The sequence below is a fragment of the Orcinus orca genome, chromosome 14 (genome assembly GCF_937001465.1).
Source record: "Orcinus orca chromosome 14, mOrcOrc1.1, whole genome shotgun sequence".
In the NCBI taxonomy this organism is placed as follows: Eukaryota; Metazoa; Chordata; class Mammalia; order Artiodactyla; family Delphinidae; genus Orcinus; species Orcinus orca.
In genome coordinates, this window is record NC_064572.1 from 43,811,704 (window position 1) to 44,388,419 (window position 576,716).

Sequence of the window (576,716 nt, forward strand, 5' to 3'; positions counted from 1 at the left end):
ATCAGAACAGCAGACAGAAAGACAAATTTTAAAAAATGAAAGCAATATATGAAACCTATGGGATAATATAAACATGCCAATCTATGCACAATAGGGATTCAGAGGAGAAGAAAGAGAAAAGGGGATCAAAAATGTATTTGAAGTAATTATAGCTGAAAAATTCCCAAACCTAAATAAGGAAACAGATATCCAGGTACAGGAAGCACAGAGGGTTCCAAACAAGATGACCCCAAACAGACCTATACCAAGACATATTATAATTAAAATGGCAAAATTTAAAGATAAAGAGAGGATTCTAAAGGCAGCAAGAGAAAAACAAAGAGTTAGTTACAAGGGAACCCTGATAAGGCTATAAGCTGATTGCTCTACAGAAACATTGCAAGCCAGAAGGGAGTGACAAGATACATTCAAAGTCCTGAAAGGGAAAAACCTGCCACGTAGGATACTCTACCCAGCAAGATAATCATTTAGAATAGAAGAAGAAATTATTTTTCAGACAAGTAAAAACTAAAAGAATACAGCAATACTAAACCTGTTCTAAAAGAAATATTGAAAGGTCTTCTTTAAATAGAAAAGAAACAAGAATCTATAGGAAACAGAAAATCACAATAGGAAAAACAAATATATAAAAGGATTGTAGATCACTTAAGTAAACAAGTACATAGATTTTTAAAAAATCAAAAAATTTTGTGAAAGCAATTATAACTATAATGAACAGCAAAAGGATAACATTAAGATGTAAAACAGGACTTCAAAGTCATAAAATGTGGGGGAGGGGAGTAAGAAAGTGTAGGGTTTTTGTAGAAAGTGTTTGAGCTTATATAAACATCAGTGTAAACCAAGTAGCTATAGTAATGGCTTAACATACTTGAAAACCAGGGTAACCACAACTCAGAAACATATAATTGATTCACAAAAACCAAAAAGAAGAGAAAAGCATAATACAAAAGAAAACCATCAAACCACAAAAGGAAAAACAAAAAGATAAAGAAACAAAGAAGAAATACAAAGAAATGAAGGAATCAATTGGAAAACAAGGTTCAAAATGGCAATAAATACATACTTATCAATAATTACCTTAAATGTTGATGGACTAAATGCTCCAATCAAAAGACACAGAGTAGCAGACTGGATAATAAAACAAGAGCCTACAATATGCTGCCTACAAGAGACCTACCTTAGGGCAAAGGACACACATACATTGAAAGTGAGGGGAGGGAAAAAGATATTTCATGCAAATGGAAATGACAAGAAAGCAGGGGTAGTAATACTCATACCAGACAAAACAGACTTTAAAACAAAGGCCATAAAGAAACACAAAGAAGGACACTATATGATGATAAAAGGATCAATACAAGAACAGGATATTATACTCATTAACATATATGCACCCAATAGGAGTGCCCAAGTACATAAAACAAATACTAACAGAAATAAATGGAGAAACTGATAGGAATACAATAATAGTAGGAGACTTTAACACCCCACTGACATCAATGGACAGATCTTCCAGACAGAAGATCAATAAGGCAACAGAGATCCTAAATGACACAATAGAATAGTTAGACTTAATTGATATTTTCAGGATATTACATCCAAAATAAGCAGAATACACTTTCTTTTCAAGTGCACATGGAACATTCTCTAGGATGGACCACATACTAGGACACAAAACAAGCCTTAACAAATTTAAGAGGATAGAAATTAGTTCAAGCATCTTTTCTGACCATAATGGCATGAAACTAGAAATGAACCACATAAAGAGAAAGGAGAAAAAAAACAATTACATGGAGACAAAACAACATGCCACTAAAAAACCAATGGTAACTGATGAAATCAGAGGAAATTAAAAAATACCTTGAGAATAATGACAATGAAAACTCAACCATACGAAATCTATGGGATGCAGCAAAAACAGTACTAAGAGGAAAGTTTATAGTTATACAGGCCTTCCTCAAAAAATAAGAAAAATCTCAAATAAACAACCTAACCTATCACCTAAAAGAATTAGAAAAAAAGAACAAACAAAACCTGAAGTCAGCAGAAGAAGGAAATAATAGAGGTCAGAGAGGAAATAAATAAAACAGAGATTTAAAAAATAGAAAAAAAAATCAATAAAACCAAGAACTATTTTTTTGAAAGGATAAACAAATTAGACAGACCTCTGGGCAAGCTCACCAAGAAGAGAAGAGAGAGGACCCAAACAAAAAAATAAGAAATTAAAGAGGAGAAATAGCAACCAATACTGCAGGAAAAAAAAGAGAGAATATTATGAACAATAATATGCCAACAAATTGGACAACCTAGAAGAAATGTACAAGTTTCTAGAAACATACAGCCCACCAAAACTGAATCAAGAAGAAATAGATGATTTGACAGACTGATCACTAGAAGTGAAATAGAATCTGTAACAAAATAACTCCCTGCAAATAAAAGTCCAGAACTGGATGGCTTCACTGGGGAATTCCACCAAACATACAAAGAGGAACTTATACTGATCCTTCTCAAACTATTCCAAAAGACAGAAGAGGAGGGAACACTCCCAAAGTCATTTCATGAAGCCACCATCACCCTGATACCAAAACCAGAAAAAGATGCTACAAAAACAGAAAACTACAGGCCAATATCTTTGATGAATCTAGATGCAAGAAATCCTCAATAAAATATTAGTAAACCACATCTAAAAACTTATAAAAAGGATCATACATCATGATCAAGTTGGATTAAACCTAGGGTCACAAGGATGATTCAACATATGCAAATCAATCAATGTGATACATCACATCAACAAAAGAAAAGACAAAAACCACATGATCATCTCAATAGATGCAGAAAAAGCATTTGATAAAATTCAACATCCATTAATGATAAAAATACTCTCACCAAAGAGGGTATAGAGGGAACATATCTCAACCTAATAAAAGCTATTTATGACAAACCCACAGCCAACATAATACTCAACAGTGAAAAGCTGAAAGCCTTCCTGCTAAAATCTGGAACAAGACAAGGATGCCCACTCTCACCACTTCTATTTAACATAGTATTGGAGGTCCTATCCACAGCAATCAAACAAGAAAAAGAAACAAAAGGTATCCAAATTGGAAGAGAGGTAAAATTGTCATTATATGCAGATGACATGATATGATATATAGAAAACCCTAAAGACTCCCCACAAAAACAACTAGAATTGATAAATAAATTTAGCAAAGTAGCAGGATACAAGATTAACATACAGAAATCTGTTGCATTTCTTTACACTAACAATGAAATACAGAAAGAGAAAGTAAAAAAAAAAATCCCTTTTAAAATTGCAAAAAAAAATACTTAGGAATAAACCTGACCAAGGAGATGAAACACTTATATGCTGAGAACTATAAAACATTGATAAAGGAAACTGAAGATGATTCAAAGAAATGGAAAGATATTCCATTCTCTTGGATTGGAAGAATCAATATTGTTAAAATGGCCATACTACTCAAAGCAATCTACAGATTTAATGCAAGCCCTATCAAATTATCTGTGACATTTTTCACAGAACTAGAACAAATAATCCTAAAATTTATATGGAACCACAAAATACCCAGAGTTGCCAAAGCAATTCTGAGGAAAAAGAACAGAGGTTGGAACCATAACCATCCCAGACTTCAGACAGTATTACAAAGCTACAGTAATCAAAACAGCATAGCATTGGCACAAAAACAGACACATGGATTAACAGAACAGAATAGAGAGCCCAGAAATAATCCCACACACCTACAGTCAATTAATCTTCAAAAAAGGAGGCAAGAATATACAATGGAGATAAGAGAGTCTCTTCAATAAGTGATGCTGGGAAAACTGGACTGCTACATGCAAAAGAATGAAATTAGAACATTCTTTAATACCATAAACAAAAATAAATGCAAAATGGATTAAAGACCTAAATGTAAGTGTGGATACTATAAAACTCCTAGAGGAAAACATAGATAGAACAATCTTTGACATAAATTGACGCAATATTTTTTTGGATCCATCTCCTAGAGTAATGGAAATAAAAGTAAAAATAAACAATTGGGACCTAAGTAAACTTAAAAGCTTTTGCACAGCAAAGGAAACAATAAACAAAACAAAAAGACAACCTACAGACTGGGGGAAAATATTTGTGAATGATGTGATTGACAAAGGATTAATTTCCAAAATATACAAACAGCTCTTATGGCTCAATATCAAAAAAACAAACAACCCAATCAAAATATGGGCAGAGGACCTAAATAGACATTTCTCCAAAGAAGACATACAGATGGCCAAGAGGCACGTGAAAAGGTACTCAACGTCGCTGATTATTAGAGAAATGCAAATCAGAACCACAGTGAGGTATCACCTTACACTGGTCAGAATTATCAAAAAGTCTATAAATAATAAATGCTGGAGAGGGTATGGAGAAAAGGGAACCCTCCTACACTGTTGTTGGGAATGTAAACAGTCACTATGGAGAACAGTATGGAGGTTCCTTAAAAAACTAAAAATAGAGTAGCATATGATCCAGCAATCCCACTCCTGGGCATGTATCTGGAGAAAACCATGGTTCGAAAGGGTATATGCACCCCAATGGTCACTGTAGCATGCTTTACAATAGCCTAGACATGAGAGCAACGTAAATGTCCATCGACAGATCAATGGATAAAGAAGAGGTGTCATATATATATATATATATGTGTGTGTGTGTGTGTGTGTGTGTATATACATTATATGTGCATCTGTGTATATATGATGGACTATTACTCAGTCATAAAAAGAATGAAATAACGCCATTTGTAGCAACATACATGAACCTAGAGATCACCATACTAAGTGAAGTCTGACAGAGAAAGACAAATATATGATCTCACTTATAGGTGGAATCTAAGAAAAATGATACAAATGAACTTACATACAAAACAGAAACAGACTCACAGACATAGAAAGCAAACTTATGGTTACCAAAGGGGAAAGGGTGAGGGGAGGGATAGATTAGGAATTTGGGATTAACAGATTCACACTACTATATATAAAATAGATAAACAACAAGGTCCTACTGTATAACACAGGGAACTATATTCAATATCTTATATTAACCTATAATGGAAAAGAATCTGAAAAAGAAGATATATATATATATAAACACAACATTGTAAATCAACTATACTTCAATTAAAAAAAAGGTGTCAAGGTAATTCAGTGGGGAAAGGATAGTCTTTTCCATAAATGACGTTGTAACAGAGACACAGGGAAAAGAATGAACACCATGCACAAAGACTAACATGAAATGAAGCATAGACCTAGACATAAGCGCTAAAATTATTATGCTTCTAAAACAGTGCTACCCAATAGAAGTATAATCTGAACCACAAATCTGAGCCATAGATACAATTTAAAACTTTTTAGTAGCCACATTAAAAAACATAAAAAGTAATGGGTGAAAATAATTTGGATACCTTATTTAAGCTAAACCATTCAAAATACTATAATTTCATCATGTAAGCAATAAAAAGATTATTGATTAGGAAAAAAAATGCTGAACACCAACTTCAGGAGCTACCTCCTGCATGTCTAGAGGTAAGAAAAAACATATCTCCCAGTGTCTCTCTCAGAAGCGCTGGGGTTTCCCTCTCTATTTCTCCAAACAGCTCTTCCCTCACGGCCTTGACTGGGCAAACAATCTATCCCTGAAGCAATCCTGATGGTTGGGGAATAAGATGCGTTGATTGCCTAAAGCAACCTGGTCTCATCCCAGGAGCTGGGTGGAGTTGGCTTCCACAAAGCACCTGTGCTGGTACAGGATCCGTGTAGATGCTAAAAATAGATGTCAGGGTACTGTGATCAAGGGGAGGGGGGAAGGGCTCAAAAAATACAATGCCCACTGCAGGTTGCTCTAAGATAAATGACACTGACCCCCCAGGCGTGTGTGTGTGTGTGTGTGTGTGTGTGTGTGTGTGTGTGTGTGAGTAACAATGTTAGTTCTTCCCCTTGGACGTGTTGTTTGCCCTTCCTTTCCTCCCCAACCGCTACCCTTCTCCTGGCTACCCAATCTCAGCTCTGCCACCACACAACAGAGGCCTCCCTGGTAGACAGTGAGCGGGGCCTCTGTCCTGTCTGTGCCACATGCCCTGGGCAAGTCCCTGCCCCTCACTGCCCACCTGCATCATGGGGGGAGTATATATGTGTATGAGTGTGAGTGTGGGAGGTTTGATTATACCGGCAGGGCTCTGGTTGGAGGAGTGATCTTCACTGACCTCAGTCTGCAGCAGGATGACAAGGCCCTGGGGCGTGGGCATCTGCTTTGGGGAAAACATGGGTGGAAGGGCAGGTATGGTGGGTTCTGCTCTCCAGCTGGGGGAGAGCGACCTCAGGGCAGAGTGTGGCGGGGGGAGAACCGCTCTCCAATCACCTACCCCAGCCCTTGCCTGCCCCTCATCTGCCTTTCTCAGCAGCTGTGCTCCAGTGCAGGCCACAGCCCAGCTTAGCTCAGCACAGTAGGGGCACAGCTTCCAGGCCTGCCGTGAAGGGCAGTCTTGGAGAGCAAGCTGGGGGATGACTCAGCCAGGAGCAGCTCTGGTTGGTACCGGCCACACAGCAAACGGGCTCACCGTGAGGGTGGGTGCTGGGAACACCAGGTCTTCCTGAACTCAGGCCAGTGTGCCCTGTACCTGGGCATCACCCCACCCACAGGCATTATTACTAATGACAGCTAGCACTGAGTAGGCACTGACTGTAGACCAAGCACATTAACCTGACAGCACCCAGAGGTGAATATTTCAGTGGAATTGCGAGTCATCCCAAGTCACACAGTTTAACATGGTGAAGATGGGGGTGTGATTCAAACCCAGATGGCTCTGGCAGTCACTGCCACCGCATTCTCCAAACTTAGACAGAGGGACCCTGTTGTCCTGGACTGGCCTAGGTGTTCACCCTATGCTTCCTCATTCATCTCCCACAGGGCCCCCCGCTGCCAGCGTGTGTGAGCACGGGGTAAAGAGTACCCCATCACCGTGTGGGCATCTGGGCCCGGCAGGCAGGGGGAGGCCCAGGCTTCTAGGAAAGCTGCCTGGGTGTTGCCCGGCCAGGGGTCTGCTCACCTGGTACAGGGGAGCCGGACACCTCCATTTCTGCTGCCCAGAGCCTGCCGGGGGTTCCCTCTTCAAGACACTGCCTGGAGGAAGCGACCGGGCTCCCTTCCCCCTCTTCTCACCCCGGAGGCCCTGCCATGGCCTTGGCCCTGCCCCCGGCCCCCATGTGACCAGCGGGAAAGGGAGGAGGGCAGGACAAGGAGGAAGCTGCCCAGGCCGAGCATCATCGGTCAGATCCAGGCTCCCTGGCTCCTCGGGGCCTCTGGGGATGGTGCGTTGATGGCCGTCCCTGGTCTGCTAAGAGGCTGCAGCAATCTCGTCTCAGGAAACGTTCCACGGGTGAGGCTGACCTCCGCCAGGAAGGGCTGTGACAGGGCGGCTCTCGGTCTCTGGCCTGGGGTTTGACTTGGTACAGAGCGCCGCCTGGTGGGCACCAGCGGCACTGCCTCCCACGGCCCTGGACCCCTCCCTCGCAGCCCCATCTCTGCATCCTTCCCCGCCTCTGGACCCGCAAACGCTAACTCGCCCCACCCTCATCTGTAGCCTCACCTTTCTTGGGGCCATGCGCGGCCCTCGCAGGTTGTACAGGATTCCTGGGGCTTCCTATACGGTCTTCCTCCGAGCAGCTGAATTCCGCGCAGCTGATCCAGTCCTGTCTGGAGTACGAGGAGGAAGTTGGGGCTGGAGAAGTCATTAGCAGCGGAGGAGCCCTCAGGTGGCAGAGGGAGGAGCTGAGCCACTTCCCAAAGTTACAGCATCACCCACATCTCCCCACTCCGTGGACTGGGAAGCAGGTCAGAAAGGTTCAGTCCACTTCCCAAGGTGACAGATTACATCGCTGAGATTTGAAACCAAAGCCCGCTGATTCGAAAGGTTTTGAAAGCCAAGGCCAAGGAAGGAAGCAGGCAGATGGCCCTCAGTAACCTGCCTCCCAGTTGGGCTCTGGCGGGCAAAGAGCCCCCTTCTCCGAGAGTAGACCGGCCTCCCCCTCACCTGGACTCAGAGTGGCTCCTCACTCTTGTTCTCCCTGACCAAAGCAGGTGCGGAGCTGGCCATGGACTGGTAGCCTTGGAAGCCTGATTCGGCATCTGGGCGGAGTGGGGCCTGGGGTGGAGGCTCGGCCAGTTCAGCCTCAGGAAGGTGATGATGGCAGAGGCGGGTGATCACCCATCCTAAGCACTGGGATAACCTCTCGCCAGTCCTTGGAGACTGCTGAGAGTGGGGCAGGGTGCGCCATGGTGGAGGGGAGTTGCTGGCACAGGTAAGGTGGCATACATCCTGCTGCAAGGCCAGAGCTCAGGGGTCCTGAGGAGCCAAGTGTAATGTCCTGCTCTTGGACCTTCCCATGAGGGACTCAGTTGGAAAGCAGAAGACTAGGCCTCCTCTGTGCTTGCACTGCTGAACAGAGAGTTCAGCCCTGCTGGGGGAGGCAGTGGAGCTGGTGTGGAAGGAACGAGCGGGCTGGAGTCAAGCAAAGTTGAATTTGAGTCCTGCCATGGACACTTAGCTGGGTCACTGAGTAAGTTACACTGTTTCTCTCTGCACCCCATTCCCAATCTGTAAAATAAGGATAATAATACAGCTGACTCCAGGGTCTGTTGTGAGAATTAAGGAAAGTAAGTCATGCAAAGAACTCTGCTAAGTGCTTCCCGCTGGTCCTCACAGCCACGATGCACCAGCACTTAACAGGGATCCAGGAAGGGCTCATTTCCTGCATATTTCTCCATCAGCGGCAGCAGCATTAATTAGGGCAGGGTTCGGTTCCTAAACTGGGTTTCCCGCACAGTTTAATAAATTCTGCATTTTAATTTAACACAATAAATTAAAAAGTAAGCCCTTTTTAGAAGGTGGGATTACCACCTGACACTCAAACACTCCCAGGTGATTTTAATGCCTGAGTTTGCATTTGTATTAAAACCAAATTGGCAGCAAGTGACGGAGAACGTGTCTGTCGTCAATGTTTAGCACGTTGGGCCCTGGTGAAGTGGGTTCCTGGGGGAGCCAGCAGCCAGATTGTGGCTGCCTCTTGGGAGAGTTTTCTGGGGCCTCCCAGGTGACTGGGTGGGGACCCACAACCCTCACCAGGAATCAGTCATCATCACTGAGATAACTGGCTTCCATGAAATTAGGGTTCTGTATAGGGGCTCTGAGGGCTTGGAAGTCCCCAGAAATCAGGGTGGCCACACAAAAATCCTCTGGAGGCCTCTGTTCAGTGAGCCATTGAACCCCAGCAGTCACAAATTCAGCCCGAACCACACTGTAAATCACATTTAATTAAGAGTTCCTAGGGGATATTTTGTTTTTACCTAGCAAAGTTTTGTTTTTCTAGTTGTTATAAGTTATAAGCATAGGGAGGCTACATATTGTTTTATGAGTGTATTGAAGTTGATGCTGGAGCCCAGGGGTTGCTTCCCCCTTCTTTTGGAGAGGCTTCCCATTATTGGGTAGAAGAAACACAGAACTAATTATAAACGGGTACTGAGCAATCCTGACTGTAATTGGCAACTGTGGCCACAAGATGGCGCTCTCAGCACACTGCTTCCGGCATTACTGGGTTTTCCAGCTGCGCATGGCCACCAGTCTGAGGAGGCCCTTCCTCGGAGGACGGGAGGTATCTGCCTCAGGGGGCTCAGGGGAGTCACCTGCAGAGCACACAAGGGAAACACATACTTCTGGGGGGGTCAGGGCTGGGACTAGGGTAAGGCAAGTGAGGCATCTACGGTGCAAACTTTAAGGAGGCAGTGAGTGCCTCACCCTCGTCCAGGCCCTGGGTCTACTGAGCTGGGATGTGTATGTGAGTAGTGACATGGGCACTGGAGAATGGTCCCCAAGACCTTAGGAGAGAGGAAGATGCTTCTGCCATAGCTCTGGTCAGGTGGGGCCCTCCTAGCTGGGGCACTAAGTTTCCTTGTCTCCCCAAGATGGTATGGCCAGGGAAATCAGATGTACTTTCTGGGAGGGAATTAAGAGGAATGGACAAGGTGCTCCCCATCCCGGATCCCACTCGAATCAGAGGCAAGTGTGTGTGGTGAGCAGAGAGGCCAGCAGGGTGTGGCAGCTGAGCAGAGCGCTGGCCTGGAGGCCCCTATCCCGCCTGCAGCTCAGGCTTGCCCCAGCCTTTCATGGCTCCCACTGGATAGAGGAGGAACAGCTGTGCTCCAACAGAGGCACGAGACCCTGGCACCTGTGGCAGGTGGGTCTCTGCCCAGGGTCTAGGTCCTCGGTATCACTGGTGACACTGCCCACAATGCAGTGGGCAGTGTGGCCCCTGGAAGCTGGGTGAGGAGAGCTGATTTGTGAAGGAAGCATGGGATGCCAGGTATACAGGTGGATGTAGAAATCAGCAAACATGTTGGTAAGTCTAAATCATCATTATGTATAAAAGAAATGAGCGTAATGAATTAAGGTGGGGTGTGAAGAACAGGGTGGAACTAAAATCACATACGACACAATAGCCAATACTGAACACAGTAACATGTGCAACAAGAGTGGGGAGAATCAGAGCATTCCGACTCCTGGGTACTTGGGGCTTTAGCTCCGGATGAGCACTGTCCAATACAGATACACTGTGGGCCACACATGTAATTAAAACTTTTCTAGCAGAAAGAAACTGTATGCCAAGATATACCTAAAACACAAGAACAGAGAAATACTGAAAATACATGAATTGGATACACCAGCCAAAGAATAGCTAAAAGAAAACTTCGTAGTAATATTAATATAAGACATTGACAGATTAAGGAAAAGGGTTTATTGAGAATAAAGATTGTCAATATAAGATGATAAAAGAAACAAGTCACAGAGATGCGAAGGTCTTGAATCTATAAACACCTAACAATAAAGCTTGAAAGTTAGAAAACAAGCAAACACAAACCTATGACATAATGAGGAGAATTTGACAAATTCACAACCTTAGTGGAAAACCTAGAGGTCAATCTGACCCACTCCATGAGTAAGCCTTACAATTACTTCTACTTCCAAGGTACATGCAAATCCATCCTTTTCTCTCCATCCCCACTATTATCCCCCTAGGCAGGCCACCACCATTTCTTTTTTTCTTTTTTCTTTTTTTTTTTGGTTGCACCGTGTGGCATGTGGGATCTTAGTTCCCAGACCAGGGATCAAACCCGTGCCCCGTGCAGTGGCAGTGCGGAGTCTTAACCACTGGACAGAGAGGGAAGTCCCAGGCCACCACCATTTCTTGTCTGTCCTTATACAGGAACTTCCTCACTGGCTTCCACACATGCCCTGTTATCCTCAGGCTGTTCTTCATACAGCAGTAAAAAGTAAATTGGAAAAATATTTTACTATTAACATGCTTCCCATCATGCAAGTCTCAAGTCCAAACTCCCCTCCAGATCTTAGAAGGGCCCCCCAGAGGGCTCCTTGCCTGTTTCTTCCACTTGTCCCCACACCCTCCACTCCCCACACACCTGGCCAGCATTATGCTCTGGGTGTACTGGCCACTTAACTCCTTTTCTGCCCCAGGTCCTTTGCATCTGCTTCTCCCCCTTTTTGAAATTCTCCACACATAGTCTCTCAATAAACACTTTCAGTTTGTTGAATGAACAAATACATACTAATCTGTTAACATAGGGATTTTAAAAGTCCTTATTTAATAGCTGAGGCCCAGAAAGACTGAGTGTATTTTTCAATATAGCATATTTGGCTATAGGGATATAAACCTAGTGGTTCCAGCAAATCACCAGAGATGAGCTCTGGCTGTACCATTGTGGGCTACACACATGGTCCTGCATACATCACTGTGTCCAGGGGAGAGAATAATTTTATCTAATGGGCCTTGGTCATGTGTCCATCCACTGCCAAGAGGTGAGATCAGCTCCAACCAAACCCATGGAGTGAGAATGCATGAAGAGAGGCTCCCTAAACAGCTATATTTGTAATAGCCCCAAACAGAAAACATTCAAGGTAAACAGGCAAATAGTAAAACAGTGGTCCATCCATGCCATGGAACCCTACTTAGCAATAAAAAAGGAAGAACAATTGATACACACAACAACATAGAAGGATCTCAAGGGTATTATGCTGAGAGAAAAAAGCCAATCTCAAAAGGTCATATACTGTATGATTCTATTTATATAACATTCTCAAAATGACAAGATTGTGTACATGGAAAGCAGGTTAGTGGTTGCCAGGGGTTAAGGAATCCAGAGGGCAGGAGGTGGGTGTGATGAAATAATTCTGTATCTTGGTGCTTACAGAAATCAACACATGTGATAAAACATCAGAGAATGATATCCATTGTACAAACACCAGTTTCCTGGTTTTGATACTGCACTATATTTACTTGAGATGTAGTCATTGGGGGAAACTGGGGAAAGGGCATGTGGGACCTCTCTGGATCATTTTTGCAACTTCCTACGAATCTATTATCATTTCAAAATAAAAAGTTTAAAACATAGAACACAAAATAGTGAATACTCACTAAGAGCACCTATATACATTCCTAATTTATTATGTATGCACATAGAAAAGTCTTCTTAGGATGTTAAGACTTTGCTAATATATATTATTTATCATACTTTTAAAGATTTCTCTAAAGATCAAAAAGCAAAACATATATGATAATTAGTGAATATAATTCCCCTTCTCCCATCAAGAGGCGGGACGTGATGCTGAGACATTTCTGCACATAGCCCCTAAGAAGCCTGTCAGCTTCACTTTCTCTCCCAGGAAGTCAGTTGCTCTGTTGTAAAAGGCATGTGTTAAAGTCCAAGAGTGATGAGAGGCCATGTGGGAAAAGAGAGGCTGCCAGGAGCACTGAGGCACCAGTCGTGTAAAGCTTCCTGGATATTCCAGCCCCTCCCAGCCCCCAAGTGAATGCAGGTGGCGGCTCCCAGCCCACACTAAGTGGAGCAGAACTGCCCAGCTGAGCCCTGCCTGCTTCCTGTCCTGCAGAATCGTGAGACGCAATACACAGCTGTTATTTTAAGCCATTATATTTTGTCATACACCAGTAGATATCTGAGACACTCTTCGATAAAACTTGGAGAAATTTAACAATTAAATGTTTGATTGAGCATCTACTGTTTGTCAGGTTCTGTGCTTGGGGCAGGGGCTACAGAATGAATAAGAAAGAGTCCCTGACTCAAGAGCTCACAGACTGGAAAAGCAAGGAGGCAACTCTAACAGTGATTTGCAGAATGGATGAGCAGGGGGGCAAGTGTAGGGCGTTGCAGGGGGCAGAGGAGGAGAAAGCATTCTATCCCAGAAAGGCAGAAACCGGGATAAGATGTCTCTTCCTTTTGCTTCATCCAGCAATAACTACCAGGGGCACTTTGTGATATTTCCCTCTGGTATCTTATGTGGGTGGATTTTGCCATAGATGCAGTAACGATGCTGATTATAGATAACGTCAAAGACTTACCATGTGCCAGGTGCTGTGAATCACAATTGTTGTCCTCACAACCACCCACGAAGAAGGATATTGCTAGGGTCCCTGTACCAATGAGAAAGTTGAGGCTTAAAGAACTGAAGTTAGTTGCCCAAGGCAGCTAACAAGGGACAGAGGCAGGACTCAAACCCAGGTGCTCTGATCCCAGAGCAGGTGCTCACAGCCATGATGCTGCTAATCTGCTTTTTAAGTGAACATTATAAATCAAGCATTTCTTCATGGTGCTAAAAATAACATCTGAAATGGCATATTATGGACTGTATAATAGGTTATTTTAAAGTCTTCTGAAATTGAACATTTCACATTATTTCCAACATGCAGAGAGTGCATTTTCACACAAAGATTTGCTTTTGCATTTATGTCCCCCCCTCATTCCATTATTTTAAAAAAGATTTGAGGCCAATATGAAACAAGCCTTTTCTGAATAGTGGGTCATTTCCTTAGGATAGATTCACAGAAGGGTAAATAAAATACTTTTAAGTTTGGGGTTTCCTGAAAGGAATGTCTGGAAGGAAAGGGCAATCTCTGTGGGTCATAGTCACATCCACCCGTATTTGGAGCAATCGTTCCCACATTTCATGGCTCTCCAGAAGCACAGAGAGGTGCTTCAGCAGAGGACCCAGCCATCATGAGCTGTAATGAAACTGCCTGTCAGTGTTCCCTCAGAACTTGAAGTGAACCTGCGGCTGAGGTTTGAGAATTCAAATGTGCTCTCTGGGCTGGTACCTCTGTGTGTGAGCGGAAAGCAGAAGTGGCCTGCCTCTCCGCCTCTTCCCCATACTTCAGAATCAGGCCAGTCTCTGCAATGGCTCTGGTGCAGGCAGCTTCCCAGGGTCTATGGGGGAGCCTGGCAGTGGGTGACCATGGGTTGTTTGGGCCACAGGTTCTATTGGTAACTGGTGGTGGGGATGGGGACACCTCTCTTCAGGAGCAAGCACTGCCACTGTGCCTGCACATCCTCACGGATGCCCCAAGAGGCTGAGGGGCAGCGATCAGCAGCCCGTTTTCAGAGATGTGAAGGCAAAGGCTCAGAGAGGCGTGACCCGCCCTGTCAGCACTGCTGTTTCCCAGCTCTTTTCCCCTGTCCTCCATGAAGAGCCCTGGCTGTCCTTCTAATGAGTCCTATAGCCCCTGGGACCACACTGGCCCTGGAGCATGGGAGGAGGAGGCGTTTCTCTCCATTTCCTCCTAGTTTCTTATGTGATGTAATGGTAGGAGCAGCAAGCCTCTGAGACAGTGGTGTGCTGGTAAATGCTTAACAGTCGGTTCTCAACAAATGCACCCACGTATCCATCTGCCTAAGTTTATTATAAATCTTACTGACGTAAAGTATGTGTAGCACATAATTCACAAATAATAAGAAAAACATACAATTTTCGGTTGCAAATTCCATACAGCCAATTGATTCTTATAGAATACTTTTATTAATTTTTGCCAAACTCTTGACTCTGTAGCCAACCTATATAGTCTCAATTTAGCCATGATTTGACAGATGGAGTTGCATCCTAATCCACAAGGCTCTACCCCATCATTTATAGTCCTTAAATCTAATATGTAACCTACTGTTAAACTATTTCTCACCCTCATACAGATTATATTCCTTAAACTGAAACAATTTTCAGCTTTAGCACTAGGTATGTGAGAACTTGACTCCATTGTCAGTGTTCTGAGTGACTTTGCTGAATTGGATAATCATTTTCAGACACTGGAAAAATATTTCCTCAGTTTTTTTGGTGCTATTCACAACGTGATGGGTATAGACCCAGCACAATTTAAATTTAATCTGCATTAATAACACTTTCTCCACTAGTTAAGTCTAGTCAACAAAACAATAATTTAAGCACTTGTTTGTAGCATTTTCCAGTTTCCATGATGTAAATTCTCCCACCATGGTCAATTTCAAAGTACTGGCATGACGTCACTAAATGCAGAGCTGGGAGCTGTGCATCAGGGCACCATTATGGGGCTTGTCCGCCACACAGATGCATTAGGTGCTGGTGACCTCGACAGCACAAGAGCAAAAGGTAACAAAATGAGTTGATTTTAAGTACTTATTACCTTTGTTTTAAATATGGTTTGTTTATTGATAAGTTTATATAACATATAATTTAGCTTGAAAGTTGAATGACACAGGAGTATTTTTCTTCTCTCTGAGTCAATCCTGTTTCTGGGTTCTACAGTGAATATTATGATGGAAACCACCATATCATCAATGTTGTTTATTTGTTTTCTAGTTTTTAGAGTCAACATATTGACAAAGCAAGGAAGAGACTTCTAGTTAACTAACACAAACATTTTAAACCACCATGACAGGAATACAATAATATAAGAAACAAAGATAGGTGGAGGAGAGAATAAGGAAGGATAAACTAAGCTAGTATCCTTGTCTTGCAGAGTAGCAAATACTGTCTTAATTTAGTACATAGAAAAGTAAATATACTGTTTAAAGTCAGAAAGGCAATTACTAGAAAGAATTATAAAAATATAATGAACAAAGCTGGGAAGGCAACATTTGGAGGAATAAAATAAAAATATAATTACAAATCAGGAAGGAGTGTGGGAGAGGAAGAAGAAAATAGTGTAAGCATGCTAATTTTCTTATTTTTCATGTCTGCAGGTCTAAAGGTACCATCTAAAATGAATCCTAAAGTAGAAGTCTTAAAGTTGTAATGGTAACCATCGGAAGATCTAAAAGCAATCGCTTTTAGTGATTATTTGAGCAGAGGGGAGAATGATCGTGGACAAAGGGAAACTACTTTTTATGTTCTTATAAGCTGAATTTTATTTCCATGTGTAGGTATAATTTTATAAGTAAAAAAAGAAAACATAAGTACTGTTAAAAAAGCAACTTCTGCTTCCTCTGGTCTGGACTGCATACACTTTGCCGTAATCCCTTTTACAGCATAGTTTGCTTTCAACCACATGTGCAAACATCCTGAAAGTACTGCAGTCACATTTAATCCCTCTTTCCAGTTCCCAGGGCCTCCACCTTCGCCCTCCAGCCAGGGGGATTTGCTAGTTACACAGGGGAGTGCCCACATTTTGTGCTTGTCTACACCACACCTATTCATAACGGGCTAAACATTGCACTTGGCCATATGGTGCATTCTCACCATCTATTCCTCATTACCCTAAATTTATGTGAATGGAAAGGAAGGCCCAAGGCAGTTAGATGCCTTCATCAGAGTCCTACAGTTTAGTGGCTTCATTTGGCAGGTTCCTTTTCTCCACAGTGAAGGATTAAGACAGTTAAGGTAAGATAATATTGTCCAGGGCATCGTCCCTCCTCCCCCTCCAGGAAATGCAGTGCTTCCCCAAATAAGAAGTCGATGCCTCAGGCTCCCACCTTAGAGAACCTCAGGGCTCACGGCCCCCTCATCAGGGGGCAGCATGCAGCCTGGAGAGGGGGGTTTTCTTCCCAGCAATTCAGGGGCAGGGCGGTGTGGGGAAGGAAACCCCCTCTCTTATCTGTCCCTTGAGGTCCCTCGAACTGTACTCTGCAGAGAGTAAAGGATGTGCCCCCAGGTAGGGCCCTGGTGGGAAGGGGAGGGTGGCCTGACCTGCCAGCTTTACACACGTATTCTATTTAATTCTCATTAACACACAATCGGTATGAAACAGCTGTAACTGTCTTCATTTTCAGATGAGGAAACAGTCTCAGTGCAGTTAAGGAATATGCCAGAGATCACCTTTTCCCTCCTGCTCTCCCCGAACCGGCCCCCAGCAAGGTGTGGCCGGTCCTTGAGCTGTTCCTTCCTCTGTCAGGCCTCCTGGCTGCTGGGAATGACGCTCCCGGGAGGGAGAGGACGGGGTCCACACGAGCTCAGAGCCTCTGGTGGGAAATGTGGCCTCCCTGCTCCTGCTGGTGTGAGGAGCTCACCTTGCTCTCTTCCGCACCATCTTTTTCTGCAGGGCACATCCGGGAGCTGCGCCTGAGCGGAGGCCCACAGGGGCCACAGGCCAGCGGGCAAGGTGGCTGCTGAAGTGTGGAGCCAGCCCCACCTGCAGTCCCCCCCCCCGCCCACCTGCTTCCACTGTAACTGAAAGCTGCTGTCTGGAGGGGGGTGTGCCAGAGCAAAGGGGCCCCAGGACGGCTGTGGAAGCGTTGGGCTCTGCACCCTGTGGCAGAGGACCCGGGACCCGAGGAATGGCCCTGGGACGTGGAAGAGGATGCTTCCCTTCCTATTCATCATCTCATCCATCTTGGCAGGAGCTTGGCGGGAGGGAGGCTCCTCCGCACGGAGTCATCTGACCTTGACCAAGTTCACACCTCCAAGAACGGAAGCTTGGCCACCCTGCTCTTTCTGCTCCACCACCTTGCCTCTCGGTGCTGTTCTCAGGGGGAGCACTGCTAACCTCACCCAGCCCTTCTGAATCCACCAACCTCAGCCTCCCAGGCCTCGGGGTCCCTCTCCCCTCTTCCAGAGTCAAGCATGGCAACATCTCACTCAGCATCTCCTCCAGCTCAAGAAGAGGACGTGCATAGCTGTCTGGCAGTGACTGGCTGCAGGGCGACCTCTTTGGGGCACGAGCATCCGGCCAGGCTGGGGGCGGTAAGGCTCACTGATGAGACAGCCTTCCCTACCCAGCCCCCATGTGGCTGCAGCCAGGCAGGCAGTTTGCTCAATGTGAGCCTGGCGGGCATTCCTGCCACCAGTGATCGTTCTGACTGGGGAACTGACCCAGTGACCCACAGTGACCTAATCACAGTCACTTGCCACGTCCCATCCAGTCCACATTTTGTTGGTCCAAGTGTTCACTGATCCAAATGGAGACGGAGAGTAGAGAGCATCTCTGTCTGTGAGGCTGGACCTCACACGAGGGAGGACACTCTGGAGCTGTGCAGGACCGTGTTCTGCTGCGAGTGCTGTGAGCCTGGGAGGGAGCTGGCCAGAGTCTGACATGTGGAAAGATGCAGAGAGCAGGGAGCAAGGGGCCAGCACCTCCTGCTCACGTAGGCCAAGCCAGTCACTTGTTTTCTGTGCCTCCCACCAAAAGCCTACCCAGTAAGGCATGTAGGAGAAGCACCAAGAGTCCAGCTGGCTGGGAGAGGGGAGATGGGGTGTTGAGGACACACCTCCTGTCCAGACCCTTCCTGAGTCTTTGCTAAGGACAGCAAAGAACAGGCTTGTGTCCAGAAACTGTCTTCATCCTCTGCCCCAGCCTCCCTCCAAGATATCGAAGCCACGGTGCCCAGACATCAGTGCCAGTGTGCGCTGTCCTCATTTAGCATTTGCTCAGGGAGTCAGTCCTAGTTCTCAGCCTGAGGGTGCATATCAGAGCCTTGGGTGCTGCTGTGTCTACTTCATTCTCCTGGTCACCACCCGGGAATGCTGAACACATCAGCATCCAGCGCTTCCCATGAAACCTGCGCTGGGAACGCTGGCCTCCTGCACATTCCCGGTGGGCCTCCACCACCCTTCCCTCAGAGTGTCTCCCCCTTCCTGCCCATCTGCTTCTTGGCCCCCCTCCAGCGCCATGTCCCGGCACTCTCTGTCCTCTCGGTGATGGGGGAGGTGTTGCTGACTACTTCAAGGTGCTTAGTGCTTTATTCTCAGGTGGCCTAGATACTCTCCCATGTTTTCTCCTAGGAGCATTATAGTTTTAGCTTTTTCATTTCAATCTAAGAAACACCTTGATTTTGTGTGTGTGGTGTGAGGTAGGAATTGAGACTGATTTATTTTCATCATGGAGATCCATGTTGTTTCAGCACCATTCCTTGAAAAGGCTTTGTGTCTCATGAATCTTTTCAAAAAATCATTTCTTCACGTTCCTTATTGCCAGAAGCTGCAATCCACTCCACTTCCAAGCCTGCTTCTCCCTGATATTCTCACTCTGGTCCCATGAGATCTCCCCCAACGTCAAAAATCTTTAGGGAGGATCTAATTTCTATCAGTGCCACGCCAACGGTGTGAAGGCATAAAGGCGCTTGGAATTAAACTGAAGTTTCAGCTGTCTATTCCTACTTCCCCAAAATGAAACCGTTTTGGCATGACAGGTGTGTGGCTGTGCATGGTAGCTGAGATCTGTATGGGGTGTGTGTGATGTCTGTGACCTCCCCAAAGACAGACTGGATCTTATCACCCCAGGCATCTTGCACAGTGTCAGTCATATGATAGTGCTGAGGAGATGGAAGTGGAATAAATGGAAGTGTCAGTCGTGAGAGGCCTTAACCAATGTCTTACAGAAGCTCACATCCACAGTGATGCAGTATCTTCTCATCCACCAAAGATAAGTAAGCTTACATTTGCAGCGACGTGGATGGAACTAGAGATGATCATACTAAGTGAAGTAAGTCAGAAAGAGAAAGATAAATACCATATGATATCACTTGTATGTGGAATCTAAAATATGACACAAATGAACCTACCTATGAAACAGAAACAGACTTACAGACACAGAGAACAGACTTGTGATTGCCAGGGGGGAGGGGAGTGGGGGTGGGATGGATTGGGAGTTTGGAATTGGCAAATGCAAACTATTATATAAGGAATGGATAAACAAGATCCTACTGTATAACACAGGGAACTATATTCAATATCCTGTGATAAACCATAATGGAAAAGAATATTAAAAAATGTATATATATATATATGTACAACTGAATCGCTTTGCTGTACAGCAGAAATTAATACAACATTGTATTGTTGTATTAATCAACTATTCTTCAATGAAAAAAATTTTTTGAAAAAGAAAGATAAGTAAGCTTAGCCTAAAAGTTGTTGAAAGGTTTGAAAGCTCCTTGGGGAAGGCATTCTTACCTATTATTTGTGCTTGCAGAACCCAGCTTAGGACTTGGTCCTGGCAAATCATTCTGCTGATTGAAGTGGGTTGAACAGCCTGCATTTAACTGAACGGTAGCTTATGACTCTTCTTTATCTTTTTTGATGGGCTCCTTCTGAGTTTTATGTCAGTCCTACCAACTGGAGTTGTAGATTCCAACCTCCAGGTATTTTTGAAAATTAGGAAAGTATTTGCCCACTTGTAGTTTTCCAATCTTCTCTCCCTTCTCCGAGTCTCCCCTTGTCACCAGCCATAGCTAGCATTGTTCCTGTGGGCTCCAGGTGTCCTGTGGAAGTATTTTCCAGTTGCTCCAGGACTCATACCCTTCATCTCTGAGGAAATACAATTTGCTGGTTGGATTCCCTCTATTTTTCTGGAGTTCATCATAATCCTCACAGGGAATGTGTAAATACAGCTAGTTCCAAGGAAGTTGCTTTCTCTCCATGGTTAAAAAAAAAAAAAAATCCCCCTGCTATGTAAACAGTCTTCCTTCTTCTTGATCCCAAACTTGGTGAAAAAATACACTGTAATAATGGAATAGGAGAGTGTTTAGGATGAATTAAGTAAAAAAAAAAGAACAGGTTATGAAGTAGAATTTGTGGCATGATTTTAAATTTATTAAGAAAAAATTAAGATCAAAGAAATATACTTTGGTAAACATGGAAAAAAAGAATGTAATGCTGTTCTCAGCATAGCTATTGCTTAGCTGTTTAGGGTATTCAGAGTATTAATAATTTTTATTTTATTCTCTATTTCTTATACTTTTTTATCATGCATAAAATTAACATGAATTATTTTAAAAGTCAGAAAAATAGCATTAACTTTTTGTGTGCATTGTTTGGAGTGTAGATTATGTCTCTGAAGAGAGTGTGGCAGAGACTGGTAGCCTACCAAAATGCATTTTCCCTCATAATAGGTTAAGGCTGACACGTGACTGGACTGCATGTCCCAGCCTTCCTTGACATTAGATATGGCCATGCACTTAAAATGGAATGTGAGCCAGAGATACGTGCCACCTAGAGGGTGGGCTTTTAGGTGTGGAGATGTGCTTTGTGCTCTCCCTTTCTCCTTTTGCTGATTGGATGCAGATGACAACAACACTCTAAGGGACAAAGGAGTTTGTGTTCCTGAATTATTATATTGGGCGAATCACCTGCCTACTTGAACAATTGTAGGAAATCATCCTAACACAAGTTTGCCTTATTCCTCTCTGTTTCTCTAGGATCTAGCTGGGATCTGGCCCAGAATAGATGCTCAGTGTGAGTTTGTTAATTAGAACTGAACTCTGACTTTCCTGACATCTTCGTCCCAAAGCTATAAATAAAATACCACAATTTTGTTATTACTTAGTTAATAAAGTATGATTTCATATAAAATGTGAAAAGCTTGCAACAGCATGTTTCCATTCACTCCTTCATCTTTTGTGCAATTGTTGTCATATATGTTTCATCTACAACGTATATGAACTGGGGATGGTATAAACTCCAAAGTACAGTGTTACACTTTTTGCTTTAAGTAGTTATAGTCTTTTGAAGAAATTAAGATGAGAAAAAGTACATAGTTTGTTTATATTTGATCACATATTAGCCATTAATAGTGTTCTTCTTTCCTTTCTGTAGATTCATGTTACCATCTGGAGTCTAGCCTCAACAACTTCCTTTAGAATTTCTTGTAGTGCAAGTCTTCTGGAGATGAATGATGTCAGCTGTCATTAATCTGCAAATAACTTTGTTTCATCCTCAGTTTTTCAAGGATAATTGGGTTAACAATTCTTTTCTTCTAGTATGCTAGAGATATCTTTCCATTGTCTTATGATTTCCATTGTTTCTGATAAAACATCTGCCTAATTTTGTTTTTGTTCCCCAATATGTAATTTCTTTTCTCTTACTGTTAAGATAATTTTTTATTTCTGATTTTCAGGAGCTTGACCATGATCTGCCTAAGTGTGGTTTTCTATCCATTTTGTTCTTCCTGGGGTTTACTAAGCTTATTTTATCTGCAATTTGCTGTTTCTCAACAAACTTTGAAATTTTCAAATATTTTTCTTCAAATATTTTTTTTCTGCTCTCTTCTCTCTCTTCCTTCTCTCTGGGACTCCAGATACACATATATTATACCATTTGATATTGTCCCAAAGGTGACTGAGTGTGTGTTTGTTTTTCTTCAATCTTTTATCTCTCTGTCCTTCAGATTGAATAATTTCTGTTCATCAATCTTCAAGTTCATTAACTTTTTTCTTTTTTAATTTGCACTCACTGATCTGCTGTTTGGCTATTAGTAAAATTTTCATTGCAGATATGCTTTTCACTTCCAGAATTTACATCCAAATCTTCTTATACTTTCCATTTACTTCCTGAAATTTCCCACCTTTCAATTATAATGGCTCTCTCTTCTTCTAGGTCCTTGAATATATTTCCAATAGCTGCTTTACAGTCCTTCTGTGATAATTCCAACATCTGGTTCATCTTGGGATCTATTCCTATGGATAGGTATTTTTCTTCTTATGAGTCACATTTTTCTGTTCTTTCAGATTTCTACTGATTTTAGTTGTATGCTGGACAGCGTGGATGCCACACTGAAGGGATGCTGCATTATGTTTTCTTCCTTTAAAGGATGATGTGTTTTTTCCTGGTTGACAGTTACATTACTGGAATATCCTTTTGGTTCTGCCAGGCTTTTATTCTTTGTTAGGGCTGTTTTGTTTCAAGTTTGAACTTGTTCTAGTTCATGGCTCCTACTCTAGGCTGTAGTTCTTATTTCTCAGGTTTGGCTTTTCTGGGGTGTAAGATGAAATCCCAAGATGCTCAGGGAGGTCTCTCCACTCTGGATGGTGTGGAACTCTAACACTGTGAACAGTGCCCAATCTCTATTACCTCAGTTCTCAGCCTTGGAGCAGGTGATCTCTGCTAGGTTTCTTGGGGTCTTACCCCCTGCATGTATAGGCAACCCTCGGCCAAGGACACACACAATGAATTCCCACAAAACACACCCTTCTCAGGTCCCTGCCCTGAAAATTCTGGCCTCTTAAGAAACTTGGAACTCTCTGACTTACACCTTTTTAGTTCAAGGATATTACTGCCCCTGGGGCTCCACCTTCCTGTACCATGGCAGGAAAACACCTATAAGAAGAAAGCCAGGGCAGCTGCGGGGCTCACCTTGTGTGTTTTTCTTATCTCAAGGATCAGTCTTATGATGCCTGCTACTCAATGCCTGAAAACAATTGTCTCATATATTTGTCTTTTTTAGAGTTTCCTTCAGTGGGAGGTTATCTCCTGTCATAACTGGAAGCAGAAGTATAATTGCTATTTTTAGATATTTAAAAAAAAATTACAGAATCTCACATTTCCCCTCAACAAAAATATATATTTATATGAGCAGTTCATAGTTTTCCTGGCAGCTTCAGTGTCTTAGCATGGTCAACTCTCTCAATAATAATAAATCACATTTGTACAGACATTTTTAGCATTTAAAAATCCTCTTGCAAATATTGATTTGTTCCTTACAACATTGCATTTGTCTCATTCTACAGATAAGAACCAGACTTAAAGATGTTAATTCCTTTTGGGCAGTAATGAGAATTGCAACCCAGATTTTCCACCCAGGAGTGCAGACTCCGCTAACCTATCATTTTAGTCAACAAATCAGGTACCTCCCTAGGACGAGTCTTGCACCATATGCTGAGAAAATTAACATATTTCTCCATAATGGTACACACTATAGTACAATGGTGCTGGAATATAGTATAACCAGGAGCTTAATTTGTTGCTGTAAAAAAATTGGAGCCCCTTCTGGCTTGACAAGGTGATACTTGCATACACCTCTTGCATGTCTCAAGGTGGTCTGTGTGCAGAACCCTTCCAGTTTCCATTCTAGCTTCTTTTCTACCCATGAACGGTCGAGTGAGAAAGGAGAATTTGATCAGGGATGTTGGTACCTCTGACTACTGTTGGGGAGTGGGTGTGGGGTCAACATGGGCACGTGACGAGGTCTTAAGCTGGACAGGTCTCCTAGGTTGACTGCTATCTACTGGCAAGTTTGCACTGGCAAGAGTTAAGATATTACTACGAATGTTTTCATCCTTTGAATCAGTCTCAGAGCCTTTTGCCTCCCATAAAAGATGATGTTGCTTCTCACTTATAGTTACTCATAAACAGTCAGTTGATTGCGTGCTAGAAACAGGTGCTGAGCTAGCTTTAAGGATCAGGCGTTTGTGCTAACCACTGCTCTTGCTCGTGTGGCACAGGGAGATACTGTGTTTGAATGGACACGCTGGCTGGTCCTACATGGATGATGCTGTGCAGAGATGATATGAAATGATTCAACCTAATAAGCCCAAAGGAGCAAGAATCTTGATGCTGAATTCCAGAGAACCTCATTCTATTACTTAAACTTTTCTTTCATCATCACTTTAATGTTACCCACTGATCTTAAGGGACTCCCTTCTCTTTTTTTTGTTGTTATTGCTTTTTTTTCCTTTTTTAAATTGAAGTATAGTTGATTTACAATATCGTGTTAGTTTCAGGTGTACAGCACAGCAATTCATTTATATATATACACATATATATAGATATATATCTTCTTTTTCAGATTCTTTTCCCTTATAGCTTATCACAAAGTATCGAGTATAGTTCCCTGTGCTTTACCAGAGGCTCAGAGAGGGGAGGTGAAGCCAAGGAAAGGAGGAAAGTCCAGCCAGATAGTCCAGGGCTGAGTGAACTCTGCGTCCACTCTTACTAGTTTTCCCTCTTTGCCCTTAGCCCCACCCAGCACTGCTTGACCATACTGCCCTAAGCGGCTTTTCTACAGGGCCCGGGTCACCCACCAGAACTCAGGCAGCTCTGCTGATGGCTGGGAAGTGGGCAGAATCAGGCATCTGTCGACTCTCCACTTCTGCTTTCTCCAGGAAATGAGCAGAAACCCAGCTCAAGTGATTCATAGTGAAACATTGTTAAAGACTGAAGATTCTGGGCTCAATCCTCTTCCCCTAAGCCTGAGGGGCTGTGGCTGGTTATGGGGGCGCCCACGCCATCTGACGTCTCTAGGCCCTGACGGACATACTCCAGGTAGGTCACCTTGCTCTTGGCCACGCTAGGTCAGCCCAGAGGTGGGCATGGGGGTCCTGTCTTCCAGGGCAGGCTGATTGGCCGCCTCCTGGAAAGCTGAGCATGGGAGCACATGTGACCACCAGTGCCTGATCTGGGTTTGTGCGTGTGGGAGAGGAGGTAAGCTGAGGAGCAGGAAGTATGTGCAGGGCAGGTGGCACATGTGCTCAGGGCCACTCCGATGTCTGGGTCTGCTGGGGTATCCCACTCTTGGGGTGTCTCAGGGTTGGGGTGTTTGTCACTGTTGGGCTTTGCTGAGCCAGGCCAGGCTCTGGCACTGTTCCTCATCCTCCTACTTCAGGTCAAGCCCTTTCTCATGGTTCTGTTAAGGAAGGTGACCTGCCACACCTAGGAGAGGCTGGACACGGGCCCGTGTCTGCCAACTGTCCAGGGGTGGAGAGAGGGGCTGGCCGTGAGACTCCCCTGCCCACCCCCCATGTGGGCCTCTGAAGGGTCCCAAACAGAAGGGAGCACTTCAGACTGGTCACCAAGAGATCTGGCTCCTTCCTGGCCCTGTGGTCACTGCTGGGCGTCTGGTAAGTAGGTACCCCTTGGGGCCATCCTTTCCTCGTCCGAGTTACCACATCAAACCTTAGCAACTTCAATATTTTTGAATTAGCAGGCCCACTGGTTTCAAGAATTAGCTCTTTTCTCCCCGCCTAATATTGCACCTTATGGAACACAGAACCAGTCCTTCGTCCCAACCTCTCTGAAGCATGAGGAGCTAATCTGGTAACTAAGGAGTTCGTGTGTTACCTTTTCCATGGAAAGTTTCAATTTTAATATGATTTTCTGCATAGTCATCCATTTAATTGTTCAACAAACATTTATTAAGAGCCACTTCCTGCCAGGCACTGCTAAAGACGGCCGGGTCAGTGGTCAGGGGAGGGTGGTGCCCAGTGCCACAGGCTCCAGTGGGCTGGAGAGCAGAGGGTAAGGAGTAGGGGTCAGGAAGCCCGGGAGAGCACATGTCTTCTGAGTGGAGGCCTGAAGGAAGGGAGGGCCTGAGCCATGTGCGTTTCTGAGAAGCTTTCTTGGCAGGGGGAACTGAGAGGGTCAAGGTGCAGAGGAGGAGGCCTGGTGGAGACCAGGGTGGCAGAGAAGGCTGAGGAGTGTGCCAGGCGACCTGGCCAGAGAGGGCTGGGGTTGAGTCAGGTCAGGGAGGGCCTTCCTGTCCAGTGTGAGGACCTGGGCTGTAGTCCCCCAGACTTGGGAAGTTTTGAAATATTGAGTAGATAGAGAAGAAAATTTAGAAAAAGCATATAGGGTATAAGGAATGAAAATTGCATAAGACCTGTGTGCTGTCACCTCAGTGTTGTTTTAAAGATTGTCAGCATCTTTGAAGTCATCTGTGTGCTCATCCTTCTCTGTCTCTTCAGAGTTGTTGATATGAATTTTGGGTTTACTGTTCTTTTGCCTTTCCTTATAGTTCAACCTTGTATATTTAAATTGCTAAATATGTTATTTGGTTTTGCATGGTTTTGACCTTTGTAAATAGCAATTAAATATTCTTTTAAGACTTGCTGAATGGCCTCAAAATTGTTTCTGATATTCCTTCATATTGTTGCATGTGCCTCTAATTCATTCATGTTTATTGCTGGATAGTATTCTGTTATCCATGAATATACCTCAGTATACTCTCCCAATATACTGCCAGTGGGCACTTGGGATATTTCTAGGTTTTGTTTTGTTTTGTTTTCCTATTATGAGCTGCTAGGTGCTGTTAGCACTTGTAAGTGCTAGTGGGGCTCTCCTTGCACATATATCCTGGGGCGTGTGTGCAAGAATTCCCTAGGGTGTATATATCCTCGAAGTAGAATTGGTAGGTAGTAGGGTATATAAATCTTCAGGCTTATTGGATGATATCAAAACTTTTTCCAAGCCAATCGTACCCCGTTACCCACTCATCAGCAATATGTAAAAGTTTCCGTTGCTCTACGTCTTCACCGACATTTGATCTTGTTACAGTTTTATACCAATTCAGTGCAAATGAAAAGCCATCTATGTTTTGAACTTGTAGTTTTTGAATTACTAAGGTTGGGCATCTGTTTATATGCTTATTGGTCACTCTAAATTCTTTTTCCTCTTCAAATCTTTTTCTCTATGGGGCATCTGTCTTTTATCCTATTGGTTTTCTGTAATTTGGTACATATTCAGATGTTAATTCTTTGTTTTTTATGTATGTTATAAATACTTTTCTCTTATTTGTGCCTTGTCTCCTTATGTTATTTGTGATTTCTATTAATGATTGAATTTCTCAGTTTCAAACAAGCTTAATTTACCCATATGTTCTCTTATGATATACACTTGTGTATTGTCTAAGAGATTCTCCTCCACTATAAAGTCATAAAATTATTCTCTTACATTATTAAATTTTAAAAAATAATTTTGCCCTTCATATTTAGTCTTTAATCCTACTTAGTGATGATTTTCCTATATGGTGTGAGGTAGCAGGTTATGTTTTATTTTATTTTGTTCTTTCCATATGGATAACCAAGAGTCTTAGCTCCACAAATCAAAAAGGCCATTCTTTAGCCACTAATCTACAACTCTGTTGTAAATCTGTTTAGTGGGTCTGTTCCTTGGCTCTCTTCTGTCAATGTGTTTCTCCCTTTCCCAACACTAAATAATATTATTAACTAGAGGCTTATAATAAATGTTGGTATCTGGAAAGAGTCTCCTCATTTTTTTCTTCTTCTTTCATTCTGGCTTGACATCCTTGGTTCCTTCTTACTTAATATGGATTTTAGAATCAGCTTATCGGGTTCAACAAAAAAGATATGTTCAGATTTTATTAGAAATATGATTTGAAGAGAAGTGATATCTTTATGAACATGACTCTGCCAATTCATGAACATTGTTTGTTTCCTTATTTATTTAGGTCTTCATTAAAATATCTAAATAAAATTTTATAATTTTCTTTATAAAATTAGTGTACACTTTGCCTAGATTTATTCTTAAACGGTTTATTTTTATATCATTGCCACTGTTTTTAAAAATATGTTTTTTTGACTCTTGCTGACATATGCTCCCATTTTAAAGAAAAATCACTTTCTATGGGTATCAAAGGGAGAAGAAAGACTAGCAGTTAAGAGGCTGTTGTAATAATCCAGGCTGGAGGTGATGGTGGCTGGCCCCAAATTGATAGTAACAGAAATAATGAGAGGTGGTCAGAGTGGTGAGATTCTAGATATTTTTGAGAGGGATTTGACAGTGTTGCAAGCGTTGGGTGTGGGAGAGAGAAATTTAAGATGATTCCAGAGCAACACAGAGACTGGAACTGTCATTTACTCAGCTGGGTCAAGGGTGGAAGGAACTTATTTGCAAGGTGGTGATTATTCCAGAATATCGATGTGGACATATGTAAAGGTGGAGATGCCTATTAGACATCAAGCGGAGGAATGAATTCTTGGCACGCCCCCCCCCCCCCCCCACCGTGGCCTTCATGGTAGAAAAGCAAGGCAGCGTGGCCACTTGGGGGAGGGGGTGTTGTTACACAAAACAAACTGAAACACCGGAGTTTGGCGCAGAGAAAGGTTTATCAATCGAGGAGGCGCCGACTCAGAAGATAGGAGGCCTAAGCTCGTCTCAAATCTATCTTGCTACTGGCTGGGGCACAAGGTTTTTAAAGGCAAAAGGGATAGGGTCGTAGCATATGTGATCAGTTCATGGACCTTCTTCTGATCAGTTGGTGGTACAGTAACGGTGATGTTTTGGGAATCTCAATCATCAACCTTCTGGTTCCAACCAGTCTGGGGTCTACGTGCTTGTGCTCAGCGTGTAGTCACCATCCTCTACCTGGGTGGGGGTCTTAGTTTCTACAGAACAACTCAAAGATAAGCATCAGATGGTTATCTATTTCCCTTCAGGAGGAACTAGGAGTCCTGTGACTCTCCTGTCCTAATCATTAACTGCTTGAGTCTGCTCTTTGGAACACGGACTAAAGCTTTTTTTTCCCCCTATAAGTAAGAAATGGGGGGCATGGAGGGTCTTTTTCACCCGGGAGGGCCCCATAGGGTCGTGCTCAGTTTCAATTTCCCCTTTCATTTGTTACTCTTCAATCCTGAGGGGAACAGGTGCTGGACAAGCTCTTTCTTATTCTCTTTCGAACGAAGTTTTGGATAGAGGGGTTAAAATTCAGCAGAGGAACTCGATTTTACTGGGACTTGGTTTCAGGAGTGGAGATATTTTGTGCAGAAGGGGAAGCAGGAAGATGAGCTCCTCAGAGGTCCTTGAACCACACTGTAGAGTTCACACCCATTTTATTTATAACTAGGGCCTTGCTTTGGTTGTCTCCCTCCAAGGGCTTCAAACCATCAAAATGCACCTGCATTTTACATGGGAAATGATGTCTCCAGGCAACATTTCTAAGCCCTCTGCACACCTGTTAAACACTTAAGTCTCAAAGTCCAGATCTGCATTATCCAATACAATAGCTTATAGCCATCCCTGAAAAGTGGCCAGTCTGAACTGAGATGTGCTGTAAGTTGTAAAATGCACCTCGGATTTCAAAGATATTACAAACAAACAACAAAAGAAATATAAACTATCTTATCTCATTAATACTTGAAAATATTGATTACATATTAAAATAATATTTTGATATATTGGCGTAAATAAAATATATTTTTAAATATATTTAAACAGATAGATTTACCTAATTTAACCTATTTATTCTTACTTTCTAAATGTGGCTGCCCCAAATTTAAAATTACACACGTGGCTTGAATTTGTGGCTAGTTTTATATTTCTGCTGGGAAGCACCCGTCAGAGAAATGATGCTTCTTGTTCCATGGCTAAGGCTTTTGTGAGGAACATGGTTCAAGAAGGATGGGAAGTTAGAGAAGTGAAAAGTCACTTGTCCTACATAATTCCAAGAAGAAAGAAAGGATGGAGGATAAGAAGAATGGATATAGTGCTTGCAACAAGCTGTACACTAGATAGGGCACTGGTATTTGCAATCTCATTTGATCCCCACGGTGAGATCAGTTTCATCACTCTCACTTTACAGATGAGAAAATGGAGGCTCAGAGAGGTAAGGTCCTTTGCCCTCAGACAGTAAGTGCTTTGTCTGGGATTCCACCTGATAAGTCTGCATGCTTTGCATTAGGAACACGACCACTGAAAAGCTGACGGAACACTTCTGGAGAGATGCAGTCAACATTTGGCAGGAGTGTGAAAACTGCTCTTCCCTTTTGGCCAATGGTTAATCCTTTTTTTGAGAATTCATCTTCATAGATAATTCACAGCAAACAAAAAGATTGCATGGGGATCCCTTCTCCCAGCATTGCCCATAACAGCAGTGGAGATGCCCAGAGCATCCCATTAATAGGGAGTAAGAGAGTCAATTATGGGGATTCGACCAAGAGGATGCTTCTTGGTCATTAAATCTGATAATTTAAGGAAAAGAGCAACATAGAATGCGTTTATGGTATGATGATGGATGATTAATGCATTAAAACTTTGTACATCAATTACAAGTAAAATATACTTGGATGTGAAAAGTAGTATGCAAAAAAAAAAGGGCAGGAAACACTTGTTGATTTTTGTATTTTCAATAATAAGAAAATTTCCAAGCAGCACTCCAATATCAGATTTTTAAAAGATATACACAAAATATAAAGAGTTATACAGTCAAAGATGAAAAAAGATATGCACACATGAAGAAATTGTGTTATAGAGTGGTCAGAGCATATCGGGAGTTAATGATGTTGAAACCTACAGTGAGCCCCCAGAGATTTCACTCCTCCCAGGAATTTGGAGGGTGAGGAATAGGATGGGGGAGTCTCAGCATCTGGAGACCTTCATACAGAGACATAGCCTCTGCCCACACTCTCCACCCTACTTCCACCCTGCATCCCTCACAGTGGCACAAAACCATCGGTGGTTCAGCCTCACCTCTCTGTCTCTTTGCATGCCCTTCCCCCTGGAGCAATTCTCTCTAGCCCATCCACAATCTTTCTTCACCTCCCCTCAGGCTCCCTCTCCAAAGTCCCTGCTTCTGTGAACCCTCTCTTACTATATCCCACCCTCACCCCACCCCACCTCATCCCCAATTACCAGCTCCTTCCTCCCTCTTCCCTCTGCTCCTTCCCCTTAGTGCTGGATTCCTGCCCCAAAGGTTGTATTTCAGGCATTGTATTACAGCATCCTTTTTCCTGCCTCCTGTCCCCTGCAGGCTGTGAGTGCCTGAGGGCAGGGCTGGGCCCTCTGGGCAGGCTCAGCATCTACCAGAGGGTCTCTGTCCGCCATCTGTGACACTCCCTGCTGAGAGCCCCACAGGGACTCCCAGGATACTGCATGGGATGAGGGCCATGTCCATTACTGGCGTTCATGGTCCTTTCCCAACACACATCCTCACCCATCCCTGCTCCCTGTGCTCCGGCCTTGAATCCCACCTTTGTCTCTGAACACACATGCTACCTGGACTCTTTGTCTGCTTTGCTTTGGGGACACCTCCTCCTCATCTCCCAGTGCCCATCCTGGGTGCAGTCTTTTCTGAGAAGCCCTTCCAGACCACCACTCCCCTTTCTGGGCTGGGCCATGAGCCTTCTCTGTGCCCCACAGCCAGGCACCTCCATGCCCAGCACCTACCCCACTGTGTCTGTTTCCTCAAGTCCAGGGTGTGGATCAGGGGCAATTCTGCTCCTTACATGTTTAATAATCAAATGGCCACAACACAGAGAAAGCTGAGTAAAGCCGCAGCTCTGGTGGCTAGCCTGGAGGGTGAGTGATTAACGCTGGGTGTGCTGCTGGTGTCAGCCCAGGAGTGACTGGCCAGCTACTGCCCACCTTGTGCCGGGGCTAATGAACGCTGGACCCCGTGGCTCCCAGAGAGCAGCTCTTTCCTGGGGGGATGGCGAAACCACAGGGTCCTGCTCTGGGCCTGCTTGCCTGCAATGTGAGGGGGCCATGGCAGGCCTTGTGCTAAACATCTCACAGCCAGGGGTCAGCAACAACTCTGCAAGGCCAGCCAGGGAACCCCTGTAGAGCTGCTGGCAGTAAGAGTTTCCAGCTAGTACCTGAGGTGCCCCTGAGGTCTGTTTTTACCACTGTTGACCACTGTGTCCAGCCAGCCTCGAGTGGTAAAAGGGGGTGGGGGGCTTTGGAGTCAGAAAAGTCTGCATCTGACCTTGATTCTGACACATCAGCAGTTTGATTTAAGTTACCTATTTTCTCTGAATCTCAATTTCTCTGAGTCTTGCTTTCCCCGTCTGTATAATGGGCATAATAATACCTACGTTACAAGTTTTCTAAGATTAGAGAACACCGATGGCCTGTTACTGATGCTCATTCCATTATGGCCATTCTTACTTAGGAATCATTTCTTTACGTTCCAGTGGAGGCCAAGCCACAGATTAACTCCCTCGCTGGGAGGCTCCTGGTTATGGGAGCTGCGCTGCATGTTACCTGTGCTGTCACCAGCCCATGTCTTTTGTGACAGTGGTAGTTCAGTTGCAGCTAAGCTTTGAGGGTCTGGCCAGGGGAACTGCTCCCTGGCCATTTTTGGCAATGTGGAAGTCGGTACACATACCGAGATATAAAACTGGGTCCCTTCCCCAGGACACCGTGAGTTCCTATATTTTGTTGCTGTTGCAAAAACCACAGAGGTGTGTGCCAGCCAGGAGTGCACGGACTGAAATCAGAAAAAGGAAGTGAGGAGGGCCGTGGGAGGTGTTGCCCCACCTGCCTGGTTCCCGCCAGTCAAGTCCCCATCTTAGTCTTCAGGGGAATTCCTGAACTTCTGGAAACAACCTGAGCTGCCTCCTTTTCCTCTTGGGTCATTTGAGGCAGGATGTAGGGCCCTGGCCTCTGCTGTTCTCTGCCTGCGGGCGCTCTGAGCCCTCGGCTGATGTAAGAGGTGGTGTCACTTGCTAACTGGAGGGGCTTGGGGCTGCACCAAGGTGATCGCTGGTCCTTGCCCTAGAGCTGGGTGTCAAGGCTCTCAGGGCACCTCTGGCTCTGCTCACCCCTCCACCCTCCCAGCCATTGTCTGCAGAGCTTCTATTTTCCCACCTGCCCCTCCTGCGGCAACCCGCTGCACAGGCTCTTGTTTTCGCCCTGGAGCCTCGCTCCTGGGGACAGCATTCCTGCTCCTGGTTTCTACTCTTTATATTTGAGATGACCAAATCCTCGCTTCCAGTCCTGTCTCCATGCACTCCTGGGCCCACACCTCTTAAGGCCTCAGTTTGGTCCACTCAGTGTGCTATTGTCCTTTCAAACCAGCTCCTTGCGAAAAAACCCGAGATTGGACAGACTCAGTGGACAGGCCAGCAGGGACGTGATGCAGAAGAGAAGCCAAGGACTCCAGAACACATCCACAGAGGGCCTTGCAGGCTGACATTCCCTCAGGAAGTGCAGGTAGATTTCAAGAGCCTCGAGGCAGCAACATGCACAATGGGGTAGGGTGGGGGGGGCAGGTAAGGTGGCTGAAGGTGCCACTGTGAGGCCCTGGACGTGGCCTCACATATATTCACATGCTTAATTCTTCCCACAACCTTGCGAGGAAGATTTTGTTCCCATTTTACAGCTGCAGACACTGAGGCTCTGAGAGCCTAAGTCAATAAGACTGCAGGTTAGAAAGAGAGCTAGGATTTGAAACAGATCTGTCTGATGCTGCTCTGGGTCAGCCTGCCCTGGGTGGGGAGGGGTTGAGACAGGTCTAGCCAAGTAGTCTAGGCTCAGGGTTGTGGTGTTATCTTACTATCAAGGCCAGAGGCTGCCACACTCATCCTAGACTCATAGGGCCCATTTCCAGATGCGCTGAGCTGGCCTGCTGGTGAGCTTGGCACTCTTGGGACCTGCCCAGCTCACAGTTTACCCAGGGCCTGCTGTCTGGCCTTCAGACAACAGGGTTTCCTGGGAAGCAGGAGAGACCTAAAGTTAGTCCCTCACTCTCTCCCTAACCAGGACTGTGACGCTGGATGAGCCACCCACCTCTCTGGGCCTCAGTTCTCTAGGCATCGCACACTCTGGGATTCTTCAGCAAGGCACCCTTCCGGGGACTTCCAACATCTTCCCAGGCCCCCACCTCTCCTGGGGACACACAGGCATCACCTGGGGCCTTGTAGAAAACACGCCTGCTTGGGGCCCACCCAGACCAATTAAGTGGTAATCTCTGGGGCCCAAGGTGCGCAGCCAGGGCTGGTGATGATGGCTCTATTTCTAAACTCAAGTGGATTCTTCATCTCTTTGGATTATCTCAGGGGTCCCTTTGCCTCCTTGTTTCCAAGGTGACCCTTCTAACTGGAGTGCTCGTCACCTACGTGTGGGGTGTGCGTCAGGCCCCCGGCTTGTCTTTCCCTGTTCTAGGCCTGTTATGCCAGCCAGGAATAACCTTTCTAGATCTGTGCTTATCACATTGTTCTCCTTTTCCAGACTTTCAAGATCTCGCCATTATCTAGAGCCCCACGTCTAGCTGTGTCGGCCTACGTGACTCGGCTATAGTGTGATTTCTCATCACGCCTGCGCTCAGCCCTCCCCTGTCTGGAGAGTCTGTCTGCTCTCACTGAGCCGGGTGCTGTTCAGGGTCCTCATCTAGCTCTTTAGTCTGGTTTGTGCAGATCAGGTTGGGATGTTAGTGAAACCCCCTTTGAGCAGAAGCCCCAGTAGAAGGAGCAGGGGAGGCAGGGGGACGCTTCACACCGGCATATTACTGACGACTTCTTTGTCTCGGGACCCATCGTCCACAGTTTCACGCCCACTTTTTCTTCAATGTGTTCTCAGATGCAGAGACAGATAGGAGGGTGCATCTTTTATCCACAACCCCAAGTACGGCTACTCCTGTGCCGTGTGCTCCTAAGAAGGTGCAGGCTAACGTGTGCCTGCTGCACGGAGCCACTCAAGCAATGAGGGTGGAATTCAAAGTACGTGGGAAAGGCTGGCTGGTGGAGGGCTCTGCCGGGCTTTTTCCAACATTGCCATGCTGCTAAGCTCAGAAGCGGGGCAGAGGTCTCTCCTGTGCCTCGGCTGTTCAGGAGCGAGATGCAGACGCAGTGGGCACGCCCAGGCTGCAGAGAGCTCCTCCTGCGGTCCTGACGCAAGCTCTGCTGTTTCTCCTCTTGCCCCTCCACAGACAGCAAGGGTCGTTTCCACCTTTTTGCTATTGTAAATAGTCATGCTCGTGGGTAGACAAGCATTTTTGGACTCTCTTGTGAGGGGTAGCCTTTTACTTTTTATAATTGAGCATCTTGTCTATTATTTCAGCCAATTTGACCAAATGATCATTTAATAAATACAGTCGATGCTTGAAAAACATGGGTTTGAACTGTGCGGGTCCACGTATATGTGGATTTTTTCAGTGTAAATACGACACCATCTACGGTTAGTTGGACCCACGATGCTGAACCGTGGATGTGGAGGGCCGAATATAAGTTACACGGGGATTTTCCCCACGTTATTCAAGGGTCAACCGTATAGTATTTTTAATTGGATGGAAAAGTGGATGGGAACTTGGGGTGCAGCCTCCACCCTTGATCAACATGGAGACTGAGGCCTGGGAGGGCCTCCAAGTGAGCCCCTATCTGAGTGTGGCTTCTGTTCACAGGAGATTTGATCCTGGCCCCAACCAGTGATCTTCCGAGGAAGGAGGGGCTGAGCTTAAGGAGGAGCACGTTGGCTTTGCAGTCAGACACACAACATGCATCGTGGCCATGTGCGGAAGTGACTGACCCTCTCTGAGCCTAGCTTTCAGCACCTGTAAGATACTGCCCCTGTTTGTTTGCGCCCTCACGGGGTGTTGTGTGAAGATAAGGTGAGATGATACAGAGATCAGGATGCAGAGCCATAGGAAAGTAAGCTTTCAGCAAGTGGAGTTATTATACAATTAAATACGTGGGTGTAACCCTTTTGTGCTGGATAGAAACTGGTGAAGGGACTAAACCCTTAGCCTCTAGCTTCTCTACTGGTGCTCTTTCCACCTCAGTATGTTTTTTATGTCATGTTGAATGACATGTGATTTACAGACAGAATATTTTACCCTTCTTAGTGTGCCCTTTGGACACACATACACAGTTGTGTGACCACCACCACGGTCAAGATATAGAACATTTCTACCACCCCTTTGCCCTTTGGAGCCACCCTCCTACCTGAAATCCCTGGCAACGACCAATCTATTTTCCGTCCCTATAATTTTGCCTTTTCCAGAATGTCATGTAAATGGGGTAAGGCAGTACGTAGCCTTTTGAGATTGGCTCCTGTCACTCGGCATAAGGGCTTCGAGACACATCCGGGTTGCCGTGGTCAGTAGTGTGCTCCTTTTTACTGCAGAGAAGCATCCCAGTGCATGGAGAAACCTGTTTGTTGTTTCATTCACGCCTTGACAAATATTTGGGTTGTTTCCAGGTTTGGGCAGCTATGAGTAGATCTACTATAAACATTCATGTATAGGTTTTTATATGAACATTAAGTTTTTACTTCTCTAGGGTAAATACCCAGGAAGGTAATGGTTGGGTATACGTTTCACTTCCTCAGAAGTTGCCAAACTGTCCTCCCAAGCGGCCGTACCGCTTGCATTCACAGCAGCGAGAGTGACAGTGTGGTTGCTATGCATCCTTGTTAGCACTTATGGATTTTGTTTGTTTTTAAAAGACACTCTGATAGGTGTGTCCTGGTATCTCAGTGTGGCTTTGATCTACATTTCTCTACTGCTAATGTTCTTGTCCCCTCCGTGCTTCTGATTAACTGCGGTAGGCTGTGGAGTGAACAGAGCATCCACATCATTGCAACTTCCGCCCACCCCTCCCCCTTTTCACTTGCTTTTTTTAAACTTTTAACTTGTAAGCTCTCTTGTTAGTGTGTAACGGTGGGGAAGAAGGAAGCAAGGCCGAGCCCCACCTTGCACAATGTTTTTGGAAGAAGATCGGTTTGTTATTTTTTTTCTGAGAGAACTGACACAGGAGAAGAGCATTGGATCTGCTGACATACAGCGAGGAACTGACTTTTGAATGGAAAGGAAAACAGGTCATTTACGGCCATACATGGGAAGTTGCTCTTCTGTTCTGTATCATCTGGTTTAGAGGCTCCCCCAGCTCCTGGGCCTGGGGACCATGCCTGTGATACAGATGGCAAATAGGTATGCCTCTGCGCTGGGCGTGTACAATCCAGAAAGGGTGACCGTCATATACGCAGACAAGAAAAGGGGGGGGCTTCAATCTTGAATTTTATCATAGCGACTCTTTGTCACTAGGTCTGAGCTTCCCCACAGAATGCACTGAGTCCCAGGTTTCCTCTGACCTGCCCCGTTGGAGGGTGGCTCCATACAACTTCTTGCTCCATTTCCTCCAGAATAGCTTCCTTGCATCTTAGCCCCAAGGGCTGCTAAATCACATCTCATATCCTGAGACTTTTACCCATTGGCAGATCACCCCACAGGAAGTCAGGGATGAGACGGTCAATCAAATGTGGGTTTAGCGCCCGAACATCAGTAACCCAGCTGATTCTTCAGGCTCCAGATGTCGCCCTCCAGGGCGCTGTGAGCGCGATGGCCTGGATGTTCTGCTTCTGAGATATTACAAAGCAGAGTCTGGACGACGCTATGGATCTGTGCAGGATAGGTGGGTTGGGAGAGAGGATGGGCAGTGATCCCCAACCCCGGGGGCCCGCATGGCCACTTCCAGCCCCAGTGTCCCAGAGGTCATAGGGAATCCCTCTTCTCAGGTCCCTGCAGACTTGTCACCTGGCACCCAGTGCACAGTGCACAGACAGGGGAGCACCTGGTCCGCACCCCTCACCACACACAACCCACAGGCTCTCAGTCCACTCAGGCACCTCTCCAGCCATTCTGCACTGACTCACTGGCCTGCATCTCTTCTGTGGTCAGTGTGTAAAGCCCAGAGGGTGGAACTGAGATCACCAGGGCCATTTCAATGAGAAGAAACTTAGACTCAGAGAGGGGAAGTAACTTGGTTAAGGCAGTACAGCAGCCAAGCTGGGACTGGACTCCAGTCCTGTGACTCCCATTCTGGCCTGCAGCTCCCCTCCGCCTGGGGGCTGAGTGAGTGGGCAGGTACCTGCACAGCTGCCAGTCTCTCGCTGCTGTGTCCAGGCTGCAGAAAGGCAGGGCCTCTAGTCGGCCTGGTTGGGCATGCGGAGGAGCCATGACTAAACTGGGCTACGTGCCACATGCCCTGAGCCTGACCCAAACTGGGAAACAGCTTGCAGGCACAGAGCAGGGCCTTGTCTTTCCCTGGAGACCCCTGGGACCCCTAGCAGCCTCCAGACCTCTCATCCTGCCAAGGCCATCTTTCCCTTCACCCCTCCCCAAACTTCTACTTATCCAAAACACTTTTAGTGTGGTACCTGGCTAAGCCCCTCCTTCTTCCCTGGGCACCAAGCAAGCCCTTTTTTGAGTTCAGCCTCCGGTGTGCAGTGCTGTCTACAGACCCAGGGTAGACTCTACTTTGGCTACCGACCCACAATGGTACCCTGGGCAGGTCACTTCTCTGCTTCGAGCCTTAGTACCATCTGCAGACAAAGGCTGATAGATTTGACATTGTTGGATGGAAGGAAGATTAAGTGAAGGGATGCAGGTAAGTGCCCGTACAAAGGAGGCTCCAATAAATGCCGTCCCAGAGCACTGACTTTATTCCCTGAGGGGTCCCATTATTAGCCCATTTCACAAAGGAGGACACTGAGGCTGGGACAGGTTTTGTCACTTGGTCTAAGCCCGTTGGATTCAAACTGGAACAGCCTGGCTCCAGAGTCTGTGCTGGTGCCTGCACCTGTTTACAGAGGTAAGCAGACACTTTTGATAACGAGTGAATTAGAATGGTTTCTTCTTGCCATTCTTTATGCAGCCCTGAGAGGCTGCTCCCCATGTCCTTCCTTGTACAAACAAAACCGAAGCAGGCCTACAGGACAGGAGAGGGGATGGCCACAGCTTGACATCTGAGACATACAACTTCTCCACGGGATGCACAGATCCCATTTTGTTAGAAATTCTTGTTTTTCAAAAATCTGTCTTTTCAAGGGAACATGATTCAAGCGTCTCACTTCAGTAAACATGGCTTCTTAACTTCAGAGGAGATCTGAGGGGCTCTGATATTTCCCCTGAGTGTCCAGCTGTGTTCCCTAGGAACACATTTTCGCGTCTTGTGACCCAACACTCACTTTGTCTTCTCACCTGCTTCTCCTAGAAACGTGGTGTGTTAGCAGGCCCTCTGATTCATTTTATTGAATGAATCGGTTAGTAGCACCTGCTGGTATAGCCCCAAAACGACTTTTATGTGATAGAAACAAGCTTAGCTTGGCTCCAGCCACCATCCCGTGTGTTGGGATGTCCGTGCTGGACTTGGGCTGGCTCTGTTGATGATGGGAATGTTGGTCTGACTGAGACATAATGACTTTCAGAGTCTGGGGAGAAGCCAAGTAGCAAAAGAACTTATTGAGAAGAGGAGTCTGGGCTATATATAGCGAGAGATGTGGGTGCCATCAGCATATAGGATCATTCATTCATTTATTCAGGTATATGGTAACAGTTTATTGAGCATCTACTCTGTGCCAACCCCTGATAAAGGTGCAGTGGTCTTCTTGCACAGAGCTAACATTTAGTGGATATGTGGCTCTCGGGGGTAATTAATGCCGGGGAATAGCTGAGATCTTCTACAGTACACTTTTGAAATGAGAACATGTGGCATCTATTTGAAACCAGAAAACTGTTGTGGGGAGTCTGGAAGGACACTGAGCAGCAGACAGACAGAAACGCATCCAACAAAATACGTAGTGAGATACAAGAAAGATGCCATTGTTTTTTTTTTCTAATTAAAAATTTTTTAAAATTATGTAAGTTACAGGTGTACAATAGAGTGATTCACAATTTTTAAAGGTCACACTCCATTTATAGCTCTTACAAAATATTGGCTATTTTCCCCGTGTTGTACAATATATCCTTGTAGCTTATTTTATACCTAATAGTTTGTACCTCTTACTCCCCTACCCCTGTATTGCCCTTCCCTCTTTCCTGTCCCCACTGGTAACCACTAGTTTGTTCTCTGTATCTGTGAGTCTGCTTCTTTTTTGTTACATTCACTAATTTGTTTTATTTTTTAGATTCTACATATAAGTGATATCATACAGGATTTGTCTTTTTCTGTCTGACTTACTTCACTTAGCACAATTCCCTCCAAGTCCATCCATGTTGCTACAAATGCCAAATTTTCATTCTTTATTTATGGCTGAGTAGTATTCCATTGTGTATATATATATCTTCTTTATCCATTCATCTGTTGATGGACACTTAGGTTGCTTCCATATCTTGGCAACTGTAAATGATGCTGCTATGAACATTGGCGTGCATGTATCTTTTTGAATTAGTGGGTGTTTTTTTTTTTGGATATATACCCAGGAGTGGAATTGCTGGGTCATAAGGCAGTTCTGTTTTTAGTTTTTTGAGAAACCGCCATACTGTTTTCCACAGTGGCTGCACCAATTTACATTCCCGCCAAGAGTCTACGAGGGTTCACTTTTCTCCACATCCAGGCCAACATTTGTTATTGGCTTCTTCTTGATGACAGCCATTCTGACAGGTGTGAGGTGATACCTCATTTGTGGATTTGATTTGCATTTCCATGATGATTAGCGATGATGAGCATCTTCTCATGTGCCTGTTAGATGCCATTGCTTTTTACCCATTAAATCAGCAAGAATTAAAAAATGGTAACTAAGGAAGTGTGGACTCTGGTACTTGCTTGATAAGAAGACTGTACATTGATGAGGTGTTTCGGGAGAAGCTGTTTGGAAATACGTGTCCAGAGCCTAACATTTTTACCTCTCTTTAGACCAAGCTATTTCCTTTTAGGAATGTATTGCAATCTGGTATTTAATCATGAATATATGCAAAGGCTTAGACACGAGGCCTGTCATCACAGTGTTGTTTATAGTAGTGAAGCATTGGAAATGACTTAAATGCCTAAATGTAGGGGATTAGTTAAATAAAGGATCAGCATGGTTCTGCAGCCACCACACACCATTAAAAATGAAGATGTAGAGGATCTTTAACAACATGGGAAATATCCACAATACTTTTCTGTGACATAAAAAAAGTTATGAACTAATTTATGAGGAAAAAAATGGATTGAGAGAAGATATTAGCGATTTTTAAAGGCAACAAGGGATCAGTTTCTAAAATATACTCTCTCAAAGCAACAGGAAAAAGATAGGCAAGGACAAATAAGCAAAGGTTATGAGTAATCACTTTTCAGAAGAGGAAATCCGAAAGGCTATGAATCATATAAAGAGATGCTCAGACTCATTAGTAAGTGAGAGAGAAGCAAATTAAAATGAGGGATCAGGACTTCCCTGGTGGTGTAGTGGTTAAGAATCCTCCTGCCAATGCAGGGGACACGGGTTTGAGCCCTGGTCCAGGAAGATCCCACATGCCGTGGAGCAACTAAGCTCGTGCGCCACAACTACTGAGCCTGCACTCTAGAGCCCGCGAGCCACAACTACTGAGTTCATGTGCCACAACTACTGAAGCCCGCGTGCCTACAGCCCGCGCTCTGCAACAAGAGAATCCACTGCAATGAGAAGCCCATGCACCACAACGAAGAGTAGCCCCTGCTCACTGCAACTAGAGAAAGCCTGCACACAGCAATGAAGACCTAATGCAGCCAAAAAAAAAAAAAAAAAAATGTGGGAGCACTTTACTTCAATCAGATCAGCAAACATTAGAAAGCAGTGTGATGTTAAGCCGGGGTACAGAGAAGATGGTAGAGGAGCCTGTGGGGGGAGTGTGGCCTGGTGCCAGCTTTCTGGAGGCATCTGAGTTGATGGTACTTGGTTGAACTGAGAGACATACACCCTTGACTCAGCACTCCCACTCTGGTGTTTATACCCAGAGCCAGTCACATGCAGCCCCATGAGGGGAGTCTCGTGGGAATGTCCAGGACAGGATAGAGGGCAGTCTGAGAAGTCTCAGGCAATCTAACCACCTACTGCGGAGCAAACAAATCAAATAGGCACGTGATGCCCACTGTGTAACACGGAGCAGCGGTTAGAAGAAATGAGGTTGACAAATACAGAGCCACGTGCTTGGGTCTGAGGTCATAATGTTCAGTGAGACAGTAAGCTGAGAAAAGATGCAGAAGGTCGTTCGGGGAACTTAAAATGATGCATCCAGAAATCATGTTCTTGTGCCATGTTTTATAACGACTCGTGCTATCAAGCAGGTGGGCTGGGTGGGGTGGGGAGGATGGGACTGGGGGATGAAAAGCCAAGGGAAGAATGAATAAACCATCAGTGCCAGAGAAGAACCTGGTCCTGGTCAGGAAAGAGACCACGCTGAGACTGAGAGATGTGAGGCACCCTGCCACCTGTCCCTGAGGGTCAACCTCAAAACGGAAACAAATAAACCCACACCAAGTCCCAGACAACCAACCAAAAAAATCAAAAGTACAGATAAAAAGTTTGCTTCAACAATATTATTAAACAGTCTATTCGTAGATAAAAGCCTGAATATCAACAGTCATTTTTCTGGATATAGGCCTTGATATTCTTCCTGATATTTTTTTTTCTTCCCAATTTTCAATGCTGAACATACATGGCTTTTGTATGAGAAAGTGTCTTCTGCAAATGAAGTCTGAGAGCAATAGGCATGTGTGATAGAAGAAGAGCCAGGGACTCATGGAGCTCTGTACCTAAAGGGTGAGAATGTTCCAAAGAGGGAGGACTCATCTGGCCACGTGACCCTTAGTTAACTCCCATTCTAGCCTGCAAGGGGTGTGTGTTTGGGCTAAAACTAAAGCATGACACACCTCTGCAGCTGCTTAGCCCAGAGCAAAACACCGGGAGACCCACCTCCGTGTCCATCTGTCTGTTTGCTGTCCCTTGACTGGTGGCTGTCGGTTGCTGGCAGGATGCCGGGATGGACTCCTATGTGGTGACATCGTGGCCTGGGAAGGCTTCTTTCAGGGAACCTGGACACTCTGGTCCCTGCTGGGAGTTTCTTGCACTCCTGACAAAAAAACAACAGGCAAACCTTTGCTGTTCTGTGAGTCAGTCCTGACATGGCTACAGAGTATGACAATTGAAAAGTCAAGGACACAAATAAAGGTACCTTCTCAAGGTTACCTATCTGGTAAATCAGGCTTTGGCTAGTTTCATGGTGTATGTCCCGATCGTCACGCCTGCTGACCCTGGGTCCCCGGCTCGTACACATTACTTTTGTGTGCACTAACGGAGAAGTCCTTTTAAGTTAACTTGGGGGTTTAAAGAGTCATTTTGAGGACAAATTCCTCTAAAAATATTGAGTGTGAAGCAAATGTTGCTGAGAATGAACTTACATCCTTTTCATCTCATGTGGTAGAAGGAAGTTAAAATAGAAGATACAGAATTACATGCCTCTACAAATATTGGTGGGACATTTACACGTCTATTCTATTTACTCAGCCTTTTTAAAGAGGAGCAGTGTCAGGTAATCAAAACACAGGCTTTGGTGTTAAAGCCTTGCATTTCAACTGCATGTCTCACTACCCTGGTGCCCTTTGGTTCAGTCAGTTTCCTTACTTACATAGAAAAAATAGGAAAACCCATCTCTTTCGTGAGAGAGTCTGTGTAGAGAGCCCAGGACGGTGCCTGGCAAACGTTAGATTGTCAATATGAGTCACATCTAAATTGGAGTCTCTTTTTTCAGAAGTGTTCCTTATTTTAGTCAGTTTCAGATTCTTAGAGGAACCATCTGCAACAGGAACTGGACTGAATGAGGATGGTACCTTGTCCCACAATCAGTTTCATCAGAAAGTGTTGTGACAGGACTGTTCATTTTTCTTTTTTGCTCTGAATTCAGATCTGCTTTGCTGAGGCATGGAGGCAAAAGAGGTCTCAGAGGCTGAAGACAGAGCTGAGGATCCAGGTTCTGAAAATAAAGGCCAGCCTGATGCTGCTCAGCCTGATTTCCCACCAGGAGGGCAGACCCCTGGCCCCACTGCCCTCTGGGAGATGCTAGAAAGGAAGTTTCTGGAATACCAGCAGTTGGCTCCCAGGAGCCCAGCTGAACATCAGAAGAGCCTGTTGAATCTTCTCCCACTATTCCTAAAGGTTGGTGTTCTCATTTTTGAAACTGTAAAAAGATGATACAGCGCTCTGGGGACACTTCCGGGATGATTGGAAGCTGGAGTCAGTAGTTTTAATATCATCACAAGTGGTCTCTGACTGGTTGCTTAGAGGAGAGTGTTGTGCTATTTAATAAAGATAGCAAGCAAGACTCATCTCCAGGTGAGGATGGGCTTGGAAAGGATGGACAGTTGGCTCTTGAGTACCATTGTCTCTTTAGTTTAAAAAAATGATATTGTTTAACAATGATATTTTCAATCCCAGCTTGGGAGCCAGAGGAGAAACCTGTACCTTCGGGAGCTAGAAGGGCATCTGTGTCCTGACATGTGAGTGGCAGGGTGGCTGGTAACCTCAAACACCAGTAATGCCAACACCAGGGCCTGGGAGAGCCGTAACATAAATTGTGCCAATGATGCAAACTGAGGTGTAATCCATGGGAGCAGCAAAGCAGTGCTCCCTCCCCTGGTTGCAGACACACAAGAGAAGTCCAGCCTGTCCACTGGGCTGGCACTCTGACTAGTGGCAGCTGGTGACAGTTTGGGTACAAGGGATTTCCTTTATTGTCTTGGAATAAAGCTCCTGCCAGTGAGGTCTGCCTTATAGCTGAAAATATTGAAGTCTAATTGTAGAGCTGGAAATGCGTCTTTTTATGAAGACTTAGTTTTTGCTTGACTATTGATTTGGGGTTATTAGTACAAAAACCATGTACCTACATTCAAAGTGCAGAGAATATGAGATACTTTTCACATTGGAAAGTAAACTAGAACAGGTGGAGGCTTTGCAGGTTTTTATTGGGAAACCCCTTTGTTAATATGTTTCATCTCACTTATTAACCAGGAATACTTAAGGATTTCCAAAGATGACTCAGAATTTCCTTGGGATCAAATTTATAGGATGCATGGAATACTTAAGCATGCCTTTCTGTAAAAAATTGCCAAGTAACTTATTGTCCGTGAATTCATTGTTTTTCTCCATGTTTCAGATTCGGATACTCCATCCAACCCATTTCACAGATTGGATAACTGGGGCATGGGGAACATACTGGAAAAGAGGAACTAGATAAGGAGAGAGGGCCAGGTTTCTCCTTCCCAGCCATCCCTGCTCTAATGACCCCAGCTTCTGGGAGGTAGCTTTGTCTCACCCAGTTCTCAGATCAAATCTGCCTTATAAAAGGAAAAATGTGAGCATTGCCCCCTCCCCCCCAAATCACTGGGAAGGCATATGGGGTCCAGCCACTGCACTGTATCTTTTCCACCCCTCTGGGCAGCCCTAGCTCTGATGAAAGGACTCTGCATCTGAGAACCAGGGCTTGATATTTCCTTGCCTCTCTCCAGATTGTTGATTTGAGAATTCATTCATTTGTTGTACAAATATTTTTTGAGCTCCTATACTCTGTTCTAGGGCCTGGTGCTATGAAAGTAAGGACGACAGATAGAGGTTTTACCTGCATCTGTCCAGAGCAGAGGATAACTGACTAGCACCCAGAATGTGTTCTGTTTGGCTTGTAGGGGTTAAAAATGAATTAGTGCCATTTTTTCAAAGTGGAAACTTTTCAGGTGAGACTTAGACTTCAGATTTCTCTTGAAAATATTTGTAGCTGTAATACCAATAATTGGATGGAGATGGTTAGGGGCACCTCTTTTAAACAGAAGATGGTCTTGGTCTCTCAGTTTACCCTAGTCCCCCACTCCCTAATATCTTTCGCCCAACCCATATCACTCATTTATGTTATCTGACCCTGTAGGCATTGACCTCATGGATAGCAAGCTGTTCCTATTATAACTGAACCTTGGTATTGGTCCATGTTTCCCAAACCTTTTCCTGGTAAAAGGAGGAACAACAGCCCTATTGCTGAATACGTGGGCTTTAGAGTCAAACAGTAGGGCTCCAGTCCCAGCTCCATTGCTTATTAGCTGTGCATCCTTGAGCAAGCTACTAAATGTTACTGAGCCTCAGTTTCCTCATCTGTAAAGTGGAATCAATACCAATTTGCTGGGAGACTGTGAGGGTGAGATCAGATGAGGATTGTAAAGTCCACAGCACGTGGAAAGCAGACATGATCCCCATCACCTTTCCACCAACCTCCTGGAAACTGACTGCACATGTGCAGTTTGAGATCCTGTCACCACGATTCCCCAAACTGCTGACAAAATCTGCTATGTTTTGGATCCCTGGAGCCCACCTCTGATGAACCCTGTAGAGGCAGTTTATTACAGGCTTTTTATCATTTTCTTAAAATCTGTATCTTTTATTAAGTCCTATATGTTTACAAACCTGTTGTTCTTATTAAGTTATGACTAATAAACCCTGCCAGAACCACAGCCCTCAGGCTTCTTAATTAAGAGCTGGTAGCAGAAAGGAACATGGGGAAGGTGGGAGGTTTTGGGGGGTTGTAATGCAGATAAAATCTGAGCTGTAGATGAAGACTGAGGACAGCCATTGGAATACAAGTCCCTGTGTTAGAAGTCAAGCTTGTAACCACTCTGTTCTGAATTTTATACCCATAAAACAGAACTCTTCAAGGTTGTCTGCAGAGAACCCATTAGAAATATCAGGACTTTAAAAAAAGTCATGCCGTCTCCCATGCCATGTGGCCGATTAATGTCTGATTCCTCCAAACACACAGCAGGGGATGAACTTCTCCCTTATCCTGTCATTGTTTATACATAAATCTGCATCTACTATGAGGCAAATACAAAGAGGGGCTTGGTTGGTTCTATAGTAAATTCTAGCCCCACTGCCTCCCAAGTTGAAGAAACACTGCAGTTGTTAAGGAGTAAACCCACTCAACATTTTGGTGACTGTCTTGGTGATAAGAAGTCTCAGGGCACTGGAATCCCAGCAGGGAGCTGCCCTGAGGGGATGAGTCAGAAATGAAGTTCTCACTGGGATCTGCAGGCTCTCCTCCTCTACCAAGCTCCATCACTCCCTTTCCTAGGTCAAAGCCAGGGCAAGTCGTTACTTTCACTGATGATAGGTAGTAATATTCACCAAGCTCTAATTAACTAAGCCAGGCATTTTGTTCCATGCTTACAAGCCCTTATAATAACCCTGTGAAGTAGGTGCTATTTTTATCCCAGCTTTATAAATGAGGAAAGGGAGGTTTAGAGATGTTGCATAACTTGGCCAAGGTCAGCCAGCTGTTAGTGGGGAGCAGAACTTAACCTGGGCAGTCCACCCGGGCTCGTGTTGTTAACCATTGCGTTCCCCCGGGCAGTGCTGAGGTTCATAGAACGGAGCACATCTGGTTTCTTTCCCTATCTCATGACCCACTGTGCGATGGCTTTGCCTGGCTCGTACCTATGTCCCATTTCATACAAAAAGGATGCCACCCCCTGCACATGTGCTGTTTGTTTAGCTGACTCCAGGATGTTGCAGACAAGGAGGAGGTTTTATTGCATCACACAGGAAGCAGCACAAAGCCAATGACTTCAGAGTAACCACTCTAAAGTAACCAGAGTGCAGAGCAGTGCTTGCAGGAAGGATTCAATTGACTGCTACTCTTTCTCTGCCAAGAGGCTTGGGCTTTGGTCTTTCTAGCACCCTTCCCTATCATAAGATCTTACACCAAGAGAAGAAGGCATTCTGCTAGCAAGCATGGGTAGGTCCTGTTGGCCTTCAGTTGAGTTTGCTTTGGGGGAAAGGGGACCACTTGGGTCCTCTCATTGCATAGAGATATAGGGTAATAATAGATGGAGAAAACTAGAGCTACAGATGTAGCTGTTGAAGATTGTTCTTAGAATATGTACTTTGAGAGAAAGTAGGCAGCGAGACAGGGAATCCTTAGAAATTAGTGTAAAATTCCTCACTGTCTGGGACAGACCACCTGGGGGGTGGGGCTACATGGGAAGAAAAGGGAATCTGTGGATGTGGTAGATTAGAGATACTGTGGATGGGTTCACACTGCTCCCTTCAAGAGGTGACATCTATGTCCCCTCCCCTTGAGTCTGGATGGGTTTGTGATGGCTTGACTAATGGAATAGGGCACAAATGACATTTCTGGGCTCAGGCCTCAAGAGACTTGTAGCCTCTCTCTGTCACTTGAAATACTCATGCTTAGAACCCTGCTTCCATGTTGTGAGGAAGCCCAAGCAGCCCCGAGTAAAAGCCTATGTGGAGAGAAACCAAACTCACTGACCGTGCAGCTGCACTTGCTGCTGAAAGTCAGCACAACTGGCCAGCCATGTGAGTGTGCCATGTGGCAAATGGATCTCTTAGCCCTTGTCCGCTGCCCCAGCTGAAGCAGAGAAAAGCTGCTCCTGCTGAGCCCTGCCCAAACTGCAGATCCATGAGAAAAATAAATGATTGCTGTTATTTTAAGCCACTCAATTTGGGTCCAGTTTGTTATACAGCAATAGATAATCAGAACAGTAGGTAACATGGACAGGAATCCATTTATTTCCTAGTGTGGAGGGATTGGAATTAACACTAAATCAGTTGTACTTGGAGATGAGTGTATTTGTGTGTGTGTGTGTACAGCTACTCTTAGGCTAACTGCCTGGCCAGTGGTACAGCGTTTATACCATTGGGTGTGGTCAATTATTCTCATACAAACCCAGCATGGACCCAACTGACTATGGAAGAGAGAGAAGTAACATTAAATATAATAATAGGGATGACCAACAGTTATTTCCAAGTGTGGTATCCAGAGGGGATGGTGAGGGTAAATACCCCTTCTTGTCCATCCCTGACTCTAACCCACTTCAGAGTGGGGCCTGCAGTATGGTTTATTCCCTCCTCAGGGGAACAATATTTGTGTTATGTTAGTAAAGTTTTGATGCATCAGTTTTTTTTTTTTTTCTGTTTACAAAGGAGAGAATCAATTGTGTCACATTATCAGGGGAAACTCATGTAAAGTCTCTGAAGTGTTTTGAGTTCACTTAAAGGTCAAACCACCAAACTCTGAGGCAATGAAGAAATAGTAACACTGCAGTCACACTTGAAAACTAACCAGATTCTCTGTCATTCAAAGCTGGGGTTTTGTCCCATCTCCTCTAGAGCTTCTGTCTTCCTTATGCTCTGGAGACCAGAGCATCATTTTCTTTCTCTTTCTTCCATGTGAGGGGACAGCCACGAGGCATGATGGTGCAGTTCAGAGAATATAAGTAAATAAAAGTTTTTAAAAATATTGAACAATATTCTCCCAGCGTGAAAATCCCAGTTTGGGAAAAAAATTAGTTCCTTTCAAAAGCTGCCGTAACTCTTTGGGGTCTCCACGGTACCATTCAGTAAATGATTGCCTCTGTGCATCAAACAGCACCCCAGTGGCCTGAAAGAGTTAATGGGGCCTCCAGAAGTAGCCATCTTGGTCCCAGGAAGGAGTGTGAGCCTTGGGAGAATCTGGCTGAGCGTACAATTACTGTTCAACTCACAGTGGCCCGATCTGCTTTATTGCAGAATGCCTACTGGAGTCCCACTGCTCAAAGATGATCTCCATGCCTCTGAGTCAACTCCCTGCAAATTGGTCTTTGAGGGGTTTGCCACTGCAGGGAGGAGGCACAGGAATTTGTTAGGAAGATATCATAGCAGATATGATATCAGTCCTGGGGAGGGAAATAATGTTACCACTGAAATTCCCAGCCAGAAGGACTGACTTTATCTCTCCAGAGATTAACCTTTCCATGTGAGAGCTGGTTTCCAGGTGGTAGCCATACATTTCTTAGACATGCACATGCTACTTGTGTATGTGTGAGAGAACTCAGCTCTTTACTCTGCTGTTTAACTTGTTCTCTAGGATTACCCTATGGCTCAGCCTCTGTTTCTGTAAAGTGGGAATAATAATAATCCCAATCCCTATGCAGATTAGTGGAAACAATGCATGTCAGTGCTTGGCCCAGCATTTGGCACAAAACCAGTGCTCCGCAACACATTCGGCCATCGTTCTGCACACTGTGGGTCTCATAATCGTGTGTTTGCTTATCAAATATTTGGTGAAGGTCTCCTGTGTATAATAGTGTTTAACATTCACCTAGTATTTTTGTAGTTCTAGCAAAGTTCTGATGCACTGCTTTTTTATTTACAAAGGAAAGGTGCGACTATGTTCGTTTATAGGGCAGAAAATTTTTAAGTGTTTCAGATACAAAGTTTTGTTCAAATCAAAATAACCAAGTACTCACCACCCATATAAAAGAAATGAAGCATTTCAGATAAACTAAAGCCACCTGTGCATGAATTCTAGAACTCATTCCCCTTCCACCCTCCTCCAATGGTAACTCCCAACCTGCTGAACTATCATGCCCTGTGGGAAATGATATATAGAGAGACAGCAAGTTACAGAAGTATATTACAGTATCATTCTAAAATACCTGTGAGACTATATGTAAATTATACAGTAATATGGGTGCATTTTTATAACCATAAGCAATATTATTGTGTAATTTATGTACAGTCTCACAGGTTTTTGTAGACTCATACTGTAATATGCTGTTACAATTTGCTTTTTCCACAACATTCTATTTTGGGGATTTATCCATATTGATACAGCTCTATTTTTCTTATTCAGTTCTATATGCTATCCTTATATAGATATGTCACAAATTATTCATTCATTATCCTATTGATGAACATTGTTTTTCCCAATCAAAAATAATGCTACATGAATATTTCTTGTTAACGTCACCTTGTGCATGTGTGCATTTCTCTAGGGACTAAACCAAAGATTGGAATTGGTGGGTTTTTGGATGTGTGCCCCTTTAACTTTATTGGATTACGTTAAATGCTTCTTCAAAGAGGTTCTTCTAAGTGACACTCCATCATAGAGTATGGGGGTTTCATGGTTCCTCACCTTCACCCACATTTGATATTGTCAGATTTTTCATTTTTACTAACCAGAAAATTATAAAATATCTCCTTGCAGTTATAGTTTGCATTTTCCTGATTATTAGTAATTTGCCATTTATCTTTCAATAAGTTACTTGTTTCATTTGCCCATTTTTTAAAAATCAGATTTTTTTCTTATTAATTTATAGGAGTCTAAATACCAGTCCTTTGTCAGTTATATGCATTGCAGATATTTTCTCCCAATCTGTGGTTTGCCTCCTCATTTTGTATATGGTGTCTTTTCATATAGAGAAGAGTTTTAAAGGTTTTTACTTTTAAACAAATGTAGGTAGTATCTATTGCAAGGAAACATATTGAAAATGATTTCCCTTTGGAAATTTTATGTGTTTTTCACCCCTTCTAAAGGAGGATCTCAGCTTAAAAAAACTTGGTCAGGCCTCTGGGCAGGAACATAATTTAATACGGCTGGTGAGTGGGAGCAGGAGTCAGGAGTCCAGCAAAATTACATTTCATAGAGGCCACTAATTGGCACAGCAGCTTACCTTCCTGGTGGGAACCTGGGATCAGGAATTGCCAGGAACTCAAGTCTGGGGCCGAGGACAGTCACTCCACTCTGTACTCAGCCTGTGACAAGAAGGGAGAACAAAGGGAAAAGGCTTTGCATGAAAAGCAGATCTAGGGATAGGATTACTACGGAAACTGGGAGGAAATTTTGAAAAGAGTCTGGCATCCCAAGCAGAACTGTAAAAGACTTCTATTAAACAGTATCCTAAACAATAAGGGGAAAAAGTCTGAGGAAAATGATGAGCAGATGGGATAGAGATTAAAGGGACAGATAAGAAAGGATTTTAAGGAAATTAAAAAGAAATAGGAGATTAAAAAAAATGACAACAACTTGGACTCGGAAAGGATTTCCTAAGCTTGTAACTAAATCCAGAAAGCAAAGGAATGGACTGAGAAATTTCTTTTCATAGGAATTTCAGATTTCTGTACAGCAAAACCAAACAATACCAAATTTAAAGATGAAATGACAAATTCGAAAAAAATCGAGATAGTATTATAGACCAATGGTTAACGATTTTTATATATAAAGAGATTTTTGAAATAAATAAGAAAATAGTGAAAACTCCAATAGGATAATAGGCCAAGAGTAAAAATGGACAATTCAAGAGGCATGAAAAGCATTCATCCACTCTAGTTATCCAAAGATTGCAATTGAAATGAGATACTTTTTCTTCTACAAGTTTTCTCATTTAAGATGAAAAAGCACCATAGACCATAGTGCTTGACGTTGGCATGGGTGGAGAGAAATCAGACATTTTCCATGGAGCCCTTGGAGGCTAATCTGGTAAATTGTTTCTGGAGAGTGAGTTAGTAGTTAGTAATAGGTACTAAATCACTAAAAAGAGAAAAAAAAACCACTCTTTTAATTGAAAATCCCACATTTTTAATCCTACAATTAAATTAATTGTAGGATTAAATTAATCCTTTTTAGAATTTATCTGAAAGAAATACTTGCATGACTAAAACTAAGATATCTGCATGAGGTTTGACAAGTGTGTAAGAGGAGAATCAGTGAGACACAGCAATTGATGGTGAGGAAGGGGAGGGACGCGGGATGTAGAAAATCACTCCTGGAATTTCCCACTAGGGCAGGTGGGTGCCTGGTAGGGACATTCACTGAGGCAGGATGCAGCAGGTCTGGGGGGAAGGCAGTGGATTCAGTTATGTGTGTTTGATGTTTCAGGAGCACGAGTTCAGGGGAGACGTCCAGGGGCCAGTTGGAGGTGTTTGGAGCTCAGCAGGAAGTTGAAGAATTCATAGGCACTAGTGTAGGGAGACAGTGAAAGCTGGAGGGTAGGTGATTCAGCGGCCTTTGGATGCACCTGGCTCAAGCGAGTTGAGCCACTGGTTTGGGCTGGCGGGGGGGAAGGAGGTGATTCTGATGCCTTGCTTTGTAGCTTTGCCATCTCTGAGCGAATCCTGCATGTTGCACTTCAGGCCTGGGAACACTCCGTGGGGATCATCTGCTTTCCCAGTCTCCAAAGGCTGGCTGAAGATGTTTCCAACCAACTTGCCCAAGAAATACAGAAGGCACTGGTGGGAAAGCCTGCAGGTGAGAGAAGAGAGGTCCTGGAGAACTTCACAGTAAGCAAAACAGCTCTGTAGACCCCTCCCAGGCCTCCGGCTAAGCCCCTCTCTGCTTTCTAGAGGAGTGAGAGTAGTGACTTCGAAAGCACCCGGAAGGCCAGGTTCTGCCACTGAATACCCTGGAGAACAAAGGAAAAGGCTAAAAGAGGGAAGAGAAGAGGGACTTGGGAAACTCTGCTGCTCCTGGGAGGGACACAAACACACACACATACATACACACACAGACACACAGAAGCCAAAGGCAAGCATGTTTCCTGCTGCAGGTCTCCTGACTTGCATCCTTCCACTCAGGAAGCTGGACCCCAGAGGCTGGGCTAGGAGACTGAGGGCAGGAGGGAATTCCAGGGGGAAGGAGTGGCTTGAGCATGGTGTAGATTGCAGGAATCCCTGTGACAAAAGGGGCTGTGTGATACAGGAAGTGGGGAAAAGACACTGGATTGTGGCAAGTCCAATTGCCGAGGAGCTTGTTATTATTATTTAGCAATAGGGAGCCATTGATGGTTATTGAACAGGGAGGGTGGTATGATAAAGGCTATCCTCCAAGGAGATTCATGTGGCAGAGAGTGAAATGTTTGGTACAGATGCAGGTGTCATTGTTGGGAGGGCAAGAGGCAGAAGTTCCCTAGAGACGCTAAGGCACATCTCATGGAGAGAGGGGCCCACGTGGAGAGAAGCTGGGTGACCAGGCCACCACACTGCCCTGCTGGTGACCCTTTCTCCCCTCCCCCACACTCTTCCAGAGCAAGCACGGGTGGCAGCTGGGCAGTTGCTGTGGTGTAAGGGAGATGCGGATGCAGAGCAGGATGGCCACCTGCTCCTGAAGTCAGTGTACGTGCTCACGGGGACAGATTCGGTAAGTTCCAGGCCCCAGTGGCCCAGCCTGGGTGCTTCTCACCTGTGTACAGAGGGACGTCCCAGCTCAGGGCAGTGGCATGTCTCAAGGGTGTCTTTATTTTCATGAAATTGATTTATCATTTTTCCTTCCCTACTTCCCCTCGGATATAGAACGTGGACTTCAGAGTCTGAAATTCATATTCACATCCTGCCTTTTCAGTTGACAAGCTGTGTGTAACCTTGAGCAAATAACTTGACCTCTTTGCATCTCTGTTGTGTTGTTAATTCTAAAATTGGGGATAAGAATGCCTCCATTCTAGGGTCAGTGTGAGGATCAAAAATGACTGATGTGTATGGACTACATTTCCTGTGTGTCAGGGTGAGGCTGGGCGCATCCCATGCATTGTACTAATTAATCCTCCCCAAACCCTACGAGTCAGCTTACAGCGATGCTGCACTGGTGACAAGAAATCAGGTTCGCCCGTGATATGCAGCTGTAGTCTGTCTGACTCTGTGCTCTGAGCCACTGCTCTTTACTACCTCCGGCTAAATTCAGACTAAAGGAGCAAGGCCTGTAGGCACCTGCCCTGTGTCTCCCCAGAGACGAAAGCAACCGCTCCTCCTTCCCTTCCCACCCAGGCCCCATCCTGGCTGCAGTCACGGCCTCCCACCATGAAGCAGGGACCCTGAGTGGTTTGCCAAGGACTGGTGTCCTCTCAGGCAGAAGCAGTCCCTGGGAGCTGTGGCCATCAGCAGCAGTGGCCGAGGCCCTGTGCAGGGCAGGCCCAGAGTCTCCTCCATCTAGCGAGGCTGCCCATTGTGAGCCTCCTGGTGCCCAGACTAGGAACAGCAGGGAACCAGGCTGGGGTGGTGGCTGCCCTCTGTCTAATGGTGAGCAGAGGCATCAGACAGGCATTTGGAGACAGTGCCAGGAGGTGAGAGAGGAGCACAGCAAACAGTTGTTCACCGGTGGGAGGACCATCTGACTTTTCTTCCATGTAAACTGCCTGGACCACCATCAGGGACAGTGGCCTGGAGCACAGGGTGGGGGCTTTTCAGCCCCTGGAGAAGGACTGTTTTCAGTCTGAAGAGTAAAAAGTAACCTAGAGCCTTGTTTTCTGCTGCGAGGAGTCTGCCCCCAAAGCAGTGAGAGAGTAAGCAGTTGGCTTTCTGGGGAGGCAGTGCAGTTTGGAGGACAGGGAGAGCCACCCTGAGTGCAGTCATGCAGGGCCACATGTCCAATACGGGGGCAGACACTACCTGCAGTGGAAGCTTTTAGGGACTAGTGGCCTGCAGTACACTCCTGCTGCTGGCCCAGGCTGTACATTCCTCTTTTCTCTTTTCTAATTTACCCACCATGTCTGTGAGATTAGTCAGTCGGGTGGGAAATTGCATGGACAGTATAATTTTTAATAACCGTGCACGCGCTGTCTCACAGTCACGTGTGTGTGCACACATGCGTGTAGAGGCCACAGCCACAGTAATCCTGGTGCAGCTGCAGGCACAGCCTGTGAAGAGAGGCCCTGGGAAGCCTCACACTCAGGTTGGCCCCTCTCTGCCAGCTCCCTATCTCCTCTCTGTCTGGCAGCCCTGGGGCTGTTTAGCTGTGGTGTGGCTCTCTGGATTATTGGTCCTCACCTATAGGGCTGTTTCGGTCATGATGAGGTCTTAAATCTGGACGAAGGGATGGACAGGGCCCTGAGCACGTCCTTAATTCAGTTGCGTGTACTTGTTCTCAACCACCTCTTCCCTACTGAGTTTCCAGTTCCCTCATCAGGAGGAAACCTACCAAAATCAGAGGTATGATTGCCAGGAAAGCCCTGGATTTCTGCCCTGCACCAGTTCCACCCTCCTGCCCTCCCTCCTTTCCTTCCTTCCTATCATCTGTCTACTGTGTAAAAGATATAATGTTTATCGAGCACATAATACACACTTTATATCAACTTAATCTTCACAGCCATCCCAGTGGGCCCTATGATTGCCTCCATTCTTAACTGAGAATGTGTCGCCCAGAGAGAGGAAGTGACTTACCCACGTTCGTGGCTAAAACAGCCGCACTGGCTGACCTCTCTAGTCTGGGTCTGGAGCCGTGCTCTGCCTGGCTCTGCGGCCCTGGGTCACGTCTGCTCTTCACTTGCAGGAGACGCTGGGCAGAGTTGCCGAATCGGGGCTCCCAGCCCTGCTCCTCCAGTGCCTTTACCTCTTCTTTGTCTTTCCTCTGGGAAAGAAAGAGCTTTTTGAGAGTGATGTTCAAGTTCAGAGGATGTTTGTGCAGGTGAGTGGGAGGAGGGCTGGACTCCCCTGGGCCGAGACCGAGCTCTGCTTCTCCAACCTCCTTTCATCTCTCTCCTCCTAGTTCTGAAGCTCCTCTATTCTCCTGGAGGGTCCAGATCACCCCTTTCCCCCAGGCTCTGCAAATGCCGGGGAACCCCACGCATTCGGAAGATGGAGTTTCTCTCCATCTCGCTGTATCCTTGTATTGCCCTTGTTCTCTCCCAGGACGGTGTGCTCCTCCTCCCCCACTCGGCAACACCAGCTCCTTGTCCTCTAGTCTGTGTTCTAAGGTCCCGCCGACCCTCCCGGACATCTGGAACCTCCTGTCTCTGGCCCCTGCACCTCTGAGAACAAACATGCTAAGCCCCCTTGCAGAACTGTAGCCAACATTTTCTAAGTACTTGCTATGTACCCACCCTTATGCCATAACCTCACCTCTGTCACCTCCCCGAGCCCTCTCTTCCACCACAGGATGTGTGTGGTTTTGTGATCTAAGGCACGGTGAGTAAACATGAGTCCAGGGTCACAGAGGTGGTGGGTCGGGGCTGGGATTGGAACCCTGGGAACCTGGCTCCTGAGACTGCTCACAGAAAGGCATTTAACCACTCTGTGCGGTCACCTCCGTCTCTCCTCCCAGAGGCCATCTCAGGCATCACATGCTATGTCCTCATGTCATTACCCATCTTTCCTATCCTCTCTGACCAGCAGCGACTTTTAACATAACTTCTCACCTCTCTCCCCTGCCCCCTTACTGACAAGTTCTGCTTTCTCAGCTTTTGGGATGCTGCATTCTCCAGAAAACTCCTCCTGCCTCTCTGGTGGGGGGACTGTGTATCTTACTCATCTTTGTGCCTTGGCCAGGGTCTCGCACAGAGCAGGTACTTCGGACCATTTGGGGATTGCCGATGCAGCTGTCCACTGAACATGCACGTCCACATCCCCATCCATTTTAGACCAATTCTCAGGCCAGAATCATCTTTACCAGAGGGTATCTCATAAGTTCTGGCAGGTTCCACTTATGGTGGGTTGTCCATAAGCTGCATCTGTTAGAAATTTAGGTGTCCTTTGCCCACACATAAATCATATTTTAAGTGGTGACCAGGACACGGTACTGGGTACTTAAGTCTTTACTGTGTGGCTTCTATGTGCTCTGCAGGGAATTAGTACAGCCCTGTCTTCCTGGTCCTCTCCATGTATGGACAGAATGTGAGCCACAGTGATACCACATCAGAGTTCCTCAGGGTTTCCTTATTTCATTCCACAAAATATAGAGAACTCCTCTTGGGCTCGTCACTATGCCGGACCCACGGTCTCTCACAGAGATGACAGAGAGACAGAGAAGTTAAACGGGGAGATCAGTCACGCGAATAAATGATCAGCGTCCAATTTTTTAAGTGCTCTGATGGAAAAGTGAGAGATGTGCTGGGAAATGAGGACAAGAGTATAAATGGAGGCCCTTCTGAGGAAATGGCATTGAATCTCCCTGGTTTGGGGCAGAGGGTGACCACATATGACCCCATCCTTCCCGCTGAGACATGGAAAATTAGGGAACAAATTCATCACAGGAAGGAGGCTTCCTAACCAGAGTCTCTTTGGCTTTTTTTTTTCCAGATGTTGCTCAACATTTGCGGTGAGGCTCAGGGTCTGGAGGGACTTCTCTCTGGAAACGAGCTCCAGTCTCTTGTGATTGCCACGACGTGTCTTCGGGAGCACAGCTGCTCCTTTTGGAAGGAGCCCACCTTCTGTGTGCTGAAGGCAATCTCCAAGGCCCAAAACCTTAGCATCATCCAATACCTGCAGGGTATGACCCTGGGAGACCAGGGCTGGGCTGTGGGCACACTTTCTAGAATAAGACCTTGGGATGCCCTTGCAGCATCAGTATAGATTCCAGGGACCAAAATAGTGATGAACAAACAGGATTTTCACCGATGCCCAACTATGCCTAGTAGGTGACCCTACATTGCTTGGGTCCATTCATGAAAGTGTCTTTATTGTTCATTTTGATGCTCTACTGGAGGAGAGAGGGAAAGGGGAACTCATTTACTACACACATGCTGTTGAACAGGCACTGTGCTGGGCTCATTTGTATGTTACCTCATTTGCTTCTTTGAGATACATATTGATAATTAATGCCATTTTCCAGCAGAGGAAACAGATTGAGTGATAGAAGAATTTGCCAAGGCTCCCCAGCTAGTGAAGAAGAGAATCAAATATTAACCCTGGAGATGCCTGATTCCAGTGCCTTAGGTTCTGCTCTGGGCAGCATGTGTAAGGGTTAAGGACTTAGATTCTGGAACCAGATGGCCTGGGGTGCGGGCTCCAGCTCTGTCCTCCTAGCTGAGTGACCTTGGGCACTTAACTGCTTGGGTGCTTCCGTTTTTTCATCTGTAAAATGGAGATAATAATCCCGTTGAGCTCAATGGATTGTTGTGACACTTCGATGAGTCGGCATATTTGAAGTGCTTAGACCTGCTTGTCCACAGACACTTGCCCTGTGACCTGTCTTCTTTCTGGGGCCTCCTATAATAGCCGGTGTCAGCTGGTGAGAGCTGGGAAAGTACAAGCCCACCCTCTTACTGTAATTGAGCCCTGGGACGAAACTTCATCCCCAGTTTCAAGACTGAAATTTCCCAGTGAAGCCAGGGCCCAGTGGTAATGGTGCAGGGCTGAGCTGGGCCTGAGGTGCTCAGCATCCCCTGAGAAAAGGCTGCCTGCCTTGGTGGCGGGGGTCTCTCGCTGCGGTCATTATTCTCAGCCGGAAAAGAAAAACGCCACCGCAGTGAGGAGCTGGCCACAAAAGCACTGTGCCATAGGGGAATGAGTAGTTTCCATGGGCGTATAGGCTGAGGAGAAGGTCAGGAAGTAAGGACTAGCCTGGTGTCCACAACTCTCAGTGCTGCCCTGTCTGGCATGCAGAGTTTGGAACTTGTCCTTGGCCTCGCAGGTGAGGGACTGAGAATGCCTTATCTCAAATTCTGGTAGACACTTTTCCTGATCCACTGGTGTGACTTTCTGGGCACTCAGAAGAGGCTTCCCCCAATGAAAGGGCCCTAAAAACAGTGATCCACCCAAATGCAAACCCAGTGACATCTCTCTGCTGACTCCGTTCTTTCCCTGGCTTCTCACAGCTCTGGGGTAACCAGTGTGTTCCACAGCAGGCCACATACCAGTGGGGCCTGTCTTCCTCGCCCTCCCTTGTGGACCACACTTCCCGGCTCCAACCCCCTGGATTCTTTAGTAGCTGATACACACCATCTTTTTGCCCTTCATCTTCCCACGGGTTCATATATCCTTCCCTACACTTTTCATCAAGCTCATTTCTGCTCAGCATTGCTTCCTTAAGGTCTTCTGTGACACTCAGGTCTGGTGTCTTGCATCTTGTTATTAATGGGCCTGGACTGTCCTGTGTGCTGGGAATGAAGAGCAGAGGGCTTAGAGGCTCCCTTCCACTTCCTGTTTCACCTGCTCTCCATCTGGGCCCTCGAGTGTGGCTCTCAGGATGACACTTCTCATGGAGGAGGCTTCTTCTTGATCCAAGAACCAGCAGAAAAGTGTTTTGAATGAATTCTCATTCACATCTTGATATACAGTGTAAAGGCAGGTGGGGAGGGAATGACCACTGAAGAAAAGCTATTGCCTTTGAATTAGCAGGGGTGTGTTTCCTTCCTGCAGCCATGGATTGCATCAAGATCTCCCTCCAGAACCTCTCCAGGCTTGCAGACACTCTCCCTGCTCCCGAGGTGAGCGAGGCACTGAGCCTCGTCTTGGGCTTTGTGAAGGACTCCTACCCTGTCTCCTCTGCTCTGTTCCTGGAGTTTGAGAATGGGGAGGGCTACCCTCTGCTACTCAAAGTGTTACTTCGGTAAGTGGCTGTGCTTGGTGGGGAAGAAACGGTGGAAGCCAAGGTCCTCACAATCATTTGCAGTGCTTTGGAGAAAGACAGATATTGGGGCTTCTCAGAATGTCTTCTGAAATACAAATCTCCACAGAGCATGGCCAGAGAGACTTTTATTGCAAAAGTAAATCAACATGCAGCCGGGTTTGCAGCTACTTCTTTAGGAAACCAATGGGTGATCGCAATAATAGTTTTACCAAGTCCATTTGGTGGCATGTACCACCTGCATGCCTGCTGGCCTAACAGCCACCTGTCAGAATCCACATCCTGTGTTGGAGGGCTTTCTGGGATGGCTGTGACCAGCTCTGCCTATATGCTTGGGGGTTGGAAGTGCCCATAGATCAACAACTCCAGGACCAGCCCTCTACCAATGACTGGTAGAAGCTGATGGATCCGTACCCAGCAGATTTGCCCCTTGGGTGAGATAGCTCTACCCTGCCTTCCAGAGTCCCTGGGAGGATTAGAAACAAAAGCAATACTCACTCTTGAAATAAGCATGAGGAAGTCTAATAAAGTCCAATTATTTCCCATGATGTCTGTATTGTTGCCATTCTGAAATATCAAATCTCTCATTTTGGGGGTGCTTCTGCCCTGCTGGTGCCCTAAGCTCGTGACTTCTGGGGGTCTGGCCACGGAAAGCAGCCTTCCGGTGAGCAGATGCTGTGGCTCTTCACAGCTTTCTCTTTATTCTAATTGCACGTCCTCAGATCAAGGGCTGAGGCTTGCAGACAGAGTGACTTTCATCCCTCCCTGCGTCTTTTGGTGCTGAACTGGTGGAGACCTTTTGGGTCTTGCCCAGCACTGCGATTTCCATTGCCTCTGTATCCCTGCAAGGAGCACCATGAGCAAACCTGGCTGCTCCGTCCAAGACGTCCAGGGAGCTGGCCTCGTCTGTCCCCACAGGTATGACGGGCTGACCCAGAGCGAAGTGGACCCCCACCTAGAGGAGCTCCTTGGGCTGGTGGTGTGGCTGACAACCTGTGGGAGGTCAGAGCTGAAGGTGTTCGACAGCATCACTTACCCGCAGCTGGAAGGCTTCAAGTTCCATCACGAGGCTTCTGGTGGGTCATTGGGTGTCTCTGGGTGCCTGACAGCACTTGGCACTGTGCCCTGACAAGGCAATGCAGGTCATTCCCTGATTCCCTGTGCAGAAACAAACATGTGGCACCCATCAGTGATATAGTAGGGGCTGATTCTCTCATGCCTTTGGGGACATTTAAAATCTCTCCTTTATAGATTTTTCCAGACGACCTGGGTGGGACTGAGACGAAATGTTTGCTTTAAAAAGGCAAAGACTCTCTCAGATAATGGAGGGAGCCTGTGATCTCCATCACAGGTGTGACTTACTTGGTAACATCTGCTTATCTAACAGGGACTGATGGCCCTGAAACAGCCATCCAGGCTCAGAGTCAGTGCCTCCTTAGCTCTACAAGATACTGACTGATTGATTGACGAACTCAATCAACATGTACTGATAATTTCTGTCCAGCAGCCACTCCACCCCATGCTGGGTACCACCGTGAAGAGGCCAGGTGTCTGCTCCTTAAAACTTCTCTATAGAGACCATCACACAAACCTTGAGCCATAATCTACTCAGTAACTGGCTGATAAACAGGCACAGTGGTGACACCAGTGCAGAGAATTAGCTCTGCCTGGGTCAGTCAGGAAACCCTGCACAGAGCGTCCCATTCAAGACAAGTTTCAAGGCAAAGGATGGGTCATCCAGGGAGAAAAGAGGGGGAAGAAATATAAAGACAGAAGGTACAGCCTGGGGAGAGAAATGGTGACCAGAAACATCTGGGTGAGTCTGGGGAGATGGGCAGAGAGACCTGCGCAGACCAGAGGTGGAGGCTGCAAAGCTGTGAGACCAGTTTAGGAAAAGCCACTGGATGTGACTCCAGCAGACGCACAGGGGAGTGGCTGGATTAGAGAGGAGTTTCAGAAACATCTCGAGTGTCTGAAGCACAGAGGGCTGGAGGCGGGGAGTTCTCTGAGGAAGTATCTCCTGGGTAAGAGAGAATGAGACTTAACCTTCTAGCTGGAGAGAAAGGAGGGAGTGGGTTTGGAAGGTGTCTTTATTTAACAGCTTGCCTAGAAATGAAACTGACTTTGCTTAGTAATCTTTAACATCATTTGATTTTAATTAATTGAAACCAATCCTCCAGTCCTGTGCTGCCCGATGGAAATATAATGCGAGCCACATTACGTAATTTTAAATGTTCTAGCAGCAAAATTTTAAAAATTAAAAAGAAATAGGTTAAATTATTTTTAATAATATATTTTATTTAACCCAATATATCCAAAATATTACCATCAAAAAATGTGATCGTACAAATAATTGTTAATGACTTTTTTTTTTGCCTTCTTTTCTTAGTGCTCCATCTTGAAAATCTGATGAGTATTTTTACACTCAGGGCACGCCTGAGTTCACAGTGGCCACATTTCAAATGCTTAATTATCCAGCATGTCTTGGACAATGCAACTCCAGCCTTATTCACATTCTGGGCATATGGCTTTTCTGGACTTCTGATAGACATTTACCCACAGGAGCTAGATAATAGAAACTTTAAATGGTATTTCCTCGTGATAATGCAAGCATGTATTTCTAGGCATAGGCAGGAGAAATGATTTGCAGGATTATTTCTTTTTTGCATCTTCAGGGGTGACCGTGAAGAATCTTCAGGCCTTCCAAGTCCTGCAGAATGTTTTCCACAAAGCCAGTGACCCTGTCCTCTGCACCAAAGTCCTGTCATCCATCAGGACCATGTGGGCCTGGAACGCCCGCAACTTCTTCCTGCTGGAGTGGACCCTGCAGCCCATCTCGCAGTTCGTGGAGATCGTGCCCCTGAAGCCGACCCTGGTGCAGATGCACTTCTTCCAGCTGCTGGAGGTCCTGGTGTTTGAGCTGCATTACGTGCCCCATGAGATCCTGCGGAAGGTGCAGCGCCTGATCCAGGAGAGCCCAGAACCGCTCGTCACCCTCGTGGCCTTGAAAACTGTCCTCAGGATCGCTGGCGGGGACCTGCTCTTCACTGACATCTTCCGGGACTCGGGGCTCCTGGGCCTGCTGCTAGCCCAGCTACGGAAGAAGGCTAAGATCCTGAGGAAGTCAGGTGCCTTCCAGGAGCTTTAGGAGGGGAAGTGGGGAATGCGTGGGGGCCAGTGTTAGCTGGGCCTGGTCTGTGTACCAGCCCTACCACCCATTAACATAACAGAGAAAGTGAGTGTGCCCATGTCACCTGGTGCCCTGAGAGTCAGAGAGGGTACCCCTGGGCTACATGGCTTCACAGCACAGGCAGCCTCCCTATTTTCTATAACTTGCCTGATCTTCCCCATGAAGAGGTAGGAGGGATGGGTGTAACTAGAAGCCGACTCATGGGACTAACTCAGCCCTGATGAGTTCTTAGTTTTCATATACCTCCTGCAGTAGATATTGTCTGAGTGTGTAGGTAGGGAAACAGCAGAAGGACAGGTCCTCAGCAATGCAAAGGGGAAAGGAGGCTCAGAGAGGCTTGAAAGTCCAGGATGGAAGGGTGTGTGGGACACGTCCGGGGTCAGCTGGGATACGGCCACCTTGCTCACATGGTGCTGTCGGACCCAATGGCCTCCCACCTGGAGCAGAGGTCAGTCACCAGGGCCTTGCTGGCCAGCTTGTCCCTCTAAACCTTGGCCACACTTTTGCATGCCCTGCTGGGCTGTACACCCATGGCTCCTTGGCAGCACTCCCTCACCCTGCCTCAGGAGCGTGGGCCTGGGATTTCCCTGCCTAACCATGCCCCATGTACATACCCTGGATTTTACAAGTCTTCCAGGGGATTTTGATGCACTCAAGTTGGAGAACCTCTGATGTAAGTGTTGTAGGGTCACATCTTACAAATTGGGATGCACACTCCTTTATAAGGGAAGCATGATACTCATCTTTTTTAAGAGGATAGGAAACTAATGGAATTGGAGATTTGGGGTCATAGCACATGTACTTAAAAATGTTTCTTCATTGCTTCTTAAATATGGCAGGAAACAAAGAGTCCAATCCTGGAGTTCAGGATATAGAAAGAGAACTGACTTCTGTGATGCTGAGAACTGTGGTCACGCTTCTGAAAGGATCGGTTCGGAATGCAGGTAAGGGTGGTTATCAAATTCACCTCATCACTGGTTGGGAAAACATTAACTATTTCCTGGTGACTTATGTCATTGTTCAAAGGCCATATCCAAGGAATAACCAACACTATTGCTGTGGCTCATGTCCATTCACTTGTTGATGTTCAGGGATCGACAGTAAATTGGTAGACACATCAGTTGACACTTTTTACTGTTTAGGTTGCTAAATAAGGCTGGGAATCAAAGAGTTATCTTAAATTTATGAGACCACAGAAACCCCATCTCTCTCAAGTAAAATCTTTTAATATACTGCTGCACTGACTATAGATACTTTTTTAAAAAGATTCAAATTGTAAAATACAAGCAAAGAAAACTCATCATTTTTTTTTTTTTTTTTCGGTGTGCGGGCCTCTCACTGTTGTGGCCTCTCCCATTGCGGAGCACAGGCTCCAGACGCGCAGGCTCAGCGGCCATGGCTCACGGGCCCAGCTGCTCCGCGGCATGTGGGATCTTCCCAGACGGGGGCACAAACCCGTGTCTCCTGCATCGGCAGGCGGACTCTCAACCACTGCGCCACCAGGGAAGCCCAAAAGCTCATCATTTTTAAGAGACATAATTTGATGTGCTTTCAGCCCATGATGGACTTAGTGCCTTCATCCATTCAAAAAAAGTTTAGCTTCCTAAGATCGTGTGGCTCTCATGCTTAAAAAAGACGTGCCTAAAATATAAATGCATGTATATTATACTATGAAGCAGATGCATCAGCAAAGTGACATCAGTGGGTTTGGTGACTGGGTGCATCTTTATCTGAGGCCCTCACAGGTCAACTATACCGAATGTGAATGATTATTTCACTATGGTAGAGCGTCTCTAATGTTAGACTATAAGAGATTCCCTGGAGGTTCTGGTTAATAGGGAGGTGCATATTCCTAAGCTCCCTCCCAGAGATCTAATTATCAGGTCGAGGTAGAGCCTAGTAATCTACTTGTAAACAGGCTTCCAAGGTGATTTCCATGTAAGGGGTACCTGGCCCATAATTGGGGAAATCCTGCCTTATGGAGTTGACCAGCTCAAATCCATGTCATACCATTTGAACATCCAGTGACTTCCTAGTTCTTATTCTACATGGGATTACTTCAAAGATCAATCCTGGGGAAGAAATTCTTAGGATTACTTTTAAACAAAAACACACCGTTAGCCAAATTTCTTAAATCCTGCCTGCCGCCCACCTTGCCACAAGAAACTACCTACGAGTTAAACATACTCTTAGGGTTTCCCTGGTGGCGCAGTTGTTAAGAGTCCGCCTGCAAATGCAGGGGACACGGGTTCGTACCCCGGTCCAGGGAGATCCCGCGTGCTGCGGAGCGGCTGGGCCCGTGAGCCATGGCTGCTGGGCCTGCGCATCCGGAGCCTGTGCTCCGCAGCAGGAGAGGCCACAACAGTGAGAGGCCCGTGAACCACACCAAAAACAAACAAACAAACAAACAAAAAAAAACATACTCTTAAATTCTGGTTTGCTTTCAAGAAGAATTTGGGCAGGGACAAGAGAGAATTGCCATTGGCCCTGGATTAGGGGATTATGTGGAAATAAATCCAGAGGTATATCCAATTAAAGTTTGTATTACTTACGTCTCTAAAAACAGAAAAGGGGGAAACTTTTTTTCAAAAACAGAATTCTCACTGGAGAAGAAAGCGGTTTTTCTTTTTAATTCTCAGCGCCATAGTTTCTTCCTCTTCTTATTTTAACAGTAGGTATGGATTTTGAAAAAAAATTTCTAATGCGTGGAAAAAACACATACACATGTAGTCAAACAAACTTGGAAATTGTGAGGAAAAGCTTTCCTTGTAATTGAAGCTAAGGTGCCAAGGCCCCCGTCGCTCTAGCCCCGTACTCTCTGTCTGGTCCCCAGTTGTCCTGAAAGACCACGGCATGGTGCCCTTCATCAAGATATTCCTGGACGATGAGTGCTACCGGGGAGCCTCGCTCAGCATCTTGGAGCAGCTCTCAGTCATCAACGCCGAGGAGTACATGAGCATCATTGTGGGCGCTTTGTGCTCGTCCACTCAAGGGGAACTGCAGCTGAAACTGGATCTCCTGAAGGTGATGTCAAGTCCTCCTTTGTGATGGGTTTCCCATGGACATGCAGCAGGTGATCGGCATTTGCCCACGCATTCATTCATTTAGTCGGTCACTGTATCATACAGGTAGAGTACTACTGGCTGCTGTGACAAATAAATCCCCCATCCTCAATAGCCTGGCACATTAGAGGTTTCTTTCTTACGTACCGTCCAATCAGTGATTGGGAGGAGTGTCATTCAGGGACAGCAGTCACCCGGGCATGTAATCCAGCCATCAGACAAAGGAAGGGAGAGCAGAGAAAATGGCACACGTTCTTTTTCAGGCCTAAAACTGGTGCACGTTAACTTCTGTCCAAGTTTCTCTGGGCAGGACTCATCTGGATGCAAGACATGCCAGGAAATGTAGTCCCTGGTTGGGCAGCTACTTCCCAGCCACACTGTAAACTATGGAAGTGGAGCCCAAATTGGTGGTGGCCAAGCAGCAGCCTTGTTTACTTGCCCAGCATTTAGTGAGCATCTACCAGTTACCAGGTCTGATGCAGAGTGCTCGGGACACGCTGTTGTATGAGATTCAGCCCTTGCCAACTGGTAGCTCGTAGACTAGGGCTAATATTAAGCAAGCAGTCATGGTGATGCAGCATGGTAATGCCCCAGAGGTTGAAGGCAGGCTGCCACGGGAACAGAGAAGTAGGAGAGACCAATGCTGCCTTACATGTTTGAGGAAGGCTCACAGAGGAGGGAACACCTCAACTGGGAAGAGGAAGCAAAAGGCAGTCAAAGGCACAGGAACAGTGGTTACAAAGGGAGAAGTAAAACTAGGCTGTCACCTTTGGACAACAAAGAGAAGCATATATTTTTGTTTTTGTAATATTGTTAATAATCATCAAGTTATCTTAAAACAGTTAAAGATGATAGTAAACATCATCAGCCTTACAGCTCTCACAATTTTGTTGCTGTTCCTGCTTTTCCATTTCTTTTGTCTTTGCGGGCTTATGCCTTAAAAGAAAAAAAAATCCCCTTTCTTTTGTTTATGCTGTTTAAGAGAAGAGCAGATGTAAATGCAAATATCTCCCAAGGAACTGACTTGGGGACCTGTCACGTCTATGTGCAGAAGAACCCCCTATGCAATACACACTCGTGTTGCATTATCATGCCACTCCGGATCACTGGTGAATTTTATACAATACGAAGTTGCTCTGACTTCCAAAATTAAACCCTCAACCTTATTTAGCTATGACTATCTCTGTACAAAACCATTTCACCAGTTAGAGAATGGCATTCAGTTTATTTTACCTACTTTATTTCTCAGCAGAGCCAATGTCAGGCACTGATGCAACTGTATTCATGTCTTCTCATGACCTAATCCTGTGGAGTTCAGCATGGCCAACGTGTCACAAGAATCCCATCCAGAAGTGGCACTATGACTATAGTTATCATGTATTTCGCAGATAACAAGAACCAAAACAGCGATTTAATCACAGGGTCAAAGAATCAGTGAAGGTGATGAAACAAAAAAGGAAAGTTAAAGGTCTGTTGAAAGACACTGGAGTCCCATGATTATGTGAAGTAACAGGACTGAGGGGAGCATGTAAACGGGAGAGTAAGGGAGAGAGATATCAAGAATTAATGACAGTTTACAGCTGGAGGGCTCCTTAGCTTCCTGTGGTCCTATCTTAATATTGGGCAGAGATAGGCCCCGAGAGATTCTAATACTGAATGAAGTTGAGTTTGGATCTAAGACTAGTGATTTAAAATCTGGTGATTTTTCCTCTTCATTTTGCTGTTTGTTGCATTTTTTCTCATATGTCTGTGTTCAGCTTAATTCACATGAGCCTTATTCTAATAAGGAACAGGGAAGGCAGAGAGCAAGGCAGTTAGGACATTGGTTTTCTATTGGGTGAATAATTGGAAGCCCTATCTATTTCTGACATTTTCATATTGAAAGTCAAACAGATTCATGGAGAGAAAAGTTTTGGAGAGCACAAGTGTTTTTGTGTCCATTATAGAAAAGCTCTCTGCTTTGCTCCTGGAAAGTTCATCTTGCTTACTCTATAGCCCAGAAGCACCTTATTGGAGTGACAGCCCTTGGGTAATAGGACTGAATTTCTAGAATTAGCAATGTAAAGCCATTATGGTGTTTTACAGATTCAATATCATTTCAGAATCACACTATCAACAGAGCACATCAGGGATGAACACTGTGTAAGCTTATTTAACAGAGCCATACCCCACACTCAATGTGCTGTCTTCTCCCTGGGTACCAAGTCACTGCTGGGCAGTTGGGAGGGTGCCCAGAGCCGCCATTGTTCTTCCAGGACTAGGGTGATAACACGTTGTAGCTCCCGTGGGTGGTGGGGAAGGATTGGGCCCCAGAGCCTGTTCCAGCCTTGCCCACCACTGAGTCGTGTGAGCAATTAGCCAACGTTTGCTGGAATCTGATGTGGGATCTGCCCTTGTTCTGCATCACTTTGGGAACCCCTTGGGAAACAAAGATGTAAAATTAGTTCTTTCTGGCTAGATTTCCCTTTTTGGCAGTTGACAGTGGACTCTGCCCAAAGCACTGTGCCTGCAAAGTGGGTCAGATGTAGGATGAGGTGAAAGTGGTGGAGGGAGGGGACTTCAAAGGCAGGACTCCCTGCCTCACCACCCAATAAAGGTTTGTCATCTCTGAAGCGTATTCACATCATGGTGCCACCCTCATTTCCCTTCCCTGAGAATCAGCCAGCTGCTCTGGAGGAGAAAATTCCTCCAGAAACATGTGACTTAAGGCAGTTGCTCCCAAAATCCAGTGGTGCTTCCATACCAATACAGAGGCACATGTGACTTCACCACCTAATTCTGGCAAATGATAACCGAGTTAAAGAATAATGTAAGCAAATGAATTTCCTCTCCATGGCCAGTGGGACTGTGATTGGGTTATGCACAAATTCAGATTGATTTGCTAATATACATTTAGCTGTTCAACTCTGAGCTTAATCGCATTACCTCACCGGTCCTCCAGCATGACACGTGGAAAATTATGAGGAATAACAAATAATAGAATGTGAAATAAATCCTGTTAGTCCTAACGTAGTTAGCGCTTTGCAGCAGACATTCATTTTATAGATTCAAGCTTGAGGAATACTAACTCAGAGAGGATGACATGGTAACTGAGTTAAGGAGGAGAAAATGTGCTTAACGCTGACCTTTCTTGAAATGTGTCAACCCTAGCCTGATTACTTTGACTTCAGCTGATTAAATTTACTCCCTTCCGTAGACTCTCAAGCCTAGGTGATGCATTATCATGCAAAGTTGAATGACAGTAATGGAGACCCTCCTCCCAGGTCCCCAGTTCCTGACAAATCGTTTCCCGAAGTAGTGCAGTATTTATTTTCCTTTATGATAGAAATGTTTCTCTTTAGTTGCTATGAAATTAAGCCTTTGTAATTGGATTTGGGGCTCTTTACTTTATGACTCTGCAAATATGAAATTAACCCCATCCCAAGAAATAATAGAGCAGTCTAAGTTCTAATGAGATTACCCCCATTTTAGATAATGACTTTGAATTTAATAAATCAAACAAAGCAACAATTAAGGTCAGCCATTGCTTTTTTCTCCACCCCTCCCAACAGGAGGAGAAAAGAACCGTCTAGGAATTACAGAGGATAGACCCTCTGAGAGACACAGACACTATTACTGGTTTGCTTTCTTTCTAAAATATCTGCTCTCAACATTCCTTGAATGATGGAGACCTTCTGAGCAACGTCTGGTGTCAACTTGGACAACTGGAAGATGGTTTCTTAAGGAAAGAGGGGAGTTTTAGTGGTCATCCAGCACTTAGACAATTGCTCTAATCTGATTAGTTTTATTTTTTAATTACTCTCTCTTTTGGGTGTTTGTTTTGTCACACGTCATGTGATAAACAGAAGAGCTCCATTCATTCCATTTGCCTTGAACAACCTCATCGTAGTTTTAGGAACCACCGAAAACACTCACATACATCTAGACAGTTTACAGTTTCACAGCTTAAGACTTCCTGATGTCTCGGTGATGTATTTATTTTCCACGGCACGAGTCACATTGAGACAGGTCGAGACACACAATGCAATGCACGCTGTACCACACGTTAATGCTCAGCCTTTTGTGTGGGTTATCAGTTGGCAGGAAGAAACTACCACCACCACACGCACTTCAAGGTTAGAGTTCATTTCCAACTTGACCAAAGAAACAATATTCTGTGCGGAGTGAGTTGCTCACACAAGGCAGGCACAGAAGACTGGCCCCAGTGTCCTGGGGTTGGGGGTGGGGTTTGAGGAAGGCAGCTGTGGTGATGCAGTCTATAAAGAGAAAGGCCGTGCCTGGTCTAGAAAGCTCTGTGTTGCTAAACCATAAGGTTTTACATTCACCAAATGTCACTATTCTGAAGAATCTGCTCTAACAGTCTATATACAATCTTCTCTGGACCTGTCTACAAATATTAAACTTTCCTGGGTTTTGAGCCAAATTCAGAAGTAGTTGGGTCATATCCTCACCCAGGAGGAGAAAGCAGTTGTCACTGCCTGGTCCTTAATGTTTCACTTTTGCTTCTAGCTTTCAGGCAGTCTGGAAAGCCCATTTCCCTGAAGTCTATCCCACCACTCTCATTTGATCCCCGGTTAGTGCACGGCCCTGATGCTGTTTCTTTTAAAGAACAAAATGACAATTCAATTTCACCACAGTCACTCCCTGAGCTGTGGTGAGTAGTCTTTGATCTAACCACCATAAGTCATGCATTGTTTTCTCCTATAACTGGGAAAAGATCAACTGACCCACACTGGTAGGGATGAATCTTTCTACATCACTCTATATGATAATTTGTCCATTTTGAACATAATCGTGGCCTTTGGCCTTTTACAGATTCTCCTAGTTTCTACAATCTTTGTTTTTAATTTCTTGAAATGTCATGGATGGGGCCGTGGGAGCATGTTAAGCAGCGCCTTGGTCGTCATTTCTCTCCATCTTTGAAAGAGTCCTTGCCTGTATGCATTTACTTAGTCCTGCCTCATTTTGTGCTTTCTTACCCCAAGCTTGGGTTGACTGCCTGCCAAGCAGCTCAGGCTTCGTGTAGCAAATATAATATTAGATAACAGAATTTGGGTGTTAGGGGTACACATTATATTGTTTCAGATAAAACTCTAGTGTTAGGTTAGGGTTACCAGCATTTTAGAGATAGAGCTAGAAAATCACCTTTGCCCTGCAAAGCGCATGAGTTCATATTTCATAGCTACCTGTAACTTTACTGAATTTCTATTTGACTTTCTCTATATGAGAATTTAAAAATCTAATCCCTTCCCTCCTTTTTTCTGACCCACCAGTTTTCTCTTTGTCAATGGACTTTCATGCATTATGCTATAGACTGTCACCCTAAACCATGCATTTAAGACACAGCATCATCCCCTCTCTCTCAAATTGGGAATTTCTTTTTATTTTTTCTCTTTGAAACTTGTTTCAAGCATCCTGAAATTGACTTTAAGTTGTGCCTGCCCGGACAATCCTCTTTCTTGTGTCACTGAACACTAAACACTTGAAAGGACAAAACAATTCAAATCTTCCTCCAGAGCAAAACTACAGGGACTGGCCATTCTCTGGGAAACATGCCTAAGAAGCCTGGGTCTTCGATGCAGTCCCATGCAATTTTCATGAATAGTAAATAACTAAATACCAAAAGTTAGAGGCTTTTGATATTTACCTAAGATCATCCATGCATTCTTCACTTTTAGGTGTGAAACTTTAGCACAGAATGAGAACTTCTTAAATGTAGTCCTTCTTTCCTTCCGAAACATTTATTGAATACCTAGTGTATATCGTGCACAGGGCTCAATGAATAGTATATTGGAAGTGCTTAGTAAATATTTGATTTTAGAAGGAATTAAAAGTTTGGCTGTCCAGTAGAAATCTCAGCAATCTGTAGAAGGTAGATTGCATATGTGTGTTGAAATAGCCTAAACTCCACACACGGTCTATATTATATGCTATATCTATATGTTTCCTTCCATTAGGATTTCTCTTCTCCACCTTAATTTCCTCATATTTTCACACCAGGTTTTAAGTAGATTTGTTTGACTATCTTTCATTTATTAGAAGTATCTGTGCTTGCACAGAGAGGGAGGTAAATAGTAATAAGTTGCTTTATATAGATTTCACTGAGTCTCCTTTTGCAATACAGGAAATGGTTCATTCCATAAGTTTAGCAAATATTTATTACGTAGGTGCTATGTTCCACAGCAGTGAGCAAGCCTGATTTCATGGGGCTTCAATGCAGGCGAAGGCTGAGACAATTTTCAAGTAGCTTCAATACAGTGTGGTGAGAGTTTTGATTGGGGATTTAGAGGTGTGAGCGCTTAGCCTGGGATGAGAACAAGCTAAGGGTCAGGGAAAGCTTTGTGGAGGGAGATGCATTTAAATCAAGATACAGGACTGTAAGTCAACCCTATAAAGCAGCATAGCCTTTAAGAGCAGCCATTTGAATGAAGACACTGAGGCACAACCCAAAACTAAAAGTAAGAGGAATGGTACTGACCTCCCAGTGTTTCAGAGTCGCGCATCGGTAGCTCGCTGTTCCTACGAAGTGGAGCGCAGAAGAGCACCTGGAACGCTTTGGCAGGGATGGGTGGGAGCTCAGCGTTAAAGATCTGCCTCCTCCATCTCACTCACTTGTATCTCATTGGTTTCAGTCTCTGCTCCGGATCCTGGAGACCCCCAAAGGCCGTGCTGCTTTCAGAGTCTCCAGTGGGTTCAATGGGCTGCTGTCCCTGCTCTCTGACCTGGAGGGGTCTCTCCGGGAGCCCCCACTGCAGACCTGGGGGGCAGTGTCCCCCAGCCAGACCCTGGACCTGGTCCTGCACACCCTCTGTGCTGTGTCTGCAGCACTGTACCTGGACCCCGTCAATGGTGACTTCTTTAGGAGGACCGGGCTGTTTGAGAAGCTGGCAGAGGACCTCTGCTTGCTGGGCTGTTTCGGGGCCCTGCAGGAAGAGGGCGCTCCTCCGCACTCCTGGGAGGACACAAAGGCCAGGCCATTTGCCGATTTGATGAGTGCGGCTTTTTCCTCTGCCAGCCCACTCCCACCCAAGATACAGAGCTGCCTCCAGATCCTCAGCTTCCTGGACAGCATGGCCCGAGGCACCCTCCACCTGTGCAAGGACCTGAAGGACTCACCGAGGGCGAGGCAGGAAGCGGTTGTGGACGCTCAGAAGGGAGAAGCCGGCAGTGACCCCCAGGGAAACTTCAAGCAGTGGCCAGACCTGGAGGACAGGTAGAGCTTTGCTGCCTGCTTCCCTAATCTGTAATCAGTGTATCTCTGTCTCCCGAGTCCTACGTAAGCACCCCGCGCACGCGTAGTACAAACTGGCTGTGAGGAACCGTCACGTTGTTATTCTTCAGAGTAGGTGTCCCCGCCCGGCGTTGTTCCAGCGAATAGAACGAGACGGAGTTGGATTCAGAAGCAAAGGAAAGCTTTCTTCTTTTATCAGAGAATGGAGAGGTGCCAACTCACTTGCTCTCCTGACAGGCCAGGGGTGGGGCTGCCGTTTAGGGATCTAGATTGGGGGGGGCGGGGGGCGGAGATCGCAGTGCCGGGTGCAGCGTCTCTGCACACAGCTCACCGCCGCCATCTTGAATTGAGTATCGTATGCAGCGCTTCTGCGCACGCTCCACGGGCTGCAGGGTCCCGTGCAGCCGTTTCGCACTAGGAACTCCGGTCTGAGGTGCGAGGTGCGTGGTGCGGGCCTCTGTGTTCAGTACCCTGTGAGCAAGTGAAACTAGACTAAGCACAGGAGAGGAGGTGAGACCTTATTTTATCACCTAGATTCCATTTTGTTTTTCCCAGGGACCCCAGAGGGCTTTGCTGGTGAAAGCAGGACTGTCTTTTCTTTAAATCAAGTTAACTTTGTTTTCAAGCCCCTCTCCCCGTTCACCCACCCCCACCCTGAGAGCTGGCAGAAAACCAATCCAACTCAATACAGGGCTGGGGGATGCTGTCGGGTCGCAGGAGAACCAGGGAAGTTTACCCGATCTTGGAAACTGAGGGCAGAGCTCTGCTGCCCATAGGCTCACTTTCTTCTTTGGCATCTTTGCTGCTCCTGGGAGCTTTGATGCCTGGGCCCAGCCTCCCTGGTATGCCCGGCAGCCTTTGCTTCCTAGGTCTTATCTCCCCCCACACACACACACCTGCCAGGGCACTGCCAGGGTGTGGGTGTGGTCCTTGACTTGTAAGACACAAACAACAGCATCCTTCCCAATCATGGGACTCTTCCTGTTCTTCTTGCTGCTTCCATTTCCCCTAACAAGGACAATTTCTCTTACTTCTGCAGGCTCATCTCCTCAAGGACCTCATACTTTGATAACCTTTTGCTTTCATCCCTGTAACACAGAATTCCACTAAAGCAGGGGAGCACAAAGAACCCCCCACCACCTTGGAGCGAGAGGGGAAAAACAAAAGAACAAGGCAACAAAATAGTTGGTGTCTTTTTTTCATTCCTCTGAAGCAGCAATGACAAAACACAAATATTTCAGTAAACTATCCTGCCTGCCACCTCTCCAGGTCATCTTGCCTTTAACACCACAGGACAGTTTTCTGAAAGACATTGCACGTGTTTCTCCAAAGAGAGCCCCCTTTGGCCGGACATGTCGGGGGTTGGTGGTGAGGGGGATGGATGTCAATTCTCCAGCTACCATAATAATCATATGATTGTTCCTGTTACATTGGTTAATCTGGTAAATCGATTAGTTTTCTCACCTTGCATTCCTTCACAATTTGCTCATGATATAATTATTGCTAGATTTGATTTGCTAATTTTTGAAAAGAATTTTTGTTCTTGAGAAAGTTCAGCCTTTCACACTCCTTTCTTGACTATTTTTACTATGAAATTTGTGTTACCCTCATAAATTGGGCAGTGTTCCCTCTTCTATTCTCTGGAAGAGTTTATGGAAAGATTACTATTTCTATTCCTTTCTTTTAAAAATTAATTAATTAATTAGCTGCATTGGGTCTTCGTTGCTTTCTCTGGTTGTGGCGAGTGGGGCTACTCTTCATTGTGGTGCACAGGCTTCTCATTGCAGTGGCTTCTCTTATTGCGGAGCACGGGCTCTAGGCATGCGAGCTTCAGTAGTTGTGGCTTGCGGGCTCAGTAGTTGCGGCACATGGGCTTAGTTGCTCTGAGGCATGCGGGATCTTCCTGGACCAGGCTCGAACCTGTGTCCCCTGCATTGGCAGGTGGATTCTTAATCACTGTGCCATCAGGGAAGTCCTACTATTTCTGTTCCTTAGCTATGTGATAGAATTTGCCAGTGTAATCTCAGGAGCCTGACGTTTTCTTGAGAGAAGATTTATTCTTTTTTTTTTGTTTTTTTATCTTTTTAAAAAACAGCTTTACTTTTACATAATTCATACACCATAAAATTCACCCATTTAAAATGTACAATAATTTGTTTTGTATATTCAAAGAAATATACAATCATTACCACAATTGATTAGAACATTTTTATCACACCAAAAGAAACTCCATACCCATTAGCCATTATTTTCCATTTCCCCTGCCCCTACCTCCAGTCCCAGGCAACCACTAATTTACTTTCTGTATTTAGGAACTTGCCTATTCTGGATATATCATATAAATAGAATCATACAGTATGTGATTTTTTTTGTTTCTGGATTCTTTAGCATAATGTTTTCAAGGTTCATCCATGTTGTAGCATGTATCAATACTTCATTCTTTTTATTGACAATTTTCCAGTGTGTATACCACAGTTTACTTATACGTTTATCAGCTGATGGACATGTGGATTGTTTTCACTTTGGGGTTATTATGAATAGTGCTGCTATGAACATTCATGTACAAGTTTTTGTGTAGATACATGTTTACATATTTCTTAGCTAGATACCTAGGAGTGGAACTGCTAAATCATATGGTAATTCTACATTTAACATTTTGAGGAATTACCAAATCATTATGCAAAGTGACTGCACCATTTTACATTCTCACTAGCAGTGTGTGAGGGTTTCAGTTTGAATACCTTCTTGCCAACACTTGTTATTATCTTTTTGATTATAGCCCTCCTAGTGGGGGTGATGTGGTATCTTATTGTGGTTTTGATTTGCATTTCCTTGAAGGCTAATGATATTGAGAAGCTTTTCATGTGCCTATTGGTTATTTGTGTATCTTCTTTGGACAAATGTCTGTTAGAGCCTTTGCACATTTTTTAAATTGATGTAACATTGGTTTATAACTATATAAGTTTCATGTGTACAACATTATAACTCGACTTCCGTGTATACCATAGTGTTCTCACCACCAAATATCTTGTTTCCAATTCATCACTATACAGTTGATTCTCCTTACCCATTTTGCCCTCCCCCATCCCTCCTTCCCCTCTGGTAACCACTAATCCGTTCATTCTCTGTTATCTATGTGTTTACTTTTGTTTTGTTCTGTTTGTTCATTTATTTCATATATGAGTGAAATCATACTGTATTTATCTTTCTCCATCTGACTTATTTCACTTAGCATAATACCCTCAAGGTCCATTCATATTTTTGCAAATGTCAAGATTTCATATTTTTTTATGGATGAGTAGTATTCCACTGTGTGTGTGTGTGTGTGTGTGTGTGTGTGTGTGTGAGACATCTTATCCATTCATCTGTTAATGTGCACTTAGATTGTTTCCATATCTTGGCTATTGTAAATAATGTTGCAATGAACATAGGGGTGCATATATCTTTTTGAATTAGTGTTTTCATAACCTTTGGATAAATACCCAGAAGCGGAATAGTTGGATCATATGGTAGTTCTATTATTAATTTTTGAGGAATCTCCATACTGTTTATTTACATTCCCACCAACAGTGTATGAGGGTTCCTTTTCTCTGCACCCTCACCAGTACTTGTTGTTGCCTGTCTTTTTTATAATAGTTATTCTAACAGGCATGAGGTGATATCTTATTGTGGTTTTGCTTTACATTTCCCTAATAATTAGTAATGTTGAACATCTTTTCATGTGCCTGTTGGCCATCTGTATGTCATTTCTGGAATCTCTACTTAGATCTCTGTCCATTTAGAAAATTTTTGTTGTTGTTGAGTTGTGTGAGTTTTTTTTTTTTAATTAATTAATTTATTTTTGGCTGCGTTGGGTCTTTGTTGCTGCACGCAGGCTTTCTCTAGTTGCGGCGAGTGGGGGCTACTCGTTGCGGTGTGTGGGCTTCTCATTGTGGTGGCTTCTCTTGTTGCGGAGCACGGGCTCTGGGCGCGCGGGCTTCAGTAGTTGTGGCACATGGCCTTAGTTGCTCCGTGGCATGTGGGATCTTCCCAGACCAGGGATCAAACTTGTGTCCCCTTCATTGGCAGGTGGATTCTTAACCACTGTGCCACAGGGAAGTCCCTGTTTGACTTCTTTATATATGTTTTGATTACTGTAGCTTTGTAGTATAATTTGAAATTAGGGAGTGTGACACCTCCAGCTTTGTTCTTTTTTCTCAGAATTGCTTTGGCTATTCAAGGCCTTCTGTGGTTCCATACAAATTTTAGGACTTTTAAATTCTATTTCTGTGAAAAATGTTGGGATTTTGATAGGGATTGCATTGAATCTGTAGATTGCTTTAGGTAATTATGGACATTTTAACAATGTTAATTCTTCCACTACTATGTTAAGTAAGAGTGGTGAGAGTGGCATCCTTTTCTTGTTCCTAATCTAAGAGAAAAAGCTTTGTTTCTCACTGTTCAGTATGATGTTGGCTGGGTTTGACATATATGTCATTTATGGCCATTATTCATTTTATTCAGAGTTTTATCATAAATGGATGTTGAATCTTGTCAAATGCTTTTTCTGCCTCTATTGAGATGCTCATGTGATTTGTATCCTTTTTTTGTTTATGTGATGTATCATATTGATTGATTTGCGAATGTTGACTCACCCTTGCATCCTTAGAATAAATCCCACTTGATCATGGTGTATGATCCTTTTAATGTATTGTTGTATTTGGTTTGCTAATATTTTGTTGAGAATTTTTGCATCTATGTTCATCAGAGACATTGGCCTATAATTTTCTTTTTTTGTGTTGTCCTTGTCTGGTTTTGGTATCAGGGTAGTGCTGGCCTCATAAACTGTGTTAGGAAGCATTCCCTTGTCTTCAGTTTTTTGGAAGAGTTTGAGATTCTTCTTTGAATGGTAGAATTCACCACTGAATTTGTCTGGTCCTGGACTTCTGTTTTTTGTGATATTTTTTTATTACTGTTTCAATCTCCTTACTAGTGATCAGTTTATTCAGATTTTCTGTTTCTTCATGAATCAGTCTTGGAAAGTTGTGTGATTCTAAGATTTTATCCATTTCTTGTAGGTTGTCCAATTTGTTGGTGTATAGCAGTTCAGAGTACTCTCTTAAAATCCTTTGTATTTCTGTGATATCTGTTGTAACTTCTTTTTTGTTTCTGATTTTATTTATTTGAACCTTCTCTCTCTTTATCTTGGTGAGTCTAGCTAAAAGTTTGTCAATTTTGTTTATCTTTTCTAAGAACCATGTCTTAGTTTCAGACTATTGTCTTTTTAGTCTCTATTTCATTTATTTCCATTATGGTTGTTATTATTTCCTTCCTTCTACTGACTTTGGGCTGTTTGTTTTTCTTTTTCTAGTTCATTTAGGTGTAAGTTTAGATTTTTTTTTTGAGATTTTTCTTATTTCTTGAGGTAGGACTGTGTTGCTATAAACTTCCCTCTTAGAACTGCTTTTACTGCATCACACAGATTTTGACACCGCAAATCTGTGGTTTTTCCAGCTTTCTTCTTGTAGTCGATTTCTAGTTTCATACAGGTGTGATTGGAAAAGATGCTTGATATGATTTCATTCTTCTTAAATTTATTGAGATCTGTGTCCCAACATATGGTCTATCCTTGAGAATTTCCACGTGCACCTGAAAAGAATGTATATTCTGCTGATTTTGGATGGAATGTTCTATATTCATTTAAGTCCATCTGCTCTAATGTTTCACTTAAGGCCCGTGTTTCCTTGTTGAGTTTCTGTCTGAGTAATCTATCTATTGATGTAAGTGGGGTATTAAAGTCCCCTACTATTACTGTGTTGCTGTCAATTTCTCCCTTTAGGTTTGTTACAATTGCTTTATATATTTTGGTGTTCCTACATCAGGTGCAAATACATTAATAGTTGTTCTGTCTGCTTGGTGGATCATCCCCTTTGTATAATGTCCATCTTTGTCTCTTGTTACCTTTTTTGACTTGAAGTCTATTTTGTCTGATCTGAGTATGGCTGCACCTGTTCTTTGTTTTTTTGTTTTGGCTGCCATTTGCTTAGAGTATCATTTTCCATATCTTTACTTCGAGCCTATATTTGTCTTTAGAGCTGAGATGAGTCTCCTGGAGACAGCATATAGTTGGGTCTTGTTTTTTAATCTGTTCAGCCACTCTCTGTCTTTTGATTGGTGAATTCAGTCCATTTACATTTAGGGTGATTATTGATATGTGAAGACTCAGTACTGCCATTTAATCTTTTGTTTTCTGGTTGCTCTGTATTTTCATTGTTTCTTTTTCCTTGATTTTCTGTCATTTTAATTTGGTGGTTTTAGATGCTATTTTTGTAAGTTTCCTCTTTTTTATGTTTCATTTCTCTGCTCTAGATTTTAGTTTTGTGGTTACCATGAGGTTTGTATAAACTGTCTCAGAGATTACATAGTTCTTTTTCTGCTGAAAGTGTCTCATCTTCATTTGCCTATACAGATTTTGTCCTTGTCTTCTTCCCCTTTTATGTTTGTTGCCACAAATTATCCCTTTCTATGTTGTGAGTTTATTACCAAATTGAAGTAGCTATAGTTGCTTTTAAAGCTTTTTCCCCCCTTTAACCTTTATGCTATAATTGTTTAACAACTAACTCTGGTGAAGAGTTACAATTTTCTGATTCTGTCTGTTTATTACCTACTCAAAGTTTTTTGTACTTTTGATGTTTTGTTTCAGGTAGAAGAGCTCCTTTCAACATTTCTTATAAGGCAGGTCTAGTAGTGATGAACTCCCTCAGCTTTTGTTTGTCTGGGAAAGACTTTATTTCTTCTTCATATCTGAAGGATAACTTTGCTGGGTAGAGTGTTCTTGGTTGACAGTTTTTATCTTTCAATATTTTGAGTATGTCATTCCACTCTCTCCTGGTCTATAGAGTTTCTGCTGAGGAATCTGCTGATAGCCTAATGGGGTAACTTGTAGGTTACTGTCTTTTTTTTTTCCTGATTGTCTTTAAAATTGTTTATTATTGACTTTTGACAGTTTTAATATAATGTGTCTTGGAGAAGATCTTTTTGTATTGAGATAATTGGGTGTTCTGTTAGTTTTGTGGACTTGTATATCCAGTTTCTTCCCAGGTTTGGAAAGTTCTCAACTGTTGTTTCTTTAAATAAGCTCTCTTCTCCTTCTGGGATACCCGTTATCCTTATGTTGCCTTTTCTAATCAAGTTTGATAGTTCTTGTAGTTTCTTTATTAAAAAATCTTATTTCTCTCTCTTCTTCTACCTGAATCATTTCTAGATTTCTAACTTCAAGCTCACTCATTCTCTCTTCCATATGGTCTGCTCTATTTCCAGTGCTTTCTAATCCATTCTTTATCTCATTTATTGAGTTCTCCAGCTCCAGAATTTCCAATTAGTTCTTTTTTGGAGTTTCAGTCTCTTTGGTAAAGTATTCCTCTGTTTATTAATTTTACTCTTTAGCTCATTGAACTGCTTTTCTGAGTTTTCTTGTAGCTAATTGAATTTCTTCATGACAGCTATTTTGAATTCTCTGTCAGTTAGATCACAATCTTCTGTGACTTGAAGTTTTACAGAATTGTTATTTTCTTTTTGTGATACTGTGTTTTCATGGTCCTTGATGAATTGTTCCTCTGCTGGTGCATTTGAAGGAGCAAACTTCTTTCTTATTTAGATAAAGTTTTTTTTACTTTGATTCTAACAGTTCGAGTTCTTAATTAAAGGCCTTTCTTTTTTGTTTTTCAGTAGGTGGTGCTATAGCCCAAGTTTTTGTTTCTCTTGAGTGGCCTCCGGCTATATTTGAGAACCAGCATTTTCCACCCTCCAGCACCTCTGCCAGAGGTTTCTCTGGTGTCCTCATTGCCACTGCTTGTGCCTTGCTGCTGCCAGTGTTGCTACTGTCACTGGTATTTCCGCCTGGGACAGTGGGATGGCAGGCACCTCTACCATGTCTGGGGACACCTGGGTCACGGACACTGCTGCCACAGTGGGGAAGGGGAGAAGCCAGAGTCATGGGCACCTTTGCCACCTTCAGGGTTGTTGGGTTGGTGGGTGCTGCTGTCATTGGTAGGAGTGGGGGAGGCTGGAGTTGCGGGTGCTGCTTTGGCTGGAGGGACCAGGGTCATAGGTCCTGCCACCGCTGCTGTCCGGCTCCCTGTGGCTATGGGTGCCATTGTGGCTGGGAGGCCTAGGTCTCATGTGCCACCTCTGTTGCTGCTACCAGGTTCGCTGGGGCTGCAGACTCAGCAGCTGTGGCCAGGGGCCAGGATCCCAGCACTGCCTCTGCTAGTCCGTGGTTCTGCCTCCTCTGTGTGTCCCAATTCACCCACCTTCAGATGTACAGATGTATGGATCTCTCCAGCATCCTGCTGTGTTGGGCAGAGGAAGCTTTCTGGAGTTAGGAATGTTTCGCTAGTTGTAGGCTGAAGGGGAGAGACAAAGGGAGCTTTTCACACCGTAATGGTGTTGATGTCACCTCTGCAAAGATATATTTTTGTGAGAATAAATTTCAGTTTATTCTTGCATGATTCATAGTAAGTTATTTTTCAAGTTTATTGTTCTCATTTCACCTGTTTTAATTTATTGGCATAAGGCCATTCACAATAGCCTTTTAACTTTTTATTCCTAACACTATCATTTGTGTATTCTTTCTCTTTTGCCTGCAGCACCCCAGCGTTCTTAGCAGAGGTTAATTTATTAATGTGTCTGTGAACCAGCATTCAGCTTTTCCTGTCTCATACATCGATTTTCTGTTTCTTTTTTTGTTCTTATTATTTTCTTCCACTTTCTTTGGGTTTATTCTAGTATTCTTTTTCTTAATTTAATTGTTATGAGACCAATTTTAAGTCCTCTTTTTTTTTTTTTTAACATCTTTATTGGGGTATAATTACTTTACAATGGTGTGTTAGTTTCTGCTTTATAACAAAGTGAATCAGTTATACATATACATATGTTCCCATATCTCTTCCCTCTTGCGTCTCCCTCCCTCCCACCCTCCCTATCCCACCCCTCCAGGCTGTCACAAAGCACCGAGCCAATATCCCTGTGCCATGCGGCTGCTTCCCACTAGCTATCTACCTTACTACGTTTGTTAGTGTGTATATGTCCATGACTCTCTCTCGCCCCGTCACAGCTCACCCTTCCCCCTCCCCATAACCTCAAGTAAGTCCTCTTTTTAAATATAAATTTCCTTGTAACTATTACTTTAGTTCCATCACACAAGTTTTATTATATCAAATTTTCAATATAGTTTACTGCTAAATATTTTCTAATTTCCCTTATGACTTACAGGTTTACTCTTGAATCTTATTTGAATTATAAATTTCCAAAGTTAGAGTATTTTTGATCATCTTTTTGTTACTGACTTCTAACTTTGTCATCTTGAAACAAAGTGGACTGTATGTTGCTAATCCTTTGAAATTAGTTGAGCTTGACTTTGTGTCCCCAATGTGGTAAATTTTCATAAATATTCCTGGGTGCTTGAAAATAATGCACATTTTCCAATTGTTAGGTTCAATGCTCTATTTATGTCCTCTAGATGAAATTTGTCAGTTGTTCAAATTTTAAGATTGTTGGCATATCAGCTACTAAGATATGTTAAATATATTTCATTGTAATGGTAGCTTTGTCAATATCTGTTAATTTTTTTAAAATAAATTTATTTATTTATTTATTTTTGGCTGCGTTGGGTCTTCATTGCTGTGCCTTGGCTTTCTCTAGTTGCGGAGAGCAGGGGCTACTCTTCGTTGCATCGCGCGGGCTTCTCATTGCGGTGGCTTCTCTTATTGGGGAGCATGGCCTCTAGGCGTGCAGGCTTCAGTAGTTGTGGCGCATGGGCTCATAAGTTGTGGCTTGCAGGCTCTAGAGCACAGGCTCAGTAGTTGGGGCGCATGGGCTTAGTTGCTCCGCAGCATGTGGGATCTTCCCGGAGCAGGGATTGAATCCATGTCCCCTGCATTAGCAGGTGGATTCTTAACCACTGCAGCACCAGCGAAGTCCCAATATCTGTTAACTTTTGCCTTACATATATCTGAGGCTATTAGAATCACACACATTTATAATTTTTCCATCATCTAGAGGTATCAAAGTTTTTATCATTATATGATGACCTTCTTAATCTCCATTAGAACATAACAACTTTATCTAATAATAATAAGGCTCCACCAGTGTTCTTTTGGTTAGTATGTGCCTGAATTATTTTTTATCCTTTAAGCTTTCTGTGTCCTCATGCTTTAGGTATTTTTCCTGTAAACAGTAAAGAGCTATTTTTTTTTAATGTGTATTTTAAACTGAAGTTTCCTTGTTTCTTTGTGTGGTTGATGATTTTTAATTGTGAGTCTTGCTCCGAGATTTTCCTTTTCCCAGACTCCATGCAGCCCATCCTTATTCTGGCCATCCTGCCTTTCTGCAGACACAGCAATGCCTCAGTGAGGCTGCAGCTGCCCTTTGTAGCTAGGCCTTGGTCAGATTCCAGGCCCTTCTCTTCTTGCTTTGTCTTGGGAGAATTCTCTTTCTGAGGTCCCCTGACCTCTCTATTCCAGGGGCAGAGGGTTCTCTGAGGAGGCCTTTGTCCTGGCCATCTGGACAGCATGCAGCTTAACTGAGGATCTCAGTGCTGAACCTTGTTCTACTTATCCTACCAGCTTTTAGAGGGCAGGGAAGTATTTGTCAGCATCAAAAACATTTAGTAAGTGGTATTAGGTGATGAAAAGCAATAGCCATTTGTTGAATGTCTCTGGGGACTGAGCACCAATGACTTATTTTCATTTAATTCCCTCTCAAATTTTAGCATTTTACCAATAAAGAAATGGAGGCTGAGAAAGGATAAGAAACATGGTTGAAAGTTAACATCTAGTAAGTGATGGAGCAAGACTTTGAACTCAGGTCTACCTCCAAAGCCTCTGTGTGTGCTTCTGAGTGTGTGTGTGTGTGTGTGTGTGTGTGTGTGTATTTGTCCTGCTTTTTTCTGGATGCTTCCACAGTAATAGTGATGACTTGCTTGTTCTGCCACAATAGACTGAAGTTGAAGGTTTGGGCTCTGACTTGTAGATGGCATCAGGCCTGATTCTTTACAGACAACTCCTGTGTCAAATGTCATCCTGGTTTCACAATGAGGAATTTTTAAATGTACAAGAATCAGATTTCATAAATAGAGCAATTTTTTGGTCTTTAAAAGAAATACATCACCCTTGACATTCCCTAATGGTTAGAAAAGGGGAAGTGAAACTCCAGCCTCTCCTGAGAGAGTCTGTGGGGTAAAGGACAAGGCAGTGGGCTGGGCGTGGTGGACAGGGTGCTCATCCATGCCCACCACTGACACTTGGCATCCCCTTGGGCAAGCAACTTGGCTTAGACCTGTCCATACACAGTGGGCTGTGGTCTCCAGAAGGAAGACAGAGGCTGTGGGCCTTAGGCTCAGGCCTGTGTGCTCTACACCTTAGTGTTCCTTGTGCCTTTTACTTTATCTTACTGAGTTTTGATTTCCCAATTCAAATGCGGGGATAATAAGAGTATCCACATTGAGGGGTGTTGTGAGGTGAGGACTGGAGATGATAATGGTGTTAGTTAGTTAGATAATGGTCACAGCCGCCGTTTACTGAGCACTTGTGTGCCAGATGCTGTGCTTTGCTTTCACAAGCATTAGGTAATCTATGTAACTACGATTAAGTAACATTTTTCACAGAATAGAAGATATATATTATATAAATCCCAAAATATATAATGAGATTCCCAAGATACAGAATATTTAATTTAATTTCTGTGAACCATAACACACACACCACCTCCTTCACAGCACGTGTGACACACACACACCCCACGCACACAGCATACACACACGCACACATGCGCACACACACTCTCTCTACAGTGGAGCTCAATAAATGGCAGCTGTGGTTGTGATTAATCATGCAGACCTTCTCTGGTATTTACCAGATCCTGCTACCCGGGAAGGATGTCATCCTTCTAGGCCAGCCAGTCCACTGTGTGCGTCTGGAGAAGGTGGAGAGGGCAGTGGGTTAAGCATTTTTTTAAATTAATTAATTAATGTATTTATTTTTGGCTGTGTTGGCTCTTCATTGCTGCACGCGGGCTTTCTCTAGTTGCGGCGAGCAGGGGCTACTCTTCACTGAGGTGCGCGGGCTTCTCATTGCGGTGGCTTCTCATGTTGCAGAGCATGGGCTCTAGGTGCGCAGGCTTCAGTACCTGTGGCTCACAGGCCCAGTAGTTGTGGCTTGCAGGCTCTAGAGCGCAGGCTCAAGTAGCAGTGGCGCACGGGCTTAGTTGTTCCTCAGCATGTGGGATCTTCCCAGACCAGGGCTGGAACCCATGTTCCCTGTATTGGCAGGCAGATTCTTAACCACTGAGCCACCAGGGAAGTCCCTCAAGCATTTTTTTTAATCATGGAAGGGTACTGAATATTGTCAAATGTTTTTTTCTATATCAGTTGAGGTGATTGTTTGTTTTTTTTTCCCTTTGTTTATTAATGTAGTGTATTGCATGGATTGTTTTTTTTTTATGTTGAACCACTCTTGCATTCCTGGGATCTTAATCATGGTATATAATCCTTTAAATATGCTGTTGGATTTGATTTGCTAGTTTTTTGTTGAGGATTTTTGCATATATACCGATGAGGGATATTAGTCTCTTCTTTTCTTTGTGTGGCTTTAGTATCAGTAATAATACAGGCTTCCTTGCTGTTCCCTGAACATGCCAGACATACTCCTACTCTGGGGGCTTTTGCACTGGCTATTCCCTTTGCTTAAGATGCTTTTCCCCTGGATATCTGCATCCCTTTTTTCAGGTCCACCCAAATGTTACCTTTTCAAACAAGCCAACCCTGCCCCCAAATTAAAATTGTAAATTGTTTCCTCCTTTCACCCTAGCGCTCTTGATTTTTTCTCCGCTTTAATTTTTTTTTTTTTTTTTTGCGGTACGCGGGCCTCTCACTGCTGTGGCCTCTCCCGTTGCGGAGCACAGGCTCCGGACGCGCAGGCTCAGCGGCCACGGCTCACGGACCCAGCCGCTCCGCGGCACGTGGGATCTTCCCGGACCGGGGCATGAACCCGCGTCTCCTGCATCGGCAGGCGGACTCTCAACCACTGCGCCACCAGGGAAGCCCCTCTCCGCTTTAATTTTTTTGGCAGTAATATTTATCACCTTTCTTCATAATATATAATTTGCGTATTCATTATTCTATTACATTAATATACTATGTTATAATAACATGATATATATCATACAATACTATATATAGTATAGTATAAATTATATAACAACAATAATTTTTATTATTTATAATTTACCCATTTATTATGTTTACCTTTACTGTCTCTACCCTTCTTCTCACATATCAGGTATGGCTTTTACTTTGTTTAGTTTATAGATGTATCCAAAATGCCAGGAAAATACTTAGGTCAATAAATATTTGTTCAGTTGAATTGGATAAATTAACACCAAATGTTAGAAGCACTCCTGGCACCTTAGCCATTCTTCAGGGCTGGTGGTGCCAAGAACAGTCTCACTGTGGGTGGGAAATTCAGTGCTAGAGGCAGGATGTTTGAAAATCAAGTGTTTGTGATTTGGGATTAGTCTCGTGACTTTTTCTTTCTTTCTTATTATTATTTGTCCAATTAACATACAGTAAAAGTCTCTTTCTTGGTGTAGAGTTCTTTGGGTTTTAATTCATGTGCAGAGTCATGTGACCATCACCACAATCAGGATACAGGACAAACACCCCCTCAAATAGTTCCTGAATGTTGTCCCTTCATAATGAAACCCTTTCTCAATTCCTAAACCCAGGCAACCACTGCTCTATTCCTATAGTTTTGTCTTTGTCAGAATAACATATAAATGCAAGTACAAATGTTTAGTCTTTTGAGGCTAGCTTTTTCAACTCAGCATAAGGCCTTTGAAATCCATCCAATTTGTTGTATCAGTAGTTCATACATTATTATTGCTGAGTAGTATTCCATTGTACAGATGCAAATATTTTCTCCCAGTCTATGGTTTGTCTTTTTACTTTTAAAGTGTCGTTCACAAATTGAAATTTAATGATAAGTTTGCCTATATTTACAAAAAATCCTGCTGGGATTTTTATTGGAATTGCATTGTATCTATAGATGAATTTGGGGAGAATTGAAACCTTAACTTTATTGAGTCTTCCAGTCCATAAGCACAGAATGTTTTTCCATTTGTATATTCAGTAGATGTATGATTTTTTTTTAAAAAATCAAGGTCTATAGTATTCAACATACAGAGCCAGCACATTTTTTATTAGATTTATACTTATGTGTTTATTCTGGAGCAGTATTTTAAATGTTTCGTTTCCCAATTGTTTACTTCTAGTATATAGGAATATGATTAATTTCTATATGTAACTGTGTATCCAGAGATCATGCTAATTCACGTATTGGTTCTAGGAGGTTTTGTTTTTTTTTTTAATAGATTGCTTGGGATTTCTATGTAGACAATCATGTTGTCTGTGAATAGTGACAGTTTTATACATTCCTTTCCAGTCTGTTGTTCCAGTGTGATGTTGAATAGGAATGGTGAGAGGGGACATCCTTGCCTTGTTCTTAATCTTGAAGAAAAACTCTTCACTCTTTTGCCATCAGATATTATATTAGCTATGGGTTTTTTTCTGGTAGATGTCCATTATCACGTTATGGATGATTACTTCTGTGTCTATTTTACTGAGAGTTTTTTTATCATGAACAGATGTGGAATTTTTAAAATGCTTTATCTGGGGCTTCCCTGGTGGCGCAGTGGTTGAGAGTCCGCCTGCCGATGCGGGGAACACGGGTTCGTGCCCCGGTCTGGGAGGATCCCACGTGCCGCGGAGCGGCTGGGCCCGTGAGCCATGGCCGCTGAGCCTGCGCGTCCGGAGCCTGTGCTCCGCAGCGGGAGAGGCCACACAGTGAGAGGCCCGCGTACCGCAAAAAAATAAAAACAAAAAAACCCAAAATGCTTTGTCTGCATATGATCATGTTTTATTCCTTCTTTTTTTAGTTTAATAATATGATGGGTTACATTGGCTGATATTTGTTTTGTTTTTTTAGCCCTTAATTTTTTAAATTGTGTTTTCGATATCTGAAATATCTTTTTCTTCGTTTTTTTTGAATTTTGTTTTATTTTTAAACAAGGGGTTCTTATTAGTTATCTATTTTATACATATTAGTGTATATATGTCAATCCCAATGTCTCAATTCATCCCACCACCACCACCACCCCCGCTGCTTTCCCTCCTTGGTGTCCATAAGTTTGTTCTCTACATCTGTGTCTCTATTTCTGCCTTGCAGACCAGTTCATCTGTACCATTTTTCTAGATTCCACATTATGCGTTAATATACGATATTTGTTTTTCTCTTCTGACTTACTTCACTCTGTATGACAGTCTCTAGGTCCATCCACGTCTTTACAAATGACCCAATTTCATTCCTTTTTATGGCTGAGAATATTCCGTTGTATATATGTACTATATCTTCTTCATCCATTCATCTGTCGATGGGCATTTAGGTTGCTTCCATGACCTGGCTATTGTAAATAGTGCTGCAGTGAACATTGGGGCGCATGTGTCTTTTTGAATTATGGTCTTCTCTGGGTATGTGCCCATTAGTGGGATTGCTGGGTCATATGGTAATTCTATTTTTAGTTTTTTAAGGAACCTCCATACTGTTCTCTATAGTGGCTGTATCAATTTACATTCCCACCAGCAGTGCAAAAGGATTCCTTTTTCTCCACACCCTCTCCAGCATTTGTTGTTTGTAGATTTTTTGATGATGGCCATTTTGACTGGTATGAGATGATACCTCATTGCAGTTTTGATTTGCATTTCTCTAATGATTAGTGATGTTGAGCATCCTTTCATGTGTTTGTCGACAATCTGTATATCTTCTTTGGAGAAATGTCTATTTAGGCCTTCTGCCCATTTTTTGATTGGGTTGTTTGTTTTTTTGATATTGAGCTGCGTGAGCTGCTTGTATATTTTGGAGATTAGTCCTTTGTCAGTTGCTTCGTTTGCAAATATTTTCTCCCATTCTGAGGGTTGTCTTTTCATCTGGTTTGTGGTTTCCTTTGCTGTGCAAAAGCTTTTAAGTTTCATTAGGTCCCATTTGTTTTATTTTTGTTTTTATTTCCATTTCTCTAGGAGGTGGGTCAAAAAGGATCTTGCTGTGATTTATGTCATAGAGTGTTCTGCCTATGTTTTCCTCTAAGAGTTTTAGAGTGTCTTGCCTTACATTTAGGTCTTTAATCCATTTTGAGTTTATTTTTGTGTATGGTGTTAGGGAGTGTTCTAATTTCCTTCTTTTACATGTAGCCGTCCAGTTTTCCCAGCACCACTTATTGAAGAGACTGTCTTTTCTCCATTGTATATTCTTGCCTCCTTTGTCATAGATGAGTTGACCATAGGTGTGTGGGTTTATCTCTGGGCTTTCTATCCTGTTCCATTGATCTGTATTTCTGTTTTTGTGCCAGTACCATATTGTCTTGATTACTGTAGCTTTGTAGTATAGTCTGAAGTCAGGGAGTCTGATTCCTCAAGCTCCAGTTTTTTCCCTCAAGGTTGCTTTGGCTATTCAGGGTCTTTTTTGTCTCCATACAAATTTTAAGATTTTTTTGTTCTAGCTCTGTAAAAAATGCCATCGGTAATTTGATAGGGATTGCATTGAATCTGTAGATTGTTTTGGGTAGTATAGTCATTTTGACAATATTGATTCTTCTAATCCAAGAATATGGTATATTGCTCCACCTGTTTGTGTCATCTTTGATTTCTTTCATCAGTGTCTTACAGTTTTCTGAGTACAGGTCTTTTATTTCCTTAGGTAGCTTTATTCCTAGGTATTTTATTCTTTTTGTTGCAATGGTGAATGGGATTGTTTCCTTAATTTCTCTTTCTGATCTTTCATTGGTAATATATAGGAATGCAAGAGATTTCTGTGCATTAATTTTGTATCCTGCAGCTTTACCAAATTCATTGATTAGTTCTAATAGTTTTCTGGTGGCATCTTTAGGATTCTGTATGTATAGTATCACGTCATCTGCAAACAATGACAGTTTTACTTCTTCTTTTCCAGTTTGGATTCCTTTTATTTCTTTTTCTTCTCTGATTGCCATGGCTAGGACTTCCAGAACTATGTTGAATAATAGTGGTGAGAGTGGACATCCTTGTCTTGTTCCTGATCTTAGAGGAAATGCTTTCAGTTTTTCACCATTGAGAATGATGTTTGCTGTGTGTTTGTCATGTATGGCCTATATTAGTTGAGGTAGTTTCCCTCTATGCCCACTTTCTGGAGAGCTTTTTTTATCATAAATGGATGTTGAATTTTGTCAAAAGCTTTTTATGCATCTATTCAGATGATCATATGGTTTTTATTCTTCAGTTTGTTAATATGGTGTATCACATTGATTGATTTGCATATATTGAAGAATTCTTGCATCCCTGGGATAAATCCCACTTGATCATGGTGTATGATCCTTTTAATGTGCTATTGGATTCTGTTTGCTAGTGTTTTGTTGAGGGTTTTTGCAACTATATTCATCAGTGATACTGGTCTGTAATTTTCTTTTTTTGTAGTATCTTTGTCTGGTTTTGGTATCAGTGTGATGGTGGCCTCATAGAATGAGTTTGGGAGTGTTCCTTCCTCTGCAATTTTTTGGAAGAGTTTGAGAAGGTTGGGTGTTAGCTCTTCTCTAAATGTTTGATAGAATTCACCTGAAGCCACCTGGTGCTGGACTTTTGTTTGTTGAGAGATTTTTAATCACAGTTTCAATTTCATTACTTGTAATTGATCTGTTCATATTTCCTATTTCTTCCTGGTTCAGTCTTGCAAGTTTATACCTTTCTAAGAATTTGTCCATTTATTCCAGGTTTTCTATTTTATTGGCATAGAGTTGCTTGTATCTTATGATGCTTTACATTTCTGTGGTGTCTGTTGTAACTTTTCCTTTTTCATATCTAATTTTATTGATTTGAGTCCTCTCCCTCTTTTTCTTGATGAGTCTGGCTAAAGGTTTATCACTTTTGTTTGTCTTCTCAAAAAACCAGCTTTTAGTTTTATTAATCTTTGCTATTGTTTTCTTTGTTTCTATTTCATTTATTTCTGCTCTGACCTTTATGATTTCTTTCCTTCTACTAACTTTGGGTTTTGTTTCTTCTTCTTTCTCTGTTTCCTTTAGGTGTAAGGTTAGATTGTTTATTTGAGATTTTTCTTGTTTCTTGAGATGGGATTGTATTGCTATAAACTTCCCTCTTAGAACTGCTTTTAATGCATCCCATAGGTTTTGGATCGTTGTGTTTTCATTGTCATTTGTCTCTAGGTATTTTTGATTTCTTCAGTGATCTCTTGGTTATTTAGTAATGTATTGTTTAGCCTCCATGTGTTTGTGGTTTTTACATTTTTTCCCCTGTAATTTATTTCTAATCTCATAGCGTTGTGGTCAGAAAAGAAGCTTGATATGATTTCAGTTTTCTTAAATTTACCAAGGCTTGATTTGTGACCCAAGATGTGATCTGTCCTGGAGAATGTTCCATGTGCACTTGAGAAGAAAGTGTAATCTGCTGTTTTTGGATGGAATGTCCTATACATATCAATTAAATCTATCTGGTCTGTTGTGTCATTTAAAGTTTGTGTTTCCTTATTAATTTTCAGTCTGGATGATCTGTCCATTGCTGTAAGTGAGGTGTTAAAGTCCCCCGCTCTTATTGTGTTACTGTCCATTTCCTCTTTTACAGCTGTTAGCATTTGCCTTATGTATTGAGGTGCTCCTGTGTTAGGTGCATATATAAGTGTTATGTCTTCTTCTTGGATTGATCCCTTGATCATTATGTAGTGTCCTTCCTTGACTCTTGTAACATTCTTTATTTTAAAGCCTATTTTATCTGATATGAGTATTTCTACTCCAGCTTTCTTTTGATTTCCATTTTCATGGAATATCTTTCTCCGTCCCCTCACTTTCAGTGTGTATGTGTCCCTAGGTCTGAAGTGGGTCTCTTCTAAACAACATATATATATATATATGGGTCTTGTTTTTGTATCCATTCAGCGAGCCTGTGTCTTTCGGTTGGAGCATTTAACCCATTCACATTTAAGGTAATTATCAATATGTATGTTCCTGTTACCATTTTCTTAATTGTTATGGGTTTGTTTTTGTAGGTCCTTTTCTTCTCTTGTACTTCCCACTTAGAGAAATTCCTTTAGCATTTGTTGTAGAGCTGGTTTGGTAGTTCTGAATTCTCTTAGCTTTTGCTTTTCTGTAATGTTTTTGATTTCTCCATTGAATCTGAAAGAGGTCCTTGTCAGGTAGAGTAATCTTGGTTGTAGGTTCTTCCCTTTCATTACTTTAAATATATCATGCCACTCCCTTCTGGCTTGTAGAGTTTCTGCTGAGAAATCAGCTGTTAACCTTATGGGAGTTCCCTTGTATGTTATTTGTCTTTTTTCCCTTGTTGCTTTTAATAATTTTCTTTCTGTTTAATTTTTGTCAATTTGATGACTATGTTTCTTGGGGTGTTTCTCCTTGGGTTTATCCTGCCTGGGATTCTCTGTGATTCCTGGACTTGGGTGGCTATTTCCTTTCCTACGTTAGGGAAGTTTTCGACTATTCAAAAATTTCCCCGGGTCCTTTTTCTCTCTCTTCTCCTCCTGGGACCCCTATAATGCAAATGTTGTTGTGTTTAATGTTGTCCCAGAGGTCCCTTAGACTGTCTTCATTTCTTTTTCCTTTTTTTTCTTTACTCTGATCTGTGGCAGTGAATTCCACTATTCTGTCTTCCAGGTCACTTATGCGTTCTTCTGTCTCAGTTTTTCTGCTATTGATTCCTTCTAGTGTATTTTTCATTTCAGTTATTGTATTGTTCATCTCTGTTTGTTTGTTCTTTAATTCTTCTAGGTGTTTTTCCTTTAATTCTTCTAGGTCTCTGTTAAACATTTCTTGCATCTTCTCGATCTGTGCCTCCATTCTGTTTCTGAGGTCCTGGATCATCTTCACTATCATTATTCTGAATTCTTTTGCTGGAAGGTTGCCTATCTCCACTTCATTTAGTTGTTTTTCTGACGTTTTATCGTGTTCCATCATCTTGTACATAGTCCTCTGCCTTTTCATTTTGTCTGTCTTTCTGTGACTGTGGTTTTCCTTCCACAGGCTGCAGGATTGTAATTCTTCTTGCTTCTGCTGTCTGCCCTCTGGTGGATGAGGCTATCTAAGAGGCTTGTGCAAGCTTCCTGATGAGAGGTACTGGTGGTGGGTAGAGCTGGGTGTTGCTCTGGTGGGCAGAGCTCAGTAAAAGTTTAATCTGCTTGTTTGATGGTGGGTGGGGCTGAGTTCCCTCCCTGTTGGTTGTTTGGCCTGAGGTGACCCAGCACTGGAGGCTACAGGCTCTTTGGTGGGGCTAATGGCAGACTCTGGGAGGGCTCATGGAGTTGTTCCCAGAGCTTCTGCTGCCAGTGTCCTTGTCCCCGTGATGAGCCACAGCCACCTCCCGCCTCTGCAGGAGACCCTCTAACACTAGCTGGTAGGTCTGGTTCAGTCTCCAATGGGGTCACTGCTCCTTCCCCCTAGGTCCTGATGCACACACTACTTTGTGTGTGCCCCCCAAGAGTGGAGTCTCTGTTTTCCCCAGTCCTGTTGAAGTCCTGCAATCAAATCCCGCTAGCCTTCAAAGTCTGATTCTCTGGGAATTCCTCCTCCTTTTGCCAGACCCCCAGGTTGGGAAGCCTGACGTGGAGCTCAGAACCTTCACTCCAGTGGGTGGACTTCTGTGTTATAACTGTTCTCCAGTTTGTGAGTCAGCCACCCAGCAGTTAATGGGATTTGATTGTATTGTGATTGCGCCCCTCCTGCCATCTCACTGCAGCTTCTTCTTTGACTCTGGATGTGGGGTATCATTTTTGGTGAGTTTCAGTGTCTTCCTGTCCATGACTGTTCAATAGTTAGTTCTGATTCCATTGCTCTCACAAGAGGGAGTGAGCACATGTCCTTCTACTCTGCCATCTTGAACCAATTTTCTAGTCCTTAATTTTATTATTTATTTATTTATTTATTTTTTGGCTGCATTGGGCCTCCGTTGCTGTGTGCAGGCTTTCTCTAGTTGTGGTAAGGAGGGGCTACTCTTCATTGCGGTGCACGGGCTTCTCATTGTGGTGGCTTCTCTTTGTTGTGGAGCACAGGCTCTAGGTATGTGGGCCTCAGTAGTTGTGGCTCACAGGCTCTAGAGCGCAGGCTCAGTAGCTGTGGCACACGGGCTTAGTTGCTCCGCAGCATGTGGGATCTTCCCAGACCAGGGCTCGAACCTGAGTCCCCTGCATTGGCAGGCAGATTTTTAACCACTGCGCCACCAGGGAAGTCCCTGCATTGGCTGATATTTGAATAGTGAACCAGCCTTGCATTTGTGAGATAAGACAAATTGGCCATAGTGCCTTATTTATTTTATATATAGTTATATTTGATTTCCAGTAGTTTATTGAGGATTTTTGCACCTATTTTTCTAAGAGATGTTGGCAGGTAGTTTTCTTTTCTTATACTGGCTTTGTCTGCTTTTGATATCAGAGTAATTCTGGTCTCATAAAATGCATTGGGCAGTGTTCTCTTGTATATTTTGAAAGAAGTTGTATAGAATTGGTGTTATTTATCTTTTAAATGTATGGTAGAATTCACCGGTGGAAACATCTGGGGCTGGAGTTTTCTTTGTGGAAAGGTTTTAAACTACATATTCAGTCTTTGTGCTAGCTATAAACTGTCCTGGTTATTTATTTCTTCTTGCTTACTTTTGGTAGTTTGTGGCTTTGAGGGAACTGGTCCATTTTATCTAGGTTGTCAGCTTTGTGTGCACAGAGTTATTTGTAGTATTTTCTTATCCTTTCTGTGGGGTGTGTAGTGGTATTCTCTCTTTCATTTCTGATGTTGGTAATTTGTGTCTTTTTCTGTCTTTGCTAGCTTAGCGAGTGGTTTTTCAATTTTTAAAACTTTTTCAAACCTCTTCCTGAGCAGTTCTCAAAGCCTTCGGAATGTGGTTTAGGGTCAGATCCACACATGTGCAGCTCAGAATTGAGCTCAGAGGTTGATACACAACTTAGTGGTTTCACTCTTAAGTCTCCTCCTCTTCATCATCTTCCCGACACTTTCTGGCTCTCTGGGGTCCCTTCCTTCTCCTCTGTCTAGAAAGCTGGAGCTTTAGTTTCTCTGCTCTGCCATGTACTTCCCACAATTGCATATGTCTCTGGGGCCAAGCAGGGAGAGGAAAAAGAGAGACAAAAACATTGGGGATTTTGCCTGACTCTTGGGACCAGAGTTCCTCTGGTCAGAGAGAAGGGTTCCCCTCCCCGAGAATTTCAGATGCCTGCCTAGTCACTGCTGCTGCTGTGCGGTTTCTTGGAGGCTGAAGTGAGAAAGAATGGAGAAACGCAACAAAGAAAATTCCAGGGATTTTCCTCCATGCTCTGGGACCTGTTGGAGCCTCTTTTCCCACTCCTTAGACTAGAAATAGAGCCTCCTCTTGGAGGCTGTGTCTGTTCTGTCCACACGTGGTGCACGGTTCTTACTCCTTGTAAGCCCATTCCGGGAGATACTGGAGGGGGAAGCCCCAGGAAACACGTTACCAGTTGCATGGTGCTTTGGGTTTGGTTTCCTGCTGTGCTACCGTTTACTTTTCAGAGTCCTCAGAGAGCTGCTCATGCGTTCTATCTGGGGTTTCAGTTTAATTCAGTGGGTAGGACAGAGTAGAGTGTGCTTACACCATCTTGAAGGGATCCACACACGGTCCTTTGTGTGTTTGTTTGATATAAAATGAGAGCTTCTCCACCTCCCACATATCTGGAGAGAGGGTAGCGGCCCAGGGAACTACCTTCCGTGAAGCATCTGCTCTGTGCCGGACACTGTGCCTTAGTGCACAGTGGCATTGTTCTGTGACTCTACGCGGAAAGTGTGGCATTGTTAGCTCCATTGTGCAGTTGGGGGAAGTTAGGCTCAGATTAATCAGTTCAAGGTCATATAATTAAGTGGTAGGCTGTGGTTATGTATCGTGGCCTGTGTTAGAAAGATCCAGAAAGTTCTGTGGAAAGCAGAAGAGAAGGCTTACGTCTGATGTCCCGCTTCCCTCTCTCTGCAGGACGGATGAAGGTGATGCTGTGATCATGCACCCGGGGATCCTGTGCGTCATGGTGAGGCTGCTGCCTCAGTTGTACCATGAAGATCACCCTCAGGTACTTGCTGTGAACACATGAGTTTGTCTTTTTCATGACTGATCACTTAAGCTTCTCTGGCCAGAGACTCCCTTTCCCTTTTGCCTTTGCCTCCAGTCCCCTGTATGAACAGAGCCTCCTTCGTGAAGTGCCTCCTGCAGGGGAGTATCAGTGGGTCTGAGACCCTTGATTGAGTTCCGCCCACCCTTCCATGGCCACTCAAAACAGATTGTTCCTGTTGGTGATGTGCCCTTCTAAAAACAACAGCCAAACAAAAACTGAATGAAATGATTTACCTTCATGAGGCAAGTCCCATATAAGTGCTACATATAGCGCTGGGCATTGGTGGGACCAGAAGTCCTCTGCTCCCCATTAATTTATCCATTGCTTGGATATTGGCTGTGACCCTGGCTCGGCGCTCTACATAGGACATGCAGGGCTAACGGGATGAGAACTGAGCACTGTCCAAGGAGCCCACATCTGTGATGGGGACCAGGAGGTGGTGGTGGGGCAGACAGACTAAGTAAATAAGCTCACAAATGAATCTACAATTACAAATTGTCACATGTGATATTAAGGGAAAAAAATGGGTGCTGACAGAGAATAATGGGAATGGAAGTGGAGGGGGAAGACCTAATTAAATCTAATTTAGATGAAGGTGTGGATGTCAGGGAAGCCATCTCTTTGATGGTGACATTTAAGCAGAGCCCTGAAAGATGAGTAGCAATTAAGCAGGTGGGAAGGAGCCTGCTGCAGGTGTCTGGGGTGGGAGCAAAGCGGGAGAGCTGGAAGTGTGCCCGATGGGGCAGGCGGAGGAAGGCTGCTGCCCTGACAAGCTGTGGGGTTTTATCCCAAGGGCAACACGAAGTCTCTCTCAAGTGAATGGAGGGGGACACGATCAGGTTTTTGTATTAAAAATCTCTCTTGTTGCATGGAGGGTGGCCTGGGAATGGGGCTGTGTGGAAGAGAATGGGGACAGCAGTTAGGAAGCCATGTCCACAGTCTGGTAGCACATGGTGGTAGCTTGATTATGGTGGCGTCTGTGGGAGAGTGTGTAGAGCAAGGAGTCAGGAGACCTATTGGGAGATAGAATCAAGGCCCTGGGATGAACGGGGTGCAGGAAGCGGGAAGGGGGGGAGTCAAGGTGGCTCTTAGCTCCTGTCCTGGCAGCACGGACGGCCCTACTGCAGCGAGGTGCGCTTGTACCGGTGAAAGCAACAGAACGAGGCAGATTCTCAGGAAGTGCTCTCAATTTAGAGAATATGTTCTCTAGAGGTTCTGAGAAAGAAACTCAAAGTTGAGGAAGCCCTGGAAAATACGCTCTTGAATTAGTAGCAGACGAAAGGAAATTACTTGAACCGAGCAGCTACCATGTACCAGGCACGGTGCCACACCCTTTCACTGATTATTTACCCTCATAGATGTTTGGTGGGGAGTATCATTGTTTCCATTTTAGCCAGTGGGGAAACCGAGTCTTAGACAATGTACGTGCCTTTTAAGGATTCTGAGTTGGTGGACCTGGTATTAAATGTGGTCCTCCCTGGTGGCAGTTCTTATGGTCTTTCCCCTGCACAGCAGTGGCGTCTATAGGAGAATGGGGGCTCACGGGGGTGCGGGTCCAGCTTTGTTTTGTCCTGGAGTTAAAAAGGAGGTGATATGTTTTAAGAAGAAATGGTGGCTACAGTTGACCCTTGAACAACATGGGGGTTAAGGGTGCTGACGCTCACACAGTGTACTACTATCTCTGCCTCAAAAACAAAGGAGTTGCTAAATGACTCACCCAAGGACAGGAAGGTGAAAAAGTTTGGATAGAATCAGGACTCAGATGCTAGTTTTGATTCCACACATTGTGATCTCTAATTGAACATAAACTTTTCCCTACACTCAGGTAAAGATCTGTAAAATGAAAATACAGGTCTTATATTTATTTTAAAAAATCCATGCATAAGTGGACCTGTGCAGTTTAAACCTGTGTTGTTCAAGGGTCAACTATAGGGGTGTTATTAATCATTGAAAATGACAATGGCTTAGTAAAAATATTGCAAATCCTCCGAAATTGGTGAGAAGTGGAGTGGAGGAGGAAAAGCCTTGATGTGTAGGGAAGGGACTGTTTTACTTAGGAAATCCTGTAAACTAGGTACAGGAGTTAAAAAAGGACTGACTCAATTCCATGTCTACATGTCTCTTTGTAACTGGAATCCTTTATCTGGTTCCTGATCCTCTGCTGGAAAGTGACGATAAAGTGATTATCAAGCCAATGAGTAGGGATGCATCTAATAGTGAAATGGAATGCACTTTATATCTTTCAACGTTTATGGGACAGCAGTAGCCTGGGCTAGAATGGGTTTGATTGCTCCTTTAGTTATCTACCGCTGTATTACAGAGGGCTGCCAAGTTAGCAATAATGGTCTCGTTCTTCCTCGTGGCTCTGTGGGTCAGGAGTTTAGACAGGCACCGCAGGGACAGCTTCTGTCTGCTCCACATGGTATCAGCTGGGCACCCAGATGGGTTCTCCACTCACAGAGCTGGCACTTCACAAGCTGGCTCAAATGGTGAGAGGCTCCTAGGCTGGCCCAGCTGGGTCAGATGTCTGGGGCCTTGATAGGGCCTGGCTTCTCCTCCACGTAGCCCTCACCATCTGGCTTCTACCTGTACACCTCCACCTGGATTCTCTAGCAGGCCACATAGCAGCTCAGGGTTCCCAAAAGCAAAAAAACAGAAGATGCCGAGCCTTCTGGAGGCTTTTGCCTGGAACAAGCCAGCATTACTTCCATGGCATTCTGTTGGTCAGAGTGAGTCACAGGTTCAGCTTAGACTCAGCGAGAAGGGACCTATGTCTCCTTTACTGACGTGAGGGGTGGCTTGCATGTACAGGAGAGGGGGAATTGTTGGGGGCCATCTTTAAAGACCAGCCACCACACTTGCCTTAGGCGTCTAACTGATGGATAAAATTATTTGACCCCTAAATCAAATGTCTTTGAGTCATTTGGTTATCTAAAGCCTGGGACCTTACTTTCTTTACCTTAGTATTCACGACAGGTTCTGCCTGGAGCATGCTGGAAACTAATACACATTGAGTGTTACTTCTATTCCAGGAACATTAATCAGTGTTCATAACAGCTCATTAAAATGAGAATCTCCCCCATTTTGCAGGTGCTTGAAGCTCAAGAGAGTTGTGTAACTTCCTAAAATCATGGAGGTGTTGAGGGGAGATCTAAAACTCACTTCTAGGCTCAAGGTCAAGACGTGTTTGATGAGTAGATCTCTCATCTCTGCAGCTCTTGCAGAATGCAGGGTCATGCATCTGGGCTTCCTTAGCTGTATTTCATACCCTGCAATGCACTTGCAATGAAAACAGCCAAGCCAGTGGTTTGGGTGGTCTTAGCAGTCAAACGGTTGCTGATAAACACGTTGTGCAAAACTCCACCATGAGGATGACTGACGAAGTGATGCAGAGCAGACAGTGGCCTGTCCTTCCGCTTCCTAGTGCGTGAAGACTCTGTGGAGGAGCCCCAGTTTCAGATAAACACCATGAGTTGTCACATCAGTGTGTGGGGAGGAACTTTCCCTCCTCCTGTGATGGTAATTGGACAAATTAAGTATGCAGATGAGGCTTCCACTTGGTAGGATACTTTTTCTCTATTCAGGTCACAATAAGTAATTTAGGAAAAGTCTGACTCTCACACACTCTCTCTCAAATATGCAAATGAAATGCAGTGGTACATGTTCTCAGAAATTTTCTGCAGATGCCAGATCAGCAGCTATTAAAAGTTGGGTAATTACAGTAATTAACTTCTGAAAGAGGTGGGGGCGGTGGGAAACCTCATAACAACAAACAGAATAGTAGATCAAATGAGAAATGAGACACACACAAGAAAATGCTGAAATGAAACTGACAGAAGGACTGCAGGTTTTGGGGCAGAGAAAGCAGCTGGAAGTTTCAGTAGATGGCAGTATTCCTAAAAAGATGCAGGGGCTTCCCTGGTGGCGCAGTGGTTGAGAGTCCGCCTGCCGATGCAGGGGACACGGGTTTGTGCCCCGGTCCGGGAAGATCCCACATGGCCGCTGAGCCTGTGCGTCCGGAACCTGTATTCCGCAATGGGAGAGGCCACAGCAGTGAGAGGCCCGCGTACCGCAAAAGAAAAAGAAAAAAAAAAAAAAAAAAAAGATGGACTGTGAGTTCCCTCTCATCTCCCTTTAGGTGGGCCTGGTGATTCCCAGCATCCCTATACTCTTACCCACTTTACATCCCTCAGATGCTCTTCCTGCCTTATGGATGAGAAATTGATAGCTTTCCAAGGTACAGATATCATTTTAGAAGCAACAACTTAACTACTTACATGGGTTGTCTGGTTTATTTCTAATTGTGGCCACATTAAATTTGTTCTGTTCATGACCAAGAGGGGGTTTTTCCCTCTGCAAAATGCTAGCAGTGCGAGCTGCTCTTGGAAACAGATAATCCAGCTGAGTTTTCTTTCCTCTTGTATCATCGCCAGTATTAACATTGGACTCTAGGAATTATATTGTGAATGTTGCTGTGCTAAGCACAAGGCAAAAGTGGAGTCCGGCTCAGTTCTCTTGGAGCTGAGTTGGCCGCTGGAAGAAGTAACTGAGAAGAAAGGCCTTTTCTCTTTCTTTCTGGCATGCTCAGCAGCCATGAGGGGCTTGCTGTAGGGACGTGGCTCTGGGCTAGAACTCTGACCAGTAGTGGAGAGCTCTCTTGTCCCAGCACCACTGCACTTCCGTTCATGTCTTAGCAGAGGGTTACTTGCTCTGTGCATGACAGTGGGAACTCAGAGGGTGGGAAGTCAGATCCGGTTTCACAGAGGTGGGACTCAGCCTGTGTCGGGGCCACCAATGTGATGTATCTACTTTTATGAATAATTATGCAGCACCTACTAGGCGCCACTGGGGATTCAGAGACCAATGCCACAGTAACACACAGTCTGAGTGTGAGGGTGGGTACTCAGACGAGTGGAGAAGATAGTTAGATATTCTAACTGTAACAGAGGTTTGCCCACAGGGCCTTGGGGCAGAGGGGAGAGAAAGCCGCACAGAGATGGGGACACTGGAGCCAGACTTTAAAGAAGAGACCTGTCTATGCCAGATCAGGTAGAGGAGGGTGGGACAAGACAACAGAGAGAGGTACACGTGGAGATGCCCATGCGGGGACTTCAAATAGTTCAGTTGGGCGAGGATAGACCATGCGGGTAGAAAGGGAGTAAATGGGGCAGGAGAAGTAGGTTGAAGCCAACTCATGAGGGGCCTTGAGTGCCATACACAGGCAGTTGGATTTTATTGGATTACCATCCTTTGTCGTTATCATCATCACCACTGCTGTGGTTAATGAGCACCCACTATATGAGGCTCTGAAGATGACAGATTTTGGTCAAATCTCTCTGCCACTTAACAGTCACAGAACCATGGGAAATTATCTAACCTCCACGACCCTTAATTTTCTTTGCTGTAGTATGGGGAGAATAATATCATCTTCCTCATGGCATTATTGTGAGGAGCAGCTGAAGCAATGCAGGAGCACTTAACACGGCAAGCAGAACATACAAGGCACCACGGGAAACACTTGCTGACGGGTGTAGCTACTGCTATTAGTTGCCGAAACTTTACAAGCATTTTATCGTTTGATCTTCATAATAACCCTGCAAGGTAGACATCAGTATTCCCACTTCACAGATGAGGACTTGAAACTTGCAGCACTTAAGTGACAGAGTTAACATCATAGCTAGGTGGTGGATGTGCCTGATGGGAGGCTCCAGGACCTCCTGCCACTGCACCAGGTTGCCTTCCCTGTAGGGAGGTGGTAGCCGTGGGTGGGAGGCAGTTGGAAAGCAAGGACATGATCAGACCTGGGCATTAGAGAGACTGTTGTCTATAGTCAGTGTGCACCTCCCCTCACTGTTGGGTGTGTTCCAGATTCTGCTGCAATGGAAGCCTCCCACACAGTATGATGGGACAGAAAGAAGATCAGGCTCGGGCTGCATCTGTCAACTGATTTGCACCTCAATTTGGAAACGGTGCCATTTTCTGGAATTAGCCTGTATTTCAAACACATTGAACTAATCATGTGGGTTTCAAATAGCTCAAGTATCGACAGCATTAATAGCCCTGGATAGCATTGTGTAAGGGCAAGCTATTTGAAAAGAGCTATTTCCTGCAACAAGGAAATTGGCAAAGTAGGAGTCTTGCTTTATTAAATTACAACACATTAGAGATTTCAAATATGTTGAATTTCTATGTTTCTTCTGCTCTTTCATTCTGACCCCATTCTTCCCCAAATATTTCTATTGTCCCTGGGTGGAAAAGTCTCAGATCCTGGTCAAAATCCAAGTGACTTCTTAGGGTAGCCTCTTAAATAAAACAAAGGGACATAATCTTGCATGGAGATGAAGAGCATCAAAAGGAAGCTACAGTGGACATAGAATGATGGAGTGGAAGTTAAAGTTGATAGGGTGAGCTCTGGTCCAATTATCTGGCGACCTTTCCTCCAGTCCTGTACCATCGTTATTTCTATGACTTAACATGGGCCACTTCCTTTCCCTGCACCTCAATTTCAGCTACTCAGATTTGGCCTAGATCACAGGGGTTGCAGACACAGTGTCCTGGGGCCAGAGTCGTAAAGTAAATGTGTAGGTGTAAACAATAAGGAATGGTGAGACCTGTGGTCGTAGGGAAGTGTACTTGCCCTGCCTAGAGGTACTCACAATCTAGCTAGGGGGAAACAAGACAAAAGCAAAGCCAAACTACCCCCACCAAATAAAACACTTCTGTAGGCCATCAGTTTATGCCCCTTATGAGATACTGAGTTCCCTTCCTTATAATGAGTGCATGACTCAGTCTTAAAAACATGGGCTTTGAAGTAAGACCTGGGTTGGGGTGCCAGTTCTACCACTCACTGGCTATGTCACCTTAGGAAATTGATGTAACCTCTTCTGTCTCAGTATTCTCATAATAATATTTTCCCATTGAGAAGAGTAGTGGGAAGTATAGTTCGAGTGTCCTTAGGGCTACCTGGCATGCAGTATGTGCTCTCATACCCCCTACCTTTCTCTTCTGGCTTTGGTACTCGATGTTCCTAGGACTCTGAGTCACAGTATATAAAATTTTAGAAATACAGAATGGAAGGTAATACATTTTAGGTATATTTCCAGCTGGCATTATACAATTGATAAATTAATTGATAAATACAAATGATAATTAATCAGGAACCTTACTGATACAAGGTAAGAAAAGAAGACTGCAACTAAAAGGGATTAATATTCTGAAAACACTTGCATCCTTTAAGGAAAAGTACTTTCGCAAATGCTGTTTCTGTTGACTCCCACCAAAAACATACCATTGAGGTAGGTATTTTCATTATTCTCATTTTAAAGCTAAGGAAACTGAGGCCCAGAGAAAGTAGCTAGCCCAAGTTTCCCGTTAGTTAGTGTCAAATCAACATGAGTACCTACTTCTGGGTAGATATTTGTGTGCCCTGTGCCCAGAAGATGAAGGAAGGGTAAATGTCTATTTGGAAGCTCAAAGCAACACACCGGGGCTGTAGTCACAGAATGCTTGGAAATGGATCTCTTATCTCTACAAGAGACTGTGGACTCTCTAGTCTTGTTTGAGGAATCTTCTCCAGACAGTCGTGTGTGGAGACCTGCTAACAACAGCAACAACAACACATCTGTTTAAAAAGTATGTCTTAAAAGAGTTGTGTCAGCAATTTACTTTGGCCAAAGCAATAGAGATACTCGGGGTAAGTTAATCCCTCCTTCTCTGAGCTAACCGAGGATGCCCAAGCCACAGCGGGGAAGGGTTCTGGCTGGAAGCTGATGTTGGGTCTCACGGAGCCCACTGCTCACCTGACCTAGCTGTCGTGGAGTGAGGGGGTGTGTGTCCAAGGTGATGGAAACTCTTCGCAGATGTTTCAGGTTCCAGGCTGTGCAGGCATCCTCCTGGATGGATGTTTACAAGCTGATTTCCCTAGTGATGTCCTCATGCTCCATCTCAGGGCTGACCACAGGCTCAGGAAAGATCATTTCCCCTGCTGACCTGGCACTGTTTTCATTATTCTTCAACACTCACTTGGCACATCACCTTTTCTGACCACCTTCTCTGGTCCAGTGCACCTGCTGTTTCCTAGAACACCTTGTGCCCTTGTGCTTGCACTTACTGGGCAGCTCTTGTGTTTGAGGCACAGGGATAAGTGCTGGGGACACAAGGATGAGGAGCCATTGTCTCTGGCAGCAGTTCACAGTTCTTGGTAAATAGATAGATAGCTTGTCATAGTGTGGTGTTTATAATGATTCAGGTGTGGACACAGTGCTAGTTAGGAAGATCAGAAAAGTTTTCTTAGATGAGAGAACGTGTGAATTGTCTCTTTAATAAGTAGGACCTCAGCAAAGGGATGGGATTAGAAAGGACATTCTCAACTTTGAGCATCAGTCAAAAAGGTTATGGCGTATTCAGCAAAGGGTGAGGATGTTACTGGGGTAGAGTACACGGTGGACCAAAGGGGAGGTTGGGAAGTAAAGCTGGAAAGAGACAAATATTTTATTAATATAAGATCCTAGGCTTCTGTAACCAGGAAGTATTGGCCAAAATATGTATGTAATTTGTAAATTGTAAAAGAAGCAGAAGATTTAAAGCAGGCACCCACATGCATCTTGGTCTTCATTGCAAATCTATACAAGTACATCCAGGAAGCCATGCCTTTAGACGTGGATTCTACTGATTCAATGGGATTTGGACCCTCTTACACCTAAACCAAGATCACAGACTCCGATGCCTGTAAGGCCATGTGGGCACTGCAAACGAGTGTATTAGGCCGGTGGGGGCTGTGCACAATGGAAAGTTTATGCCCATATAAAGAAAGAGCTAATTCTAAGTAAGCAAAGATAAAAACCACAATGACTTGTCAAATAAAACACATCTTTACCTTGTCAGATAAAACACATCTTTACAAATAAAACACATATTTACCTGTGACATCCCAGAAGAGCAGAGGTCACTTAAAATGTATCATCTGTCTTCCAAAATCATCAAATAAAGAACATTTCAACCAAATTGGAATAAGTGACTAGTCCAAATTTGAGTAGCTCAGTGACAGTCCCTAGTTCTTTCTAAGTGTCTGGGGGAAGCAGATGCTGGTCATCTGATGGTTTTTCGTTAGGACTACATGATTAATGTCTAGAAGACACACTCTGGACTGATGTACTCATAGCCCACGCCTCCTTGGAGGGACCCACCCCACCAGGACCCAGCCCTCACTGGGCTCTGGGACCACCATATTAACCTGGACCAGGAGAGAAGGTGGGGGGTGGGAGAGATAAAGAAGATTAAACATCCACAGCTGGACAAGGACAGACTTGAAGACTCAGCTGCTAAGTGGAGAAGGCAGAAAACTCCTACAGGCGGCCCCGCACATCTCTCTGTGATAATTTGCCTTGTGGGTCCAGCCTGCTGATGACCCTGAGCGCTTACCACTGAGTCCTAATTGAACCACTATCCCCTTCCTGCATTGGAAGTAATGTGCGTTAGGAAAATCAATCCATTTGTAGGGGGAGAAACCAGACTGGTTTCCTGCTACTGCTCATATTTTCACTAAAACCCCATTTTACTGGAACCAACATTGAAAAAAACAGCACATTTTATTCAAAACAAGGCAATATTGGTATTGACAGAGCTGCAGCGATAATGAGGACGATCAATTTTCCCTCCTCCATTATGGGGTATTGAGCAATTTTGGAGTAAACTTGTGGCATCATTAGATAAGATCAGCATTTCTGTTTCTTCCTTTTGAAAATTTTTTCTTTTTTTCTTTCTTTTTTGCATATTTAGATTTTAAGTATTCCTGCTCTGGTGAGGAAGAAAAAAAAGCAAAAACAACAACAAAAAGGAAAGCCAAAAGTCCCCAAAGCAATAAGTGAAGTGCTGGTAATAAAAATTGGAGGTTGTAGACATTTCTTTTTAATTCTTATTAATAATACATTGTGTTGTTATTTTTGCATCTTATTACATGCAGACTGTCTCCCCAGCTTTCACCCCAAATTAAAAGACTGCAGTTACCAAATATTCCAAGTTCTGGGAGAGGGAGAGTTCTGGGCAAGAGGGTAGAAGCAGCTTTTCTGTTTTGAGAAGAGTGAAGAAGGAAGGCAGAGGTGCGGGCTCCTTGGATGTAGGAAGGGACACTTAGAGCATTGGAAGAAAGATTTGGGGAAGGGAGTCAGGAGGTTGGGGAGGTTTCTACATGGAAGAGCGTCTTAAAGTAAAAGACATGGAACTGTTTAGTGCAAATTAGATCTGACATTTCTTTCTTCTGTTTCTGGTCCCTGTTGGGTTATACATGTCCCTCTAGCATCTCAGGCTGGCTGTGCAGATACCACAGTGACAGGGAAGGGGATTGTCTTCATCCATTCGGGCCACTATAACAAAATACCATAGACCAGGTGGCTTACAAATAACAGAAATTTATTTCTCACAGTTCTGGAGGCTGGAAGTCCAAGATCATGGTGCTGGCAGATTCGGTGTTTGGTGAGGACCCACTTCCACACTCATGGCACTCTTCTCGCTGTGTCCTCACGTGGTGCAAGGGAGGAGGGAACTGTCTGGGGTCTCTTTCCTAAGGCCACTAATCCCATTCATGATGGCTCTGCCCTCAAGACCTAAGCATCTCTCAAAGGCCCCACCTCCAGATACCACCACACTGGGGGTTAGGTTTCAACGTATGAATTTGGTTAGGGAGGAACACAAACAGTCCATTGCAGGGACCATGTTCTTTGAGTGATGAGATCTCTCCTTGACATCAGTGATGTTGACAGAGTGACAAAATCCTACCTGGGAGCAGCCCCCCTGAAACCATTCTAATGTAGTTTATATTTTAAACTAAAATTGAATAGTCTAAAATTTTAAGTCGTAAATATTACTGAAGATATTGTAATGATGGGAATTTCACTGAATGCCATCAGTTTGAGGCAGGAGCTATAGGCGTCATGCTTTTGGAAGGCGTGGGAGGATGGGAGGGTGAGCTGTGTGACCCCTTCCTTTTTTTTAAAAAAATTATTTATTTATTTTTGGCTGCGTTGGGTCTTTGTTGCTCCATGCGGGCTTTCTCTAGTTGTGGCGAGCAGGGGCTACTCTTCATTGCTGTGCACGGGCTTCTCATTGCCGTGACTTCTCTTGTTGCAGAGCACAGGCTCTAGGCATGCGGGCTTCAGGAGTTGTGGTTGTGGCTCATGGGCTCTAGAGCGCAGGCTCAGCAGTTGTGGCACACGGGCTTCATTGCTCCGCGGCATGTGGGATCTTCCCACACCAGGGATCGAACCTGTGTACCCTGCATTGGCAGGCGGATTCTTAACCACTGCACCACCAGGGAAGTCCCACCCCTTCCTTTTTAAAAAAATCTAGAAACTGATGACAAACACTGTAAATATGTTTCACCACACATTGTAGTCCTTGAAACACATGTGCTACAAAACTGTGTTCACAGCCTGAAGAAGAACGTCATCTTACAAATTTCTATCCCTTAGTGATACAGACATACTCTTGACCATCTCTGGGCAGGGTGGCCTCGAATAACTACATGCACAGGGAGGTAGGTGATGGTAGAGCGAGGTGATTCTGAGTGTTGGGTCCAGAGTCCCAGAGTAAGTGCCTTTATGGTGACTCCTGGCTTTATGTTGGTAGACTAAGCTAGACATAATCTACATCACCATAGATACCTTTTCTTGAAACCAGAGACTAGGGCAAATGTGTGTAATATGAAAAGCAGGCTAGGGTCTCCGCTTGGGTTCCCCAAAGTGGAGCCCGAGACAGGGCTACAGGTGCATGGGATTTGTGGAGGGAGGGACTCAGAAGAAGGGAGGTGAGGGAAGCAGAGTGGTGCAGGGGAAGGAGCTGAGTGAGGACATGCTATCAGCTGAAGTCTAGCTTCAGCCTGAGCCTACAGGGCGGGGCTCTCAGCATGAATTGCACCACAGAGGCTGAAGGGCATGGCTTCATTGGCTGTAGTCTGGGGGCGATGTATATGTGTCTGTATTTATGTGCGCACACTTTTATGTATGTGTGTACGTGTATGTATGTGTACGTGTACACACATGTATGCATGCATGAACATACATATGGGGGTTACATAGCAGGGCAGCTACAACTTAGGGGAGCTTGACCTCCACAGGAGGGGCAGCTGTGATGGGTACACTAACCTGGAGAAGGACGTCCACTGCAGAAAAACTCCATTAAGATCTAACTGGTATCCTGGTCATTTCAGAGAGTCTTATACAAAGTAAAAGAAAATGTGGGCAGTCTTAAGAGTTTTTATGAAGAAAATTCCACCCCCCAATTTATATATCCGTGGAGGCTGGGAATTCCAGGGGTTTACCCTTTTATGAAGAGAGGAAGATTGTGAAAACAATGTATTGTATTTGGCTCAATACTGACTGAGCTGATTCTATGCACTTTATCCTATGGGCCTCAAGGACATAAAGATAGTGAAGTGAGTTGAAATCTAGTAGGAGGAAGATAAGAGGCCAGCTGTCTGTGTGTCTGAAAGTGCTTAGCACAGAGAGATGGACAAAGGATGAAGGGTGCAGGGAAGTCTTCCCCGCTGGAGCCGTGACTTCAGGGGCTTGTATGGGCTGGTGTGGTTTGGCACGTGAAGGTGGAGTGGGCTGCAGCTGGGTGGGGCACCTACTGCAGGCTGGCACTCCCAGGAGGATTCCACCTTCTAGACTGGGGGCGCAAACTCAAACACAGAACTGTTGAGTGAGCGATGCCAGTGGGTAGGGGGTGAGTTGTGGGACCCGCTAGAGGGCATAGCCGCTGCCCAGCTCCCACTGCTTCTTGACAGACACAGGATGGCAAAGCAGCATGACCAGATCTTTCCACCTTTTGAGAGAGGCCACAAGTCTGGACTTTTACGTGGACTCTCCAGGCTTTTAAAAATGTTAGCAATTCAGAAACGGTTTAAACATGGTGCGGGTCAAGCACCACACGTCTCAGGCTGATGCAGCCTCTCGCTTGCCAGTTTGCAGTCTGTTTGAAGCTGTCTACCTGTTTGGCAGCTCCTGTGAGGAGGCCACATCTGAGAGGCCCAGGACAGACGGGGTGCAGTAAGAACAGGCTGTGAGGGCTAGTCTCCTCGCCCCACCACCAACTCAAGGCCTAGTGGGGAGCTTACCAAAGTGGCCCACGAAACATGCCAACCTCTGGGGCTCACTGCTTGCTTTGGTTACTCTTAGCTTTCCGAGGAGATCCAGTGCTCCGTGGCCAGTCACATCCAGTCCCTGGTGAAGTCGGAGAAGAACCGTCAGGTCATGTGTGAGGCGGGGATGCTCAGGACCCTTATGACCTACTGCCACCAGGCTCTGACCACCAGCAGCAGCCCCTTGCACTCGGGGCTCATCAGGATTTTTGAAAAGCTTGCTTCCCAAGCCATTGAACCAGACGTGTTAAGGTACCGTGTGCTGCACGTTAAATGCTGCCAAGCCCCTGGCAGCACAGTGGGCAGTAAGAGTGCCCCCTCCCCCTCCCCAGCAATGGACACTGCAAGTCCAGGGAGGAGCCTAGGGTCTGCAACAGTGTGAGGCCCGCAGAGCGGACGTAGCCCCTCCCATGGAGCTGATGTTCTCGGGGAGAGGGATAATAAGCAAAGGGTCCTGCAGACAATACAGGAGAGTGCTGGATGGGATGCTCCGTTCAGAGTGGGAGCTCTGAGGAGCTGGGAGGACCAAAGTCGGGAGATTGGGTATAAAGAGGGGGACTTCAAGGGAGTGGCAGTGGCTGAGGCCTGTGGCCTGTGCAGTTCACCAGACCAGGTGAAGATACCCTGCTGAGAGGGGTGGAGGCTGTAGGGGCCTGACTGCCACGAGGCTAGACCACAGGGAGCTTAGCTGGTGTGACGGGCCGCGACTGGGCTCCCTACAAGGACGGGGACAGAGGCAGCACCACTGTGTCCTGTGGGGCCTTTGCACTGCAGCCCCTCCATGACGCCACATGTCTCCTGGAGAGCCACAGCAGGGAGAGAAGATGCACAAGGAGGAGCAGACACAGAAGACAGAAAAGCAGAGGAAAGAAAGGCTCTAGGAGGGAGGTCAGGGGTCTCTTAAGTACTTGTGGCCAGGCCACCCTGCCCTAGACAATGTAGGTGTAGGGAGGGTGGTGCCCAGGGCCACAGGCCAGCTGGACCCCTGCTGACACACAGGACCAAGTGCAGAGGGACTAAAGGCAACCCCTCCAGCCAGCAGGCATGGGACCCAGGGGCCAGGCCAGCCTCTTTCCACCTCTAGCTGTGGGGCTGTCAGACAAGGCCACCGTGCTTAGTTCAGCTGATTAGTCAGTTCCATTAGAAACTTAAAAACAAAGTATGACAAAGTTATTTTCCAACAAAACCCTTTTCCTCTTAAGGTCCTCACTGGTTAAGTCAAAAGCACTTAAATTCACCAGCTCTCTGGTCTGAGTGCCAGGTCAGGGATGCCCTGTTTCTGTATGGCCTGAGAAAAGGGTTTCCAGGCAGAGAGAGGAAGGCCTGGAGGGGGAGCCAGCGAGCTCTGGGACCTAGGACAGTGCTCAGATGAAGCTGGAGAAAATTTCTGCCTGCAAAATGTCTTCATTTGGTTCTCTTGTTTGTTATGATATTCAGACAGTTTCTAGGTTTTGGAATTGCTCCACCTCCATCGGCTGCAGCGGAAATCCTCCGTTCATCTCACGTACGTGGAGGGGACTGTGGATGCCCAGGTGAGGACAGAGGAAGGAGCAGGGGCAGGATAATGGGATTTAAAAGAGAATATGCATTTCTCGTAAGGGATCCTTTACAACATATGGGAAGCAGACAGATTTAAAAATGATTTTACCTGCTGCTCAATGGAGCAAATGAGGAAAAAGCAGAAGGATCAGATCAGTGGTCCCCAGATAAAGACCAGATATGGAAGGAGGGAGACCCCTACCCCCATACAAGATGGTGATGATGAGTGTGTACTTGACCCCTTTGGGCCTGGAGCACGGAAACCTTCATGTCACAGCGCGTGCAAGAGTACCCAGCGCTGCCCCTGGGCAGAGGAACAGTGTCAGCTTTCTGCACAGCTCACAGCTCAGGGGGGAGTTAGGAGGTCAGGAGAACAAAGGATTGGCCTGGTACCTGGAAAGATGCTGGTCCAGGGAACCAGCTTGGAGAAAAGAAGGACATGGACATGCTGAATATAAGATTGCATAGGACATTGAGGCAAGGAGGCCCAATTGAAAAGCAAGGATGGAGAGTCAGGCTTGAGCCGGAAGCCAGAGGTGGGAGACAGAGCTTTCGAGGAGACAGCCTGTTGTGAAAGAGAGTGTGGAGGCCAGAGAACCAAGACAAAGACGCGGTGAGCGACGGCCAATGGGGCAAGCCAGTGACAGCAACAGAAAACCTGTATTGGAAAGGGGTGGGGGCCACGACAGAATTAAAGTGAGAAGAAGTTTCTAGGAGGAGCAGGTTGTCACAATAGTTCCGTGTTATCAAAATCAGCAGAGAGCCCAGGTGGGAGGGCCAGTGGAGGGCCCAGGAGGACACCCTCAGGGTTAGGAACGGCATGGTACTCTGCAGAGCCCTCCTTCGGGGCTGTGGCAGAAATGTGGGGGCTGTTGTCAGAAGAGGGCCAGGAATGGTTTGAGCAAAGACACAGCTCTTCTCCTGCTTGCTGCCCTAGGGTCACAGGCAGTGACACCAGTGCCTGCTGAGGATCCGCTGGACACCAGCCCTCGCTCCGCAGTCACACAGGCCCGCAGGCCCTCAGGGCCATCCCAGGGCTCAACCACCGCCCTTCAGACAGCACTGAGCCTCATCTCCATGACCTCCCCACGCAACCTGCAGCCTCAGAGGGCAGCCCTGGCTCCATCCTTCGTGGAATTTGACATGTCTGTGGAAGGTTATGGGTATGACAGGCTTTCATATACTTGAAATACACTATTAATTTCCCAGTGCCTTGGGTGAATTATAATATTGATTACAAAAGTGTAGCTCCCATCGTCTCTCACACTCAGCTGTGGAAAATATCTGGGTCATGGACACCCTGTCTTCTCAGTGGCTTCTTAGAGGCAGTGTCCCCAGCTGTCTTGGGCCAGGACCCTCTCATTCCCCTGGTGTGTCTGCATTCATGTGCAGTGTGGACTGCCCTCCCCTCTAGCCTCCAGAGCAGATTCCTTTCTTAGGGTCATGGCGCCAGCATCAGCTGCTTTCTGTCCTCGGGGCCTCATGGTCTAGGAGGGAGTGAGGCCCCTGCAGAAGGACAGAGGGGGAAACCTCACGCCAGAGGTTGGCTTGCGGTTCAATGATCTGAGACACTTTCCTGTTCCAGCTGTTTGTTTATTCCAACCCTGTCTACGGTGATGGGAACCAGCACTGAATACTCGGTCTCTGGAGGGATTGGGACAGGTAGGTGCTTCGCCGGGGGTTTAGCTTGCTGAGGTCCCCTCCCCGACCTGGGAGGAAGTCCTTGGGGAGCCTTGATTTCAGATTTCCACTTGGCATTTCCAGAAGGTGTGAGTCTTCCTCTTGGTCCCGCTTGTCCCGTTGGTCATGCCTGCCTTGGGGCAGGGATGTCCTGTTCACTGTGCATCCCAAGGGCCCAGCCCATGGCTCTGCACAGAGCGGGGGCTCTGTTAGCACTGATGGGCTCGGTGGGTGAGTTGGTGGCTGAGCCTGGCTTTGATGCATTTTGTCAGTGATTGACAGAGGCTGAAATGGACACCTCACCCCACCTTACGGCTCTCTCTAGAGAAGAATATGAGTTCTTTGCTGATGGCCATCCAGTCTTTGGCTCACGTGGGGATCGACTGGGCCTTGGCATGCTTTGTACAGTGCTGCACTCAGCTGAAAACCAGGCACCCCTTGTTAGGAGAGCCAGGGTCTGGGTTTCTATGGGAGGGTAGGTGCTCAGGAGCTATTACATTTACGGCCCATCGGCGCAGGGTTCCAAGCCTGATTCTGCCCATTCGGTGAAGGCAGTGGGCCCTGCCTGTTCCACCAACCCTGTTACAAGGTGGGAGGGCATGGGTTTCCCTAGAGTGGAATATTCCCCAGGCAAGGCTTAGCCAAGCTAGGCCGGGGTCCTCTGCCCCACGTAGCACATGGCCTGGCTTTAGACCAGCTGACCTGTGGGCCACATGATGACGGATCTCAGGGGTGTGCCACGTCTCCGCTCCCTTGGCAAGGCAGAATGGAATAATAGGTGGGCCAGCATTGGAGAGAGGCTTCGAGGATCTAGGTTCAAGTCCTGGAGGGAATATGCCTTATTGCTGCAAGTATGAATAAGGAGACAAGAGCATCCTCCTGCGTGGGGTCATTGTAAAATAGGTGTGAGTCGGGTGGGGCACAGTGCTAGCACACAGTAGGGCCACCCCTGAGCTGAGCCAGAGCCACAGTGAGTCTAGACAGGCTTCCGCAGCAGGACAAAGCCTAAGGGCGTGCTTGTGTTCTGACCCCAGGCGCTGCCAGGTCCTTCCCTCCACCAGGGGGCCTGACCTTTTCCTGCTGGTTCCTGATCAGCAGGCACAGCTCAGTCACGGAGGGCCACCCGCTGCGCTTCCTGACCGTGGTACGCCACCTGGCCAGGACCGAGCAGCCCTTCGTCTGCTTCTCCGTCAGCCTCTGCCCGGAAGACCTCTCCTTGGTTGTGTCTACAGAAGAGAAAGAGCTTCAGCCCCTGGGTAAGGTTTCACCCACCCTTGGGAGAAGTGGGGCTGAGTCAGCAGCTCTTGGCCCAAGAGCCAGGGGGACCGGCCCTCCCTCAGTTGTACAGGTGGCTGGTCCTGGCTCTGCCTCAGAGAGCTCAGCTCGGCTCTCCAAGCTCACCTGCCAGCGATGGCCTGAACTGGCCTGAGCTGGCCAAGGCCAGGCTATTATGGCTACGCCTGTCCTTGTGCGCCCCATTTCATAGTGAGACATTGACACTGGAAGGCCCAGGGTTTGGCCTGGCATCCTTTACACACAGCACAGCTGCCTAGGTTCCTTCCCTCGCAGGTATTTGCCACCCTGTGTGCATCACTGTGGAGGCAGCAGTCTAGTGAGGGGTAGACCCTGCAGCCTGACTCCTGGGCTTGAACTCTGGCTCTGCAACCTTAGGCAAGTTACCTAACCTCTTTGTGCCTCAGGATGGTAACATGGAAATCACGATAGTGCCTACCTCAGTGCCTGGCACAGAGCAAGAGCTCCAGCAATGACAGCTGCTGTTGTCAATATTCTGTGGCGGGGGGACTCGGCATTGGCTCCATGGGCACAAGGCCCGCTTCTGCTGGGTTGCTGCTCTCTGACACCACAGGCGTGGTCTGGTGTTTGTGTTCTCTTCCAGATGTCATGGAACCCGAGGGTGACCCTGAGCCTTCTGCGGGACGCCAGCTTCGGGTCAGGTGTGGCCAGATGCTGGCCTGTGCTCAGTGGCACCACCTGGCTGTGGTTGTCACCAAGGAGATGAAAAGGAATTGTACTGTTTCCACCTATCTGGATGGGCAGGTCGTCGGCTCAGCCAAGGTAAGGTGGTTTTCCTCAGTTGTACTTGCCCCATGGCCATGCCCCCCTGCCACACCACCCTGGAGTGGCCTCAGTTCTTTGCTTTCTTTTGGCAGCAGCGCTGGTATCTAATGAAACCCCCTTGCTGTCCAGAACACCTGGCTGAGCTCAGGCATAAAAAGAACACCTTTAGATGATGGTCACACAACCAGGGCAGAAACTAAAACATGGAAATAAGAATAGTCATGATAGCTACGATTATAAGAATAATCATAAGAGAATAGAAATCCCCAGAATGAACAGAACAAGGCTTCTCACATGTTAAGGTGTGAATTCCCCAGGGGGGTCTGAGCAGGACCCAAGGTTCTACCTTTCTAAGAGGCTCTTTGGTGAATCTAATGCAGCCAGTCTGCATGCTACACTTAGCAGCAAGACACAGGGACTTGCAAAGACACCAACATGTCTTGCCAGATTTAGAGCAGGAATGATGAGGAAAGGACGGTCCCCTGCTTAGAGAAGGTAATAGAATGTGAACACACAGCTGGAGGAAGCGTCTCCTCACTGTCATTTAGAGACACCTGAGGTCCTAGGGCATAAGGGAGAGGAAGCTGGGAGATGAAGACTGGCAGGCGTGCTCCAGCGACCACTGTCAGAGGTCCCCAAAGAAGCCAGAGACAGAAGGACCCAGAAGACCACAGAGGGCAGGTGCAGCCAGATTTTCACCCAGGTTCCAGAGACAGCATCTCAACCTAGGCTACGTTCTTGAATCTTTTGGGAAGTCTTTTAAAAGTTCTCTTGCATAGGCTATACCCCAGATTAAATACAGCAGAATGTCTGTGAGTGGGGTAATTTGGTGATGTTTCCCAAGTGATTCCAATATTAAGCCAGAATGGAGAACTTGAGATTAATAGGGTTTCCCATTTCAGTAGTTTGACATTTGGGGCCCGAACATTCTTTGCTGTGGGGTCCTATTCTGTGTATATTAGAACACTTAGCAGCATCTGTGCCCCACCAAAGATGCTATAGCATCTCCTTCTGCCCAGCTGTGACCACCAAAAATGTCTCTAGACATTTCCAAATGTCTTGATGGGGGAGGGCAAAATCGCCCAGGTTGAGAATCATTAGGTTAGAACAACCTAAATTCTGTGGAACCTGAAGATGAATTTGATGCTATCTTCTGGTAAATGTCTTATCAAAAAAAGCAGTGGTAACCAGAAAGATTCACCAGGAGCGTGACAAAGGTCCTTCAAAACATAAAGTTAACTTTTTTCTTAAATCATTAACAATTCCTTCCCTCCCTCCCTTCCTTCCCTTATTAAGTATTTATTGAACACCTACTAGGTGTTAGGAATTGTCCATGCCTACCAGCCAGATACCTCCAGGAGCATGCATATAGTACAAAACAAGAGTTACATTTATTAAGCTTGCTGTAGCAAGAGACTCCTTACCCCATTGGGTAATAAGGACTTAGGAGGAGCTAATAGGATTTGGGCTCATTTTAGGTGAGTTTTTGGGAGGGTTCGAAGAAGTGGAGGTCAGTCTGTTCTGACTTGGGTGCTGTCAGAAAGGCAATTTGGTGTCTGTGTATGTTCAGAACTTTTTTTCAGGAGGTAGGAGGAATGGGGCAGGGCTTGAGCTGTCAGTGGAGAAGGAGCAGTGGTCACTCAACGTTAGCCAGGATGGAAAGTGTGGTCACATTTGTGGTTTCCCAGTGTCTTTGTTTTTCATCTGTTTAGGCATAATTACAGAGTGGACTAGTTTTGGTCCTCTTTCACCGAATATGTTGGCATTCTCTCTTGTTTCATAGAATAGGTTGTGTTCTGTGAAATAGATCATGTACCTTGAGGGTAAGAAGCTTGTCCTATTGCTATTTGGAACTTGCTTGCACCTAGCACAGGACTGGCATACAGAAAGCATGCAATAAACACTTGATGAATTGCACTGAATTTATAGCCGCAAGGAGTAACATGGACCGGCTGATGGTATTGTTTAGTGAATTGGTACATGGACGAACATCCAACCCCGTGGGACCAGCTAAACCAGATTCAGTCAGCAGGGAGGTTGGAAGTGGTATGATGCTATGGGAATATGCCAAAATAGGCCATGGAGAATGGCCAAGGGCCGAGTCTGACAGAGTTGACTTTCCAAGATGATTTCGACAAGTCCAGTCAGAATCAGCAAGTGAAATTTAATCGGGATAAACATAAAGGCCTGTGTTTAGACGCAGGTGACAGTTGGGCGAGAACAAAATGGGCTTTGGTTGGGGATAACCTAGTGAAAGAGCTGTTCTCAAATGTTAGAGCCTTTGCTTTTATTTCCAAGGGAAGTCAAGTTCAACTGTGAAAGGTGGGGAGTGTGTTAACAGCTTGAATTGAGCAAAATGATTTGGGAGCAATCTGAGACATCTTATGCCTATAAATCAGTCTGAATAGTGCAGGGAGTATACACTGTAGGAATCTGAGAAGAAGGGGACAGGCGGATTGGAGGGGTGGGGCACCTTTGTCAGGTGGGAGAAAAAGTCTCTGCCTACAAGGATGGGAAAGGGGAGAGAGAGCACAGTAGACCTCACTCTAGGTAGGCTTGACAGCTTGGAAAAACTTGGTTTGTTTTTATTTGAAAGTCTTATTTAATTGGTAGGGATAAAAAGAATATTTCTGAAATTATATAACCTCTTATTTTAAAAATATGTATTTATATACATATTCATGTATAATTTTGTAGTCGTTATAAAAATAATATAAACACATTTTGAAATAACTGAAAAATAAAGAAGAAAGATTACCTACATTCCTTCTACCTTACCATCACTTATAGTTTCTTTCAGTTTTTATTCCTTTAATAAAATAGTTGTGACTTTATTGTATAAAACATTTTATATACTACTTAGTTAACACTATCATTTTAAAATGTTTTATCTACGTGGGCTATGAAACTATTATTTTTGGATTTCTGATAATCTGTTAACTATTTCTTTTATCGAAATTTTTGAGAAAATTTTTGAGAAAATTGTAGGCTAACATTTAGTGGTAAGAAAGAGATTGACCAAGTACCACTGGTGGCGCAGTGGTTGAGAGTCCGCCTGCCGATGCAGGGGACATGGGTTCGTGCCCCGGTCTGGGAAGATCCCACATGCCGCGGAGCAGCTAGGCCCGTGAGCCATGGCCGCGGAGCCTGTGCTCCGCAACGGGAGAGGCCACAACAGTCAGAGGCCCATGTACCGCAAAAAAAAAAAAAAAAGAAAGAAATCTTGTGTACCTTTCATCCAGTTTACTCCAATGGTAATATCTTGCAAAACTATAGAATATCACAGCCAAGATATTGACATTGATACAATCTGCTAATTCATTCAGATTTCCCCAGTTTTACTTGTACTCGTGTGTGTGTATTTAGTTCCATACAATTTTATCACATTTGTATGTTCTTGCATCCACTGCTCCCACCAAGATACAGAACATTTTCATCACCACAAGGGTCTCTTTTGTTGTATTTTTATAACTACCACCACCACCCACCCACACCCCCTCCCAGTCCCTGTCCCTAAACTTGGCAACCAGTGAGCTAAAATGTTGTCATTTAAAAGATGTGGTTATATCTATGGAATCATACAGTATGTGATATTTAGGATTAGATTTGTATTCAGCGTAATTCTCTGGAAATTTATTTTAGTTGTTGTATGTGTCAGTAGTTCATCCCTTTTTTATTGCTGAATAGTATTCCATATACTCAGATATGGATACGTAACCATTCACCCATTGAAGGACGTTGGAGGTGTTCCCCGTTTTGGGATGTTACAAATAAAGCTGCTGTGTACATTTACGTACAGGTTTTTGTGTGAGCTTAAGTCTTCATTTCTCTGGGTTAAATACCTAAGAGTCTAATTGCTGGGTCCTATGGTAAGGGCATGTTTAGTTTTATAAGAAGCTGCCAGAATATTTTTCCATAGTGACTGTGCCATTTTCCATCCCCACCAGCAATGGATGAGTCGTCCCGTTTCTCTGCATCTGGTGATGTCACTCTTTTTTAATTAGCCATTCTGATAGGTGTGTAGTGATGATATCTCTTGTTTTTAGTTTGCATTTCCTTAATGGCTAATGAGATTGAACATCCTCTCATGCGCTTATTTGCAACCTGTATATCCTCTTTAGTGATGTCTTATGCACGTGTTTCACTCATTTTCTAATTGGATTGTTGGTTTTTTACTGTTGAATTTTAAGAGTTTATCTAAATATGTTAGATACCCGTCCTTTGTTAGATATGTAATTTGTAAATAATTTCTCCTAATCTATCGCTTGCTTTTCATCCTCTTTCATATGGGATTTTGCAGAGCAAAAAAGTATTTAATTTTCTTGTGAGCAGTTACAGTTTCTGCATGTTCTTTGTTAGTGTATAGAATGCAATCGATCTTTGTGTGTTGATCATGTATCCTGTGACCTTGCTGAACTCAGGTATTAGTTCTAGGAAGTATCTTTTTTTTTGGTAGATTCTTTGGAATTTTCTACATGGACAAACCATCTGCAAATAGAGACAGTTTTATTTCTTCCTTTCCAGTCTGTAATTATTTCTAGTATGTAAAACTTAATTAAGGTACCAATATTGGACATTTAAGTTCTTTGTGAAATGACTGGGAAGAAAAAGATGAACCTTTTAGTGGCACTTTATAGTTCTTATCAAATTTGTTTCCAAAGGCACAGTGTCAGTTTTTTACTCCCACCAGCATTTTTTTTTTTTTTTTTTTTTTTTTTTTTTTTTTTCGGTACGCGGGCTTCTCACTGTTATGGCCTCTCCCGTTGCGGAGCACAGGCTCCGGACGCGCAGGCTCAGCGGCCATGGCTCACGGGCCCAGCCGCTCCGCGGCATGTGGGATCTTCCCGGACTGGGGCCTGAACCCGCGTCCCCTGCATCAGCAGGCGGACTCTCAACCACTGCGCCACCAGGGAAGCCCCCACCAGCATTTTATAAACTGTTTTGTGCACTGTTTCTCAGCTTTGAGAGTTATCTTTGTAATGTTTTTAGATAAAACAAGTTTTTACTTTGAGAGAAGAAGAAGGTACATCATTTTATATTTTATGTGTTTGTTTGATTAATTCTGAGGTTAAACACCTCCCATCTACATCACCCCCCCCCCAACCTTTTTATGTTAACAGATGTTGTACATTCAGGCCTTACCAGGACCATTCCTTTCAATGGATCCATCTTCATTTGTGGATGTTTATGGATATATTGCTACCCCTCAAGTTTGGAAACAAAAGTCATCATTAATATGGCGTCTGGGCCCTGCGTACCTCTTCGAAGAAGCCATCTCAATGGAAACTCTGGAAGTTATTAACAAACTTGGCCCAAGATACTGTGGTAACTTCCAAGCTGTGCATGCCCAAGGTATGGGGTGTTTTGATTTATAATGATCTTGCCGATACTATTTTTTAAATGGCCATTCAGTTATTTATAGCTTATTTATAAAGAATAAACTCAGCACAGGCCAGTCATTAGGGAAAACCTCTGTAATTGGATCATTACATATTTACAATCCAATAGAAAATGTCAGAAAAGGAAATGACAATCTCCTTTAGATTTCAGTTCCAACACACATAATGGAGGAAAGTGGTGGGTAATACCATCAGCAAAGAAAGGGGGAAGCGAGTGAGATAAATCAGTTACATTCCTTTTAATGAAGAAGCTTTTTAACTAAAGTATACAGTTGTCTTCAATTATTAAACAGGCAGACAAAACACCCACATTTTCATTATTGATTGTTGGCTGTTCAAGCAGGGAGCATAGCTCTCTGTGCTCTGTCAAGTCAACGGGGTCAGCTCCCATCTGGGAAGAATGATAAATGAATCTATGTATGGAAGGCTTCGTGCCTGGTGAAGGGCGATTGAGTGCTCTGGAGTGTTTCTGTCTCCAGGCTCCATGTCTTCTTTGATCTTCATTTCCTCTGGCAAAGGGCACTGGCCAGAACAATGTGAGGAGGTCAGGTCCAGAGCCGAAGTTTCATCAACTCTCTGTTCACACCATGCTTCTCAAGTGCCACATGTGGCTCTCCTTGACTCAGCGACATGGGCACTCATGCCAAAGGATGTGTTTACCATGTACATGCAGCTCATTGAAACCCTTAGGGCTTTCGGCCCAGCATTTTGGGAGCGAGGTTACATTCTCGATAGGTGTCTCAAGCTTTAGTAATTTCATACTTGGAATGCCTCTATTTTTATAGTAGGGTTAATATTGTGAGATTTCTCTACAGTTTTCTATGTGTCAGAAATCACAGGTAGGGGCAAACATGTAATATATAACATACAATGTAACAACATATAGCAGCTACAAACATTCCTCAGTGATGACTTCGCCATGTAGCAGTAGATACTTACTCTTCTGAGGCTTAATTTCCTACTCAGTAAAGTGAGAATAGAAATAACTGAAGATGTGTTATTTTAGGAGAGGACCCTTGTATGGAAGTGATGCCCCTGGTTGCAGAGGAAAGGGTTTCCTTTGGCCTTCACATAGCCAGCTCCTCCATCACCAGCGTTGCAGACATCAGAAACGCATACAATGAGGTGGACAGCCGCCTGATTGCCAAAGAGGTATGCCCTCTAACTTCACCTGCTGCTCCGTTTTGGAATCACGATCTCATGGCTTCCTTCAGCTTTCAGTGATTAAGTGAATACTAATTCACATTTGTGCATGTGTAGACAGTTACACACAGGCATGCTTCCCACTTCATTTGTTAAAATATTTCATGACGCCCGCGCATTCGCATCCCACAAGACTAAACCTCTTATTTCTGAGAAGAAAGTAGGTGTTCTTCGTTTTCCTTGGTAGAGCAAGAACAAATGGAATATTTATAAAGCCTCTGTAACACTGGGAACACTACTGAGCTTCCCTTTTCTGGGTGCTACTAACCCCCCAACATTGCAGAATATTCTTTGAATCACTGTGTTTATGCAAACAACAAACTTGCAAAACAGCAAGCAGACATGCTTATAGATGAAGATGCCATTAGACTTCCTGTTTCCTAATTCCTGCATAAAGAGCTCTATTGCTTACTGCTGATGAATTCGGGCTGATTTGTTTACGTTCTCTCCACCCTCACAGACAGAAGGCCCCTTCCCTTTACTGAGACGGCAGGATCAGGGGTTAAGTCCTGTTGAGCACCACAGCTGTGCCTTACCAGCACAGAACCTTCTGCTGGAGGAGACCAGGGTCCCTGTCTTCCTGGCCGTCTGAGACTGGGGATGCCAGGGCTTGCAGAGCCGGATGACCCTAGATCGGGAAGGAGGCAGCTCTGGCCTTCACAGCACCGTTCCACCTCCAGTGTCCTCAGGTCCTTCCTGCTCTCATCAGCTCCTCACTGTGAGCATTTGTTTACACTAGTGAGCATGCGGGACACTGGTGGCGCAGTTGTATAACCGAAGTTGCTCCCTTATGATTAAGCCAGAGCCTGGGAGGCAGGACAGGGGAACCTGAATTTTGGCTTCAGTCCCTCTGACGTCGGTTCAGTTATTATTCATTCACTGACTTACACTTACGGAGTGCCAGGCCTGTGGGTGCCTGCCCTCCAGGAGCTCATGAACAAGACCTCCTCCTTCCCAGGAAGGTTTCTTGGATTAATTGTTACCAATTTCTCTAGATGAACATTTCATCCCGCAACAATGCCACGCCTGTGTTCTTGCTAAGAAATTGTGCTAGTCACCTCTCGGGCTCTCTTCGAACCATTGGAGCCGTGGCCATAGGCCAATTAGGTATGAACTTTTACTGCTATTTGGGAAGAAGGGTTGTGGCCGTCATCGCTTGTGCAGCCTGGAATTCTGGAGCGGCAGGCAGGACTGAGAGGGCTGAGGAGCTGGAACAGTGAGGGCGAGAGTTGGGAGTTAATCTCACCAGAGAGTTAGCCTCCCTGCAGAGGTCAGTTCACTTTGCTGCAGCTGACAACGGGTCGTGAACTCGCTACTAACGGGGCTGGCGTCTGTGCACAATGGAGTGAGTACAGTGGGGCCTCTGAGCAGAGGCAATGCTTGTGGTTGTTTGGGTGAAAACAACAGCCAGCGACTGTTGGTTGCCTTGCAATCAGGCAGGAGCAAAGCCATGAACTGATGCAGGGGTCCAACGTTGCAGATCTAGAGGGCAGACAAGAACCAGAAGTTGTCAGAGCAGCCAGCAAACTGAGGCTCAGAGGGCAGCTGGCTCATCCGGCACTCTGCACTGAGACGGAGGCTGGAGGTCTGAAATCCCTTGGGCTGTTTCAGCCTTCTGTGACCCAGAAAGGACTCAGCACAGGATTTCTCATTGACCTAAAAGTTTCAAAGCCCCTCCTTTTCCTCCCAGCCTGTCCTGTGCACAGGCCCCCGCCCTGAGTGGATGGTGCTCCTGACAGCTCTTGCATGGTGCCGCGGGAACTTCCACTGCAGTGAAGCTGTAGTATACTCAGGAATGCCCTTTGTCCCACACAGGGGTAAGGGTGTTCCACTCCAGCCCTGCTGCCAGTAGCCTGGACTTCATCGGTGGCCCTGCCATCCTCCTGGGCCTCATTTCCTTAGCAACGGATGACCACACCTTGTACGCGGCCGTGAAAGTCCTGCACTCGGTCCTGACCAGCAATGTCATGTGTGATCGCCTGATGCAGCTCATCTGTGGGTACCAGGTAATCCCACCCTCACATCTGAGCCTGCAGTGCCCCCCCTGCAGGGAGCTGGCATCCCCGAGGAACAGGGAGGAGGCTTGCTGGCCCAAGTGGACATTCCCACTAGCATGACTTTTGGAGAAGGGAAACTGAAGGTCCCTGGGTCCTAAGACCAGTGTCACCAGAGCAGAGGGCCAGGTGACAGCCAGCCAGAGAGGGACTCTGATCAGGATGGGGATGCTCACCTGTCTGCAGCTGCCGGCACCTTTCACTGATGAATTCAGGAATCATTTGTGATCCCCCCACTTCGCATCTAGCGTGATGGCTAAGAGCCTAGACCATAGAACTAGAATGCTGCGTTTGAATTGAGCCTCTGCCTAACTTACTACTTAACCTTGCCTGAGTCCTGAGTTATTAACCCTCTCTGTCTTGGTTTCTCTACCTGCACGATATGATCTGTCATATCTCCTGTATCTATCATATCTCCTGTATCATGAGGACTAGATGATTTAATACAAGTGAAGGGCTTAGAATTAATGTCTGGCCCAGAGTAAGTGCCCTAGAAATGTTGGCCATCTTTAGTTCTTAATCTCTCTGTGCTTCAGTTCTCCTCTGTGTAAAATGGGAATAATAGCAACACCTATTTTGTAGGATTGTGATAACTGAGTTAATATATGCTGAATGCTTAGACATGTGCCTGCTCAGAGTAGCTGCCGTGTGTGTGCACTGTGATTGTTATTGCTATTTACTGTTCATAATGTCAGATGAGTTGTAGACACTGTCCTTCAGGAATGCCCTGCCTGGCTGGGAAGCAGCCAAGAAAGGACTCATGCAGGGCAGGAATAGGGTCAAGGCCTAGACAAGGTCACTGGGGCACAGAGGCTGCAGTTTCCTCCTGGGCACAGTGGGGGCAGGGGGAGGGCCTCCCTGTCTCTTCGGCCCCCGAGTCAGGGTCTGAGAAGAAAGCTGTATGGTGTCACGTCAGGCACACCCCCTCTCACCTGGACTGCTGTGCCACAGCCAGACAGCAGCCCCTTCCTCCTGCCTCTCCCTCAAGGTCCACTGATGCCAGTCACAGTTCTACATTATAGACCTGATGACACCTCTGCCTCGTGCAAACCCTTCAGACACGTCCGGTCGTTGATACAATATCCCAACTCCTAAAGGCCTTTCTAACTGGCTACCAACCTGGCCTTCCAGCCCCACCTCCCACCCGGCCAGCGTTTCATACCCTACACTCCTGTGTCCTCAAATCCCGTGTGGTCATGGATCACTAAACACATAGTGTGACCCTGTGTTCCTGTGCCCATGGTTTGTTGATCATTTTTCCCAGGCACATTCCTCTTGTTTTCCCAGGTGGAGCTCCAGTGGCAAGGGGTACATCTCCCTTGACCCCTGCGCTGCCCGTGTGGTCGTCTCCCAGCCTCTGTGGCACTGTGTGTATGCCCAGGTCTAACTGCTCTCATGCAGTGCTGTGATAATCACTCTGCTCATCTCCATCAGACTGTAATGGTCTAAAGCGCTGGGCTTTTCTTGTTCTTTGCCAGTGTATTACTGAGACCAGAAAGACTCAGTAAATATCTGGGGAATAAATGAATGTGTGTGGCCAGATTTATTTCAAAATCCAAGTATTGAGGCTCCTGGTATATAACAGTTTTCTCTGATTATATTGTTAAAGGCAGTAGTAGTGGGATTTGTCCCAGTTCAGCACACGGATGTCCGCTCTGGCTAGGGATTTTAATAATTACTGTGAGCATTTCTAAAAAGGCCCAAAGCAGTTCCTGCTCTCGTGGGTAGACCTAGAAGGATAAAATAAGACGAATACCAGAATAATTTCAGTACAAATCAAATGCAACAAGTGTCCGAGATTCTCTTCCAGAGCTACCACAGTCTCCGTGACCCAGTGGTTACCCTCCATCTTCCCAGAACCCTGGAGCTCCTAAGAGCTGGGCCCTGTTGTGTTCGCCGTTGTCTCCTCGCTGCCCACTGCAGGGCCAGGCACGTCGTGAGTTCTCAGTGAGCGCTTGTCGCATGAATGCAGTGCCTTGGGAGCGTTAATGTGCTCCAGGGCTGCCGAGGTGGCCGCATCACGCTTGGTAGAGGAGTCACAAAGAGCTTCTTTAAAAAGAAAGGGGATCGGAGAAGGTCTAGAGGACTGGACTGGCTGAGCTTTTCAGAAAGAGATGGTAGAGGCAAAAAGTGGCCCTTGAATGGAATCTGTTTACTCAACACATATTGACTGAGTACCTCCTAAGAGCCAGGCAGTGTCAGTCTAGGGATACAGATGAATAAATGGGTTTAGTCCCTCCCTCCGTAGAAATTTCTGTCTGACTCAGTCTGTTTAGGCTGCTATAAAAGATACCATAGATGGGGTGGCCTAACAGCCACAGAAATTTATTTCTCAGAGTGCTATAGAGTGAGAAATCCAAGACCACGGTGCTGGCAGATTCGGTGTCTGGTGAGGACCTACTTCCTGTTTCATAGACAACCATCTTTCTGCTGTGTCCTCACATGGCAGAAAAGATGAAGGAGCTCTCAGGGGTCTATTTTATAAGGATACTAATCCAACTCACGAGAGCTCCATCCTTATGACCTAATCATCTCCCAAAGGCCCTGCCTCCTAATACCATCATACGGGCAATTAGGTTTCAATATATAAATTTTGAGGCGATACAGTCAGCCTACAACATTGTCTAATGAGGTAGAGAGAAAAATATTATCACGAGACAAGGACTCCCAAATAGTTTGAGTAAAGAATCCATCAGATTCAGAGATTCGTTGTACTTTTTAATGTGAAGGCAGAAAAAAAAATTTTAAAACCCTTATGGCTTACAATAGAAATACTTCAAAAATTTATGTATTTAGGGAAAGAGATAGTGGTAGAGGGGTGGGAAATGGCAGGTTTGAGTAAAGAAACAAGATTATTATTACTATTTTTTGCCTTCCCTGACTACTCTTTATAAAACAGAACCCTCATCTCTTTCTAGACACATTTTCTTGCTTTGTTTCTTCCTAATGTGCATGCCTGTTTGGCATGTTGTATATGTACTTGTTGCCATGTTTGTGGTCTGTTTTGCCCCTAGACACAAGCCCCATGAGGACAGGACTGGGTTTGCTTGTTCATTGTTGCATCCTAAGAGCACATGGTAGACAGTAAGTGTTCAGTAATGATTTTTGGAATGAATCAGTGAATGGAAACAAGGGTCTTCAATTAACTGGCTGGCTCAGGAGTGGATTTAATCATTTTTTAGACGTTTACTCTGTATTTATCTGTTGGTTTGCTGATTGGAGAGCATAACCCTTCCTATCTGTTATTTCTATCAAACTTATTTATCATCCTCTTGTCAGACTAGGTGACATCCAGCCAAGTTTTATAAGATGGATTTTCATAACATGGTAAAGATGGAGGATGGTGTTCTAGATTAACATTATGAACACTTAAGGGATCCAAGATGGGTTCCTCGACATGGCTGGGAGGAAAGTACAATTGCAGGCAGGTGCACAGCCTAGATGGAGATGGAGGGAAGGGTCAGAGCCCTGCCACTCCAAGGAGCATGGATCTTATCTCAGAGGTGATGAGTAACCATTCATAGGCTTAGAACAGGGAAGTGGAATGAATGATGCTTTAGAATGACATTTGACATCTGTGTGGAAGATGGTTTGAAGGGTCAAGATCGGAGACTGGATAGAATCCAACATGATGTGAGACTGCATCCCGGATCTGGGGAGACTTGGAGTCTTTGTGAGCAGTCTTGGCACGTAGCATATGAAAACAGCCAGTGCTGTGCACCCAGAGTGCTGCCGACAGGAAGGAATAAGACATTTGGGACATGCTAAGTGTGAGGTGACTGTGAGACATCAAAGGTAAAATATCAGGTGGGATACCCAGCCCTGGAGTTCAGAAGGGCGTGCTTGGTGGGAGGTATAGATGTGAGAGTCATCAATAGCATCATGATGGTATTTAATCTAAGGAAATTGATGAAATAGCCAAAGAAAAGGAGTAGTGAAAGGAGAGAAGAGGACAAAGGAGGAAGCAGTGAGGAACTCACCAGGTAGAGCTTGGAAATATGATGAAAACCCAACAAGGGAGGTTGAGAGGGAAGAAGGAAGAGAAAACAAAGAAATGCTTTGTCAAAGAATTTGAAAAATAAAGTGTTTTGAGAAGGTGGGCATAGTCAAACAATGCTAGATGCTGATAAATAATGCAGCAAACTAAGGACAGAGAAGTCCCTGTTGGACTTGGCACCTGGGAGTCACTAGTGACCTTTCTAAGGCAGGTGGGCAGGAAGAGGCAGCAACAGCAGAAGGGGGTTGAGAAGAGAATGTGAAGTGAGGATGTGGAGCCTGAGTGTGTTGATAGTGCTTTCTATTTTTAAATTTTTTAAAATTTTTGGCTGTGTTGGGTCCTCGTTGCCGCACAACGGGCTTTCTCTAGTTGTGGCGGGCGGGGGCTACTCTTTGTAGCAGTGCGAGGGCTTCTCATTGTGGTGGCTTCTCTTGTTGCGGAGCACGAGCTCTAGGCACGCGAGCTTCAGTAGTTGCAGCACGCCACGAGGGCTCAGTAGTTGTGGCGCTCGGGCTCTAGGGTGCTCAGGCTTCAGCAGTTGTGGCTTGCAGGCTTAGTTGCTCCACGGCCTGTGGGATCTTCCCAGACCAGAGCTCGAACCCGTGTCCCCTGCATTGGTAGGCAGATTCGTAACCACTGCACCGCCAGAGAAGTCCGATAGTGCTTTCAAGAAGTTTACCTACAAAGAAGAGTAGAGAAATGGGGCCCAAACTAGAGGGATTAGGGTTCAAGGGAAGGTTATCTTTAAAAGGAGAACTACTAGGGCATATTTGTCAGGAAGAAAGTGACAGAAGAGAGAAGGATGGATGAAGCTAGGAGAGAAGAGCTATCCCAAGGAGCAGGCGAGGGGTGGGTCCCAGAGGCCAGGTGAAGAGAAACCCTGCTTGTGACAGGAAGGAATGCAGTGCAGGCATTTGTGGATCTGATGGTGGGGACATGAGAGTGTTCACGTCTGATGGGTTCTAGATTCTCAGCTGTGTACTGAGTCAGGTGGTGGAGGGGAGGGAGGCTGAAGGAGAGAGGAGAAGAGATGAGATCATCATCTTTAGGATGAGGAAAGCCAGCTTACTAAAAAAAGAGTTGGACTGCGAGGCCAAATTGAGTACTAATTTGACATTTGACACTATTAATGTAAAGTGAAACCAGTCAGCCTGAGTGACTTTTCTCAAGCAGCTTTCAGCCATCCTAATTACGTCCTGGTTGGGGAGTGGGGATATGCTGAAGAAGTGACTGGAACAGTCTGAAAAGATATTATTTTCCGATTACAATTGTCTCAGTCAGTTTGGGCTGCTATAACAGAATACTATAGACTGGGTGGCTTATAAACAACAGAAATTAATTATCTCCCAGTTCTGGAGACTGCGAAGTCCAAGATCAGGGTGCCGGCATGGTCAGGTTGAGTGAGGACTCCCTTCCGGATTGCAGATGGCCAACTTCTCATTGTATCCTCACATGGCAGAGCAGAGAGAGGAAGAAAGCTCCCTTGTGCTCTTATAAGGGCACTAATCCCATCTGTGAGGGCTCCACCCTCATGACCTCATCTAATGCTAATTATATCCCAAAAGACCTGTCTCCAAATAGCATCATATTGGGGAATAGAGTTTCAACATGTGAATTTGGGGAGGAACAGACATTCAGTTCATAACAACAAGTGAGACTTCCTAATGACACACTGGAAGAGTGTGTCTGAGAGGACAGGGAGAAGGGTGGACTGTGTCAGATACAGGTGTAGGGAATTGAGCTGTGGATGAGCTGAGCTGAGAATCCAGATGAAGTTGATGAGAACCCAGATGCAAGTGGATGGTGGGTCAGCCTGACTTGTGTGTGACTGAGGTCAACAGAGACATGAGGCTAGGTGAGGTCCATCTCATTAGTCTCTGAGATGAGTGTGGGCCACTGGGATCCCAGTGCCTCCAACTCGGTATGGATGCTTGCGTGTTGCCAGTTTCCCAGGACCTGGCACAGCAGAATGGCACGTCTGTTGGCAGCAGCCTGAAGTGAAGCTGATGTAACTGGGTTCGTGGGCCGGTGGTGGCTTCCTAGTGATATAGCAACATCTGTAGGATGGGTATGAATGTAGGATTCAGTAAAGGAAAATGAGAAGAATACTCAGAAATGTAGAAAGAAACCAGGAGAAGGTGGAATTCTGGAAATGTGTAAGATTCAGGAAGGAGCCGGGGCCCACAGTGAGAGGTGAAGCCTCAAGTACAGAAAAGCAGACACTGGTGGGGAAGCAGCCACAGAAGTTGGTATATGTTTTCCTTCTGATAACAAGGGAATGGAAGAGGTAGCACGAGAGAGCGGAGCGCTTTCAGACTGGGCTGACCAAAGGTGCTGGTAGGAACAAGTGGGTGAGGGAGAAAGAGTGGTGACGATGCATTCACGAGTAAACTGCTTTGTGTTTTAACCTTTGCAGATAATGGCGTTTCTCCTGAGGAAAAAGACCTCTTTCCTAAACCATCGCATTTTTCAGCTGATCCTGTCTGTTGCCGGCACCGCAGAACTGGGCTTTGGGTCCTCTGCTATCACCAACATTGGTGTCTTCCAGCACATCCTCTGCAATTTCGAGGTAAACTGGAGACTGGTCACTAGCCCTAAAGGAACAGGTGTGTGATGGTACAGAAAGCCTGGAGCTTTCTCTAAACCCAGCAGGTCAGCTTCCTTGATGGTCAAGATGGTAGTGAGAGAGAAAACTGACAAGGCTTTGGATTTCAGAGGCCTTGTTTAATAATTAACTCCTACCACCAATGGGCTGTGTGGCCTCGGGCACGTCTCTTGACTTCTCTGAGTTTCAGTCTTCTCATGTGTGAAAGGGAGACCATCTCCTCTCCCTCACAGGCTGGTGTGGGAGCCAAATCAGATAGTATCTGGAAAAGGATTTTAAAAGTGTAAGCTTCCATATATAAGAAGGATTTTAAAACATGCCAATTCCTTTGGATGGTGCTTTGCTGGTTATAAATGTTCCTTTAAAGGGATGAGTGAGAGATGCTGAGGGCACACCTGAGGCTGAGTGAGGAGTCCTGCACAGACCTTTGGGTGGAGAGATCCATTCACGAAGCATTGTTTACTGAGTGCCCACTGGGGTCGGGCACTGGTGTGTTCTGGAGACATGGTGATAACCATGATGAGGCCCTGCACGCAACGATGGGGCCCAGGACACCACAGAGGTGGTGCTACAACGTGCTGGGTGCCGGTGAGGGAGGCACAGGGCATCTGGGGAGTGGAAGGAGAGGACAGTCAGCTCAGCAGATCCGGGCTCTGGGGCTGAGTTTGACAGAATGTGTTCAATGGGGGAATATTTCAGGTGGAGTGGGTGCTATTTGCTCACGTGTGGGGGTGAGAGCAACCATGGGGATTTGAGAGCAGGGGGCTTGGGGCACCTGTGGGGATGTCGTTGCAGGTAGAGGTGAGGCTGGAGGGGGAGGGAGAGAAGACAGCGGGGGATGGTAAGCTGCAGGGCGCACACTTTAGCCGGTACACACTGCAGTCCATGGAAGTATTTTAGAAACTGTTTATTTTAATTAAAAAATAATATGTGCTTGTTATAGAATATTTTAAACTACAGAAAAATGGAAGAAAAACTCCTCTTTCTGAGACCCAGACGACTGTTGTTAACTTTGAATGCATCCCTTTTTTTGTACTTTCTATGCATAATATATGTATTTTTTAAAAATCATAGTCATGATCATAGTGTAGGTATTATTTCTCCCAGCTTCTTTTATGAGCTAATCTTGATACCAGAACCAAAAAAGGATAGTATGGGAAATGAAAAAGTACAGGTCAATCTTACTCATAAATAAAAGCTACAAAAAACCTAAATGAAATACTATCTAATTGGACCAGGCCAGGATGAACACCCAGACCTGGATCTGCAGATAGATGCAAGGCTTGTGGGGGAATCCAGCGAGGCCTGCGATACGGGCTTCCTGTGCACAACGGGGAAGCAGATATGCACAAATGGCTTTACCACCCTGGTAAACAAGACAGCATGCCTTGGCAGCACTGCTGCCCCTTCCGAAATGCTGCGGCCGTGCTCAGGCATCTTGGCTCCACATCGTTGCCATCAGCCCAGCCCAGGAATGACCCAAGCAGGAGCCCACCACGCTCCCACTGCCTGTTCCTGCCTGAATAAACTTACCCCTCAGCTGAGCCAGTGCTTTTTCACTGGGGTTAAGAAAATAGGCAACCAATAAAAACAAGCAAAAAGATGCTAAAAACCCACACTAAAACAAAATGAAATGAAATAAAATTTTTAAAAGATTGGGAGGAGAGAATTTCAAAAAGAAGAAGAGTTTCCCCAGTGTCTGCCTACATCAGGTGAAGTAAGGGCAGGGCTGTGTGGGTTGTGTTTGGAGGTCACTGACGGGCCCAGTGAAGAGTAAATGGTGGGGTCAGACATGAGGTGAAGAGCGGGGAGGAGGCGGGAAGGAGACAGTCAGTGGGCTTTTGAAGAAGAAAAAGAGAGAGAAGAAAATAGATGGAGGAGCGTTTCAGAACTTAGATAGGAGACTTGAGCAGTGAAAAAGGGGTGGTTAAAATACCAGTGTGAGAATCAAACTGACAGGACAAGTCCTTCAAGGAAAGGGAGGGTTTGGAGACCAGAGAGTGGGTTACGGGAGCAGGTGCGTGATCCTTGATGCTGAGTGTGCGGCAGGGAGGGGCAGGAAGTTGAGAAGCTGGAAGGGACAGGAAGTCAAAGTCATGCGTGTCTTAGGCTTGTGGTCTCAGAAAAGGCCACCCCTTTCTGAGAGTGAGGTGGTCCCAGGGGTGGGGAGAGAACAGAATTTGATATTCGAACAAATTTAAGCCAGACATCTCAATGCAGTCTCTCGTACAGGGGTTATGTGACACAGGATGACAACCGCAGGGTTCAATTATGCATGTTTCCCAAAATTCAGACAGTTGGTATTATATAAAATAATTTCTGAAACAGTTAGGCAGCCTCAAATGTGCTGTGGCAACGTCTCATTGTTCTAAAGCTCTGGAAAAGGGAACGGGGGGAGGGGTGTTGTTTCGTGGGAAGGGTAAGGGGTACCACAGGGTTCCTGTCTTACTTTCTCAGCTCTTCCAGCTCCCGACACAGAGCCTGCTGTGTCATTTGCTCATGATTGCCTTCGTGAATGAATGAATGAATTCCAAGCATGCAAAGCTCTTGGCACCCTCTCGAGTACGTTGGGATGCCATGTCTGGCTGCCCCTGCCTCCCTGGGAGCCACGTGGATCCACAGCAGCTCTCTTAGATGCAGCTGCCCCACCTCTGTGTGTCCTCGGCAGGGGCTGTGCTTACGGGAGCTGGAAGTCTGTCAGCCTGTTTCTGGCTTAAGAGTAACCCACTTAGCTTACTTCAGTTTACTTTGCATTCACTCTTTTAAAAAATGTCATGGATCCTTATTAAGTGCCCACTACATGGCATGTGTGATGCTGGGCCCTGGGGATTGGGGAGGGACAGTCTCTGCCTTCCTGATAAACTTATGTCCACTGAGACTCTTCTGTTTTCCCCAGTAAGGAAAAGGATGGAGCCATGGCCACCGGCTTGGTTCAAGTGAGGTTGATTATTGACCCTCTGGGTCACTGCCTGCAGGAGATGCCTGTAGGGGAACACAGAGAGGAGGCAAGAGAGTGGGCTTCATGGTCAGACTGCCCAGGCTTTGAAGTCAGTCTCTGCCAATTAAAAACCGTGGGACGCCAGACAAGTTACTCAGTCTCTCAGAGCCTCACTGTTCTTACCTACTAAACGCAGATGATGATATCGTTTTAGGACTTTGTATGATGCTTCTTGCCGCAGGCAAATGGTATCATTTGTAAGTGTGAGCTCTTTTTGCTGCTGTATGAGTGCACTCTTATAATCCTACATCTGAACTTTATAGATTCTGGGCCTTAGGAAATGTCAGCATTTAGATGAGAAATAGTAGAGCTCTCTAAAGGGAAGTAGAAATGAGGCATGAAGGCACACCATCACCTCTGCCCCAGAAGGATGGGGAGCAGCTGCATTTTGTTTACAATGAAGAAAGCAACCCGAGTGATAAAGTTCACTCTCAGAATCTCAGTGCATTTCACACCTGCATGTCACTCACAATTCTGTTTACAGGAGATGGGAACATGGGCTGTGCTGCAGGTTCTATATAGATAGGGGAACTGAAGAAACTGCATGCACAAGTTGCTACAGCATAAAACCTGAGAGGTGGGACTCAGCTTCTAATTCCAGTCCTATCACTTGTGGGTGGTGAGGTACCTGTCACTCAATGGTCTGTCTCAGCCTGTCTTTTCACATCTCTGAATTGGGAGCACTGGTATTTGCCTTGTAGGATCCAGTGAAAATGAGATGTTGTTTGGTGTGTGGACACAGCAGGTTGCAGGGCCCAGGGTGGGACACACGTAGGAGATGGTTAGTGCAGGTGTCCTTGGTTAGAATCTAGACCCACAGTGAAGCTCCAGAGAGCAGCAGAGATGGGGACGATAGGAATGGTGTTTGCACTTGCCCCTGGGGGAGGTGCCCTCTACTTTCTAGCTGTCAGGAGAGCTAGTCTGATTCCAGAGCTGGGAAGCTGTGTTAGTGATTCCAAGTCAGAGGAGACCACGCCCAGCACCATACCTGCTCACGCTGCCTGGAAACCCTTCTCTCCACACACCTTGGTTTCACTGTGTTCGTTCTGTCTTCTAGCTCTGGATGAATGCTGCGGACAACTTGGAGCTCTCCCTCTTTTCCCATCTTGTGGAAATCCTTCAATCACCAAGGTAAGCTGGGCTGTGGCAGCCTGGGGGTACAGTCAAAGGCTTCATGCCAAGAACAGGGACTGAGAGGACAGGACAGCCGGTGGTTCAGCAACCACGGCCTTCTCCCCTCCCAGAGCACTGGGTCCCCAGGTGGTAGCATGTCTGTCTTAGTCTGCACAGCTGCTATAATGAGAATACCGTAGACTGGGTGGCTTACAAATCACAGAAATTGATTTCTCACAGTTCTGAAGGCTGGAAGTCTAAGGCCAAGGCTCTGGCAGATTCAGCGTCTCGTGGGGACCTACTTCCCGGTTCATAGTTGGCTGTCTTCTCACTACAACCTCACATGGCAGAAGGGGTGAGGGAACTCTCTGGGGTCTCTCTTATAAGGGTGCTAGTCCCATTCATGAGGGCTCCACTCTCATAACCTAAGCATCTCTCAAAAGCCCCACCTCCAAATACCATCACGCTGAGTGTCACTTTTTGAATTAGTCAGGGCTCTTTTGATTGCAAGTGGCAGAAATACAACTCAAACCAACTTAAGGAAGGAAGAAAGGGAGGGAAAAAAGGAAGGTGGAGAAAGGGGAAATTTATTGGCTCATACAGTTGACAGAGGCAGAGCTTCACATGTTGTTTGGGTGATGCTCATATTACTTTATCTGAGATCTGTCCCTGGTCTCATCTGTGCTTTCTTCTGTGCTAACTTCATTCTGGCTGGGCATCCTCACAGCATGTCCTCTGCCCAGCACAGTTGGCAGACAGGGCTTCTTTTTCACTCGATAGTCCTAGCAATAGGATGGAGTCTCACGGGGCCATCTTGGGTCATGTGGCCAGGCAGCATGACTTCCCCTCTGGAGCGGGTGGAGGGGAGTTAGGAAGAGGTAATTCCCAAGGAAAACCAGGGATGAGAATTTGGGGGAAGGGAGGCAGGGGTGCCAGCCTATCAATCCACCTCCTTCCTCACAAATAAAGCTGTTCACACACACCCCCACCTGCCTCCTCACGTGTCACCTCTTCTGGAGAGCATTAGGACCTCGGTGTTTTGAAAGTATTTGCCGCCATCTTTTCATGCAGCCGTTCATGATGGCCTATCTATTATAAACCCACTCCATTCCATACCAGTTCTCAGTGCTAGAAGTTCAGAGAAGCACAAGACATAGCCCTGTGGTGGAGGAATACAGAAGAGCAGGCTACTCAGTGCTGTGATTCGAAAGAGCACAAAGGACAGTGGGGTCTCATAGGTGATGAATGCACATTTTCCCATCGAGCCCATGAGAGCAAGTCACACGCAGGACTGGGCTGGTTCTGCCTCTTTTGTGTATCAGAGATGTGGCACTCGGCAGAATTCAACACAGTAGTGCTGAAAAGACAGTTCAAGAAGGAGCAATCCACCCAGACTCATTCTCCTCCACCTTTATTTTCTTTCTCACTTTCCACTTTCTTTCTGTACCTGTTGTTTTCTAAGAGACGGACACTCACCCTGGAAGCTGTTTTCTTTGGGGGAGTAGAATTTACTGGAAATTGTATTCGCGATTATCCTAAGGAGGGAGTGCGGAGGCTTGAATTCTGTCTCTCTCCCCCTTGGACTCTCAGCGGCGTGTTCATCCACTTTGTGGTTTGGGGTGGGCAGGAAGACGCACACCCAGATGGGCTCGCGGAGGCCCGCGCTCCGGCTATTGGGAAGTGCTCCGTGGTCACACTCCAGTCTGCTCTCTTTGTTCTGAGTTTTCTGAGACCAGCATTAGTTTTCCCTGAGGCTTGGAATTTAAAAGTCAATAGCTGGGGTTGTCTTTGAAGGCAGTTTTCAGGGGTGGGGGCGTGAGGGGGTGGAGGGGTGGAAGGGCACCGGGAGGCTCATCTCCGAGCGACTCTGGCACTGGGCAGACACGTATTCGATGGGTGTCTGACAGCGTTTTGACGAGTTGCCAGGAGCGCATCGGAGTCAGAGGGCCACGGAGCAAGCCCAGCCTGTGGAACCTTTTAGCAGAAACATAGCAAATTTGGTTCATTCCAGTAAAAGCTTTTACTGCCTCTCTCCTGGGCTCGCCAGGGAAGGACCCCGGAATGCTGAAGTCGCTCACCAGGCGCGGCTTATTCCCAAGCTCATCTTCCTCTTCAACGAGCCAGGCCTCGCCCCCTCCAAGATACCCACCATCATTGCCATCCTGGGCTGTCAGCTGAGGGGCCACTTCAGCCTCCAGGACTTGCACAGGTACTGCGCCAGGTCCCCAGGGGGAAGGGCAGAGCCTCGGGGCTGTTTAATGAGGGAACGTAGGCGCCAGCTCTCCCCGACCATGCTCAGCCCAGCAGCACTGCCCCTTCAATGCGGCAGCAGGTTCTCTTTCCTTGGAACCTCCTAGGAGTTTCTCTGTTCAGGGCGGAGAGCTGAAAAAAGGGGTGGGTCTGCTAGACTCCCCAGCGGGGCTGTGTGTTCACTGCTCCCTGGTGCTCGGACACACCTCGTGTGCCAAGAACTCCAGAAATTCCGTGAGCACAGGCATCCTCACCGACCAACAACCCAACATGCCTGCCTTTTGCAGACTTCCCAAAGGATAGTGCCCTCTGGCAGGACATTTCACCTTTTCTGTCCTCATCACTGTTCGTTCTGTTGAGCTGGCAGAGCCAGAGCTAGCTGCTCTGATGAATCCTGACAGATCTGAGAAGTCTTTGGAAATATCCCATTGATCACAGAATAACACGATTCCCTTCAAACCCTCCCTTGAAGCCGCATTTAGGTGGATCACTGTAGAAAACCTTCAGGTGTGTTTAGGAGACAGGGGCTGAGCCCACATTTGAGCGTGTCCTTCTCTTTCTGTCTTAAGAATCGGGCTGTTTGTTGTGTACACCCTCAAGCCTTCATCGGTGAACGAGAGGCAGATCTGCGTGGATGGAGCCCCGGACCCCTCCGTGCCTGGTGAGAAGACCTTTCCCAGACGCCAGCCTGAAGGCAGCAAGACAACCCCCCATGACGGCCCTGAGAGGAACATGCAGTGGGGCCATTGTGCATGCAAGGCTGAGGGGGAGGAGGGGGAAGGCACCCACAGCCGAGCTGTTGTTCCCACACGGTGGCTTATGAGGTCACAGCTCTATGATTATGGTCCCGAATAAACGCAAATTGTATGTGCTTCCTTCACAACCTGGAATGGCTTCCAAGGCCTCCAGGATAATGCTCAGTTCCCTGTAGACCAGCAGGTGGGAGCCTTCATGCCCCAGCCCTTGCCTTGCTCCCCTGATGAGCCCCAGCTTCAACACTCTGAAGCACGTACACGTCCTAATGTGTGACGGTCCGCCCGTCCATCCATGCTCTGCAGGTGTTGTTCGCTCTGCAGGAATGCCTCCCTTGCCCCGCCCCCACCCCATCTCACCCTGCTAGACCAGCCGTTCCCAGTCCCACAAGCCAGGTTAAGTCATCTCTTCTTTGCTTCTGGAGCCCTTGCGTTTAATCTCATGCAAAGGTCTGTGATTTGTTTCTTTGAGTCTCTCTCTCCCTAACCAGACTCAGAACCGCAGCTACATCGTGTTCCAAATCCCCTCTGCTAGGGCAAATGTGAGGGGGACAACTACTGACTGCTTTGCCCTGGGCCCTCTGGATCTGCTGTGTCCAAGATGGGAGCCTCTAGCAGCACATGGCCATTTAAATTTAAATTCTAATTAATCGAAATGAAATGCAATTAAAAATTCAGTTCATCAGTCACACTAGCCTTGTCCCAAGTGCTTGATAACCACGTGAGGCCAGTGGTTACTGCATTGGACAGGACAGATAGAGAACACTTTTACCGCAAAAGATTCTCTTAGATAGTGTTACTCAATCCAGATAAATTATCTCTTATCCTTAGATCAAGCCTGAAAAGTAGGAATTATTATTCCCATTTTACAGATGAGAAAACGGAGGCTCAGAGAGATTAGGACCTTAATGAGAGATGGGGCCAGAATCCAAATAGAGGGGACTCTGACTCCGGTTCTCCAAGCTGCCTCATCAGTTCTATTTCTACAGCATGGTGGGTGTGCCCCAAATTGGTGGTAAAATAACTGGCTAACCAAGGGGTAAAATGAATGGATAATGAGACAACAGTGTACTGTTTCGTCAACCCTTCTTCTCATAGGGACTCCATGCTAAAACTTTTATCTCACTAAACATCTTCTATTAAGACAATATTTACATGGCCTTCAGGGTTATAATAACACTTCAGTCCGTTGGAACCATATACCTCTTGCTACAATTCAAGCTCTAATTTTAGTGCAACATAGACATGCCAGAGGTCTAGCCTAGAAACAGATTGAGAGCAGGAACTCAGATCAAGGATCACAATCTTCACTTCTTTGCCCCCAGTGCCTTGCATAATGCCCAGCATGTAGTAGGTGCTCAGGAAGTGTTGCAGCCTATGATAATTCAAAAAATTCCTCTACTGGAAGGAGAATTTGACCTTATCATTTTTAGGATTTTTTTTTTTTTTGGTGAGGGGTGGTGATTGGGGAGCATCAAAAACATCTCTAGTTAAAGGGAACTTTAGGAACATTTCCTGAAATTCTTTTTAAGCATTGCCTGGAAATCTAGAACTGAAAGCCAAAATTTCAAGTCCCATCCATGTCTCAACTCCTGGGAGAACTAAGCATTTGGTGAATACGATTGCTTACTGCAGCAAATATTATGTCTCTTTACATCTGTTTTTTCTCAAATCTGAATTTTCTTTTTTGTAGCTGGAAGTCAAACATCTGGAAAGACAATCTGGCTCAGAAACCAGTTGCTGGAGATGCTGCTCAGTGTAATATCTTCTTCCCGACTTCATCTGTCCTCTGAGTAAGTAGCTCCAGAAAGAGTGATTTGGCATGAGGCTGCTTCATACAGAGTGCGTATTAAAACCTTTTCTTAATGAAACGTTTAGCATCTCTGAGTTGGTTTTCTGCACTAGTCAGAAAGAAAATTATATTTTCTCCACCCAATAATGCAGACCTTGCCCTAAGATATTCTGATGCAAATGTTAAATGGGCATGAGTAACTCAAAACAGATTTGGTGTAATTACAATAAACGCTTTTTGTCACCATTGCTATAGTGTCATTGTTATTGTTTTGGCAGTTGTGATAATTACCGATTTTGATGTCCTATACTTGGCAGACAATAGAATGGAGAAATGGTTAGCCTAAATAACATCTATCAAGGAAAAGGTTTGCCAAATTCTTCTGCTATTTACTGTCATTTAGTTATTTTTCCAAGTTGGAAAAAGAAGTATCTGCCTTCAGTTAACTTTCAAAAACAAAGCGTAATCATAAAATTCCATTAACTCTCTCCGACTGCCTGCTTTATCTGAGCTCTGGAGTCATTAATTCAAGAACTGTTTGTTGAGTACCTCCTGTGTGCCAGATGCCGTTCCTCCCTCTGAAAACGCAGTGCTGAGTAGGACAGTCTGGATCCTTATTACTCTCACTGAGTTGACATTTTAGTGTGTATGTGTGTTTGGGGCAGGGAAGAATCAGGGTGGGGAGTTACCCCTCAGTAAAACGGCCTTTCAGATAGTGCTTCAAAAGTCTTTACGTGTCTAAAATCAAAGCATGGTAGAACTGGAAGATGCCTTTTCACTTTTTTGAAAAGGAATGTAGTGTAGTGCTTAAGCACCTGGGCTCTGACAGCTAGACCTCCTGGGTTCAAATCCCAGCTCTGTCCCCCAGGCACCTCGGGGAGGTTACCTAAGCCTGCCCTCTATGCCTCTCTTCTACTCATCTTTATGAGGATTAAGATAGTAGCAGCCATAGATGGAAATTAATATGTGGATAGCTCTGAACATGGTGCCTGGGATACTATAAATACTCCATCAGCTAACCACCATCACCATCACCACCACCATTCTCATTACCATCATCATCACTACCACCAGCATCCTCCTCCTCCTCATCATCATAATGAAGGAAGATGACCAGAGCTCATCAAGAGCTCTGCCAAAGCCATCCAATTAGCAAACGGAGACATGACTAGAAGAGAAGATGGTCTCTTGACTCCTAGTCCTAGTGGCCACGCCCTCACCATGCCTCATCTGGCAGCACGTGCTGAGAACTCTGCCCAGCCAGGATGGATCCCTCCCTGGCTCGCACGGGGCTGACGCCTTTGCTGAACCATTGCCCTTGAGGATGGGCTTCCCATCTCCCTGCCCTCCCTCTCCCTCTAGCAAGTCTGTATTCTCTAGACTCATCGTTTTAAAATTCATTTTTGAAAGTGACAGTTAAACATGTATTTCTTTGTCTAAGCCAATAAAGGTGCATAAATATTGGACTATTCCATTTAGATTAGTTTTGAACAGTGTGTTTAAAAAGGGAGTTCAGTAACCATTATGTGTTTTATGTGACTGCATTGATGTAATTAGATGGGTGGCCATTCAGACACTGTGTAGGCAGGAATATTAGTGAGTAGGGCTATCAAAGGGCCTGCATATTTTTACAGCTATTGGTACGTAGTTTCCAGCTGCTTTCAAAAGCTTTGGCCAGCTTACACTTCAGCCTTTAATAGGCAAATTCATCTGTTTCACAGCAACCTTGCCAGCATTTTATTTTACCGATCTTTTAAAATGTAGCATGTACTTTGCTAAGTGATATCCAGGTATTAAACTTAACTCGCCTTTTCTAGGTGACTAGTGAAGCTGAACGTTATTTGAACTTTCTGGACATGTCCTTTGCTTATGGGCTGAGAGGTAATTTTAGCATTTATTGACCCCCTTCGCCCCGCAGGACAAAGGAAGAGATGTTTCTGAACCTGGGGCCCGATTGGTTCCTGCTGTTCGTGCAGGGCCATGTGCACCCCAGCACAGTGGTGCTGGGATTGAAGCTGCTGCTGCACTTTTTGTCAAACCCCTCCCTCCGTGGGCGATTTAAAGATGGCCTGTCTGCGGGGTCCTGGGTGGAACGCAGCTCCGAGGGCGTGGACATCATGATGGGTGAGTGTGTGGTCATCTCCAGGAGGCAGGGTGCCTCCTGTGGTCTGTGAGTGAGGACCTGCCAGGACTTGATTGGGGCTTTCACAGCTCCGTGCTGTAGGATCACCTTGACCCTGACCCCTTCCCTCCCGTCAGCCCCAGCCCCCTCTGAGTTCCTTTTTAGGATCCCACCATGGCCTCACTGCTCTTCAGATGCTGGGGGTTTCTTCCCGTTCCTCAAAGCCTCCTTAGCTCTTTCCCTCTTCCTGGGATGCTTCCCCCACCCTCAGTACCAGCATGGCTCTCCTGTTTGATGGGGATTCATCCTTCAGCTCTTGATTCAAATGTTACTTCCTCTAGGAGAGTCCCATATGGATTAGAGCACCTCTGTTACACTCTCTCTTTTTTTTTTTTTATAGTGCTTATCATCGTTTATACATATTTATTTAGGTATTTAATTCTGTAAAGTCTGTCCCTCCCACCTCATTGTAAGTAGTTGATAAAGGCCTGGGGTTCTGTATATTTTGTCAAAACACTATGTTCTTATTGCGTAATACAAAGAGGTCTTATTGCCTCTAAGGTGATAGGCACCAAATAAGCATCTGGTTTTGAACGAATGAATGAGCATGTCAGGAATAGGAAAAATTCTTGTTGAGCACTTTCTTGTGCTCCAGTATGTATGACATATATTTCCATCTGGCATCTCTGTGGGATGGGTGGGTGGTAGGGGATTCCTTTCTGCGCCCACCTTGACCAGAAGCAACAGCAATTTTTCTCAATTGGATTTTGTGCCCCTCTCCCTGATAATAGATAACCTGAAGAGCCACCCTCCCACGCCTGACCAGAGCCCCTGCCTGCTTCCTGGGTTCCAAGTCTTGAGTGACTTTCTGGCCCACCATGTTCATATTCCGGAAGTCTACCTCATCGTGTCCACCTTCTTCCTGCAAACACCACTTACAGAGCTGATGGACGGGCCCAAAGTAGGTTCTTGGGGTTCCTGGGATGGAGTGACACACTTGGCTTTCTGATTCTGTATGACCAAGGCAGGTCCCTAAGACTCCCCCGCCTTCCTCCATGTTTTCCAGCTTTCGTCCTGACCCACTTCCTTCCCTAGCAGTCCCCACCCCTGGCTAGCTTTTCAAATACCCTTCACTTCTTCAGCCTCTGCCTCTCATGTCCCTCCCAGCAGGTCTCTGTTTTTATCAGTTCCTCTTTGAAGTCTTTCTCCTGGGCACAGCTAGAGAAATCACACGATGGCAGGGGCAACACGGGGAGGTGAATTTCTCCCATAACAGACATAGAGCCTCAGTTTATGTCCTCCAAAGAAACATGTCCCTTTACCTTAGTAATGCCTCTGCTATTCCCCTGCGCTGTAGCGTGACCCTTACATGCCCGAGCCTTCTGGCCCGCAGACGCCCTTTGCTCAGATGACTTATGTCATGGTAGGAGTAGATGCCCCCATGAAGGGGGCACTGCCTCAGGACCCCACCCTCCACCACTTGTATATTCCATGACCCTCTTGATCACCTTCTCTCCACTGTTGCTGGAAGGGCAGCTTTTCAGGGCTGGTCTGGATTCCTTCCACTCCTTTCCCGAGTGACCTCACCCCTTATTATACCTTCTTCTATATTTTCGGCATCTCTTTCTACTGACTCTTGCCTCATAGACCATAAGTATGATAAATTATGTCCCACCTAAAACCAGAAGCTGCCCCCTTGACTCACACCCTTGACCAGCTCCTGTCCTGTTTATCACTCTCCTATTTTTCCTTGGCCAATTTTCTCTAAAGAGGAGTCTACACCCACTGTATATACCTCCTCACCAGCCTCTCGTTCACTAACTCACCGACCTGAACCAAATCCAAGGCTTCACTGGCTCCTGTTCCTGTGGGATCACGTTCAGAGTCCCCCAGCCAGCATCAAGACCCTTCCTGATCGGACGTCTCACTTGTCTGCCCAGCCCAGCTTCCTTTCTCGATGGCCCTTTGTGCTGTGATCCTCCTGGGTCACCTCCCCAGTGAGACCAGCTGCTTTGTCCTTGCCTGCCCTGGGCCTTTAATGAGCCCTTTCTCCCGCCGTCACCTGCCTGGAAAGGTGTCTTCCCTCAATTCTCAGCTCAGATGCCACCTCCTGCTTAGACTCCCTAGACAACAGGAACCATTCCTCTTTGGGCCTCATCATGCATTCGCCCTTGCCTCATATGGCACCAGCACATTTACATCTGCTTCTCTCCTTAGATACCGAGCACCTCAAAAATACACCCCGCCTCTCACTCACCTTCCTGGGCACCTGACAGACAGACTCAGAAATTGTTCTTTGGTCTTGATAGAGTTGAGTTAAACTGCTCTGAATTGACATGGGTGGAGGGGCACCTCTTTGCAAACAGAGGGCTGAAAAATTCACCTCTCGTACACCCTTATATTTGACCTATCTCAATCTTGGTATATGCTAATAGTATTAGAGATCACACTTCAAAATAAAGTTCTTATTATGCTGTGCTAAGTTAATCAAAACCCTATATTTTTATTTTTCCAAGACTGTATTGCAGGAAACAAACATTTGCTGAATGTCAGGACCCATGATAGATGTTTTACATATTTTATTTTCCTTGATATTTATAACAATCCCATGGGGCAGATAATGTAATTTTCATTACACAGAGAGGGAAACTGAACTGCCAAGAGGCTGAATAGCTTGTGTAAGCCCAGTTTTTAAAGAGGCAAAGTCAGATCATCGTGCTTGTCAACCCCATGTTCTCTCTGTTGCACTCTGCAGTTGCCCTAAAGCCTTTGAATTTGTCACGTTTTCTATAATCTCATTTATAAAAATTCACTAAAATTGATTGGGAGATTGAGTATTTGTGATGTCAGACCAAAAGAACTAAATTTCGATACAAGTTGCTGGTGGGTCTTCAGCACCATCTTGGAGGTGTGCATTTGCCTTATACCCCGTTAGTGGGCTGCAGCTCCCTGAATGGGCCAGCCACCTGGGCTGTTACTGTGCTGTTTTGCCTTTCCCACTGGGGCCCCTGGGAAATGCCATGTGCTGGCTGGAAAGCCGGTCCCCTTGCTGTGTAGCCACAGGTCTCTTTACATCCCTTGCCTCCTCTTTCAGGACAGCCTGGATGCCATGCTTCAGTGGCTCTTGCATAAACACCACAGGGAAGAAGTCCTCCGGGCTGGGCTGTGCACTGAAGGTGCCCTGCTGCTCCTGGAGATGCTGAAAGCCACCATGAGCCAGGTGAGACCCATTCCCCACATGCCGAGAGGGGGCTCTGACGGGAAGACAAGCTCAGAAAAGTCGACCTTGATTTTTCCCAGCGGCTTCCCAGTAGTGCTGATAATTTGCAGGTATTATTCAGAAATCTTGATAGAAGAGGCAAGGTGATAACTTAGGTGCTCAGTGGGAAGCCCAACCTAATTGTCCCCAGTGGAGTTTATGGGCTCTTGCCAGAAGACATCTGTTTTCCATTTGTTTAAACATTTGACTTTCTTCACTGGGAGATTTAAGGACTCCAGTCAAAGGGAACATTTCTGAGCAACTGCTTTAAATCAGGAGCTTCAGGGACCCTGTGGAGGGGGAAAAGGGGTCTCTGCCCTCAAGGAGCTCACCTCTACCAGGACAGGTGGGCCTCTCGAGTGAGGGACCCATGAGGTAGAGAGACCTGTCTTAGAGAAGACAGATGCCCGCCTGCTACAGACATGACATGGAGAGCCTTTGATTCAGGCCTTCAAGGCCCACCCTGGATGACATGGCCCACCTTGAATGACATGGCCAAACTGATGAAGATTTCATAGTTGAGTTCTTTTGCGTTTATTATCACTGAAATTGATAGCATTTTCATATGCTTATTAACCATATCTATTTATTTTACTGTGAATTGCATGTTTAACCTTTTGCCAACTTTTCTGTGTGTGTGTTGATAATGCTTGGAAAGTATAGGTCAAACTTTTTGCTCTTTTTAAAAACAGGAATGTACTTAATTTTTATTAAATACTCTTTTAGCATATAATTAGATGATCAGATGGGTTTTTCTTTTAAACATTTACCTCTGATGAATTATATCAATAGATTTCCTTGCATTCTTGCAAAGATCTCACTTTGTCACTCTGTTCTTATTCATTTAGCATACTTCCTTATTCTGCTTGTAAATATTTAATGTATGATTCTGCATTCATATTTATAAGTGATATTATGTTGTGGTTTTCTTTATGTTATATGTTGTCAGGTTTTGATATCAGCATTATGCTAGCTTTACTAAAAAAAGACTTCTCTCCTTTCTTTTTATTCAAGGTGATGTTAAATCCATGACTCATATTATTTAAATTGTTCCTATGAAACTTCTTGGGCCTGAATTTTTCCCATTATTGCCTTGCTTAGGCTTTTAAATGTCTCCTTCACCTAGTTTAGGTAATTGGTAGTTTTAAAAATCTTCCCGTTTATTCAGTTTGCAGGAATGGTCTCCTTTAATTCATTTAATTTTCTGTGTGATTACTTCCCTCTTCTTCTTAATATGTAAGTCCATGCTCTCTCTTCACTTCGCCCATTACTTAAGGAGCTGAGGACTTGTGGATTTGTAAAGAGCCAACTTTGGATATATTTATCATTCCCCTCATTTTTTTCCGGCTAGTTCTAAAATTTTGATATTTGACGTCTTAATTTTTTGTTGTTTTCTAGAGTTTCTGTGATTGCAGATTTAAAGACCTTTTTGATTCATCTTTTTCAGTGCCATGTAGTTGAATTTTTTGTTTTCTTTTATTGTGGTTATTCATTGCCAGTTTAGTTTTGTCCTAGTCAGGACATGTGATCTTCACACTTTCCATCTTTGGGAAACTTATTCATGGCTCCCTTGTAGACCTAATGTGCAACTGATGTGGGGATGCCTGGAAAAAATGCATATTTTCTGTTTGCACCATAGAGAGTTTTTACCTTTTTAAATCAATGTTATTTAGAAAGAGCAAACCAAGGGAATAACATGAAAGCATTTAAAGTAAAGAAAATACATAGTATGCTGAGGGAAGTAAGAAAATAAGGCCAAACATTTACTTTATAATAGCAGACATAAAATGGTTAACTGTCGTATAACAGACGTGACCCTTAAACTGGGTCAAAAAACAAGACCCAGTCTTCTGAAATGTAACAAACATATAACAGAAGCAAAGTTACTGGAAGATTACTTTGGTTCAGTGAAGATATCTGCCTTGAAAGCATCATTTACCAAATATGGTAGGCAAGCATCAAAATCTAAAAGGCAAAAACTGGAAGGATAAGAGAAAAAGGTCAGAAATATAATTGTAGTGAATAATGCTAACATATCTTTCTCAAACAGTTTATTTTATTTTGCTTGGAACTTTACTTCGTTTGCTATTATTCCCTTGCACAGTGTAACCATAGATTTGTTTGCCTGTTCTTGAACTTAGTATCAATGGAATCCTATAGAATGTACTCTTTGGCTTGTGGCTTCTTTCACTCATCATTATGTATGCTGGTAGTTCATTCTTTTTTTTTTTTTTAAACATCTTTATTGGAGTATAATTGCTTTACAATGTTGTGATAATTTCTGCTGTATAACAAAGTGAATCATCTACATGTATACACATATCCCGATATCCCCTCCCTCTTGCGTCTCCCTCCCACCCTCCCTATCCCACCCCTCTAGGTGGTCACAAAGCACCGAGCTGATCTCCCTGTGCTATGTGGCTGCTTCCCACTAGCTATCTGTTTTACATTTGGTAGTGTATATATGTCCATGCCACTCTCTCACTTCGTCCCAGCTTCCCCTTCCCCTTCCCCGTGTCCTCAAGTCCATTCTCTACACTTGGGTCTTTATTTCTGTCCTGCCCCTAGGTTCTTCAGAACCTTTTTTTTTAGATTCCATATATATGTGTTAGCATATTGTATTTGTTTTTCTCTTTCTGATGTAGTTCACTCTGTATGACAGACTCTTTGTCCATCCACCTCACTACAAATAACTCAATTTCATTTCTTTTTATGGCTGAGTAATATTCCATTGTATATATGTGCCTCTTCTTTATCCATTCATCTGTCAATGGACACCTAGCCTGCTTCCATGTCCTGGCTATTGTAAATAGTGCTGCAATGAACATTGTGGTACATGACTCTTTTTGAATGATGGTTTACTCAGGGTGTATGCCCAGTAGTGGGATTGCTGGGTCATATGGTAGTTCTATTTTTTGTTTTTTAAGGAACCTCCATACTGTTCTCCATAGTGGCTGTATCAATTTACATTCCCACCAGCAGTGCAAGAAGGTTCCCTTTTCTCCACACCCTCTCCAGCATTGAATGTTTGTAGATTTTTTGATGATGGACCTTCTGACCGGTGTGAGATGATACCTCATTGTAGTTTTAATTTGCATTTCTCTAATGATTAGTGATGTTGAGCATCCTTTCGTGTGCTTTTTGGCAATCTGTATATCTTTGTTGGAAAAATGTCTATTCAGGTCTTCTGCCCATTTTTGGATTGGGTTCTTTGTTTTTTTGATATTGAGCTGCATGAGCTGCTTGTATATTTTGGAGATGAATCCTTTGTCAGTTTCTTCATTTGCAAATACTTTCTCCCATTCTGAGGCTTGTCTTTTCATCTTCTTTATAGTTTCCTTTGCTGTGCACAAGCTTTTAAGTTTCAGTAGGTCCCATTTGTTTTATTTTCGTTTTTATTTCCATTTCTCTAGGAGGTGAGTCAAAAAGGATCTTGCTGTGATTTATGTCATGGAGTGTTCTGCCTATGTTTCCTCTAAGGGTTTTATAGTGTCTGGCCTTACATTTAGGTCTTTAATCCATTTTGAATTGATTTTTGTGTATGCTGTTAGGGAGTGTTCTAGTTTCATTCTTTTACATATAACTGTCAAGTTTTCCCAGCACCACTTATTGAAGAGGCTGTCTTTTCTCCATTGTATATTCTTGCCTCCTTTTTCAAAGATAAGGTGACCATATGTTCATGAGTTTATCTCTGGGCTTTCTATCCTGTTCCATTGGTCTATATTTCTGTTTTTGTGCCACTACCATACTGCCTTGATTACTGTGGCTTTGTGGTATGGTCTGAAGTCAGAGCGCCTGATTCCTCCAGCTCCGTTTTTCTTTCTCAAGATTGCTTTGGCTATTTGGGGTCTTTTTTGTTTCCATACAAACTGAAATTTTTATTCTAGTTCTGTGAAAAATGCCAGTGGTAGTTTCATAGGGAATGCATTGAATCTGTAGATTGCTTTGGGTAGGAGAGTCATTTTCACAATGTTGTTTCTTCCAATCCAAGAACTTGGTATATCTCTCCATCTGTTTGTATCATCTTTAATTTCTTTCATCAGTGTCTTATAGTTTTCTGCATACAGGTCTTTTGTCTCCTTAGGTAGGTTTATCCTTAGCTATTTTATTCTTTTTGTTGCAATGGGAAATGGGAGTGTTTCCTTAATTTCTCTTCAGATTTTTCATCATTAGTGTATAGGAATGCAAGAGATTTCTGTGCATTAATTTTGTATTCTGCTACTTTACCAAATTCATTGATTAGCTCTAGTAGTTTTCTGGTAGCATCTTTACGATTCTCTATGTATAGTATCATGTCATCTGCAAACAGTGACAGTTTTACTTCTTCTTTGCCGTTTTGGATTCCTTTTGTTTCTTTTTCTTCTCTGATTGCCGTGGCTAAAACTTCCAAAACTATGTTGAATAAGAGTGGTGAGAGTGGGCAACCTTGTCTTGTTCCTGATCTTAGTGGAAATGGTTTCAGTTTTTCACCATTGAGAACAATGTTGTCTGTGGGTTTGTCATATATGGCCTTTATTATGTTGAGGTAAGTTCCCTCTATGCCTACTTTCTGGAGGGTTTTTATCATAAATGGGTGTTGAATTTTGTCAAAAGCTTTTTCTGCATCTATTGAGATGATCATATGGGTTTTTTTTTTTTTTTCTTGTGGTACGCGGGCCTCTCACTGTTGTGGCCTCTCCCATTGCGGAGCTCAGGCTCTGGATGTGCAGGCTCAACGGCCATGGCTCACGGGCCTAGCTGCTCCGCGGCATGTGGGATCTTCCCTGGACCAGGGCACAAACCTGTGTCCCCTGCATCGGCAGGTGGACTCTCAACCACTGCGCCACCAGGGAAGCCTGATCATATGGTTTTAATTCTTCAATTTGTTAATATGGTTTATCACATTGATTGATTTGTGCATATTGAAGAATCCTTGTGTTCCTGGGATAAACCCCACTTGATCATGGTGTATGATCCTTTTCATGTGCTCTTGAATTCTGTTTGCTAGTGTTTTGTTGTGGATTTTTGTGTCTATGTTCATCAGTGATATTGGCCTGTAGTTTTCTCTTTTTGTGACATCTTTATCTGGTTTTGGTATCAAGGTGATGGTGGCCTCGTAGAATGAGTTTGGGAAGTGTTCTTCCCTCTGCTATATTTTGGAAGAGTTTGAGCAGGATAGGTGTTAGCTCTTCTCTAAATGTTTGATAAAATTCACCCGTGAAGCCATCTGGTCCTGGGCTTTTGTTTGTTGGAAGATTTTTAATCACAGTTTCAATTTCAGTGCTTGGGATTTGTCTGTTTATAATTTCTTTCTCCTTGGTTCAGTCTCGGAAGGTTGTGCTTTTCTAAGAATTTGTCCATTTCTTCCAGGTTGTCCATTTTATTGGCATAGAGTTGCTTGTAGTAATCTCTCATGATCTTTTGTATTTCTGCAGTGTCAGTTGTTACTTCTCCTTTTTCATTTCTAATTCTGTTGATTTGAGTCTTTTTCGTTTTTTTTTTTTTTTTGATGAGTCTGGCTAATGGTTTATCAATTTTTTTATCTTGAGAGAGAAGAACCAATTTTTAGTTTTATTGATCTTTGCTGTTGTGTCCTTCATTTATTTCTTTTTTTTTATTTTTTTTTAATTATTTTCTATTTTTAATATATATTTTTTTTAACATCTTTATTGGAGTATAATTGCTTTACAATGGTATGTTAGTTTCAGCTTCACAACAAAATGAATCAGTTATATATATACATATATTCCCATATCTCTTCCCGCTTGCGTCTCCCTCCCTCCCACCCTCCCTATCCCACCCCTCCAGGCGGTCACAAAGCACCGAGCTGATCTCCCTGTGCTATGCGGCTGCTTCCCACTAGCTAACTGCCTTACGTTTGGTACTGTATATATGTCCATGCCTCTTTATCGCTTTGTCACAGTTTACCCTTCCCCCTCCCCATAGCCTCAAGTCCATTCTCTAGTAAGTCTGTGTCTTTATTCCTGTTTCACCCCTAGGTTTTTCATGACATTTTTTTTTTTAAATTCCATATATATGTGTTAGCATACGGTATTTGTCTCTCTCTTTCTGACTTACTTCACTCTGTATGACAGACTCTAGGTCTATCCACCTCATTACAAATAGCTCAATTTCGTCTCTTTTTATGGCTGAGTAATATTCCATTGTATATATGTGCCACATCTTCTTTATCCATTCATCCGATGATGGACACTTAGGTTGTTTCCATCTCTGGGCTATTGTAAATAGAGCTGCAATGAACATTTTGGTACATGACTCTTTTTGAATTATGGTTTTCTCAGGGTATATGCCCAGTAGTGGGATTGCTGGGTCATATGGTAGTTCTATTTGTAGCTTTTTAAGGAACCTCCATACTGTTCTCCACAGTGGCTGTATCAATTTACATTCCCACCAACAGTGTAAGAGGGTTCCCTTTTCTCCACACCCTCTCCAGCATTTATTGTTTCTAGATTTTTTGATGATGGCCATTCTGACTGGTGTGAGATGATATCTCATTGTAGTTTTGATTTGCATTTCTCTAATGATTAGTGATGTTGAGCATTCTTTCATGTGTTTGTTGGCACTCTGTATATCTTCTTTGGAGAAATGTCTATTTAGGTCTTCTGCCCATTTTTGGATTGGGTTGTTTGTTCTTTTGTTATTAAGCTGCATGAGCTGCTTATAAATTTTGGAGATGAATCCTTTGTCAGTTGCTTCATTTGCAAATATTTTCTCCCATTCTGAGGGTTGTCTTTTGGTCTTCTTTATGGTTTCCTTTGCTGCGCAAAAGCTTTTAAGTTTCATTAGGTCCCATTTGTTTACTTTTGTTTTTATTTCCATTTCTCTAGGAGGTGGGTCAAAAAGGACCTTGCTGTGATTTATGTCATAGAGTGTTCTGCCTATGTTTTCCTCTAAGAGTTTGATAGTTTCTGGCCTTACATTTAGGTCTTTAATCCATTTTGAGCTTATTTTTGTGTATGGTGTTAGGGAGTGATCTAATCTCATACTTTTACATGTAGCTGTCCAGTTTTCCCAGCACCACTTATTGAATAGGCTGTCCTTTCTCCACTGTATATTTCTGCCTCCTTTGTCAAAGATAAGGTGACCATATGTGCGTGGGTTTATCTCTGGGCTTTCTATCCTGTTCCATTGATCTATCTTTCTGTTTTTGTGCCAGTACCATACCGTCTTGATAACTGTAGCTTTGTAGTATAGTCTGAAGTCTGGGAGCCTGATTCCTCCAGTTCCTTCTTTCGTTCTCAAGATTGCTTTGGCTATTCGGGGTCTTTTGTGTTTCCATACAAATTGCAAAATTTTTTGTTCTAGTTCTGTGAAAAATGCCACTGGTAGTTTGATAGGGATTGCATTGAATCTATAGATTGCTTTGGGTAGTAGAGTCATTTTCACAATGTTGATTCTTCCAATCCAAGAACATGGTATATCTCTCCATCTATTTGTATCATCTTTAATTTCTTTCATCAGTGTCTTATAATTTTCTGCATACAGATCTTTTGTCTCCTTAGGTAGGTTTATTCCTAGATATTTTATTCTTTTTGTTGCAATGGTAAATGGGAGTGTTTTCTTGATTTCACTTTCAGATTTTTCATCATTAGTATATAGGAATGCCAGAGATTTCTGTGCATTAATTTTGTATCCTGCCACTTTACCAAATTCATTGATTAGCTCTAGTAGTTTTCTGGTAGCATCTTTAGGGTTCTCTATGTATAGGATCATGTCATCTGCAAACAGTGACAGCTTTACTTCTTCTTTTCCGATTTGGATTCCTTTTATTTCCTTTTCTTCTCTGATTGCTGTGGCTAAAACTTCCAAAACTATGTTGAATAAGAGTGGTGAGAGTGGGCAACCTTGTCTTGTTCCTGATCTTAGTGGAAATGCTTTCAGTTTTTCACCATTGAGGATGATGTTTGCTGTGGGCTTGTCATATATGGCCTTTATTATGTTGAGGAAAGTTCCCTCTATGCCTACTTTCTGCAGGGTTTTTATCATAAATGGGTGTTGAATTTTGTCAAAAGCTTTCTCTGCATCTATTGAGATGATCATACGGTTTCTCTTCTTCACGTTGTTAATATGGTGTATCACGTTGATTGATTTGCGTATATTGAAGAATCCTTGCATTCCTGCAATAAATTCCACTTGATCATTTCTGATGTGATTTTTATGATTTCTTTCCTTCTGCTCACTTTGGGTTTTTTTTTCTTCTTTCTCTAATTGCTTTAGGTGTAAGTTTACGTTATTTAGCTGAGATTTTTATTGTTTCTTGTGGTAGGATTGTATTGCTATAAACTTCCCTCTTAGAACTGCTTTTGCTGCATCCCATAGGTTTTGGGTCATTGTGTTTTCATTGTCATTTGTTTCTAGGTTTTTTTTTTTTTTTTTTTTTTTTCGTTACGCGGGCCTCTCACTGTTGTGGCCTCTCCCGTTGCGGAGCACAGGCTCCGGATGCGCAGGCTCAGCGGCCATGGCTCACGGGCCCAGCCGCTCCGCGGCATGTGGGATCTTCCCAGACCGGGGCACGAACCCATGTCCCCTGCATCGCCAGGCGGACTCTCAACCACTGCGCCACCAGGGAAGCCCTAGGTATTTTTTGATTTCCTCTTTGATTTCTTCAGTGATCTCTTGGATATTTAGTAGCGTATTGTTTAGTCTCCATGTATTTGTATTTTTTACAGCTTTGTTTCTGTAATTGATATCTAGTCTCACAGCGTTGTGGTCAGAAAAGATACTTGATACAATTTCAGTTTTCTTAAATGTGCCAAGGCTTGATTTGTGACCAAAGATATGATCTATCCTGGAGAATGCTGCATGAGCACTTGAGAAGAAAGTGTATTCTGTTGTTTTTGGATGGAATGTCCTATAAATATCAATTAAGTCCATCTTGTTTAATGCATATTTAAAGCTTGTGTTTCCTTATTATTTTCATTTTGGATGATTTGTCCTTTGGTGAAAGTGGGGTGTTAAAGTCTGCTACTATGATTGTGTTACTGTGGATTTCCCCTTTTATGGCTGTTAGCCTTTGCCTTATGTATTGAGGTGCTCCTATGTTGGGTGCATAAATTTTGCAATTGTTATATCTTCTTCTTGGATTGATCCCTTGATCATTATGTAGTGCCCTTCTTTGTCTCTTGTAATAGTCTTTATTGTAAAGTCTATTTTGTCTGATAGGAGAATTGCTACTCCAGCTTTCTTTTGATTTCCATTTTCATGGAATATCTTTTTCCATCCCCTCACTTTCAGTCTGTGTGTGTCCCTAGGTCCTAAGTGGGTCTCTTGCAGATATATGGGTCTTGTTTTTGTATCCATTCAGCCAGTCTGTGTCTCTTGGTTGGAGCATTTAATCCATTTACATTTAAGGTAGTTATCGATATGTATGTTCCTATTACCATTTTCTTAATTGTTTTGGGTTTGTTGTTGTAGGTCTTTTCCTTCACTTGTTTTTCCTACCCAGAGAAGTTCCTTTAGCATTTGTTGTAAATCTGGTTTGGTGATGCTGAATTCTCTTAGCTTTTTCTTGTCTGTAAAGTTTTTAATTTCTCCATTGAATCTGAATGAGATCCTTGCTGGGTAGAGTAATCTTGGTTGTAGGTTTTTCCCTTTCATTACTTTAAATATGTCCTGCCACTCCGTTCTGGCTTGCAGAGTTTCTGCTGAAAGATCAGCTGTTAATCTTATGGAGATTCCCTTGTATGTTATTTTTGGCTTTTCCCTTGCTGCTTTTAATATTTTTTCCTTTGTATTTAATTTTTGATAGATTAATATGTGTCTTGGTGTGTTTCTACTTGGATTTATCCTGTATGGGACTTTCTGTGCTTCCTGGACTTGATTGACTATTTCCTTTCCCATATTAGGGAAGTTTTCAACTATAATCTCTTCAAATATTTTCTCAGTCCCTTTCTTTTTCTCTTCTTCTTCTGGGACCCCTATAATTCGAATGTTGGTGCATTTAATGTCCCAGAGGTCTCTGAGAGTATCCTCAATTCTTTTCACTCTTTTTTCTTTATTCTGCTCTGTGGTAGTTATTTCCACTATTTTATCTTCCAGGTCACTTATCCGTTCTTCTGCCTCAGTTATTCTGCTATTGATTCCTTCTAGAGCATTTTAAATTTTATTTATTGTGTTGTTCATCATTGTTTGCTCTTTAGTTCTTGTAGGTCCTTGTTAAACGTTTCTTGTATTTTCTCCATTCTATTTCCAAGATTTTGGATATCTTTACTGTCATTACTCTGAATTCTTATTCAGGTAGACTGCCTATTTCCTCTTCATTTGTTTGGTCTGGTGGATTTTTATCTTGCTCCTTCATCTGCCACGTATTTCTCTGTCTTCTTGTTTTGCTTAACTTAACTGTGTTTGGGGTCTCCTTTTCACAGGCTGCAGGTTTGTAGTTCCCATTGTTTTTGGTGTCTGCCCCCAGTGGGTTATGTTGGTTCAGTGGGCTATGTAGGCTTCCTGGGGGCGGGGACTGGTGCCTGTGTTCTGGTGGATGAGGCTGGATCTTGTCTTTCTGGTGGGCAGGACCGTGTTCAGTGGTGTGTTTTGGGGTGTCTATGAACTTATGATTTTAGGCAGGGTTTCTGCTAATGGGTGGGGTTGTGTTCCTGTCTTGCTAGTTGTTTGGCATGGGGTGTCCAGCACTGGAGCTTGCTGGATGTTGAGTGCAGCTGGGTCTTAGCATCGAGACGGAGATCTCTGGGAGAGCGCTCGCTGATTGATATTACGTGGGGCTGGGAGGTCTCCTGTGGTCCTGTGTCCTGAACTTGGCTCTCCCACCTCAGAGGCTCCGGCCTGACACCTGGCTGGAGCACCAAGACCCTGTCAGCCACATGGCTCAGAAGAGAAAGGAGAAAAAAAAAAGAAAGAAAAATAAATAAATAAATAAAATAAAATTATTAAAATAAAAAATTATTATTAAAATTAAAAACTTAAAAAGTAATTAAAAAAAGCACAGCAACCAAACCAATAAAGAAATCCACCAAGGATAACAAGCAATAAAAACTATACTAAGATAAACATAAAAATCAGTAACTAGTCTGTCACATACAGCAAACCCCAAGTCTACAGTTGCTCCCAAAGTCCACCTCCTCATTTGGGGGTGATTCATTGTCTATTCAGGTATTCCACAGATGCAGGGTGCATCAAGTTGATTGTGGAGCTTTAATCTGCTGCTCCTGAGGCTGCTGGGAGAGATTCCCCTTTCTCTTCTTTGCTCGCACAGCTTCTGGGGTACAGCTTTGGATTTGGCCCCGCCTCTGCATGTAGGTCGCCTGAGGGCGTCTGTTCTTTGCCCAGACAGGAGGGGGTTAAAGGAGAAGCTGATTAGGGGGCTCTGGCTCACTCAGGCTGGGGGGAGGGAGGGGTACGGAATGCGGGGTGAGCCTGCGGCGGCACAGGCCAGAGTGACGTTGCAACAGCCCGAGGCGCAGTGTGTGTTCTACCGGGGAAGTTGTCCCTGGATCACAGGACCCTGGCAGTGGCGGGCTGCACAGGCTTCCGGGAGGAGAGGTGTGGAGCATGACCTGTGCTCACACACAGGCTTCTTGGTAGCGGCAGCAGCAGCCTTAACGTCTCATGCCCTTCTCTGGGGTCTGCGCTGTTAGCCACGACTTGCTCCTGTCTCTAGAGCTCGTTTAGGTGGAGCTCTGAATCCCCTCTCCTCGCGCGCCCCGAAACAATGGTCTCTTGATTCTTAGGCAGTTCCAGACTTTATCCCAGACTCCCTCCCGGCTAGCAGTGGCACACTAGCCCCCTTCAGGCTGTGTTCACACAGCCAACCCCAGTCCTCTCCCTGGGATCTGACCTCTGAAGCCGAAGCCTCAGCTCCCAGCTCCCACCCGCCCCAGCGGGTGAGCACACAAGCCTCTCAGGCTGGCGAGTGCCGGTCAGCACCAATCCTCCATGCGGGAATGTCTCTGCTTTGCCCTCTGCACCCCTGTTGCTGCGCTCTCTGTGACTCCGAAGCTTCCCCTCCGCCCACTCCCCGTTTCCACCAGTAAAGGGGCTTCCTAGTGTGTGGAAGCTTTTCCTCCTTCACAGCTCCCTCCCAGAGGTGCAGGTCCCCTCCTGCGCCTATTCTTTTGCCTCTGTTTTTTCTTTTATCTTTTGTCCTACCCAGGTACGTGGGGAGTTTCTTGCCTTTTGGGAAGTCTGAGGTCTTCTGCCGGCATTCAGTAGGTGTTTTGTAGGAGTTGTTCCACATATATATGTATTTTTGATGTATTTGTGGCGAGGAAGGTGATCTCCATGTCTTACTCCCCCACCATCTTGGTTCATTCTTTTTTATTGTTCAGTAGTATTTTATTGTGATCATGGATCACTATTTATATATTCATTCTGGGTTGTTTCCGTTTGGAAATATTATGAATAAAGCTGCTATGTACCTATCTTCTGGCGGACATACATACTTCTTTCCGTAGGAAACATACGCAGGGTGAATTTGTGGGTTATAATCTTTACACATGATTTGTTTCAGTAGATGTTGCCAAATAGTTCTCCAAAGTGAAGTGCCAGTTTACACTCACCAGCTCTTATTCTGGGAAGGTTCTAGTTGCTCCTGGTCCTTGTCAATTTTTAACATTGTCGTCTTGTAGATGTTAGCGATTCTGCTATGTGCACCTATCCTTGGGAGCAGACAGCATTCTCTCCCTTGTGCAAATGTAGACATTGAAGCTGTGGAGGTTAACTCACTCAGGCAGGGTCACAGAGCAAGGGCACGGTGGAGGCCACGTGTGTCCAGCATTAGCATTTCATTCCAGGGCACTACCTTGCCTAAGGACCTTCAGGGGATGTCTGTTTCTTCGTATATCAAATCCAAATTCTTCCAAAAGTCCAAGTCCTCTATATCTGACCTCATCTCCCAGCTTCCTCTGTATTTACCCTGTGCTAATCACTGTGAAAATAGGCCTGAAGCACTAAAATGTCTCACTTAATGCTCATGACAGTCTTATGAAATAGGTCATATTATGATCCTTGTTTTGCAGAGTTGGGACTGGAGGTGTAGGGGGATTAAGAAAGTGGTGCAAAACCACACTGTTAGTAAGCAGCGGAGGCAGCATTCAAGCCAGGCCTACTAGCTCCAGAAGAAGCTCTCTGAACTCTGACTTCTGGTCCTCCCTCTAAATCTAACATCGTGCTGTATGAACCTGGTGGAGAAGCCAGGTGCAGGTGGCTTCAGAAGGAGGTTTCCTCTGCCTGCCTGCTCAGCTCATACCAAACCCTCACAGGATCTCGGAGATGAGATTTTACACCTCTCTCTAGTTGTCCCATACGTATTGCCTTTCTTTCTTCAATAAGGTTTGAGTTTTCTAGAATGAGGCTTGGTTCCAGACATTTGGTACCTATTTGGTAAACAGGACATGCGAACTCATGCACACAGGGCCAGGACTTGAGGCAGGCTGGTTGGGAAATGGGGAAGCCGCGGTGGGAGGGGCTGGGGATGAGGAACTGGCAAGAGGAAGACCCGACGTCCACCTGTAACGTCCACAGGAGTAGAGGCTGAGGGTCATTCAGTCTAGTTGTTGGCATGGCTACGTAGGGAATGACCCTGACATTAAGGTTGCTCAATTTTCAAGTTCCAGGCTGTCCATCCAGGACAGAGAAGGACCTCAGGCAGCAGCTGGACACACGGAGGCTAGAGTTAGTGTCCAGAAGGAGTGACTGGCCACAGCTGGTTAAGGGAGCTGGGCTCCAGCAGGGCGCCAGTGTGCAGCCACGATGGAGGCTCAGCCATGTGGCCAAGACCAGGTTATGGTTTGAGGCAAACGGGTGCCTGGGTCCCCTCAGGGTACTGGGTATCACTTCAGTGCAACATGATCTATTCCAGAGCCCTGGCTGGTGGGGAAGGGGCTCCTCAAGCCCTGGCAGCCTTGGACAGGGTTTGTCCAGGCTCTGTAACTGGGAGCATTAGCACTGAGCTGGGGAAGGCTGGCGGAAACCCTAATTGGCAAGTTCCTTGAGCACAGAGGCCATGTCACACCACATAGAGGCAGTATGGGGAAGGCAGTCAGACGTTATAACCAGGTTGCCTGGGTTCAACTCCTGGCTCTGCCCCTTATCTGCTGGTTGAACGTTAACATACTGCTTAACCTCTCTGTGTCTTTGTCTTCCCATCTGTAAAATAGGGGTAAATATAAAACGTGCCTCCGAGGGTTGTTGTGAGGTGAGAAGAGGAATTTGTGTGAAGCCCTTAGAGCAAGCCTGCGCATATCAAACCCTTCCTCAATTGATGACCAGTGTCCTGTTCTAATCCACAGTTTTAGGTGTCTTGCAGTAAGGTGTCTTGTTGAGAGTCTCAGAAAGGAGGTCATCTCCCTAGATTTCAAATCTTCTGGTTCCTGTGCAGTCCCAAGTCATGCTCCCATGCACCGCCTCTCATGAAGTGTGTCCCTGATCAGCCCTCGACAGGTTCTGGAGACAGCGCCTGGGAACAGACATTCCCAGCCAGCGTGCTGCAGTTCCTTGGCCTCGTGCACAGCACCTACCCCCAGGATCCGGCCTGGCGGGCCCCAGAGTTCCTCCAGACCTTGGCTGCAGTCACCTTCCCCCTGGGAACCCATCAGGTAGGACATGCCTCTGCCCTACCCCGGTGAGAGCAGGGGCGAGCGTCATCACCCTTCAAGGGCAAAGGACAGAATTCCTCCCCACCCCTCCCCAAATTAAAATACATTTAAGGCAACTTAGCTGAAACCTTCAGTAAACAACTTGGGTAATTTTCCTTCTCTTTATGAGATGATGCTTCAGGTCATTTTTGGCTCTCAGAGTCAATAGTTTTTGATTCGTCAGGAATCTCAGTAATGAGAAATTTGATGGTAGGTCAAGTCCAATTTTATATGGAACACCCACACATTGATGATCATATGAAACAGCAGATTCCACCCCAGGAAACCTGCGGCCAGTGCCCCAGCCGGGGGAGGGGTGAAACTGTCACAGTGTCCCATCTTCTTTGCAGCACACTTGTCCTGTTTGCAGGCCACGGCATCTTTCAATCAGAGGGTTTGCCAAGGCCCAGCTGGGAGCGCAGGGGGACCAACTGGGTCTTGAGGACAAAGTGTGGGTGCGGGGGTAGAGAGGGCGCTACAGGAAGAGATGTGAGTGAGTTTGAGAGCAAGAGCCAGTCCCAGCCGATCAGGGGACTCAGTGGGCTAAGAGCATCTGAGAGGAGAGGACGAGGACAGGCGTGAAGGCAGGTGCAGGAGGAGGAAGAGCAGAAATCTGAATAGGAGGTGAGACCCAGCCAGGGAGAGTGAATTAGCGACGCCTGTCTACAAATCAGTAACTGTAGCCAAAGGAACACGCTAGGCATGTTGGTAAGTAGAGGGTCTGGAAGCCACGCGAAGCACAGTGAGGTCAGGTAGTATTTGCTCTGTAATTATTTGCTGAATGGCCAAGTGAATGAACTGCTCTTTTAGCTGTTCTTTTCTAGAAGTGTATTCATGGTGCCAGCCTCCATCTCCTGAGCACCTACAACAGTCCTGAGCCTGGTGCTTCACATCCCCTAACATGCCCGACGCAGGAGGTGTTAAAGGGGGAGGGGAGATTCAGGGAGGTGAAGCGGCACAGACTGGTTTCCTCCCGGTTTAGTGGGACGATGAGACCCATCTCACAAAAGGGTTGAGGAGATGAAACATGACACAGCTTATGTGATTAATAAGTGACAGAACCAAGATTTACACCTCAGTCTCTCACCCCAAAGCCCATGTCCTTTCCATCAGTCAGTTTAAAATAACATTAAATGACCTAATAGAATTTGAGTATTTAGTTTTAATAAAAAGACAAAATGTAAAGTGTAGAAGATTTGCAAAAAGATAAAATAGTTTGATGGGTTAATATCAACTAAAGCAACATACTAGAAAAGTAAGTAAAAAAAGATGCAATAAAGAGCAAAGGAAGGCACTGTGAGCAGCGCTGAAGGGGGTGGGGAATGGGACCCCCGCCCAGAAGCCAGGCAGGCAGCCCTACAGACTGCCTCTCACCACTACCCCCACCTGGAGTGGGCTGGGCCCTGGAGTCAACGGCCTGAACTTCCCAGCCCAGATCCCCACCTCAGCCCCTCGCCCACAGGCCAGGCTCGCCATCTGCTAAGTCAGGGTTCCAGCCGGCTGCCCACCAGCAGCCACAAAGCACACTCTGACCCAGGGCTCTGCCTCCCCACGCTCAATAGTTCCTGCCTGAGGGAGGGCCTGGCCCAAAGTCACCTCCCAGCCTACTGTGGATGAGACAAGCCCCAGTTCCAGAGCTCTTATCCCCATAGCTCCTTGCCTTGTTTCAGCTCCAAGTCGGCTCCAAAAGGCCTTTGTTGCACAGAACACATGACAGACTTTCTGCATGCAGAACGCTGGTGGCCAAAAGGGTTTTGATTTGCTATGATTTTATATGGCATCTTTCCAGTCAAGGCCGCGTGGCACTAATTAATGCAGTCATCACCTCCCTAGGTGCTGTTAAGTTCATTTTATGGCTTAATTAAGAATTGCTGCGTTACTTTTATGAATGAGCCAAGGGAGAAAACAAGAGATAAACTTGCATGAAAAGTTCATGGGCCAGGAGTCAGGCATCCCTGGCCGCATGTCCTTGGGCGTGTCATTTGGCCTCCCAGCATCTCCATGTCTTCCAGGATGTATCTGGGCTAATGACCCCCATCTCATTTATCTCCCAATATTTTTATAAATGTAAAACTGAGAAAGTGAAGGCCAAGGCACTTCAGGGACTTGGACGCCAGGACTGGCTGAAGTCCTACTTCTCTTTCCACCTGAGGGTCCTATCTGTCAACATCAGCAGAGCCTGACAGGCAGTAAAGGTGAGGGCCCCACAGGAAGGTGGGAACCAGCTATCTTGACCGTACACCAGGGCCAGGCATTGCTACATGCACTGTTTCTCACTGCATCCTCACACATCTTTGTGTGTTCCTTTCCAGCATTACTATTTGACCGATGGGGAGCTGTGGCACTGAGGAGGGCAGTGCCTTGCACGGGATACATCCTGGGCTTCCTCGCCGGGCACTGCAGGTCTCTCTTGCTCTGTGCCCAGCTTCTGTCCACCACTCCCACCCATCTGGGGTTCGGAGGCCACAGCAGGCCACCTTTGAGCCCTGGGACTCTGGGCGAGCTGCCTACCTCCTCGGGGCCTCAATTTCCTGACATGTTGATGGGTTTGATGAGAATTCCCCCGTGCACACCTCAGAAGTGGATGTGAGGGTGCCTTGAGGCAGGGTAGGCCGCTCATGCTGGGGTTCTCTTGTCTTTGAGGGGGCCGTGACAGAGGCTACCCAGGACACCAGCAGTCCTGAGGCCGAGCCTGAAGGCAACAGCACTGAGGAGGGTCTGCAGGCTCCTGCGGAGTCACATCCCACCCGGAAGCAGCTGAGGGAATTCATGCAGCTACTCTTGAGGGAGCTCTTGCTTGGGGCTCCCAGCCCCAAGCAGTGGCTGCCGCTGGAGGTGCTCCTGGAGGTGGGTTGGAAAGGGTGTCATTGGGCTCCGTGCTGTGGGAGGGCATGGGCACCATGAGGGCGGGGTGTGCCCAGGGAGACCTGAGGGCTGATCTCTTGAGAGAGCTCATCCAGGCCTGTCCATGCCAGTTGGCTGGTGGTCAGGAACCTCTCCTGGCACTGCAGTGATTGGTGGGAGGACATCCTCCGGAAACCACAGGCCCCGGCAGAGCAGGGAGCTCACCAAGCAGCAAGTCAATAGATGAATGAGGGCAGGTCTTAGCCAGGTTTCTAGAAGCAGAGCCTGAGACAGGGATTTTGTGGAAGTACTTTTTGGGGGGCGGTGCTCTCAGGAAAGCAGAGAAGGGATGCAGAGGAGAACAGGGGAGAACCTAGCCAGGAAGTGGTCTCAGAAGTAGCCTGGATCAGAGCAGTAGTGTGCTGTCTGCATCCCAGAGTTGGCCCCACCTTAAGGCACCTGACAGGTGGTCATTGGCTGTGGGCCCCCCACCCCTTGCCTCCTTGCCTCCTTGCCCTAGGAAGTAGGCATTGCTTCCCGGTTGAGGCAGTTTGGTCAGCAGAGGACAGTGCCCCAGAGAAGGGGCAGTTGTGAGCTATTGGCAGCCCAAACTCCCAGCACTGGCAGTATTAGCATATGGGCCAGGCAGAGGGACCTGGTGGGCACTGAGTGAACATCGTGGCCATGTGGCTGCTGTCTTAATCCAGGGTTTACTTCCAGGCTTCTCCAGACAATGCCACCGGCCAACAGAAGCGAGACTTTCAATCTGAGGTCTTGCTTTCCACCATGGAAATATTTCACATGATGAGTGGAGGTCAGGCACCAGTGCTTAGAGGTGAGTGGGGGTGGATGACTTGCTCCTCCTGTTCATGACATAAAGCTGCTGACAGCTGGGCAGGACAGCCACAATCCTGCCAGCCACTGACCCCAGGACTCTAGAGGAAGTCTAGGCTGCAGGACTGTAGGGCGCTTTAGGAACCACAGGAAGATGCCCTCCACCTGTTCTTGGTGTTCACAACAAGAGCTCAGTGACCTTGCTCGGAGACCCCAGGGATGGCATACTTACTACTTTCCATGTCACCCCTGCCATTGTTGGGTCAGTCAGAGATGGAAAGTCCTGTTCTCTGAGCCAAACTCAGTTCGCCTCTAGCTTCAGTAGAATTTTCTTCTTCCTATGAGGGGAGTCAAGATGTCAACCTGAATTTAACATTCTTCTGCTCACCTATGCCTGGGCACAGCAAATGTTTCTTAAATGAATGAACCCAGGTGAAGACGCTGCCATTGCCCCTAAGAAGTTCAAACTGAAACTTCATTCAGAACATTTGGTTCCGAGGCAGCTGTACCTTCCCGACAAGATTAAACAAAAGTTCTTTCTGTGGTTCTTGAGTCATGGAATCCTTAGTGATACAGCTCATCTCCTGGACTCCTCTTGCCCCACAGTGCAGAAGCCCTGGCTTTTGGTTTTCTGGGGTATCTGAAGTATGGTAGGGTAGTGGAGTGATGAAAAGCGTGAGCTGGTAGCCCATTTCTGAGCATGGCTCTGTCACTGGACAGTGGTATTACTCCGGGCAGGTGCCTGACCCTGTGAGTGAGGAGGATAATCGTGGCTAACTTAGAGGGTTGCTTTAAAGGTTAACTGAGATCGTTGCATCCATGTCTGAGCACAGTGCCTGCTGTGTTGGTGAGCACAGGTAGATGACCTGACCTTACAGCTTCATCCTCTGCCCAAATAACAGCAGGGCCTTGGGTCACCATGATAGCCTTCCCATTACCGTATGCCTTAAATTCTCACCCACTCTTCTTCCAAATGGCCACTGGAAGAAACGCTGCTCTGTACTTGCCTTCTCCCCATTTGGTTTATATCACTGATTGTTCAGGATTGATTTACTTTGAATAAATGTGTGTTCATTGGGCACCTATTGTATATAAGACCCCATTTTTGGAGCAACAGAGTACGCACAGGGTTACAGTGGGCTGTACAGAGGTGAGTAAGATGTGGTTGGTTACCAGGAGGGGCTTGGAGATTGTTGTGGAGAGAAGGCAGTTACACTGATGATTTCTCAGCCTTGGTCTGTCACCCTCCCCCAACCCGCAGGCAGTAGAGAGCCTCAGCCAAATGCAGAAGCTGCTGCTGCTCCTTCACTTGCCAGCATCTCCTACTTCATCCAGAAGCTGGTGGAGAAGCTGTACAGTGGAATGTTCTCAGCAGACCCCAGGCACATCCTTCTCTTCATCACGGAGCACATAATGTTGGTAAGAACCTCAGGTTGGCCGTGGTGGTAAGGCTTCTGCTGACCCACCTGGTATCTGTATGACACTGCTGGCTGCTGTGCACTTGGTTCATATTGACCTGCTGTCCTTCCTGGAAATAGAATCTGAAATGGGTGGGAGGAAGGAGGAGGACCATTACCGCCCAGGTTAATACCTGGTAGATGTTGAGCACCCTGCAGTGTTCTCTCCTTGGGCCACCTGAGACCCATCTCGGTGATTAGGGGCCGCAGCCTCCTGCACAGGCACCTCCTAAACTCTGCACACCCCCCTTTGGGTTTTTACTGTGAATGTTGGTTTAATCTTAATTATTGTTATTCCTCATCAACAAAGGGTGAAAAAGGTCTTTATCTCCAAAAGTTCTATTTCATTTTCTTCTATAAAATCCACCTCCATTTGTCATATTTGGGCCTTCCTGAATTTGAAGAAAGAGTCTATTTTTACCTGGTCCTGTTTTTCTTGCATGTGCTTTCCCCCTCTCTCTCTCTCTTTCTCCATCTACATACATACCTATGCATGCCAGTGCATGCCTGTAGATACACCTCGATGTAAGTATATGTGTGCACGTGTGTACACATTCTTCATTGTATATGTGTACACACGCATACGCAAAGACTCAAACAATCTCAAAATTCTAGAGTTGAACCCTTTTTTTGGTCCTTCTCATTTCATTCTGGAAACCTTTCCTGACAAGTGGCCATTCACTGTTTCCTTGAACCATCCTTGTGTGAGGAGCTCTCTATGGTACAAGGGGGTTCCAGTCACCAGGACACCTGTGATTGTTGGGAAGCACTTTCTCCTACCAAGCGGAAATCTGCCTCCAGCAGCTCCTGCCTGCAGCTCTCGGTGCATTCTCTGTGGCAGAATCCAGGAGAGCCCCTCTCCTTCCTCTTCATGCCTCGTAGAGACAATGACATCAGTGCCCCCAGCACCCTTCTGTCTGTGGAGTCCCCTGCAGACCCCAGGACTGGGCCTTGGCACAGTTCCTAGAGTGATAGTCAGTCTGCTGATGCACAGTTCTAGGCAACCTGAAAAGAATGTATTTGGCGGTTTCTTCAAGAATAACTCCTAGGGTTTCCCTGGTGGTGCAGTGGTTAAGAGTCCGCCTGCCGATGCAGGGGACACAGGTTCGTGCCCCGGTCCAGGAAGATCCCACATGCCGCGGAGCGGCTGGGCCCGTGAACCATGGCTGGGCCCGTGAGCCATGGCCACTGGGCCTGCACATCCGGAGCCTGTGCTCTGCAACGGGAGAGGCCACAACAGTGAGAGGCCCGTGTATCGCAAAACAAACAAACAAACAAAAAAACTCCTAGAAGGGAGAAATATCCCTTGTCAGCTCTGAGGGGAGTAAAATCGGATTGTTGGGAGGTCATGTTGAAAATGAGAGTAGCCACTGAGCTCCTGTCTTAGCGAGTTTGGGCTGCTATTACAGAGTACCATAGACTGGGTGACTTAGCAGCAAACATTTACTTCTCGGGTTTCTAGAGGCTAGGAAGTCCAAGATCAAGGTGCCAGCAGATCTATTGTCCAGTGAGGCTCTCTTTCTGGTTTTAGAGAGGGTCATCTTTTCATTGTACCCTCAACATGATGGAGAGAGTGAGGAAGCAAGCTCTCACTTATCTCTTCTTATAAGGGCACTAATCCCACCATGAGGGCTCCATCCCCGTGACCTAATTACCTCCAGGAGACCCCATCTCCAAATATATCACGCTGGGGGGCTAGGGTTTCAACATATGAATTTTGGGGTGATGACACTAACATTCAATCTATAGCAGCTCCCCAATGGTCTAAGCAAATACTCAGAGCTAATATCAAAGAGCTGGTGCCTCCTGGGGCTGATGTGTCTTCAGCAGGGTGCCAGACTGAAGAACTCTCACTGCCCACATCTACCATTCTTCTCTCCTGCTCACTGCCTGTGACTCACACACCTCTTAACCTCAGTTTGAAAGATGTGACCCATCTGTAGAGTAGGAGAGGATGAGGATAAAAACATGCACCCTAAATTCCAGCAGATTTAAATAAAACTTAATTAGTATAAACACTTGCATTACCTATGAGATTTGAAGAGAGCAATCTATAACTAACAAATGAACTTTCTAATAGACTGAAACATTTTGCACATAATTTTTGTTCTATGGATTCTTTTCAGTGAAGCCAAACAGATGGATGGCTTCAGTGTTAAGGCCACAAATCAGGACCTTCTGCCTTCCCCCTCTAAACCTCTCATGAACTAAAATCCATTGGATGCACATCTCCTTTAGAAGACATAGTGGTTAAGAGCATGGCTCAGGTGTCTGGTGTGGGTTTGACTCTTGTTGACCACCTACCTCTCCTACCTCTCAGACTCTCAACCTTCTTATCCCTAAGGTGGGATAATCTTAGTGTCTACTTCACGATGTTGTTATGATGTTTAAATGAGGCAATATATGTAAACATACGCACACAAATGCAAAAATGCTTTACATGATAACTGGAATATTGTAACAATCTATACCTGATAACTAGTATTAATAACATTTTTTAAAACTAGACCCTATTAATAGCATGTTCTTATATACTGAATGTCAACCATGTTTACCAGTATTTCAGAAATCTGTGGTCCCATGTCTACTTTACATAATATGACTGTGGTAAACTTTTAATTTTTTAACACCAATTTTTGGTAAATTTAAACATTTGAATTCCCTTTATTGATCATCCACTTAAATAGAAGCTCCAAGGTTGAGGAAGGTAGTCCTTTTTGATTTTAGAAATGCAGAAAAGAATCTGGGATTGTATCATTTTCACAGTTAACTGGGTTGGTATCTCAATTTCAAAGTGTTCACAAGTATGTGTCTGTGTGTGTTTATTTTATGACACAGGTCATCGAGAATGCCTCTTCTCAGAGAGACGCTGTCATCGGTGCTCTATACAGCAGTTTAAATAAAGTCATTCTTTATTGCCTCTCCAAGCCCCAGCAGTCCCTCTCCGAATGCCTCAGCCTTCTCAACATCCTGGGATTTCTTCAGGAACACTGGGACATTATCTTTGCCACCTATAATTCTAACGCCAGCTTCCTCATGTGTCTCATGCATTGTCTTCTGCTGCTCAATGCAAGAAGGTTAGAGCTGCCCACTTGTCTCCTTGCTTGCCAGTGCTCAATGCAGGAAAGAAAGCTTTAGAGGACACTTGATTGAAGTCGATCAGTTATAGATGATACACTCCTTTTGTTTATCTGGTTGTCCAAATTATGTGCAATATTTGATAATACGGTAAGTAGTCCTCAAACCTGTCCATGTGACTGAGCAGCTAGGAGCATCATGAGATAATAATTTGCCGTATTTCCATAATTCTCAGGCTGTAAGATACTTCATTGATTTAATTTGGGTGGGGAGGGGCAGGCAGAAAACTCCAACATTAAATACATACATTGATTTTATGATGATGCCAGGTTTCAGAAATACTCACTTTTGATAAATGAAATCTTAGAATGGGAAAATATATAATAAATTAAATCATGCAAGCCAGGAATAATTTTGCTTGCAGGAAAAAAAAAAAAACCAAAAAACCACACATACACAGACATACACAATTTGTGATATAAAATGACATCCATAAGCATCCTTGTATAAGAAATACTAGCACAAATACATTAAATTACTAAATTAAGCTATTTAAATCCCTTTCCTGAAGTTCAAAGTTTGAACTTAGATTTTTCTGTGTATGTGCACTTTCTCTCTCCCTCTGTGCGGTAGTAGGTATATATCATACATCATGTGTGCCTTGGCATTATACTGCCTAAGAATATTATCTCTTATTAATAGAACCATGTTGAGGAAGAGAGGACTGTGAGATATTACACTTTACTCTTGTCCTTTTCTCAGTTGTGTTTATCCCAGTACAAATTTGATTATTTGAAAAAAACCCAAATCCTGTCGCGTTGACTGTTGAATGTTACAAACCATGAGTTGACTTGTCTAAAAACACTTTGGGAAGCACTGGAAAACACTCCTAGCCCAGAGGAGGTATTTGCCTTTTTATTTGTTTGAAATAAAATAATCCATTTTCAGTGTATGGATTAAATTGGGGAAGTGCTTCTGTCTTTTCTGTATCTCAAGAATTAGGCCCTATCCGTACTGGAGGCATGGGTAAGAGGAGCAGAATGCCAGCTGACTTGTGTGCTTGAAGTTCTGCCCTCCTCAAATCCCTCTGGATAGCAAAGCGGCCTCCAAAGTCCAAAGGGACTTTATTCTAGAAATTTCAAGAATGGACATCCTTATATGCTGGTTATTTTTTCATTTCCTTGTTTGTCATTTTTGGTTCAATCCACAAACTTGTACTGAGTGTCTGTTCTGCTTGGTTGGGTGAGGGGCCCAGAGAAGAGGGTACTTGGACATGAACATGGCCAGGAGTTCTGGAGCACATGGTCTATGGGGAACTTAATATGTAAACCACTTCGCCCCACTTCAAACCAGCTGTATGATGTTCAGGGTTCCAGCAGAGTATAAATGCGGGGCTCTTATTCAAAAATTACTAAGAATTTCAAGATGGTGACAGCAGAGCCCAAACATGGGACCCTTCTGAGTTCGGACCATACACAGCTGCACAGGTCACAGGCCCATGAAGCTGGCCCCGGCCCCATTCCATGAGGGATGAGGTTAGCACCAAGCAAAGGCAGAGTTTAATGCAAAAAGAAATGACCAGTTCTCATGATGTATAAACCAGGACAGGTTGAGGAGGTCTGTTTGGGAGCATAGATTGGATTTAATAAGACAGGGACAAAGAGAAGGTATTTTTCTTTTTTTCTAGAATGCTTTTGTATAATACCTGTCATGGAAGTTGTCATAGGTGTTTGCTTTAACTTGATTAGACAAGTTTTTTTTATATTGATGTGTGCTGAGTTTGCAAGATTATTATTTGTAATAAAGAACAATGGAATGATCCCAAAGAAACTGGAGTTCATAGTGAACAATCTCTTGTCTACTAGTTACCCAGAAGGATTTGGATTGGAACCCAAGCATAGAATGACTCCTTATCATCAAGTCTTTCTTTCTCCAAATGAAGAAGTGAGAGAAAAAAGAGACGACTTCCCAAGCTTGAGCAATGGTACATTTTATTTGTCGTTTATTTTGGGGGGAGTAGAAGATAGCGGTAACTGCTAGGGTTGCATTCTTCAGTTTTTTTCTTCCTAAGATAAGGAAGCAAATATTACTAAGATTCTTAAAAGACAGAAGACGTCCTAGGAAATCCTAGAACAATGTAGTAATACAGCAAGGTAACCTGATAGAGAATAAAATTGGAATGATCTTTGTATACAAGAAATAGAATGGATGGGTGTATGGATGGACGGATGGATAGATGAGGAGGGAGCTCTGTGAGACTTGGTGAGGCTAAGACCTTGTGTACTAAAATACCAGAGGACCTCACTGTACGTTGATTTCACTTCTCAGCTGGTCTCTTGACTTTTCCTTTGGACCGCTAGATGTGGAAACTGGTGGCCATATCACTCAGCTCAAGCCATTACCTATCTGTGTCTCAGCTTTCTTCTCTAGAAAATGGGAATGGCGTAAAGAAGCTCGTTACTTTATGAGATTTCTGGCTTAATGGAGTTTATTCTTGGATTCGATAATGTCAAAGCAAGTTAAAAGGATGGCGGTTTGTGGAAAAAAAGAAAAGGCGACCAGATCCATGTGTCTGAGAGATTTCTCCCTCTTGATGCAGGAAGCCTCAGCAGACCTTCTTCCACCACTTTAGTTTGCCAACTGTGCCACGTAATCTTGTGATATCTTGTGATGCCAGGTGGTAGGCACAAGGATCCTTATTTTCTGGTCAGATAGGTGCCCAAAGCCAGTGCTCAAAAATCTCGTGTGTTTAGAGTTTACTGTCTTGCAGTGTTAATTACAACATGAACATTTGCGTTTGGGGATTTAACTAGTAGAGTGGACTGAGCAATGTCCATCCCCCTAGGGTGAGAAAAACAAACTGTAGAGGCTGGTACCAAAGGGCAGACCCAGTGACCCAAGATCAGAGGGAAGTTAGGCACAATTCAGGGGATTATGTTTATGGGGTATAGCAGGTAGAACTGGCTTGGTAAATTCATCTGTCTCTCTGCAAGTCCAGGGCATTGAGGTGGGTAGGTAGTTGGAAGCATGATTCAATGCCAGGAGAGAGGACTGGCTTGGTTCCTGGGCCCCTGGGCACAGTCTTGGGTTCAGTGTCTGTTCCCCTGAGGGGCCAACATAAAAGTCAAGGTTGGAAGGAGCTGTTTTGGGGAGAACTATTTTGTTACCTAGAGCTTACACAAGGTATCTCTCTGTTTGGTATCTAACAGAGTTGGGGTGGGAGAAAGAGGCTCACTGAGCCCATCAATCATGTTTCCCAGCTCTGTACATGTGAAGCAGGCAGGACTTGGTGGTAGAGGTCGGGGAGAGGCCAGCTCACAAGGATGTTGGTAGCATTTTTATCAGTCCTGCATCTCTACATACTGACTGCTGTCTGGCTGGAGCTTGCAAAGCTGGGGTGATGTTCAAGAATGATGCACATGAAAACAACCATGATATGCCATCTCCCGGCTGTCTCTGGGAGAAGCACTGAGGCTGTCCTGATTGTGTGATGTACTCTCTCCATTAGTCCAGCACAACATCCAAAAGACTGTGCAGGCTCTCTGGCAGCAGCTCGTGGCACAGAGACGGCAGGAGCTGGAGGATAACTTCAAGATTGATCTTTCTGTGAAACCTGGAGAGAGTGAAGTGAAGATTGAGGAGGTCACCCCACTCTGGGAAGAGACGATGCTCAAGGCCTGGCAGCATTACCTAGGTCTCTGTCCACTTGGCTTCAGGGAGTGGAACTTCTGAGTCTCATAGAACCAGGCTCCCCCAGGGTTTCACTCAGGGCCCAAAGCCTTTTACACCAGACCTTCTGTCTCATCCCTCTGGTGGGTGGGATTTATATCGCTGAAGCCTCATGAATCTTTGCTCACAAAGAATGAACGCTGCTTTGCATCTTGGTGAAAGGAAGGCCAGAGGTGCCACCCAAGCAGCAGATGCTAGTCATCTCTCAGAGGGAAGGGCCACCATGTCAGAGCTCTGGCCTGGGCTCTGGAACTCAGGGTGCTAGGTCCTGCCCTGATATTCACCTGCCAGGTTTGAAACCTTGCGCCAAGTCATGCAGTGACCTGGAGCCTCAGGTTCTTCATGTTCCAAGTAAAACTCTTCATCCCAAAGATGTTAACCTCCCTTGCATTCTACCAGTGACTCAGCATTTTTACTCTGTTAGCCAATGCAGCTGTAGGAATAATGGTTAAGTTTCTTTTTAAAGAGGTCATCACTCTCAAGTTACGGCTCATATATTGTTTTAAGTCTTTCAGCATCACGAAGTTCACAGTAATTCAAACCTGTAGCCTGGGCTGTTTTCCTTACTGGAGGCAGACACACTGGGCTTGTGGCCCCCGGCTTGCCCTTTGAAAGCCAAGCCAGCTGTAGAAATAGTGTGTGTTTGTTTCCTTCTTAACTTCACCTCTGACGGTCTTTGCCTCTCTGTCGCCAGCATCTGAAAAGAAGTCACTGGCCAGTCGCTCAAGTGTCGGACACCACAGCAAAGTCCCTTCGTGGAGTGGAAGCTTGTCCTCAGCCATGAGACTGATGCCCGGGCGGCAGACCAAGAACCCTGAGTGCAAAGCAGAGGTGAGCCCAGACCCCTTTTCCTTAGAGAACATCAGGCATTCGCTTCAAACCCCCATGTATCATGTCCTCTCTCTCTGTTGTCACTGGATGTGATCTAACTCCATGTTCTTCTGAGCATTTAGGGGTAATGCATGTGGCTTCCCAGTTGAGGCTACATCTGTGGGAGTCAGGTCTTAGGTTAGCTTTAACCAGAAGCGAATATAGGCTCCACCTGAGTGCCAAGAGCAGCTGTTCCTTTTGTCATTAAAACCCAAACCAACCCTTGTTCCCATTCTCTTTCTGAGTCAGGTGTACTCAGCCGTAACCCACAGCTCAGCAGGAGCTGGGTGTGCGGGCACAACAAAGGGGGACAGAAGTGTTGGTGCCGTTGTTGGGAGACATGGTGGTGGATCCTCTTGGCCATGTGGGGTTGAGCTGTTAGGGTTTTCTAGTCCATGTCTCTAAAGCTGCATATCAAACCATCCTAAAACTCGGCAACACTGACAATGATGTTTTCGTGATTGTGGACGCCGTGGTGAGGAAGCTGGAGCACAGCAGGGGTTGGGGGTGTCTGTTCCCTGATGTGTGGGGCCTCGGCTGGGATCATTGGAAAGCTCACTTACTCACACGCCTGGGGGTTGCTGCTGGCTCTAGTCTGAGACCTTAGCTGGGGATGTTGGCTGGAACATCTACACGTGGCTTTTCCATGTGTCTTGAGCTTCCTTACAACCTGGTGGCTGGGTTTTAAGGGATAAATTTCCATAGGGAGGGAGAAGGAGAGAGAGAAAAATGGAGAGAGAGAGAGAGGAGGAGAGAGAGGTGAAGGCCACATTGCCTTCCATGACCCAGCTTTGGAAACCATGCAGCATCACCTCCGCTGCAGTCCTTTCTGGTCTAGAAAGGCACAGAGTTCTGCCCAGGTTCATGGGGAGGGCAGTAGACTCTACATCCTGGTAGGGAAGTGACAAGGTTCTTCAAGAGCCCATAGTACTGGAAATATTGCTGAGGCTCTCCTTGGAAAATACAGTCTTTCATATATTCTAATGATAGGGTCACCGACTTACCTTCAGAGGCAGAAGGTGGTCATTCAATAGGCATGGCCTTAGGCCCAAGAGACCTTGGTTTGTGATTCACTTAACACCCCTGAGTCTTTATTTCCTGACTTGCACAATGGGACAAATAACTGTGGGAAACTGTGGGAAGGGATTCCCCAGGGAGCGGGGTAGCCGGTTGACAGACACATTACACAATTCGAACTCTGCCCATATAACTTCGGAGATTGAGGTTAACTCCAAATCCCATGTGCTCAGAATCTGGGCCCTGCTGTCACCGTAGGTCTGTTGTCCACTGTGGTCAGTGTCTGATGGGGAGAGAAGGGAGGATACTGGGAGAAGAGAGGAGTGAAGGGCTGCCTGTAAGTGCCCAGACTGCCAGGAGAAGGGGGCTTCCTTCTTTCCAAGGTTCAGGAGCAACAGGCTTTAGGACAAATGGAGAAAGAACCTGAAGATAGAATGAAAGACAGGAAATGAAACTGACTAGGCTGGCCGGCCCCCTGGTGTTCAGAGCTGAGAGCAGGCTGTGTCTTCAGTGCACTGGCTTGGGGAAGACACTACTCATTAAATTTGTCCACAGAGCTACTGGCTGACTGAGTGAATAACTGAGATCTCTGGCCAGCGGCATCACACAGCTATTATTAGTCCCATTTAATAGATGTGAAATAGAATCTGAAAGAAAAAGTCAAGGTCTTTGAAGCCAGGAAGTGGCAGAGTGGAGACAGGGTCTTCATTCATAGTCTCTGCACTTCTGAGCACACCCTTAGGCAACTCCAAAACCTCTGGATGCCTCCATTCCTGAGTTTACAGCTGGGAATGTACTCTGTTTACACTAGACGATGTGGAAGCACTTGGAAAGTGCAAGTGCTTTACAAAATTCCAATGTAGCTCTCTCTGCCAAGGGCAAGACAAGACCATCTCACACTTGGTACAGTTGCACCTAGCACTGGAAGCAGGAGCATCCCCACTTGTGCCCAAGCACTTGCTCCTGACCAACGCCATTTGTGGCAGGAGGGGTCCAGCCCCTCTTCCCGGGAGCATCTACTCCTTGACCAGGTTAGCATTGTCCCCAGGAGGTCAGGTCAGTCTGGCTGGGCAGCTGTGGAAGGGACAGCTGAGACGCTGGGCATGGCCATGCATTTTATGGGAACCCCTGTGGCTATTGATGCTGTGTCTTGCCAGTGGCACTCCCCACCCCCCGCCAGGTCACTGTCACTGGCACAGTTCAGTGCCTCCGAGTCCTGGGGAGATTTGTTGAGAAACAGCCCATCTGAAAGAAGCTTGAGTAAACAGCAATGTTTGGGGCCATGTAGGTTTACAAATGGCTTATAACAGTTTGCCCTTGGCTCATGTTGAGAGATCTGGAAGAAGGAATACTTGAAGTTGTCTGTCTTTGGTGAAGGCGAGCTGCTGAAGATGTTGTCTTCTACATCAGTTGAGGTCTCATCCTTCCATCCATTTATTCATTCATTCAACAAATTTTAAAGTGCTTATTCTGTACCCTGCTGTGAGTACTGAGGTTACAGAAGAGAGAAAAATGGACATATTTTCTGCTTTCATGGAGACTGCATTCTAGGAGGTGAAGATAGACAATAAAAAGATAAATACATTTGTAAATGTTGAGGTGCTAATTGCAATAAGGAAAAGTGGAGCAGGATAAGTGGGAGAGGGTGATGAGAGAGGTTCTGGGCCACTTAGATGGAGGTGGCAGAAGCCCTCTCTGGCAGGGAGGTGTGAAAGCAGAGAAGGAAGGACAGGAGCCTCGTGACTCTCCAGGAAAAAGTGATCAGGCAGGGAGGACCACCGGGCAAAGGCACAGAGTCAGGAGTGCGCTGGGGGTTATGGGGCAGCAAAGGCCAGTGTGGTTGGACTGCAGCGGGGAGAGGACAGCCTTGGGGGATGTCTCCCTCAGCTGTTAACACCAGGAAGGACTGTGCTTTTCCACAGCAACTGAAACAGCAGAACTTCTGACACCATTATGTTTTCCTCTTTCATTTGGGCACTTGGAAGCCAGAGAGATAAGCGTGGCCCAAGTGGTGTAACTGCACATGCCCAGTGGGATAAATTTCTGCAAAACACGTGTACACACCCACACATATCTCTCCCTGGCCTCTTCCTTCCTCATTGAGCCCCATTTTACCTCCAGCCTGATTTATGTATCTTTTCTACAGCTTATACTGTCTTGTGGAATTTTAAAAGACAAATTATTTTTGAAACAAAGTGGACTATGCTTTAATTAAAAAAAAATTATCTGCGTCTTTACTGAGCAGCATCTCCTACCAGTAACTCAGTCTGGGCTGGGCACAGTGCCTGGTACATAGAAGGTTCTTAAAGAATGTGTAGGGAGCTGCACGGAGCCCCCTCCCCCCCTTTCTGTGGGATGAAACTCACTAGCCTTCAGAGCCTGCATCCATCACTCATCCACGCGAGGTGCCTTTGTTGCTAACAGAAGGCACAACTTCTCAGGTACATATGTACACTGTGATGTCATAGGATAAGAGCATCAACTATTTGCCCTGGGGTCTGTTTAATTATTTTTAAAAATTAATTTTGATTATTACAGCTGATTACACCTCGGTGAGCAATGTAATTGATATTTTCTAATGTATCCCAAGGAACATTTTGTATAACACGCTTTTTGTTGTTGAAGGTTAAAGACTCTGTTATTGGTTTTTCCCTAAATATACCCACATCATTAGTCCCTCCAGTGAGAAGGTCGCCATCTGGAAAAAGCAGCGTGGAGGCATTATTCAGGCACAAGTGCATGAAATTGGTGTTTCTGCATCTTCTGTCTCTCTTCTGGAAAGAAGGGGCTTGTAATTAAAGGAGTTGGTTTTAGAGGAAACATTATTCATTTGGTGTTATTCCTTATCATGTCAGTGGCTGACAGCTCTGTAGCACTGATAAATTGTTCCTTGGAGTGAGACACACGATGTACGATTCCTCATGCCTTTTACCTATCTTCATTTTCAGTAGAAAATGTTTCCTTCTTGGCAGGTGAGCTGAACTTTGAGGCAAGGCTGATATATAGATGTTATTTCTTCCTTTTCTCCCCCTGACTCCCATCACAGTCCCTTCTGGCATCAAAGCGTGAAGTCATCGTCTCTACCAGGGTAAAGGCTGTGGCTGTCAGCCTGTGGGACAGAGGTTGGGACCTTGGGCTCCCTTGAGGTTACCAGAGGACAACTCAGGGTGTCCAGGAAGCCACTTCATCATGCCCCCTTCAGCTTGGAGGGATCCAGAGCACACACTCTTGCCAGCCGTCCCTCTCCACAGCAGTAGCAGCGGCTTTGCTCATCTGCTCAGCTTCAAACTCTCTTGTTTAAAAACAAGTTGAAAAAACATCAGCAACCAGTGTTTGTTTCCTAGTTTTAGCAGACACACCTTGGCAATGTGTGATGTTAACGTTATGGGAAACCAGGTGAGGGCTGACAGGATCAGGAGTTCTGTGTACTATCTTTATTATTTTTCTGTGGATCCAAAATTATTCCAGAACATAAGTGTGTCATCCTCTGTTTTTTTTTAAACATCAGCAAACAGAAAATGGGCACATGGGACACAGGAGCTAGAGGTCCGGTGGGAAGGGGTTGTGAGGCCTGTGAGCAGGAGGATGGGCAAAGCGGCTGCAGGTGGCAGGATGGGCATGGAGGCAGGTCAGGGCGGCACTGGGGCCCATAGGTTGGGGGTTAAGCAGGGGAATGGCACATTTCTGTTTGTACAGGTTAGATTGGAGTTTAGGACTCTTGGGGGAGTGGACAAGCTGGGGACTGTAGCATCATTCAGGTGGGAGATGATGGAGGCAAGGCAGTGGTTGGAGCAGTGGAAACCAAAGAATACACAAGAGAAATTGTTTAATCAAGGCTGGTGTGAACAAAAAAAAAAGAGGGCCACCAAAGACAGAGGCCCTAGCTCCGGGGCTCTTAAATCAGGCCACGAGAAGAGAGTGTGCCCAGGTTTAGGAGGTGTGGGAGGTGTGTGATTCAGATGGTTCTGTGGGGCTCTGCAGAGAATGGGGACCAGAGGGTGGACGCTGAGAGTACAGGGCCACCTCTACCCTAAGGAGGTGGGACCCCCTCTGGGGCGGGGGGCACACAGCCACCTGACCCAGGTCTTGTTCTGCAAAGTATGAGCTAGGTTTCACCCCACCTTCCTTCTGTGTGGACAGCTGTTCATGCAGGGGCCATGTGTGCCTCATGAGCAAACTTGGAGGGTTTAGAGAGGAGCAAGAGCCGGTGGAGCAGGGCCGGGTTCTGTGTCTGCCACGTTTCCATGGCCTTTGGAGATAACTGAGCAGGCTTCCAGTTGCTGTCTTCAAAGCCATATATTAGAATGTTGACATGGCCCACGTAGGGAAGCCAGGGCCAGGTGAGAATTAACAGAAGGGGATGAGAAGGCACCCAAAGCCAGAGGGTCGCACACTGCAGTTGCTAAAATACCAAAGACAGGTTTCTGCAAGAATTTTATGTCTGCCCTGGCAAGAATACGAAAGAACTAAACATTTACTCCAAGGCCCCATGAGGTCCTCTAAGGGCTGCCCTGTGGGCGAGGCCTCCACCCACCCAGACGCACAAGAGCCTCCTGCAAAACCAGCAGTGCCCAGGCCCACTATCACTCACCCGCAGCCACGGAGCAGCACTGCCCCCGGTGGAGGATGAGATGCTGGCTGAGACCAGCCATGGGGTGACGGCTATACTAAAAGCAGCCTTGGCTCAGGTCCCTGGCGAGGAAAAGGACATTTTGGACCATCTACTCTGAGAACTTCACCCATTATCCCTTTGAAAAATCATTGTGGAAATTTTCAAACAGATATAGAAGTAGGGAAAATAAAAAATGAATCCCCATGTATCTATCCATCACTTCCACAAATTTCAGTTCTTGGCCAATCTTGTCTCTTCTCTATCCCTACCCGCTTTCTCCCTCTGCACAGAATAATTATGAAGCAGCATCCCAGACATCATATCATTTCATGTGTAAATGTTCCTGTATACTTATTTTCTCTTTAAAGAAGTCATGGAACCCAAATAGAAATTGCAGGGGAAGCAAGCATGCAGCATTGGAAGGCTTGAGCAGTCACTGTGGGAGTGATCACGCTGCTCTTGGTCTTGCTTTCCGGCGTGTTTGCATCTCTCCTGCTGCTGAGAGATTTCGGTCTTGCTGAGGCTGAAGGTGCGGTGAGTCCCCGAGAATCCCACTCCCCTGTTTCAGGAAGGAGGTTGAGGTCTGATGGGACACAATGCTTTCCAGTTCAGTGTTTTGGCACCTCTGTGTCCAGGGGTGAACAGCCCTTGAGGTGGAAGCCTCAGATTTCACTCACCTGGGCAAAAGGCTCATGAGTCAGGAGCACCCCAGGGCTAAGAAGAGTTTTTTGAAAATAGAAAAGAATGGGCTTTGAAATGAAGGGGCAGTAAGTGCTGGAGTTGAGGGGACCAGCCAAGGAAGTCAAAAAGCAACTAGAGAACAGAAGTTAGAATTCCCAGAGATGTTCTACTGTAAAAGAGTTATAATCAAAAATCTTTAAGAAGGTGTAGGAAATTTTAAAAATCTGGAATTTAGAAGGTCATCACAGGGACTATTTTTACTTAAACTTGTTGTAAATTCAACATGATGTTGGGCAAGGAAAAAAAAAGACTTTCCCAGGAGATGAATGTGCCTTTAAGAGAGATGTTTGGAAGCAGGTAGCCAGGGGAAAATGAAAATGCACGAGAACTTCTAAAATTGAAGGGGTGGGAGGACCCAGAGATTGGTGAGGTCTTGATAATACATCCTCGCTGTAGGGCAGGAGGGCAGAAAGACGGCTTGTGTCAGCAAATCAAGGGAGGAGTGGGGCTGGAGGGACAAACCATTGGAAACCATGGAGAAGAGAGGAGTGATTCAGAAAACCTGCAAACACGGACTTTATGAGAAATCGCAATGCTAAGTTGTTGGAAAACCCAGTAGTGCTCTGTGGGGGTAAACATCTTGTGAGCCAGTAATTAAATGGGACTCTCTGTTAGAGGAATAAAACCATTCAGAAACGAATGAGAGTATAATTTTCAAAAAAGACTTTGTAACGTATAAATCCCACTAGTGACGTGAGCATTGTTACTGAGATCTTCTACTAAATGGAATCTTGGTTTTCTTAATTGTGGTGGGCGAGGCTGCCAATGACACTTTCTCTTCATGCTTTCCCCGAGATTACTGAGCCTAAAAATAATGCCACTCTCCCCAGCCTGGCCTTAGAGCTCTTCATGGTGTGTCTGGACTAGGATTACTTCCAGAAGGGACTTCCATTACGCTCTGGTTGTGGTAGTATTCGAATGCAAGAAAGAGAAAAATGGTGAAGTCCAGTATCTTATTTCTTAAACCTCTGAAGTTTCCTTCTTCACTTCAGCTGAAAGTAAAGTCTGTATATTATGTGTCATAGCCCTTGGTCATGCAGGCAGCTGTGTTCCAACACCATATGCAGAATGGAGCTTCCCAGGGCAGCAAAGCATCCTGGTGGTGGAGGTGAGAACACAGCACTGTAGGGTCGTAGAAATGCAGCTGAGGCCAGGGTAACGGTTGTGTGTGTGTGTGTGTGTGTGTGTGTGTGTGTGTGTGTGTGTGTGTGTGTGAATTAGCCCCTTAGGTTTTCTTCTAGTGCTCTGGGCACTCAACCAGGACACTCCCTCTCATTATCTCTCTTCTTTACACACACACCCACACATCCCTTTCTTAAAACAATTTATATTAGAGCCCAAAGGAAGGACATGGTTTGAACCAGAAACTCCATACCACAACTGACTATGGACTGGAGGTCCCTACAGCAGGGGATTTGAAACAGCAACCCCGTCACCAACACAATATTAGTATCCAGAATGAGGGGGAAGGACAGTATCGGGCTGATGGAAACAGCGGCTTTTCTTTTTCCATTTTAAGAGTCTTAAACGTTACTAGGCTATCACAAGTCCTTGTTACAGGAGTTTGAAAAATAGAAGTAAATGAACAAAGCAAACACTGATACCTTTAATGATGTTTCTTTACCAAGTGCATCATTAGTGAGACAGCTTTATCTTCATAATAGAAGGATAATTAACATCACTAATTGTCTAATTAAGTTCATTAAGCATCCACCAACAGCGCACTGTGAAGCTGACATTATGTTCTACTGTCAACAAATGCTTTTGATTTCTTAGGAAGTAATTAAAATGTAAATTAGCATGCGATTATATGCACAGGGGAAGTTTTGAATCAAATATTCATTTCAGAACTGCTTAGAGCAAGATAGTTTTTTTTTTTTCTTCAGTAAAGCAGACATTTTGCTATTAATGGTATATATTAAAGTTGTCACTTGTTGTTCAGTGTTTGAATCATTGCGAGGTTATGGTGCCGTATGACAGAGCTTTCAGTTGATACATTTGCCATTGTGCTTTGTGCTTATTTGATCATTTTATTTAGCATGTGTGTTTGTGTCCTTTGTGTTTAACAATATCACAACCAATTTTTTTTTCTGAAAACTCTGTAACTTAAATTCTCTAGCTGAGCTTGCCCTTTAAAGGCATTTGAGGTCAAACCTTTCAGTGTATTCTTTCCATCAGGTTAGGCTCAGGGAGTATCATCAGTGACTCGCTCAGGGCAGGTTTCCCTACACACACAGGAAAGATGGAAGCTGCCCAGATCAGACTTGTGGTCCAGCCGTCCTTGGTTGCAAATTCACATGTTTCTGCTGTCTTAGGGCAGCCCCCTGGTTTCTGATGAATGATTGTAACTGGAATGGGCGTGTTGTAGTTCTAGATACGGTAACTTCATCGGGTTAGAACCCTTCCTGAAACATCACAGTCTCTAGACATTTTCTGGAAAAGAGGCTCCCAAGACAGAAGCCACCATGCCCAAAGCCCCAAAGCTTTCCTTCTTCAAACAATCCTAATGGAACCCTGGAATGCCCATCCTTTACTAAAGCTTACAGTTTACTGCAGGGTCTCAATGCTTGTGATGCCACCTCTGCCATCTTCTCCCTTGAAGACGCTGGGCCATTTGAGCATCTAGCTGATGTCAGCTGTTCAGTGAGGAGGAAAAAGTTCTGCTCGTGATATTGAACCTCCTCAGTCACTTCTTGGATGGTATTTTTCAGGGATGGATTTAGCTGGTGCCGGATCCAGGCACCTAAGTTATATGGGGACAAGATTTCAGATAAATGCAGAGAGATACAGTGGCCTAAGAGAGACTGTTTCTTGTCCTCTTGAGAGGATCAATGTCAGGGCTTGGGCATGAGTAGAGTCTGCAGAACCACTAGCTACTCATCACTGTGGGTGCAGACATCCCTGTAGTCCAAGCAGAGGAGAGGCTTGTGTCCTGGGGTGGGTGGGGGCAGACATCATTGCACAACGACTGGTGGTGGATTGAGGCCAGCTGGACTGTGGTGAGCAGTGGCACCACTCCGAAAAACTCACCTGCACGGGACCAGGGCTCTGCATAGAGAAGCGCAGTTTAAGGTGGACCCTGACTTTTGCCCAAGCTCTGCTGGCAAGCTGTGAGCTCTGGTGTGGTCTGCATTGATCTGGGAGAAGGGCACCATCTGTCCAGAGGGGACTCCTTTTTCCAGTTCATGCAAAGGACAGTGGCTAGGCTAGCAGAGACCCTGACCTGACCAGGGGATCCTTCTGCTAAAATTGCATAACAGCGACCCTCTCGTAATGTGCGGCAAGTACCTACCTCAACTAGCACATAGAATTTCTCTACCAGAATTTTCGTCTCAACTGTTTACTCTTTTTTAAAAAATTTTTTATTGGAGTATAGTTGATTTACAATGTTGTGTTAGTTTCAGGTGTACAGCAAAGTGATTCAGTTATACATATACATATATCCACTCTTTTTTAGATTCTGTTCTCATATAGATCATTATAGAGTATTGAGTAGAGTTCCCGGTTCTCTACAGTAGGTCCTGTTGATTATTTATTTTATGTATAGTAGTGTGTATATGTCAATCCCAATCTCACAGTTTATCCCTCCCCCCTTTCCCCCTTGGTAACTATAAGTTTGTTTTCTACATCTGTGACTCTATTTCTGTTTTGTAAATAGGTTCATTTGTACCATTTTTTTTAGATTCCACATATAAGCGATATCATATGATATTTGTCTTTCTCTGTCTGACTTCCTTCACTCAGTATGACAATCTCTATATGTTGCTGCAGATGGCATTACTTCATTCTTTTTTATGGCTAAGTAATATTCCATTTTATATATGTCAACTGTTTACTCTTAAAAATTAACATGGTCTACACTATCGTGACTTATTAAGGATGCAAAGTCCACACAATAAACGCATGTTTAATACTGACAGTAACTCAGTTCATCCCATGGCTGGCTCATGGCCCTGCCTCCTGCTGGTCGCCGTAACTGACACTAAGGGATGGCTCCATCACAGTGCTCCACAAAAGCACAGGTGCCGCTCGGCCACCTTGGAGCAGCCCAAAGCCACCTCTCTGAGTGCACTTTTGGCCATTCAGCCTCACAAGAAGTAGGGTTAAAGTTGTTTTGTTTTTGGAAGCAAGGTGATAGCTTGAAACCTCTCCAAGAGAGCAGGCACTGGGGTTGTGGAAGTTCCGCAAGTCAGTGGAATATTCTCAGCATAAGGTCACGACCACTGCCCATTGAAAGGCACATCGAATCTAAATCATCTTTTGAAAAGTTGTTAGGGCTGAATGTTCAGTTTCTTCTCCAAAGACAGAAACATCCAGTCTGAAAAGGTTAGAAAAGTTTAACTAGATCTCACCTCCTTCTGCTAGTTATTTACTGATTTTCTTTCCTTTCTCTTCTATAGTATTTTATTTTATTACAAAATCAGGTTGTGTTTATATACCATGTATGATGGCTGTCACTGAGCAATATTTCAGAGTAACTCCAGGTCCAAGTCTTCAGCTCAACCCACAGTGTTTTAAGGTACATAAATACTTCATCATGTGCAATTCAACAACATATGAATTTTTTGAAGATATAGCAGTCCTAAGAATATAGAGATGAGTAGCACATGACCTTATATTTAAAGAGTCCTTGTAGTCTGGTTATTTATCTCCCTGGCTAGATTATATTGTATCTAAGAAGAATTACAGTAGCTGGGTTTCTGAAAAAAAAAAAGTATATAGGTCAATATTTTGTAAATTAAAACCAATTTGAAATTAATTTAGGAACTTGGCAACTTAAAGAAATCCTGGGTTGAATCCTTTTGAAAACTGAATACAGTCCTTTACTTTGAAGGCCTATTATATCCAGGTATCTATTTTGAGGTTCAGGTTTTTATAGATTAGATTTCCTAATGTGAGGTATACCCGCATTCCAAAAACTAATGTCGTGGTTGGGTACGGTATCATCATTCCAGGAAAGGCTTTCAGTTTTTAAAAATTGTGACTTATGGCTAGGGAAAACACATTTTTTGATTGTTTATTTCTCTAAATTTGAATATTTAAAACTTAAACGTATCCATTGATGCAAAAACGCTTTTTAGAGTTCACAAGACAGAAATGTCCCAAACTATATAAATGATAAAACGGCACATGGTCCTGGAGTGGAGAATCAGTCTGGGGCCCTCCCAAGGCACTGCTGCCATTCACAACCACTAGGTCCTCACTCCAAGATCGGCTGTGAGGCACCTGCAGTGTAAGTTACAGTCGTGTTCTCGTCCTGGGACCCATCTATTATGAGAAACCATTTTGGTTAATTAAAAAGTCTTTCACGGCTTCCCTGGTGGCGCAGTGGTTGAGAGTCCGCCTGCCGATGCAGGGGACACGGGTTCGTGCCCCAGTCCGGGAAGATCCCACATGCCGCGGAGCGGCTGGGCCCGTGAGCCATGGCCGCTGAGCCTGCGCGTCCGGAGCCTGTGCTCCGCAACGGGAGAGTCCACAACAGTGAGAGGCCCGCGTACAGCAAAAAAAACAAAAACGAAAACAAAAAAAAAGTCTTTCAAAGTCTCAGAACAGGAAGTTCTGAAATTTTCTTCTCTCCACTGTTGTCAATGGGGGTTGGTGCAAACTTGGCTCTAGGCCTGGCACAGAAGGGAGGAGGGCCTGAACCTGGAGGAAGGAGTGAAGACAGCCAAAGAGAGTGTGGCAGTCCAGGCCTGGGGGCCTGGGAGGCCGCTCATGCTTGGGTGCTAGTGTATCTACTAGTACAATTAGGAGTGATAGAAGGAGTAGCTGAGCCTTGAGTGTCCGATCAATTTTTTTTTTAACATCTTTATTGGAGTTTAATTGCTTTACAATGGTGTGTTAGTTTCTGCTTTATAACAAAGTGAATCAGTTATATATATACATATGTCCCCATATCTCTTCCCTCTTGCAGCTCCCTCCCTCCCACCCTCCCTATCCCACCCCTCTAGGTGGTCATAAAGCACCAAGCTGAACTCCCTCTGCTATGCGGCTGCTTCCCACTAGCTATCTATTTTACATTTGGTAGTGTGTATATGTCCATGCCACTCTCTCACTTTGTCCCAACTTACCCTTCCTCCTCCCCGTATCCTCAAGTCCATTCTCTAGTAGGTCTGCATCTTTATTCCCGTCTTGCCCCTAGATTCTTCTGACCATTTTTTTTTTTTTTTTTAGATTCCATATATATGCGTTAGCATACGGTATTTGTTTTTCTCTTTCTGACTTCACTCTGTATGACAGTCTCTAGGTCCATCCACCTCACTACAAATAACTCAGTTTCTTGTAAATGGTTCCTGACTCATGGACTTCTATGTCTGGGATCTGCTGTATGGGTTGGGGGACAGACGAGGCATCTGCTCTCAGTTTAGGGAAATAGACTGTAAGCAAAAGGGAAGAGATGAGAAAATATTAGCTACTGTGACGTAATCTGAAGGCAATAGATGATATGCTGGAGACTGACTTGTGATTGCCATAGGTTGGAAGTGGTAATAAAGCTGAGAGGGAAGAGTAGCCATTGGGCACCTGGGGAATGAAAACTCCCGAAAAGGACTCGGCTAGGGCCAGGGATCAACGGTGGGAGGGAGTTCGTATATTTGAGAACAGAGGGATATCCTTACAATTGGAGCACAGAGATCAAACACGGAGTGGTCCAGGATGAGAGCAGCAGGGGCCAGTTGTCAAGAGCCATTCCAGTTCTCTAGGGCAGGGGTCCCCAACCCCCAGGCCTGCGGGCTGCACAGCAGGAGGTGAGTGGTGGGCAGCTCCCCATCGTTCGCATTACGGCCTGAACCATCCCCCCCCACCCCTGGTCCGTGGAAAAACTGTCTTCCACAAAACCGGTCCCTGGTGCCAAAAAGGTTGGGGACCACTGCCTAGGGCATCAGAAAATACATCTATGTCTGTGACTCCATCTGCATACGTATCTCGACCCCCACCCCCCTCTCATCTACTAAACACCCAGTCCTGCTCTGGACATTCCGTGCACACTCATTGACTTCCTACCATATCCCAGGCCCTTGGCTTAAGGCCAGGGGATACTGACAGAAAAAGGCACAAGTCCCTGACCTGCGACCCCCACCTTCTAGGTAGGTGAAATAATTAAAATGTTAACAGGCTGAGCTTGAGCTGAGACTTGGAGGAGGAGGAGGAGGAGGAGGAGAAGGAGCAGGAAGGATGTGAAGGAAGATTGGTGGTGAGGGAGGGGCCCCTCCAGGTGTAAAGGGACAGCCTTGTGGGTCAGCTGCTGCCTTGGTATTACTGGAGTATTATATCCAGTTTATGTTAATCCCATGTATTTATTTATAGTCTGACTCAATCCCCAGAGGATTTATGATATCTAGATGAGACGCATGCAATAAAATAAAGAAATGAGATCAAGAAAAATAAAATTAAAAGAAGAAAGTCAATTCCTGGGGAATTAAGATCATAAATATGCAGTCCATAAAGGCTTACAGCCAAACATCTACACCACGCGTGAGCTTTCTGGCTGCCATTGTGGAGTGGTAGGTAAGATAGTTCATATATTTATTCCTCACCCATCAATTATGCTTCTGCCAGGGAGCAGAAGTGCTTGAGAGCAGGGACATAGGGAGAACAAAGCAGATGGTCCCTCCCAGCAGCTTACTCTGCCTCATCACCCCTTCAAGCCACCCCCATTGTGAGTTTTTAAAGATCAGATCTGATCATGTCATGTCCCTGATTAAAGAACATTATTTGTTCCTACACTGTCCAGAAGAGGACTCAGACCCACGACCACAGTGCAGGGAGCCTGACTCTCACTGTTTTTCTAAGTTTCTCTCCTGTGACAATCTTGCACAGTGTTTGCTCCAAATGGGCCCGCTTCCATATTTTATCGTAATGTACCCTGTCTTCTCCCATCTCTACCCTTGGGCAAATGTGGTCCCATCTGCTTGAAAGAGCCACCCCCTCCCATCAGACCAACTGCTTCTCCTGTACTTTAAAAACACTGTCCCTTCTGAAAGCCCTTTCCTGCCTGGCCATGGCGCCTGTGGCTACAGTTAACTATTTTTAATTCACAGTGGCCATATCTATGCGGGACAAGCCTAAGGGAGAGGGAAGGGCTGGTGTTGATTATGTTACCTGTGAGGCACATTCAGCCCAACAGTGGGCACCTACTGACAAGTCCCAGTGTGACTCCCAAGGGAGCCGAGGTGAGCAGGTGTGTGCAGCATCCCGGAGCACAGGGATGTGGTCACGGTTGCCCTCCGGAAGATCCCAGTGTGGGCCCGGATAGCACCCAGTGACGTCCTGAGAGCTCAAGCCAAGGGTTCTGCTCTAGTCGTGGACAGCGACATGCTGCTCCTGGCCAAAGTGGCCTCATCTCTCTCCTTACAGCCTAAGGAAGGAACCCTCCCCATAAGCTCCAGCCCCCATTTGTTATCTCTACTTGAAATGCCAGTTTCAGTGTCCAGGCTTTCTTAGTGCTAGACATCATTTGGAGTCAAGGAGGCTGAATTAGTTTGCCAGCGTTGCCTTAGCAAAATACCACAGGCTAGGGGCTTCACCAACAGATATTTATTTTCTCACAGTTCTGGAGGCTGGAAATCTGAGATCAAGGTTTCTGCAGGATTGGTTTCTCCGTGGCTTGTAAATGACCGTCTTCTCCACGAGAGCATCCCTAGGATCTTTTCCTCTTCCCAGGAGAACACTGACTAGATTCGACTAGTGCACACTCTAACAGCCTTGTTTAATTACCTCTTTAAAGGCCCTATCTCTAAAATACAGTCATACTCTGAGGTACTAGGAGCTGGGGCTTCAACATGTGAATTTGCGGGGAACACGAGTCAGTCGGTAACAGCAACCTCAAGTCTCAAAATGTGTTCAGGGGAAAATGTTTCCATGCGTTGCAGTCCTCCAAGGTAGAGCCTCACATTCATCTCTCATCCAGACCCCTTCTCGTAAGTAATTCCTAACCTTCTGCTCCTGCCCAAGGAGGTCTGTGTCTCCATGAGCCTCACCTCTAAGGAAGATGATAACGGAAACTTGAGGAGACGTGGCTGAGTTCAGGAAAGGTCAGTGTGGTGATGCTTCCCATCTGTCTGAGTCTCACAGAGGCTCTGATGCCCAAGAAGGAGGAAAAGAGGAGGGAAGCTGGCTTCTTTGAGGAGGCCTGGTACCTGCAGTTCCAAAGCTTTTGTCCTTTGCTACATGGGAGTGTCTTTTTTTTAAAAGTAGTCAGTCTCATGACAATTGAATTTAATAAAAACAGCACAGTTCAAAAAAGACAAATTAGAAACCACTGTTCATCTTAGAAATTAATATGTGAGTGAATTTAACAAGAGATGAATTGCGCTGTGGTGATCTGGTCCCTCTTCACCCACTCCAAGCACCAGTTGTTTGTCATTATTGCTGGAAATATGATTATTACTCTGGTATTGCTTGACATTTATTAAGAATCCAGGGGCTGTGTCTCCACAGTAGAGAAAAGTGCAATTATCTGGGCACTTGGAGAAAAGAGCATTTCCTGGCCTGAGTCGTCCAAATAGATATCTTCCAAAGACACCTTGACTGTGACTTGATGCAGACCCAGGCCGTTCTGTCCCTTAGTTCCTGTTTACCTTCATAACGAACTAACCTTTTACGGGTGCATGTGTAGGTATTATACAAGATTTACCAACAAACAGGGAAAGCATTTCATTGTTTTCTCATTAACTGCTTCTACCCTTTAACTAAAGCCAGGTCTCCAGTAAGAACTTATATTTGAAGGCAGATATATCAACCTTATGTAGAGAAGGCATAATAGAAAAATTGCATAATAGAAAAATTGCATATGTGATCTGTTTATTGAATGTTTCCCAACCAGGAAAACATTGAATTTCAGACGGGTTTAAACGTGGCAGTGGAAGTGAAGGCCAGAACTGCCCAGCTCCTGACCTTTGTTCTTTGCAGACCCAGAAATCTTATCACCTGGCCCTATATCTGACCATCAGCAGTGTTTTACTCTGGGCAGGAAGTGACCAGCTGCAGAGAATTTAGCTCAGAGGACTGCCAAAATCTATGAGCTTCATTTCAGTCTCTCAAACTTTCGTCTATTGTTGTCTCCATTTGCCAGACCCTTGGGAACAGGGATGGACGTTGTCCTTGAGGAGCTTATTCTAGGGGGGCTTCAGGCGGGGAACCCAGCCGCTGTAATGTGGAGCACTGCCTCTGCAGGCTTTGCGCTCTGCCCCGGGGCCCTGAGGAGGCGTGCTGGGCAAGAGAATTCTTGATAATTACCAGTTACGTGATCACGACAAAGGGCTCGCACAGACATGGTTTCCTCGGTTGCTCACTGCCAGCCAACTACACGACACTGTTAATCCGATCCCTCATCCTCTCAGCCTGCACCGGTGGAGGAGAGGTGAGCAGTGTATTTATTTTATAATTTGGGCTATAATCCATTACGCCTGTTATTTATCTTGTTGCTCAAATCGTTTGAGCTTTTTGCTCATAATATTTCATTGATCTCACACTTGCTTTCACTTAGCTCTGTTGATCTTTTCTCACAGATCACAAATACGAATCCAAATGAATTTTATGTATTTTAATGCAGTTTCACCATAACCCTTCCTGACATTTTTGGTGTGTGTATTATTCAGGAAAAGTTATGTTACAGTAACAAACACCCCCAAAACGAATTGCCCTAAAATAGCAAAGGTTTCTTTCTCACCTGTGCTACAAGTGCATTGTGAGTTGGTTGGGAGTCTTCTGTGCCTTAACCTCGCCCAGTGATACCAGCTCATGGAGTTGCCGTTGTCTAGAACTTTGAGCACTGCCATGGCAATTAAAAAAGAGCTTAGCAAACAGAGCATGAGCCCTTAAAGTTTCGGCGCACCTCTCCCTGGCCTCACCTATGGCTCAAAGGTGGCAGGAAGGGTGAATCATGCCATGTAGCTACAGGAGGAGAGAACTGGAAATATTTGGCAAACAGCACTAACGACCAAAGCCCTATATTTTTTTTCAGTTTTTCTTTTCCATGCAAAATCGATACACATTTAATTGTTGTTATTGTTAGCATATTTTTTTCTAACCTCCTTTAAAAAAAATCTCAGTACATCAAAAACCTGGTTCCATATCATCAAAACTTCTTTGACACCAGGACTGCCGTGAACAGTTGTGCAGGTTACGCACGAGGGCATCTGGCCAGCGTGGCAAAAAGAAGCCGAAATCCAGCCTTTGTCCCACTATTCAAGTTATCCAAGCAGGTCCAGGATGGCATCTGCCCAAAGGGGACACAAAGGTGCTGTATGGGCTAGTGGTGGCCCTTTGTGAGCATAACTTGTGGTGACTGCATAATGCTCTACAGTAAGGATGAACCATCCCTCCACGTGTTGATATTTACATTGTTTCATTTTATGCTGCTATAAATAAGATGGTGGAAAATACTGTCCAGTGAATATTCGTGCATATATCTTATGATTTCCTTAGTGTAAGTGACTAGCAGTGAAAATTGTGAGAAGAAAGATTAAAATGCCATGCATGTGTCAGCACATGGTAGATACAGTGGCATTTCTTACTACTGAGTTTAGTTCCAGACCCGACACATGCCGTGCTTGGCTGGAGAGTCCAGGACCTACAACTGTAACGTTGGTACTAAGTTTCCAAGCAGGATCTGAGAGGCTGTGTTTAGATATGGGTCTTTCTCCTTTCTGGCTAGGCCATACAGCTGTAATTACAGGACTAACGATGCTTTAACCCAACAATGTAATGACTGTCATCAGTGACAGCAGGCGCTTCCTGTGGGAGAGCTTGGGCGGGAGGGTCACCAGCAGCTGGCCGGCCCCAGGGGTGCCCCTGGCAAAGCTGGGCACCATCAAGCTGAGGTCAGCTCACTTAAAGGTGACCCTCCAGGTAGGCTGTGCCTTGTTCCCCATTCCAAGATCTGATCTGTGTTCTGTAGCCAAACCCTTCCCTAAGGAGGCACTGGGACAGCAAGGCAGAGGCTCTTTAAACCAGATCTGCTTTCCCTCTCAAATCTCCAAACGGCCTTCTGAGGCCCTTGGTCCTACTTTAGAGGTTCTCAAACTCTTTAACACACAGGCAGTTGCTAAGCAAAGGCTATTTTGCTCCAATAAGCAATGCAGAGCTTTGCTCTGAATTTGTCTCCCATCGATGTGCCATATTCACTGCTGCCCAGGCAGATGGGCCTCTGCCCTTGAACCGCCCTCCTCTTGTCTCCACATCCAGAGTGTGACAACTTTTCAGGGCATGAAAGGTCTCAAAAGCAATTGCAAAGTAATGTTTGCTTAGCACTGTGGCAACACACAGGGTGGAAACCACGTGGGAGACACTCACGTGATGGCAGAATCCGAGAAGTCATCTTCCAGCACTGCCAACTCCCGTATTGTTGGAGTCACTCATCTCACTTGTCCTCAGCTTCCTCTTCCGTAAAATGAGGATGATAATAATACAGGTTTGTCAGGTGGCTAAATATTAAATGTGATAATGCATATGGAAACTCCTTTGTCAGCTGTAAAGTGCTATGTGCAAATTAGTTAACTGGATGTAATGTTGAGAGAACGGACCAAGGGATAACAAATATTTGGGCTATCAGCACTTTTATATAACTCATCAGGTTAGGTCCCTGGTCAGGTCCCTCTCCCATCCTCCTAATCCACTATTCCAAGCCTTCACCCCTGCTCAGCGCTCAGGGGAAGCAGAGCCATCTTCCCCTTTACTCTACCCTGGAACTGGAAGCCATCAAGTGTGAAGCACCTCACTCAGTAGTGTTCTGCTCACACACTCATCCACATCTGCACCCATCCTCAGGTCCTTCCATCCAGCTTCCAAGCATGAGCCCTTCCTCATGGCTCAGGTCAGCCTCTCCATGGGCTGCTGATTCCATCCTCTCTTCTCTCATCCCGTGGAACCTGTGCCACCTTCCTCTTCCCTTTGCTTTTCAACCTTCTCCCATCTGCTGCCAAGCTCCCCACAGCCTAGCAATACACTTGGGTTGTATCCTTCCTCTTATATTGCATGGCCCTACTCCCACCTCTTTTTTTCTCTTCTTCAGATTCAGGTTTCTTGAATGAGTTGGCAGTATTCATCGTCTCCATTTCCTTATCTCCAAATTTCTGGTTGACTCGCTGCCGTCTAATCATTCCTCTGAAATAACTTGTAGAAATTACCAAAGACCAATTTCTGTAGACAAATCCAAGACATTTTCAAGCTTCATCGTACAGGACTTCTCTGATGCACTCACTGTGGTTAAGCAGCCCTGGGTCTCCATGACATTTCTCTTTCTGATTTTCCTTAAACTTTTCTAACCTTTCTTCTCCTATCCTAAACTTTGCTAGTGTTCTCCGGTTTCTGACCTTGGCTCATCAGGCTCCTCTCTGCACGTATTCTCCGTGAGACATCTTATCATCTCTCACTGTTTATTTATCATTTGATTGCTGGTGGCTCACAGATCTATATAGAACTTGGAACTCTCACTTGAGCTTTCTTCTAGGGATGTCCAGCTGTACCACTGACGCTTCAAATTCAACATGTCCTCATATCGCTTAAACTTGCTCTTTCTCTTGTTTTTGTGATATCTATTAATTTTTCTTAGTTTATCTAATTTAATTTGTTCCATTAGGCAAACTAGAAGTTTTAGAGTAATTCTTACCCTCTCATACAGTCACCAGTTTATCCCAATTTTATTTTCCATGTTGTTCTTGAATTTGACTCCTCTACTTCACCCATTCCACCCTGTGAGCCCTCACTTGCGCTGTCATGATAGTGTCCTAAGGAAGCTCCCTACTTTTAGTCTTGTCTTCATTAAATCCATCCTTCAAACTGCTACCAGAGCGAGTTAGCAAAAATGCTAATGGGACCACATCAGGCTTCTATTTAAAACCTCTCATTTGACATTCAGCTAAAGCAGCATCTCAACCAGGGAGCCTTCACTGAACACCATGGTGTCCTCTTCTTTGTGCTGACTGTGACCTGTGTCACCATGTCCCAAACATAGCTCTGTCTCAACATTGGCCATGTCGACACATAATTATATGCTCTTCCACTGCACTCCACAAAAGCAGATATGGGGCTCGTCTTTGTACTGCAGGGCCTGGAAAATGGTAGGTGGACAATGGCTATTGGTTGAACTTAACAACAGAGAGAAAATTTGAGGGTAGACGTGGAATATCTGAGCAAGGGTGTAAACAACACCGGGCTGCAGCTATTGTCGATAGGGTATTTATTTGAAGAGTAAATATGATATATAACTGAAATCATATAGCATTTTCTATAACTGTTAATTCAGAAGAGACCATCTAGGTCAAATTTTTCAACTGATCTTACCCATGACTTACACCCAGATAGTCTCTGGGTGACCCTTTTATGAAGTTTCATTTTACTGTCTCATCTTACCTCTATAATATCTCTTTGGACTAGACCGAGGAGGTACTGTTACCTTCATTTTATAGATGATAAATCAAATTGGAAATATTAAGTTATTTGCCCATGGAATGTGGCTGGTAAGGGCCAGGAACCAAGCTGTCTGGACTTTGATTCTACGTGAAACACTCTGATTTAGCAGCGCTCAGAACAGCATGAAAGTTTGAATATCTTTTCATATATCTTGCCGGAGTGTCCCTGCCTGAAACTCCCCCACTTAACCCCCTGGGATGATCCACACCAGGCCTGTTCTTCAGTGAGATAGCACATTCGTTGTTTGACAGGGGCTGCTTTGTGTCCAGGTTCCCTCACGAGTTCTCTTCTCCTGCCGCACATCTCCAAAGCATCATATCAGAAAAAAGACTGGGCTTTGGCCTTAGATGTAAAATTAGTCAAATTTGTCAGCATTTTATGTCACTTGCACTGCTCATAATGAATGTTACTTGTATAAACGTGTAACAGCAATATGAAGGAAAATTTTGTAAACAAAAAAAAGAAGAAGAAAGAAAGAAATCACCCTATTCCCACTACTCCAAAACAGTAACTGGGGTTTTAAAAATTATATTGTTTCCATAGTTTTGAGTCTTTGCTGGTAAATACTCTTTCATTTTATTGAAGTATTAGCACACATAGAATAAAAGTGTTCCAGTCATAAATATACAAATTTAAGAATTTTAATGGTGTGAACATGTGACCACTACCCAGATTAAAAAATACAACATTCACGGCTCCCCAGAAGCACCCCCCACTCCATGCCCGATTCCAGTCTCTAGCACCCCCAAAGTAGCCAGTTTCCTGGCAGCTAATATCATACATCAGTTTTCCACTTTTTACTTTTATGTGTGTGAAATAACATATCATATGCTCTTCTTTCTGGCTTATTTCATTCCAAACTGTGTGAAATTTATCCATGTCTTTTCATGAAGTAGGAGTTCATTCACTTTCATAGCAGTTGACCAACATTTTCATAGAGTTCTCAGACTTTTTGGTCTCAAGACCTGTTTACCCTCTTAAAAATTATTGAGACTTCAAAGAGCTGTTGTTTATATCGATTGTATCTATTGATATTTATCATGTTAGAAATTAAAACAGAATTTTAAAAATAAGGCATTTATTAATTCATTTTAAGATAGCAGTAATCCATTATATATAAGCATAAACAGCATTTTTAATAAATAGATTTTTCAAAACAAAAAATTTTGAAAAGAGTAGTACGGTTTTATATTTTTGCAAATTCTTTAATATCTATCTGGCTTAGAAGACAGCTGGATTCTCATATCTGCTTCTTTATTCAATCAGTTGTAATACTTTTAAATTTATTTTTTGGTTGAAATACATGAAGAAAATCTGGTCTTTCACAGATATGTAGTTAGAAAAGAAAGGAGTATTTTAATAGAATTTTCAGAAAATTATAGATATTCTTCTTTGATACTACACCAAAATTCAACAAGTAGTAGTTTCTGAAAGGTTACTTGAAACTTTTATCAGTGAAATTTTTGTACGCTGTTACAGTAAAATGTATTGATTATCTTGTACTTTGAATGGATATTGTAACCCATACATGATTTGTAACATGCATTGGAGCATGAAAGTAACATACAATGAGAATATTGGTTCCCTGAGTTACGAGATCTCCCAAATGTTGACATGTTTCATTATGCAATATGGAAAAATCATATTCATGTACCACCAATTTTATCAGAAAAATATTTATCTACTGAGAAACTGTCAGGCTCACAGAGGCAGGTACAAGCTTTTCAACATTCTGATATTCGAAATTTGAAAGCCCAAATTTCATCATAGGCAGAAAATACTGTTAGTGGTTTTATTTGATATGACAGGTTCACTTTGTTCATTTTCAAGAAAAGATCTGCCACATATCCAAGTCTTCATAACTAGTTTTGTCTGTCAGTCATTCTTTCAAATTAAAGTGATCAAAAGCAACTAGTTCAGCTCACAACTCTAACAATTATATGAGTGCTTTTCCTTGAAATGACCATCATGGTTTTTGGTGTGCAGAAGTGCTTTACGCAGATTTCCCATTTATCACACAGACTATTAAAAACGACTGTATTCAAAGATTGAGATTTCATAAAATTAATCATTTGTACTGTTTCATCAATGACATTCTTTTTTTTTTTCAAAGTTTTACTTCTATGTAGCAGGACCCTTTTACTTTTCCATTTTATTTATTTTTAAAATAAATTTATTTATTTTATTTATTTATTTTTGGCTGCGTTGCATCTTCATTGCTGCACGCGTACTCTCTCTAGTTGCAGTGACCACAGGGGCTACTCTTCATTGTGGTGTACGGGCTTCTCATTGCAGTGGCCTCTCCTGTTGTGGAGCCCGGGCTGTAGGTGCACAGGCTTCAGTAGTTGCAGCACGCGGGTTCAGTAGCTGTTACTCGCGGGCTCTAGAGCACAGGCTCACCAGTTGTGGCACATGGGCTTACTTGCTCCACGGCATGTGGGAGCTTCCCAGACCAGGGATCGAACCCATGTTCCTTGCATTGGCAGGTGGATTCTCAACCACTGCACCACCAGGGGAGCCCCATCATTGACATTCTTAAGTGAAGATTTTTTTTCTCCTATGAGTTCCTAGTGGTGAGGACTACATATAATGATTATTTTGGAAATTGTAGATTCACATGCAATGGCAAGAAATAATACAGAGAGATCCCATGTACCCTTTATCCAGTTTCCCACAATGGTATCATCCTGCAAAACTGTAATACAGTATCACAACAAGGAACATTTCCATCACTACAAGAAGTTCTCATATTGCCCTTTTGGGATTGTCTTTTCTTACTCAGCATAATTCTGTTCAGATTCATCCAGGTTGTTGCATGTATCAACAGTTCATTCTTTTTTTTTTTTGTGCGGTACGCGGGCCTCTCACCACTGTGGCCTCTCCCGTTGCGGAGCACAGGCTCCAGACGCACAGGCTCACGGGCCCAGCCGCTCTGCGGCACGTGGGGTCTTCCCGGACCGGGGCACGAACCCACGTCCCCTGCATCAGCAGGCAGACTCCCAACCTCTGCACCACCAGGGAAGCCCAGTACATTCTTTTTTATTGCTGAGCGGTACTCCATGGTATGGATGTTTCATAGTTTCTTTAATCATTCACCTATTGAAGGTCATCTGGGTTGTTTCCAGTTTTTGTCTATTATGAATAAAGCTTCTATAAACATTCACATACAGGTTGTTGTGTGAGTATAAGTTTTCATTTCACTGTGATAAATCCCCAGAGGTTACAACTGCTGGATACTATGGTAGTTGCCTAGATATAAAAAAAAATCTACTGACCTGTTTTCTGGAGTGGCTGTACCATACATTCCACCAGCAGTGTATAAGTGATCAAGCTGCTCTGTATCATCACCAGCATTTGGTGTTGTCACCTCTTAATTTTAACCATTCAGATAGGTGTGTAGTGATTTCCCATTGTGGTTTTTATTTTCATTTTATTAATGGTTAATGATGTAGAACATCGTGCTCATGTGCTTCATTGTGATCTGCATGTCCTCTTTATGTCTATTCATGTCTTTTGTGCATATTCTAATGGGATTTTTTTTTTTTTGCTCTTGAGTTTTAAGAGTTCTTCATACTAGTCCTTTGATTGATGTGACTTGCAAATACTTTCTCCTAGATTGTAGCTTATTATTACATCATTTTTAAATTTTTTTTTTTTTTGCGGTACGTGGGCCTCTCACTGTTGCGGCCTCTCCCGTTGCGGAGCGCAGGCTCTGGACGCACAGGCTCAGCGGCCATGGCTCACGGGCCCAGCCGCTCCACAGCATGTGGGATCCTCCCGGACCGGGGCACGAACCCGCGTCCCCTGCATCGGCAGGCGGACTCCCAACCACTGCGCCACCAGGGAAGCCCTATTACATCATTTTTATGTGGGTTTTTGTGGAACAAAAGTTTTTAATGCTGATGAGATCCAATTCATTTGTTTTCTTTTATGCTTTTGGTGTAAAATCTAAGAACTTCAGCGATTTGTTGAATGAGAGCAGTAAAAGCAGACATCTTTGCTTTGTTTACAGTCTTAGAGAGAAAGCATTTATTGTTTCACATTAAATATAATGTTAGCTGTGGGGTTTTGTAGATGATCTTTATTATGTTAAGGTAGTTCCCCTCTATTCCTGGTTTTCCGAGAGTTTTATTATGAATGAGTGTGGAATTTTGTCAGATGCTATTCTGCATCAATTGATACAATCATGTCATTTTCTTCTTTAACCTACTAACATGGTAGATTATCTCGATTGCTTTTTGGGTATTTACAGGCTTTGTGTTCCTGGAATAAACCCACTTGGTCATTGTATGTCATTCTTTTTATGCATTGCTAGGTTCTATTTGCTAATATTTTGTTAAGAATTTTTGTATCTCTATTACAACAGCCAGGACATGGAAGCAACCTAAGTGTCCATTGACAGATGAATGGATAAAGAAGATGTGGCACATATATACAATGGAATATTACTCAGCCATAAAAAAAATGAAATTGAGTTATTTGTAGTGAGGTGGATGGACCTAGAGAGTGTCATACAGAGTGAAGTAAGTCAGAAAGAGAAAAACAAATACCGTATGCTAATACATATTTATAGAATCTTAAAAAAAAAAAAAGCAAAACACATACTCATTCTGAAGAACCTAGGGGCAACACAGGAGTAAAGACGCAGACGTAGAGAATGGACTTGAGGACACGGGGAGAGAGAAGGGTAAGCTGGGATGAAGTGAGAGAGTGGCATGGACATATATACACTACCAAATGTAAAATAGATAGCTAGTGGGAAGCAGCCGCATAGCATAGGGAGATCAGCTCGGTGCTTTGTGACCACCTAGAGGGGTGGGATAGTGAGGGTGGGAGGGAGACGCAAGAGGGAGGGGATATCGGGATATGTGTATATGTATAGCTGATTCACTTTGTTATACAGCAGAAACTAACACAACATTGTAAAGCAATTATACTCCAATAAAGATGTTAAAAAAAAAAAAAGAAAAAAAAAGAATTTTTGCATCTCTATTCATGAAAGATAGGTTTATTTTCCTGTACTCTGTGTGTCTGGTTGTGGTGTAAAAGTATAAGCGTATTGCTAGCTTCATAAAACAAATTGGGAAGTGTACCAATTTTTTCTATTTTCTGGAAGATATTTTGTAAAATTTACATTAATTCTTGCTTAAATATTTTGTAAAATCCTCAAGCAAAATCATATGGACCTGGAAATTTATTTGGGGGGAGTATTTAAATTATGAATTCAATTTCCTTAACTGTTATAGTCTGTTCCAATGATATATTTTATATTGGTTGACATACAGTAATTTATGTTTTTGCAAAGGATTTGTCCATTTAATCTGAGTTGTCACATTTATGTGTATGTAGTTATTTGTAATATTCCCTTGCTATCTTTTTGATGTCTGCAGGGTCTGTAGGGATAGCCTCTCTTTCATTCTTTATATTGGCAATATGTGTCTTCTTTTTATCTTTGTCAGTATTTCTACAGGTTTGTAAGTTTTATCGATCTTTTCAAAGAACCAGTTTTGTTTCAATGATTTTCTCCATGGTTTTCTGTTTTTAATTGCATTGATTTCTGCTCTTACCTTTATTATTTCCTTCCTTCTGCTTGCTTTGGGTTATTTTTCTCTTTTATTCTAGTTCCTTTAGTGGGATCTTAGATTGACTTAGAAATTGTACTCTTTTTTTTTTTTTTCAGATAGGCTCTATGATACAAAACATTTTAAAATTACATCATTTAAAAATATTTTAATTTAAAATCTTTTCATCTGTATTAGGGTAAAATTGTATATATTTAAGATGCACAACTTGATGTTTTGATGTACATATACATTGTGAAATAATCACCACAATCAAGGTAATTCACATAGTTACCTTTTATTTTCTGATGAGACCACTTAAGTTCTAACTTCTTAACAAATTTCGAATATATAGTACAATATTGTTAACTAGAGTCACAATGCTGTACATTAGGTTTTCAGAACTCACTGTTTTGCATGACTGAAGCTCTGTATCCTGTAATCAACATATCCCCATTTCTGCCTCTCCCCAGCTCCTGGAAACCAGCATTCTACTCTCTACTTCTATGAATTTGACTATTTTAGAGTCCATATATAAGTGAGATGCAATGTTCTGGCTTATTTCACTTAGCATAGTGTCCTTCAGGTTCATCTATGTTGTTGCAAACAGCACAGTTTCCTTCTTTATAAAGGCTGAATTTTATACATACATAAAACATATATATAATGAACTTTATGATGATTTTTTTCTTTTGTTCTGTTAATGTGATGTATCACCTTGATTGATTTGCATACATTGAACTATCCTTGCATCCCAGGGATAAATCCTACTTGATCACGGTATGTGATTCTTGTAATGTGCTGTTGAATTCTGTTTGCCAGTATTTTATGGAGGATTTTTGCATCTGTGATCATCAGGGATATTGCTCTTAAATTTTCTTTTATTGTGGTGTCTTTGCCTGACTTTGGTATTAGAGTGATGCTGGCCTCATATGATGAGTTGGGAAGTATTCCCTCTTCTTCTATTTTTTGGAAATTTAAGAAGGTTTGGTATTAATTCTTCTTTGAATATTTGATAGAATTCTCCTGTGAAGCCATCCGGTCCTGGGCTTTTCTTTTTTGAGAAGTATTTGATCACTAATTTAATTTCCCTATTTGTTATTGGTCTGTTCAGATTTTCTAAAATTTAACTCTTTTCTAATGCATGCGTTCGGTGACATATATTTCTCTCTCAGTATTGTTTTAGCTATGTGACAAATTTTGATACATAGTGTACTATGTATTTTTAAAAATTTCCCTTGAGACTTACTTTTTGATCCATGGATTATTTAGAAGTATATTGTTTAGTTCCCAAGTGTTTGGAGATTTCCTGTTATTGAGTTCAGTTTGATTCTTTTACGGTCAGAGAACATATTTTGCAGGTTTTAATTTTTTTAAAAATTTGTTGAGATTTATTTTATGGTCCAACATGTAGTTTGTCTTGGTATATATTTTGTGGGGGCTTGAAAAATGTGTATTTTACTATTGTTGGGTGCACTATTCCATAAATGTGAGTTACTTGAACATTTTTTAGAATTCCATTTTAATTTATCTATTATATTCTAGCTTTTCTAGTTTTTCTTGGGAGGAAGATTTATCTGCTACAAGCTAGTTCGTCGTAGCTGGAAGTGGAAGTAACCCATAAGCATATATGTGAGTGTGTATGTGAATGTAACAGCATAGGTGGTACATGTATTCATGAGGTTGTGATTGATTTGACCAACAAATCCTGTAACTCTTACTTCCCCCGACAACTGGTCAGAGTAGAGAAGTTCTTACCTAAGATCACAGCTGTTATTAGTTGTGACTTGTTTTGTCTCTTCTCCAGGACTTCGTGTCATGTATCGAGAACTACAGACGAAAAGGACAGGAACTATATGCATCTCTATACAAAGATCATGTACAGGTAAGAAACAAGGCAATTCCCTTCTCTGCACAGTAGACCAGAACCTACCTTGAACCTGAAATAAAGAATCATAAGAGCATTTGGTTTAAATTCTAAATTGGCTAAGCCAATAATTGGTCATCAGTGAGTCAGTCCTACCTTCATGACCTGTGCCATGGGATTTGGACCCACACTGTCAGCAGCTGAGGAGATAGGCAGTGTTTCCATCCACTTATCTACTCATTCATCCATTGGGTGCCTCAGATCCTGTGCTAGGAGCTAGGGGCACGATTGTAAACACAGCAGACGTGGGCCTCACTCTCGGGTAGCTTACTCTAAAGGAGAGATATACATTAAATAAGTGCACAGATAGATAGATCATTATAACTTGGAAAGAGCAATAGACAGGGAAAATACAAGTATAATGGGAGATTATAACAAGGGGAAGACTTTAATTTGGGCAGATCAGAGGCCCTCTCCAAGGAATTGATCTTTAAGTTGAAATCTGAAGAAGGAGGAATATGGGCTAAAGTATTTTAAGGAAGTGGTTTTGACTAAGGGGAGGGAATGTGTGAAGCTCCTGAGTCGGGAAAGCACTGGATGTCATCAGTTAACTGGAAGAAGAGGAAGTGACTGGGATGATCTGAGCTGGGAAGGGACAGGGGTGAATGAAGATGAGGCAGGGCCAGAGCAAGCAGAGGGGCTTGCTGCCACCTTAGGGGTTTGGCTTGTTCTCCTAAGGACAGTGGGTTGCCACTGATGAGGGTAGGTTTAGATGTTGAAAACCTCTCTCTAGGAGTGATTTCTGTACAGTCTAGGTAAAGAGCACTGGCTGTCATGCCAGGGACATCTCTATTTGAATCTCAGGTCTGCCCCTTCCTAGGACTGAGCCTAGTCTGAGCCTCAGGGTCCCCATCATTAAGACAGGATAATACTGCCTACCTGTAAAGATTAAAGAGTGAGTATGGAACACCTAGACAGCGGCTGGCAGGGAATAGATGTCCCATATGTGGTTAATGAATGGCTAAGAAGTTCATTTTTAGGTGGTATTATTGATGTTAACAAAAATTTTCTAAAATGATTGCTAGTAATAGAACACAACAGTAGAATTAAAACTTCACAAATTATACTTTTACTTTACAATTTCTCTGTGCCAAAGCCTTGCTAGGTGTAGGAAAGGCAGAGATGATAATGATACTCCTCTGGTTGAAGGTTCTTAACACTCAGTAGAGGGACCAAGAGTAAAGAAATTAAAGCAGGGTGATAAGGCCAATACTAGGATGTTGTACTACAAAGAGAGGAGCAGTGGGGTATAAGGAACCACTGGGTGTGCCTGGGGTAAGGCGAGGGGTGAAGGAATGGTGAAACAGTAGTCCCCAAGTTCAAGGGAAACAAAATAGGCTCTGATCAACTTAAGCCAAGTACCCTGATCCAGTTATCTCCATACGTGCTTGTTTGGGAGCCCACAACATGCCCCCACGAATAGGGATTTGTGAGATGCACAGCGTGCACCCCAGAAACATACAGACTAGCAACACAGCCTCCCAGGCTGTGCTACATAAGGAGGTGGGCAGTTTATCAGACATGCCGGGGGGGGGAGGCGGTTTGGGGATAGGTGTCCTGCTGGCTTATATTTGCGTGTTATCTGCGCCCCTTGGACAGGACCTCGCATGTGAGTGCCTTACTACTTGAATTCACCAACTTCGTTCAGGACTAGCAATATGGCTAATAAATTCAGCTGCCATTGGGGGAAAAGTAAGATGAATCATTTAGGATTGCATCCTTTATTTAGGAATATCCCCATCACGCTTGTTCCATTTCAAGACAGAGGGTGTTATTTATCTAAACTTTCAAATCAGCATCTAGTCAAGAGTTTGACCATTTCTCTTCTTATGGTTGGAAAAGCCTGGAAGATTTGGTCATGGCTAGGAGAAATGTGCTCTGTGGTAACTGGTGGATTTCTGCTGAAATTTGAAAAACTGAAGGTTAATGGGGAAGGACAGAAGAACCTCGGCAGAGGCTCTGAGCCCATAAGGCAAGGGTCCAGCCTCCTGGAACATCAGTCTGGCTTATTTTCAGCAGCGGGCCTGACTGGGGCTCAGAGGGTACTTGAGAAGGTGGGACAGAGTTTTACTGTTGATTGAAGTATTTTTGAGAAAATCAGCATTTTGAGGCTAATCCATGAGGATACTTTCCAAATGTTTAAATATTTGAGACAGATCGTTTCGATGTTTACAAGAATGCAGGTGTTATCACCGTCTGCCAGAGATAATGGGGTCTGGAGTGTTCACCCCGCTTTCTTTTAAGGGGTGTAGTAGACTTTCCCGACGAAGGCCCCACTCCACTTCCAGAGAAGTCACGTCCAAGTTCTGGAAAGAAATCAGCCTTGTGAAATATGCCATGTTCTTCAAGGACAGATTCTCCTAATTACACTCCGTGAGGTCCTTCCAAGAGGGTGGAGATAATGAGGTTCAAGGGCCCCCGCCCACACGGCTGTCAGTAACAGGTTGCGTAAGACTTTTCCAACTGGGCATTTTACTTAACCTGAGAGGTCACTGGCGATGCAGGTGCTCACAGCATGACAAAATAGCGTCACCCAGTGCCCTGGAAGCTAACCCAAGCATCCAGTATACCTCATCATCCCATCACCAGCAAATCGTGCAGTTCTGATATTTAATCTCCCCAATTTCCCATCACTCCAGAAGTGCCGACGAAAACAGGTGCCTCTGCTCTGGCCCTGCCCAGATGCCCCTTTGCCATTTCCAGTTACATTTGTTCTCTTCTCTGTGGTCCGGCTGCTCTGGCGCTGCTCTGTGATATACCCAGGCCACCTGTTCTTATACTGAGTCCTCAGCATACCTTACAGACATGCCTCATTTTGTCTATATATTTTTTAAAATTACAGTTTTTACCGTTTAAAGTTCTATGCAAGATGCCTCCCACCCCAGAAATGGCCTTTTTTTTAGTGTGTGAGGGGCATTGCTCTGTCCCCTCTCTTTTGGGCTCTCTGGGGGCCAACAGGCTGTTTCCATTTCTTGCTCAGTCTCTATATATCCATTACATTTTGGTAACAGCTCTTTCAGATGTAAGTATCAGAAACTCAACTCAAACTGGCTTAGGCAACATGAAATAGTTTGAAAAATCCAGGAGAACATCACAGTTCAAGAAGAGCTGGATCCAGGTATTCGAACTCTGCTTTAAGGAATCTGCCTTCTCTCTCCCTCTCTCTCTTTTCTTTCTCTCTTTTTCGTACACACACACAAACACATGTTCACACAAACATTAAACACACAAGTGTATGAGATTACTAATATGTTTTAGGCAACAAGGCACATGGAGGAGAGAGCATTTGAGGCTGGCATGAACTCATGCTCTGCTCCCCAGTCTGTACATCCTGGAACCAGGCAGGGCTCATATAAAGGGTGGGAAATTATGTAACTTGCACAAAGGGACTGTCTCATTGCTGAGAGGCCTGCCTGTAGGCTGTGTATGCCTCAATGCAGATACATCAGGTGCCTTTTCCTGATGCACATAAGGTTGGCCAGCGCAAGGTGAGCAGCCCTGAACGTGGACACATCCACCTCTCTGCAGTCTGCTCTATACGGCTCTAGAGACAGCCAGTTCCAATCCCAGAGAATGATGCTCACTAGCCCATCCCACGACCATTCATCACCCACTGAAGCCAGGGCTGGGCTCAGCTGGACCCCAGCACTGGGAACTGAAAGTAGGGACGGTCTGGTTGCCAAGAGGAAAGTCTCAGTGATGCTACCCAAGAGCTTCTATTCAGCCGAGAATCATAGCTGCCTCTAATACACCAGCATCCCTGCCCCTGTGTCTGGTGTGGTATTTGGCCCACTCGAGGTTTGAACTGAATGGGGACCTTACCTTGTGCAGAAGCATAGGCATTACAGAACACCTTGCGGGTGCAGGAGCTCAGGACTTCTGCTTATTTAGTCATCTCATGTCCTTTGTCTTGGGACCACATACAGCCTTCCATCATGGACTAAACAGTCATTCATCTCTGAAGGATGAATGAGGGATCTTATCCCTGACACACGTCTGTCTAGCTGCAGATATGCAGACATGTTTGCCCCGTGATGAAGACTCAGGCAGCTGGGAACCTCCAGCTTGCATAGGTGGAGCCTTAGGGTGGAAGGGATGCTCTTAAAAGACTCATTTGAAACCCCGGATGAACAACCGAGTAGCTTGGGATTGTTCATCCTCTGTGAAGCTCAATATGGAACTACAAATGCAGCAACAATCTCCCAGGAGCTGAAATATTTTCCCCAAACACGTGTTCATTTCATATAACCAAATCCCTATAAAAGGCTTTGGATAGTCATTATTTTTCTGGAGTTTTTTATTAAACAATTGGAGTACTTGTAAAATGCTATCACTATTTAGGATATGAATCTAAGAACTGTGGAGAAACAAAATTATCTTGTTTTGAAATAGAATTTGCTTTACTCACAATAAGAATCCTAACTGCTTAAGTTGGGTAAGGCACCGTATTAAACTCTGGAAAGTATTGTCTCATTTGATCCTTACATAAACCCATGGTTTTATTATTGTGGTAATATTACTAACTGAATTTGACTGATGAGGATGGTAAGTCTCCGTCAGATTAAACTGCTAGTGAAAAGCAGAAACATGGTGACAGCCCAGGTTCATCTGACGCCAAAGACCAAGTACTTAGAACTATACCATCTGTCATGTTTTTGTGAGAATTTTCAAGTTCTGAGAACGATTTTCCCATTCAAAATGGATCTAAGCCTGCCAGTCTTTGAAGTAATACTGGCAGAAATCACGACTTAATGAAATGATACCAGGGCCCTAGGAAAGGAATCAAGCACGCAGGCTGAAGTGAAGGCTCTGGAATTAGACAGGCTGGGGTTTCAGTCTTAGCTTGGTCACCTGTTGGTCCTTGGGGAAGTCACTTCTCCTCTCCTAGACTTGGTTCCTTCATGAGGATAATAGAAAGTACTTAACAAGTTCCAAGACTCACTTATGGTGTCATTGTGTAGAGGAAATGAGATAGAGCAGGTGAGAGGCTCAGCCTGGTACATGACAATGAGTTTCTTTTCTCTTTATGTTACTTTTGTGAGGTCTGTGCTTCTTGTCCTTAGCACTTTCACCTTTCAGTTTTCTGAAAAATTAAAATGTAGGGCGCATACCATCAAATATTTGAATAGTTGGAAAAGTTCACCCTGCAGACAAAGTTGATTCTGCTGTCCAAACTGAATTGAAATGTTTCCTTGATAGATGATGTAGGAAACTTCAGTGTGGCATACAAAAGCAATTTAGGGGTGTCGATGTATTTTGTAAAAGGTTTGAGTTATACTCTAGCAGAAGGTATAACAGTCAAGTGCTGTGTATGCAAACTATGAGGATTCCATAGATATTAGGAAGGATAATTTTCATTAACATCAAAGGTTTTAGCTTCTTTGAACATTCTCACCACACTTCCAGCCCAGACACTGGAAGGAGGGCTTTCAGCATCATTTTGAAGCGTAGGGGCTGTGGTGAGGTTCTGTGTCCGTGCTACCAAATAGCTGTCCAGTCCTCTGATGAATAGCATGGGGACCTTTGGGACCTGTTACTTTCTGCACAGCGCCCAGCAGTCACGGGGCTCTGTGGGCCAAAGGGCGGAGGGTTTTTTTTCTCCTCGAAGCTGAATTAAATGGTCTCAAAGCTGAAAAACTGATTTCTTCTCCTGGCCTGGTCCTAGCTCCAGAGAGTACACCCTGAAGGTGCTTGGAGCTGCCTATAGGGGTGATTTTCCTCAGGCAATTATGGGGGGCTTGGTCTGTTCACCCCAGGAGGTTTGGGGCCAGGCTGGTGAGGAGGTGTGTCCAGAGGTGACGCTGTGCTTCTGCTTCCCAGAGGCGGAGATGTGGCAAAATCAAGGCAGCCAGCGACTGGGCCAGGACCCAGGAGCAGCTTTTCGGGGAGCTGGGCTTGTGGCGTCAGATGGCAGAAGCCACACCCTGCTCCCGGTGGGAACTGGACTGGAGAGAAGGACCAGCTCGCATGAGGAAACGTATCAGACGCTTGTCTCCGCTGGAGGCCCTGAGTCGAGAAAGGCTCAAGGTAAGAATTAGATGCAACAAGACAGGATGCTTCCAGACAGGCGGTGTATAGAGAGGTGTCTCCTTAGCGTTTCCATCTGATGTTGTTTCCATCGGGAGTGCTTTGGCATGGACAGGTAGGCGAGGTAATGCGTGCAGTTCACTGTAGGAGTGCTGTAGTGCATTCTTGGTGCTGTTTAACAGAAGGAAAGAATCACTAACTCCCCAGGTACATAGAAGGGATGCTATAACTACAGCCTGAATGAATGAAAAAATAAGTGAGTGAGTGGTTCATATATACACCACTGACCCAGTACCACGCTGACATCCATAAAAGTCCGTTAGAATGGTCCGGATGCCAGCGTTTGAAAAGAGCCATGTGATGGGCACTGTCTCTTGTACAAGTTATGTGTCATAGAGCAGTCATGGCCAGCCCTTCTATGGGCGTTACTGTGCAAGCAAATCCCGACTCAAGTCTTACAATGGAAATATCTTGAACTCAGCTATTTCTGCAAGCTTGAGCCAGTGACGCGCTTCGTCCAAATGACACTGAAGCTGCGTTGGATTCCCAGGCAACGGAATCTGGACAGTCCCCAGGCGTTTGCTGTAAGGAAGCTTGGACTCTCTGTCAAACTTACATTTTTGCCTTTTAAATGATGAAGAACCATCCTTGGCTTGGTAGTGGATACAGAAGAATCTGTTAATAGCATTTCATGTCCTCATTGAACAATTCTGCTTTAAGATATTCTGAAAAGCAGCCTTTCCACACCCTGGAACGCAAGACATTTCCTTCTGCGTTCATCCTGAGTTACAATGTTGGGCTTCTTCTCTAGTCTGTAACCTCAGAATCTTTTACCCACATTAACTCCTTTATAAAACCTAATGAAAAAATATTTCATTTATTCAGTAGACGTTTTAGTTTTGAGTGTATTGTCTGTAAACATCTGGTGATATATAGTATTTTTCCCTCAATACATTTCTTAGGAAATGGAGGCAGGAAAAATAAGCCTGCCCGTGGTGCTGATGTCAAGGCCGAAGGCTGGCTGTGGAACCTAGTCTCTGGTCTCTTGGGCTGTCCAGCCCCAGCCCCTGTCCCTGGTCCCCTCTCCAGGGTGGCCCATACCACAGACAGCCAGGATACTCTCTACTCCCATTTGACATAATCTTTGGTAATTACTGTAAATCCTACTTAATGGAAGATTGTGGGTTTTTTCCCCTTTGACTCAGGAACATTAATACTTGCATTTTATTGTGGTCCTTTCGGATTTGGCATTTTGCTCCCCTTGCCTTTGAGTCTTGAGTGTATGAGTGATTTGAAGGAGCCATATGCATGTGTGTGTATGTGTTTGTGAATCTGTGGAAAGGGGGGTGGGGCCCATGGGTATCCAGGATTTAATTTCTCTTTTCTCTGGTTTTATTTCAGGAAAGTCAGGACAGAAATGGTGATATTTCTCAGTTAAATGCTGAAAACCAAGGTATTCAATTTATCTGTATTTTTATTTAACAGTTAAAGCAATTCTTGGTTTTATTTAACATCTCCTTAAAGATATGAAGTTAATATATTGTGGGAAGAAAATGCTGCAAGTCTAGAGTAGGGAGTGCAAGGCCTTTCATCACTCTGCTCTCCAGAATGAAGAGGGACCCATTCCGGACCTGAACGCTCCACTGGGGGAAGGAGTTTGCATTTAGGTTGCAACAGTAAGAATTTTTTTCAGGGAAACTATCCTGTCAATTTGCTATATGAGGGAAACCTTAAAAGTGCCCCCCCAAATACTAATACATGTTCAGTATGTGACCCAAAACACCTAGGAGGAAAATAGGAAAATATTTTAGAGCAAAATTGGGTGGGATAGATATTTAATGCTTAACACTGAATTCTCTGATTGTGAAGATGACAGATATAATGGTCATGGTTATTTCTCCAATTTAAAAAAGCACTTTGAATCATTGTTGATGTTTATGCTTACCCTTTGTGTAATACTCATGGAGGAATTTGGTTGGGTTGATATGCTAAAAATCTAGTTTATTTTCAGAAGTCATTTTGGCCCGAACGCATCAAATACATACCAAACACACACACAGACACATACACTATATTTCAGATTTTGTGTTTCTACCAGACTCTGCCTTTTGTTTCAGACACTCTCTGTCTGTGAGTGTCACTGTATCCTAGGCTGCAGCTTATATCATACCCTTAACCAAGTGACACCTTCCTAGAGCTGATCAGACTTGTCTTATTTAGTGCCTTAGCACCGGATTTTGCGTGGAGCTTGCTGTCTTGTCAGTCTGCAGTAACAAAGCCCAGAAGTGAGGATCTTGATCCCAGGTTGATTTGGGGAGTCCCACTTGAGACTTGGGATGACAGTGTAACACTCATATTTTGGCTTCTCTTCTTTCCATCCCAAGCCCCATAACCCTAAGATCAGAAGGAGAATCTGCCTGCTCTCCCTCTCAAAATGGGTGGCTGCAGAGGGTACCGTGGTAGAAAGCAGGTGTTTGATTTTATGTGGACTAGGGCCATGGGCTGCTAAGTCCCCTCGTCCCCTATATGCAGGGCCTCTGGTCACCTATGATCCCAGGCGTCCTCCATGTTTCCAGCATGGACCCCCAACTCCCAGGAGGGAGCTCAGTCAAAGAAGAAAGGGTTGTGATCCTTCACCATGCCTTCCTGGGTGCCTGTATCTACACAGTGTTTTCTCTGCCTGAGGAAAAGCCTCTGATGGATGTTGCTGTGAGCAGCAGGCACTTACATTCATCCAAGTGTGAGGTTCCCAGGTGGGGAGGAGCATCTTGCCACAAAGAAGATGTCCAGTAGCACCCTGACCTTGCAGCCATGTGCTGCTCCACGCAGGTGGACACCCAGGACAGGGTGGAGGAGAAAACTCTAGAGATCCACACAGGTGTGTACTTAGCTGGCACCCAAAGGCACATGCACAGGAGCGCATCCTTTGGAAATGAGTCTAGATGGACACACAAATGATTGCAGCACAGTGGATTTTGGTAGTGTAGAAACAGAAACTAGTTGTATCTCTAAAAAATAGGAGGTGAGTTGGGTGATTATGGAAGAGTCACACAGTAGATTATTACAGCCACTTAAGTTGCCTTCTAAGAACTTTTAATGGAATGGGAAAGTGCTCATGGTATAATCTTGAGCCAAAAAGTTAGAAAAGAAAAACTATAAATTCAGTATAATTCTTACCATGTCAGAAATTACGTTATGTGTGTACATATACATGTATGTACAAAAAAGATGTCAGAATTAAACCACATTGTGGCCAGGGAGGACAGACAGACTAGAGATGAAAAGATCAGCCTCTGGACTCAGAGGGACTTGGTTCAGATTCGGCCTCTAGTTCTTAGTAGCCGTATGACCTTGAGCAAAATAATTAGCCTTTGTCAATTTCTTCATTTGCAAAGTGAGGATGGAATGGACTCTACAATCTAGGTAGGACTGGATGAAAAATGTCATTAAAATATCCAGCACAGAGAAGGTGCTCACTAAACAGGAGCTGTTGTTATTAGCACTCTCTCTGGGCGCACAGGTGATACTTGTTTTATTTCTCATTTTTAATTTCTCACAATTTCATGGGTTTTCCAAGTTTTTTACATTAAGAAGATAGTATTTCCATAATTAGGGAAAAAAACCCCACTCTTGAAAGAGTGAACAGGGGACCTCCCTGGCGGTCCAGAGGTTAAGACTCTGCACTTCCACTGCAGGGGGCGTGGGTTTGATCCCTGCTCAGGGAACTAAGATCCTGGCATGCCACCTGGTGTGGCCAAAAAAAAAAGAAAACAAAAAGTGAAGTTCAGAAAAAGCAAATCTTGTGGGACCCTCTGGGACCCTCTAGGAAATTGCTTTACTGATTAATGAAGGTGTTGAAACATCCCCCCGTGGTCACTGGAGAGCTGCAGAGCAGCCAGGCCCGGGTACATCTTCCTGAGTGAATCAACCTGCAGGTGTGTTCACCACATGATAGGGTCAGAGGGGTGTGTCCACTTTCAGAAACAGTGAGGGGTACGCTGGGATCCATGTCATTCACGGCTGCCCTGAAACCTTGCAGTTCCTCCCAGGGACTCGGGCCCAGGCTGTGCACTGTCCCTCGTGACTCCAGGTGGCTCCTGCACAAACCATACGTCCCTTTTTGCTGCTGCAGATGGAGTGACACCACAGGAAGCTGAGAGCGAGAGAGATGAGGCAGTAGACTGCACCCAGCTGACCTTCTTCCCCGCCTTACACGAAAGCCTGCACTCTGAAGATTTCTTGGAACTGTGTCGGGAGAGACAAGTCATTTTACAAGAGCTTCTTGATCATGAAAAGGTAACACAGCCCATCATGATTATTCTTTAAAGATTATCAGACATGAGAGAACTAAGCTTTCTGCACTCACATGGGAGGTGATATCTCCATTCACCATAAAAAAATCAATGAGCAAAAGCGATGGCATGCTCCTAAATTTGTGGGCCCAGAGCAAGGGTGCAAATGCCCACACATCTTGCATCAAAATGTTTAGAAAATATAAATCAAGCTAATAAACTGTTAAGTGAAATATGTTCTAATGCCCTATATTGACCTTTATAATAACCTGGGGGGCCAGTTTCAAATTTAGAATTCCTGACCTCCTTGTAGTTCAGCACCTTGGCCCCCCGCTCACAGCCTGACCACTTGAGGGATCCATCCCGTGCCTGAGTGAGGGGCCCTGGTGGATGTGTTTGGACACCTGACCCATATGTCCCCACTGTCCCCACACTCCTCGCCTTGAAACCAGCTCCCCTTGGCCACCACTCAGGCCTAGAGGAAGCACACTTGAGGCACCTTCAGCCCTCAGAAGGGTGGACCTGGAGAGACAGTAGGCACAGCCAGGAGGCAGGCTGGACCAGTTAGCAGGGAAATCCATTGCTGCGGATGCCTGGAGCTGGACTGTGGGAGCCCAGGCTCTTGGTGTGCGTGCATGTCCCCTGGGTATGACTGGAAGAGGGTCAGGGGGTCCCCCTGAAGTACAGGAACAGGGAAGGGCCCTCTTACACAAGTCTAAGAAAGTATGGAAGATGAAGCACGTGTCTTAAAGTAAAACGGACCTGAGCTAAAAACCCCAACTTGGCCACATATTAAATGGCCTGCTACCTAACCTTCGTGAGCCTCAGTTAGTTATTCTCATCTTTAATATGGAGTGCACGGCAACCATTTCACAAAATTCTCATAAGGCTTAAATGGGATAATGGAAGCAAAGTGACTAGCATAGCACCCAGCACACATGAGGTGGCTCATTAAAGACTAATTCTCTTCCCTTTCCAAAGGTTGAGTGGTTTAAGGGCTGGGTAGACTTCCATCTGTCTCTTCCATCAACTCTTCTGTATGGGATGTAAGTGAAGAAGATGCCCCAGCAAAACAGAGGAGCAGGCAGGGCGGGGCTGGCAAGACATGCAGGGGCTACCCAGAGATGAATGCATGAGAGCTGAGGGCTAGTCTGGCTGCAGGGTGGAGGAGAGTGGAGCTGAACTACGGGCCATTGAGTAAGCAGCCTGGGTATCCAGGAGCAAGTGACAAGCTCAGAGAGCTTGTGATGGGTGTGAGCAACGTGCAGAAACCGAAGCATGTCCTTTCCAGGGGCAGATTCCTTGCAGAGACTCCTGGAGGGTGTCAAACTGGGATTTACTCCTTCCAGGGGTTGGGTGAAAGGGCTGACTGTGAAGTGCGTTGGCCAAATGGATGACTGCAGAACTTCTGCCGAGTGTTTAGCTGCTTTCAGATTTGGGTAGCAGTTAATCAAAACAATCCTGGGGGCTTCCCTGGTGGCGCAGTGGTTGAGGGTCCGACTGCCGATGCAGGGGACATGGGTTCGTGCCCCGGTCTGGGAAGATCCCACATGCCGTGGAGCGGCTGGGCCCGTGAGCTATGGCCGCTGAGCCTGCACATCCGGAGCCCGTGCTCCGCAACGGGAGAGGCCACATCAGTGAGAGGCCCGTGTACCGCAAAAAAAAAAAAACAATCCTGGAACAACAAGGTCTTTGTACATGCTGAACCCACAGCTTTCAGCCAGAGAGTACATTTGCAAGTCCCCATCACACCTCACCACCATGCCTTCACACCTCACCACCATGCCTTTGCTCATGCTGGTTTGTCTGTCTGTGGTGCTCTGCACGCTAGACTCCTAGCAGCTGACTCTCCAAAGCCCATCATGACTGGTCCCCAATCTGAAACCTGGAGAGCTGGTCTCTCCCTCATCCCTGTCTCTACTGCCCGCTGCATCTCCACCTGCTCTTGCTCCTGACATACAGGCTAACCTTCACCACTTCACCTTCTGCCTCTCTCACTCTACTGATGCTCCTTCATGGAGGGACCCCCAGGCACCTAGCCTCGGGCATGCCTGGAGAAGCCTTTCAGTAAACACCGATGAATGAAGATTTATTATATTCACGTTCATTTTATTTTGATTATGGAAGTAGTGTAGTCTAATGTGTGAAAGTTTAAAAAATGGATATAAAACATAACATATGTAACATATACATATATATTTATATATGTGTGTATACATAGCCACAGTATCCAGCTGCTGAGTACTAACAGCTGATAACAGTTTGAACATATCATGTATGTTCATATAGGTAAGTGGATACTTAGTAAATGCCTAGTCAATTGAAAACAGCTAAGAGATCAATGCTTTCTTACTCTTAAAACGTTTCTTTGCCTTATGCCCTTAAAGGATCATATAAAGCAGTGATTCTCAGCAGGGGGCAGCTTTACCCTGCCCCGCCCCTGGGGACATTTGCCAATGTCTGGAGACATTTTCAGTTGTCATGACTTGGTGGGGAGGGGTTGCTACTGGCATCTAGTGGGCAGAGGCCAGGGATGCTACTTCACATCCTACAATGCTCAGAAGAGCAGAAAATAATTGTTCAGTCCCAAACGCCTATAGTATCAAGGTGAGAAATCCTGATATGATGGATGCATATTAAACAGATTAAAACCAAACCCCAGCCATCCCTTCCTACTTTCCTGATAGGGTAAAGAAATACCGGGTTATATATTGTCTCCATATTGGCTCTTTTCATCATTTTGATAAGAAGAGAGCAATGGCAATGCTTTGGTTTTATTTGGTGTATTAATTTTATATTGCTGCCATAACAAATTACCAAAACCTTGGTGACTTAAAGCAGCACACATTTATTAGCTCAAAAGTCTGAGCACAACATGGCTCAGCTGGTTCTCTGCTGTGGTTCTGCTCACAGGGCTGAAGCCGAGGTGTTGGCAGGGCTGCATCTCTTTCTGGAGGCTCTGGGGATGCAGCCATTTCCAAGCTCGTTCAGGTGTTGGCAGAATTCACTTCCGTGCTTCCGTAGGACTGAGTTCCCGGGTCTTGGCTGGCTGTCAACCAGGGGTCGTTCTCTGCTTCTAGAGGCCACCCACATCCCTTGCCTGTGGCTCTCTTCCTGCATCTTCAAGGCCAGCTGCAGCAGCCTCCTCACACTACAGAGCTCTCTGAGCTGCTTCTGCCTCATCGTCCCTCCCCCTCATCTCCCCTCTGCCTCCCTCTTCCATTGAATCTCTCCCACCAGTTCTTCTAGCGCCTTCTTCTGCTGCTAAGGTCTCATGGGAATTGGACCCACCAAATAATCCAGGATAATCTCCCTATTTTAAGGTCCACTGATTTGCAGCCTTAATTTCATCTGGAATGAAAAATAATTTCAAGCCCTTCAAGTAGCACCTAGGTTAGTATATGATGGGATAACCAGGGATGAGGCTCTTGGGGGACATCTTTGTCCCCAAATACTGCCTGCCACATCTGGTATCACTGAGGGTCCACATGTCACCTAATCCATGCCCCGCCTTCCAAGAAGGGCTTCTGCAGATGGCCTGACTCCCATGTGCTTTTGCCAAGACCAGCCAGGTGGCTCCAGTCCTCCCTGGGCTGGGCTGAGGGCGAGGTCTGGAGTTTACAGTCATAGCCAGAGCTAGTCCCAGCATGGCCTGTGCAGCAGGTTCTTGCCTTTGGTACTTGTCCTGGTCTCTGAGAGTCTTATTTTTGCTAACTGTCCCACCCAGCAACACTTCACTCCGGGGTCTTGTTGGGGGAGCCAGAACCTGAAGCCCACAGGTGACTGACTTTCCCAGCCTCTGAGAGGCAGGTCAGGAGCAGAGAGCGGCTGTTCTCTCGATTTCCCCTGCCTTGTACTTAAACTTCAGTCCTTCTGGATCTCCATGTCACACAGTAGGAAGCTGTCAGAATGCCACATGTGGCTCACTGTGGTGGCAGGGACTCCAGGCTGTGCAGACAGGAGCACATGAAACGCAGCAGGGTCTGAGGCAGGATCTTAGTGCTTGGTGTCCCCTTACCTGCCGGGAGGGGCCACACGAGGTTGCGGGGTGGGGCACAAAGGGACTGAGCAGGGCAAAGCAAGGCGATTCTTGACATTATCAAGACATTGGTTCTTTGCATGAGTTGTTTTGATCCATTTCGTTGGGTTGTGCTTGTTGCCTCTGACTTCACGGTAAACTGTGGGAGAGATTCTTTTCCAATTCAGCCTGAGTTCCTACAAGGTCACTGGAACCAGACACACCTGCTCCCTGAAGAAGCAGGTCTAGGAGACTGGCCAGGGTCACATGGGGACAGGCTCGCAGGAGGCTAGGTGGACAGAGGCTCTAGGCTGGTCCCAATCCCACCTCCACCACCTACACTGTGTGTCTTTGCCCCAGATCGGTGCAGAGGAGCTCTCGGTGGCTTGTATCTGCTATTATCACTGTGATTGTGGCTCTTTTAATGGTACCTTAGCATTTGTTCTTTCCAAGAAGGAGGGAGGAGTGGGGTATGAACCCTGGTACCTAAGCCATGGCCCTGAGGAAGTGGGAAAGGGCCTGTCAGTGCAAATGAGGAAACACTCCTGTTTAAACCCAGCCCCAGCCGGCTTCCAGGGCTTCCAGGATGCACCTGGGAGCCTGTGAAGCCAGGAACTGTGGAGGTTGGGCAAGTGTTGAGCTTGGACAAAACGGGAGAATCCAGGTCTGAGTGGGTCTGTTTCCTGCTGAGATGGTGGAGGATGTGACAGAGGGTCAGAGTAGAGCCCACGAGAAACTTGACCAGCTGGGATGGGGCCCATCTAGGGTTCTATGTCCACTACAAAATACAGCATTTTGTGGGAAAGAGGGAAGGTGCTGGGTTTGGGGCCTTGATTGATGTGTGGTGAGTCCCCTGAATTTAAAGCCTGAGGCAGAGAGGAGCATAGGGAAGCAGGCCTGGGAACTCAGGGACATCCACGGGCTGGAAGAGTGGGCTGAGTCGGGTCTGGGCTGCAGAGCTCATTGTGGAGCGGGCCCTGTGACCTGGCCCCCTCCACTGCCCACACCTCTACTAGCCAGATCATTGCAGCCTCATGCCCACCCACTCACCACTCCCCTGCAACCAGAGGCCCCCTCCTGGGTGAGCCTGTGCTGATGTGTCCGTCCCCAGAGCACTCATAGCGACGGGCCGCCCACAGCACTCTGCTCACTCTGCTGCCAGCATCTTCCTTGTCACACGGCTCTGTAATTATTCTTGAGTCCTCCTGTGATGCCTTTAAAGGCAGGGACAGGCTGGAATTTATTCTTGTCTCTCCCTTCCCTGACTCGTAGTATCTGTGCTCTGGAAAGATCTGCTGAACTGGAGAGCACAGCTGTATCAACGGACTGTCCATTGGGAGCCCCCCACTCCGGTGTGCCTTGCCGCAATGTAGGGGCTCCAGGCGTGGGCAGCCTGCCCACCACAGTGACACGGGTCTGCTCTCGAGAACCTCGGGAACTGGCCTGAGGGGTGGCATGCCCTGGGCCTACCTCGTTCACTGGGGGAGGCCCTCTGGGAGCAGGTAAGGCGTGGCGGAGTAGGCCTGGCTGCCTTGAAAATCCACCACCACCAAGGAAGAAGATGCCAACAGTTCATGCCCAGGAGGGCAGCTTGGCACAGGGCAAGTGCTCGGACTGGATGGGGAGCCTCATTCTGCTCTTTGTTTATCACTATTATTGGCAGAAGTGTCAGTAGCTGGACGTCTGGAGCACTTACTTTGGGTGCTTTTCATACATCTCATCGAGTCTCACCATGGGCCCTGTGAAGGAGGCTTTATCATTTTCATCTTAAAGATGGCAAAACCAGAGCCTAGAGAGGCTGCTAACGGGAATTGCTCGTATTTCATCTCAGCTCTGTCTTACTCCAAGTTCGTGTGTTTTTCCCTCTTTTTCCTAGCTCCTAGCCTACTATGTTGGGCAAGTTACATAAACTCTCCACCACCCTATTCTTCAGCAGCCTTCCTGTGTTGGCCTTGGACATGTTGGCTCCAGGACCCCTCTGCTTCCTCTGCGAACGTTCCGGTTAATGCCGCCTCAGGCAGGCAGGCCTCCAGGTTCTTCACCGTGCACGGCGTCTCCGCCAGGACATAGCGTGACACGCACGTGCCAGCCTGCCTGCCTGCACGTGACTTAGCCCCAGCTCCTTAACCCTTGGTCATTCTACTTACTGTCAAGGACAGAAACTGGAAGTCGAGGAGGGGAGGATTGTTGCACCGACCCTAGAACCATGAACGTGTTTAAGCAAACATATAGAGGATTTGACCGCGGCAGGGGTGTGTGTGTGTGTGTGTGTGTGTGTGCGCGCGCGCGAGTAGGTGGTTATTTTCTGCATTTCCCCAGACTAATATTTTCTGCTGTGTTGAAACATTTTGAGGCAAGTATTGTTGTAAGCTGAGAATTCCCCTAATTAAGAAGTCTCCATAAGACCTTTTGGGTCTTGTGCTTTTTCTAAGTGAAAGCACCCCACAGCAGGGTGTACATGGTGGGTCTGCGCCCAGGCTCAGAACGCCCGGAGCACCTGCCTTCAAGTGGCCATCACGTAAAGTGGGCAGGCAGCCCGTGGCGAGCCCTGGCTCCTCCTCCCCTGCCGTCTCAGAAGCTCTTGCTTTCATGGTCTTTGCCAATGCAGCCCAGGAGACTCCAGGGCACATCTCCTTCCAGACTTCTGGATGGCTTGTCCCCACAGAGGCCTCTGGGGGAAGCAGGCAGACCTGGAGCTCGGAATGGCAGCAGCTTAACTCATTTCTTTGCGAGAACATTGGAGCTCTGATCGCCTCTAGCGATACCTGGGTTGGTAATTATTCTGTGCCACTTTTGCGTCATTGATTAATGATTCCCAGAACCATGAACACATTTCTCTGCAAACAGCTCCATTTGACATGAGGAGTGGTTTATTTAATGTATGTTAACTGTGGGCTTGTGTCAGCCACTGCGTGGTTGGGGACGGTCCCTTGTTCCCCCTCCACAGAGCTGCTCACAGAAGTGAAGTGAGTCTCCACTTAAAAAAATGTGCTTCCAGACCCAGTCCAGAGTTAGAACTCACATGGGAGTTGTTTTTACTCTTGCTGTTCTTTTTAATTACATGAAAAACTAAACTTTTTTTTTTCATACAAACTCAATGTAAAATATTAGTTTGACCTTGTTAGAAATGAAACCAGCTCACAGGGAGATCATTTTGCTCTGAACAGCAGGGAGCGGCATCAGGCCCTTCCTAGGTATTTTTAGCTGACGTCATTTGTAGAAGGCAAAGAACTGTGTTAACCTCTGCACGTAGTAACTACCCCCCTGGGTGAGTCGCCACGAGTAACTAGAATGCAGAGCTGCACATGTCATCCCTACTGAACACCTTCTGAGACTCTCTTTGGCATACTTTGTGCACAGGGCCACTGAGCTGGCCCTGTGCTTCCCTGGACTTGCTTCCCTTACCCTTACATGAGTGGGCGAGTGTGTGCACACACACACACCTGCCTTTTTACTCTAATTATACAGAACGACTTATAATCTCTAAACATGTCCAACTGGCTCAAGACTTTGTACCTTGCCAAGTTTCTCCTCTGTTTTCATCATCTCAACACCCAACCTCAGCCTTGGGGTCACGTCCTTGGGACCCACTTCTCTGATGTCACCTGCCCCCCCACTCCCCGGATGCTGTCTGGGCCAGGCACTCTCCTCTGTGCCCTGAGAATGCTTGTATTTTCCCCCAGCCCCATGCTGTACCAGGACAGTTGGTATTCTTCTCTCTTTCCTGTTAGACCATGCGCACCACAAGATGTGTTTTCCCTCCCTTTATGTTTGTGTGGAGGCACAGGCCAAACATTCAATATGTATCTATTAAATGAAAGCATGAGCAAATGGATGAGTTGTAGCAATGTGCCTGCATGTGATGGGACCTCTACTTTCAGAGCCTCGCTGGTGTCCACGGATCAGTTTCTAAGTATGGTTTTCAGATTGTCTGCATCAGAATCATCTGGGCTGCCTATTAAAATGCAAACTCCAGGGCCCATTCAGCACTTGCTGAATCAGAACAACTGGGAATGTAACCTGGGAAGATGAACTTTAACAAGCTGCCTGGGTGATTCTCATACATACTAACTTTTCGAATAAATGCCGAGATCCACAAGTCTGGGTTTTACGATATACAGAGCTGCCCTGGCTAGAAACATGCTTCAACTTCAGTCACTGAGTGCAGATTCTAAATGCAGCTAATGCTACACACTGCGCTTTGAACAGTTCAGGACTTGTAATCCTTTTCACATTATACTGGTGCAGTTTCAATCCTTTTCCGTTTGGTCTCCCCTGAGCCAGCAGAGAAAGGGTTGGCTGTTGGCAGGCTTGCTGTGCAAGTGGCACTCGCAGGCAGGCAGGGGGCATCCCTGCTCCTTGTCTCCACCTGAAAATACGAGCTGCCGTCAGGAGATCCAAGTGTTATATTTCTTCTCAGATCTGCCAAACTGACATATAAAAATAATACCTCCGTATTGTTTTAATATACATTTCTTTGCTTACTAGTGTGACTGAATGCTCCATCTAAAAGTGATCAATAGAGAAAAAGTAGATGCCCGAATTCATAGGTAGCCAGCACAAATGGAATTGAAATAGTCTCTCTCCTTTTTGATACTTAACTTTTTCTCAGCAATCTGTACTGTTTTTTGAGATAAGAGAATACTTATTCCATACACACTGTAACAGAATGTATTGATAACAAGGTCTAGGCGAGCAGACGTGTGGAAAGGGAAGCGTGACACATGTGAGCACGGTTGAAGCTTTCTTTGCAGTAGACTTTTCGCACAAGTATAAGAGAATGTACACGTTAGCGCTCTTACTGGGTACTTCACGTGAGCTCTGAATCTCACTTCTTCTACCTATAAAATTAGAGCATTGTACTCAACTGCAGACTAGTAATGCTGGAAAAAATCTTCAGGGAGCCTCCAGTTGGCCTCCCCTTTTGCACACTGAGGGCTGCCTCTAGGAGATGTGCTGGCGTGGGCTTCCGTAGAATGTCCCAGCCAACTGTTGTCCCTCTAACTTGAGCTCTGGCAGTTTTGGATTTCCAGACAACCTGTTCCTTATCATACGCAGAACCAGGTGTGGCCATGTACTTGGTTATTCACCCATCAGGAACGATAATATATCATCTAGCTGATCCTAAAAAATTCTACTTATCAAGCTGAAGTTCCAGTCTTTTTAAAGTGGTAGAATCATGGCAGGAGGGAATTCTTAATCATGATTAAACTTGGGGGTGGAGCCCTCTCAGGACTAATTTAAATGGAAGAGCAGGGAATAGTTCACTTGGATTCATTTTCCAGTTTTTAGAATGCCACTCTTTCCTAGCAGAGTCCATTTTTAAGCTATAAACCCAACTCTCACCAGACGTTTTTCTTGTGGTTTCGTTTATTCTGGTTGTTACTTATTTCTCCCCAAGGGAAAACATCAGGAGATCATGGAAACATGCTGCAGCCCCTGCTCTTGGCACAGAGTTTGGGTGAGGGGGCGGCATCATGGGGAGGGGAGAGGTTTGGGAGGTACATAGGCCTGGACTGCGCTTGGGCCCCGCGTGTGAGCATGTGAATGTGAGGATGAAGCACCCTCCGTACAAAGGCATAAGAAAAACGTTTCAATGGCTCGGCATAGGGGACATAAACACCCTGCAGCAGTGCTGCTGGGAGTGTAAGTTAGCGTCACCTTGCAGGAGGGCAGGCTGGCACTAGATCACAATTTAAAATGTCCACATCCTTGACCTGCAGTTCTGCTTCTAGGAATTCAACCTAAAGATTTACTCATGTGTCCCAAGTGACATGTGTATAAGGCTGGTCACTGTAGCATCACTTGTGATGTCAAAACATTTGAAAACAACCTGAGTCAATAGGGGGTCGGTCTAATAAGTTGTGGTACATCCATGCAAGGGAATGGTCTGCACTGTTTAATAAAAGTGAGACAACTCTATAAGAAGTGATTTGGAAGGGTCTGCTAGATGGCCTATTCAGGGAGAAAACTAGATACAGACCAGTAACTATACGAATATGCGGTTTGTGTAAAAAAAGAGAATATGTACAAAACATGCTGTGTATTCACCGAATCTCTTCAGTATAACATACCGCAGGAGAAGCAAAACTTTCCCTCTACCCTCTTAGAGTCTCCAGCTAGGCCTGAGAATTCAGTGGACAGAAGACAGATTGACAGGAGAAATGTGTACAGATTTTATTTTTGCATGTACACAGGAGGCTTCACAGGAAAATGAAGACATCTAAGGCCCCCAGGATCTGAGCACACCTACTTTGCAGCTTCAGCAGCCACGCTGACCTCTCTTCTGCTCCCCAAACCTGCCCTTCCTGCCTCTAGGCTCTGAGCTGGATGTTCCCGTTCCCTGAAATTTCTTCTCCCAGCTTCTGCATGACTGCCCATTTCCATCCTTCAAGTCTCAGGGTCTGTCTAAAATAGTGTCCCCTCCAAGTTTCTCTCTGCCTTATTATCATCAACCTGTTTTTTTTTCTCTCAACACATATCACAGTCTGTGATAGTTTATTAGTTGATGTGTCTTCCCCCACTGGATTTTAAGTCCCACGGTTGTAGGGTTCTTGTTTATCTTGTTTGTTCCTGACTGACTAATCCTGTTTGATGCAGCGGTGTGAGAACTGGTATCCAGGGCTGCTTTCCAGGCTTCACCACTGCAGTCCTATCATTGCTCCCAAAGGTGAGCACAGAGCTTAACTTCAGTCCCAGGCTCTGCCACTTACCCATCTTTGATGAGATTCTTATCTCTGGGACCCCTTTTTTTCCATCTCTAAATTAGAGTAGTAAAACTACCTTTGCCCAACTGTAAGGATTATACTGGTTAATATGTGTAAAATGTTTACAATGGTTATAAAAAAAAAAAGTAGGTAGTAAAAAAAAAAAGTCAGGTCCTCTTTTGGATAACTGGAATTAGCACAGAATTACCCTGAGAAAATGTTGGTCTTGGTCTTACTCTGGTCCATTTGGGCTCCCGACATCTAAAAATTCATGTATTCTCTCACTCGTTCCTTTGGAGATTTTTTCCATGTAAGGACCCACCTAGTCCTTACTTCATGCGGGACTCTGGGTCATAAGACACCCTCTCAGGTCAGGCTCCCCAGAAAGCCCATGTTGAGCCAGAGATGTGCGTGCAGCAAGTTCATTGGGAGCGCGGGTCATTGGACTGGGCCCAGCGAGAAGTGCAGACTCAGCAAGGCCTCGGCTGATCCCACGGGAGCTCAGAGTTGACCTGAGTGGAGGCAAAAGGTCTGGCCCTTCCTTCTCTGACCAGTTGTTGGGTACGGACGGCCACTGGGATGAGGACATGACCTTTGGCCAGGTACTCTCTTTAGCTGAGGGATTCTGGAAAGCTGCCAACATCTTCAGCTGCTGAGAGAACGTGCTTGAGCCTGAAAGATGAGACCTGGGCGGAGCTCGTGCCACCTCTGCGCACGCCTTGGACCAGCCTTGGCCTTGTAGACAGTAGTACCAGTCTTGCCTTGTGGTTCTAGGCAGACCCGGTTCCAGTCCTGGCTCAGCCAGTTTCCAGCTGGCCTCTGGACAAGCTCCTTCGCCTTTGTAACTGAGGGATGCCTTGGACCTTGAAAACTTTCCTCTTAGTTTACGGAGGAATGTTTTGCACAGTTGTAGAGGAGCTTAAAGTGAGAGGAAAAAAAGGCCAACGTGCTCAACACAGCAATAAACACTCATCCACATGCCTCGGTGGGGGTGGGGTGGCCTTGGGTAGATGAATTAATGAAACAGGGTGTTGGGTATAGAAATGAAACTTAGACTGTGAAGAGCAGTGCAGCTCTGGGGCAGCGGCTCTGTCATTTACAGGGTGCTACTCTCACCTCCAAGGGCCTGGTGGGCGACCGGCCACTGCCCTCCTGCCCTCCAAAAGGAGATGGGCATGCTTCCTTTGCACGTGGCCTGACTCTGGCACTCTCTCCCTGCAGGTGACACAGAAGTACTCCCTGGTCATCGTGCAGGGTCACCTGGTCTGCGAAGGGCTCCTGCTCTTTGGCCAGCAGCACTTCTACATCTGCGAGAACTTCACACTCTCTCCCGTGGGTGATGTCTACTGCACCCGCCACTGCTTATCCAAGTGAGTGTCCCTCCCCTCCCAGCAGATTCTGCCCTGAGCCCCAAGCTGCCTTCTCAGCCACCCCCATGCCTATGCCTCCCACCTCGTTCTTTCTATGGGCTCAGGTTTGGGCCTGAAACTGAGCCACGAGATAAAACAGGAACCTTAAGGCATAGGCATCATGATTGTGGTTCCCCAAAGCTAAAATCTGGAGCGGTTAACAATGCAGCAGCTCCTGGGGCTTTCCTGCTATGGAATGCACCACAGGACAAAGGGCATAGGTCCTTAGGTTGTTTGGGTAATAGAATCCAGTCCCATCAGCTTACTCATTCAAGAACTTCTTTGATTGTTCATCCTTATGCAAGACATCAGGCCCTGTCCCTTCATGCCCGCAAGGCACATGAGCGCAATCAGCAGCATAAACAGGTTCTTTTGGAAAGAGTTTGGAACACACTGTCATCAAGGGACAAAATACATGTTATTTGAGGACTCTTTGGGGTTCATGCTTGGAGAGATGGCATGGGGCTTGTGTGGTGAGGGACAGGTACTTGAGGAAGTAGGCTAAGATCTGGGTCTTGAAGGATGGGTGAGACTTGGGTAGAAATCTGAAGAGTCATTTTTACACCAACTAATACCAGAGGTCTTTGGCAGGAAATTCCGAGGTTCTTCTTTAGGATCCAATGCAGTTGGTCTACTTGGGTTCATTCGGTTCTTATTGATTAATTCTCTAGTGTTTATAAAGTACTGCCATTCAAAACCAAATTGATTGTGTTTGCACTTTTGCTAAAGGTTCAGTTCTCAAGTTGTATGTTTTCATCACTTTTGGAGAAATTTAGGTGTAGATTTCTTTTCTGGTTAGCTAAGGCTCAAGTAATGACAAAATGACCTCTTAGCCCAGTGGCTCTCAAACTAAACTACATCGAATCACCTGGAAGGCTTGTTAAAACAGAGTTCTGGGACCCCTCATCAGCCCAGTTTCTAATGTGGTAGGTCTGAGTTAGGGCTGAAGATTTTTAACAAGTTCTCAGCTAATGTTGATGCTACTGGTCTGGGACTACACTTTGAGAACCACTCTTTAAGACTATTGACAGAGGAACCAGAGCCTTACCTGCCAATAACTAAGAATTTTAACTCCCAGGTGTCATATCATTTCCAGCCTATGTCAGGAAGCAAGAGTTTAAGGAGTACGGAAGGATAGATGTCAGCCCACCCTCCTTTGATTTAGGTTTGTTTTAAAATGCTTGGCCTTTTTCTCTCTGCTAATTTCCATCTTTTATTCATACCAAACGTTCACCAATTGCAGTGAGTCTTCTGTTCTTTTTCCAAGGCAGGAGCATAATTAATACTTGGCACACTCATCCCATCTTATTGCTCATGTTTTATTGATACTGATCAATATGGACTGCTGACTTGCCTTTCTGAGAGCTGATGAAAGCTTTCTCCTCTACGTATATGCATGGCGTGCCCATGAAATGACTTGCATAAACCATTGCTTCACTCTCCACCTCTGGTTTAAATTGAGTTGGTGTTAGATAAGACCTTATTGATTAGGTAAATTGTGTTTATGAGGTGTATGTAATCATGATCAAATTGACTATATCTGCACTTTCAACAGAAGCCCAGTTGTCAGGTTGGACGTACTCAAGTCTGGAAAGGTACTTTTCTAGAATGCAAATAGGAGAGTAGTGAGAATAAATTACCACCTTGGAATATCGTTTGGGAATTGCCATAGGTAATTTTAGTCACCGTACCTCAAAGAAGTGTTTGTTAACCAGACAGTGCTTTCTCTCTGATCCCCTGTCTACTGCCCTAAGAAAATGCTGGCACTCGTGGAGTTGTGGTTCTCAGAGATGGGCCATTAGATCATGTCAGATCAGTGGGGATTAAGTCTTATTTTGACCATGGAGACTAAGGAAGATACGTAAATAAGCCAGTTAAACATAGAGCTAAGTCACCTCCGAAGTGTTTCTCTAGAAGACTGCCATCAATTTGAGTACAGTTGAGCATTAGACCTTGAAGGAGACTCCCCAGCGTGCCATGAAAATATCCCAAACAAAACTCAAGGGCACTGCCAGTCCTCCAGCAGGGATTGGCTTGTGTACTTTGGAACTTTCCTTAGAAAGTAAGACCCTTTCTAGAAGGTTATATTTTGCTTTCAGTGGGATCTCTTCTTGGCAGAATAGGGTGACTGTACTAACTGGGTTGGCCAAAAAGTTCGTTAGAGTTTTTCCATAACATCCTATGGAAAGCCCGAACGAACTTTTTGGCCAACCCAATAGCTGTCTAGGGCTCCTGTAACAAAGTATCAAAAACCGGGTGGCTTTAAAAATAATAATAATTTATTGTCTCACAGTTCTGGAGGCTAAAAGTCTGAAATCAAAGTGTCGGCAGGGTCACGCTCCCCCTACAGCTTTAGGGGAGGATCCTTCCTCGCCTCTTCTAGCTGCTAGTGTTCCCTGGCAATCCTTGGTGGTCCATAGCTTGTATATACATCACTCGGTCACATGGCCATCTTCTCCCCGTGTGTGTCTGTCTCTGTGTCCAAGTTTCCCCTTTATATGAGGAGACTAGTCATACTGGATTAGGGCCTATCTCAATGACGTCCCTTTATTACCTCTGTTATTTACCTATTTCTAAATAAAGTTAAATTCTGAGGTACTGGGGATTAGGAACTTCAACATATATCTTTTAGGGGACACGATTCAACCCATAACAGTAGCAGCCGAGCTCACAGTGCGTAGCGTTTGATTCATTTGGTGGGAATCCAGACCATCCAGTTGGCTCCTTGTGACGGGGTGCTTTTAGTCAGATATCTCCTTCACATCAGTCAGCAGTTTTAAGGCATCATCTCTCTGTTTAATTCAACAAATACTTACTGAAAGTCTGTCTTGTACCAGCACGGTGGTAGACTCCACAGATACATAGATCAGTCAGATGTGGGCTGAGTCTGGTAAAGCGTTTGGGATCTAGCAAGTTATTTGGGTATAAATTCCAGGTATAAATTCCTGACAACAATTGGATACATACAAATGTGGGGCAAATCAAAGTATGTTTTAGTTTGAAATCCCCTTCTATTACCAAAGACCCAGTCAATCAATATCTTGATTATCATTTAGTTGACTGTGATTTCCCTAGTTAAGAATATTAGAAGTTTTACTATGACCACCCTGGGCAATTTGCATATATCATTATAGGTGTCCTGCAAGAGCTGTGAACAGCATCCTTTGAACTGTGGCCACAGCTCCATCTAAAGAAGAACATGGACCAGCGACTCCTTTCTACTCATTGACCTTGGGGCCCTGAACCCTGATTTAATGCACATGTAGAATACAGTGTTGGCAAAGAGACGCAGTCCTAGCTGTGTGACTAATGCTTTGCACGATGGAACTCCAGTCTGGACCCTGCATCAGTGAACTCAATAATGTCATTCACAATTTAGTCTTCCTGAGAAACTGAGTCTGTCTGAGCACTCCTGCGTTACGGATTATTCAGTCCCTACAAGCAGGAGAAGAATGACCATCTTTCCTCCTAAAAGCTCCTTCCTAAAAACATTCTCCAGAGCATTCTTCCTCATGTCACCAGTGTTTCAGAGTCCTAGGTTGAGAATCAGTCTGCACAGGGTAAACTGGAAGGAGGGAGCTGGTGGGGGAAGCTCTGTAATTGCCAGCCAGCCTGTCTGCCTCAGGGGAGAAAAGGTGCGGCTGCGTGAGCTTGGGTTTTAGATTCAGAGGACCTGGTCTGAATCCAGTTCCTTGTGACCTTGGAAAAGTCACCTCTTCTCTTTGGAATGTAGTTTCCTCATTTCTGATATGGGAATCCTAATAACACATGCTCAGTAAGGGTTCAGCACGTGGATCAAATTAATCAAGGACAGGGAAGTATTGAGCAGGCTGTAGAGCATGACGGTGGTCAGTCCACTCAGCAAACATGCCCAGAGCTCCAGGAAAGACGTGGAGGATGAGAACCATGGGCACAGGTCTGTGCCCCCACGAACTCACTCATAGTCAGCTGCGGAGAGAAACCAACCAAAGGTGCAGCTAAGGTACAGAGAATGTTTGCTGTGCTCCCACAAGAACGGGGCCCCAGGACCACAGGCCACAGATCACATCATTGTCACTGTCACAAGTGCCTTTACCTGGAATGCTGTTTGGCCTAAGTCAAGGGTAGGAGCCAGAATTACCTCCACGACCTCTCTGGGAGTCAGGGGAGTTTAGGGGAAGCTCAGCTTAGCCCCAGAGGGAAGCATTAATAATGGACAGAGGGCCTCAGCCGGCAGTAGATTTGAATGAAAACATCCAAGCATCCAGATGCTTGGATCCAGATCCAGATCCAGAAGCATCCAGAACCATCCAGCCACATTTGTGTTTCAACAGTCCTACAGCAGTGTGGCCAGAACAGGGCCCCTGAGAGCGTGGTTCTGAGCAGGGGCAGGAGTCCGCGAGGGTGCGGTCTGGCCATGTGGGTGCTGAAAAGCCGGCTCAGGCTGTGTCCCACGCAGGTAGCCTTCCCCTCTACCTGGCAGTAACCATTCTGCAGAGTGTGCAAGTCTGAGCTCTTAGCACTGCAGATGCTGGACCAGCTCTGACCGCAGCTCAGAGAAGTCCTGCGGGCCTGTGTGATGGCCTGATCTCTCTCCATTTCCCCTGGAAGCGTGGCCTGCCCTGGAGGCTGGGCGGTGAGGGCCGCCCCTGGAGCTGGGGTGGGAGGAGGTAAAACATTCCTGCCACCTAGTGCCAGTGCGGGGCCCCTCGGCCGTGCGGTGGGCACACAGTCTCACGGAGGGCCGAGGTGCTTGGAAGGCCCTTCCTTTCTCCAGTGCTAAAAGGGTGTTTTATCAGCGCTTTGTGGTAATGTGCGCAATGCAGAATTGCTGTGTAACTCAGATGAGCAGAAATGGAGCCGTCCCTACTGAAATCAGATTTCTCTCTCAAGTCCCCATTTGTATTGGCGGTGGAAAGCTTCATCTGGTTGGTTATCTGAAGGTATTTCAGTTACTTCCAGTGAAAAAATTGTTCTTTCTGGGATAAATACTTAGTCAAATTCATGACTCCTCCTTCCCCCCTTCTCCCTTTCTTCCCAAGGGGAGTCATTCTGACCTCCAGGAGCGGGCATCCAGCATCCGGCCTGGCCGGCCCATCCTCTGCTCTCTACAGTGCCGCTAGTCCCTGGTCCAGGCATGGTGCTCTGGGGTCCACTGCTAACGCTGGGGTCATCGTCTTCCAGCCCATCAGTGCTGTCAGCCCTGCCACCTGCCTCTTTGAAGACTCAGAGTTTTCTGCCCCTTTGTCCCATTTTACACTAGGTGCTAGCCCGGCTGACACGGCTGTTCCTCCCAGGGCTCCGCGTTGCCTGACACCATGCTGGACAGGGCTTGTCTTTCTGCCTCGTGTTCCAGGAGCTTGAAATTTCTCCAGACCTAACTACACATCTCTTTCATTCTTCCCCCATAAACCCCCAGCCCATTTCTGACCCCTGTACTCAGAGAGTCTTCTCACGCTTACACCCTGTGTCATTATCCGTCCTGGAGGTGGGCCCTTTGTCTTGCTGTCCCTCCCCTGGTGAGGGCAGTGATCCACCTTCCTCCTCAGGGCACAGCTGACACAGACAGGCGCTCAGACAGGGTTTATCAGGTCAGTGGGGGCTGACACATCCTCCAGTGTGTCCCAGAAACTCAGGTGGGCCACGCACGGTGCCTGCAGGGGAACAAGCCTACCAGACACCCTCTCACTGCGTGTCTTGCTTCCTTTTCAGCATTAGCGATCCATTCATCTTCAACATGTGCAGCAAAGACAGGTCCTCCGACCATTACTCGTGCCAGCGCCACAGCTACGGTGACGTCAGGGAGCTCCGGCAGGCGCGCTTCCTCCTGCAGGTGTGTCCCGGGAGGGGGCCAGAGAGAGGACCATCTCTTCCGGGCACAGGTGGTCCAGGTGCCGCTGAGGCCCCATCTGAATGTGAGGGACACACCTCCCTGACCCCCTTCACCTGTGCACAGCCCAGGGCCCTTTGAGACACCTGTGACTCCCTGTGGCCTATGTTGGGCTGGCCCCCTGGCTGGGATGGAGTTCTGCCTTCTGTTTCACTCTCTCCACAGTCCCTGCCATTTGGCCACTGGGTCCTTCTCTCTCTCACCGTGTCATTTAGGATCCAGCCTCTTTGCTTTATTTTCCCCTTGACATGCCCCAGAGCTGCCTTGGAGATTCGGGAATACAGGACAGGGCAGCTCCATTGCCTCGTGGCAGAGCCAGTGACTGAGAGTGGAGTGCCAGTCTGCCCTCTGTTCTGAGCACGTGGACACCTCCTCAGGCCACAGCCCCTACCCTCTGCCCTCCTCACAGCTTCACCTACCTTCAAGCTCCCGGTCATTTCCTGGGCCAGGTGTTTTAGAGATCTCCTGACTGTCCCCTCCAACCAGGATCCCAGAGCCTTGTCCAGTGCATTCAAGGGCTCATCCAGGCACTAAACAGAGCTGATTCCTTCCAGAGGCAGAGCTCTGCTGTCAGCTAGCCACAACCACATGCTTCTCATACCCCACCTTGGAGAAACATCACGTGGTTTAGGAGCACCACCTCAGTGGCAAAAGGAGGAAGAACTCTGGGGCTCCCACTGGCCTCAAACACATCTTGCCTTCACCAGCCCAACCTCAGCAATAGCAAAGCTGCATCCGTGCCCAGGGGCCTCCCAGGCAGCTGGCGGAGGAAGAGATGAGGGACCACCCTTGGGGGTGGGGAGGAGCCCAGATCCCTCCTGGCTCACCCTTGCTGCAGGGTCTCTGTTCTGAAAAGGCCAACAGGGACAGTGCTAGGCCCTCGGGAACAGAGTAAGTGTGCCTTTCATTTGTAAATTTCTTTGTCCCTTGATCCTCCTGCTGGAGGCCTCATTATTATTATCTGAAACTAAAGCTTCAGGGAGCCTTTGCCACGGGGGGGGGGGGGGGGGGGGGGGGGGGGTGCTCATTCTAGGGAGGATCAGCTGCCCTGCAGACAAGGGTCCAGCAAGCTGCTGACATCTGACCCAGCTCTCTCCCTCTCCCTCCCTCTCCGCTGCTTTTGCCCACAAAGATCTGGTTCTCATTTTGCCTGCCCTTAGTGCCCTTCTCTGAAAGGAGAGTGAACTAGAAAGGGGCGGGTGGAGGAGGCCCTGCCCTGATGATTCTGACCACAGCCAGCATGGGCCCAGTCCTGAGCACAGCCCTGCAGCTTTGGCACAGTCGGGCACCTCTCTGGGCTTCCATTTCCCTCCAGTGAACAGGTGACCATGTCTTGTCTTTTCCACCATTACATATATAGCAGCACTTAGCACATTTTAGGCACATAGCAAGTACTCAAAAAGCCACTTTTAAAAAAAATAATTGTATGTGTACTTACAGGTTATATATAGTAGCAAATAGATATCAGTAAGTGAGTGTCTTTCTCCCCAGTAAAAGGGGATTGTTTCCAGATGGTTGGTTAGCCTGACCGTGGTGGAAACCAGAAGTGGGAGAGCATGTGTGATGGCCACGTGGGGCTGGGAGAGCTTCATGAGCAAGGCCACCATTTGTCCAGCCCTAGATTCTCCCAGAGGAAAGTCAGAGCCTGGGCACTTAAGGTTGCTGGGACAAGCTGTAGCCTTCATAAATTCTGCTTTCATCATCTCTTTGCACAGTGTTTATATTTCTGTTTGTAGAAGACAAATCTGTGGCTCTTATGTATACCCACAGAGGAGAGGGGTGTTTCATTATCATTACAGAGACTTTCCCTCTGCTCAGGAATCTAATGAACTGGACTTTGAGAACTCACTTCCAGCCAGGCAGGAGCAGGACCTGACTGCTGTTGGATGCAGGACCCCATCTTTGAGTCTGACCCTCTCCCTCCCCGTCTCTCCTTCCATGGCCAGGCCTCACCTCTCCCAGGCCCTCCCTCAAATGCTGGGTATTCTTTGGCTGACCCCATCTGATCCTATATGTGGACTCACTCTATCACTATTCCAAGTCTGTTATTTATAGATAGGAAGGGGAGGGAGGAGGAAAGGAAAAAGAAAGGAAAGCAGGTAGAGTTCATTTAGGCATTAACAAAATACCCTTGAAACAACATTGTTATGTCAGTGTGGCCACGTCAAAATGGCTCAGCAAAGTGGTTTGGCAAAGCACCCTGTGCCTTCAAGTCTGTGGGTTGGCGTAAGATGCTGCCCAGATTGGGACTGGCGCCCACTCCCCTAGTGTTTCTGGTAAGATGACCCTTTGGTTCAGGAAATGAAACCCTTGACCGGGAAGTAAAAGTGTCTAGAGGTGTTACTGGGCGCTTTCCTCTCTTTGTCCCCTCCTCGCTTGCCCTGGGAGTGGGGCTCTTGTTTCCTGCTTCAGCCAAAGGAGCCCTTAGTTCTCCTGCCCTCCTACTCATTCTGTGGAGACCCCATTTGTCACTGTCACCAAGGTCTTCATATCCCCTGCAGGAGGTTGCAAGGCCTGTGTCAACCTAGATAAAGAGGTAAACTGAGGCAAGCTTGAATTAGCAGAAATTGAGTTAATTCAGGAATAGCAGAGGAATAGCCATTCATGAAACGCAGGCTGTCTGGAGCTACAGGCGAATCCGTTGAGGGTCAGCTGTATCTATGGGCAAGGAGCACAAGTGGGGGCGTCCAGCCAGAGTCCAAGCTGTAAGTTCACTGGCTTGAGGATGGGGGGGGTTCTTGGTGGATGTTCATTGCTCACGAGGTAAGTCTCGATCTTCTGTAAATCAGGCATTTGTGGGAAATCAGTCTCTCAGTTCTTAAGTTTCGTTTATCTGAGGGCGCATGCCTGAGGTTCGCCCTTTCATATCTTTTGGTTCCATTTTAGATTGAAATCCTTTCACACCTGACACAGAGTCCCAAATGACCCACAGCCATGGCTCTGTTGTCCTGGTGAGGGGGTGGGGGGGTGGTTCTCCATTCCAGGAAACTGCAGAGCAGTAAAAGGGGTTCTCTTTACAGGACATTGCCCTGGAGATCTTTTTCCGAAACGGATATTCCAAGTTTCTTGTCTTCCACAACAGTGATCGGAGTAAGGTCTTCAAAAGGTAAGGGTTTGAAAATCCTCCGCTAAGGAGACTAATCATGACCCAATAGGAGAGGAACAGCTCTGTTCTCAGGAGAATTGTTCCCAACCCACAGTGGGCAGGATTTAGGTTAGACACGAGAAAGAACTTACCCACAGAACTGCTGAGTGATGGAAAAAAGTATAGAGAAAACTATAAAAGCTCCTTCCCTAAATCCTGGGAAACTGGCTCTGTTTCATGAACTGAAGTAGTCTGAGACAGTAATAACTGAAGGGAGAAAAAAATCTGCAGACACAACGTATTTAATGGGCCTTCCAGAATTTTCCGGCTTTATTTTAAAATTTTCCAAGTAATTATTTTGGCTTACTCTTCCTTTTAGATCCCAGTTGCCAATTTTATTCGTTCTGACTTCATATTTTATTGGAAAGTATTCCTACCAACTGATTTCCCACTTCTGCACGGAACATCTTTTTTCTTAAAGAGAGAAGCATGCTGTTTTAGTTTAACTTCTCTTTATCCAAAGAGATTAATCAATCTAAGGAGTTTAAGCTAGAGTTTAAATTTTAAATTTATATTATTAAAGTTAGAGATATGTAGATTTGCAGAGAATCTAGAAGAGGCCAAAGGAAAGGCAGGCTCCTAGCCATAAACAGACCACACAGAAGCTGGATTAATAGAGAAGTGGTCACATTTAGCTCCACTTAGGGTTGAAAGTTCTGAGGTGAGGTTTGACATCCCTGGCCTGCATGTCCCAGGCCATTTTGTGCTCAGAGGTTCTAGCCTTACCTTCCTGTCGGCCCTGGCCAGTCACTGGCACCAGGACCAGCTGCTGGGTCCCAAGGGCAGGGCCAGAGTGGAGAAAAACAACTCTCGCAGAGAGGCTGTCTGAGCCAGCTCTGGGTGCATCTCCATTGACTGTGATTCTCCGTTTGAGGTTCTGCGAAGGACTGCTGTTATATCGCCTCCTAAAATGTCTTCAAGTTCCGTTTTAGACCAAACCGAAGAAGTAGACATGCAATGCTGAACCTCAGGTTCATGTTCCCTTGTGATTTCTGTGCATTAAACGACGTTTTTTTCACAGTCGAGCTAGAAGTCTTATACATCCATAACTCCGACAATGAATAGTGCCAACCACACCCCACCCTTGTTCAAAGAGCATGAAAGTAAGATGGGACTTGTCCCTAGAGTACTACAGTGGCTGCTAAAATCAGCAATGGAAATGCCAGTGCTGGCCCAGAGGAGGTCTCTAAAACATGTAATTTTTATTGTAACTATTGTTTTATTGTTATCATTGCTATTATTAAGGCTAGAGCATATAATGGCAGAGGGTGCTGATGGGATGCCTCAGAGGTACACCCTGATCTAGGGGCAAATGGGGCCCACTGGAAGGGCAAGAATAAACCCAACCTCTAGCCTGCCTCTGAAAATGTTCCTATGGTGGTGGAAGAGTCTTGACTCTGCTGATAGAATAATCCTTTCCCTCTTTGTCTAGCTTCTGCTCTTTCCAACCTGGCTTGAAAGGAAAAGGCTTCACGGAGGACCCGCTCAACCTAAGGTAACGTGCAGGGAGGAGGCCAGCCATGCTCTCTGGGCAAGGTGTTGGCCTTGCTTTGACTTTCTTCATTGGCCTGACCCTGCTACTAAGAAGGCATGCAAAGAGCGTGTCAGTCTGCCTTCTGCTTAATTTTTCTCTCTCCCATCCTCGTACAACCCTCATCCTACTCCCCTAGTTCCTTCTGCCAGTTAAACCTCTACAACAGACTTGAAGTCCCAAGTGCTCTGAGGCTTGTTCAGACCAAAATGGCAGGAAACCACCTCTGCCTGTGGTGGGTGGGGGGCAGGTTGCCCGTAGAGGGGGCAGCCCAGGCCCAGCCTTGGTGTCAGGCCCTCAGGTTGAGGTGTGCGCAGTCCCAGGTCTGTCCTTGCTATTCGAGGCTCTGAAAACTCAGAAGCTAAATAAATAAATGTACAGTGATGTGCAAAGCATATGCTAATTTATGAGTCTGCGATATGGAGCCTCTTTCCCAGGAAACAAGGTGCTTACGACCCCTTCCTAAGTGCCCCCCCGCCCCTGCCTTACAAGTACCCAGTTCTCTGGAAGGCCAGTTCCGGATTGGTAGGTGCTTGTATTTCAGTTAGGAAGGGGAATAGGAAGAGGACAGTGGTTGCTATTTTTCTCCAGGAGTATGTGGGGCTAGGGCAGGGAGGAGATATGTTCAAAATATTTATAATGACTATGGAATGGGTGTCATCAGTTTATTTAAAAGGATTTACCCATAGCTTGTTATGTGTAGTGTTCGCTGCTTCACAGAAACAAGCAAAATACTGAAAATCTCCCCATTTATTGAGTTTACATTCTTGTGAGAAAGAAAGCAAAATGAATGAAATATAAAGCATATTAGATAATGATAACAACCAAAGTCGATCGAGGTAGGGTTTGAAATCTTAGGTTGGTAGGGGAAGACCTCACCCAGAAAGTTAATATTTGAATTAAGACTTGAACAAAGTGGGGAAACAAGCTATTCAGATAACTGAAGAAAGAACATTTCAGGCCAAGGAAAGAGGAGAGCAGGGGCCCCGAGGGGAAGTGTGGTGGGCTTGGCTGGGGCCATAGTGGTTGGGTGCAGTGAGTCAGTGGGAGCAGAGATGAGAGAGGGAGCAGGGTTCATGTAAGCCTTGGGGGCTCATGCTGATGGGGTCGCCTTTTACTCTGAATAAATGGGAAACATTGGAGGGATCTTGTGACCTAACTTATATTTTAAAAGACTTACTCTGGCTTCTGTGTTGAGAATAGAACATAGTAGGTCAAAGGCAGAAGCTAGGATACTGGTTAGGAGGTTTTTGCAGTAATGCAGGTGAGAGATGATGCTGGCTTGGATTGGGGGTGGTGGTGGCAGTAAAGATGGTGTGAAGTGCTCAGATTGTGGACATATTTGTACATGATTGAAGGTACATCTGGTGGGATTTGTTGACAAATCAAGTGTGGGTGGGGAATGTGTGTGTGAGAGAAAGGACTTAAGGATAAGACCAAGCATTTGGGCTTGAGCAACTGGAAGATGAAATGGGGAAGACCACGTGAGGAACTACTTTGGTGGTGCAGTGGATATCAGGGGCTCGATTTTGGACGTGTTAATTTTGAGATGCCTCTCAGATATCCAGGTGGAGATGTCATGTAGGTCATTGGATATATGTTTCGAAAGTCAAGGGAGAGGTGCTCCAGAGAAATACATATGTAAGCTCATGGGAGAAGAGCTTTGACAAAATGAGGAAGCTGAAGAGCTGGTTCTAGGCTCTGAGACCACCCAAGCAGCCAGGGCGTGTGGTGAGGCTGTGCTGCTGCGGTCAGCCATGGACTTTGGGATCAACCTGATTTGGGCTCATAGTAGGTGCTCAATAAATGTAATTCCTTTGCTTAGTTTTAGAATCAACTGCTGTGTATTTTGGGCATGTTTATGGAGCAGTTGATTAAATACAGGCGTTTGTGTTCTCAGCTCTTTGAGTTTCTCCCAGCCCTTCTCCTACCAGCCACAGTGTGCCTACGTGAGTTTCAGAGGGGAAGGCAGTAGTGGCTCCCAGTCTTAGAAAGGCTTGGCTGGCCATTGCCCCATGCCTGGAATGAACTTGGCCATTTTTTGTTTGGATTACCAAGGACAAAGCCCAATTCATACACCGAGTCTTTCAAAATGCCTGCCTGCACTTTGCACACTCTAGCAAACATGAGCTGCTCTTCTCTGAAGGAGTGCATGATCCATCCTGCAGGTTTTCACCTGGCCCAAGATGCTTGGCCTGTGCTACAGGTTTTCATATCTTCAACCCCCAGCTCTTCACGACTGATCTGGCCCCTCTAGAGGCCATCTCCCACGTACAGGAAACCAGAGCTTTTGGATACCAGAGTTTTGCCTAGAATTTCGGTGACAATGGCTGCCTCCATAACTGAATTCCAAGGATGTTCTATGGGCCTGAATCCCAAGTAGAAAATACTTGCAAAGCTGAGGTCAGCCTGGGATCCATAATCCTCCTCTGTCTCCCCATGGTACAAGACTAGACCATTCTGAAGCCAGCATGGTGGCATAATCGGACATCTGTGAGGTGCAAGGCTCTGCAAGCATATAGGGGCTTCTAATGTAAAGGCAGCTAGATGCCCCTGGATACGTGTCTGATAGCCAGAAAACTCCATGACGTTAGACATAGGTAGGCTCTGCAGAGACGTGAGAATAGCTGAAGTTACAGGGAAAGGGAAGCTAGTTGAAAATGAATATGTGAAGAAACACACATCTTTATACTTAAAGTTATCTGTACCCTTCCACAAAGGGCTGGAAACAGTTTCAAAACTAAATACAGGGTATAATGATCCTTTAAAAATTCCTCCCAAACTCCTTTAAAGGACAAAAACATAGATGTGATATCAGGTACCTGGAATGATCTAGTCACTGTAATTGTCCTGAAACTAAGAAAAACCACACAACTGTGCTAGGTTACATCATTTTCCAGTGACAGATCACAAGAAACAGACAGTTTGGGGGACTTTTTTGTTCTGGAACATACTTTCTCTTGGCACTGAGTAAATAGGATAGTGGGTAACAAAGAAGGTAATTCCCTTTCTATAAAAAAAGAAAAAGAGCACTATAGCATATAATTTTCTATATTGATTCTCTGAAAAAATAGAGCCCTAATATTTGGGCTTATTTCTGTACAGACATTTCTTTGGGGCGCTAGCATGATCTGGCTCAGTTCCATTGCTTCCCAGTGATCTCAGTTCCTCTTGAGCCCAGAGTTTAGAAAACTCAGGGAAATACAAGGCCTGGTTGCCTGTCTGGCCTTTCCTCTCTCAAATCTCTGTTGCACACAGTACACACCTTTGAATGGGCTAAAGGCATCCTTCCACAGCCATGGTCCCTGACAAGTTCTGAAATACTCACTTGCTGTGCCGTCAAGACAAGTGTCCCTGGGCTGGAAGAAGCTGTTGGTTGTGAGGCAGTGCTTATACTTGGGGCCTTACTGTATCTGCACGTCTGTAATTTCCGAAATGTTCTCTCAGTTGTGTAGCTAACTTAAATGTAATGGTTAGGATGAAATTCATTTTTTGGCATGAAGTTCTGCAGTTGAGTATGTACTGTCCTTTATAGCTTTCCTTTAAAGAATGAGTTTCCTTTACAGAGTATCTTTGAAAAATAATGAAAAACAAAGAACTTAGAAAAACAACCATAAGAAGCTGTAAATTCCCATAAGAAGATGATTCTTCCACGATAATCAGGGCACCACTGCTAGCAGCCTGGAGGCTAAATTTCAAGGACTCTGCCTCCCCACTTCTGCCTTTTCAGTCCCTACTCTTCCAGAGATCATCACTGATGACCAGTTGGGAGGCTGAGAATCTGTAATGTGCATGGTTACTTTGATAAAGAGAACGTTCAGGTCCATCACTGAATGGGGAAACATGCTCCTTGGGCTTCTTGGTAAAGCACACCTTGGGAGGGCAATTGTAGGGGCTATACAGCTCAGACCCTCGGGTTAGAGCAGAATCACTGGAACCAGAGGTGAACTAAACACCCTGGTGGGATAACCAATGCCCTGGCATTGTGGAGCTTCTCACATGGTTGGCTCAACAGGCAATGGGTAGTGGAGCCCAGTGACCTGTGGTGAGCTCTGCCTGGGTCCTGCTCAGATCTTGTTTTGGCCCCCATTCGTGTTGTTCCTTGTCTTACTTGTTCATGTCTCCTCTTAGCTCTATCCTTAGCCGTGACCTCAGACCTGTTTCTAGGCAGAAGCCTAACTTAAGCCCTGATCTCTGCACCAAGCCTGGCCCCTTTGTCCACCCATTCAAGGTGCTTCCATAGGGCAGTGGGCAGGTGCGTTAAAGTCCAGAACTGTGAAAGGAGCAACTTGCTGGCTCACAGTCCCCCCACCCCACTTTCTACTTGTACCCAGCCACCACCAGAAAACCTGGGACATGGGTTGAGAAGCCATGCATTGTCTTTTTATTATTTTAACATCTTTCTCAGGAATCTTCAAGGGTAAGATCAACATGGATAATTTTTTTTTTTTAATTTTTATTTATTTATTTTTACTTTTTATTTATTTATTTATTTATTTATTTTGCGGTACGTGGGCCTCTCACTGTTGTGGCCTCTCCCATTGCGGAGCACAGGCTCCGGACGCGCAGGCTCAGCGGCCATGGCTCACGGGCCTAGCTGCTCCGCGGCATGTGGGATCTTCCTGGACCGGGGCACGAACCCGTGTCCCCTGCATCGGCAGGCGGACTCTCAACCACTGCGCCACCAGGGAAGCCCAACATGGATAATTTTAAGTTAGGCCAGTGATCTGAAGTTAAGGTGCTCTTTCTCCTGAAATGCCTTAACTCTTCAGAATGATTGAGGAACTTTAAGCTTGCCATAGTTACTCATAAATTAGCACTTGGCAGATACAGAAAGATCTGTGTATTACTGCATATAGTCTGTAAGATTTTTTTTTTAATTTTAAAATAACTATAGATGCACAGGAAATTGCAAAAATAATACAGAGAGGCCCCATGCAGCCTTCACTTAAATTCCACCAATGGTTACATCTTATGTAACTATAGTACAGTTTCAAAACCAGGAAATTGACATTGGTATGATATGTATGCATAGTTCTTTGTCCTTTTTATCATATGTGTAGATTCTTGAAACCACCACCACTATCAACATACGCAATTACTTTTATCACAACAAAGATATCTCTTATGCTACCACTTCCTGGTTATGCCCACCCTCTAACACAGCTCATCATCCTTAACCCATGGCAACCACTGATCTGTTTTTCATCTCTACCATTTCATCATTTAGAGAATTTTCTATAAATGGAATCGTAGAGTCTGTGACCTTTGGAGATAGGCCTTTTTTTACTCAGAATAATGCCCTTGAGATCCATCCAAGCTGTTGTGTATATCATATGCTCCTTTTTATTGCTGAATAGTATTCCATGATATGGATATATCAGAATTGGTTTAACCACTTGCCTCTTGAGGGAAGTTTGCTTGTTTCTAGTTTGGGGCTATTACAAGTAAAGAAGACAATCCACATTTAATGTAATTATGTTAGGACATAAGTCTGCCATTTCATTTCTCATTTCCTGTTTTTTCCTCTGTTGTTCATTTCTGTCTCTTTTTCCTGCCTACCTTTGCATTACTGAAAGATTTGTTAAAATTCTACTTTGATTTGTCTATAGTATTTTGGGTTTTTTTGGTATAAATTCTTTGTATAGATTTTAGTTGCTTGAGGTATTGCATTTTACATACATAACTTATAAGAGGCAACTGGTGTTGGGATTTCACCAGTTCAAGTGAAGTGTAGAGACCATAAGTCTTTTAAGTCTTAAAGTCTTCTTTTCAATTTTTAACCGTCTATAATTTATGTCTATCATTTTCTTAAACATTTCCTCTATATAAATTTAAAAAACACACACAAAATATTTCCCAAAGTCATTTTCACACACAGATAGTCTAAAGCAAGAGAGGCAAAATGAATTTAAGAAGCAAGTCAGTGGTTTGGCCGGCACTGGAGAGCCTGGCTTCCAGAACGTTTCCCTTGCCACTCTCTTCTCCTAACTGAGGGCTTTTCTTCTTCAGAGCTGATTAGCCTTCAAGTTTTTGTCATAAGCTACTCTAGGGAGATGTTGAGCGTATCCTAGGGATGAAGAGGCCAAGGCAATTACTCCAGGTCATGGAGGCAAAACACAGCAAGAGCAGAGGTTGCACGGGGGTCACCTAGGTCATGCCTGGCTTTCAGAGAGGGTGGTGACTGGGTTATAACATGTGAATAGGGGTTTTGTTCTATTTGAATAAAGAGAAAACCCTGTGACTTTCCTGTCAAGTATTTTGGGGCCTAATATACTCTCCAGAAAGTAAAGATGACTGCAGTATTTTAGGGCATGAGGGAACATTAACATTAAACCCTTCCTTGACAGAAAAAGAAATAAAATATAGAAGATGTTTCCTAACTGAGTTCTATCTCCCATCTTCAATTCATCTTACTGCCCGGATTTTCTGATGAACCAGGGGTCTAAGGTGAATGTATCCTGGGGCAAGTCAAAGCCCCCTGCTTGTTTATTCCTCAATCCTGGTGCAGTTCAATGCACTTAAAACCCCTTCCTAAGACACGGCTATAAGAATGAAAGCAGCATAAAGCACCTAGAGATCAAGGATGGCAAAAAATGTCATCTTGCATTCCAGCCACTCAGTTGGAGGTAAATCCAGGAGAGGGGCTGGAGAGAGATTTTGGAAACCAAGCACAGTGGAGGAAGTTGCTGCAATGGTCAGGAGAGGGGGTAGAGGGGCAAACCTGGGGTCCAGACCAAGACACTTTGTAGGGGCACAGGGAGATCTTTTTCCTTAACTCATTAATTCTGAAGAAAAAGTGTCTCAAGCGGGAGGAATAGAAATGCTCAGTATCTAGATAACTAGCCATCACTTTCTGTTTGGCTCAAATGCCCCTGCCTGGATTCTGTGCTTCTTGGGTCAGAGATGAAGTATATAAAATAGCAGGATGGCTACTTAGGGACATGTTCAAGGCCCAACAGTCTAGTGGGGTCTCCCGGGCCTAAGGCATGACATCTCATCATGCACTTCACAGACATGTGTCCTCCTCTCATCTGTAGAAGGGCTTCTAAGAAATCATTGAGGACATTAAATGAAGGGAAAAATATAAAGAATGACATTCAGTGCTTACAAGGGTGCAGTGAAATGAGTTCCCTAATATATTACTGGTAGATATATAAATGGGTGTAAACTTTTTATAAGCTACTTACTAACATGTATCAAAAATTATTTAAAAACCACACCCTTTAATACAACATTAAAAAAATCTTAATCATACAGGCCTCATCACAAAATGATTTCTATTAGTGAAAAAGAGGAAACAACTTAAATGTCCAACAATTTGTTATAGTTATGTATAGCCATGTTTGACTATCGTACAGATGTTTTAAATTATGGTTATTAAGACCATGTAATCACAATGGGTTTCAAAGCAGGATAAAAATGATGTGAATGCTATTATTTTAACTATGTATAAAATATACACAGAAAAATAACTGGTAAGGAAATCTGTCAGTATTACAGCTGGCTTACACTGTAGAATTGTGGATACTTTAAGCTGCTATATTTAAAACTATGTTGTGGTATTGTTACTTTTATAATAAAAAACATTTAAGAAAGAGAAAAACTGGAAAGGGAATTTTGAATCTATATCTTCAGAGATTTTAGAAATATGATAGAGTTGTCACAGCTAAGCATTTCAAAGGAAAATAAGCAGTGAGGAGTGAAGAAATGAAGTATGCTGTCTGCTGTGGTTTATAACATGAAAAAGAAATACGTTAGTCATGCTGAACTAATGTATATTTATCTCTCAGGGCTTTTCCACTGACCACTTACAAAACTTGCCACCAACACAGGAAAGCTTTGATTTAAAACAAACAAACAAACAACAACAACAATGAAAAACTTTCCTAAGGTTATCTTCCTTGATCCCTTTCTTTTAGGCAGTATAAAGGTGTGAGTGAGTGGTACAGGGAAGGTTCTCAGCTATTGTGAGTTCTAGAGTGACTGAAGACACTGTTCAAAGTAGTATTTCAGCTTTAAGATGCACCGAGCTCTAGTTCTTAGAGAGAACTGACTTCTACTGAGTACTCACTCTGTGAGCTATCTGCTTGAGACGCATGACAACGCTTGGAGTTGGGCTGGTATTACTCCCACTTTACAGATGAAAGGACCAAAGCTAAGTAAAATGTCCAGGGAGATGGCAAGTAAGAAGCAGAGCTGCTCTGGGCTCAGATCTGTCCAACTGCAGAGCCTTTGGCTTTTTCTCTATGCCAGGCTGGCCCTGCACACCACTAGGCTCTGATCTCCTAACTTCCTCAAACAATGGCATTATAAAGAACAAAGTCTTCTTTCAACTTGTCTTCCCTACAGGTTGCAAAGGGCAAGACAAGCTTTCCCCCATTGGACACAGTCCCTGCACCTAGCACAGTGCCTAGTAAGGTGTTTATCTATTGACTACACCAACCCCTATCTGCACCCATTCTTTCCTTATTCCACAAAGGTCTGGAAAAGCATTGGACATAATAAGATGGGAGTGAACCTCATTCATTCACAGCCAGTCAAGGGCTTGCAGGTTTAGTCTAGAAAGCTCCTAGAGCAAACTATGCAAGTGCAGAAAAGAGAAAGGGATAGGACTGCTTAGAGCCCAAGATGTTAATGCCAATACTTAATGATAATATCTGCCCATCTCTGTGGTCCAGTTTTGTCCCCTTGCCAAGACTATATGTCCATCTGCCGCCTACCAGCCCATGCTTAGAGATGCCTGACTTTTGAAGCCTGGCCCAAAACATTCCAATAGAACAGGCTCCACACTGGGGAGCTGGTAGTTGGTCCAGAAATGTGTGATAATGAGACTAAGAGTGTGCTGGCGGTGTCAGCTGCCCAGGCCACGGGCTGTAGGCAGGAGAGTTCTGGGGCAGAAGTGAGACAGATATCCCTTTCCTGACTCATTGTGCTTGTATGTGCGGGTGTGTGCACGCAGAGAAGACAGAAGTGTACGGCATGGCAAAGAACTAAAAGCCCTTCGGTCAACAAAATCACAAGCCAAGGAGGTAGGGAAAGGGATTTTATGGGCTTGGCTGGAGGAGCTAATCGCAGTAACGGAAGAATCCCTCAGTTTTGTGAGGATGTAGCCCATTGTCATCTCGCCTCCCTCCCTTTTCCCTTCCTGCCTTAGGGTCAGGGTCCCAGGTCACCTCCACTCTTCCTGGGATTCCTTGGCCGTGGAGTTGGGTGAGACCAAACTGGAAAAGATGGCCCTTCTCGGTTCCACCGTGGCCATGCTTTTGATTTTGTTCAGCTTGTCCTGGGCCTGTTGGCATTTTCTCAGGCAAGGCCCACATAGATCCTTCTCCTCCACCAGATATAGGTTGTCCGGCCTCTTGATGGAATCTACGAACGTATCTGACTCCTCTGCTTTGGGAAAGGGGTTTCGCTTTGTGTTGAGCTTTTTCAGCTTGGGGAGCTTGGAGATGCTGTTGGGGATGGTGCTCAGCAGGTTGTCATGGAGCCCCACCTCCTGGAGCTCCTTCAGAGCGCCTAGCGTGGTGGGCACGCGGTCCAGGTGGTTCAGACCGAAATTCACAGAGCGGATATTCTTGAGCTGATTGAGCTCCACAGGCAGCCCATCGGTGGTCAGCCTGTTGTTGCTGACATTGAGGTAGATCAGAGAGGTCATCTGGCCGATGGACTTAGGGAGCTTGTCGATGTAGTTGCTATGCAAGTCCAGCCACCGCAGGTTCTGGAACTTGGAGATTGAGTCTGGAATCTTCCTGATCATATTCCGGCTAAGGTTGAGCTCATCTACATCACTGAGTCGCAGAATACACTTGGGAAAGGTGGTAATTCCCATCTTGCTCAAGTCAAGGCGTTTCTTCCCATCAAATGTGATCTTGATACAATTCTTGGCCACGCTGAGGGTGATCTTTTTACCCTTGGGGCGTTTCCCACCCTTGGCCATGTTCTTTTAGTAAGGAGGTATGTTTGAAGTATGTTGTTCTGATTGACTGGTGATCAGTTAGAGAAAAAAGTCACGTGAAACTGCTAGAAGATAGACTCTGGTAAGAAGAGAAAAGATATCCAGTTAGGAGATGACATAAGGGTACTGGACTCCCCCCACATCATAATGCTTCACTTTCTAATGGTTTGAAAGGAGAGAAAGAGGGGAGTGGAGAGGAATTAGATCATCAGCAGTTGAATGCCCTCTTCAGACCTCAGTGCTCCCAGATGTGAAATGGGAGGTTCAGGGTTGGCCTGAAGGATGCTCAACACCCCTCTGGCTGTGCCATTCCCCGACTTGGGAATCTCTCCATTGTCTTGGGCTTTCACATATTCCCCCTCCTGGGTGTGTGTGGGGAGGGTCGGGAGATAATGTCTTGGATATCTGCCATTTCCCAGACCCTCACTTAAATCTAGTCTTTTCTTAGAGTTATCCCACAAGTTCCTGGGGTGGGACTGCTGAGTTCTCAGAAGGAACATAGCCTGGATATAAGGGAGTAAAGGTGGGAGTTAAGAATGACTTGTGTATTACATCCCTCCTCACCTTCTGGACCCAGAGGAACTAGTCAGGCCTTGGCTACTATAACTGCAGTGCAAATAAATGCAGCACAGAGAAGTCTTTGCTTAGCCCCCAGGTAGGAAAATGTGCCTACACCATGCCCATGAGCACGGAAGAGGGGCCAGGGTGGAGCCTGGCAGAATTGAAGAGAATGCTGCCTTCTCCCACCTCCTACCCACCTTGTCTTCCTCCCCTCACACTCTTCACACTGAGATCCAACTGTAGACACCTCTGCACCGATAGGTGTGATAACAGATTTCTGCCATCGGAGAAGTAGAACGTACAGAGTGACGGGTAATTTCTGGCCTCACAGTGCTTGCTTAGAAGTCCAGTTCTACCATAAATAATGTGCTTAAATTTTCAGTGCCTCGATTTCCTTATTTGTGAAAACAGCTCCCATTTAGGACTCTAAGGGAGTGTAAATTATCTAAACTATAAAGCGCTTACAGCAGCGTCTGGCACACAGTAAAAGCTTGATAATGTTAACTATTAAGCATTACTATCAGGAACTTGGCACATACTGATTTTAATGTTCAACAATCCAGCAAGATCCACAGGCTTATCCCCACTATAAAGAGAAGAAGACCGAGGCTCAGGAGTGAGGAAGGTCTACAGTCAAGAGGAGGACGCAACCGGCCTGCCTGTTCTAGAGGCTCTTTTCTTTTCTACAGCTTGGTGTCTCTTGCTTGCTGAGATGCTATTTTGGACCAAGCTCCCACTCTGGACAGAAGCGTGCTTTCAGGAGATAAATGCTCGCACTGCTTCCTCCATCTCCAGTAGGGATGGGTGGGAGAGGTGCTCTGCGCTTTCTCTACTTCATCATCCAGGCCCTTTATCAGGAACCATGTTTGTGTAACACATGGAGCACCAGCAATCAGGCTCTGTGAGCCTAGTATCACATGTTTTCCTTGTACAGTAATCCTCAGTGCCAAAGGCAAGTAGGTAGAAATGCCTCCCACATGCTTATTATAAATCCTGCTCTTGCCACTCCTGGCTGAAGGTTTGAGGATTCCACCCTATGCAAGTCCTACTGGATCAGAGCCTCCTGAGATGGATGGAGCCCTCCACAATAGCCCGATGAGAGTATTCTCAGCTCTCAGCTGCATTGATGTTCTTTGGAGCGGGCCTTGTAAGCTGAACCTATTCTTTAGAAACAGTGAACCGACCACATTCAGGCATGATTGGCTGGTTACCAAAGACAGTACTGTGTTCACCAGTATTGAAATATCTGTATTACACAGCTGTGTGGAACCAGATGGGGCAAAGCAGTTTAAAAATGAAAGCTGGGGTTCCAGTCACAGTTAAGATGGAGTAAGTGCGCTCTGCCCGTCTCACCCAGTGAATGCAGCAGAAGGCCCAAGGACTCTGAAGATAAGTGGTGTAAGGCAGATTGGAGAGGTAACTCAAAGTAAGACCAACTTTGCACCAGTGATGACAGATTTCCAACAAAAACCTCCCTCATTGGCCAAGGACAGGGAGACGGGGCCTTTTAGGGTCAGGGTGAGGGAGATCCCGTTTCTTTCTATTCATCTTTTCCATTCTCTTCTGCCTCAGCCCCAGGCAATCCTGTATCATTCGAGTCAGGCATGCAGGCACTTAAAACTCTAAACAGGGAGAACCATTGTCTTTGACCAAGCTGTTGTCCCAGGTGTTTGGAAGTTTGCTTTTTTCCTCTCTATCCCACTGCTACTTGGCCCTGGAGAGAGAAACCGTGACAGGAAGTACACAACAGATTTAGAAAACAAGTTCCCTGGATTTCTAGCCAGAAGACCAAGGAGGGGAGGGCAACTCCTGGGAACCACAAAGTGTTGGGGAGATTGCAAAGAGGAGAGAGTTTAATAAAGTTGTATATGAACTCCAGGATACACCCTGAGCTGCCCACGAATAGACCAAACCCTGAACAGGGTCTTGAATACCTACTCCCAAACCCTGAACCCAAAGGCTTTGTGAATTGAGCACTGTGCAGGTTTCAGACTGGTGCCTGGATAGCACATGAAGGGCTGATTCGAATAGTACTGTAAATTCTTTGCAAACTGAATGGACATTATAAACGTAGTCTACAGAATCTACAGAAGGTTTGCCAGAACTTGTAGCCTGTGACTACCTGCTCAAAATATACATGTATATATCAATATAGATATAAAGATACATCCTAGAAGAAGAAGAGGATAAAGGCTTGTGGTGCAGAAAAATATTTGAAGGAAAAATGGGTAAAAACTTCCAAAAGTTGGTGAGAGACATAAAAACTACAGATTCAAGAAGCTCAGTGAACTGCAAACAGGATAAATAAACTCAAAGAAATCCATGTTCAGACGTTATCAAACTGCTCATAATTAAAGCAAAAATTAAAGAAAAAAACAACACGTAGCCTACAGGGGAACAGCATACAAATTATTACAGGTTTCTCACTAGAAACTGTGAAGGCCAGAGGTACTGGAAAAATATTTTTAAAATAATGCTGAAAAAAAAGAACTGTCTGCCAGACAGTAAATAAAAACATCCTTTATGAATGAAGGCAAAATAGACATTCTTAGATAAATGAAAAATAAAAAGATTTGCCACTAGTTGAGCTGCTATCAAAGAAATGATAAAAGAAGTCTTTAGATGAAAGGGAAACAATACTAGAGGGAAGCTTGGACCTTGAGAATAAGGAAAGAGCAATGGAAATGTAAATATGTGGTAGATATAATAGGCTGTTTTTCTCCTCTTATAATCTTTAAAATACGAATGATGGTTGAAAGCAAAAATTATAACTGTCAATGTATGTAGATGGAATACATATGACAACTACAACATAATGGGGGAAGTTAATGACACCTGTAAGGTAGGTAAGATTTTTACATTGCTTTGGAAGTGGTAAAATGTTAATTCTAAGTAGGCTGTAGAAAGATAAGTATGTATATTTTAGTCTCCAGAGCAATCGGAATGGATAGTTTTCAGAATGGATTATAAAAGAAAAAGAGCCAATTATATGCCATCTATAAGAAAAACACTTTAAATAAACAAAAGTAAGTTAAACTAAAAGAATGGAAAAAGGTGTACTTAACAAGAGAGCTTTAATATAGATGAAGCAAAAAATGATAACATTGAAAGAAAAAATGGGCAAATATACAATTAGAGTTGGAGCTATCAATACTTCTCTCTCAGTAATCAATAGGACTAGAGAGAAAATCAGCAAGGAATGGGATTTCTCAACCTTGGCTCTGTTGACATTTTGGGCTAGATAATTCTTTGCTGTTGGCAGGGATGGGGTGGTGATGGGGGAAAGGCCTGTCCTGTGCATTGCAGGATGTTTAGCAGCGGAAAGTAAGAATATTTTACCCACTAAATGCCAGTAGCTCTCCACTAGTTGAACAACCAGTAATGTTTCTAAACATTGCCAACTGTCCACTGAGGGGCAAAATTGCCAGATGAGAACCATTGATAAAGAACTGGACGTTACCACCAGCCAGTGGGATCTAATCAACATTTATAAAACACTCTACCCAGCAACAGAATACACATTCTTTTCAAGTGCACATGGAACATTCACAAATATGGACTACATTCGTGGTCATGAAACAAATCTTAACAAATATAAATGAATTGAAATCATATAAAGAATGTTCTCTAAAAATAATGGAATTAAGTTAGAAGTCAATATCAGAATAACTAGAAAATCTCCAAATAGTTAACAGTTAAACAGCATATTCATAAATACTCCATGAGTCAAAGAAATCTCAAGGGAAATTAGAAAATATTTTGAACTGAATATAAAAATAGAACATATTAAAACTTATGGTATGCAACTAAAGCAGTGATTAGAGGAAAATTTATAGCGTTAAACATTCATACTAGGAATATTTAAAAAAATAAGAAAGGTCTCAAATCAATAACAGACTTTTACATTAAATAAAGTAGTAAAGAAGAGTAAAATAAACCTAAAGGATGCGCAAAAAGGAAATAGTAAAGATGAGCAGAAATCAATAAAATTAAAAGGATAAAGACAATAGAGAAGATCAGTGAAATTAAAAGCTTGTTCACTGAAAGGTTTAATAAAATTGATAAATATCTAGCAAGACTGACAATGAAATAATAAAAAGAAGAGGGATTTCCCTGGTAGCGCAGTGGTTAAGAATCCACTTGCCAATGCAGGGTACACGGGTTTGAGCCCTGGTCCGGGAAGATCCCACACGCTGCGGAGCAACTAAGCCTGTGCGCCACAAATACTGAGCCTGCGCTCTAGAGCCCATGAGCCACAACTACTGAGCCCACATGCCACACCTTCTGAAGCCCATGCACCTAGAGCCCGTGCTCTGCAACAAGAAAAGCCATCGCAATGAGAAGCCCATGCACCGCAACGAAGAGTAGCCCCCGCTCGCCGAAACTAGAGAAAGCCCAGGCGCAGCAACAAAGACCCAACGCAGCCAAAAATAAGTTAATTAATTAATTTTTTAAAATAGTGCTGTTATGTGTACGATTTAAAAAAAAAGAGAGAGAGGAGACACAAATTATGAATATCAATAATTAAAGAGAGGATAGGACTAAAAACCCATAGACATTAAAAGGATAATAAAGGAATAGTACAAACAACTTTAGAAAAAAATTTAGATGAAATCGACTGTAAACTATAAAATCTCACCCATGAAGAAATAGACAACTCTTAAAGACCTATAGTTATTAAAGAGACTGAATTCACAGTTGAAAAGCTTCCAAAAAAACCCTCCAGGCTCAGATGGTTTTATTGGCAAATTCCACCAAACATTTAAAGATAACAAAACCAATTTTACACCAACTATTTCAGAAATAGAAGAGGGAGCAATTCCTAACTTGTTTTCTGAGGCCGGCATTACCCTGATACTAAAATCACACAGAGACAATACAAAGAAAGAAAACGACAGACCAATATCCCTCATGAACATGAACATAAAAATTCTCAACAAAATATTAGCAAATTGGGCTTCCCTGGTGTCGCAGTGGTTGGGAGTCCGCCTGCTGATGCAGGGGACACGGGTTTGTGCCCCGGTCTGGGAAGATCCCACATGCCGCGGAGCGGCTGGGCCTGTGAGCCATGACCGCTGAGCCTGCGCGTCCGGAGCCTGTGCTCTGCAACGGGAGAGGCCACAACAGTGAGAGGCCGGCGTACCGCAAAAAAAACAAAAACAAAAACAAATTGAATCCACCAATATATAAAAAGAATAATACATGACATCCAAGTAGAAATGCAAGGTTGATTCAATATTCAGAAAGCAATGTAATATAGCATGTTAACAGACTAAAAAGAAAAACATACATGATCATATCTATGCTGAAAAAACGTAACATTTATTCATGACAAAAACTCTCAGCAAACAAGCAATCCAGTTTATCTTCCTTAACCTGATAGAGGACCCCCACAAAAAAAGAAAAACCCTATAGTTAATATAATCGGTGACAGACTGAATGCTTTCTCCACTAAGTTTGAGAACAAGGCAAGAAGGTAAACTCTCACTATTCCTGTTAACACTATATTGGAAATTCTAGCCAGTGTAATAATGCAAATAAATAAAAGGCATAGAGATAGGAAAGAATGAAATAAAACTGTCCTTCTCACAGATGAGCTGCTTGTCCAGGTAGAGAATCCTACAGAGTTTAAAGACATTCTTGGAACTAACTAGTGAGTTTAGCAAGGTTGTAGGATACATGTTTACACACAAAAAACTCCACTGAATTTCTGTGTACTAGCAATGAGCTATTGGAAACTGAAATTTGAAAAATAATAATGCTCCAAAGAATAAAATACTTGTATATTTCACGTAAGTAAAAAAAAAAAAGTGCACGATTTCTGTGATGAAAATTGCAAAACACTGATGAAACAAAGCAAAGAAGATCTAAACAAATGGAGAAACATACCATTCATGAGCTGAAAAACTTAATGTAGTTAAGGTGTAAGCTCATCCCAAATTGGTCTAAAGATCAATGTGATTCCAATAAAGATTCCAGCAGGATTATTTGTATGTATGAATAAACAGATTCTAAAATTTATATTGAAAGGAAAAGGAGCTAGAAATTCAGAACAATTTTGAAAAAGAAACAAAGTTGGAGGATTCATGCTTCCTGATTTTAAAACTTACCATGTAATTACAAAATGTGGTATTGATGAAGGGATAGTATATTGATCAGTGGAATAGAAAACAGAGTCCAGAACTAGATCCACATAAATATGTTCAAAATGGTCAATTGTTTTTTGACAAAAGTTCAAGAGAAATTCAATGGAGAAACAACAGGCTTTTCAACAAACTGTGTTGAAACAATTGATTATCCAATATGCAAAAAAATTGAATCTCGAACTAATGAAATTAACTCTAACTCAAAATGGATCATAGGTATGTAAAATGTAAAACCATAAAACTTTTAAAAGAAAACGAAGGAGAAGGTTTTCATGACCTTGAATTTGGCAAAAGTACAACCCGTAAGAGAAAATATTGACAAACTGAACTTCAACAAAATTTGAAATTTTTGCTCTGTAAAACAAACAAAAATTCATATCCAACAAAGGACTAGTATTCAGAATCTATAAAGAACTCAAGGTCAACAGTAAGAAAGAAGACAATACAATAATAAAAAAAAAATGCCCAAGGGATTTAATGAGACATATCACCATAGAAGTTATATGAGTGGCCAGTAAGCCCACAAAACCACAGAGCATTGCTCAGTTACCATTAGTCACTAGGGAAATGCAAATGGAAATCACAGGTACCACTGCACAGTTACTAAAATGCCTAAAACAAAACAAAACAAAACATAAAAACCAATAATACAAAGATTTGGCAAGGGTGTGGAGCAACTAGAATGCTCATATATTGTTACCGGGGGTTCAAAATGGTACAATCGCTGTGAAAAAGTTTGGCAATTTCTGATAAAATTAACTGTATACTTATCATATGACCCAGCATTCCCCCAACTAGGTATTTACCCTCCAAAAAACTAAAACCTCATGTTCACACAAAAACTTGTGTTTATAGCTGCTCTCTTCATAATTGCCAAAAACAGAAATAAAAAACCTGAAGGTCTTTCAGTGGATGGATAAGAAATTGTGGCTTATCCTTACAATGGATACTATTAAACATAAAGAGAACAAGTCTATTGATACATGCAACAACTTGGATGACTCTCAGAAGCATCTTGCTGAGTAAAAGAAGACAGTCTTAAAAGTCTGCATCATGAATGATTCCGTTTATACAACATTCTGGAAAAGTCACAACCATAGGTACAGAAACTAGATCAGTGGTTGCCAGGGAATAGGGATGGGGAAGGTTTGACAACAACAGAGCAGCACAAGTGAGTTTTCTGGGGTGTTGGAACTGCCTGTACCTTGATTGTGGTGGTGGTTACGTGAAGCTGTACATGTTAAGAGCTCAGAGAACTGTATACAAAAGAAGCAACTTTGCTGTAGGTAAATTTAAATTTTTTAAAAAACTTAAAAATATTTGGGACTCCATAGTCTATTTCTGTCGTTCTCGGCCTGGCTTGGAAGTCTGTGACGTTTTCATGCCCCCACTCAGGCTTGTTTTGCCCTGTGAAGGGCATCCACACGTGTATCATGTGGGCACTGCTGGGTATGTATGCGTGTCTACACATGCACACTGCGGGGAACAGCTATACACAAGGTGACATATCAGAAAAACTGTCCTGCTGCACTTGAGTTAGAATCTTAATTAAAAAAATATGGACTGAGATCAGGGGAGCCTGAGTTCTGATCAAGTTTATCAATGATTTCTCATGGTAAGGTTGCCAGACTTAGCCAATAAAATTGCAAGATGCCCAGTTAAATTTGAGGTTCAGATAAACAGTGGATAGTTTTGAGTATACGTATATCCCAAACATTGCATAGTTCTGTATTTTATTTGACAACTCTATCCCATGGATCTGAAAAAGTAGTAAAGTTTCCTTTGTCCATGATCCTTGTTAGTTCTTTGGGACTAATTTAAGCCAACTCCGTGTGCTTATTCCTGCATTCATTCATTCATTTGTACACTCAATTCAGTAAGTATATCGAGAGCCTACTAGGTACCAAGCCTATGTGTTATTTATACAGGTGAACAGTAAGTGGGGCCAGTCTCTAAGCTCAAAGAGCTAAAATCTAGGTTGTTACTGATTCTGGCCACCAAATTCCGAGTCCCAAAAAGTCTAGGCTGTCTTTTGTATTTCTTGTATTTAAGATAAAGTTCAGCTGAGGGAGGACAAACACATCAAGTATGGGCAGAAGGGCCTAGATGGGAAGGATGCTTCCAGTAGACTGGAGATCCAGCTAGGTGAGCCCAGCTGTGCCTGGTCCCCCACAGCCCTCCCATGGTAAGAAGCCCTCCCTTCTCTGATGACTGATGGGGAGGAAGCAGCATGGGGCTGTCCACAGGGACTTCTCCATTAAGGAGCTTCTCCCCACCAGGTCCTTAGGCTCAGAGCCTGCTCATTCATTCATCACCTGCAGGCAAAGTAGGGGCTGGCCGGGATAAGCAGCTCACCTCCTCCTCAGTGCATCTGGGCCCCCAGACAGCCCCCACCCTCTTCATGCTTCTCCTCAGGGCCGCTTTACCTGGCTGGGACCCTTGCTTTTGGTTGTGGAGGGCAGGGTGTGTTGCTCAGGGTCCATTCTGACCCCTCTAAGCTGTGAGAACCACTAGAAGCAGACCGGTGCCAGGAGCCCCCAAAGCCCAGGGACACCCCTTTTCTTATACAACTCTGAATGGTCAGCATCCTGCCCAGGTCTGCCCACTGGGTAGGAGAGTAAGTATTGGCAAAAGAAGTGTGAAACTGATGATCTTTCAATACAACTAAATCTGATTAGATGAACTGTTATTATCAATTCATAGCGTCCTCAAATATCAGCGTGGGATCAGTCCACACCAGGGAAGCTGGCAACTATAGAGAGAAAGAAATGTCAATAGATAATCAGATAGATGGATAGGTAGATAAATGAACAGACAGATAGATGGGTAGTCAAATAATAGATTGCATTTCACATGAACAGCTTGGAAACCCAAATATGAGAAGTTTCTAAATGTACTTTTTGTCTTGTACAATTGGTTTTTATACTTTAGGAAAACTGGACCAGTTGGTTTGACTTTAATTTCTAATTAATTTTTCTATCTAGTCATTGTGAATCAAACAGCATGGTGGGACACCCCATGGATATCTAAATTAAAAATGTAATGGCAACTTATATTTTAATGCCATCAGAATATTTGCAAGCATTTTCAGCTGTAAGATCATTATCTTCACTATGATACTAGAGTTTATCTGATGCTTCATACTCATGTGTGTGTGTGTGTGTGTGTGTGTGTATATATATATATATATATAAATTTTTTTTTTTTTTTGTGGTACGCAGGCCTCTCACTGTTGTGGCCTCTCACTGTTGTGGCCTCTCCCATTGCGGAGCACAGGCTCCGGACACGCAGGCTAAGCAGCCATGGCTCACGGGCCCAGCCGCTCTGCGGCATGTGGGATCTTCCCGGACTGGGGCACGAACCCGTGTCCCCTGCATCGGCAGGTGGACTCTCAACCACTGTGCCACCAGGGAAGCCCTCATGTATATTTTTAAGACTGACTTTGTTTATATATATCTGATATCTTTAAACATTTTGCTAACACAATCTCACAATAATTACTTCACCCTTTTCACCGATGCATTGAGACCAGGATAGACATATTGTACAAGTGAAACCCCCAAAGTCACCATCAATATTTGGGACTAACTTCATAACAAGCTTTCTGCCATGTGGATGAGAAATGTCTTTTGCTTGTGGGACATCTCTTAAGGGGAAGTAATGCAAACTTCCCTCAGTGAAGTCACTCATTCAAACGTCATTATTCTTTCTCCCAACTCTCATAAGACCCATTCACTAGATATGTAAGGGGAGAGCCTCGCCTCTGCTGTGACTTCCCATGAGCCTTCAGATCACTCCCTGTGCCCTCCACCCCTTCCCAGAATGAGCTGTTCGTTCATGTGAAAAGCCCTGTGGCAGGTGGAGACGTGAGTGGTCACTGCAGGGCTCTCTGTTGAGTGGGTGTGTCTAGAAGCTCTGCCAGACCTCTAAAACAGGCACGAATGTTCAACTCAGGCATCGTCTGCACTGGAGGAAAGAATTACTGTTTGTCCAGCACCCACTCTGGGCCAGGAACTGTGTGCTCTACTACTTGCTTTACAATTTTGTCTGCTTTTTGGAGTATAGACTCACTGGAGGTATAACCATTAAGTGGTTTTATTTTTTCCACCTCTGCCCCCAGCTACATTATATCGAGCCCTGCTTTCCTGTGAGCAGAAGGACAGATTGCTAGGAAGGGGACAGACTAGAGGCAGAAAGATTTCTGTGCAGCTCACAGCAATACCGCCACCACTGGCAGAGATGATGGAGAGAATGACAGCAGGAGAGAGCTGTGGACAGTGGGGGTAGAGTCTTACAGGGACCCCACAGTTATGGGGGTTTTCTGACATCAATTTTGGAAATGCTTCACAATGTCAAGAGCCACTTACTACTCTTCATTCAGGTGATATGTACCAAAGTAACTATTGCAAGCGTGCTGCTGGACCATTTCTGTATCTCTAATCTCCGTAGTAATTATGCAAAGTGTCAGTCCTATTTTTAATATAGGAGAATTGGGGCTCAGAGAAGTCAAGTGCCTTCCCCAAGTTCACAAGACAACACAGCTCAGGCAAACCTAGGCTACCTAGCTGTTACACACCTACAAGCCTAGGTGTGTAATACCAAAGTTTGTGATCATCCCACTACGCTATCCTGCCTCTCTTTTCCTTCTGTTGCCTTTTCTTTAGGCTTGTTGCCTGTTATCCCACTGTCCAGGGACCAATGTGTGGGGTGCTTGTTTTCATAGATATATATATGTGTCTATATCTGTCACCATATAGCTGAATAATACGGATTTTAAACATACTTTACTAGTGGAGTCATGTAAGTGTAAGAGCGTGGAGATCGATGAGGAGAGAAGGAGGTAGAGAGAGGAACAGTTTAAAGGGTACATGTAATGCCACCAGCCAGTTCATTTAATGGCCCTGTGCCCCAAGTGGGCGGTGATAGAGACAGGAATCTGTTGTTCCTCGGCCCCTCCAGTCCCCACGAGCCCCCATGGTGTGAACTTCCTGTAAAGATGCAGGTTTTCGCCCAGCATGGCCCCAGAACCCTGGCCCACAGCATTCCCACGTGCCCACCAGAGAAGCCGGCCCTCTGCTGCCGTGGGCCGGTGTGGGGAGGCGGGGGGGGGGGGGGCGGCTGCTGGCTGTGCAGGGCCCTGAGAGGCTGTGTGCAGCCACCAGAAGTGTGATTTTCACAGCGTGGGCTCACTTGGACACCTAACACTTGTAAGACGCACTTCCGCGGTTCCCAAACAGCAGGCCTTCTCCGAGTGTGGGTCCTACGATGCGCTCCACCCCCTACAGCCCCCAGCACACACATTCTCTCCGCCAGCCCTTAGAGGCCCTTCATGCCTCCTTCACACAGCAGGCGCCCTCCAGTTCACCATTTCATTCAGTCCTCACAGCTCTCCTCTGAGGTAGGAATATTCCTCCCACCCAAAGATAAGGACCTGGGGGTGGGGTGGGTGTAAAGTGGTTTATCCAAGCTCACACCGCTCGCCTTACTCCAGGGCTTCTGGGTGGGATGTTCTTTCCGTGACATCAGAGCTACAGCACACAGAGTGTCTGTGTGGAAATTATTAGGTTCACTTCATTTGGCAATTATCTGGTTAATTTGATCAACGCAGTGCTAAGGATCTTATATTATGCACGTGTACCTTCCTCTACCCCTAATATCGTGTACTTCTGCAACCTCAGCACCGGTGTGGGTCTGCACATGTGCTGCCTGGGAAGCCATTATCTGTCAGACTGCCCTCTTCCCCCGGCCGGTAATAAGAATTCAACTTTTATTTGGAGCAAAAGTTCCCAGGGGGGTCACATGGCCCAATAACAAAAGATGATGATTTCTTATTGGTTTAATAGCACCTATTTTGTAATTCTGAATGTACTCTGTTTTAATTGGATTTGTTAAAGGAACAAAAGGGAATAGGTGCCTTACAATTAAAATAAAATGTTAAGGTTATTAGTTTAACAGACTAGAAATGCCTTGTTCATCAACCAACACATTCAAAGCACACAAAGCAACCTTGACACCCGGAAAACAAAGCACCAAAGTCAGTGCTGGCACCTTTAAATCCCAAGAGGTGAGCATTAATTCAATTTCAATCGCCGTGGTTTAAGCACTGCTATTGCCAGACGGACCCGATTGCATTCTCTCCTCACAGCCGTGCCTTCCATTGCAGATAAGGAAGCTGGGCTCAGAGAAGTGGCTTGGCAGGGCGAAAAGCGCAGGGGCTTTAGACCCACGTGGGTCGCCACCCAGCTCCCCATTTACTGTCAGGTGACCCTGAACAGTCGTGGAGCCTCACTGAGCTTCAGCCCCGACTTCCGTAAATGGGATAACAAAAGTGGCTGCTTCTGAAGGGTGGCGTGTGGGTGAGTGAGGGCCTCGGAGGACTTTGCTGTGACGGTAGGGGATGGAGTGCAGGGAGGAGCCACACCTGGACAGGACAGCACAACTGATGACAGTGGAGCCAGCGCTCCAGGATTCCAACTGGGTAAAACCCTGATTCAGACGCCACAGCCCAGCGTACTTACTGCTGGGGCATTCCCACCTCCCAGGTGCAGACCTCAAATTACTTTATTTGGAGGACAAAGAGATATAGCTCCTTTGAGGCACAGAGCCACCCACGCACCCAGGATCGCAGAGTGGGGGGCATTTCTCAAGTGCCCAGTGATATGTGCATTCTTTCTGCACCATGACCCCATCTGGCCCCAGTGAGAACTTGCTGAGGGGTGGACATGGCTCAGACGCAGGTGTACCCAGCTGTGTGCACTGGCCAGCCCCGTGGTACAGTACCTCCATTTGCTGTACAACAGTCCCTAGCTCCGAGGAAAGCTTTGCTGTAAACCCGCCTACCTGTGAAGTTGTGAGATACCTTGAAGGGGAGCCCTGAGGATCAACTGTAAGGGAACAGCCAAACCTTCCCTGGCCCTTTGGAATTCATTTCTTCATCAGTAGTTCGCATTGGATAACTACTATCAACGAGGCGCTGATTTATGCAGCAAACTAAATGAAGGCTCTGCTCACATCCTAAAAGGGAGATGAACCAAAGCAGACAAACACCACCAGGTGGCGAAGAGCGCCAAGAACAGAAAGAGCAGGGGCAAAAGAAATGAGAGAGGTGTTGGGAGGTGTGGTCTTTTGAAGAGGTGACCAGGAAGGGCATCTTTGAACAGAAGACATCCGAGCAGAGATGGAAGGACGTGAGGATGCAGGGAGGCAGGGAGGGGGTTTCAGATAGAGGATGCTCCAGATGGAAAGGCTCTGTGACAGAGGGATGGGGAGGGACAGCATGAGGGTGGGAGAAGGAAGGAGGGAGGGAGAGAGGAAGGAAGAGAGGCCAAAGACATGATTTTAAAAAAACAAAACCCAGGGCAGACATGATCTGGCGTATTTTTCAAATGATACTTCAGCTGTTGTGAGAAAAATCTCCAGGGCATGTCAAACCAAGGAGAGAAGGCCAGTCCCAACACTTCCCCCAGAGTGACCACAGACAGGGCCGTGCCCTCTCCTGTCTAATTCCTACCTGAGCCAGGAGGAAACCCAGCCCCGGGACAGCCCCATGCTCTCCTGAGTCTCCGACAAGCTTGGCCATGCTAGAGAGTCAGGGGAGGGGGGCGTGGTACGCAGCCACTCTTGTTTCCCTCTAGAGATGTTCTCTCAGAACCAGCAAGCCCACCACTGCACTGAAACCTCTCGGTCAAGCACAGATGACTGTGATATAAAAGCCACATAGCCTTTTACATATGGGTGACAGCAGTATGGTGCAATGTGTGTGTGTGTTTATTTAAACCTCAGCTAAACTTTCCCCCCATCCAGAGGTGAAGGGCATTGGAAGGACCATGGTCTCATTTTTAAAGGGATACTTTAGGTTAAAGAAAAAGGGTGCAAAAGGATGGTTTGGGGCTCTTTGTATGTAAGGCACCTGTCTTTCAAAAATGCTGTGACTTCTGATCCTTTTTCTGTAGAAATATTTTCTGAATTCACGTTTCCCTTTTCTCCTTGAGTCTTTATCAGGCTTATCTGAAGTTATTACTAAAACATTCAGGACTATCATTAAGAAGAGAGAACCCTTTTCGGGCGACTTTGGACAAATAGATACAACTTGCTAGGAATGATGTGAACAAAGGCAGCATAGCGGCCCACACTTTGTTTAGGACAGGGAAGCTCTTCAGCATTTTACAAACAGGGATATTTCCCATGTATTAGCCATTCTGTCTGTTCCCTTCCTGTTATGTGTAAAGTAACTCAATAGAGGACAGGCACTTGGACAGCAGGGAATGTGGAGGCTTTGAGGCCAATAGAACTGGGCTCCATCCCCACCTTCACTGCCAACCTGGTTTTAATCATGAGCTCAGTTTACTGATCTGCAAAATGGGTTAGAAAATTGCAAGTTGTTGTGAAGAGTAGATGAAGTGATGAGTGTATGTTAAGTGACTAGTGTGCACTGGGTACTCAGTGAATGGTAATCTGGCTCCTGGCACCTTTATGATGGTAAATAATGCTGATAGAGTCACCAAACAGCACCATATTGATTGCCTCCCTCAAATTAGTAGCCCCAAGACACTCCCCACTGATCATTAATCCCAGATGTAGGATTTGTGGAACAATCTTTGCTGATTCCCAAGCACAAAGGTCTTTGCAGCCTTTTAAACACAAATTATTAGTAATAATAGTGATAATAACAAAAGAAAAGAAATGTAACAGCAACTTGTAGATATGATAATACCTTTGTCCACTTTTAACCTCTAGAGCTTGCTAGAGCCCAGGCAACTCACTTGCTCATTCATTCATTCATTCATTCATTTGTTCAACAATTTGTACTCGAGTCATTCTACAGGTCAGGTCAGATGAGAAGATATGCAGTGAGCACGACAGACATGTTTCTCGTGAAACTCCTATTTTAGGAGGAAGCAAATCAAGCAAGAAAAACAAAACAAACAAAAAGAGCCAAGATTATGTCAGGTGGTTTAAATGCTCTGCAAAAAATAAAACCTGATGATGTGAAAGGGAACACCCAGGGTCAGGAGAGAATGTTGATGGGGGCGGGCGGGGGGGGCACTAATTTAGACTGAGATAGATGGGGAAGTCCTCTCCCAGGTGACGTTTGTGCTGAGACTTGAACACTAAGAGGCCATGTGGGAGGATTTGGGGAAGAACACCCCCAGAAAGGGGCATACCAAGTGCAAAGTCCTAACAGTGGGGAGAAAAAGGAGATGCGGGGGTGGCTGGAGCAGGGTCAGCAAGGAGAGGGTCGAAGATGAAGACAGAGGACTTTATGGAAGGTACGATACGTTGCGTGCATTATCTCATTTAATTCATCCAGCCCACTTAACAGGTAACGCACCGAGCCCCAGAGCACATCCCTTGCCAAAGTCACATGCTAGTCAAGCAGAGCCAGCCCTTGTCTGTGGGCTTCATTGCCATTTGGCTTACCCATGAAAATTTGACTTGACAACGTCAAACTTTGGCTCTGTGGGCCGACAAGGAAGCTCCTGACTCATCATGTTTTCCAGACACTACCCTACACTGAGCTAGATCCTGTGGGAACATTCATAGCAGCCCAGGTCAAGCCCCATCCTTAAGGCTCACCCTCACTGAAAAGAAGGCACGCGTGTGTTATCTCACCCGGCTCTGGGGGTTGAGATGAGTTCTATTATGTGAGACAGGTAGAGAGCTCAAAAATTGAAAATTGGCAATGAGTCCAACTGGCCATGAGCTGAAAGCTGGTGATGGTTGGTGCAGCCCATCATGCCCACTTGGAGGGGCGTGGTTCAGCTGCACGCCTCATGTTCTAAGAGTACCAGGGACCAGGAAATATCACCTAGCTTTGATGAAGACCCACCCAGATGATGGGTAGAGGGAAAGAGCATGAAGTCCTCCCCTTTCATCAGCATTCCCAAGCAAAGAGCGGTGGGCAACAGTGGGAGACCCTTGGAGCCCCAAGAGGAAGCTGGCACCGCCAAGCACCAGGCCTTAAAGGTCAGTCTCTAGACAACAGTAGGACTCAGGCACAGTGAAGAGTGGACAGGGGCAGCCTCAGCTCCTCCCTTCCCCCTCCAGGCTGAGGCTCAAGCCCAGAGTCACCCCAGCTTGAAGACCAGTCAGAGCTGTGTCCCTCCCTAGTTGTATGACTTAGCACACGTTTCCTGACCTTTCTGACTCCCCATTTCTTCACAGGAGAGCTGGTCATCAGCACCTGGTTCACATAACAGCCATACGGTTTGTAAATGTATTGAGAACCTACTATGTGCCAGACCGTTTGCAAATCAATTTAACACATTCAAATTAGATTCCTGCCTTCAGACTGCGTGTAGGGATTATACTGACCACCTACTCTGGGCCAGGCATTTTAAAGACACTGTAAATAATTCTTCCACCTGCCTGATCTATTTATTGTTTTTCATCTCCACTGGACAGATACGGTGCCTGAGGCTCAGAGAGGCCAAGTAGCTTGTCCAAAGTCACAAAGACTCAAAGTAGGGGCACCTACCTTTGCCTGTTGTGGAAATAGAGGCGTGATTCTAGTGTGTTCCATGAACAATTCCTCCTTACAAGGCCCAGCCCAGCCTAGGACTCAACCATTTGTTCGTGGGCTGCAGTGTTCAGATCACTCGTAGAAATGGTTTGCCTCCAGACTTCTCAAAAGACAGACTGTGCTCCAAACCCCAGCACAGTCAGCAGAAATCAGGTGAGGTCTGCTGAGGTTGCCTTCGCAGGCTGCAACCTCCTAGCTGAACGAGCACTGCAGTTTCCTTAAAGGGGTAACTGGGTGGGTGAGGAAGCAGTTCAAACACTAGTCTCCACCTGCTTGTGGAGCAGGAAACAACGTTCAAAGAGACTGAGACTTTGGAAAGATCATAAAGCATGACCCCAAAGCCCTACAGATTCCCACACTAACCTCCCAAGCTTGTCCATGGCCCAGGCGCCGGAGAACGCCCAGCTGGGTCCCCAGCTAGCTGCCCTTCCTGCCTGGGGCTCAGGGCCAGCTTCCTCCTCTCCTACATAATGAACTAGCTGGTGTCTGGGGTTTGTAAATAAAGCACACCAGGAGAACAGCCATGTCCAAAGTTGCTTACTCAAAAAGCTGAGAGAAAAAGAGTTTGAAGAGGTTGTAGTTTGGCAAAGTTAAAGTAAAATAAATGCAACCAGAGGGAAACTTACCCTGTTCCGCCGGTTCTTCCTCCTCAACTGTGAAACTTTGTCACCAGGCAACAAGAGACCTGGGACCTGGTGTTAATTAGCATAATCTTGACGCCAGCCTGCAAGGAGAGAGAACACAGTGCCGAAAGGGTCTGCAGGACAGGGTCTGGGGCCCCTGGGGCTTGCAGTGGGCTTCTTCCTGGCTTCCCCAAGCAGTGCCCTGGGGATTACAATACCAGGAAGGCTGCTTTCCATGGCAACCTCCAGAAGTAGACGTTGCTAACAGAGGGGAAAGAACCATGTTTGCCTCTTTGAAGGGACAAGTGTCTAACTTCTATAGCATTGAGTCCCATGAAATATCATTCGACTTCCTTGTAATTTGCCCCAGTATTTCTTTCTGCTCTTTGGTTTTTGAGAGGGCTGTCTTTTATCTATTTATTTGAATTTAATTATTTCTTGCAGTTTTCTTTACGCCCTTTTCCCATGATTAGATCAGAGTGACTATAATGCTCATAAAAATCAGACATGCAATAATGATTTTTTCTTAATTAATATTATGCCACTCAATGCTAGTATGTAGTTTCTAAACTCGACATTTTGAATGAATGTGCAATACTGAATCTGGTGGACTTTGCTTTTCCTGTTGTTTCCAGTTTGGCACTATCATGAATAAGGCTGCAAGGAAGATACCTGGGCATTTATAGTCTTTTTGTTCAGTTTCTTTTCCTTTAAATTAAATTCCCAGAAATTGAGAAATTTGGCAAAAAGGATAAATGTTAAAATTATTTTGCAAATAATAACATAACATTGTAGAACAATTAGAAAATACATATATAGAAACAAAAATATAAAAACACTCTAGGGCTTCCCTGGTGGCGCAGTGGTTGAGAGTCCGCCTGCCGATGCAGGGGACACGGGTTCGTGCCCCGGTCCGGGAAGATCCCACGTGCCGCGGAGCGGCTGGGCCCGTGAGCCAGGGCCACTGAGCCTGCGCGTCCAGAGCCTGTGCTCCGCAACGGGAGAGGCCACGGCAGTGAGAGGCCCGCGTACCGCAAAAAAAAAAAAAAAAAAACTCTAAATTGTATTACCCAGGTTGAATTTTAAAAATAAATTAAATAATTAGCAAATAAATAATTTGAAATGCAAACTTAACCCAAGCAATGAAAATTTTGGCAAGTACAAAAAAGCAAAATGAAAAAGTTTAAATTAAAAAATATAATAAATCATTAAATTAGAAATATAATTAACTATAAAATTTTTTAAATACATGAACACCACCACCATCCTATTTAATCCAAAATGAAAGAAAATAGATCATTTAATTTAGACAATAAATGGATTTAACATAATGAGCAAATGAAGATAACTAGAAAATTAAAAGTTACCTGAACTCCTACAACTTAGTGCATTTCTAATTAGAATATTCAAAAAGCACGTAATTTAAATTAGAAAATAAGTAATCTGAAAGTCATAAAACACAAATAAGCAAAAATAAAATCATTACTTTAAGGGAGAAAATACACAAGGAAAATACCTTTAAAAATTTTTTTTAAGTTTTAAAAATTTTATTGAAGTATAGTTGATTTACAATGTTGAGTTAGTTTCTTCTGTACAGCAAAGTGATTCAGTTATACATATATATTCTTTTTCATATTTTTTTCCATTATGGTTTGTCACAGACTATTGAATATAGTTTCCTGTGCTATACAGTATGACTCTGTTGTTTATCCATCCTATATATAATAGTTTGCCTCTGCTAACTCCAGACTCCCAGTCCTTCCCTTCCCTACCCCCCTCCACCTTGGCAGCCACAACTCTGCTCGCTATATCTGTGAGTCTGTTTCTGTTTTGTAGATATGTTGATTTGGATCACATTTTAGATTCCCCATATAAGTGATATCATATGGTATTTGTCTTTCTCTTTCTGACTAACTGCTTAGTATGATAATCTGTAGGTCCATCCATGTTGCTGCAAATGGCATTATTTCATCCTTTTTGATGGCTGAGTCATATTCCATTGTATGTATGTACTACATCTTCTTTATCCATTCATCTGTCAGTAGACATTTAGTTTCCCTGTCTTGGCTATTGTAAATAGTGCTGCTGTGAGCATAGGGGTACATGTATCTTTTCGAATTATGATTTTGTCTGGGTACATGCCCAGGAGTGGGATTGCTGGATCATATGGCAACTCTGTTTTTAGTTTTTTGAGGAACCTCCATACTATTTTCCATAGTGGCTGGACCAATTTACATTCCCATCAACAGTGTAAGAGGATTCCCTTTTCTCCACACCCTCTCCAGCATTTGTTATTTGTAGACTTTTTAATGATGGCCATTCTGACTGGTGTGAGGTGGGTCCTCACTGTAGTTTTGATTTGTATTTCTCTAATAATTAGCAATGTTGACCATCTCTTCATGTGCCTATTGGCCATCTGTATTTCTTTTTTGGAGAAATGTCTATTTAGGTCTTCTGCCCATTTTTCCATTGGGTTGTTTGTTTTTCTGTTGTTGAGTTGTATGAGGTGCTTGTCTATTTTGGAAATTAAGCCCTTGATTGTATCGTTTGCAAATACTTTCTCCCATTCCGTAGGTTGTCTTTTCGTTTTGTTCATGGTTTCCTTTGCTGTGCAAAAGCTTGTAAGTTTGATTAGGTCCCACTTGTTTAGATAAATACATTTTAAAATACAGATATGTAAAACCTTATAAAAATTAAAGCCACTCAGTTTCAGCATCTAGAGGTAACTTTATGTTATATAAACTTCCAGACTTTTCATGCATTGACAGCATCAGGTTTATGGCATGGTTGTGCAATAATCATTTGATAATTTTGCTCATGTTCATTTCTAACTCCAAATATACACAAGTTACCAATTTGTCAGGTAACTGACCTCTAATCCAGCCAGAACAAAGATTTTTGTTGTCGTTTTATTAATTTGCTTGTGTGCGCTTGTCTTCAGAGTCAGGGCCTGGGGTCAAGGAGTGGTCCAGCAAGCGCTCTGCACAGCCCGGTGTGCTGGGCTTTCATGGGTGCCTGCACCAGGCTTCAGCAAACCCTCATGAGCTTCCCTAGTCTGCAGTCCATCTCTTACCCCACCTCCATTTCCACATCTGAAGATGGAGATCATGGCTATCTCATTGAGTCGTTGTGAAAATTAGACAATTGACAAAAAGTCTTTGCAGTTTCCAGTGCATTAGACAATTATTATTATTGTTTGTATGCAAAATTTCTACATGTTAAAGAAATAAAGACAGGAAGTTATAATAGAAATATTATAGAAGGTCAATATCCTGTTAATTCAGGAGGAAATCTCTGAACTGCAAGAACGCCTGTCTATTAATGGATTTCTGTTGACCTACAGTCTAGGTCTGAAAACTAGGCTAAACCCAGATTTGCTTCTGAGGAGGGAAAAAGGAGCGGGAGTGTGTTTCTATTACCAGCCTCTTGGCTCCTCGTGGAAAACTCTGCCCACCCCACAGACTGCTTCCCCAGCATGCTCCTCCAGAGCGCACCCAGGCAAGAGGCAGGGCAAGATGCTGGCCAGGACTTGCCCTGTCTTGAGGCACAGCACAGACCATTAGTAGACACATTTCTAGTTTGCCAGGACGAGTGAATTTTCTTCTCCTTGTGGTCTGTGTTTTCTTGACACCCATGGGTTACTCACTAACCCATTTCACCATGGCCTCATAACTGTTTTGCAAGTAGAAAAGACACAGGAGAATTTAGAGAGGCATCAGGCTTTTTAAACATGTCCACTTCAGTTCAGGAGGCCCAGTTTCCCTGTGGGACCTCCCTGGATGTATGCGAGGTTACTCTCTTAGTGCCTAAGGACTAGCCATAGCCCGCTAGTCCCAGAGGCGAGGAGGAGGAGGATGGGCAGATCTCCTACCCCTTCCTGGGCTGAGATGAGTTCCTTGGCAGAGACCCTTTGGGCCTGGACTAGCCCACACTCTGAAGGCCCCTGGTAGGCTTCTCTGCCAGACTCCCTAGGGAAGATGTGAGTTCCTGGGCTGTGCCCTGGCTCACTCTGGGAGACAGGCTCAGGGTAGAGTGGAGGTATCAGTCAGGTGGAGCTGGACCAAAGGGGCAGAGTCAAAGGCAAGACGCTGAGGCAAGCCATGGGCACTGAAGGAGGAGTAGGAAATGCCCCAAGGCCACGTGACGGCAGCACTCACGCTTCAGACCACTTCTAGGAGTTCAAGGACACAGATGTGATTTAAAGTGAAGCAGCGCAGATAAAAATCACCTCTGAAAATAGGGAAGAATTTGGACCCAGCCTAGCGGTTGACCACACACAAAGTTCAGCTTGAAGATAGTGCCCCACCTTTGGAAGTCATCCAGAGCAGTTTAGATACATGTCTTGGGATGGGAGTGAGGTTGGTAAGATGTCCTCTGTGGGCCCACCGTGCTAGGCCACCTTCAGGTTAGACAGAGTGACCTACCTAGTCCTCAGTGACTTTGAACTCATCCATTCTTCTCCATACCATCCCTGGTTGCCCAAGGGCCTGGACTCTTGCCCCATAGACTCCGTGGCAAACCCTGAGCTGATGGAGCAGGAGATCTGATTCACAGCTGGCACAGTTATTCTAAGATCTTACGGAGTGGTACTGGCAGAACAAAGCAGGTCTTGACCAGAAGCAAGTCTTCACTTTTACACCACACTCTTCTTCCTCCCAGAGTAAAAAGAAAATCGGCCCTGCTCTCGGATAGCATCAACATCAACTAGAACTATGCCCATTGAGGGAGCCCTGTGTCCACACCTGTGCTAGCCTGTTCCAGACCCATGGTTACACTTGCTCCCCAGCACTCCTGGGTCAGCCATGTTTGAAGGATGAGGTAACAGTAGTTCAGAGCAGTCAGGTGGTGGGGGCAGGATTTGAACCCAGGTTCTGGTGACTCCAAACCAGTGGTCTTTCCCATGCTGCCTCCCTTGGACCTTGGAAGGGCTTTAGAAAGCCAAGAGCCATCTCTGGCACCTTGTTTAATATAAAATTTACACTGTAATAATGGAATAGTGCAGTGTATCAACTCTTAAAGAAATACTTTAATCACCAGATATTTACAAAATTCACATAAACCATTCCAAGAGTTCTGTAATTGCCTTCAGATGAACATGAATTTTTTAAAAAATTTTTTTCAAAGAGAACTCACCTTCGGTGAGGTGTCTAGATGCTGGTAATGGCGTTTTTTTTCTGATGGTAATGAAATGATAGATCTTCCTTGGAGCTCATGGCTGATGAAATGAGCAGTGGGATGGTAAATTGCCTTTATCTTCCTCACACCATTCCGCCGGATGGCAATGTCACAAAAGACCACAGATAAAATTCTAGAACTCTTTATGAAAAAGAAAAACAGGCTGTCTCGTTTCCTGGATCTTAACAGGCACCTTTTGCTCCCCTATTCCCCTTCCACTGTCAGATTTCTAAAATAAAGTAGCAAGATTCGGAGCTTTGCCATACCAACTCCACATCCTTGTAGCTCAGCCCCACATCCTCAGAAAGGCTCAGAACACATTCTTTCCCGAGGTGGTCCACTTGGCTGTCTCCAGCCTGGGCTCCGTCCTCACTCACAACGTTCAAAGCAGTCTGCCTTCTGGAACTGGGGTGGTGGCGGGCTCACAGTCAGGGCGGGAAAGCCAGATCTTCACCTGAGCCTTTGCAAGCTAATGCAATAAATGGGACCATGTTTTTGCCTGTTTGCTGTTGTTACTGTCTGCCTGAATAAAATGGCCCAAAAGGATGATTTCTCTACTGGGGGGAAGAGGTGAATCCCAGCCAGGGAGTTGCTTTCTGTTTATGGGAAGTCTGCCAAGGAAAGTATTGAATGAGGAAGGGTGGGGAGCCCGGAACAGATGATGTGACAGCATTGCTGTGACGGGAAGATGAAGAGTCGCTGCCCCTGCTGGGGCTCTCGGGGAGCCAGGCCTTGTCCACACGAATGCCTGAAGCACTCTGGTGCCGTCCCCGTGGGTGGAACGTCCCCGTGGGATGCATGTGGGGGCGGGGTCTGTGGGTTCCTGAGCAGGACTGAGGCAGAGGGCATGGCTGGAGAGACGCAGGACTTGGTTTGGTTCAGTGGAACAGCCTGAACAAGAACCTGGTTTGGGGAGTAGAAGGGGAGTCTCAGGGAGACAGAGGGGGAAAGAAAACACAGCTAGAAAAGGAACCAAGTGACCTCAGAGGCTGAGGAACTGGGCCCTACAAATTCCTGCTGAGCGGAAGGGGCATTTCACATGGAGAAGGTTCCTTCCCACGCCCTCCCCAGCACTGCATCCTGTTACACTTTTACATTCTCCCCTACCACATGGGTCAAAAATGGTGTTTCTTTGGTTTGAAATGTGTTTCTTAATTGTATTTGTGGAAACATAAATCGGTACAGCCTCTTAAGAGGACAATTTGGCAATATGTAGCACACTTGAAAATTCTCGTAGTTTTTAACCTAGTAGTACCATTGCCAGAAATGTATCTCATGGTTACACTCGCAAAGATTCAAGGCATGAAATCATCATGAGATGTAAGTCTCATAAGTCACAGAGATTTATGTCCGAAGATGATCACAGAAACATCATTTGTGAGGACAAAGCCCAGCACGGGGGAGGCTGCCACGAGTTCCCATCCATCTGTACGAGGGTGTCCTGCTGTTGTGGCCACAGGGCAATGTGGGCCGCCTCCACCGTGCCGTCAGGCCAAGGAAGCAGGGAGGAGACTCGCGCAGATAAGACGATCCCACATACCAAAAACATTTGTTTAAAAACTACTTGCACATATAGACTGGTATATGGCTAAAACTCTCCTGGAGATTGACTGTGGATACTTCCTGAGTGGGAGCAGTGGTTTGTAGACTATTATTTTTATATTTCATGACCTTCCATATTGTTTGCCTTTCTTAACCACACACATATATTCACATGTGACATGTATTCACACGCATGTTGTGCACATGGGCAAAGAAGACCAAGATGCGGCTGTGAAAGCCCAGTGTGGAGTGTGAGGCCCCCGAGCCTGCTTCTGCACGGCCCTGGGACTCCTCGGGGCCACGCCTCAGGCAGCAGCGCATTCTGCCATTGCATGAGAGCAACAGGGATGGCAAGAACCCAGCCTTCAGTAGGGCAGCGAGGGGGCAGGGAGAGCTTGGGAGATAATCTTGCTGCCCTGGGAAGTCTGTGATTCTCCTGGGTGCCCTGGCGCTACGATGCCCCAGAAAGTTCCACCTCTTCCCTCATTCATGCCTTGAGATATTTGGTCACCCCCATCATTTTCTGTCCCACAGGAGATACCCCGGCTCCGACAGGACCGTGCTGCAGAAATGGCAGGTAAGTGACCCCTCAGAGGACTCTGGGTCCGAGGAGACCCTCTGGGAATGCAAATCAGCAAATAGCTCAGGCCCCCAGGATGAAGAGAGAAAGCATGTGGATGGATCAGGAGGGATCTTGTTTTTGTTTTTTGTTTTGTTTTGTTTTCATTTTATTGCTCTTTATTTTATTCTTTATTTTTCTCGGCCACACCACGCAGTGTGTGGGATCTTAGTTCCCTGACCAGGAATCAAACCAGCACCCCCAGCATTGGAAGGTGGAGTCTTAACCACTGGACTGCCAGGGAGATCCCAGGATCTTGTTTTTTTAATTTGTTAAAATGTCCCAAATATTTCCCTGAAAAGATCTCACTGATTAAAGGCGATTCTTGAGTCAGAGCTGGGGAGTGAGAGAGAGAGAGAGTGTGTGTGTGTATGTGTGTATGTGTACACAAACCCTGTATACACACACACACACACACACACACACACGCTCCATCAGTGAAGGTGTATGTGCATAAATGAACACACAACTCAGGAAGGCACAGCATTCACTTCTTGTCCTGGGAAGTCACACGTGGCTCCCAGACTGGATGAGCTGACATTCAGCCTTGGGTTCTCAGTGGAAGGAAAGGACCCCAAGAGAGCTAGCCTTACGGATCACATAGCAACAGGAAAGTAACTCTTGGTCACTCAGGTCCAAAATCCTTTTCCAAGGATCAGGCCAAGGAAAGGAGAGACTGCAACATGCAGGTCCCATCAGAGATGATGGCTGCACTGGCTGCTCGTTCACCAGTTGGCCTTGATGAATTTTTCCAACGTGCAGTCCCTGTCTCCACCTGTGACATCTTTAAGCAGAGGGCCCTAAGAGTGAGTGTTTTCCAAACACGCACAGTCAGGGGAAAGAGAGTTCCTGAAGTCCCAGAGGAAGACAGACCATTCAGCCTGCTGGTGAGGGCCTCTTTCCTGGTGACTGCAAACTCCCCCCAGCTTATGTTTTCAATCATAAAGAGGTCAGCAGTAAGTTTACCCAGCATTTGTGCTATTATTTTAATCCGCTTTTGAGTATCACCCAACAGTGACACAAAAGAATGCTTTAGCCTTGGCTTGGACTGCTGAGTTGTATTTTTTTTTTTCCTGGCTGACTTTGCTTCCTGACTAAATTTGCTTCAGCTCATATTGGAATTAGCGTGGCCTCCCCAAGTTGGGCCAGTTCCAAGCCCAGCAAGGTGCACGGGGAATGGCGCAGGTGCACGCTGCCTGCTCCCACCTACACGATGAGGTTTCCTGGGCAAGCCTGGGAGTTAGACCCGCATGGACCTCAGGAGGAGGCCAACTGTGTTGGGTTTATCCCCTCTTTGACTCTTCTGCAGAAAAGGGACATGAGCAATTTCGAGTATCTCATGCACCTCAACACCCTGGCCGGGAGGACCTACAACGACTACATGCAGTATCCAGTGTTTCCCTGGGTCCTGGCTGACTATACCTCGCAGGTATGTGTTCACGTGGGTGCTCTGCAGTGTCCTGTGGCTTTCTGACCCTGACGACCAGAGCACCCGAGGTCACGCAGAGCCTCTGAGACACTGTTCAGTCCACTTGGGTCTGAGGGCTGCTCTGGTCTCAGCCCCTCACCTGGGAAGAGGCCTCTGGAGTCTGGCTGCCTGGTTCCCTGTCCCAGCCCCACTTGGGGGATGACCCACATGACTAGGACAGTAGTTAACATACGCCCCCAAGGACTTCCTGGCTCACTCGCTACCATGAAGGCAAGAGATACTCATCTGAGATACTGCCATGGACCAACACTGGTCCATCAAGTGAAGAGGGCCATGAAATGTGTTCCTAGAACCAACATGTAGAGAGAGAGAGAGAGAGAGGGAGGGAGGGTGAGAGAGAAGAGGAGAGAGCAAGAGAGAGAGAGAGGGAGGGAGGGTGAGAGAGAAGAGGAGAGAGCAAGAGAGAGACAGATACACAGACCCAGCAAGAACAAACTCCTCCCCCGTAACCTGACTTCAGTAACTGAGATGATGGTATGTGGACATCACCCCGCATCTAGACCGGGACATGTAGCCATAAGGGAGGTCAGTGGCAACACCAGATCATCTGCTGTTCTGACCTCTGTCCCAGGACCTCAGCAGGCAGGGGAGGGAGGAGCGGGAAAGCTGACGCAGCTGGACCGAGGTGACGTCAGTGGGGGACGAGCAGGCTGTGGAGCAGTGTCCTGACCACCTAGGATCTGGACATCAGGAGGCGTGTTGGGCTGTGTATGTACAGGGCAGAAGGTGTCTGGGTCCTGGTTCAGATCAGCCTAGCCAGTCCTGCCTCGAGCTGTTTAGATGGCTGACCCCCAGAATTTGGAAAAGGGACCTCAGTTTTTTGGGAGCTCCCATCCGCACGTAAGACACTTAACACAGCAAACCTTTTCTCACCAGCCACACGTTGCTTCTTATTGCACTAGTGATCGTCTGAGGCCCAGGTATTTCAAAACCGAAACTTGCCAACCCCAGCTTCAACTCACATGTTGCTAAGTGGTGGGTCGCCAGCCCCTTTTATTTAACCCATATCCTGTATTAAAATTTTGATTACTTAACAGTGTTCAAAAATTGGGAGATTTCTCCTAAAAAGCTGGTTTTCCAATATCTTCTGGCGAATCCAGAGATCTGGCAACTATGAAGCCCCATTCTGCCCTGGAAAAGTCAGCTGTAGCTGTGTGGGGTCTCCACAGCGCCATGACTCACGGGGGTCTCGGGAGTGCCCGCTTCACTGCCACCCGCACCTGGCTGTGACAGGTGAGGGATGGTGGCAGACCCTGCCTCCCCAGGAGAACTGTGGTGATTCACTGCTAGTGGAAAGGAGGAAGGGTGTAAAGAAACACCTCCTTCTATAAAGGACATGCAAACCCCAAGGACACCCAGCCCTGAAAACTCTTCAGGGTTCCACCGTTGTGTATTCCAAGGGTAGGGGAAGGGTCGCCATTACTGCTTTCATCACCCGGAAGGGAGTGCACCTTCAGAAACACGAGGCCCTTGCTCTCATTTCCTCCAGAAACGGATGACTTCTAAATTCCTAGAAAATCAGTGTGATTCTAAAAAAGAACCCTGAACTATGGAAGCAAACTGCTCTGTGAGGGCAGGAGCCAAGTGTCCACTGACAACAGGAATTCTTTTGAAAGTCTCTTGGGTAACTGGTGGCTATGTTCTGATTTGGGTCAACTTGGAACAGTTCAGTGTGAACTCAATCTTCCCCTCCTCTCATTTACTGTCTCTCCCTTATTAAGTCTTTGTGGATCACTGGTTGTGGGGCCATAAAACCCTACCAGGCCTGCTAATCACCAGAGGAGGGGGTCAGACCAAACGGCAATGAACCAATAAAGAGAACCATAAAACTAAAGAGCGTGGCTCCGGCAGTCTCGCTGGGGCACAAGAGGGTCCAGGGGAGTTAACTCCAGTTGCACATCTGCCTTCTAGACATTGAACTTGATGAATCCCAAGACTTTCCGGGATCTCTCGAAGCCCATGGGGGCTCAGACCAAGGAAAGGAAGCTGAAATTCATCCAGAGGTTTAAAGAAGTTGAGAAGACTGAAGGTGGGTAGATCCCAGCTTGATTTTTTTCTGCAATGCTCTTCATCTGAATGCCTTGCAGTGAGAATTTATAACGATTTGGGTGTCATCTAGCCTACAGACAATTACATTTGGATAGAGAGCCCTCGAATTCAGTGGTCTGCACCCTGGCTGCATGTGAGAATTACCTGGGGAGCTTGTTAAAAATACTGATGTCTAGCCCTCACCTCTAGAAATTCTGATTTGAATAAGTCACGGTGGGGTACAGCCTGAGTGATTCCAACATGAAATCAGGACTGAGAACTATGGTGCTAAGAGCTAACACCTCCATTCCCAGAGGCAGGCAAAGGCAAGGAAGTGACATCCGTTCAGCACTTCTGTATGCCAGGTGCAGGCCAGCCTGCGTTCATACACACAATGGTCCTTTTTAAAGAGAAGGAAATTGGAACTCAGTTTAAGCAGCTCACTCAAGGTGATAGCCTCTAAATGGCAGATCCTGCATTCGTCTGGCTCTAGAACCTAGCTCCCAAGTGCTGTTCATCTGCACATCCCCTTTACAACTTTTTGCCACCTTCACATGCCAGCTGTCCTCTTAGTGCCTTACTGTTTTTCTTTAGGTCTATTCCTTTCTTAAACTTCAATGGATGTATTTTAAAGAGAAAATTTTCTATCATATATTTGATGTCCGCTGTATTGGTTTTCTCAAACACCTTGAAATAAACATAGCACTACTACAATAAGGAACATCCAGCCACGAACCATGTAAGCTTCCCTCAAGAACCAGAGGCGGCACATTTCGGAAGGCTCACTCGGCCCCGAGGCCCTGCCTTTGGTGAGCAGGTTCTCAGCAGGCTGAGGAGCTCCTCTGCATCCCACACCACCCTGGAGGCCCCTGGCCTCTGCCCAGGGTCCCCACTGTGTGCAGGGCTGGCACTCAGACTTGTTGGGGGAGATGGGAGGAGATGGGAGGGGTGGGCAGGCCCTCCTTGCCCTGCTTATCTCCTCCTGAGGCTAAAGTTCAACCTATATGACCCATCTCAGTCCCCCCCACCTGCCCCCAGGTGCTGTTCCTCTGGCTCCACCAGGCACTGCTGGATCCTTCCCAGAGAGGCAGGCCAGAGGAGCATCCGCTCTCCACAGCTGTGTCCCAGGCAGAGCCCACTTTGGTACCATTCTCTCCCATACTAACCTGGGTGTGCATTGGAGTCACACGTTGAGTTTGGGCCCTTGCACAAGTACATCCAGCAACCTCCCAAACACCTCTGATTTAGAGAACTCGCACAGCACCGGGAGGGCTGAGGGCCGGGTGCGGCACTGCGGCGAGGTGGCAGAGCCGACGTGTGGAGGAGCCCATGCCGCCAGCCAGCTCTGCCACTCGCTGGCGATGGAAGCGAGTCTCTGACTCGCTCTGGCTTCTTCACTGGTGAAACGGGGATAATGAATAGCTCTGACTCGTAGGGTGGCTGTGTGGGCTCAGGGAGGGTGTGACGGGGGACACACAGCACGCACGAGGTCCACGAGCAGCAGCACGGCGATTATTCTCTGCTGGAATGGCCCGGCCAGGGCACTGTCTCTGCCTCAGCATTCCAGCTCCGTCATACCCTGGATGGAGCAAAACGGGGACATTTATGCCTCTGCCATCCAGGCCCCTCTGAGAATGAGGATACCTGAGTTCTCACTCATCCGGGGGTGTCCCTGCATTAACAAGCCCCCCTTCCTCACACGGGGACTTTTATTCTAAAAGAGGCCAGGAGAGAGTGCTGCTGAGGGGACTGTAGGCACCTGAGGGCTCTCTCGGTGCCCTGAGTTAGAAGAGCAGAGCTCTGCCTCTCCGTGGGTCCTCAGCACATCCTCCTCATGGCCTGGCTCTGCCACCTTCCTGAGGGCAGACCCCTGGGGGCCTGGCCAGTGCAACTGAGGGTCTTGAGTGTGCCTTTCACCCCTGGTGGAAATTTGGCTGTTGGCCAAATTATACTGAGTTTTGTGTGCAGAACACTTAGGCTCCAGTGCCTGCGGGAGCTCTCTTAAGCAGGGCTCATGTTGGCTGTTCTCGAGATAGCCTGCGTGTCTCCCGCCTGCCCCATGGGTGGGGACGCCACCCCAGGCATGTCCTTTTCATTGCAGGAGACATGACCGTCCAGTGCCACTACTGCACTCACTACTCCTCGGCCATCATTGTTGCCTCCTACCTGGTCCGGATGCCTCCCTTCACCCAGGCCTTCTGCTCTCTGCAGGTGAGCTTCCCTGCTCCCCTACACACACACACACACACACACACACACACACGCGCGCACACACACACACACACGCGCGCGCGCGCGCGTGCACACACACAAAGCTATCTCCCAAAGATTAAGAGCTAGGCTTGGACGAGGCAGGGCCGCCCCCCCGCTAGAAATCCAGTCTTGAGCCAGCGATTCCCACTTGACCCTATGGCTCCAGGATTCCGGGCCATCCAGCCGAGGCAAGCTGCTCTTCACAGATATACCTGCATGTCTGCCCAACAGTCTTGCAAAAAGGCTCTAAAAACTAAGGAATGAGATATGAGGAAAAAAATACTTAACATAAATAGGTTTTAGTGGAAAAGGAAAAACAGGAAGCTTGATGACTTCCTTGAAGGTAGGTGGTCAAAGCCTAGAAAAACAAACACGAAGGAAGAATGAAAAGAATATCACTTGTGACATCAGCATGCATAAAGCTATGCTAAGTACAAGCCTGAAGGCTTAAAAGTACAAACAAAATATTTTAATACTGAAGTGAACAGCTACACTAGAGAAAGAAACTCACCAATTTGCCTACCCATGAGCTAACTGACCATCGTGCCGGCTTAGGGTCGCCAGATTCCACAAAGAAAAATACAGGATGCCCAGGTAAATTTGAATTTCAGATAAACAGTGATTTATACTAAAAAGTTATTTGTTGTTTCTCTGGAATTCAGATGTACCTGGGCATCCTGTGTTTCGTCTGGCAGCCCAATACAAGGTGAAAGTAGGCGAGTCTGACCCTCAGTGGATGGCGGTGTCCAAGGCACATGGGGTTGCTGGGACAGTCCCTCCTGGGCGGCTGATAAGTTGTTTTCTCTCTTTTCCCCTGACTGTATCACTGTAATCTTGCTTCAGGGTTATTCAGGGGCACAGGTTTTGACTAGAGAGAGCCGTTGGGTAGCCCAGCTGCAGACAGCTGGCTCAGCCAACTCCAAAGTGAGCACAGCACGGGGCCCAAGGTTAGGGCCTGTCTTGATTGAGGCCTTGCAAGGTTCCTGCGGAGAGGAAGGCATGACCACAGTGGGCTAACAGGCTGCTGAACTTGAGGGACTCACCCTGACAGCCAAGCGTCACCAAAGGAAGAACATGAGGAATTGTGTGTTTTGGTCTGACTTCACCAGCAAGGTCGCTCCTTATGGTCACTCCGATGACCTTGACCCCAACACCAAAGGCCATTCTGGGTCAGCACTGAAGCCATCTCCTGAGCCCTGGGCAGGAACGGGTAGGCAAGGTCAAGGTGCTGTCTCCAGTTAGGAGCAAAATCCCTCCCGTTTTCTGATTCTTGGCGCAGTCCTCTCTCTCCTTGAAGGCATGGATCATCTAGACATTCTATAACCCCTGTCCCTGGAAATTCACTCAAAAATAACAAGTGTGCTTCCCCGGAGCCTTTCTCAGGCAACAAGCATTTTAAGTGAGTTTGGTTTGGAGAACAAACGGCCCCTGAGCTGTGCCCCATGCCAGGAATCCCGTCCAGCTGTTCGCATCAGTCCACAAGGAGTGACGATCCCGCTGACGATGATGGTGACGCCTCCCGTGACGGCTTCCTATCCAGGGAGTTCTGGGCGCTTGAAAAGTCTTCCCTTGCCCCTTCAGTCTCACGAATTATAGCCCCATCTCTACCTGTTACTAAGAGTCCTCTCTGTTACGAACGAGGAGGCAGACTGAAATAGAAACCGCAAACTGTGAGATTTCCATCCCAGCTCTACCACTTAATAGACACAAAATGTTCTCCACGTTATTGCACTCTGGAAATGAGGGTTAATTATACACATCTCACCGGGCCGTTGAAGTTAAAGGAGGAAATGTGGGTAAAGCCCCTAGCTCAGGGCTGATGCTGCGAAGGTGATCAGTCATTGTTCTTCCCTCCTTCCTCCCGCCATCAGCCAGATCTCTTCTGAGCAGGCTTGAACTGGTGCAAGCGGCTCCTCTTTGGTTTAAAGTAATTCAAGACCGTCTGGACCGCCTCAGAGCATTCCAAACGGCATGAGCCGGATGAGACAGGTGTGCTGCAAACCTGTCGGGTTAAGGCCACTTTGAAGCTAGTCACAACGGGTCGGAGCTTTTCTTAGCCAGGTTGGTCCAATGGTGACCAGCCCAAACTGGTTTGAGATAGTTTAAACCAGCGTGAGATGGTCAAAGGCACTTTTATCTTCTTTTGTGTGTCACAAATGCAGTCATATTAGCTTGAGTTCTTTTGACTCCCTTGCTGAAGTCTGATGCGACTCCTGGTTTTTCTGGGTTCAAATCTATCAGTGGCACATTGGCTCGTCCGGGTTGAAATCTCCCCTGTGCTTCTGAATTGGTTCTGCCTTCTACTTTTAGCTGCCTCTTCTAGTGGGTCACAACTGGTCCAAGCCTTTGGGACGAGCAGAAGAACCAGCCGTCTTCCGCTTTTTCCTTAGCATAAAAGATGAATTTTAGTCTCAGGGGAACGTGTACAACAGTTACATCTGGGAGGAATGTGCTTGCCTCCCCTTTGGGAGTCCTGGGGCCTGTGCAGACCTCCTTAGGAACATTCTGGCATCTTCCTGGAGTCAGGCTTTTCCCTCCATCCCACTCTGCCTCCTCGGAGGCAGACTCATTTCTTCTCAAGAGACCTTTGCTTCACACCCTGTGTGGTGACAAGGAAAGGAGCCTCACTACATTCTCAGCAGCCCAAGACTTCCAGCCCCCAACCCCAGCCTGGATCACGGAGTGGAGAAGAATAGGAAAGGTGGAGAGGTGCAGAAGCCAGGCAGCGAGGCCTTTCTCACTTATCTGAGAGCAGGGACGTGCGAATGTCCAGTATTTCCAGAGCTGGTGTACCTATAAGAGTCAGCATAAGGAAGTGCGTGCTCTTCCGTTCTGCATTAAACAAACTCTGCCTCTTGGCTATTACGTGACTAATCCAGAGTGACATGCTCACTCCATGGCTCAGCTGGGATGGCCTTGGTGTGGAGAGATGGTGCCTGTGAGTTCACCCCGTGTGGTCTGAACGCGGGTACAGCCTTCTTTGGGCCGTGGCCTGTCCACAGGGCACGGTGCAGAGGGGCGTGGACAGCCTAAGAATTGCAGTGTGACATATTCCAATTCCTAGGTATAAGGTTTCCTTTATTCTCTTCACGTTTAAATCTTATAAGGCTGGTCTTAGAATTGATGTCTACCTCTACTGTTGCTGTGTTTGTTTTTCTGCCTCAAATCTGTTATTACAATGATAGCCTCTTACTGTCCAGAAAGTGTGGTATACAGACAGTGTGACCTGAGCAGGTGGACATGCCGGCAGTGTGACCCGGGCACAGGTCGGTTATGTGCTCTGTTATCCCCATCCCTTGGGGTGTGAGACCACTGTCTGCCGAGCTGGGGGCTTGCCTCCCAGGATGCTGTGATTCTCAGGAATCTCGCCTACTGGGAGCCAGTGTCTGTGAGCCTTCAGTCAGTTGAGCAACCGGAGGCCACACCAGGCTGGGGCCACAGCCCAGGCCCCTGTTTCCACCCTGGCAAGAGCACCAGTTGCTCTCAGGCCTGAGCTGGGACCCAGCCTAGGCAGGGCAGAGCAAGGCAGCCAGCGCCCCAGCGAGGGCACAGTTCCGCTGCTGCTGTATTGAATAAGAAACTGAAATCAAGTGCTGTGTTAAGTCACAGCCCGTGTGAAGTCAGCTGTTACCAGCAGTGGGGAAGGGTTTTCTGTGCCACTTGAGGTGAGACAGCTGGTTTTGTGTAAGACATATATGCCAACTGCAGAGAGAAGCAAGGGCCGTGGGGAGCACTTGGCCCACCACAGGCCATCCACTTAGGGGCTCTGTGGGTTCCAGCCCCGCGTGGAGTTGTGTCCATAATAAAGATGTAACTGTTATTACACTGACTCAAGGGGGGGAGTGTTCGAAAAGGCACATGACAGAGTTGGCAGACTTGGCACAAAGTCCTGGCGCTAGAACTTTCTCACTGGTGGTGTTGAGTACCCGAGCCTCCGTTCCTCCTCCTTTGACCCCTGACTCAGTGGGTGATGAGGGCTAAGTGAGACTCAGCGCTGAGCTCCAGCATGAGAACTGTTTGCTGTTGCCGTGCGCTCCGTAGGTGTGCACACTCCTCCCTTCAGCATAGGCAGTGCCTTTTTCAAAAGGCCACATCCTACAGGAAGGAAAGCTAATGGCTGCTTGGGGTCAGCCCGCCCTCAGTGGAGAGAGAGCAAGACAGACAAGGCAGCTGAACTGGTGCATCAGCTTCCCAAATCCACGTCGGACCGGCAGCTCGCTGAGGGGGACGCCAAGCCCGAGGAAGCCCGCACTGGCCCCTTTACTTCCTTGGTGGTGGTGTTGCCTCAGAACTGCCCTGAAGAACCTAGGGGTAAGATGGGAATAAAGACACAGACCTACTAGAGCATGGACTTGAGGACATGGGGAGGGGGAAGGGTAAGCTGGGAAAAAGTGAGAGAGTGGCATGGACATATATACACTACCAAATGTAAAATAGATAGCTAGTGGGAAGCAGCCGCATAGCACAGGGAGATCAGCTGGGTGCTTTGTGTCCACCTAGAGGGGTGGGATAGGGAGGGTGGGAGGGAGACGCAAGAGAGAGGGGATATGGGAACATATGTATATGTATAACTGATTCACTTTGTTATAAAGCAGAAACTAACACACCATTGTAAAGCAATTATACTCCAATAAAGATGTTAAAAAAAAAAAAACTGCCCTGACCACCCACACGCTACTTCCCTCCTGCCCCATCCCAGGACCCTGCCCCTCCTCACTTCCCCTCGTACCTCCCTTTTACTTCTAATAACTTCCACATCCTTCTTTTTCTTCTTTTGAGCCCATAGTTACCTTCCCCATGCACGCTGAGATCAGGGCCCAAGCCTAGGGTCGCTCCCGAGGTCCTGGTCTGCGAAGGGGAGGGAGGCAGCAGCTGGGCTCATTCAGTACCTCTTCCCGTGTGCCTGGCTCCAGCTGAGACATCACACACACGCACGCTCACCCACACTCTCTCACATGCGCGCACACTCACACACATTACATTGTTCACACCCACAGCAGTCATCCAAAGTTTGCAGAGGAGGGCATGGGACATTAAAGGGACTAAGAGACTTCCCGGAGTCCACGCTGCAAGTGGCGCTGAAATGCCCTCCCAAGTCCTCTTGGTTTTAAAGCTACGATGCTCTCTGCTCGCCCTGCACGCTGCCTCTTTGATGGACAAGCGACAGCCGCTTAGGTCAACTGATGTACTGACAGAGTCCTGTAAGTGAATTATTTACGTGGGATACTTTTAAATCACTGGAAAGGATGTGAGAAGGGGTCATCAGGCTGCTCATAAAACCAGTCGCGTTATTTAGGTGTGGTGGTGTGTTGATTTGGGTCAGTCCCACTGAAGGAGGAATAGACTTTCCAGCACATGTTATCAAAACATCTGTGTTAAGTGTCCTGGAGCACATTCAGTTACTGGACTTCCTGTGGGTGTGGGTCAAGAACTGAATTTTTTTTCAACATAGTTTCCCTCCCCTGTTGGAGAGGGGTTTAAGAGTGTTACCACCCAAATGCCTATCCAGGGACACAGGTGCACATAGACTCTGTGTCCTTGTGCAAAAGGAATAACACCTTAGATATAGAAACTCCTTTCAAGGTGTTACCAGTTTTAATCAATGCCCCATAATCCATGAACTTGACTCTGATTTTAACTCCTGTCAATCTTCAGCAACAGTCCTTGTTGGCCACTTCTTCCCTCATTATTTTGCTTTTAATTTTGGTTCACCTCTTAGTAAAATTGAGCACCTCTTAAAGGATTTTGAGGAAAGATACCTAGGATTATATTATTTATGAGCCCTTCAATATTCAGAATATCTTTCTGGTGTCTTTACATACGAGTGATGTCAGCTGTGCCTAACATCTGAAGACTGTTACCTTTTGCTTCAGAAACCTCCAGACTTAGCTGCCTTGTCTTTTGGCTTTAATGTCACCTGGGAAAAGTCTTCTGCCAGTAAGAGGTAGCTCCTTTGTTGATAATAGTGGCCTTGCTATTACTTTTTTCGGTCTGTCTGGATACGTGTAGGATTCATTACTCTTGATATTCAAGAGTATCGGCGGAATCGATTTACGAGCAGATCTTGGCCCAGTGATTCTCTCTGGTCACTTCGTTTCCATCCAACCTCTAGACCTAGTTTTGTTGTTGCTTTATTTTGTTTCAGACTTTCCTTATGGGGATACTCTGTAAACCCTGATTGTGCTTCTCTGCCTCACTCCTTCTCTCCCTTTCTTTCTTCTATCATCTCTTCTTTTCCTCCTTCCTTCCTTTCCTGAGAATCAGGTCCTGGTGGGATTTCTCGCTGGGAGCCACCAGAGTTTGCGTCAGCCCACAGACTTACAATGCGAGTTACAAAGCAGCTCCACTTTTCCTTCCAGGGAATTTGGCATTTCTTTTGTATTGCAGAAGTGAGCAAACCCATTAATTTTGAAACAAATGTATGCAAATACATTTATTAATATAGGAAATAGGAAAATCAGTTATTGCTTCCTTTATAAATAATACAGGCTTAAGTTTTAAAGATATTACTTTTGCTAAAATGTATTAGACAGCTGTGAAAAAAATAACATTTTTCTTTGTGGTAATATCTTTAACCAGATTTGTAGCACTAACAATATTTCCTATGTATATATTATTTTTATTTAATACAGGTAATCTTTTTATTACCAAATCATATTGTTTCTCAGGAGATTACCATCAGCACTCATAAAAGCTGCAAAAGGAAGGCAGGACGACGAGAAGGCATCAATCTCCCGCAGACGTAAGGCGTCGGCTGCAGATTAAATATGCGAAGCTCCTAATACATTTCAATGAGCGACTCGTTAGGGACAGATTTATTTAGAATCACTCCCCCTCATTTTGTTTCCCTTTCAATTTGAATCTGATGGTGGGCGTCATCCCCTAGTTTTAACCAAGAGCAAAGCCATCGTGGAGAAAAGCCACATCTTTAAGCTGAGCAAGAACTGTGTTTGGTTGCAAACCCAGGGGTTACTGGGTTTCTTGGTGTCCCTGACCCTGTGCAGAGAATGACTCATGGGTTTCACTGGATCCTCACATCTGACTAAGAAAATTGACCAGCCTGCCAGGATGCCCTGGTGTGGCCTCCCTCAGGTGTGTGGCAGGTTCTTCCTTCTCAGAAAGAGCTGAGTCCCCTTGGCCACACATAATAGATCATATGCCCCAGGTCCAGGATTCCCCCCCAGTAACCGGCATGAGGGCAAAGCATGCCCTTTGGAGTTGCATCCATGGGTTTTGACCCCAGCTCTGCCATCCATTTCTTTTGGAAAAATTAATAAACTTTGAGAAGCCTCAGTTTTCTGGCCTGCAAAATGGAAATACCAATTCCTTCCTGATGCACCTTCTGTGAGGACAAAGAGAGAGTATCTCTGCGTGCGTAAAGTGCTCGCGTATTCTTTACCCTTCGTCCGCTGCTGCCGATGGGAAATCTCGGGCCCCTGAAGATTGAAGGGAGCTGGTGGGGCAGAGGAGGGTGCTGGCATTCTGGGTTCTCCGCCTTTGTTCTTGGGGCCACATGTGCATTCTGCAGAGGGTGGCAGAAAGAAGGCAAGTTCTGGCTGTACAAAAAAGGCCCGGTTTCTATGGGGACAAGTGAACTATTGAATTCCAGGGAAGAGGTGTCCCTTGGGTGTCCCTAAACCTAAGCAGACAGACCCATATCCCAGTTTCAGAAACTCTTTTCTGAAGTCCCTCTGCCTATAGCGTCTTCAGTTCTCCAGCGGGCACCTCTCTGCCTCCTCCCAACCCTCAAGATCACCTGATGAATAAGGGTAGCGTCAACTGAAGAGATTTGACAATTCAGATGAGAGGAGCAGAGAATCCAAAGGAAGAATTTGCCTGAAGTCTAAATTGGTCCAATCCCAGTTGCCAAGCTCGGGACTGCATCGAGCCACCTGTGGAAATGGGCCTTGGAAACGAGGCTGGCCTTGCTGGGAGCTGCAGGCAGCACCATATGCCTGCAGTTCTCCATCCTCAGACCTGTTCTTCTTTGTCAAGGCTGCTATGTTCTGTGCCACCAGGGCCCTGGCCTGACCTGCTTTCCTCGCAAGTTCTTTCCCTCTGCTCAGAACATTGACGTTTTCTCTGTCACTAGGCTCACACGTAGGATGTCTGACCGACTCCTCATCCTGTAGCTGGTCCTTTGTATCCTGTCTTTATGCCTGATTCAGAGCTGACCCTCGGCAAATATGGGAGATGATCAGATGCATGACTGTGGTTTCCTGTCTCTGATCTGAACTCCGATTTTCAAACTGGGAAGACATTGCTCCCTTTATCACTGTGGAAGCTCCTGTTGTAGGGTTCCAGAGAGTGGTTGAGGGGATAGATGCCTGAAGAAACCATCACACGCATGCATGGACTGACTCACGCATGTGTGTGTGTGGGTGATCGAAAGGTTCTAACGGCGAAACCCGTGCCTCGGGGACAGAGTGGACGAAGGGGGCCCACCCTAGTGACGCCTGTGCACCCCGAGTTCTCACCACATGCGGCTGATCATGTCGCCCCTTTTCTGCTTAGGGTGGAAGCTTTGATGTGGCGGATAGAATGTTCCACAGCATGAAGAAAGCATGGGAGTCAGCCTCCAGAGAAAACATGAGTGACGTCAGGGAGCTGACCCCGGAGTTCTTCTACCTGCCCGAGTTTCTGACCAACTGCAACGCCGTGGAGTTTGGTGAGTAGAGCCGGGGAGAGGCTGCAGGGGCCGGGCAGCTCGTGGGTCATGAGATCAGTGTCTTTGCCGAGCAGCTAAACACACAGGCCCTCGCCAGACCAATATGGTGGGCAGATTGCCGTGAGGCCTCCACTGGGTGGCGGCACCTGACAAGGAGGTGGGAGCTGAGGAAGGGCACAGCCCCAGGGCTGCAGGACCACCAAGCCACGGTCCTACCCACCACCTCCTGCCGAGAGTCCCCAGGCCTCAGTCTGCAGTGAGGCAGCGAGCAGGGGGCAGGAGCCCTTGCTGATAGCCAGGCCTGGCCCTTCCCTGCTGTGTACCTCAGGCGAGCCCCAGCCCCTCTCTGCCCCATTTTCCTCCAAGTCCCACAAATGGGTTAGCCTGGGCCCTGTGAACAGGACCCAGAGATCCTGCACCTCCCAGCACAGACTGCTAGGGTGTCCATGGGCAGTGGTATGGGCACCCTTGGTGGTTCCTTCTCTTTCCTGCCCTCCAGGCCCCACTCCAGGGTGAGCCATGCTTTTTTACCTGTTGCTTTAGAGGAGGGACAAAAATTTCAGGAAGGCCCAGTGGGCAGGTCCCCTGGTGACTACATGTACCTTGGGAGCCTCCACTGTAAACATCAGGGTGGCTTGTGGAGGGGGGGTGTGGTCAGAACCCCCAGCAGGGTGTGGCCCTCCCCACCCAGAGGTGCGGGATGGACTCACCCACCCTGACGAGGGCACTTGTGAACCAGTGCCAGCAGACACCTGGTGCCCCAGAGCTCCCCTTCCTCAGGGCCCTCCTTCTTCCTCCAAACAGCACATGTGGGCCTGCACCTTGAGCCAGACCAGGTGCGGGCCCAGGGGAGCACAAGGGAGGAGACCCAGCCCTTGACTCGAGCACCCACCTCTTGTGCAGTGGTCTGCAGACTGAATACCAGTGGAGCATTCAGAACATGCCCAGGCCCAGGCCTGTCGAGTCTGAGCCCGTGGAACTTGGTGGCAGTGTTCAGATTCTCAGATGCTTCACGTGCATCAGGGATGAGAACCTGACAAATGTAAAGGGTAGTTCCCACAAGATGTGATGAGGTCCACGAAAGGAGTAAATCAGGGACGGTGGAAGCTGAGAGGAGGGGTCCCAGCCGACCTGAGGTGAGGGGGCCGCTGGTGGGAGGCACCAGCCCTCCTTGGAGGTGGAGGCTGGCTCTCTGCCGAAAGGGAGGTGCTCAGCAGCAGAAATGACCTGCACAACAGGGACCATGTGTCCTCAGGGAAGTCAGGAAACCAAGTGGCTATTAAGCACATACTGCATTCAGGCACGTTTTAGACACTGAGGATTTAGTGGGTGTCCTGGGGCGGATTGCCCTGAAGGTGTTTATATTCTTTGTGGGGACGGGGGTAGGAGATAGAAAGTATAGACAAAGAAATAAGCTAAATACTCTTCAGTGCTGAGAAGTCCTATAAGGAAAGAAGGTAGGAAAATGGTTTGAGGTGACTTAGAGACCCTGTGTTACTGTGGTACCCAGGAAGGAGCTGCCTGAGGTGACAGGTGAGCTGAGACTGAATGATGAGAAGGGCCAGGCCAGGCCAGTCCTGCAGGCCAGAGAGAGAGGACGTTTTCACCCCAGTTGCACCATGAGGGCTCTGGAGGGTTTCAGCAAGGCTATAGCTTGTGTTTACTGAGCAACCGTCATATGCGTGGAACTATTCTAAGCATGTTATGTGTATTTTCTCTTCTAATCCTTGTACCAGCCTGGGAGGTAATGGGTAGGAAAGTGACTCCCCAGGAGGTTAAGCAACTTGCTCAAGGTTGTGTGGCTAATGGGGAGGAGAGAGACTCGGGCTTGAAGCCAGGCTCCTCTTCTTGGTGTCTGGGGAAGGTCCCTCCGAAAACCTCCTATCTTAACTTTAAAGTGGAGAGAAAATGCATAAATTATAGAGTTGAATGAAGAGTCAATAAGACAATGCGTGCCAAGCACCTAGCATAGTGCCCTAGCATAGCGGTAGGTGCTCAAAATACGATAGCTTTCATTGTTACTGCTATTGCCTCCTTATTTAGCACCGTATAAAAAGCACCTGGATGAAAAGGCCTAGAGCAGAGGGGAGGAAGACGCACAGACGATGATGACACAATAATCATTTTATGCACGGGCACTACCTGGAAGCAAGTAGGGTCTTATGGAAGCCTGAAGGGGTGGAAGGCTTAGAACCCCAGCAGGAATATTCCAGGCAGAAAGGGTGGGGTCACTCCCCACAGAGGAGGCAGGAAGCAGTGTGGTCTATGCAAGAATCGTAGTACTAGACAGCTCAGTATTTACACTCCTTGGTTCCTAGCCCAGTTTGGGCTCCCATTTATCCAAAGCCTTGCTCTTTCTCACCCCATTCAGGCTGCATGCAGGACGGGACAGCACTGGGGGACGTGCAGCTCCCTCCCTGGGCTGATGGGGACCCACGGAAATTCATCAGCCTGCATAGACAAGTGAGTTGAGTGGGGTCATGGCAGAGTCCCTGGTATCCTGAATGAGGACCTCAGGGTGCCCTCAGTGTTCATGGAGACTTTCTGCCCGAGTGGATGGCTGTGATAAGCACTTCTGAGGCTCTTATGTCTGGAGGGCCCAGAGAAGCAGCTGGGTCCCGTGCCCCGGATTGGCAGGAGAAGGCTTGGGTTCTGGGCTCTTTTAAGAGCTCCATTAGGCTTTGCTCTTGTGCCAATTTGTTGTGGGACTCATGGGGGAAGCAAATTCAGATTCTTGTTGGATGGAGGGCAAGTCAGTGCCCTTAGCCAACTCTACGCACAGGGCCAAGCCCTGGGCCATGTTGCCCAGTAGAGGTCAGGGGGCTGGAGGCTCCACGGGGCTCCCACTGGCCAAAAGATTTGCCAGGACTGGGGAGGACTTATTATGCAGAAAGACTGATGTGGGTAGAGGCCAGAGGCCATTTGGGGTCACGTATCCTGGATCAAATACCTGAGTTAGCATAAACACATGCCAGTCTGTTCAACGTCAACATCATTAGTCATCAGGGAAACATACACTAAAACCACGAGATGCTACTACACATTCACAAGAATGGCTAAAATTTAAAGTACTGCTAAAACCAAGAGTTAAGCAAGGATGTGGAGCAAGCAGAATTCATCATGCATAGCTGGTGGGGAAAAAATGGTATAGCCACTTTGGAAAAGAGCTTGGTCATTTCTTATGAAGTTGAAGATGCTTTTGCCATATTGCCCAGCAATTCCACTCGTAGGTGTTTACCCAAGAGAAACGGAAACTTGTCCACAGAAAGATGTGTACATAAATATTCATCAGTTTTATTTATACTAGTCAAAAAGAAAAGACAACCCAAATGTCTATCACTGGTAAATGGCTAAACAAGTGATACATCCATACAATGGAATATTACTTAGCAACAAAAAGGAACAGATTATGGGTACATGAACCAACAGGATGAATCTCGAAAGCATTGTCCTGAGCAAAAGTAGCCCCAACCCAAAGCTCCATATACTGTGGGATTCTATTTTTGTGACTTGTCTGAAAAGGTAAACTGTGGAAGCAGAAAGCAGGTCAGGGGTTAGTCTGGAGTAGGAGATGAGCAAAAAGGAGCAGAAGAGAACTTTTTGAGTTGACGTAAATATTCTATATCTTGATTATGGTGTTGGTTACATGACTACATGCATTTTTTAGGACACATTAAACTGTACATTTAGGGCAAATTTTATTGGCAGCAGGCCTGACTAGTAACAACAAAGCTGTGTCTTTTCCTCTGTCCTTCTCCCTTGGCGAGGAGAAAGTTCTTCCCTGGTTTATCCTTGCCTCTGGGAATTCGGTAACGGCAGTCATCACACCTCCTGCGGCATTACCCATGTGTGGCCTTCTCAAAACCACTTTAGCCATGTGCCTCAGAAAATTAACCTGGCCCAGGTGACCTGATTTTCCCAAGCCCAAGTGTAAGTGTGCATGTCCTCCCAAAGGATCGATAAGGGGAGCCCAGACAATTCCAAATGAACATCTTTGGGTTCTGGGGACCAAGCTTTGGAGCTGGGCTCTACTCAGCAGAAACATGTGCCATCTCTCAGGTGAACTGGGACATCAAAACACAGGCCCACATTCCTTCTTTTTTTTTGCGGTATGCGGGCCTCTCACTGTTGTGGCCTCTCCCATTGCGGAGCACAGGCTCTGGATGCGCAGGCTCAGCGGCCATGGCTCACGGGCCCAGCCGCTCCGTGGCATGTAGGATCTTCCCGGACCGGGGCACGAACCCGTGTCCCCTGCATCGGCAGGCGGACTCTCAACCACTGCACCAGCAGGGAAGCCCCCACATTTCTTCTTGCTCAAGGTTATTTTATGGACTGGACAGGCTAGTCAGACCTGTTGTGCCACACTAGCTGGAGGCAGGAATCAGGTGGTCCTCAGATGGACTGCATGTCTGCTGCTTAGTGCTCATCCAACCCAGGGAGGCATCCCTCATCTTTCCTGTGCTGATCTGGCGTCCTGAACCACATGACCCGTCCTGATCTGGGCAGAGGGCCCATGAGTCCATGAGACACCTGTGTTTTTCATGCTCTTTGGGTTTTGGTTCCAGGCTTTGGAAAGTGACTTTGTCAGTGCCAACCTGCACCACTGGATAGACCTCATCTTTGGGTACAAGCAGCAAGGGTCAGCCGCAGTGGAGGCTGTTAATATCTTCCACCCCTACTTCTACGGCGACAAAATGGACCTCAGCAGCGTCAGTGACCCCCTGATCAGAAGCACCATCCTGGGGTTCGTCAGCAACTTTGGACAAGTGCCCAGACAGGTACAGCGTGCCGTGGCCTTCGTCTTGCTTTCTTAAAGGAGTGTGTGCAGGATGAGCTTGGATGGGAGGGAGAGTGAGGAGTAAGCAAGGACTGGAGAGGCAAAATGGTCCTCAGTCATCTCCCTGCGCCTTTGATGTCACGGCTCAACCCTCCATTACCATCTGATGTCGATGGAGGTGATGATATCGTTAATGATAATGATGAAGGCAACATCCATCTGTGACCATGTGATAGACTCTATGATAAACACACAAGATATAATTCTTTATATGTGTATCTACCCTGTAGGGTTGTTGTGAAGATCCAACGAGTTAAGATACCAAGTGCTTGAAAGTGCCTGAAACACGATAAGCCTTCAACAAATATTAGTTATTCTTGTGATACCTCACTGAATCCTCTCATAAGCTCTGGGTATGGGGATTGTACAGATCAGGAAACTGAGGCTCAGAGAGGCTAAATAAATAACTTGCCTACAGTTGTACCATTAGCAGGTGACAGTGGCGAGATCTCACCCCATCTGTCTGGCTCCAAAGCCTATGCCATATTGGCCCCATTGTGAGAGCATCCAAATTCTGCCCCAGGGCCCCTGGTGAAATGGTAGGGGTCTTACATGGGCCTTTGGCTCCATCACCTCCATCCGCATCAGGATGGTCCCGTAGTGATGTGAGGCTGTGCCTTTACAATGACATCCTGATGCTTATTTAACTGATCTCAGCCCTCTTCAACTTCAAACTCCCATTTGGTGTAGTGATGTTTCATCCCTGAGCACAGCCATCTGGGTTCAGAAGCACAGCCCCACGGACTGTGGGGTCCCAGCCTGGGCAGTGAGGAACCACACTAGGAAATGCGTGCGTAGACCCAGTCAACTCCATAACCATCCTGGGCATCAGCTTTCCCCACATGGAACCATGAGGCTTGGACGGGCTCATCTAATAACATCTCTTCTGTCTGGCCTTACTGTGACATGCCCAGGTTTGCTCAGCTCCTAGGTAAGGGAAACGTGGAAGGGCCTGAGGGTGACTTGGAGAACAGACCGCACGTCCAAATGCGGGTATGGCCAAGGAAGCCTTTGTAGAAAGGAGAGAATTGCAGGAATGAAGGTTGGGTAGCCAAATGGTTTCATTTTTTTAATTTTAAAAATATTATAATACAGATAAAACAAGTAATTCAAAGTAGCAGTCCACAAGCAAAAATATTTTCACATCAGTGGGGTCATGGAAATCACACAATTTAAATGCTGGTTTTGCTTAATGAGATATTATATGAGCTTGTCAAAAATATTTCTAAAAAATCATCAGAATTAGAATTAGAATTCCGCAAGTGGTCCCAGCCTGAAGACAAGATTAAAATGCTTCAGGACCACGCACTGTTCTATCAAGGGGCTGTGCCTGCAAAAACTATTACAGGGACCCAGCCTGTGGTGCTTTCGTGATTCTGCTGTGAAAGGAGAACATTCTTTAATGCTCATTTAAAAATCATCGTTCTGATTTCTGTTTGTATTGATCACCCATAGACAGTCTAGCATCTGATCGAGGGTTACAACTGAACCAAGGCTGCTCCGAGACCCCCGGGCTGCCTGCTGAGCCCCACCTCTGCCTGTGCACCCAGCCGAGGCCAGCTCCCCCTATATCATGGCGCCCCATGGATGTTTCCATCTGGGAGCAGAGGAATGTGCTGGATGGCTGGAGAGAGCAGCCCGGCACAAGCCCAGTCTGGGAGGGGAGGGTGGAGAGCTGGAGCTGGCCTCAGCTGCACTCTCTGGCCCAGCAGCACTTCATGCTTTGTCGAGTTTGGCATTAGGGACAATTTGACAGCAGAGATCTAAGAAAAATGAAAATAAGAAAGGCTGCTAATGGGGTTTGCCTGTGCTCTTTGGAATAGTTGAGAGGATGCTATTAAAGGATTCTGTGTTGATGCCCAGATGGGTGGGCCTGCAGAGAGTGTGTAAGGAAAAGGGGAAAATATGAGAAAAAGCTCAAGCAAATGAAGACAGACGTGATCTACGGAGGAAAGGGGATCATTCTGACCCTATGACATGAGAGGCAGCTCTCCCGGGGATCAGGGGCTCCAGCTTGGAGAAGAAGACAGATTTGGCAACCAGGAGGGCTCTCTGCCAGCCCTGCGCCCTGACCTTGAGAAAGTAGAGCCCCAGGCCTCTCACCGGCAACATCCGAAGGTCGAACCAGATGGTTCTGTTTCAGCTCACCTCAGCCCAGGCAGCTCCCAGGGCAGAGGAGCAGCTGCGACTTGTCCGAGGACGACTCCCCTTCTGTCCATCTGTCCTAATGACCCATGCGGTGCGTGTCTGTCTCCTTGCCTCTGCAGCTCTTTACTAAACCCCACCCGGCCAGGACCACTGCAGGGAAGGCTTCCCCTGGAAAGGACGCCTCCACACCTGTGAGCATGCCCGGTCACCCACAGCCCTTTCTCTACAGCCTGCCGTCGCTGAGACCCTCCCAGGTCACAGTCAAAGGTGAATACCTGGCCCTGCTTCGTTTGGTGCCCTGTCCCACAGCTGTCCCCTCAGTGACCGGTGTTCCTCTGGAGGTTCAGAGGCACAGGCCCAGGCAGGGGCTTGGGGGCTGATTCTGCATGGCTGTGTCTCCAGGCGTAATGGGAATCTGGGGAGACCTCTGCTCTGGAAGTGTCTGGGACCGCCTCTGTTACACCCTGACTTCTGAAGACTCACCAGTCTGTCTGTCTGTCTGTCTCTCTGAGACATGCACCCCCTCTCTTTCACGTAAGACACATATATGAACACACACATGCAAACACAACACACACACACACGTGCGCGCACACACACACACCCCTCCTCACCTCCAGAGCCAAGTGGGAGGTCCCAGGTTTCCCAAGGGAGGGTTCCAGCCCCCACTCTCGGCACCCGCACTCACTGTTGCTCCTGAGCCTCCAGGTGGACCGGCAGCCACTGGCCAGGAGCATGTGCCCTGGGGCAGATGGCCCGGCTATGAGCCCCAGCCCTGCTTCCTAGAGGAGCTGAGTGTGTGTGAAGTCTGATGTCTGTGCCACCCTGGGGCCTGCACTGCTTTGGGGATGTCTCACCACCTGGAATAATTTTCTGGTCCCAAGGAGTATAAGGTCAGGTTTTGGGGGGGGTTTTCTTTTGAAATCCAAGAACAGTGTCCTTGGCATCTCCATACAAATACTGCGCACTAACCGATTGCATGACTGGACCTCCACCTCCAGACCTGCTAGAGTTGGTGCGTGGAAGGGGCAGGAAGGGCAGAGCCCCCAGGCTCCTCTGGCTGTGTGCTGTCTTCCCCAGAAGCCTGGGCTCCTCCTCCCTTGGCATCAGTCAGAAAGAGACACTCAAGACCTGCATGGCCACATGCATCTTGTATGTGCTAAGTCTGGGGAGGGACCCGGGGCCAGCGTGTAACGTGGCCCCGGAGGGAGGCCCAGGAGGGAGGTACCTTGATGAGGAGCGGCTCGCGCCTGGGCAGGCACTTTGCCAAGTCGGGGTTGGCTGCGCATGGCTCCTCTCTGGGCCCAGCTAAAGCGGGTGTTGCCCTTTGACAAGTCGGCTCCGCCGTACTGACTGGGGGGCAGATATGTACCTTTTCTCTCTAGGCTCGGAATCCCCCAAAGGAGCCATCGGCCACATTGTTCCTACGGAGAAGACCATCCTGGCCGTGGAGACGAACAAGATGCTGCTGCCTCCTCACTGGAGCAGGACCTTCAGCTGGGGCTTTGACGACTTCAGCTGCTGCCTGGGCAGCTACGGCTCTGACAAGGTGAGTGGTGCCGGGGCGCAGGGCAGCCCCAGGGCCGCAGCCTCCTTCCGGTTGGGGCATAGGTGGTAAGGAGACAGGCGAGCCCCAAGCAGCCATGGTCACCCACACCCCTTCCTCCACGTGGCTGTGCCCCCAACCTGCGACTGTCATCCAGTGTGGGCAGAAAGTCCTGGGGGCTCCGCCAGCCCGGGTCACAGCTTAAACTCAGAAGGGACATGCTGAGTATTCGGCTGCCGCCAGAAGCGAGCCACCCAGTTGCTCGTCCTCTACCCCTGCTTTAGGCCATCCACTTATGTCTACCTTCTTGATGTGGCCCTGGCTACCTCTGGCCTCCTTTGCTACCCTCGCTCCTCTCCCACCCTATCACGTGGCATGAATTCCCTACCCACCAAGCTTCCTCGCCCCTCCCTAGCCTTCCCCCACCTCCTTCACGAGGCAGCCTGTGAAACTGGTCCGAGATGTCACCCCTTCCTGAAAGCTGACTCTGACTTTCCCAGGCCCACGGGGCGTTTTTGCTGTGTCCCCATAGCCTCCTGCTCCCTTGTCTCTCCCCACCTGCTCCTTGTGTGGTGTGAGCTCTTTGGGGACAGACCTGGACGGCCTGGAGTTCGTCACCAGGGCTTGTCACGTCCCTCGGCTCCCACAGCACGCAGGCAGGCAGGCTAGCGGCACCATCCAGCCCTGCCTGCACCCCTCCGTCGCCCTGTCCCAGCTCCCTGCCCTGTGCCGGCTCTGGCACCAGTGCTCATCCCACTCGTCTAATCTCCCGCAGATCCTGATGACGTTCGAGAACTTGGCCGCCTGGGGCCGCTGTCTGTGTGCCGTGTGCCCATCCCCCACGACCATCGTCACCTCTGGGACCAGCGCCGTGGTGTGTGTGTGGGAACTCAGCATGGCCAAAGGTCGCACCACAGGCCTGCACCTCAAGCAGGTACAGTGCCTCTGCAGGTGGGGCGCCTTGGGCAGGTGTGGTGGCTCAGGGCAGGTGTAGTATCTTGGGCAGGTAGGGTGCCTCAGGCAGGTACGGTGCCCTAGCGTGCTCCAGCTCCCGAGCACTGAGAGCCCTGTCTCCCTTGGGAGCAGAGAGCACAGGAGACACTGAGGGCAGCACATGGCTCTGTGTCACTCAGGGGCACGGTTTCATGCCCTTGGATGGATTTAACAAGCTCACAGGGCCAGTGCCTCCATGGAGACCCACACCTCGGTGAGAGAGGCTGCTTACACGTGAGGGCCAGTGAAACTGGGGTTGTTTTTTTTTTTTTTGCACTAAGGGTCATGTTTGAACATTTGTCACGGGCACCTTTATGTGAATGGCCTCATTTTACCTCCTCAACAACCCTGTGTCCCCATAGCCTGTGGGATAATATAGGAATCATTATCATCCCCACTTCACTGGTGAAAAACCACGTGCAAGGAAGTTAAGTGACATGTCCAAGATCATAGAGCCAGAAAATGAAAGACTATCTCAGAACAGGGGTGGTTGTGGCGGAAGCAGAGGGAAGAGACCTGGAGGCAGACAACTCGTCTGGTCTTACCTCGCAAACCACGGCTGCTCGGAATAATAAACGGAGAGTGGAACCGGCTGCTTGCTTAACTCTGCACATTAACCATAATCTTGGAAAGCAGGTATTGCTAGTCCCACTTTTAGATAAGGAAACTGAGGCTCAGAAAGGTCAGGGTTGCCTTTTAATCTAGGTTTGTCTAACTCTAAGTCTAGTGCTTTCCCCTGTGTATGATTGAACTTGCTGGAGAATATCGCTAGGGGACATTTCCACCTCCAAAATGCAATTCACGTTTACATCTGTGTTTTAGTGAACCGTATAGCCCCAAAGTAACAAAAAAACGTTAACCATACAAGGCTCACCACTGACCAGATTTCCTAAACTCAACATGTTTCACTGGAACTGATTCTGGGTTTCTCTGGATGCTTTTCTAGTCACTCAAGTCTCCCCAGAGCCTGCCCTCGTCCCCCGGCACCACCCCCAGCACTCGCGTGGTGCACAGCGACAGGCACTCAGTAAACGTGAGGTGAAGGAATGAATGTGTCAGTGCTGAGGGAGCTGGTTAATCCTGCGGAGGCGGTGGCATCTGCTGAGAGGCAGCTATGTAGGTCAAGTGCAGGCTGCCTTCACCCAGACTCTCACGGGAAGTCCTCCCAAGCCAGCCTTGGAGCCCCCTGTCTTTTCACATCTTCACCTTCCTGACCTATGTGAAGAGACTGTGCACTACCATTACGGGTGTGGAGCATCCCCCTCCCCCAGGCATCACTCCGGGGACAGCAGGAGATCCAGCCCAACCCCAAAGCCACCTTGGGGAGCCGGGGAAGTGACCCACCCCCCATCGCCGCTCCAAGGTCCTGTTTAGTGGCGAAGATGCAGCGTAAAAACCCCGGTACTGACAGCATAAAACGTAATTTATCATCCTCTCCTAGTTATAAATCAAGGGAGAAAGGGTATCCCACAAGCTCTTGTTTCCTAAGCAAAACAAAACACTTTATCATTTACCTACAGAGGCTGACCTGGCCTTGGGGATCCCCCAGATGGGAAGCTGCTCAGAGAGGGAGGTCTGTCCCTGACTTGTAGACTTGTAGGCAGAGAAGTCATCATTAAATAGCTTCATTAACAGTTTAAGTGTTTCATTTCTAAAAATATTACAACATTGAAGACAAATTTCAAAGTTAAACAGTTTTCTATAATCCCTATAAAAGTTCTCATTGTTGCATACTGCCACCCCCAGATATACATATTTATACCATTCTGATCATTGTGTAGATATGTTGATTCTATTTTCACCCAGTGTATCAAATTGTTTCCGCTTTTCTACAGTCTCTGTAATTTACATTTCAATTGTTCCATATTATTCCATCTCCATAAAATTATATTTCAATTGTTTTATGTCAAGGCACCACAGTTTAATAAACCATTTCTTCTAAAACTAGACAGTTACATAGCTTCCAATTTTAACTGTTTTAAATAGTGCTTCAGAAAACATCTTATATAGATTGCTGTTTGCTTCTGATTAATGGTTTCCTTATAGTAGATTTCAAGAAGTGGAATTTCAGCACGGTGACATAACGCTTTCTATAATGGTTCTGTAGCTTTGCAGTGCCACCACAATTAATTAGGAATACCCACCTCACCACAACATATCCAGCATGGGGAATTATTTTCAGAGGGTTTTATTTTACTTTATTTTATTTATTTTTTGCTACTTGAGTTAGGTATAAGGTGATATAGTGGAGTTATTTTAATTGGCCGTGGAGAAAGGTATTATTCTGAGAAAACAGAAGAGACAATGGAGAACATTTAAAATCGCTGTCCTCCATCATTTTTCCCCAGGCCTTTCCAGATGGGGAGTGGTGCTGGCTGCCTCCAGGTGCTCTAGTTTCCTGGCTGGTGGGAGGCAACAGCCTTACGTAGGTGGACAGTGCCTGTGCGTGCAGTGGTCCCTCACTCTCCAGCGCCTCCCCTGCAGAAAGCCGGCAGCCCCGGCTCCAGTAACGGACAGCTCACACAGGCTCTGGGCTCACAGCCTCTGTCTCTGAATCCGCAGCACATACACCTGGGTCCCCTGGCGTGCACTCTCTGGACTGGTCCTATCCCCTGCGGTCAGAACTTAGCCATCAGGCATAGTTCGTTCTGGGAGGACCACCAGGAAGCTCCTGTCAAACCCTCTGCTTTCCTCTATTCATTTAGACAGTTTCCACTTCCCTAGTATGAATCCAACCTTCTTCCGTGGGTCACATCCAGAACCTTGCCAGCACCATCTGGTTGATGCCGTGTTAGGACCCATGGAGCACAAATGGGAATCTGTGGCAGAACTTTTAGTTGCTATGACCAGGCAAAGTGACAGCTTTGAAAAATGACGCTCAGCCTCATTGACCCAAATGAGTGAGTGGTGGACGGTCCTGGGGGTGGAGATTCACCACTAGGTGAGGCAGGGTAGTCACGTTTTAGAACACCACCTCCGCACTTCTCAGGCTGATTCCAGAGGACAGCAGGCACGTGTGTGCACGACAGCTCTCAGACCAGGCTTAGCTGGCAGCCTCTGGGACAGCTGTGATGGAAACTGTGCCGCTGCCAGCAGCAGTGGGCCTGGGGGTACCAGTGTGCCTGGCAGGCCTCCCCAGTGCCTCAGGAACGTGTGCCCAGGGAGCAAGACCTCTGGCCAGGTCTGGACACGTAACCATCCATAAGCCAAGCCAGACCCTGCACAGGCCAACCTCAGGGCCAAGACTGAGGCCCTGAGTCACCGGCTGCTAGGAAGCGAGACTGGATATGAACCCGGATCCTTTGGACTTGAAAAGTCAACACCTTTTAAACTATGACCTGACCTCCCTGCCTTCTTCCCAGTTTAGTTTCCAGGGGCATGTGTGTTTCTGAGGTTCCCTTAGTGTGATGCTCAAACTTGAGCATGCCTGAAAAATCCCTGGACAGCTTGTGAAAACCCAGGTTTCAGGGCCCCACTCCCAGAGTTTCTGATTCAGTAGATCTGGGTGGGACCAAGAATTCACATTTCTGACAAGTTCCCAGATGATGCTTGTGCTGCTGGCTGGGACCCCACACATTACAAGTCAGTGCCCTTTGCATATTAATAGCGGTGTGTGTTGCTTCTGGATGCAAGGTAGTGTAGGAGAGCACAGAGCATGAGGATGCTGCTGGTGTCTCTGTTTGGGTTATGATAAAAGGACTGCTGACTCTCCCCAGCTGAGTGTCAACCCTGGAAAGTGATGGTACTGAGAAGCCAGCCATTGACCCATGAACACACACACACACACACACACACACACACACACACACACCCCACAGACTTTGGAATCACTGAGTCACTCTGAGTCTCTGTTTCCTCATCTGGGGCCCAACAGTAAAAGGGAGAGTGGAACATCTCCCCAAGTAGCTGGGTTAAGGGTCCCTCGCATAACCTGTGGTTCCGTCCCCTGTCGCTAGGCCTTGTATGGACACACACAGGCTGTCACATGCCTGGCAGCATCGGTAACCTTCAGCCTCCTGGTGAGTGGCTCCCAAGACTGCTCATGTATCCTGTGGGACCTGGACCACCTCAGCCGTGTAGCCTGCCTGCCCACCCACAGGGAGAGCATATCTGCCGTTGCCATCAGCGATGTGTCGGTGAGGCCCCTCTTTCTCAAATGTCTGTGTCCTCAACATGTCCATGATTCTGCACGCTGGCGTGGTGGCCAGTGCCCCGAGAGGAAACCTAGGGGCAAAGACCACCCCAGAGTATTGAGAGACCCCAGATGTGTGGAACATTCTCTACACAGGCAGAGTAGAGCCATCAACAAGTCTCAATTTGGGTCTTGATTTTATTTTTTTGCTGCTTTATTTTTTTCCCTCAGGGGCTGGGGTAGTGGGAGGTGTCTGTTCTAACACAGGCGTCAGGGAGTTGGGGCAGGAAGTTGGCTTTGGTGAGAGATCTTCTGGGTTGCCTGACTAATTCAGCTAGCTGACTGCAAATCTGTGTTGACTCAGCAGGTGCCTCTGGTCTCCAAGGCAGGAAGTGCCTCTGCTTGTCCCTCCATGCTGGCTACCAAAGATAAGCCTGTCAGGAACGTGTGTGTGTGTGTGTGTGTGTGTGTGTGTGTGTGTGAGATAGACTAATACATATATATATATATATATATATATATATATGTGTATATATATATATCAGTGTATACATATATCAGTGTATACATATATCAGTGATATATATCAGTGTATACATATATCAGTGACATATACATATATCAGTGTATACATATATCAGTGACATATACATATATCAGTGTATACATATATCAGTGACATATACATATATCAGTGTATACATATATCAGTGATATATATCTATCTATCTCAGTGTGGAGCTTCTTCCACACTGGAATCCCCATCATAGGGTATAGGGTTTTCTGAGGATCCAGAGACTCTGCATCTGCTAATAGAAAAACCTAGGGGCCTGGAGCCTGGACAGACTGAGCAGGGGTACCACAGGAGGAGGAAGAGATGATGAAGGAGCCTCCTGGTGCTAATTTGGCTGAAAGTGGTGATCCAGATAGGCTTGGATCCAGGATGAATGTTAGATGGGCACACGGATGACGGTGGATGGATGATGGATGGATGGATGGATGGTGGGTGAACGGATGAATGGGTGCATATACTGGGGAAACCACCAAGCCCTGATCTGGGAGAAAATAAATTCATAAGGAATTATGTCCCCAGACCTCAGAGAAGACTGATATCAGGACCACAACTTGTTTAACTCAACTTGTCCTGGAGCTGGTTGAGTTCACCGAGTGCCTGCTGGGCCCCACGCTGGGTGCTTGGTAGAGATGTATCAGACATGGTCCCCGGCCTCAGGCAGACTCCACCAAACAATTCAGGAAAGGACATGATGGAGCCCAGCCCAGAGGGCTGCAGAGGGGCGTGGAGCTCCCTACATCCCTTCTGTGGTCAGGGCAGGTTCAAAGGCATGGCCCCAGATGGCTCTTGGGGTCCTTGGAGGGTCCTTGGTGGCAGTGACCGCTACTCTGTTGGGCACAAAATAGACAAGGACTTGAGAAGAAAACACTCTGGACATAAACATTTCGGAAGATGCAATGGGCAGATTTCTCCTCAGAAATTCCCCCTGGGGCGGGTGGGGGGAAGTTTGCCCCATTTTATGAGCCACATGCAGCCATTCAAACCTCTGTACCCTGCCCTCCACCAGGTGTCATCCAAAGCTGCTTCATGGGGACAGGGCTGGCCAGCCAGGTGTGGACCCTGTGTCCAGGCCAGGGGTGGTGTCCAGGCTGGGTCTTCTATGCCAGTCAGTACGCTGCCAGGGAGAGGGCTGTGGGAGGAGCCCAAAGGGTGAGCCAGCCGGTCTGAGCTGGGGAAAGCAGTATCCAAACACTTGACTGCAGTACGAAGAGAACCAGAAATGTACACTTGTGTGAAAACACAGACCTATGAGTCTGCTGGGAAGAAGTGGGTGTCTTCGGAGGTCTGGGAGTACCTTGGTTAGTCCTCAGAAGATGACAGGTTGAGGGTGCTTATGTGTACCAACCGAGTGGCTGGGCAGATGGGGAGGCAGCGACTCCTGCCTGAAGTGAAGCCCACTCTCACTGCTGCAGGGCACCATCGTCTCCTGTGCGGGAGCCCACTTGTCGCTGTGGAGTGTCAACGGACAACCCTTGGCCAGCATTACCACGGCCTGGGGCCCAGGAGGAGTCATAACCTGCTGCTGCGTGATGGAGGGGCCAGCATGGGACACGAGCCATGTCATCATCACAGGGAGTCAGGATGGCGTGGTCCGGGTAGGTGTGTCTTGGGCAGGATGAGGGCATGGTACAAGAAATGTGTTCATCTCCATTCTACCCACTTCCTCTAAGGGTCAAATCTGCAGGCTGCATTTAAGACCATCCCAGACCACGTCCCCACACAGCAAGTGAGGGCAAAGGCAAGGCTCTTTCCAGGCAAAAAGTAAATACATAAAATTATATAATAGATAAAATTATATAAAATTTCATACATACATATACTCATACAATGAAATAAATACTTACTGTCACAAGGTATAAAAGCTGAATGGTCAAATGCATAAGAACATAGGCCATTACTGAAAAGAGACATTTGGGCCATCCATTCATCCATCCATCCATCCACTAATCCATCCACCCATCCAACTATTTATCTCTCTACCTACTCATCCATCCATTCACTATTCCATTCATTCATCCATCCTTTCATTCTTCCATCCATCCTTCCACCTACCCATCTACCCACTTACATGTCCCTGCAACTATCCATCCATCTATCCACCTAACATTCATTGAACTCTGGCTCTGTACCAAGTTCCTACAAGCCGTAGGGGACACAGAGATTAATAATAAACAGGCCCTTGTCCTCAAGATGCTCACATTCTAGAAGAGAAGACAAACAGAAAATACATGAATATGGTTCATGCTATGACTGGGATAATCAAAGAGTGCCATGGATCCTCTGAGGAGGGCCATGGACAGAGAGATCATCAAGAAACCAAGAAGACAACGAAGGAGAAACACTGAGGTGGGAGGTGTAGCACGGAGAACAAAATACAGGTAATTTTTCCGAGACTGACAGGGAGGAGGAAGGCATGAATAAGATAAGGAATAATTAAGAGCCCTACTCAAGAAACTGGCACTTGAAATCCACAGTTTGTGAGACGAAATGTCAATTGAATGCCACTAGGTATTCAAGAAAATGCCCTTTGAATTCTCCACGCATTTGTGAAAGCTCACTGTGTGCCAGGACGGCTAAAACGCAGCCCTGTCCTCCCGGAGCCTCCACGCCCAAAGTCTCAGAATAATCATGGAGGTGATGCGTCAGGAAGCAGAATGAGTAGCGTGGTGGGGGTCCAAGGGGAGCATGGATTTATTTCCAGCAGAGAGCGGTGGCATTTCAGCGGAGCCCTGAGGATGAGGAGAGGTCGGGGCATATGGAGAAGGCCATGCAGGCCGGCGCACCAGCCTGCGTGCACAGGAGAGTTGACTGAGGGGAACCCCCCGAGAAATCTCCTAACAGGGCCCCATCCATCGGCTGGGAGGGCCAGGGTCGCTGCAGAGAGCAGGGTGTCCTGGGTTGGCCAAAACATGAGGAGGCAACGGAAGTCCGGGCTGGGTGGGTCGTGGTCGGCACTGTGGGTCAGTGAGAGGAGCCTGGGCGGCTGGGCAGCAGCTGCCTTTCCTTCGTGGGGCCCCCAGCGCAGGAGCGTGAGTCTTCCAGGGGCTCAGCCCTCGTCCGCTCAGCGCAGTAACTCCCGGGACGGCTTGGCACTGGGCTAGACCCGGCACGGCGCTCACAGCAGCATGTAAGTGGAGGCTGCTCGTTGTCCTGTGGGGACAGAAAGTCCAGGCTTGGCAAGTGGGACGCCGTCTCTGCTCAGCCTGAGGGCGCCCACTTCAGGCCTGGGGCCAAGAACCAGACACAGAGGACAGGAGGCCCTGCTGCTGAGTGGTGAGGGAGGCTTCCAGGGATGGTGGCAGACAGACAGGACGGCACTAGCTGAGTAAAATGATAGTAAGCTGGCTGCTGAGTCTCGTCCCTGTAGGTAAGGGGTTGGGGGAGATGCCCCATGACCCAGAGGTGGGGAGGGAACTCGCCCAGGCTACAGCTGTGCTCGGCCAAACCTCCGCACAGGGAAACTGAAGCCTAAGCAGGCTTTTCTCCCGAGAATATGGCAACATCAAAAGTGAAAGGGGGCCATGCCCCGCTTCCCTCAGGGTCCCCCAGGTGTGGAGGAGTGGATGGGCCCCGAGCCTGCAGACAGGTTCACTGCCCCAGCCCATGGCGTGTTCTCTGTTCTGGACAGATCTGGAAGACCGAGGAGCTGAAGATGTCTGTTCCCGAGCAGGCAGCGCCAGAGGGGCCCTGGGCTCCACCTCCAAGCCCCAGAGGTAACTGCTGTGCTAGTGATGCCTGTGGGGCGCCCTTGGCTTGCTCAGCCCTCCCTCCCCTCTCCTCTCCTTGACCCGAGGGCTGCAGCTCCATCCAGGCCTGCAGAGCCCAGGGAAGCCACCGAGTCTCTTGGGATGTTGCCAAGTCTGCAGGTGAGGAGCACGTTTCCCGAGAGCTGCTGGTGAAGTGTGAAGCGGTGTTTCAAAGCCTCCCTGAGTACCAGACTCATGCTGCAGGGATCAGCGAGCTCTGGGTTGCTTCTCGGGCGTGTGAACACTGGTGACGGTGGTTGTGGGGCTCCGGAGCCCCAGGAGGGGGACACACCCAGCAGGGCTTGGTTTGATGCTCTCCGTCTTCCTGGGTGACTCTTAAATGCCAAACTCCCCAGCCCAGGACTTGGATCCAGCTGGCTGTGGGCCTGGACTGCCAGGCTGCAGACAGGAGCAGGGACGGCTTTGCTGTGTCCCGGGGAGAGGAAGTGGTTCCATAGGCCCCGGTCTGCCCTGCTGATCCTGACTCAGCCCCGCTACTCTCCATGGCAAGTTCCCCAAAGTGGGTCTGAGGGTCATCTGCGTCAGCATCGCCCAGGAGGCTCATGGAACATTGAGATCCGGGACCTGTTCTCAACCCAACCTCAGGGAAAAGGTTGGAGGTGGTTAGAGTTCCCATGTCTAACAAGTCCCCAGGTGAGTGGTGGTGTCGCCGAAGTAAGAGAACCACCGTCCTGCAGCAGAGCCCTCTTTGGTTGTGGCAGCTGGGCCTGAAACAAGAAAATCCGTTCTCCCTTCTGCCATCATGGCCTCTGGCACCAGCACCACCATGGCCACCATCGCAGAGCTGTGAGGGAGAGAGGTGACCGTGAGCAGTGTCCACTGTGCACGCTTCCCGTGCATTCTCTTATTTCTCACGGCAACCCCACGAGGACGATACTACGATGACACCTGTGTGAGAAATAAGGAGACTGAGGCAAGGAGCAGTCCAGCAACTTGCCCAAAGTGACCCAGAAGCGCATTACTACTATCGTTCTCATTTCTGCCGCCAGAGTAGACACGCCCACTGCCAGAATGAGCTCAGCCGCCGGCACCAGCCCGTTCCCTCCAGGATGAGCGCAGGCACAAACCTCACCACCAAGGCCGTCACCTCCTCTTCTCACCTCCCTGGGGCCCCGCCATCACCTCCTCCAGTGCAGCCAAGCTTTCTCAGTTCTGTCTTCGTCAAAGGTTCTGGCCCAGAACTGAGACATCCTTCTTCGTGCCCACGATTCAAGAAAGCACGTTACCATGATGTGAGAGCTCTCCTGTCATCATGAGTCCTTCTGGTTTGCTCTGCATTTCAGGACCCACATCCACTAGAGAGAATTTTCCAGGTTGTGGAGGGTTGCCTTCTAAAGGGAGTAGCCATTTTTAGTTCATTTCTGAAATGTGCTCCGCACGTCCTTGATTCATTTAGTCACTGATTCATGGATTCTTTATTCACATAGGAGGGGCATTTGCTCAGCCCCTACTAGGTCCTGAGATCTACATGGGAATCCCTTTCTTCAAGATAACACCATCTGGAAGCCCTTGTCCACAACCTGGGCCAACCAGAGTGGTGACCCTACAAGAGTCTACAACCACTGTGGATTCAGTTCACTGGTGCTAAGATCTCTAGGGTCCTTTGGGACCACAAGGAATCAGCCCATCTTAGTGTAAAAAGAGACGCGTGAGGATTGCGCACTCTAGGGAACTCACGGCACTTCTTTGGAGAACAGGGAGCAAACTCTCTCCCCTGCCTCCACCCACTCAGCAAGTACGAGGTTCTTATCCTCTGCCTGTTCATGAAGAGATTCTGTGGCACACCTGCTTGAGAGCACACCACTTCAGTCTTGGGCTCAGCTACCCACTTCTGAAGCTTCCAAGCTCCCATAAGCTAAAGGTATTAGCTCAGCCCCTGGCTGACAAGTGGATGTCTGAGCAGGAATGCTGGTTGCGTGGGTGGGTGGATGAATGGTGGGACAGACAGACAAAGGGCACCTCAGAGCCATTCCGTTGGTTCTGGAAGTGCCGATGGATTCACGGGTTTCTACTCAGGATGGACAAGGTTGTGCTCATTGGGAATGGGGTCTCGTGAAATGAGAAGATGAAAATCAGGAAACAAGGCTCTAGACCCAGCTGCGTCTCCAGCAACCTCTTAGGCCCTCAATTTCATCAATAGAGGTACTTCCTGTACATCCTAACTCGTAGGAAGCAGATGACAGAAAGATAATAGACGTAGTCCAAGATCTACTCAACAAAATGTAGTTCATCATTATCATTTTCTTGGGCTACTAAGAGACTTCTCCCCTAACACACCAGCTGATGACATTAGGGGACTTACAAGATGGTGTCAGGTGGACAGGAGCCCCAGGCCCCCATCCTTCCCATGCTGTTTGTCCTGACCTGCCTGAGGTCACAGCTGTCAAGTAGAATTAACTGCCAGGGTTGCAGTTACAGTTCAAGGGAGGATTTGGATGAAATGACACAAGGGCACAGACACATTCATAAAACTCAGGCTGGGCCACCGCGTAGAGTTAGCAAATCCACGTGCAGGTTTACAGGCCTGAGCCACCGGAGGGCTTGTTGTTCTCATAATATTGCTTATAACTGTTTTGTTGGAAGGGGACCAGTACTGGGCCTGACACACAGATGTTTGCACGTCTCTTGGTGTGTCTATTACTGCATTCCTCAAATACCTTAAGGGGCAAGAAAGGAGTTCTTTGAGGGTATTGAGGATATTAAGGTTACTGCATTTGTGTGCAGATGTCATCTGATTTCTGCCTGGAATTCATTTATTTGTCATTTGCAGCAAGGACCAGCCCAGTTGAGTCCAATGTATTTTGGGAATCGCTCCACAGATTTGGCCTCAACCTGGTGCATAAAAAATGCTTTGGGAAAAGCTTGGTTTTGGGATTTTTGCACAAGCACAAAATGCACAGAGCTGCCTGCCACCCTGGGACAGCTGGGCAGCTGCACCACTCCTGCCCTGACTCCGACCAAGTGACTTTGCAGAGACAGACCCAGCTGACGTCTCTCCACCTCACCCTCCAAGAAGCAATTGCTGTCTGTCCCCAAATACAGTCATTAAAATGACTGAAGTAACAATCATGGAGTTATATCTTTTGAAAAAACGTTCTCTGCATTTAATTATTGGTTGTGGCGTGAGAGGATTTAGATAAGTTGATAATGCCGACTTTATGTAATTTATTTTTCCTAAGCAATTACGGGCTGCATTACATTCCTGGCAGCAAGGTATTGTGGGGCATCTTATTAAGCATAAAGCCAGTAAACACTGATGAACAATTTTGCTGAACTAGGCATGCGATTTAGAAAGCAATAATACACAAATCCAATTTGGTACACAATGGATACCGCAGCACGTCAGCACATGTAACTATCACAGCCTGCAAATTAAATTGGGACGGCCCTTTTTGCAACAGCACAGACCAAGATTAAATATATTTTCCCCCTCAATTTAACAAGTTGCTGACCACAAATACAAATATATGTGTATGTGTTTGTGGCCCTGCGTGTAGACGTACACATGCACGTGTGTGAAAACGCTTGGGTTTTCTAACTCCCCTCGCACACTCCTCACAGGTCACAGGTGGGAGAAGAATCTTGCCCTCTGCAGAGAGCTGGATGTCAGCGTTGCCTTGACAGGGAAGCCCAGCAAGGCCAGCTCTGCGGTGACAGCTCTGGCTGTGTCCAGGTAACGACGGGCTGTCTGCTCCCGGCCTCCGGCAGAGGGCGCTGTGCCACCCCTAGGAAAGCCCTGGCTGTTCTGCTCAGGCCTCCCTGGCCCTGGGAGGTGGCCTCGCTACGGGGACCCAGGGACCCAGAGGGGCCCAGCATATACAGCATACAGGCGAGGCGGCCGCGTAGGGCCCTGGGAAATGGTTTTTGACACACACATTCTTGCTCTTTCTCTCTCTCACTCTCTTGAATATCTATGAATTCATAAAGAAATCCAGGAGGTAAAAGTATATTGTTTTGTGATTTTATCCTAAAGAGGGACTTTTTTCCTGAGGTCCACTGCCAATTGTTAACATTTGGTTTAATGATTATCCTACATTACAGAAATGGCCTTTCAAGGGCTCTAAGCCAATGTGGAATAGACGTGTCAGATACGACGTTTGGCTACATTGTTTTATTTTTCACAATTACCCAGTGGCGGTGCTTACTGGCATTAGCCAATTCTACTCACTAGGAGTGTGGTCTCGGGGGGCCAGACCTTCAGGAGCCACTGTCCTTCCCTCCCTGCCCTGGAGGGGGCCATTTGGGGTCCGTGGTGGTGGGCATGCCGGGCTGAGGCGGGGTGGCTCAGGCTGGAGTCTGGGGGTAGGGACAGAAGGCCCTGAGCCCTAATTCTTTGCTGGAGAACTTGTCCTTCTACCCACCAGCCTGACCGCGTATCCGCTCGAGGGAGAAGTTCAGGGCCTCGCCCTCCTCCCTGGAGCCCTGCTCTCCGGGAGCATCCCCTCAGTGCTTTGCGAGCCACAAGCCTCCTAGTTCAAAGTTGTCCCCGGTTCAAAAGACTCTCCGGTGGGTCAGCTCCCCCCGCTTCGGGTGGAGGCCAGGTACAGGCTCCTGGGGTCCTGGACTGAAGCCCCACGTTGTGATGCCATGCGCGCAGGCTGGGATAAGCAGCGTGCACAGGCTTGCTCTAACATGCTTGTCTGTTCTTTCTCTTCCCAAGAAACCAGACCAAACTCCTGGTCGGCGATGAGAGGGGGAGAATATTCTGCTGGTCCGCAGAGGGTTAGGAGGCGAGAGCTGGTGGAGGCGCTGGCACGGCAGCCGTGTGCCCTGAGGGGCAGCAACACCAAGCAGAAGGCGCAGACTCAGTGCCAGGGGCGCCAAGGAAACCCCCAGCCTCCCTTCTGAAAGGTCCCCAAGGATGTGGCCGCTGGCCGCTAGAGCTACACACCCTGAACTTTGGCCTTGGATTGCACAGGGATGCACTTCTACAAAGCAGATACACGCGCCCATCGGGGCCCGTGAGCAGAGCACTGGAAAGCGTGGCGCGAGGGTGCTAACCGGCGCACGAAATCACACGTGACTCACTTTTCATAGGGCTTACTGCACTGGAAAAACACTGGGCCGCTTACTGGAAACTAATGGGAAAGACTGTATTGTTGTTATTTTACTAAAACAACTATTTTCCAAACACAAGAGGGCTCTTGAGTTTAAAATTTCCACCCTTTCCCACTGAGGTATTTGTAGCTCCGCACTTAGAAAGGCCTCAGGGACGCACAGCCCCCTTTCAGAGTGTCTCTCCGCCCCTCCAGCTCCCCCGGTGGAATCTGGCTCCTCCCGTGGTCTTGCTGTGCGGGGGGACCTTAGCGTCGGGAGCAGGGGCCCACACTCGAGGCCCAGCGGCCGTGGCTGGGCTCAGGCCACGGACGCAATGGCTGCCCACCGCAGGCGTAGGCCAGTCAGCTGGGAGGACACACCCTGCCTGGGGTGCCTGCTCCCACTCTGCACCCCACAAGCAGGTGGTGGGTCCCAGCTGGGCTCGGTCTTGGCAGGTTTTTCCAGGGACCTGTCCGTACAAGGTCAAGGGCCCCAGTCCACGTGCTGGTTTTGAGTTACAGCTCATCTTGCGAGAATCTGGACTGCCATGGGACTTTGGTTCTCCATCTGAAAGTACATGGCAGCGGCTAGTTAGCCCCTCTGAGGAATTCCAGTACCTTATGGTTCAGGCATTGGATACTGAAGGCATCACCCTCATTCTCACGTCTTCTCCTCACCCCCAGCCTTCTGGAAGCCTTGAAAGGAAATTCACCTGCCTCTTCAATGAAATCCAGCTAAGGTGGGCGTACAGAGATTTGGGGTGGCAACACTCCTTAGCTTTAACTCCCTTCCTGAGACTTTCCTTCTAGAGAATATCAATCTTTCCCATATTTCTCCAAGCCCTGCAGAGACCCTGTTGGGTGGCCCATCCCAATTTCGCTCAGACCTGGGGATGGCAAATAAATGGACTCAAGTGTCTTGTGGCCCAGGTCCTCTGGTCTCCAGGGGGGTAGTGAGTCAATGTAAAGATACATATTAAGAAAGTAGAGGCGGGGGCTTCCATGGTGGCGCAGTGGTTGAGAATCTGCCTGCTGGTGCAGGGGACACGGGTTCGAGCCCTGGTCTGGGAGGATCCCACGTGCCGCGGAGCAACTGGGCCCATGAGCCACAACTACTGAGCCTGCGCGTCTGGAGCCTGTGCTCTGCAACAAGAGAGGCCGCGATAGTGAGAGGCCCACGCACCGCAATGAAGAGTGGACCCCGTTTGCCACAACTAGAGAAAGCCCTGGCACAGAAACGAAGACCCAACACAGCAAAAATAAAATAAAAATTAATAAACTCCTACCCCCAACATCTTCTTAAAAAAAAAAAAAAAAGTAGAGGTGGTATGAACTATGTCAAAAATCGTGAGTGAGTGAGAGATAGTTAGGAGATAGTAATCTATCTGTCAACTTTGAGGTCTTTGCAAAGGGAAAGGAGGAGGAGGAGACTTGTCTCAAGTCCTGAGCACTCCTCCCTGGGTGAGAAGGGCAGGTGTCTGACCCTGGGGCCAAGGGTCATGTCACCTCCTGCATTGTCTGCATGTGCTGTTAGCAGACAGCCCATTTGCAATCCCCTAGTCAGTCTGGGGCTGCAGCAGAGGACCGTAAATTGAAGAGCAGAGTGCAGCCCTCCCCGGGAAGGCCAACAAGCCGGGTCATAAATATCAGGAGCCTGCTGTCATGTTTCAGGACGCAGCTCACGGCGTTCGCCCAGAGCGGAAAGGCCTGCTGGCCCAAAGGCTCTCTTGGGCTCATTCGTTCAACATTTCCTGAGCACCGCCTTTTGGTTCCCCAAATCACGGGAAAAATGGGGGTGGGGGATGGAGATCTTGCTGGGGTCTTGGAGCTAAGATGTTTGTGCAAACAAATGTGACCTGAAGTGGAAGGGAGACCTCACGTGCCCTAGGGAACGTCATTCTGGCTGTAGTCATTAGCTAGGGCGGCTGTAACAAAGTACCACAGGCCGGGGGTGGGGGGGGGGGGAGCAGTTTACACAACAGAAGTTTTCTCACAGTTCCGGAGGCCAGAAGTCTGAGAGGAACGTGTCTGCAGAGTTGGTTTATTCTGAGTCCTCCCTCGGCTCACAGATGGTTGCCTTCTCCCTGTGTCTTCGCGTGGTTTTCCCTTTGTACCTGTTTATGTCCAAATTTCCTCTTCTTCGAAGAACATAAGTCATATTGGATTACGGCTTATCTATATGGCCTCATTTTACCTTGATTACCACTTTAAAGATGTTATCTCCACATATGGCTAATTCTGAGGGCCTGGGGATGAGGACTTGAATTTGGCGGAAGACGTAGTTCAGCCCATGACACTGGCTGGAGGAAGTGACCCTGGAGCAAGACTTGGAAGGGCAGGTGGGTCTTGGCCTTGTGGAGGTGGACAGCAGCGTTTTATAGGACAGCGTGGGCGAAGGGACAGGGTGCGTCGGGCTGGTGGCAGAAAGAACGAGCAGGTGAAGATAGAAGGCAAGGTGGAGGCTGGAGGGAGGGGCGGCCGCCGCTCCGGGGCTGTGAGGCTGCAGGCAGGGGCTGGGGCAGGGCGAGCAGGAGTGAGGAGGCAGAGATGGACCCCCCACCCCCACCCCCACCCCAAGAGCTGCATCCCAGTGCCCAGCTCACGGGGGTGCTCCGCAAGCGCTGCTTCCGTCCGCGCATGTGTAGATGAGTGACTGAGCTGTGGTGGCAGGCGTTTCAGAGTTGGTGGTTCTGGGAGTGAGAAAAACAGCTCTGAGTGACGGCAGGTCCAGGCAGTGGCCCCTTCACGGGTGGGGTGAAGCAACAGGGAGCGAGGATCCGGGATGTGGCTGGGGAGGATGCCAGCATCCTGGGGTGAAAAGGTCGATGCCCTCCACAGAGCTGGAGCCGTGGAGCGTCCATGGGAGCAGGAGAGGCTGCAGGCAGAACGAACCCCGAGGAGGTGGCAGAGAAGGAGCCGGGGAGGCAGGGTCACCGTCGGCGCTGTGTCAGGGAAGGTTCGGGGGACTACCTGGTGGCAGCTCCTTCCTAGTGGCACTGAACTGAGAGCCTATGTTCCACCAAGACCAGCTCCCTGTTACCTAGAGGAGGGAAGCTGGGCGTGCAGATCCAGAGGGAAGCAGGGACACCCCGACCCTCGCTGCAGACCTGGCGCCCCGTGGGCTCCAGCGGGGTCAGAAGCAGAGTCTGCTGGGGTAACAAACAGAGTGGGCCTGGGATGGGGGGCAGGGAGAGAAGCCCCAGGCACAGCGGGAGTCCAGGGTGCGAAGGTCCTCGGCAACCTGGGTGATAGGAGACTCCTGCTGGCCTCAGTATTCCAGAAGTCAGCCAGCCTGGGGTCCCTGACGGTTGTCAGTGATGGAGGGAAGTTCCAGGACAGAGGCCCGAGGAGTGGGGAGGGAGAGCGGGCTGGGCACCAGGGCCCCCAACAGAGGGGCAGGCAGGGCAGAGGCCAGGCACACCGGCCAACTGGGCTGAAGTGCGAGGGCCCCGCAGATGCAGGCCTGCCAGCACCCCAAATCCAGCAGGGACAAGGGGCCCCCAGAGCAGGAGCTGTGCCAAGCTGTGCAGCGACCGCTCCGTATCTGGAGACCAGAATCTGAGGACGGGCACGCACAGTGAAGGTCACAGATGAGAGCTGCGCCCGGGCGCCAGGCAGCCTGAGCCCCGTTCCCAGTGTCCCCACTTCCTGCCAACTTCAGCCTCAGTTTCTGTATCTGGAAAATCAGGTTCCAGTGTCTACACAATGGCTTGTCACGAGAGTGAAATCCTACCTGTTTATTTGATGGAGGGATGAAGCAAACGACAGGCCGCCAGTCCCCGACATGATGTAATCTTTCAACACATCACTTGTTCATTCACTTACCAGTATCTTTTCTTGCTGAGCCAGGCCTTGTGCCAGGGCCCTGGGAACAGAGAGCCATTCTGCCCTTCCCCGGGGAGTCCCCTGCCCAGGCTGGGCAGAGGACAGAGAAAACATGACAGGAAGCACGTTTGCTCTCACTCCCAGAGGTTTATCAGGCTGAAGCCAGGTGCTCACACAGGAATGGCATTTCTTCGGGAACATCCTGGGAGGCAAGTCCGACTCTCAGGCTCTGGGGCTCAGTTAGAGCAGAAGCCACAGTCTTCGTGTTAAAAAAATAATCGCTTGGGTGGGCTGCAGAGTCCCCACTTGGAGGAGACATTCTGGAGTAGACAGAGACAGGACAGGCTGAGGATGGAGGTGTCTGCCCTCTGCTACCCACCCACCAAGAACAGGTGGCTTGGGAGTGGCCTCTGGGGTCAGGGACTCCCGTATTCTACTCACATTCACCAGCTCAGCCTGAGACAGCAGCCGTGCCCAGCTCTCACCCAGCTGAGCCTTCTTAATAACTTCTTAATAACTGTGACAACTTCCTAATAACTCCCGTGACAACTTCTTAATAACTGTGAGACCAGCCCCCAGCCCACCTCCACAAGCAATGCTGTAGCCACTGCTCCCGCCCTGGGAAAGTCTCAACTCTGTCACCGTCCCCAATAAAAGCTGCTCTCCGAGCCGTTCATCATGGCAACACTCCACATCCTCTGAGAGGCAGGGAAGAGGACCCAGTGCAACCGACATCCCTCTAATTGCAGAGAGGAAAGCAGGGCTTTCCAGTGGGGCTGGGAAAGCACCAGATCAGGATATGCACCCGAGTCCACCCTCAAGGAGATGGTTCTACATACTGTGGCCCCTGGGAAGGCTTAGGACGTGCCCACCTCACCACCTCGACAGGCCTGGGCTCACCTGGACATACTTGCAAGAAAAAAGTATTCGTTGTTTATTGGAAGTTCACATGTAACTGGGAGTCTTGTATTTGTATTTGTTAAGTCTGGTCACCCTGCTCCCTGGACCCCTTAGAGGCCGGGAAGGATGGTGCCCTGCCCAAGGGCCCAACACAACCTGCTGGTACTCGGTGTGTGATGGGTGAATCCCTTCTCCTGAGCAGACTGAAATTCAACAGTGGAAGCAGGTGGAGGGCTCACGTGCGGCTCGTTCTTCGTGCCACCAACCAAGTTTCCAGGGCCTCTGGGTCCCTCTGGCCCTCCCTTCTGGGGGATAGAGCCTCCTGCCCCATGCTGGCCCTCTGCTCTCATTCTTTTGTGCCCTGGCCTCCAAGGACAGCAGCCCAGGGCTCTGGAAGCCACTTGTGACAGGAACTGCCTCCCCCAAGCCCAGCCAGCAGCCAGAAGCCAAGTCATGAGAACCCGGTCCTGGGACCTACAGAGGACCTGGAGATTGGATTTGAGCATGTTAACATGCAGCCAAGGAGGGCACATTTGGGCAGGAAAAGACTCTTCATATGAAAATCCTGATGAAATTTGTTCAGCATAAAATCAAATCTCTCAAACCAAAATCAGTTTTGCTTCAGTAAGTTCTTGGGTACACATCACATGCCCCGACTGGACGGGTGTGTGTGTGTGTGTGTGTGTGTGTGTGTGTGTGTGTGTGTGTGTGTGTGTGTGTGTGTGTGTGTGTGTGTGTGTGTGTGTGTGTTGCTTCCATTGCCCTCTTGCAGGCTGCTGCCTACAGCACCTTCATAGTTTCTTAGGAAGTAGAAGGATTCTCCCAATTGTCTCCTTCCTCCAAATCTCTGAAAGCTCAGGGAATACTGTGTTGCCCTGGCTGAGATCTCTGCCCCTAAACTGGTTAATACAGACACAGCCCTTGAGCAAGACCCTTTACCGCCATTTGCCAGGAGTGCATCATTAGAGAAACACCCCTGCACAATGACTTGGAAGTGGTCCCTGCCCCCAGTGTCACTGGTGCTCAGCGAGGCTGAGAGGCACAAGTATGGGGTGCAAGCAGCAGGGCCAGTGGTGGGGGCCTCACGGGGCTGGAAGCGACCCTCACAGAGAAGCTGCAGCGGCGGAGTCCATGGGGATCAGACCTTGAGGGCACGAGATGCTCCCCGAGCAACTTCTTAAAATAACTGAGGGGTCCCATGTGGATGACCTGCCACTGTGCAATGGGGAGCACAGCCCATGAAAGTGGGGCATTCCCACTCCTCTTGAACAACAGGCTGAAGAAGCCTGGGGATCTTGGGGTCCCAGGGTACAAGCGTGAGCATCGCCCTCACCCGTGTGAGGGGCCTTGGTTCTTCAGGAGTCTGCAGTGACTGGGGGATTGGCCAGCTGTGCATCTGGCCCCTTTAGTCCTCAGGGCAGCCAGTAGTGATACCCCCAGCAGCCTAGGGAAGAGGGCACCCAGACTCCCAGTCTCTATACTGGTGACCTCTGAAGTTTTGAGACCATAGCAAGGTTACAAACTGTTGGTTTGGGGGACCAGGTAGAGTCTGTAGGTGCCTTCAGTTTGAGCCATGCACAAACACTAGTCATGTAAGAAAAATACCAGTTAAATAAGGTACCTCTCTAAGGAGAAAAAAAAAAAAAAACAACAGCGACCACCGAGTGAGGAAGGGGCCAGGGAGCATGGGAAGAGAAATATGAACCAGGGTGACCAAGACAGCCTCCCCAATAAGATGACACCTGAGAGCTGCAGCAGCAGGGGAGTGAGCACTGGGTGTCGGTGGGAGACGGTGGGGGGAGGTTATTCCAGCACACGGATGAGCACAGGCGCATCCCTGAAGAAGCAGCGTGCTGCTCTGAGAAACAGCAGGGAGGTGACTGTGATTTGGGGCACAGTGATGGAGAGTGTCAGGGACAGGGTCAGAGTGGAGATGAAGGGACGGTCATAGGAGCCTGTCACCCTGGGGCCAGGGGCTTTCAGGCTGCCTCTGCTCTGGAGAGTGGAGGGAAGCCTCTAAAAAAATGGCCACAGAAGGTACCAGTCTGGCCAGGTGTGGCCAGGTGATGCTGGCCTCACACCACCCACATCCTGGGAAGGTACCTCCTGCCTTTGACCTACGAGGCAGAGTGCCCGCCCCCCGCTCTCAGTGGCCCCGGCATCTCACATTCCTGGCAACTGTGCCTTGGAGTCTAGGCACAGGGCTGTGCCCATTAACCAACTGGGAGGCCCACGTCAAGCCTCCTCCCCACACGTGGCTGAGGCCTGGCCCCCGGCAGGGACCAGTCCTGTCTGCTCCAGAACACGCATCCTCGGCCGGGGAGAAATTCCAGCTGCCAGACTCCAGGCCGAGCCCAGGGCCCTGCACGGGGATCGCTGTGAAAAATAACAGAGATGGTGAGCTTGGCCATTTCCTGTACAACACATAATTAGGTTAGATAAGAAACTAGCTGTGTCTAAGTGCTATAAATGTCTATATTAAGCTATTTTGAAAGTGCTGAGCACTTTGACATTTGAGAGTTCAGAGTAATTGAGGTATTGAAATAAAATTGCTTCTGTTATTTAAAAGGTCATTATCGTCTGCAGCTAGATATAGGAGGACTATTTTCCACTCTAGTGAGCCGTTCTCCCTGGCACAATTAGTATCGCTTGAGCAGAGGCCGCTGGGGGACTCCCATCCGCAGCCCCCGCCAGAGGCCCAAGGTAGCTGTTAAGACACACGGAGCACGAGGAAAGCAGAGGAAAGCCTCCGTCACCCAGAATCACCACCGGCCCAGGGAGCGCCGTCACCGTCGACTCAGCACCTACTGTGTACTGGTCTCTGCATGGACGCTTTCTGTGCAATTTTGTCTCATCCTCACAAAAGGGCCTCAAGGACGCCCTTAGTGTCAGAACATTGCAGGCGAAGACTCGAGGCCGTCTGAAGGGAAGGGACAGAATGGTGGGCCGGGCAGGAGGCTAGCACTGTCCCCCATTCACTGAGCACTTAGCATGCTCTGGGAGGCTGCTAGCCCTTTCCTGTCCTGGCTTCTTTAAGCCTCGTAACCATCTCAGGACGAACCATCTCCATTTCACAGATGAGAAAACTGAGACTTGGAGAGGTTAAGAAACGAAACAGCAAGAAAGTGGCTGGAAAATGCTTCAAGTCTCAAGAATTTTAAGAATGTTGGACTTCCCTGGTGGTCCAGTGGTTAGGACTCCACGCTTCCACTGCAGGGGACACAGGTTTGATCCCCGGTCGGGGAAGCTCTGCATGCTGTGTGGTGCGGCCAGAAAATAAAAAAAAAAAAGTCACCCAGTGCCTAACCCTTCTACACTCCAGCCCCCCACGGCTCAGACGTGTCCTGACCCTCCTTCTGTCATGTCCTGCCCCTCCCCCAGCCTGTTGGACCGCGTGCCTTTAAGGTTCCTCTCAAAGAACAGAAATAAGAGTGGCCCCAGCTGAACTAGTTACATGGATGGATTCAGACCAACAGTTCCTGGGATGGAAACTCTGCTGAATGAGGGTGCTGGCCTATGGGGAGCATGCCACAGGCCTGAGACCTTCACCAGGCCCCTGAGTCTGTCCGTCCTCATGAGTCACATGGTGTTCCTGAGAGGATCCAAATTAGGAACAGACATCAAACTATGCTCAGCAAACATGACTGTTAGAAGGTTCCACCATAAAAAACGAAGATGGGAGCTTTCCTCCAATTCTCACTCAAGACACTTCCCCCCGCTCCCCCAACTGTTAAGGTAAATAAACAGAACATTCTTAACTACAAATTAGATACCTAAGTTAGTACTCAATTATATCCTTGGTGATCGTTGATTGAACATATCACAATTTCTACATGTCTCTCAAAGAGATCCTTGACTTCCAAAGGCATCTTCATCTCAATAGCAGGGGACTCACTGCTCTAGGGAATGGATAAACGGCAATAAGTCAGCACTTACAGGGCACTCCGTCTGTGTGAAGCCCTGTCCTGAGCAGTGGCGATCAGCCTCTTAAAAAAACGCATCCGGGCTTCCCTGGTGGCGCAGTGGTTGGGAGTCCGCCTGCCGATGCGGAGCACGCGGGTTCGTGCCCCGGTCCGGGAAGATCCCACATGCCATGGAGCGGCTGGGCCCGTGAGCCATGGCCGCTGAGCCTGCGCGTCCGGAGCCTGTGCTCTGCAGCGGGAGGGGCCACGACGGTGAGAGGCCCGCGTACCGCAAAAAAAAAAAAAAAAAAAGAAAAAAACGCATCCTTTGAAAGCATGGTCTCAAACAGATACCTGTACACTCAAATTCGTAGCAGCATCATTCACAGTAGCCCAAAGGTGGAGATAACCCAAATGTCCATCGATGGACGAATGGATAAACAAACTGATCTATACATACTACGGACTATTATTCAGCCTTAAAAAGGAAGGAAATTCTGACATATGCCATGATGTGGATGAACCTTGGGGACATGATGATGAGTGAAGTAAGCCAGTCGCAATATCCTGGACTCTCCAAATCGCCAGCATCACTACTCTTGCACTTTGAGGCCATTATTAAGTACAGTAAGGGTTACTTGAACACAAGCACGGCGATACTGACATTGCAACAGTTGATCTGATAACCGAGACGGCTACTAAGTGACTTACAGGCAGGATACTCTGGACAAAAGGATGATTCACATCCTGGGTGGGACAGAGCAGGACAGTGTGATATTTTATCACACTACTCAGAACAGCCTGCAATTTCAAACTTATGAATTGTTTATCTCTGGAATTTTCCATTCGGTATTTCAGGACCGCTGTTGACCACGGGTAACTGAAACTGCAGAAAGTAAAACTGCGGATAAGAGGGGGGATGACTGTAATCCATTTTACGTTTGCCTTACTTGGGTTCATTAGAAGTTCTGTTTTCCTCTGTTGCAAGATTTTTATGAGCTGCGGAGTCCCACGGAATTCCTCAGAGGAAAACTCAGCCGGGCTGGACGTTGCAAGCGGCAGGGCAGGTGGTGACGTGGCGTCACTGGGGTATGAGAGGCAACTTAACAGGGCAAGGAACAGGAGAAGGACGAGTGGGCAGGGGGTACAGGGAAGCAGCAGGAGATAGCCCTTCTTCTGCTAAATAGCAGGGAAGAGCTAGGGTGGCTGGAAATTAGACCAACCCCTGGGCTTTCCTCAGAGAGGGTTCTAAAAAAAAATATGTGTTGAATTTGGGGGAGAAACACAATACACCAGGAACACCCTTTGTAAAAATGTAAGCAACTCAACAAACATAAGCTACTCTCACAACCTTGCTCCAGAGCTGGGGTTTCATCTGGGGAAATAAAATATTGCTGAAGCCTCTATGCATTAGCCTGAAACTGTCTCATACAGAGGCCAGGTATCTTTCTAGGAAGTCGAGGACTTTTCCCCCAGGCCCAAGACCTCTGCTGTGGTCTTCTGATGGCGGTAGTTTCAGAGGCTGCTGGAGGGTCCTGAGACTGCCTCCTGGTCCATCCTGGTCCAGCGCTTCTCTGGGAAAATACACCAGCTCCTTCTGGTCCCACAGAAGAGGCACCTCTGCAGGTCCCCGAGGTGGTAGACACCCCAGGATTCCCGTCAAGCGTCCTCCCTCCCCCTGCTGGGCCGGACCACAGCCAGAGGGTGCTGGCAGCCACTGTGGCCTTGTCACCACCCCCAGACAAGTGTGTTATTTCATGCTGTTCTTTGACGGAAATTAGCGGAGGGGGCTGCCAGCAGGATAAATATAGCAGTGCCTTTCTGCTGAGCTGTGGAAGCTCTGGATGGTGTGGTCGGAGGCACGGCATCTGGATGCCTTTAGGGAGGAACAAAATTTATAGGAAAAAAAATCCGTTCCACATGGGTTGTTTTTTCGTTTTCAAAGAGCCTCCCCACTCCTTGGCTGTTATACCCTTTCTAAGTACTGAGAAGCAGGTGGGTACCAGGCCCTGTGACAGGCTGCAGGGACAGTGTGGTGACAAGGCACACAGGGACCTGCCCTTAGTGGCATTATTTCATTGCTCTGCTCACCAAGGCACAGCAGTCTGAGGAAGTACAACCGGCAGCCAGAGACCGATCTCAGGGCTCAGGGAGACTCTGGAGAGCTCTCTCTGCACGAGGCCTGGCGTTCACACGGGTCATATAAATACTAGCAGATGTTGTTATCCCCAGCTAAGCTGAGAACAAGCTGATGGGAGAGCCAGCCGGGGGGGCTAGACCCTCCCAGCTCAGCATGAGCACGAACACTCTCAGTCCTCGGCCTGCGGGGTGGCTCTCGCTGGGGGGCAGCCGCCTCTCTGTACCCTCCACATGCCTAGCCCTCCCCTGCTGTCATCCGAGGTGACTGTGAGCCCATCCCTGCCCTCTCTCCCAGAGAACTTATGCCACACGGGAAGACAGCTCTTTAAATCCTGTTGGCCCTGGCTCTTTTTCACATGAAGACACTGCAGGTCGGAGGGCTCAGATGGCTTCTCAAAGACACACAGCAATTAAAAGGCAGGCCCGGGATTTGGACCAGATCTGCCTCTAAATCCTATACTCACGCTACTGAGTGAGAAAAGCCAGGATTCCAGCAAAAGAAAAAAAACTGCGTGGGAAGAGAAAGAACACCAGACACGGAACTCATCTGGAGACTCTGATCCTGACTCTGGCGCCCAAGTCAGAGAGATGGCTTGGACGTATCTGCTGGGTTCATAGTCTGCTCGTGGTACACGACGCAAAGGATGACTTTACCTGTAAATGGAATGAAGGGGCAGGGAGAGACGAAAAGAGGGAGATGATGATAAGAAGAGATAGAGAGAGATTTGGGCCAAGATTGGATGGGGAAGGGCCTGTGTGGGCATGTAGAGGAGAGGCAGAGAAGCTGACAGAGACGGAGAGGGGAGGGGAGGTCCCTGTGAAGAAGGAGAGATGGAGGCCGAAGGTCCTCAAGTTCTCAGCGATGGCCACCAGGTGGCACTGTCTACCCCGAGTAGCCCGGCTACTACTACTAGTAGTCCAGGGCTGGCCTCAAGAGAGACGGAGGTGGGAGAAGAAGCCTGGGGGCGGCCACGGAAGGGGCAAGGAAACTGTCACCACCACAGCCGCGTCTGTTAACTCAGGAAGTCCCTAACCCGGAATGAATCCCTCACAACATCTCTTCTTGACAGTCATATGCCGTCAACAGTCAAGCTGGCCGTAAACAGAAGAGTTTGTAAATCAGCCAAGGTCTGTGTATTCACATAGCCATAAACCATGTGGACAGTTGTTTGCATAAATTCTCGATCTGTCAAAATCAAGAGAACAAATCCGAGACAAAAGTAACCAGGCCACCAAGCCCCCTTCCTCGGGGATGAGAGTGGAGAATTCCTCAATTAGGGACTTGAAGGTGGAGAACTCCCTGCAGAGTATCTTTTTGTTCTCTCTGCCATCCCTTGGGCATCCCAAATGATCCCTTTTATTGTAGCTTTTGCTCACTTCAGAATGGCCTCAGTTCCTCATGATAAAACAAGGTGATCTCAAGTGCTGGTTGTGAGGGAGGGCATGACGGGGTGGGATGTTCATGATGGTGGTCAGGATGGGACATTGGCTTCTGAGAAGTGAGAAGGATGCCTTGGGGGGACGGCTGGTGGGTAGACATGGAGCTCGGGAGAGGGGTCCAGTTGGAGCCGTGGATGCGGGGTCCTCAGGCTGCAGCTAAAGAGTGGTCAGAGACACAGGTGTGCATGCAAAGAGAGAGAGGGGACGGCACCTTAGAGAAAGCCATCCCTGAAGGGCTGAGTGGAGGAGAGGTGATTACGGGGTGGCCTAGGGGGCGCAACTGGGTAAGTCAGGGAAAGGACGCCTGTGTCAAATGCTAGAACACACGCTCCACAGTAGAGCCCGTGCTCAGCCACGATCCCCGAAGGCCCGGGGCAGAGCTGTGTTCAGGGACGGGGATGAAGGCAGCCAGTGGAGGCTGAGAGGCGAGAGGGGCAGAGGGAGCGTAGACTCTGGGTTATGGAGGGAAAGAGCGGAGGAGACCGCGTGGGAGGTGGGCCACTCAGCCTGAGAAATGCCTGTCACTCTGGAGACTGAGGGAGCAGCTGAAGGTACAAAACAAGAGCGGGGATACCTAGTGAAGGAGGCCCCTGAAAAGCCAGGAAACGGAATCCAGAAGACGTGGGAGGACGAGGAGGGGAGCGGAGCAAGACATTTTAAACGACTCCAAGTTGGCCACAGGCTGGGCCAGGTGCAGTCATGGTGCCCCCAACTGTGGTTCCCTGAGAACTGGGGACGCGCACGGGGGCTGAGGAAGGATAGGGACGGGGGGGATCCTGAAAGGGGAGGCTGGGCAGCCCTGATCCTTAGCTAGGCCAAAGACCAGCCCTGCAGCAGGCCAGGGTGGAAACAGGTAGGCTTCCTGGAGACAGAGCTTGACGGTGGGCGTGGGGCTTATGGGTGGGCTTCATGTATGTCCCTGGGCCGGAAGTCACTGGCTCTGCCACCAACTAGCAGGTCCTTTTCTGTCTCCTTCGTTTCCCCAGCTGCAAAGGGACCAGCTTCATCATGATGCTCTGGGGGACCTGGCAGTTAGGACCGTGGCAGAGAGTCTCTCAAAGGCCCATCTTTAGTGGCTCGTGGGCCCCTTTAGAAAACTGAAGACAGCGTCAGACTCTCAGATACGCAGTGCAAACTTCTGCATAAAAATCCCTGGGTGTGGGGCTTCCCTGGTGGCGCAGTGGTTGAGAGTCCGCCTGCCGATGCAGGGGACACAGGTTTGTGCCCCGGCCCGGGAAGATCCCACATGCCGCGGAGCGGCTGGGCCCGTAAGCCATGGCCGCTGAGCCTGCACGTCCGGAGCCTGTGCTCCACAACGGGAGAGGCCACAACAGTGAGAGGCCCGCGTACCGCAAAAAAAAAAAAAAAAAAAAATCCCTGGGTGTTTGTGGATTCCCTAAGATCCACCCGTATACCCAGGAACCTGAGGTTCTAATCATACTCTAGGAAGCAATCACACCCGATGCCCAACCAGCTAGAAACGTGTAATAAAGGGAAACAGAACGCTAGCTCTTTCGGCAGCAGCCACGGCCCACACACAGACCGGCTCCTAATGAGTCCTCCTGTTTGCTGACGGAGGACACTTGTAATAGAGTTTAATGTGGAAGAACAAGGTGCATTTAACCAAAGCTGTAAACATCTCTAATTCAATTTAAAACTATAGGGTGCAGTACGTTAACATTTAACAACCGGACACTCAATCGGCGTGAAGTTGGTTGAGCTGTGTTTATTAGAAAGCAGGCTCCAGATCATCTTTTATCAATGACAACAGAAGCAGAAGCCCTCCGTGGCAAGCCTCCCACCCCGCCCTACGCGTTAATTAAGTCTTCTCCAAGTCTTCCACCCTGTGGAAAGACACCGACTGCTTTGGAAAAAATCCCCTGAGCAGGGCAGACGTGCTCAGCACCAAAGTCTGTTAGGCTTGTGCACTCGGGGAACTGTTTGCCCCAGCAAAACAAATCTTTTTTAAAATGTGAAATGAACAATTAATTCAGAATGAGCAGCGGTTTAACCTCTATTCTACTTGACCGCTGCAGAGTTCACACTGCTGAGCCCCACCTCCTTTCAGAAACTCCCAGACACAGCTTTCTCCGACCATCTCCGACTCCTCTGAGCTTGCTCTGCTCTGGTCCCCGTCAGGCTCCTCGCCTGCTCTCCAGACCAGACTTGCGGGCAGGGGAGTACCCACCGCTCAGGCCCGGTACCTTCCCTCCTGGCTGAACTGCCTCTCTCTGGAGGAGTTTGCTCACTGCCAGGGCTTCAGCTGTGACCTATATTCTGAGGACACCCCCATCCCCCCGGGGTTCCAGATCCGCATTTCCCAACAGTTTACATCCTTGCTACTCCAAGTGTGCTCTGGGGACCAGAAGCATGGGCATCCCCTGGGAGCTTGTTAGAAACACAGACTCCCAGGGCCCACCCAGACTTCCTGAACCGCGAGCCACAGTTTAACAGAGACCCAGGTGATTCACGCACACGTTAAAGCTTAGGGAGAACTAGTCTATCCTATCCATCTGGACACTTCCCAGAGCCCAAATTCAGCAGGTCCAGGCTGAAGGCAGATCCTTCCTCCAAAACATGAAGTCCTTCTTTGTCTTCCAACCCAGCGAACAGCTTCTATCTGGTGTATGGGGTGGGGGTGGGGCGTGTTATGCTGGGTTGGGGGGAAGGTCAACATTCCCAGCAAGTGGCTGCCTCATCTTATAACAGGCTCCCTCCTGCCCAGGGATACTGGAAAGACAGGACGCTCTATGTGGAAGCCAGCCTAAACTTCAGGGCCAGCCAACACAAAAAGGCTCCCTCCGAGGTCCACATGACAGGGCTCGCCCTGTCAGGTCTCTACCCTGTGCCCTTCCCCTGTTGCCACCAGCATGGCTCAGTACTGCCAGGGTCCCTACTCCAAAACTGAGAGTCCCTCTCTTAGGAGAGCATCAGGCCTGAACCCTGATGGTCCCTCTCCATGGAGAAGGGCATCTTCGGAGCCCTGTGAGGGCCCCACTGAGTGAGAAACAGAGCGCAGCAGGAGCTCGTGGCTGCCAGTTCAGCTGCTGGATGTGATGGAAGTGGGCTCCTTGGATGGTACCCTCAGTAAAATTCTTTGCTTCCTGGGCTGGGAAACAGCTTTGATGCATACTGTATTAGTCAGAATTCTCTCCACTGCAATCTGACTAGCTTGAGCAAAACCAGGATTTAGATAGTAGGAGAAGTGGGTGGTTTATTGAATCGAAAGAAGATCTAAAGGAAAAAGAAGAGTCTGGGGGATCTTAGGGGCTGGGAGCTGGGATTCTGTGCTCCCAGGACCCTGTCCTCCCTGCTGCTTTCTCAGCATCTCCTTCATTCGCCAAGCCTTCTCCGCTTGGCAGGAGACGTCGCTGTAGGTGGTTCTGATAGGCGGCATCCCAGCTTAGCTGCCCAAGGGAAAGATGCTTTCTTTTTCCTGAGAATTCTGATCTGCCTAGACCCGGCCTCATGCACGCTTTGGCCCATTTTTTTGTGGCCTGGGGCATGAGTCCCATTCTTGGCCCGGCCTAGGTTGTAGTCATGCATGTCAGGGGCTGAGTGATGAACAAGGCCACGAGTAGTCCCTAAAAGCATCAACTGGTTTAGCGTTCTTATCCCAAGTGAGTCTTGGGCACATCAATGTGTGGGATGATGACTATGCGCTAAAAAATATGAAGTGCCCCATGTCATTTCCACACCAACAAATGTGAGGGGGAGGGTTAGGCTTGGCTTTTTCTTCTATGCCCTGCGAGCTAACAGAGACATGATGATTTCATGAAGAGGTGACCTTAAAGAAATCCCAGCCCTGTCCTCCTACCACAGCTGCTTTAGTTCAGGGCCTGGGGCTTTGACTCGGCAAGATGGTTGCATTCGGGGAATACCCCTTTCCCTCTCCTTTCCTCCTGTGAAGATTCTGCCATGCATGGCCTAGGCCGAAATCCACCACCAAATCTGAGAGTAGGTGCACTCTGCCTGCAAGTACCACTGCATTCCATTCTGCGCAATGGGTTCTTTGTTCTAACTTTACTTAGATGCACAGGCCATTTTCCATGTTGAAAACAGCTTGTCTATAGTTGTTCCCACAGATGCTTTATAGCAAAACAAACTGAAGAACTTTTCCTAATTTCTATTTGAATGATGTGTATTCCTTTACTTATCTTTAGAAATGTCAATGTACAGACTTAGTGGTGTATTTGATAGAAAACAAATAAGTAGACCCATTTTTAAGTTTATTACGACAATAATATCAAGGTTTCTCATCCCGAAGAAGCGGCAGGTGCAAGTCATCCATTGCTCCCAGTTCTGAGCAGGGCTTGGACAGTTTGCTTCTAAAGATAATAGTGGGACAAGCTCTGCTTAGATGTTGTCAAGAGCTTCCATGATTCCCTTGGGAAGCATTTTCAGTAGACAGTGATGGTCTTGCCGCCTCCTTTTATACCCTATGTCAGCAGGTCCCCCACTCACGCACCTCAGTGTGGATTTATGCAGCTATGACCAGAGTTTAGGACAGTCTGAATTGAATCACTGAATAGCAATGACTTGTTGGACTTAACCTACAGTTACCAGCTCTTCAAAGCTTGTGCTCTTCTTGGTGGAATGCATTCACTTCCATATGTGATGGCACGGAGCTCCCACTGAATTTAAGGGGGTGGGTTTGGGGGTGATCGAAGTTCAGTTCTGCAGAGGCCTGGAGATCTCCTACTCCATGGCCCTCTCCCCACCATCGCCTCTTCACACACCCCAACTCTCCACTCCCACCCGGCACTCCCAGGGCCCCACCAGTCCAAATAGGTCCTTGTGCAAATCAGGGAATCATCCTCCTTCCCCAAAACACCATATAACCATGTTCTGCCGGAAGACTGCCATGATAAAAATATGATAGGATGCCTAGGATAATTATGATATGAATGGTATACTAACCTTATATCCTCCTGTCCTAAAGAGATGCTCTGGGAAGTTCCTCCTCAAAAACTGCGCAGTTTATTCACTACCTTGGAAATCTGGCAGAGAGGGAGGGAATGAGACGCAGGTATAGGCTAGAGAGAATGACTTCCTCTTTGTAAAGTCAGGTTATTTTTGCTTCTGGAAAATCATTACCTGCTCCCGATTGATCCCTTTCCAGTAAACTATCATGGGTCTTTGGGAAAGTTACTGTAGAGCTAAGTTTACGGACAAATATTTACTTTTTAAAGTTATTGCAATGAGAGCCTTAAATAGTAAAGACATTTTCATTTTGAAAATATGGACTGGTTTTAGCATGTATGTTAACATAGTGTACTTGTATAGCTATTTATAGTGTCCAGAATCTTCCATTATCCCATTACAAGAATTCTATGAGAGGTTAACTCACCTTTGTATAAACATAGAGTCTGAGACAATTAGGGGATGAGAAACTCAACCAAGTTCACATGGCTGTACAGAGGGGCACAACTCACACTCAAGGTTGTGTTTAAAATATATAATTTACCATATATACACGGTCCATTACAAAGCCAAACAACTTCTGTAGTGTGCACTAAAAATCCACCCAGACCACACTCACACATCAAGAAGTGTGTCCTTAACAACACAGCTGATAGGATGACTCTGTACCAGAACGGATCCGCCTTCAGTGAGATCCTGGATGTCATATAGGCCCACAGAGCCACTTCTCCATGGATCTATTTGCCGTACACATCACTGCCTCCCAGCCAAGCTAATTAGAATTCACATGCAAAGCTGAGTCGGGCAAGGCACTTTATAACAGAAGCGTGTTCAGGACACAATTTTCCAGCCCTGCTTATACTTCCTACTCTCCTACCATTGGGGAACCAGGCAAAAGACTATGCTCTCACACGAGTGGACATTCAATTAGAGTTGGTAACCTCGGCACACTTCCAAGAGGTCCCCTTCTTCCATCTGTCAATCGATGGCAAACCCCCGGCTCCTTTGGAAAAGGGTGAGTGAGAACTTCTTGGAGAATATAAGTCTCTATACCAGGATAAGCCCCCCTGCCAAAGGGGTGGAAGCCCTTCAGAATGAAAGATGTTCTACTTGTCCAGTGGCCGTGGGTGATAGTGGGTAGAGAAACGGGCACTGGGGTATCCAGATAGTTCACTGTCAGCTTAGATGTCAGACTGCCTCACAGTCTGTCTCTCTGCCCTTGAATCACCAGAGTCAGTGCATCTATTTAAAACAAGAGATGCTATCTTGAGTGACCGCTTGCAATAAGCACTTTACACCGCTCTGGGTGCCCTGGCAATGTTATCTGATCCTTTGAAAACCAATTAGTACATATCTACCATCTCACACTTGGGCCTATAATGGCATTTCCTCTAGCTATATACTATGAGCTTGATATCACAGATACAGGAAGGGTACAAGATTAAAATTCAGATTAAAAATTATAAAACCCAGAGAAACAAGAAGAAACATGAAGGGGTTTGGCTCAGCAGAAAATCTCCTTGGATGGTCTCAGAATCAAGAGCCCTCACCGCTCAGGACTCAGACCCAGAAAATCTTGTTCTGGGAGATTTGTCCAAGGGCTGCAGCCCCTGCTCTTTTGCAGAGAGGAGCCTTGTACCTCTCCGAAGGCACCTGGGATGCCGTTGGAATGGGGCTCCCACCATGCAGAAGGCACAAGTGAAAATACAAAAATAAGGACTTTGTATCCAAGGTTTCATAAATAACTGGGGTGGCGGATATTAAATACGATGCAGAGTTACAGTTTGTTCTCCTCAAAGAGGATCTGGGCATAGACGGTGCTGGTGGGAATGCCTTTGGCAGCCTGGTGGGGCTTGATCAGCTCCAGCTCAGCATAGGTCAAGCTCTCTTCGGCAATCTTTGGCTATAAGACAAAACACAACACAATTTGAGCTGACTGCCGGGAGTTCAACATCACACATACATTCATCAGGCATGTATTTTCATAGCACTTTGGGGATTCAAAGGGAAACAAATGGACAAAAAATTTAAAAGGAAATGTAAAACCTAAATAACATAAGATAGATCTTGTTATCTTATACAGAACACTATGTCTTGCAAAAAACACTATGATTTATTTTTTAGTTGTCACAGAATACTAACAAAAAATTGATTAAACATGAGGCCACAAAGTAAACTTTAATTCTGAAAAGTAAAAATAATGTAACTACAGTCTCTCATCAAAAGGATAAACTAGAGGTAGAGACAGAAACAAAAAGTCCCAAAAATTGACAACAAAACTAGAATGCTACCATCTAGAAGTTTTAAGTGACTTAACCTGTATAAAACTGAAATTTCAGCATATCTTGAAAATAATGATGAAGATATTACATGCCAGAACCTAAAGAATGTAGTACTCAGAGAAAAATCATATCCTTAAATATCTATATTAAACAACATGAATTAAATGGATCAAGCATCCAACTGAAGTTAGGAAAAAAAAAAAAGAACAAATTAAAGAAAAGCAGAAGGAAGAATGAAAAAAATAAACACTAGACTGTGTAAGTCAGAAAACAGAAATCAGAAAACAGAAAACAGTAGAATAAACAAAAATATCCAAAAGCTTGTGCTTGAAAAACACCAATGAAACAAACAAAAAAATGAATCAAGATAAAAAGGGAAAAAGCAAAAATGAATCAAATAGGAAATAAGAAAGGAGGTATAATAAAATGAAAGAAGTTTTAAAACTTCAACTTTGTTCAGCGTATTGCAAAAACCTTGAAATACAGGATAAAATGAGTACTAGTCCAGAAAAATATAAATTATGAACATTAGCTCCAGAAAATGTCAATGTACTAACTACCATCAAAAATAAAGAATGATGGGCTTCCCTGGTGGCGCAGTGGTTGAGAGTCCACCTGCCGATGCAGGGGACACGGGTTCGTGTCCCGGTCTGGGAAGATCCCACATGCCACGGAGCGGCTGCACCCGTGAGCCATGGCTGCTGAGCCTGCGTGTCCAGAGCCTGTGCTCCACAACGGGAGAAGCCACAACAGTGAGAGGCCCACGTACCGAAAAAAAAAAAAAAAAAAAAAAAAAAAAGAATGAAAAGAAAGGAACAGAGGAAGGAAGGTCAGAAGGCAGGGAAGAAAATATTGTCAAAAGCACCAGGCACAGGCAGTTTGATAAGAGAATTTCTAAGAGAGATTCCCTTAAGGAACAGACAATTCCAATATAATTAAACTGACGCAGAGCATTACAAAAAAGGAAAAACTTCACATATTTTAGAACAATTTCATGTATTAGTATAAATTAGCATAAATCAGATTTACTCAGAGACTATGAAAAGGCACACTAAAGATAGATAATCATGTTCAAGTTGACTTTTTTTCCAGGAATGCAAAGATGATTCAATATTAGAAAAATCTATTAATATAATTCACAGTAGTAACAGAGAGAAAAACCATATGGTTATCTCTATAGATGCTGGAGAGGCATTTAATAAAAATTTTAAAATTTTTGTTAAAAATAATTCTTGATGGGCTTCCCTGGTGGTGCAGTGGTTGAGGGTCCACCTGCCGATGCAGGGGACATGGGTTCGTGCCCCGGTCCGGGAAGATCCCACGTGCCGCAGAGCAGCTGGGCCCCTGAGCCATGGCCGCTGAGCCTGCGCGTCCGGAGCCTGTGCTCCGCAACGGGAGAGACCACAACAGTGAGAGGCACGCGTACCGCAAAAAAAAAAAAAAAAAAAAAAAAAAAAAAAAATTCTTGATAATGTAGTCATAGATTTTTTTTCTTTAATTAAGAAACATTATTAAAATAAAGAATAATTGGTGATCCAACTTCAGTCATATTAAAAATAAAGCTGCTATAATTAAAACACTGTGGTATCAACAAATGAATAGACCTCAGTGAGACTGATGAAAACATTCAGAAATTAACCCAAATATTATTTTTCAATAAACGGTGTTGGGATACTCGGGTAGCCATTTGAAAAAAATCATATCCTTTATGTCATTCTTTACATTAGATAAATTCCAGATGAATTAAAATTTTAATATGGAAACTGAACTCATAAAAGTGTTAGAAGAATGTGTGGGGAAATTTTCAAAAATAATCTCAGCACATGGAAGGTGTTTCAAAGTCTAACACAAAATCCAGGAGGAACAAAAAAAAGATATGTAAATTTTCATGCTGTATATTGCAGAATATTCTCTAAATAAAGTCAAAGGACAATCGAAAACATGAGCAAAATATTTGCAACTCATATGAAAGGGCCTTACAATTTAACAAAGATAATGGCCAACAGTCCATTAGAAAATTAAGCAAAGAACAAGAGACAGGACCAGAGAGTGCACAGGAAGAGAAACACAAAGGCTCTTACACATATTAAGTGTGACTCAACCTCTCTCAAAATCAGACAAGAGAGATTTAAAATCACTTAGACGTCAGTTTTTGTCTTTCAAGTTGACAAACAAACTAAAAGTTTTCCAAAAGAAACAGAAAGAAACAGGTCCTCTTGTATATTGTTGGTGGAAGTGTTTATTGGTACAAGCAAAAAACTGCAAACACTTCAGTGGACGTCAATAGGAGCCTGATGCATTCATAATGGAGTATCCGGCACAGTCTTTAAAAAGAATGATGGAGCTGTATGTGTACACTGTATGTTTTCCTATCATTTGTGTAGTGTATGGGAGTATATATACATGTATATATGTTATATACTCAGAAAACCCTTGGAACTCGCCTGGAAGTCAAGAACCTGGTCTCCAAGGTTCCCTCTGGGGAAGTAAATCGGGTGGCTGGAGAGAGACTCAACCTTTATTGTAGACATTTGTTGGTACCTTTCAAATTTTCTAGACGGTACATTATTTAAACAGCACATTAATTAATTTTAATTCACAATTAGAAAAATAAAAGCTGGTCACTAATTTATAGTCGTAAAAGACACATCACTTTCATTTAAGCAGCCCTGCTTTTGTTTTTTGGCTGCTTTGGCTGTGTTGTCATTGTTTTATTTTTTATTTTGGGGGCTATACCTTGGTTAACTCACCAGAATTCAGGACAAATAAATCGTACACATTCGATTTAAGTTTCTTAAAAAGTATGCCAAAAGCAAAAAGCCTCTTTTCTTTTTTTTTTTTTTCGGTACACGGACCTCTCACTGCTGTGGCCTCTCCCGCTGCGGAGCACAGGCTCCAGACGCGCAGGCTCAGCGGCCATGGCTCACGGGCCCAGCGGCTCCGCGGCATGTGGGACCCTCCCGGACCGGGGCACGAACCTGCGTCCCCTGCATCAGCAGGCGGACTCCCAACCGCTGCGCCACCAGGGAAGCCCGCCTCTTTTCTTTTGAGATAAAGCATCACACTAGAGGACAGGGAGCAAGAGACAAAGAGAGAATGTAAAGAACTCCTTACGGCCAGTACTGACTGGTCAGGAGCGACCGCCGAGCGACCTTCAAAATTGTCTGGCCCTTTTTAAATTTCAACGTTAAGGACAATTATAGGGATCAGAACCTCCTGCTTGTCTTTTGATACCAAAAATCTTTACGTTGTTTCTTAGTCATCCATATCTTACCAGCCAACAAAAATACCATTTACATCTTGCCTTTCGGTTTAATTACATTTCACATTATAACGATTCCATTTAGAAATGCCATGTGTCCTCAAATAAGCACACAAAAGCCAACTCATGTAAATTTTAGAACCAAGATTTATGAAATCATATTGTCCAGGTGTTTTATTACATTACTTTGAAATTGCATTGTTTTCTAGCGTAGATTATCTGTTTATTCTTAAGTTATTCCATTACGTTTGGATATGAAAAATAACACTAGCTTTCTCAATACAGGTCACCAGGCTGGCTTGGCTGATGTGTTGTTTTCATACATTTTTATGATGTTCCTATAGTAAACATAATTTAATAAAGCCAAAGCACACTAAATAAATAATTGCATCTAGAAAAGCAATAAAAACAAATAAAATTAGTACTTTCATAAGTGGAAAGGTACTTCAATTACTGCTACAAGCAACAACCCACCATAAAATGTGTAGAATCATTTCCCTTATGCATATTTCTGGAATATAATAATTTGATTGAAGATATGAGGCAGCACACAGGAGGCTCTGAATTGTGAAGTGTATACAGTTTCCAACAGGAGATGCATAATATTAGCCCTTGGCACCTTTAAAGAACGTATTGTTTTCCTGGCATGCATCCTTGGCTATCCCCATCAACCATGTTCTTAATTACATTTCCCAGCTTGTTTAACTAGAAATAAATTCCTAACAGCCACTGAAATGGGCAAAATGTGGACTCCTCACCAGTTTTCACCCAGCTACCTTTCTTTGCACTGACGCTTTAGTGGAAGGTTTAGGTGCATTAAGAAGTAGCTTAGAGGGGCTTCCCTGGTGGCGCAGTGGTTGAGAGTCCGCCTGCCAATGCAGGGGACACAGGTTCGTGCCCCGGTCCGGGAAGATCCCACATGCCGCGGAGCGGCTGGGCCCGTGAGCCATGGCCGCTGAGCCTGCACATCCAGTGCCTGTGCTCCGCAATGGGAGAGGCCACAACAGTGAGAGGCCCGCGTACCGCAAAAAAAAAAAAAAAAAAAAGAAGTAGCTTAGAGAAAATTAATGGCGTTATCAGTGAGACCAGGTAAGACTGTAGAACTGGTAGTAAAACTGGGAGCCAGGAGCAGAATGTAAAGGTTAAAGTGGGCAATTGCAATGAGGCAGAGGCAGGGTGAGGGACCTGCTGCAGGGCCCCACCTGTATGTCAGGTGATGTCCACCATCTTGCCAACACAAACCTGTTTGGATTTAAGATAAGGAATCACTCCTAATGCGTATGGCAATTCAAGAACTGGAGTACAGTGAATGGGTCTCCGAAGATGAATCAAGACATACTTCTGTTAGTTCCCTGACAGCTTCTGGCCCTCAAATGACCCTCTCTTCAAGCCCCCGTCCTGTTCCTGGTGGTGCAGGAAGTACGTGCGGCATCAGCACTCAAGAAGACCAAGTTTAATACCCTTGAACTGGCTGTTCACAAACACGCCTGCAGCAGCTCTCGACTGCACTGGAAAACACAAAGGAAGCTGTGGAAGGTACGGCTTCCAGGCCTCAGACATGAGCTTTACACTTAGGTCTGCTGTTGCTGTGTTCCCGGAAACAGGAGGGGGCTGGGGACCAACAGCTGGAAGTTCTGGTAGGGTCCTTTAGAAGAGGCTCCAGAACTTTCTAAACATGTGAGAAGCAATAGTGCCATTTCCTCTTTCCCAGGACCGTTTGGTTTTACTTTCTTTTCCCTTTCACCCAGCCTGAAGAGACTCCTGGTCCATTTCTCCTTCTATTCCTCCAACAGAGGCCTGGTATTTGTGTCAACTGCTTGGAGTCTCGTAGGTTCTAAACCCCTTTGTTTTATGTGCCTTTAATCTCACTTTTCATACATTTCCTCCTAGTCATGAAGAATCCACTCCCTAGTCTGGAATGGGATTCTATGAGCAAGGGGGGGGTGGAGGTTCGGATGTAGACACGTGTCACTGCACCCAAGGAAGGTGAGAATAAAAGGAAATGCTCCCGGTTCAGTGAAAGTGCTCACGGCAAGGAGGTGAGGAGAGAGGCCGTCACCCGGTGGCTGCCTGCAGAGCGTGGGTGCAGGAGGAATTGGGTCAAATGCCAGCTGTGGGACCTTGGGCCAGTTCCATCACTGGCACTCAAGGACCTACCCTGCCGATGTAAATGAAGATTTAAATGAGATGATGTATGGAATGATTCTGGCACCACTGGGCCTACCCCAGAGAAGAGGCTAAACGCGTGCCTGCTGAAAGAATAAATGTTCTGGTGTCATCATTCTTCTCTAGAGTGTCAGCTCAAATATCCATTTGTGTACCTTCTGAGATCTTCATGAGTTACCAACAACTATGTGAACTAAGTAGTCCTGGATATCTTCTGACACATAAGGAAGAGATTCTAGGAAATTAGTTGTTATGGGCTGAATTGTGTCCCTGCAAAATTCATATGTTGAAGCCCTTACCTGCAATAGCCCAGAATGTGACTATATCTGGAATCAGGGTTTTTAAAGAGGTAATTCAGGTAAAATGAGGTCATTAGAGCGGGCCCTAATCCGAGATGACTTGTGTCCTTGTAAGAAGAGGACATTAGGACTCATATACATACAGAGAGAAGACCATGTAAAGATACAGGGAGAAGATGGCCCTTTACCAGCCAAGGCAAGAGGCCTCAGAAGAAACTAGCCCTGCAGACAACTTGATCTCAGACTTCCAGCCTCCAGAACTGTGAGGAATATTTGTTTAAGCCACCCAATCTATGGTACTTTGTCTGACAGCTGAGCAGACCGATAGATTAGTCAGGATGGGGACAGAAGAGAAGGGAAGAGGGAATGGGCTGCCTTAGTGGGAGAGGACTGGGGTGTGTGCATATAAGTCACTGCATTTTATGTCAACATGGGAGGAGAGCCGTCCTCTCCCCCTATTCGGTGAGGAGCAACATTGGAATAAAGAGGCTCTAGGACTCTCTCATATGGCACAACTCCCACCCCCCAAGACACACACACACACACCTCCCACCCCCGCAGTCCTGCCCCCCACGGCGAAGCTGGACCCAGGGCTGCAACAGACCTAGCTGCATTGCTGGGCCATATACCTATTCGCTTTTAGGAAACATGGGATGGGGATGCTGGCATTTATATCCTGCTAAGAAGGGCGCTTGGCTCCGGCCATGAGAAGGAGGCTACTGCAGGCAGCAACCGAGGCCCAGGCACGGCTGCCTCCATGTGAATAATGGGCTGCAAGACAGTCTTGCCCTCTGAACTGAATCCAGGGCACAGACAGAGCCCACGCTTATCCTCATCTTTACAACTGAGCAAACAGAGCTCTGAGTGTGGAGCAGTCAGCTTTATCGAATCAGGTTGCTTTTGCCCGAATCCCCGTGCACCCGCCTGCCCCTCCCCAGCTCTCCCTGAAGCCACTGCTTTTGCTGCCATTTCTCATGCAGCTGATATAAGGAGGAGCAAACCTCAGGAAAAGACTTGGACGAGGTTTAGCGAGTGTTGAGTAGAAGACAGATGGAAATCCCACAGAAAAGGGCTCCTTGATCCAGGGAAGTGATAATACATCTGTGCGCTCAGACCTTCTTGGGCAAGGTGTCTTGTCTCTTCCCAGTGAAACATAAATGGAATTAATTTTGAGACTCGTGGCAAAAAGAATGGAAACCAGGCTCCACATGCTCAAGATGGGGAGCCTCTTGGTCTCAGGAAACCAAGGCCCCGAGGTTTAGGTAACTGAGGGTTGAAATTCACTCCATGCTCAGCTTTCCCAACAGTGCTGGAGAGCCCTTCTGCAATGTCTATTCAGAAGGGGCACTCTTCTATAATCTACCTAGAAGTGTCATATGCAGTAGCAGTGGCCCCAGCCTATGCCCAGATATCTTGTTGTAAAAGACAAATAAATGAAAATGATTCAAAATAAAATGAAATACATAAAATAAACGATGATTTTGGAAATTCCTACTCCCAGGGCTAAGTGGAAGTGGCTAGATGGTGTGGGGCAGCGACCTGTGATCTCCGGTAGCTCTCAGCAATCATGGCAGCCTGGAGTCTGCTGCCTCTGGTACGGAGAAAGAGGACCCAGCCCACTGTGGGTGTAGGATTGGGTGGGGCTCAGGATATGGGTGTCAACACGAGCCAGAAGCAGGGCTAGATTTATTCTTTCACAGTACCTTCCTCTCGGATCTTTCTGGTGTGTTGTTTGGAATATCAAAGAAGTTCTTTAGCAATACGTGTTGTAGGTTGCAAGCCCCCAAGGGAAGGCACTGATATACTTTGGACATCCTGCCACTGCTAAGAGTGCCAAGGCTTATGCTCTAGATGCAAACTATCCCACGTGACTTGCTTTCAATCTTCCTCCCAGGTTCCCCTCCTGTAACGTCCCAAGCAGGCGAGGGGAGCTCAGGTTTCAATTTATGCTGGATCCCTCGGCATGGCATTCCCTCTCCCCTCATACACAAGGTGGACCCCTCCTTCTTCAACACCCAACCAAGCCCTCGGTGAGGCCTCCCGGACACTATCTTTGGCCACATCTTCCTCCACACCCCTGCCCAACCTTGTGAGGTCTTCTGAGATTGCACCGGGATCCACCATGACACATGCTCCCTCTCTCTCTCTCTCTAATAATAGTAATCATCAAACTGCTCACTGGCCAAAGAATGAAGAGATTTTATAATAAATTCTTATTTATTTATTTACATAAATAAATATTTAAACCTTTCTAAGCATGCTCCTGCGCTATGTTCTCCAACACAGGCAACACCCCATAACCCCCCAGCCCACAGGTTCACGCACGCACCGTGCACCCCCAGCCCTAGGATTACAGATCTACTCACACCTCTCACTATGCCTTCCAGGGACACCAAGGAGATTTTTATTTCACTTTTTAATTCAATTTCCTTAAAAGACATGCAGTAAAAGTGACTTTTTAGGGGGATCGTTGTATGCGTCTGAACACAAGTACAGGTTTCTGGGCCCAGGACACAGGACAGTCCCATCACATGCCCTCACGCTTTCCTCTGAGGTCATGTCCTCCCTCCAACCTGACCATGAGGGGCAACCTGCTCTGTGTTCTGTCACTATGGTTTTCTCTCTTAGAGAATGTCATATGAAAGGCATCATACAGTGTGTAACCTTGTGGGATCAGCTTTTTTCTCTCAGCATAATTCCCTCACATTTCATCCAAGTGGCTGCGTGTATCAACAGTTTGCTCCTTTCGATTGTAGGGAGTATTACATGGTGTGTCACATGCCACGCTTTGCTTATACGTTCACCTGCTGAAGAACATTTGGGTCGTTTTAAGTTTTTGGTGGTTATGAATCGAGTTGCTATAAATATTCTTGGCAGGCTTGTGTGTCATGTGTCATTACTCCAGGGTAAACACCCAGGAAGGGGGTTGCTGGGTTGCATGAAAAGCACGTTGAACTTCAAAAGAAACTGTCATACTACCTGTCCGAAGCGTCTACACCGTTCTTCCCTCCCTCCAGCGATATCTGAGTTTTAATTGCTCTGCATACAGGACGGCACGTGGTGTTGCCCGTGTTTTTTACTTTAGCCCTTCGAGTAGGTGCTAGTGATCCAGTAATTACTATTTCAGTGTCCCCGAGGGACTCACCAATTCTAGACTTGCACTCAAGTTCTCACTGACGGCCACTGAGCCAGATTAAATGCCCACACAGCACGACATCCCCTCAGAAGAACTGGGAAAGGATTATCACACAGACCAGTTTTCTGATGCGGTGATGGAATCTTCTGGACGCCAGGCGTAACAAAGTGAGTATGCAAGTTTCAAAGTCTGAAACACCATGTCTCCCATTCCCTATCCTTCTGTTCTGCCAGTGAGGAGACGCTGCTACAGCAGACGACGGCCTCCAGGCTGGACCTCCCACTTCTCATTTAAGCCCCACTTACCCCCAGTTTTAGGGTGATGATTATGGGACATATATCTATGGGGAAGGATTTACTGGATAAAACTAGCACCAGAAAAGTCGACCCCCAAAAGGCAGAAGTTGTGTAACTCTTGGGAACACACCTCACTTCGAGCTCCTAACTGGAAGTTTCTTGAGTGTTTCATTTTGTAGGTGTGTTTCTGGGATTCAAGCCAAGAATGAACTTTCCTACTAGGACAGAGAGAGATTTAACATTCTATGCAGACTCCTGCAAAACAACACTTTTTCACAGAGATCACAGTTGGACGTGCGAGTTGAATTAAATTGCAGGAATAAAAGAAAAATGCAATTGCAGCCACTGCAAGTTCTCCAATGTCAGAAGTTCAATTGGGTAATACCATTACCACAGCAACAGATCAATAACTAGGACATGGGATGTTTATGCTAACGTCACCTTAGAGTTCAAAAATGTGATTGCACTTCTACTGAGTTGCACGATCAGGAATCTATTTACCCAAGAGAGAATTACATATTATCCATATTATCAAGGGCAGACTTCCTCTTCCCCCTTTGAGATAAGTGCTCATTTTTTATTCAACAGAGGAGTACCTGCTAAAACAAACTCTCGCCTCCCAATATCCGTACACATGCAACTATGGCCACTGGGGTGAGGAATGCTGTGCATTCAGTGAAGCTCTATCTAATGGAGGGCCCTCAATGGATACCTGTAGGTCCCAACTCAGGAAAGAAAACTGTTGTGGTCCTTATATGTCCTGTAAGAATCAACATGCCTTGGAAATGAACTTGACTTAATTTTGAGTTCCAAAGGTCTGCTGACTGTTTATGTTTATATGTTTATTTATATTTAAACATATTATAGAAAAAGTAGAGTTCCCTACTATGCACATTAAATTAAAATAAAGAATCAAACTGAACAAACGAGACACCTTTCCAAGACAGAGATGTTAAACTGTGGTATGAAGGACACAATCCAGAAGTGACTTTGGGAGGCGACAGAGGATGGGGGTTGAGAAGTGGTCCTTCCGAGACAGAACTCAGGAAATGTCCACTAATCTTCACCAACTCAGTCAATCCTCACATACCAGCCCTGAGGTATGCGAGGTGGAGCCAACGGCCATGCCCACTTTACAGAGGGGCAAACAGGCTTTAAAAGGCAGACACATCACTCACAGTCCTGCAGCCATTTCTGGATGGGGTCTGGACTCAGGGCCAGGCAGGCCTGCCCAGAATCCACCCTCTGCTCATGGGCAGTGCCCCACACTTACAAGTACAGGGTCAGCCGCAGTGACTAAGGCTTTGGTGTGGACGCCTGGTACCCAGGTGAGCCAACCAGGCAGACAGCAGACCTTGAAATCCCAAGGGGGAAAAGAGTAACCTTCCAAAGACAAGGGGGAAGCTTCACTGGCACAAGTCTCAGGAGAGTGTGTTTTCAGAACAGGTCTGCACTGCTCAGTGGGCAGGTGAGCTCCAGCTAAAGGGGAAGTGGGGCAAAGAGAGCTGCCCCGTGCTCATGAGAGGCGTGGCTTGGTGTGGAGGGACAGAGTACTTGAGGGTGCGGCTCCAAGAGCAGACACGTGGTGCTGACGCTGACGAGAGGATGATGAAGGAGGAGGGAATCCCTTCAGGTGATCACTTGTCTCACTCCACAGTCTCACCCACAAAGGACTCTTAACCTCCAAGGACGGAGCAAGCGTGCCTCTTACCAGCATGGGATGGAAGTGACAAGGGTGTAGGCTCTGCTTTGGCCAGACTGTGTGTGAGGTGGCAAGAGACCCTTGATTAGAGGTGCCCATTGAACAGGCAGAAATGTGAAGCCAAGTGTCAATGGGGTAGGACTGGAAAATCCAGGGGAATTTTCCGAGGTACCCGCTGGAGCCACATGCCAGGTCTGCTCTCACTGTCTCCTTGGGGCTGAGGTCAGTGGTCCAATGGGACCTCTCCCTCAGAGCTGGGAGCTGGAATCCAGCTGCATTCTCACAGCCAGCAGGCAGCTGTGACTGCTGACTTAGATGCATCTTGACAATCTGAGCCAGGACCCAGAGACCAGGAGCCTTCGTTTCTGTGCACGGAGATAGAGGCACTCTCTGAGGCCCACTTCCTTTGTTGTTTCAGCCATCTATAAGCCTTGCAATTATATCTGCCTACCTCACACCCAGCTTCCCTTCCACATGGTTACTCGGTGACTAATGGCCAATAACCCAGGGTTCTCTAGGACTCTGGAAGGCTTAGAAAGTCTCTGTAACTCAGCAGAGAAGCCTTGGATGGAGATGAAGATTTTAAAGTCTTATCCAGGCGTGTTGGCACCTTGGGTTGGATGAAGTCATTCGGAAATCATGAGCTGAGCAAATTCACATCATGCTCCTGAATCTGGAGAATTCAAAGGCTGTTTAGCAAAGTGCATTACCAGAATGAATCTGACATGACGGAAAGTCACATGCCCCTGGCTAATTGCTCTGAGGACAGACAGAAGTGACCAGCTTTAGAAAGTGCTGAAGCTTTGCACTGAAAGGCCTGAGGCATTACAAGTCATCAGACAGATGGATATCTCTAGATTTCACCAACATATGTTTTGGAAGCTAAAATGTGATTATAGATAACGCTCTTGGGGAGGGTCCTGATACATGAAACTTTTCACAGTGGCACAGTGAGAGCTCCATGATCTAATACAGTCACGTATTTTCTCTTCCCCATGGACCATAGATGTATGTTTTCCCAGCTGCCTTCCAAAATTACTTTTCCTGGCAGTATTATTCAAGAGAATGCTTATGCTTTGAAAAAGAAAGTGTTTGGTTACCTACTACATAGGAGTCCACTCTGAGAGTCTTCAGTCTTGAACACTCTTGATCTTCTAATCAACTGCAATCTTTAACACTTTTCTAGATTCATCGGATTGGACAAGGGTCTGTCTAGGGGTACTTAAGAGCATGGACTCTCGGAGACTGAAAGACTGCTATTTACCGGCTGTGTGACCTTAGGTAAGTTACTTAACCACTCTGTGCCTCTGTTTCCTCATCAGAGGCACGGGATTCATAAAGTGGGATTAATAATAGTACCGATCCCATGGGGTTATTTTGAGGATTAAATGCATTAATATATGTAATGTACTTAGAAAATTGTCTGGTAGCTCAACAGTAAATGCTACACAAGGGCTCAACTATGACTACAACTTTTATCATAGAAACGAACAAGTGTTGCTTTAACAATTTCCCTTTGAAATATTTAGAGGCAGAGAACTGAAGATATTCAGAGGTCATTTGGAAAACATCATGTACCAGATGCTGCTGGATGCCACTGGACCTCAGAAACCAAGGCAAAGAAATGGGAGGCTTGGGCTCAACAGCTAGCAAGCGACAGAGCCAGCCCAGAGCTGGCCTATAACCACACCACTCAGGTCCATGGGAGTGGTGACTTTGTCAAACTTATCCATTGCTGCACCCAGTAGTGTGCAGGGATATTGCCGAGCAACTGGCCCTCCAAGAAGAAAACTCTCTTTTGTAGCATTTGCTGATTTACATGTGTAAATCCTCCCGCAATGGCTGATTTCAAGATGCCGAAGAGATCTGCTTTCTCTAGTGGATAGGAGTGGGCTGGGGCACGCCATTGTTTATAACTTAGCTCCTAGGAAGATACCTGACCCAGGTGCTACCTGGCACACAGGAGTTACTCAATGTTCATTTTTAAATGAATGAGTGAATGAATGAATAACACAAAATGAAAGAAAACCAGTCTGACACTCATTAAAAACTGTTCTGTGGATATCCTTGGTCCCAGGAATGTAGGGAGGGGATGCTCTCAGAAATTATGGGCAGAACCATGGGACTCATTTCTCTTTCAGCCTATCTAGGGTTTCCATGAGGACAGTCTACTGAGAAGTAGGATGCCTGGGTTCTACTACTTGGAATCATATAAAATTTGCATATGGCTTTCAACTTTATGGTTTTAAAGACAGATGATAGATAGATAGATGACAGATAGATAGATAGATAGAAAGATATTCTACACTGGGGAGGGTATGAGGAAATGTTCACTCTCATCCTTTGCTGGTGGGAGAATAAAATAAGAAAACACTTTTGGAAGGTAATTGGGCAGAATCTATCAAAATTGAAAATGCAGATATACTTTCCCATCGTAATCCCATTTCTAAAAATCTCTCCTATAGAAACACCATTAAGCAAATTTGTATTTGAAAGGATATTCACTAGAGCACTGATCCAAAGAGTTAGAAATTAGAGTTGGGACTGATTAAAGAAACAATGATGCCATAACACTTTGCAGTCATGAGAAGAATGGGGTAGATCTATATGTACTGATACGGAAATATGAGCCTGATATATTGTTAATGAGAAGACAATTCAACGTGTGAATGTTTTGTTTAGGATTGTTTTTAGGGAACACACAGAAATGGATTTGTCATAATCCGTGGACAGGACCTACAATGACTGTGGGCCAACTGTATATACACTTTGGGAATATACACATATATATGGATTTAAGTTTACATGTACATAGAAAAATACTTAGAAGAATATAAGCCAATCTCCTAACAGAAGCCACCTATTAGGAGGCCCAAGGAAGAATTTTACTTTCTGTTTTAACAAATAGAGATCCTGAATTGCCAGCCTTACTCCTGCACCCCACGCAGAATTACTATTACAGCTTTCATCATGAAAACCCATCCAGTAAAGTCAGGACAGAAAACACCCTCGACCCAGTGGCCTAGGACTTTACTGAGTGCTTTTGATGAGAGGCAGCAGACCCCAGAGTCCAGCGAGGAAGAAGAGGGACTGGGGGCCAAGTACCTGGTCAGATCCAGCTCTGCCAGGTCCATGGGAGTGGTGACTTTGTGGGAGGGGAGTTTGTGCTGGTCTTACTTCCCTATGCCTCCCCTGCCTCATCTATGAGATGGACACATTACAACGCATAGGTCAGAGTCATCCCAATGTCCATGTTGGTAAACACTGGGATAGTGCCTGCATGGGCAAGTGCCATCAAAGTGAAGTGTGTGTACCATCACCATCATCACCTTCATCATCACCATCATCACCGTCATCACCATCATCACCTTCATCATCACCATCATCACCTTCATCATCACCATCATCACCGTCATCATCACCATCATCACCGTCATCACCATCATCACCACCACCATCATCATCGCCATCACAATCACCATCATCACCACCAGCATTATGTTCTAGACACAATGTACAGGCAAGCATTAGGAGCAAATACAAAATAGTAGGAGGTATGCTAGCTTATTTGTTGGATTCATATGCAATATGGGCAATGGGCACATATGATTGAATTCATAGTTCGTATTCATCATCTTTCTATGCACACTGTAATCTTAATTCACAAGACTGTGTCTTATTGCATCACATGTACTTGTTGGAATTTATAAATTCAGCTTTAGGAACTTATAATAATAAATGAGAATTGAATCTGGCTAGGGAAACAAAATCCCCTCAATGTACCATTAGTTTGTCATGAACTCAGAGTTTCACATAGAAATTTTCTTCCTGATATTCTGGATGCCCGCCGTGATGTTACCGATAGGTTGATGATGTTTTTCTTCCTTTTCTTTTTTTCCAAAATGGTGCTTCATTTCTAGTATTCTCTATTTGAGACTGAAAAAGTCTTTTAAAAACAACTCTGGGGCTTCCCTGGTGGCGCAGTGGTTGAGAGTCCGCCTGCCGATGCAGGGGATACGGGTTCGTGCCCCGGCCCGGGAAGATCCCACATGCCGCGGAGCGGCTGGGCCCGTGAGCCATGGCCGCTGAGCCTGCGCGTCCGGAGCCTGTGCTCCGCAACGGGAGAGGACACAGCAGTGAGAGGCCTGCGTACCGCAAAAAAAAAAATGAAGTTTTAAATGAAATAGGCTTTTAAAAAAAAAAATCAAATGTGAGCACAAATGATATTGTTCCAGGAGATTACAAAAATAAAATAGAGTGAAAAAGTTTAAAAAAAAATTTCCCAGCAGTGCAATGATCCCAGCAATGAAGTGCCCAATAAAGGCAGCAAATCAGCTGAGCCGAGATGCAAAACAAGCTACCGCTCTGAAGGGACATTCCCTGCAGACACACAGAGATGGCCCTGCCCCAGAGTGGGCCCAGGACCCCCGGGAGCAGGGTGGGCCTGTGCAACCAGCCAGGGTCACTCAGGGGACTGGACCCGCTGGGCTTCCGGGCCTGCCTCCAGCCTGGACCATCCTCGGGCCCAGCTCACCCCTCTGCTGCCTGTTCACCTTTGTCAGGGGGCTCCAAGGCTCCTGTCCCCATAGCGCCTCGTACACTGCCTGTCCACACTGAGTGGGAGACTGCAACATGATCCAAGGGAATCTGTGACGCAGCAAGTTGGAGGAACACAGCTCCAAGGTAGTCAATTCCGAAATCACGTCCCTCCTGAAAGCACAAAGCCACGCTACCCTTCTAGAACAGGGCAAGGCAGACTCCCTCTGCATCACTTCTAGAGGAGTCCTGTCATCTCCCAAAAGGGGGTTCCCAAGGAGTGCTTAAGGTGCTACCAGTCTTAAAAGACTCCTGAAAGTAACGGCTTCACCTGGCCCTTTGTTAATAGCATCAGAGCCTCAACCAACCTCCACTGGCCTGTGGTGAAGCTGAGAAGCTTCCAGCCCTGTAGCTGCTTTTAGAGAGCGTGAAGCACAGAGGGGCCTCGGCATGGACCTCGTGGCCTGCGGGGAAGTGACGGCCCTGCATCAGGGCTGAGTCTCTAATATGAGATGTTCCCACTGCCACTTTGGGGAGGCCTGATCTCGCCTCCTTGGTGATCACATCCCACTTACGAAAGGCCCAGCCACCTGCCCTCCCCCGACTGAAGGAAGCCCATGAAACGAAATGACTTCTGTTTTCCCGACTCTCATCCCTTCCGAAGCCCGGGCATCTATTCTTCCCTCCAGTTGACACACATAACTCCCCGTGACAATAATGGGATGTGCATGTGTACCGAGGGGGGCATAGAATTTTTATCTCTGTAAAAATGGTACTAGCGTGGTACAAGCAAAGTTTTTGTTTTCTTCCCAAGGCTTTTACTTGGGGAGATATATTGTTCATGTGCTTGTGGGTTTTTCCTTCTTTTTAATTTTAAATCGAGATTATGGACATATTTTATGCAGGTTAATATATTCTTTTCATGCAAAATTTAACTGAAACCAGTGCTAGCACACTTAACGACAACAAGAGAAATTCTTCAGCTTATTATAAACATCCTTCAAGAAACCTGAAATGCGTGTCCTCTGGAAATAATTTTGCTGGGATTTGGGTTATTATTAAAATCCTCTCAGAATTCTATCACTGGTGTCTAATGTGCCTCAAAGCCCTTTTCTGCTACTGATCAGAGAAAAAACTCTTTTTGGACTTGCAAGTACACTGTCGATAGTGAAAACTGAACTGGAAGAGGGGGCTTCTCTCCTGACACCAGGCAAACACTCAATAGGGCTGGCATCTCAGTCCTGGGCTGACCACTGGGTGCAAGGCCCACTCCTAAGACAGGTTCCCTTCAACTATGATGGAATGAACCTCGTCCCTCTGTTTTAAGTGCTCTGATCTTTCAGATTCCATGAGAGGAGGCAGGTTTACTGCAGACTTTAAACTCAAGGGAATCCCAGACAAGAAGGTCTTGGTCACACATTCCCTACGTGTCAGAATTCTCTACCTGTGACTGTGAGGGGTCCTAGGAGATCATAGGACAGGGCTACACACAGCTGAGACGGGGATGAGCTATCCAGGAAAGGTTTACAGGAATGAAAGGGAGTCACAATACCCTTTAGAAGCAGATTCTCATGTTTAATTCTCTCTTTGTGGATAAGTAAGAAAACCCACCATTCTCCTAAGTGGGCTGAACTGTCTCACTAAAATGTAAATACAACTGTCTCCGGAGGTGGCCGGGGATGACTCTGTCCCGCCAGCCATGACCTAACCAGAGCTGGCTACTGTTTTTTAAGTTACTTAGAGCTGCACTTCTTAAACTTTAATGTTCACCAGATTCATCTGGAACCTTACTGAATTGCAGATTCTAATTCAGTAAGTCTAGGGTGGGGCCTGAGCTTCCATGTTTCCAACAAGCTCCCAGGCAATGCCCAGGCTGCTGGTCCGTGGACCTCACGTTGAGCAGTGAGGACTTAGAGCTCCTATCTCAGATCTCTGCCCTCAATTGTTCATTCATTCCACATCTAGTCTGCAGATCCCAGGTCACCCACTGGGGACAGAGTGATGGGCAGGTTGTAGATGACTTTAAAACTAATGCTAATCAAAATTTAAAACTTCTGGGCATCAAAGGACATAGCAACAAAGTGCAAAGGCAACCTACAGAATGGATGAAAATACTTGCAAATTGTATATCCAAAAGGGGTTAATATCCAGAATATATACAGAACTTCTATAAACACAACAACAAAACACGAGCAATCTGATTTTAAAATGGGGGAAAGACTTGAATAGACATTTCTCCAAAGAAGATATACAAATGGCCAACAGGCACAGGAAAAGATGCTCAACATCACTAATCATTATGGAAATGCAAATCAAAACCACAATGAGATACCATCTCACACCCATTAGGCTGGCTACTATATTAAAAAACAAAACAGAAAATAACAAGTGTCGGTAAGGATATAGAGAAACAGAACCCTTGTGCACTGTTGGTGGGAATGTAAAATCATGCAGCCACTATGGAAAAGAGTGTAGCAGTTCCTCAAAAAATTAAACAGAGAACTACCATGTGATCCAGGGATTCCACTTCTAGGTACATATCCAAAATATCTGAATGCAGGGACTCAAAGAGATATTTGCACATCCATATTCACAGCAGTATTATTCATTGGCTTGTCATTTTCACCTGGAGTCTGAGGGTCTGCTGGGAGTTGGCATGTGCGGTTGAGGGAGATGGAGCCTACAAAGCACCTAGCAGGGGGGTTGGCACACAGTAGGTGCTCAGTAAATGAGGGTTCTCGCTTTTTGCCAATGAGTCAGTGGAGGTGGCAGGCAGGTTGTTTCCTTGGGGTGAGTATGTGTCAGTATCACTCTGGAAAGAGCAGCTGGGTGACTGAGGGGCTCTGTGGCCTGTGACCACTCCAGGAAGGATGCTTTTATGGATTTTGTGGCAAAATGCAACAATTACAGAATTAAACACCTAAACTGGTACCAGACCCCAAAGAAAAGATGTTGCCAAATTATTTTCTAAATTACCCACTAAGGCCTGTGTGAGTCGACAAGTAGCTATTGACTTTAGTTTCGGCTGCCATCAAGACTTATTGCTGTGAGAGAGAAATATTGACCAAATTGAGACCAAGGTCAATGCTGGCCTCCTGGGAAAATAAATCTTAATATTAACCAAAAACTGCAGACGCTAGGCCTGGTATTTTTGACTCTAAACTGCTGGTCAGACGGAGGTCCACTCAAAGTCAGCTCTTTACTTCACTGTGTATTGTTATAGGTGCAAACTGGTCTCCAAATTGACTCATTTCTGGAAAATCTGGTATAAAAATTTCAAGCTTTTTCGTATCTTAAAAGATCAAAGGACAATTGGTATTTAAGAACTGTCATGGGTGATATTTCCACAAAACAAAGAATCCATTTTGAAGTGCAGATAAGTGCCCCAACTTACTTTCTGTGAAAATTAAGAATTTCCTATGTTGGATCTCCATCCAGAGGGGCATACCAGCTCAAACAAACAAACAAAAACTCAACCGTAAAAACTTGCAATTAAGACCAGTTATTTTTGAAAATGCTGTTGAATCTACTTTGTTTATAAGTGGCCCCAAATTGCTTAAGGCAAACTGCTTTTATAGCTGTGGACTCAAAAAAGTTGTCCGTTCAAGGCTGCTGACACTGCCCCATCTACTGGGTCAGCAGCACTGTCTTCATGGGAGATGAAACACTACCCCCTGTGGGTTGTAGGAACTCGCTTTTCTGAAACAGAGTGTTTGTGTGTCCTCACAGGCAAATCTGGGAGTGGGGGGACTTATTGTGAGATGACATGCAAAATATGTCCATGTGGTCCATGACATGCAAAATGCGAATATGATGACATGCAAAAAGTGCTTTTTCTTATATATCCCTGGGATATATCAATGGAATGTCAATAAAGAGCGGTTTCTGTTGTTACCAGGGATAAAAGATTGGATTAGAAACAAGAGGCCCTGAGCAACTTAGAACGTAAGATGGGGGAAATTTACAAAGTATAATCATTCTTGAGGTTGTTGATGAATATCAGGATTAAGAATAAAAGATCTGGAAAAGATACACACGCAGATGTGCAGTGATATGGACAGCCGGGAGAGAGTGAACTCAGACTATCTGGGGAAACTGACCTCAACGGATGGGATGAAGGATGTTCCAAGGAAAGCTGATAGTTTTAGCCTTTGTGTTCAATTGAGTTTCCCAAAGTCTACTGAATGACCAGAAATCTATTAAAATCAGCAAAAACTCCGCTGCTACATTTGAGGACAAGACAGTGTAGTCAACAGAGCAGAACTGATAAGGAATTTTTGATGATATGAACCAGATGGAATCACACTGTATGAAAAGCCCTTCAGGACCCACAACTCACTGCAGGCAAAAGGAGGCTTTCTTTGGAAAACAGAGGAACCATCCTGTCTAGGAGAACAGCAGAAACCTGGGCACAGAATAGGAAGGTCAGGGGCAAGGCTGAGCCATGAGAGGATGTCAGAATCATGCACAGAGATCCAGGTTCCACTCTGAGACAAGGCTTCAATTAAGCTGGTTAAAACCTTACACTCTGGCTTCAGAAGGACAAAGGTTCAAGTCCTGACTGCAGCCCACAAGCTGCATGACCTTGGGTTAGTCGTCCATCTGTCACCTTACTGACTCCGAGTCTCACTGTGCCCATCTATAAAAGCACAATGACAGAACCTACTCCACAAAGCTGGGGTGCAAAATCACACATCCCCATCCTGTTGGACACTGCTCTGGTGTGGAGAACACAGCAGTGACCAGAGCAGACAACCTCCCTGCCTTCATGGACCTTGCATTCTGAGAAGAGAAAGGCAGGTAACAGATACATGTACGTCAGGGTGCCTCTCATGGGGAGTTCCTTCAGAGGGTGGGTGGTGTTTTATATAGAGTTTCAGGAAGGCTTCTCCACTGAGTTGATATTTGAATAGAGACCCTAGGGGGTGAGTAATAAGCCACAGACATAGCCTGGGGAGGGCGGTCCAGGCATATAAGACGACAAAAGCCCTACCAGGACATGCTTGGTATGTTTAAGGACTAGCAAGGAAGACAGAATGATGGGAGGGGACTGAGAAAGGGGGACAGTGGTAAAAATGATGTCAAAGAGGTCATGGGGGCTAGATCATGATAGGGCTGCGCTGTCCAATATGGTAACCAATAGCCAAATGTGACTATTAAGCTCTTGAACTGTGGCTCTGAAATGAGATGTGCAGGAAGCATAACATACACACTGGATTTTGAAGGCTTAGCAGAACAAGAAGCATTAAAATATTTCATTAATAACTTTTATACTGGTTATATGTTTAAATGATAATATTTTGATATATTGGGTTAAATAAGCCATACTATGAAAATTGGTTTCACCTGTTTGTTTTTACGTCTTTAATGTGGTTACCGGAAAATTTAAATTACATGTGGCTTGCATGATATAAGGCATTGGAGGCCACAGTAATGAGCATGGCATTTATGCTGAGCAATGTGGGAAGTAAACAGAAATGCACACAAAGTGCTTAGCATATTTCCCAGAACAGAGCGGAAAATGTTTAGGAAACTAGAATTCCATTCACAGACAAACTGCTCAAATGTAAAGGCAAATATATTTAGGGGGGAAGACACTGGATTCAAGAAAAATAACAGAACGAATAAAAGTTAAGTTTAAATAATTGTTTGGAATGTAGTGATGACGTATAATGAAACTGGCAAGTAGCGATTATGGAAATATGAAACATAAAGTTAAATAAAAAAGAATCTGACAAAAAAGAATGACAGATAAAATTGGATCCATTCCTAAATTCCAAATGGATCAGAGAAAAACAGGCAAAAAAAAAAAGGAAACCATGTAAGTATTTCACTGTAGCCATCCTGGTAGATGTGAACTGTTTTTCTGCTTCTAACCTCCATTCCACGACACCAATGAGATTAAATACTTTTCATGTGCTGACTGGCTATCTGAATGTCTTCTCTGGTGAAGCACATGTTTAAGACTTCTGCCTATTTTTTTGCAGTGTTGCCTTTTTCTTTTTTATTGATTTGTAGGTGTTCACAAATGCTAGGTAAGAATCCTTCACCAAATATACACGTGGCAGGTACACTCTCCCCATAGGTGGCTTCCCTTTTCAATCTTGTACTGGTATCTTTCATCAGAATAGACCTTCTAAATTTTAATGTAATCCGAAGTTTTCGATCTTTTCCTTTATGGCTCATACATTACACGTCTTGTTTAAAAATCTTTGCTTGCCCTGACCTTATGTAGATAAGCTAATTTTAGGAAGTTTTATTTTTACCTTTCTTACTTAAGTGTATGGACCTTCTCTAATTAATCTGTGTGTGTGTGGTGTGAAGTCCAGTTTATGGATCATTGTTTTTCATGTGGAGATCCTACAGACCCACAGATCACTGTATACTAAAAATATAACCCTTTCTTCACTGCACTGCAATATCACGTTTGTCATAAAATCAAGTGACAATACATATGTAGGTGTGTTTGGGGCTCTTTATTATGTTCCTTTGGTTTATTTGTCTATTCTTGTGCTAATACCATTACTTACTATACAGCTTAATTACTATGGCTTTAATATAAATCTTGTGAATTGGTATATAAATTCTTCACTTTGTTCTTTTCCTTCAAGATTATCTTGGCCCTCTGCAAGGCCAAGATAATCTTATTATCTTACATACACATTTTAGAATTGGTTTGCCAGTTTCTCTGCCTCTCTCTCCCTTTCTCTCTTTCACACACAAATACACAGCTGCTGAACAAAACTGGCAACAAAATAAATAACAATACGATTACAAACTTAAAAGAAATGAAATCTTCATGCATCCATACTGATATAAAGAAATTAGTGAATAAGTCAATGAGGAAAGGGATCCAGCTCTTCCTTACAGAAGAATTTCAAGTAGTAAATGGAGATGGATTGAGGAAAACAGAAAATCACCATCGGTTCACCATAGTAATAAGTGCTGCAAGCAAAATCCATGGATGAATGCTAAAGTGAGTAGACGAAAGTTCAAGGAAAAAAGGCTATTTGCACAGGCTTGATGTATCGCCCCTAAAATGCCTATTAATTACTGTGGTGGTCTTCCTATGTGTCCACAAAGTCTCTGAGACCCCTCCCTGAATTCAGGAGATGCAGCTTCACTCTCCTCCCCTTGAGTGTGACCTGGACTTAATGACTGGCTTCTAACAAATAAAGTACGGAAAGGGAAAAATTGTGACTTTATACTGAAGGAACCTGGTAGACCCACCTTCATCAAGTGGTCACGGTCAACATCATAGCACGTCCGCTCCATGGGACACTATGAGAAAGGCATAGCTCCTCTGTGTTGTTCTTCCCTCAAATCCATAACCTCATTTCTAATCATCAGAAAACCTCAGAGAAACCCAAATCAAGAGACATTGTAAAAAATGCAGCTACTACTCTTTAAAAGTGTCAAGGCTGTAGAAACAGACAGACGGAGGCGCTGGCCCTGATTGGAGGAGACTAAGGAGACAAGACCACGAAATGCGATGTGACGGCCTGGATGGGATCCTGCACCAGAAAAAGAACATTCATGGAAAAACTGCTGAAATCTGATCCAAGTCTGGAGTGCAGTTAATGGTAATGTGCTGACGGTAACTTCTTAGTTTTGACAAATACACCATGGCTATGTGAGAAGTTAACCTTAGGAGAAGCTGGGCGAAGGGTAGACGGGAACTCTCTGTACCATCTTTCTAACTCTTCCGTAAAACTGAAGTTGTTTCAAAATTAAAAGTATAACATGTTTTCTGGAAAGTTCTTCAGCAGTCTCTTCAGAGTGGTTATCAAGACAAGTTTATACAAGCTGGTCCACTTTCTATTTTATACCTTCCTGAGTGCGATTTTTTCCCTTCTTTTCAAAAAAGGAGCATTGATAATGAAAAGTAATTCCATTTGGATTTTTAAAAATCCACTCTGTGGGAACTAGCTACGGAGAAAAGCTGACTCAAAAGCTGGCCCAAGAAGAGAGAATGCCTTTGCTTGGGAACAAAGCCCCAAGAACGTGGAGCATGTTCTCAGTCAATAAAGGTACTCCTTGGACCAGCGTTGTGTTTAGGGCTTGAGGGGACAACACAGAGACTGTGGTTACTCACCAGGGCAACTTTCCTTTGTGGCTTCAGCAGCTTCGGTTTATGGAACGGGGCAGCGATGGGAGCTGTGGAAGCACATCAAAGGTTTAGTCTGCAATTCCTCCCAGGACTCTTAAAACCCACATATCACGAGCACCACGGACAGAGAGCCTCGGACATAGGGCCACTTCCTGTCCTCGTGGAGGAACTCTAGTTTCTGATCCAGGTAACAGCTGGACTGGTGCCCCTCGGGGGAGGGTGATCCTCTCCTAACCTTTGGATACGTCATTCTCTCCTCTCAACAAGGTCAACAAAACCACAGCATAAAACACCGCCAGCTACAAAGAGGTCAGATGTGCAGGTGAGAACCCGGTGCACTTGGTAAAGGCTGAGGCTGGGACCTTCCCTGGGGCTTCCTCCTAGTTGCATGCTAACGCTGACAGCGGTGACCTTTGACCCTCACAGCTGCCCTGGGAGGTCAGCAGGGAGGGTCTTATTGTCCCCATCTAACAGAGAAGGAAACCGAGGCTCTTATTCTAACATCATGTAACTACCTAGTATTTAGATGAATTGGGACTTGAACTCAAAGCCAGGCTCAACCACGTGGCTCTCTGAGTCTCATTTTCTTCTTCCGTAAAGTAGGGCACCATCTATGCTGACTGAATGAGGTGATACAGCAGTACAATGCCTGGCGCAGAGCAGGGACAGCTCCCTTCCCTCCCCAGATCCACAAGTGTCATGCCTCGCAGGACGCTCACGCCTCCCAGCCCCTTCTGTCCACCCAGTATACGTACAGTCTCAGCACCACTGCCTTCCACCACAGGGCGCAAAGGGTGCCAAGGGGCCATCCTGGGAAGCCCCAGTTGAGGGATAAAATGGATCCTGTCTTGTTCTTATTCACCTGGGCAACCCTTGTATTCCTAACTGTATATCAAATCCTTTGATGTAGGACCTTCTCCTAAATTGGCCAGTTATTTTAGGAACGATTTATAAACAGTTTTACTTCTCACCTCAGGAAATGTCCATCTTCCTCATTTATGTTGCTCTAAGTCGTAACTGGAATCAAGTAATAACCCTCATTTTAATCCCCAGAACAAATCCATAATAAATTACACACCTGGTTTTTATCTTTAGGAAAATCATAGAGCCTTCTTTCCCTTGAATGAACCGAGAGGATGCTGACACCCCCTTGGCCCACCCTGCTATGTGCAGAGAATGTTAGTACTTCAAAGGGAAATACACTGTGGAATAGCCTGTAGAGGTTGACCCCCGCTAAAGCCATGCGCGTTCAATGGCAATGCCCCCAGCCCACCTCAGGGACGGGGCTCAGTTATGACCAGAATCTAGGTGGGGTTCTCCAGACCATATAATCAGCGATGTCACATCCTCCACCTGCCTACCCTCCTGTTCTGATCTCACATCAGACCCCAGGTGCTCTCCACATGGATGACTGCTGGCTGGCTTCCTACCTTTGGCAGGGACTGCGGGAGGAACGTCAGCTTTTTCCTTCCGCCTCTTGCCCTTCTTGGGCTGCAGTGGGACCAAGCTGGTCACGCTGGTGACAGTCTCCCCTGAGCTGGAGAAGAAAAAGGTCCTGGTGAAGGCAAAGGCAGGCTTGTTCCGGGGAAAGGAAAAGGAAGCAATAGTCTCCGGGTACCCCCTGTACCTGTGTGTAAGGCGGGGCACTCTTAGAGCCGGCCTGGGATCACTCTGTGCCTAGCTCCAGGATGTCTGGACGTCTGGTACTGACCCTTGGCTAAGGACGATGAGTTGAGCTAGTTAGGGATTTGTAACGTGCTGTGTAAAGTTCTAAAATCTCTGGAGAGACCCAGGGCCGGCTTGCCTACATTGTTTTGGGATGTACAGATTGTTTGTATAGACTGTTTACACCTGGTTAATGGGTTTACACAGTCTGGCTTGGTTACGTCACCAGTAGGATATTAAGATATCACTAAAACCTTCTCCTTGAGCTCCCCTAAAACCAACGTTCCTCGCACACATCTTTGTGGCTCACAATCCAGAGACAGAGCAGCACCTGTGCAAGTGAGAAGGGACCCTGGCGAGTTGCAGCTGGGAGCCCCTAGGGCCCCCCATGATTGTTCACACTTTCTCCTCCTGCTGTATGTACCTTCACCTTTAAGGTAAAGACTGAGTTAGACCTCAGGAATGTCGTGAGTGTTTTCAATTATCTGGGGGGTTACCTGTGTAATCATTGTAGTATCAGATTCTATGTGTTACCGTTATAACCCAAAGTAATAGGTAAGCCTTACATTACAGGTAACAAAACCAAGATTCAAAGATGCTGAGTGACTTGCTCTAAGTGACACTGTTTGTAAGCAGACAACACGAAAGCTGCAAACCCAGACTGGCCTGATGTGAAACCTGTTCTCCTTGCTACCTGTGGGGTGGAGTCCAAGCACTTCCTTGAATGGCCGTCGTCTTATTTCAAATGCACCCTATGGCTCCAGCAACCCAGAGGGCAGCCTCTTTTAGAATCTCTCGTCCTCAGGCACATATTCCAGCCAGGTAGGTACAGTTACCAAGAGAGGCTTGGTAACTCCCTTGATCTCCCTAATACAAAGGATTTCTAGAAATCCATAAGATATGACCTAACAGTCAAAATGAATGAAGGTGGTAAACAGTTTTCACACAAGAGGAAAGGCTCGTACCTAGGAAAACATGCTAAAACTTCCTCAAGAAAGAGAAAGCCAAATTAAAATGTACTGCACTTTCTTTCTGCACATATCAGAATGGCAACAAACTTAAGGCAAAGCACTCTTTTGGCAAGGGTGTGAGGAATCAGGCACTCAGAAGTATTGCTGGTACAAGTGTAAACCCTTCCTGATGGAGAGTAATTCAGCAATCAGGATCACAGGCGCTATCAGAATTACAGAGGCTTATACTCTGTGACCCGGCAATTTCACTTCTGGGAATTTATTCTGTAGATATCCTTGCATGGGTATGAAATGTACATATAAGTCATTATAGTCCTGTTGGTAATAGCAATAGATTAGAAACAACCCAACTGTCCATCAGCGGGGGACTGGTTAAGGAAATTATGGTGAATCCACAAATCCACACACGGGGTCCTTTGTAACTGTAATGAGGGATGAGGAAGCTATTTATACAGGGATAAGAAAAGACACATTGTTAAGTGAAAAAGCTAGGTGTTGGACAATGTGTAAAATGTGTCATTTGTTTTGTATAAAAATACAGAAAAATAATATATATTAGTATTTATGTACACAAATAGAGAAACTTTGGAAATATTCACAAGAATTTAAAAATAGTGGTTCCTTAAAACGGGGGTGCTGAGGAAATAAACAGAAGGAAGATTGGACAAGGAGAATTATTTATTATTATTATTACATATTACATAATATAATAATATAATTAATAATTATATTATATATTATTATATAATATAATAATATGAATTATTATTACATATATTTTTAAATTATTTAACTTTAAATTTTAATTATTAAATCATGTGATTGTATAATCTTTGAAAAGCAGTAAATTAAACACTAATAAATATTTCCATATATTTAATAAAAGAAAACAGACTATTCTAATATAGTCCTGGAGTTTTAAAAATAAACAAAGACTGAGTCACGTTGTGGGGAAATTTCCAAGAATACAGTTCACACTGAGAGTCCCCAAAGATAGCTTATTTTTATTGGGAACAGAAATTCTAACTGGCCATGGCTTTAGAGTACAGGGTCAACTGTGTAAATTTACAAATAGCCAAAAGGGATGTGTGTTTACAAAACTCTGGCCACAAAGAGAAAACAAGGGATCAGAAACCCTCAGAACTGTTTAAATACACAACCACACATACAGCTTCATTTCCTAGCTTTTTAAACTCTTGAAATGTTTATTTTTTCTTTCCATTATAAATTAATGCACGTCCATGTTTTAAAATGGTAATTACAAGCATGGAGACGAAAGAAAATAAGTCTATCATAACCAAAACATGATCTTCATAAATATTTCCAGCCTTTTTCCTCTTCCTTGTTTTATTTTTTTAAAAAGACTTTATTTTTTAGAGCAGTTCTATGTTCACAACAAAATTGAGCAAAAGATACAGAGATTTTCCATAGACCCCTGACCACCCCCATTATGAACATCCCCACCAGAGTGGTACATTTGTTTTAATTGATGAAGCTACCTTGACACACATCATCACCCAAAGTCCACAGTTTACATTAGGGTTCACTCTTGGTGTTGTACATTTTATGGGTTTGGACAAATTTATAATGTAGCCATTACTGTAGTATCATACAGAATAGCTTCCATGCCCTAAAATTCCTCTGTGCTCTTCCTGTTCATCCCTCCCTCCCCCACCTCTGGCAACCACTGATCTATTAACCGTCTCCACAGCTCTGCCTTTTCCAGAATGTCGCATATAGTTTGAATCATACAGTACGGAGCCTTTTCAGATCGGCTTCATTAACTTAGAAATATGCATTGAAGTTTTCTCCATGTCTTTTCATAGCTTGATAGCTCATTTCTTTTTAATGTTGAATAATATTCCATTGTCTGGATGTACCAGGGTTTATTTATTCATTCATCTACTGAAGGACATCTTTTTTGCTCCCAAGTTTTGGAGATTATGACTAAAGCTGCTGTCAACATCCATGTGCAGGCTTTTTGGGGACTTAAGTTTCAACTCTTCCTTGGTTCTTATACATTGCCTTTTTTAAAATAATATTGGGGCTTCCCTGGTGGCGCAGTGGTTGAGAGTCCGCCTGCCGATGCAGGGGACACGGGTTCGTGCTCCGGTCTGGGAAGATCCACATGCCGCGGAGCGGCTGGGCCCGTGAGCCATGGCCGCTGAGCCTGCGCGTCCGGAGCCTGTGCTCCGCAATGGGAGAGGCCACAACAGTGAGAGGCCCGCGTACCGCAAAAAATAATAATATTGTATTACAATTTTGCATCCTTCTTTTTACTTAATCTACACTTTCCATATTGTCACATCCTCCCACTATTCCAGTGAGAAGACATGCCCATAGTTTACTTAGCCTTCCCCTGACATCTAAACATCTAATTTGTTTCCCAGTTTGATATACAAATAACATTGCTATAAATATATTTGTGCATAATGGTTTTCCATTCTTAGACTTTTGTTTTTGGATTCTTAGACCTGGAAATACTAGTTCACAGAGGAGGATCATTTTAAAGGTTATTCAATACCCACTGTCAAAAAAAAAAAAAAATACCCACTGTCAAAACGATTTCCGACAAGTTAGTACTACTTTATAGCCTCTTGGTCAATGGATGAGGGCATTTATCTTTTCATCCTTTTTAACATCAGATTTATCAGTTTAAAAAATTTCTCACTTAATGAAGAAAAATGTGATATCTCCTTTTACTTGCATTTCTTTGCTTGCTAGGAGGAACATTTCCCGTGTTTGTCTGTGTTTCCTTATTTATGAATGATGTATGGACACCTTCTGCTATTATTTATTAGGATTGTGAGTCATTCTTATAGATTTGTTTGCATCTTTGACATCAACCTGACATGCTTATTGCAAACATTTCCCTACTTTTGAATTTTGGCTTTCTGTTAAATGCATGGTCATTTGTTTTTGCTAAAATCGTCTGATAGTTTCTTTTTGTCTATTGCCTCTGAGTTGGGATTATCTTCCCCAGTTGCACCTCACACCCCGCAAAATCAAATAATATTTCCCCTTCCTCTTCTCTTTTCTTGGCTCTAATTCTTTAGCTCTTTAATATAAAATGAAAATTTTGAGACATCATAAACGTAGGCCATTATGCCCAGGCTTTCAGTAAGCTGAAAAAAGATCTGCTTTGTCATCACCATTCTCCTTGAAAACAGTAAAACTGCACTAAACTAAATTTAGTTCTACTTCATACCTCAATCATGAGCACTCAGATACAATGAGTCACCACAATGACATACGATAGACAGTGATTCCCTCAGAATCTTATGTCTCGCGTTGAGCCAGCAGGGCTGGTAGGAATTTTTGACAAAGTCCGTCTTATGATTCACTTACGAGAAAAGTTATTCTACATCTTGGGTTGCAACAGGACTGTATTTTGTGTCTGACACAAGGGAGTGGGCATTGCTGGAGCCAGTCAAACCAAGGAAGATAGAAAATAGGCCGGAAACTCCAGCTAAATTAGAGAGCTGTGTGATCGGAAAGAAGTGCTATTTGTGGGGAACAGGGCTGTTTTTCTGGCTCCAACAAGGGTGGGGCAGGAGGCGCACATGTGGGACCCTTGTTGTGACATGTACAAAGTTCCGGCCTGGCCGCCTCTCACAGGAGTCTCTGTCCCACAAAGACTGGGCACCTCTGCTCCGTGGCACGTAGTGGCTGGATCTAGCAAACGGGCACTGGACAGGGGCAGAAAGCCTGCACTAAATCTGCTTCCACTCTGACTAGAGAGGTGATACAGGACAAGTCACTCACTTCCCTGGGCCGCATCCCCCAACCTGTAAGATGGGAAGATGTACCCTTGCTATCTATCTCACTGGGTCATAGTTAGGGTCAGATAAGAAAGCTCAGCCTCAATTAGATGGGGCATGAAATGGCTAAACAGCATGGACCCTTATCTCCAGCGTGTAGATGCAGTAGGGGGGTAGGGGCATGTCATGGTGTTACCCAGGGAAAACAATTTTGCTACTTGGGTATCTCATGATGCCAAGTCTTGGCCCTGAGGGGAAGCACAAACTTCAACTTAAACCTTGATCAGAAAATCTTTCTGCTGAGGGAGCACAGTGCACCCTCCTAGAGCCACAGACGTAGCAGTGCTGTACAAGTGCCAAGCAGGACAGAGCAGGCGAGCAGGGCATAGAGAAAGGCTGAACCCCTGAGCAATGGGTGGCCACTCCAGGACACTAGGTAAAGCAGGCAACCTGGATTTTACCAGGCACTGAACAAATTGTGAGCAATCATATTTTGCAGAAGCTAAAGTTAATAAGAGCTATGTCTGTCTACCCTATGCAAAGCACTGTGAAAAGTGCCTGATATCCATAATCTCTGACCCGCCCAGATGGGAAAATTAAGCCTCAGAGAGGTCCAGGCAGGAGATCTGGGATCTGATCCGGGTGGACCTGCCTCCTTGGCCCTGAAGCTAGGACTCTGAGCCCAGCCCAGACAACAGAGAACAAGAGAACTAGGGAAGGAAGAAGGCCAATCAAGCCAGATCTACAATGGCTGCTCTAGGCTTAAACCAGCTCCCCAAAAAGGTACCGGAAGGCGACATCAGCATTCCACTGCACTTTCAGTCTATACTAGATCCAGGACTGTTACAGCTGCTCGAAGCCCTGCCCTGGTGGGAGGAAGAGGGGCCATCCTGAATGCTAGGGTCCTGGAGGCAGGAGCAGTGACTGGTGCCCAAGACCAAGGGCCATCCTGGCCCAAGATTGGGCAGAGAAGGAGGGGAGCACATGCCTGTCCCTGGGATTGTCTGAAATAAACAGTATCAGCAGCCCAAAGGGAGGTGGGTGTGGCCAGGCCAGCCATGTGGAAATTCTGTGCCTCTACAAGGAAGTGTGTCTGGGAGCAGAAAAAAAAAAATAGTATAAACTGAGATGACCCCACCAAGGAGCATTTTTAAAATGAAGAACCAAACACCCAGGCACACCTTGCTTTCATAAGTGAATGTGAGCTCAACGCGCCCTCATACCGAACCACACAGCGCCTGTGCATAAGGAGTGCCACCCCTCCATCAAATAGCTGCCTCACTGGGACACACCAGAGGAGCAGTTAACTGTTCCCACCGAGGAGCATTCAGACACCCAGGCTTCATCCCCCAGGTGCCTGGTGTTTCCCTGGATCCAGGACAAGCTTTGTGCCTCCACATATGAACTATGCCCCCTTGGGGTCTGTTCAACCCCGTTTCCGGCTGAATGAGCAGAGGATCCTCATCCTGGCAGAAAGCTGTCCGTCACATACTGCAGAGGGATTCAGTGTGGCCTGAACTGGGATGGCTGGGATGCCAAGTGTGGTCTGTCGGGCAAAATATCCCGACCCAGAAAGCCCTCCACGAGCAGGACTAAGGAAGATGTGCCAATCTGGCCCTGCCAGCATCCTTCTGGGCCTGCCCTCCCTGAACCCTTCCCGCTCCCACACCAGCTTTGAAAGTCAGTGTTTCCGTTGATTCATTTTACCTTCCAAAGTGTCCATGTGCTTCCTTTCCTCCAGCCTGCACACCTCAGTTCAGACCGTGAGAACTCACCAGGACCCCCAGAGGGCTTCCTCAGTTCCTCTCCGAGCAGCTCCAGGCTGCCTTTCCAAGACTGCCCGCAACACACTCATCACCCTATAACCTTGTACCTTGCAATGTCAAGTGTGGAATCTTGCAAGAGGAACGCAGGTCTCAACAACTATGTTAGCATCTCACTGTCGTTTACAATGACAGGTCCCCCGCCCAAGGTAGCTGCCATTGATAAAGGCCAAGGACTAGTGCAAATAGGGCTAATTTCCTGACATCTCGCTCTAGGCTTTTGAAAGTGCTCCACGGGCTTTCCTTGCCACACGAGGTCAATCAACAGCACGTGCCAAGGAGCTGCGTACAAGTTACAGAACTTCACTTTCGAGGCAGACGAATGGTGCCTCCCTTGAGATGACTCTTTCTCATAAATGAGTAACACGTGTCAAGCACGTAGAACTGCATCTGGTACGTTGTGTCACCTATGACTATCTTACCAGCATTATGATCATCATTATTATGGAATCTGCTGTCCGAGTTCTTGAATGGGGACTGGACGGACACGGCAGGGTTCTCAGAAACCTGTGCCAGAGCGGGCGCACCGAGAAAGCACCTGCAGACCCTGGGGGACCTGATGCATTACTTTCTGCTGCTTTCATCCTATGTATGGCATTTTGTGAAGAGCACCAGGATAAAAGCTGCTCCTTCGTGAGGCAGTTGCCAAGGCACCTCCCTGTCCACAGCCTCCCCATGGCCTTTCATCATAAACGGTTTACATCACCTCAGAGGTTCTGCCGGGCCTCACCGTGAGAGCTCGTCCTTCCTGGTCCCTGCCAGTTTCACAGAGTCTGCACAAAGGCTTGGAGGTGGTTTAGTCTGTAAGTTTGAAATCTCTGAACACTAACTGGTAAGGTCAGGAGGTGCTTCCTTAATATTGGGTGGGCCAAAAAGTGCCTTCAGTTTTGTAAGTAAAAATAAAAGACACATTTTTCATTTTCACCAAGAACTTTAGTGAAAAACGTATTCACCCTTTTGTTCCACTACCTTCTGCCATTTTTCAGGCAAATTCATAATTCCATCTTCCCAAAACTTTTTTTTTCTTAACATCCTTATTGGAGTATAATTGCTTTACAGTGTTGTGTTAATTTCTGCTGTATAACAGAGTGAATCAGCTGTACGTATACATATATCCCCATATCCCCTCCCTCTTGTGCGTCCCTCCCACCCTCCCTATCCCACCCCTCTAGGTGGTCACAAAGCACCGAGCTGATCTCCCTGTGCTATGCGGCTGCTTCCCACTAGCTATTTTACATTTGGTAGTGTATGTATGTCCATGCCACTCTCTCACTTTGTCCCAGCTTACCCTTCCCCCTCCCCGGGTCCTCAAGTCCATTCTCTACATCTGCATCTTTATTCCTGTTCTGCCCCTAGGTTCATCAGAACTTTTTTTTTTTTAGATTCCATATATATATATGTGTGTTAGCATATGGTATTTGTTTTTCTCTTTCTGACTTACTTCACTCTGTATGACAGACTCTAGGTCCATCCACCTCACTACAAATAACTCAATTTCATTTCTTTTTATGGCTGAGTAATATTCCATTGTAATATTCCATTGTGCCACATCTTCTTTATCCATTCATCTGTAGATGGACACTTAGGTTGCTTCCATGTCCTGGCTATTGTAAATAGTGCTGCAATGAACATTGTGGTACATGTCTCTTTTTGAATTATGGTTTTCTCAAAACTTTTTATCTTTCTGAGCAAAAAACTGTCCCAGGTGCCTTTTACAGTCTTCCAGGGAATTGAAATTTTTTCCATTAAGATAATTTTGTAAAGTAAATGGAAATCCGAAGGTGCAATGTCTGGTGAATACAGCAGATGAATCAGAACTTCCCAGCCAAGCTGTAACAGTTTTTGCCTGGTCACCAAAGAAACATGCGGTCTTGCATTATCCTGATGGAAGATTATGCGTTTTCTGTTGACTAATTCTGGTTGCTTTTCGTCGAGTGCCGCTTTCAGTTGGTCTAATTGGGAACAGTACTTGTTGGAAATAATCGTTTGGTTTTCTGGAAGGAGCTCATAATAGAGGACTCCCTTCCAATTCCACCATATACACAACATCACCTTCTTTGGATGAAGACCAGCCTTTGGTGTGGTTGGCGGTAGTTCATTTCACTTGCCCCATGATCTCATCGGTTCCACCTTGTTGTACAGCATCCACTTTTCATTGTCTGTTACAATTTGTTTTAAAAACAGAACGTTTTCATGATGTTTCAGTGGAGAATCGAATGTGGAAATATGGTCAGGAAGGTTTTTTTCCCTTAACTTACGTGGAACCCAAACATCAAAGCGATTCACATAACCCAGCTGGTGTAAATGATTTTCAACCCTTGATTTGGATATGTTGAGTACGTCGGCTGTCTCCCACGTGGTATAATGTTGATTGTTCTTAATTATTGATTTGATTTGATCGCTATCAACCTCAGCTGGTCTACCTGACCGTGGAGCATCGTCCAGTGAGAAATCTCCAGCACGAAACTTCGCAAACCACTTTTGACACATTCAATCAGTCACAGCACCTTCTCCACACACTGCACAAATCTTTTTGTGCATTTCGGTTGCGTTCTTACCTTTCTTGAAATAATAAAGTGTAATATGCCAAAAATGTTGTTTTTTTGCTTCCAACTTCAATATTAAAAAGGCTACACAAAAATCCACCAATTTTGATATCTTTTTTTAAATGCATGCTGATATGACAGCTGTCACATACGATCTAACAAAATTGTTTCAAATGAAGTTAAAGACAACTAAGTGCTACTAGAGCCATCTTACGGAAAAAACCGAACGAACCTTTTGGGCCACCCAAAATTTAGCGGTTCTATGTAGTGTTGGTCTTAGGTCATAAGAATAAAAGCAAGGAGAGGTCCCTGGGATTACTTGCTCAGCATCCACTCCCTGCCCCCTAGGGCTGAAGGCACATGTTTGGGTGGCACTGACCCCCACCCCCTGCTCGGCACAGTTTTATCCTCTGGCCTTACTGCTTGGTTCAGGTTGGTCCCATAACAGTGAGTTCAGTTGTGTTTGTTCATTAGGAAGCAAGATGACTCCTTCATGAGGCCAGGGGTGAAAGCCGTGCTGCCACCGTTCCCTTCCCAAGGGGAGCTGGCCTGGCCTGAGGACACATCAAAGCCTGGAGGCAGCACTGCCCAGAGAAGGGCTGGGAGCAGAAGCCACTGCCCTAAGGACCCTGCGCCCCCCGGAGCAAAGCCCACCCACTGCAGCATCTCCGGTCAGGTGAGCCAGCCAAGTCCCTTCCTGGGTAAGACCATCTGAGCTGGCTTTTCTGTTACCTGGAATCAAAAGGTCCGTAAATAGTAGAGAGGGCTAGCTCTTCATCTAAGAGTTGGCAGTTTTATTCATGTTCTTAATCTGGGGAGAGTAATTTGTACCCTGCAGGGTTTTTATGAGGATCAGAAGTAAATCCCATAAAGTGTTCAGCTGCAGAGGTACACGGGCGCTCCCTGAGTAACCATGAGGAATTAGTCCGCAGCCGGTATTATCTCACTGAATCCTCACAACGACCCTGAGCCACAGGGACAGAGGCAGGTTTGTGCCCATTTTGTGGAGGGTGAAATATTCCCAGAGAAGCTGAGTGACTGGCACAAGCTGCTGAGTGGCACAGCTCAAACTGACACTAAAACCAGGTAGATGTTTGTCACGTTATTCCAGGAATAACAACCGGGTCCCATCACACAGGCCTGTCCTCCTCATGCCTGCCTCTGCCTAGGGCTCTGGAAGGAGGGAGCTGAGCCTGAGCCCTGGGGTGGGGCGAGAAGACTGCACAGCAGTGATGTCAGGGATGCAGGAGGAAGGTCAGGAGACACACGCCCAAGTCTGCTATCCCTGCCCTCGCCCCCTTGCTTGCTCAGCTGAATGCAGACAGAGGCTCAGACACCCACAAATCCATGCCTATGACCAGAGGGATGCACTTTTCAAAGTCAAGGGATGCAGGGAAGCTGCAGCCACCCCCAGCATTGATAGCCAAACCCTTCCCGCTTCTCCTTCCACTGCCTTAACATTTCTGCAGCATCTACTTCTTGTTCATTTGTGTGAATGCCAACACCAAAGCTCTCACAGTCAGATCCAAGCTTCCCAGCACACCTATGCTAATGTGTGAGCCCTGGAGCCAGGTGGCCTGGGCTGGCAGCCCTCGCTGTTCTTCCTCTCACTGGCCAGGAGACCTCACCAACATCGACACTTTTTGTATTGGTTTCTCATCTATAGCATGGAGATAATCACAGCACCCACTCATGGGGTTGTTGTGAGGCGGGAAGAAGATGGTGTGTGTCCCATGCTTAGCACTGTGCCAGGGCACGGCATTTAATAACAGTGTGGCTCCGTTATTGTTATTACTATGATGACTGCCATCCCCTGGCATCTGGCCCTGCCACCAACTCCAGCCTCACCTCCCTGCTGCTCTGCCCTGAATCTGCAGGGTTCCTCACCTCCATGGACTAAATCCCTTCATCCGCTGTGCTTTTCTCTCCCCAGTTCTGTGTGCTGCCCTCCCCCAACCCTCTTCTCCTGTAATGTTCTAACTCACCCTTCAAGACTTGGCCCAGATTTCACCCTCAGGAAGCCTTCCCTACCACCCACAGACCCCTGGGACAGGGTTAGGAGCACCTCCTCTGGGTGTCCGTGACAGCTCCGTGGGCATCCCACGGGTGCTGCCACGGTCTTGTTTCTCTGGGTCTCCCACTAGAGGCAGACCTCAGGGCATGGGCTGTGTGTTATTTCATCCTTGTCTATGGGCCTTACAAGCTTACAGAAGAATCAATCGTAAGTACTGACTGAATAATAACAGAACCATTTGCATAGAGCTCACCATTTACCTGTTGGAAGCACTTCATACAGACTAACTCATGAAATCCTCCCAACACACTATATGCTAGGACAATTATTGCCCTCATTTTATCAGAGAGGTTGAAAAATTAGCTAAAGGCACACAGCAATCAGTGGCAGAGCCCAGATGTGAACTGAGGCAGCCTGGCCACAGAATCTTTAACCATCACAGCAGATTGCCTTTCACAGAAGGAATTAAATGTTTTATAACACTGCTACTATTCAATATTATACAAATGAAGCAAGTAGTTACATATCTTAGTTTTGAGCATATATCTTCATATTCTCTTTGAAATCACATCTCTGCCTTCACTCTAAATCCTGAACAAATCACTTATTAAATCCCATACTTCGACTGTGGGAGTACGTTTAAAAATCTCTGATCGTTCAGAAAAGACTGAAAAATGCTTTAAACTAAGCTCATAAAGTACAGTAAAACTGTGCCTGTAATTTATCCAACATGTAAATAGTCTATGGCCCTGACTCTTTATCCTTGAGAAGGTGTGTGCGCCAGAAAACATGAAGAAAGCTTACACAACTTCAGCTGTAACTGCATCAGCACAGGTGACACAATGTCCATTTTAATTGCTCCCATTTGCAAAAATTTAGTATCTCAAACCCATAAGAAGAGGTCAAGCAAAAGGTCAGGAAACGTACTGGCTGCGAATCGCCTTTTAGGTGCCCCCGTCCACCCTCTTGACAATTTTCTTGTACTTGAAGAAAGGCATCTGAGTGCACTGAGGAGGTATCATGGTATGAAAACACATTATAACTCTATGAAATTGGTGGCATTTCAACTAAAATCTGGTTTTCCGGGACTCTGGGGTACAGTTTCATACCTACCAGTTGAGCTGCTCTCAGGGCTGCTTTCCCCACGGAGGGCACGCTTAAAATCTTGCAGAATCCTGAGACGCTCACTAAGGCCTGGGTCTCTGCCCCGGGAGACAGCACTCTGCCATCAGAAAGGAACTGTCCCCAGCCCCAAAGGTCAAGGCCGCCCCTCCCAGGAAACGGCAACTTCCGACTTCAAGGATGACACACATTCGAGATGAGACTTGTTTTCCTTCTGTTTGAGCTTCTCTCAATAAATCATGGAAGTCCCTAGAGTCCCCGGGTTCTGCCCCCGTCACTTGGCAAGGTCCCTGTCTCAGTGACCACAGCCTCAGCGCCAGCATGTGGCCTCTTCCTGAGGGTCCCTCCCCTGGCTGAGGGTTTCTGTTCCTGGCATCTTGTCCTGGTCCTGTGCTCTCTGCCCATTCTCCCTTAGGAGGAAGTGGTCAGAGGACAGAGAAGGACATTTGTCCCGATCACAGCTTGAGACTCCAGGGCCCGGCTGCCCACTGCCATAGCACAGATGAAGGAGCCAGGATCTGGGAGCCCTCTGGCACAACAGGGACGGAACAAACAAAAAAGTGCCTGGGCTGCAGAGGCAGAGAACAATTCAGGTCAAGGCCAGTTAAAATGGCAAGGATTGACCAGTTCACAAGTGAGGCCCCGTGGCAGGGAATGGGCTGCACTAGGTCAAATCAGCATGAGGTTCTAATAGAAAGATGAATGCAAGTCAGAAGGGCACCGCTACCAGGTTCATGGGGGCAGACCTGGCCCCTGCAGGGTCCTGGGGTGCAGTGGACTAGAAGAGGCAGGCTTTTCCAGAGGCAGATCTGTGGGCTGACCCAACAGGAGATACGCCAACAGGGAGCACTCAACTCAGGAGCCCAACCAGTTTCACTGACAGCACCAGCGGGTAGAGGGGGCAGCATTTAAGCGGGACTCTGTGGTCATCTCTGACCTCTGGCAGGCATCGCAGTGCTGGGGGAGACCAAACTCTAATGCCCACCAGGCTGGGGTGACATCTTCGCTGTACTTCCAGCCTCACCACCAGCTCTGAATAGGTGCAACTGCAGGGGAAGGCCAGGGAATGGAAGGAAGTGGAGCCCAAACTCCCACACCGCTTGCTAAGAATGTAAGGCCAGATGCTAGACCACAGCATGCAGATCCTGAGAAACACTGGCAGGCTGGTCCCTCCACAGCCTCTGATCACCTGAGCCATAACCTTCCCCCACACCTGAAATGCTGGCCCTCGGAGCCTTTTCGGGGCATATGCTTTAAAAAAGAAACAAACTGCTTTACTGAAGCATAATTTACTCCCCATAAAATTCACTGATCATAAGTGTACAATTCAATAATTTTAGTAGATTTATAAAGTTGTGCAACCATCACCACAATACAGCTTTAGAACATCCCTGTCACCCCCCAAAACTATAAATAAATAGTTATTTATAGTTAATCCCTATTCAGCCCTAAGCAACTACTAATCTACTTTCTGACTCTATAAATTTCCCTTTTCAGGACATTTCAAATAAGTGGAATCACACAATATGTAATTTTTTGCATCTGGCTTAGTTGACTTAGTACAACGTTTTTGAGGTTCACCGCTGTGGTAGCATAGATCAGCAGTTTCTTACTTTTTATTATCAAATCGTATTCCAGTGAATGAACTACTAAATTTTGTTTATCCATTCACCAGTTGATGGATGTATTTAGATTGTTTCCAGCTTCTGGTGATTATGAATAAAGCAGCTATGAAAAGCTGCATGCATGTATTTGTGTGGACATATGTTTTCATTCTCCTGGGTAGATTCCTACGAGTGAAACTGCTGCGTCATATGGTTAAGTCTATGTTTAATGTTTTAAGAAATCACCAAACTGTTTCTCCAAAATGGCTACACCATTTTACATTCCCACCAGCAATGTACAGGGTTCCAGTTTCACCACAACATGGCCAACACTTGACATTGTCTATCTTTCTACGATAGCCATTGTAGTGGGTGTTTAGTGGCACCACGTTTTGGTTTTATTCACACTTCTCTAATGACTAATCATATTGAACATATTTTCATGAACTTTCGAGCCATTTATGTATCTTCTTTAGGGAAATATCTATTCAAGTCTTTTTTGGCCATTTTTTTAAATTGAGGTATAGCTGCTGTACAATATTATGTAAGTTTCAGGTGTACAACATGGTGATTCACAATTTTTTAAGGTTATACTCCATTTATAGTTATTATAAAATACTGGCTATATTCCCTGTGTTGCACCATATATCCTTGTACCTTATTTATTTTATACATAGCAATTTGTCCCTCTTAATCCTCTTCCCTCTCCCCACTGGTAACTACCAGTTTGTTCTCTATATCTGTGAGTCTGTTCCTTTTTTATTATATTTACTGTTTTTTAGACTCCACGTATAAGTGACGTCACACAGTATTTGTCTCTCTCTGGCTGGCTTGTTTCACTTAGCATAATTCCCTCCAAGTCCATCCATGTTGCTGCAAATTTCATTCTTTTTTATGGCTGAGTAGTATTCCATTGTACGTATACACCACATCTTCTTTATCCACTCATCTGTTGATGGACACTTAGGTTGCTTCCATATCTTGGCAATCATAAATAGTGCTGTTATGAACATAGGGGTGCATGTATCTTTTCAAATTAGTGTTTTTGTTTTTTTCGAATATATACCCAGGAGTGGAATTGCTGGGTCATGAGGTAGTTCTATTTTAGTTTTTTGAGAAACCTCCACACTGTTTTCCACAGTAGCTATACCGACTTACCTCCCCACCAACAGTGTATGGGGGTTCCCTTCTCTCTACATCCTTGCCAACATTTGTTATTTGTGTTATTTTTGATTCTAGCCATTCTGACAGGTATGAGATGATATCTCATTGTGGATTAATTTGCATTTCTCTGATGATTAATGATGCTGAGCATATTTTCATATGCCTGTTGGCCATCTGTATGTCTTCTTTATCCATTTTTAATTGTTATTTATCATGTTATTATTGAGTTGTAAGTGTTCTTTATATATTTTGTCCTAGCATCATTTGTTGAAAAGATTACGCTTTCCCAACTTTTTGGAAAGACTTTGTGAGGGGTTGGTATTCTTATTTTCCTTTAATACTTGGTATGCTTCACCAGTAAAGTAAGGTGGGCCTAGGCTTTTCGTGGCTGGAAACTTTTTAGCTAACAATTTAACTTCTGGACTTATTATAGGTTTATTCAGACTATAGCTTTCTTTTTCAATCAGTTTTGGAAATTTGTGTTTTTCTAGGAATTTTTCCATTTCATTTATGTTGTCTAATTTGTTAGAATAAACCTGAATTATCAGGATTATAACTTTTTAATTTTTGTAGGGTTTGTAGTGATTCCTTTTTCCTTTCCTAATTTTGGTAATTGGTTATTTTCTCTCTCTCTTTTTTATTTTCACGGACAGTCTAACTTAAGGTTTGGCAAGTCCATTGATCTTTTCAAAGAACAAACTTTTGGTTTCATTGATACTTCTTTGTGTGTGTGTGTGTGTGTGTTTTCCATGCCATTGATTTCTGTTCTAATCTCTATTATAACCTTTCTTCTGCTTACTTTGGATTTCACTTACCCTTCTTTTTCTAGTTTCTTATGGTGAAAGCTTCTATTGATTTTAGACCCTTCTTCTTGTCTGATATAGGCATTTAAAGGCCATAAATTTTTCTCTAAGCACTACTTTTGCTGCATCCTATAAGTTTTGATATGCTGTGTTTTCATTTTTATTTAATTCAAAATATTTTCTAATTTTTCTTTTGATTTCTTCTTTGACCCACATATTATTTAAAAGTATGTTGTTTGAAATTCAAAACATTTAGGAATTTCCCAGATTTCTTTCTGTCACTAATTTCTATTTAATTCTGTTGTGGTCAGAGAACAGACTTCATATGATTTCTTACATAAATAAAATACTAATTTTATAAAGATTTGTTTTATGGCCTAGCATATGGCCTATCCTGGAGAATGTGCCAAATAAACTTGAAAAGAATACATTATGCAGTCACTGGGTAAAGCATTCTTATTTGTCAGGTAAAACTGCTTCATCTTCTGTGTCCTGGTTGATTTTCTCTCTCAGTATTCTATCAATTATTGAGAGTGGAGCATTGAAATTTCCAGCTATTACTCTAGAATAATTGAAAATTTTCATCTTTTAATTTTCTGTTTTTGCTTCATGTATGTTGAGGCTCTGCTGTTTGGTCCAATACAATGTGTTAAATTATCCTCATATGTTGATCTTTTATAATTATAAAACTTCTTTCTTTGTCTCTAGTAATATTTCTTGTCTTAAAGTATGTCTTATTAACTTAGCTACCACCTCTCTTATTGTTCCTACTCGCATGGTATATCTTTTTCTATCCTTTGGGTGCCGTCCACTCTCCTCTGCACATGCGTGTTGTCTCAGCCAGAGATATGCTTGACCCAACTGTGACCCAAACCTCAGGCTAGCAGAACCACTGGGCCTCCCTGCTCAATACTGCTAAGACTGCCACTTCCACTGCCAACACTGCTGAACGTGGGCTTTGCACACTGCTCCAAGTCAAGTGAGCCCCCTTCTACCACAATAGAGAGGCTGATGGTCCTCCCAGCATTTCCTGCCATAAAAAAATCTCTTCATCAGCCAAGCTGGGAGGGGAGAATATCAGAGCTGCCCAAGGCCAAAACTCCACAGAGTACCACTGTTCCTCTCAGCAGTTCAGCAGTTTTTCAAGTAGAAAAGCCTCTCCGGTTAATATATACCTCTGGTCTTTCTAAAGTTCTAAAATGGTTACTTTTGTCAATTTTGTTAAGATTTATAGTTGCTTTTGGGGGGAGAGGACTTGCTAATCCCCTCACTCAACCATACTCAGACATCTCTCCTGGGGACATATACACATACATTTGCACTCACGAAGGCAGGGATTTCTGTCTCTTTACTTCACTGCTGCTTCCCAAGCTCCTAGAACAGTACCTGATAGATGGTAAGCTCTCAAAAAAATAACTTTGCATTTTGATATGAGTAACAGGATTTCTGAGGATCCCAAACTCAATAGCAGGAACACAAAGCAGTCCAGTATAGGGACTGTTGGGACTGTAAACAGGATCCCCCAGAGATATCAAATACAATTGTTAACTGAAACTTTAACAGAGGTAACTGGACATTCACATACAGTCACAAGAAATAAAGCAGAGAGATCCTATGTACACGTTACCCATTTTTTCCCCAAAGGTTTCCTAAGAAACAGCTTTTTGTTTCATTGATTTTCTCTATCACATTGCTGTTTTCAATTTCATCAGTTCCTGCTTTGATCTTTATTATCTCCTTCCTTCTGTTTGCTTCAGGTTTATTTTGCTCTTTTCCTAATTTCCTGAGGTGAGACCTCAGAATGTTGATTGGAGGGCTTTCATCTCTTCTAATGTAAGCGTTTAATACTATAAATTTCACTGTTAGCACAGCTTTAGCTGCATACCACATATTCTGTTATGTTTATTCTCATTTTTGGTCAATCCTATGTATTTTTTATTTCCTTCTAGACTTCCTCTTTGACCCATGGATTTTTTTTTTAAGTGTGTTGTTTAATTTCCACATGGTTAGAGATTTTCTTGCTGTTGTTTTATTTCTGCTTTATGGTTTGATTCCACTGCAGTCAGAGAACACATTTTATATGATTTTAATTATTTTAAATTTGTTGGGATTTGTTTTATAACCCAGGATTTGGTCTAAGACAAGCCATATCTTATGGTGAATGTTGCATGGGGGATGGAAAAACATGTGTTCTGCTGTTGGTGGTTGGCGTGTTTGATACATATCAATTTGGTCCTCTTGGGTGACTGTGTTGTTTAGGTCTTCAAAATCCTTGCTAATTCTCTATCTAGTTGGTCTATCTACTGCTGAGAGGGGATGTTGAAGTTGCCAATTATCATTGTGGACTTAGCTATTTCTTCTTTCAGCTCTTTCAGTTTTTGCTTTAGGCATTTTGTGGTTCTGCTATTTGATATGTACACATTTAGGATCTTTGTCTTCCTGGTGGATTGACCCTTTTATCATTATTTAATGTCCCTCTTTATCTCTAGTAAGTTTCTTTGCTCTGAAGTCTATTTTATCATGTATTAGTATGCCCACTCTTGAATTTTTTGGTAATGTTTGCACGGTATATCTTTTTCCATCCTTCTATTTCAATCTTCCTATGTCACTGTGTTTGAAATGAGTTCCTTGTAAAGAGCATATATTTAGGTCATTTTTTTTTTAATCCACTCTGTCAGCTTCTGTCATCTGATGTATTTAAACCACTTACATTTAAGATAAATAGTATGTCAGCAATTAAGTCTGCCATTTTATTATTTGCTTTCTGTCTGTTTTCTGCGGTTCTCATCCCTCTGTTTCTTTATGTTACTTGAACATATTTTAGGATTCTATCTTTATTATTCTATACTGTTTTTGAATGTACTTTTCATAATCCTTTAATAATTGCTTTGAGCATTGCAATACACACATGTGACACCACAGCCCACTGGTAAAAATGTTCTATCACTTGAAGTAAAGTGTGGAAATCTCATTTCTATTTAGGTCACTTACCCTCCTCATTTTTACATATCATAATGCTCTTCTTGAGTATCAGATGGTTTTATAATTTTTTGTTTCAATCATCAAATATTACTTTTTAAACTCATGAAGAAAAGAACAGTCTACTTATGCACCCATATTTCTGCTCTTTCAATTCTTCCTTCTTCTTTCCTAATGCATCACGATATTTCCTTTTATTTCAAGAATTTCTTTTAGCCATTCTTTTAAAGTAGGCCTGATAGTGAAACTAAAAATTCTTTTCGTTTCCCTTCATCTGAGAATGTCTTTATATCCCCTTCATTCCTAAAGGATAGTTTTGCTGAATATAGAATTTGTGGGTGACATTTCTTTTCTTGCAGTATTTGAAAAATGGGCTGCTTCTTTCTGCCCTCCACGGATTCAGATGAAATATGCACTGTCATTCAAATTTGTGTTTCCCTGTAGGTAATGCATTGTTTCTCTCTGGTTGCTTTTAACATATTTCTCTTTGCCTTTGTCTTTCATCATTTTCTTCTCACTACCTTTCAGAGTCCTCCTTTGTCTGTCTCTTATATTATTTCCAGAATTGATAGTTGTGCTTATTAGCAGGGAAGAGCAGAGAGAAATTGATCTAATCCATCCTGTCTGGACCAGAAGTCTCAAATTTTTAAATACTATGAGTTTGCAATATCTACCGTAACTCCATAACTATTGTTACCTGTGAGGTGTGTCCCATCAGCTAAAAGGCTAGCATCTTAGCACATGTATCACTAAATGGACGCATTCTGTAGAGTAGGACATAGGACAAGCAGGCGTTGGTGGAAGGGGATCAGGAGTGTTTGTGGTCAAAAGGCATCAAAGTGGTTCAGTTCACCTGCCAGCTCCTTCCTAAACAGGGGAACAGTCATTCAAGGGCAGGTATCAAGCCTCCTCCAGCATGTATGTTGGGCCAGCCTGTGAGCCACATGTTTGCTGGCCCCTCTCAGGGTGACAATCAGAACATGAAATCTGGAAACATGCAAGTGCATGCAGAACACACATTTTAGGCCAATTTTTGAACTAATATGCAGACGTTAAGGTAAAGATATGAATTTAACCATTTCTTGGTAATATCAAAAGAAAGTAAAATAGCAAAGAGTTTTACTTGAAAACAAGAAGAAAATATTCCTACCTGTTCTGAGGGCATTTCACCAAATAGTGTCTCACTGTGAAAGGAAAAAAAAAAAAGAAGATGGTAAATAAATGCTACTTTAGATATATATTCTCCAGGAATTCCTAGGAAATGTAGGTGGCCAGGTATTGCCCAAACGTTGGCACAAACCACCTCTCAGGGCTATTATACTTCTCTTTGGATGAGTACAGCAGAGTCATGGCAAGGACACCACAGTGACTTGATATTGTCCCATACCTGGATCAAGCCAGGCATGAAGCCATACACCTCAGGCTTTGGTTACATAACCCCCCAAATTCATTTTTTTTTGCCAAGCCAGGTTGAAATGGGTTCTAACCTAGAGTTATAGAGTCACCCAACTTCTGAGCTCTGCCTTAGCCATGAGAAAGCCTTCCTGGGGGCAACTTTTCTCCACTTAGGCGCTCCTGTCTATAAAATGGGTTTTAATTCTCTGATCAAAGCTCTTCCAGGACTAAGAGGAGGTCCTGGGAAAAAAACAGCCTTTTTTTTTTTTTTTTGTAATGACATCCTCCATAGTAGGTCTCCTTCAGAAAAACCGTGTTCTAGCTACAGAGGAAAAATAAGAATACCTAGGCAGTTATCCTAAAAAGTGTCCACTCTAAGCTCATCGTTGAGTTCACCTCAAATAGAAGTAAAGCTGAAACAGCCACAGGGCCCTAGAGTTGTGTAGTAGAGTGTTACATCAATGGCCCCAGTGAATCACACATTAATATATCTATCCACATCCTTGTGTAACTCCCTCCCACACAGACTCTGAGCTTGGCCACATGATGTGCTTTGGCCAGTGAAATATTAGCCAATGAGTCACAAGCAGAAGCATAAAAGGCCCTGTGCTCTGAGGTTTGTGAGCTCTCTCTCTCTCTCTCTCTCTCTCGCTCTCGCGCTCTCTCTCTCTCTCTCTCTCTCTCTCATTGCAGGGAACTCTTCTGCTATCACATGAAGAAGCCTGGCTAGCCTACTGGAAGATGAGACCACATGAAACAGACACAAGTCATCCCAGCTGAGGCGCCGAAGGAGCCAGGCCCCAGCTGACCCACTAGCAGGCTGCAGCTGCATGAGTGATCCAGCTGAGGCCAGAAGAACCGCTCAGCTGAGCCCAGGTCAACTTGCTGACCTGCAGAATTGTGAGCAAATAAAACAGTTGTTGTTTCAAGCTCCTACACTTGAAGTGATCTGTGATGCAAGTGACCAATGCAGGCTCCAAACCAGCATGACAGAATCAGCTTTAGAGGGGTTTTTTTGGTTTGTCTTGTCCAACCCCCTAATAGTATCTGAACTCTTTCTGCATTCCATTTACTTAATACCTACTATATGCTGGATCATTTATAGATGCAATAATAATAAAACCATAGTTCATACTTCCTGAACACTTCATATGTTCCTGGCACTATTCTAAGCTTATTATATAGATCAGTGGTCTTTAGTCTGGGGTTTGCGTACCCCTGGGCACCCTTAGGAAGAATAGTTTTAAGGACATCTGTTTCTGGATCCTCACCTTCCATGGTATTCTTTACTTAGAATTCATTCCCCTGGAACTTGCCTGAGGTCTGGCTGTATTCCTTTCCCTCCCTCCCTGTTACATCACCCTTTCTACTTCATAAAATCAAGGCATACCTCTTAACCATCCTGACTTGTACTACAGAGACCTGTCCTAGGGGTAAAAGCCAGTGGGCACATCAATGGCCCCAATGAATCAATAAATGATTTAAAATATTGGTGTCAGTGTTGAGAAAGCAATGACTGGGCAAATAAACTTTTCACTAGAGGAAAGCGTTCCAATATTTTGCTTTCAACAAGGATTGATATATGACCGAATCCAGTCCTCAGCTGGTAGAGCATTAAAATCATTTTCAATGATAGATCATTGTGACTTTTGACATAAAACTCAGAAGCAATTTAAAGTACTGAGTGGTATAAGGAAACTTCATCCATTCCTGCCTCTTTTTATATTGAACGAGGTATTTCAGAGCTAACATCTCTTAAAAATATAGGAATAGAAGTGATGCTGAATTCTATTACAAATTCATACAAGAATATAGGAAGTAAAAATGAAAATCCATTTCAATAAATATACATTTCCATTAAAATTTTACTTCTTATGATTATTTATCTAAACTTGTATTTATGTGGTTTTGATTAATTTTATATTCATTTCTAAATCTTTACTAATTGTGCAGTATTTACTGATAACTCAATCCAGGAAAAAAATTTAGCACCTAGAGACTTGTGGAATAAGGAAATTTTTAAAATCTTAATTTAAATTTTTATACACATACTATTTTACAGAGAAATATAATCAGTGATCAACAAAGAACTTTCAAAACAAAAATGTATGAAAATAGGATAAAATTTTGTGGGGGAAGTGGACTGAAGATAAAAATTCAAAGAGAAGGGACAATATATAAAATTTCTAACGGCTAACATTTGTTTTGGAGTCTTTTTAAATCAACAGATGTAGTTAAATTCATGATACTTAGATGTAAAGGAAAGATTTAACCATTTCTTTTTTTTTTTTTTTTTTTTTTGCGGTACACAGGCCTCTCACTGTCGTGGCCTCTCCCGTTGCAGAGCACAGGCTCCGGACGCGCAGGCTCAGCGGCCACCGCTCACGGGCCCAGCCGCTCTGCGGCATGTGGGATCCTCCCGGACCGGGGCACGAACCCGTGTCCCCTGCACTGGCAGGCGGACTCTCAACCACTGCGCCACCAGGGAAGCCCCAACCATTTCTTTTTAAGATGTCAATATTTGCCTTGGAAATTACATCCTTTACAACAATTTATATTTATGATGAAAAAGTTTAGATGTCAAAAATAAAAAACGTTCAATGATGCAAAAATTTTTAAATGATTTTAGGGGCTATGCAAACAAAAATGTTTGAAGACCACAACTTTGTACTCTAATTCAATCTTCACAATAACTTTGTCATCATACCTATTTTACAGTGGAGGACACTGAGGCACAGAGAGGTTAACGGCCTTGCCCAAGGTCACACAGCTAATATTATGGGCTGAGCTGTACCCCCTCCCAAATTTATATGTTGAAGCCCTAAAGGCCAATACCTCAAAATAGGACTGCATTTGGAGATAGGGCCTTTAAAGGAGTGAGTAAGTTAAAATGAGGTCATTAGGGTGGGCTGGTGTCCTTATAAGAAGAGATTAGGGATACATGCACAGAGGGAAAACCATGTGAAGACACACGGAGACAATGGCCACCTACAAGCTTTGCTATGGCAGCCCGAGCAAAGTAACACACCTGTGAAGGGACAAAACTGGGCAGCCTGACTGCAGAGCCCTCTTGTAACTACTCCACACCATTCTCAGAGGAACTGGGTGGCTGGTATTAGGGCTCCTACAGATGAAAAAAGTAGTGTCCAGGCTAAACAGCTGGTCTCCTATCCCAGGGCTGGAGCAGGGCAGAGCCGGGACTGGGCCCTAGAGAACCCCATGCTCTGACCTGTTTGGGAAAGTCCGGTCCAGGGGCAGTAAGGCGGGTAGCCTGCAGATCAGGAAGCCAGGGAGCAGGAGAGCAGCTGGGGGGCTCCTTAGTAATTGGCCATGGGGGCGGGGGACTAACTCAGAAGGGCCAGGAGCCTGGCGAGGAGAGTCGGTGCCAGGCACAGGCCGTGCACCTCGGCCAGCACTTGCCAACTGAAGCTTATGAGGTCTCAGCCTAGTGAATGCAGGGCTGATGTCCCTTTAATGAAGAGAGACAGCCCAGGGGCCAAAAGTGATCCTGGGCACCAAGGGGAAGAATTATGGGCATCTGAGAAATAGACCTTGCCTGGAATCTCCCTTAAATATGCATAGCATAATCACTGCTGATTACATAACTGTGTCACCTGTCTTAGCTAGGGGTTCCCAGAAGCAGAGCCTGTAAGACAGGGATTCAAGTGCAGAGTCTATGTGGGAGGTGATCCTAAGAAACCCACTGGAGAGTGGGGAAGTGAGACCAGGAAGAGAAGAAGAGCAATGAAGGGTAATTCTGGAGCCAGTCTCCACCACAGGCCACAGCCTGGCACCCAGGGCACTTGACCCAAAGGCTCCCGGCTCCACGCAAGGCAACCAACCTGCAGAGAGATGAAAACTCGGGACACGGTGTTCTTTAAGTGGTGACTTGTGGTCTTCAGGACTTTGAGGACTCTAAAAGAAAGGGCTGTTTTTCTCACCTCTTCTGATAGGAAGACATCTGTGAGCACGAGGTCCTGAGCCACCATTCCTCTGCCTTGTAGCCTAGGGCCACGCTGCACCCAGAGGCCACCGCATGGCCAAACGTCCCAGATGACATGTCCAGGCCGGAGGCCATCGATGCCACCTGGGACTGTCCCTGTCACCACTACCTACCCCACTATGGTTAATCTGGGGTGGAGGCAGCCATGCCCCCCATCCTATCACGCTCTGTAGCAGTGTTAGGGTCTCTGAGGTACGGCTGACCTTCCCCCTCATTGCCCCCCAACTTGCCTGCACCTTCTTCAGAACCCCAGGCCTTGCAGAGACTCTGAGATAGGTCCTGTGGATATTCCTGCTCCATTCACAGAGCATTCTGCACGCACGGTGAGCACAGTGGCATCCCCTGCACAGGGCCCGGTGCATTTGCACGGTGCTCTCCCAGCATCCTCCCGCCCCAGCACAGGCAGGTGCCCTGCAGCCTGGAAAAGCACCATCTGCGTCTCTCTGGAGGGAGGGTCAGGACTGGGATGCCCTCTTCCTACCCCAGCCATTTCCTCTGCGCAGCAGGGTGCTCCCGCCACGCCAAGCTCAAGGGCCAGCCCCTCCAGGAAGCAGCCCTGCCTTGACTACGTTTCCAGGCCGGCACAGTTACAAGGACAGGTAAAGCCGTCTCCCTCAGTCACCAGGTGGAAAGCGGAGGGGGAGAACCAAGTTTTCTACCTCCTGTTGTCTTGGTACAAAGAGCATTTTAGGGCCACAGCCGTTCAGTGAAAGCACCAGTGCATAAAGTTCTCTATCTAGAGTCATGCTGTCCTGTATGGTAGTCGTGAGCTAGGGTGGCTATCAAGTACGGGAAATGTAACTGGTCCAGAATATGATGTGCTGGAACTGTGAAATCTTAGGGGCTCAGGATGTGTATTTGGGGCCTGAGAAGACCTGCTGGATTTCAGCCTTCACATGAAAAAAGGAATTTAAAATATCTCTTTCAGAATCTTTATGATGATGCTTGTTGAAATGGTATTTCAGATATATTGGGTTTAATAAAATGGATTAAAATTAATGTCACCTGTTATCTTTTTACTTTTTAAATGTGACTACTAAAAGAAAAAAAATTGTCCAACTACATGCACAGCCCACCTTGCATTTCTACTCGGGACAGTGCACAGGGGGGTTGTATCTGCCCTAGTCGTCGGGAGGGCTGAGCCACCGTCACCATGACTACAATGGAGGGATGCCACCCGGAGAGGTGGAGCACACACAGAAGAAGGTGGCCCCTGGAGCTGCCCAGGCCCAGGACTGGCAGAGTAACTTTTATCCCCATTTCACAGTGAGGACACCTGGGGCTCAGGGCATTTATTTGGGGCCTGAGAAGACCTGCTTTACAAGTAAAGGAGCTTGAATCCAGGCCCTAGGTCCAGCGCTCTATTCATGAAACTACTGGGGAGGCTTCCGAGAACCCACTCGGGGAGACGGGCTCCCTTCTGATGGGGCAGTGGGCCCAGGAGAGCTCACCGAGCCTTCCCACACGCTCTGATGACCAAGCCTGTGTCTCAGAAGTGTTTGGAGGGGAGAGCTAATGCTGGGGTGTCCCAGTGTCCAAGCGTCTCTGATGCCCGGCTGGTGAGCCCTTCATCCTCCCCAAGGTCCCAGGGACACCTTGTCCACAGCCACCCCATTCCGTACCTGGCAGCCTCCTCCCTCCACTAAGCGGGGCTGTGAGTGGGAGGCAGCGCCCCAGCTCTCTCTTTCTTGTACTTCTGGGAGAAAAGATCACAGGCCCTTCGATCCCATCACCACGGGTAAGCAAGCAGAGAGCCAGTATGTGGCAGGCAGATGTAGGTGCCTAGCAAGCCGTGGGGAGCCTGGCTTTGGAGCCAGGGTTTTAGCACCTCGAGTGCAAGCTAAACGCAGTCATGACAAACGTGAGAGCCGAGACAAAGGGGCTAGACCCCTCTCCCTCTGGTTGCGTGTGCCTTCAAAGCCGTCCTTTTAAAAGCTCAAACATGGAAGGCTGAGGGATTGTTGGGGCCACACCAAAGCAGCAGGTATGGACTCATTCCGGAAGAAGCAAAGGCCTTTGAAACCAGTGTGCTTGAAAATCCACTAGAGTAACGCCACCAGGATTGGTGCATTCCAGGGTGACTCAGAGCTGCAGAGGCCCTGGGATGAAGTTCCGGGCACCCCGGCACTCACAAAGATTAGGGATGGAGACCCACAGCTCAGAGGAAAGTAGAAAGTAAGTCACACGTGGTGCAATTAACTCCAGCTCTATGAACAATGAGCGCCCTAGGAGGACAGGGTGAGGGCAGGGCAGCAGGAAGGTGAGAGAGAAGGGGACTGGCCCTCAGGTCCCCTGGCTTCCAGGATGGGGTGTGTGTATCTCAGGGGCCCAGCGGGAGATCACGTCAGGAGCAGACAGCTACTCTGACACCCTCCTTTCAGACAGATCTTGCCGAGCAGGCGGGAGAGCGGGTGCCAGGCTGTCCTCTGCTTCCCACGCGTGTGTGAGGAGCCTGCAAACCTGCGTGCTCTGTGGCTCCCACGCAGGCAGGAGGATGCAGAAGGACCAACAAACACACACTTGCATAGGAAACCCAGAAACTGTCTATATAACAAGGGGGTCTGGGCCTGATTTGATTTTTGTGCATCCAGGGAGCACAGTTTATCTGTGAGTTTCATTTCAAGATAGTAATGGGATCATTTCAAAATATTCATTGTAAAGAGAAGCGCTGAGTAGGCTAGAGTGAAATAGAACTGGTTCTAAGGCCTTGCTACTCAGAGTGAGGCCTCCCATCATCAGGGTGGCACTGCCTGCACTTCTCATTAGAAATGCAGACTGTCGGGCCTGCCCTTACGCTCTGAATCAGAATCTGCATTGGAGCAGGTTCTCAGGTGAGCAGTCTGTTCCTGAAGGTTTGGGCAGTGCTGTTCTAAGCCTCTCAGGTCCAGGTGAGGGCTAACGCCAGGCCTAACGTGCACAGTCCTGCCACGGATACAGGATGCCAGCCTGTGGGCAGCGGTTGTACCAGACGGACGCCAAGCCCCCGAGGAGCTGCGGGAGCCGTGAACTGCTGTCTGGGGAGGACCTAAGCAACAACCACATTGAAGGCTGAAGGAAAATTCCTCGGCAGCGTCAGCCCCCAGATGGCTGAGGTTTTCTTGAACAGAAACACGGAGGCTGAGGATCGGGCTGGGCTTGGGCTCTGCCACTCCCTTGTTTCAGGACTTGATCAAGCTCCCCAGCTGTGTCCTCTGTCAAATGGGAGCAATATGGGCTGTCACGCGGGCTGGTGGTGAGGACTCATGAGAACGTGGAGGGGCCAGCAAGGGGTCTGGCCCACAGCAGGTGCTCAGGCAAAGCTCTTGACAGCTCATAGGGCTTCAGACGCTGTGCACAGGCACACACGAGGCCATCTGGAGCCCACTCCCGGGGGCACGAGGGCAGCTAAGATCTGGGTTCTCAGTGGCTCTGTGGGAAGCCTGGAGCTTATGTCCCAGTCTGCCTTGTTGGCTTTGGAGGAGAAGGACTTCTCCTGAACTGCCTACGTTACTTTGTTTTCCTGCTCCTCCCCACGGCCTAAGAGGGCCTGCACTCCAGGCAGATTTCTCTATCATGCCCCTGAGCCCAGGCAGAGGTGCCTTTTGAGCAAAACAGGCTTGGAGACTGCCAGTGTGGCATGAAAACTCCAACAGCTGGGAACAAAGCAGCTGGGAAACAAAGCCATTTGCCCACCATTTGTTGAGCAGCTGTCACGAGCCGAATTCCAAGGAGAATGGGTCAGATGCATGGTCCCTGTCTTACACACCATCCTCCTGGAGGGAGGCAAATACATCTGCACGTGTGCAACATGTGCCACGAGCTCATCAAAGCCATCAAGTCTTTGGAACAGGAGAAAAGCTCGGGCACCATGGATGAGGTATGCGCAGGCGTGGAGGGAGGCTCTCAGAGTGCAGCACAGACACGCAGAGCACGGTGCGCAGGGCACGGGCTGTGGAAGAAGGACCTGGCTAGAGCTCTGGCTCTGCCTCCAGTGCTGCATGGCTCTGCGCACCCGTCCAGCTCCCCATCCCTTCTCTCCACCCTGCTCGGGCCCTGGAGGCTGACCTCTGTGCACGTCCTCTGGCTTCCAGTCTGGGTGATAGGACCAAAGGAAAGCAGCCGTGGGACACCTGAGGGCAGGGGGCAGGGAGGGGCTGAGGAAGGTAGGCTCCTGGCTCCCTCCCTGCTGCGGCCTGGTTTGGCATTGCCTGAGTCCCTCTTCTAAGGCTCTTATTGGTGACAATTCTTCCACAGCTGCAGCTCTCAAAAGTTCCAGAAACCTCTTCTCCCCTTGTCCCCTAAGCTCCCCCGGGTGCTGGTGCCTGAATGCCTTTCTCTCCCTCCCTCCCAGATTCCTTTAGCCCTGACTGCACCTCTGGGGAGAGTCCCCTCTGGCAACTCTGCTCAGTTTCCCTGTTTAATTGTCCCCCTAAGCCATGACCACCAAATGTAATACTTCCAGCTTTATGACCTTGGGCTAATAGTAATAATTATTATATATAACTATAACCATAGTCATCGTAAATGCAGGACACTTACAAGGAGCTGGAATGGGTAAAGGGTTTTATTTGTGGGGTTTTTTTTTTTTTTTCAACTTAATCCTCACAACAGTCCTGTGAGACTGGTATACTGGTATTTTCCCCATTATTTAGAGGGAGAAGGTGAGGCACGGCAGGTAAGTCATCAGCTGGTAGGTGAAGAGTCGCCATTTGAACCAGAGTTATTCTAATTCCAGAGCCCAGCTCTTACCCAGATCATCTCTGGGAGCTGCAGGGTCCCCATCCGTTTCAGAAATTCTGAAGTCGGGGTGCACAGGGAGGGTATTTCAGAGGAAACAGGAGCTGGTGGAAACGCGACCTGGAGGTTTGGTGAGAGGCGGGAACTAGGGAGAGAAAGCAGGCAGCATTCACAGGGAGATAAGAGTCAGAGTCATGAGAACTGTAATCACTAAGGAAGAAAGAGTAAAGCAAGAAGGGGCTAAGGACAGAACCCAGGGGACAGGGACACCAACAAGAAAGGAGACGGAAGGAAGGGAACACTCAGACTGGACAGGAAGAGAAGGGAAGGGGTGCCTTTCCAGTCCCATCTGCCTGCCAGGTGCAGTGTCAGGTACTGCAATTAAATTATGAACACACAACAACATTCAATCTAAGGAAGGTGGTGTCCATCCCATGTCATTGAATAAATGAGGAAACCAAAGTTCAGAGTGGTTAAGGAACGTGTCAAAAACTCAGTCTTGAGCGACAGAGCCAGAATCAAACCCAGGGTCATCTGACTCCACAGCCTCTTCTGGGAGGAAGAGAGAGGTAAGGGCCCTCAGAAACCACCGAAGGAAGGGATTTGAGAAAAGGGGGTACTGAAATGATGTCAACAGCGGCCACAGTTGATTTAGCAGAGTCTAAGGTAGACACATCTCCTCACTCACACTGCTTACCAGTCACAGGTCAATAATCCCCGACTCAGGTGCATCTTTCAACGAAAGTGATACTTTGCCCGACATCTTCCGCCTGTCTGTGGTTTGGCTGTGCTCCCACTCCAGACATGACTCTTATCTGTTCTCTTACCTCTGGATTTCCTCTTGCTAAACACAGACTGCCAGATGATGGTCAGAGTGAAGAGCAGAACGCTGAGAATCCCCACACAGCACACGAGCACAGCGTACACGTAGAGGTCTGGAAGGCAAGGGACACGCAGGTGATTGCCGGGACAGGCCACACCACGGGAGACGCTCCAAATAGAAAAAACTTGACACGTTATCAACACTCAACTCAAAATGAACCACAAGCCTAAATGTAAAAGAGAAACCAGAAAACTTCTGGAAAAAACATAGAAGAAAAATCTTTGAGATCTAGGACTGAGCAGAGAATTTTTAGCCTTGACACCGAAAGCACCATCCATATAAGGAAAACTTGATAAATTAGAAAAATTAGATTTCCTCAAAATTTAAAACTTTGCTCTGTAAATACCCATAGGAAGAATGAGATATCCCGTATATTGGGATAATATCTGTCAGAACAGCCAAAATAAAAACTAGGACAATACCAAATGCTGACAAAGATACAGGTGAGACATTGCTGGTGAGAATGTAGGACGGTGCGGCCACTCTGGAAAAACAGCTTCTTAAAAGATACACCTACGACTATCACGCAACTCACCAACTGCTCTCTGGGGCATTTGTCCAGAGAAATGAAAACTTAAGTTCACACGAAAACCTGTACGTGTATGTTTGTAGCAATTTTATTCATAATAACCAAAAACTGGAAACAGCCCAGATGTCCTTCAGCGTGTGAATGGGTAAACAAACTGTGGTCCATCCACACCATGAAACACTTCTCAGCAACAGAAGGGAATGAACTATTGCACAAAGCATTTATATTGAGTGGAAAAAAAATCCCCCCAAATTACATACTGTATGATTTTATTTATACAACGTTTTTGGAACGACAAAATGATAGAAATGGAGAACAGATTAGTGGTTGCCAGGGGTTAAGGAGGGAACAGATGGGAGAAAAATGAGTCTTGCTATCAGGGACCCTTGCAGTGATGGGAATGTTCTGTATCTCGGCTATATCAATGTCAATATCCTGGTTGCAATGTTATACTACAGTTTTGTAAGATGATACCATTGGGAGAAATTGGATAAAAGGGTACCAACTGGTACAAGGAATCTCTCTGCATTACTTATTAGAAATATATGTTAATCTACAATTATCTCAAAATAAGTTTGTTTTACGTTCCAATGATTCAATCATGTTCATGTGTATCTTAGTTTAGGCTGCTGTAACAAAATACCATAGACTGGGTGACTTAGACGACAAACATTTATATCTCACAGTTCTAGAGACTAGGAAGTCCAAGATCAAGGCACTGGCAGGTGCAGTATCTGGTAAGGACTCTATTCCTGGTTTGGAGACGTCTTCTCTTGGTATCCTCACGTGGAGGAGAACAGAGAGCAAGCAAGCAAGCTCTCAAGGATCCCTTCTTATAAGGACACTAATCCCATTCATGAGGGCTCCACGCTCATTACCTAATCACCTCCCAAAGGCCCTACCTCCTGATACCATCACATTAGGGGTTAGGATTTTAACATATGAATTTTAGGGGACACGAACATTCAGACCATAACAATATACATCCATTTCTTAAACTCCAGGGATCAACTTTGTCACCGATCTGATTGATACGATGCCCAAACTGCTCAGAAAGCAAAAGGGAAGCTAGAATCATTATTTTAATCTTCTATGAAGCAAAAGCCTGCAGATATTTGAACTTAGAAAATGTTTGAACTTAGCAAAAATGTTTCTCTGCTGACAAATTTCTTTAGCCAACAGACATATTCAGTCTGCTCTTAGGTACAAGAAATATAATGATGAACATCCAAAGGTCTTCTCGTCAAGAAATCAGAGGGCTGCATGGTACCTGAACCATAGAAATACGTGTCCAGAACCAGAAACACGCAGAAGAGGGACCCATCCCGGTTGGGGCGGTTGGGAGGGGCTTCCCAGAGGACTGGACCTCTGTGGTGAGTTGTAGTTAAAATAACACAGACAATGCAAAAGTACAGAGAGAGAATAAAGATAGAGAGAGAAAAAAAGTCATCAGCCATCCATCACTTTGAGTTAACTACTGCTGTACTTTATGATGTATACATATAATTTTTAAATTAAGAGCCTACTGTTTTATATCTTTCTTTTTATTTAAATTTCATTTTCTCATTATGCTCTCTTCAGAAAGTGATTTTAATTTTGAAAACTATGATAAAAGTTTCTGGTATTGATACATCATCATGAGAGACTTAATATCTTATCATTGGCTACTCAAAGTGTTCCGAACGTCCCTATAATAAATGATTCCATGATGAGTATTCACAACCTTAAACCTTAATGAGTCTCTCACACTGTGTTCTCAAGATTAAAGTTCCTAGAAGTGGAATTACTGAGTCAGCAAGAATGCACTCGGGACCTAGAGAAGCAGCTGATTAAGTGCTTAAGCTGAAAAAGCAAGCAGTAAGCCTACTGGGGCGGCTGGCTTCCGCGGCGAGCCTGGAGAAGCAGGTAAGGCTATATGGTCAAGGAGAGGGAAGGAGGGGGAATGGGATGGAATCAGACATCTTGGGTTCCCCTGGGAGGCCCGGGGATGTCCCTGCCCCTGGAGTGCCTCCCTTGGTCTCAGGTTCGGCCAGCATATTCACTTAAGCTAGTTAAACTAAGTAGAAAACACAATAGGACAAGGTTGCAGGTGAAGGGAGCACTTGCACTAATATTTAGGGAACAGGGCAGGTGGGTGGGAACGAGAAAGAGTGTCCTACAAAGAGAGCAGGAGCCAGGAGCCAGTCACAGGAGCCGAGGAGGACCCAGTGAGAGTTCTAGAAGCCAAGAGAGTAGAATGCTGTAAGAAAGATTCTCTAACAGCATCACGTGCTACTAGAAAACCCCCACTGGGATTTCCCACTAGGAGGCTACTGGAAAAGTCCTGGAGGAAAGCCCTTTCAGTGTGATGGGAGGGACAAAGCCAGGTTACAGGGGTCGAGGAGCTCCATGGGGTATGAGGAGACTACACAGAAATAGAGAAAACTCTCTCCTGTAACTGAGATCAAAACTGCCTTTCTAAATAGATGCCTGCGTCTCGGATGTGTGGGTCCTGCAACCTAATACAGTAGAGAACTCTGCAAGTGGTCAGTTAGGAGACAGGCTTGGGCCTCCATTTAAACAACATGAAATTCCAAGGGACAGAGCAGAGGTCACAGACTGGGACTCAGGACAGGATACAGGACAGGACAGAACACGGAGAACATAAGGCTAGTCCTGGATTTACACACTGTTGAGCAAACTATTCTGGGAACAGGACTGCAGAGCCATTTCTGGCACCAGCGGCTGGGAAACAATGTGGTCACAGTGCCAGGCAGACAGAACGGGGGCTGGTGGGCGCAGCATCTGCCTCAAAAGGGTTCCAGAGATTCGGGCCCCGGGACCAAAAGGCAACAGCGATTTGGCTTCAGTCTTGGGATGGAGAGAAGAACTATCTTCCTAAAGTTTCTGCACTGCTGGAGCGAAGCGACCTAACCCACAAGCTCCCCTCTTCATCAGAACTCTTTCTTTGGTTGCAGGAACCAAAGTGGGAACAAGGTCGCAGCGAGACTCTCCCACGAGTGTCCCCAGAAGCATGCTGCAGACATCTGTGGCCCACTCTCAGGCAGGAGGCGAGGGGCACCAGGAGGCCCACACGATGGTTTCAGATCACAGCCTCCTCAACGCGCACAGAGGGGGCTCGCCACGGGGAGCCGCAGCTGCAGTCATAAAACATCTGGCCTGTCTGGAAGGTTCAGCTACGCTGCCAAGCACACAGGCCCTCCAGTCTGTGGACACCGGCCAGCAGCCCGCACGTGGGTCCCCACAGGCCTAGGATGGATCATGCCTGCTCTATTGTATTCTTGAAGCCACAAGAACAGTAAAAAGTGTCACCTTGTAGGAGGAGGAAAAACTCAAGAAGAACACCTGAGTTTCCCTGGATTGGGCAGCAGCCACTACCCCAAGGTGCTGACTTTTTCCTCTGTTCCAATCATTCCTTTGCTGCACAAAGGCAATCTCCCTGCTGTATCTACTCAGAATGCTAAAACCACCACCCCTTTCTCTGAAAACAAAGGTTAAACCCTGAGTCATTTGAGCCGGGGTCACAAACTCCCAACACTCCAGGGATACATTTTGCCAGCAGGCTAGAGCCAAGCTCTGCCCCGGGGACACAGGCAGCCACAGTGCAGCTCCAGACATCGTTCTCAGGCTGGAATACTGGCCCAACGTTGCCCTATCTTCCGTCTTTTCCTTTACCTTTTATGTAAACAGCTCTCTAATTATAAATGTGGGCCAGAGGTTTTCAAACTCAGACCCATCCAAACAATGCTTGTCTGGAGGCTGAATCCAAACCTTCAGGTTCAAATTGAACAAAACATCTGCACTTAACCAGATCTGGGCTTAGCTTTTAAAATACCACAGAACACTGAACACTCAAAATAATTCTAAAAGTCTTGTTATATTCTCCAAATTCACTTGCAGTTTCGTCTTCTGCCATTGGACTTCCAAAGACATTGCTTCGTTGGACTCAATTGCAAGCCGCCATGCAGAAAGTTATCTCCCTGCTGCCCCCGGCCCGGGGCCTCCCTGAAGCAGATGGTGGGGCCGGCAGGCTGGAGTGATGTGCACGTGGCAGGGAGGCCAAGACAAGGTGCACAACGTCTGCATGCCAGCTCCCACCCTCCCAGAAAGCCAGGCCACACCAGGCAGAGTGGTCCCCACTCTGCACACCTCTTGCCCGGCAACCCTGAGGCCGGCTGGAGTATTCAGAGCTGCTTTGAAACCCAGTGACCCCAGCATTCCTCAGCACAGGGAAGGAACCCAACTCCCCCCGGACCACTAAATCCAGAAGGTCAATGTCCATCCTCTACATTGCCAGGGCAACGACAAATACCTAGATCACAGTTATGTTGAGAAAACCTCGTACTTCTACTAATTTTTTTATCCAGCCGGTGATAACATCTTGCTCAGGGAGAAATACCTGAGCAATAGCCTTGAAGGATTTTAACTCACTCCAGCGTCTCACCAAGAGAACTGACAATGCTTTTTTTTGTGTGCTGCAGGCAAACAGCCAGGCCGAGCTAAGCCCCAGGAGGATGGATATCCGTCCTCAAGCCCTGCCGCAGCTCTCCCATCCAGGAACAAAAGGGCAAAGGCCTGGGATCAGGCGCTGGGGAATTTCAACTGTACCCCTGACCTCGCCAACGCTGTGGCTGGGTTAAAAAAGCAAAACCCATAGATGCTGCTGCCGCTGCTGCTGCTGAAATCACAGGGAAAGAGCACTTTGGACACAGCTGCTCTGAGGCAGGATACACAGTGAGAATTCCAATTCAGCCTTCCTAAAGGGACCCAATTCTCTGTGTTGAGAAGACTGCATGTTGGCCTACAGATTTTTTGTAGAGTTAGATTGAGAATAACCCTGATATTCTGTAGCTACACAAGAATTTAAAAATATCATTAATTATACAAAGCGTTTTAGAGATGCTGATTGTGCCACAAGGCATGTGTGGACTTTTAAATGCTACAATCCTGCCAAATATATAAAGTCTTGGGTTTTGTACCATAGCATTTTCAAACAGTTCTTGGACCACTTGCACCAGAAACACCTCAAGCCCTGATGAAGTGCAAATTCTTTTATCTCTTCCTAAATATAATAATCAGATTCTTGGTAGGGGGTGGGGCAGGGTGGGGGGGCAGCCCAGAGTCTGGGTTACTAACAACCCCCACATGATACCCTTATGCATCTGATGATAAACAGGGCTCCTGCTGTCACATCTGCCAGTGGCCTACCTTAGGGAGCCCCCAGGACATCTCCAGACTCCCACCTCTTCCCAGTGCCTGGGTCATAGGACAGCCTCAGAAATATGGATACATCAATTGCTTTTTCCACTGCTTCACTTTATGAGAAGGAAAGTCACACATCTCTTTGTTAACAAAGGCATTCACTGAATGAGAGACTAAGGGAGGGAATTGGGGATTATTTTACTTGGAGGCCATCAAGTAAAGAAAAAGCCATCTACAAAATGTGCAGAAGAAAAGGCAGGGAATACAAAGAATCACTGTTAAAGTGCAACCCGAGAAATGCAATATTTATGACTTCAAAACGAAACAATCCTAATGGCCTACCTGAGCGACACCTTATCGTTTGCAAACCATGTTCATAATTATGGTTACATTTTTCTAAGACAGAAAGTTCCTCAATCCACTGCTTTTAACTAGCTACTGGAAGACATAGGTTTGAATCCAAGTGCTCGCCCCCAAGGGCAAGTTCCTACACCTGTTGAATTAACAAAAGGTGATGGTGAAGGCCCAAGGCACACGTCTCCTTAGATCCTTTTGGCTAGGTCCATACATCATCAAAAAATGCAATGCCTTCACAAGATGTAATCCTTCACAGTTTCTTGATCACATCTTAACATTAATCTGTTGTGTTTTGGGTTTTTTTACTGATCAAAGGTTCTCCCTGAGAACTCACAAAATACATTCTTTCATTGCTTATGGTCATAATCCTCAACCACTTTACAATAACAATTTCTGTGAGTTTTCCATACACTAAGGCCATATACTTTCTCAGCCTCGACACTCTTGACTTTTGGGGCCAGATAATTCTTTGTTGGTGCATTGGAGGATGTGTAGCAGCTTCCTTGGCCTCTACCCAATAGATGCCAGTAGCACCAAAATGCTAGTCGTGGCAACCAAAAATGTATCCAGTCATTGGCAAATGTTCTCTAGAGGGATAAACTCACCTCCTGTTGAGAATCACTGCTCTAAGGCGCCAGTCTGAGTGTACTTCAGAATCACTCGTAGGTCTTGTTAAAACCCAGATTGCTGAGTACCACCCCCTGAGATTCTGATTCCATAAGTAAGGGTAGCACTCAACACAGTGCATTTGTAACAGCCTTCCAAGTGGTGCTAATGCTGATGTGATGCTGATGCTGGTGGTCCGGAACCAGTTTTGGAAAACACCTCCCTAAGGTCATGGCTGCATGCTGGCAACCCATGAAGAGCTTTTAACAAGTTACAACTTAATCAGAATCTCTAGAGATGTGGTGCAGGCATTAGCATTTTTAAAGCTCCCCAGTGATGCTAACATGGGTTGAAAATCAATTGCTTAAGATTTACAGATGTTTCCAGAATCCCAAACTCCTTAAGAAACCTGAGATAAAATTAGTCACAGTAGATGTAATTTGCATTTTTATATTACTTGAAGATCCCTCCCTCATTATCACCTCGGAGCAGAAATTCTGGCACAAAACAAACAACCCCAAAGTATGCAGACTGGAGCTTTCATGTCTGCTTTTTCAAAATCTGTGGGCTGATACCACCAGGGATTTCCAACCTACTCCTGAGTAAGTTTAGGGCAAGAAAACCATTTGATATTAGGGGAAAACTAAGAAGTCTATTCCTTTCCTATTATCTAAAAGTGAGGCTGCATCTTATAATAAAGAAATAAGCAATTACCTTCAAAAAATGCCCAGGTCTCTTTCTTTTTCTCAAACGATGAATCTTCAGACGCTTTCAGGGAAATCACTGTAAGACAAAAAAGAAATGGCATAGCATGAAGTGGAGGAGCTCATGGACCTAGCCCACCTCAGTCCAAAATAATATCATATGGTATATATGACACTTACATTTATAAAGTAATTTTCATATTTGCAAAAACCACATTTAATTGTCACAACCCACAAGCCAGGGGAAGGTGCAATGACTTACATATAACAAGTAAGAGACCAGAGAGGGGAATTAAGTTGCTGGTACTCAGTCCAGCAGAAGCATCACTCACCCCATATATTTGCAAAATAAAGAGTTCCCCAGTGGGAATTCCAAGAACCAAAACATTATTTATTTTACCATTTTAGTGGACATCTTTCCAAAATGTAGTGTACTTGCCTGGGTATCCCTAGATAGAGAAGCCTGAGGTCATCTGATGACTCAGGGTCAGTGCTCTGAGCACATTCTCCATGTAAGACAGTCACAGAGCTGCAAGCATCTGATTTTGAGATTATTTTGTCTGCTTTCAGTCAGTGATTGAGCACTGAATTCACTGTGTCTGCTTTCAATTGTCAGGGAAACAGAATTGAGTTACACTATGTCAAACCTTGAACATCATACTAAAGAGTCTGGAAACATGGGAAGGTTCCACATACAGGGCTAACATAATCGTAGGCAAAAATCAAAAAAATTAACCTGACAGAAAAATGTAAAATGTCAGGGAATGAGAGTATTGCCCAATAGAACTTTCTGAGATGATGGAAATGTTCTGTGTCTGCAAGGCACATACAGCTGCCACTGGCCACATGTTTTTATTGCGCATGTGAAACGTGGCTTATTCACATGGGACTAAGAAACTGAATTTGTAACTGTATTTCATTTTAATTAATTTAAATTTAAATAGCTACATTTGGTCAGTGGCTACCACACTGAAGAGCTCCAGAGAAGAGAATCTCTAAGACCCAAATAACAAGACAAAGGTGGCTAGAATAAAAATTGAATCAATATGAGAGGTAAGGAATATGGCAAAGATGGTCTGGAACTTTATTTACTGCCCCTCCCACAAACTTTTATATTATTATTGTCATGGATTCCAATTCTGAATTTTCCATCTTTATTTTTCTCCAGGCCTTGCACTGGGTATTTCCATTGATCTACCACACAGATCACTAATCTTCTCTTCACCTGTGTCTAACCTGCCGTTAAAGCCATCTCTGAAATTTAAGATTTCATTTATGGATTTTTTTCAGTTATAGATCATCCACTTAATTCTTTTTATATATCCTAGCTCTCTGATGAATTTATCCAGCATGTTATCTAATTTTTCAACCATATTTATCACATTATTTTAATGTACATGACTGATATCTTTCACATCTGCATTGCCCATAGGCTTATTTTTATTACCCATTTTTGATTTTGATCTTGTCCTTTGATGTGCCTGATAATTTTTTAATTGAATGCCAGACGTCATATGTGGAAAATCATGTAGATTCGAGATAAAATTTTATTTTCCTCGTAGGAAATTAGAGTAGGGGGATGATCACCTAACCCAATGAGGATATGAACTGTTTAGAAGCTGGGTTTCAGTTTTTATAGGATATGGTTTCTCTCTGGTTTGCCCTTACTTCAGGGATCCCCAGTAGAAAACCTCAAGTATTTATCATAGCGCTTCCAATTTTCATCTCACTGATAGAACTCTGCTCTATCAGAGGCTCTGCTTGCTTCCTAAACAACCTGATTGTCACTTTCTGCATTACTTTTCTCAACAAGCACTGCGAAAAAACAGCTGAATTTCTTAAAGAGTTAAGCGACTCTGACAATTGGTCTCATTCACTGCTCTTCTCTGCACTCTATCTATATAGTCCTTCAGAGAACAATTAAGATAGCTGAAATACATATGCACACAGACAATTGTGTAATTATGTAATACAAATATACTTATGAAATATAAATATATAATTAGGAAAGCTGAAATACAGATTTTTTTTTCAGCATTTCTAATTGTTCTCAGAAGGAGGGCTCTGTTCTGTGGGAAAGAACCCCTCTCCCAGTAGAACCTAAATTCCTCAAAACCAGAAGCTGGTCTTCTACCTCAGTATCACCATCTTGGGACACACTGCCTGGCAGCTGGTAGGTGCCCAGTAAATAAATGAATGATCTATTTCTTCCTGACGGCCCCTCAAAGGAAGAAATCTGGACATCCAGGAATGAACTCTTAGTGGACATTTGGTCTTGCGTGTGATATTAGACATGTCAGACAATTCATCCATCACCTTTCCTGCTTAATTTACCCCACCCACAGCTCCTGTAATCTGCTCACTGCCAGAGCAACCGAGCAGATTCCCCCATCAAGAATTTAAACTAAGAAACAGAGTACATATGGTGGTTGTAGGCCCTGGGGTTGAAAAAGCCTGTGGACTCTGGGGTGGGCAGCCGTGTTTGGAAAACAGGAAAGCAAACGGAGCTGAGGGCAGAACCTGCAGGAGGAATATGGAGGTGGGAGGATTTGACCTTGATGGTACTCTGGGTACCAAGAGGGCTGACATGTTATTTGCTGACCTTGCATTGCATGAGCTCCATATCCTTCAACCATCCCCACCTCTCTTCTGAATTAGCTTGAATGGGTTTTCATCTTCAACCAATTAAGCCTAGGCTGCGATAACCGCAGAGTCCTAATGAAGACAATAGCGAAATGAGAAAGAAGTGGACCTCTGAGGACCGTAGTTTTCAGGAGATCAGGGATGCCCAGCATGGTCGAGAGCCTTACTACTCCAAGTGTGGTCCACGGGCCAGCAGCATCAGTGTCACCTGGAAGCTTGTCAGAAGTGCAGGACTGTAGGGGACCCAACCCAGATCTACTGGATCAGAATGTGCTTTTAAACCCAGGTTCCCTGGATGAATTATATGCACTTTAAAGTGTGAGATGCACTGATGTACACCGGGTTGAGTTGCCGTTTGCTGGTTATGTAACCTTGGGCAAGTCACTTAACTTCCCACTGCCTGAGTTTCCTCATTTGTTATGCAGAGATGATAATAAGTTCAGGGTGAGTGTGAGAACCAGATGGGTTAATATATGTGAAATACTCAGAACAGTGCCTGAGACCTAGTGAGCCATTTTTATCCACAAGGACCTTAGCTCCATAAGACAGGGATTTGGTCTATTTTATTCACTGCTCTAATTCCCACACCTAAATCCTAGCATGGTCCTCTGCTATCAGTCCTTTGCCTGAGAATGTGAATCTCCAGTTGTCCAAATGGTCCATAAGAAAGAGTTCCCTGACCTTGTGGCTAAACGTCTGCAACTCAGTTGGGCTGCTACCCTTCCAGCAAAGGCAAAGGCCACTGCCTTTGGACCACTTTTGATTCATCTTACATTTTTTCATTTCAGAAGCTGTGGGCCCTTGATTTAGTCCAATTACAATTCCCTTTGCCTTATGTGGGATAGAAGGTAACAAGGTCTCCCCAGTGGAGTTATGGAGATGGGTGTTGAAAGAGCCAACAAGCTGGGATTCAAAGCTAAGGGGGCTCTAAGCAAGGAATTCACAGAGGTTCCTCATTTCTCTCCCGTGCAGCTGTTTTATGGGAAAGTGCAGCAACTCTGTTTGGCATACGATGATCAGTGACACCAGCCATAATCTTATCTGTTGCTACAAGAAAAATTTCTACATGAACTCTGCCAGAGCTTTTGAAATTTTCCTGAGGTTCCACGTAGCTCTCTTGTTTCAGCTGCTGATCCCGTGCTGTCTCAAAATGAATGCGATACATTGTCAAGCCGCACGTCTGCGTCCACAGACCATGGCCAATGCCCTGCTCAAGGTGGACTCTGTCTTGAGCCCAGCCTCTCAGCCAGGAGCTAATGTGGGGGTGGGCAGTGGGCACCCCCTGGGGAAGGTCCATTACTCCAGCTGCTGGGAGTGATGCCAGCCCTGCTTCCCGGGGAGCCTTGCCTCTTCCATCCTTCCTGCATCCAGAGGTCCCGTGAGGGAGGGCGGTACTGGGACCACCTCCTCCCACAGGGTGTGGGGCCTGGGAGGAGGGTAGTGCAACTGATCAGAGAAGCAGAAGGAAGCCCAGCTTGGCCTCAGCACCAAACCACTCTTCTCAATACAGCTTTATCAGAAAGTGGGCATTTTGACTTCTGACTCCCATGCACATTCATCAATCGGTCTGGGCCACAGTATAAAAGGAGAGTAAAGGGCGCTCAAAAGCTAAGTCATCAACTGACCTACTGACTGCTCTGTAATTTCCTGGGGACCCCGGCGCCCAGTGTGCAGAGCCTGGCTGACCTTCTTGTGAGGTGGTGGCCCGGATAACTAAGCAGCAGGCCGTCCTGGGTCCCTCCCCAAGAGAGCAGAATCCGATGAAATCTAAGAAGGGGTGGGGTGTGAGAGCCACCACGTCTCGGGCCTCTGGGAAGAACCGGTTGAAAGTGCTGCAGGATCAAACAGTCTGGAAGAACACAGTCCAGAGGCACCGAGACAAAAAGATCCTATCAGCCTCATGTCTGGAGGAAGCAGGTTGGAAAGAAAGAATCTTAGTCAAGTCCCCTTTGCTGGGACCTGAGGGGAAACCATCACTCAGAGAGGTGTGAAAACTGAGACCCTTGATTTCTGACTTGGACAGACCGTCCCACTGACTCCCCCGGGGAGGGCATGTTTCACAGGCTGTGGCAGACCATGTCCCCTGAATTCACGCCAAAGACCCTATGACAATGCCCTCCGGCTGAGGGACCTCCTGTTTCCTTCCTGGTCTCCTGTTCACTGATGATACAGAGCATTTACCTGAGCCTGCGCTGAAGGGCTGACCCCCGTCATCCAGTGAACAGATGGCTCGTGATTTTTAGAGGCCCTGGGAAGGCTCCCCTTCTCCCAGTATTCTTTCCTGCCTGCTCACCTATGCCTCCAGTTCCTTTAACAAAGAATCCTATAATTAAAGGGGCTTACATTGCAACCATGGGTTACACCCAAAGTAGGGTGCACCTTTCTGACACAGAACACCTTCCGGAAGGCAGAGGTTGACGGAGAGGAGTGCAGGGAGGGCCCTGGAACAGACAGAGGAGTGAGGAAGCCGTACGGGGCAGCGGCACGGATGCGGGAAAGACTGGCCCTGAGTTTGAGAGACACACCTTCACCTTCCTATTTCTACTACCGGTCAGGCTAGGCTGAAGCATTCTCCAGATTGTATAACTCCTGATGGTAGAGGGTGTTGCCTCACCGAGCACCTGAAGACCAAGATTTCTAAAACTTTACTGTGGGGGAGAATTACTTAGGCCTCTTGTTAAAATGGGGATTCCCAGGCATGACCCCTGAGCTTCTGGTTCAAGGAATTTGGGGAGGGCCTGAGAACCTGCATGATTAGGGAGCACACAGTCATGGAAATTCTGAGGCTTGAGGTCCCAGGACCCCACGTGGAGAAGCCCTGGCTCACATACCCCTACTACAGACAGCAGTGGGCACCAAGTCCCAAGAGACATGGGAGAGGGGATTCAGGTCTTGAGGGGCCAGATCCTGGGCCTCAATCTCCCATCCAGTCTAGGTTGGGGTCCAGCACTCAGAACTCAACCAATGCTCTTCAATTTAATCCAGGGAAAAGGAGAGTAACAGCAAAACCTAAGGAATAAGCCTATCACATAAGTGTTGTTTACAAAGGACTCCCAAGGGGCCCCTTAATAACATGTCTCAGAGCAGAGGAATAGGAGGTGAAGAACACAGCTTTCAAGAAAGTTGTTTTCAAAAAAGCAGACTGTCTATAAGGGCTGATGCGTCTCCCCAAGTGGCCGACTCAAACTTGGAAACTACAGAGAATCTGAGTCAGAGAGACCTTCCTCCAATGATTCTCTAATATTCCACACCCTCTGTCCCTGCTGAACACATTGCCTTAGAACGCATCACTATGCTTTACTCATTTCTCCGGTTCATTGTCCGCCTCCCCCGGCAGAAGGGAAGTTCCATGCGGGCTGGAATTGCATCTGTTTCCACTTCCCAGAATCCTTCTTGGCCCATGACGGGTCCTAGTTAAGTTGAGCGCACAAATGAATGGAATGAATACGATGCTGTATTGGTGGATCAAGGTCTCCCAAGAAAGCTTGGTGCTGGGACAAACTTATATTGTGGAAGGCTGGGAAGAAAGCCCAGGGCAGGGGACCCTGGCCTACCCAGCACCTTCCTTCCCATGGAAGACCTGTCTCAGAAGCAGGGGGAACACACTAGCTCACCAGGCCTTCAGGGCCGACTTCTCTGCAGCGCTCTAACTTTGGAGCTGCATGCTTTGGGTCTGTCGTGATTTACTTTACGGCCTCTGAGTTCTTAGTTTCTAACAGAATGGAAGCCGGAAGCCCAGAAACCTTAAGCATAAGATGATTAAGCTCTTTTGAGTTGAAAGGAGAGGGGCAGAAGTTTAAGGCCCTGGACCTTGCATGTAGACCTTACTAATGTGCACCCAGGGGGTGTAGAAAGCTGGAAAGCGGACACACCCTACCTCAGTTTCCTCAGGCAGCATTCTGCACACATCAATGGGAAAGGAAAATCTCCAAGGACCAGAAGAGGCTGGGGATATGAAATATGCACAAGAAGAGACCCTTAAATAAAATAAAGAGGAGTCAACACTTTTGCTCCAAATTCAAAAATTAATATAGTCAGTTCACTGGCCCTTCTTATTCAATCATCAGATGGTTTCCCAAGGAAAAAACTAAATGTAGCTGTGTCCCCACTATTTATAACTGGGTCAGTGTTCTCAAGAAAGGCAACTACAGCCCAGAGAGACACAGAGAACTTCTCTGTTTCTGCTTTCAGAAGTTTGCCTATTGCTTCCTTTTCCCCTTGCCCTTCCAAGACTCAGGCCAAAGGCAGTCTCTCTTGGGGCCTGGACAAAGCCATATATGTGACTAGGACCTCTGAGTGACTTGCACTGATGGAGCAGCTGATGAGAAACGGAAAAGCTCCAGCTTTGTCTATTTTAAGCCACTCTTTCCTTTGCATTCACTCTAAGACAAATTCTACAAAACAAAGCAAAAAAGCAAACGAAAAACCATGTTAAACAGACTTCCCATTGTGACAAGGCAGTTAGATAAGAACTTCACATTCTGAGACGGAATCAGCTGCAGAATACAAAGGCCATGTGTATGTCCCCACATAGCGGTTAGGAAATACTAAACCTTAGGGCTTGGTAACGGGCCCTCTCCAGACACAACCCCAGGGTAGATCTATATATTACTCTCTTGCTACCACCTTCCACTCCTTGTTGCCATTAATTAAAATGGCATTATACCAAAGAGTTTGGATCACTCATCAGTCCTTCATCTAAAAATTTCGTGACAGAGCCCTTCTGTGTACCATGCACTGTGTCAGGCACGTGGGTGCATTTAAGAAGAATCTGGCAGGGTCCCTGGAGTCCAGGTCCCCGGGCAGGGCCACCACGCCAAGCTTTCCTCTTATCACTGCCCACCTTAGCCCTTACCAATCACAAACATGCATCCAACTCCGCTAAGTTATTTGCAAATCCCTCTTCTCCTTCATCCATACCTTTGCTCCAGCTGTTTCATCTCCTGACATGGCACGGCCCATAGTCGTCACATCCCTCCTCACCCTGTGGTCCCAGCGGAATGCCACATCCTCCAGATGGCCTTCTCCTATTCCCCAAAGAATGTAACCTTGTCTTCCGCTGACTCCCCCGTACCTGCTTCACCCTCTTGTATGGCCGTTTCATACTCTCTTTCTATTAGCTTTGTCGATAATGTCTACCAAACCTATACCCATATTGACATATGTCTCCTCCTCCAGATTGTGAGGCTGGGGACCCCAGAGGGAGGGGAACAAACCTCCCCACGCGTAACTCTCTTTGGGCAAAGCACAGGGACCACAGGCTCATAAACTGGGGCTTCATACATGGTGCTGAGCTTAAATTCCAATCTCTTAAACTCTTCCAAGAACATGGCAGTCGCAAGGAGCGTAGATACAATGAAGAAGTGTTTGAAGTGGTGTTTAAATTACACTCCAGTTGTCAATTTGTTCCTTTTGAGTATAGGACCTGTTGACACTTTAAACATCATGATGTGAGCTTGCTTAATTAAGCAGTAGCACTAAATGTTTCATTAATCTCATTCCTAATTATCTGTTCCACGTTTCTGGAGAAAAAGGAATTCTTTAATTTCTGCCACTGAAACTTGAAATATCGGTTCCCTGTGGTGGTACTTTCAGATCCAATTATTAAATTCCCTCTAATATTTGGGGTTAAATAGATAAGAAATTATATTATAATTTCATCTTTGCCCCCAAATACTTTTTAGGGTAAACAGAGGTTTCTATTTGCTTTGTCCACTCCTAACATTTAAAGCTCACTTATATAATCTGAAGTCAAAGAACAATTTGGCTTGTTAAAATATGTTGTTTGGGGTTAGACTGAAATACTGTTTAAATTGCAGCAGACAGCCCTTGCAAATTGCTTCTCTTATTAGCATTTTCACCGTTGATGAAAACATCTCCACCTGAAAAGATGGAGATTCGGTTCTGCTCAGAACATCAGACTGCTTCTGAGTCAGTGGGTGGCAGAACTGTGCTGAAAAGCCATTGAGGATAATTTTGTACGAGGCCTGGGGAATGGGGAATCCAAGCGGTTGTACCCCTAAGACAAGAAGCTTAAAATGAATGACAATGTCACTCTTGAGAACCCCGGGGGGCTCACACTCCCTGGTGCCAAGGGCGCATGTGGTACCCTCAAGCAAAGCACCAAACTGGCCATGTCAGAGCTCAGCAACTGTTAGGGACATGTGGCACCCAGGACCGTGCCGCAGCCTGCCCTTGACCGGGAGCCCCAGGGACTCTCAGGCTTCATCCCGGAAATCCTCCTGAAGAAAATCCAGGCTTAGGAACTGGTCCAACCTCCCATTCCCACACCCACGCCAGGGCCGTCCTTGCGCTTAGAACTCTCCAGGGTCTGTGTGTCCTGGGAGGGACCAGGCCACATCAGTGCCTGAGGAGGACAGGTATGGGGGGTCACAGGGACATCAAGCAGGATGGAGAAGGCACAAAGGTAGGGAGACCCCCAAAGCTTGGGGAGCAGAGACAGCAAAGGGAGGTCAAGGGATTACTAAAGAAAGCGGGCACAAAACACAACGGGCAAGTGCCTGGACACGGGAACGTGGAGCAGACAGGGTGAAGGGCATGTGGAGAGGCAACAAGACCTGCCCGTACCAGCTCAGGGAAGACGGCGGGCTTAATTTAAACTGCACGCCTGGGCATAGCAAGTACCAGTCAGCACTGAGTGCAGAGAACAAACGCAGGGTCAGACACTACCTCTGTGTCTACAGGGACAGAGTAAAGCGAACTTCAGAAAGTATCACAATTTGCCAAAAAATTGACCACAAGTAGCTATCGGACTGCTTCTGAAATAATGAAAGTGCTTTTGCACCTATAGGAGAGATGCTGGCCCCCTAAAATAGCAAGCTTCAACTCGATTCGAAAGTGATACTGGAATTTACCCCAAAGAGAACAGCTTGTCTTCACGTCTAGGGACGTGTTATGCTCTCAGGACGTGTTAGGACAGAAATCCTTTTTTATGTTGTTGGACCCAACTACTTAAAAAGCAAAGCTGTTAGTTATTTCTTTTGGCCTAAAGGAACCAAGAACATTTGGAAAACTCTGCACTAGTCTATCTATGAAGCCTCCAGCTCAGAAAACCTTGAACAGCCCAAGCATAAATAAGGCACCCCTTCGAGAGAGACCCCGCTGAGCAGCTTCGTCTCCCTGTTGGAAACTACCCCGAACCCCTGCTCGTGCCCTTTACTTCCATCCTGACTTCCCTGTTCCACCAGCTCCAGCCTTGCTCAGCCTGCTCAGCGTTAGGGACAGGGCACTCAGGACCTGACCTCCCCAAAGTCTTGGGTTCGGGCAGGGCAGGCCCACGCAGTTCACTTCCTCCTCTCTCACCTACAGCGAGACCCAACCCTGCATCTCACCTGCTCATGATAAATGAGGCAGAAGCTGTTACCTAGAGATGACTGTCACCAGAAAGGAGGACACAGGGCTCACCAGGCTGCCAGGCTGCCAAGGCCAAGGCGCCTCATTCCTGCCTGGAACACCGTGCACCTCTAGATTTCCCAACGATTGACTTTTTGCACTCCTGGGAAGCAGCTGCTACATCTTCGCTCTGCAGCGCTGCCCTCCTACTGAAAACACCTTGCCTTTTCCAGACCACCAGGGGGCTGGCCCAGAGCAGCCCGTTCCAAACGCCAAGTCTGCTGCCCCGAATACTGGTGTTTCCCAGGGCTTCACCCTTGGCCCCTGCCCCTTGGGGATCCCCTTGGGGATCTTACCCACCCCCATGGTTTCACCTGCCTGACTCAGAATCAGTTGTCACTGCCCAGATCAGATGGGCGCTTCAGCTCTGCATTTCTGCGTGCTTACTGGACATCAGTGCAGGATGGCCTCCAGCCAACCTCACTCTCAATTCCCCTGTGGCCAGCTTCATCTCTTATGTTCCCTTTGTCAGCCGTGGGCACCATCCTGCACACAGTGAGTGAGACTCCTGGCTATCATCCCAAAGCTTTCTCCCTTACTTGCACCCAGTTATTCAAAACTTCTTATTTGACCTCCAACGTCTCTCCATTCCTACTGCCAAACTTTGCAACATTTCAAGCCTGGGAAAATACAAAAGACTCTGCCTCTTCACCCTGTAGTCTGATTCCCCCAAATCCATGTCCCAAGCAGCCAACAGAGGGGTCTGTCAAGACTTTAAACGCTTCTCAGGGTTTCCAAGGACTAAAGCAGAGATTCCCCAAAATGCCTGATGATAAATCAACTAGACTGGATGTTAAATATTAAAATTCCAACCCAGACCTAATAGACTAGAATCTCCAGGGCAGATGCTTGGGAATCCGCATGTTAACAATGGCCCTGGAGATTCTTATCATTAGGCAAGGTTGAGAATACTGGCCCACAAAATCAAGTGTAAATTCCTTAATATTCAGTACAGGCCCCTCCACTATCAGCCCTGCCTGCCTCCCCTCGTTACCCACTGCTGGCCCGACCCTCTAGTTCAGGCTCCAGCAGTCCTGACCCACGGCTGTAGGGCCCTCCATCCGCTGTTTTACCGTCCGCTCTGGCTCCCTGCCCCACGTAAACAGCCAGTGTCCGCTCAAGCACTGCCCCCTGCCTCATCCTTAGGGGCCTTCCTGTGCGTGTGCGCAGTGCTCCATGCACACCTTTACCGCTGCACCTGACTCCATGACATCGTATCTGTTTCTGTATCTGCCACCCTCTAAACAGATCCGCCCCTGTGTCCCCAAGTGTCCAGCAGAGCAGATGCACCATAAAATAAATGCCCACTGAGTGAGAGATGAATGAATCTACCGAGCACTGCAGAACACTGTAGTCCATATTATTTTCCAATGTGATGTGTTCGCTGAGCCCAGCAAGGCTCCCCCAGCTGAACTGATCGTCTCTCTGAAGGCTGCCACTCATTTCCTCATCATGTTTGCTACTCTGCTCTAGATTGAATCTATCTTTCTGAAAGTGAGGTTCCCCAAACGGACGGTGTAGTCCACATTAGTGTCTCCCCAGCACAGTACACATGACACAACCAACTTCATTCTCAGGGACACCAGGCCAACTTACTGTATGCAGATGGAAATAACACAGGCTGTTCCTGCTGCCATATCACCCTGCAGATGCGCATCTAATTCACCACCGACATCACCAAAGTCCCTTCACAGAGAGCCTCCCGTTGACTCTCCAACACTGCCTGTGATTCGTTTTCCCCAAATGTATCACTCTGCCATTTTCCAAACTGAATCTCATTCTGGTATTTCCTGCTCGTATTTCTTACCTCCCTGGATTCCCTTTTCATTATGTTTTACTCCTTGCTGATGTTAAGAACGTCCCAATTTTGTACTTTCTGTAAAGTTCATTAAGGTGATGTGTGCCCGCTTTTCAATGTCATTGATAAAACAATTAAATGAAATCAAACCTAACATCAACCCTCCTGGAAACCGCTCCAGAGGGTTCCAACACCATGTGTCACTTAGGGCTTTTGGATCCACGTTCTCTGCAGGCAGGGCTTCTGGCTCAGTGAAATGGTCACATGGCATAAGCAACTGAAGAAACTGTGTAACATTCCTTGCCTTTCCTTCCAGCTCTGTGTGATAAAAATGACACTAAGTTCACGTGGTATGACAGGTTCTCTAAAATAAGCCAAGTGTGACTCCACTGTCACCCAGAGGATCACACATTTTCATTCTTCATTATTCATCATATCGTTTCGTACCAACAACACTGAAGTCAGGAGCTCTCCCCACCCACGATCTCATACATATGCGGTTTCCAGACAAACCCCAATTTACTACTTCCCCATTCTTCAAAATCCCCAATTCTCCATCATATTTTAATAATTTGCACAGTTAAAACATAAAATGGCAACTTATGCTTTGTCCCAAATTAATATAGCCAATATTTTTTTAGCCCCATACTTTCAGAGGTGTCTTCAGGAAAAAAGTCATGACAAATTTATTTATTAACATAGTTTTTTTCCCCAATAATTGCTACTTTTTTTTTTTTTTCACCACACACACACATGCTCAAGGACTTACTCTGATTTGGGGGAAACTCAAAAACACACAGAGTAAAATAAAGCAAGTAACACTGCAATTATGGGGGCAAATTGTTATTTGGTCTGTTCTGAAATTTCTGTTCCAGTTTCTCATTTTGCATGACGCTGGTAAAGCACTCTGCAAGCACGTGGCTAACGAGCTGGACTTCGTCAGGAGCCAGCATGTCGGGGACCAGCAGGGATGTGACAGGCTGCAGTTTACACACAATTCCCTGGACACGCCTTGTAACTCCACCCCTTCCTCTTCCACTCATAAGAGCAAATCAAAGTACCGAGAAGTGGGGAAAAGAGATTAGGTCCACTGAAGTCTTAAGAACCACCTCAGGTTTTTGCAGCACGTACCCAAATAAATGTTCTAGAAGGAACCCAGCTTCATTCACTGAAAGTAGACGCACATGAAATAACGGACTGGATGACGGCACTCACTTGAATGTAGGAAATCCTTTTATCTATTCTTACTGGCAGAGCGGTCGTCACTGCCGAGAGATTTACTACACGGTTCCGGAATACACCCAGACATAAAAATTAAAAGGGCAGATATAAGACCTTATGTTTCAGAGCCAAGTGATATCCAGAGTGGATTCCCTCCTTAGCCTGTGGTCATCCGATGTACTCTTCTATTTTCTGTGCCAAAATACATATTTATATTAATAGTCATTTGTTTTCCTGAATTAATTTGCTTAAGGAGAAAAAGCGCACAACATTTCAGATGATATATCATTCCGTGCTTAACAACATTAAAATAAGCAGACTCCAAAGACAAATGAAGTTGGACTATCCATGTAAATGATTTACTTTAACATATAGGATATTAAAAATGCCTATTCACAACTGAGTTTGATCCCTTCGACAACATCACTAATGCCTTTAATATCATATGACACGTATACAACAAAAGTAGATTCTTTTTCACACTTGGCATCATCAGCTTTACTCTGTGATTCTCTTGATCGTCTACCAGACCAAATTCAGGTTCCAAGCACTCAAAGATGTAATTTTAGTACACAGTAGCCGGTCTTATTAAAATTGTGAGAGGCGTCTTCTTGAATAGAACATCAGTGGCAAAAAATGATAGCCCTCAAATATGGCACTGGGTAGCTAAGACATTCCGGAACGCGGCCCACGCCTCCTCTCTGTCTCCAGGAAGGGAGGACCACCTCTGGTCCCTTGCCCACTTTTGGATGAATTTCTCAGTGAGCTGTTGCCGGAGGCTTGGATCAGTTCCTCTGGGCGATGGGTCAGAGCCACGGAGGCTGCCCTGCTCTGAAGCCTGGCAACTCACATCAGGCATCAGAACCTCCCAATGCGGGCCTCCTCCCATAGGTGCCCGGCACCCTGCCAGGTAAAGAGATCAAGGCTGTGCAGACCTGAGCTGGAGGCAAAGAACACAGCCAGACCAATCTTTCAGCTGCAAAACAGGTTTTGGCCAGGGGTGGGTTGGGTGGCATGGGGCCAGACACTTGCCCCTTTCTGTTCAGCCTTCCACGCCTATAATACAAGTCAGCCACAGCAACCATGTAAAGATCTATCCTCATTCCCAGGCCTGCCTCATATGGCTTGGCCCTTAGAGGCCAAAAAGATGTGTTCTAGCTCAGCACAGCCGTCCTGGAGGCCACTGCCTGGCCAGCTGGAGGGAGGCCCACTGACCTGTCACCCTCCCACTCTCCCCAGAGAGTGGATGCACCCTTACCTCTCATTTCTGTCGCCGAGGAGCCGTTGGACCAAGCTGTCCACTTATTCCTGTGCTTGCTGATTTCCTGGACTTTGCAGACATAATGCCCTTGATCGGCTGGCCGGAGGGTCAAGACAGAGAGGGTGTAGAGCACCCCGCGCCGCTCCTCAAGGAGGCGCAGCCTCTGACGGTAGGCGCTGCGGCTGAAATTCCCATAGTACTGCACCACCCGGAGCTTGGTCATCTTAACCATCAGGGCCTCCTGGGAGTCCGGGCGCGCGAAGAACCAGCGCACGGCCAGCAAGCTGTCCTTCCGCCTCTTCTGGGAGACGTGGCAGAGAAGAGTAGCATTTTCCCCCTCCAGGTAGTCAACCACAGGCCCCGGGGACACGGTGACATTGAGGGCCCCACAGACCTCTGCAGAGAAAAAAGGAAAGAAGAAAATGAGGAAGGCCACCACCTTTCCCCAGGTGAACACACATGGCGTCTTCTCTCCAGGAGCCAGGTTGGTCTGCATGGCCAGAGAGGTGGGCCATCCCCATCCCCTCTATGCTCTCTCCGCCTTCTCGAAAGAGCCCTCCTTGGGGTGTGGAGTGTGCCTCTGTGGGCACCCATGTCCTCATCTATGAGATGATCCCAGCCAAGCGGGATGCCATGGACCACCTGGCCCAGATGTATTTCTTTTTATTTTAATTACCTGCTGACATTTAAAATTCAGGAGATATCATATAAAGATTTGGATTTGGGGAAGCTCTTAAAAATTTCCAGCTCACATCCAATTTCCCCTCCCCACCTGCCTCCCAAGGCCTGCTTCCATCAGTTTCATCACCTCCCTGAGTGGAAAATGCTGCAGCCCCTTTCCCTGTCTCAGGTATTTCAACTGTAACCAAGGCAGATTATCAGTACCGGTCAGGCGGGTGTTAAACCTGTACCAGGGAGCTGGAATGACAGGGGTGTCTCAGTTTCTTGCTCCGAGTCTCTTAGGACCAGGATCCACGGTCAAGGAGTTGAAGTGCAAGAATAAAGAATGAATGAGCCCAGGAGCAGGGAGGGGTGCCAGACTCTCCCAGCAACCCAAAAGATGCTCCAGGATTCCAGGCCCAGGCCGCTACTTCCTGTCCTTTGGCTTCTTAGTTAGGGCTGCCCCTCCTAGCCGCCATTCTGCCCCAAGCTGACTTCTGAGAGTGCCACTCCCTGGCCACCCAAGATCATCCAGCCTCGCTGCCCTCACAGAGGCCTCCTCCCAGGAGACGCGCTGCATGGCGTCTGCAAGGATTGTGCAGTGCGGCGGTGCAGCCCCGGAGCTCACGGTCGGGGGAGCCTCCGCCTGGCAGGCAGAGCCCAGAAAGGGACAGGAGGTCCAGAGCTTCCTTCTGTCCAAGCTGGGCTGTCCTCTCACCAGGTCCCACATCGTCACCCCTGCGCTGCCCAGCACACGACTCCAGGAAGCACCATTCCCTGCCCACTCCAGTGCTCGAGCAGGTGCCCCCAAGGTCATCCCAAATTACAAATGGGCCCCAAACACCACCTTCTGGTCACATGAAGGGACTTGGGCCCTGATGGCAGAGTCACCCAAAGCTTGGAACTCTGGTCAGTGCTGCAGGTAAGCAAGGAGGAAGGATGAAAAAGAAAGCAAAGGTTTGGACCTTCTACTGCGAAGAGGCTGTGAGTCAACAAGGTGAGGCCCTGTGTGTGTTGGGGTGGGGGTTACTGGGGGGAGTGTGACCTACAAAGCATCCTTCATTGTAAAAACCCAGGCAATAAGCTCATCCTTACGTACGGTTTCCGTTATTGATTTAATAAACTAAACACCTTGAGAGATATGACCTGAGGGTCAATTTCATTTCATTTTCTTTCTCATCTCTTAAAAGCCAGGCCACCAGGACACTCCAGGATACTCCAAGATCCTTAACTTAATCACACCCATGAAGCACCTTTGGCCACATAAGGTGACATTCATTGTTCCAGGGATGAGGACGCAGACATCTTTGGGGGTCATCATCCAACTCACTGCACTGTGATAGTCTTTTGTCACCATAAAAAAAAAAAAAATGATGGAAGTGAATTCAGAAGAAAAAGATTGATGCTTGGCTGGACTCAGCTCTTTGTGGACAAGAACAAGGTCTTCTAGGTCTACAGTGACAAAGGACAAAGCCGCCCAGGGAGATACTCGGGGAATGCAGATCAACAGGTAACCAAAGAAGGCACACGCTTCCGAGTAACAATCTCACTGTCCACACAAGTCACTCACGCAGGACAAAAAGAGGAGCAACTGCCCTTACCGTCTCCCCGCACCTCACCCACCCGGCCCCCACCCTGCCCACACACCATGTTAAATTAGTCCAAAAGCATTTTCCCCGAATGCCAGGATCCAGGCTGAAGTTCACACGGGTCCCACAGCAGGAGTTCCCTGGTGAGTGGCCACACAGCCGGAAACACCAGGCTGACCCCACTCCGCTAGCTGCCCGGGGGTTCAGCAGGCCGAGAGCAGCAGAGATGGAGCAGCTGGCTTCCAGAACTGAAGTCCCGCTCTGCCCGCCCCCGAGGGCTCCCCACTGGAGACAAGGAGAAGGCAGGAAATTGAAACAATATGGATGGGATGAGAGCACAGCCAGGACCCCACACCCTAGTCTCCTCCTATCAATGCTGCATGAAGGAGGGATTATTTATAGTGACTGAAACCAGGAGAACGTGCCAAGTGCTCCAGTCCCCATGAGAGGCCAGATTCCATCCTACAGGCGAACTAGTAACTCTTCCTCTTCTGCAGCTCAGGCCGAGTCAGCAGCTCCCAGGAAAGGGGACGGACTGAACTATCTTCCCCAGAAGAACCCTCGTTCTTTCTTTACTGGTGTGCCTCTCTGCCTTCAGTTAGCCCCATACTCTCTTACAAATGGCCCAGGCACATTTCTCCCACTGAAGTGCAAGACCCTTGTTACGGGCTGAACGGCGTCCCCTGCAAATTCCTATACTGAAGCCCGAATCCCCAGAACCTCTGAATGGGGCTGTATTGGAGAGAAAGCCTTTAGAGAGATGACTAAGTTAAAATGAGGCCCATAGGGTGTACCCCAATCCAACATGCCTGGTGTCCTTGTAATGAGGGGAGATTAGGACGCAGACACAGACAGAGGAAAGACCATGTGAAGACATAGGGAGAAGACAGCCCTCTATAGGCCAAGTAAAGAGACCTCAGAAGACACCAACCCTGCAGACACGTTGACCTCAGACTTCTGGCCTCCAGAACTGGGAGAAACAAAATTCTGTTGTTGAAGCCCCCTGTCTGTGGCACTTTGTGATAGCAGCCTTGCTCTCAGGAAGGTTCATTTCAGGCCTAGTCCTACCACCAGCCCGAATATTTACACCCACTTTCAATGAGAGCGTATGGGGCTGGGACTGAAACGATGATGCTCACAGGCTCCTCGGCCGCATTAAGCTTTGCTAGAAGACACAGGCTCTCAGGTTGTGTGGATCCCTGTGCCTGCAACGACCTTTCTCAGAAAGCTGGTGCCCCAGCTAATGCCCTCCCCTTGACACTGGAAATGACTACCTTAAGCCCAGGGAACACAACTCGGCTCTCAGGCACGCAGCTGTGAGAAGTGGCATTGCTTGAGGGAGGGGAGAAACTGCAGATAGAGGACCCAGTGCTTGGCCAATGTTAGCTGAGCTGGATGTTTAAATACTAGGAGAGAGCATCACACAGCTTCTGCCCCATAGCAGTCATTAGGCTGCAGAGGGGCCAAGAGGCAGGCAGTGGAGGCAGGCTGACTAGAGTGTGGGGCCGGGGATGGGGGTTCAGGCCTTTCCCTTCTGGGTCTCCACACCTTGCAGGGCAGAGGGGCAAGGCAAGCAAACTACAAGACAGGGGAGGTGGGGTGTCACTAGACCCTCTGACACCAGGTAAGGTAAGGGAGCAGCCAGGGGCAGGGCAGAGTCTCCTCTCTCCCGGCCAAGGAGGGAGAAGCATCGAAGTCATTCTAGGCTGGAGAATTTAATTTCTTGCTTTCTGACCCTGCATTGCAGGGAAAGGAGGTAGGAGGTAGATCCCCTGCCCCCATCCCCTGGCCACCTCCACATTCAGTGCTCCGCTTCCTCCAGCTTACACCCCAGCTTATGCTTTGTTCACTTAATCACTCAACAAATAGTTGCTGAGAACTGCCATGTGCCAGACACTGGGAGAAGAAGACACATCCCTAACCTCGCAGAGCTGAGAGTCCAGTGGGCTAGGCACTGGTCATCAGGAAAAAGACACAGGAGAATGTGACTACAAACAGCAACACATGCTACAGAGAAAACGTGTGGGGCTTATGAAAATCAGGGTGAGAGACTTCCCTGGTGGCGCAGTGGTTAAGAATCCGCCTGTCAATGCAGGGAACACGGGTTAGAGCCCTGGTCGGGGAAGATCCCACATGCCGCGGAGCAACTAAGCCTGTGTGCCACAACTACTGAGCCTGTGCTCTAGAGCCCGCGTGCCACAACTACTGAAGCCCACGTGCCTAGAGCCCACGCTCTGCAACAAGCGAAGCCACCGCAATGAGAAGCCCGCACACCACAACGAAGAGTAGCCCCTGCTGGCCGCAACTAGAGAAAGCCAGTGTGAAGCAACAAAGACCCAAAGAAGCAAAAAATAAATAAATAAATTTATTAAAAAAAAAAAATCAGGGTGAGATTCTGATCTCTGCGTGTCAGGGAGGAAAGAGACCCTGGAGAGGTGACCCTGAGCTGAAGGCTGAGGTAGAATTCATGACATAAATTCAGGGCAGCAGTGAAGAATGATCTTCCTAGAAGACGATTCTACCTGTGCAAAGGCCCTGAGGCAGGAGGAACATGGTGCAGTGTCCTCCAGTGAAGGGCACCACACCATCGCCCAGGCAGCCACCTGTGTTTGCAGACTGACCTCAGGAGGGTCCGTTGCACCTCAGTCAGGGCCCCCAAGACCAGTTCTTAAAGGAGGAATATAACAACATGGGCAGGAAAGAGACTGACCCAAAACAGAGGGTTGGGATTCCTGCTGCAGAGAACCATATTCCTTCAACAAGCACGTGCTCCATGACTTGGTAGGTGGGTGTGCCCGCCCCACCGTGGGCTGGGCGCTAGGACGCTCAAGGCCCAGAGCCTTCCCAGTGGTGTAGCGGGGCTATAGGCAGAGAGCCAGGGGTTGGAATCCAGCAAAGCCGGGCTGGAACCCTGGTTCTATTAGGAGTGAGGCCCTCAGAGCCTCAGTTTCCTCATCTCAAAAATAGGAAGATGATGCCTTGTGTGGTGGGTATAAGGCTCCAACAAGAAAGCACCTTGAAAATATCGATAAAATTTACACTCCCTGAGGGCGCAACAGGTGGGGATAACAGAAAGTGACACGCACAGTGACCTGTAAGCAGGATAGGCTTCTTGTGGGTATGATCTGCAGTCACACACGGCCCTATGCTTGGAGGGCCCCCACTTGATTTAATCTCTGCTGTTGCTGTCTTAAAAGCTTAAGAATTTTTAAATGAGGGGCCCCGCATTTCCATTTTGCACTGGATCCCACAAATTATGTAGCTGGTTCTGCCTATAAGTGACCACTAAGTTCCTGTGGATAAAATTTATGGGGTCTAATCCTCTTGATCCCATTTGGATAATGTTGTGAAAAGGACTAAAGCTCACAAAACAGCCTAAAAGGACATCAGTGTGGCCCAACAGTACACAACCAACTCATGTAGTACTCAACCTCCCCCTCTCCCTCCGTCCCTCTCTCTCTTCCTCTCACACTCATCATGAAGTGAGAAATAGCAACTTACAGGTGCAGGGGAGTATAGAACTTCTAACAAAAACAAGGCACCTGCCTCACCTAGGACACAGAGGTAGCAAGGCTGGGGCCCCTCTGTTCCAACCTGGCTAGAGATGTGCTAGTGGCTCCGTGCTCCACACTTCTTCTCTGTCCTGAACAGACTGCCCCCCATCCTTTCAGGGAGCCAGGAGCTCCTGGCTCCCTGAATGCAAATTGTGTGTTCCAGTTGGCAGTGCAAATCTCATTCTTATTAAAAGGACAGTCTGAATTCATGACAAATAAATCTCTGAAAGAAATACAATTGTATTACTTAAAAACCCATGGCATTAGAAGCCGGTATTTACCGAGCACCAAGCAGAGACTCAGTCTATAGAGTAGGTAATGTGTTCATATTAAGGCGGCCACCTTAAAATAGCTCTCAACCAGGACAAACACATGGCCTTGACCAAAGATGAACGCTAACATTTGCTGGGTGTGAACTCTAGGCCAAGTACTGTTCTACTGTAGATGTATTTTCTCAATTTATCCTCATAGTATGTTTATCCCCATTTTTACAGACAAGAGGGCTGAGGCCCAGAGAGGCTAAGCCACTTACACAGGCTCACACAGAACATGGCAGAGCTGGAATTAGCACCTAGGCCATCTGGCATCAGAGACAACACTCACTCACCAATCTGGACCACAGCACGGCTTTTAGTAAATATTTGCCCCTCACTTTGCTTTTCTGTAAAATGATAGGTGGGACTAGGTAACCCCTAAGGTCCCGCTTCTCCCCACAATGGAGAGGCAGAAAAGTGTACCAGGTAAGAGTCCAGACTTAGGTATAAAGTGGTTCTGCCAGGCTCTCTCTTGAGGGGGAATATGATGAGGGATTGTTGGTGAAAAATTTAGAAAAGAGACGGGCACACATGAGTGCTGCACTAGCAAGGGCTGTCATCATTACACAGCCTTAGGCACAGCCAGGGTGGACTCTAACGGTTCTCTAATTCCAGCTCTCTAGGCTCCTGAGGTCTCCTGGAAACATGAGAATGTCTTTGACCCCCAAAAAGCCCCTCTCTGGGGACACCCTCTCTGACAGCACCTGCAATTAAGAAGGTGGTCATGGAGCACAGGCGACAAAGATCCCTGTGTCCCCTGTATCTCACTGGCTGCTGGCCACTAGAGCTGCCCTGGCCCAACCATCTCAGTCAAACCTCCAGTAACCGTCAGCCAAGACAGTGACAACTGTGAAAGGAACGTTTTCCACAGGGCCGATTTCAAGTTCACTGGAAACTCCACTGCACTGGTAGCCAGGGGACAATGGGTAAATTTCTTCCCACTGTGATCCAAGTTCCTCCCCCCTAAAACTCTGGTCTATGCTGGCTCAAATGCCAGCTCCACCATTTGGTAGCTGGGCCACCCTTGGAAAATTACTTAACTCTACGCATCAGCCCCCTTACTTACAAAACACCAGCAACACAGCCTAGCCAGGCCTCCTGCGTTCAAATCCCAGTTCTACCACGTATAAGCCTTGTCAAGCAAGTCAACGCATAGACCTGGCCTCAGTTTCCTTATCTATAAAATGGGGGTAATAATAATAGCACCTCCCTCAGAGGCAAGCTTAACTGAGTTAATGTTTGCAAAGCACTTGGATATATATATTTACTCTCGTCATTATTACTTTTGGGCACTGTCATGATTATATGAGATAACTGTAGCTCCCAATGGACACCCAGAAAATGTGAGTGCCATCGATATATTTATTATTACTATTATTCTAGCCAGCACAGCCCTTTCAGCCTTGAGAAATAAGGAGAGAAAATTCTTCGGCAAATTAGAAGTGGGAGCAGAAACCCCAAATGAAAGCTAGCAATGCGGGTGGGGGCTGCCCTAAAGCACGGTGGTTTGGAAAAGGGTAAAGGGCCCGCGGCTCCAGGCAGCCGCGGATCCCCTATCTCCCCAGGCCTGGTCATCATGAAACGCCCGCGAACAAGTCCTCAGACCCCGACCGCCAGCGGCGCAGATCCGGCCCCTTCGGACCGGGTCCTCCGAGGAACTCTCCGAAGAGAGTTAAAGGGAAGTTTCTGCCCACGCTAACCTGCCAACAGCTGTCGGTGCTGCCTGTTGGGAAGAAAACAGAAAACAAACCAAAACTAGGGCTCGCACGGTTCTGCTCGCATCTTCCACTTGGAGGCCTGGCCCCTGGAAGGGAACCGGGCTGCGGAGGGTCTCCGCGGAGCGCTGGGGTCCCGGCCGGGCGGGGAGCGAGGAAGGGGCGCAGCATCCCCGACCCTTGGGAGGCGCCGCTGTGCTCCACCGCCTGGCCAACCAGACCCGGGCCCACGGACGCCGACGGGGACCGGGAGGGGACAGCCCAGAGGCGGCAGGGCCTCCCGGCCAGGCCCAAGCCCCGAGCCCCGGGCTCCCCGGCGCCGGCCGCCCTCGCCCCACCCGAGGGGTCACCGAGGCGCCCGGTCCCAACGCGCTTACCCGGGGCCGGAGCCCGCGCCAGCAGCACGGCCGCCGCCAGCGCCAGGAGCCGCATCTCCCCGCCGCGCCCGGCGCTGTGACGCGGGAGCAGCGCCGCCGCCCGCCCGCCACCACAACCAACCCCCACCCGCCCCCCCACACACCGACCCCACCGCCGCGCAGCCCGCCCCGCGCCCGCCCCCGGCTCGGCCCCGGCCCCCGCCCCCGCCCCTCGGGCCGCCTGCCCCCGCCGGGCCAAAGCTTCTGGGCGCCCCGAGCGGCGGAGGCGCGGGCCGCCGCCAGCGATCCTCTCTGTGATCTGTGGGCGGCTCATTTCACCACCCCCCTTTCACAGATGTGAAAACTGAGGTTCTGAGAGGCGATGGCTCAGACACAGGACATACTAGATGCAATGACATTGGAGGTCACTTTGCATTACAGGCCAGTTATTGCTAAGGGGAGGGTGTCTTGGAGGTTGGGAAGAGGGTGGGGGGCGACTCCCAAATTCGGGGGCTTCCCTGACCTAAGGCTAATCTGCTGCCCAGGGAACCTCCTGCAGTCGCTCCACAGAGACCTTTGGGAGCCAAGGAGCAGCTGAATTTGGATGCGGGTGGGAGGGTATCAGGGACGGAGACGCTTGGAAAATTGAGAAGGTCCACACAGATAAGTTCAGAGTGTGTGGACACTATAAACAGTAATGGCTGCTTAGGGTGCCCTCAGCCACAGACCTGGGCTAGATACTTTGCACCATGTCACTAAATCCCGACACTGTGAGACCCTGGGACAGCTTTTCAATCTCCATGTGCCTCAGTTTCCTCCACCTGTACAATGGGAAAATTGGCATGTCCCTCATTGGATGTTGAAGATCAAGTAAGACATTTCCAGTTACGGCACTGCACCTGGCCCCTGGCCTGTGAATGTCACCTATCTTTACTCTTATTATTACAGATAAGGAAGCAGAGGCAGAGAGATGAAAGGGCTGATCCTTGCCAGGATGTGATGACAAGGCCATTCAGCCCAGATTACTCTGAGCCAATGGTCTTTTCACCATGCTTCTAAGTTTGAGCCTGACTGATGTGCTAATCCAGCATCTCTACAGCAAAGAAAGTGTATATTAGGTATGTTTTGTGCGTGTCTGTCAGGGGAGGGCTTTGTGGGGTTCCAGAAAAGGTGGGGCCTAATTGGGACTGGGGTCCCTGGAAGAGGAAGAGAACATGGCACCCTCTCCTTCTCTCTAAAAGCAGTGAATGGGGATGGGGAAGGCGTGGAGACAGAGGTGGTGCTGCCCACTGGTACTCAGCCCCAGGGCACGTCCCAGAGGAGACGTCCACCCTGCAGCCCAGGCCAGTGGGTGTACAGCCCTTGTGATCTCTCCAAATGCCAGGAACTCCCAGGGGGCCAGGGGCTCCCTAGGGCTCTTCTAGCTGGAGATCCTCACAAGGAGCAGGGCCCTACAGGGACTGGGCTGACTGTCCAGACAGTCTGACTGGAGGGAGCAGCCCCACCTCTCACCACCAGGTGGGTGATGGAACTGGGGAGCCAACGGGGAACTGGCTGCAAGGCTGCTGGGTCTGATGCCAAGGACAAGAAGTGAGAGCAAGAACGGATGTCGAACTGGGTCCTACAGCCCAGGAATGCACACATTTCTGGATTTCTGGGAGACTTCCAGACCAGAGCTTGGAATCCACTTTGCATGTGTGAGCAACTAAGCCTCACACCCCATCCCTGTGAGGTCCCAGGCTCCAATTTATGGGTTAGTAAGCTCAGGCTCAAAGAGGACTGGAGACCTGTCCAGGGCTCTTGGGCCACAGAGTATCTGGACGGGGAACTTGGATTCTGACTATGGAAGACAGCGCTTGGTGAGACAGGGGAGAGGATGCCAGAGGAGAAGCGCTGGTTCTGAAAGTCAACCAACATCCCACCCTGGGTACCACTTGTGGGTCCTTGGGCAACACAACCTCTCTGAACCTCATTGTCCACATGTAAAATGGCATGTCAGCATGACTGCACGTGGGTAGGGCGCTAAGGAAGTGGCAGGACTGTTTGGTGTCCTCCATGACTTCCCACCTCAACCTTTGTGCTTGCTATTTACTCCTCATTGGTGGAAAGTAGAAAGGGCCCTTTACACAGGTCAGTCACATTTAAAGGAGCCAATTTTTGCTTTGGTCGTTGTATCACTTTTTTTTTAAGTTTTTTTTTTTTTTTTTTTTTGGATATGGACCCTTTTTTTAGTCTTTATTGAATTTGTTACAATATTGCTTCTGTTTTATGTTTTGTTTTTTTGGCCGCATGAGGCGCCTGTGGGATCTTAGCTCCCCAACCTGGGATTGAACCCACACCCCTTGCATTGGAAGGTGAAGTCTTAACCACTGGACAACCAGGGAAGTCCCCCATTGTATCATTTCTGAATATCGTTCTCTCCTCACAGAACTGAGCAGATATTCCACTCAGCATTAGTCTTAAATGCCCACCCTTTGCCTCGGTTTCTCTTTGCCAGAATTGATGCTGTGCTGGAGATTTAGGGGCTGGAAAGTGCTTTTCTTGCAGTTCTGCGATACGTAACGTTGTTCTCTCTTCAGCTGTGTGCTCTCTCAGTACTTTTCAGCTTCCCAAATAATCTACCAGACCATCTTGATAAGACCTTTGCTGCATGACCCGGGAACCACATCCAGTCTCCTGGGCAGACACCGCCAGTGACCCAGATGAGATGCAGTATTTCCGTTGTTCTGGACTACAATAGCAAAGACCTTCCAGATACTGACCTTCACGCTGCTGCCTGCTCACTCGCTTACAACCTTAGGACAATTTGAAAATCCTCCACCAACTTATTTGTCCAACCCATGGCTCCATCAGGTCTATGTTCTAAATTAGAAGAATAATACAATCCAATTATTTTTTTAAGTTATCTCTTCTAAAAATCCCTCCTGTCTGGAGTTTCTAGACGAGCATTCAGACTGTTTTGAAGTTGATCCAGGTCCCGGTGGACACTAAGCTATGCGGAGGCCCTACTCAACTAATCCTGATTCTATCGGTCACCACTGAAAGAATCTTAGAAATCCAAATTCCCTCAAAATAAATGTGTTCTGCGATCACATGGCAGGCTGGGGAGTGGAGGTCTCCTTTTCCTCTTCCATTATTCAGTTGTTTACTAAAACCTCGTCTGAGATGAAAGAAGAGGGCACAGTTTTTTAATCAGCTTGATTTTGTGTATAGCAAGTATATTCCTAAACTAAAAGCACCAAAGAAAAGTAAACACCCCCTTCTAAGGTGTTCGGTGGGTTTCTCTGTTGCTTTTTCAGTCTGGATTTATACAAGTAATTTTTAAGGTCTCCTCCTCCTTAATGCTCGCAGGCATTCTGGAGCCAAAAGCACTTAGTTGCATGCTTGAATTATCACCAATAGGGAGTGAACAAAGAGTACACTCCGGACAGAAAGGGTTTCAGCTGTGACTGATGGAGGGAGGATAGAAAAGAAGAGATCATGGTTACAGAGGACGCATCCATCCAATCAGAAGAAGCAGCCATCAGCCAGCAATGGTGGAACTTTCATGAAACCTGCAGCATCTTTCCCACGCACAACTAGGGAAGGGGTGTGGAGTGCACTGGTTTTTCCCTAAAGGTGAGGAAATATGAAGCTATGAGGCTGGCAGTACATCTAGATAGAAATAGCTTCTCCAAAGCTATAGTATATAAGTTTGGGTCATTCCATGACCTTAGCAGTGATTGTGAGCTTGGTTGTCAGGCTCTGCAGGCTGGATGCAGAAAGAAAACGGCCCGCAGATTCTAGAAGTCTCCAGATGGAAGGGACTGGAAAGAGGGTGGGATTGGGAACTGGACAGGTCATCTATATCACTGATCACAACAGCGCCCATGCCTGTTTCCTCTTCCTATAGTCCTGCTGGCAACATCTACCATGAAAGCAGCCCTTGAACTGAAAATTAAAGGATGCTGGGAGAGTCCCGCCAGCAGCGGGTGATGGACTGTTCCAGGCAAGGGAACATGTGCCAAAGCACAGAGGCTAAAGGACGCAGGACTTTCAAGTCCTGAAGGTGGCTTCTGGGGGCCTAAAAGACCAGTTGAGTCTGGGGAGTGAGATGTGGATGGAGAGACAGGCAGGAACAAAGCCCTAGCGGCCCCGCAAATGGCAGATCCAGGAGTTTGTACTTCATCCCAATGATGGTGGTTGCCATCAGTGAAGGAGGAGAGATGTTGCAAGGGTCCCCCAGGCATCACAGAGGAGGCACCACTAGGTTTGGAGGCAGGGGCTACGTTGAGTCTGATATCTCCAATGCTATTGACAATAATCCAAGAGAAATGTTGAATTTCAGAGTCTATAACTCCCAGTGAGGGTAGAGAAAAAGAAAAGACAATTGACTCATCCTCAAGCCAATGTGAGATGCCTTGAAAACAAGTGTCATTGTCCAGGATCTGAGACAAGAGAAGGGCTGAGTACTGAGCCCTAGAAAACCCATTCCTGCACAGTGCCCAGTGCATGGTGGGCCATCAATATATATCTCAGGGGTGAAGGAGAAAGAAAGGAAGCTGTTTCTTGGGCTACCGTAACAAAGTGCCACAAACTGGGGGGGCTTAAACCACAGAAATGTATTGTACTCACCGTTCTGGAGGCTAGAAGGCTGAGATCAAGGTGTCAGCAGGTTTGCTTTCCTCTGAGGCTTCTCTCCTTGGCTTGTGGATGGCCATCTTCTCCCTGTGTCTTCACCTGGTCTTTCTTTTTTGTGTGTCTGTGTCCTAATCTTCTCTTATGAGGACACCAGTCATATCGGATTAGGGCCCACCCTACTGATCTCATTTTCATTTAATTACCTCCTTAAAGTCCCTATCTCCGAGTACAGTCGCTGTCTGAGGTGCTAGGGTTTAGGACTTCAGCATGTGAATTCTGGGGGAGATTCAATTCAGCCCATAACAGCAGGGAAGAAGGGAGGAGGAGGAAAGAAGGAGGCAGCCAAAGAGGGAGCTGAGGAAGGCAGCTGACAAATCGAGATGGGGATACAGAGCCAGGAGAATAGAGACTCAGCCACCAACGTCAGCTATCACGGAGAGGGACAGCCTATCCCCAAACAAAGGCAACAAGAGAACCAAGAAAATTCTTCATGCACTCACCCTAGCCTGGGATTGAAAAACATAGCCTGGGAGTCTGGGAGAAGATACTTCTCTCCTCTCGTGCATTTCAGATGTTCCTAACTAGCAGCCTTTATTGGGCCACAGAGATCTGGAGCTGGGAGCAGCTCTCATGCCAGCACCCACCCCCTCAGCACCCCATCATCCCCACATGGGTGAGCCCATCCTGATCTCCCTGCTCCATCCCCTGTGCCCTGTGGGTACTTATTACTTTGGGTTAATCAAACAAGGAAAGGTCAGTGCTAGAGGTTGGCAGAGGCTGTCCTTGGAGAGACAACCTTCAGTAGGCAGCTTGGACCCCCTAGGGGGTCTTTGGAAATGTGTGGGACATTTTTGATTGTCACAATGATTTGAGGGGTGGATGAACTACTGTCATTCAGAGGCAGGGGCCATGACATGAATGCCCTACATTGCCCTGGGCAGTCCTGCCTGGGAAATAACAGTCCACGCAAAATGCCAATCATCACGCGCACTTTAGAAACAGAGAGAGCGATGGGAAGTCACTGACGCAGTCACCGGGGCAACCGAGGGCTTCTGGGGCTTTGTGAGAAGAGGGTGCACAAGATTCAGAGTCATGTCCAAGAAAAACTGGCTGTTGATTGTCTTCCAGCAGCTCCAGGTCACCATGCTGTTCTTGGACTAGGCATCTTTCAGCCCAGTCTCTCACGGCCAGCCTGGCTTTCCTCTCTGCCTCTGCAGAGGAGTGCTGAGTCCAGTAAAATCAGAGTCAGGACTGCTCAGGCTCCTCCAAAACACTGGCCCAAATCGAGCCAGGGCTGGTCAAAAGGGAAGCCTGGCTGATAGCTCAGCCAGCCTCTAACTCGGGCAGGCCAGGTTGTACCTCCCAGCCTTCCTGTCTGGATGAGGACAAGATGCAAGAAGCTAGTGCTTTGCGCAGCATCTAGAGTAACCTCCTTCAGAGGTGAGTGAGAAGACATCCCACCCTACCTACCCTTTTACTCCCCTGAGGGCACAGTCACATGCACCCCACTCCACACACGGACGGATGAGAGATACAAGACATCTTCAGGGTACATTTCCCTCTTCCTGGCACCCACCCCTCCGCAGGTGAGCTCCAAGATCTGGTCCCACTTCTCTGCCACAGCCCTGCCCTAACTCCATTCCCATTCCCTCAGGGACTTTCTCTGAACCTCTAGCTAACTGGTGAAATAATTCACGTAAAAGGCTGATATTGTCTTAGTGTGCGCGCTTTCCAAGGATATTATAATTAAAATAGACGAGGACAAGTCTTCAGTCAATGAATGGCTCTCTGATGATGAAATTGCTCAACTGTTAATTGCCTGAAGAGAAGATCATGGGGACAAAGGGATGAGCTCTCTAGAGGGCAAAAGAAACCCTCTTTTCCTTCTTTATAGTGATAGCCTTTATTCTAGAGATGCAGAGCCCCAGTCCTAGCTCAGTTTGGGATGTTTGGGCTAGTTGCCCCTTCAGGGGGGTGCTGGGTTTCTATCCTTTCAAGACTCTGCTTGAAGCGGTATCACCTCTTCCAGGAAGCCTTCCAAGCCCCCAAAGGCTGAGTTAGGTCCCCTCTTCAGAGCCCCCACGGTTTCCTATACAAATCTCTACACACAGCATCGTAAATGTCCCTGCTGGACTCTCTGATACCTAATACAAGACACTGGCCATCAATCATCTCTGTGTCTTTCCTGCATTGGCAATGGGATGATCTCCGATGGTATAGCTTTACATACTGTCCACACTGGGAGATTGTGTCATCTTAGCATGCTGCAGTGAGAACCCATCAGCCCCAGAAGAATCTACCTTGTATTCAGTCCCATATTCATTTAGGAAGCAACTTGTTTTTGCAAACACCAAGCTCAGCAGTGACATAAAATTAATGTTGTTGGTTTGAGTTTTATTGCTGTTGTAATTGTGTTTGTATTTAATGTGTAAATGTGTTTTTATTTTTATGGTTATCAAGGAACTTATAAACTTGAATATTTGTGTTGTTTAAGTCATTGTGTAAGCAGCAATAACTAAGTCAACCCGGGCCTGTTCTTGGCCTTTCAAAGGATAGTATTCAAGTTTGCAAAATACTGCTGTAGGGAATTCTCACTCTCTTCTCCTAAGATTGATGGTACCTCACACTGCAGTTCCTGGGTGTGCCCTGGGAGGGGCTGCAGGAAGTCCGGCAGCAGAGCGGGTGGGATAGGGAGGGTGGGAGGGAGGGAGACGCAAGAGGGAAGAGATATGGGAACATACGTATATGTATAACTGATTCACTTTGTTATAAGCAGAAACTAACACACCATTGTAAAGCAATTATACCCCAATAAAGATGTTAAAAAAAAAAAAAGCCCTCAGGGGTTAGAGCATCATTCATGGACCTTCTCTGCAGGTCCTTGTGCTGCACCCCAGCCAGGCACAGCACGGCCCAGTGCACAGCAGCACATACCACATACTCACACACAAATGCACATACACGTGCTTACGTGTACACACAGGGTCTGGCTCCTGGCGCCGTGCTTTGAGCTCGAGACATGGCATTTTCATGAACTGTTTTTGTGAACTCTTGTTCCGTCCTGCCTACAGCTCAGCACATCTTGGTCCTTATCATCCCTGGCCCAGCTCATTTCTAGGTGGGGGCTTCCCGTCAGTCTCGCTGACAGGGGAAGCAGTAGAGACTTAGAAGAGAATGGAAGGGAACATACTGTATTCTCTTAACCAACCTACATGCCACCACGCACACACACACACACCAGATGCCCTCTGATGGGAGCCCAAAGCACTCTGAGTGCTCAGGGCCAGTAATCCCACTCCGTATTTGCCAAAAGTCAGCCTCTTGGTCCCAAATTCCATCATGCCATTCTGGGCATATAAATCGACAAAATACTGATTAAGCACTCACTGTGTGCTTGCCCTCCTGAGGGCCTGAGACCCGGAAGCCTCCCCACCAGAAACAGGGACTCCTCAAGCCTTCCTGGCTGCCGCCTCAGCATCTGTATTCATTTGTTAGGGCTGCCATAACAAGACACTGCAGACAGGGGGGCTTAAGCCACAGACATGTATTATCTCCCAGCTCTGGAGGACAAGTTCAAGATCAAGACGTCTGCAGGGTTAGTGTCTTGGGAGGCCTCACTCCTTGGTTTGCAGATGGCTGTCTTCTCCCTGTGTCTTCATTTTGTGGTCTTTCTTCTGTGTGTGTCTGTGTCCTAATCTCCTCTTCTTATAAAGACATCAGTCATATTGGATTAGAGCCCAGCCTAATAATGACCTTGTTTTACTTTACTTACTTCTTTAAAGACCTTATCTCCAAATAAGGTCACATTCTGAGGTACTAGGGGTTAGGACTTCAACCTTTAAATTTGGGGGAGGGGGACACAATTCAGCCCATGACAGCATCCACAGCTGAGCACCTCAGAGACTCCCATGGAAAGGTCAGTCAGGACTCTGACATCTTTGATGGACCCTCATCTTCCCCCACCGAAGCCTCATACCTGGACCACCTTTGTGACGTCACATTCCCCTGTCGATGTATCCTCCTTAACATCTGCCCTTTCTCTCTTTCCCCTTCTGTCTCCCTGCAAAGTCCCGTTTTCATGATCTTGTTTTCTTCCCAGTTTCACTATCTTTTACCCTTTCTTGCTGTTGAGCTCCCACCACAGTTTTCTCATGAGATCTCCCTCTCACTCACAGCTTTCAACCTTTATAAGAAATGAGGACACACCACAAAAAGAGCTTTGTAATTTAACTCTCTTGAGTTGGCTGAGTCCTCATTCATTATAAAGTCCTCTTAAAATCAAAGCTAATTTGATTCAGAAGAGCCAAGGATTAAGATGTCAAGAGCTGGGCTTCTCAGAATGTGGTCAACAGACCACAAATGTGGACACAAATGTGGACATGTCACTTCTAACCTCAGGTAATGTTTGATTAAATGTTTTATTGCCTTTTTATTATAAAAGCCATGCTTCCTCAAATGGAAAACAAAGAATACTGCATGTTACAGGAAAACCAAAATTTATCAACAATTATCAACTGGAGATAATCACTTTGATGTTTCATTGCACTTGCAATATTTCCAAGAATATCTGTGTATCTAGTGAATGGAATATTTTCCATGTTATCTCCTAATCAGTCACATTTAGTACATAGGAAATCTTTCAATATATATTTTGTCTCAATCCTTTGATTACCTCTTTTTTTTGGAAATTCATTTGAGTTTCCAAGGTAAGTATATTGTCTTTTTCTAAAAAAACGAACAGAATTTTCTGTCCATTATATATAACATTTCTGTTTCACGTTTTATTGAATTGGTTGTAACCTCCGGAATGATGTTAAATAAAAAATTGTAATAGATGCCATGTCTTACCTGATTTCAGTGGGAACACTTGTAGATTTTTTGCTACTTGGGTTAAGATAAATACTTTATCTCATCTGAAGAAAATTTCTATCCTTAGTTCTAAAAATAATATGGGAATTATTGTTGTATTTACTACATTTTTAATTGTGATATAATTTGCATACCATAAAATTCAGCTCTTTAAAGCATGCGATTCAGTGGTTTAGAGTCTATTCACAAAGTGTGTAATCATCACTGCTATCTAATTTCAGAATGCTTTCATCACCCCAAGAAGAAACCCCATATCCATTGGCAGTCACTTCTCGTTCCTGTCCTTTCCCTGAATCCCAGGCAACCATCAATCTGCTTTCTGTCTCTATAAATTGCCTGTTTGGAAATTGCATATAAATAGAATAATGCATTTGGTAGCCTTCTGTGTCTGGCTTCTTTCACTTAGAATAATATTTTCAAGGTTCATTCACGTTATAGCATAGATCAGTACTGAACTCTTTTTATGGCTGAATAATTTTGTTTATCCATTCATCACTTGATGGACATGTCGGTTGTTTCCACGTTTTTGTATTAGAAATAATGTTGCTATGAATATTCATGTACAAGTTTTTGTGTGGACATTTGTTTTCAATTATCAGAATTGCTGAGCTGTATAGTAACTCTATTTTTGACTTTTTACGGAACTGCCGGAGTGTCTTCTAAAGTGGCTACACCATTTTACATTCCTACCAGCATTGTATGAGGGTTCCAATTTCTCCACATCCTCACCAACGCTTCTTATTATGTCCTTTTTTATTATAGCCATCCTGGTGGATTTCTCATGTAGTTTTGATTTGCATTTCCCTAAAGACAAATGATGTTGAGTATATTTTCATATGCTTATTAGTCATTTGTATATCTCCTTTGAAGAAATATTTTTCAAATCTTTAGCCCATTTTTAAATTGGGATACTTGTTTTTTATTGTTGAGTTGTAAGAGTTCTTTACATATTTTGGATACCAGACTTTTATCAGATATGCGATGTGCAACTATTTCTCCCATTTTGTGGATTGTTTTCCACTTTCTTAATAGTATCCTCTGAACACAAAAGTTTTTCATTTTGACGAAGCCCAATTTATATAATTTTTGTTTGCTTGTGCTTTTGGTGTCATATCTAAGAGAAATCATTGCCTAATCCAAGGTCATGAAGATTTACACCTCTGTTTTCCTCTAAGAGTTTTGTAGTTTTAACTCTTACATTTAGATCTTTTTTATTTTAATTTGTATATGTGGTATGAGGTAGAAAGCCAGCTTCACTGTTTTGCATACAGATATCCAGTTGTCCCAGCCCATTTGCTGAAAAGATTATTCTTTCCCCTGTTGAATTATCTGGGCACCATAGGTGGAAAACAATTGACCATAAATGTATGGGGTTATTTTTGAATATTTTTCTTTTTAATATCTACTAAGACTATCATAAGATCCTTCTTTCAATATGAAGTATTGTTAGATTTAACAATTTCTGTCTTTACAGTCATGAGATGCCCCAAACGCAAATCATGGTGAATTGTTATTTTCACACTCTATAAATTTGATTAGATATCGTTTTGTGTTTATAAGTGAGATCAATATATTGTTTACTCTTTTAGTGCCATCTTTGTCAGGCTTTGTTGTCACATTTCTGTAAATTTCATAAAATAAGTTCCATCTCTTTCTGTAGTTTGGGAAAATAAAGGGTGTAAAGTGGTTCAAGATCTAAAATGTTTGAGGTCCCTTGATCCTTTGGAAAGGTTCCCCTTACTCACCCTGATCCTTGTCTTATTTGGTGGAGGTCCCAGGTCTCTACAAAGTGATGAGTTTAAACCATGAATGAATACTTACCTCAGCTGAGTTTGAGATATGTTTTAAAAATAAGTCACTATCCGAAGAACAATTTTATCCCCTCCTTCCTCCATCCATGTCAGCTGAAGTTATCCTCTACATTAAAAATTTGTTTCCCCAATGTTCTTGTCATCTTTCATTTGTCCTTAATGCCCATCATCTTCCCCCCTGTCTGTAGCTGCTACTGCTTAATCCAAAGAAAATACAACCTGTGGAGTTGACATGTTTGCTATTCTGAATATCTCGCATCTGTCTTTATGTTAAAATTTTGCTTCTTCGTGTGATGGTTAAAGTGTAGGCTCTGGAACCAGGCTGCCTGGGTGTGAAGACTGATTCTGCTGTACACCAGCTCTATGACCTTGACAAGCTCTTAGCTTACTCACCTATAAAACAGGACTAATCCTAGGACCCACCTCATTGGTTTGTGGAGAGCATTACATGGCTTATTATTCATGAAGTGTTTAGAACAATGCTTGGTCCTTAGAATATCCATGTTTAACACATAAATACACTTGTCTTTTAAAGGCTGAAATTCCAGAGCTTAGATGCCATGCCTCATTTTGTTCCCTCTGCAACTGATTTCTAAATAGAAATGTTCTCCTCCTCACCAGTGCTCACTATTTCTGGTTCAGCTGCCTCCTCTCCCCTTAGACAGTCCTTGGATTCTACCTGCCTACTGAGCTCCCTCCAACACCACATAGCTCTTCTCAGAAGAGCTTGACAAAGTTTGGACCATTGTCCTATCCTTTCTTTTCTTCCTGAAGGTCCTCCAGCCCTATTCACAGTGAATTGAGAAAGTCTGTGACTCTGCTGCATCTTGAAAATGGTGCTGCAATATCATCCCCACGGTCGACATCCATTCCAAAATGATCCCATAGCTTCTGCTGCACTGGGACTGGTACAGAGAATGCATCTAACACAAGGCCACGGAAAGGGCCATGGTAACCACACATACACAGATGACCACAAATCTATCTCTATCCCGTTTAACACTCTTCAAAGCCCCAGATCCTTCTAACTAGCTCCCTTCCAAAGGTTTCTATCATGAACTGAGCTTATTTAAAAGTGGGCTCATGGGCATCCCAGCAAATCTTGTCCTTTGGTGCTCCAAAATGGAACCCACATTCACCAACCACTCAGGTAAAAAAAAAAAAACTTGGAAGTTGTTGTGGACAACTTCTTCTTACCACCCTCATCAAACACTAGCCCAAACCTGTGATTCGCATCTCCTAAATCTCTTTGAACTCACCCTGCCTACAGCTCTTCAACTGCGCTCCTTGGCACCAGTGATGCTCTCTCATCCATTCTTGACCCTGCTCACCACAGAGATCTTTCACAAAGGCCAACCTGATTTGCTGAAAATTCCTCAGGAGCTCCTTGCAGTTTTCAGGGGAAAAAAATTCAAGTTCCATCCTCTTGGCTCCCAAACCCTACTTGACCTAACTTCCCACCTGCCTACAACAGAGAACATGAAGTTTCTCTCGTCAGGGGCTGGTTTCTCCGTATCTGGTCAGGATCCAGCCTCCTCTTAGCTGGCTCTTCTTTCCCCATTTTTCTTGCATTCTCCGCCTCCCTCTCTCTTTCGGATCGTTCCCACTACAAATAAACGTGCTCTCTCCCCATCTTTGCCTTTGTGTAGTCTCCTCTTGTCCAGCTAAGCCATCATTGCTTTCCTTTTCAGACAAGCTTGCCAGCAGAGCTGTCTAATGTTTGTGTCCAGTGGTTCTTTGTGTGCCCACTACTGCCCCATGCCCGCCTGGCCTCTGCCACCCTCAGTCCCTGGCACTGCTCTCATCACAGCCATCAGCAACCTCCATGTGCCAAATGAAAGCAAACATTTTACCCTCAGCTCACTCCCACTCAATCTCACTTTTAACATGGCTCACCCGCTCCTAGAAACAATCTTTCTTAGTTTTAATGACTCTGAAGAAAACTCCTGGTTCTCACTAATTCTACCTGTCCTCCCAGCCTTTGTGAACACCTACCTCTTTGGAACGTTCTCCTTCCTCAACAATCAGCATGAGTTTGGGGGCCCTCCGCTGGGCTCCCCAAGCCTCCTTTAGGTGATTCATCCCCTTGGCTTGCAATTGTCTGTCTTACCTGCCTCTCACTGCACGATTGGGGTACATGTCTCATCAGTATGCCTAACACACAGTGGGCCATCCATGTATTTTCTTGAATGAACGCAGCCCCCTATAAGGGCAAAGAAAAATTCTGTAGCAACATTTTAAAACAGAGTTGACATATCTGAACTCATGCATCAGCAGGACTTACCCAGCCCCCATCTCTACCCCTGGGAACCTGCTGTCTCGGGATGTCCGTGCCAGTGTGTAACCTTCAGAAATGGCAATTTCCGGTGGGTCCAATAACATGATTCACTCAGTTAGTCATTGCCTTAAACTTTGAGTTATTCAAGTTTAATCCCATTAAAATAAGACATAGAACTAGGGCCTATGATGAGTTCCTAACAATGAAAAAAATAGGGCTGATGCTTCATTTGCAGTTGGCTCTTCTATGAGTCACGCCCGCTAGACCCACCAGAAAAAATAAGAATTGCCTTGGCCACACGCTTGCGGGCTTCAGGTCTTGCACCCACCGTCAGAAACACTTGATTCGGGTTTTGAAATGGACTTTAGCTGAAACGCTGTGCCCTTTGGAGGGTGCGTTCCCTGTCCCTTCTCACGGCCCTCCCATCTCGGCACGCTTCCTTCCCCGGCCCTCATCCTCTCTCCTTGCACCCGTGGCTGTGGTCCTGATGGCCGGGAAAGGAGCAGCTGTGGTGCCGGAGGTGAGCGCAGGGCGGGGCACACCACCTCCAGCTCATTGCTTCTCTGACCGTGACTGTGACGGAAGCAGCTTGACGTGGGGTCTTGGACTTTCACTCCTGTCCGAAGTGCTCTGTCCCTCCCCCTCTGGCACTTGCTCCTGCACTTGGCCCCAGGCCCACCTTCTCTCCAGCAACTCCTCGTAAAAGATCTGGCAGCTGAAGCCCTCTTGGATGCCATACTGGGCGTGCTCCAGCAGCACCTCCAGCGTGGGGAAGACCCGGCAGCAGGCCACACACCGCAGCCCGTGGTTGGTGGTGACCAGCCAGTCCGGGGTGGCCCACAGATCCTGCAGGCAGCACTCCAGGGGCACCAGCAGCTCCGTGTCGTCCGGCTCTGGGCAGGTGTTGTTCTTGCCATCTTCCAGTTCCCAGCGCAGGTCGGTGTTGGAAGCCATCTCAAAGGAGGAGCCTTTCCGCCTCTGCCTCTTGATGAACTCTGCTTCGTGGATGCGGGGCTGCCGACTGACCGGCTCAAAGCCACAGTCGGTCTCCCAGGCCACGGCCACACTCTGCACGGTCTACACATGGGTGTAGAAGGCGCACATGCTTTGCCGGGCAGTGTCCTCGCCACCACACGTGCTGTAAGAGCAAGACTGGTACTGGGAGTAGGACTGATACTCGGAGGAGGGCCGGGACGATGGCGAGCTGCTCCAGCCCAGCGTGCCCCGACCCTTGCCCAAGAAGTAGATGTCCTCCTCGTGGGAAACGGCCAGGCCGGGCCGCGGAGACGGCTCCTCTCTCTTAGAGGTCCCTGGGAGGCGGAAGGACATTTTCATCGGTGCTGAGGGATCCGTGCCACAACCCACCTCAGGTCTCTGAAAGGATGCAGGCTCCAGGGGCCCCTGGGCAGGTACTTTCTGCTCCCTGTGCCTGTTTCCCCATAAAGTGGGGATGAAATGCCTTTCTCTTGGGGCGAGGATAAAGATCAAATGTATAAACAGATATATCTTAAAGTTATGGATGTGATGACGGGGATCAAATAATGTATGAATGTAATATCCAAGCACTTGACTAAACCCGAAAAGGCCATCAACTGCTGAATACAGACTGTGGGACACCTACCCACACAGGGCAATCCTCTTTGTTGATAAGAAGGAATAAACTACTGTTACATGCAAAACATGGATGAGTCTCTAATGCATTCTGCTAAATGAAAGAACTCAGGGTAAAAAGGTCATAGAGTATTTGATTCCATTTAGATGACATTCTAGAAAAGGCAAAACTACAGGGAGAGAGAACAGAACAGGGGTTACCGGAAGCTAAGGGCAGCAGGGCAACTGACTGCAAAGGGTCACTAAGAACTTTTAGAGGGTGATGAAAGTATTCTGCATCATGATCTTTGTGGTGGTTAAACAAATGTGTACATGTCAGAATTCTTCAAACTGTACACAAAATCGGTGAGGTTTGTGTATTTAAATCACAGCTCAGTAAAGCCAGTTTAGGAAACCAGACTTGGGAAGTGCTTTGGCCAGGCCACTCAGCCCAACCTTCCCCTTGGCATTTGTAACATGTCTCGTCTTCCCCCAGGGGCATCTCACCCTTTTCTTGAACATCCATTGGATCCCGTCACCATATAAGTGCTAAGTGCTTGCCACATTTTAACTCATTTAATATTAAAAAAAAAAAAACTAAGAAATTCCATTGTTATGATTTTTGACAAAGTAAGAAACTGAGGCACAGAGCATTGAAATGATTGATGGAGCCAGAGCTGGTGCCGCTCACTCAGCCCCAAGAGCCGGTGTGACCCTTAGGTGCTGCCCATGGTCATTTCAAATTGATGTTCTAGATTAACTTTAATCTATTTATTATAAAGGAATTTTTTACATCACTGCTGAAATCACAGAACTGACATGTCAATTCTGTTTTTTTCAAAGCACATTAAAATATATGACTAACATTTTAGGATTTCATCCTCATACCTTCTGAAATCACCTCATGTGCTCACAACAGCGGCCTCAGTCAGACCCACGTCCATTTTTATGGTCAACAAAGCACTTTGGTGACAGCACCAAGGGGCACTCTGGTGCCCTCCCCTCCCCATCCCCTCCAGGACCACCCTCTCAGGGACACATCAGCCACACCCCTTCTTTCGAGCTACATGACCAGTGCACTTCCACGCTCTCCTCCATGGACCCTGGGCTGGCCAGGCTGAGGACGGTCCCGTCCGTTGGTGACTGTTCTCCCGTATGGTCCGTGAAGTGACGCTTCATGATGACACCAGTGCCCAGGGACTCAGAGCTCCAGCTGTTGGGTGAGAGTTGGCTCGGGCAGTGCTGAAGCCCTCCGCTGGCCCCAGGCCGAGTGGCCTCTAGGCATCCATGGTCACTGGGATCCTGGCTTTATTCTGTGACCTCATCAGTGGAACTGGTCTGTTCTGTGACCCATGGCAAGGACAGAGACCCAGCCAGGATGCCAAGAGAGGCTCCCCACCAGGATCTCATTCCCTGTCGGGACCTTTCCTGCTTTGTGTATTGTCAGGGACTCAAACATAAAGCACAGACACACACACATATAAACACATGTACACACAAATAGACACAAACACCTAAACACACACACATAGACACTTACACACATGTGAACACACGTATACTCATACCGACACACACATAATCACTCAGGCACACATACACTCAAACATACATAAACACACATTTAAACATGCAGAAACATACACACACATACAAATTCAGACCATATTCACTTAACCACATACATGCTCACACACGTACTATCATCACCCAACATCAAAGTGGGCCTACCTTGAACTGTGGCAGCAGCAGGTGACCTGAAATCTTGCCTCCCCCCCACTGCTCCAGAGTCGCCACTGCTGCCTCATTAGGGCTCTTGGAGCTCCGTGGCCTGCGTCCCCAGGCACCTCCTCAAGTCTCCCTCTCTGTGCTCACCCTCGCTCAGCTCCAGGGACTCAAACATACCAGGGATGCTCCTGCCTCTGGGCTTTGCATTTGCCCTACCTTCTGCCAGGAGTGCCCTCCCCTAGGGCCCGCATGGCTCACTCTGTCACTGCAATCTCTGCTGAAACAGCACCTATCAGAGCCACCTAGCATCCATCACCCTCAGACTCTATAACATATGCATGTATATACGTAACAACTTCCCTGCATTCATCTACTTCTTCCTAAATGTCAGCTCCAGGAGGAGAGAGACGTCATTCATTTCCTCCTCTATATCCCTAGCATCTGGAATACACTGACACATTAACAAGCATTCTAGAGATAATTGTCAGATTAATGAATAAATAAATGATGAACACGTTGGACAGTATTTGGATGAGCTGACAGGGGCCTGCCTGCCTAGGGGAGCTGCCTTCTTTCTACCCCTCAGATCCCTGTAGCCCCAAGGCAGGCTGGTTCTCACCCCACAACTTGGAGTCCCCTCCTGCTTCTCCACCTGCACAAACTTCACTCCACACACAATCACTCTGGCACATATTCCAGCTTGCCATCTCTCTCTGCTCCAGGATGTCTTAGGATGTGAAGACACTTCCTCCAAAATACTTCTCCCCATATCCCCCCAGCCCCTGCTCAGTCTCACCAACTTGATTCCTCTGGATCTCAAATTCTCAACAGCTCAAAAGGTGATAGATTGAAAACAATCCCAATATCCTGAAAGCAACACCAACACCACCGGCACAGCCAGCATCCAGGAATATACTCCTCTCCAGAACTAGTAGCCACTATGTAAAGCAAAATACCACAGAGCTTTACCGAGCGATGGAAAGTCACACTTGCACCTACAAAGAGACAATGTTCCTTGGCAGGAAGAGGAAACACTGCAAATGTATTCTTTCTTGCCTAATAAATTAAGAGACTTGCCTTTACACAAGGGGTACTAGCACAAAAATTAAATAGATCAACGGAAGACAAAGATAGTCCAGAAAAAGATCACATGACGTATTTGAATTTTTAAGAGATAAAGTAAATAACAAAAGTCTGGGAGAAAAAAAAAATGATGCTGAAAACTTTTATTCATTTTTAAAAAAATCAACTTTGGTATCACCTCATATAAGACAACTAAGACTATTTTTTATGGCTCTGGGGTTGCTTTTTAAGTTAAAATGTTTAGAAAGAAAATATAAGTTAACATTTGTAATTATAGGGTGGCTTTTCTAAACTTAAATGTATCAATCACAAGCACTGAGAATCTTTGTCATCTTTTTTATTATTTTTTTAATTTTTGAATTTTATTTTATTTATTTTTTATACAGCAGGTTCTTATTAGTCATCAATTTTATACACATCAGTGTATACATGTCAATGTTTTTTAATTTCATTGCTAAAAAAAAAATCTCACTGTTTACATTTGCATTTCTCTGCTTTTCAGTAAAACTGAAATGAACAGTTCAGTAAAGGAAATGAACAGGCAATTCCCAGGAGAACAAGGGCAGATGGCTGATAAGCATATGAGAAGATGTTCAGCCTAACTCTAGGAAGGAAACTACAAATTAAAAACACATGCTATATAGTATATTGTTTTCACCCAAAAGGCAAGCAAGAATTTAAAAGATTGACAGTTGCTAAGTGCTGGTGAGAACAAAAGGAAATGAACACATTTACACTCTACTGGTAAGTGCATGACTTGCCTCTCTCAAAGGAAATTTGGTAGCACCCATTACAATTCAAAGTGGGCTCTTTTAGGGCTTCCCTGGTGGCGTAGTGGTTAAGAATCCACCTGCCAGTGCAAGCGACACAGGTTCGAGTGCTGGTCTGGGAAGATGCCACATGCCGCAGAGCAACTAAGCTCATGCCCCACTATTACTGAGCGTGCACTCTAGAGCCCGTGAGCCACAACTACTGAGCCTGCGTGCATAGAGCCCGTGCTCCGCAACAAGAAAGGCCAATGCAATGAGAAGCCCGTGCACCAACGAACAGTAGCCCCTGCTTTCTGCAACTAGAGAAAGCCTGCGGTGCAGCAATGAAGACCCAATTCAGCCAAATAAAAATGATTATAAATAAAAATTTTTTTTTAAAAAGTGGGCTCTTTCAACTCACCAATTTACTTAACACCTCCTTCCTGGGAAACGTTCACATTTTGTGTATGTGGGTGAAATAGCACATCGAGAAATATTTATTACAGTATTATCCATACTAGAAAATAAAAGGAAACTTTTCAAAGATCCATCCAAATAAAGAAGTAGTTAAATAAATTACAGCATAACCAAACTGTGGAAGACTATACTGCAATAAAGAGATCTACATGTACTAGTAAGTAAATCCATGTTAAGTGAAAAAAACAAGATGTAAGAGAATTCCACTTATATAAAAACTAAATATGTATCCCCTCCCCCAAAAGCCCTAAACCAAGTCTATACTGTCTATGAATGCAAAGGCACAGAGGAGATAATCACACCTCACTGGGAACAGTGGTGACCTCAGGGAAAGGGAAAAAAATTAGGAGGGGCTATGGGAGATTGTAGGTATTTTCCAAAAATGACCACACCAGTGCTCCCATCCCATGTGCTCTTCTTACAGTGTGAAGTTGACAGTCCTCTATCGAGAGACAGGGTCCCTCTTCCTGAACCAGAGTGGACTTTTTAACTACCTCCCCCAACAGAATGTAGAGGAGTGAGGCTTGGAGACTTTCAATGCTAGGTCATAAAAGACAATATGACTTCCTCTGGGTTCCTTCTCTGTCTCCCTCTCTCTCTCCACTCTCCTTTGGACTCAGCCACCACATTGTAAGGAAGCCCAGGCCACATAGAGGTGTTCCAGCCAACAGTTCCGGCAAAGGTCCTAGCCAGCCATCAGACATGTGAATGAACCAGCCTTCAGATGATTCTAACTTCCAGCCTTTGAATCTTCCAGCTGGGGCCCCAGGCATCTCAGGGCAGAGGTAAGCCACCACCTCTGAATTCCGCCATCTCCTGCCTGAATTCCTGACCCTCAGAAACTGGGAGCATAGATTCACACACTAATTTGGGGGCAATCTGTTACTCAGCAGACTTTGATTTTCAATGCAATGTTTAAGTATGTTCTAGTGAGACAGCTCACCGACCAGCGTCTGGACTGCAGTGCACCATCCTGGCCCAGCTGAGCGCTGGCCCCCAGCACTACCTGGGAGGAAGGCTCCCACCACCCACTGTCCATTTACCCACTTGTTCAACCCCAGTATGCAGGTATAACAGCTTCAAAGTTGTTAGCCCTTGGGAAACTACTTTACCAACTAGAGTACAGTTTTTACACACAGTTCCTTTTGCCTTTAGCCTTATAGTTTCTAGTTGAAAACATCATTTTCCAAAGTTACTTGGGTCAGTTCCTTTTTGCCCCAGAATGTGCATATGTTCCTTCTAACCCTCTCAACAATCCCACCAGGGAGACACAATTAACCACATATTCAGAGGGAGGTAGAGACGCCAAGGGGTTAGATGAAGTACAGGCAGGAATTAGGAGGGTGGGGTGCTGACCCCTCACCCCAGAGGCAGGGCTGCTTTGTCAGACTGTCCGATGCTCTCCCCCTCTGGCTGCTGCGCAGGGGCGGCTTAGAGCAAAGCCCCACCGAAGTGTGCCACTGTCCTTCACTTTCATGTGGGCTCTGGGCTGCTTCCAGCCACAAGAGGTCCTCTGTCCCAGCCCTGCTTCCTGCTCCAAGCAGATGTTTAGCCAAGGCCACCCATACAGGGTTTCTGCCCTCCCTGGGGAAGAGCAGGGGTGGGGGTGTTATGGCCCAGACCCACCCAGCCCCCTACATCCCAGCCCCCTCAGTTTTCCAGCTGGGTCTCCAGCCTCGCCAAGAACTTCATGCTCCACTGCTGAAGCCGGCAGGGTTGGTGTGCAAAACCCCAAAAGGACCAACGCAGCACTTTCTCGGAGCTCTGACTCCTGGCCAACTCATCTCACACATCACATGTGAGTCTTAAACCTCATCAAGAAGGCCTGGAGGATTTTCCAGTCTCCACTTTTCTTCCAAAACCTCCTCTTCTCAGCACCCCCCCCCCCACTTATTTTTTTCTTAGCTGAGAAGAAGCTAACAGGAAATGAACCAGCCACAGCTCCAGCAGGAAGCAGAGATGCCACCTCTTGCTTCCCTTCACTTCTAACTCCAGAGATGGGCTTGTGCCACAATCCAGGCTACAGGGAGAATCAGATCATTCATCCCAGAGCCGATGCGCCTCCAGAAATAGCCTGTCCACTTGGCCAAGGAGCCTGATGTTACCTGGGGTGGTGCACCGGTCGCAGCATTTCTGCGGCTGAGCCGCTGTGTAAAGCGTTTAAAGTGGGCAACACTCCTCTCTTCACGCTAGAAAATAGGACCCCCTGAGGGGACACCAGCCACCTTGTCGCTGCCTCTCTCAAAAAACTCCTATTATCAGACTTAACACCGAGGGAGGTGGGGAAGTGGTGAGTTGCCTTAGATGCTGCGGGCCAGGTATAGGGCGACCTCCAGCCTGGGAGTCCGTCCCACTGAAAGCCTATTCCCAGGAATTATTGACGGCCTCAGCCTGTGCTAACTCTGCAGAGAAAGTGCCAGAAGATAAGTTGAGGATCAGAGTAGGGAAGTATCATCTTTCGAGTTCATTTTCTGTTGCTTCTTGTCACTATTTAAAAAGAAGTGAGTCAGTGGACCGCATAAGGGAAAACCCAGCCACAGGGAAATATAATACGAAGAGTTCTCCCTCAGTCTCCCCAGGCAAACAGGGAAGGGAGTTTTGCTTTTGTTTTCCTTCAGACTTAATAACAGGCTGCTGCTTCTCTGTGGTTTGTTTGGAACTGTCTCAGGGTTTTGACCTTAACCTCAGGACACCCACACAAACAGCCTAGGACTTCTCTGTCATCAGGGAGCAGGGTGAGGGACACCTGTGCAGGGCCCTCAGGCATGTCCTTGGCTGTGCTCCAGGCCCCAGAGCCCCAACCTGGCCCAGAGCCCCTCCACCCCAGCTCTGGCTCCATGGAACTGCAAAGGTTTAACGAGATTTTTGGATTCAGAAGTGTCTTTTCCCAACTTGTGTTTCCTTGGAAAGGTGACCTCAGCTGGGAGGAAGGACATCCCAGCTGAAGGCCATGCATGTGACCCAGGAGCTCTAGGATCGCAGCTGCTGGTCTCTCCCCCTTGAATGTTCTTAGAGAGCCACGTGGAGAGCTCTGGGGAAAGGGCTGAGTCTTCCTTCTCTCTATGTCCAAAATGTGCTGGCCATAGGTCACCCTGGACCCAGCTCTGAGGACATCAGCTGCTACCTCGTACTGAGTGAACCTTCTGGAAGCATGGCTCCCACATGGAAGGGGAGATCCCAGGACCCTAAAGACCAACAGTGAGTTAGCACAGTTTCTAAACGTGCTGGGCTTACCCCCATGCAGCCTTCAGCCAACATCCAAGGTATTTGCACGTCTGCTGAAAAGCAGCTCACGGATCACCAGAGCAGAACTAGGATGATTTATTTTTATCCCCATAATCAGAATGGCTATTGCAGACTCTTGTCTTAAGACTGGCTTTTCCTATCCCAGTCCTTCAGAGAAAGTGGCTCTTTTGTAAGATGATGCAGTTGCTTATTGGATGGTAGAGGTGTCCCAGGGGAAACCAGCCACTGTCTCTCCCCAACCTACCACCCAAAGCCTTGCAGCTGATCCCATGCCTTCTTCCGGGAATGCAGTGGCGGTAAGGTGGGGGATTTCTGGGAAGGCTGGATCAGGCTGCGTGAAATTACCACAGGAAAGTTCCCAAGAAAGGAACCCAAGGCCAAGACTTAGGGGCCGGCACGTGAGGCAGCCCATTGAGCCACACCCGTTGCTGCTGGCTGACCCCCGCAGTGCGGTGAGACTGGTTCCAGCTCCCCCTCCACAGTGGGGTTTGTGTCTGTGTGTTTTCAGCGTACAAACCCTGCCTTCCTTGATTAAAATTGATTCCTACGTATTTTATTCTTTTGGATGCTGTGTAAATGGATCTGTTTTCTTAATGTCTTTTTCAGATTGTTCATTACCGTTGTACAGAAATATGACTTATTAAAATTCAATTTTGTTGAATTTGCGTATTAATTCAAACAGGTTTTTTGGGGGGGGTGTGGATTCTTTAGGGTTTTTGATACGTAAGATCATGTCATCTGCAAATAGAGCTAGTTTTACTTCTTCTTTTTCAATTTGGACACATTTTATTGCTTTTCCTTGCCTAATTGCTCTGGCAAGAACTTGAGTATTCTGTTGAATTGAAAGCTGGCATCCTTGTCTTATTCCTTATCTTCAGGGAAAGCGTTCAGCCTTTTACCGTCGAGAACATCGCTGGCTTTTGTACAGGGCCTTTTTCGTGTTGTGGAAGTTCCCTTCTAATCCTAGTTTACTGAGTGCTTTTATCATGAAAGGATGTTGACGTTTGTGGATTGCTTTTTCTGCATCAATTGACATGATTATGTCCCTTCATTCTATTTATGTGATGCACTACACGGCTTGATTTTTCAAATGTTGAACCACCCTTGCCTTCCCAGGTTAAACCCCATTTGGCTTTGCTGCGGTAGACAGGCTGCTTCATGCGATCAGCATGTCCAGGTGGGTGAAGTGGAGGATCTCAGGGTCAAGGAGGCAGGACTGGGCTCTAGCACGCCCACAAGTGCACAGGGAATGGGCAGAAAGCAGCGAGATCAGTGCGCTTCCTACCTGTCACCTGAACCAGCCAGCATCCTTGGCGCTATGAGCACCAATCCTGGGGAGGAAAGAGAAGCCCCGCCAGTGTTGGTGAGAAGGAAGTCAGCGCTGATTCACTTCACAAGGGGACAGACAGCTCTCCACAGATGCCATCCCAAGTCCACTCTGGCTGTCAGAAATTCAACAAATATGATAAAGATCGGAGGGGAGCATACATGAAGTTTTTATTGTTTGCAAGAGAAGACTAAAAGGATCTGCATATTATTTAAATTTTGAGTTATAGTTTTTTTGGGGTTTTTTTTTTTTTTTGTGGCATGCGGGCCTCTCACTGCTGTGGCCTCTCCTGTTGAGGAGCACAGGCTCCGGACGCGCAGGCTCAATGGCCATGGCTCACGGGCCCAGCCGCTCCACGGCATGTGGGATCTTCCCGGACTGGGGCACGAACCCGTGTCCCCTGCATCGGCAGGCGGACTCTCAACCACTGCGCCACCAGAGAAGCCCTGAGTTATAGTTTTAAATGATTCCCTAAAACTTGAAGATAACCCAGCAAATATATTATTACTTTGTTAGCTACAACACATAATAGACTATTGACATAGCACAAATTCACAGGCAGTGGTGCATGACAGTGAAATAGCATTGTAGAGACCCCAAAATAATGTTTCATATTATTTACCTGCCTTTGTGAAAGAAGTATGACTAGCTCGTATTTGGACCACAATGTATACATAAATTCAAGTCGGCTTTTTGGAAAATGACGGGCCACGAACACTAGTAATGTGAGAAGAAGCAGTCACACTGTAGGATCCACCACCCAACGCACAACAAATTAAATTGATCACAATAAACCCAAACAAAGATAATTAAAAGGCAAGAATGGCAGCAACTGAAAACAGATCTCTCAAGACATCAGTGATGAGGTTCTGGAAACAAAGCCTGCTTCTCCCACATTGCTGGGTTTCTCTCTGCACCAGACGTATGCAGGAGGAGCTTGGCAGCCCTGCACGAGAGCCAAACGTCTTAGCAGGACCCCAGACCTCAGTCCTTGCACAGCTTAATGTTGGACTATTTTAACATATAAATGCCAAACCTTTGGAACCTTAAATAATTCAGATTGCCAGTTTGTTGCCCACAGCCAAATGTAAAAAGTGAAGTCAGCATAACCAGGCATTATTCCTCCAGAAAGATGGAAAAGTGACTTGCATTTTTAATGAGTTCCCAGCCAAGAGGGGCATCCAGTGGTGTGCTGGGGCCACCTACGACTGGCTAAGGAAAGCCAATTAATAAACCTTTCAAAAATTTTTGCAAGCCAATTGTGAAACATAGCCATTATCGCAATTAAAATTTTATAAACTTCCAATTAAATAGATTATATTATACACAAAAGTAATAAATATTCAGAACTCATCAATTCCTAACTATTTTACTACATTTCATGACACACTGGCAGCTTGTAAGAGGGCTTGGAGGGTGGATTTACACCATGGTAATTGGCAAAGGCTACAGTCAAGGCCTTTCCTACCACCCCTACCCCCACCCCGGACCCCACCACCACCCCAGGGAGGGAGCAGGTTGTTAAACATTTACCATTGCACCGCTGGAGGCTCCTACATTCAGTTAGTGGAGCCCACAGTTCTGGCTGGGAAAACAAGCCCTTTAGGCAAATTTCCCCCAGTAATTCTAACTTTCTGGGAGTTTCCACAATAGAGGCTGTTTCTTAATCCTTCAGGGAAGTGCTCAGACCCTCCCACCTGCATGTGGGTCACAGTATAGAAAAAGCACTTACTCCCACCATCATTTTATGATTCTCACAGCAACCTAGACCTGTGGGCAAAGGAGTATCCTTTCCCTATCAACATGAAGAAACAGCCGTGGAGCAGTGGGTGCAGTTTCCTGGGGTCATACAGCCTGTGGGAGGGGAATTCAGCTTCCTTAGCTAGATTAGCTAGATCAGATGGACACATTTTAGCTTTAAAAAAAGAATTAAATAAACACAAGGTCCAGAACTGGTATACTGGTTAGAAATATTAATTGAAACAAATGTTCTGCCAATACATAGCAACAACTTTAAACCTGTGATACCCTCAGTCTCAGCAATCTTGCTTCTAGAACTTTATCTTTGAGGAAGTTAACAGTATGCCAAGATTTCTCTGGCCTATTTTCAATACGGTGTTATTTATACGCACAAACTCAGAAGCAACCAGCGTCTCAAGCAAGGAGGTTCAATGGATTGGGTTACATCAGCCTCACCTGGGAATTTGTTAGAAATGCAGATTCTTGGGTTCCACCCCAGTGCCTCCAGCCATCTGGGTTTAAATAAGCCCTCTGTGTGATTGATTCAGATGCCTGCTAGAGTTTGAGAATAAAATATGGGACAACCAAAAAAAGGATGCAATGCAGTTCATGAAGAGCTCAGGAAAATATGTTCCCGATATAGGAAGTACAACCATATACAATTGACCCTTGAACACATGGGGGGGGGTTGGGGGCACCCATCCTCCACAAGTTAAAAATAGCTCAGCCCTCCATATCCGAGGTCCCTCATCCACGGATTCAACCTACTGCAGTAATTACTATTGGAAAAAATCCACGTATAAGTGGACTTGCATAATTCAAACCCATGTTGTTCAAGGGTCCAATGTACCATACGATCCCAGTTATGGAAACCTAGTATATGTATATATATGCACGCTCACATATGTAAAGTCTGGAATGATACATACCAAAAAGTGAGCAACATTTATCTTTGGAAAAGGGGTTCTCCCATCCTTTTGCTTACCCTTATTTTCTAATTTTTGTACAATAAACATGTAAGAAAATAAGCAATAAATTACTTCTAGTTTTACTTAAATATTAATGATTTTTTAAAAAATACTAAATTAAAAATATTTATATAGATATATATAATATATATATGTATATATACACACACATATGCTCACAAGTAAGATTTTGCGAAACCCCACACTTCCTGCCCATCCATCCCCAGGATGCTTCATACCAGGTCCCGTGGGCACGTCCCTCACTCCAGGACCTGGGGACAGGTGTCAGAAGGCCGCAGCGTTTGGCTTACTGGGCGCAGGAAATGCAGCTGGGGCAAAGGGCCGAAACCTGGCCCTATCTACACAAGGATAAAATAAACTGGCTACAGAGAAGCCCGTGGGAAAGACATGACATTTGTTTGCAAGGAAACATAAACAAGGACGAATGAAAACAGAAAAGTGGCTCAGCGAGAGACTGATCAAAGCCAGCTGGGCAAGCAGGCCCCGACTTCAGGGAAGAGGGCAGCTGTAGGCGGGCTGGGGGCTGGCGGGGCGGGGTCGGGCCTGGAGGCAGGGCCGGGCAGCCTCTCTAGCCACGCATCGCCTGAGGGGGCGAGAGAGGGGAAATTGCGTATGACTGGGCTTCAGGCATTTTGAGACCTGAATTAGCTGTTCCAGTCACTTGGATGGGAGGAAAGATCACCCAGGTTCTGTCTTCTCATCCCCAAGTTCATAAACAGAAAAGAATCAGCATCTATCTACCACCAACCATGTGCCCGGCATAGAGCGAGGCATTTCATCATGTCTTTTAATCCTTATGATGGTCCCGGAGAACCCCCAGGCCCTTCCACTCCTGCCAATTTGCCCAAGGTCAAGTAGCTGCTGAGCTGTGAACCAGGTGTCCAAACTAGGACCCGTGCACATCGGCACAGCACAGGCTTGCCCTATCACAGAAAGCCGGGTTGTCATTGGCCACCACCAGAGTCCTGCCAGTGCCTTCCCCATCTCCCTTCCCACCCGCTCTGGACACCTGCCCCTGCCCACGGTTCCTCCACCCACCTGCCATCCACCAGTCCTGAGCAACTGAGCCCCTTAAAGAGCTAGTGTGAGCCTCGGCCTTGGCATCATTTCCATCTTGCAAAGGCTAAGGCAGCTTTACAATGTTTATTTTCAATCGTGCCAGGCAAATGCTAAGACATGTTGTAAATTATCATTAATTTGAAGAGATGTTTCCCTTGGAGAGACAAAATGCCTAGCTGATTTCATGAACAATAGCTGAAGCTTAGAAGTTACACTACACTTAAGTTTTCTCTTGTCCTTGGCCTAAATCTGACCTTTTGTTCCTCCCACTCATTGCTTTCAGAGCTCAGACATAGGACCCCCACTCAGAATGGGGGAGGAGGTGGAGGGGCTCCCTCAGGACCAGGTGATGTCTAAGAGCATGACCGGCCCCCAGCTGCAGGGCTCAGGTGTCAGTCAGCTCCTGTCACCACCCTGGGATTGTGCCCGTTCCTCCTCCCCCTTCTCACCCCTCTTCCCTCATCTGGGTGAGTCATTGCCATCCTCATTTAAGAAGTTGATGAAAGGAGATGATTTTAGCCTGCTTGAGGCCAAGTCATGCCCATCTTGGCTGGCACTCATTTTTCTTTATCCGTACATCAAGGGTTTTACATGGCTCAACTTCTGATAAAGCTTCTTTAGATATTATTTCCTCTGAAAAGCTTTCATTTGCTTGGAAAAACTCTCTTTCTTTGAGGGCAAACTCCCTTCCCACCATTCTCCTCATTTGCCCACCTCCCTCTCTGGGGAAGTGGAGTCCACCCCTCTGCCTGGCATTTCTTGGGGACCAGGGGAGGCACCCGCAATTCAGGTGCACGAAACCCTCCACATGGTCCTCTACAACACTGATGGTTCTTTTAGGGATGAGCCATTAATAAACGCACGGCCACCATGACAAGTTGAGAAGGTCTGGGTTCTGTGCCTTCCATCACTTCAGAGATTCCTATACTGAAGGCCTGTTCCATATGAGTCCATCCAACTGATGGAAATAACAGCCCTCATCTCTACGCTAGCTACTCCTCCCAAACCGGAGAAGAGACATCAGTGTAGCCCTGCCCCTCCTCCTGACACCCACAGGTCCCCCTCAGCCTGACTCAGCCCATACCCGCAGCTGTCCTCACAGCATCCCCACCCTCTGCCTCACCAGCCTCACCAGGCACTGGGCTGTCCTGTCCCCTACTCTTATTTTTACCATGTTGCTGCCCTTGCTGCCAAAGTGGTTTCACAGTTCATTCTGCCTGCTCCCCTACCCGAGGACTCCCTTGGCCAAGACCACTGGAGGCCACCCACTCAGGCTGGCAGAAACAGCATTTATTTCTCTTACTCTCTCCCGGGGCAGTCTGGCATTGGAGCCAAGTCTGAGGTGCAAACGAGGGCAAAGAGGTCAGAGAGGGATGTGCTTCCATTGTGATATCTGGGTCCAGCAGCCTTGGAGACCAGGCTCCCCAAAATACTAAGGGATGATACCATTATACACAGTACTGCCGCTCAGATCATCTCACACTGGCCATGCCACACGTACGCTACATTTTTAGGAATAAAAATTGTATCTGCCCTAGAGAAATTCTCATGTCTGTGCCAAAAGAATATACACAAGAATTTTCATTCTTCCTCTTCCCCTCCTCCTCCTCCTCCTCCTCCAAATTCTTCCTCTCTTTCTCCTTTTTCTTTTCCCCTAAATGCTTGTAATTGCTTTGACGTTTTCCATCCCACCTTTTTTTCTTTTTTTGCGGTACGCAGACCTCTCACTGTTGGGGCCTCTCCCGTTGCGGAGCACAGGCTCTGGACGCGCAGGCCCAGCAGCCATAGCTCATGGGCCTAGCCGCTCCACGGCATGTGGGATCTTCCCGGACCGGGGCATGAACCTGTGTCCCCTGCATCGGCAGGCGGACTCTCAACAACTGCACCACCAGGGAAGCCCCCCACCATTTTTTTTATTCTAGGAGGTCTTCCTGAATTTACGTTACACAAATTCAGTACTATATTTTTCTATCATTGCTGAGAATTAATCAATATTCTATTGATATATTATGTCCCTGAACAATATAATGCTTTCATATCTGTCTCCCATACAACCTCCCATATTGAGATCATGTGGGATTTCAATGTACAGGAATGGCAATGTATAGTAATTTTTAAAATAATCCCTACTTATTTAAATTTAAATATCAATTTTACCGGTTTCTTTACTCACTGCTACTTCTTTTATCTCACACATTCCTCTTAAATTCATTTTTCATTTTGCTGAAGTTCATCTTCCAGTAATTTTTTTCAGAAAGAATTTTGGGGTAGTAAATTTTCTGAGTTTTTGAGTTTTTTTTTCCTTTTCACTTGAATGATAGTTTGTTTGGGAAGAGAATACTATGGTGCATAATCATATCCCCTGAGAATTTTGAAAATATTGCTTCTTTATCTTCTTTCATTCAGTTCTGCCAATGAGAAGTCTAATTTTGGTCAAAGTCCCATTTTTTTATAGGTCATTTGCTTTTCTTTGTTCTTGGTACTCTCAAATTTTACTTTGATTTTGCTGTATATAGTGGGGTTTGCATTTGTCTCGCTGCATTCTTCCTTTTAAGCTGTGTTCTAGTATCTTTCTGCAACTTTGGTCAATTTTATTCTCTCTCTTTTGATATGTCCCTGTTTTTGTTCTGTTTGCTCTTCCCTTCCAGAACACCTCGTAAATGAGTAGGACTTCTGGATCTTTCCTTCATGACTCTGAACTTCTAGTTCACCTATTCGCTTACCGTCTTTCTGCAACTACTTTCATAAAAGAGAAAACAGACTTCACAAAGCCAGACAACTGAATGGCAGGACACTGTGTATCAGAGACTTCCTGACCCTCCTCCCACGCAGCCTAAGCCTGGGCACGGTGATTGTCTTGCCCTTTCTTAGCTTTGCCGTGGTCTTTTCTACTCCTGGGTATTGGCACACCAGGTTCCAGAATGTTTTGCCCTCCTCCCTGACTCATAAACTCCTCACGTCCAGGCCTGAATGACTTCGCCGCAGTCTGCATACACAGCCTGGGAGACTTCTTTGTCATCCGATGATAACTTCCACGTGAAAAATCATATTCTTTGAAGGATGCTTAGTTTATCTGACAAGTCTGGGATTATGACAAATGACTCGGAAGAGAAAGAATCAGTCAATGGGAGGAGCCCCGAGCGCAGCCTGGCCCTGGCCCTTCTAGGCTTCATGTCACAGGCACCACCCGCTCTGCTTGCATCTTCAGCTCAGCTCAGCTTCCCTCTGTCTAAGCAACCCCTCTGCACACTCCATCTCACCGTAAAAGAGCCTTATGGCTCCTCCAGGCCGATTCTCCCCTGCTTTTTTCATGGATCTTAGAGCACATTCTAGAACAATCTCCGACATGTGTGTTTTTAACCCCAGTTCACAAGCTTGAACTCCTGTAGGAACGCGGGGTTTGCTCTCTCTCCAAGTGCGGCCCATCCTTTGGCTCCCTAAGAGCTGATTCAAGAGACCTGAGACCAGCTGCAGACCCTTCCCAAGGCTAGCACTCCCCAGGTCTTCCACATCCTCATAAATGGTACCAAACCCTAGCACAGAGGCTGAGTCATTCTTTCCCTCACCCCCGAATCTATGTCAGCAAGCCCTGGCATCTCCACCTCTAAACCCCATCCCAAACCCATCCATCCTCTGCATCTTTGCTGCCGGCACTCCAACCCCAGCCATGCTCACCTCTTGCTTGGACTGGGGCAAGGACCAATCTGGACTCTAGGGCCTGCAGAGTGATATTGACATGTCATGACTCATTCAAAAATCAGAATAACTGATACTTCATCTCCATCTGCCTAAGTTGTTTGTCTGCCTCTCAGCTATTTCCAAACCTGGAAGATAAAAAGAGCTGTTATCCACCTACTTATTCAAACCCCCATATATTCTATGATGGAATATATTAGAATTCCACAATATGTATACTTTTAACACAAGTAGAAGAGTATATACACATATTTATTTAATTTTTATGTGTTGATTTATAGATTACATGTCAAATATATTTTTAACTTAACGACATAGAGATTGATACATATGTCTAATTTGTTGATCTTGCCAGATAACCCAATCCCATCTTACCTTCTCCTCCAGGTCCTGAGCCCTGGAGGCAGCAAACCACAGCCATGCCTTTAGATCCTGGCTGGCTGCTGCCATCTGCAGCTCACTCCCCCTGTGTAGGGCTAACTCTTCCTCCTGGTATTTGAGTACCATCTGTCCCTTCCCCTTTGGGCAGGATGTTCTGCCCGCTGAGATGGGCTGTCTGGGATCTGCATGTGTTCTGGGGGCCCCTGGGCTGGGAAGGCCTCTGCTAGCATCCTCCCAAACCACAGGGTGGGGCAGGAGGAACGGCCCTTGCTCAAGACATCGCACCTACAGACACAATGACTTCTTGCGGTTGCTTCAAAAACATGTCCAAGGGCTCCTGCCCATTGGCACCTTTATCCCCAGGAGCTGCTCCCAGGGCATGTCTGCCTTTATAAGCCAAGGAGAAAGCACTGGTCTTCAGCATACTTCTCTGTGTTCTTCACACGGGAGACCTTGTGTAGGGCGCAAACTAAACCAGAGCCCGGGAGTGGTGCTGGGAAAATATGTCATGAAGTGGGATGGTGGAGAGGATCCCACATTCTATTGAGTTTACAGAAATTAAAACGATTCCTGAGAATCGGGATGCATTCACCTTCAGTTCACAACCAGCTGTCTTAATTAAAATGCTGCTAAAAGAAGCAAATCAATTAACAGATACCTTACAAGATGGTTTATTCTATCTTATACACAGAAAATTGCTTATGAGTATCGCATTACCGCTTTAGGTTATCAGTTAACCAAGTCTGCTAATGAGCTACATTGTTATCAAGTCAGATAAAAGATGCCCTGGGAATCCAGGCAAATTATTACAACACAACACTTTGTTTTGAAATATAGCTCATCTTTCATCACACACAAGGAGGGTAACCTTATCTAAGGAGTGAACCAGTCCATAGAGCCACCGAGATTTCTGCTGAATGAAAAGGCAAAGAGTATTCCTTAATGCAGCCTGGAAATAAAAGATTAACATTACAGGGGAGAGAAATGTGAATGGGGCCTGTGCCACGGAGGTTTACGTTTATGGCAATAATCAAAGACGTGGGTTTCCTAAGCCTCTGCCTGCTGTGTCCTCCATGATAAAGTATGGACATTGTCACAGTCACCACAAAATAATTATATACGCATAACAATAATTGCTTGCATTTGTATAGCTCTCTACAAGGCATGGCAGCTGCTCTCTCATTTAATCCTTTGTTGGCTCCACCATTTGAAGAGCTACAGAGCTGCAGGCCCATTCCACGGCCATCAGACCCCTTTCTCCCACTCCAGCCCAGCCTGCCATTTCATCCTTTGGAAGGTCTGTCTTTCATTTGTAGGAATGGAGACTGCCCCATAGTTTCCATGTTTCAGGGCCCCTGAATGTTGACAAGGGTTTTCTTTTGGCAGCTGAGGTGAGGCCTACTGTTCTAGAAAATGCTGCTCACCTCTTGGTAAGATGGTGGTGCTGGAGAGGCTGTGTCTTGAGTCTGGGTCTCATTCCATGAGCCATTTGCTGCCAGTAAGATCCATTGACATGGACACAATGCCATCCTGAAGCATGACCAGCTCCAACTGGGGAACCAGGATAGCCAGTGAGCATTTATTGGCTTCCAAACTTTCTCACACTGGAAAGAGGGCTCTTACTTCCCTCTACGCAGTCAGCTTCTTGCAGAAGAGAAGTAATATTTTCCTTTAGGACAGAGGCACTTTAGATTCTCTAAGTTCTATTATTTGCCCTGGATTTTGAGTTCCGTGTGAAGGTCCATCACCAGCTTTGTTTGCTCAAACTTAAGCTATCTATAAGACTGCAAGCTTGGGCAGCTGTCCAGAGTGCCAAACCCCTCCTGAAGAGGCTGCTTTCTCAGAGCTCAGTCACTTGTGCATTTCTGGAAAGAAAAAGAACCATCTGGAAGATTTCCTGACAAGAGTGACTATGCTGTAACTAATCATGGCATATGCTAATGCACCCCACACAATTCAACAGGTATGAAAGAGTTTATCAGCAAATCTTAGCAAGGTGGGGCATTTCCTTGTGTGACCTAGAAAGGGACCTGAAGACCAGTGGCTCTAGATAAAGGGGAGAGTTTTTCAGATAGAGCTCAACCTAGAGGTTGTTTTCTGCCTGCCAAACCAAGGCCACAAAACCTCATCCACTTTGGTGACAAAAAGGGAAGAAGTCATTCCCCAAGGTTAATAAGCATATCGAGGGGAAAGTGTCACTTTCTGTATTCGAAGAGTTTGCAATGACCTGAACAGGTGCTGCAAGGCAGACAGGCCGATGGGAATGTAACTAGAAACTGATACCTTCGAGTCTGAACTATACACTGTTACAGAGGGTGAGACTTCTCCACACTTAGTGTATCAGCTTTGGCGTGAGGGAATGGCAGTAAAGATATATATTAAAAGCTAGGAACATGGAAGAAAAGATGGTCACTGAACCAGACCCCGATATGGTAGAGCTTGGGCTGAAAGTACGGCAGAGACCCTGCTGTAGTCACTCTTGGCTAAGGGTCTCACACACACTTCCACGTTGAGGCCAAATTCCCACCAAAACTTCATTGTAGTTTCAAATAAACATTACCCATAGTTATAACAGCATGAAATACTTATGCTTACATTGTATACTTGTTTATTCCATTCCACTGTGCATATTCAGTCCTAATATCTTGAGTCTAGCATCTGCCCATGAGAGAAGGGGCAGAAATAGCAGAAAGACAGGGCAGAATGAAGCCTCAATGGGGCAAGCCAAGTCCACATCCGTAAAAAAGACAGCATACACCTAACTACCCCATGTGTGGAGGACCAAGGACACAGGTCGAGGTCAGGGTTACAAAGCTTGATGGCATCAGAGCCTACATGGAAGACAAGCAAGTTGGAAACAAGCAAGGATAGTGAGAGAGAGAAGAGGAAGAAGGGATTCCAAGAGAAAGCCTCAAATGCTGTCAGGTTGTTGTGCTTCTCCTTTAAAGGATGGCGGGTCCAGAGGAACAAAGAGTTTGACTTGGTTGGTCTAGAGGTCCAGGGGCTTAACAGAAAGTTTATCCCTCCTATTACCTTAAAAAATTCCTGAGTTGAAAGGACCCCTTCAGATGTTGCTAAGGAGAGGATCAAAAGTGGCTGGACCTAGTCATCATTTGCACTTGAGATACTGATGCCCAGAGAAGATGGGCAGACCAGGAGAGCAGTCTCCTCCCACCCCCAATGTCCCTGAGCTGGGGAAGTGGCAACTGTGAGTTACCACATTGAGGAACTGTTCTCTGACAGGAAAGGGATTCCTCTACAAACAGGTGTGCCACCAGCCCCTAGAGATCCAGACATAACCTGCAGGAAAAGATAAGCTGGGCAGAGGCTGGGATAGCATCTGCTGGCTGGACTAGTAAGTGAATCAGGCTGCAGACATGAACTGGGCATCAACAGGAAGAGAAAGAGACTTTTAGAGACTCTAAGATCATAGTGGCGGCCTAAACACAAATCTTCCACCACATCCTCCAAAAATCACGCAGACCGAAAAGGACGAAAGGAAAAAGCTAAACTAGTAACAAGGTGCCTATATGTCCTGGTTTGCCTAGGACTATCCCAGGGTATAAATGCTGAGGATAAGTTAATGCCTGCTAATGCTGAAAAGCCTTTTGACCAAATCCCACACACATTTCTGAAAAACTCAGTAAAATCGGAATTGATGGGTGTTCCCGTAACATGATAAAACGTGCGTACTTTTGCCCTAAAGCTAACATTTTACTTAATGAAAACCACCAGAGGATTTTCCACCAAGATCAGGCACAAGACAAGTATACTCACTGTTTCCACTATTATTTAACATTGGTGGTTTTAGCCAATGCAATCAGAGAAGAGAAAACAATTAGAGGCTTAAGAATTGGGAGAGAAGATCTACAATTTGGCAGATGACATAATATGATGAAAACTCAAGGAGATCAAGAAGAAAATGAACAAAACAATAAAAGCATTCAATAAGGTAGCTGCTATCATGTTAACACACCAAAAAAAAAAAATCCATAAGCAGTCAATGAACAAGTAGGAGACATAATGGGAAATTCCATTTACAAAAGCAACAAAAACATAAAATATTTAGAAGTAAACTTAACAAGAAATGTGAAAAATCCATAAGAGTAAACTCTGAAAACTCTCCTGAGACAAGCAAAAAAACAGACTTGTAAAAATTATATTTCTTGTCAGTGAAGGATAATATCATAAAGAAGTCAATTGTCTTCAATTTAATATGTGAACATAATGCAACTCCAATAAAAATACCAAGATGTTTGTTTCTGTAGCTAGATTCTGAAGTTGACTGTAAAGTTTATATGGAAAAACAAGTGCACAGGAATAGCTAAAACAGAATAGCAGGGTGTGCAGGAACCAGCCCCGCCAAGTAATAGAGCATACATGAAGCCACCAAAAGAAAGAGTGTGGTAATAACACATGAATAATCACAAACACCATTGGAGAATACCATGAAGTCTAGAAGTATCCAAACATATGTGGAAACTTAGAACATTATAAAGGTGGCAAGTAAAACACTGGGGAAAATAGGGTGGCTTTGAAAAATGATATTGAAATAACTGGATTTTTATTTGGGAAAAAGATAAAATTGGAACTATATCTCATACCACATACCATACCAAATGAATCAGAGATCCAAATAAAAATAAACCCATATAAGAACGAGAATAATATATATTTATATATATATACATACATATATTACATGTATGAACATTTATCTAATTTTATAAACATTGTATATATGTAAAAAAATTTTAATTAAATATATTTTTGTAAAAGGAACACAGGAAGAATAAAATGGGAATTATTGAGATTAATTACCTCAAAGCAGTGGGTGGGAGCAGGGTGGAGTGGACAGGATGAGAGCAAGACGTCTCTGAATTTACCTGTTTACATGTTTTTAGTTTTGAACCATATGCATGTTTCACATACTCAAAAAATAAAATTAAACTAAAAGGATTAAGATAGGACACTAAAACCAGCATATACACTGAAACAAATGTCTCTAACACTATATCAAATTGATAGCGAAACCACATTGAGAAAATAGTTAATTCTTTTTGAACACAATACTCTGTACACATGGAGGACTAAATTCTAAGAATAAAGAACTGCAAAGAAATTTTTTTTTGATTTTTAAAAAAAACTTATTTATTTTATTTATTTATTTTGGGCTGCGTTGGGTCTTGGTTGCTGTGCGTGGGCTTTCTCTAGTTGTGGTGAGAGGGGGCTACTCTTCTTTGCGGTGCACGGGCTTCTTACTGCGGTGGCTGCTCTTGTTGCAGAGCACGGGATCTAGGCACACGGGCTTCAGTAGTTGTGGCTCATGGGCTCTAGAGTGCAGGCTCAGTAGTTGTGGTGCATGGGCTTTGTTGCTCCACGGCATGTGGGATCTTCCTGGACCAGGGATCAAATCCGTGTCCCCTGCATTGGCAGGCAGATTCTTTCTTTTGTTTTTGTTTCTCAAAGCTTTATTGGGGCATAATTTACATTCCATAAATTAATCCATTGTAAATTTATAATTCAGTGATTTTCCGCAATTTATAGAGTCGTACAACCATCCCCATAATCCTGTTTTAGAACACTTCTGTTACCTCAAAAAATTCCCTCATGTCCATTCGCTTTCAATCCACTTCTTACATATAGCCCCAGGAAACCACTTACCTTTCTGTATCTAGAAATTTGCCCTTCCTGCATATTTCTTTCTTTTTTTAATAAATTTATTTATTTGTTTATTTATTTTTGGCTGCGTTGGGTCTTCGTTGCTGCACGCAGGCTTTCTCTAGTTGCAGCAAGCAGGGGGCTATTCTTTGTTGAGGTGCTTGGGCTTCTCATTGCAGTGGCTTCTCTAGTTGTGGAGCATGGGCTCTAGGCATGCGGGCTTCAGTAGTTGTGGCACATGGGCTCAGCAGTTGTGGCTCTCGAGCTCTAGAGCGCAGGCTCAGTAGTTGTGGCGCACGGGCTTAGTTGCTCCACGGCATGTGGGATCTTCCCAGACCAGGGCTCGAACCCGTGTCCCCTGCATTGGCAGGCGGATTCTTAACCACTGTGCCATCAGGGAAGCCCCTGCAAAGAAATTTTTAAGCGAATTTGTAGTTGTACAGTGTTGTAATTCTGGAAGTACGTATTTTGTGTGTATTATAGGGTAGAGCAAATGGGTAAAAATATTTATATGGTTGCGGAACAGGATTTTTACTTTAGAGGAGGTAAAGTAGAAATATGGAATGAGGAAATCTCAAGAAGAACCTTATGGTATTGAGTTTTTGATTTAAATATACATTTGCTGACTGTCCATTGAGAGGGCCTACAAGCAATGATGCTTCAATAGCCATGAGCACACATTGTGCCCAGATCTTGGTTTCTAAAAACTATTTCACATCAAAAAGAAAGAGGAGGAGGAGGAGAAGGAGAAAAACATGGGTCGAGGGAAAATGGGTGATTCCAGGTCTGAGCAGGAACAGTACAAGGTGAGCCTGGGACACTGTGCTGTGTCAGAAGTCTAGGAAATGCTCAATGACTACTGGGGTCCTGTCTAAACCCACCAAGAAGTGACTTGTACTGATAACTTGTGACAATTTGAACATGAAAAAGATTCATAATGGTGATGAATTATAGTGCATTGAAGTCCATAGGAATAATGTTCAACAAGAAAGAGAAAGAGAAAAGGGGAAGAGGACAGTCTTTTTCTAGAAGAATGCAGCTATTAAATGTAGAAGGAATTCTGGAACTAGAAACTCAGTACTTTGTAACCCCCAATGCAATAACTGATTCAAACATGGATTATGAACAAATATAAAATCATTGGGTGGGGCTTCCCTGGTGGCGCAGTGGTTGAGAGCCCGCCTGCCGATGCAAATGACACGGGTTCGTTCCCCAGTCCGGGAAGATCCCACATGCCGCGGAGCGGCTGGGCCCATGAGCCATGGCCGCTGAGCCTGCGCGTCCGGAGCCTGTGCTCCGCAACGGGAGAGGCCACAGCAGTGAGAGGCCCGCGTACCGCAAAAAAAAAAAAAAAAAAGAAAAGAAAAATCACTGGGTGAAGAATTATTGGGGTCAGGGTGTTCCCACCATCTCAAAGTCCCACCCCTTCTATTATTTACTAATTACAAAGGCAGGGTTTTCTCTCTACAGTGCAGAGATCTAGCTGTTGCTTCCTTAACCAAGTGATCAAAAGCAGCAACACCAACCTTGAGAGAGACGGGGGTCATGTGCCTCCTGGTGCACTGCACTGAAAGATACATACGCAACGTTACCTCTGAGGCAATCCTGACAAAATTCTCAATCTGCATCTGCTCAAGAGGAAACAGTCAGATAAATCCAGAAAATGGGACATCATGAAAGACGAATGGCTTACGTACTTCAAAACTGACAGTGCCACGCAGAGAGAAGGCAACATCGAGAGAGAGACTAAAAAGGGACAAAATCCAACACAGTGACTCCTGGCTCGGAAAAAGAGAAATATAAGAGATACTTGGGAAACATTTGAATACAGGCTGTGTAATAGATGATGCTATCGAATTACCACCCATTTCCATTCATTTCTTACCTTTCATGTTGTTGTACTGTGATTATGTGGGAGATACGTGGTGTATTTAAGGGTGAAATATCATGATATTTATATTAGTTTTTAAATGAATCAGAAAAAAGTTATGTACACAGAGATAAAGCAAGTAGGGCAAAATGTTAATTTATGGATCTAGGTGAAAGGTGAGATGTTTTTATTGCACTGTTCTTTCAACTGTTCTGTGGCTTTGAAGATTTTTCAAAAGAAGGACTGTGAGAGCCCATGGGTGGTGATGAGGTGCAGGAAAGCAGGACTAGGGGAAGTGAGTTGTGAACCAACCATTCAGATAAACCTGGAGGAGGAGCCTCCTTTCCTGGGGGCAGGGCTCCTTCAGCCAGCAGCCTAGGATCCTGTTCCCCTTCCTGAAGGCTGCCCTGCACACTCAGGCTTGTCCGCTCTGAGACCGCACAGCTGCGTTGAAAAGCAGACACTTCTGCCAAACTGATAGCTTGATGACACAAAGAAAAGTTTTGGAATTTTTTTGTCTTCAAATGGACTGAGCTGGCTAACGGTTGACTGGCCTCTGTCAAAGAGAAGGTCTTGGAAAATCAAATCAAATAAGATAACATTTATCTTGCTGTTAAAACCCAGTTTTCTCAGATCTAATCAGGCAAACAGCCCGCAGCTTCATTTAAAATCTTGCCAAAATACCCCCATATTAGCTGTCCCAAAGAGATGCTGATTCCTGGTCTCACAGCCATCCTGGCAACAGGACTTCTGGCCCATGGCTAGCAATCCCCCTCCCGTCCTGTGGGGGGCGTGCAGGAGAGCCACCAGCCAGCGCAGGACAAGAGAGGGACTGTCTTTCCTCCTTTCAGTAAGAGCAATCCATCACTCTTACAACTCACCTTTCGGAGAAGTCGAGGTTTAACATGCAAAACAGGAGGGCAGCACGTTCACTAAATTATTCCTAGGTGACGGAAAGCACCGGCAAAGTTCTGCTACAGGAGAAGGGCTTGCTTGTCCTTTGCTTTTTCTTTCGGGTCTAACTTCTTCCCGACTCAGCCTGACTCCATCTAGTGTCAGTTTTGGAAACTTGAATTGTGCTCCCTTCTGTGCAGAGAAGCTCTGATGTGATACATGCTGAGAACAGTCCGCTGCACATGGTGGGGGAATAGATGGGGGTGGGACTCCCGTCCAGCCATTAACTCCCAGCCACCCGCCTCTCCCCATCCTTCATCCGTTCCTTCCCTTCCTCCTCACCCTGCCTTCCCCCTGCACCCTTCACATTCCCTTTCCTGTACTTCACTCTCGCAGTGCTTACTGTTGAATGACTACGGCAGCCACCTCGCCTGGATTATGGAAATCTCCTCCTACAGCTCCAATGTATCAAAATAATTCAGAACATCCAAACATACAGAGCGGAGCTGCTCTCTAACACGATCATATGTAGGAACGTAAAAGCACAGTGACTGTTCGTTCAACAATGCTTTTGAATTGGTTTGCTTTGTATTGTTCACAGCAGAATCTTCACACACACACATGTGCGTGTCAGGCCTTCATTTTGAGTCATCACATAATCGCCTCCCCTCCCCCCACTAGCACGCACATATGCATGTACACATGGACCAGGATTAAGCATTAGGCATTGTGAAATCTTTCAATTTTGTGAATTCCATGACTAAGATGTCCCTGAATCAGGGTTTGCAACAGTTCTGGAAACTTCCAGGGGCACTGGAGCTTCCAAAGCACGATGCCTTAACCCAAAGTGTCCTCTGATGCGTGTGGGCGGTTTGGAGGGTCAAGACAGCATCGCTCACCGTGGGTGGTGAGATCACTCTGCCAGAATCTCTGCCTGTCCACTCGATTGTTCTGACACAGGACCAGAGCTGGCCACAGCAGCCCGCAGCCGCACGCCAGGGTGCCTCAGTCACCCAGCAGAGGGCCCCTGAGACCACGCTGTGGGCAGAGTCTCCGCCCACATCCATCCCAAACTGACCCCTACCCTACATTCCCCACTCCAGAGACCCCAAAGGCCCCCAAAGGTGATGCAGGTTCTGAGCCTGGGGCTCATCTATGCATTCCCAGGTCCCTTCACCCCTACCATCAAGAGCTAATCCTCCATCCTTGCAGACTTAGTCTATTGCCTCCCCTGACCCAGGCTGCCAAAAGCCCTGTTAGAACCCCTGGTAAAGGCCGGTCTGCCCTGATTCTATAGTGGGAGAGCAGTCAGAGTGCTGCCCTGGGTGAGCTGGGACGAGGATGCCCTCCTGGCGAGTGGCGGCAGCTGCACCCTCAGGGGAACCCGTCGTGACACCAATCCCCCAGGGGCTGGAAGAAGGTAAAGCTGCCCAGGGAGAAGGGCCCTTAGGGCGGGGCAAGGGAGGGGCATTGGCTGACTTGGAATTCTACTTTCCTACATGAGTGGGTCATGGATTTGGTGACAGTTGGGAGCCGCTCAGCATGTTTCTTAAGAGAAATGGGACAACTTAGCCAGTGTGAGTCTGGGTGTGTGTGTGAACGTGTGCATATGAGATGGGACACATGGCATCCGTGGTTACCCCAGCCCCAAAAGCCCCCAATTCCACCAACATTTCCAAAATCCCCCGGAGCTGGGTACCTAACCCCTCTGTGAGAACCCTGGGTGCAAGAGGAGGTAACACGGCCAGTGAGAGGACAGCTGTGTGGCCACCCCAGGACCTGGAGACCATGCCTCCCAGGCCTCCCAAACCTAGGACAACCACTTGCTGACTTTCCTAGGACAACGTGGGTTTACGCCTATCATCCTGACACTATTATTAGTACAGTAGTGTCTCTTCTCCACTCTCAAAAAGTCCTGATTTGATGATAAGATACATGGTCACCCAATCACACCTGTCTCCCCCAGTCCAGGTCCCTGTGGGGTGGCCAAACAGACAGTAGAGGGGGAAGACTGGAGACGGGACAGAAAGACAGAGAAACAATGAGCGTCAGAAACAGAGAAAGGAAATGCTTGGAGACAGAGTTGATGAAACATGCTTTAGGGCCTCATGCTCAGAAATCAGTGCCAGAAACTGGAAAGTCTGAAGGAGGGCAGATCCTTCAGAAAGTGAAAGTCTTGAAAAAATCCATTTCCAGCTCATCCCCAGGGCATCCCCCTGACGGCCGCATACCACACATCCATCTCTTCTCCATCCACAGATCCACCCATTTCTTCAAGAGATGCTACTTTGTACTTACCAAGCCCCAGGTCCCAGGGAAGCACTGGAGGAGGAGATCGTGCTTTGCATCCCTCTAAAAGCCCACCACCCTGTCTCAGCCTAGACATCTGTCCTGAATGCCAGACACTCACTGAACATCTCCTCTACTTGGAAGTCTCCAGAAGCCTCAGACTTACCATGTTCAAAAAAGGTAGTCACCAAGACACACACCCCCAGCCCACTGCCCACACCTGCTCTACCACCTACTTCCCCGAGGGCATCCCCCAGCTAGGACCTCCCCACCCCGACAAACGCCGGCTGTTCTGGATTTACCTGCACCTTCACTCAGCCCCCGGGGCTGGCTGCCTCATTGGTATCGCTCAGATCCTTGCTCCAGAGGCCTTTGCAGTAGCTTGCAGCTCTCTGGGTGCAGAGCACTCCATATGATACAAAAGAGCAAGTGCAAAGGTCCTGAGGTAGGATTGTCCTTGGAGCACATAGGCTCTATGCAGAAGAGTAGTGTGGCTGGGTGGTAGCAGGGAAGCCAGGTAGCTGGGGGCAGAACACATGTGGTTTCCCAACTGGGACATGGCAGGAGCTCGGGACATGATCCTGAGAGCGGGGGATGCACTGGGATGACTCTGAGCAAGAGGTAGGGCAAAATCTAACCCACAGTGTGGAGAAGGGAGCCGAGGCTCCCTTTGGCTACCATACCCTGTGGGCTCCCCACTCAGATGAGTGGGCAGCCACCTACCAATTTCGGCCCCAGCAGGCTGGCCCGTTGCTAACACTTGAGCTGCTCCAACATCTGCGAAGACAGAAAACCCAGAGTCTGGTTAGAATAGAACTTCTGGCCAAGATCAGGCCAGAGGGGTATGGGTGCAACCCCTGTCCCCAGCCACCCATGCCCGCAGGTCTGGGAAAGCCTAGCACAGGAAGCCCTCCCCCTGGGCTACCACCCTGAGGAGCACAGAGGTGGCATCTTGTCGCCATGGAGTGTCTGGGAGCCTTGCTGGGACATTAGAATCCCCTGCAAAACCAGGAGTGAGGTTCCGCTGAGTTCAGTTGAACCCGATTCTTCTTTTTGTCCTATTAGAAGACTGCTTTTTACTTCACTCGTTTTACAAGTGATTTTTTTTTTGGTTAACATTTTTTTTGAGGTGCAGTTAAAGTGAAAGCAGCTCTTTAACATGGTTTCTAAGACCCACACTGTGACCCCTGCCTGCCTCTTTTTTTTTTTTTACATCTTTATTGGAGTATAATTGTTTTACAATGGTGTGTTAGTTTCTGCTTTATAACAAAGTGAATCAGCTATAGGTATACACGTATCCCCACATCTCTTCCTCTTGCGTCTCCCTCCCTCCCACCCTCCCTAGGCCACCCCTCTAGGTGGTCATAAAGCCCCGAGCTGCCTGCCTCTTTCGGCTCCTCCTCATTGCCAGGAACCCTCTCACTGCAGCCAGATTGCACTGATTCCAACTCCCCACTCAGGTGGTTCCGGCTGCCCTTGGGCCACGCCCTCTGCCCAGCCCGTCTTCTCCCCTCTTATCCTCCATCTCACCTTAGTTCTGTGTCACTTCCTCCTGACGCCTCACACCTGGCTTAGCTGCCCCTCTGGGTGCTCCACAGCGGCTGTACTTACCCATCGTAAGTGACCACACCATTTATTTAAGAACATTACATGGCACTGCTGTGTATCAGGCACTGTCCTCAGAGCTTCTCAGCTATTAGCCCACTGATGCGCCTCCTGGCTGGTCTCCCCACGGAGCTGTACAGTGCCCTGTGGCGTGTTCTACCTCTAGCACTTGACACAGTGCCTGGCACACAGGAGGTATTAATAGACATTTTTTAAGATAGTTCTTTACTGGAGTACAATTGCTTCACAATACTGTGTTAGTTTCTGCTGTACAGCAAAGTGAATCAGCCCTATACATACATATACCCCCATATCCCCTCCCTCTTGAGCCTCCCTCCCACCCTCCCTATCCCATCCCTCTAGGACATGGAACCAACCTAAATGTCCATCGACAGATGAATGGATAAAAAAGATGTGACACATGTTAATAGACATTTGGCGAATGACTGGCCGATGGTAATAGAGCTGCTGCAAGGCGCGTCTCAGTCTTCTAGCCTGGGCCTGAAACCTTAAGACAGGAGTCGTGGCTCACAAGCTGGACCTTGATCCCTGAAGATGGGCCCTAGAAAAGCTAAGGCAGAGCCATGGGCTTTGGAGAGGGAAGTGTACATTAACTGGCCACCTACTCTGAGGGGGCAGAACTTGCATTAATACATTTAATACTGACAGCAACAGCTCTGTGAGACAGGCACAGTCATCACTGCTGTTTGATGAGTGAGGAACACGGGCATTGAGGACTTGATGATATGCCCAAGGGTCAAGAGAAGTGGAAAGTGGCAGCCCTGCCACCTGTACCCAGAGCCCCGTGATGCCCTGCGAACTCAAATCCCAGGCGGCTAACTGATAGAATGATGCAAAAACCATCAAGGCCAAGGGCTGGAGGGCCGAGGCAGGGGCAGGTAGACGCTGAGGCCCAAACCTGAATCTCAGGTTCAAGCTTCCAGGCAAAGGCAGAAGCAGCAAAAACACCCCTGTTTCTCCTAAAAGAGAGCAGGTGACTTCATTGAGAGGGACGACATGTTCCCCAGCTTAGCTCCAGGAGAGGTCCGCCTCCGGAGTCCTGACCTCCTGGAGGTCAATGGTGACTGGAGCACTTGCTCACCAAAGCAGCAAGATGTCACACGGCCACGTCTGCTGACCGTGCTCAGTGCTGCCCAGGGGTCGGGTTGACACTCCACAGAGGACATCTTCACTCTGAGTGCATTGGTGGGGAAGGGACCATCGTAATGGAGTTCAGGGTTTTTCTGGTGGCCTCACGTGGTGGTGAAAAAGCTGGAGGATTCTGAAGCAAAAATACACAGCCTTGCTCTAATCACAAGTCTTCTTGGAAATCTGGTGACTTCTGTCATTGATGGGCCCACGTGGGGCCCATCCACTCACCCACACCTCACAACACAATATGACCCTGGTTTCGTCAGTTCTTTGAAGCCCCCATTGAGCTTCATTGTCTCTTTACATTAATTCTTCACCTTAATCCTGCCGCTCCAGTCAGGTTGTAAACCTTTCCAGGGATGGGACAAAGCCCTGTGTTTCACACATGGTAGGGCTGGGCTGCTAAAGCCACCACATGGAACCGACTTCCGGCCTGATGCCAGAAACACAGAGCTGTGTGTACTGTGTGCTCACACTGGGGCCTTTCTGACACCAGTCTGCTCTGCACTGCGTTTACTGGGCAGAAGACAGGGGACGGGGCAGGGCAGGCGCAAGTGCGTGAGGCCAGGCCCGCTAAGGGACAGCCTCTCCCCTGCCCCCCTCACACACAGACATCTCTCCTGGGTGCCCCCTTGGGGGGGTGACCATCGCTCTGACCATCCTGCAGCATAAAAACTTTGTATGAGCTCAAGATGAAACTTGAACAGAGAAAGAAGAAAGGACACAGATCAGAAAAGGCGAGGTGGAAAGAGTCAGAGAGCCAGAGAGATACAAGGAGACACGGGGACACACACAGTGGGACGCACACGTAGGCTCTGCCGGAGAAGCCCAGACCACTGACAGGCGGGCTGAGAAGGAAAGGGGAGAAAGAACAACTGGTGTCCAGAGAAGCGTGGCCTGGCCTCAGCGACAGCGCCAGGCCCCAGTCCTCACCAAGCTGCCCAGCATCTTTCATCAACCTTACTGACCGAATGCATCATCCTGAACGCCCTGCTCTTTCTGCCCCTCCCTGGCAGGGATCCTAGGCTCAGCTCAGCACCCACTCTCACTCCCAACAGGGTCAGGCCCCTTAGACACCTCCCTCCACGCTCCATCCTGGGTCCGCCCCAAGGTGGGAGGCTGCCCCTAGTCCCTGGCCCCAAACAGGCTCCCGGGCCTCAGGTCCAAGGTCAGAGACTGAGTGAGTGCCCTCCATGGGGCTGCTGCCCTGACAGCTGCAGTGGGCCACGCTGTGCACTCCACCAGCCACATCCCATCCCCGTAATCCCTGCTAGCCAGCCAGCCAGCCACTCGGCGGCAGCCTTTCCCCTCCTCGGGGAGGGAAATCCTCCATGCTGCCCTCCTCCCGAGCTCCGCCCTGTGCTCTCAGAGCCCCTGGATGAGGATCTGTCAGAAGCACACTTGTGCCCAGCTGCCCACATCCCTGCCTCCTGCCAGGGTCATCAGCCGGGGGAGTCCCTCCTGGGCCGTAGACCCCTGCGAGTCCCCAGCGCTGGTTTCCCCTGGCGCCGCAAAGGAGCTGGAGGATGGATGGCCCTAGCAGGGCTGGTCTGCAAGCACAGCCAGAAGCCTCCTGACTGCTCCTGCGTGCAGGTCTGTGAGAGACCCATGAGGAAGCCACGCCGCACTTTCTTTGCTGAAATTCTCTGGGTTCTCTCGTGCAAACATGATTTGGGAGCTTAGCATCCAGAAGACCGTCTCTCAAACCCAGGGGACAGTCCAAGGGGGCTGAGCAGGGGCTGGCAGTACCAAGGCTGGTGTCCTGGGGGGCAGGCAGGGACCCTCTGACTGGGAGATTCACAGGGCTGTGGTAGGCACAGTGCTGCCCAAATCTGGCTTGACCACCGGCACTCCTGGCTAGGACCGTCCACACTGAACCAGGGGCAGAGGGCAGAAGCCACGGTCTTAGGGCATGGCCTTTGCTGCTGCCTAGAGCAGAGAGCAGGGGGATTGCCTCTAGATGGGCCTGCTGAGGTTCCAGGGCCTCTACCCACATTGTCCCCATGTGTGCCACATCGGACCCAGGAGCTCTCACCAAACCACACACCTGAGGCTACCCCTGACCAGAGGATGGTGCCTTTTGCTAAGAGGCACAAGGCCACTATTCCGGCTCTGAGTCTAGAGTCGCCCTTCCATCTCAGGCCCCGTTTGGACATGCTGCTGACAGAGACCTGACACTCCACCCCTCCCTGCAAAACAGCCAGTGTCCCACCCCCCTCTCTACAGCCCCTCCCACCTCAGTCCTGCAGAGCACAGCATGCTCTCTGCAAGTGGTTTCACAAAAGGAAGGAATCTCCTGCAAGCTGAACAGTCCTGAGGCCTGGAGGCTCCCTCCGTCCCCCTCCCCCCGAGTACTGGGGGGGCAGCCTTCAGAGGAAGACAACAGCAGGGCTGCTCCAGAGAGCGAGCGGAAGGCGCAGGGTGGCCTGCCCAATCTCAGTTGGAATCTGACCCGCTGAGAGCCCATCCCTGCCATTCAGACCTCCCGTGCTGTCCACACCTGTTGGGTCCACCCTCCATGGGAGCTGGCCCTCTTCGACACCCTTATTTGGGCAGAATCAGGCTGTGTGTTTCCAGTTGTGGGGCAGTGGGCGTGCATGCACGCAGATGTCGTTCTATAAGTATCCGACCTAAAAATAGGGAGAGGCTGCCCTAAGTGTTTGTCCATTGATGCCTGGCCATTTTCATCTTGAAACTTAAATATTGCAGAATGGCTCCTAAGTTTAGATCGTATAAATTCCAATGTCCTCAACTCGAGGAAGGGGTTTCAGATGTCTAGAAGAGACATCCGTCCTCCCCTAACAGAATCCACACATAGGAATGACGTACCTGCCACTGTGCTCCACGTGGCCCTGGTGACCAGGGGGATCCAAGAGCAACCCAAGACCCCGGTCCCCCATGAAGGAGCTTTTGCAGAGTGACGGGGAGACAAGATTTACACTGAAGAAAGGATCAGAGTGTCGTGGGTGATGTCCGGCATCTTCCTACAGACCTCAGCCTCCAGGAAAGTCTGAACGGGGGTGTGTGGGCTGGCCTTGCCACACTTGCCTGCCCACCTTTCCTGGCCCCCCGGCCGCAGGCAGCACCTTGGTTTCCTGTGGGGAACCACTTCCTTGTGATTCCCTCAAGGCCAGTTCCAGGACGGACCTGTGAACCATCCCTGATGAATCAGGTATTACTTCTTCCTGTCAGCAGGGACTGGTCAAGGGGTGATCCAACTCAGTCCAGTGAGACTCAACTCTGGGACTTCGGGGAAAATATTAAGAAAGAGGAGTGCCTTCTGGAATTGGTAACTGAGGGGTGGAGGGAGGCCCATGGGGTGGAGGGAACCTGCTGAGACTGAAGCCTCCACAGAAAAGGGTCAGGCTGAGACCACGTTCAAGATGGCTTTTGAGCCCCTGGATCCAGCTATGCCTGAAGCACCTCTTCTTGAATTCTCAGCCCCCTCAATAAGGAAACACCTTCTCTATCTTATAGTCTTATCTGAGCTACGTAAATATCACCTGCAATCAGAAGCGTCCTAATGACTTAGGTAGCAGGTCCTTCACAGAGCAGAGGGTGCTGGCTGTGAACGAGGAGCTCACAGCACAGCCTCAAATAAACCCAACTGGGATCTGCAAGTTAAGCAAGTCTGTGCGCCCCGGGCCTTTGCACATGCTGCGTTTTGATGCAATACCTTTTTTGTCCCTATGGAAAGCTCTTATCCTCCAAGACATAGCACAAAGCCACTTCCTCTGGAGGTCCCCTCCTCTCTGTCAGCTCAGGATCCCCCTGCAATCTTGTCACACCCTTGCCCTTGCCCCGAAGGGTGTTCTGTGGCACGAAGGACACACTTCAGATAGCCCAAGCGAGCCGTTTCTCCCCAGGACCAGGATGACATGTGAGACTCCTTGGAACTTAGTTTCTCCTCCTGGGAGATGCAAGCAGAAGGTAAAAGGGGAGAATCTTGAACTGATGGGAAAGTGACCCCCAAATTACTGTTAAACCAGAAGTGGGTTGCAGTGATAAAATCAATTTTGTGGTGATAACAGGGCTCAGGAGGAAGTAAAGTTCAGCCACAGAGACACAAATCTAGTGACAGCATTGCTCCTAAGACTCTGAGACCAGGGACACTCGTGGAACACGTGTGCAACACAGATGGGGCATGTGGCTGCCATCAGTGTGGATGCACCTGAGGCCCCGGGTCCAAGTACCACACAGCCAGATCCCGCTGGGAGGGAGGATTAGAAAGGGGATTGGAAGTGAAGAGCGAAAGGGGCTGGCCCAGTTATGCTCCACACCGTGGTCTGAGCCTGGGCCTCACTCTTCTCACCTGAAAATGGGGAGTTCAGCCCCTGACACATAGAAGGGACTCACCCAGACAGCTCTTTCTTTTGCCTGTTTGTCCCGAAGCCTCCTTGCAATGGAAGCTGATCTTGGGTTCCCAGTGGAACCCAGGGCACGCTTCTCTAATTGGGCTAGTTTGGGGGCTGTGGGTGCTGGCCACCCCTTCCCTCTTCAGAGCTCACGATGGGTCTGCTTCTCAGGAAAACAAGGTCGGTGGACCTGGCCCTTTTGCCCCACCCTGGGGCTGTTTGTGCTGGAAATTAGGCCCAGGTACAGAATGGAGGCCCTAGTCCTATCCTGAGCAGGATGCCAGTCTCTGTGTTTGCCGGGTTATGCAGCAGCCCTGCTCCCCGCAGCTGCTGGGTTTGCGCTGGGGTCTAGAGCCTTCCTCTGACATGGCTGTGACTTGCAGGGACATCAGGCTCCCTGCTCACAGGCTCGAAACCACCTTGAAATTGCGTTTCCTCAATACCCTCTTCCGGTCCCAGTAAAGAAGCTGCAACGGCCAAGCTTCAGGTCAACAGGACGTTGCCACTCCCCTCCCACAGCTGTCGGCGCTCCTCTCTTCCTGTGAAAGCACCTAGACTTGGGGCGGAACCCAAACCTGCAGAGCCGCACGGGTCTGAGAGATGGAAAGCAGAAGGAACTCAGAAGATCCAGGAGAACAAAGCAAAGACGGCTCCACGATGGGCCCGGGAGCTTGGGAATAGCGCCTCGGTTTCCATGGATCCCCATCCAGGCGAGCGAGCACACTGAGCCCCAGCCAGCGCACTCGCTCCCAACCCTAGCTCAGGACGGCCCAGGCCCCGGCCTGCAGTGGGCCCTGGCTCCTGGAAGATGGGCAGTGGGTAAGGAATTCTGGGCAGGGGGTCCCTGCTAACACACGGAAGCACACAGCTGTTAGCGTCCAGGGGGACCAAAGGGGCACCTAACCCAGCCTGGGGGCGTCAAGAAGGTCCCCTGGAGTGAGCACTATTTAAGTTAAAAACAAAAGGACAAGTAGGAGCTAGTGAAGATGGTGGGGGAGAGGGGAATGGAGGCAGGTAGGGAAGGTGCCCCAGCAGAGAAAGAGGTGTCAGCGAAGGCCAGGAGGCCCAAGGGGGTGCAGGGGCTTGGGAATAAAGAAGCTGGCTCAGTGGGTCAGAGCAGCGAGGGGGCACAGGTAAACTGAGGCTCTCCAGGCTTTCCAGAGGATGGGAACGGGACAGGCAGCCAGGACACGGCCGCCCTGGGCAGGAGCTGGAAGCAGGAGGCCACAGAGGGCCACCAGAAAGATGGAGGAGCCCACTCAAGGCAACAAAATACAAGGGAAAATGACTCCAGCTTCTAGAAATAACCTCATAATTAAGAGGAAAACAATAATGGTGGGTGACCAGACGGTATCAAAACTTATGCCCACTTTGTTTTTCCTGAGCAATCTTTGCTAATTAATTCTTAAAGATTCACACACTGGGATTAAAACACTCAGCTACAGAAGCCAAACTGAGCAATACCCTTCCAGGCTAATGGAGGGGCTGGAGGCAGGGAGCCAGCTCCGGCCCAAGGTAGAACCAAGGGTGCTCTAGGCCTAGGGGGTGCTCCCAAAGGGAGCACTCAGGAGCCCTACGGAGCCCCAGGTCCATGCTGGCCAGGAGGGGTGACATGTAAATGCTATCACACCTGGCAGGCGAGCTGCTGAAACCTCGAGGGAGTCAGAGGGGCTTGGGGCTGCCCTGGTGGGGTGGGCGGTGATGTCCAGGGAGGCTGGGGTCAGAGGTCCCACAGCTGGAACACCCAGCCAACTCTACACTCACCAGTGGAGGGGTTCGCTCCATCTTTGAATGTCTCTGGGGAGGGCATGAAACTTACCTCTGCCCCCACGGTGGGTGGGAAGGAACGATACTTGGAACCCCTCATGGCTCCCAGCTCGCTGGCCTCTCAGCAACGGGGGTGCCCATGGGAAGCCTGCCCGGCCACACACGGAGCGTGGCTGCGAGGATCCCCTCACAGGTTGGGGGGAGCACAGACTGAAGTGAGGGCAGGAACTGTCTTCCACGAGCACTCAGCCACCGGTTGACACGGGGTCTTCAGCTTCCCAGGGGACCAGGGACAGGCAGGGGCAGAGCATACCAGGAGGCTGCCCTGGAGGGGCGCTCAGGTCAGAGAGGAGATGGTCCCAGCTCTCTGCTGTTGCCTCTAGAAGGCTGTGGTGTTTCATCTAGGGGGCAGCCCACCCAGTCAACATAGGCGCTTCGGACCCGAGAAGGCCTGTCTTCAGGAGCGCGTCTCAGGCCCCACCTTTGCAGAGAGAGCAGGGGAGGCTGGAAACATTGCAGAATAACTAATTAATGATGGTAAAGCATCGTGGAAGAGGAAAGCGTTTCATAACCGCTAAGTGGTGGGTTATTATTATTCATGCATATTCGTACTGTGCTCTTCAGCCTCTGGGAAGCTTCGCTCAGGAGTCCTCTGGGACTTGGCGGAGGGGGTGTGTGTCCAGGGGGTGGGGCTGCGGGATGACAGGTGGCCTGGCCCTCGGGGAAGGGGCCATGATGCTGCAGAGGAAAGCCACACCCAGCCAATGAGAGCCGGGGGAGCTTGGCAACACCGAGCCATCTGCTGCCATCATCAGGCCCTGCTGTGTGCCAAGGTCTGTGCTGGGCATCTCCACCATAATTATCTTTTTAAAGGCCACTTCCAACATTTGCAGAACCCAGGGCATGCCACAAATCTAAATATTTAAAGGTTAGAGATCAAGCTACACACAGGGCTCAACACACTTCCCCCTGCCACCTCCTGGCAGGCCCTGCAGTCCACTCCCCAGGGGTCACCTCCTGGAGAGGGAAACTCAGCCCTGCCTATGGCCCCCAGAGCTGTCAAGGTCTTCTGAACAGAGAAGGCAGAAGTCGGGCTTGGCCTGGGCTTCCTGGAAAGACCAGACCCTCCAGGGTTTGGGATGGAGCCTGGCTCAGTCTGACACCCCAAGGGGCCTCCCACTAACCAACGCTTTGCTTTCCCCACTGAACTCCTGGGCAGTGTTAAGACATCTTCCCAAACTAGAGCACCAAGTGGACGGAGGAAGCGCAGCTATCTGGGAGCTGGGTCTGCGTAGGAATGCCCTTGGTCATTGAACTAAAAGCAGCCCCTGGCTTGCTCTCTAGTTTCCACCCCCCGCCAAGCTGTGCTTCCTGTCCCCTCACTCTCAGCTGCCCAGCACACATACAAGTCCCTCTCCCTCATATCCGTGTGCTGACCCAGTTCCAGAACTTTCAAAGACTTTCTGACAAGACTAAAAAAAAAATTTCTTGCATTTGGATATGTGTGTGTGATATGGGGTCCCTCTAAAGCCAGGTAGGGGCAAGGGCCTCTCTTGGGGACCACAGTTCTCCTTTCACAGGGAAGCCTCAGCAGGTGGCGTGTCCTGTTGGGTCACACACCTGAATAGGAGTGTTCTGGGGTTTGAACCTGGGCTGGCCAGGCTCCTCAGAAGAGTCTCAGACCAGCACATAGGGTCAACAGTGGCTCCAGGTTGACTAAAGCTTCTTAACAATGTGTCTTGTGGCGCAGTGACTAGGGCTCATCTACAGCTCTGTAGGAAAGGGCTCTGTTCTTCATACCGCACGGTTGACTCATGGACCCTCTCTGAGCTTCTGCAGAGCTTTCCCTGGGTTAGCTTAGCTGTCCCGGGCTGTTGTCTCACAGTCGCAGGCCTACCCGTCCAACACTGTCTTCTGTGGCACAAGCTGTGACAGACATGGCACCTTGGCCACTCCCCAACCTCAGGCCACACGCTGCTTCCAGTGGGGAAGCTGGCGTGAGTCTGTAACGCGGCCTCAGAAGCCAGCGTGGACCCTGCTGGTGAGGCCCTAGACACATCCAGCCTGTCTTCTCTCTCCTAGGAAGTCTCCCTACCGCCAGCCTGCCTGCTACGCCGGCCAGGGGGCTCTCCCTCCAGGGCTGCTTGAAACGCCCTCAGGGTAAGAGCAGCTTCCTCCTGGGGCTCCCCCAGCCCTCCTCCACTCACCTCCTGGCCTCACCTCACACTCCTCTCCAGCCCGCGCTGCCCTCCCCACAGCCCTCCTGGGCCAGCCAGACCCTTCCCTGCTCACAGTTCCTGCAGACTGGCTCCTAGAATCTGAGCCTCTACTTCATGCACTAATCAACTCAAACAAGTGCAGTTACTGGGTCTGAGCTGAGTGGTGGCCTGCAAGACTGGATCCCTGCCCTGACCGAGGTGACAGTGCAGGACGGAATGAGACCCAGACAGACACACATGGAAACAGGAATGCTGTTAGAACTGGGAGAGAGCATCTCTGGGGTCCTGGGGTGGGGAGGGCACACACCCCACACAACAGAGACAATACCTGAGGAGGCCTGGAGACTGGACAGGAAGTTGATGGATATTCGTGGGGTTGGGGAGCAGGAGCCCTGGGATGGGCCACATGACAGGGCTAGGGATGCCCTTTGGCAACATAAACGCCTGTCTGGCCTTGCAGCAGTGGGAAGCTGCTAAAGGATATCAGCCAGGCAGAGGCATAAGCAATTTGCTCTCAGCAAAATTCCTCTTCCAGGAAGCCTTCCTGGATACCCTAGTTTGGATCAAGGGCTCCTCCTCTCTTCCCTCCATGTTCCTTCATCTCAGCACTTAACCTACCACATTACAACTGTCCTCTCCATAGACTGTCAACGCCTTCAGGTTGGGGCCTGACTCACTTATTTTTTGTCCCAGCAGAGTCTGGTGAAAAACATTGTTTCCTTAACATAAGAGAAAGCCCTGATGTCCATGTGGTATAGCCCATGGGCCCAGCTCCAGTCTTTCACCTCGATCCCTGGACATCAACTCTTTGATGATGTGGCCCAAGGGTTTGCACAGACCTCTGGGGTGGGTGCAGCCAGGTTCCAGGCAGAAATTCCCCAGCTGCTCATCTGTTTCATTCAGACAAGAGGGAGAGCGTGAGCCCAGTTCATCTTACTGAGAACCATTAACCGGTTATTTAATGGAATCAAATTTAATAAAAGGAGCAGTTCAAGCAATTCTGGTGGATAAATGAGGATCTGGGTGTGACAGAGATGTTTATGTGACTTTAAAGAGGAAGCACGAGGGGTTTAATTTAGGAGTGAGTGACCCAGCAATACCACTACTGGGCATATACCCTGAGAAAACCATAATTCAAAAAGAGACATGCACCACAATGTTCACTGCAGCACTATTTACAATAGCCAGGACATGGAAGCAACATAAGTGTCCATAGACAGATGAATGGATAAAGATGTGGCACATATATACAATGGAATATTACTCAGCCATAAAAAGAAACGAAATTGAGTTATTTGTAGTGAGGTGGATGGACCTAGAGTCTGTCATACAGAGTGAAGTAAGTCAGAAAGAGAAAAACAAATACCATATGCTAACACATATATATGGAATCTAAATATAAAAATGGTTCTGATGAACATAGGGGCAGGACAGGAATAAAGACGCAGACGGAAAGAATGGACTTGAGGACATTGGGAGGGGGACAGGTAAGCTGGGACGAAGTGAGAGAGTGTCACTGACGTATACCTGTTACCAAATGTAAAATAAAAAGCTCGTGGGAAGCAGCCGCTTAGCACAGGGAGATCAGCTCGGTGCTTTGTGACCACCTAGAGGGGTGGGATAGGGAGGGTGGGAGGGAGACGCAAGAGGGAGGGGATACGGGGATATATGTGTACGTATAGCTGATTCACTTTGTTGTACAGCAGAAACTAGCACACCACTGTAAAGCAATTATACTCCAGTAAAGGTGTTCAAAAATAAAAGAAGAAGTCTGCTGATTAGTGTGTCAGCCAGGTCATCGCCGGCTCTGAGCTGCGTGGCTGTAGCTCCCACCCAGTGTGCAAGAACCAGGGGCATTTCCCCACAGACAGACACTCTGCTGAGGTCGCACCTCCTCCCTTCACCTCACGGGCATTTCTCCCCTTCAGGAGTCTCTAGGACCAGGGATGTATGTCTGAGAGATGTTAGGTAGCCCAGAGCCCCTCTCCAAAAAGCATTCCTCCAAGTCACCCATTCCCCCAGGTTCTTAAAAACTCATTTCAGACTTCCGTTCTGGAAGGATGGGATAGGCTTACTTTTCTCTATTGCTCACTAAGTATAGCAAAACACGCTAGATATTATATTAAAAACTCACATAAGAAGATCCTGAAAGGTAGAGAGAGGAAGGCAAACTGGCTGAGGGCCTTGGGGTTCCCCCTGGAAGCAGCACGTGGCCTGAGGTCAGGTGTGGCTGAGTTAGTGGTGTCTGTCACAACTCATTAAAATATGTGTCAATGAAACAGATTTTCATTCTCCTCTAAGATTTCTAAATTGTTTAACAGCTAAAGCTAAAAAACTATAACATGCCTGATACAGTTCTCCATTTATGTAGAAGAAATATTTAAGAGAGTAAAGGGACACAGAGGCACAATTTCTACATTTCATGTGAATTGTTAAATGTTAACACCAGTAAATTGTGATACATTATGTTTATAATGTAATACCTAGAGCAACCGCTCAAAATGCTATGGAAAGCAATATACTCAGAAACACTACAGACAAATCAAAATGGAATTCTAAAAAAAGTTCCAGAAACACACTGGAAGGTAGGAAAAAGAGAAATGAAAAACAGAGAACGATCAGAAATAAAAATATGAAATGTCAGACTGAAAGCTCTAAGATATCAATAACAACGTTAAGTGTAAATTGCCTAAATTTGCCAATCAAAAAACAGATTTTCGAAGTCAGTTTTAAAAATGACTGAGCTATATGCTGTCTACAAGACACTTACTCCAAATATTATATAGGTAGGTTGAAAGTAAAGGATAGAAAAAGAAATGCCATGCAAACATTAATAAAAAGAAGGAAGAAGAGGTTACTTTAATATCAGATAAATTTCAGAGCAAAGAAAATTATCAGGGCCAGAGATATTACATTACATAATGATAAAAAATCAGTCTACCAAATAGACACAGTAATTCTAAATGCCTATACGTCAAACAACAGCTGCAAAATAATAATTTTTAAAAAAGATAAAACTGAAAGGAAAAATAGACACGCACAATTATAGTTGAAGGCTTCAACAACCCTCTCTCAACAACTGATAGAACAACTATACAGAAAATCAGTAATAATATTTAAAAATTCAATCATACTGTAAAGAACAGGACTCAACACCAGCAGAATATGCATTTTCTCAAGCACTCATATACAATGTACCAAGATGGACTATGGTCTGGGTCAAACCTCAACAAATTTAGAAGAATTTAAATCATACAGAGTGTGTCCTGTGATCACAATGGACTCAACTAAAAATCAATAATAGAAAGATAACAGGAAAGTTTCCAAAACTTGGAAACTAACAATACTTCTAAATAACTCATGGGTCCAAAAGGAAGTTCCAAGGGAGATAAAAATTTTATTAATGAAATGAAAATGAAAACATGCCTGTCAAAATTTGAAGGACACAGGTAAAGCAATGAAGGGCAATTTATAGCATTAAAATGCTTACATTAGAACAGGGAAGAAGTCTTAAGTCAATAATTTAATATCCCACTTGAAGAAACCAGAAGAAGAGAACCAAAATAAAGCTAGAGCAAGCAGAAGGAAGTAAATAATAAAGATAGGAGCAGAAATCAATAATATTGAAACAAGAGTAATAGAGAAAATCAGTGAAACAAAATTCTGGTTCTTTGAAAAGATCAATCAAGTTGACGAACCTCTAGCAAGACTGACAAAGGAAAAAAAGAGAAAATACATCAATTACCAATAGCAGAAATGAAACAGGGTATCATACAGATCCTGCAGACCTCAGAAGGTTAATAAGAGAATACCATGAAAAATTCTACACATAAAATCCTGATGACTTAGATAAAATGGACCAATTCCTCAAAAAGTACAAATATCACAACTCACTGAATATGAAATATATACTTTGAATAGCCCTATAACTATTAAGGAAATTAAATTCATAATCTACAAATTCCCCCCCCAAAAAATCTGCAAGTCCAGTTTTCATGGGAGAATTCTAGCAAATGTTTAAAGAAAATATTCACACCAATTCTACACAATTCCATCCAGAAAATAGGAAACACTTCCTAATGAATTTTTTGAAGCCAGCATTTCTGCGACATTAAAACCAGACAAAATTAATGTGAAAAAGAAAACTATAGACCAGTATCCCTCACGAATATAGATTCAGAATATTATCAAGTAGAATTCAGCAAGATAAAAGAAGAATTATACACCATGACCAAATGGAGTTCATTTAGGGATGCAAGCCTGGTTTGATATTCAAAAGTCCATCAATGTAATCCAACATAATAACAAGCTAATGGAGGAAAAATCAGCTGACCATATCAAGTGATGCAAGAAAAGTATTTGACAAAATTCTACACACATTCATGACAAAAACTCTCAGAGAGAAATTTCTTCAACTTGATAAAGAATATCTACAAAAAACCCCTACAGCTAACATTATACTTAATGGTAAAAAACGAGATATTTTCCCACTAAGACAGAGAATATGCCTGTTTAACATAGTACTGGAAGTTCCAGCCAATCCAATAAAGCAAGAAAAGGAAATAAAAGGCATACTTTTCAGGAAGGAAGAAATAAAACTGTCCCTGCAGATGATATTTATGGTCTATGTAGGAAAATCTAAAAATTAAATCCTAGAACTAATAAGTGAGTTCAGGATAAAAGGAGCAAGATAAAAGATTAACATACACAAATCAATTATACTTCTATATACTAACAATTACACATAGAAAAATTTAAATACAATACAATTTATAATCACTCAAAAAATACTTAGGTGCAAGTCTAATAATACATATACAGGTCTCATATATTAAAAACTCCACAACGCTGAGAAATTAAAAAGTATCTAATAAACAGAAATACATACTGACTTCATGGAAAACTCAACATAATAACAGATCAAATACCCTCAAACTGATCTATAGATTTAATGTAATTCCTATCAAAATGCCAGCAAGATTTTTGGTTGATATAGGTAAGATTGTTCTAAAATTTACATGGAAAGGTAAAGGAACTAGACTTGCTAAAATTTTTTTTTTAAAGGAAGAATAAAGTAGGAAGGATCACTCTACCATCGTGGAACCTATATCCCTACAGAAATCAATACTGTGTGGTATTGGCAAAGCAACAGACACATACATCAATGGAGAAGAAAAGATTACCCAGAAATTGTTCACACAAGTACGACCAACAGGTCTTTGATGAGTGAGCAAAGTCAGTTCAATAGAGGGAGAATCTTTGTATCAACCAATGGTGCTGGAGTAATTGGATATCCATAGGAGAATGAAAGCAACAAAGAGAGAGAGAGAAAAAGAGGGAGGGAGGCAGGGAAGAAGGAAGGAAGGAAGAAAGGAAGGAAGGAAGGAAGGGAGGGAGGGAGGGAGGAGGGAAGGGAGGAAAAGAAAGAAAAAAGAAGAAAAAAATTACCTTGACTTAAATTCACAAATGAATTCAAAATGGATCATAGATTTAAATGCAAAATATAAAGCTATATAACTTTTAGAAGAAAATGTAGGCTAAAATCTTAGAGACTTAGGGCTTGGTGAAAACTCAGACACATTATCAAAAGTATGATCCATAAAAGAAAAACAACTCAGTAAATTAGACTTAATTAACATTAAATACTTTGTTCTGTGAAAGACCCTGTGACAAGGATGAAGAGACAAGCTAGAGGCTGAGGGAAATTACTTGCAGATCACATATTTGACAAAGAACTCAAGTCCAAAATATATTAAGAACTCTTAAGATTCTGTAGTAATAAAAGAAAAAAAAAGCAATTGAATTAGAAAATGGGTAAAAGTCATGAAGAGAATTCTTACTCTATCAGGAAATTTCTCCTTGCCTTCCGGGGGCCTAGCCCCTTCCTTCACCCTCTGCTGACTTTCTGAGAAAGACCCTAGTGCATGTTTCTTTTGTTATATTTGTTGCAATTTGTTACACAAAGAGAAGTAATACAGCAGGAATTCTTTCTCACTGGAATCCACACACCACACAATTCTGAACCATTGTCTTGGCAGGAATCTGGAACAGGGGAAAAGCTGTCAGGAAAGATTTTTACAAAGATCTCAGGAAGTAAGAGCCAAGGAATAAAGTGATGACTTTGACTTGTAAGATAAAAACAAATTTAATTCTCTTTACCCCGGCCTCTGCCATCTTTTCGTTACAAATTAAGGGGGCGGGGGGAAGCCTCTGCTCTCTTCAATAACTCTGGCTCCTTCAGTGAAGAACGTTTTAGGCACTTTAACAAAATTAAAGTGATATTATGTTTTTTTATTATCATGATTATAATAATACATAGATTTCAGTGGTGCTTTCCAACGGAATTAAAAAGACAGATGGCTGACTCTTTGGTGGGAATTACAGTCTATAGGAATATTTTATACGGCAGTTTTTAAAAAGGAAGGTGCAAACCTCTAATAAAATGCCTAGAAATTTCACCAGATATTTTCAATGGCTCTTCTTAGAGCAATATTTTAACAAAAATTTTAAATATTGATTGGTTAGTAGTTAAGTGGCAAATAATTTATTTAGAATTGTGACAACTATAATCCAACACCTAGTTTTAAGTCTTTCATCATTATGTCAGAAGTACATCAGCATTTCTCAGGAAGCTGTCCTATGCCTCCCAATGTGAAACCCTGAGGACACAAGATCAGTTACGGAGTTTTCGGGTGGGGAAGGGAACCCTGGAATCCGATCACGAGGATATCAGGTAAACCCCAAAATGAGGAATGTTCCATGAAAAAAAGGGGTTGGAAGTTTCTCAAACATCAGTGTCATAAACAATGAAAAAAAGTTGTAGAGATGTTCCATGGGCTTCCCTGGTGGTGCAGTGGTTGAGAGTCCGCCTGCCGATGCAGGGGACACGGGTTGGTGCCCCGGTCCGGGAAGATCCCACATGCCGCGGAGCGGCTGGGCCCGTGAGCCATGGCCGCTGAGCCTGCGCGTCCGGAGCCTGTGCTCCGCAACCGGAGAGGCCACAACAGTGAGAGGCCCGCGTACCGCAAAAACAAAGAAAAAAGAAAATGCCAGTGCAGACGTAATAATCCATGGGCAGTGGCTGGGGGCTACAGGAAACACACCAGGGGAGCTGCAAGTGGGCCCAGAGCTTTCAGGTGAGCAAAGAGGTCTCAGGTTGATGTGAAATCACTGACTTTCCAATTTTTGATAATTTTAAAATGTTTTACCATGAGGCACATCAAACCAAACACCAGTGTGTAACTTCTGCTCTAGACTGCCACTCGAGATCTCTTCCAGGGCTCGACCTTTCATATTTAAACCCACAGAGGGAATTTTCTGCAGCAACTTCTTCTTGTTCACCTTTCCATAACCTCCCGAGACCAGAAAATGCAGCATCTGCTACCTGCTTGAGTGGAGGAGGAGGAAACACAGATGCTCAAAATGGTCCCATAAACTAGAATCTGAAAAGATAGCCTGACATCTAGCCCGTGTACCTAGGTGTGATTGGAGTCTCAGTGTGGTCTGGTGCCCCCCTCACCCAGAATGGGTGCCCCACCCTATGCCCCTTTGCCCCTGTAACAAAGGCCTTTGCCCCTGTAACAAAGGCCTGTTCTTAACTTGAGGCTGCTCCTTCACAGGTGTAGGGATGACTCCCACTAGACTGGGAGCCTGTGAGGTCAGGGGCCAGAGCCTAGCCCAGCAGCTGACACAGCACAAGGTCTCAATAGCTTTTATTGAATAAAGGAATCAATTTACTTAGTTCACACCTAGGCTGAGCCAGCCCAGCCCCAGCCTCCCGCCTAGAGCGGGGAGGTTGTGGACCTTACCTGTGGTTGAGAGGTAACCTGCTCCACCAATCAGAGAGAAAGAGCCCTGCACCTCTGATATTCTCCAGGCTCTGCCCCTCCTCCAGCATGGTCCCGTCGTACCTGGGAAGCTCCTGTCCTCCCCCAGCACCTCAGCACCAGCCACAAAGCATGCGATTCATGCCTGATGTGCCTGTAGTACTGGTCATGAGAAACTGTCAAATCCACCATCATTGTGGGAGACTTTTTAAAAATTAAAGATAGGAAAGGCTTTAAACATACATTGATGTATCACACTTAAATAGAATGCTGCATCCAACAAATAGAAAACTGTCTTCTCAAGCATACATACTATATTTACAAACAAACATCTGGACCATGAAGCAACTCTCAAAAATTTCAAAGAATAGGTGCCACACAGACCGTATTTCCTACCACAGTGCAACCGAGTTAGATAACAGCAGCCCAAAATACATTGGTTCCACATGTTTAGAAATTTAAAAACATTTCTAAGTAACTGGTAAGTCAAAGAAGTTACATGAAAATTAAAAAGAGCTAGAACTGAATGATAATGAAAATGCCTCATATCAGATTTGTCGTCTGCAAGTAAAATAATAATTAAAAGGAAATGTACAGATGTAAATACTTGGAAAAGAAGGACTAAGAAAGGCATGAGTTAGATGAGTAAGTCTGGCGATCTAATGTATAGCAATGAGAATATAGTTAACAATACTGTACTGTGTACTTAAAATTTGCTAAGGGGAGGGTGGGAGGGAGGGAGACGCAAGAGGGAAGAGATATAGGAACATATGTATATGTATAACTGATTCACTTTGTTATAAAGCAGAAACTAACACACCATTGTAAAGCAATTATACCCCAATAAAGATGTTAAAAAAATAAAAATAAAAAAAGTTAAAAAAAAATTTGCTAAGAGGGTAAATCTTAAGTGTTCTCAATATGCATGCACACACTGAGGTGATAGATACGTTAATTAGCTTGACTGTGATAATTATTTCACAATGTATACATATATCAGAACACCAGGTTGTACACCTTAAATGTATCAAATTTTTATTTGTCGATTAATACCTCAAAGAAGATGAGGGGAGGGGCTTCCCTGGTGGCGCAGTGGTTGAGAGTCCGCCTGCTGATGCAGGGGACATGGGTTCGTGCCCCGGTCCGGGAAGATCCCACATGCTGCGGAGCGGCTGGGCCCGTGAGCCATGGCCACTGAGCCTGCACGTCCAGAGCCTGTGCTCCACAACTGGAGAGGCCACAACAGTGAGAGGCCCGCGTACCACAAAAAAAAAAAAAGAAGATGAGGGGAGGAAATCTTAGGTAATGCTAAAGTTAATTTAAGACTGTGAAAAAATATGGTATAACATCTTTGAAAACAATTTTTTGTTCTCCAGTAAAGTTGAAGATTTGTTTATCATGTGATCCAACTATTCTACTCCTCGAGATATAACCAGAGACACTCTTACACCTGTACAGAGACACAGGAAAAAATATTCATAGAGCTTGATTTGTTGTAGCAAAAAAGATCTTGAAAGAACCACAAAATCCATCAACAGAAAAATGGATAAATAATTCATGATGAATTTTACAATGGAATATTATATAACTATTAATGAATGGACTACAGCAACAGAGACAACTTGGATAAACCTCAGAAACATAATGTGTGAAAAGTCAAATTGCAAAAGATGACAAGCAGAATGATGTTATTTTCATGAAGCACAGAAACAAACAAAACTAAACAATAAAAATTCTAGAAAAGACATATATATTTTTCACTGAATAATATTTTTAAAAATCATTAGAATGATAAACACGAAATTTAGGAGGGAGGCATAAGGGAAGGAATTCACAGGTAGGCAGTAGTGGTAATGTTCTAGCACTTTAATTTCGGTTGGGCACATGGGTATTTGTAGGAAGATCATAGTCTGAGTTTTTCCAAGGTAAGTCCTGGTTTATTTCCATTATCTTTGTGTAATTATAATAGCATCCCTTTCACTCCCAAAAGTTTGACAGAGGCCAAAAGATCTGGATCATAATTATATAGTCTCCTTATTCGTAATCCACATATGTTAAGGAGAATTTGATATTTTTTAAAGGCTACATAATTAAAATGTAATTAAAATAAATGTGAATACTAACATGGTTGTGTTGATAGAAATTTAAATTCTTACAACCATTCTAGTCCTAAGTATTCACAGCTTTAAAAGTTCAAGCTTTGACCCATTAATCCCACTTTAAGAAACATAGTTTAAGAAAATAATTGATCAAAGGTACAAGGATGTGTATATAAGGATGCTCACCACACAATTATTGAAAATTAAAAATCAGAATGACAAGCAAAAGACAGAAACCAACCTAAGTTGGCCCATGTCTTTAATGAAATAGTAAGCAGACAGGAGGGTGTATACCAGTAAATGTGTGCCTTTACTTTCATCATCTCACTTGAGTTTCAACAAGGACATTGGTGGAGATACCTGTTTCCAGGAAAAGAAAAAAGGTAAAGGTTGTAGGCAAACATGGTCAGTGGTATAGCCTTCTGGTCCAAAATCTTCTTCAATTAAAGAATGGTGCAACCTTGGACTGTGGTAAGCAGAAGAAATAAGGTAAAGTATGCATTTGGGGATGAGCCACAGGGAATCTTATATATAAATGTGATCCATAAATCTTACCATAAATAAATATATATGTGGTGTTGTTTCAATACTATTTCCTGATTATAAAAATTATATTTATGCCTTAACATACATATGGCTGTAGGCAGTTCTGTTGATGACCCAAGAATAATACTGTGACTCTAAATTTTCTCAAATATAGCCAGGTCATGATAAAAAGGATAAAGTACCTTGAAGGTACTAATGCAAAATTCATTATTAAAGTAATCAATCTTGAAATAATGAAACCACCAAAACCGAAAAGCAATGCTCACTCTCAAATTTTTTCCAGTGCCCTAGGGAAGCCAAGGAGCTGGGCAGCCACTGGTGAGACTTTGGAGAAGCCATGGACGCCATGTTCAACAACACAAAGCCCCCTTGGCTCAGGGGCTCCTGGCCAAAGAAACCTAGGTCTGGCTTGCTAAGAGCCCAGTTCAAAGGGAGGTATGGGACAGAGCATCTTTCTCAGGCTGGGCATCCAATTCCATCCATACTTGGCCATCTGCATGCTGTGTGAGAATTAGGAAACTATGGTGTATGCAGTATTTCCCTCACTATTAAAAAGAACTTCATTCTCAGCTCGTATATCTTAGAAGGTTGCAGAAGTTGGCATTTATCAAATTTGAAGACCAGCAAAACTGCAAACAACCCAGATGCCTGTTTCTTTATTTCAATCTTGAGTAAAGGATTGTCTGCTATCTGGGCATCTTAAGTGATGCAAGAAGCTTAGAGAACACTAGCAAATATTGGGAGTCTCACATTCCACCTTATTTTCTCAGGAGGAATTAAAATCTTTCTTGGCTTCTCTGCCTAGGAAGTAAGTCGCAAGTTATCTACAAATTCTCAATTTGCAGCTAACATCCTGCCCTGGAATCACAGGAGCTTAGTGTAAACACCAATTTTCTTTGTGTTAACAATGTCATCATATAAATGGAATATCTCCTTTCCTACACAAACCCAAAGATCTAACTACACGGGTAATATTCCTGCCAGGATATTTCTTACTAAACAGTAAGACTTGACATGGGGAAAAAGGCAAAGATTTTTAGAAGGAGAAACAGTGTTGGGGATGAGCCATGCTTTTAAAAAATCCATTTAGCTCTAAATTTTATATACATTTTCTGTATGCATATTGAACTTCAATAAAAATTTAAATATGTAATAGGGATAATTAATATAAGATAATAACTAATATTGAAAATTTTCAAAATTCTGCCATACATTGTCCATATGTTGTTGAACAAATACATACTTTAGAAATAAATTCATAAAAGTTGAAAATAAGAAACAAAAAATAGAGCAAAGACAAAAAACAGGGTAGCTATTTTAATATTGAATAAAACAGAATTTAAGGTGCAAATTAACACGAGGAGAAAGATAGATATACATACTGGTAGAAAAAGGAAGGAAGAAAGGAAGGGAAAGAAAGAAAGGCAGGGAGGGAGGAAAGAAGGAAGGAGAAAGAGAGAAAGAGAGAGAGAGAGGAAGGAAGGAAGGATAATAATCACGCATAGGTAGGCACCAAAAATATAATCTCAAAATAAATAAAGAAACAACTGAAAGAATTACAGGGAGAAATAAACAATTATAGTTGAAGATTGTCATACATCTATTTTAGAAACTGAGATTTCAAGTAGACAAAAGTAAGCAAGAAGTAAACTGTTTGAATAACATATAAATAAGCTCATAGTAATACATTTATACTCAATAAAGAAAGAATACAAATTTTGTAGCACATTTCCTCTTACATCTCATTGGCAAGAAATTAATCATTTGACCAGACTTAACTGCAAAGAGGCTGGGAAATAAAGTTTTTCATCTATGTGCCCTGCATAAAATTGAGGGATTTATTACTAAGGTAAAACGGGAGGAAAAAAACCCACACAATACAAATGAGTAACAAAACACTGATTCTTTACAAATACTAATACAGTAGACCTCTAGCAAGACTGTTCAGAGGGGAAAAGAGAGATAACATTAAAAAAATAATATACTATGACGTAATTGAGAGTTTTTAAAATTTTTATAAAGATCTACATGAGCAAATTAAAAACCTCAAAAAATAGACAAAAATTGGCAAAAATATAAAATGCCAAAATTAGCACAAGAAAAAAGTAGAGTAATATTCCATTGTGTATATGTGCCACATCTTCTTTATCTATTCATCTGTTGGTGGACAGCTAGGTTGCTTCCATGTCCTGACTATTGTAAACAGAGCTGCAATGAACATTTTGGTACATGACTCTTTTTGAATTATGGTTTTCTCAGGGTATATGCCCATAGTGGGATTGCTGGGTCGTATGGTAATTCTATTTTTAGTTTTTTAAGGAACCTCCATACTGTTCTCCATAGTGGCAGCCATAAAAAGAAATGAAATTGAGTTATTTGTAGTGAGGTGGATGGACCTAGATTCTGTCATACAGAGTGAAGTAAGTCAGAGAGAGAAAAACAAATACCGTATGCTCACACATATATATGGAATCTAAGAAAAAAAAAAAAAAGGTCATGAAGAACCTAGGGGTAAGATGGGAATGACACAGACCTACTAGAGATGGACTTGAGGATACGGGGATGGGGAAGGGTAAGCTGTGACAAAGTGAGAGAGTGGCATGGACATATGTACACTACCAAACGTAAAATAGATAGCTAGTGGGAAGCAGCTGCATAGCACAGGGAGATCAGCTCGGTGCTTTGTGACCACCTAGAGGGGTGGGATAGGGAGGGTGGGAGGGAGGGAGACGCAAGAGGGAAGAGATATGGGAACACATGTATATGTATAACTGATTCACTTTGTTATAAAGCAGAAACTAACAGACCATTGTAAAGCAATTATACTCCAATAAAGATGTTAAAAAAAAAGAAAAAGAAAAAAGTAGACAAAGATACCAATACCATCCAAATAATTGAAAAGGCAATCAAAGACATTCTTCCTTTAAAAAGCCCATGTTTACATGAGCTTATAAGTGAGTTCTCCCAAATTCTACAGGAGCAAATAATTCTTATAGAAACTTTTACAGAAAAAATTGAGAAAAATCTGTCCTGCTCATTTTAATAAAAGTTCATATTAATGATACTAAAACCAGATAAGGGCAGTATAAAAACAGACATTCACATATGAATATAGATGTAAAATTTCTACATAAAGTAGTTTTTTTAAGTAAGGCAGACTGCCACATGCAACGCCTCATTTGGATGTACCTGGAGTCTTGGAAGCTTGACTACCCTATGTTCTCCTACAGTGGACCTTGAGAGCTTGTTTGGAGGTTCTAGCAGGGAAGCGCAGCTAATGGTATACACTTGGCCGAAGAATGGTCCTCCTCTAACAGGGAAGGTCATTCTCTTCGTCCGAGTGCACAGCTTTGGGAGGGACACGCATTGAGTGGTGAGGGAGGAAGGGGACACCCACCTAGCCAGCCTGATCAGCCAAATCAACCCTGGTGATCCATAGGGTGACAGATGTCACAGCTGGATTCTACATAAAGTATTAACAAGTCAAATTCAACTAAAAAGCTATAAATAGAAGAATGTCATATTCACATTCATTTATATAGGATTTTTTTGTGGATATTTCTGGAGTTTAAGGTAAGTAATAATTTTTTGTACCACTTAAAAATATTTCATTGACGTTTATTATTTTTGTTTACAAGTCAGCTATCAATAACAGAAGATCCAGGTTTTATGTAGTCTGAAGCTTATAAAATTCAGGAGCACTTATTTAAAAAAAAGAGAATACAAAACTATAAATACAAAATTAGGTTCAGTAGTGAATATTTATTTAGTATGAGAGAAGAAATCACAGAAAATTATAAGTTTATAAAAAGCTAAATATACTATAAACATCAAAAATCTAGAAAAACAAAATATTTTTTAATAATTAACTGCCTGGGCTTCCCTGGTGGCGCAGTGGTTGAGAGTCCGCCTGCCGATGCAGGGGACACGGGTTCGTGCCCCGGTCCAGGAAGATCCCACATGCCATGGAGCGGCTGGGCCCGTGAGCCATGGCCGCTGAGCCTGCGCGTCCGGAGCCTGTGCTCCGCAATGGGAGAGGCCACAACAGTGAGAGGCCCGCGTACCACAAAAAAAAAAAAAAAAAAAAATTAACTGCCTGACAAAACTATAATACTTTTCTCCTCCATTTTTCTTCTCTATATTCTTTGATGTCACTTCATTTGACAATTTTTTTAAGAAAATAGGGAAAGACTCCTCTAGCATGTTTGAAATTTATTTTTTCTTACTGATTGATTATAAAAATTTCTTTAGCATCACTCTTTTGGTAATGCAGTAAAAAAGGTTAATGATGATTGTCAAAATTGGGAAAACCCATATCAAGTTTATTTCATATGCAAACTATAAAATTTGGAAGAATTTTCTATAGATTAGCTTCTGTATATTTCCAATCTTTTGTTTGTTTGCTTACTTGCTTGTTTTTCTCCACTACACACATACTTCTAGTGCTGTCACCACAAGGATGCTCATACTAAGGTGTAACACTTAACCCTATACCTTTGTCATGGTAAGTCATCATGCTAGGCAAAAGAAGAGTATTACTGAAAACTGTTTCTATACCATACCAATATATGTGAAAGTAACCAAGAACCACATAATTATATTCTACTAAACCAAACTAGATGAATCCCTAAATCAACTTCCTCTTGGCCTGGTCCCCCCAAATCCTGAAAATATTGTAACACATCCATCATGGTGGCTAGCGTATAGAAGGAAATCAGAGTGAAAAAGAGTAGTCTTAATCAATTAAAGTTAAAATATCTTAATGGCATGTTTTATAGATTTAAAAAAACTATGGCCATGTAAACAGATGCCTCAGAAGGACACCATGTAATTGAGGGACCCTGAAGTTTAAGCTTCATTGGTGACACAGAAATCCACCTCTGGCAGTCTATCGTTTTTCATATATATATTTATTTGTTTATTTATTTTTGGCTGCATTGGGTCTTTGTTGCTGCACGCGGGCTTTCTCTATTGCGGCGAGCGGGAGCTACTCTTTGTTGCTGTGCACGGGCTTCTCATTGCCGTGGCTTCTCTTGTTGCAGAGCATGGGCTCTAGGTGCCCGAGCTTCAGTAGTTGTGGCACATGGGCTCAGTAGTTGTGGCTCGTGGGCTCTAGAGTGCAGACTCAGTAGTTGTGGCACACGGGCTTAGTTGCACCGTGGCATGTGGGATCTTTCCAGACCAGGGCTCGAATCTGTGTCCCCTGCATTGGCAGGCGGATTCTTAACCACTGTGCCACCAGGGAAGTCCCTCTGGCAATCTAATTGTTGTTCTTTCAAAGATAATTTTTCTTCTTTTTCTTGCTGCTAATAAGATTTTCCTTTATCTTTCATTTCTGTTAGTTTTACTCTGATGTGTCTAAGTGTGGTTTTCTTTTGATTTATTCTGTTTAGAGTTTTTAGGACTTCTTAAATATATGGCTTGATGTGTTTTATTAGTTTTAGAAAATCCTCAGCCATTATCTCTTCAAATATTGTTTTTGTTTTATTCTCTCTATCCTCTCCTCTGGTACTCTAATTACACATACTTTAGACTTTCTCACTGTATTCCCTATGTCTGTTATAATATCTTCTGCATTTTTATATTTTTGTCTTCCCATGTGTCAGTATAGGTATTTTATTCTAAACCATCTTCCAGTTCACTAATTCTCTCTTCAGCTGCATGTAATCTGATGTTTAATCATCTACTGAGTTGATTTTGGTTATTGTAACTTTCAGTTCCAGAATATTCATTTGATACTTTTTTATCCTTTCCAAATCTCTGCCAAATTCACAGTCTCATCTTTTATTTCTTTGAAAAGGGTAAGTATAGTTCTTTCAAAGTGTATTTTCTGATACTTCCATTTCCTGGATCAACTATGTGTCTGTTTCTATTGTCCATTGTTTTTCGTTTTTTTCTTTCCAGTATGTTTTATTATCTTTTCATATGCCTGGTTTTATTATCAAATCCTTGATACTGTATATGAAAAACTAGAGAAATAGAATAATTTTAAGCCTAGGATGATGTTATATTCCTCCAAATAGATTTATATTGCTTTTGACAGTCTCCTAGGTTTCACTGGCAAAAACTACAGCACTAAATAAAATGCCAGAGACTAAAATAAATAAAAGCTGTACTTCACATCTTCTGAGGGCCAGTTTATTTCTAGTTCACCATTTCTCCCAAGGATTAGCCCTTTAGCATCCTGACCCCAAGCTGGGAGGCTTTCCAGCGTTCCTCTTGCTTAGCAGATTCTGAGTTCTATCCCCTCAAAGCTATTGACAGCTCTCTTCAATTCTTAGCCTCTCAGCTACCTCTTCTAGGATTGAAAGATGCCTCTGGGAGAAAAAATTTTCAAGTTTCAGGCTCATTTGGAGTTTCTTCTCCCAGATTTTATTCTCATATTTCTTCATTGCCTGTTAGCTCTCTGACAATTGTAAACAGATGTTTTAAAATATATATTTTGTCTAGCTTTTCCAGTCATTCTTAGTAAGAGGAAAGAGCCAAATTATTTAGTCTATATTCCTGGAAATCCAAGTCCCCCATAGCCCAACTCATTGCAATACAAGACAATACTTGTGTCTATGGAGGTAACTTCAAAGCTGTCAATTCACAGAAATTAAAGACTTTGAGCAGATGAATTTCATGAAATTGCTAACTGGCTGCTAAAGACTCAAAAGCTTCTGGTTAGTGATATTAGCATGGATGGGTAACATTATTGAGCCCTTTTAAGATGGAAATTCAAGCCACCATCCCTAAGCAAACTTCTAGTAGCAAGGTCTTCACTTATCTACAAAAAATAAGCTAATATTCTCAAAGCCAAACATAACTTGAATGAACATCCCACAACCTAAGCTCATCATCTAAATCTTTACAATGCTTCTGCTCCCAAGAGATCCCAGACTCTGAGCATCCTCCCTTTTAGACAGAATCTAGTGTCAGTCGTTACTCACTCAATCCCAGCCTTTCTTATGTAAGGAAATCTCAGCCCATATCTTCCTCTTCTTGACCCCCCTCCCCACCTATCTGTTTCAGCTCAGGATATATACATTTAATTAATTCAGCTTTACCTCCAACCTGTAAATAGTGGGAGAAGTGTCAGATTTATATGGTGGATAAATAACAAGGGTTTTCCCAGGAGACTCCATCCTGGTGAAAGAGAGTAACTGTAATTTTCAGTAATGAGTAATTGTACATAATATAATCCTAAATGATTTTTCTTGTAATTTCATTAGAGTTTAGAAATTTAATTAGATTTTGAATCACTCTGAAATAAAGTATCAAAACACCAAGAGACTGGGAGCGGTGGTTATTTTGTCCTTTGAGGCCACATTCTTGGTCTCAAATTGGCATGTCTTCATTAGGAGGAAGTTTGCAGAACTTCTTGATATATTATTGTCTTTCAGAATGGACTCTGAATAGGTCTTTGGAGAGCGTTAGAAAGGTACACAATTATTATGCACACTCTTCTTGAGGTTTAAGATCATCTGCCTTGCATATACTTAATAAAAATATATCTCTAAAGTTGTTTAAGAAACTGTGGAGATAGGAAAGATGTTCCTTGAATGCCCCAATGCTGTTCCTGGATTATTAGCAACTACCTGTACATTATGATGCAGTGAGGGGCTGTTTGCTTAACTTTAATGATTATGTAAGGTTTATGGTTATTTTTATTGCTACAACATATGAACTGTCATGGTGGCTATAATTAGAGGCAAGCTAAAGTGTTGCTGTTACAGTCCTCCGGGACTGGGGAGAAACTACTTCCTTCTTATCAACTTTGCCTCTGTGCAAGAGCTGGCAAAAAAAAAAAGAAAGAAAAAAAAAGGAATCAAATTAAATGAACAGTTCTTACCTCAAAACAGGTTATGACACAGAAAAATTGAAAACAGCATTAAAACTCCAGGCCAACAGCTTGCACCTAACGAAGCTGCAAGGAAACAATCTTCTTTTCCCCCAAATACCCTGATTTGTTTAATTCTCTGAAAGACCATTGCCCACGTCTTTTCCCAGAGACCATCCAGGAAGCATGGTGTTTGTGGAAATGCTCTAAGGGGTTTCCATATATCTCTGCCACTCTGCTGCTGCCTCTACCCAAATATCCTCTCTGTATCCCAGGCTGGGGACTGAGAAACTCAGGACAGACTAAGATGTATAGAGAAGACAGCCCAGAGGCTCTGGGAGCCCATGAAAACGTCCCTGGGCTGCAGAGGAAAAATTCAGAAGCCCCAGGAGATAAAATGAATTAGACAATCTGACTACCTGGTCATTCTGAAGAAGGTAGGATGGTTTGGGTAGAAAGCTGAAAACACATTATGGACTCAGGAGATCTGAGAGTTCAATACAAGTGTCTGAGAGTTGAATACAAGTGTCCAAGATGCATTGGGAAGGAGGTGGGAGGAGAGAGAATCTGAGGAAAGGAAGAGCCTGGGAAGAGCTCCCTGAGCCTGGTGGAAGCAGAGCTGCAAATGTCTCAACAAGGGCTGCCCAGCTCTGTGCTGGATGCTGGGCAGTGGCAGACACAGGAAACATGGCACCTGGCTCCACTGCCACCTCCCCCCATTCATACTGGCCCACTGTCTGCCTTCTCTTCTACACTGTGAGTTCTCTGAGCAACACGGATGTGTCAGATTCATTTTCGTTTCCACTACACACACAGCAATTCCTGTTATACAGCAGGAGTTCAATAAATGTTGAATGAGTGAATAGGATCAGAAAATAGCAAAGAGAAGCCAATGCCTCTGCCATAAGGTGGGACCTGACAGTGGCTTCCTGTTTGCCCAGGGATGTAACTAAACGAGGGCCTCCTTGAGAAGGTCAGTTGGTAATTTTTAACAAAAGCTTTCAAAATGGCTGGTGCTCTTCGACGTGTGAATTGTACTACTGGGGATCTTTTCCAAGAAAATAACCTCAAAGATGGAAAATAGCCCAATGCACAAATATACCTATAACAATGAAAAATTAGAAATAACCTAAACGTTCAAAGAGGAACACACCAAATCAGGATGCACACACTTGATGTGATATAGTGCAACTAATAACGATAATTTTTACAAAGGGATAACATGGAGAAGCCCATTTGAGGAGAAAACAACATACAAGATCTGTTTACACAGCATGATCACAAAAATGCATGGGGAAAAAAATGGTAATGAAACACCAAAATGACAAAAATAGCTGTGTTTGGGCTATTAGCCTGTGGGAAAATCAATGTCTCCTCCATTCAACTTTTCTGTGTTTTCCAAACTTTTATTGATGCCCCAGCAGTGGTCTCACTTCTAAAAGAGCCCTCAGCCCAAACCATCTAAGTCACCACCAAATGCCTGCCAACCACGGCCGGACTGGCAAGTGGGCTTTGTGCTGAGTCTTTTCCAGGAGATTTTCTGGTGAGATTTTCACGGGAAAACCATCTCCTGTGTTCAACCCCCTGGTGACTTCTGCTCACAAGACCCTAAATCCAACCTTTCTGAAAATGTACAGCAACTCTAAGTCATGGAACTGAGCTAAGCTTTATGTATTTTTTCCTTGCTTTCAAGATTTCATTCCATTTTATTTTATGCAAGTCACCGAGGCACCATCTGTGTCAAACTTCTGCCTTAGGTCTCGACTGGGACAATTATCTACCGTTTATCTGCATCCTTCTGTCATTTCCACTGGAATTTAGTGTTCTCATCACATCCCGTTCTGGGATTTGCCTGCTTCGGAGCAGGTGGGAAGAGCTTTCTCCAGTGTCAAACATCATCTTCTAGTGCAGATTTTGTGGTTCTGGGGGAAGCATTATCTCCTGTTCTCCTTGGGGGTCCATCCCACTGATTACCTGAGCTCTAAGCCATCCCTCAACTCCCCGGATCATGCTCTCTGGGAAGAGCCGAGAGACAAGTGCAGGCAGTGCCAGGGGAGCCAATGCAAGGAACAAGATTGTGAGTCGATCGTGCGCTCTAATTAAAGTTGGGATTTGGGGGGATACTAGGAGAGCATGCAGAGCCCAAGATCAAAAACAGACAGGCAGGAAGATGTGAGCAGTGTTGGGCTGGAGAAACAGCTCTCTGAAAAAAAAGAAAACTGAGCCATGTCCTAAGCATCTGGAGCTGAGACCCTGGGGGTCCAGGCATTCTTGAGGCCTAAACAGAGATTCTGAGCTTTGGAGCAGTAAGTGCTGGCTTTGAGTCCTGGCTCTGCACCTTACCGGCTGTATCTAGGAGCAGGGCTCACAGGGAAGCAGGATGAGCCATAGTTGTCCCACAGGGTTGTCATACAGCAGTACCAGACTAAGAAGGGAGGGAGGGTCATGCGTGGTTAGGAACCCACCCTGGACCCAGGCTGCCTGGGTCCCAGTGTCCACGTCCCCAATTATGCTTAGTGTCACCTAAGCAAGTCACATGACCTCCCTGGACCACAGTTTCTTCATCTGTCAGATCAGGAAGATGATCACAGTAAGACCTGCCTGGCACTGAGAGCTGATGCACTGAGGCCATGAGGAGCACACCTGCCCACACTGATGCTCCCTCACTGATTCAGTGTGGCGTTTGGCACAGAAGGAACGCCTCACGCTGATTCCACCTGACCTCAGTCCTCACCGACTTCCCGGCTGCCTCAGAAGGAGAACACATCTGTCCTTCTGTCCTCCTTGCTCCTTCTGACCCCACATCCATCTGTGCCTGGGTTGTGCTCCTGCTTTCCTGAGCTGGGAAGCTCCCTGGCCTGGCCCTCATCTGCCCTCCACCTACACCCCTCAATGGCCAGAAACAAGGGGTTCACGGACACCCTGCACCAGGGCTGGCTCAGCCTTGCCACCAACGGCCTTGTCTCCAGACAGAGACAGCCAACGCTGGTGACAAAGGCACCTTGAGGCCCAACTACTCCACATTCTCGCTCACCTCGCCTCCCGCCCTGGGAGTCCTGATGTCACAGCAGCACAAGAGGCTTGCAGCTGGCTCTCCATGGCTACCAGCCACCCCCAGGCTGCACAGGAGCACGGTCCCTCACTGGCCCTTCCTCTCCTCCCTCCCGACATCTGAAGGCCGCCTCCACCTCATCCAACTTTACTGCTGGTGTCAGCCCAGGGCACACCCGGGGCCACGACACACACGCAGGCACTCTACCGTGTTCTGTATATTCAGGCACCCAGCCAGGAAGGGAGGTGGAATCCCAGGATTACAGACAGACCCGGCTGGAGTCCAGGCATGGTCTACATCTCATGGCGAGCCAACAGTAGGAAGGGTCGGAGGATGGGAGGGAGAGGGGGGAAAGGGCTGCTGAGCTCTTGCTGAGGACCAGCTAGGTGCTAGGCACCTCCACGTGCTCCAATAGGAGGCAGTGTCCGCTCCACGTCGACTTGGCCACCTCCACTTTCAGCCACAGCGGGTGGACAGTTCCAAGCACGCGTCCCAACTCCAGCCTGAGCCTTGGTTCTCTTTGCCTCTGCTTCTGAGCTTTCTTTGAAGACATGGCATCCTACTCAGCTCACAGGCATTCTGGAAATACGGGGGAGTTACTGCTTCCTGGGCAACTCAAATAATGGGGGACGGGAGCTCGCGTGCTCCAGCCTCTTCAGTTTTAAACAGACAATTCTGGCTGGGGTAGGCTTCTCAGAGATTCCTGCAGAGTTCAGCCTCTGTTGTCTATAGAAATCACCTTGCTATACACATTTTATGAGCTTTTCCCAGTCTGACCTTCCTTACTCCCTCCTTCCTGCTCCCTGGCTTCACCTCCCAAATGGGTTCTTTGCACCCAAGGATTTGTCTCAGGTTCTGCTTGGGGAAAAACACAAACAAAAGCATCTCAAAAAAAAAAAAAAAAACGGAATGAAGAACTTTGCAATTTATATTCTCGCAAAGGTGAATGCTGTTTAATAAAAGCCGTTTTGCTTGCTGAGCACTGGAGTGACTTAGACGTGACTCTGGGGAGAGGATTTGGTGTTCCTGTGTTATCTGGTGCAGACGGGAGGAGGGAGGTGCAGCAGCGAAGGAAGAATGAGAAGCCAGTGGGGGCCCTTGAGGGACAGGCCAACAGATGGGCTGAGTGGAAGGCATCTGGAGGGAACTTCTCAAAAAAGAAGAATCAATAAGTGATTTCAGATGTTTGTGAACAGTGGTGTTCTATGTGAGTCTCCCCCGATCTGTCTCAACAGTGTGTGTGAGTGGATTCTCTGGAGCTCAGGTCAGGGATGAGTCTCACCCCTGAATCAGTGTTAGGCTTGGAAAGACTCCTATCCCAAGGATGTCAAGGTCTCCAGGCAAAGTGGTCAAGAAGATGCAAGGCCATGGAAAGGTGGAATCCGGAATCGTGCAAGGCTTTCTTGGTAGGTGGGATTGGGGGATGAGCCATCCTGCCCAGAGCTTGAGGGGCAATGAGCTCCTTTTTCCCCACACAGCCCAGCTGAAATCCTTCCAATAGGGCTGGGAAGCACAAATTGAAGATATCACAGGTGGGGTGGAGAGAGCTGGGGCATTTTTCGAGGTTAACACAGGGGGGAACCAGAATCCAAACCTGGGCATGTCTGTCTCCAAAACCTGTGCCTTTCACAATACCTGATGGGCCAAAGGAAAAGCATTGCTGATAAAGTCAGCGAAAGGGTTAACCTGAGGATAGCGTCTGTTTCCTGTGTGTTCACTGGCCCCAGTGACCCTGAAGGCAGGGACAAACTCTTGCGCATGATAAATACAATATGTAACAACTATAGAGGGCTTTATTCCAGACACTGTTCTAATGATTTTTTCAGTATAACTGATTAGCTTCTTCAAGGGGGAAAAACATACACACACACGTGATGTACTGCCCTGGCATGAAGCCTTATGTCTATGTCGTATTTCCAAGCACAGCTGCTAACAATTTGGCCACTCTGAGTGGCTCCTCATGTTCATAAAATAGCTCTAGATGTCTCCTCTATTAATTGCTGGAAGGGAAAATGAGAGTTGTAGTGTCTGGTAAATGGAGAAATGAAGCCAAATGGCTATTGAGACTCTATTAGGACAGAGGCAGTGAGCATCTCACACCTCTGGTCCCGTGATCTCGTTTGGACAAAACAGAATTCTCCTTCCTTGGAAGTGTGTCACCAACATGCCTGACAAGCTGGCTTAGTGGCCTGGCTTTCCACACATACTGCACACATATGCTGGCGGGACAGACCACTCTGCTGGACTCAGGTTACAGTGAGTCTAGGGATGCTTCACCTTGAACACTTGTCATTCAGGTTCCCTGTATTGTGGCATTGTCTGTCATTATACGTGGTCACCAGCCCCCAAAACAGTGTACCTTGAAGGCAGGGATGAGCTCTTGCACATAATAAACACAATAAGTAACAACTATGTAAAGTTTTATTCTAGACACTGTCCTAATGACTTTTTTGGTATTAACTACCTTGTTTCTTCAAGGGGAAAAGAAACATGATGTAGTGCCACTCTGAGCTGACACTATTATTGCCCTCTGTTTCACACATTAGATACTGAGGGATAGAGAGGTTACCTTCCTAAGGTCACACGGTGGGGGAAGGAGTGGCAGAACTGGGATGTTAACCCAGCAGATCTGATCTAGAAGGTGGATCTTTACCGCTATTCTAGACTATCTCTAAAAAGGGGTATCAATAAATGGCTGGAGGTCTCTGATGTATCGTACCAACCTGAGCATGGTGATGACCTGGAAGAATATTTCTCAGCTCAAACTATTCCTGATCTGATAAATTGCTTACATTTTTGACTAAAAATACCCCTGGAATAAGAGAGAAGATAGTGGAGTTAGGTGAGATTGAAGTTCATCAGGGGGCACGGAGAAGAGTGTGGTGCTGCCAGTGAGGGGCTGGTTAATACTGATCCAAAAGATCCAGAGATGTAGGTTACCATCAACCATCCTTCATCCTTGCTCTGACTCAATTTTCCAAACTTAGAGTAGAACAATAAGGATGGATACAAAAGGGGGGTTAATTCAAGTAGGATAAATACCAAGAAACCCACACTTACACATATCAAAGTAAACAGTAAATCAAAAACAAATAGAAAATATTTAAAGAACAAGTGGGAGAAGAAAGACACATTACCTTCAGGGTACAACAGTAAGACCAAACACTGATTTCTCAATAGGAATGATGGGAACCAAAGGATAATGGAATTCTGTCTTCAGAGTTCTGAAATCAACTGTGGACCTAGAATTCTATAGCCAGCAAAAATATCCTTCAAAAATAAAAGCAAAATAAAGATATTTTCAAGCAAACAAAAACAGAGAATATACCACCAGCAGACTGGCCACTAAATGAAATACTGAAAGGTTTCCTATTTTCAGAGGAAATGATTCTAAATAGAAGCAGAGAGATGCAAGAGGAAAAAAAAAATGAAGAGCAACAGAAAGAGAACATATATGAGTAAATATAAATGACTCTTGACTGTGTAAAGCAATAATAACAGTGTCTTGTGGGATTTAAGTAAGGTATAGAATTGAAATGCATGACAACAAAGCACATAAGGTAGGAAGGGTACATGGAATTAAAGAATAACATTCTTACATTGTATGGGAAATGGTAAAGGTATGAATCTATATTAGACATTAGTAAGTCAGTGATGCATATTGCAATCTCTAGGGTAACCATCAAAATTAGTAAACTAGCATGTAAGAAACTTTCTAATATAGGGGAAAGAATAGAATAATGAAAAAATTCTTAATCCAAAAGAAGGCAAGAAAGGAGAGGAAAAGGAACATGGACCAGGCAGGACCAATAGAAGAGAGTAGAAAAGGTAGTTATAAACCTAAATGTATCAGTAAATGCATTAAGTGTAAATGGAAGAAGTATTTCAATTAAAAGACATAGACCACAGACTGGAGAAAAAGACTACACTGCCTACAAAATATACACTTTATATGATATAGTTAAAAGGATGGAAAATAATATGTCATGCAAACACTAACCAAAAGATAGCTGAGGTAGCTATATTAATACCAGTTTTTGAGGCAAGAAGTGTTATTGGAAATAAAGAAGAACACTTCATAATAAAAAAGCTTCACCAGGAAGATATAATAATCCTAAAATTTTACATCTAACAACATAGCCTCAAAATATATATACAAGAAGAATCTATAGAACTAAAATGGAAATAGGCAAATCCACAATCATAGTGGGAGATTTTAAGACATTTCCCTCAGCAACTGACAAAACGAACAGATAATAAAACTCAAAATAAACAGAAAAAGAATATTGAACAGCAGATAAAAAGTATGACCCAACTGGCTAATAGAGAATATGGCATCCAGTATTTCCAGGCTGTTACCACCATAGACTTCAGAAGGAGAGAGTCATGTGGAGAGGGTCACCTTAAGAGAGGGTCACCTTGACAGAGGAGCTGTGACCTTCATCAAGAAACAAAGGCCAGGGTAGCTGCAAGGAGGGATCTGGGGTAATAAACACCCTGATCTCACCCTCTTCCCTCTGACCTCTCTGATCTCCTTCCAGCATTCCTCAGTGGCCAAGCACAATTGAAAACCATTGATGTGGTCCCTACAGATCAGCCTTCCTGGACAGAGAGTGGGTGGAGAATTATGGGCTGTGTATCTGGGGGATGGAGGCAAAAGAAAGATACCCAGCACAAATGTGCAAAAATGAGTTGCTTTCTACAACTCAATTTAATGTTTAGCTCCCTACGCCTATTCTGTCTTTTACAGACAATCTGTTTTCCTTTAAACTCAAAATACATGTAATTTCTCGTCACTTAAGGGTTAAAATTCAGCCATATAGGGATTTTTCCTTTTTCAGGATTTCTCCCTCTTTCGTGATTTCTCATTGCTTCAGGGGTCGATGCTGAACTTTGGGGTTTACCAGGCAAAGGAGGAAAAGGGATGAAGGTGACCTCTTCTTGGTGTGAATTTCTACTAGGTCTGAGTCAGCCTCTTGCTTTCAACAGGACTCATCCCACTTGGCCCACAGCATAACCAGTGTATAATGCTCTCTTGGTGATGGCTTGCCTGGTCTCCGGGCACTGACTCAATGCCCATGCAGCTCCCTCGAGCTGTCAGACTGCTGACACATAGCCATATCTCCAGCCAGTATCCCAGAGGGGATTTTCCCAGCTGTATTATTCTATGTGCATTCCCCCATCTCAGCACTTAAATTCTGTATAGACCCACCACAGGCTGCCTATGTCTCTGCTTAACTCCCATGTCCCACCAGGAAAAAACTGAGACACTATACTGAGCCTTGGGAAGCCAGAGAACATACTGGGGAAAAGGGAACTATCCCTGGCCCTCTTATATTGGATATGCCATACCCACGCTTTTCCTCTGTTGCCCCAGGACAGCGATTTCACTAGCTCACTCCTGGGAGATTGCAAGTACAATGTAAATCCTCTCTACTCTCTGATCCCAAACTTTCTCGGGAGGATGCAAAGGGTGGAGTGTTCCCAGCATACACTCATAAGGCCATCGACATTAGCTCTCTACTCTTCTCACCTGCTCTGGACTCTTCAACTCACTCCAAAGCATCCGTCCTCATTGTTTTATTGGAACTGGCTCTTGTCAAGGTTACCAGAGATCCACCCAGAGTTGAATACCAAGATGACGTCTTTCCCCTCCTCTTACTGACCTCTCAACAGCACAGTGGGCCACTCCTCTTTCTCGGCACAGTGCCTTTTTTGGCTCCTGTGCCCACACTCTCCTTGCTTTCCTGCTCTCCCAGGTAGCTCTCCTTCTCTGGCTCATTGACTGCTCCTTTAGTCATACCAACTCTATGGACGTTAACCCCTTAAGACCTTTCTTGTCTTTCTTCTCTGGGCCTCATCTACACTCTCCTCCTAATGCTAATGTTTCTCATGTTTACTCTCCAACCAAATCTCCCTCCCAACCTGCAGACTCCCCCTATCCAACTGCCTTCCTGGCCTCTCCATTTGCATTTCCACCTGGCATCTGAAATTCACCAGGATGGAAACAGAGAACTCCTGGCTCGCCCTTCCCTACAGACTGTCTCTTGGTCTCGCTCACCCACTCAGTTTCTCCATCGCTTAACATGGGAGGTGCACATATTGATTCCTGCTCCTTGACATACCATGTCCAAGCATCACAACAAATCCCGCAGCCGTCACTGCTCTCCTCCGCTGTGACCAACCTGGTCCAAGTCACCACCGCCTGTTGCTGGGACTATTTCAATACCCTCAACTGGCCTCCCAGCTCCATCTCTTCCCCACCCAGCAACCACAGTGACATAAAAACACACCAAAAACATTAAATGGCCCACGTTACTTCCCACGGAAAACACTTTACAGTATCTACTCCTAGTATAAAATTCATACTTGATTTTTCCAGCTTTATCTGGTATATACTTGGCATATAACATTGTGTGAGTTTAAGGTGTACAACATGGCAGTTTGACACACGTATATGGTGCAAAAAGATTACCACAACCTGATGCCAAGTCTTCTTTATGGTACTTAAACTCCTACTTTATTGCATGTCTCAGGGACCAAAAATAAGCAAACAAACAAATAAATACACCGAACATATCATAATGAATCTGAATTCAGAAAACTTCATGGATGAGCCTGAATGAGTATCTTCAAATACACGGGGCAAATGCTGTCAGTTTATCATGTCGATTTCAGTCAGCCGAACCTTACCGAATACTAACGTTGGCATCAAGTGTCACAAAATCAAAGATAAAAGAGGTGTTTTAAACTATATTCACGCTGACCCTCAAATTTTCTCCTAAGTAGCAGGGAAGGTATCTGTTGCGCAACTATTAAACGCCAGTACGCGTTGGCAAGTTGAGGCTGGGAGGGCAAGTGACTTGCCCAAGGACATGGCTAACATGTTGGAAGAGCTGGGACACAACCTCGGGTCCTCTGGACTCCTAAAGCCTCTTTGCCCTTCTCCACAAGACTGCGAGGGTCTGAAGCCAGTGGTGGAAACTGCCGCAGTCACTGGGTTCCATACTGTGTAGCAGGCACTGTGCCCCGGGCTGCACATTCATCACCCCATTTAGTCCCCATGACAGCCCTGTGTGGAATGTACTATAACGATCACCATTTCCACACAGGGGTACCAACGGTTAGGGCTTCTCGTTGTTGTCTAAGTCAAACAGAGCTACACAGTGGGGCCCGGATCTGAACCCAGGTCTATGTGATACTATAACCCACACTAAGAGTCATGCCATTATCCTGCCCCCATACTCACACACAGCTCTGAAACCTGAAAAGCAACAAGATTTGCTGCCTGGGAGTAAGAAAGGGTGGTGTCAGGCGGGCAGAGGGACTGGTGCATGAGACCGTCTCTGGCCAATATTATGGGAGACGGGTTCAGCCAGCCTAGGGGTTCAGTTCAGATGAGCTGCAGCTCCCATATACTCACCCATCCCCATCAGAGTGAGGAGGCCGCAACCAGAAGCTCAGTGAGTCAAGATTTCCTATCCCATAGCGTTAGCTTCTAGAATCTTCAGCAGCATCCTGCAGTCTGGGGTGAAGCGTAAGGTCATCGGTCCTCAGCCCTCCCCTGAGGCACCCGGCCATCTCTTTTCACTTATGCCTGCCTCCACGGCACAGCAGCCGCAGATCCGAATCCCAGTCCCCACTGCCTGCTGCGTCGCTGCAAGCAGGTCGATGTCCCTCGCCGAGCCCCTTTATGATTAGGTGATTTCTAAAAGGAGGCCCTTCCAGTCATAAGATTAAGTGACCACTGAAATATTACTTTGAAAATGTAATGCTTCCATTCTTCTAGTCAAAGAGCTTTGCCAGCAGACCTAAAGCTGTTGCCTGTGGGGTAGGACCTTCTCCCAGGGAGGCAGCCCGTTGGAATGCTTCCTAGGTCGGCTCCCAGATAGACGCCAGGGAAAAATTCCAGGCAGCCAGCTATGTTACTGTTGCTCTCTGATAACACCCCATGGCTCTTAAAATAGTTGTCAGGTGGATGGTGGGACCCTCAAATGTTTTAAGGCAAAGGGTAAAGAGAGTGATGTGACCTGACCTTGGGGGCCTTCTTCTGTATCCTGCTCTCTTTCTGGGGAAAGGCTCTGCGCTGTGAGGGTCAGAGAGAAGCAGTCGAGGCAGCAGGCTGCCCTTGTCGCCGGCATGGCAGACAGCTCAGAGCAGCCACAGGAAAGGAGCGCTGCCAGCTCCGCCCGCTGCTCCCTCCATGCAGTGCAGGCAGCGTGCGCTCACACTGCCGACTGACAAACGCGCGGTGGCCAGGCGCAGCCAGGGCCTCCCTCTGGAGGTTGGGAGAGCATCCGCTCTGTAGAGTCCCTTCCTCTTTATCAGCCCTGCATCTCCTGCTGTCTTGCTGACCAAGACACATTCTTCCTGCTGACTGTGATGTGCTGGTGAAGATCCATTGATTTCTGCTCTTTCGTTACATTCTATTTCTACCAACCTGGCGTGGCATGCAAAATGTTTCCAAACATTTGTGCCATATATAGAACTCCTTACCAGGTTTTTTTCTGCACATATTGTTAACCTGACAAGGCTGCCCCCTTTCTCTGTTAGTTCTAGGCCTTGCCGTCTTGGTGACATTCTGCCTCCCACCTCTGGGCTGCAGAAGAAAGTTGGTGGGGCTTTGACCTGGCAGCCAGTGGCTCTGGTGTGGCCAGCTCCTGTGGATGAGTGAGATTAACAGTGGAGTCCCGTGGCACTCTGTGGGTCAGGGGAGATGTAGGGAGCCCACTTCCCAGGCAAGTAAGCAGGGGCTCAGCCACTGGCCCAGGGCAGCCATGGCTCAGGCCAGCCATGGCTCAGGCCTGTACACCAGCCCCAGGCTTCTCCACTCCCCCAGACTGTCCTAGGCTCCTTCTTAGAAGATACCTTGCAGAGCATTTAGGGTGAACTGATTAGCATTTAAATACTTATTTTCAAGTAATCTATATCTATATCTGCACACATGTCTCAGGGAATCTGAGAAAGATGTGAACAACCAAGACGCAGGAAGCCGGAAACTGTACAGTAACAGCATCTGTGGCCTCAGCCAGACCTTGCCCTCCCTGCCCAGCCCTGCGGTGGGACCAGCGCCAGCGTCTGCCCTTCTCCGAGTTCCTAGAACAGGTGTGACTGGGCACATTCAGTCAGGTTCCTACCCACGGACCTCGGAGGCAGGGTTGCTCTGGGGTATCAGCTCTGTTCTCCTGGAGGGGGGGGCAGTTGTAGGGAGCTTGGTCGGCCTGTCTACCTCAACCCCCGAGAAGCGTCTGCTAGAGTCAGATGAAATAATTTCTAAAGGGTAATAGCAAGTGGAAGGGAAGAAGGGCAGCTCAGGGACTTTCACGGCATGCTAAGCAGAGGCACTTGGACTTTTCCTGGGCACAGTGAGGAGCCATTGGTGGGTTTGGCAGGGGAGGGACTTGACACGCTAATGTGCTCACGACTGGTCCCCTGACAGGTCAGAGGCACTCCCAGCAGTGCCCCGGAGGGTCTGACCTCTGGCCCAGACCTCCGTCCCACCCTGACACCTATGTTACTCTACCCCAACCCTTTGCCCACGATGGCTGGTATGCTAATTTGTGTCACTAACCTCCACAACCGGACTGGGTCTCTGTTGCTTGAATAAAAGAAATGTAACTAATTTAGCCACCAGCCTGGCATTGTCCCAGTCCCCTCACTTCCCAGCTCCATGCCTTCCCTCCAGCAGCTCCCTCTACTTGGAATATCATCCCTGGAAGCCAGCTCCTCGTAGGGGATTGTATCCGGCCTTTAAGGTCTCAAATGCGGCCTCCTTCCTGAAGGTTTTCCTCATCTTCCCAAATGGATATGATGCCTCCCTACCCCACCTTCTACCTACCACACGGCACTCATCTCAGCCTGGTGGTTTTAAGTTAATTATCTGTTACCATCTGTCTCAACTAGAAGTGCAGGTTCTGTGTAGGCAGAATCTGGGCTTCATTCTTCTCTGAATCTGCCACTGGGCCTCACCAGGCCTGATCCATGGAGAGCGCCCAGTGTTTGCGTACTGGGACAGAGGTACGTGGAGAGGGGATGGGGCCTGGGAGGGGAAGTGAATCTGAAGTCCTGTAGACTTTCTCATGGCCTGGGCCACCCCGGGCCGGTGCTGGGAACCAGGGTCCCATGGGAGATGGGTGCTCAGCTCACATAGACTTAGATGCATGGCTCTGTGCATGGTCCCCAAGTGCCTGCCAGTGTAGGGGCTGGGGCCATCTCTGCACTACAGAGAAAATGCCCATGAGTGGGACCACAGTCAGAGCAGCTGCCCCTCCCAGAAGGACAGAGGGTTGGATGGTCCCATCGACCACCTGGGGCCTGGGTGCAGCCCTCTGGGAGCCCCACAGGCCCGTCTCTCTGGGGGCTGTGTGCTCAGACTACAGGGGCACATTCAAAAAGGCACAGAGAGTCCTGGGTGGGGGCAGCATTAGCAACCTGAGGAAGTTCTGGGCTAAGGACCCTCTGCTTCAGGAGAATATGCTGAAGGTCCAGGTGCTAAAGACTGAAATAAAGTAGAGAGTGCAGTCATTGGATGTCAGGAAGACCACACTGCAGAAGCGAAGGGAGGGGATTTGCCCCCAAAATGCCACCTGGAGAGCCAGTCTGGTCATGTGCAGCCAGGCTGAGCGCTGGACCCGCTCCTCACCCAGGGTCCCGCCCCCAGGCTCTCTCCCAGGCCTTCCCTCCTTTCTCTCACAAAAGGCCTTTGCAGGAGGCTAAGGCACAATCTTCCAAAAGGCCTGAAGTACAGGTAGCCTGGAGCAGCCTACTGGGCTTCCGGGGGAGCAGCTCCTTCAGTTACAGGAGCAGAGTCACTTGGTTTAAAATCCCCATAAAAGCAGCAATGCTCATTTCCTATATTGGGTCATATTTCCTAATTACAGTCCCAAAGGAAAACCTGGGGAGAAGGAAAGAGAAGCCAGCCCTGCCGCCTTCATTTGTACATTTAAATAAAGTGAGATTAAAAAGCACACCCTGCACATTTGCCTGGAACACACCTTCCTTCGGTGAACATTTCTGATGAACACCAGATGGAATCACTTGAAAAAATTATTAGTTCAGCTTGAAAGTAACTGCCGCTTCTTTTGTTTATAAGGCAAGCTCTGCTGGTGACATCAGATTAGACTTAACTGCATCCTGTTTTGATGCTAACTAATATTTGCCCTAATACTAAGCATAAATAAGTAGGAATTTCTCCTGAGACACCACAGATATTACATCTTTAATGGGACCTAATAGTCAGAGGCAAGCCAATTGCCCTGCTGTGGGATTATAATTATGTGCTCTCTTGTTCCCCCTTTTAAATTTCACGAGCAGAGAGGAGCGCTCGAAGCCATTAGGCTTAGGCTTTCTCCAGAAACGTGGAGTAGAAATAAAACGGTCATGTGCAAATCCACGTTATCCATTCCAGAAGCTGATGGCATTCCGTGCGCTCCCACAAATGCACTGCCTCTCCCAAAGCTTCCTGGGAAGTGGCAGATGTCACCGGCAGCTGGCAGGAGGCTGGGCATTTGAAAGGGGCCACATCCACCCTGAGGCCAGGAGCCTGAACTTTAGGCGTCCTCTGCCTCCAAGACATGCCCCTACAGCCTCCTTGAACGTCTCTGGTTTTGGCCCTTGTCTTATGCAGGGAAAACTTCCTCTGGCTCTATCGGGGAATTAGGCTGTTGCTTTGTTCTCTGAGGATGTTTGGGGATGAGGACTCAGGGCCTGTCTTGAGGGACATATAGGCCACCTGGACACATAGGCAAAGTCCTAAATGAGAGCTTGTTCAGGTCTCCAGCCCAGGGCCCGTGCCTCTACCCTGTCCCTTCAAGCTGCTGAGAATCTGGGGCCCTGAGACAAGAAACACAGTGGCCATTTTGAGAAAAGGACTAGAGATGACTAGAGGCTGGAGGCAGAACATGGGCTGCAGGCTGTAGGAAGAGACTCTCGGAGCCTGGACAGCTGGGGAACTCACCGTCCTAGCGTGGAACAAAAGGCTAAGGAGCAGTGTGCCTGCAGAACAGGAAACTGCAGGATAGGCAGACCCTGAGCTGGGGCAGGAGGGGCCACAGTGAGGCAGCCATGCTCCAGGGCTCTTTGTCTTTTAGAGTCTGCCCTGCAGGCAAGGGAGTGGAGCCAAGGGAAGAGAGCTGGGGTGTTGCTGGCATCTGCTCCCTTCTCCCTGTGGCTGGGGTCCTAGACCCTCTGTGGGTCAGCATGGAAGTGGTCCTCAAGGGGAGTAGTTATGACAGCCTCTGGGCATATCCCAAACCTGACCCCTTCTAGACATCGGAAAATGACCCCTTCCCATATTGACCATCTCAGCTCCCCAAATGACCTCAAGTAGGCCCTCTTGTGTTTGACTCTCTTGTGCCCAAGGAATTCTCTAGACTGAGAAAGCCCATCTTCAGCCATGGCCTGATGGCTGGGACGCTGCCAACCCTTTCCTGGACTCTCATCACTCTGACCCTCCACCAAACTAATGGCTCTGGTTAATAATTCTGTCTGTACCTGACATGGAGGTACTCAATAAGCAATAGCTATTACTTTATTATTATTTTATAATAGGTATGGAAGAAATGTGTGGGGCATGGATAATACATGATGAGGGAACTAAGAGGGGAGATGGATTACTGAGAGCAGGGGAGGCTCACAGAGGAGCGTATGAGAGACAGGCAGGAGGGGAAGACATTCCAGGCCAGCGACGGGAAGGTATGTCATAGGTTTGAGAAACACTGTGTGGACTATTTGAGAGGTTCTTGTTGGAGTTCTAGTGGAGCTAAAACTCTAGTGGTTCTTGTTGGGGTGTTGAACTCTTCTTGGAGTTCTAGTGAGAGGCTCTTGTTCACAGAATGGAGTCAAGGAGGGGGTAGAGGAAGGGAAGGAGAAGGATGCAGAGGGAGCAAAGGCATGAAAGCCAGACTCAGACTGAAGAGAGGGCCACAAATGTTAGGCTAAGCTATTTAGATTTTGTCCCACCCTCAATAAGGGGCTGTCGAGAATCTTTACGCCTGGGAGAGACAGATGTGCCGCGGGGTTTAAGAAGGCCAGTCTGGAGTCTTACATAACAGGGACTGGAGAGAGAAAGAAACAGTGGTAGGGGCGTGGGGGGCAATGGTGAGGAAAGTGGGACTTCAGCACCCGGGGACTGTCTGCCTGTGGGGAGGGAGGGAGAAGAAAGAAGCCAGAGGACCCAGGGTTTTGCCCCTGGGAAAAGGAAGACAGGTTTGTATCAGGAGACATGGCTTCCAGATGGCCTTGCAAGGTCCTATCCCTGGGAGACACCACCTTCCTGGACTGGTACCCACCCCACTGAGACCTGCCAGTGCAGACAGAGCCATCACGCCGCAGCGAGAGTTGTCCCTCCAGGGATCTGCCGCGCATGTCTTTTTGGATGAGTTATTGCTGCTGAGGAGCAAGGTTCTGCCCTTCTTTTATAATTTTTGGAAATTAAAAAAATACAGAAAAATACATAAAAACCAATGACTCATATCTCAGACAATTAAACATTGTGATATTTTGGTATATTTCCTCTTCATCTTTTTCTGTGCTTATATGCTCTTTATAAAAAATCACACAAGTATTATATTCTTTTTTTTAACCAGTGTTAGAACATGTCAGCTAAATTTAAGGTCCTCTACCCTCCCCTCAACCCAGTGGCTACCCCTATTATGAGTTTCACATCGCCTTCAACCCATGTTTTATAGTCTTATATACATAGATACATATCTATCCATAAAAAAATAAATAATATCACTTGGTGTGTTTCTATTTTCATAACTGACAAAAAATGGATTTTTCCGTACCTTGGTTTTTTTCACTCGACATTGAGTTTTTGAGATTTATCCCTATTGATTCAGATAGCTCAAATGCTTTTTGCCTGCTGTACTTTATTCTTATGTTTGCATGGGTTACCTTTAATTTATTCCTTCCTCCATTCACATTTAGGTTGTTACACTTTGTTATTATTGCAAATATTGCTATAATGAAATTCCTGGTACATCTTTCCTGGTTTCTACCTTTCAACTGGCACACCAAATCACTTCTGTCTTAAGGTTATAAAAGCCACTACCCTGAGAAAGATATTTCACTGGAGCTAATACCAACGTAGAATTGTTGAGTGATAGAGTGTGTATATTTTAATTCTTTTTCTATGAAGGGATTTAACTGGGCACACATATTCTCAAAATAAACCCCTCAGCCTTTGGAAACTTCAGTGCGCTCTCAAGAGGCATGGTAACGAGGCTATCTGGGAAACTAGGCTGCAAATCTTTCGTGTGGATAATGCCTTTTGGCCTCAGCTTACTACTGATACTGACATAAACTTTTGTTCTTATGTATTTATATTTTTAATTACAAGTATATTATAACATTACATAAAATGTGGGAGCAGATAAAAGGCCATTCCCAGGGAATCTGAAAATCACAGTTTTGCTATCTCAAGACAATGAATCTAGACAATATTCATCAATGGCTGAAGGTCCATTAGGTGAAATGTAGACAAGGACTTCACAATAACAGCAACTGACATTAACTGTCAGTGGACACCGATCAATAATCGCTCAGAGTGGTTTCACCAGACACCATGCTCCTTATGATATGATGCAACAGGAAGAACACAACACCATCTAGTAAGGTTTCCTTTCAAAATGAAACAAAACTGAACCTGAACATGAGCAAGTAACTGGGTCTGATTGCTGGTTAAAGGAAATCTGGCTCAATCAATGACCTTTTAGCCAAACCCAAAGTGTGAAAAATCCACAGGATCGATGATCAGTTCTTCCATAAATAAATGACATGAAAAAGGTGCTGTTATAGCTATTAAATAGCTTTAAGAGACTTATCACCAAATGAAAAGTGTGAAATTTGTTGGGATCCTGATTAGAACAAACTAACTGTAAAAAGAAACTTTATAGAAAATCAGGAAGAACTGGACACAGACAGGATATTAGATAATGTTAAATTCATCATACATCTTGGTAACCAAGATGATGGTAACGACTAAACCCAAATCTTCCCACATAACCTCCGGGAGGAAGGAAGGAAGGAAGGGAGGAAGGAAGGGAGGGAGGGAGGAAGGAAGGATAAAACTATACAAAACTCATACTCTCCACATAATTAGAGGACAGAAAATGTTCAAACTTCAAATTACTTGGTTGGTTAAATAAACGAATATATTGTGGATAATGAGAGCTAAATCTATTATTAAATACAAGAGTTACAAATATGGGAAGTGAAAAGGATAAGTAAAATCTGTGTTGTTGGATTGGAATTAGAGGCTTCAGTGTAAATTTATGAAAATTTTATGTATACTTTGTGTGTGTGTGTGTGTGCGTGTGTGTGTGTACGACAGCTAGGAAGATATATAGATATGTGTGGGGCAGAGGGGTATATTGTGGATGTGGGTGTCTGTACATACATATATTTCTTAGCAGGGTGTACTGGAGAGCCAAGAAGCAATGATACACTCAAAAAACTGAGCTCACCTTGCTCTCAGCTCTTGGTTTCTAAATACCATCTCTAATAAAAGAAGCTGGCTCTCCTTGGTAAAATGCCTGATCCCAGGGCTGGAGTACGGAAAGTACAAGATGAAACTGGAATATCTTATTGTACTGGAAAGTTAGAAAGGCTCAAAATATTATGGAGACATGTCAAAAGGACACAGGATTCAGCATGAAGGGCTCTCAGTGGCCAAATCTGGGACAATTAGAACATCAAAATAAATAATGGAAAATAACTTTTCGAATAAATTAAGAATCTATGAGTTCATGCTGTTGTCAATCAAACAATCAATCAACAAGAAGGAAAAGCTCTTTCTTACAACAGAAAGCCAACTAACAGATGTAGAAGAAATTTTGAAATTAGAAAAGTTATCACATGACAATCATCGCAAAGGTCACATGCCCACAACTGTATGTTTATTTCCTGGTTGTAATCATTGGATTCCAGTTATGCATGAACTTGTCTTTGTTTTTAGGAAGTACAGTCTATGGTATTTAGGGATAAAAGGGCATCATGTCTGCAACTTATTCTCACCTGGTGCTATGGAGTGAATATTTGTGCCCCCAAAATTCATATGTTAAAACCTCATTCCCAATGTGATGGTATTTAGAAGTGAGGCCTTTGGGTGTGATTATGTCATGAGAGTGAAGCCCTCATGAATGAGATTAGTTTTCTTATAAAAGACACTCCAGGGAGCTCCCTTGCCCCTTCCACATGTGAGGGCACAGCAAGAACATGTCATTCTATGAACCGGGAAGTGGGCTCTTGCCAGACATTGAATTTGCCAGGGCCTTGTTCTTGGACTTCGTAGCATCCAGAGCTATGATAAATAATTGTTATTTAAGCCACTCGGTATGGTATTTTAGGTACAGCAGCTGGAACAGACTAAGACAAATGGTTTAAAAAAATAATAATGTGTGTGTGATTATGGGGAGGGGAAGATGAATAGAGCAACTGAGATATATCATTAACATTTGGAGATTCTAGAATAAGAGTATGCAGAAATTCTTTCTACTATTCTTCCAACTTTTCTTTAAGTCTAAATTTATGTCCAATTTTTTTAAAAGACACACACAATGAAAGAAATTATTTACTTCTCTGGTTGTGATGATGACATGTGGGTTATGCATTTTTTAAAAATTATTATCTATTAGAGATTTTTTAATTTATATGAAGGAAATATTGCAAAAGGGTACTAATTGTGAATCCTAGGTGATGGGTTTATGAGAGTTTTTTTACCTTCGCTCCCTCCGTGTATGTTTGAAATTTTTTATAATGAAAAGCTCTTTTTAAAAAAAGTTACTCTTAATTCCACATCATTCCAAAGACTGGAAAGGAATACTATTTTTGTATATTCTGTATAGTCTTTGGAGTGATGCATGTATTTTGTGGTACATACCGTTTAAATTCTGCCCATTTTACTTTTCACGTTATCAAAGTCTTCATAATTGACTCTTGGATGACTTTCATATTCGTTCATCAGTCAGATAATATACTAAATCATTTCAGTAATGTTGAACTTGTAGTTTGCTTATACAGTGCACTCAAATACATAGTGTTTTTTCTTATCTGGGATCTTTCCTTAGGAAAGATTTCCAGAAGTGAGATTTCTAGATCATAGACATGATCATGTTTATGAATCTTGAAACATTTTGGCAGATTGCTTTCCAAAAAGGAGTACCAGTTTACACCATATGAGACTAACCGTAGGGAGTTAGCATTAATTTTTTAGCTGGTGCTGGGGTTGTGTTAATTGCATCTTTCTGATTTCTCTTTTGTGAGTTGTTCTGTCTCCATGCCTCTGTTGGGGTCTTAATGTTCTTCAGAATTTGCATGAGCTCTTTGAGTAATAAAGATATTACCCTTCATATCATGTTTGCCTCAAATGTTTTTCCTGGAAAGCTCACTTTAAATGAAGGAGAATCTGTAGCAATGTCTTAGTAACCAGACAACCAGTACACCTGCTACCTCTCACATTCTAAGAAGAACTCCATGTCCTGGTGATGCAATCAGTTGTTTAGAAAACAAAATATTTATATTTATCTAAAACATAAAATATTATGAAAAGATTGCCTCGAGATAATTTACCAAAGACTACAAAATAGACCAAAGATCCTGGCTATGTCTTCACGACCAAAATAACTAGCTTTAAAAATGACTGATGTGAGGGTTTCCCTGGTGGCGCAGTGGTTGAGAGTCTGCCTGCCGATGCAGGGGACACGGGTTCGTGCCCTGGTCCGGGAAGATGCCACATGCCGCGGAGTGGCTGGGCCTGTGGCCACTGAGCCTGCGTGTCCAGAGCCTGTGCTCCGCAACAGGAGAGGCCACAACAGTGAGAGGCCCGTGTACAGCAAAAAAAAAAAAAAAAAAGACTGATGTGGTCTTTGTACTGTTTTCTTAACAACCAACTCAACAGTCTCATGACTAGAAAAGTAGGACATTATGGCAGCCAAATAAAGGTAATCCACAGAAAAAAGGTGACATAACTTCTATTTCCACAGGGGAAAAAATGTAGATCTATTTCTCCAAGAACAGATTTCTAAATAAATTAACCTGAAACTATGATAGAAAAGTGTGCCAGGGTCTGACACCCACATTGTCCCAGTAAGCAATCCATGTTCATCAACAAGGTGAGGTGTGGTTAGGCCACACTGCCATTCATTGGGTGGCCCTCCCTCCCTGGGCACCTAGGTCTCCCACTCCAGAGGCCATCTGCCTCGGTCTTGCCTCTTCTTCCCCATTTCTCATCTCTCCAATACTTACTAAGCAACCGTGTACTAAAGTGTGACAGAGTTAGTGCTGATGGGGAAAGCAGAGTTTTCATCTGGAAGGGTGTCCCTGATGGGGTTTGGCAACAGGCAGATGAGGGGACTTGTAAATCAAACAACTTCTCCCCAACAACAGGGTCTTCCAGAGACAGGGTCAGACTTCTGCCATTTGGATCACAGTGTTGGTTCTGGTCAGAGTCATCTGAACATTATACTAAGAGTTTCCTGGGCACCAAGAGCTGGGCTGGGCACCACTTTCTGCTAGTGACCCTTATGTTGGCTGCCCCAGATACAGCTGTGTTCACCCCTCACCAGCCATGAGGCAATACTCAGCACTTTCTTGCATTTATCATAAAGAATCTGTCCTTACCAAAGGTGGGGTGAGTGGAGCCACAGCTGGAAATTTTCTGTTAATTATGTCTTGTTTCCCAAGTGTCACATTTCAGCTGCTAGTCACGAAGTCTCAGTTTCCCTCTCTCTCTCTCTCTCTCTCTCATCCTATCCCTCAACCTTCCCAGGGGTTACCAAACTACAGCCACCTGCTTTATTGGAACAGCCCACGCATTTAGGTTTCATCTAAGACTTGCTGTTGCGCTACAGCTACAGAGTTGAGTAGCCAGGACAAACTGAATGGACCACAAAGTCTGAAATAGTTACTATCTGGCCTTTAAGAAAAAGTGTGGCAAACTCTGCTCTAAATCCCCTCTATTACTCCCTCTCAGTCCTAGATTTTCCCCGAGACCACTAAATTTGCCACTCTTTTCTTATTAAGGAGGGCAATTTACAATTTTCTGGTTTCTGCCTTTAAACTTACACGCCCAAATCAATACTGTATTCAAGCCTATGGAAGCCATTACATAGAGCATGATAACTTTGCACTCAGCAAACAAAAAACTTCCAGTTAGCACACTCATGTTTCTTAGAAGGCAGTAAGGGGGTGTATATGAGAAAAGAAACCTTGGATTTGCTGCAACATACATTATCACATATAATCTGTTTACAGGCACACTCAGACCTTGCTGGAATGACCTTCATAGCCTAACACAGTGGAATAAGATCACTGAACTCTTCTCAACCATTCTGACATCAGCCAGTGGCCTCTGGCCATCCTGAGGCATCGAAGCAGGTCTAGAGAGGCCAGGCTGGGGTGCAGGAGAAGAAAAAGCCTAAAGCAGGTGAAAGAGTGAACTAGAGGAGAGAGCTGGTTGGCTGGCCCACTGCAAATTTGGGGGATTCCAGCTCCACCTAGCCAGGTCAGTCAAGGTTCTAGACGAATTATGGCTATGGGAAAGACAATGAAGGGAAAAGTTGTCTCTGACACTTGAACCTGACTTTCAACCTCAGGCACTACCTGTACACTTGACTTTTCTACCAGAGCTGAGTAGAATTTGGCTGCAGTCAAATACCCCAACCCAGATTTTATCAGTAATAAACATGAAAATATAATCATTAGTCATCATGGAAATCAAAACCACAGTGAGATACCACTTCATACCCATTAGGATGGCTAGAAACAAAAAGTCAGACAACAACCATCATTGTCAAGGATATAGAGAAAATTGAATCCTCATACACTGCTGGGGGGAATGTGAAATGATGCAGCCACTTCAGAAACAGACAGGCAGTTCCTCAGATGATTAAATACAGAGTTACCATAGGACACAGCAATTCCACTCCTAGGTATTTATCCGAGAGAAAGAAAACGTATGTCCACACAAAAATTTGCATACAAATGTTCATAGTAGCAGTATTCATGACACCCAAAAAATGGAAACAACTTAAGTGTCCACCAGCTGACAAACAAATGAATAAAAAATGGTATATTCATGCAATAGAATATTATTCAGCCATAAAACTGAATGAAATATTGACATACGGTACAACATGGATGAACCTTGAAAACATCATGCTAACTGAAGGAAGCCAGTCACAAAACACCATTTATGTGAAAGTCCAGAATAGGGAAATCTATCAAGATATAAAGTAGATTAGTGTTTGCTTAGAGTAGATAATGGAGATGAGGGATAGGAGAGTGACAGAGTGTGGGTTTCTTTTTGAGATAACGAAAGTGTTCTGAAATTGACTGTGGTGATGGTTGCACAGAACTGTGAATATACACTTTAAGTGGGTGAATTATATTTAATAAAGCTGTTAAACAAAAAGTAGATATAGACAGACAGAGATATAGATGTTATCAGGAGGCGAGAGACAGAGAAAGAGGGAATATGTCAATCATATAGGAAGGGTGTTAGTTTCATTTTCACTTTAACTTGTTTTGTTGCCCCCAAATTTGTAACTGTGGGCAAAAGCTGGGGATGAGGGGTGTTAAGGGTCCCACATTCTGAAAAGTCACCAAGGACTTTCAAAAGAGTGGCTAGCAATTGGGAACAGACAGCTTCTTCAGAGGTAATTAAATGGAGAAAACCCACCCAGTTACCCCAACTGTGATGGTTAATTTTATGTGTCGATATGGCTGGGCCACAGTGCCCAGATATTTGGTTAAACATTATTCTGGATGTTTCTGTGAGGTGGTTTTGGAGGAGATTTACATTTAAATCAGTGAACTTTGAATAAGGCAGATTGCCCTCCATAAAGTGGGTGGGCCTCATAGAACAAATAGACCTGAATAGAACAAAAGACTGATGTTCCCTGAGCAAGAGGGAATTCTGAAGCAGATGACCTTCAGACTTGAACTGCAGTATCAACTCTTTCCTGGGTCTCTAGCCTGTCAGCCCATTCCTGTAGGTTTTGGACTTGCCAGCCTCTATAATCATATGAGCCAATCTCTTATAATAAATAAATAAATGTGTGTGTGTGTGTGTGTGTGTGTGTGTGTGCATGTGTGTGTGTGTGTGTAAAGTCTATATAAGCCCAAGACCAGGACTAGGGAGGAGGTAGACATGTACCACTGGTCTCTGGAGGAATCTCCCCCTCCCCCTTCCTGGGGGGAGTTTCCCTCCCCTGTCCCCTAAACCAAGTGGGTGAGGGGCTCCCCTAGGGATTTAGGTGCCAACAAAAGAGGAAATTGGCCTCTAATCCCTTGGTTGTACATCTCCTTAGCCTTGTTCACCTCCCTTACACCTCCCTGAGCAAGAGAAAACAGAAAGGAAGGAAGAGGGTGACAGCCAAACAGCCCACACTCCTGTCATCTGAGCATCAAAAACATATGAGTATATTCTGTGGTCAAGCAATGCCCCCAAAGCTGGCTCAGCTTGAGCTGTCTTGCTGATACCCCACCCATGAGCCTGGCCCCCACAAGGTGGGATGCCAGCAGCCAGAGACCATTGGGGGCAGTGGAGGAAAGCATAGCTGTGGGAGCTGAAGGAGGAGAGGAGTGAAGGAGGTTGTGCCAGAGCCGGGTTTCCCATCTCAGGAAAGGCCCTGCAGAGAGGCCCCCAAAAGCACGCACACATGCCAGGGTGTGGACATCTATCACACCAATCGCATCAACGGTGATTCAGCACTAACCAGAGAAGCAAGAGCAATGCCCAACAGAGGGCACACTGCCTGTCACTTACATAGAAAGGCTCTACCATTTTTCCTAAGCAGCCCTCCTCGCCCGAGTCCTAAAAGAAGTAGAACAAAAAGAGGGCGGGAGAGGAGGGGTGAAAGACAGCAGACCATTCCCTCACACCAAGATGGAACCTGGGCATGTGGTGGGCGCACACGGCCTCATGGCAGCAGGAGAGAGGGGCCCTCAGACGCAGGCTGCGTCCTCAACCCCCTCTGCCTCAGCCTGGCTGGTCAGGTTTCCACCTGGGGCTGCTGTCCATCAGACAGCCTTTCACTGCACTTGACCCCAAGACATGCTGTGGCACCCAGGGCTGAGCTCTGGATTCCACCATTTCCACTTGGCCATGGAGTGCCTGCCCGTGACATTTCTTAGAACTCCTCCAGCCTGTGCTGCCACTGTGTCCTCTCACCAAGCACACAATGTTCCTGGTATGGGACAGAAACCCTGTTATGCATTCCTTTTCCTTCTAGGTACACAGCCAAACTACGTTGTCCAGCCTCCCCTACAATTAGGGGAGTCATGTGATTGAGTTCTGGTCAAAGATGTGGATGGAAGTGGTACACACTGCTTGCTGGCCAAACCCCTGTAGTCTCCTGTGCCATCCTCCATGGACTTCCCTTCCTCTTTTTACTTGCTTGTTTTGGCTGGTCATATAAAGAGGGTGTAGCAGAGAACTGAAAGCTAAGGGGGCAACAGAGCCACCAGATGGAAGAGCTTGGGCCCCTGCCCAGGCACCCGCCCTCTGATTGTTTCCACTGCAGGTCAGTTATGGTGATGAATTGTCACCTGTCTTCTCCCAAGGCCCATAGTCTCCCAGGATAACACGCAGGAAGTGAGCTAGAAATTTTTGATATTTGAGGAGTATAGCAATGTTTCCAGCACCCCTAACCCCACCAAGTTGTATCAACAAGGTGGGCATCATCAACAAGATGAAGATTCTGCGTTTGACCAATTTGTCCTGACCTTCCTCTCTTCTCCTTCTACAGCCCACCAGAGTGGAAGGGGTGAGCTTTTTGCTTCCTTTTCCTGTGTATCAGGGTCTATGATTGTATTATACCCTGAGTTTCTCTACCCCATGTGTTATTGTAGCATTGATGTTCATGTTGGCCCCGAACATATTCATGGGAGCTTCAAGAATGTATATGAAGCTTTCTCTCCCTACAGATCCTGGCTCTTAAGACCACTGTCCTGTTAGAGACTCAAAAAAACATTTAATTTGAAAAGTCAGAGCTGAGTAATGACATGGTGTTCTAGCTAATATCTGCCTTCTGCCTGAAGCACTGAAAACTATTGCTACCATGGGGGGGGTGTTGGCCGATCCTGTAAGCTGGCCCCCTGAAAGCTAACTCCCTTCTCACTAGACATGTAGAGACTGGGGGCTAGACACTGCATTTCCAGAGAGAGCTCCACGTACCACCTAGCATCTGCCAAGCTGACACACCGACTTGGAAAATGAAGTGAGCAACAGTGACTCTGGCCACACAGCAGGACATGGAATCTTCCAGAAGTCTGATTGCAGAAGCAAATGACTCTTCTCAGCAGCTGAAATGAGATTGTGAGAGCCTGGTGTCATAGGTGTCAAGCAGGGGGTGGCAGGGGGGGCAGGGTCCGTGGTATTTTATTTGAACAGTCCTGTGTGTGCTTGGGCAATTTCCCTGGCTGAGCGGTAGCCAAGATCATTCCCTGGTTTCCCGGGAGATCCTGTAAGCAAACAAATATGATGTTTAAATCCCCTTTCTGATTAAACTAACTAGTACAGATATTGTTTTCTCCTGGTAAGAACTCTGTCCAACACAGGTGGGGAGCCCAGGGCATGAAGAGTTACTGGATATGAAAATACTTCAAAAATATTATCCCCTTTAAACACGTTCTCTGAGTGCACGCCAAGTGAATTTATAAGCATCTTGCTGAAATTGTGAGGAAGAGATACCTAAAGATTCTAGGGAGGAAGGAATGGGAAATGGAAATTAATTATAAACTTCCTGCTATTACAAACGTATGATGTGTAAGAGGCCAATGCTTTTGCCTTTATTCACTATGCTGCCTTTGTTTTATTGTACTGAAGGTTAAACAATATATAGCTGTATAGTGCTTCTTGAGTTCATTTACGACCTCAGTCCTCAGCCCTATTTTTCTGAAAAGCTTCTCAACTATGGGTTCCCCTACTACTAAGGTTTCAGGGAAACTCACCATTAGGCTGAGCACAGATTCCTAGCCACGCATTGTCAGGATGACGTCCTCAGTAATTAATTAAGTATGACCTGGTAATTACAGCCTTTATCTTGAGCAACCAGATGTTCAGGTTCTTTCCAGCCACAGCACTTTACAACTCCATAAATACAATTTCTGAGGCACTGAGGTCTTGTTTCTCCAACAGACTGCAAGCTTCTCGCTGGCCAGGACACCCTTCTTAGAAAGCTCCATGATTCCCACACAGATTGCCCTACATGACAAGCAGAGACTATGCCAGCGCCCCAGGAAGGGGATTTGGGACCCACAGGCATCTGTCTGAACTGTGAGATGAGGGAGTACTTTGGTGGGTAGCAGTTTTCCCCAGACCACCAGGAAGAGACGATGGACTAGCCCTCCACATCCAGTCTGTGGACAAATCTCACAAAGGGAGGCAGGAAAGGACGCTGAGCACAGTGGGGAGGAGCATCTCAGTCAGCCCTGGCACCAGCGCTTGGGAACCGTGGAGCCATGTGGCTTACTTCATCTCCGCGAGCCTGTCGGATTTTTATGAGAATTCACAGGCGATCACGCATGTGAGGGCTTTGCAAAGGCCATCCCTGAAGTGATGATTATTGTTGGGCTTCCCTCACCGGGCTGTGTTTCAGACATGCTCTAAGTGGCTCAGCCCATTCAGACTGTGTGGTTTATAAACAACAAACATGTATTTCTCACAGTTCTGAAGGCTGGGAAGTCCAAGATCAAGGCATCCACAGATTTAATGTCTGATGAAGGCCTGCTTCCTGGTTCACAGTTGTGTTCTCACTGTGTCCACGCGTCGCAGAAGGGGTGAGGGAGTTCCCTGGGGTCTCTTTTCTTTTTTCCTTTTTTGCGGTACGCGGGCCTCTCACTGTTGTGGCCTCTCCCGTTTGCGGAGCACAGGTTCCGGATGCGCAGGCTCAGTGGCCATGGCTCACGGACCCAGCCGCTCCGCGGCATGTGGGATCTTCCTGGACCGAGGCACGAACCCGCGTCCCCTGCATCGGCAGGCGGACTCTCAACCACTGCGCCACCAGGGAAGCCCCCTGGGGTCTCTTTTATAAGGACACTAATCCCATTCATGAGGGTCATGACCTAATCAACTCCCAAAGGCCCCACATTCAAATTCCATCACAATGGGGATGAGGTTTCAATGTATGAATTTGGGAGGTACACAAACATTCAGTCTCTGTCACTAGGAAAACACACTTTGGAATTCCTGGAGCTGAGAGATTAACAATCTGACAGAGATGGGTGCTCAGATTCCTGTCTGCTGAAAATGTGATGATGTACACAGCAACCTGAAGGATCGCATCACCCTCTTGCTTGGAGCCTCTCGGAAGTGTTGCATGGGGAATAAAATCCCACTCCTCACCCTGGGGTTCGGGGCTCCACGGGAGCTGCTTCTGCTATCTTCACCCAGCTCATCTCACATTCCCTCCCTTACCCAGCCATAGTGCTCTTCTCTCGGTTACTTGGGCATTCTGAAGTCTTCCCTTCCCCAGGACATTTGCACATACCATCCCCTCCCTCTCCTACACGATCCCCTACTCACTCCCTGATCAGTGTTCCTTCATTCTTTGTCTCCCTTGTTCACCACCAAATGCTTCCCTCTTAAAACTGTGCCTGGCTTAGAGTAGGTGCTTAGTAAATATTTGTTAGTTAATGAAAAAAAGACATATTGAAGAGCAGTGTGGCTTCTAACTAGCATGATTTATTAATGAATAATGGAAAGAGTAGTAGCTACAGTTTCCCCCCTTTTTCTTACCTTTCTCCTCTTAGGTTCCCAAGCTAAAGGCAAGAATTTGATAGAGTCCCAGTGGGTTTCTTGGATCCAAAGCTTTCCTTTATAACATTTCCCAAAGGCTTGCCTGTGTCATCTTTGAAGCTGAAGGCTGCGCCATGACAATAATTAGAAGCTTAGAGCTAACGAGTATTAAGCCTTTGTCTTATGCTGTGTTCTCTCTATTTAATACTTCTGATCCTCAGAACAGCCTCCTTGGTTTTTCTATTCTTACGTGATAATCAAGGCCCCCGAGTTTCAGGAGCGTTAAGAAATGTGTTCAGGGTTGCTCTTCTTATAAACTGTACCACGAGATTTTGACTCTAAAGCCAGTGGTCATTCCTTCACGATACAGCAGGTTGTAAATCTGAGAGCATTCCCCAGAGTGTCACCGAGGTCATAAACTACAGCCATTCCTTGCAAGATGCCTCACTGGAGGATTGGGGTGCGTTGATGACAAGGCTGTAAGAATGAAACCTGCAGGTAGCCCGAGGATCAAAGGCAGTGACTCAAGCCACCCGCGCTGGGTAACCCCGGACAAGGTGGCCAACCTCTCCTGACCTCAGCAACCTCACCTCCAGGTGGGAGAACATGGCAACCGGAGTCCACTGACAGCTCTGGAGTGCTGAGAGAATTAACTAATAAATGATTGGGAAGCACTCGGCCAATGTAAAGTGCTATATAAATGCTTAATAGTAACAACCACCCTGTCAGGCATCCAGGGTTGCTTTTGAGCCCTGTGGTCCCTGTGTAATGATACTGAACCCTACAAAGTGCTTTACAAATAGTAAATAATTCATTCTCAGGGCACCCCAGGGAAGCGAGAAAGGATTCCTCTTACTTTAGAGGAATTGAGATCCAACATTTGCTGGGGCTGCTCAGCCAGGAGGCCTGGCGAGCCAAGTTTGGGTCTCCGTGGCCCTCTGCGTCGGGCCAGGCTGGGCCCAGCTGCTCCGAGCTGAGAGCAAGCTGTGCGCCCCAGGGCTCTGGTCGGGCATTTGTCTGTCAGGTTCCGGAGCTCAAGGCCGTGGCTTAGAAGGGTGAGAGGCATGGGAAGATAAATAAACAGCTGGAAGTAGAAAACACACAGCGGCTTCTTGTTGATAAGGCCCTTGGCCTTTGAGTAGGGTGGACACTTCCCGGGCCTTGGCGAGGGAAGCAGCCAAGGAGGGGAGAGTACAGTGCAGAGTGACTGGAGCAAGGGGACGTTGAATTCAGCCACCACTTAAGGTCCAGGAACTCCGCCACCTCACTGATGGTCCGGAGTCCACCAGGCCTTGAAGGGGGCCCTCCTCAGTCAGGAGTCATAACCTGACCTTGGCCAGCGAGGCAGAACTTGAAGAAACAGGAGGGGCCTAACTTCCCTGGTATCAGGGCAGGAGCCCACCGTTCAGAGGGCTGCAGCATGGGGCTCAGGTCCAGGGGCCTGAGGTTGGGATAACGGGACAGGGGTGGTCAGGCCCGGAGAGGGTGGGTGTTAGAACACTCCTTACTCTAGGGGAGCCTGGGGAGGGGCCCCCGGAATTGAGACCCCAAGTCTCTGCATGTCAGTTCTGACACTGTCTCCCTCCTCTGAGATCCCAGAGAGGTCAAGGACCCTGCCTGGGTCTCTTCACCCTTAGAAGGGGGATCAAAAGGCCTGACCATCATCTTCCCAAGAAGTGTGAGTGGCAGACATGACCGAAGGTCCCTTCACCTTTGGGGAGGCTGCAGATGCAAATACGAACTCTTAGGCAAGACCACATGACTCTGAGCTTCTCCAATATACGGCCCTGAATTAACTGAAGATATTAATAACCCCAGCTCCCTATCGCTCGCTGTGTGACACAGGACGAAACTCTTAACCCCATTCCCAACGATAAAATGCGGATAACCATCGCAGATCACTCCGCTCTCATGTGGAGAGCAGATGCTCCATTATTAATAGGGTTGCTCCCTGGTGCTAGGACAGCATTAATGTCCCTCTTCCCCAGGTCCGGTGACAGCACTTGGCACATCTAACAGTCAACAGTTCTAAAACATCAGCCCACCCACAGGTCAGTTAGCAGCAACCTTCTGGCAGGTGACGTTTTGATTGTTGTTTTCCCCTGAAGGTTGGGACTGGAAGGTGGCGAGCAGAGGGACAACATCGTGTGGGGTCAGTGCCCTACGACTTCATCTTACTTATCCCCACAGCAGATGAGCAACCTGAGGTCCTGAAGAGTTAAACCATGTCCTCAAGGTCTCTCCACTGGTCAGGCCAGGTTTATGACCTGGGCACCGATCCCAAGCCGAGCTATGCTATGCCCTCTGCCCTCCGGGCCCTGCGAGGCAGCGATGGAGCACACAGGCCAGGAGGAGGAAGAGGGACCGGAAAGCAGGCTTCTCCTGCAGGACACGGCCTCAAGGGGCGGCCAGACGAGCCCACGCTGTCACCAGGAACCAAGGAGAGAGAGGAAAGAAGAGCAGGAGTAATCAGATTATTTTCAGATAAAATAAAAATCAAGGTTAAAAAAACCGTTTAATATGTCAAAGAGGGTCACGTGTTTTCCATTCCTTGACCACCTGTTTATCAAGTGTTTTGCATGTGCCAGAGACTGTGGTGGGCACCGGGAGGAAGTGGCAAACTGCCGGGCAGACCCAGATCTCAGGACCTGTGAGGAACAAAGGGGGCGATGGACATGGAAGAAGGAAACCAGGAACCAGTGAATGGATCATAAGCAGTGAGGAGTGTTCCACAGAGAACAGGGGATGCGCACCTCAGAGGAAGCCACTTTCAAAGGGAACATTGAAGGCAACAAAAGAAACCATTCAGAGTAAATATGTAACACCCATGAAACTTCACCTTCAGAATAATACAGCTTCAGTAGATATGAAGCACTGAAAGGACTATGGAAATAAGAGACTAGAAGGAAAAATCATTGTGATAGATTTTAACATACATCTTTTAACCTCCAACAAACCAAGTAGTTAAAAACAAGGGACATAGAAATGAGAATTATAATTAATAAGATTGGATTAACAAGTAGAATTTAGATGCTGTGCCTTCCAGGGAATGTACCTACTTATCAGGTATCCTGTGACATCTATAAAAGGAGACACAAAACCTAAACAGCAGAAATTGTACATACAGCAATCTAAAACAAACAGCAAAACTAGAAGTTGATAACAAAGTTTAAACAAACAAATGAAATTTATCCCCATGGAAATTTTTTAAAAAGAGAGAGAGGGACTGCTTAACTAACTTGAATCAAAGAGGTTACATTTGCAATTACAGTTTCTTGTGGAAAAAAAATAAAATAAAACGAAAACAATGAATTTCAAAGAATATGGAGTGTGGCCCAACATGGAAGTAGAAACAAGTTTATAATCTTAAGTGCTTTCATTTCATATATATATAAAAATGAAGATTAATCAAGAACATGAGAAGTTAGCAGAAAATAAACAACCCTCAGTAGAACAGAGAGATGGAAACAATAGAGATAAAAGCAGAAATCAGTGCAGCAAAGAAAACAAATAAGCAGAAAATTCTCCCATCCTAAGAGGAGGTAATTAATAAATCCTCCTCAAACTGGGTCTTTGGGTGGGGGGGGTGATAGTCACTATAACATAGAGAAATCTCTGGTATATCTAATCACAAAAAGAGAGACAAATATAATCAGTTATGTGAAATGAGATGTAACAAAGGTAAGGAAATTACAAAAATTATTATGAAATCTTACATTGAAATTTACTCCAAAAATTACAGACTTCCAGATCAAGTTAATCAATTTTCTGGAATAAGCAAATGATTAAAATTGGCTTTAGAAAATTAGGAATCCTATGGGGAATAATATTCATGGTGAGGGCTTCCCTGGTGGCACAGTGGTTGAGAGTCCACCTGCCGATGCAGGGGACACGGGTTCGTGCCCTGGTCCGGGAAGATCCCACATGCCGCGGAGTGGCTGGACCCGTGAGCCATGGCCGCTGAGCCTGCGCGTCCGGAGCCTGTGCTCCGCAACAGTGAGAGGCCCGCGTACTGAAAAAAAAAAAAAAAAAAAAATATATATATATATATATATATATATATATATATATATATATATATATATATATTCATGGTGAAATATTTTTTAATATTTCAAAATAACTCCTCAAGAATGCCCCCTGGCCAAATGACCATGTCTAGGTGTCCCCTTCACATTTTCAAGGAACAGTTAATCCCTATGCTATGTAAACTCTATCAGAGAACACAAAATATGGTAAGCTACCATACTGGTTTTCTGAAATTAATACAAACCTGATGTCAAAACTTGACTGAAGGGCTTCCCTGGTGGCGCAGTGGTTGAGAGTCCGCTTGCCGATGCAGGGGACGCGGGTTCGTGCCCCGGTCCGGGAGGATCCCACTTGCTGAGGAGCGGCTGAGCCCGTGAGCCATGGCCGCTGAGCCTGCGCGTCCAGAGCCTGTGCTTCGCAACGGGAGAGGCCACAGCAGTGAGAGGCCCGCGTACCGCAAAAACAAAACAAAACAAAACAAAACAAAACAAAACAAAAAACTCGACTGAAAAAACAAAGCTATGGACCAGTTTCAACTTCATGTGTAAATATAAAAGCAAAAATCAGGGCCAGCTTCATGGACTTGTGACCTATGTACAACACAGGGCCTTGTGCTCGGAAGAGCCCCATGCTTCGTTTAATGCTCTCTGTCACAAGCTTGAAATTCTTAATAATTTTTCAACAAGGGACCATACATTTGCTCTTTACACTGGGCCCTGCAAATTATGTATCCAGTCCTGGCAGAAATATCAGCAAATCAAATATGACACTACAATAAAATAACCCCTACCTTGATCAAGGTGATTTTACCTGAGGATGCAAGGAAGATTAAATATTAGGAAGTCTACTAATATACTATGAGAGGTATTATAAAATGATGGTGTTAACAGATACTGAAAAGACATTTGATGAAACCTAACATGAAGATGACTCATAATTTTAAAACTTGAATGATATATTTTTGAATGGTAAAAGCCAAAGTAATACTTAATTCATTAATACACAGTTTTATTACCTTTGAAATGAAGTCCATAAAAAGAAGCCTGCTACCCCAGCACTACTGAACCCTGATTGGAACGTTCTGGCTGGTGCAATAGGCATGGAGACTGAGAAGTGGAAGGGCTCCAGGAAAGGAAAGTGCAGCGTTACGTTATCTACAGACAATATGATTAGAAACTAAGAAGGCTGAGGAGGACTGACCAAAAAATCTGTTTACATCGGTTAGATTGTTGGGCAGATGCAGGATAAATAAACTTAAATCAAGATCACCGCTAAATACCAGTGATAATTACTAACCCTAACCCTAACTTCATAACAAATTTGTAAAGCGTAACATAACCACGAGCAATTATTACAATACATATGTAGTCAACATGAGAGTTTACTGAAACATATAAAGTAATATTTTAATAAATGGAGAAAAATATTGCAAGTATATTGCAAAGTTGCCATAGGGTCCCGTAAATAGGCAGAAATAAATAAATAAATAGATAAAGTTAATTGCTTTCGAATTAAATAGTTACGACAATTACTATCAATATGGCGGTGGAATTTTTTAATGAAACAAATATTTACAAAATAATTCTAAACATTATCTAAAAAAATAAACAAGTGAGAAAGGTTGGAAGCATTTTTAAAAAGCAGGGGGAATTGTTCTGCCAAATTTTAAAGTGTGTACTAAAGTTCCAACAATTAAGTGTTTTATTGGCAGAAGAATTTGCAAACAGATCAATGGAAGAGACTAAGTAAGCACAGAAAGAAATCTCCCAAATATATAAGAAATGAGAAGATGATAAAGGGACCATCACACCCAAGAGGAAAGAAATGGATTAGTCATCAAATGGAATTTTTACTTGTAATGAAACCTTAGAAAATAGAAGAAAATATATGTCAGTAATTACTGACATCAGGAGGGTGGAGACACTTCTAAGACCAGCAATAAAAAGTATCACAGAGGAAAATATCGATCAATTAAGCTGCATAATCTATGTAGGTATATCACATACAGGTTATGTCAAAAATGCCACATTTAAAAAATAAAAGGACAAGACAAACTAAAAAAGTATTTTCAACAAATATGACAAAGGGGTTAATATTCTTATAATTTAAGGAACTCTTACAAATCAGAAATAAAAAACTTATCAATATCCCAATAGAAATGTGAGCTAAGTATGAAGGCAAGTGGCCAATAATACATATACCATATAAAAACATGTTCAGCCTCGCTAGCAGTCAATGGGAGGGGAATTAAGACAACGAGATATTGTCTAGTGCATATAGAAATGGCAACAAGGAAGGGAGTTGATTTTGTTCTTAACATTGAAAGATGATTAATACTGCTGTGGGCAGCATAAAACTAACTCCAGTGGGTACATAAATTGTGCATATTTTCTGGACAAAATTTGATAACGTGTATAAGAAGCCTTAGAAACGCTTTAACTTTTAATTCAATAATTCCATTTCTACAAATCTTTCCTAGGAAAAAATAACCAGAGAGGCACCAAAAGATATAAGTACAGGAATAATCAATATCATTTTTCCAAATATTTTTGCCTTTAATTACTTACATTTATTCACATTTTCTAATTAGAAAATTTTATTTTTTTAAAAATTTCTATTTTGAGATCATTGAGATTCACATGCAGTTATAAGAAAGAAGATATACAGAGAGATCCAGCACACCCTTCACCCAGTTTCCTCCAATAGAAACACTGTATAACTCTAGCTCAATATCACAACCAGGGAACTGACATAGACACAACATCACTATTCATACTTCCCCGCTGTACTCGCTCATTTGCATGTATATAATTCTATGCAATTTCATCACATGTGTAGACCAGTGGGACCACGACCACAGCAAAGATATAAACAGTTCTGTGACCTCCAGGATCCCCTGTGTTTTTATAGCCACACCCACCTCCCTCCCCTCACAGCCCCTAACCCCTGGCAATCACGACGCTGACCTCCAACTCTTATCATTTTTTCATTGCAAGAATGTTATATAAATGGAATCAGAAAGTATGAAACGCTTAGGGATTGGCTTTTTTTTTTCCACTCAGCATAATTCCCTTATCATCCAAGTTGTTGCATGTGTCAATATTTTGTTCCTTTTTGTTGCTGAGTAGGATTCCATGGTACAGATGGACCACGGTTTTGTTTAACAGTTCACCTGCTACGGAACATTTGAACTGTTTCCAGCTTTCGGCTGCCATGAACGTTTATGTACAGGTTTTGCAGTATTATTCTTAAAACAAAAAAATATAAAATAAAAACAACTTAGAGAAATGTTCAACAATAGTGAAATAAATAATGGCAAACTGAGTATTCCAGTGTCATTAAAAATTATGTATAATTAGTATATTCAACGAGCTAGACTCAAAGGTACAAGTAGAAAATGATTTTTCCCCTCAACACTGTTTAGGAAGGGAATGTCTGATCACCCCTGCTTGCCCTGGAGTGTAGGGCAAGTGTAGGATACAGTGAGCGTAGCCCTTAGCCTTTCAGTCACTTGCCGGCTTTTAATAATGTTTCTCGGGTATTAAAAAGTCTCGGGCTTCCCTGGTGGCGCAGTGGTTGAGAGTCCGCCTGCCGATGCAAGGGACACAGGTTCGCGCCCCGGTCCGGGAAGATCCCACATGCCGCGGAGCGGCTGGGCCCGTGAGCCATGGCCGCTGAGCCTGTGCGTCCGGAGCCTGTGCTCTTCAACGGGAAAGGCCACACAGTGAGAGGCCCGCATAGAGCAAAAAAAAAAAAAAAAAAAAAAAGTCTCGGGCTTCCCTGGTGGCGCAGTGGTTGAGAGTCCGCCTGCTGATGCAGGGGACACGGGTTCGTGCCCCAGTCCGGGAAGATCCCACATGATGCCGCAGAGCGGCTGGGCCCATGAGCCATGACCACTGAGCCTGCGCGTTCGGAGCCTGTGCTCCGCAACGGGAGAGGCCACAGCAGTGAGAGGCTCGCGTACCGCAAAAAAAAAAAAAGTCTCATCCAATTGAAATCAAAAGCTCCGTTTCTCATCCGTTTAAAATCTTCTCCCTTCTTCCCAGTGGGAAGTGGGGCATGATGCAGCTTTTCTTGCCCAAGCTCCCGCACCCCTCCCTCTGCATTCTGCCACTTCTGCATCCTTCAGGGCTGGGTGGGAGGCTGGAGAAGAACAGGGTGCCCTCCCACTACTGTGGGGTCCCTGCAATCTCTTGACACCCTCCCCTCCTGTCAGCTGTGCAGGGTGAATGCTCCACCTCTCTGGCCCCCTCTCCCCTTTCCTAACCCTTTCTCTTTCTACTCCTCTCCCCCTTCCTCCTCCTGCTGTTCTCTGTGTGCCCTACCCCCAGGGCCTCAGGATGCTCAGGCCAAGCTCTTCTAAAAACTCTTCCCCCAGCTCTTTCCCAATAGCAGGGACAGGAGTTTCTAAGCTTAGGAAGTGCTCAGATCAGTGGGAGGGGAGGAGACATCAGTTTCCCTTCAAGCACACACTCCCTGCATGAGCGATTTCCCCAAGCACTCTTCAGTTGTCTTGAGCCAGGAAAGTACCCCACTCTGGGAGGGGCAACCTTACAACCCTCCGTATCTTTACGCTGAGCCATTCCCAGCCTGAACATACACTAGAGGTTGATGATTGGCTAAAGGTACCAGGACTCACTGTGGCTGGTCAGGGCAAGTTCTGTGAGGATAGGTCTAGAATCTCATTTTAGGATACGTGTGCACTTCACATCTCTGTTTTTGTCTTTGTGGTCTAGTGTGAGACCCAAACAGAAAAGTGGATTTAACTCCCGTAGTAGACATGTTGGGGCCCTGCCCAGATCCCCTGGGATCTTTTTGACCGTATCTCTGCTCACTTTCCCAGCTCACTCGTGCTTTCCCCTCCCCTTTGAAGGAGGACTGCCCTCAGGCTGCTGGAGCTCCCTTGCCAGCACACACGGAGTGTCAGAAGTGCCCCTCGGCTGAGAGCTGGGTTCAAGAGTCTGGAAGCCCAGCCCCAGGGCCTTGGATTGGCACAACTCTGAGATGGAACTGACCCCCAGAGCCCTCTGGAATCAGGCTGAGGCTCACCTCTGCGGGATTTTGCTTGAAATCACACACTGGCTGCCTCCTCCCTTTCCCTGCCCTTCCTCCCCCACCGCCCCTTACCAGTTTCTCCTTAGGAACACTTCCTTAACAAACCCTCAAGGTTTGTCCCTGGAGACAGTGACCTAAGAATTGTTTAAGCAGAGGATGTAAGCCATGCTTTGGGGATGTCACATAATGCATCCTTGCATTAGGTGGGAGCTTAGAATAAGGGGACTGAGTATGGGTCATCTGTTACCTGAAGGCGCTCTTCACACATTGTCTCCTCCAATCTGTACAGCAACCCAAAACGTGGGGATTGTGTTTCCACTTTATAGATGAGGAAAGTGGGATTTACTATGAAGTTACATACATTCCCTAAACCAGGGTCTCTCAGAGTGGCCCTGACATATATCATAGCAGCAGCCGCATCTTGACAAGAGCTGGGCTGGGCGCTATTCTCACGATGGCCCTTCCAAGTAAGGGGCAGTATCCTCATTTGGCAGACCAGGAACCTGAGGCTTGCCACGCTGAGGGCTAGCCTCAGCATCACTGGGGATAAGAGGCCGGGACTCTCTGGCTCCCAACCTGTACCATTCCCAGCAAAACATGCTGCCCAGCATGAACAGCCTCTTTAAGCAGCACCCAAAACATTCTTATGGCAATAGCACCCTGGAAGACCATAGGCACCCCCCAACCCTGGCTGAATCACTCTGCAGCCCCCTGCTTTGAAAACCACAAAGGAGCCATCGATGTGGAACAGATCAGTCAAAGAGACTTTGTCTCCTTGGAGAATGCCCGTGCCTCCGTGTGCTAGCCGAGCCCTAGATGGAGAATTCCCTGAGAGTAGGGGCAGCCTCTCCCCTAAGAGGTGGAGGCGCTGCATAAATGATTGCTAAATAAACAAGAACTGAACCATGTGCCAGGCGCTGTGCTAAAGACTTGGCCCCTGTTATCTCCTGGAATCTCATGGCAGAGAGAGTGATTGTCTGCACCAACCATGACCCTCCTTTCTTCCCTAGTTAAAGAGCCCTGTTTTTTTAGCTAGGAGAAGATAGACCAGCTAAAATCTTTATTTAACTTCCTCCCTTGCAGTTAAAGATAGTCTGACTGATTCTGGCCAACGGAATGGAAATGAGCTCCTCTATGGGAATGCTAGAAAATCTATTCAACTGGGAAGAACAGTCTCAAGTCTCCCTCCCCCCACCCCCCGCCGCCACCTTCCTTCTGGCTGCCAGCCTGGAATACTGACATGATGGCTGGAACTTTTCAACCAGTCTGGACCATGAGGTGACCTTGAGGATGAAAGCTACACACCAGGGTGTGAAGAAGAAAGAGGGGATCCTGCTTCCTTCTCCACCATGGGTTGTCATGGGATTGCCTTTCTAACGCTGGGTGGCCTGGCTCCAGGCTTTTGTAAACCACCAAGATTTTTAATTTCTCTACTCGATTGCATTTTAACTTAACCCAAACATTATGAATTACCTGAATGATTCTGAAAGGTAGACTAGGAAGGTTCAGAGTTGACTGCTAAATTTTTACTCCTGTGAAATCAGGGCATTAGGGGGCCTCTAGTAAAGTCAGGTCGAACTTTCCAGCACTGTGGATACCGTGGGGTGTCCTGGAGATGTGCTTTTGCCCCGCACTGTGGGAAATGATGGCTGACCATCAGGAGTTGGGGTTGGTGCATGGTCTCCCACAAACGTGTCTCTTCATCACCTCTCTCTGCTGCCTGGGATTAAACAAAAGGCAAAAGTCTGCCTAGGCTTAACCTTGACATGAAAAAAGAAAAAGATATTTAAATACCCCCTTCAGCAGACTGCTTTCAACTACGGAAGAGTTCACCACCATTCGTTATGATGGTGATAATTATACAATGCATAAAATATACTATGTAGATAAAGTATGCAATTACATAATTACCATTTTTCATGAGCTCTCATGGGATCATTCCAGGATAATGAGCAGGGTTAATAATTTTGTCAAATTAAACCCACCTCGTTTCTATGCCTGTTGCCCAGGCATTTACCTTCCTGGACCTCAGTATCCTCATCAATAAGACAAGGGGCTTGAACGAGATGCTCTCAGGAGGCTTTGGATCTCATGGATCTGACAGCTGAAGCGTGACTGTCCTGGGCCCTGGGAGAGAGCAGGCCATTTCCTTTGGATCATGGGATTTGACTTGGAAAACTGCGAAAGGTCTTTCCTACCATGCAGAGCACTTTTGGCTTCCAACATTCAAAACAAGCTCCCTATAGCAAAGTGGTTTCAATGGCACGTCTCAACCTCCTCTAGATTACGGCACATGTGTCACGTGGGAATAAACAGAAGAGGCTGCTTGTGGTTGGAGGTGACCAGCTGCCCCTCCTCATGCCTGCCCGCTGCCCCCAGGGCCAAGGGGAACAAAACGTTGGTACTTCTGTAACCCGCTCATGGCACACTAGAAGTGCTGAACTCAAGGACCAGAAAATCAAGAAAAGTGAATCTTTTTGCCATATTTGTCTGGTTATGAGATTTACGTTTTGCTTTGGTTTTGCCTACGATGCAAACACAGGGGTTGAGACCTTGTAACAAAATATCCAAAGCTATTTCAGGGCAGTTTGCTTGGAACTCTCAGCCTATGTGTCCAGAGGCTCTGTTCTCTTTGCCTGGATCCCAGAACCAGGCAGCCCCTTGGGCTGGCCCAAGCTGCCAAGCCCTAGGGTGGACAGCAGGGCCCACCTTTCATTCCGGCAGTCCTCAAACTCGAGGCCAGGTTAGCCTGGCCTGCTGGAAGAGCCCCTGTCCTTCCTCTTGAGACCAGCGGCAATCCTCCACCCAAAGGCAGGCCTAGGAAAAGACCTCAAAAGAGAGAAAACCTAGCTATCTTCTTTGGATGTTGAAAGATGAGCTTGATATTTTTTGGACCTGGGGCCAGGTGACCATCTCCCAATGACGCCCTTCGTGTACTCCATCGTTCACGAGTAGAGGTAAGAGAGGGTGGCCAGGGCTGGGATTCTGGAGTTAGGGACCTTCCTTCTAACTTTAGTTACACCGTTTACTTCACTTTCCAAAGCCTTCGTTTTTTCTGTGTGAAAGGGATCTATTGAATACATTAATAAACCTATCATGTGCCGGGAACTGTGCTAAGTTTAGGGGAGAGTATGATGAACAAAACAGCAGAGGATGTTGCCATGTGCTGCTCAGAACCCCCAGTGAAGGTGGACTTGCTGCCCCAGCTGCTGGGAGTGCTGTGGGCAGGGGTCCCTTCGTGTCAGCACAGAGCCAGCCAGCACTAGGTCCCGCCTTTCCCAGGGTGGCTGCCATCCAATGACTGACTGAAGCCAAAGGATGAAGACCTGGCCATCTCAACCCACCTCAGGACACCTCTGAAGGGCCACTCCAGTCCCAAAACTCCCAGAGGTGTCGGACAAGATCGAAGCTTGATTCTCCCTCCACCCACATCTGCTGCTAGCCCTTCCCTCTAACAGGGTTGGTCCCAAGACCCCTCCTTTATGGGCATCCTGTCAGCTAAACCCCATTTCAGAGTCTGCGGCTCGGCAAACCCAACCTGCAAAAACACAACTTCCCTTCTCTCAGGCAACCAACTTGGAGAAAGAAATGATAAAGCGATTTTATGAGGACTGTTGAGAAAAGCAAATGTGATGTGTGTGAAAGCACTTTAGTAGCCCAAAACTACCGTCGAAGCTGTGGGTTTCTTTTCTTTTCCGTGGCTTGAAGTGAGCTGAGTTGCAGTGTGAAAACCTCTCTCATTTCTTGGAAAGAAAATCTGCCAATTCCACCCCGCTTCTCCATCTTCAAAGGCTCATTCTCAGTAGCCTGCAAGGGGTGACCCACCCAGACAGGTGTGGCATCATCCAGGTCCCCTCTGGAGGCAGGGACCGGGGGTACTTCAGGTATTCCAAGGAGATCTCTTGACTCATGTCTGCCAAGTGCCTATCATTAGCGAAGCCCAATTCCAGAAGCCACACAGAGGAGAGAGCCGCCTGACCCCAAGCCCAGCTGACAACTTTCCAAGTTCCCCAGCGCTATAGCCGCCTCTGTAGAAGCAGAATCCTCAGCTCCAAACCACTAATGAACTCCTCCCAGCTCCAGGTTTAATTAGTTTTCATTGCAATATTAACAGTCCTAACAAACCACTTCAACTTTCCTGTTGCACAGCTGGAATTCTTTTATTTGGCATTTGTTCTCTTTCCAAGAAAATCCCACACGCATCCTCCTCCCCTCCCGCCCCATCAAGAAGGAACATGATCACAATCTTACTTTCCTTGTCACGTTGACCAGTCCAGGGACAGTAGCTTTAATAATTTTGAAACTGGGAGCATTAAACACATCGCAAACTGCCATACAAATAACACATAATAGAACTCCAGGAGTTTAATTACTGTGACGAATATATGTACAAACCCTGAAGTCTCTATCATACCATTAGGCCACAGTCACGGACATTACTGGGAGGTTTAAAATTTGCACGAGGTATGTCATTAGTTGATCCAACACCTTCTAGATCTGGAGTTCTTGCCTGGGACTCGGAATTCATTTGTTGGGCACTTTGGACTACCCAGCCAGAAGCAGCACTGTTTGCATTAGTGACTATGAAAAATGATTGAACATTGCTACCCGTTCATGTTGGTTTGTGTTGAGGACAGGTCTGACTGCGTGGCTGAGCAGTGAGACATTTGCTGGTGGATTCCAATGGTTCTATTTTCTCTGCCTTTCCAAAGCAAGAGAGAAGCAACAGCTAACTGACATGTGATGGAATTATGTCCCACCTGCTTCCAGAAATTCTCTAGCCCAGCCTTAATGGAAATTGATCTGGATTTATAAGAGAATCCACTGGATTTTTTGGTACAGTGTTCCTCCAGCCAGAGACTTGGATTTGGGTGGAACTGCTGGGTGATGACTGATAGAAACTGAGTTAAGTCCCCCAGTGGGCTTCTCCAAAGAAAGGCTAGCAGCCTGTGCTGTAAGTCCAAGGACACACAATGAACTCAAGTTCAGCTCAGCCAGCACCAGCACCCAATGGCCATGCTATGTGGGGCAGCAATGCTGAGCTTGTGGTGAGGGGCCAGGCTCAGAGATACAGCCAGTGTGACTTGGTTCCAGCAGACACCAGGGAAGGAACAAGGAACAGGGAGGTAAACTGGCCAGAGAGATGGAGCAAGAAAAGGCAACAGTCATGGAGTTCACACTGGGGATAGAAAGCAAACGATTCTATATTCTGTTCTCTAGTGGGGAAGGAGCTCTGCCTGTTCTTCCAGCACTTAGACGGTGAAGGCCTTTAGTGTCCATAGCTGGGGGAACGGCTTCAGTCAGGGTCACTGGCCTAGCCCCCTTAGGGAGAGGCACCTTCCCCCACTACAGAGTCAGCCAGGCTGGAACCCCTCCTGTGACAACGCTCTCCAAACCAGTGTCCTTGCCTCTGGCATGGTCCCATTCCCCCAGGCCCCTGCACACACACACACTACAGCCAGAAGACCCTTCATTAAACTTAGATTGGACAATGTCTCTTTCCTGCTCACAACCTCTCAAAATTCATAAGTGCTGTCAGCTGCTTTGAGTGAAGGGAACCCAGGTCCCAGAGGTCCTCATAAGACCTGTCTATTTCACTGTCCAGGACTTCAAAGGGGTCGCAGAGCCCCTAATGCTGCCCTTGTGAGATCTCAGTAACCAGTCAGAAAATGGAAAAGGATAAAAAGCCCCATGCACAACCACAGCTATAAAATGTTTATAAATAACCTGAACATGAAATGTGTAAGATCTCTATTTTTAAAACTATTAAATATTAATGAAGGAAGAAAGAACAACCTGAGAAATAAAGGAATATACCTTTTTACTGGAAGGAAAGTCTTAATCATTTTAACACATCAATTCTCTCCAAATTGATCTATATATTTATTTCGATCCCAGGTAAAATCCCAGGAGGTTTTATTTTTGTGGAAATTGACAAATGATTCTAAATTTACATAGAAATGCAAAGACCTGGAGTAGCCAGGTCAATCTTCGAAGAAAAAGAACAAAGTTTAAGGCCTTACACTACCAGATTTCAAAACTTATTATGAAGCTATAGTAATCAATACTGTGTGGTTTTGGCATCAAGATAAATAAGAATACCTTAAAGTCTTCAGAAAGAAAAAATAAAATTGAGTTGCCTACAAAGGAAGGAAAGCCATCCATGCTTCTGACTGTGCATCAACCACACTGGGTGCTAAAAGATTATGAAGCAATGCCTGAAGAATTCTGATAGAGGGCTTCCCTGGTGGCACAGTGGTTAAGAATCCACCTGCCAGTGCAGGGGACACGGGTTCGAGCCCTGGTCCGGGAAGATCCCACATGCCGTGGAGCAACTGAGCCCGTGTGCCACAACTACTGAGCCTGCGCTTTGGAGCCCATGAGCCACAACTACTGAAGCCCATGTGCCTAGAGCCTATGCTCCACAACAAGAGAAGCCACCGCAATGAGGAGCCCACGCACCGCAACAGAGAGTAGCCCCTGCTCACCGTAACCAGAGAAAGCCCCCATGCAGCAACGAAGACCCATCACAGCCAAAAATAAAAATAAATAAATAAATTTATTTTAAAAAAAGAATTCTGTTAGAAAATTAATTTTCAACCTGAAATTCCATACTCATACTAACAGTGAAGTGTGAGAGAATAAAGACATTTTTTACAGATGCCAAGATTTGCCTCACACTCTTATGTGTTACTTGAGAATGCACTCCAGCCAAACAAGGGAATCAACCAACAGGCCTCAGGGACCTGTTGGACAACAACAAAAGATCTAACATTTGCATCAGTATAGTCTCAGAAGGAGAGAAAGAATGTGGGCTGAAAAGTTTTCAGAGAAATAATAGCTAAAAACTTCTTAAATATAGTGAAAAACATAAACTGAGAGACTCAACTAGCTGAGCATGTCCCAAACAGGAAAAACCAAAAGAGATCCACACCAACATACATTGTAAGTAAACTTCTGAAAATTAAAGACAAAGAAAAAAATCTTAAAAGCAGCCCAAAAGAAGTGATATTTTTCTTATAACGAAACACCAATTTGAGTGACAGCCAATTTCTCTAATGAAGATGTAGAGTCCAGGAGGAAGTGGCATGCCATTTTTCATGTGCTTAAAGAAAAGGGCTGTCAACCTTGAATTCTATATCCTATGAAACTATCCTTCAGGAAAATTCATAGCACTAAATGCTTACATTAGAAAAGAGGAGCAGTCTCAAATCAATAATCTAAGTCCTATCTCAGGAAGCTAGAAAAATAAAAACAAAATAAATCCAAAGCAGGTAGAAGCAAGGAACTATAAAAACAAGAGAATCAAAGAATTTGAAACAGGAAATCAATAGAGAAAATCAGTGAAATCAAACTGCTACTTCTTCAAAAAATCAATAAAACTGGTAAACCTCTAGCAAGACTGACAAAGATAAAAAAGAGAGAAGACACAAATCACCAATATCAGGAAGGAAACAGGAGATTTCACCACAGACCTACCTTGCAGCCATTAAAAAGATAAGAAGAGAAGGCTACAAACAACTTTACACTCATGAATTTGATAACAGAAGAAATGAACCAAGTCCTCAAAAACTACAACTATAAAACTCAACCAAGAAGAAATAGATAGCCTGAATAGTCCTATAAAAATGTGCAATTAAAAAGTTCCCTCAGAATAAATCTCCAGGTCCAATAGATTTACCACAAAATTTTGCCAAATACTTAAAGAATTACATGAAGTTTATATAATGTCAGCAAAAAAGTAAAAGAAAGAACAATCCTCAACTCATTTTATGAGACCAGTATTACCTTGATACCAAACCAGACAAAGATATCACAAGAAAAGAAAACTACAGACCAATATCTTTCATGAACTTAGAGGTAAAAGCCCTCAGCAAAGTGCTAGAAAATCTAATTCAATGATGGTATAAATAGGATTACACACCATAACCAAGTGGAATTTATTCCAAGTATGCTTATTCAACATTCGAAAATCAATCAATGTAATCCATCAATAGGCTAAAGAAGAAAAATCATATGGTCATACCAATTGACACAGGAAAAATGTTTGACAAAATCCAACACCCATGTAAGATAATATAAAAAAAGAAAAACCTGGGCTTCCCTGGTGGTGCAGTGGTTGAGAGTCCACCTGCCGATGCAGGGGACACGGGTTCCTGCCCCGGTCCGGGAAGATCCCACATGCTGCGGAGCGGCTGTGCCCGTGAGCCATGGCTGCTGAGCCTGCGCGTCCAGAGCCTGTGCTCCGCAACGGGAGAGGCCACAACAGTGAGAGGCCCGCGTACCGCAAAAAAAAAAAAAAAGAAAAACCTCCCAGTAAGCTAGGAATAGAGGGGAACCACTTCACATGATAAAGAGCATTTACAAAAAGCCTATGACTACCTCATACTTAATAGTGAAAAATTGAACAAGGGAAGAATATCTGCTCTCATCACTCCTCTTCAACATAATTGAAGTTCTAGCCACTGCAATAAGGTAAGAAAAAGAAACAAAAGACCTACAGATTGAAAATGAAGAAATAAAACTGTCCTTATTTGCATATGACATGATTGTCTACATAGAAAATCCCAAGAAATACACACACACACACACACACACACACACAAATTAGAAATAATAAGTGAGTTCAGCAAGAATATAAGGTCAACACACAAAAGTACACTGCATTTCTACATGCACAAATGAACACCTTGAAACCAAAATAAAATGCAATACCATTGATTATTGCTCCAAAGAAAATGAAACACTTAGGTATAAACTTGACAAGCATGTACAGGATCTGTATACCAAAAATTATAAAATGCTGAGGAAAGAAATCAAAGAAGACCTAAATAAGGGTGACATACTATGTTTATGGGTTGGAAGGCTCAACACAGTGACCTGGATTCTGACCTCAGATTCGCCTTAGTTGGCCCCTGTGCCTGGTCTCTCTCTCTCTCACTGCCTGATCTGCTCCATCCCTGTTTTTTTACTTTGGCACCATTGCTGTAAAGGGGACTCACCCACTAAGAAGCATTGGAGGATGTGGCAGGCTTCTCTGGCTGAGGTATTCAGTCAGCTCAAGTTAAACCCTTTTTAGGGATCTTATGTTAAGCAGTCCCTATAGAGACCAAGAGGAAGGGCTGATGTAGATAGTTGTATTTGGGAAGTATCCCAGGGATGTGGAGTGTAGGACCAGGGAAGTGAGCAGAGAAAACATGAGAGGTAACTGGAAGATGCGTTATGGGCTACCCACTGCTAGGGGGACTGGTACTCCACCTGACCAGAAACTTCTGAAGAACTTTTTGAAATTCCTTTCAGAATTGTCTTCCTGGGACTCGGGTGGAGAGCAGCTCATCTTTTGGCTGTCCACCTCCACAGGTCAAGAGTGGGCCCGGTGCACAGAGCCCTGCACTTTGGGACCACACCTGTGTGGGTGCTCAGTGGGTCCCCACAGGCAGTGTTGCCACATGCCCTGGCCTCAGGAAGTCTGAGACAAGAAGTGAGAGGCACGTGGTGTGGAGTCCAGGAGAGGGGGCGGGGTGGGGGGTTTGCTGCAGGGCTCATTTGTCGCAGGTGGGGGCAGCAGTAACTAGAATGAGAGTGGTGGACAGACAGATTGGCATGGTGCTCAGAAGGTGTGCAACAGCATGGAAGGTTGAAGTGCCAGGCCCTGGAAGGTATCGACAACCATGACATAGTCCTCCCCATCCTTGTGCGGCTCGAGGCCTCTGGAGGGAGGCCCTAGCCACATCTGTGTCTCTAGCGGGTGAGGAGCCCCTCCTGTCCTCTGATTGCACCACACTTCCCTTATCACACGGCATCATGATTGCTTATCTTTTCTGATATCCCCCAGGCTGTCGACTCCATGACAGAAAGGGCTCCCACTTAGACTGGCACACACCACCATCCTCGGTGGTGAGCGTGTGCTAGTCTAAGTGGGAGCCCTTCTGTGAGGGCAAGGAGTCACTCACAGAAGCTTCACAGCTGAGGAAAACAAGGCCCAGAGAAGTGAAGTGATTTGCCCAAGGGCACACAGGCAGTTCAGTCCCAGACCCTGGCTCCAGAGCTTGGGCTCTGGACCACGACCCTCCCCATCCCCTGCGAGAGCAGTCGGGGAGTGCTGTGTACACTGCAAGGTTCCAGTAGAGGCTCAGTGCAGTGTGGTGTGTTTATGGGAAGTTCAAGGTGCTATAGGAACACAGAGAAGGGCAATGGGGACCATGGGGAGGGCGGGGAGGAGGGGAGAGAAAAAGAGAAGAGGGAGAGAGGGAGAGGAAAGAGGAGAGAGGGAGAGGAAAGGAGAGAGAGACGAGAGAGATGTGGGAGGAGGAGGGAGGAGGGAAGCAGGCAGGGCTGAGTGAGGGCAGGCGGGAGGAGAAGCAGCTGGAGCAGGGCTCACAGGCGCTGGAACGCAGGGCGTGAAAGAAGAGCAGCGATCCCTGCGGCTGCCACGTGGGCAGGGCTGATTCGGAGGGGCTCTGATCCAGGATCCAGCAGGGGTGAGAAATCATCAACACACAGAGGCAGAGAATGTGACAAAACCAGAGCTGTCCCTGGCGTTGGCTGCTGTGTGAAGCAGGCCTAGAGCAGGGAGGCTGAGGCAGTGAGAGTGGTCGGGAAACCGCTGCAGGGACCCGGGGGAGCAAATGCATGGCCCGAACCAGGGGACACAAGGGAGAGTTCAAGACATGGTAGGACTCAGAGAGAGGGAGAGGGGAGGAAGGAGGCAGTGGAAAGGTCCAGGCTTCTGCGGATGGTGGGTGGTGGCCTTCCCACTCCCAAATCGAAACAGCCATTTAATGAGTGCCTACTACATGCCAGGCCCTGGACCAGGCCCTTGAGATAGAATCTAGCTTCGTAATTACAGCAATGCCTCCAGATGGGTTTGTCCCCCCTCATTTTACTAAGAGGAAGCCTCTAGAATTTCCCGTGGGCAGCGAGCGATGGCAGGGACAGACCCGCGGGGTCTGTGTGACTCCAGAGCCCGTGTTCTTTCCATGAGCCATGAAATTACACTCAGGTCATTTCACTCGGCAAAGAGCATGACACTGACAGCTGCCCAGGCTCTGCGAGTGTCATAGTGGCCGTGAGCCAAGCTACAAATCACACCACATCACCACGAAAGCCAGAATAACGAGTGCCTATCTGTGGTCTGCTCACTCCAGATGTCTCAGCTCGGCCGGATCTATTGACGATTCACTAATCCATCCAATAGCTGGGCACTGACCCACAGACTCGGCCAAGCCGGAGATGACACACAGCCTGTTCCCGAGCCCTCGTCTGTGCCAGGGACAGTCCACCATTAAAGAGTCTCCTTCAGAAGCAGCAGGATTTACCTGGCCCCGGGGGCGCAGCATCAGGCACCCCAAATGCTTGCATCTCTCTGTTACAAATCCCTTTTCTCAGGCTTCCTCATTTGACCCTCCTGTCAATGGCCATCTGAGTAAATTTCATTCATAACAAGGAGCTGCAGTGGCTGAATGCTGGCCCCCAAAATATATGTCTGTGTCTCAATTCCTGGGACCTATGAATGTGACCTTATTTTTAAAAAACGGTCTCTGCAGATAGACTTAAGGATGGTGTGATGAGCCCTGGATTATCCTAGTGGTCCTTAAATCCAATGGCAGGTGTCCTGTTATAAGAACATTTGAGACAGAGAGGAGAGAAGGAAGCGATGTGACCATATGGGTTGGAGTGATGTGTCCACAAACCAAGGAATGAATGGGGCCTCAAGAAGCTATCCACAGGAAGGGACAAGGAAGCAACCTCCCCTAGAGCAACCCTGTCGACCCCTTGATTTCAGACTTCTGGCCTCCAGAACAGTGAGACAATAAACGTCTGTTGTTTAAGCCATGCTGTGCGTGGTCATTTGCTAGGGAAGCCTCAGGAAAGTAGCCCATAGGCAGACTTGTGCTTCTGACTGTCCAGCATGAGTTGCTATTTGCAGGAGAATTTGTGATCTCATCCCTCAGGCCCACGAGCCCGTCGGGTCCTGCTCTGCCCTTGGCTGGAAAGGGAATCCCGAGGTTGCATCTGCCTCTTGGGTGTGGAGCTCTGGGCTGGAGCAGGATGAGAAATGGGCCTATTTATAAACGAACAGAGCCAGAGGGCGGGTGCGGGGTTGGCCGAGGGCTTCACCAAGGTCAGAGATCCAGTGCTTTGGGATGGGGGCACTGCAGAGAAGGGCCAGGCTCCAAAGGAAGCAGGGAGCCAGAGCACTTGGGCCTCTCCGAGCGGTGGGGCCGTGGTCCATTTCTGAGCAGCCTAACGCAGGAATGTCCAGCTGGCTTCCAAGTCAGATCTGGTGTCTCAGGCGAAGGGCAGGCCCAGCTGGGTGGGAGCGGATTCTTTCCCACTGCCTCATTGTCGCTCCGAGAAAGGAAGTGTGAGCGCCCAGGGCAGGAGCCCTGCACGCAGCCCGTGTCCATCTTGTGCCCTTCACGCTGCTGCTGCTCGAGGGGAACGCTGCCATGGTGAGTGAGCCTCTGTGCTCCCCTCATTTCTCGCTGCAAAGACCACTTTCTCGGCAGGGCCAGGCTGGAGGGACTTGCTGGGTGATATTTCAGCCCCAGGTTGTCTCATGGAGGGCGGGAAGCTGGGCGGCAGTGCCAAGGGTGTAGATGGAAGGAACTGCTGATTAGTGGCTGAGGGGGACCAGGGTCTACTCCCAGCACGGCTGGTGCTGGGCACCGCTGTTCAGAGGAAGTCATAGCATACAGGCTGCCTTTCCCAGCCCCTCCAGCAGGCCTGTGCCTGGGAGATGCCCGGCTCTCCTGCACCAGGGGTCTTAGGAGCTAGCAGAAGGCTGTCCTCCACCGCAGGAGCAGCTTCTGACCCAGCTAGGAGGCCTACCCCAGTCACATCTGTGACCATATCATGTCTCTGAATCTCGTATGTCTTTAAGCACTTCTCCCTGCAAGAGTAAATTTCTGACTGAGTAGCTACAGCAGGAAGAAGAATGGGGGCAGATTTTTCACCTGCTTGGGTTCAGAGGCACAAGCTTCAGTAAGCGTTGAATCTCAGCTCCATCTCCTTCTTGCTGTGTGACCCTGCACAAGTCACTTAACCTCTCTGAGCCTCATTTCCCAGTCTGTAATAAGGGGATAATACAGCCTACTTGCTGAGCTGCTGGGGAGGTTAGATGAGACAGTATGTGTAACTAAAGCTCCAATCTCCATCCATAGAACCTGGGTTCATTTCCCAGGTCTTTGGACAACTTCTTTTCTGTTTAACCTTTTTCCTTGAGAAAGTCTGCTGGAGCTGCAGAGGCCCCATCCATCCCGGTCAGGCACCTGGTCACATGGAACGCTCAGCATAGCCCTGGGCTGTCATGGGGACATTCATGCAATCCACATGGGACTTACAGGGCTCAGGTACCTGTAGCCCACAGACCCCTCCTCCAACCTCCTCCCCTGACTCTGGGCTCTGGCCCAGCTGCTCATGATCAGAAGACCCAGATTCCAAGCCTGAAAGCAAACCTGTATCTTTATCACTCACTTGTCAAGCCCTGTCTTTCCTGGAGAAGCCTGGCTATGACCTTCTCAGGGTTAAGCCTATATTGAAGTAGAAGCCTATATTGAAAGGGAAAAAATAACTTTGACCATCTCCGGGCCATAGGATACCATGTTCTTTATTTTCTTCTTTGCTATTTTCTATATTTTCCAAATTTCCTCTCAATGAGTATAACTTTTATTATCAGAAAATAAAAGAGCTGTTCTAAAATTTTCTGCCTACCATATCACATAATTGTGCAAGAGCCACTGGAGGCCCCCTTTCTTTCCACATATAATCTCATGATATCCTGACAATAGTCCCACCAGAAGCTCAGCTGGGATTCCATTTTGTAGGTGAGAAAATCATGCTTCAAGAGGTGAATGGTGACCACAGGGCCAGCCTGTGGCCAAGGATGGGAAAGGAGCTCAGCCTGCCTGCCTTCTGAGCCTTGCGTGGGAAGCCATGCTCCCCTAACCCATAGAGACACAGCCACTGCTCTGTCCTCACCTCCCTCTCCTGACCACGCCCAGGACTTGGCCCGCCCTTCAAGTCAGAATGACTGATCAAAGTCTCAAGTGCCCTCCAGGCAGAAATAAATAACAGAGAGGTAGATCCTGGGATTCTGGTTTCCTATTTTTAAATGGAATGAAAAATAAATCATTTCTGCTAACTGTTTTTATCTGGCTGCAGGAAATCATGCATCACCATCTTTTAAAAGAAAATTAAGCCTTTAATTCCGTGGCACATGTAATAAAATGGTACTTCGGCTCTCTGCCCTGAATATATGGTCTGTCACGTCCTCATTTACTATTTTGATGCTGCCTGAAACGTTCTGAAGCTATTAATGTGGCAATATATTCAAGCACCAAACCTGGCCTTCAGATGTTGTCAAAGCGCTCATTTAACACAATGGATGGCCACGCGGGAGCCAGAGGGGTCATATTGAGGGGTAGGCCACGAGGATGGGGTGCACAGCTGGCTCTGCCATGGAGTGCTACCGCGAGCCAGATTCCCAGTTTCTTCCTCTGGAAGGTGGACATTATGGTACCTCATTCACAGGCGCAAGGTGCCAGGTTCGGATCCGTACCTGGACCTCCAGCTGCACCACCATCTCATTCTCTGCCAAGAATGCCCCAAATGCCATTCTCTTTATTCTGATTCTCTCGTGGTCCACAGGAGAGCTGTGAATGCTTCCACACGCATACCAGTGCTCAGCATGTGTGCACAGGCTCACACATGGGGCAATTCATCTTAAGGCTCTGAGCAGGCACGTCCCATTGTACTTTGAAGAGCAGCGCTTTATGAGCAGGGAACTGCCCAATGATCCGTGCAAAGATATACCGGGGCAAAGTTTCAAAGCAAGATAAAGGACAGGGGTCTGGGGGCTTCTGGGCCCGTGTTCGTCATCTTGTACACTTCTCTCCTCTCCCGTGGCCATGTGATGCCGACAGGGAGACTGTGTGTCACTGTCAGCTGACCTCAGGGGTCCTCCCTGCTGGCACTCAGAACAGTCACTTCATGTGAGCTTCTGGATGGGGCTACTTGAATGAGAGCCCTCGTGTGCTGCAGGAACTTCCAAATGGGCTCAAAGACACTGCTGGGGTCTCTGGGGTCAGGGACTTCAGGTCTTTCCATGGCGCCCTCAGCAGGGCGCCCAGCCCTCTGGAGGTTCAAGGCAGCCCTATGTCCTCTACAGGGTAAGGCTCGTCTGTTTCAGGCACAGAGAGTTGGGATAGTTCATTTAGCTTTCAGCAAACTTATAAGGAGAATAATTGCAAACCTATGTGTGGAGGGGAAGGCCAACGTGAAATTCTCAAATGTGGACCTGATCCCTTAGCAACGGGCATGAACCAAGCTCCCTCTGGTACCCAGGGCTGGTGGCCTGAGGGAGAGGCTACACCTGCTGCTGAGACGAATTTTCTGGATGCTTGGGCAACCAGACAAGCGACTTGAGCAAATTATTTAGAGAACAATAGCAGCTTTCTTGCAAGATTGTTGTGATGATTAAAATGAATCAATAATGGCGATCGGTCACACAGATGCACTCACTACCTGTTAGCTGTGGAAACCAGCCAACTGCACGGTTGTTTCCTAAAACTGAAGCGACCCGCTTGTGGCAGACAGTGTGAGCATGTACTCAGTGCTGGGAGTCCTGCTTGGCTCTCCTCTTCCTCGTCCATCACACCCAAGCCTCCAGGGCCAAATTCAATCCCAAATGACCTCCCCCTCCCCTCCCTGAGCCTCTGGGCCACCGGCTGTCTCCCCTGAACCCCTACAATGTCCTTCTGACTGGCCCTGCCCCCCATCTCATCCTACAACATTCTATTTTCCATGCAGCAGCCAGAGAGATCTTTATTTTTTAATTGAAATATAGTTGATATATAACATTATATACGTTACAGGTATACAATATAGTAATTCACAATTTTTAAAGGTTATACTCCATTTATAGTTATTATAAAATACTGGCTACATTTCCCCATGTTGTATAATATATCCTTGTAGTTTTTTTTTTTTTTTTGCGGGCCTCTCACTGTTGTGGCCTCTCCCGTTGCGGAGCACAGGCTCCGGACGCACAGGCTCAGCGGCCATGGCTCACGGGCCCAGCTGCTCCGCGGCATGCGGGATCCTCCCGGACCGGGGCACGAACCTGTGTCCCCTGCATCGGCAGGCGGACTCTCAACCACTGCACCACCAGGGAGGCCCACTGTAGCATGTTTTATACCTAACAGTTTGTACCTCTTAATCCCCTACCCCTATATTGCCCCTCCTCCCTTCCCTCTTCCCACTGGTAACCACTAGTTTATTCTCTACATCTGTGAGTTTGCTTCTTAGTTTGTTATACTCACTAGTTTGTTATACTTTTTAGACTCCACATATAAGAGATCTCACACAGCATTTGTCCTTCTCTGTCTGACTTATTTCACTTAGCACAATACGGCATCCATATTGCTGCAAATGGCAAAAGGTCTTTCTTTTTATTGCTGAGTAATATTCCATTGTAGTATATATACCACATCTTCTTTATCCACTCATCTGTTGTGGGGCACTTAGCTTGCTTCCATATCTTGGCAATTATAAGTAATGCTGCTATGAAATCTTTTTTAAATGTTCATCAGATCCTATTGGCCCTGTGACTAAGCCCGCCATTGGCTTCCTGTAACACTGAATAAAATGTAAACTCGATGGCCTGGCCCCCAAGGCTCTACATGGCCTGGCCCTGTCTGCTCTCTGCTCTCATCTTGAAACTCCCACCCCCAAACCCCAAAGTTCCATGAAAGCAGTGACTGTGCCTGTCTTGTTCATGGCTGTATTCCATTGCCTGGCCCGTGGTATTTACAAAACAAATGCTTCTAGAATCAACGAAGGATTCGAAGCCAGACAAACTAATTATACTTCATTGTACCACTGGACAGGGGAATAGACACTAAGGAAAATAAATTCCTTCAGCTAAGCAAATTTCAACCCCTCCTCCTGAACTAGGAGCCTATGGGGCTCAGAGGGCTGAGGAAAAAGTCTGTACCCAGCCTGTATCTCCAACGTGCCAAGATGGCTTTGGGGGAAAGTGGCCCTAGAGGGACCGCTGCATTCAGCTGCACAGACTGTGGGCTGCACAAATCCAGGGATGACACTGACATAGAACGATGCCCCTAGAGTTTTCAGATGGGTCAGTACAGCAGCCTTGGACCCCCGACCTGCTCCATCGGGGGTGAGCCCCCTTGAGTCCCCTCCCTCAGCCCTGCCCAGACCCAGCTGTGCCCCTCTGTCCTCAATTGGTTTCCTCCTTAAGAATTCTCAGACCGATAAACCAGAGAACAATACAAATGATCACCACTGGGTGAAGAGGGAGGATGGAGTATCAGATGGGTTCCACCCTGTCTCTGCTGCTTCCTGTCTGCGTGCCCTTGAACTCATCGTTTTTCTGAGCCTCAAACTCCCAGCACACAGAGATGTTCAGAACATGTTGGCTGGGCTGAACCAGACACCTGCATGGCAGGGCTGATGGAAAGATGGCAAAGTCCATACCACATGGCAGACTCCAGTTCCACCAGTGTGAAGAGCTTCAACAGGACCCAAAGTCAGCACATCCTTGCTTTCCTTTATTCGCTGTAATGGTGAGCATGGAGTTACCATGATGCCTTCTTGCACATGGGGCCACTGTGGCTCAGAAGTTCAATGGTTGCCCGAGTTCCCACACTGCTGGTGGTGAGACAGTGACTTACCCTGGCCCTACGGATGGACCCTACAGCTCCTGTGAGGTAGCCGTGTTCCCAAGGCCATAGGGCAAAGGAGTCAGAGACTTTGACCTTGAGGACTCAGCTCACTGCTCAGGTCTGCAGGTCCAGGCTCTCTCCAGCCCCACCCTACTTCCCACCTGCCTTCCACCTGGCTCTGTGGGGTCTGTCCCTGGGCCTACAGTTCGAGGGGAGGAAGGTGGGACTTCTGAAAACAAAATCCCTGTCCCATAACTGAGCTTAACTGTCAAGTCCCAGTCTGAAAACCTGGGACACCCTGCTGACAGTCCAGATGACAGCCCATCTGGGAGGGCGGCTATATTTAGCAACATGCTTGACCTACCACGTTATTGAGAGCAGAACCAAAAGGTTGGGGAGCTGAAGGGAGATGGCAGAGAGAACCTCCACCCTGCGCCCCCCAAGCCGTGCAGCCTTGAGGAACTGCTCCGGAAAATTTCCACTTTCTGACCACATCTTTTTTCCCAATGTTAGGGAGCTTCAGTGCTTTCGACCTGGAGGTAGAGGACAAAACCAACCAGCTCTGTTTGCAGCAGGAAGAATTTCAGCACAAGGGAGTTAAGAAGCATGTTGGCCGTGGGTCACAAAGCCAAGCTTTCCTTCCGCACCCCTGGGTGCTCACAATGATAGGAGGGAGTCTGTGCAAGCAGCGCATGGGTGCTGGGGAGGGGACCTGGGCTGTAAAGAGGTGGATACACACCCCAGGTAATGGTGCTCCCCACCTCGTGGAGTTTTTGAAAAGATCTAATGAAGCATAACATGAAAAGTATGCAGCACAATAAACACCGCGCCTTTCTCTCCTGTTCCCTAGATCCTCCTAACCCGATGAGGTAGGATTTAGCCAATTTATCCCCATTCTACAGATGAAGAAACTGAATGCAGCATTCAGAGAAGGTGATTTCCGTAAATTCCCAACAGGGGTTGTGCTGCAGATACATCAATATTTCCCATCTCTGAGTTTGACATGTGTGTTCAATGGTCCAAGAAAATCAAGGTTGGGGGTAGGGGTGATGGTGCTAATTTCCCAGAAGCAATCTGACCTCTGCTCTTTGAAGTGTCACGAAATTGGCTGGAGACTGCTCCCGTCAGCAGCACTGCACTAGGCTGCTGAAAGCACTTTTAGCACCTGATTAAAAAGGAGCCTTATTTTCCTGAGCAATTACCAGCCTGCCTCTCATGATCTCATCCCAAAGACAAGGAAGAAAAATGATGGAAGGCTGGCCTCCAGATGCTCACGCCGCAGAACACTGAATGGCCTGGCCTCACTCGGGTGTGGGATGTACCAGGCACGGCTTGGGCTGCGGCGGCCAGAGCTGTAGGGCAGCAAGTGGTGCTCGCCATGGAGGTAGACTATATCCTTTCCAGCTCCGATGGAGATCCTGCTCTGGCCTGCAGCCGGCCGTGACCTGACTCCTGGGGGATTTGGCAATGAAGCGAAAGGAAGAAAAGAACTAGGCTGATTTGAAATCCTCCTGTGGGGAGGTCATCCCTTTCATTTCCCAAAACAGCTCTTCCTGCGAGCACTTTAGCCTCAAGGTATATTAAAGGAAACAGAAACTCCTCAGGAGATAACTCCCTGCCCCAAACTACACAGCCAGGAGTTTAGCAAAGAAGGACTCAAACCCAGGCAGAGCCCTAAACAGCACACTGCATTACACCATGCTGCCCTGTAGCATCCCTGGGCTGCCTTTAGGAGTAGCTAGGGGCTTGTGTTCACCTGGGCTTGCTCCCTCTGGCCTCACAGTGGGTGACAGGAACGGTGCCCCACCCTGGGCATGGCTGAAGACTCCTGCCCCCATTTGCCCTGTAACTGTGTCACCCCAAGGGCACTCCACACCTGGTCTCAGTCATAACCAGGGCTGTCTCTAAGAGCTCATAGTAGCAAGGAGCCATAAAAAGGAAATACCCAGTGCTGCCAAAGATGTGGTCAAACAGGCAGGCTTACTCACTGCTGGTGGCAGTGGAAAGCAATTTGGCAAGATACATGCATACAAGGCATAATAATGTAAATTTCTTTGATCCACTAATCACACATCTGCAAATATATCTTTTTTTAGCATCTTTATTTGAGTATAATTGCTTTAAAATGGTGTGTTAGTTTCTGCTGTAAAACAAAGTGAATCAGCTATATGTATACATATATCCCCATATCCCCTCCCTCTTACATCTCCCCCCCCACCCTCCCTATCCCACCCCCCTAGGTGGTCACAAAGCACCGAGCTGATCTACCCCTGCAATGCAGCTGCTTCCCGCTAGCTATCTGTTTTACATTTGGTAGTGTATATATGTCAATGCTACTCTCTCACTTTGTCCCAGCTTACCTGTCCCCCTCCCTGTGTCCTCAAGTCCATTCTCTACGTCTGCGTCTTTATTCCTGTCCTGCCCCTGGGTTCATCAGAACCATTTTTTGTTTTTAGATTCCATATACATGTGTTAGCATACGGTATTTGTTTTTCTCTTTCTGACTTACTTCACTCTGTATGACAGTCTCTAGGTCCAACCACCTCACTACAAATAACTCAATTTCATTTCTTTTTATGGCTGAGTAATATTCCATTGTATATATGTGCCACATCTTCTTTATCCATTCATCTGTCAGTGGACACTTAGGTTGCTTCCATGTCCTGGCTATTGTAAATAGAGCTAAAGTGAACATTGTGGTATCTGACTCTTTTCGAATTATGGTTTTCTCAGGGTATATGCCCAGTAGTAGGATTGCCGGGTCGTATGGTAGTTCAATTTTTAGTTCTTTAAGGAACCTCCATACTGCTCTCCATAGGGCTGTATCAATTTACATTCCCATCAACAGTGTAAGAGGCTTCCCTTTTCTCCACACCCTCTCCAGCATTTATTGCTTGTAGATTTTTTGATGATGGCCATTCTGACTGGTGTGAAATGATACCTCATTGTAGTTTTGATTTACATTTCTCTAATGATTAGTGATGTTGAGCATCCTTTCGTGTGTTTGTTGGCAATCTGTATATCTTCTTTGGAGAAATGTCTATTTAGGTCTTCTGCCCATTTTTGGATTGGGTTGTTTGTTTTTTTGATATTGAGCTGCATGACCTCCTGTATATTTTGGAGATTAATCCTTTGTCAGTTGCTTCGTTTGCAAATATTTTCTCCCATTCTGAGGGTTGTCGTTTCATCTTGTTTATGGTTTCCTTTGCTGTACACAAGCTTTTAAGTTTCATTAGGTCCCATTCGTTTATTTTTGGTTTTATTTCCATTTCTCTAGGAGGTGGGTCAAAAAGTATCTTGCTGTGATTTATGCCAAAGAGTGTTCTTCCTATGTTTTCCTCAAAGAGTTTTATAGTGTCTGGCTTTACATTTAGGTCTTTAATCCATTTTGAGTTTATTTTTGTATATGGTGTTAGGAAGTGTTCTAACTTCATTCTTTTACATGTAGCTGTCCAGTTTTCCCAGCACCACTTATTGAAGAGGCTGTCTTTTCTCCATTGTATATTCTTGCCTCCTTTATCAAAGATAAGGTGACCATATGTGCATGGGTTTATCTCTGGGCTTTCTATGCTGTTCCATTGATCTATATTTCTGTTTTTGTTCCAGTATCATGCTGTCTTGATTACTGTAGCATTGTAGTATGGTCTGAAGTCAAGGAGGCTGATTCCTCCAGCTCCATTTTTCTTTCTCACGATCGCTTTGGCTATTTGGGGTTTTTTGTTTTTCCATACAAATTGTGAAATTTTTTGCTCTAGTTCTGTGAAAAATGCCAATGGTAGTTTGATAGGGATTGCACTGAATCTGTAGATTGCTTTGGGTAGTATAATCATTTTCACAATGTTGATTCTTCCAATCCAAGAACATTGCAAATATATCTTAAGGCAATAAGTCCAAATTAAAAAATCTTACCTATCAACATCTTCATTGTAGCATTTCCTAAGGAGCCAAATACATTGAAATTCTATAATGTGGAATATTAAGCCATTAAAAATAACATTTGATCTTGGATTGGAAGAATTAATATTGTTAAAATGGCCATAGAACCCAAAGCAATCTATAGATTTAATGCAATCCCTATCAAATTACCCATTACGTTTTTCATATAACTAGAACAAATAATCACAAAATGTATATGGAGTCACAAAATACCCAGAATTGCCAAAGCAATCCTGAGGAAAAAGAACAAAGCAGGAGGCATAATCCTCCCAGATTTCAGACAATACTACAAAGCTATAGTAATCAAAACAGCGTGGTATTAGCACAAAAGCAGACATATGGCTCAACGGAGCAGAATAGAGAGTCCAGAAGTAAACCCACACACCTATGGTAAATTAATCTTCAACAAAGGAAGCAAGAATATACAATGGAGAAAAGACAGTATCTTCAGCAAGTGGTGTTGGGAAAGCTGGATAGCTGCATGTAAATCAATGAAGTTAGAACATACCCTCACACCAAACACAAAGATAAACTCAAAATGGCTTAAAGACAAAAATAAGACTGGACACCATAAAACTCCTAGAAGAGACATAAGCAAACATCTCTGACATAAATCATAGCAACGCTTTCTTACGTCAGTCTCCCAAGACAATAGAAATAAAAGCAAAAATAAACAAATGGGACCTTATCAAACTTATAAGCTTTTGCACAGCAAAGGAAACCATAAAGAAAATGAAAAGACAATCCACGAACTGAGAGAAAATATTTTCAAATGATGTGACCTGCAAGAGCTTAATTTCCAAAAGACACAAAGAGCTCATACAACTCAATAACAAACAAAAACAAACAAAAAAACCCAAATCAAAAAGTGGGCAGAAGACCTAAATAGACATTTCTAGAAAGAAGACATACAGATGGCAAACAGGCACATGAAAAGATGCTCAACATCACTAATTATTAGAGAAATGCAAATCAAAACTACAGTGAGGTACCACCTCACACCAGTCAGAATGGCAATCATTAAAAAGTCCACAAACAATAAATGCTGGAGAGGGTGTGGAGAAAAGGGAACCCCTCCCCTACACTGTTCGTGGGAATGTAAATTGGTGCAGCCACTATGGAAAATGGTATGTTTCCTTAAAAAACTAAAAATAGAGTTACCATATGATCCAGCAATCCCACTCCTGGGCATACATCTGGAGAAAACACTAATTTGAAAAGATACATGCATCCCATTGTTCATAGTAGCACTATTAACAATAGCCAAGACATGTAAGCAACCTAAATGTTCATCGACAGATAAATGGATAAAGAAGATGTGGTACATATATACAACGGAATCCTACTCAGCCATAAAAAAAGAATGAAATAATGCCATTTGCAGCAACATGGATGGACCTAGAGATTATCACACTAAGTGAAGCAGTCAGACAGTGAAAGACAAATACCATATGACATCACTTATATGTGGAATCTAAAATATGATACAAATGGAGTTATTTACAAAACAGAAAGAGACTCACAGACATAGAAAACAAACTTATGGTTACCAAAGGGGAGAGGGGGTGAGGGATAAATTAGGAGTTTGGGATTAGCAGATACAAACTACTATTTGTAAAATATATAAACAACAAGGTCCTACTGTATAGCACTATCTTGTAATAAACTACAATGAAAAAGAACATATATGTATAACTGAATCACTTTGCTGTACACCAGAATCGAACACAACATTGTAAATCAACTATACTTCAATAAAAAAAAGTTTCAGAAAAATTCATAATAACATGGAAACGCTTTTGTTATAAAGTTTAATGGCAAAAGAAAGTTATGAAATTGTCCAGATGGTGTGAACACAACTATGTTAAAAAAAAAAAAAAAAGAGTGAATGAATAAATTTCACTTGGGACTTATGGGTAGAGGTTTGTTTTTGTTTTCAATTTACAGGCTTTACTTTTTATAGCAGTTTTAGGTTCACACTAAGATCGAGCAGAAAGTCCAGAGATCTCCCATATACCCCTACCCCACACAAGCATAGCCTCCTCCATGTCAACCTCCCTGGGCGGGGTTTTTTCCCTACTTTCTTTCACCCTCCCCAAATTGTCAAATTGTCTATAATGAGAAAAATAAATTTTGTTAAGGAGGAAGCAAAGATGGGAGGAAGTGGCGGGGAGGGGGAGGAAAGGCAAGAGGAAAGGCAAGAAGAGGGAGCCCTCATCCTAAAGGGAGAACACAAACAGATTCTTAGCCCTTTCGATTTCCGATACACCTTTTTATTTCACCAGCTGTTGGAATTCCTCACCATTTAAAGTTTGTGACATCATTTCCCACGTCCACATACTTTCTCTCAGGGAGGAAAGACAATCTAATGCTTTCTCAACCCTAAAACCATCCCTCAAACACCAAATTCAAGCCGGCCTTTGAGGGAAGCCTCTTTAGCTCACTCTGCGCCTCTCTGTACCTTAGACAAGTTTTCCTATCAATGTTGATCATCCCCTAACCTGCAGCCTTGGAGCCTGGGCAGATTCTCTGGCTTTACCACAGGCACACGCACACTCACACACGCCTCTGTGGTGATGGGAAAAATATGACCTGCAATGCGGGCCTCCGGCCAGCAGGGGGAAGAGTGGGTGGGGGCCAGCACTGCGTGTGCACCTCAGGGTCCCCAGTACCCAGAACCAGAGAGGCACAGGCACGTTGAATGAATGAGTGGATGCTTCAGCAGCCCGTTTTTTGGCACTCTTTGGAACTTTAAATTGGGAATGGGTTTTTCTGGGCAGTGATGGTGGAGTTTACATGCGTTAGATCACCCCACAGGAAGAATGGTTAATATCTAGCCTGCTTTGGTCTCTAATAGGTCATACTAAGGGCCATTTCCACCCACTTGTGTGTCAGAGGAAAGAGGCCAGGACTGGGGATTGCCATCCACACACCACAAGGCTCCTTTCCCCCTAGGGGCCTTGTTTCCCCAGTTATAGGATGAAGAAGTGGGATGCCCTCCAGGGCCTTCCCATGATGCTGTGCTATGACCCCATTAAGGATTGTTTGACTATATAACAAATTCTTCCTATTGAAGCATTTCCAAAACATGAGACATTTCAGGGATACATTTTATTTTTTATGTCATACATAGTAACATCTACAAAGAATTCAAGGTGAGATTCTTAGAAAATTTGACCCCAAAACAGTAAAAATCAGTTACTTGTTCTCTTTTTGGTAAGATGGTAATACAGGGTCTGATCCACAAAACTGTCTGCACCCACCTCACACACACACACGTAGCCATGCACACACACACACATATTCACACATACACACACACACTCATACACATTTCCCATCATCACCACCAGCCCCCAAATGACTGTATGGTAAGTACACATGGAAAATTTATAGGAATGGGACCACCCAATGGAACCTCAAAAGGAAAGGATGCAACCTGGATGTGAATTAGGAGGAAATGACACCAGCGAAATGGAGGCAATAAGCTCTCGATTGGGACTTAAAATAGAGGAAGGACTGGCTATTGTTGTCTTTCTGGGGAGGGAAGAACTGAGGGGTGAGAGGATTGACTTTTTCCCCAGTACATTACTAACAGCAACGAGGCACCTGGGCACTGCTTTCTGTTGCTTAAACAGGTGGCCTCGCCAAAAAAAGAGGCAAGGTCTGCCCAGGGGGCCTCTTTCTAGGACTGCAAATAACAGAGCACTCTCAGAGTCTGAGCTGCTTCTCACTGAGTGCCAGCCTGGGATTAAGTATGGAACCAGCTCAGACGCCGGCCGAACCCCCCGACACTGAGCTCCAGAGCAGAGAAGGCGAGTGCCAGGCACCCCGCATGACTCAGACCCTACGCCCAGCCCTCAGGTAACTGCACCTGACCAGGAAGCCCCTGACAAGAGGCCGCCCCTCAGGCATCTCCAGGCCTCGAGGAGAGGAGCCCCCAACAGGATGCCCGGCCCTCAGGTGACTCTGTGACAGGACAGCTGCCCCAGCTGTGTGGCTGACAGGGTCTTGGTGCTCTGGCCTGGTGTCAGGCCTGAGCCTCTGAGTTGGGAGAGCTGAGCTCAGGACATTGGTCCACCAGAGACCTTCCGGCCCAACGTAGTATCAATCGGCAGGAGCTCTCCCAGAGATCTCCATCTCAATGCTAAGACCCAGCTCCACCCAAAGGCCAGGAAGCTCCAGTGCTGGATGCCTCATGCCAAACAACTAGCAAGACAGGAACACAACCCCACCCATTAGCAAGAGAGGCTGCCTAAGATCATACTAAGTTCACAGGCACCCTAAAACACACCACCGGATACAGCCCTACCCACCACAAAGACAATATCTAGCCCCCAAAACAAACAAACAAAAAAAGATCCAGCCCCACCCACCAAAACACAGGCACCGGTCCCCTCCACCAGGAAGCCTACTCAAGCCACTGAACCAACCTCACCCACTGGGGGCAGACACCCAAAACAATTGGAACAACAAACATGCAGCCCACGGTTGTGTTTGCAGCCCCCAAACACAGTAAGTTAAGCAAAAAGAGAAGACAGAGAAATACACAGCAGATGAAGGAGCAAAGTAAAATCCCACCAGACCAAACAAATGAAGAGGAAATATACAGTCTATCTGAAAAAGAATTCAGAATAATGATAGTAAATATGATCCAAAATCTTGGAAATAGAATGGAGAAAATACAAGAAATGTTTAACAAAGACCTAGAAGAACTAAAGAGCAAACAAACAATGATGAACAACACAATAAATGAAATTAAAAATTCTCTAGAAGGAATCAATAGCAGAATAACTGAGGCAGAAAAACGGATAAGTGACCTGGAAGATAAAACAGTGGAAATAACTACTGCAGAGCAGAATAAAGAAAAAAGAATGAAAAGAATTGAGGACAGTCTCAGAGACTTCTGGGACAATATTAAATGCATCAACATTCAAATTATAGGAGTCCCAGAAGAAGAAGAGAAAAAGAAAGGGTCTGAGAAAATATTTGAAGAGATTATAGTTGAAAACTTCTCTAACATGGGAAAGGAAATAGTCAATCAAGTCCAGGAAGAGCAGAGAGTCCCATACAGGATAAATCCAAGAAGAAACATGCCAAGACACATATTTATCAAACTATCAAAAATTAAATACAAGAAAAAATATTAAAAGCATCAAGGGAAGAGGCACAAATAACACACAAGGGAATCCCCATAAGATTAACAGCTGATCTTTCAGCAGAAACTCTGCAAGCCAGAAGGGAGTGGCAGGACATATTTAAAGTGATGAAAGGGAAAAACCTACAACCAAGATTACTCTACCCAGCAAGGATCTCATTCAGATTCAATGGAGAAATAAAAACCTTTACAGACAAGCAAAAATTAAGACAATTCAGCACCACCAAACCAGCTTTACCACAAATGCTAAAGAAACTTCTCTAGTCAGGAAACACAAGAGAAGGAAAAGACCCACAAAAACAAACCCAAAATAATTAAGAAAATGCTAATAGGAACATAATCAATAATTACCTTAAATGTAAATGGATTAAATGCTCCAACCAAATAACATAGACTTGCTGGATGGATACAAAACCAAGACCCATACATATGCTGTCTACAAGAGACCCACTTCAGACCTAGGGACACATACAGACTGAAAGTGAGGGGATGGAAAAAGATATTCCATGCAAATGGAAATCAAAAGAAAGCTGAAGTAGCAATTCTCTTATCAGGCAAAATATACTTTAAAATAAAGACTGTTACAAGAGACAAAGAAGGACACTACATAATGATCAAGGAATCAATCCAAGAAGAAGATATAACAATTATAAATGTTATATAGGAGGACCTTATGTATTGAGGTGCTCCTATGTTGGTGTTCCCAACATAGGAGCACCTCAATACATAAGGCAATTGTTAACAGCCATAAAAGGGGAAATCGATAGTAACACAATCAAAGTAGGGGACTTTAACACCCCACTTTCACCAACGGACAAATCATCCAAAATGAAACTAAATAAGGAAACACAAGCTTTAAATAATGCATTAAACAAGAGGGACTTAATTGATATTTATAGGACATTCCATCCAAAAACAACAGAATACACTTTCTTCTCAAGTGCTCATGGAACATTCTCCAGGATAGATCATATCTTAGGTCACAAATCAAGCCTTGGTAAATTTAAGAAAATTGAAATCATATCAAGTATCTTTTCTGACCACAACGCTATGAGACTAGATATCAATTACAGAAACAAAGCTGTAAAAAATACAAACACATGGAGGCTAAACAATACGCTACTAAATATCCAAGAGATCACTGAAGAAATCAAAGAGGAAATCAAAAAATACCTAGAAACAAATGACAATGAAAACACGATGACCCAAAACTTATGGGATACAGCAAAGCAGTTCTAAGAGGGAAGTTTATAGCAATACAATCCTACCTCAAGAAACAAGAAAAATCTCAAATAAAAAACCTAACCTTATACCTAAAGCAATTAGACAAAGAAGAACAAAAAAAAAAACCCCAAAGTTAGCAGAAAGAAACAAATCATAAAGATCAGATCAGAAATAAATGAAAAAGAAATGAAGGAAACAATAACAAAGATCAATAAAACTAAAAGTTAGTTCTTTAAGAAGATAAAAAAAATTGATAAACCAGTAGCCAGACTAGTCAAGAAAAAAAGGGAGAAGACTCAAATCAACAGAATTAGAAATGAAAAAGGAGAAGTAACAACTGACCTTGCAGAAATACAAAGAATTATAAGGGATTACTACAAGCAACTATATGCCAATAAAATGGACAACCTGGAAGAAATGGACAAATTCTTAGAAAAGCACAACCTTCCAAGACCAAACCAGGAAGAAATAGAAAATATAAACAGACAAATCACAACCACTGAAATCGAAATTGTGATTAAAAATCTTCCAACAAACAAAAGCCCAGGACCAGATGGCTTCACAGGCGAATTCTATCAAACATTTAGAGAAGAGCTAACACCTATCCTTCTCAAGCTCTTCCAAAATATAACAGAGGGAGGAACACTCCCAAACTCATTCTACTCATTCTCATTCTTGGTATCAGGGTGAGGCCACCATCACCCTGATACAAGAACCAGGCAAAGATGTCACAAAAAAAGAAAACTACAGACCAATATCACTGATGAACATAGATGCAAAAATCCTCAACAAAATACTAGCAAACAGAATCCAACAGCACATGAAAAGGATCATACACCATGATCAAGTGGGGTTTATCCCAGGAATGCAAGGATACTTCAATATATGCAAATCAATCAATGTGATACAACATATTAACAAACTGAAGGATGAAAACCATATGATAATCTCAATAGATGCAAAGAAAGGTTTCAACATAATTCAGCACCAATTTATGATAACAACTCTCCAGAAAGTAGGCATAGAGGGAACTTACCTCAACATAATAAAGGCTATATATGAAAAAACACACAGCCAACATCATTCTTAATGGTGAAAAACTGAAACCATTTCCTCTAAAATCAGTAACAAGACAAGGATGCCCACTCTCACCACTATTATTCAACATAGTTTGGAAGTCTTAGCCACAGCAATCAGAGAAGAAAAAGAAATAAAAGGAATCCAAATCAGAAAAGAAGAAGTAGAGCTGTCACTGTTTGCAGATAGCATGATGCTATACGTAGAGAATCCTAAAGATGCTACCAGAAAACTACTAGAGCTAATCAATGAATTTGGTAAAAGAGACAAAAGATCTGTATGCAGAAAACTATAAGACACTGATGAAAGAAATTAAAGATGATATAAACAGATGGAGAGATACACCATGTTCTTGGGTTGGAAGAATCAACATGACTATACCACACAAAGCAATCTACAGATTCAATGCAATCCCTATCAAACTACCAATGGCATTTTTCACAGAACTAGAACAAAAAATTTCACAATTTGTATGGAAACATAAAAAAACCCCTGAATAACCAAAGCAATCTTGAGAAAGAAAAATGGAACTGGAGGAATCAGACTCCTTGACTTCAGACTATACTACAAAGCTACAGTAATCAAGACAGCATGATACTGGAACAAAAACAGAAATATAGATCAATGGAACAGGATAGAAAGCCCAGACATAAACCCACACACATACGGTCACCTTATCTTTGATAAAGGAGGCAAGAATATACAATGGAGAAAAGACAGCCTCTTCAATAAGTGATGCTGGGAAAACTGGACAGCTACATGTGGAATTAGAACACTTCCTAACACCATATACAAAAATAAACTCAAAATGGATTAAAGACCTAAATATAAGACCAGACACTATAAAACTCTTAGAGGAAAACATAGGAAGAACACTCTGACATAAATCACTGCAAGATCCTTTTTCCCCTAGAGAAATGGAAATAAAAACAAAAATAAACAAATGGGACCTAATGAAACTTAAAAGCTTGTGCACAGCAAAGGAAACCATAAAGAAGATGAAAAGACCACCCTCAGAATGGGAGAAAATATTTGCAAATGAAGCAACTGACAAAGGATTAATCTCCAAAATATACAGGCAGCTCATGTAGCTCAATATCAAAAAAACAAACAACCCAATCCAAAAATGGGCAGAAGACCTAAATAGACATTTCTCCAAAGAAGATATACAGATTGTCTACAAACACATGAAAGGATGCTCAACATCACTAATCATTAGAGAAATGCAAATCAAAACTACAATGAGGTACCATTTCACACCAGTCAGAATGGCCATCATCAAAAAATCTACAAGCAATAAATGCTGGAGAGGGTGTGGAGAAAAGGGAAGCCTCTTACACTGTTGATGGGAATGTAAATTGATACAGCCACTATGGAGGGTTCCTTAAAAAACTACAAATAGAACTACCATATGACCCAGCAATCCCACTACTGGGCATATACCCTGAGAAAACCAAAATTCAAAAAGAGTCATGTACCAAAATGTTCATCACAGATCTATTTACAATAGCCCGGAGATGGAAACAACTTAAGAGCCCATCATCGGATGAATGGATAAAGAAGATGTGGCACATATATACAATGGAACATTACTCAGCCATAAAAAGAAACGAAACTGAGCTAATTGTAATGAGGTGGGTAGACCTAGAGTCTGTCATACAGAGTGAAGTAAGTCAGAAAGACAAATACCGTATGCTAGCACATATATATGGAATTTAAGAAAAAATAATGTCATGAAGAATCTAGGGGTAAGACAGGAATAAAGACACAGACCTACTGAAGAACGGACTTGAGGATATGGGGAGGGTGAAGGGTGAGGTGTGACAAAGCGAGAGAGAGGCATGGACATATATACACTACCAAATGTAAGGTAGATAGCTAGTGGGAAGCAGCCGCATAGCACAGGGAGATCAGCTCGGTGCTTTGTGACCGCCTGGAGGGGTGGGATAGGGAGGGTGGGAGGGAGGGAGACGCAAGAGGGAAGAGATATGGGAACATATGTATATGTATAACTGATTCACTTTGTTATAAAGCAGAAACTAACACACCATTGTAAAGCAATTATACCCCAATAAAGATGTTAAATAAAATAAAATAAAATAAAAAAGAGACATGTACCACAGTGTTCATTGCAGCCCTATTTACAATAGCCAGGACGTGGAAGCAATCTAGGTGTCCATCAACAGATGAATGGATAAAGAAGATGTGGCACATACATACAATGGAATATTACTCAGCCATAAACAGAAATGAAATTGAGTTATTTATAGTGAGGTGGATGGACCTAGAGTCTGTCATACAGAGTGAAGTAAGTCAGAAAGAGAAAGACAAATACCGTATGCCAAAGAATCTAAAGGAGGCTTCCCTGGTGGCGCAGTGGTTGGGAGTCCGCCTGCCGATGCAGGGGACACGAGTTCGTGCCCTGGTCCAGGAAGATCCCACATGCCGCGGAGCGCCTGGGCCCGTGAGCCATGGCCGCTGAGCCTGCGCGTCCGGAGCCTGTGCTCCGCAATGGGAGAGGCCACAACAGTGAGAGGCCCGCGTATGCAAAAAAAAAAAAAAGAAAAGAAAAGAAAATATAATCTAAAAGAAAAAAAATGGTTCTGAAGAACCTAGGGGCAGGACAGGAATAAAGACGCAGACGTAGAGAATGGACTTGAGGACACGGGGAGTGGGAAGGGTAAGCTGGGACGAAGTGAGAGAGTGGCATGGACTTATATACACTACGAAATGTAAAATCGATCGCTAGTGGGAAGCAGCCACATAGCACAGGAAGATCAGCTGGGTGCTCTGTGACCACCTAGAGGGGTGATATAGGGAGTGTGGGAGGGAGACACAAGAGGGAGGGGATATGGGGATATATGTGTACATATAACTGATTCACTTTGTTATACAGCAGAAACTAACACACCATTGTAAAGCAATTATACTTCAATAAAGATGTTAAAAAAAATATATATGGAACCAAGGATTGAGTATGCATTGTTTCACTTAATCTGTACAAAAACTGCCAGGTCAATATCATGAAGCCCACTTTATAGAGAAGAACACTGAGGCGGAGGGTGGATCAATAACATGTCCGCACCCACAGATCTCATAAGAGGCGCAGCTGGACTCTATAGCCAGATGCCAGGTGTTTTCCCTTCTGTGGCGGCCTCGCAGTCCCCTTTCACGTGGAAGGTTGGGAGGGGTGTGCAGGGATGGCCAACATTCCCTGGAGGAGGTGGAAAACATTCCCTGAGGTCATAGCTCTGCCTTGAAGTCTCGCTCCTCTTTCAAGACCAGCCACTCTGGAGGTTTCCTCACCATTCTGGGCTGACCTGGCATTTCGACAGCAATCTCTTTCAAAGTGGTTCCTGAAGGGCGTGGCCTGTGTCTGGTGGTTTGATCTCACTCCAAATTAAATCTATGGTTAGTGGCGATCCCACTTTATGGCGTCCATGGTTCTCCCTGATGCCCTGGGTGGTGACATCATTTTCATGTCAGACTTGCCTACTTATGCAATCCTTTGTTTAAAGAGTTCTTCCTTTTTAGTGTAATTCAGAATCCTAGAATCTAATTGGTGGAGCATTTTGTTTAGGGAGTGGGGAGGGCTATCTTTAGATGAGGGATGATTTGTGTGTTTATTGGCCAAATATACTCTAATTTAGATGAAAGTCATGTCTGGGTGGTACATATTTCACTCCTTCCATTCTTGGCTCTCCACATCCCTTGCAGTAAAGTGAGAATCCGGCGTAAGAACCTTCTGAACTCCCGCTACTCTGGGGTCCGTCTTTATAGACAGGGGTCCCTGGATCCAGAGTCTGGAACCCTGGTCCTGAGTTCCAGTCCTAGCCCTCGTTTCACTGACAGATATTGGACAAGTTATGCTGTCGCTCTGGGCCCTGGTTTCCCAACTGTCAAACATGGGGCTGAATGAGGCAGTGTGTAAAAATGCTTTGTTAAGACCCACGGTTGCAGGAGAATCCCTTGGAGGACTTGTAAAAACAGACCTATATGGGCCCACCTCTAAGAGTCTCTGTTTCATTGTAGCCTGAATATCTGTGTTTCCCACAAGCTCAGAGATGCTGATGCTGCTGGCCCAGGGTCCACACTTGGAGAACGTCTGGCTGAGAGTGAAGGGGTGTGCGGTGAGAAGCGCGTTATCATGATGCCAGACAGGGGTCTACAGCCAAGGGACGCTACTCCCCTCACCACCACTCTGCACGCTACACTACACGGCAGTGTTTTTCCTAACTCCAGATAAAGATCATCTGGGGTTGCTTGTTTCAAAACAAAACAGATGCTTTGGCCCCCAACCCAGACTTACAGAATTAGAAGTTCCAAGCGAGAGGCCTGGTAATCTGTGTTGGAACCAGCCTCCATGCTGGTCTTACCATCAGAGGTGATTGGGAAACACTGCAGCTAGTTCCAGATTGCAAACATGTTATGTGAAGGCAAATGGCCCATGTCCCCCCCGAATGGAGATGTGGATAATCAGTGACAGGTTCTTTTCCACAAGGAAGAGGTATCCCCGAGCCTAGCAATGAATACGCTGTAAGGTCTGGAAACAAGGCTTCAGGGGGTTCTGATGGCATCAGGACAAGTGACAAAGAAGACCTGAAGTGGACTTCAGTGCGGTCCTCATCACCAGCACCAGGAGAAACCTGCCCAAAGCAAGGCACTCATCCACTTCTACGCAGGCAGCTATGTCCCATCTCTGGCCCCTAAGGATCCCGTACCAAGGAAACAATAGCACAACTTGAAGTAGTGGTTCCCAGCCTGGTTGCACATCAGAATCACATGGGAAGCTTTGTAACCCTCCTCTATGTATGGCTGAACTTTGCCCCAGACCAATGAACTCAGAAGTGTGCGGGGTAGGATGCAGCCTCGCTATGTTTAATGTTCCACAGATTATCACAGTGCACAGCTGGCGCTGTATTAAAGGGAAGACACCACCACAGTCTGCACACCTTCCCAGGAGCTTGAACAGATAGTTGGACATCCATGTTTACAGCAGCACTATTCACAAGAGCCAAAAGGTAGAAACAACCCAAGTGTACGCTGAAGGATGAATGGATAAATAAAATGTGATAAAATGGAATAATATTCAGCCTTAAAAAGGAAGGAAATTCTGATACATGCTCCAACATGGATGAACCTCGAGGACATGATGCTAAGTGAAATAAGCCAATCACAAAAAGACTGGATGATTCCACTTACATGCGGTACCTAGAGTGGACAAATTCATAGAGACAAAAAGTAGAATGGTGGTCGCCAGGGGCTGGGGGAAAGGGAATGGGATATTGTTTAATAAGTACAGAGTTTCAGTTTGGGATGTTGAAAATGTTTTGGAGATGGATAGTGGTGATAGTTGCACAATAATGTGAATGTACTTAATGCCACAGAACTGTACACTTACCAATACGCTTACAACTTTTAAAAATCACAACATTAAAAAAAAACAACCACCATTTTGTAGAAACAAGTAGGGTCCCCTCCACAATAAAGTAGATTGTTTCTGAACCAAATGTAAGAGTCAGGGCTCTTGCTAAGGGAAGCAGGACAGGCATGTGTCAGTTTTCAAAACATCTCCCACCGAAGGCACCAGAGAACCCAAGGAACATACCACTCCCTTCCCAAACACAGAAATAACCTGCTAGGGAGAACATGTAAGTGAAGAACGTTGGTCACGGAAGTTCATGTATCAATGCTGGGTACACGTTTACAGTGGTGTTGCATTCATCGACCCCTTAGTGCTTTCATTCATTCATTTTCTCTTTCACTGTATAAATGGCGCCCAGGCACGGTGGGTGGGGGCGGGGACAGGGCGAAGCCTGAGAGCCCAACCTACAGGCTCTACCTTGGCAAGCTCCCAACCCAGGAGGTCCTTTGAGGGAGAAGCAGCCCAGTGTGGGGTAAGACAGAAGAAGATGGGAAGGGGGAACTAGGGAGAGGAGAGGCCCAGACCTTCCACAGGCTGTTTTGGGATGGGGCAGGGGGAGGAAGCTCCCTGCGGGACCTTGTCTAGGGACTGGCTTCCGGGAAGCCTGAGGCTGTGTCGGCTTCCCTCTGCAGCCCCTGCGCTGGCACAGAGACCCAGCCTAAGTTGCCCTGTGACATGTCAGAGTAGGGGCTGCTTTTGCAGGAAGTACAAAAGAACAGCACAGTCTGGGCTTGAGTTACAAATGTGAGTGGGTTACAAATGCAGAGGAAGCTGTCCACACCTACTGCCCTGGGGGGCCCAGAGGAGGCCACAGCCCTGCCCGCCACGGGGTTCTGAGATGCCTCACTCCTAGGAGGAGGCATTTGGGGTGGACAGCCCCTCTGCAGTCCCATCTCTCTTCCAAGCCAGCGATGGATGGCTTTCATTTCATTCTGACTGAACTGCGAGGCTAAACTGGGCCCAATTTCCGATCAGCGTCATTTCTCTCAGGCTTGCTCTCAGGGAAGACAAAATCCGTTCAACTCCCGCCTGCTCCCCTATGAGAAGCACTGAGCTCCCCATGGCAGCAAGATGGCAGCTCTGGAGGGTAGAGCCTCATTTTATGTGGATCAGTGACTGGCTTACTGTAGGTGCTTAATAAATATTCAATCATAATAATCTTAATTACTGGATTACATCATGTCTGTCTTAAGGTAGGATATCAATAAATAATGCCATAATAATATAATGAGGCTCTAACAGAGGACTGCTCAGTTTGAGTTCCCACTTCTGTGCAGGCGGTTTTAATAAATTTGGGTGGATTTCATATTTCATGAAGACATATCTGCTCACAGCAGGTAAATGTTTCTGAAGATAAGCCTTATTTAGTATTAATGCCGGCAGAACACTTCCTGGTTTCCTAGTTTATGTGCTCTTCAAGGTTTAATTCAACTCAACGTGGCACCCAGTTCTGTGAGTGTTCGAGGGTGTCTGGTGGCAAGGAGGGTGGTGGCCAGAGTGTTTGGGGTCCGGCACCCCAGCTGGCTTTAGGGGAGATGTTGAGACACATCAGCTATCCCTCTCCAACACAGCCTAAGCCATCCCCTGCTCAGAATGGAGTTGCGAACAGTCCTGACAGGTTATGTAAATGATAAAGTTGGCTGGTGGCCAGCAGGATGGCGTGTGCCCTGTCTGAAGGGGCAGCCCTGCTCGGCCCCAGCTCCTGCAACCCAGTGGTGCCCGACCTTCCATTAAAAAGAGCCAGAAATACCATTGTCAGCCCCAAATTTCCCAAATTTTAAAGGCTGCTAACCAATCCAAATTCTTTTAGAGCAAAAGCCTCCTGCAGCCTTTTGAGTCCCATCGGACTACAGACGGCACTAGGTGACTGGGCTCTGGAGCTGAGAGAAAAGGATGTTCAAGGAAGGGAGTGTGCTGGTTCCTCCAAGAAAGCCAGGGAAGAGCCAGAAAGCCCCTGGTGGAATTGTTGGGCACCCCAGGTCTGACACCAGCTCTGTTATCTGCTGGACTCGCCATGTGCCTTCCATAAGTCGCCAAGACCCCACTCCCTCTGCAGGAAAGTGGAGGATGACAAGCCTGCTGAACCCTCCTCGGAGGGCTGCACGGAGAGCCAACGCCCCATAAAGGGGTGGTGAGCCCTCTGCATGCCAGGCGGTACCATTCATGCCAACAGAACTCCAACTAGTAGATGCCCATGATGTTGTGCAAAAGCCTCACTGCTCTATGCATCTGGGTTTCTGGAAGCCTCTGGAAGCTTCTGGAAGCAGAGCTAGTCTTGGGGAGTTGGAACCCAAACGTCAGATAGTGAACCTGGAGGGGAGATGGTGACTTGCAGAGCTGCTCATCTCAGAGTGTACAGTCTGGCTCTGTCCCAGCCTCCCAAGCCTCCTGAGCCAGTCCTGGTCCCACTGTGGGTATCTGCTTCCTGCTCTGTGCTCTAAAACCGGACAGGAGAATGCAAAAGAACCTCCTCTGATGGAGCCAAGGGGCGGGGAGGGGTCTTGACACCCTCCATTCCCCCTAAGGAAGCCAGAGCTCTGATGGGATTGAAGGTACATGAGCTGGGCAGCACCCCCTACCCGTGGTTGTGAGTTCACCCTCCTCCCCCCTCCCTCTGGAGGCCCGAGGTGACCCTCTGCAGCAAAAGCAATGCCTATAAAGGGATCTTCACACGTGCAAGGGTCCAAGAAGCAGCTTTTGTCCCAGACACGGTCATCACGTCACAGCAGTGGCCACTGGAGAGTGACTCCCCAGCCCTTGGGAGAGAGTAGACAGCTCAGGGCTTTCTAGAGAAACTTCCCATGCACTGAGTTATTTTTAACCCCCATCCCATACATCCATTCCAGGGGAGTTAACATCACTGGTGAAATTAACCACCCACCTCGGCCAGGTGAAGGTGGTTCCAGCAGGGTGTGTGGGGCGAGGGAACGGAAAGTGTTTCACTAAAACTCTGGACTCAGGTTTCCCTGCAAGTTGGTCCAACGATAATCTCTTGTCAAAAGTAGAAACAGGTTTCTTCACCCTGATGCAAATCATCTCCATGAAAAATGCACTATCATTAAAAAAGAAAAAAGAAAAAATCAACACATGCATGTATTCTGCTTATGAAACAATATCTGTTGGTTTTAGGTATCCTTTTACCTAATGCTTGGTGATATACTATTTGAGAACTTTTTTTCCCACAACTACATTTTTACAGTTTTTAAAAAACTTTTCCATGACTATGTACACATTTTTACATTAATATATAAACTCCATTTTTTACTTGGTTACTTAACACTCTTCCATCAATATTTCTTCTATTTTAATGTCTTAATTTTTAAGTGTAGCCTTAGTCAACCAAACTCTAAAATTGGACGTTTGTTTCTGATGCTTTGTGTACCTGCCAATATTTGTAGAGTTGTTGGCCTCTCTGAAGCCACTTTATATCAGATAACCCTAAGTGAGGTTACGAGACAGACTGGAGTCTGAGGGACGGGCCAGGCAGGCCCAGGTGCCACCTCCTCGGCCATGTGTCCCTAGGGACAGTCTCAGGTCTCGCCCTGGCTCCAGCAGAGCCTGCCAGTGTCCTCTGGCTCCCTGCTGAGTCTCTCTCCTTCCTGGGAGCTCCCATATCCCCATCAGCTCACTCTGACCCTCATTCTCTCCTTCCTACCGCAGGGAATTTTCTATTTTTTTAAATTATGGAACATTTCAAATGTATACAAAGGTTCAGAAGATAGTGTAACAAATGCCTAGCTTCAAAAATCCTGTTTCATATACTCCAATCCATTTCCCCATATACTGCATTACTCAGAAATAAGTCCCAGATGTCATATTTCATTCATAAATATTAGTGTAGGTCTTGCTAAATAATAAAGCTGCTTTTTTCAAATACCATTATCACATCTAAAACATTAGCAGTAATCCCTGAATATCATCAAATACCCAGGCAGCGTTCATATTGGCCAAGCTGTCTTATACATGTTGGCTACGGATGGTTTGTTGGAATTAAGATCGAATGAGGGTCTGTGTATGGCATGTAATCACTGTGTCTCTTTAGTGTCTTTTAATCAATCGGTCCCACCTACTTTGATTTCAATGGCTTATTTGTTAAAGAGATTGGTCACTTGTCCTATAGAGTTTTCCACACCGCAGATTTTGATTGCTTCCTCATGGTGTCATTTAACAGTTTCCTCTGTCCCTTTTATTCCTATAATCTGGTAGTTAAATCCAGAGTTAGAGGCTTGTTCTGATTTAGGTTTGGTTTTCTGTAAGAACACTTCATGGGTGTTGTGTGTTTTTACAGGAGGCCCCTTGGGGATCATTGTCTTGGTCATTATTTGTCAGGGGTTTGAAAGATGATAATATCCTAGTTCTACCCTTCCTTCTTTATTAGAGAAACTCTCCTTCGTTCATGACTTGGCTCTTTGGACTCTTTGGTATAGTTCATACAGGAAAGTCAGGTGAAGTACTTGACCCTGTTCAGCTTTTCAGAAGGATGAAGCTGCTCCCTACATCCTCCAAGGAGACCACAGAGGGTTGTTTAAGTCGTTTTGTTTTGTTTCAGAATCATTATGAACTCATGAGTTCAAATATATTCAGTGTTTCAATCTATTGTGGATTTCATTTGTACTGATGTAAACTGCTCCATCTGTTGCTGGTGGAAACTCTTCAAAGTCAGCTCCTTACTTGTTTTGATATCAACCCAGCCATCTTACTTAGGCTGCCTGCCTTTGGTGTGACAAGAGGTTTCAGACTCTTCTTACACATTTTCTGCTCCAGATAAGAGAATGTTTGTTCTTTTTAACGAGAGTTCATATTCAGAGACAAAAATCTTGGTACAAAGGAGAGTCATCGTTATGATGTTACTGTTTTTAGGTCTTTTCAGTAGGAAATGCTTTTCTTTTTTTAAAAGAAAGTATGTCTTGATTTTACAATTTTGTATATTTGATTTTCCACTTTTGTATATTTGATTTTATACAATCTCTTTACTTTATATTGATATCAAATATACAGGTACTGAGTTTTACTTACCATGTTGATTTTATATCTGCAGCTCTTTTCTCTAACAGTAAAAAAAAATCTTGCTTTCTTATGACATTAACATACTTCCTAGTTCACTTTATCTATATCTATCTACATTTCTGAGAACGACTTAAGATTTTACTGTACAGTTAATTTTATGTTCAGGTATATCCTACTTATGAATGTTAAGACAAACTAACATATTTTAAAATCATTTGAAATAATTCCCCTTTGTGAAATTATGCCCCCTACATATTAGGTTCATTTGTCTCATTTCATTGTCAATTTTTAGGGCCTGCTTTTTTTTAACTTTTCGTTTGGTTTAGTTTGATAATTAGGTAAGGGGCTGGCATGGCTTCACATCAAATCTACCAAACAAGGCAGACCCTGAGAAGTCTAGCTCTTACTCCCATTCCCACACCTGTGCCCTCCTGTCCCCAGAGGTAACTATTTCAGTTTGGGGTTTATTCTCTTATTGTTTTCCTTTAATATAAGAAAATACATATAAATGCACACACATTTGTATCTTCTACTGCTTCAGTAAATGGTAACATACATAAGATACCATGTTTCTCCCACTTGCCCTGGGAATTCCTCCTTACAAGCATGGAGAGATGCCCTTTGTCCCTTTCTACAGCTGCGTAGTATTCCACTGGGGTGTCTCCCCTCACCACCTCCTCAGCCCCAAGCTCCCAGATTTTATAATCACTGCGGACCTGCTCTTGCCCACCTACCAACCCTGATATAGGCAAGGCAATCAGAATGATAACAGAATAGCTTCATCGGCCTGTTGTACCCATTCATGTGTAGCTCCCTGTGCTAGGCACTTGCCTCATCCCCTTTAACGTTTGCAGCAGTCCTCTGAAGTAAGTAGCAAATGCAAGTTTGAAGAAATCAAATCACATGCCCAAGGTCACACAGCTGCTGATCTGGGAACAGAACCCTTACATCCCCGAGGCCAAAATCTACATTCCTGGCTGTTTCGCTTCTCAGACCCTCCTGGCTGTGCCTCCAGAAGTTCTGTGCGGCTCTGCCAAGCACCAAACCGAGAAGGAGTAGAAATGGATCTACTGGCATCTGTGACCCACACCAAACGCTTCTGGGAGGCAAGACCTCAGAAAGGCAGCAGGACAGGACGGGAGGCTGCTTGAGCTGAACGAATCCCTGAATCCAAGCCCCAGCCTCACCTTCTCCTGGTTCTGTGACCTTGGGCCATTTATTTACCTCCTTGTGGTACAGCTCTCTTACCTGTAAAGCTAACTCAGAGATGCAATGAGGATGAAGGGGGAGGATGAGTGAGAAGACACCCAGCAGTGCCTGAGGCACAGTGAGCGCTCAGTAGATATTTGTTGAATCAACTGGAATAGGAAGCAGCTCTTGAGCAGCCGCTCCCAGGGAATCATCTATAGCAACACTGGAAGGGCAGAGCCAACCCAGCTCATCCACAGCAGGTGTGTTTTCTTCTCCGAGTGTGGTCCTTGGACCAGCAACATAAGCATCATCTGGAAACTTGCTAGAAATGCACATTCTGAGGGAAGGCCCCAGCGATCTGTGTTTTCACCAGGCCTCCAGGTGATTCAACAACCACCGCTCAGAGAAAATCTCAGCAACCTGAGTCCATAATGACAGGGAGAGGGGTGAGGCAGTAAGGAACCTAACCTCCAGAGTTACCCCCTTCATTCACTAGCACATAGTGGGTGCAGAGGAGAACAAGGAAGATAAAGTTTGGAAGTCTCACTGCAGCTTGCATTCTGGGGAAGATGTAGACAGAGCATAAACCCAGGACCAAAGAACTGAGATGGTTTCTGTTAATGATCAGTGCCATGAAGGATATAAACAAGGTGGCATGACAGAGGCTGAGGGTCTTTAGATGGGATGGTCAGCTCTCTCTGAGGAAGTGACCCCTGAGCTGCCGTTTGAATGGGGAGAAGGAAGCAGCATATAAAGATAGGGGCAGAGCACTCCAAACACAGGGTCAGCAGCTGCAAAGGTCCTGGGGCAGGACAGAACTACATACATGAAGAGGAGCTAGGAGGCAAGGGTGGCTGGAGCCAGTGTAAGTAGTGATCCTTACCTTGTTCCTTTTCTGAGGTCAGAATAGTCACACTACCCCTGTGCCAGAAGCGAAGGCAGGACAGACAAGAGCCTTCTTCTCCAGGTGCTGCTGGGGGGAAGGGAGCAGGCAATGCCTGGGTGCGCAGAATGGCAAGAGGGCTCACTTGAGTGGGCTTTGGACCCCGGCGCTGCCTCAGATCCAGGCTGCTCTGTGTGATCCCTCCATTGCCTCTCTGCACCGTAGGGAGAAGCAGTTCTTCCAGGAAGGCCCTGCTTCCGTGGCATCTTAATGATTATGGCACCAGGGGAAGAAGAAACGCAGTCTGGGGAGACTGGGACACCGGACTTTGAGACCAGCTCTGCAACCAACTACATAATTTTGGGCAAGGGATTTCACCTCTTTGACCTTGTTCTGCATCTGGAAATAGAGATGGGCATGGCTTCCTCCCAGGATGGTTGGAGGGATCAAAATACACACAGTGTACAAGACAGCTAGCCCAGCATCCAGTGGGCGCTTGAAAAAGAGAAGCTAACACCATTTTCTTCTTCATTAGCAGAAAGTTTAATTTCTTCAGATCCAGTATTTTACAGATAATGGTAGAAGCAAGTAGGAATGACAATACTAGTGATCTAAGAATACAAAATTCCTGTCTGAACTCAGAGCAGTTGATGATGGAGAAGCTGAGATGTTTCCACCATGAGCACATCAGCCCTGATCCCAGGAACGGACTGGCCTCACGGGGCACTGAGGCCTCATGGCAGTGAGGGAGAGGGCCCGTGACCAGGAGAAGAGCTAGCCCAGCACTGTCCTAGAGGAATACATGTGTCATTTAAAATTTGCCGGTAGCCACATGAAAAATGTAACAAGAAACTCGTGAAAACGATCTTAACAGTATATTTTATTAAAGCCGAAATATTCAATGTGTTACCATTTCAACACAATACTCAATACAGAATAGGACGAAGAAAATATTTTATATTCTTTTTTTTTTTCTACTAAGTCTTTGAAATCCAGCGTGTATTTGACACTTACAGCACGTCTCAGTTCAGACCAGCTAGGTTTCCAGCGCTCATTAGCCACACGTGGTTGGTGGTGACGGAAGTGGACAGAGTGGCTCGGGGGTCTGCACACGAGGTCCCTGAGCCGAATCCGTCCCGCCCCTGACTTTGTACAGCCACAGGAGCTAAGAATGGTCTTTACGTGTTTAAATAGGTGGGGGTGGGGGAGAATCAAAACCAGAACGTTTTGTGATATGTGAAAATGATACGAAATTCAAATCTCTGTGTCCATAAATAAGGTTTGATTGGAACGCAGGCCACCTCTTCATCTACAGAGCATCTCTGACTGCTTTTCACAGCTGAGTGGAGCCGTCCTGACAAAGACAATCTGACCCACGAAGCTAAAAACGTGTACTCTCTAGCCTTTTACAGAAGAAGTTTCCTGGCCCGTGCTTCAGGGAGTAGAGCACACCTCCCCCAGCCCCTCCTGACTCATGTCCAGATCCCTCCGTGGGGAGAGATGACTCACGGACACTCCAGATGCACTGGTGGCCATCGTCCCAGCTGGTCACAGTGATTTTGTTGGTGTTTGGGAGTATTTTAATAAGGTGGATTTACTTCATTTCCCAGCACAGGTTCTGTTTCTTCCATTTAAATCTGTCATTATAAAGTCCTTAGTCAAGAGTCCTGAAGGAAAGGCTTCAAGGAGAGCCTCCAGACTGGGTAGCCCTCAGTTGACTTTGACAGCCACCAATCCAGCACCAGGTTGGCCAGATGGGGTGCGCAGCAGCCCTAAGGAAGGGGCCTCAGTGACCTGGGCCAGTGGGCTGTTTTCTAGCTGCGAGTTGCAAACAGGCGCCCCAAATAAATCCAGCCCCTCTGAGCTAGGCACTGGATGTGCGTTACCATGCACATCCCTTCACAAAGGCACTAACTCAGAGCTCCTGGTAAGGGGATCCACCTGAAGGAGGGGTCCGATTAATCAGCCCCTCAGCACGTGAGAAGTGTCGTCCTGCAGTGACACCCCATTCTGCCAGCAGCCCTGAGGACAGCCTTTTACTGTGCTGACAGGTACAGATTCTCCTCAGTTCCCATAACAAAGCAGTAGCGAAAGAGGTGCCCTGGCCAGACTTTACTCTCTCCCCAGAGAGACACAGGAGAACAGGTGGATGGAAAGAGGCCATGTTCCCTGGACTTAGTGTGGGAGAGTGTTTTGTTAGGGAGGGTGAAACAGAGACGTATAGTCCAGACAGGCTGGAGAGCAAACCCTCATCTGTATCCTCAGTGCCAACATGAGCTGCGTGACATCCAGAACGTCTGCGAGCCTCCGTTTTCTCATCTGGAAAGAGGAGGCATGAACAGTCATCACAGATAGCGAGAAAAGAAATCAGACAGAGCCTGGCAACATAATGACTGCTCAGGAAATATCGGTTCCCCCTCTCTTATCTTCCCCTAGCTCCCCGACGGGAAGCAATTCATGGGGTTAGAGCAAAATGGTACTGGTCCTTAAGATAGAGTGTACGGTGTGTAGGTTAACTTACGTAAGGACTCAGAACAGAGTAGGGCACAGAGTAAAGGTTCTGTATGTGTTTACCGGCATGACTATTTTGTTGTTATTATTATTATTAAGCCTGGGAAATGCACCAACCTCCTGAAGACGTTTATGGAAACAACTCCTAAAGAAGGCCGAGCAGTGGTGAAGAGACCTCTGACAAGCAGCTCAACAAAACCACATTGCAAGCGTGGAAGAATCAGAGGAGTTGCCTCGTGTTATTTGCAGGGATGTGAACTTCAAACACCCAGCACCAGAAACTGGCCTGAAGGACCCATTCTACATTGCCCTCCTTTCCAGCTTTTGAATGTTTCTAATTAGTACAGAGGCAGAACAGAGCAGATCTGCCACAGAATTAAATTAGCCAGCATCACGCATGTCCAGGCGAGAGCGAGGCCATTTTCACCCACGCCGTCAGGCAGCTGGGCAGCTCCCACGATGCTCCAGAGGTTCTGCGGAGAGTCAGAGCCAGTGAAGTCACTGCAAGGGGGGGACACTGTAGCACGCCGCCTGAGGACAGCTTTATTTATGCTCTTGCAGAATGTACAAGCGGGTCTTGTTTTTCTGGACGGTGAGGGAGCCGGCTCACATAGCGTTCGTGATGCTACATTTAGAATTGTGTCTTCATTCACATTCTTTCCGTGCAGCTCACAGCTCCTGGACTGGAAGAGAGTGGTCACTTTGCCTGGGCCCATCCCCCGGAAAGATGCCAGCTCTGGCTCATGCAGACCCTGAGCTCCTGGTGGAGCTTGGGCTGAGTTCGCTGGCTGTGTTTTGTGCCTGCGGTGGTCCATGCCAGTGCCCCACCAGGAGCGAGGCACACGGGGTGTCCGTGGCACGGGGCAGGTGGAGGCACATTCTGGGAGAAATCAGATTCTGCCGCGGTCAGCTGTGGTCAGGCTAGGTGGATACTCTTGGGCCAAGCTCTGAGGCTGCTCCCAGGACAGCCTCTTGCCAGGTCAACTGTGTTTTACTGTTCTCTCCCGACCCCTCCTGCTGACGTCGTTGACAAAGCTGCCAGCCGCAGCCCTGCCCCCTGAACGTTCTCTGGACCATCCTTACGGTTTTCTTGTCTCAATCAGTCACTTCAAGCAAACACCATCAGCGCCTGACACACAGCAAAGCTCACCGCTTCTAGGATCCTAAGCCAGACATGAGGTCATGTTCTCCACCTGTGAAGAATTAAAAGTAAGCTGGGGAAGAAATGCTGCGAGGAGTGGGAGGAAAGGAAGTGAGGAAAATCAGGGGCCCTGCTGAATCATTTCAGCTCAGGTTACCTGCGCCCCAAGGCAAACTCCTCCATAAAATGGGATCTAGTAATGCAACTGTTCCTAAAATCTGGAACAAAATGACTTGGGTCAAAGCAGATAACATACGAACTGGCTATAAATTTATTTCGACATGTAATCGGGAAAAAAATTAGAGCATCAAATCCATGATTTCTTAGGTATTGCTGTTGACCGAAAAGCTCTGTTTTTTTAAAAAGTAAGTCAATTTAAATTCTCTTTATAGAAAGATAAGTAAACAATAGTACAGATGGTTGAAGATGTGGCAAAAATCATGAAAAAAATAACAAGTAAATAACTACCATTTGAGAAGCTTTGCAATATAGAAGCGTATCCGTGTACATGAGCTCATTTGATCTTCAACCCCACAGAACACAGGCAATCTGTCCATCTTAGAGACGAGTAAACTGAGGCACAGAGAGGTTAAGTGATTTGGCTGGTGTCAAATAGCAGGAAATACAAGGGGCCAGGGCTCCAAATTCTCTGTTTTGCTTTTGTTTTGTTTGTTTTGTTTAATGCTGGCTCATCTCTCAGATTGATCTACCAGTTTGGCTAGTGTTGATTTTGACAAGCAGGGGGGGTAGGTGGGGTGGGTAGAATCAAGGGGTTCACTTTGGGTCTCCCTCAAACCACCTCTGAGTGCTGATCAGTGAGCAGGTGTCCCCACAGCCAGGTCCTAAGTTCTTAGGGCAAAAGGTAAGTTTTGAGGCTTCCAGGAGGAGGAGGGGCCGGCTGCTCTTGCTGGTTGGAGGTCTGAACCTTCCATCTACAGGGCAACAAGGAGCTGTTCTTTCTAACTTGTTTGAACTGAAGTGCATAGACCCAGCTCCCTGGGACCCTGGCCACTGGTGGGTTCAAGGCTGGAGGTGGTGCCAGGCCTTGCGTTGGGGCTAGAACTGAGGTTGCTGGCTGTGAGGAGCCCCTGGGGGTAGGCAGGGCAGTCCACAAATAGGTATGGAGGTTCAATACGATACAGACTTCCAAGGGCTTTGGGCATCTCGAAGAGCGGAGCACCTGTCTGGGACTGGGCGCCTCTGCCTTCCCAGGCCATGGGGCAGGGGAGCATGAGAAAGGATCTTGAGAAGAAAGAAAACAAACAAACAAAACCTCTTGCATTAAAACTCTTGTGCTCCTGGTAATGAGCGGACTCTTCCGGGGTCTACTCGGAGAGGGTAAAGACGGCATCCAGGAGCTGGCCCGGCATGAGCAAAGGCAAAGGTGTTGGCAAATGTCTGGGGGTCTGCAGGCAGTTTGGAGAGCAGGTGACCCCAGGCCAAGGCAGGAAGTGGCCATTGGGAAGGCCGATGTAAGCCCACCTTGGAGCTGTGGAGGGACCAGCCCCTCCCAGAGATGGAGAGGAGAGCTCTAACCTGGCAGAAAGGGGTCGGTCCACTGGCACTTGGACCTTGCAAACAACCAGACCTGCCATGGCCAGGCTCATCAAGTGGGCACTTACCTTGCCTCTTCTCTGATTATTTCATATGCTTCTGCAACTGTCACCCTGAAACCCCAGGCTGGCCTTCCCCCAGCCTGCAGCTGGGCGTGTTATTTTGCTCCAAAAGCACAGCCCAGTACGGCTCCTTACTCGAGGAATGCAGGCTGCGGTCCTCCGAGCCGATGATGAAACGGGCTATTTCTGCCCCGGGGCATCAGCAGGCCTCCAGGCGCTGGCTCCAATGCACACAATTTCATGTTTTTAATGTTTCCCTAAACAAATGTTTTCCTTCGCAACTCGGGATATTTTTATTTGGATCTCAGTGCTGGAATCGTTTTAAAAACCATTCTGGATTGAAGCTGGACTCGTGGTTAGGGTCTGGCTAAGAGGCAAGCAATTTCGCACTCCCCAAGTTATCTATTACCCGTGGCCGATCTCGATGTAAAAATAGCTGCTGAGGCTGTTTGTTTAATCTGACTGTTACTTGACACCACGCGGGTGTTGCAGTGGGGACTGTTTGCCTCTTCCCCACCAAGAACACCATTTGGTTTCCCCCGGCCGGGTCTCTATTTAGGTGCGCTTCCCGAACTTCCAGTGTCTGGCCAGCTTCTGGTCACTGATTTTCCTCAGGTGGGCAGGTTTGTGGACAATAAGAGGTCTGGGTCTTGAATCCGTTCCCCTCTATCTTTGGGCCGTCTGGCTGACAAGGGAAGAAATTTTGGCTGCTGGGCAGAGCCGGGCTGCTGGAAGAGTTAGGGTTCTGTCCGGTTCCTGGGAGGCCTGAAGAGCAAGCCGCCGGGACTAGCGGAGAGCGGAAGGTAGGGTCAGATGCTTGTCTGGTTCCCTCGTGCAGGCTGGGAGGCTCAAGCTGCGGCCGGCCCACAGGGATGTGCACTCTGCACCGGCGGGGTTGGGATGTTGCTCTGTGCCAGGGCGCTGTGCAGGGCGGTGTGAGTGGCCAGGGGCATGTCGGGGGCTGAGTTTCTTCAGTGCTGGGTGTGCCGTGGTGCTGGATCGCCGTGTGGACTATGTGGGAACAGAGTACACGGTATAGACGTGTGTGACCTTGTCCTTCCATGCATCTGTCAGGGCGCTCTGCTCCCACATGGCTGAGCGGGTACAAGCCTTGGGTGTGCCCAAGGCACCGTGTTGTCAAATGGGGGCAACCCCACAGGTCCTGTGGCAGGAGACTGGCTCTCTTGTGTCCCCCAGTGCTGCGCCAGGCAGGATCCTACCAGCTGTAACAAAGAGGACAGTTGGTCATCAGGACATTCCGGCCCGTGGACTCGGAGAACATATGTGGCCTCAACAGGGAACCCGCCCACATCCCGGGGGTCCCCAACCAGACTCCTGCAGGGTGGGCTTAGCCAACTCTAAAATCATGTCTTCTTTTCCTTGTGGAGGAGAACTGGTCATTGAGAAGAGCAATATTGAATATGTGTGGAAATCTAAATAGCCTTTAAAAAATTATTATTTAGGACTTTATAACACCCCCATGGATATTGATAATGGAGGAGGCTATGCATTCGGGGGGCAGGGGCAGGGACAATATGGGAAATCTCCGTAACTTTTACTCAATTGCCCAATTTCGCTGCAAAGCTAAAACTGCTCTAGAAAATAAAGGTTATTTAAAAAAAAAAAAAAAGCCTAAATTTATGGATCATTTCTTTGAACGTATCTAACCCAATTATAACAAACAATATTTGAAGTAATATTTTTAAAACCCAAAATTATAGGAGTCCTGGAGAGTAGATTAAGCAAATGTTCATATTAAATGAAGTCTGATTTTCCTGCATTTGCGTTCCCTTTACTACAGTTGTTGGTAAACCAGGCCCGTGGGCTGGGCTCCTGGTTTTGTAAATAAAGTTTTATTGGCACACGGCCACGCTCGTGCATTTACATAATGTCTATGCTGGCTTTCACACAACTGTCCAGGCTGTGTGGCCGGCAAAAGCAAAACATTTACTATGCAGCCCTTTACAGAAAATGTTTGCTGACCCGTGTTGTACACGAACACTCCTTGAGATGGGTCAATTTGGTGCACACACAAACAGCAATGAACGTTCTAGCTTGTATAGCAGCCTGTGCGCTGGACCCTTCAGGACCCGTGGCTGGCTCTGGAGCTCCCTGCCCCTTCGTTGGGCCGGTTTTTCCAGTCTAGCTGGTACAGGAAATGTTCAGTTTGCCCCTGGGAGGATTAGCTTTGCTGTGGAGTGTGGCCTGGGCTGAGCAGGGCAGATTGCGCTTATCGGGATGGTCTATAAATAGACGTCTCCGGGTGACCCAAGTCCAGCATGCGTCTGCCCCTTGGTCTTCGGGAGGGGAATTATTGTGCCTGCTCACTGGTGACCAGAAGCTCGTCGGGATGGGAGCACCTGTGCCCGCTGGGAGGAAAGCCGAATGCTGGGTCCTGGAAACAGAGGGACTTGGATCCCCTGGGAACGCAGGAGACAGAGGTGTGCAGAGGAGGTAGGGAAGGCCCGATGGCCCCGAGTCCTCCTAGGAAGAGTATGTCCACCCCGATGTCTTTTCACTGGGACTCCAGAGAGTGACCTGGTGTTTTCTGCGTTTTGCTCCTGACCCTAAGGAAGCCCCGGAGACCCTTACAGAAAGGGGAAGCTCCACATCTAGAATTAGCCCTATTCCTCCAGGCTATGCCAGAAATCTCAGTAACTGAAACCCGCTGGCCAGTGGAGCCAGGCTTGGGCCATCGTCCTCCTTGGCTTTCAGGCCTTCACTCCACCTGCCCAGGATTACTGGAGAGACGAAAAGGGCTTTCAGAGAAGGCTGCCCAGTGCTGACATTTCCCAACAGGCTGCAGTGGTCTTGGTTTTATCTCCGTCTGAGGGTTCAAACCACATTTCACCAGATCCAGCCAACCCAGGGCCCTGTAACTCAATCTTATGTCTCATTTCGTTAGTTGGGAAAACCCAAAACACCTCTTAGTTTCTACTTGATCCCAGGGGTTGCAGGACCAGAGCTGGGGGTGCGGGGGGAGGGGGAGGACAAGAGATCATTCAAAGCCTTGGATCAAGGTCCCAAAATGGAACATGTGGAGCACTGCTGAGATGTGTCACCCCCAAAGTAAGTCATCGCTATCATTCTGGAACATTCCCTGGAGGGGGCTGCATGTGCGAGTACTACATGACAGCGGATGTCAAGGTCGAGACAGAGCGGGTTCACAGCTGGCCTAGGTCCCTAGGCTGAGGGCAGAAGGAGGCTTGGTGCGAAGCGTCTTCCCTTCCGAGCTGCGGACGCCAGAGTGTTTGGGAATCTGAGTGCAAGAGGGGCCAAAGTGTTAATGGACCATGAATGGAATGGCTTTCTCCCCAGGACTTGATACACCTCTCTTTCTCATAGGAAGGGGAAAGGGACCCTTCTGGACCACAGCCCATGAAAGTGGGGAGAAGGCCTTCCCTATGTCCTCCATGCTCTGCTTGGCGCTCCCTGGAGGCTCCAGGCTTGGCCCTCCCTGAGGACTGCACAGCAAAGGGCTTCCGAGCCTACGGAGAGGCAGGCTCCAGCTGTCAGTGGGAGTCCTTGGTTCCTTTGGGCCTCTGCACCCTGGATGCTGTTCCCTGGCCTCAGTGGGTCCCTTTTGTCCCTGAATGGCCCCTTCCCAGGTGGGCTTGAGCTGCTGAGGAACTTCAAGGCTGAGCTAAGAGAGGGATTTCATTTCAGCCATGTCCCATCTTAAAGCCTTCACCTGAAGCTTAAGGAAGGCAAGGGGAGAGAGGAAAGTGAGATTTGCTTGAGCTGCCCAGGGCTTTCCCTACTCCCTGCCCAGTCTAGAGGCTGGTTTCAAGCCTCTGAGCCCTGCCTGCGATGGACAAGTCACACTGGAGCTGCCCCTTGGCGTACCCTGGCTTGGGGCAGCCTGGCCACATGCAGCACCACCAGCTCATCCCTTGCCCTGGCCCTGTCTACCCCTCTCTGAAGCAGGTTAGCCCCAAAGGCTGCAGCAATCAAGGGGTCAAAATTCAGACCCACTGGGCTAAACCCACGGGTTCAGAGCCATTTCTCACCCTCAGGGTCCCACCAAGTTCACCACGGCAATCTGGCTGCGTTACTCCTGTATACAAAACACTTACGTAGATCTCTGGTTTTATTCTCACATCCAGCATGCAAGGTTTCCCCAGGTTAGTTCCAGCGATGGCCTAGGAGATGCAGGCATGGTTTTCGAGGGGAATGCCCGCCATACAAACACCGGGGCTGCTAAAGGTCAGCCGATGCCCGTTCAGAATGAAGGGACTGAGCGGTTTGCTCAGGCGCAGAAACCAGACGGAGAGGGCAAAGGTACAAGGTGGTTCCGAGGACAGGGAAGCCTCAGGGGTTCTGGGTAGCCACTGCCTCGCTTCTCTCTCTCTCTTTTATGTTGGGGAAAGGCAGTCGTCCTTGTGACCCCGTGCCCTGGCCCTGGCTTGAGCAGGTTGCGTGGTGGGGATGGTAACCACACATCGACAGTTGCTAGGTGTCAGTCACCTCACAGACACGAATTCACTGAGTCCCCCCAAGGACACCAGGAGGCAGGTACGACTTTAGCCTCATTTTACAGGTGAGGAAGCCGAAGCACAGGGAGGTTTTGTAATTGGCCGCACCCCCCCCCCACCAGCTAGTACAGCAAAGAACGAAGCCCAAGAAGGTCTGGCCTCAGTCCAGGCATTTCCCACTATGTTATAGCGCCCCCGTCTGGGGATTAGAAATGAGGCAAGCGACATTTAGTGAGCAACTACTATATGCTTTACATACATGAGCTTGCTCTGCAATTCTGTTGGCCGGTGTTAGTACCACAGCGGTAGATATGGAATTCCTTCCCAGCATGGTCTGTTTCAAAACCTCAAGGTCTCTAGCAGTGGAAGCTTCTGTTTATTGAGTCCTTACTCTGTGTCTCTTCTGGGCTCTTGATATTTTTTACCTCTACCCTTCACAACCACCCAGAGAGGTAGGGATAGTTACAGATGAGGGAAGGGAGGCTCGGAGAGGTGAGGGAACTTGCCCAGGTTGCAGAGGGCTAGGAAACGGGAGCATGGTCTGACTCTAAACTTTCCACTCCCCTCTGCTTGGTGCCCAGGCTGGAGCCAGCTGGGTGCCTGTGCACAGACTGGCAGCAAACTCCCTCCCAGCTGACTTCAAGCAAGCCCTGCCGGTGAGATCACCCTCTTCTCGCCTCCTGGACCCTGCAGCTCGCACTGACCTCTGCCTGTTATCCCCTCACAGATGACTGTCCCTTGGAGAGGGCACATTCGTGATTGGTCTCTGCACCGCACACATGCACGGCCTGCCCAGAGCCAGGCCTAGAGCCAGGCAGGCACAGCCCAAACCACCGTCGTTGACAACAATGAGCCCCAAGTGGCCCAAGTGCCTATGACTTGTCAGTACAACCTCCCGGAAAGGGGTCCAACCTCCAATTGCTCAAAACCTAGGGCAGCGGTGCTCCAAGTGTGTGGTCCCAAGACCAGCAGCACCTGTATCCCGAGATGCTGTGGCCCAGCCCCGATTTCCTGAGTGAACATCTCTGGGGTGGCCCAGAACTCTGTTTAACAAGCCCTCCGAGGCATTGTGAGAAGCAAGGACCACTGACTTAGGAAAGAAAGGGGAGACAAGAGTTCTTGTTGGTCTCAAACACAGTAGCAGATGCTCCAAAAGCTGATAATTTTTCAACTCATTGTTGAAGCCATTGTTCTAAATAACATTGCTTGTTGAAAGAGCATTTTTCAGTTTTAATTTTTAGAAGGATAGCCTGGATGGCCATGTCTGAATTCTTTTTCTTGCTGCTGTAAGCACTCCGTGAGGAATTCATGAAGAAGGAGGGATGTTTGTCAGTTCCATGACTGTGTCCCCAAAGCAGGGAAGTTCTCTCTTTCCTTCCGTGGAAGAGTTGGGCTCACAGCTGCCACATGGGTTGGAGAAAGGACAGCTGTCATCTACCAACCAGCCGTCTCCCTTCTACGTCCCAGCCTCCAGCAGGAAGTGAGGAGAAGGCCAGAGAGAGCAGGGCTCTGCTGTGTATGTGGGGTTGGGGTGGTGTTAGAGATTCCCAGTGGCTCCATGGGAGGCTCCTCCACCAGCCCAGATACACATGCCTTCCTGGTAGCCCACTTCCAGCAGTTGCCTTCTCTAGCTTTACTAAAGCAAATGCTCCTTGGTGGGAAGAGGAGGGTGTGGGAGATGGAAGAGAAGGTGCTAGGAGAGAGGTCTCCACCCCTGCTTACCCTGCGGGGACACCATGGCACAGGGAAACACCCGCCCCGTAACTCTCTCTACTTTGGCTGCACAAGGAGGGCAAAACCGTTTGGCACCGAGATTTGGGTCTGAATCCCGGCCCTGCCACTCCCTGGCTGCGTGACCTTGAGCAAGTTCCTCAGCCTCTCTGCCCCTCAATTTCTCCACCTCAGATTCCTTTGGCACGGGCCCTATCTAACTTGCGCAGTGGTTGTGACCACTGAGCGAGATCGCACGTGTGAAGTTCATGGCAGTTAGCAGGAGCTGGGTAAACAGTGCTGGCTCTTCCAGCTCTGCTTCTCCCCCTTTGCCACCCAGCCCTGTGGTGCCAGTTTACAGATGGGGAAATGGGGTCCGTAGACGGCGAGGGAGCTCTGCAGCCCCTCTGCCTTCTCGTGGTTCTGGGAGCCCTCCCTGGAACCTCCTCTATCTGCCCAAGCCTGGGACACCCCAGGGCTGCTTTGCAGGGGTGCCCCTTCCCGTATGGCCTGGCTCTCCTCCCAGGGGCTAGAGAAAGGATGGTTATTAAGGGACACCCCACTCTCAGCAAACCCAAGTGCCTCTGGGAGCCTCTGAAGCATCCTCTCTGGACAAGGCTCTCCAAAGCAGTGTCTGGGCCATTGGTTACAATTGTCCCTGCAACACCCACTTCATATTCCATAGGGGCTTCCTCGAGGACCAGGCTGCTAGATACGCCTTCCTATCAGCCCCAGGTTACAAAAACAAGACTGAGGCTCAGATGCATTGTGTGATTTGCCTGAAGTCCAACTGATTCCACAGCTCTTAAGTGGAGAGTCAGGTGTCCATCAGTGAGGGGCAGGGCAGGCTTTCAAGGGCTTGGCCCATCAAAAGTGGACTCCCAGGTGGAATGGGATGCAGGGGATAGAAGACCCCCTGTAGCCGTGGGTCTTAAAATGAGTGCCGGGGAGCCTTGAGGGTGAGAGCCAGGAGTGAGGGGGCCTCCAGGGCACCCAGGGGTGGGGTGATGCCGAGCAGAGGTTCTCAGCCTGCAGCAGGCATTTCAGAAGCTCCTGGAGGTACCTCTTTAAATGCAGGTCGCAGGGACCCTCTCCCTCTGCAGCAGCCTCAGGTTCAAGCCCTACATCGCCAAGTATTAAACACCTCTGGACTCGAGGTCTTCCTCTGTAAAGAGCAAGAGTGATCTCTACCTCACAAGGTTGTTTCGAGTACTGATTACATAATGAAAAATAGGAATCAGTAATACTGGAGTCTATAAAGTGCCCCTTATGCCAGGTGCTCCGTAAAAGGGGATTTCTTTTACTCATTCATTCAACAAATGAATGGCCCTCTGTGAGGCCCAGGTACTGTACGGGGACTGGGGACACGGCACTGAAGCAGAAAGGCAAGGCCTGGCCCGTGGACCCACCACCCGGGCGGTCTCCTCCCTTCCCCACAACGTGAATCTGGTCAGACCCCGCCAGCCACTGCGTTTGGGCCTTGGGTCTCCATTTCTCCATCCAGATGAGAGCCCAGTATCACTAAAAATAGGGCAGCAGCAAACAGAGCCTGATCAGGAATGCCTGGAGATTCTGGTCTAGGACAGTTAAAAAAAAACAACAACAACACACTGCAGACTCCAACTCATTATTGGATCCTGAAATCACTTACTACATTGCAAATTTTTTTTTTTTTTTAATGAAAGACTACAACAGAATAAGATGAAAATATCAGAGTGGTACATTTAAGCAGAGTAAGTTTTGCTTCATGAATTTTCCTTGTTTTATATAAATATATGTCTCTGAGCTCGTTGTATGCTGTGATGTAGATGTATTTCTTACTGTGTGTTGAGGGGAAAACAAGTGTGGAACCTCTGCTCCTGTGAGATATGTAGAGAAAGAGCGTGCACTAATTCCCTTGCTGCCCAGGGGCCTGCGTGCGGGTAAACTTCAGGGTCAGGATGGCCAGGGCTCACTGGGCTCGCTGGGCCTCCTTCTGGTGCAGGTGGCCCCCTGGCTGGGGAAGAGCCCAGGACCTGGTGAGTCCAATGGCTCCAAGCATCTGGAGACTTTCAAGCAGTGGCTGCCTTGGGGACCAGTTTCATGACCATTCCTTTGCTTAGCCTGCTCCAGCATGGGGAGCAGCCCCAGGTGGCTGGGGTGGCAGAACTGGAGTTGATTTTTATTGTCCCAGTTTCACAGGCGTAGGTAGAGGTGAAGTGACTTGCCCAAAATGACACTGCCTTGGAACAGGACTTCACCCAGGTCTCCAGCTCTTTCTACTGCCCAGAACTGCCTGGTTGGTTCCTATCTCATGTCAGTTCCTACTGTTTCCAGAATCCAGGGCAGGATGTTCCTGGGAAAGGTGGAAGGGATGAATGAATGAGTGAATGAACAAACAAAGGATGCTCCAGAGACTCTCTCCTTGCTTCTGTAAAGCAGTTCTCAGCCAGCGGTGATTTTGCACTGGGGGCCGTGGCAAAGTCAGTGCTGCCGAGGCTGAGAAGCCCTGTCATTAATACACAGGAGCAGATCTTTAGCTCCATTTTACAGATGAGAAAACTGAGGCTCACAGACTTGCTGTAAGTTAGCCAAGTTTGTACTCAGCGAATGCAGTGTAGCACTGGGACCTGGCCCAGATCCCAGTGCACTCATCATTTCAATGGCCCCTGTGTTTCTGAAAGAGCTGCATGTCCCCCTTCTGGCAGCTGCCCTGGCCTGGCCTGGCAGTGGTGTGGACTTTGGGTTGTGTCTAACAAGGAGGCCGAAAGGTCACAGGGCTGAGCAACGAAACCATTTCTTCCAGTTTGGCCCCTTCTCATTTCCCAGCCTTTCACCTCTCCATCAACTTCCCTATGACCGGCACTCACCCCAGCTCCAGGAAGGCACGAGGGAGGTGAGGGCAGAGCTCTTGGTGGTCGGATCTCTTCTGCTCCAATTTTACCTTTGATGGCAGCATAGATGCTCTTATAAAAGGAAACCGGGGCACCTCTAAGCCCACAAGAGGATCCAGTGCCCCTTGTCCAGGGGGGCACCTGGCCCCTAAGGCTGGTCCCCCAGCATCTGCAGAGAGCTCCCAGTGGAGCAGTGCTAAGAAGCTGGGCAGTGTTGGGCCTGAGCTCCTTCCAGTGGAAGGGAGCGTCCAGAGACGGCATTGACCAAGTCCAGCCCGTCTGGCCACCAGGAGCTTTTAAGGAGTGATCTTCAGCAATGCCCAGCCATCAGAAATGGTCAGAAACAGTGCTGCTGTTAGCTTTTGTGGAGTGAGACCCTCGCCCAAGGATCCTTAGAGAAGCAACTGCAAGTCCAATGGGAGCCTGCAGGATTCTGAGGCTCCGGGAGCTCATGTGCATGCCTCATCCCAACCCTGCTTCGGACGCCGGGTCATAACGGAAATCAGCCATGGAAATCGGTCAGTGCTGCAAAGCAGGGCTTTGGCCCCAGAGAGCAAAACACTGTTCTGTCCCCCTGGTCACACAATT

At 46.1% G+C, this 576,716-nt stretch overlaps 6 protein-coding genes and 2 long non-coding RNA genes across 20 annotated transcripts in view; 3 read left to right on the forward strand and 5 right to left on the reverse strand.

Moving 5' to 3' along the window:
- The window catches only part of ARHGAP22 (Rho GTPase activating protein 22), a 237,923-nt gene extending 230,698 nt beyond the window's left edge, over positions 1–7,225 (reverse strand). The window contains exon 1 of one of the 4 annotated variants that reach the window (XM_049697151.1): positions 7,095–7,196. The gene's annotated coding sequence lies outside the window, so the exon portion shown is untranslated. Of the gene's footprint in view, positions 1–7,094 lie in introns of all 4 variants that reach the window. The other 3 variants (XM_049697153.1, XM_049697155.1, XM_049697156.1) reach the window with 3 other exon arrangements.
- A 17,991-nt stretch (positions 7,226–25,216) lies between these two features.
- Positions 25,217–306,397, forward strand: WDFY4 (WDFY family member 4). Of its 5 annotated transcripts, XM_049697128.1 has the most exons (64): positions 25,224–25,346; positions 25,687–25,921; positions 44,167–44,417; positions 53,214–53,328; positions 54,104–54,216; positions 56,338–56,472; positions 58,083–58,272; positions 60,144–60,333; positions 61,270–61,427; positions 63,027–63,479; positions 64,381–64,485; positions 66,375–66,565; positions 73,236–73,816; positions 96,900–96,993; positions 110,208–110,422; positions 111,608–111,702; positions 112,647–112,872; positions 113,295–113,371; positions 114,424–114,645; positions 115,287–115,465; positions 120,589–120,820; positions 121,874–122,019; positions 123,066–123,177; positions 123,886–124,076; positions 130,538–130,690; positions 134,782–134,855; positions 136,885–137,046; positions 137,657–137,748; positions 139,533–139,632; positions 141,550–141,755; positions 142,545–142,714; positions 144,848–144,973; positions 159,397–159,561; positions 162,244–162,447; positions 163,165–163,279; positions 164,540–164,697; positions 167,574–167,812; positions 169,679–169,797; positions 171,322–171,507; positions 172,237–172,373; positions 200,563–200,640; positions 206,503–206,709; positions 208,111–208,162; positions 210,842–211,005; positions 222,948–223,096; positions 228,827–228,947; positions 232,025–232,110; positions 233,582–233,644; positions 268,742–268,784; positions 270,136–270,255; positions 272,227–272,344; positions 273,382–273,555; positions 274,445–274,554; positions 283,111–283,264; positions 285,636–285,727; positions 287,830–288,042; positions 290,369–290,516; positions 291,614–291,798; positions 292,571–292,729; positions 296,745–296,924; positions 298,907–299,089; positions 301,123–301,207; positions 304,823–304,934; positions 305,922–306,397. In XM_049697128.1, exons 3-64 carry the CDS (start codon positions 44,184–44,186, stop codon positions 305,986–305,988), a joined length of 9,723 nt encoding a protein of 3,240 aa, XP_049553085.1. In that variant the 5' UTR covers positions 25,224–25,346; positions 25,687–25,921; positions 44,167–44,183; the 3' UTR covers positions 305,989–306,397. The 5 variants fall into 5 exon arrangements, with proteins under 5 accessions (XP_049553086.1, XP_049553085.1, XP_049553088.1 ...); XM_049697129.1 differs by lacking the exon at positions 25,687–25,921 and having other exon boundaries at positions 25,217–25,346; XM_049697131.1 differs by lacking the exon at positions 25,224–25,346 and having other exon boundaries at positions 25,414–25,921; positions 291,635–291,798.
- On the reverse strand, positions 242,714–266,754 carry LRRC18 (leucine rich repeat containing 18). Its single transcript, XM_033417584.2, has 3 exons — positions 266,624–266,754; positions 261,494–261,591; positions 242,714–243,717 (listed from the first exon to the last, which is right to left on the reverse strand). Exon 3 carries the CDS (start codon positions 243,618–243,620, stop codon positions 242,853–242,855), a length of 768 nt encoding a protein of 255 aa, XP_033273475.1. The 5' UTR covers positions 243,621–243,717; positions 261,494–261,591; positions 266,624–266,754; the 3' UTR covers positions 242,714–242,852.
- Positions 306,398–323,946: 17,549 nt separating the features above from the next.
- On the reverse strand, positions 323,947–410,729 carry VSTM4 (V-set and transmembrane domain containing 4). Of its 2 annotated transcripts, XM_049697090.1 has the most exons (10): positions 410,608–410,729; positions 402,396–402,794; positions 388,073–388,141; positions 380,609–380,716; positions 370,818–370,851; positions 350,646–350,752; positions 349,201–349,262; positions 341,123–341,279; positions 339,899–340,072; positions 323,947–325,329 (listed from the first exon to the last, which is right to left on the reverse strand). In XM_049697090.1, the coding sequence occupies exons 1-10, from the start codon at positions 410,660–410,662 to the stop codon at positions 325,295–325,297; spliced, it is 1,200 nt and encodes a 399-aa protein (XP_049553047.1). In that variant the 5' UTR covers positions 410,663–410,729; the 3' UTR covers positions 323,947–325,294. The 2 variants fall into 2 exon arrangements, with proteins under 2 accessions (XP_049553047.1, XP_004286438.1); XM_004286390.3 differs by lacking the exons at positions 339,899–340,072; positions 341,123–341,279.
- A 13,987-nt stretch (positions 410,730–424,716) lies between these two features.
- FAM170B (family with sequence similarity 170 member B) lies at positions 424,717–427,009 on the reverse strand. The gene is given in 2 exon segments (XM_004286389.2): positions 424,717–425,474; positions 426,822–427,009. Coding segments are annotated over 2 exon segments (870 nt in total). The 5' UTR covers positions 426,934–427,009.
- A 3,351-nt stretch (positions 427,010–430,360) lies between these two features.
- Positions 430,361–453,007, forward strand: LOC125961005 (uncharacterized). Its single transcript, XR_007471295.1, has 3 exons — positions 430,361–430,576; positions 432,878–432,989; positions 452,914–453,007. It is a non-coding gene; the product is annotated as an uncharacterized LOC125961005 (long non-coding RNA).
- Positions 453,008–563,983: 110,976 nt separating this feature from the next.
- On the reverse strand, positions 563,984–567,210 carry LOC125961128 (uncharacterized). Its single transcript, XR_007471466.1, has 3 exons — positions 567,077–567,210; positions 564,431–565,506; positions 563,984–564,121 (listed from the first exon to the last, which is right to left on the reverse strand). It is a non-coding gene; the product is annotated as an uncharacterized LOC125961128 (long non-coding RNA).
- The window catches only part of C14H10orf71 (chromosome 14 C10orf71 homolog), a 28,324-nt gene continuing 17,014 nt past the window's right edge, over positions 565,407–576,716 (forward strand). For 2 of the 5 annotated variants that reach the window (XM_049697379.1, XM_004286388.3), the window contains exon 1: positions 567,596–567,873. The gene's annotated coding sequence lies outside the window, so the exon portion shown is untranslated. Of the gene's footprint in view, positions 565,523–567,595; positions 567,874–574,928; positions 574,989–576,716 lie in introns of those variants that run through there. The other 3 variants (XM_049697381.1, XM_049697382.1, XM_049697380.1) reach the window with 3 other exon arrangements.

Coding starts and splice junctions, on each gene's coding strand:
- WDFY4 (XM_049697129.1), top strand. CDS start 44,184: ATGGAGGCAAAAGAGGTCTCAGAGGCTGAAGACAGAGCTGAGGATCCA. Junction 114,646..115,286: donor GAAAGAGCTTCAGCCCCTGG/GTAAGGTTTCAC, acceptor GTTCTCTTCCAG/ATGTCATGGAACCCGAGGGT. Junction 163,280..164,539: donor TCAGGCACCAGTGCTTAGAG/GTGAGTGGGGGT, acceptor CCCAACCCGCAG/GCAGTAGAGAGCCTCAGCCA.
- LRRC18 (XM_033417584.2), bottom strand. CDS start 243,620: ATGGCCAAGGGTGGGAAACGCCCCAAGGGTAAAAAGATCACCCTCAGC.
- VSTM4 (XM_049697090.1), bottom strand. CDS start 410,662: ATGCGGCTCCTGGCGCTGGCGGCGGCCGTGCTGCTGGCGCGGGCTCCG. Junction 350,753..370,817: donor GTGAAATGCCCTCAGAACAG/GTAGGAATATTT, acceptor TTTCTTCTCCAG/CTCAGGGGAGACTGTCACCA. Junction 325,330..339,898: donor TGATGATGGTGATGATGAAG/GTGATGATGGTG, acceptor TTTGTCTTATAG/CCAAAGATTGCCGAAGAGAG.